Source organism: Catharus ustulatus, chromosome 15, assembly GCF_009819885.2.
Source record: "Catharus ustulatus isolate bCatUst1 chromosome 15, bCatUst1.pri.v2, whole genome shotgun sequence".
Taxonomy (NCBI): domain Eukaryota; kingdom Metazoa; phylum Chordata; class Aves; order Passeriformes; family Turdidae; genus Catharus; species Catharus ustulatus.
In genome coordinates this window covers 15,150,704-15,724,461 of record NC_046235.1, presented here as the reverse complement: position 1 = coordinate 15,724,461, position 573,758 = coordinate 15,150,704, and the positions used below count along the sequence as shown (strand labels likewise).

General features: G+C 43.8%; 10 protein-coding genes and 1 long non-coding RNA gene across 25 annotated transcripts in view; 8 read left to right on the top strand and 3 right to left on the bottom strand.

The window, feature by feature from the left end:
- Positions 1-11,047, bottom strand: part of HRH2 (histamine receptor H2) — a 12,870-nt gene extending 1,823 nt beyond the window's left edge. Inside the window, exons 1-3 of one of the 2 annotated variants that reach the window (XR_004419501.2) lie at positions 10,514-11,047; positions 3,872-5,367; positions 700-865 (exon numbers count right to left, since the gene is read on the bottom strand). Coding sequence is in view for 1 of the 2 variants with exons in the window: in XM_033073257.2 (XP_032929148.1) it covers positions 3,872-4,989 (1,118 nt within the window). In the remaining variant the exon portion in view is untranslated. The remainder of the gene's footprint in view (positions 1-699; positions 866-3,871; positions 5,368-10,513) is intronic. The other variant, XM_033073257.2, reaches the window with a different exon arrangement.
- Positions 11,048-41,343: 30,296 nt separating this feature from the next.
- LOC117003363 (pancreatic secretory trypsin inhibitor-like) lies at positions 41,344-46,470 on the bottom strand. The gene is made up of 4 exons (XM_033073258.2): positions 46,311-46,470; positions 44,843-44,889; positions 44,152-44,264; positions 41,344-41,498 (listed from the first exon to the last, which is right to left on the bottom strand). Exons 1-4 carry the CDS (start codon positions 46,363-46,365, stop codon positions 41,423-41,425), a joined length of 291 nt encoding a protein of 96 aa, XP_032929149.1. The 5' UTR covers positions 46,366-46,470; the 3' UTR covers positions 41,344-41,422.
- A 36,826-nt stretch (positions 46,471-83,296) lies between these two features.
- Positions 83,297-113,439, top strand: LOC117003620 (ovoinhibitor-like). Of its 2 annotated transcripts, XM_033073631.2 has the most exons (24): positions 83,297-83,930; positions 84,441-84,507; positions 86,072-86,199; positions 86,282-86,333; positions 88,626-88,756; positions 89,331-89,403; positions 89,885-89,946; positions 90,751-90,832; positions 100,194-100,380; positions 103,726-103,745; positions 104,538-104,674; positions 104,842-104,902; positions 105,383-105,516; positions 105,950-106,007; positions 106,991-107,127; positions 107,490-107,550; positions 108,279-108,415; positions 108,864-108,924; positions 110,243-110,376; positions 110,464-110,524; positions 111,838-111,974; positions 112,280-112,340; positions 112,690-112,805; positions 113,271-113,439. In XM_033073631.2, the coding sequence occupies exons 1-24, from the start codon at positions 83,914-83,916 to the stop codon at positions 113,314-113,316; spliced, it is 2,160 nt and encodes a 719-aa protein (XP_032929522.1). In that variant the 5' UTR covers positions 83,297-83,913; the 3' UTR covers positions 113,317-113,439. The 2 variants fall into 2 exon arrangements, with proteins under 2 accessions (XP_032929522.1, XP_032929523.1); XM_033073632.2 differs by lacking the exons at positions 83,297-83,930; positions 84,441-84,507; positions 86,072-86,199; ... (4 more) ...; positions 90,751-90,832; positions 100,194-100,380 and adding an exon at positions 102,784-102,996.
- Positions 113,440-125,208: 11,769 nt separating this feature from the next.
- On the top strand, positions 125,209-130,608 carry LOC117003378 (ovomucoid-like). Its single transcript, XM_033073279.1, has 8 exons — positions 125,209-125,304; positions 126,230-126,249; positions 127,008-127,144; positions 127,920-127,977; positions 128,236-128,372; positions 128,861-128,921; positions 129,923-130,032; positions 130,527-130,608. Exons 1-8 carry the CDS (start codon positions 125,250-125,252, stop codon positions 130,570-130,572), a joined length of 624 nt encoding a protein of 207 aa, XP_032929170.1. The 5' UTR covers positions 125,209-125,249; the 3' UTR covers positions 130,573-130,608.
- Positions 130,609-132,311: 1,703 nt separating this feature from the next.
- Positions 132,312-134,560, top strand: LOC117003456 (ovomucoid-like). Its single transcript, XM_033073401.2, has 4 exons — positions 132,312-132,482; positions 133,383-133,405; positions 133,823-133,947; positions 134,382-134,560. Exons 1-4 carry the CDS (start codon positions 132,428-132,430, stop codon positions 134,425-134,427), a joined length of 249 nt encoding a protein of 82 aa, XP_032929292.1. The 5' UTR covers positions 132,312-132,427; the 3' UTR covers positions 134,428-134,560.
- A 5,651-nt stretch (positions 134,561-140,211) lies between these two features.
- On the top strand, positions 140,212-144,876 carry LOC117003393 (double-headed protease inhibitor, submandibular gland-like). Its single transcript, XM_033073304.1, has 8 exons — positions 140,212-140,410; positions 140,975-140,997; positions 141,519-141,646; positions 141,902-141,947; positions 143,165-143,292; positions 143,420-143,468; positions 144,097-144,227; positions 144,714-144,876. The coding sequence occupies exons 1-8, from the start codon at positions 140,353-140,355 to the stop codon at positions 144,757-144,759; spliced, it is 609 nt and encodes a 202-aa protein (XP_032929195.1). The 5' UTR covers positions 140,212-140,352; the 3' UTR covers positions 144,760-144,876.
- A 3,181-nt stretch (positions 144,877-148,057) lies between these two features.
- Positions 148,058-152,082, top strand: LOC117003394 (serine protease inhibitor Kazal-type 6-like). The gene is made up of 4 exons (XM_033073305.1): positions 148,058-148,115; positions 150,161-150,192; positions 151,134-151,246; positions 152,001-152,082. The coding sequence occupies exons 1-4, from the start codon at positions 148,058-148,060 to the stop codon at positions 152,044-152,046; spliced, it is 249 nt and encodes an 82-aa protein (XP_032929196.1). The 3' UTR covers positions 152,047-152,082.
- Positions 152,083-165,726: 13,644 nt separating this feature from the next.
- UBLCP1 (ubiquitin like domain containing CTD phosphatase 1) lies at positions 165,727-178,624 on the bottom strand. 4 transcript variants are annotated; one of them, XM_033073355.1, is made up of 11 exons: positions 178,554-178,624; positions 176,019-176,212; positions 175,109-175,200; positions 174,616-174,701; positions 174,415-174,530; positions 173,254-173,352; positions 172,272-172,309; positions 170,080-170,178; positions 169,525-169,641; positions 168,061-168,188; positions 165,727-166,744 (listed from the first exon to the last, which is right to left on the bottom strand). In XM_033073355.1, exons 2-11 carry the CDS (start codon positions 176,170-176,172, stop codon positions 166,717-166,719), a joined length of 957 nt encoding a protein of 318 aa, XP_032929246.1. In that variant the 5' UTR covers positions 176,173-176,212; positions 178,554-178,624; the 3' UTR covers positions 165,727-166,716. The 4 variants fall into 4 exon arrangements, with proteins under 4 accessions (XP_032929246.1, XP_032929244.1, XP_032929247.1 ...); XM_033073353.1 differs by having other exon boundaries at positions 178,496-178,595; XM_033073356.1 differs by having other exon boundaries at positions 176,019-176,209; positions 178,554-178,594.
- Positions 178,625-180,027: 1,403 nt separating this feature from the next.
- On the top strand, positions 180,028-183,049 carry LOC122149434. The gene is made up of 2 exons (XR_006163065.1): positions 180,028-182,388; positions 182,815-183,049. It is a non-coding gene; the product is annotated as an uncharacterized LOC122149434 (long non-coding RNA).
- Positions 183,050-185,729: 2,680 nt separating this feature from the next.
- On the top strand, positions 185,730-233,142 carry RNF145 (ring finger protein 145). Of its 3 annotated transcripts, none has more exons than XM_033073294.2 (11): positions 185,730-185,862; positions 194,834-195,047; positions 203,643-203,751; positions 213,687-213,778; positions 218,573-218,808; positions 222,259-222,434; positions 225,940-226,080; positions 227,117-227,299; positions 228,873-229,020; positions 229,679-230,035; positions 231,529-233,142. In XM_033073294.2, the coding sequence occupies exons 2-11, from the start codon at positions 194,864-194,866 to the stop codon at positions 231,955-231,957; spliced, it is 2,055 nt and encodes a 684-aa protein (XP_032929185.1). In that variant the 5' UTR covers positions 185,730-185,862; positions 194,834-194,863; the 3' UTR covers positions 231,958-233,142. The 3 variants fall into 3 exon arrangements, with proteins under 3 accessions (XP_032929185.1, XP_032929186.1, XP_032929187.1); XM_033073295.2 differs by lacking the exon at positions 185,730-185,862 and adding an exon at positions 186,011-186,099; XM_033073296.2 differs by lacking the exon at positions 185,730-185,862 and adding an exon at positions 186,419-186,497.
- Positions 233,143-248,870: 15,728 nt separating this feature from the next.
- On the top strand, positions 248,871-516,820 carry EBF1 (EBF transcription factor 1). Of its 8 annotated transcripts, none has more exons than XM_033073409.2 (17): positions 248,871-249,775; positions 251,090-251,246; positions 251,538-251,601; positions 251,793-251,848; positions 260,784-260,857; positions 267,527-267,595; positions 419,471-419,552; positions 427,420-427,537; positions 449,324-449,454; positions 456,925-457,051; positions 487,715-487,803; positions 506,027-506,092; positions 506,662-506,839; positions 508,246-508,425; positions 510,588-510,782; positions 511,084-511,152; positions 515,128-516,820. In XM_033073409.2, exons 1-16 carry the CDS (start codon positions 249,642-249,644, stop codon positions 511,149-511,151), a joined length of 1,788 nt encoding a protein of 595 aa, XP_032929300.1. In that variant the 5' UTR covers positions 248,871-249,641; the 3' UTR covers position 511,152; positions 515,128-516,820. The 8 variants fall into 8 exon arrangements, with proteins under 8 accessions (XP_032929300.1, XP_032929297.1, XP_032929296.1 ...); XM_033073406.2 differs by having other exon boundaries at positions 449,321-449,454; XM_033073405.2 differs by having other exon boundaries at positions 427,420-427,561.
- Positions 516,821-573,758: the final 56,938 nt, after the last annotated feature.

Sequence of the window (573,758 nt, the reverse complement as noted above, 5' to 3'; positions counted from 1 at the left end):
GCCAAGGTTAGAAATGCTCAGGGTGCAGCAGGGACAAAGTGTGCCCAGCTTCCAGCTCGTGGGTGACAATTCCCTCCCCCAAGGCACAGTCAATACAGAGAGCCCAGGTTATCAGCATGCAGCAGTGGAGGGGAGACCGTGTGGAGGTCAGGGTGACCTTGCCTGACTTTTCCTGAACAGGGCTGCACAAAATGGGCTCTCTGGAGCTGAGAGGCATCCCCTTGCATGGCAGTTGTGGCCTCCAGCCCAGCACCACTTGGAGAGAGCAGCAATGCCTGGTGCAGCATCAGCTCTTCACCTCGGGAGCCCTGCCAGCATCTCCGCCAAAGCTGCTGGCAATTTGTGTGGATGTAGGCTTGCATGAAAATGAAGTGTGCTGGGAATTCATGGGCTGAATGCAGCTGCCTCTGCAGTGCATGAGGGACAGGCAGGATGTTGCCTCTTCCTGGGTATCTCAGGCTGATTCTATAATCCCAAAACTCCAGGGCAGCCACAGAGGGGGGCCCAGCTCTGTGCACCTCCCCTGCATGTGGGACTTGATTGGAGAGCAGCCAGTGATGGATAAAGGAGTGAGGATGTATCTCTGTACTCTTTGCATCAGGAAGGGATGCCTGCACTAGGAAAAATGCAGTGGATGCTACAGAAGGGAGAGCTGCCTCTTCTTTCATTTCCACTCAGTGACCCTGGCCTTGTACTCACCCTGCAGCTCTCGCCTCTGCTGCTGAGTTCACGCTGAGGAAAGCTGAGTGTTGTCCTTTCAACCTCACACACAAGATTTTTGGAAGAGGGCAGCCAGGAGTTGAAGGCTGGGAGATGTGGGTCCTAGGGCAGCGGGCTGGCTGAGACTCATAGAAAAGCTCCAGTGCTGGGAAGGTTAAATTGCACATGAAGACAGAAAAAAGAGAAAAAGAACAGACCAGTCTGTCAGTGCCAGCCTGGTTGAGCCTGGCTTTGCTCTGTGAAGCACCAGAGTGTCTGCCTGAGGCTGGCAGCTGGGGCAGGCATGTTGAGATTAGGACAGTGATCCTTTCCAGTGGGAACTGGCTTCTCCTCTGCCCATATATTGTGGCCATGGTCCTGTCCCAAGCTGCTCTAAGCACAAATGATATGCAAAAATGTGATCCACAGTCACTCACTCAACTCCAGCATTTTCTACCCTGCTGTTAGTGCTGAATGCTCCCTCTCATGGGATTTTAATCTCTCTGACCATCAGGGTCAGGTCTCAGAGCCTACAGCCATGAGCATGCCAAGCACCAGGTCTCTTCAGAGCCCTGTCCCACTGCACTGAGGCAGGTTCCTGCAGTTTTCTTTACTGATTTTTTTGTGAGTTGCCTTCCTCTCTGGTGCCTGGTGGGGAAATGGGAGCAGCTGTCCTTTCCTTGCATCTCTGCTTGGCCCTGCACTCTCTGCCCTACCATGGAAATTCCCTCCAGCCCCCAGCAGCTGTGGAGGTCCTGTGGATTTGGATTCCCTGCCCTGCCCCTGACTGAGACTCTAAGTGACCCCTGAGACTGGCTGCAGTTCTCCAGTACATTCACTCTTGTTTGTTAGTTCTTTTCCCTATGCCTCATAACTGAAAAGAACATTGTTATTAAGGGCAACGGTTCAAAATTCTGCTTTCCCTTGAATGATCCCATGGAGCTTCTCTGAGCAGAGCTCTTCTGAGCTCTGGGTGCTCTCATCTGGGGCGGGGTAGGAGTTTTTGGAATGATTTATGTTGGTCTTTTCCTGTTAGCATGTTCAGGGTAGATGACTAGGAAGATTCTGCAGAGAGGAAGAGGGGAGAGGAACCAGCTTGGTTTGTGCTGGGGTGAAATTGGGTGCCAGGTTTTTGGTGAACAGGTAAATCCTGTGCTCACCTGTCATGTGTGATATTAGTAGATTCTGATCATCTGCCAACAGCAGATCTTTGTGTATCTGACTAAGGGAAAAAGGGAAGAGGCCACATATGATCACTGGTGCATCATTGCTGTGAGGTGAGAGGGCTACGAAGAGAATGAGAGAAAGTAACAGCAGGTGCACGAGCAACTCTTATCTGATTGTGAACAGAAACCACAGTGGTGATGCTGTGTAGGATGTGGGGGAAGATCTCTGGATTTAGAAAGGTCAAGAAACATCCCCTTGCTTGAGTGTTCCCTCTGGGGAACCAGGGGAAGAATCTTTTCTACCTGGAAAAGCTGGGAGGGCGAAAGCCAGGAAATCAGTGACCCTGCCCTCTGCCTGAGGAACAGAAACACATTTTTCTTCCCCTTTTATCTCCCTCCAAGTCATTATTATCCCTGTGTGGTAAAGCAGCATTGTGAGAAAACACTGACATTTATATTCTCTTCTCTCTTGGCTGTGCAGGGAAATCCTGGCAGCCTGTTCCCCATCACCAGCTCTCCTGGTTCAGCTGCAGAGCCTCAGTGCATGAGCCCCTGGGCAAACCAGGGGCTGCACTTCTGTGTGAGTAAAGAGGATAGCTCTCTTTGGCTCTGTATCTTTGCAGAAACACCCCCACCACCTTAAACAAGTGTTTTCCATATGTTTTAACGTACAACCTACAATTTACCAAATGCTATTACTTTGGGCTCTTCATTAATTCCTTGGAAACAGAAAAGGGCAGCCCCAGGACCTGCATTCTTGTATTTGTTCATGTTAATCCATCCATCTGTATCTCTTTTTCTGCCCCCCTCCCTTGAGTAAAGTCACAGTGGTGCCCTGGGGGAGGCACAATGCTGGCTCAGCTTTTTGGATAACTCTGAACTTTGGTTCACCTCCCTGAGTTCTCCTTTTGGTGGCTTAAGATTTTTTCTGAGGCAGGATCAAGGGCACGTGCCGCAAGAACACACGAGCGTGGCTGCTTTGGGGAGCAGGGAATCAAAGGACTCCTTATCTATGGATGGAAAGTTTCTGGGCTGCTTATCAGGCACTGCTCAGAGGTTAGATTAGTCTCAGGAGCAGCAGATTGACAGCCTGCCTCTCCATTCTCCTTGGCTGAGTGACACCTTGGAGCGAGGCAGTGAGAGGGTGGCACAGCCCTGTAGGGATGTGGGTGCCCAGGGAGGGGGCTGGGGAGACAGCCTGGCACAGAACTTGCCCACTTTTCTCCCATCCTGCTACCTCACCACACCCCTTGGTGGGACTGACCCTCGTGACATGCTTGGGATGACCCCGAGGGAATTTTCAGCTCTAACTTTACATGGGTATTTGTATTTCTAAAAACATCTGCCAACCTAATTTGGGTGACTCCTGCCCCTTTCCAGAGATGGAAATGAAACTTGCTGTTGGCTGAATTCACTGCTGATGCAAAGTGATGGCTGAAATGCTGAGGGTGCAGGCTGAGCTGCTCTGCAGGGAGCTGGAACCCAGATCTTGGCTCCTGCAGGGACTCTCAGCCTGGCTGCAGGTGCTCTGACTGTGCCCCAGGACTAATTCCCATTTTCCCCTCTGTGATGGACAGTCACCTTTTCTGGCCTCTGAAGCTCTGCTCTGTGCCCAGAATTTGCTGGGACATGGCTGATTTTGGGGAGCAGCCCCAGCTAACAGTGTCATGCTGTTCTGTAGAGCAAATTTTGGTGGCAACTGTCCCCATTACCCAGCAAAGCCAGGGGACATTCTGTGCTCCCTGTGAGCAGTGGCAATTCCAGGGCAGTAATTCCATGTGGGAAGCTGGAGTACCTGGAGTCGTGCTGCCAGCATGGAGGGGATGAAAACTGGGTTTCTGTGAGTCGTGATGAATTCCTGAGTGGTAGAATTTAGGAGTTACCTGGCAAGGATCTCCTGCTGGGACATCATTTGTTGCTTAAAAGTCCATGGACAATGTGGGGTCCCCCCCTCTGCCTTCCTCTCTGGGGACAGACCTACCATCGAAGTGTGGGGAGGCTCTTACCTCTTGAGGGCTCCATCAGTGAGCAGGGTCCCCTTCTCACTCCTCACTTCCAGTTTCAAGGGTTTACCCTCCTGCCCGCCCTGGCCCTGGCTGCCCCTGGGCTGGGCCTTCTGGAGGGGAGGCAGGTGGGGGTTCCTGGGGTGTCCCATCCTCCAGCAGTGCAGCAAGTGCTGGTATGCCAGCCGGAAATCCTTGTTGAGTGTCCCATAGAGGATGGGGTTCAGGGCTGAGTTGGCATAGCCCAGCCACAGAACGATGGACATGGGGGTGCCTTTGACCTTGCTGTCCCCCCACACCCCCCGGTAGGTGAACACGGTGAAATAGGGGAACCAGCACACGATGAACGCTCCCAGCACCACCGCCAGCGTCACCGTGGCTTTGTGCTCCTTCACCATGGGCGGCATGGACGTGCTGCCCCACGTGTGGTTTATCCTCTTGGCTTGCTCCCTTGCTATCCTGAGTATCCGGTAGTAGGTGATGCACATGATGACCAAAGGGATGTAGAAGGTGAGCAAGGCGTCCACTAACCCGTACACACGGTTCACTGCCAGCGTGCACTCCATGTTGCACGTGGGGTCTGTGTTTTGCACTTCTGTCCCGTTGGTGTTCCAGCCCAGGTGGATGGGTAGGAAGGAGAACATCAGTGAAACGGTCCAAATAACAACCAAACCCACGGCCACCCGGGAGGGAGTGACCACCTGGCAGTAGCGCAGCGGGGTGGTGACAGCAAAGTAGCGGTCCAGGCTGATCATGAGGAGGTTGAGGATGGAGGCCGTGCACAGCATGACGTCCAGGCTGGTGTAGATGTTGCACAAAATGCTGCCAAAGGGCCACTTCCTGGCGAGTTCATAGTAAGCAGAGAATGGCAGCACCAGGAGGCCCAGCAGCAGATCTGTGATGGCCAAGGAGACAATGAAGCAGTTTGTCAAGCTCCTGAGCCGGCGGTCGAGGATGACAGCCAGGCAGACGATGATGTTACCACTGAGAGTGATCACGATGAGGGTGACGAGGAAGAACCCGACCACCACCTGCACAGAGGAGTCCATTTTTTGAGAGTTTGTGTGGTTATAACACGGATCCATGGTGTCACTGCGAGGATGGAGCAGTCCTGCTCTCATCAGCTCCAGAGCTGCCTGGAGTCAGCCTGTACCAGGCAGGGTAGAGCCTTTCCCAAAGTGACCCTTACTCTACAGAGACCTTGGAGAACACTGCAGAGTCACTTCATATGTTCAGCCTTGTGTGCTGGGAATGACATGGTCTAGGAAAGATGTGGAACTGCAACTCATTTGTGCCTGTTGGTCCCCTCTGGGAGCTCAGTGCTGGAGATGATGCCCTGTGGCAGCTGCTGGTGGGTCTCACCTGCTTCTTTTCCTTTCTTGCCTTCTCCTTTTCTCTGAGTGACCATTTGGGCTCTCAGGCCCTCTGCATGTTTGGTTGGTGACAGTGGTCAGCAGTGCCCCAGCAGGGACAGAGCTTTGCCACCTCCCAAGGATAACCTACAGAAGAAAGCATCAGGTCAGGTTCTGGAACAGGTTGCCCCATCCCTGGAAGTGTCTAAGACCAGGCTGGATAAGGCTCTAGCAACCTGGTCTGGTAGAGGGTGTCCCTGTGCTTGGCAGAGAGGTGGAATGAAATCTCTAAGATCCCTTCCAAGCCAATCCATTCAGTGATGCTATAAGAGCATCAAGTCAGAGCTGCAGTGGGCAAAGACCCTTTGAGCTTCCCCTCAAACCCTCCAGAAACAAAGTGTCTGTACCTCCCTGGCTGCTGCAGCCCACTTAAACCCAAACTGGAAAGTCCTTTGGCAGTCAGACACCTGTGTACCTGCCAGCTGGGCTCTCCCAGCCCTAGGGGTGCCCATGTGAGGTAGGGAAGTTGAGAGAAGGTCAGGGATTTTAAAACCGTCACGTTCCTACAGGCTTACGATAAAAATGAAAATGAGGAAGATTATTAGGAAACAATTTTCCTGAGAAAGGAGCAGTCATGCAATCCAGCAAAATTAGTCACGACTACCTAATTTCTGAATCTTGGCTGTGGCTGCCAATCTCATTACACTTTGCCCTTGTATCTGTGCTTTGCAGCAGCCCAATGCCTGGGCTTGGTCCCTGCCATCACAAATCACAGCAGCTCCTGTAGCCTGTATGGGAAATCCCCACTCTGCTCTGGGTCCTGGGAGGGAAGAAGAATATCCTTGGCAGATTTACTTTTTCTGGCTGTTTTCTGTCTGGATACAAATAACAAACAGCCACTTTTTGCAAGGGAGGAAACAACAGAATAAACCTCTCTAACTTACAAATGAGCTGCTGATTATGGTGATCTCCAAGACCCTGACACTACCAGATTCAAAGGGGACTTGAGTTTTTGACTGGAAGCAATATCCATGTTGGGAAGATACATAAAGGGGAATTGAGGCGGTGCAGGGATAAGAAAGAGAGCTGAGGAGCTGGACTGACTTGCTGACCCTCATGGATCTGCCTGTGTCCAAGCTGTGGTCTCCCACCAGGAGCTTCCCAGATGAGATGAGGGGTCTCCCCATCCTCCTCAGTGTGCTGGTCCCTGTGGGTATTGCACGACCCAGCTCTGCAGGCTCTCTGCACCCCATGGAGCAGCAGAGAAACCTCCCCAGTGGTGCCCAGGATTGTGAAGGAAGGTGGAGCTGATTCTCTGCTCTGCAGAGCACAACAGGCTGCAGAGATGGAGCAGTCAGAAAAAACCCAAGGAAAGGAAAAGGTCCAGCCTTGTCAGAGGACAAAGGTGAGATTTTAAAGTTAAACCCCTCCTGCAACAACAAGATAACACTATGGTACAGGTTGAAATACTCTTCAGATGATTTACGTCTTTGATTCAAGTCTAAAGGCATGGGGGCCATGGGAGGGAGTCTACCAGGGAGACTGCATGAGTAAACAACCACTGATTGCAAGGAGCCATACAGGGGAGAGACTGGGACTGGACCACTGAGATTAGAGATGATTCCCACAGCCCTGCTGCTTCCAAAGGCATGGAAAGCAAACAACAAGACATGAACCAGCCCATGGGAAGCCTTTTGCTGAGCAGAGCAAACTCATTGCCAGACAGGAAGCCCTCTGAGTTTGGGTGCTGGGATTGAGGCTGTTGGGAGAGGGATGTGATGCTTTCAGCCATGGCAGCAGCATGTGGAGCAGTTCCTCACCTCCAGCTGCAGTGCAGGCTCTTGCCATGGAAAGCTCTTTGTTCACTCACAAAGAGAGTGTGGAACAAGCTGAACGCTGCCTGCCCACTGATGGCAGCGAGGAGAACAGGTTGTTCCCACAGAAGGATATTTCCAAGTGAAAGGGATGTGTTTTCATTGCTCCCAACATGTGGAAATGGCAGATTAAATTATAGGGGGAGTAGCACACTTAGAAAATGCTGTGGGTGGATGGCAGCCTCCTACGTGGCTGCTTCGCCACACACCAACAACCTGCTCCTGCCTCTGGCTGTTGCAGCTCACATGGGCTCTGCTGGGGCTCACCCTGGGCTCACCTTGGGCTCTGCTGGGGCTCACCCAGGGCTCTGCTGGGGCTCACCCAGGGCTCTGCTGGGGCTCTGCTGGGGCTCACCTTGGGCTCTGCTGGTGGGACCTAGCTCTGGGCACATCGGCCCATTTGGCTTCTGCTGCGGGGCCAGGGCAGCTCCCGGTGCAACCCTGCACTGCAAACTGCCCAGAAGGAGTTTTGCTTCTTACTGCTTTTTCAGATTAGCTCAGGGCAAGGAATGGCCACTTGCAGAGGAGCTCAGGTAGTGCTGGGGGCTCTGTGGCTCAGTGTGGGCTACAGGGCTCAGCTGCCTGCAAACCCTTGGGATGTTCCTCCATGGAACGGGGCAGGACCTGCCTCCTGCCAGCTCAGATGTGTGATGCTGCAGCCCTAACTGTGGTGGAGGTGCAGGAGGCTTTCCCATATCCCTCAGCCAGATTATCTCATGGAAGCAATCCCCCAGGAGAGCACAGCCTCTGGATGTGGCTTTGCAGGAAAAGCAGACTGGTATAGATGGGGAGCTGTCAGCTCTCTGCCGTCAGGACACAGACCCCAGCTCAGAGCTCTCTCCTGGAGCACTGGCTCTCTGTGACTCCACATGTGCCCAGGTCACTCACAGCCACCTTCAATCCCTGTGTCCTCTGCTCCTGTTGTGTTTTGGCAGAGCTGATTTCCTCCTCGAGGTACGAGTGGAGCAGCTCTTTCCCATGGCAGTCTTTCCAGCAGCAGCCGGAATAAATGATACCTTTCCAGCCCTGTCTCACCAGGCAGCTTCTACATTTACCTGATTATCCTCATTATCACAGCCTGGACCTGGCTCAAAATCACCCTCCTGACACTGAAGGAACCAGAGCAGGGCACTGCTTCTGGGTCATCTTTCTCCTGCCTTTTCCAGTGCTGTTCTGATTGACACTATCTCTGCTGTGAAGATTTGTCAGGTTGCATTTGTTGTTGCACTCATCCTGGGGTTCCCTAAAAGTCAGATATTTTTCCTGTGATGCTTTCAGCTGCTTAGAGAAGCAATTTTTGCTTTTTGACCCTAAGCAGGTGAGCTTGTGCCAGCCTGGTGTGTTTCTGTTAATCTTCAGTTCCTCTGGTTTTCCTCTAGTATTTAGTCCCTTGCAGAACTTTTCCCAAGTTTCCCACCAGAACATTTCTCTCAAAGAAACCCTAATTTTCTGAGCCAAGATCAGTAATGAAAACCATTAAATAAAATTTACCTCTAGGCTGATCTTTAAGGAATTCTGTTAATAGCCTTCTCTGGTGCATTAATGATCCTTCTGCTGTAATATCCTATTGTCTCCCCATTATCCTCGTCACAATTCTCATAGTAATTTCTGCTTTCTCTTGCCTGAACAAATATTTTCTGCTCTGTTGCAGTCCATGTTGCATTTGATCCACTGTGTTTCCCTTTAAAATGGCATTTATCTCCTCTGGGGAGGAGGCTGTGATTTATTCAGGGGAAGTTTCTGTTGCATTTTACCTTTTTATTTCCCCACCCCATCTCTCAGCATCCTTTCCTCCAACGTGATTGATTCCAGCACTTGGTGCACTTTTGCAGTAAGATTAATGGGATGCAGCACCGGCTCTGGCAGGGAATGCATTGGCTGCTCTCCCTTCTTGTGCTTCTACTTGTGGCATACCAGGTCTGTTTTGAACCTGTTAAAAGCCTGGATACACGGGCACCATGAGCAGACACAGGGGCAGAGAGCAGCACTCAGTGCCTGCATGTGGCAACCTCTCTTTGGGAAGTATTTCCCAGTTCTGGAAAGGACAGAGGTGGGTGGAGGCTCAGGAGAAATGCCACAGGGAGCCTTTTACCTCTGTCCTAGGGGCAGGAGGGGTGTGCTCTTGCAGACCTGAAATGTTCCTCTGCCTCCCATGATAGCTTTTTCCTGAGAAAAGTGCTTTGCACTTAGGAGTAAAGTGCATTCCCTGGCCATGCAGAGCTTGTAGCAGAGTATCACGGTTTTTTCTAAAATTATATTCAACTCCTTCCTGAGACTGAACATCTGGGCATGCTGGGAGAGGTATTCCAGCCAAGAGATGGGCAGGAGTGTGGTCTGAGAGAGGATGCTTGAGGTTTCATGGTGGAAATTGCAAAATTCCCAACCTGGGAACGGACTTCTTGATCCCCTGACAGGCCCATAAGCCTGATTCACAATGGGACAAGAGCAAATTTGTCAGAGGGTAGGACTTGAAGGCAATGTGAAAGAGGACAAATGTGAGGGGACTCTGGTGTCCTGCCTGGCTGCATCCCCAGATGCTTCTGTCCCTGTTCTTTGGGTTTCTCCAGAGCTTGGTGCTCTCTCTGCCCTACCCCAGTGTGATGTCTGATACAAAACAGCAATTATTGCCTGTTGAGGGGCTGGGGAGGCAGAACAAAATTCCCATCACTGCCACCAGCCCTCCATCATGCGTCCCCTGGAGGAAAGGGGCTCTGTGGGAAAGCAGCTGCTGAAATCAGAAAATGTGAAGAGGGATGTGGAAATGTGGAACCCAGCAGAGCACTCAGCATTTTGAAAGTTTGCTCTGCAGACAGTGCCCAAGAAAGGTGAAAATGAAAGCGGAGGTGTCAGGCTCCTGGATGTGCTTGGAGCTGCCCGAGTTTGTGGGATTCAGCCTCCTGAATCCGATTTTGGACAGGGACAACGAGCACTGTGCACCCCTGGGGACTGCCCAACCCTCCTGTGCTACAGCCCAGCCCGGGGGTATCCTGCCCTGAGATGTGACCATGCCCTGGGATGGGGCAGAGCAGATCCCCAGCAGCTGCCAGGGCTGGATGGAAGGGCTGCCGTGCTCAGAGAAAAGGCTCGGGCAGGTCAGTGCAAGAAGCCAGCAGCAGCCCCCGTGGGCAGGCTGCTGGGGCACAGATGCTGCACACCACAGATGTGCAGGGCTCTGCACCCTTCCTCTGACCGCGATGTTCTCGGATCCAGCTGTCCCCACCAGCAACAGCCAAAAAAAGTCCCCAAAGTGGCCTCCACTTCAGCCACCACGGGATGCTGAGGAGTGACACCCTCTAGCTCCGACCCAGCTGGCCATGGCAGGATCCCACTCAGCAGGGACCCACCAACCCTTCCGAATCTCACTTAAAAAGTATTTTATCAGCGTAACAACTCTGCAAGAAGCAAGGCAAAATCTTTACCTGGGGAAGGTGCTGCTGCTGTCTCAGCTGCTGAGCGTGTGGAGGCTTCAGTGGCCGCACTGGCTCCAACTTTCCGCGGTGTGTGGCTCAGCTGGGAAGGCAGGAGCGTGTGCTGCGAGCCGCGGCTGCCTCGGTCCCTCTCCTGTCTCCTCTCCTCCTCCCTTGCTCCCTCCTCCTCTGGAACCAAGCTCCCTCCCTGCTCTCGTACCAATATCCAGGCAGCGGTGACTGCAACATGAGTCAGATCTCAAGTGGGTGGGATCAGGGCTGTGAACTCAGACACCGAGGTTATCATCCGGCAAATTTGAAACGCTGAAAGTGAGCCCAGCCTCGAGCACACGGCGTGTCGGGCTGTGCCGAGCCGTGCCTGGCACAGGCAGGGGGTGGGATGCCTGCTGCCTCCCGCTGCTGCTTTCTTGAGTGTCACCATCACCTTCCTCACTCACCTCAAGCTTTGGGGCTGCTGGTTTGCCATGTGCTAAGGTTCCTTCCCTCCCTCCCGGCTCCATTCTGCAGGCACACACTTACCTGCTGTCGGGAGCCTTGATGCCACTCATTCAGTCATTCCCAATTTTTGGCTTTGCAATCCGTGTGAGCCCCTGGAGCAAGCACAGCTGAGCCTGGAGTGGGATATCAGAGGTGGCTCAGGGAGGATGGTGACTCTTGTTTTGAACTGAGGACAGATAAGGACGAAGGTGAGGTGGTTGTAAAGTGGGTGGAGGAAGCTGGAGCCCAGCCAGTGTTGGGTGCAGATGTGCTCCTTGTGCAAATGGATGTGGCAGGAAAAGCCTCCACTGTCCCATCCTTCCCCTAAGGCTGCACTCACCTCTCCTGGAAGTTGTCTCCTTTGCGTGAGATAGCAGGAAGGAACCACACGAAATGACAAACAGGCAGTGACAGCCTTTCATGTCTCTCAAATCTTTCATCTGTGGGTCTCAAAGCGCTGTGCAAATATCAGCTGCTGGGCCAGCTGTGCGAGGACCTGCTTCCCCTTTTAGCTCTCCCTCCTGAACAGAGCAGATCCCGGGCTGGCAGCAGAACTCCAGCGAAGCTTGGCCACCCCCTGGCTCCTCTGGGCCGGGGGAGAGCAGCACAGGGAGCAATGCCCTGTGAAGGAGGTGCTTCAGTCCCCACCAGCTGCGTCCAAGTTCCCCGTGCAAATAGCCAAGGATGGATTTATTACAGCCTGGATATGGCCCTGGGCAGACTCTCTGCTGGGCTGAGCTCCCCCAGTGCCCTCACTGGAATGGAGAGCACATCCCAGCCTGCCTCTGCCAAACGGGGATACCGGCGGCACTGGCACACAGACCAGAGTGCCTTTGATCTGTTTATCTCTGCAGACCAAAGCACAAATCTATCTTTAATAAGCTTATGATCTGCTAGAACCAGAGTTTTCCTGCTGATCAGCATCCCTGTGATGTGTCTGGGGTAGCTGAGCCATGGACTGGCTGCCAGATGCTTCTCTAGTGGCTGGGGTGTGCAGAGTGTGGACGTGGAGGGGTCCCTCCTCACAAACAAGATTCAAATCTGCTCAGGAATGTCTGTGTCAGCCAAAGTCGCTGGGGCGTTGATTTATTACAGGGGCCCTCGCTTGGCTCTGCTCTACATGGGATCTTTCATTGTGAAGTTTCAGGATGGGAGGTGCCATGTAAGGACAAAATGTTCTGGTTATTGAGGCAGGATTCCCTCTCCAGCCCCCTTGCACTAATTCCTCTCAATAAAAGGCCCCTGCTGTCCATGGGGAAGGCTCTGAGCTCAGCATGTTCCATCTTCCCAAAGCCTCTGGAGAAATTTGAGGCTGTATTTTGGGATGAAGGGGCATCTGGGTCAAACTCTTGTGCACAGAACAGCCTCAACCCCTGACCCTGCCAATGGCTGGGTGACTGTGGAGCCTCTGAGGGGCTGTATGGGGTCATACCCTCAGTGTGAGTTCATGGAGGAGGTGCAGCCTGCATGGACTGTGCAAGGAGAGTGGGAAAGCAGCTGGATCTCAAGATGAAAGGAGCCGTGCAGGGGCATTCCTGGTGGCATGGACTGCTGTGCTCTGTGCATCTGCACCCTGGGAAGTGGCAGATGTGACACCTGCAGAGCCTGTGGCTGGAAAACATCATTGTTGGCAAGCTCTGAAAAGGAAGGAGGCACTGGATGCTCGTCAGACCTGGTGGCTGACCTGCCACACGGCCACCTCGACCAGGCTCGCTGGGTTGCACGGGGCAGGCAGCAACCAGGGACACTGGGAAACTGAAACATTCTCTGAGTGGGCTGTGCAGAGCCAAGGCGTGAGTAATGAGTCAGGAAATGGCAAGAGGTCTCTGACATTCTCTCTGTATGTGTGTGTAAGCAGCAGTTATTAAAGGCTACAGCAATGCTGACAGATGAGAAAGTGCAAGAGAAGCCAGGAAAAGTTTGGAACTCCAGGAATGTGAGATTTGGCAAAGAAAAGCCTTTTATGGTAGAGATATGCCTTGAAGGTAGCAGCCAAATTGGGAAATCACATGTGGCAGCTCAGCTCTGAGAAGAGCTCTGTGCTGCTCTCCCCAGCATGAACTGGGTTTGGAAAAGCCAAAGCTGGGGTAAGGGGAGTAGAAAATATGTAGAAAACAAAGTGTCTGGATGCAGAGCAGCTCCTTGGGCAATGCAGGCTGAGAGGAGTTGGTCCTGTTGGGTTTTAGAGACATTTGTGTGGACTCTGGCAGAGGATTGTGGAATAGGAAACAGACTCGTGTTGAGTTGTTTCCTCAGGAAAAACCAAAAGCAAAGCTGAGGAAAGGTACTGACCCCACCATAGACCACTGAACTTCCTGGCTAGCAGGCAGAGGCCAGTAACTTATTCAAATCATCTGAATACTTTAATTTCCGGTAGATTATATACACAATGCAAATAAACAACACAGACCTCCTCAATGGGCTAATAAAATCTTACCCTTTTTAAACAAATAATTTCCAGTTAAATCCTGCCCTGGAAAACAGGATAAATAATGACTGAAATCTCTTATATTCCCTGGCAGAGACTGTGTAAGCCACAGCATACTCATGGGAAAATAAATATTACAGGAAAAGGGCATATTAAACATCTGCAGTGAGTCTGGGGCTGTGCAGGCTGGGCAGCTCCCCAGGATGGTGGGAGACTTTTGCTGAGGGGGCTGAGCTCCAGTGCAACATCCTGCTTGTGTATATATGCCATTAATCCCAGCCATTCCAGGAATAGCTGTACCCAAAAGCACCTTTCCTGTACGGAGATGCATTCCATGGAAAAGAAGAGGGTGCTCGGGCCTTTCCCACCCTTTTGTTTTCTGCAATGCTGATCCCAAGGATGCTTAGCAGGATCCCATCTGCTGTGATATAGTGTCAGACTACAGACACAGTCTGTGACATACATATTAAGCTTCTCTGAGTGCAGGTTGTTGGTCTGTTTGTGTTCTACAAAGCTCTCCAAGCTCTAACAAGTACTACAGAATGCTGCTGGCTCCACACTACCATGGAGCTCTTTCAGGGAGTTGAAGGCTCACATTTTCCAGTGTGACCAGGGTCAAAGGAGGGTCCTCCTCTCACTCAAACAGAGCTGTTCCTAGATTAAACCATGCCAGGGAGGAGCAATCTGTAGAGACCAGCATAGAGGTTTTCATCTCTCTGGTGCACTATAAAGAGAAAAGGATCAGCTGAGGTCCATGGGAGGAGGTGACAGTCATTCCCTCCAAACCACAAGGACGTGAAGGGAGCAGGAGCCCTGGCACGGTGTGAGTCATGCCTGGGTGCACGAGGCTTTCCCTGGAAGGGACCAAATGGGTCTGGCTCCCGTGAGTGTATCTTCATGGGCTTTATCACTAATCCTGCTGAATGCAATTGTGTACACCCTTGTTTTCCAGATAAATATTTAATCCTTCTCCAAACACCACTGAAGCTGTGGCCTAGGCAAGAGCTTGTGGTTAATTTGGGGTTGTGAAGAGCTGTTGCTCTCTGTGTGTGGAGGAGGCTGAGCCGTGGTCCAGGAGCAGGGTGGGACAATGGAACACTCTTCACTTAACACTTGCTCAGACCCCTCCCAGCATTGCTGGCCCTCTGTCAGGAAGGTCAGCCAATTTCTGAGGGAATGAGCTGCTTGGAGGTAAATCTGCTCAGTGTATGTAAGGGCCTGTTCTGAGGCTGTTTGGGTGGTTTAGGAGCCCTCAGGGCTGGAAGGCAGCTCCTGCCCTGGTCACTTCACAGGGAAGGATTCCTTGTTGGAGCCCCAGGTGCTTCCAAAGCCTTTCCCTGCGAAGCTGGCAGGAGGCTGTGCTGCTGGGCACGGGGCAGGAATGAAAGGATTAGCAAAACGCTCTCCTGCAGCGGGACTGCTGTGGGGCTGGCAAGGAGCACGGGGCTCTGGGCATGGAGCTGGCTGCAGGCATTGCCCAGGCAGGCTGCTGGCCACCAGCTCCCACCCTCAGTGGGGACCCTGCTGTGCCCCTGCCTGAGCTGCCAGCACGAGCACACGGGGCAGGGGACGCCCTGCAAGGACCCAAGGTTGCAGAGGGACCACGAAGCCAAAGCAGGGCTGAGGTGTTCCCAGCATGGGATGAGGAGCTGGGCTCTGGTGTGGCTGCATGGCACCAGCAATGTGTCACCTCCATCTCCTGTCCCACTGCTGGTGATTTTGTCAAAACTGGGGCTGTGTCTGTGGGATGCCGATCCCTGGTGCAAGTCAGGTAGGACTGGGTTAAAACAGCAGAGGATCTCTCTGTCCTGAACCACAGTGTGAATGTCCCCTGCTGCAGGTGGGAATTCTCAGTCCCAGGCTGGATTCTACCTGGCACCAGCCTCCCCCCTGTCTCCTGAGGAGCTGGACCATCTATCAGGGTGAGCAAAGCCAACAATGCCCATCCTCTTCACGGAGGCTAAAAAGCTCCAAGGGTGAGGAGCACACATGGTAGAGGCCTGGAGAACATGAGAAAAGACTGATGGGATTTTGACAGAACAGATCTCATAGCCTGCTCATATTTCCAGTTTCACCACAGGGAAAGTGAGTAGGAGCTCTGTACCCGAGAGAGGTACCAGCGAGGGGCTTAGAGTGCAAAACCTAAGATTAATTTGGACTTACTCATCATAAGGATAGTCATGGACTAGAAGGAATTTCCTAAGGAAGGGAAAATCCTGAAGTCATCAGGGGGTTGGAGCATCTGGCAAGAGGCACGGAAAGCAGCAGCCACCCTCGTGTCCTTGCACTGCTTTCACATCTTCCATCTCCACAGCCCTCTGCACCATGAGCTTCTAGGAACCATCAATGTGGGAATGGCTGTAGCTGCCCAGAGCAACAGATCAGCTGTCTAATAATAATCACCTATAAAAAAAAATAGAAAAAAGAAAGAAAGAAAGAAAGAAAGAAAGAAAGCAGGCAGTGAAACGTGCCTGGAGCCTTCCCCTGCAAACCACAAGCTGAGGCTTGTGACAGGCACTCAGTGACAGCTGAGCTGTGCCCAGGATGAACTCACCTCTGGACTGGTCCTGCCTTGTGCAGGAAGTGTGAGAGCCAGCATTGTGAGGCAACACATTCTAAATTTTTTTCTTCCCCTCTTACATAGCCTGGAATTAGGCCAAAAGCGTAGGGCAGGAATCTCTCTCCAGATAATTAATTATTACAAAGAGACAATTTGTTAAGCAAGAGAGGCTTTTAATTTGTAAGAGCTCATCTATTCTTATTGTATCTTTTAAACTGAAGAAAGTAGCGTTGATCAAAATAGTCTGGAAATAGAAGATTTTAATTTAGAGGCTGTGTTCAATGTGCTGACAAAAATAGGAAACAGCTCTCTCAGAAGAACACACTCCCCCTAAAACCCGGCTGGAGTGTGCAGGGCGTGCTCTAGAACTGCTCAAATCATTACAAATATGCTCAGAAATGTTTTAGTGAGATTTAGCTGGACTTGCTGAGGAAGGGCAGGAATGTCTCCACCACTGATTTCTGTCCAGGAGCTGATTCCCTGCCTGCAGGGCTCCCACGGGAGCAGTGTGGAATGGCTGAGGGGAGGCAGAGAATGGGGTCTGAGGGGACCCAAAGTGACCTTTGCAGCCTTGCAGAAGAATGGGAAGACCCATTTAGTTTAGGTTATAGAGGGGATGGGACAAAGGGTGGGGTAATTTCAAGGTGGTCAAGCCAAGTCCTACATCCTGGAGAATCCTGCCCTTGTCCCACGCTGTGTGTACCCCACAGCAGGATCCCAAACTGCATGGCAGGTGGTGAAGAAAAAGGAAGAGAGCCACGATGGGCCTGGGAAAGGCTGTCAGGCTGTCCTCCCACACCCTGTGGCCTCCCAGCTCTGTGCTGGGATGGGATCACCCCGCGTGGGTGAGCCGGGGCTGCTGCAGCGCAGGAACCTGTCCAGGGAACAGAGAATATTTTCAATTTAGCATCTTTCCATCAGAAAACATGAATTCTTCAAAGCTGCTAGTCTGTGCCAAGGAGGATACGTTTTGACCAGTCTCCTTATTGCACTTGTTCTTTTGAAGTATCTATGTTTAGAAATCTTTGTGAAGTCTCGCATTGACACTTCTCAAAGGAGAATGGTTGGGTTTTTGCTTTGAAACAACTTATTTAGAAATAAGTGCTCATCTGCAGCATAACAAGTAGGTAGGGCTGTTAAAAAAGCTGGAAATGGGAAATGAACCTTTCTATCATTGTTCTGGACACCTTGTCTGCAAAATACATTAAGATCCCCAACTTTTTATCCCAATTCAAGCTGGGAATTACTCTCTTTTAAGTTTGTACATGGATGCCATTTCTTATCTAGTGGAAAAGCTGCATGAAAAAGCCAGTAACAACTGGAAATTAAATGCTGTTTTCTGTAAAAGATGAAGGACTCTCCCCAAATGAGGCATTGCTCCCTGAAGACTGGAGAAGGAACTTGCTGTAAGGATTGTATCAGCTGGATGGAGGAGAGGAGCCAGCCTGTGGGCAATTCAGTTGGAAGCAGAATCGACTGTGCCTCAGTTTAGAAAATAATAATCTATAATGAAGTGAAGGCAAAGGAGAAAATGGGTAGAAATTGAGTTAGAGCCGTGGTTGTTGCAGTACTCCCCTGCGGCCCTGCACAAGCTGAGCCCCTGGATCCAGCCTGCTCCCATCCATCTCCACAGCCTGGAGAGGCACCGCGAGGTGCAGGGGGGAAATTCCTGCTGGGGAATGCCAACTTCTTGGCAAGAGGGTGATCAATTCGAAGGTAAATCACTGCAAATAAACAAAGCAGTGGTGCTGGGCTCTGCAGCAGGAGCCTGGGGGCGCTGGGAGCTGTGCTGTGCAGGCTCTGTGTGGCAGCTGTAGATTAGCATAGCTGATGAGGCACATCGCAGGCTCAGCAGAGCTGTGCATTTTCCTAGAAATGCCTGGAAATCAGATGGCAAGTCGAGTGCTTCAGTCATGGGCGGGAGAATTAGTCTTCATGTGTGTGCCACAGGCAGGACCTGAAGGGAATGTGATGTTCCTGATTTTTGGCTGGGAATAGAACTGGTCACAAGTTGTGAAGCTGGGGTGTTCCCACAGGGATGCTCCAAGACTCCTGCTTGTGAATCTCCATTTACCTGGGACATTTCAGACCCACGAGTGCTGGGATCCCAGTCCTGGTCTGGAGCAAGATTATTCATAAAAATCTGTCCAAGCTTGCCCCAGAGGCTTCGAATACCCCTGCCAGCCCAGGAGCTGTGCTGAGCTGCCACCAAACCCATGGACTGGTCCCCATCCCCTGTGCTGTTGGGACAAAGTGCCAAGGTGGTCCAGCAAACACTGCTGCAGGTGAGGTAGATTAGATCTCCATTCATCTCATTTATGGAGGCTATATCTTATCAGCAATATCTTATCAGGCTGGCTGGCAACCTCGGGGGAATGGAAAACAATGTGAGCTCCAAATATGCAAATATGGAAAATAGCTCTGCGCTCCAAGTCCTCCTTCCCTTGGACTTTGCTCTATGCCTGGCATGTGGCATGGAACACCCTAATGGTCTCTGGTTGGCAGAGTGGCATTTTCCCCTCTCCTTAGTTGAGGTGCTTTCTGTTCTTTCTCCAGGCTTGGTGAGTGTTTCCATGGCAGGTTCCAGTGCTGGGTGTTCAGTGCTGGGGGACAGGAACCAGCTGTACCCATGATGTGAACCTGCTGCCCTCTGACTCCATCTCCATTTCCATGTACATCTCCTCACTCCTGCTATTTTTGTGTCATCTGCACAATGACACGATGTTAGATAGAGGATGCATTAGTTTTGGATCACACTCAGACTAACTTTAATCTATACCCCATCCTCTGCTCACCAGCTCCATTTCCCTCTCCTTTTTTTTACTCTGATCTATACAGCTAAACCTTCTCTTGTTATTTTTCTTGTCATCCTCTGCAAGAACCAATTCAGCCTGACCTTTGCCAATTCTCACTTTATGTCTTGGGCATTTCAAGACATGGGGGTGGGCTGCCTTTTTCCTTTGCAGCACAATCCTTTTGCCCCATCTCTCTGTCCTTTTAAGCAGTTATTTCCTTGACCAGCACAAAAGCCCTTTCTGGCCTTGGAAGACACATTCCAGAGATCAAAGGTGCAAAACCACTAAAGGAGACTTCCATCTCTGTGTACCAGTCCCCAGACTCACCACCCTGCTGGTTTTATACTTAGAGAGGGACACAAGTCAGGGTGCATCAGGAGGGCAGCCAGCAGCACAGCACGGGGCTGGGACCAGGGGCCCTAGCAGCTCCTCAGAGGTGGAAGAGGGTCCACAAGAACGGAAAGTACTTGCCCCTGGGGATTAAGATGAGAAATGGTCCCAGTAGTTTAATTTTATCCAGAGGTCTTCTATTTCTGGGGGCACCACCATGTCCTGAGTGATGTTCAGAGCTGCACTTTGGCGGCCATCAAGCTCTGGTCCCTCCATTAGCTTTTCCCTGACCTGACATTGAAGGGGGGGATTAGAAAGAAACCTAATTTTTCCTTTTTTGTGCTGCTTCATTTCCAAGCTGGGAAATTGAATCTTGTGTCTATCTTGCAGGGCAGAAAGAGAGCATGAGAGCTGTGGGGGATTTGGTGTTTGTGGTTCCCAGAAGAATTATTAGGAAAAGATTGGTAACGCAAGGCCAAAGGAGGCTGGACAGAACTCGTTTTTTAATTTGGCCACGTGCCTTTAAAAATAAAAAAGAAAAGAAAAGAGATTAAAAAAAGGAGACGGAAATTAAAAGGCCAAAGCTCTTGTCCCAACAGGACCAGGATTTTGGGAAGACCAGCCTACACAGTTTGTTACAGTCCCTCCTGTCCCTGGTGCTATGGGGAGAACCAGGATTGCAGAGCTCCTCCAGTCCTGTCATTCCTGACACTTGTCATTCCTGTTGGAGGCTAAATCCATCCTCACTCCAAAGGAGGGTTCTGCATGGGATAAACTGGATCCCAGCCAGAAGACTTTGCAAGGAGAGCAAACAGTTGCTTCTTTCCTCCCATGTGCTGTGGTCCTTCTACAGCTTTGGGCATGGCCAGGGTCAATTTTATTTTGGCCTGTATCACCTTTCTTTCTGGCCTGTGTCTCTGTCTTCTCTCTCAGCTCACCACACAGCCCTTGTCCTTCAGACTCCAGCTTAAAAACATCATCAGGCTGGTGCATGGGACCAAGTGTGAAGGAGAAGCTCATCCTCAGCTGGTCCTCCTGGACCTTCTGTTCCTCCACCTTTGCAAGAAGTGACATTCCTTGACACCTTTGACTCTGCTGCCTGTGTATAGCTCCTGTTCCCAGCCCCCATCGTGGGAATGGGTGCCCTTGACTCTTGCCCCATCGCTGGGGCTGGTCTGACTTGGCACAAGGATCCAGGAGCAGAAATCATTGGAGTGCAGCAGTGTAGGAAACATGCTCCATCTGTCTGGGATCAGGAAATGCATCCACAGAGGCCAAGGGCTGCTCCAGCAGACAGGAGTCTTGCACTTCCCTGCCAACACAACTGTTTTTCCAAGGCATAACTGTTGCCAGAAATCTGTGGAGTCAAGACCTGCTATTTCTTTTCTTCTAAACAAAACAAGCCCCAGTTTGCTTTCTGCTGAGTAGAAAAGCTCTTGTCTCAGAGTATAAAACCAGGCAGAAAGAGAGCACATGCTTGTTTCCTCTCTCATTCAGTAATGATAAATTCAGGGAGAGGGGAATTGTGTTTTGGGATGTGGGAGAGGGGAACGTGCCCTGGACATGCTCTAATTTGCAAGGGGAGGTCTCATCCATCCTTGCAAGGTATTTTAAGCACCTTTCCAACCTGATCATCCTTTGGAAGCGGTTGGGCTCATCCTCCCTGGTGCCTTAGGCGCTGCGAGCAGCATGCAGAGCTCGCTGCCTTTGCAGCTTAGCAGAACGATCATGCATAAAATCCCCAGGTAATTTACCCTGAGTGGGATCCTGTGATTTTCTGACATCCCTCATAAACTGAAACCAACATAAAAGAAATGAATTCAGAGCTGCTAATTTGGAAACTCATTTGGAACAACTTCTCACCGATGTGGTAACGGTTAGCGGGGAGCCCTGGTGATAAATAATAGCTGCTGAAATCCTGAATTGGCCATAAATTGGCATGAAGGAGTGGAATCCCCTGCGTGTGGCTCAGCTCAGGGAGTTACTCCATGCTACGCTCAGCTGTAGGTGAGGACAGGAGAAGTTTTATCTGTGTGAGGTCACAGTAGCAGATGTCCCAGCATACATAAACTAGAGGATCATATGCATCCTCAAATGTCAGCTCTGCTTTATATTGTTTACTGCTTCTGGGAGCTGCAGGGCTTTACACCCGTGGATTATCCGCCTCCCTTCTCTGCCGAGCGCTCGTTCATTTTAGCTGCTTGATGTAATTGTGTATAAACTGGGGAGTTCCCAAAGGGATCATTACTTTTCTGCACAAACTGCTTTCTTTATTCACATTTCACATCTTCACCTGCAGGCATCCCTGAGACTGAGCAGTGCTTCCTTGCAGGGCAGGGTGTTCAGACAGGGCTGCAGTGGCAGCAAGCAGAGCTGCTGTGCCCAGAGCTGGATGGAATGATGGGATCTGACACCCAAGGTGGTGGGGACCAAGATTTCCTCCTGGATACCTGACTTTCCATCCTGGAGGCTCACCCTCCCCAGCACCTCAGTGATGTTTGGTCCTGGAGAGGAGAATGTGGCATTTCCCCTCCAATATGATCAGGAGGAATCAGCAAAAGGGCCTTGGATCAGGAGCATGGCAGCAGCTTCTCCCTCCCATGAGTTTGAAGTTGACTTGGTAGAGCTGCCAAGATCCAGCTTCCAGCACCATGGCCTGATGTGTAACACCTGTGGGGCTGGAGGGTGTGCAGGGAAATGCTGACAGTGAGAGCAAAGCATGGTCACAGGATTTCTTTGCTGAACATGACTGTTTTTTGGAAGCCATGAGTTTAACATGTGGTGGAGATGAAATCAGTTTCTTTTCACCACATTTTGTCTTCCAAAAGAACTCCAGCAGAAGGTGGCTGTGCTAGCAGCAGCACCTGGTAACGTTGCAGGTTTTGTGAGGCTGGGTGGCCAAGGCAGCCTTGCCAACATCCTGCAGAGCTGGTGGTCACACCAGCCACGTCCCAGAGGCAGCTTCCATCAGCACTGTCCTGAAAAGCACTGCAGGAGCAATTCTGTGGCCACAGCCTTGGAAATACGCTTGTTTGTCTTTCAAAACCTCGTGATGACAGCAGTCAGTAGTCACACACACTGGGAATGAGTCAGGGAAGGCAGCTCAGTTTTTCAGGTACTGATCTGGCACTCGGCCCCAGTAGTTCAGACTTTCTGTTAGGTTTCCTCCTTCAGCAGCACCTCTGACAGACCCATCTGTTGAGATGGTAGAAACCTGCTTATCTGTAAAGGAAATAGTTGTAAAGACTGTGAACTGTGGTAGCTACACCACAAAAACAAGGCAGCTTTTCCATCACAGGGATATGGAAGATTTTACCTGACTATACACGGTGTACATGTGCTTGAGAAAGATAGATGGGAGTTCAGTGTTTCCTTAAGCATGTTTTGATTTTCCCAAGTGCTTTCACTTATTGTGGTGCTCTGATTACGTGTTTTTGACCCTGCTGAAGCAATGACTGCTAGCTGTGGTAAGCCCAGAGCTGAGATACCCCCATATAAATTTCCTCAGCATTGAGTGATTGCTGGTTTCTTCCTCCCGCTCCTTCCCAGGAAAAGGCTGTGATTTATAACATGCATTTGTATATTTTTAAATGTCCCTTCTGTATGACAAACAGCCTTGAAATATGCTACTATAAGAGACTTCAGGGAGATTAGCCCTGCTTGAGGCATGCAGCTTTTGGCTCATGTCAAACAAACTGTTTGTAGGCTGAAGACATCCAACAACAGCCAGTGATGAATGTCTTGCGCAAATGAAGATGTAAATCTTATTTTAATCCTGTCCAACTCATGGCCAGCTTGTCCTGAGCTGGGCTCAGGGCTTGTGCTTTGTCTTCTGAGAGCATCTTGTCCTGATCCCCAGGGTGGTGGCTGGCAAACCCTGGCTGTCTGAGGAGCAAAGGCAGAATGATGCTGTCAACTCCAAATGACTCAGTGGCCATAAATCAGTGCAGGAAACCTCTAGCTCAGAGAGATATCATGATGGAGCCCATCTGACTGGGCAATCTTATTCCTGCCCTAAGCAGGGTGGGTTCCCCTTATCTGGGATGTTGGTTTCTATGTGATCAAAACAAACTCTGAGCTGCAGCTGTGGTTGAAAGCAGCTTGGCCTTTCTGAGCCCTTCCCTTCCTGGGGCTGGAGCGTGGCTCTCCAAGCCAGAAGGCTGATGTCAGGATTGCTTCATTCAGCAACGCTGGGTAAGGGCTAATAAACACCACTAAGAGCTTGCTAATAGCTCTAATTAGACTGCAGCTGATGCTCCATAAGTGGTTCTTTCCTCCTCCGCCCCTTCCTTGCAGCTATTTCCTGGTGGGGTTTAGGAAGGTGAGGTGGATTAATGCTACTTTGGGAGACAGTCAAGATTCCCAGCTGCATAATTATATTTTCCTCTTGGCTTTATTTTTAGGGGGTCTGGCACAGTTTTGTCAGGGCAGCAGTCTGCTTCTGGGCTGAGCTGAGGTGTGGGTGATGCATTTGTCACAGTGTGTAGCTGGGAATGGGAGTATGCCTAATTTGGGAGTTTGATAGTCCAGAGGTGGAGTGAAAATGCAGCTTTGATGAGTTCCTCACCCTTGCTGATCTTTCTTGGCTTTGAGATCAGCAAGTTGCTTTCCAGGATGCATGAGGAAGAGAAAGAGTTCTTGTTAAAAAAAAAAAAAAAAAGGAAGACAAATGAAAGAAATGAAAGCTTTGCTGTAGTTTTCTTTGTACATTTTGTTTTGTTTCTCTCTTTGGTTGTTCATGTTTCAGTTTTTGTCTTTGAATACTTCTGCAGTAACAGAGACTTGCATGTCAAGTCTTTAGCTGTTGTGTGACAGGTGAGATTTTAAAACTGCTTTTTTTAAAATTAGCAAAGGATCCTGAGCATGAAGTCTGTGCACAGATGCTGTGCAGAGCAGGTGCTCAGGGGCCCATCAGTGTTCAACATCTATTCCCTGGCTATTTCACTGTGCACAGGAACCCTGGGGTCCCCCTGGGCCAGGTTTGGGGGTCCCATCACCAGTGACACTCAGTGATGCTCCAGCCCTTGCCTTGGAGCTTCATATCCTGTGTTTCCCAGCCCAGCTCTCTGCTCACAGACACCGTGTCTCTTGTGTATGTAAGTGGAGAATTCCACACTCCTGCAGCAGCGTCATGGAAAACACCACTTGCCACAGCACAGAACGAGGTGGGTTGGGAAGTTTTGCAGAGACTGAGGCAGCAAAGCCACGGGGATCTGCTGTTCCTTGCCTTCAGCATCCTAATTCTGGCTCTGCTCTCCTACACCTTCGATTACAGTTCCTATAACGCAGCTGAACAACCTGCTGTGCAGCCTTCCTCCACAGGGATTCATGGGCATGTTCTGAAAGCCTCTTTACTCCAGGTCCTCACAAAAAAAACCAAACCAAAACAAAAAAACCCCCCAAAACATATTTTGGAATAAAGTATTGGAGCAGGCAACATGGAAATGGCTCTTCCATAGTGCTGGTGTTGGATGCAGGCGTGTGTCTCCTGATTCTGTGGACTTGAAAGCAAGCACAGTGATTGTGGTAGCAATCTCCTTCCTAGAGAGATAAAAAGAGAAGGAGCAGTCTGGATTTTTGTGGGAGAGAGAACTTTTCGAGAAATGCCCTCCTTGAAACCTCTTATGGAAATAAAACAAACATCTACAGCTGGGAAAACTGAAAAAGCTGTCCCTCCCACAGTCTGGGACAGTCACTGCAAAACTGGGATTTGTTCTGTGTGCCTGGACATGAGGGGTGTAGTCTCCCTATGGATCCTACCTGGAAATAGGGCATTGCACAGATAAAAGAGCTCTTGAGGGTGGCTACAGCATTTACTGCAGTGGTTTTGGTGGGTACTAAGAGTGGGGGAAGTAGAGGAGGGTAAAAAGAGTGTCTGGGGGCTCAGTAATAAATTGAGAAAATTTAATGTCTCCCTGGGGTGATTTTTAAATGGAGTCTGTGTGTCTGAGGATCCAAGGGGATTTGCAGATAGAAGGATGTTTGTCTGTATGGGACGACAGCAGTTTTGGGCAGGATTCAGTCACATCTAGAAATAACATGGGACAAAATTATTTCTGCAGCTGCAGAGCTGCAACCATTGAGGTTACTTCGCTTTCTAGTGGAAAGCTGAATTCCTCCTTTTGAGAATCAAGGAAAAACTAACTAAAAAACTAACTAAAAAAAAAAAATCCTTGAAATACTACCAAATTCCTGGTGCTTTCCTGGTTTTTGAGGATGTCAGAGTCATCTGGAGCTCATTAAAAGCCAGCGTCAGTGCCTGGAAGAGACGGGCTCTATTCGGAAATGCAGCAAGGGCTTTCCATGTTTCCTGGAAGCTCTGCAGGAGGATGTGATTCCTGGCTTCTTGAGAAGGTGCAGAGCTTCCTGCGGATCCTCTGCACCCCAAGCCCTTCCTGTGCCAGGGAAATGAGTGTGCAGGTTCTGGCTGTGAAGTTCAGGCAGCCTCTTTCTGGCAGCCCCTGCCCGGATTGGGCAGGCAGGGGCACTTTGTGACATTTATTCCTTGTCTCTGGGAGAGTGGAGGAGTCTCAAATGTCCCGACCTTGTGCCATGCCTGCTGTGACACTGAGAAGGTGGCTTGTGCTGTGCTAGTTTGGAGCAAAGAACACTTCCTCCTGCATTTCACACCAAACTGATGGGAGCATGACGAGAGAATTGCTGTGGTGACTTTAGGTGGAACAAACCCACAAAGCAAATTGAGCAAGTTGAGACACAAAAAGGCTGAAGCTTTTTAAAGAGAAAAAAGAACCCTGGATGTGCTGTGAGCCACATGCTGGCTCCTGAGGGCCTGGGCTTGTGCTGTCAGGACAGACAAAGCTGCCAAGATGTGGCTTGGTTGTTTTGTTTTTTTTTCTGAGCCATGTTCGTATATCCTGAGAAAGCAGAGTGTTTTGTGATATGGGCCAGATGCTGGTGGCACAAGCTGGGAGGTGAATGGCTCTTGAATACGACTGGTAATGAAAATCACATTTGAGAGCCTCTGTGGAAAAAAATCAGAACCATTTAACTTGGCTCCCAAATGAGAATGACCCTGTCAAGGCCCTCCAGGCTGGCCAGCCCTGCCTGGAGTCAGGGTGAGTTCTTGCAGGAGACACTTCTGTGCCCCTTGCTAGCAGCCTCTGCTCCTCTCCAGCTGCTGTGTGTGCTCCAGGTGCAGCCCTGGGTGCTTCCCCAGGCCTTTCTGCAGCTCCTCAGTGGCCCCCTGGGCTCCCCCATGTAGGAAGATGCTGGTGTGGAAGGAGAGGCACATCCCCTGTGTGCAGAGCTGGAATCCTCTCCCACTCATCCCTGCAGCATCCCTGTTTCCCTCTCAGACATCTCCATTCTCTTGCCTCCAGAGCTGTTTCTCTCAGCTTTTTGCCCCTGCTGCTGGAAAGCTGCACAAAGTGCTGGTCTCTGACTGCTGTTTGAGACTCTGTGAGGATCTGGAGGGACATTTTGGGCCTTTTGCCTGGATTTTCTGGGACTCTCTGATCATCAGTCTTAAGGAAACTTAGAGCTTTAGAAATGGTCCTTGCACAGCACAGAGACAACAAAGCCTGCTTGCTCCAGCTTCCCCACCCAGACTTCCAGGGAAGGTTTGAGAGCTTTGTCAGGGCATCCTGTCGTGGAGAATTTGGGGCTTTAATTGCACCATCTGTTTTTCCTCTCAGCTAATGTTTGCTTGAAGGCTCTTGAAACGCAAACAAGGCTGAACTTCACAATGCAGACAAGTAAGGGCTGTGAGAACTGGGTTTGGGATTATCCCATCCTTCCACCTTCCTGAACAGAAGTGCTGTGCACAGTGAGAGTGCCCAAAGTGCTGTCTCATGTGTGCAGAGCACATTGAGGAGCCTCCTGAAACATTTAGAAACAGAGCAGGCATGAGAATGGTGCTGTGGTGGAGCTGGAGCACTTTCTAGTACAGGCTCTGGGATGTGCAGGTGTGTTTGGTGTGAAAATTGCAGGAAATGTTCCATTTTCTCAGTTCTTGAGATGTCCTTGAAAAGAAAATCCTGAACACTTTTGGTTGACTCAAAAGAACTACTGTAATAAAACTGGGATGGCTGTCTTTTTTCAGATGTTAGGTAATTTAATCTAGTTCTAAGCTAAATATTGTATTTTATAGAATTGGTAAAATATATGACAAAATAACCTTGAAATAGGTAACTAATGGGGAAAAATTTTTGGCGACAAATTTCTGCAGAAGAAAATCAGAAATTTCAGGAAAGGTTATGAAAATTGAAGTACTTCTATAGAAAAAATCTATTTGACAAAGCAGCTTTTCCTGTGGAAATCTGCACAGCTGGGGGAGCTGGGAAGGGGTGTGTGAAGCAGGCAGAGGGATGCTTGAAAGGAGATGTTTTCACTGACATATGTCAACTGAACTGACACAAATCCCAGCCCTAAATTTTGCTCTTTTTGGAGATTTGGGGTAGCTTTGTGTGTGCATCCAGGAGACTGGAAAGAACCAGAGAGCTGTGGCAGCCAAGTGCCTTGGGCTGGATGAATTTCCAGCCATTGTTTAAATGTCACTTTATCAAAATCCTTTCGGACATTTTGTTTGTAGATCAGATCCTGCCCTCGCTCAGGAAGGCTGGGAGCCTCCAGAGCTGTTCTCAGCAGGGTTTGGTGTTACAGGTGATGTGTGTTTTGCCTGACACCAGCCAAGCCTGGCTGATTATTTGGAGGAGAATTGGATGGCAGAGCAGAGAGACTGTTATTAAACTGGACACCTATGGATCCTTCTCAGTGTGCCTGTGTGCTACAAGCCCACACAGGTATCCACAGTGTCTAATGCCAGCAGGAACTGTTGGTGTCACACTTTGGACTCACACAGCATAATTATCATCTCACCCCTCCCTCCTGTCTCAGTGTGATTTGCTGCCAGTGTTGTATTAGCAAAAAGGAAGGGGGAAATAAAAAAAAGAGTCATTTTTTCCAGTGTACATACAGTAATAGAGATGTTTGTGTGGCAGTTGTGAGTGGCGTAATCTTGGTTGTTAGACAGCTTTAAGTGGGATTTGAAACAGGCAAAGATGCCAAAATAAATAGCAACGAGATAGATGGACTATTAGGCACAGCTTGTTTGAATTGCTCAGTTCAGGAAGAATTTACCTGGTTTGTGATGCACTGACAGTACTAAATGAGAGGGAAAAAGGGGTATGGCCCTGGTGGGTTATGACACCCAGGAATCAGCCAGCACCACATTTCAAGTGTTGCACCAGGAAAAAACTTCTGAAACATCTGTATCTGCTTAGTGTTTCCTTGGCTGCTGGGCTTGGGCTTCACCCTGTTCCCCATGGAGGGGAGGTTTGGAACTGTGCTCTGAGCCTGGAGTCCAGCCAGGGGCTCATCTGCCCATCCCTGGAGAAAACACAATCCCAAGGGTTGGTCACGATGCTTTTATCTCTGCTTGGTTGATTTTGATGTTTTTCTAGACACAACCTTTGTCCTGATTTTTCAGTCATTTCAATCCAAAGCTGGGTAAGTATCCATTCACCCTTCAGTCCCAGCCACAGTCCCAGTCTCACAGGGGACCTGCTCATTCCCTGTGACTGGAGTTTAGCGCTTGGGCCGCTGGAGCTGAGATGCCATTCACACCTTCAGGGGTGCAGATAGACCATGCAGGCAGCTTTTATCAACAGCATCACATTTCTCACTTGGAGTCCCAGGTGAACCCTGGTGAGAGGACATGTGGCCATTGGGAGAGGGGTCACAGCAAAGCAGGCAGTCAGAGGCAGGTGATGCGTGCGAGCACACGTGTCCTGCCAGTGAAGAATGATATTTTTTTATTCTGGCCAGAAGTGGCCCATCTTCCTTCCTCTTCTGGACACAGAAGCCTCTTTCCTATCTCCAGCAATGACCTCTGCACATGTGACATTCAACAGAGAAAACCATAATTGCATAAACTTGTTTCCAGAACAAGAGCTTTCCCAAGGCTATATAAAAATGGCTGGTGTTTGTCAGTGCTGGGTACACAAAGAAAACAGAAATATCAGGGCCAGCTGGTTTACATATTTTTAAGTCAATCAGCTGCTGATAGAGCTCTAATTGTCCAGCCTCTGACTTGGGAGTCCTGGCTGCATGAGGCAGGCACTTCTTTATGGCTATTGGCTTGGCTCAAGTTCCACCAGTTGACTGGAGGGGTTTTCTCTCATACTCTTTTTTTTATTTCTAGTTTTATTTCTGCCCACATAATTACTTCGCTTAATTCCTAAAAAGAAAAGAAGCAAACTCAAACAACTTGGCTGAAAAGACAGATGAAGAGCTGTTTCTATGCAGGAGACCACCAGGAATTTCTGACAGTCTTGCCTTGGTGCAGTCCAGACTTCATTAGAGCACTTGCAAAACTCCTCCTGGCAGTCAGGCACGCAGCGGAATAATTTGTATCTCCCTACAGATTTTACTGGGATCTGCCTCTGGGTTTGGCTGGTCTCATTTAGGAATGTTTGTGTTGTTTGCTGCTGCATGGAGGGGAATGTTTGTGCTACCTTTTGCATAACAAAGCAGTGTGGGCATCCAGCAGGGCACACAGAAGGCCACTGGCTGAGGGGGAGATGTGTTCTTGCTGTGGTTTGTAGGATAGATGGAGAAGCAGAATGAGGAGATGACAGGACACTGCCCATGGCCATGAAAAAAAGGAGTCTTGGTCACAGAGGTGAATGGTTGGAGATGGGCATGCACCCATCCTTACCTAAACCAGGCTGTGCCTCCTCCCCCTGGACACCCACACCTGCCCCGTGTGTGTGATGTGGTGCTGCAGCTTCTGAAGGATGCTCAGAGTTATGTGGGGTTTTCAAATCTTGATCCCTGCAGTGCCTTTGGAGGGGTGGCAATTACCTGCAGGAAAACTCCTTCTAGCTTTGCTGAATGTAACAAAAAATACCCGGAGCACAACATGTGTCGTGGGATGGAGAGGGTGGACAACTTATCTGATAAGCTGCTGGAAATGTGGATTTTAGCCTGGGTGCAAGCTGTGGTGTTAACCCCTTCAGGTACCACAGTGGTATTAATGTCATTTATGTGCACATAATTATGTGTAGCTACTTCTTTCAAATAGTTTGAGGCAATGAAATGACTATAATTACGCTGCCATGTATGACATAAAGATAAAAAAAGTCCCCCAAACATGAAACACACTAAACCAGAACCTTAAAATTAAGAAAAGTTTAAAGAACTTGAACATTTTTTATGTGTTTTAGGAAAACCAGAGGCCTAGTAGCAGTGTCCCTTCCCATGTGTGGTGAGTCCCACAGGTCCCACAGATGACTTGCAGGGGTGCTGGGGCTCCAGATGTCCCCTCCTGTTGTTCCTTCACTTTGTAGTGATCCTGCAGCAGCCACACATCCCCGTGGGAAGCTAAAAGTCAGACAGCTCTTGTTGGGATGGAGCTTTTCTGCAGAGGAAGAAGAAAAAAGAGGCCACAAAGAAGTGGTGTGGGAGCCCACAAAGCCAAAAGCCAGAGGCTCCTGCAGCAGCAAAGCCCAGCTCCCTCCCGTGAAGCTCCACAGGAACTCTGATCCACGTGTGGCAGCCAGCCCAGGCTTTGGCAAGCCAGGAACTGCTGTGCTGGGTTTATTAGCAGGTTCCCATAGCACTGCCCTCCCCAGGCATCCTCTCCTCCCCTGCACACGCTGACCTTCCGGAGGGGTTTGTTGACTGGGAGAGGCTGCTGAGTATTTACGAGGAGCTTCGTTCCTCTTTCAGCTCCCAGGCTCCCACTGCAAACACCAATGTGAATCTTTCAGTAAACAGGCAGGCACTGGAGGGGAGGGAAGGATTAAAAACTCCAAATAATGACTGAAATGTCAGACATTTATTATTAAGTCGGTCCCGATGTTGACAGCTGAACATTCAATATTAAAAGCATCCTTGATCATAAAAGCCAAAGGCAAACCTGATTCTTAAATATCCCAGTTGTTCTTTTTTGACCTAGTTTTTGATGTCTTAAGGAGGAAATAAAATTTTAGAAAATATTTACAGACATGAGAAATGCAGGATTTCATCACGGCTGGTGACTTCACAGATCTGCCCGGGGCAAGGACAGCAATTAAAGAGCAGGAGAGCAACCAAGTCTCACATTTCCCGAGCAGAGGTATTGTCAGTCTGGAAGCTGAAGCGTGCATGTTAGGGCTGGAAGAGCAAGAAGTCACCAAGTCTCAGCATGAGGTTTAGAGGGGCTCCCATGGCTTTCAGGATGTTAAAGGAGTAGTTATGAGCGAGAGTGAGGTTTGACAGGCTTTGCCAGGAGCTATAAAGGTGAAATGATCAGTGTTGTGTTGTGTGTCAGTGAAGCAGAAATGCCAAAGAACTGCTCTGAATAATGCATGGTCTTTGTGGGTCAAAGGCTGCTACAAGAAGGCTGGTGGAAAATGTTTGGTGGAACTTACCCCAAGCATCAGATTTCAGGTTTGGATTAGGGTAAGAATAGAAGACAGCAGTAGGAACAGGGAGAAGGAGAGAAAATCTGACCTAGCAGGAGATGGAAGGGAGAGAGAAAATTGTTTACTGAAGATTGAGGAAAAACAGGATAGGCGTGAAGCTCTTGAAATGTGTAAAAAGCTACTGAAAAGAGGAAGAAAATGGGTTTTTTTTCCCTCTGTGTCTTTCTTGGCTAGGAGAAGATGTCACAAGCCAAACCAGAAAGACACAGATGCTGGGAAATGGTTTCTTGAGGAAGCTGTAGAAATTCCATTACTGGAAGCCTTCAAGAAAAAGTGGAAAAACACCTGATACATCTTTGAGCTCATTAGGCTCCTTCAAGCTTTATTTTTATTAATTGGTGACATTACCATGAAGTTAGAGAGATGGCACAGCTGCTGATGGCTTTTTGGAAGGGTTCAGCTCCAGAGTCAGACACTGCCAGAGCCAGCTCTGGGGGCAAAGCCTTGAGCTGAACCCACAGGTCTTGGTGGCTGAGTGTTGAGGAGAGAATGGGAGCTGTGAACACAGAAAGGCATCTCTTGGTATTTAATTGGGATCCCTGTACCCTGTGGAAGCACTCCAGTTTTCCTGTGGCACAGATGGATTTTTCTGATTCCCAGGTTCAGGAGGGGTGGCAGAATGTGGTGAGACCTCCAGCCCAGCTGGCATGATCCAGATAGTGTCTGGGGACAGTTATGCCCCTCTGTATGTGGCTCCCTTTGACAGGGAGCAGCTCCTTGCCAAATAATTCCTGCCTGGCTCTGCCAAACGGGGATGTGATGCCCCTGAGTCCTTGGCCACGACCTTTGGCTGTGGAGGGGGTTGCCAGGCCCTCAGATCCCCCAGCAGAACCACCCAAACAGCCTAATTTTGCTGCTGGACGTGGGGGAGCTGGGGGGATGGCATCTGTTTTGTGGTATTTCACATCTCTCATGTTCACGGTGCCCTCGGGAGCTGCACAACTCCGTTCTCTTCATGAAGGACATATTGTGCTGGAATATTGTGCTGCTTGGCTGGTTGGACCTTTGGGGCTAAACCAGCCATTCCTATGTACTCATTTAAATTTCATTGATTTTTCTAAAGAATTATTTCTCCCTTGATGGTCTAGAAATAAAACCTCTTGCCCTGACTGGCTGAACAACCCCATGATTTCTATCTATTGACAAGGTGGTTTTCACACTCCGTCTCAGCACAGGCAAGCTATTCTTCAACATGCTCGATCAGAGGAAGAGAAAATTACATTTTATGTACCTCCTGCCACTTCCTGTTACATCTCCCCTCCTGGATTTCCAGTGGCAGGTGTTTGTGCATGATCCCATCTACAGGCTGGGAGCGAGTTACTCAGCACCAGGTTTTCACAGGAATATCTCCTCTCGGTGTGGGCAATGCCCAATTAGGCACATTGCCAGGCTACAAGTTTGCAGTAATATTTTTAATTTTCCTCAGAGGTTCCTTTTTGGTCTCTGGCCTTATCTTTGCTGAAGCAAAACAGCTTGTGTGGTTACTCTTTGTGCCCCTGTCTGATTTGTGGCTTATTTCTCGTGGTGCAGCCAAACGTGTGCAAGGCAGGCAGGGACACGGAGTGGCACTGACCCTTCTGTGAAGAGCACACGTGTCAGGCTGGTGAGCTGGAGTCAAGGGCTTGTTTGAAGGCTTCTCCAAACTCAAACCCTTGGAAGAGCAGCAGCAGAGAGGTGGTGCAGTGACCCTGCAGGTGGGTGGCAGCAGGTTTGCTGGGGACAATGTGACAAAGGTGCTGTTTCCACTTTGGGAAGGACCTTTCTGGCCATTTTATACACAGTCAGTGTAACAGTGGTGGTGTTTTGTACCACTTAATTAGTGGTTTGTCTGGAGTCTCTTCACTCAGAGCCAGGATTAAAAAACACACGAAGGAAACGGATTTTGTCGTGTTCGAGCTTGGTTGTTTATTAAATCTTATCAAAAGTACAGAAGCTTCAGCAACAATTCTAGCCACCAGCTAGAAGTGAGGAAAATGGAGATAGATCCAGCTAGCTATAAGGTCTCTTAAATCTAAACAGTCCAATAGAGAAATAACACCTATATTATTTATACTTTTAAGCCAATAACTAAATTCCTGTGACCCTCAGTGTGACACTGACTGACCAACCAGAAACTGCCTGAAACCATGAAGGAGAAGGAAGATGAACACCAAAAGAGACACCACCCAAAATCCTCCATCTTGTCCCACACCTATCACTATATTATAAAAACTTCAAATTTGAAACCCTTCACCATGTGAAATCACACACTTCTGTTTAACTACACACCAGTGATTTTAACTCCATCACTCAAATTTGGAACCTTCTCCCAAGGCCTCAGGTCAAAAGTTGTGTTCTCCAGGGAGTCAGTGCCAAAAAGCACAGAAAGCTCAAAATCCCCAAGTTTCTAGGATCCAACAGGTCAGGGGTTTGGATGAGGATGCCTTCATGGCTTTCAGAATTGCAGCCACACAGTTTCCAGCTGTGATCTTTGAAGACCCAGATCTGGAGTTCACTTTCTTTGCTTCATTTTCAGTGGGCATCCCAGCAGTGTTTTACACAAGCAAGGCAGAATCATGGGCTTTAAATAGGCACAAAATCCCAAAAGTGACGAACTGTGGCTCATGGAGGCTGTACATACCATGCCCCAATGAACAGGAACTTGTTTGTTTGGGAAAGTGCTCCTGCTGTGGGGACTGATTGCTGAGGGTGACTTTGCTCTCATGGGCATTATTTCTCAGAGTGGCAGTTCAACCATGCAACTTTAAATATATGTTTCCTTGTCCACATGCCCTATTTAGGCCAAACCCTTCACTTTGCCTGTAAGAGAGCTGGAAAAGCCTGGACCTGCCTTTGAAGCCAATTAGCTGCCTCTAAGGCAGGATTTGTCTTTTACAGGAGTTGGATCAGGATAAGGAGCATGCCAGTGCTGAAATCAGAAGATTTGTTTGCCTGCCCCAGTGGCTATAGAGGTGAATAAAACTTTTCTTAATAGCTTTTTGGGAAGTTATTTGTAATCAGATAGGCCCTTTCCTTTGCCAAGAGGTTGAGGTTATTTGTGGCTCTGAACTAAAAAGCAGCAGCAGAAACAATGGTGCACTCATTATGACCAAATCAGTTTATGCTTAACATTTCAGTTTTTCCTCAGAAAGACCTTGGCCTTGAACTCTATTTTAGTTTATATGCTCTACTTGTCTCTCTCACACTGCCAGGCAAACTCAGGAAAGCTCAGGCATGTTAGTGATTGTTTCTGAGCACCACAATGAGAAGATCCTGTTGAATGGGAGAAGTTGAGCTCAGAGCAGTGGAGATGTCAGTGGCCAGAGAAGGGTTGGAGGGCAGAACTCTGGGGTTCTCTCCCATGCTGGTTTGATTTGGTTTGATTTGGTAAGATGCTGTAGCCTACATGGTTCCTGGGACTTCCCAGACAGGGTGAATGTGTGTGCTGCTCCCTAAAAAATCCCATCCACACTGGCAGGACAAGAGCTCTACTCCCCTCCTGCACTGTGTGGGTTCTGCTGTCAGGTGGAGGAGAGGAGCTCCTGGGGCAGATGTTTTCCTTCCTTGCTGTGCTGCCACTGGCAATCACTGGTGTTGATGCAGGTGCAGTGTCCTGAACCAGCCAGGAGCACCAGCAGAGGCCATAAGAGCCACCTATAGCTCCATCCCCTTGGAAATGTGCACTCAACAATCCCTTTGGTTACCAAATCCCTGTGTGCTCGCGACCAGGAGCAGGGTGAGAAAAGAGAGATCACTCCTGCCCAAACCCTGGGGTAGCCAGAGACATTTCCAGCCCAGTAGCAGCTGCAGCAGTGCTGGTGCAGCTCCCTGTGGTGCCTTGCTGGGGCCGGATCCAGAGCTCTGCCAAATCCACAGGTATTGGCACACTGAGTCAGGCGTCTGTGCCACCTCACTGCCATGTGCAATAACTCATTCCCTGCCTTTGGACACTCCCAGCACATGGCCATCAGTGTGAGGGCTCTTTCTCTGCCCCAGCCATGCCTTGCCTAGTGCTTCAGTCCTGCCTTGGCTCTTTCACCACCGTGTTTCAGCCCCTGCTGTGCCCAACTTGAGACATCCTGGCTTTTGCTTTCAGGTCCTGGAATCCTGGCTCTGGAGTTAAACACCATCTGCACCTGTGAGGGCTTTAGTGGGGGGAGCAGTGCCCCAGGGCATGTGATAGGGCATGTAGGGAGGCTGCTGCTTCCCTTCTCCTTATGGATAATGACTCAGAAAAGAGGGCTGATAGGGGGTCACTGATTAATGCATCAGATCTCAGTCCATGAGAGAGATGCCACCTGCAAGCTGGACACTTACACTGACCTAATGCCTTTGTGGCTTCAAGCCACATTGTGCCATCTGCCAGCAAAGGAGAGCTTCCCAGCACCCCACCACACAGGTGTGGGGGTGGATCACCACCTAAATCCATGCCAAGGTGTGCCAGGAAGGATCCAACCTTCTCTCAGAGAACAGCAACCTGTTTGGGTTAAACCTCACACGCAATTTTCTATTTGTGGCATCCTTTTGCAGCTAGAAAAGCGCTGAAGTTATTGGAAAAAAAGTCTGCAATCCAGGCCTGCTGAGCCGTGCTACAACAACAGGTTATTGTTCTGGCATAGGTGAAGGGCAGGACCTTTGCCTGGGACCTTTCCAGAGCTGTGCTGCTTGGCTGGAAGGAAGCAGAACTTCTCAGCCACCTGCAGTGCTAATGCCGACTGCAGCACCAGGAGGTCTCCAACAGTGCAGAGCTAAGGAATCCAGCTTCACGCAGAGCTGGCACTTCCAGCCCCTCCTGTCCTTGCTGAAAAGTGGAGTGTGCCTGATGAAAGATAAAGGCCGGAAAAGTAGTGTTGAAACATTGGCAGGGCTGCTTTGCTGTCTGTGGAACACTTTGGATGCTCCCGACTCCAGGAAGCTTCCTGTCCTTTGATAGAGAAAAATACAAACTATTGCTGTCATCTGACTTCTCTGCAACAGCTCAGACATTAGAAAGCAAAAGCTGAGATCTTGCAGCTCCAGTGGTGGCTATTTGTGCCGTGTCTGTGGTTATCAGGGTGGTTTCAGCCCGCCACTGAGAAGTGTCCACTCTCTTATTTAGCAATGATCCCGCTCCAGCCCCACTAAGCCCTGGGGACAGCCTCTCTCTATCGGTGCACAGCCACTTCCAGCTCATTCCCATACATTTGCCAAGGACAGCTTTTCCCTACGTAGCCTGAGCTGTGGTTTAGATGAAAGGAAATTTGCAGTTTAAAAGCATCCTTCCATTTCAGGCAGACTTTTCCTTTGCAGAGCATTAACACTGTCATTTCCCACTCGGGTGGAACCAATTGGTATTTCCTTGGGTGGCCTCAAGCTTGGCAGTGTGACCCTGTGCCACAGCAGTGCTGCTGTGCTGGGCTGGCAGCTGCCTCTCCACCATGACAAAACTGTTTGCATTTGCTGCCACTCCTGACATCTCTCGTTGAGGTTGTAACAACAGCAGCAGCTGAAGTGGCTCTGTACCCATCAAGGAGAGCAGGAAATGGATCTCTGCCCTGCCCTGGGCACTGGGACACCTCTGTCTGCATCCTTTGCCAAAGGCTAGATCTGGGAGGTGGCATCATAACACACAGGAGCCTTTCCAGCAGCAGATGGGCTCCCATGGGGTGTCTGCAAGGGGAGCTCTCCTTGCCAGCCCACAAAATGGGTTTAATTCAGATCCCCCAAAACAAGTCTCCCAGAACTGAACATGCCTCATGGAAAGTGCCCTCCGGCAGCTGCAGCAAATCTGAGGAAAGCTCTGCTTATTTCCAGACTGGAAAAACAAATCTGATGTTGAAAACGTGGCTAAAATAGAAGCTTTAATATCAGAGGAATGTTGGGGAAAGCTGCAGTGGGCAAAGGTGGTACCAAAGCTGTCCCTTCCGAGCAGGCCTGGACACAAGAATATTTTGCAACTACCAAAAATTCAGGGCTTCTTCTCAGCTTGGGTCTTACATTTCACTGAAGTCCCTCAGTCCAGTTCTAAACTTGAATTCACAGTATGCTACCATGACATCATGAAGTCAAATGCCACTGGCAGTGGAAATAGATATTGCCTCCCAGGGGGGAGCTTCAGGAAAATGTTCCATAAGGTAGAGGGGGAAGGGCTTCCCCAGCTGAATTTCACAAGATTTTTTACTGGCAGAAAAGTCTCAATTTGAAGAAACATGTTTTCCTGATCTGAAAATGCTCCCCTGGGCCTTCTGTCCTTGGCTGTCTGGTTTCTGTCACTCTTGTGACATTCCTGAGGCTTGGCAGTGCTCGGGGCTGCTTTGGAGGCAATAGAGATGGAGCCTTGCTTTCAAAAGCTTCCACCCAAACAGCAAATCCTGGTGAAGGACTGCAGGAGAGGTGCCCCTGGAGGGCAGGAGGAGGGAGATGAAGAGAAACATTGCCAGCTTTCAAACCACCTGCTCCTGCCAAGGATGTGCTGGTGCTCCCAGGGCAGGCAGGCTGGGGCTGGCCCTGTGGGTGTCCTGCTTTCTGCAGAGCCCTGGCTGCCTCAACCACTGAGGTTATTTTTTTGGAATTTCCCCCCTTTGTCATTAAATCACTTGTTAGTGTGAGCAGTGTGGCACTGGGGCAGGAATTGCATTGCTCTCTGCCCGAGCTTCCTCAGGGCAGTAGATACCAAGCCCTTTGTATCATCCTTTGGGATTCTCCTCACCCACCATGTGCTCTTGGCCCTTCCCTTTTTGCCCTGGCTGAACCCTCTGGAGCAGCCAGAAGGGAAGAAGGAGGGGGGTGGATGGCTGAGCCCTTCCTCTGATTAGGCAAGTCCTGTTTTTCCCTCCTGAATCATCCAAAACGTGTTCAGGGCTCCAAACACATGGCCAGAAGCACTGCCCTAGGAAGGAGCCCAAAGAGCTGCAGCTATTTAGACAAAGAAACCAAGAATTGAAGGCATTGCTCCTGTCACTCTCCCTTTTGCTCTGTCCCTACCAGCTCACCAGCACTGCAAACAGCATCATGGACACACAGGGAAGCAAGCTGGTGTCTCAGAAAAGTCAGGCTGGCAGGACAGCCCCAGGCTCTGCTGGGTATCAGATGGCAGAGGAGCATCTTGTTCCCTTCCTTGGCTTCAGGGAAAAAACTCCTATGGGAGCAGAAGACCAGCTTTTGAGGATGAGTCTAAACTTTGCACCTGCACCTCAGATTTGCCAAAATTGAGCTCAAGCCAAAATTGAAATATGGACAGGAACGATTCCCTGCTGGAAACTTGCCGCGGGCTCTGCCTGATGTGCCCCTGCTGTGCAGATCTACAGAGTGGCCCCTGACCTGCTGCTTCCCATAATCTGCAGGCTGATATGGACCTTGCTGTGAAACTGATGTGGCTGACATTTAGCAGGAATGCCAGTTCTCATCAGAACAGTGCCTGGGGAGACGCAGGCTGCGCTCAGCCGTGCGGCTGACGGGACCTGCTGCTTTGCAGGCTCGGTCAGCACCTCACTTCATCAAAGAAATGCTCCTGGCTAACACTGGGTGATGTTTCCCAGAAATGGCACAGGCAAGAAAGATGTTTTGCTTGGCATAAACTGGCCTCAGTGCACTTTTCAGTGTTCTGCTGGGTAGAAACAACCAGCTGGGATGAGTTTGGGGCTAAGGTGGGTTTAGCTGTGCTGCAAAATCCAAGAACAGTGAATGAAATGTAGGGAGGATCAGTCTCCCCCCCTGCCAGCCTCACTTGCAGAGATCTCCCTGGATAAAAGCTATGCTCCATTTCTTATGATGCAGCAGAATCAGCAATATCCCAGCTGTGGGAAGCATCCTTCCAGATTCTCCTGTGTGCAAAGATGTCAAGGCAATTCACAGTCCCAAGCCTATTTGGGACTACCACCTTTAGTGCATTAATTTTACATATGGGCAAAGTGGGTAGTTTTTCATCTCTCCCTCGACTGCAGACTCTCTTTGGCAGATCTGAGGAGAGGAGCCCTTGCTTCTCCCCCTCCAGCTGCATCTGGCCACATTTGAAATTTAAAACGAGCACTGGAGCTCTCTCAGCTGGATCATGCATTTTATTTTATTTTATTGTGTGTTTGTTTCAGCCACTTCATAAAGAGAACTCATCTCTCTACCCACAGTGAAGTCCAGGATTTCCTAAGAACAAAGCGTCAGGTTTGCCCCAAATACAAACAGCCATTTACTGAAAGGTTAGGGATTTATTGAATCCTAGGGAACCCTACGAGGGTTTGATCCCCAACTCAAACGCTCTGTTTTGGCACAAGCAGGGGAGTGCCCAGCCCTGCAGGGAGCAGCTGGCAGTGCAATGCCAGGCAGGCACAGACACAGCGCAGGGCACACCCGGGGCCACTCCTGTCCTGCAGCCCCTTGGGCGGAGCATCCCCGCAAACTGCCCGTGGCTCCGGGGAGGGAAGGACCGGGATGTGCCTCGGGTACCGCACCTGAGCGGCTCCAGCCTCCGGCAGGACCAGCACTGCCCGCCCGCCGCTCCCGCCCGGCCGCGCATCCCCCGGGATGCAGCTGCGGATCCAGCTGTGAGATCCAGCTGCGGGATGCAGCTGCGGGATGCAGCTGCGGGCTCGGCTCCGGAGCGGCCCCGGCTGCGGCGGAGCAACAGCGGCCTCCAGTGCCGAAAGCTCCTCCCGAGCTCCGCGCAGGAACCCGCGCTCCGGAGCCGCGGAACGGGCTGGGAGCGACCTTTGGAGGACATCTGGTTCCACCTCCCTTGGGGCAGGGACATCCTCAACGAGACCAGGTTGCTCAGAGCTCCCTCCAGTCTCATCTTGAATCTTTGTGGATGGGGTATCCACAGCTTCTCTGGGCAACCTATTCCAGTTTCTCACCACCTTCATGGTAGAAAACTCCTTCCTAATATTTAGCTTAACCGTGCCCTCTGTCAGTTTGAAGCCATTCCCCCTTGTCCCGTGTAAAAAGTCTCTCTTGGTGCCCCTTTAGACACTGGAAGCTCCCAGGAGTTTTCTCTTCTCCAGGCTGGACATTCCCAGCTCTCTCAGCCTGTCTCTAGCAGAGGTGAGCCAGCCCTTGGAGCATCTTCGTGCTCTCCTCTGAACTTGCACCAACTGGCCCAAATTTTTCCTGTTTTGGGGACCCCAGAGCTGGGTGCAGCACTGCAGGAGGGTCTCATCAGAACAGAGGGGTTGAGTCTCCTCCCTCGCCCTGCTGCCCACACTGCTTTGGATGCAGCCCAGGACAAGCCTGGTTTCTGGGCTGTGACTGCACATTGCTGGCTCGTGTCCAACCTCTCATCCACAAGCACCTTCAAGTCCTGCTTGGAAAGGCATCTTCCATCCTGCCAGCCCACAGCCCTCAGGCAAAGCTCACTAAAGACAGTAGAGGGAAAAAAATACTTTTTTTTCCTGGAAAAATGGAATCTTTTTGGTTTTCTGAGGCATTGGGTTGCTGTGACCTGCAGGACAAGCTTGAGGCTGGCAACACTTGGTGCACAGGGACCATGTCTTGGGGCACTGGCATATGGACAAGGCTGGAGAATGGTCAGCATGGAGATGACTTGTTGGGTTCTTTCTCCTGGCAAAGGCTCTGCAGCAAGGGCTTTAGTGCCCTGTATTTAGCAAATGCAATTGCAAGTCATGAGGATGCTAAAAATCTATCGCTCAAACACTGGAAGTCTAGGAAAGAAAAATAAGATTCTTGATGCAAAACAAGAGCCTCTTTGTTATGCCAGGTCATAACATCTCTGTCTGGGGCTGTGTCAGTAATTTGCTCACAGCTCTTTATGGGCATCACCAGAACAAACCACATTTTTCAGGAAGTGTTGGGGAAAGGGGATTGCTGTGTGTGTAAGAAATCCCAGCACAAAGAAATGGCGATGCTTCCATTTTATTGGGGGTTTGAGCAGGTGAGGGGATGGCTTTGTGCTCTCATCTCTGGAGCGGTTGTGCCTCAGTTGTTAGCAGGGTACATACGGAGAGTTCGGCACATTCCTCTGTTCTTGATGCGCACATGGCTGGTTCTTTGCCTGGAAGAGAGGTTAAAAATTTTGGGGGGCTGCCTTCAGGTCCCTGAGACAGCAGAGCCTGGCTCAGAGGACAAAGGCAGAAAGAAAGGAAAATACTGCTTAAATCATCATCTAAGTGTTATTCACAGCAAGCAAGGCCACATCTTGACAGGGAGTTCAGGGTTACCATGGACATGTGTTAATTAATTCCAATAAGCTCAAGAGTGCTTTCTGACACCTCCTGGCAGGATAATTCACCTCTGTGCTGCAGGACAGCACTGAGACACCTCTAATGCCTGTCTGACTGCAGACAATAAAGGTTATGAATTTGTTTTGTAGGTTTTAGAAACTAAAAACCATCACTGTGTCTCACTTGGGTTTGGCCTGCTCCCAGCCTCCCCTCCTGATTGCTTCTGCAGCAAAAGTGAGGAAAATATTAAAAAGATATCTTTAAAAAAACCTATTTTTTTTCTTTTTGTGCAATAGTGGACCTGATTCCTCTGAATTGTCCAATTTTCACACAGAATCATGATGTTCTCCTCTTTGGAAAAGACAGATCCATTTCTCAGGTGTGTTAGAGAAATGCTGGTAAAATGATTTGCGTTTTGCAAAAAGCATTTTGCATGCTGGTCACAGTGACGTGACCAAAGGCGACAAGTGAGGCACTGCTGCCGCAGGGACCCGCCAGATGCTCAGTTATTCCCCTCCTTGCAGGCTTCCAGCTCTTGTCAGGCCAGTTGCACACACAAAACTGCAAATGACACTTCATCCTGCCTCCTGGCTGACTTCTCCCCATGGACCAAAGCTTTGGAGATGAGGACACTCCATTTATCTCTCCCCCAAGACATTTGGCACCAGGCAGCCTCAGAGTCCTGGTGCCTGGCAGAGATGGCCCTGGCCAGGAGACCAAATGGCTGCTCCTTAACCTCAGAATTCCATCACTTGGGAACAGAACAGGGGAGCTGCAAGGCTCAGGGCTGTGACCCACAGGAGCAGCACATTTCCAGTGGCAGCTGCTCAGAGCTTGCACAAACGGGAGTTTAGGAGCTCTGGGAATGCAGTGCCTGTCAACACAAGGCAGATGCAGCACCAGCTTCTCATCCATCCATCCATCCATCCATCCATCCATCCATCCATCCATCCATCCATCCATCCATCCATCCATCCATCCCTCCTCTGACTCCTGGCTGGCTCTGAATACACCACCAGCTCAGCCCTTCTCTTTCTTGTACCCCAATTTCCCTTCTCGTGAGCACTGGGCTCTCCCATCCCCTCTGAAGGTGCTGTCTGCTCTGGGGAGATGGAGCACCCTGGATGTCACTTTGCACAGCTGACTGTGGAGCTTTCCTTGCTCATTTTACCCCGCTCTTGGTCCGTGGCCAAAGCCCTAATGATGTTGTGTCTGATGAAGCTCCCACCCCCATCTGTTGCACAATACAGGGACAGCTGGTGCTGGGCTGCTGGCTTCCAGCAGGGTCATTACCACCCTGCCAGGCCGTGCTGGGTCATTAACTGTGGTGCCTTAGCTGAAGAGATCCCACTCAGCCTCTCTCTGCCTGACTGCATCATACACAGCCTTGAAAGGTGAACCAGTGCTTGAGCTGGCCAGGAACAGAATATGTGGCAGCAGCCTGGGTTAATGAAGCAAAGAGGGGACGACCCAACTGACAATATTTATCCAGGCTCTTTTTTTTCCTGGTGATCTGGATTCTGTTCCTTGTTCCTGCAGAGTTAGCAGGGAGGCGATGCTCCTGGAAGCAGAATTTGGCTCCACAAGCCCACACATCCAGAGACAGAAAAGCTGGACTTTTGAGCTTCTGTTACAAATGTGTCTGCTGATGGCAGATGGGCCTGTGAGCCTGATCACCAAAAATCCCTGCCTACACCAGGTGAAGTCAAGGGTGAAGCTCCCTTAGCCCTGCAGACCGGGGCATCTGGCTCCAGATAAGACTCAATCTTTCCAAAAGAGATTTTTGAACCACTTAATAGCATTGAGTTGGAAGTAATTCCTTCACTTGTCTGACACAGAGTGCTCCCAATGTATAAATATATTTTAAATTACCTAGGGCCCAAGCCAGATGAAATGTATCAAGTCTTGCCAGAGACACCCTTAGCATTTGGACCTGGCCTTCTGCTAGAACAGTGCAATCTGGCACCAGCACAGATTAAATATAAAACTCATTCTTAAAAATACTCAGAGCAAATTGTATCCTTTCATATGCAGAGAAGACAGAAAGCACAGCTCAGCTATAAATTTCTGGGGTGGAAAAACACAGTTTTTTCCTCAGCCACCACACATCTGAGGTCATCTGGAAAAATATTCTTCAGCCCGTGAGCTAGGTCTGGGCAGGCTTCGAGGAGTTTGCCATTTGTCTGAGATCCTGGATGCCTGCCAGCTCTCACTGCTGCTTGGCAGCTGCAGGTATGGGGAGATTTTTGTTTGTGGGCAGTGTGTGTGCTGTGAGCCACACACAACGAGCCCATTCCTCAGCTGGAGTCCACATGCTCCGAGCAGCGGGAGCAGCATCTGTGCAGGAGGCCAGATCTGTGCCAGATGTGCTGGGCTCACTGCCCAAGCTCCACCCAGCTGCATGCACACTGCTTTCTTTCTAGGAAATCCCAGTTATGTGTGGCAGCCCTGATCTGTGTGGTGTTTAGGCTTGCAGATACTCACAGGTTGTGAAGGCACAACAGGCACTCGTTGCTGTACAGCTGGTCATCCGTGCCACAGATGGGCTCAAACTCCCTGGTACACCCTCTTCTCAGGTTGTAATTGTCACAAAACGGCTGGAGACACAGAAGGTTAATTTTGGAAATGTTAAGCCTGTTCTCAATTTACCTCTCTTTGCTTTCCCAGAGAGGTGCAGATTTTGTGGATCTTCATAACCCATCCTCAGAGCTCTCCTATGAGCTCCCAGAAACGCTGGGACCATCTGCCACCGTGTCCCTTGGCCAGCTGAACTCCACCTGGCACTGCTGCACACCCTTAGGAGTGACAGTGTAGAGTGAATAGTGCTCCATGGGCACTGCCTAGAACATTCTTCCCAGTTTTTATTTTTTATGCCACAGCAATACCTGTCCTGACACTTGCAAGCCAAAGACTTCGGGGATTTCTGAATTTCTTGGCAGGTAACAGCAATATTTAGCTTTTGAGGAACTTTTCCTTCAGTGTTTGGGGGAAATGCAGTGGAAAACCAGTACCACCACTGGGATTTTGCTGTGGCACAGCAAGTGGAAGGGGGTTCCCAGGCACTGGCATGTTTGGGCTGCCAACCCACCCTGCTTCACTGTGTTTAGCAATGGTGGCTCCCAAGTGTATGGGTTAGTGCTATCTCACTTGTGCTACATAAAACAGGAGACTTCACCTCTGTTCCTCTGAAAATAGCTGCATCCGCACCCATCTCAGCATTTCCTAGGGAAAGAGAGGAGAGAGAGAGAGAGAAGACACCTTAGCACCCATCACTCAGGCTGGTTTCATTCAAGTGGAACAGAATAAAGACAGTTTAGGCTGAGGACTCAAACACCTTTGTCCTAGAAAATAATTTCTTCCCTTGGATCTCCCACATTTCTCAGCTGGATTCCTCGCTGCTGTGTCACCCTCCTTCCCCTGGCTGAAACACTGTAATGGTGCAAGGCCCTGCCAAGGCCAAACGCACTTCTAGAGATGTCACCTGCCAGCTGTCAGGGATCAAAGGTGGCTTTTGTCCTGTCTTACCACATGTTCATGAGTAACTGAGAAACTCCTGCTGACACTGGACAGGTGCTGGAGTGAGTCCAGGGCGATTTTTCTACTGTTGCTCAGTTCTTACCACAAGCAAGCAGAGCAAAACACAAGTTGTTGAAAGTCTCTACTCGAAGGAGACCTGAGGTCTCACATCAAAGCTGGTGGGATCAAGCCATGACTTTGTGAGCTTCCCCATGGAGACACTGCCCTGAGCTGGCAGCTGGGATCACAGGGGTGGAACATGCAGTGGGTGTGTTTTGAAAAATAACCCGATTTTTACTTTTGCAAAAGGCAAAACTGAGATGAAGATTCTGGGTTTTTTATAAACCCAGAAGTCATCTACATGGAGGATTTATGCTACATCTGTATTAACAACCAACACAGCCCAGTAGCAGTGAAACATTTTGGTACTGAGGGGCTGGTAGCCACACTGTTTAATATATCAAGGATTTTACTTTGGGCTAGCACTGGTCCAAACCCAGGAGCTGCAGCTCACTACATGCTCAGTTCATCTGAAATGAGCCCAGGTTTTGTGCTCAGACAGCCCTGCAACGGCAGGCTCTGTGCAGTAAACAGGATGACAGAGGAGCTGCTTCAGAAGCACCCTCCTGTTTGGAATGAGCCCACTAAAGCAGGACCTGAGGAGCAGCACCAGCTCATGCTCTCATCCCTCTGCACCATATGGGATTTTGAAAACACAGTTGGCTTAAACATTGGCTTTGGTAGTGAAGCTGCATTTTCCCTTCCACAGATTCATTTCCTGTCTTCTTGGATTTGCTTTTTTAAAACTAGAATAGCACCTATTCACTCTGAAAGGATCACACTGTCCTAGAAATCACCAGTTACAGGACAAATCCTACCTAAGAGCGTCAGCCCAGCACGTCTGCTCATTTATGGGAGCCAGTGCACCCTTTCAAAGCCCTTGTTTTAGGTTTGCTCACAGACAGACACAGGTTTAATGCACATTGGCCATTGCAGCATTCCCTGCCCAGGGCCACAGCAAGGTCCCAGCTCCAGCTGGACTCTTCCCACACTCACCTTCCCTTGTGGCAGACCTGGGAGCTTTAGCAAGGAGAGGAAGTAGCTCCTAAGCAAAATGTTGGACTCACCTTGGTAGAAGCAGATTGCCAGGGAGAGGAGCAGGAAAACACCAGCTACCTTCATGGTCAAGGTGATGTTTCACTGAGCACAGCAGAGAGAAACTGGGACACTCCTGTGTCTCAGAGATGCTGTCTCTGGCAGTCTGCTGGGACCTTTTATACCTTTCCCCATTCCTGGCACCATACCACAAAGCCAGCTCCACCCTGCAGCTGTGTGGTGACAACATTCCAAGTATGGGGACAACACCAGGTGGCAACTGGCTCATTGGTGGGCGCCAGGATGAAAGCCTCTCCCAAGCCAATGGAGGAAATAATCCTTATCTCCAGCAGGGCCTGGGGCCCTGTCCAGGGTGTGGGGCTCAGCCCTGGGTCTGCACCCCAAGCTGAGATAAAACAACGTTGTACAAAGAACCAAGATTGGAGAAATGGGCAGGCCAGCAAAGGAAATACAATTAGCAGCACTGTGGGTTTGATTAATGACCCTGCTGCTGGCACTGGCAGGGTGAAGCTCTCTGGTGAAGCCACCTCTGGGTGGGGATGGCTGTGATCCACAGAGCAGAGCTGGGGTGCTGGGGTGCCCCTTCCCTCCCCAGGCAGGCAGGAATGGGAGCAAGGATTGTTCCAGGAGAGCAGAGCTTGCCTGCGCCTTGGGCTGGCTCCTGGCTGCATATCCAGTGCTGCTGTTTTGACTGCACATCTCTGATTGCAGACAGCAGCTGAAATGAGCTGCTGGGTCAGACACTGCTCCCTTCCCCTCTCCCTGCCTGCAGCTGGGAGTAAACCCTGGGGATTTCCTACATTTACACCACCAATGGTGCATTGCAGGGAGTGGATCAGTCCCTTGGGGATTAGAAGGATTAATTAATGTTTCTAAAGCACTTTGATATCTCAACCATAAATCACTGGAGAAGTGCAAAGCAAATTATTACTAATGGGGGCTTATGACTCAAAGACAGATTTTTAATTAGCTGAACAGGAAAAAGTCAATGCCAAGAGCAATTCAAGGAGCTGTTTGAGAGGGAGAAATCTCCGCTCCATTGGCAGCTGCTCCATTGTCCAAGGGATACCCCATTCCCAGCGTGGCTCTGGAGGGTACTTTCCCCTGCCATAAACATCTCTCTTGATTTTGCTTCAGTGGTCATGGGGAGATTTCTTCCTCTTGACTGGGCTTCCCTCTGCTCTCCCTTGGGCTGACCTGCAACATGAGGCAGAAAGAACTGCTCCTAGTGGCACCTGTTATTTCATTAATTCAGAGAGTAAAGCTGGCTTTGGGTCTGACCTGCTCAGCAGCTCTCAGGAGCTGGGGTGGGTGTTAGTGGACCTTTGAGCACAGACAACAATCCTTTAGTGTGCCTGGGACAATGGTTCAGGTGGTGTTATCACCCTCTGAGGAGCAAGGGAGGGAGGGATGATCATTTTTTATAGCTGAAAGAGGTTCATCTCAGTCCAACACTGTCCCCTGTTCCTTTTCCTCCTCAATCTAAGACATGTAAATAGAGAGTGCTGAAAAGAGTTTCTCTGATTATCCATGTTTGGGGTGTGCCCACTCCTGGTAAAACACATTTTTCAGTTTAGAGATCCTTGCTGTAGCCAAGAAATGTGATAGTTTGGATTGTCCAGGAACAGAAACGTTTTTTTCTCAGATTCCTTGGAAACATCCAGGCGCATTTCCAGACTTGAGTTTGATGGGTAAATCCTCACTGTTTATGCTCTGCAGGTGGCAACTGTGTTGGTTCCTGGGACATTCTGAGTGTGTGTAATGCCGTGGTTTTCTCCTTCCTCCAGAAGTCAGAGTCATCAAAGCACAGGCAGGCTGCTGACCTTCCCCTGCCTCCTGGACACTTCTCTCTTCATCCTCTTACTGCTTAGGCTCCTGATAGCTTTGCACTGGCTGATTTTCATGTTCCCAACTGCTCCCAGAGCTGGATGAGATTAAGTACTTTGCTACTGAGGAAGGTTGAAGAAACTCCAGATTATGCAGTGCAATGGACTGAACTTAATTATTCCACAACGAATTGAGCCAAACCAACAGACTCAAGGGCAGTTGCCTCTGCCAAAAGAAGATTCCAGCATAGGCTGCAGCTGAACAGCAGGCACATTTGGGTTTTAATGCAGTTTCTCTGTTAGAATGCTCTTCCTTTGCAAGCATCTCCACTGACAGCTGTGTCTTTATGAGATGTCTTCAAAACCAGGGGATTTCAAGGCTCCTCTCTCCTGATTGACAACAATTCAATATCCTTCAGGAAAATCAAACAGAAATGCTTGGGGCTCATTTGACTGGGGAGGAATGAAAAAGAGCTGCAAACTGCTCCTGCACCGGGTGCTCCTGGTACCGTCCTCGGCAGTGTGGGCTTTCTCAGGATGTGTCACCTTGTCAGAGCAGCGTGTTCCTCCAAACACATCAGGAGGAGTGCAGAGAAATGAGTCAGGAGCTCTGCCAGCCATGCTGTGTGACTTGCTGAGCCTGTCGCGGAGAAATGGAGGGGACAGGCGGGTCCCAAAGCTGGCATGGGATGGCATCCCCTTGGCCACCTGGTTGGGTGGTGGCCACCACACATGGGGTAGGACACAAGATCTCTGCAGTTGCTGCTGGTGTCTCCTCCTGGATCCTGGGAGCACTTGGAGAGAGAACTGAGGCTACACAAGGCACGAGGGGAAGGGGCAAGTTGAAGTGCCAGGTCTGTCTCCATGTGCACCAGCAGGAAGAGGTGATTTTCCTTCTGCAGGATGAATTTCTGTGTTGTCTTTTGGCCAAACCAGAGTGTTTTTTCAAGTTACATTCATTTAAGTAGTAAAGTGTTGCAAAGGGATAAAAAATTAAATTGCAGGGGAATTAAAAATCTGGGAAACTACCTATTTCCCTGTGATGATTCCTCCATTACAGGCTGGAGGATCACTTCTTGTAACCAGGGCTGGAATTTGTTTTTTTTGTGGAGACTTGATGTACAAAGAGAAAGCCACCAGTGCCCCCAGGAAACCAACAGAGTCACCAGTCAAAAGCATTCAAAGATCACAAACCAGACCCAGATGATCATGAATCACAGCTTAGAAGTCATAAATGGTTCTTAAGCCTCTCCCAAATAATGGCATCTCCCAAACAATGGCGTTTCACTTGGGGTGGTTCACATTTTCCAGCAGGAGCAGAGCTCCTTGTGCAGTCCCAGCCCCTTTCACCAAGGGGTTGTGGGACCAAGAGCTGCACCCTGGCCCTGTGCTGGTGGCATCCCTGAGCTCGGTGCCTTGGTGGAAGCTGTGGATTCCTTGGGATTCATGAAGGGGAGGCACCAGAGGCTCCTCAGTGCTTGGGATCTCAGCAGGACTTTGCTGCTGCCCTGCAATGGGTGGGATGAGTGAAATTTGGAGAAAGGCTGATGCAAATGTGAAACCTAGAGGTGTCACAAAAACCAGTTCCCAAGATGCTTAAAGCTCCAAACGTCCAAAATGCTGCTTGTGCTGGATTTAAAAGGTAAAAATGCCTGAATTTGTGTTACCTGCCAGGCCTGGATCTTGCAGGGGTAGCCAAGACCTTGCCCATGGTATCCAAGGTGGTTTTGAAAGGTATGTGAGACAGACCAAACCCTTTTGCCATCAGCAAGGTGAGAGCTGTGTGCAGTAATCATCTGCTCCTCTGTCCAGGGAATAATGCTCAAACACTGATTTTTCTGCAGAAAAAAACTAAAAAACAAAAAACCCCAAACTGTAGTTTGGTGGGTAGTGATTTTTGTCTTGAATTCTTTCCCATTTAATGCTGAGAAAGCTATTCTGTTGCTCTGGGTGTATGGAAGATATTGAACATTCCGACAGTGTAGGAAAAGGGATCCTGTGAGTAGCTGCTGAGAAAGCATCCCATATTTTCTCCAGCTGCAGGAGAATCTCTGGAGCCCAGGACAGCATATCAATTTGTTTTCTGTTCTGGAAATCCTGGACTTGGGACCTCTGGTTTCTGGGGAGGGGGCTGGGCATAGCTACAGGATAACATTACCAAATCATCATTTCTGCTTTTACTAAAGCTTCTGTTATCCTTCAGCAAGGGCAGCATATCCACGAGAGAAACCTTTGGAAATCTGCAGGCATCGGCAGCTTTTCCTGAGAACGGGTATTGCTGACAGCAGTGTCTAAAGACAAAGACATCACATAAATCACAGCTTGTTGGGCTGTTCAGAAGAGACTGTGACTGGATGCCAATCAAATGCTTCCCGAGGAGGATGAATGTGCTGGGGACAGGCTCTGTGTTTGTGAGGATTACTGGCTGCCATTGGCTGGGGTGGAGTCACCAGCCTGGTGTGGAAGTTCCCAGCCCAGCTCCCGGCTTGTTTGCCTCTGCTCTCCCACCTCTCAGTGACACCAAACCCCACGGGCTCAGTCCATGGAAAGCTTTCCCTGCTCTGCTGTACCGACTGGGTGATGGCATGTGCCTGCTGGGAATAACTCTGGGCTGGTCAGCTCTGGGGACCTTGGGGCTCTGTCCCCTGCAGGTGGGACCTTGGGTCAGTGCAGGGGGTGCCAGCTCTGGACAGGCTTTCCCCCTTTCTCCCCTGATCTCTCATGCCCCTCTCCTTAGGTCTCTTGCAGGATCTCCATGGATGTAGAGGCAGTGAGAGCATATGGGGTTGATCCCTCAGGAGCTGAAACATGGAGCTCTGCTTTTCTTGCTTTCCCCGGCATTACCAAAGAAAAAAAAAAAAAAGATCATTTTTCCTACTCCTACAGAAAATGCCAAAAGCAAAGTATTCCTTCATAAAATCGCTTCTTTATTAAATCCTATCTGCCTCCCGCCTCCACATCCGACTGCCCCTGCGGCTGCCGGAGAGATCCAGGGCAGAGTGATTAAGCACTGCGGCTGATAATTGGGCAAACACAGATTTCAATCTCCTCCAGCAAATCACTCCCCCTTTCTCCAACTCGAAGCAGCACCCTGTGCCCACTCCCTCTTCCACGGAGCTTAACAAGATGGGAAGCATATGGTCCCTGTCCTTTCGGGGTCACGGATTCAGGCGGGGATGATCCAGTCTAATCTGTCCTTCTGCTCAGCTCTGGCAGCTCTGTCTCTGCTCCCAAGGACCACATGTCCCTTGTTCAGGGCTGGATCTCACTCTGGAGTGTGTGTGAGGTAACTGAAGAGCTCTGGTATGAGCCACTCTTGGTAAGGATCCTGGATCTCTTTGCATCCTGGTTCTGTTTGCATAAAGGATCCTGTCTGCCTGCAGCTGCTGTCCATTGCCCAGGGACCTGTGGCTGCCCCATCCCCGTTCATGGCCAGGCTGGACGAGGTTTGGAGCAGCCTGGTCTAGGGTAAAATGTCCCTGCCCATGGCAGGGGGGTGGACTGGATGACCTTTAGGGCCCCTTCCAACTCAAACCATCCTGTGATTCTCTGTTGCCCTTTCCCTCAGGTGAGGTTCAAGGGATGATATTTGAAATTGGCTCTTCAGAAAGTTGGCTGCAGTCCAGGTGAGCTCTGGGTGCATTGTCCTGGCTGCAGAGCTGGTGTGAGGAGGTGAAGGATTGGCAGGATGTGGGGAGAAGACAGAGCCAAAGCCTTCCCAGACCTAAACAGCAAAAGGGTGGGAGATGGCAGAGACAAGCTGCAGGATGGGTTATCCCAACGGGACAGCAGGAAAAAAACATATTCACCATGAGGGTGGACACACATTGCTGCTGGACCAAAAAAAAAGGCTGTGGAGTCTTCATACTTGCAGAGGTTCATAACATGACTGGATGAACTGGTATTTTCCACAAAAGCTGTCAGGAACCAGCAGAGAAGCAACTTGGTGGTCCTTGGCTAACCCACTGTCTCCAGGACTAGGAGATTTTTTTAGTGGAGGTCTGAAATACAGGATATTTTCACATTTCCCCCTAATTTCTTGAAAACATTTTGTCAAAGTTTTTGTCAAGCTTTTGTAATATTTTCCATCACTTTGTAAGCCAGTTGATCAACAAAACCAAATATACTGCAACTGACTTTCATCACAACCCCAGAAGTATTTGGCATTTCTAGCTACTCCTGTGAGTTCCATTGGCAGCACTAATGGCTATTGATACATGATTTGCTCCCAGAACTGGCCCAGAAATAGGGAAAACAGGATTATACTACTGATTTCAATGAAACATATGGCTAGAAGATGCTGAAGCTCTTTGGTCCAGCTCACTGTGCCATTTTGGACAAATAGAGGAGATGAAGTTTTTCTGGTGGAGAGCTTTCAGCCTGCTTAGCTCCACAGGGAAAAAAAAAAGCCTGTTAAAAAAATTAGAAAGGTGAGGATAGGAAGAGAAAACTAATGCAAATTATGAAATAAGGCTTTAATTTCTGACAACATTTCTTCTTCCTGTGATCTATAGAGAGATTTTGAAATGAGCTTTTTCACAGACGGATAGAAAAGAGATTTTGGGAGGAAATGGAAAACTAGTAGCAGACATGAGCTAGAGCTGGGGATAACATTGCTGGACTCTGAACATAAAGTTCAGCAGAGATGGGAAACCTGTTTCCAGGGATGGTTTTTCCTCAGAGCTGTGCTGCCACAAGGCACTGTGAGATCCATGTTATTTCACAAGCCCATTCATAAATGTGCACTTCATTCTTGGCCAGCTCTTTCCCTACCAGCATCTCGGGTTACTGCCGGTTGCTTTAACCACAACAAATGTGTGCTCTGGTTGGGAAAATCAATACACCCTGACCCCATCTGTGCGTCAGCATGGTGCACACCTGTCCTAGCCCAATCTCCCCAAAGCTGATAAATGATGGCCAAACACTGCTGATAAACTGTAGCTAACAGCTCCTGACCCCTGGGCCGGGCTGAGATTAGATACAGCCCAATTAACACTTGCTCCTTCTCCTAATGACTCCTCAAGCTCAGAGGCACAGGATGAAAGTTTCCTGCGGCTAAAACAGAGGCACTGGGATGTTTGGATGGCTGATGGCTGAGGTTTATTGTCCCCACAAAACTGCTGTGTTTTGAGTGCCAAGAGTTGCTCCCAGGACACAGATCCAGGATGCTGGGGGAAGAACACTGGGTGTAAGAGCATCAGCACCTGCAGCCCTGCTGTGAAAAGCAACGCTGCAGGAATTGCTGGCAGCTCTCTGTGCTTTCAGCCTCGGTCAATGGCCTTGATTAAAGAAGGAGTTTGTCTTTGATTTAGGGAGCCTTTGAACATAGTGGCTAAACATTTCTTTTCCATCAAGGGTTCCCTTTGATTTCTGCATGTAGTCAGCTCCCTGTATCCCTCGGTGAGTTTTGCACTTGAATTGCTTCCCTAATAAATGTGACATTATTTTTGATGCCTCATACGTTTCCAGCCTGGTTGTGAGAGTGAGATGCTTTGCAGTTGAGGCTCTGTCTTCAGCCCATCAGGGATATGAGGAGCAGTCCTTTAGCTCTGGTAACAGAGATGAAAAAATCCACTGCTGAACCTCCTTTTCCCCAAGCAGCTTTTAAATTGGGTTTTTTTCCCTTCTACAAGAGGAAGTGGCTGCCAAAGCCCATGGCTGCTGCCTGCAGTATGCTTTTCCTTCTTATCCTTATTCATCCCTGCCAAGATCCTCTTTTCTTCATTCCTCCCCATTTTCTGAGCTTCTGGAAGCCCCTGGCTCACAGTTTCAAGCCCCACTTAACAAGAAATTTGGTTTTCCAGTTAAAAAGACAGCCAAGGTTCTCATATTGTGCTGTAGTTTCTGTAGGAAATACTTGGGGATGTTGCATCTTGTATTTTTCCCTCTATGTATTTTGGAGGAAGAAGGAATCTAGCCTGCTTCCAAGCTCAAGGCAGCCTCACAGTGCCTGCACTTGGGGCATCTCTCTTCCAGGGCTGAGGTGTTTGCCAGGAGCAGATGGTGAGGGGTGTGCTGGAGGCAGCTGATGATGCTGCATCTGCCTGTTTAGCTGAGACATCCCTGAGCTTTGTGCTTTGCTGTTCCTCCGCTCAGGATGAACCTCAGGGCTGCTGGTGGCCAGGTCCTGCTCTCCTGGGATCCTCCAGGATTGCACTGAGGGTGATCAGACACTCCTGGCAAGGGGCTGACAGCCCCAAGTGCAGCTCCCTGTGGATCAAGGGAGGGAGGGAGCACAAGTGTCCTTGTCCCTGAGCCCAAATTCCTCCCTGTGTGCTGCCCCCCTCCCTATGTCAGCCTCTTGACCAGCTGGGGTTCAGACCCAGAGACCTCTCCTCTGTCATCTCCATCTAGGTGCTGACATGGATCAGACTCAAATGCAGCTGACACAAATCCCTTTTACTCCAGGAGCTGCAGTTCCACCTGCTGGGACTCATTTTTGCATTTTGTGCCCTGTTGACATTCCTGTCCTTTCACTGGATCTGGCATTTTGGTGGTTAGGAACAGCCTTCCTCACTGGATCCAGCCTCTGCCATTCCCAGGATTCTATAAATTCAGCTTTCAGCCATACAGAGCCCTGGGATTTTTATGGACATGGAACAAAGATGCATAAATGATAATTAAAACCTCTACAGAAACATTAAGCTACGGCCAGAAGCATAAGTCATAAATAATTATCATGATGGCCAGCTTTGCATTATGATGATGTATTATTAGTAGTAGAACTAATGTTATGAGACTGAGAAAGCCAGCACTGGACTGGGGAAGTAAAACACTTGGAGGAGGTCTCTGGATTTTTCCTGAGAAAAGGGCAATGGACTAAATGACCCTGTGCTTTCAGGGATTTTGCTTTTATGCTGTTCCATTATATTAATATTTAAATGGGGCGTTAAAACATTGATGACACGTAAGAGCTTTACTGCCTGTGCATTATTGGGATGTAGGTCTTGCTGTCTGGAGCTTCAGGATTGCCCACACACGTGGACCAAGGAGCCTGTGGTGTTTTACCACCTAAGTGCACCTAACATCACCTGCGTGTCCCCTGATGGAAAGCACAGGAAGAATTTTCAAACAAAATTGTTGTCTGACATCCCTCAGACATCCAAAGGTGAGTGTGGGGCAGGTGAGGCCAGACAAGCCTTGGAGGGAGCTGGGAACCAGGGGAGAGGCTCCCTGCTCTCCTTCCCACCCAGGCTCAGCCTGTCCAGGGGTCACCCCTTGCCCACCCTCGCTGACACCAGGGTCTCCCAAAGCCCACGAGTGACCTTGTGCCAGGTGTCACAACATCTCCTGATGTCACCCCAGCTCCCAGGAGCTGGGACTGCGTGAGGAGCTCTGCTCCTGCTTTAGCCCATTCTGTCTCGGGTTCAGGAGGCAGCTGGAAAGTGAGCCTGTTGGTAAATGACATTATTTTGAAGAGGCTTAAGAACCATTTGCGGTTTCTAAGCTGTGATTCATGATCATCTGGGTCTGGTTTGTGATCTTTGAATGCTTTTGACTGGTGACTCTGTTGCAATCTCCCGGGGGCACTGGTGGAGCTTGTTGCTTCTTGCCACTCTCCAGACTTCAAAACACTCAAGGCTCTGACAAAAGTAAATCCTAGCTCTCTTTGAGAGCTCAGGCAGCTTTTTGCCATGCAGATCCCACCCTGGCTGGAGAGGAACTGCAGGCACCACCCTCAGTGTGTCCCACAATCCCCTCCTATCCCATTTTCCCTTTTGCTGCACACAGCATCCTATTGGGAAGAGCCCCCAGTCCCCTGCTGCTGCTCTGCCCCTTCATGGACAGGAGCCCCTGGTGAACCCATCCCATTTTGTCCAGTATTTCACTCACAGGGATGGGCCAGCTTGGAATTGGGAGGCTCCAGCTCCCACCAAGAGCCCCTTTCCTGGTTCTCTAGGAAATATTCAGCCAGAGATCCCTGCTTCCTGCTGGGAGATTTTATATGGACTGGTGAATTCAGCAAACTGTGGGACCAGCGGCTGAAAGGAGCCTGTGACAGAGTGGGGAAGGCTTGTCTCTTCAGGGACACCTTCTTAGCATGTGGGTCACGTTTTCACTTCTTAGAAAAGAAATTTGAATAAAAGATTTGGTGCCCCCCCCACCTCCGGAAGAAGAACAGCTGCTGAAGCTGTTAATGTTAAAAGCCCTCAATTAGGAAGAACACTAAGGAACAACACAGGAAGCCAGAAAGCTGCTCTGTAGCTAAAATAACTTCTGTGAGGTGCTGTGATAACAGTGAGACCGGAGGATAAATTGCTGGAGTGACAGAGCCTTCCTGCCTTCAAGGATGGTCCCTGCTGTGGGAAGGGTCAGGGCTCTGCCAGGGAGTGGGAATATCCAGTGCTGGTAACTGGGACTGATCCTCCTGGCAGAACCTCCTTGCACAGCAGGGCCAGGCTGTAGGAGCAAATCCTACAGAAAAGGCAAACTAAAGGGAACTTCAGCATCACATCCAAGTGCTCTACTCTTTACCACACATGCTGTAAAAATATTTTTTCTTTTTCTTTTTTTTTTTTTTAATTTTTTTAATTTTTTTTTTGTACAGGCATGGAAAAAGAAAGTGACTTTGGGATGGTTCAGACCTTACAACTGGTGTTCAGGGGAAGCTGAGCTCCTCCAGGGGCAAAGAGTGGAGCTGAGCAGGAGCAGGCTGGAAGGGAAGTGGCTCCATCTGGGAAAAATTCTGATCAGAAGACTTTCAGGAAGACAACCAATTTTTCTCCTTGGAAATAAAAAGCTTCTGGCATCACCTGCTGCTTATCTTGTTGCAGTGACATCTAGTTTCTTCCCAGGACTAAAGAGCACAACCCTGACTCCAATAGGAGCTTAATTGCTATTAATCCTGTTAATTGATTTTGGTTCTCCTGTGCCACTTTAGCACTCTGACTGAAGGGGGAAGTTGAAAACAAGGAGATTGGGAAACAGCTGACCTAAGGCATTTGACTCCTCCTGATATCATATCCTGGATGTTTAGGGGCAGCCTGGATGGTTGGGAGAGCCAGCAATGGGATTGCTTTGGGAACTGGTGCACCAGGATGAGGTGGATCCTGGCATAACTGGCTGTGAGGGGTCTGCAGGCTGAATGTGAGCTCTTAAATTAAGTTGATTTTTCAGGTAATAATGAGACTTGGGATAGTAGGGGACTGAGTATACTCTCAGGGATTGCCCTGCTTTTGTAGGGCTTTACTTGAAATGTGGTGTGTGATTTATGGCAGTTTATTTGGTTTCCAAACCAAGTATTTGGGGGGTGCTGTCAACAAAGTTGATTTTTTTCTAGATGGTTCCTGTCCAGGGTGGACCTTTCTCAGATGGCTCAGGGGCACAAGCTTTCATGTCAGAGCTGTCTCTGCATTTCCTGGGCAGAGAGGAGTTTTGTGTGCCAGCTTTTTGGGCAGCCCTGCTATGCTGGCCTTGCAGGGGTTTCTGTGCTCACCAACAACTCCCCCAGCAGGAGAGCCAGAGTGGGCTCTTGAGAAACAATTCATTCTTATTCGGATTTGTTGTATTCCGGTTAAGGAAAGGTTTTTTAAATTTTAATGCAATGAGTTCTATTCCCTGTTATTTGTGTGGATTTTCTCTCAAACTTAGTCTTGTAAACTGGTTTAAGTATCTATTCTAGTAAATCCTTGGGTCATTCACTTCTTAAATACAACAAAGGTTAATGTACTGTTGCTCAAGATCCTGGTGGCCAGTTAATGGAAAAGCAAATTTGGACTTGAAAAGGATTTGCAAGTTGATTTCTGGGGAGGGTGATTCCATCTTCCAAGAAGTTTTATCAAAAAGACAAGCAAGGTAAATGTTTATAAATTTGAGACTATGCTAGAGACTCTACCCATCTGTTAAGAAGTTTTTTGTCGTGAGTGTTAAGGGTCTGCTGAGTCCCTGAGGGCCCAAAGTCCTGCTGCACTTGGCAGCTTTGATTCTGGTCTGAGCCGAGCTGCAAAGGTTGCCTGGAGGAGTTTTGTGAGGGGTCAAGGTAAACCCCATAACTGTTGTTTAAGGCCTTTTGGGTTTGTGGGCATGTCACACAATCGCAGTATCCACATGCACATCTAATCATGGTGTTTGGATAGGGTGGGGTGGCCTCCCTGCTCAGTTCCAGGGTGTGTCCAAGCACCTTGGGCTCTTCTTCATGCCCCAAAAAGGTGGTGAGAGGTTCAGGAGTGGAAGAGATCATGTCAATGCTCAAGAAAAATAGACAAAACCAGGATTTTTGGTTGAGGAGGAAGACAAAGCACACTCAGAAATAGATTGTTGTCTTATCCCAGAGCTGCTGTCTGCCTTTTCCTTCTATCCCTGGTGAATAAAAATCCCACAATACATTGAAGGACAAACAAGTGGATCATCCACAGCTCAGTGTCTGTCCCACACAACCACATGGAGAGGGTGACAAGAATATCCTGTAGAAAAGCAGCTGCTTTTTGGGGTCTGGGTTGCATGGGGGCTGTAACTGGTGAGGCTGCCTGGGGACCCCGGTGGGAGGGAGGGGACGGGGACCAGGTGACAGCAGGTGGCACTGTCTGCTGTGAGCCAGCCTCAGGCTGTCCCTGCTCCTCGGGGCAGTTCTGCTTCCCCCCGGGACCCGTGTTGGAGGGGCAGATGTGACACCCTCTGTGGAGGTGGGCAAATCTCCCTTTTTAAGGTGCTACCGTGACTTGAGGTCTGTGCTTAGCAATAAATTCAAAGCACCTGTTTTAAAACAGTACATATAGTGATTCTTGATGCTAAGAAAAGCCTTCCCTGGGGATGGTACTTCTATTCCAGATCCAGCAAGGCTTCTACCCCCGCTGCCTCTAATAACTGCAGTTAGAGAATTGCATTTCATCTGCCTGAAATTCTCCTGCCACTAAAGTGAGACGCTGGACTGATTTCAGCTCTTTCCAGTATTGATCTGGCATTGCAGAGCTTTGTTTAAAGGTTGCCCCTCTCCATCCAAAAAGGCTTTGGGATCCCTGCATCTTCACAGGGTTTAGCGAGCAATTTGGAACCTCGGGGCGAGTGGTAATGAGTAATTGTCAGCAGTTAGTGCTGAGCCACAGCCATTGGAAATGATGAGAAAAATGAACCGGTGCTTCCCTGCAAGCCCTGCAGTTGTGGGTTTTTCCTGCCACCGGGGCAGTGCAGGAGCAGGAGTCCCACCCTGGGTCAGTGGTGTTGCAAAAGCAGACAGACTTTCCCTCCCATGCTCTGAGGAACCCTGGGGACAGAGATTGCTGCTGAAGTGAAAGGGAGCAGCATCCCAGCCCTGCCTGGCCTGTCCCACGGCGTCCCAGCAAGAGTGGGAGCACTCCTCTTTCCTTTCCCTCTCCTGGGGGAGGGATCAGTGCTCGTGGGCTTGTCTTCAACAAATAAATAGGCATTTCAGGTGACAAAACACTCCTTTTTTGCATGATGGACCTGGTGAACGTGAGTGCTGTACTCTTTGCTGGCAGGGTTTGAGTGGATCCTGAGGGGGAGCATCACTCCCAGTGACATGTCCCATCCTGAGTGAGCTGCCACCACGCTGCTGTGGCACCTGCTGACTTCCTGCAGTTTCCCATTGGAGGCCAGCTCCTTTTCCAGCTCCCTGTCTGTACCAATGCCTCAGAGGTTTCTAGGGTTCCCTAAGCCAAGCTTTGCCTGAGCTGGAGGGAATAAGGGTGATTTAAAGTGCAGAATGAGCTGGGATGTTCTGCCCCAGTTTTTAGCAGAAGCTGAGCACTGCCAGTAGCTTGTGCTGTGTTTTGGCTGTCTGTTCACCTGTGGTCACATCAAAGTTTGTCCCCTTACTCTGGAACTGTCCATGCTGAGCTCTCTTCTTTACTGTAAGCTGTAGGACTTTCCTGGGTCATTAAGAGCACTTACTGCATGTGATCCTGCCTCTCCAGCTGGTCCTGGCTGCTGTGTCAGTGGCCTCCTCTGTCTCACTTGTCTCAGATAATTTTTCTTCCAAGTCATTGACTCATGACGAACAGAAGATGCTCCAAAAGCTGAATCATACCTGGCATGGAGAAAACCAAAATTGCTTGATTTAGGTGCTGTGATTCCTGCAGCATTTTCCATTGTCTGAGGTGCACCTGTCCATTCCTCTGATGGCCCCACCCTGGGGCTGGGAGTCAAGTGCAGACAGCCTTGGGAGAGGCACTTAACTCTCTCTCCTTCTCATTGATAGGGAAACAGATAAAAATAAGGATGCTCTCTTCCTTTGGAGGGCAGTGAGAAGATTAATTGGTTAATGTTTGTGAAGTGCTTTGAAGTTGAAATAGGGCAGAGTGGTGCTAACCTGGATTGCCAAAACTCTGATGTGTCATAAGGAGGTACAGGCTGTGCTGAGGAGGCATAGGAAGCCTTAAAACCCCTGTCCTTCAGGTGTCAAACATCAAAAACAGGGATTAGGGACAATGGCAATTGCAACAGAGGCTTTTCCCTCCCCGCTGGTCCCGGGCCAGCCTGCAGCCCTGCTCACAGGGATGTGGAGGGATGGGGAATGGACCAGCTCTCCTGGCAGCATCCTGCCAGGCCCTGGGACAGAGCTGTGTGGCAAGGAGGGCTGGCACGTTTTGTGATGAGTGAAATCTGGTTCCGGGTTCAGCGCTGGGGAAACCAGAGCGGAGTGGGGTTGAGCAAGACGGGCTTCTCCCGGGGAGGAGCATGGGAACCAGCGCACCCACTGCAAGAATGTGTTTGGTGACCTGGGTCTAAGCCACGGCGGGTGGGGGTGGCTGTGCTGGAGCTGTGTTTAGCCTGGGTGTGTGTCCACCCACTGCTGCTTGCTCAACAGGCTGGAGGAGGAGGAGGCCATGCTCACTTGGCTGCTCGTGGTGCCTGGTGAGGATTCCCAGGTGCAGTGGGATGGCCCAGGGGTGACCAAAGCTCTGGGTTTGGGGCAAAGCACTCCAGGGGTTTGTGTGTTAGCCCTCTGCATTGTCCATGTACTGCAGGGTATCCACACTGGAAGGAGTCAAAACCCATGTTCTCATTTTCTGGAACAGTGGACAGAGCAAGGATTTGTTCTGCAGTATAAGCAGTGACAGAACCCAGCAGCAGAGCTGGCTGTCACACCTAGTACTGTCCTCAATGAGACCAGATTTGAAACTTTCTGTAAGGACAGATACTGTGCAGGTGGGTCAGCATTCACCTACCATCTCTTATGGAGCCTGTGGTCCTTCTCCCATGGCACACCCATGGCTGGGTGTAGAACTGAGCAAGCCAGGCCTGTCATCCCATTTCTGTGCTGTTCATGGTCCCTAGCTGCAGACCACCTCCACACTGCTCCTGGCTCGGTGCCACTCATGAGTCAGGGAGAAGTGGAGGTGGTGCTGGCCTTGGGGTGAGGAAGGTTGTGGTGGTGGCAGATGTGGAGGCAGAGTGAGCAGTGGGTGAGCCTGGCTCCAGACCAGCAGCAGGAGCCATTCCTGGCATGGGTTGGTCTCTTGTGTGCATCCACATCAGTTCCAGCAAAGACTTTTAGTACGAGGGTTCCCCCTTCTCTGTACCTCATGGGATCGGCTTTCCCAAGGTTTGGGGCCAGCATGTGCTGCTGGGATGGGAGAACTTTTAAATCTCCAATGGGCTTTTGGAACAAAGCAAGGGAAGAACAGACCCAGAGCTGAGCTGCAGCCCTGCATAAGCTGTGGGCAGCCAGACCCTCGTGAGCAGGCTGGGCTTTGGCAGCAGATCAAGGGATTTGAGTGGGAGGGGATGGGCAGCATCCCAGGGAGGAGCTGCCTGTCGGGGAAGGCTGGGGGCAAGGTGGAGCCTGGAGGAGGCTGCAGGTGTCTTTCACTTTCGTTGGCTCCTCCTGGCACTGTGAGCCAAGAGCCCTGGTCCTTCCAGGGAGCCTCCTGCTGTCCCTTCCTGCCTGGCAGAGCAGGTGGGACTGCTCTGCCTGTGCCATGTGTGGGTTTGGTGGTTACCCGTGGAGGCTCTGCCCCATTCATTTCCCCTGGGAAGGATCAAACTGCTGCTGCAGCTCTGTCATCCAAATGCCTTCAAGTGGGGAAGAGCCCAGGGACCTGTTTTACAAGGGTCAAACAGATGTAAATAGCTTTTCTACAAAGATTTCTGCTCCATTTCCCCCATCCCAAATGCTCTAACAGCCCCTGAGGAGGTTTCTCTTTGCTTTGGTTACTGTACCCCGCTGAGCACTCAGCCCACACAGCCAGTTTTGGGCTCTCCAAGGTTTCTCGAAGAAAGCAGCCAAATGTTTGTTTTGTGGACACCCTTAAAACGCATATGGATTTTCCAAGGAACAGCCAAAGGCAGGGGGGAGGGAGGAACCAAGAGGAACTCTTCATCTGGGTTGACTCATGCATCTTGCTTCAGCTGGGTTTATTATTCATCATGTACCCATTACTGCCTGGGGCCTGCTTAGCTCCATGCTCAAGAAAGGGTTTCTTTTCTGCTTAAACCACATCACTGAAGTGCTGCTGAGCACTTGTTTGCTGTTGCCATAAATGCCTTCACTCCAAAGCTCTGGGACAAGTCAGGAGATAACTAACTTCTTCCTGCTTTTCTGTGGAAAAGGGTTTTGTTCCTGGACAGCCCTACACCACCCAGCCTGAGGAAGAGAAACTGTCATGCCAAGTTAAATGGCATGCAAATATGATGGTCTCATTTGTGTGTTTTTGTAACAACAGCTGCAAGCAAAGGGTAAGACAGGGAGGTTGAATTTTGCCTGCAAGTTCTCTTGTCCTAAGCATTGGTTGGATGAAGGATGATTAAAGGCAAAACTAATGTTGTTTGAAATTGAGAATTTCCCATGGAATGACAGCTCTGCTTTGTAGTGTTGTTCTCTAAGTGTGCTCATTTTTGAGCACTGAGTTCCCTCTGCAGCCCCCAGACCCCCTTCTCTGGAGGTCCATGGTGCCAGGGACAGCAGTGCTGTCCAAACAGATGCTGCCATTAAGCCAAGCCCTCTATGCTTACTAGAGAAAATCACCAGAACCGCTACCTGAGCATTAGTTTTGGTGTTGGAAGTTCCTGTGGAAGCAAAATCCAGTGATGATGTGCTAGTCCTGAGAGAAGTGAACCCTCAGATGATGCTCTTAGGGAGGGTGGGCAAGGGGAGAAAGGATTTAATGCCTCCAGAGAAGCAATGACACCTGATCTGCTGTTGTGAAGCTGAACTGTTAGAATTATACTTCTTGGCCTGGCAATTCCTATCATAGTGAAAACTTCCTGTTACAGAAACACGGTGAATGAAGAGGGATGAAACTCTCAGCTGGGTGAAATGGCAGAGCATGGTGAGCTGTCCCAAACCTTGAGCTGTTATCATGGAGCTCAGCAGGTGAGTGTGAAAAGATGATGGGGACAGTGAACTGAATTCCAGCTTCAGCTCCAGGCAGAGAAAAGAAAGAGCACCTTACCTTAACCACTGGTTTGTTTGGTGGCCACTGGCTAATCTCTCCTTTTTCTGTATCCCAACTGGTAAAAACAGAGATTGCTCCAGGTCAGCCTCTTCAGGCTTGGGAAAAGTGGTTCAGTGGGTGTAAAGCCCCTGGGAATTATGGGCAGATACCCAAAATCCACATCTTTGTGTGCCCTGATGGAAGGGCAGCACCAGGGGCTCTGGGTGCAGTTTGGTGGGAAGCTGAGCAGGCAGCACCTCCCCAGCCAGATGTTGTTGTGGCAGGGGTGGAATAATTCCCACCACAAGTCCTAAACCAGAAGGAAGACTGTGATAGAACCATGTTTTGGGGGGTGAGATCCTGGGCTAGGACAGAGCAGCCTGCTGACAAAGGACAAGCTGCCTGTTTTCTTGCCACTGAAATCCTTATCCCCTGCTTGCTGAGTGTGCCCTGTTATCTACAACACAAATGACCCAGTTTGAATAGACTACTTAAATCTTTGAGCTATGCTGATGAAACATTAAAAAAAAAAAATCTTATACCATGCAAAGCATTCATTTAGGTTCATTTAATTTGTGGAATGCTGGGGTTAAAAGTGAAAAATAAAAACGGAACTCATGATAGAGAAGCCAAGTTCATGGATGTCCTGTAGTTATTCAAGCATCTTGAGAGTTCTTTATCCAGGGCAGGGACAAGAATTTCCCACATCCTTTTGTTTCTTGGAAGTTTTTTGTGCTTTTGAGAGCTGTCTTTAGTCTTAGCTTATTAATCCTGTTTGGTGCCGTGTGCCACGGGAGCTGCTGCCGCTGGCGTGACGAGCTCTTGGTCTAATTTGAAACAAGATGTGACAAGGGAACACAACCCAGAGTGGGAGGCAGAGGGTGTAATGAGATCCCAGGTTTGATAGCCTCTGTGTTGCTCAACATGATGTGCTTGGGCACCCTGTTGGCAAATTTGGGTCCCTTTTATAAGTTTTGGGGCAAAATACAAACACAAAGGTCGAGCTCAATATGTGCTAAGTGTTGGTTACAGCTGTGCCTGGGCTATTGATTTTGACTTCTAAAACATTCTCACAGGAGATTGATGAGGTAGTTATTTTGGAGATGGATTAGCCCAGTAGAGGTGTGGGGTGTTGGTTTTTTTTTTTTTTGTTTTTTTTTACACCAAGGGTTCAGTGTTGCTGCCTGTGGAGAAAAGTTGCAAAAAGAAAACTTCAGCGAGTGCTGGTGCTGTTGAAGCAGTAACACCACATGACACAAAACTGAGCAAGAACAGCCAAAGTGGGGAACTACAGCTCTGGGGAAATTTAAAGGTGAAGAGGGCAATGCACTGGTTTTAATGGGAACATGGGGAGTTATTAAAGGAAGGATGAGGGATCAGCAAGGATGGAGCTCATCAGCTGCCTTTAAAATGTAGGATGTGGGAAAACTGGGGGAAATGTGCTGGCATCTATCCCAGGCTCCTCTGATTTATTTTTAAATGAGGGATCTATCATTGTGAGATGTAAAGACATACAGCAGCTGTTCTCTGTGCAGGGATGTGAAAGTCCTTGGACATCCTGGGAGCCAAGTGAAAGTGAATCTTCCCTCTCTCACTTCCTATTCCTCCAGAGTAAAAGTTGATCAGCCTCTCCCTGCCAAAAGTGAAGTGCCAAGTGTTTCCCCTTGATTTATTCCTTTTATGATTAGTTTCCCTCTGCCCTTGCAGCTTAATCTGGTTCAAAATGTCTGCAATTACCCTGGTGCTGGGGATTTGGTGACTCATGTAGTTCCTCAGCCAAAGGACCTTGTTAGCTTGGCCTGTGTTGATCTGGGAGCAGGGGTGGCTTTGGGAGCTGGGCTGCCCTGTTCCATGAGCTTCTTTGAGCTTCTTCAGCTCACAGAGCATCTAAAGGTAGCAGTGAAGCTGCAGGGGCAGGAGGAGTAAAGGATCCTGTGTTAAAAGAACTGGCACAGGGGGATGTGATGGGCTTTGGGGTCAGATCTGGGCATTTCCTCCTTTATGCAAGGGTGAGGCTGGAGGTCAGAACAAAGTAAAGTGTGTGGTTGTTGGTTGGCTACACAGAGAAAGGGCTTTGTGGGGGGAAGAGATGACTGCTGGCCCTGGTTTAGCTCCCAAGTGCTGGTCCATCAGCAACTCCTGTGGATGTCAGGGTTCAGCTCTCCCAGGCCCCGAGCAAAGGGATTATTTCTACCACACATAAAAAGATTGCAGAGTTTGGCATCTGCTTTGAGGTTCTTGCTGCCAGGCTTAGTAAAGAGGCTTAGGAGTGCTCAAACCAGAGAAATAAATCTGCTGCACCTCTTATCAAAAATAATGGATAGTAGGCTTCAAAGGAAGAGGAAGAGTTTTTGTTTTGTAGCCTACTTATGTGTCCGGCCTGATTCTCACCCTCTGCACCGGTGCAAGAGTCAGTGTGGAAAATAAACAGAGCTGATATGTCTAGGAATAGATTTGGTGAGTGGGTGGGACACTTGGGTGCTGGGGAGGCTCTTCAAAGAGGAAAGGCTGTCTCCACCTGGGCTGCTGCCGAGGGGCAGGGCTCAGCTCACCAGGATTGCACGCGGCTGCCCAGGGGGATTTTTATGGAGCAATCGTGGTAATTAGCAAGCACAAGTTTTTCCACATACCAAACATTGTCGAGGGCAGTAATTCAGTTATTGCAGTGAGTGCTGGGCAGGAGTGCCCTGGGAATTTGTCGCATCCCGAGTGGGGGGAGCCCATCAAAGTGTCCTCGAGTTGCTGATGTTGGCTTGCCACCCTGAAACAAAGGGCTGATGAAATAGTATTAGCCAAGCTGGTCGCTAATGAGGGCAAAAGAACATCTGGAGTCAGGTTTTGTTTATGGCTCTTTGTTTTGTCATTGTTAGGGAGACAGAAGAGGAAGTGTCACTCATAGTATAAATCACGACATCCAAACAAAGGGCTGACATCTGGGTGTGATTTTGGATTTCATGTCCTTGGAATCTCGTGAGGTTTAAAGCCCAAAATTTTGGCCTAAGATGTTGGCAATCCACCCTGTGTTCAAAAGATTAATGTCACTTCAGGACAGGGACAAAGAGGAAGTCTAGAACTCTAGACCAGAGGTGGCATGTGCTGAGACCTGAAAATGCTCACTTCAGCTCTGAGAGTCACCCCAGCTTGGAATATCTTGGAATAACCCAGCACCTGGGTCCATGGTTGGCTGTGGATGTCAAGGGGAACACACAGGGCAAGCACAAAGTAAATCTTCTTGTGATAAAGTTTCATGTGGTTCAGAGACTTGTCAGCCAGAGGCTGCATCTCCATCATCATGTTTAATAGCCACTGATGGACCTGTCCGTGAATTTGTTTAATTGACTTTTGACTCTCTTGATGTGTTTGGCATCCACAACATCCTGGGGCGATGAGTTCCACAATGCAATTACATCTTATGGGGAGGGAAAAAAAAAACCACTTCCCTTTGTTTGTTTAAACCTACTATATGATAATTTATTTAGTGTCCATTAGTTCTATGCTGTGAGTAATCCTGAACAGGAGCTACTGTTTATTTTCTGTGGGTTCCTCCTGATTTTTGTGGACTGTGATGAGCATATTCCCTCTAAAGCCTGTTTTCCACTGTGGGAGTGGCTGTGAGTTTAGACAAAAGCCCTTCCCTTTTCTGCTCCTCTCTGTGCCCTGTGTGTACCTCTCTAAATCCCTGTTATGATGATGATGATGATGAGGAAGGCCACAGTGCCACAACAGTTTAGCTGGGCAGACCCAGCAATGACAGAAATAATTTGTTTTATCCTCTCCATGTTTCCTAACAGTTCCTATCAGGTGCTAAACCTTCCTGATTGCTCCTTGGCAATGATGTGACATTTATTTGTGACCTTAGCCACAGCACTCCTTAATACGCCCCTGACAGTGATGGGTACTGTGGAGCTGTAATGTGCAGGTAGAGCACAGCAAGCTTTTCTCCTCTCTCCCTTTTTTAACACTGAAATCTGTCTGCCAGTTTCTTGTCCAGCCACTGTGACCTGTGGTTTTCTCTCAGTTGACTCAAAGCTTTGAACTCTCTGGAATCATTCAATTTGTCCCTTTGCTAATTGCCTCTTCACAGTCATTTACAAAAAGCTGAGCTGCAGAGATGCCTGTCGGGTCTCACCTCCACTGGGAGAGCTGACCTCTTATTACTGCTTCCATTTTTAACCATTTTTAACTCAAAGAAACTCTTCTTACTTGATGGCACCTTACATTCTTGTGACTGGTTCATTAGAAGGAGAAGTTCATGGTGTCAAGCAGTGCCGTCATTTATCCACACTTTAGGGGACTCAGATGGACTGATGAAGCAGGACTTGTCTCCCAAAAACCTGTGATGAGTCCTCCCCAGTCTGTCACTTCTCTCTGTGTGCTTTCTTTATGTGAGCTTTCCTCTCTTTCCCCCAAAGTGCACTCTGGAGCCTGAGCTGGGCGATTGCACATTTGAGCACTTTCAGTGCTGCTGAGGGGGGATTTAATCCCTGACTGTGGCTCTGTGTTATCAGGATTTATCAGCTTATTGTGAATAAGTTAATTTAGCTTTTCTACTCTGCTGTTATCTTCCTTGGAGGCTCCCTTAGCCCTGTGATCAAGGACTCTTCAATGTGTTTTGTTATTAGTGCTGTGGCTTGGAAAATTCTTCTCAGTCTTTGGAGTATTTTGGCACAGTTGCAGACTTTAGATTTTAGTCTTGGTTTTTGCATTTTTGCTATTTGGGCAGTGCTTCTCCTTAGTCTCATTTTACTGTTAATTGTCTCGCTTTAAGCACACTAGCTTTTATTCTGATTTTTTTTTCCCTTAAGCAATGCACGTTTACTCTAATGACTTCTTCAAATGGTCTTCCCACCTCCTGGGTGTGTTTTTCCTTAAGGGCTTTTCCTTTTTAATTTTCTTTGAACAAGTGCCTGTGTGTTTAGGCAGTACTCTCTTCAAGCTAAACTTACAGTAGCAGGTTTTCAATGCTGCCCTCAAGATTTGTCACTTTTAAGGTGAAAAAAATACGCTTGAAATCAACTCTGCTGGTTCCTGGGTGCTGCTCAGGATGTGCTGAAGAGGCTCTTGTGTCAGAGGCCACAAATTACTGCTGGAGGGAGCAGTAACTTTCCATTTTAAATGTAAACATGTTCCCTCCTGTCAGTGTGTACAGGGAGAGGGACACCTCCTGTTTGTTTGTCTCTGCTTATATCCACACTGCCTCACTCATCTCCCCTTAGGGTTCTGCTGTTGTTGGCCTGTTCTGGGTGAGTGGAGGATGGAATGGTTCTAACATTGGAATGTCTGGGCATGGGACTGTGATGCTAACAGGTTCAGCTATTTGTTGATACAGTTATCTTGGCTGAGCTCTTTGGTAAGCTCTCCTTTGATGCTCAGCTCCTCCACCTGCACATCCTGCTCTCATTCCTGTTGGATTTGTACCCACTCATTACCATGTTCTGCTGCTTATCTTCCCCCCACCAGGTTTCCAAGGTGCTGGTTATGTTAATAACCCCATCTGAAACCAGGGCACTGCTGTTCACTCACCTGGCCTTTCAGATTTGCCTGATGGAAATGCACACATGGTGTCCTGTCCTTTCCCTCTCTGCAGCCCTGACAGGGCTGTCAGCCTGGCCTGCAGCCTGCTGTTCCCCCCTGACTGTTCTTGGCTTCTCTCCTATGCTTTTCTTCAAGGATACTAAATTTTCATGACTTCTCCACTGGAGACTGCATTTTCCCAAGCCACATGTCTTGTCAAACTGTTGGCTTTCCCACAATATTTAGTTTAAAAGACCTTTATGTGCCAGTAGCCTTGGTCTGTTTTCATTTGGATTTAATATTTGTATCTTTACTGTACAAGTCCTACCTATTCAAGCCTGTCCTCGTGGTACTGCACTCTGCACCTTGGGGTGACCCTGGATTTCATGATAGGGCACTTGGGGAAGCATCCCTGAGCATTTTATTGAGCTGGTCCTGGCCTTAAGCTGCATCTTGCCTTCAAGATTGTTCTCTCCATCCTGCATTGGTGCTGACCCTACAGACCTCAGCAGGAGCTGTTCCCCAGCTCAGAGAAGTGAGAGGTGAGAGATCACATCATCAGCATTCAGCACACAACTGATGTTTGGTTGTTGTTCCCATTGCAGTGAGTAGGATGTTTGGAAAAGGCCTTTGGATGTCCCCTAAATGGGCAAAGACTGTAAATTATCCCCTTGTACAGTGCCATAATCATGTGTAAATACATTAGACTTGTTTCTTTTTTTGCACCTTTTCAGGGGTGTTGCATTTTGAGGGGTCCCACAAATCTCCAGGGAGAAGCTGCAGGGTTGTTTTCCATCCCTGAGCAGAACTTCACTGTTTGTCCTGTTGCTGAGTGGAAGGTGAATTCATGTCCTGTTACTTAGGGATTCAAAAGCCTCTCCATTACATTCCTGACACAAATTCATGATCCCTTGTGTAGAATGTGCTGTCATTTCTGGGTAATTCCACTAAATCTCACAGTCTAAGCATCCCACACAAGGCTGAAACATGGCCCTATGGAATGAAAATGTTTATTTTTGTGTGTGTCTGGGATGTTGCAGTGATTTGTAGTTGCTGTTGTAGTGATTTGCATCATTTAAGTGAGGTATTTTGGGTTTATGTGAAATGTGGAATATTGAAAAAGCTCAAGAATTAAGCAAAACATCTTATTTTGCCTGAAAAAAAAAAAACTCCTCTCAAGTCTTTGGGTTTTTCTGGTTATTTTTTTATCTGGAGCTGATAATGAACTGAAAGTGAATCTTAGCACCCCTATAACCATGGAGCAGTGTATATATGTTTGCTTAGGAGAAAATATTAGAACAGAGGTTGCCCAGGCTTTTTAGTGAGTATGAGAGACTTATTATTTGTTTGTTATTCATTAAATCTCCAGCCTGAAGATATGCTAATTATCGAAGATGTCAGTTTAATCTACAAGAGGGCATCTTCAAAAGCATGTGGGAAAAGGGCACATGAATATGGTATTTTTGGATTCATTATTTGATGCCATACCTTGAAAACAAATAATAAATTCCATTTAACACCTCGTTTTGTGAACCTGGTGATGGGCATAGCACTTGGGGTGGATTTTAAATTCTTTAGAATTAGATCTGGTTTTACTCAGAGCAGTGATGATTTTTTTTTTTTTTTGAACCTTCTCTTTCAGCTTGTTGGTTTCTTTGGTGCTGCCCAGGGAAGGTGCAATTCCTTAAAAGACAACCAAACCAAAACCCAACCAAACTTCAGTAACTGTTTTATTACACAACTGATGGAAACTGCTTTTCTTTGTCACTGCTCACAAACCATGGAATTTCTGCCCAGAGATTCCCAGACTCACTTTTGGAGCAGAAAGCCACTGGATAAAATGATTTTGGCACAACATTCAGGCTAGACTGAAGATAGATTGAAAATTTGTGGGTGACACGGGGTGCCCTGGGCACCGTTAAATGGTCACCCCTTGTTTCCAGCCTGGCATCACCTTTGGATCCTGTTATTCCTCTGCCAGATGGAGGAGCCCATTAGCTGTGATAGGCCAATCAAACAGCTCCTAATTGATCTAGTGATGTGGTTACTGGTGATGACAAGCAGATGAACTTGATGACCCAGCAGGTCCTTTCCACTTGTGTGCTCTGTGGAGGCAGCGCAGTGCTAACACCAGAGTGAATCACGGGTGTTGCTGTCCTGCACCTTTGGAACCAGGCTCCATGGCAGCTCCAGCTGTGCTTGGCAAGGCAAAGTGTGTCCCCTGGAGTCAGCACTCCAGCCAACAGCACATGGACCACACGATGGATACAAGACAAAAATGGCATTTGGGCTCTCAGTGTTGTTTGCTGTGTCTAATCCTGAGCCAGTGGGAGAAGAACAGACCTGGGCAGGGAATAACTCAGCCAAGGATGAACCTTGCAGTGAGGGCAGCTGGATGGTAGCACAGGCAGCAGCAGGGATCAGGATGTGCAGCAGATTTAGGAAGGAAAAGAGCTCTGCAAACACAAGAGATGTACCTTGCTACCAGCAAGGACTGAAGGAAATGAAGGGGGAATTCCTGAGGCAGCAGCTTGGTCTCTGCTGTCCAGCCCCAGGGCTGTCACAAACTCAGTGCTGCAAAGGGGAGGGCTCTTTTTTATTTTTTTATTTTTTTTAATATTTTTTGTTCATACTGTATGTGCAGAGTGCTCCCATTTGTACAGATGTGCTCACGTGCAACAGCTGGTGTGTGGCATCCTCAGCTCCCTGAAAAAGCTGCAAGCACAAGCTTTATGCAAATTTCCTCAATCCTATTCAGAAGGCTCTGTTCCTGCAGCTGAGCTGTTGGATTATGGCTTTCTTTTCAGTTGGGAAACAAAGGGTAAAGGCAATTCCATCCCTGGAAGCAACCACAGACTGGCACATTGCAGTAATCCACCAGGAAAGACAGTTTTGTGGTTCTTGTAGCATTATGGACAAACACCTGGAATCTGTTCAGCCAAAACACGAGATGTTTTGGGACAAAGTGAACATCAAAAGGAGCTGAGCACCTCTGCTGCCTAATTGAAATTTTATTGGTTTGACCCTTCTGCCAGGCACTAACTGGGGATGAAAAGGGCTGGATCATGATCTAGATGTTCCTTAAAAAAATTGAAATATCACTGATTCAGGTCTTCCCTGCCCTTGTTTCAGATCTGGGATGCTGTTGGCTGCCATGTGTCACTCCTGGTAGCCAGTTTCCAAGTCAGTGCTGGTGACCAGTTGGTTCCCACTGGTCATCACTCATTTGTTATCTGATCTCCACCATTATCCTGGTGGTTCAGCTGCAATGGGAAATGGGATGTTTATTGGGTTGGATATGGGTGCACTGCCTACTGTGCTGTGAAAAATAATTTTTAAATGCAAGCAAAAAACCAGAGGTAGTTAAACATAACAAGGTAAACCTTGGGACTTGCCAGGGTGAGCACATTCCTGCTGCAGGGATAAGAGCTCTGTGTCACAAGTGTCACATTTGTGTGCAGGGGAAGCTGTCCTGGCTGGAATCGGCCATGGTGTCCTCGTGCTGCTGCCAGAAAGGGCCTGGCAAACACTCCCTCATGAGCACAGGGATAATTAGCTCAGTAGTGAATGTACCAGCTGAAAGTCAGGCACAAACCTGCAGGAATTTGGTGGCTGCAGATAATTCCTCTGGAGTGTTCAACAGCAGCACAGGGCAGCAGGTTCCAGGCTCATATTTGCATGAAATTTGGGTTTTGGTGTGTAAGTGAGGACTGAATGGAGATGCTTTAAGTGTATTAAGTGGCTCCCCAAAATACTGATGCATTTCTGGTGGTTTGTCTCTGGCAGCATCAAGGGCTGTGCCATTATCTTTGGTAAGGCTGAACTGTTCCTTCAGCAGCCAGAGTGATGCAATGGAATGTACTGATGCTGTTTGGCAAAATGCCTCCCATCCACAAAAGTGTTTAAACCTTTTCACACGCTGTGTAAAGGAACAATTGTCCCCTTTCCCAGGTACTGCTGCATCACCAGCACACTGGAGAAATGCTGAAGTGACTGAAAAGTGATAGTTTTGGGTGCCTTGAACAGACTCTTTCAAATTAAGAATAGGATGTTTGGACCAAATGGAAATATTTTAGTTCTGTGCTCTCCCCTAAATTTGAGGAATATGGAAGGAGACACAGATCATCATAGAATGATTTGGATTGGAAAGGACTTAAATATAATTATAATCCAGTTTCTACCCCTTGCCATGGGCAAGAGACCTTCCACTATCCCAGGGTGCTGCAAGCCCTGTCCAAGCTGCCCTTGGACACTTCCAGGGAAGGGGCAGCCACAGCTCCTCTTGCCACTCTTATAGTGAAGTTTCTTCCTAATATCTAACCCAAACCTACTCTTGCAGTGTAAAGCCATTCCTCCTCTGTCCTATCACTGCAGGCCCTTATACAAACTCTCCCTCCAGGTTTCTTACAGCCTCCCTTTAGGTAATGGAAAATCCAATGTATGGAAAATCCGTGCTCCTTGTGCAAAAACATCCAGCTTTCAGTTGCAGTTGCTTATTTTTTTTCTGTGAGAAAAGCTGATAGTTTTCTTTGGAAACTCTCCCTTTTGGCTGGCAGTTCCAGTCACAATCCATGGCAGCAGATGCCTCAGGTAATGACACTGTGCTTTTCTGTCACATACAGGTCCTGAAATGCCTCATTCTCAGTTACCTTCTACGGGGCAAGGAAATTTGGGTTCTCCTCTTGCTTGTGGGGGAGTAGCTGGAGCTTTGGGGGATCCCATGGGTGGCTCAAGGCACCTGCCATGGGGCTGGCTGTGGGATGGGGCAGAGATCAGAGTTTCACAGGGCAATTAGAGAGTGGGGCGTGGTGATACTTCAATCTGAGAGCAACCACCACCCACACCGGGCATGTTTTTGGCTCCTGCTGTCACTGCAGCCATGGGTACTGGCACTTAGGCCACCACACCCCTCGGCCAATTCCGGCCCTACAGAGCCTTTGCTGCTGATAAAACATAAATAATAATTTTGCAGAGGGGAAAATGCTGTGTTCTTATGGCTTGGTGTTCGGGTGGGGTGGTGGGCAGGCATGAGGGATGTTGGGGGGCAAGGAGGGCTCAGCCCTCACTGAGGGGGGCAGATTGTTGGTGCCACTCACTGGAGCAGCATCCAGTGGCTGCACAGGATGGGGCAGAGTCACACAAGTGCAATCCTCAGTGCCCTGAGCTCTCCAGGCCATCCCTTCCCTGTGCACAGGCAAATGATCTCAGGACAGATTTCCTCTGTTGAAATTCTGCAGTTTCAGTAGCCTAGTGACACTCATTGTCTTTCATTTCCATGTGTGAGTTGAATCCAGAGTCAGAACAATTTCTGCTTTGTTCCCAAACAATAGGGCTGTGCTGTTTTGCACGATGACTCTGGTTTTCCAGCCGGTGTGCTGGGCTTTGCCTTTTGCTGTGGTCCCGCCTGGTGCTCGGCAGAGGCTGCAGAATACCCACAGCGAATCCTGGCAGTTGTGCAACGCTACACACGAAGTAAAACTCCTTTCTAACCCCTGCAGGCGATCAGTTTACACCCTGAATGATGAGATTTTGATTACCCTTATCTAAGCTACAAATACTGGAAGGGAGGTGGAATGAGCTGGCCCTGGCTGTCACAGCACAGAGCTTGGTGGCCTTCGGAGGCTCCGAGTGCTCGGCAGCTCCGGGGGATGTCGTGGTGCTTTGCCATGGGAAGTCCTTTCAGTGTGCAGATGTTATTTGCTGAGGCCTTGTAGATCAAACCCCAGCTCCTGCCATCCCCAGCCTTGCAGTTTTCAATGAGCAAAAAGCGCCCAGGAGAGTGTTGACAGCAGGAATGGCAGCTGCTTCCTCGGAGTCGGCAGGGAGAGCCTGTTGCCTCAATGCTGGATCTCCCTCTCAATGCAGAGACCAGTTCCAGCATCCCCAGCCCCACATGGCATCAGTTGCAGCTTGAGAAGCAGCTTTGCTCTCCCAGCAAGCTCAGTTTCCCAGGGCAGCTTTATTCTTCTGTGAACAAAAGTTGTTGAGCTGCAGGGAAGCTCCTGGCTGGAAGGTGGGTCCTTTCCACAGCCAGACTGGGACTGAGGGGTGGAATGAGACTGAATTGTGTGTTGAACACTCAGATGCATCTCTCCTCTGGGTTCCTCTGTCTTATATTTCACATCTAGAAGAAAAGTACATTTAAGAAAATTCAATCCAGCTTTAAACCAGAGCTGCTTGTGCTCCTCAGCCTGATTAGAGGGAAGGAGAATTGATAAGTTAATCAGTTTTCAAGGTCAGGAGAGATCAATAGGACCAGTCAGTGTGGTGTGCTGTGCAAATCAGACCCCAGACACAGCAGTGGCTCCTGAAGCAGACCTGCCTGGGAGATAGCAGAGTTGTTTTGCCTCGTGGGAGGATCTCTCACACCACAGGGATGAGCTCCAACATAAGACCAGGGATGAATAGAATGAATTAGGTGTGACCCAGAGGATAATGCAGCATATTCTGCATCTTAATGTATCCATCTGTGAAATGCAAATAATAATAGGGGAACCCTGCAGGGATTCATTAGTCCTTTGAAGCTGGCATGTGTTACATGCTATTATTGTGATCTTCCAAAGTTGGCCTCATCCCTGCCTTTTGGACCTACACCTCTCACTGTTGCTCACCTCCTGATTCATTTCCCCCTCCTCCCTGGCACTGTCAAGCCAAATCAGCAGTGGCAAAGGCCTGTCCAGGCCAGTCAGCCACATGTCATGGTGGCTCATGGCCTGGGAAGGGCTGCAAGAGGAGCCTCATGCTCTGGTTCCAGCACAGGGGGCTGGCAGCTGCTGCCATGGCACTGCGGGTGTGACAAGGACACCCAGGAGCTTTCTGTGCTGGAGGATGTCCAAGGGACATGTGGTCAGTCCATAACCCAAGATGCTTTTTGTGACTTTCAGATCAGAGCTAAAAAGGTGGGTTTGGGTGGGAAAGGAAACCTGGTGACAGGGAAGGGTGTGACTCATGAGACACTGGGTCCAGAGGAGGTTGCAGGAGATGCTGGCTGGATTTAGGAGAAATTCTTAAATTCTCTCAGTGAGCGGAGACTTGCAAAGCAATTATTCCAAATCAAGTTTATCCATTTTGGTAGAGTAAGTTCACTTGACACAGATTTTTGTTTTTCTTTTTGAGTGTTTTTTATTCTTCAGTAAGTGCTTGCTGTGCTCTGAATGTTTTCCTGAAATGCATTTTACTGAGGCTTTGTGGATCCACAGCATTCACTGTGCACTTGACTCTCAGGAGGGGATGAAATTGGGAAATTCCCATCGTTCCTGCCCTGGCCTCCAGCAACTCCTCCTCCTTGGTGAGCTGCCAGGATGAAGGGAGTCAACACCTGCAGCATTTTCAGGGATGCAGCCAGGAGCTGTGACCAAGCACCAGCTGGGCTGCACACCCAACACCACTCTGGGAGCTCAGCAGCCTCTGGGGAAAGACTTTTTACAGAGGAGCTCTGCTTTGGGCTCAGGAAGCTTTCCTGGCTGAAGGGGAGGGACTGTGGTGACCTGCAGTGGCAGTGGGATTGCAGGATGACCAGTGTGACAGGCGGCGACCTCTTTTATGGTCAGAGATCACTCACCTGCACAGCAAAGGGTGGTCTGAGAGTTCTTATTTTGCAGTCAGGGCGCAGCAGGGCACGAAAGAAGACTCGAGAGCTGATGTTCTGAGGTTTCCAAGGTTGTTTATTCTTCCTTATCTAAGGAATTTTCTGTCTACCTTACAGCGGTCCACTCTGCAACTCATCCAAGGCTGTTCTCCTGCCCTCCGGGGCAGGACTTATCTTTTATACCCTAATTTACGTCTACTTTATTTACAATTAATCACCAATACTTTATACCCACTTTACACCGAGCAGTTTTCCCTTCACCAATCCCGAGTTGGCATCCTGACCCAGAAGATGAATGCCATGAAGAAGAAGAAAGAATTTCTTACTACGCCACAAATCCTCCATCTTGTGTCCAAAACCCCCTAATATAAACAATCTTTAAAACCTTACTTTTCTACCTTTTAACACACCAATTTACACTCTACTTATTTCTGTGACTCTGTAATTCTGTGTATAAAGAAGGTAATTTCTCCCAGGGACTTAGATCGAACTCACAGGGATTTTGGGCACCTTGCCAAGGCTTCTGAGCCCCCTGTACAGGCTCCAGGGAAGCCAGGGGAATATCCTGGGTTCCCACAGACCAGGACTTGTTTCCCTGGAGATCTGGGTAGCAGCAGAGGGCATAAATGGGAGCTCTGGGACATGTGGGTATTGCAGCCCAGAAACTCAAACTCGCTTCCATCAGCTTGGGGTTCTTGGCAGATCAAGGAATTTGGTCTGGAATTTGGTCTTGGGCTGGCAAAGCTTTGTCCAGCATCATAAATCTTGTTCTTGCATGGGATATGTGCATGAGGAACCTCCTAAGCTCTGCTGAGGTGGGTGAGGCTTGTAGCTCCTCTTGCAACAGAGGGTGGGTGCATAAATGAGTATCTTTGACAGAAAACCATCCTGTGTCTCTGAAGTCACTCTTTTTGGAATGCCTCACTCTGGATTTACGAGGGTGGGTTTGGGTTGGGTGTCAGGATGAAAGTTTTCTCTGTAAGGGTGGTGAGTCACTGGCACAGGTTGCCCAGAGAAATTGTGGGTGCCCTATCCCTGGAAGTGTCCAAGGCCAGGCTGGAAGAGGCTTGGAGCAACCTGGGATAGTGGAAGGTGTCTCTGCCCATGGCAGGGGGTGGAATGGGATGATCTTTAAGGTCCCTTCCAACCCAAACCATTCTGTGATTCATGAAACTGCTCTGGATTCAGTTTTGGCTGTGAAGCAAAACACAATTTAGTCTGTGCTTCCTTTGTTAAATATGCCAAACAATTCTGTCTCTTCCCTTTTCTCCCTGAGGATCTCTGGGTTGCAGATGGACATAGTGGTCAGCTGGAAAAGAAAGAAGTTTCAGTATTTTATAGAAATTAGGTGTGGAGCAGTGGTGCTGGTGGGGTTCCTCAGAAGAAGAGAGATGGTGGGAGGTAAAAATTGCATTAATCAGGACAGAAAAGTACATCTGGGAATATAGGCATGTCTGTAGTTTTATGAGGGTATTGGTGCTGTGAAAGAGACTGGCACTGCTGCCAGGGAAAAAGTGGGTGAAACATGGGCTGCAGATCCTCATCAGGGCTTTTTGTCCCACTGTTGGTGGCTTTGGAGCCTGACCCAAAACACTGCCTTGCTCTGGGGTGAGAATGGGACAAAACAGCTCATGTCCTCAAGCACTTGGGGAACTTCAGAGCTGCTTGGGTTGGAGGCTGGCATTCAAACAGTGAACAGCTACCAAAGCACAGATGGTTTAACAGAACCCACAAACCCAACCAAAAAAATCCCCAAGCAAACCCTCCCTCCACTGCCTTAAAAAAAAAATCCCAAACCAAAACACCCTAAAAAACCCCAAACCAAACACCCCCAACATTATCATCCCAACCAATTATGCTGCCAGGAAGCTTTTCCCTGGTAAAAATATCTCTAAGTGATGCTAAACCCATTAGGAAGGAGGTGATCCTGCCTGCAAAACAGTGCCATGGCACTAATGGGAAGAAAAACAACTTCCTGAGTGGACAAGGCATCTCAATTATTTTTCTCTGTCTATAGATATATTTCTGTGCAGGCACAGACTGTGAGGGAATGAAATATGGGAACATTAGAAAAGGGGAGAATGGCCATAGGAAAAGGAGTTCATCACTAATTAGGGGTATGAATCATTTGGCTGCTTTTCTTCCATTTCTCCTTGGGGGCCTGGAGAGGGAAGAGGTGAACGCCCACCATGGCTGTGTCCTGCCTGCCACACTGCTGGCCCAGCTTTTTGGGTTTTCAGCTGCCTAGGGGTTCCCTAAATTTCATGTTATGCTTCTATTTTCTCTTGCCTTTTCCTAGTTACTCCTTCGTGATTATTTTTATCCTGATTCCTGTTTTCATAGCAGAATGTGGTGAAAAATAGACCCAGTGAGAGCTGTCCTACCAGGCACAGCATCATTATGTGCTGTTTACTTTTCCAAATTTTTTAACTGAAACATGAACAAAAAATACCTTTGCAATATCACTTCTTGCCCTCATCTGCTTTTCTCAGTGGCATTTTGCTCTCCAGCTGTTTGGCATGTATCTGTAAATTAAGAATAGCTAGGTGTTGTGCTAAAAATATATTAATAAAGCATCAGGATCATCTCTCTTCCAGATCCAATCCTATGGGATATAAATTCCTGTGGAAAGGAATGAGCTGTCTGGATTCCAGTGCAGGATTGAGACTTCATGCTGTAGATGGATCAATATGGTGTAAATCGATCAATACAGGCAATCAAGTGAGTCAGACAAGGTTTATGCTTAATACACTCCTGCTGTCATCCCTCATTGTGCTCAGGTTTGTGTAACTCAAAATCCTCCAAACCATATGGCATTGCTGGGTCCTCTCCATCCCTTTACATTCCATACCATTGCTGGGTTTTTTTTAGGAGGTTGTAGTTGTGCAGTTGTAATTAAGCTGGAAATCCTTTTTATTTTTTTCCCTCTTGAGTTTTGTTACTGAACATGGATCTGGGTTTGGTATCAAGCTGTGTTTGGGCCATTCTGAGCTTCTCCCACATGTTGGTGTGGGTGTAACAGGGGATGGGGGGCTGCAGTGGTGGGAATGTGGGAGGGATGGGGTGGTCACAAGGCCAGGTGGGGTCAGGATCTGTCTCTCCCTCTGCTTTTCCTTGTCACCCTGCGCTGCCAGGCTGGGAGCTGCTCTCACCTGGCCAGTCTGACCTGATTTGGCACCTACTGAGCTTCCTTCAGGAACAGGGCACTCAGCCAGCTGTCTTAACTCAGGGAATTGTTTCTTTTCTCTGTAGGAACAGAACTTTAGGATAAAAGAAAATTTTAAGAACAAAAACCCTTTATAAAAATGTGTTTCCCCTTCCCAAACCCTCCCACCTCATGGCTGACTCACGGGCAGACATTTCAGTAACAAATAGCATCTTTTGTTTTTTCTGTCCTTCAGATGGATTTCCAAGCTCTAACCACTTTTAAACTACCATATACTTTTTTTCCCCCTTTTTCTCTTCCATTTCTCCCAAGGATTTACTGACACAGCTTCGTTTTCCTCTCTTCCTGTTGGCCTCCCCTCCAATTCCACGCCCAAATACGCATAGAGAAATTATCTCATGATTCAGGATAATACACAGCTCTCCAGATCTGCCATGAACCATCTGCATGACCTTGGGCAGTTTGCTACTGGATTGCAAACTCTCTACTGTGAACCTGCAATAATTTTGCTTTGAGTTGAGAAGAAATGTTAGGGGTGACCACACTCCAAATTCGGGCTGTGCTGGCCTGGCTTTGGCTGCAGTTGTGAGCACAAGAAACTGTTCTGATCTGAGAAACGTGCGGCAGCAATTTATTACAAGGATTTATACTGAGCTCTGCTGGCCTGTCTGGCCAGGCACATATGTCATGCAGAAGTATGTTTTCTTCCTCAGATGGTGCTGATCTGCCTCTCTGCACAGCCACAGCCTGTGCTCGAGCCCCTCATTGCTCTGGTTTGCTTGACTGACTCATTTATCCCCCCCTTCCAAACCTTGCAAATGACTTTTCTCTCCAAATTCTTCTCTTTTCGCTGGAGACAAGGCACACAGCTTCTTCCCACATAAATCACATTCCAAAACTTTGATGTCATCTTTATTTTCCTCTCTTGAGGCTCCTGAGGAATCCTGCACAAGATGATTACTTTCATCTTATCTCTTCTTTGGGAAAGACCAGAGCAGAGCTGCTTTGCTGGACCTTATAGCATCAATAAAAACACATCTCAAAGAGCAGCATCTGTAATGGTCTGCCAGGTCCCACCTGGGCTGAAGAAAGGTTTTCACTAATAACACTGTTTTTTGTTTTTCTCTGAAGACAACAGGGAGAAACAGGGAAAGGATGAGGATTTGGCAGTGTGGTTTTATCATTAACACAGCTGATATGAGAACTGTAGCATCAAACCTAAAGAATTTCAACAGAGCCTCAAACGTGATGTTTTTCAATGTTTCCTGATTGTTTACTCTTTAGGTTCATACTGAGGTGCTTTAATAAAAGCAGTTCTGACTTCCAGAGGTTTGAATGACCTGGCCTTCCTGTTGTCTCTTCCACAGCCAAGTTATTAAAATAAAACCCTTTCAGCTATTTTGCTGGGATGTGAAAAGGTATTTGTGGTGTGGTGCCTGGAGTCCTGAGGATGGTGAAAATCCCGCTGGCTGCATGGGGAATCTGAAGTGATCTATTTATAATTTTCTTACCTTGACAAAATGCAGGGAGTGACTCAAATATGACCCATCCTTATGGAAATTAATTGTGTTAATGGGATCATTAGAATTTATAGTGTCGACCAACTGGTTTTTGCAGCTAATGATGGTTCTTGGGAAGGTTATGTCATAAGGAAGGCGGAGAACCTGGTCATCTATATATATGTGATCAGCCCTGAGCCCTTTCTTTGGGTTTCATTGAGCAATGCTCTAATAGAGTCAACGTAGGCAAACAGCTGCCACCACCCTCACCATGAAAATAGAAGGTGCCTCGGTGGTCCTTGCTCTGGCATTTTTCTGCTTCTTCTCAGGTTAGTAACTTGTGATGTTCTCTGTGCTGGAATCTGGGACTGGCAGAGGATGCAGCCTGGGAGTGCCCATGAAGACAGAGAGAGAGAGAGAGAGGATTGGAGAGCCCTTGTATTTAAAAATAGCAGAAGACCACCATTTTTTTGGTGCTGTACTACATGTATTGGTTGGATATAACATGTCTTGTTAACTATTTCTTTTTCATGTAGAAATAGAGAAGTTTTATTGGTAGATGAAAGCATCTATTTTTAATAGAATTAACAGTTTAAGAAAAAAACCAAAAAAACCAAACTCCAGTTTGTCTAAGTGGAAGAATACCAATTTCCAACCAGACTGAATTCTTCCATAAAAAGCCCAACTTTGAACAAAAATGTAATACAATTTTTTGTAAATTCAGAAAAATGGCAATGTCTTGTCAACACTTGCTAAGGAAGGCATTTTCACATGGCTGCAGTAATTTGGCTACAATAGATAGACTTCAGCAGGAGTTAGGTTTGAAGCAATGGTCTTTCAATTTCCTGCTGGTTTCTATTGAAAAAGCTCTAATGGAAGATTCTTGACAGTTCCTTGCATGATGGATGCAAAGGAGGATGATACATGTTATACCAGCTTTAAGTGGCTTAGTAAAAAGAAATAGGTATCAGCTACTCACCTGCTGACTCATTATTAATTTGATAATTTATATGAAGTACTGCAAATGGAATGGGCTTTGAAAAGGAATTTGTAATTTTGGACAAACAACAATGGCCTAGCTCTGGTATCCCAATTTTAAGGGATGGTGAGGAATGCCAAAAATGTTTGTGTGAGTTTGATGCAACTACCAAAGTGGGAGTGTAGAATAATGGAGAAACAGTTGCTGAACCATCCTTGGAACTTGGATTTTTAACCCTGAGAAAAGTAACACAGTAAAGAAGGGCACAAAGGCACACACACAAAAAATGGATGTGATTTTGCATTTGAATGACAAAAAGTGCTATGTTCCAGAAAGGAGTGGGCATTAGAGAATTTCTATCTGTGAGAAATAATGCATTGGATTAGCTTTTATCAAGAGGTATTTGGGTGGATTAGGAAACTGCATCAAGTATTTTAATTAAATGCTTTTGCTTTAAAATTTCCCTTCAAAGAATTTTGTATGGTTTCATTGTTGGTTTTTCTGTCGCAGATGTTGCCAGTCAAGCTTCGATTAAGGCGAGTCCAACCTTTTCTATTCTGCTTCTCCCTTTGTTTTGCCAACTTGCCCTGCTTAATGCATGCTTTCAGCAAAGTCCATTTAGATGCACTGTACTTAGATATTATAATGCTTTTTCAGTGGTGGAAAAAGCAGTGAACTCTCCATATTTAGAGACAACACTTGGTAATACAGCAGTGGCTCCAGCTGACAGCGTGTGTTTGGTGATGCTGAGAACATATCCAAACAGCTCTGGGCTGGAAATCTCACGAAGTGATGTTAGAAACGGCATGAATTATATTTTTAATGATATTTTAAAATGTAGCTTCTGATCCAGCAGAAACCCCTGCTTCTGATAATTCCTGAGTTTCATAATTAAAAGAATTAAGGCAAGTCCTTTGAGTCTCAGAAAATAATTTGATTCAATGACTTAGAAGTCAGTTCCATTCATGTTTTAATCAAGCAAGCTTGTCTCCTTGGTAAAGATCCTTTCGGGAAACACAGTAGCCAAAAATAACTGAACGGTTCATTGCTTCTCCCTGCTCTGCATCTCAGTTACCCGGCAGAAGATGCAATGGGCTGCTGCAGCATTGCACAATATTACTGCTCTGCTTCCTGAGAGGGTTCTGCTTTTCTGTGCTTCTCTTGCACGTGCATCCCTCTTCAGTCACTCTGCCCCGTTCGTTCTTGCATCTCTCTGCACTTCCTGGGCCGTATTTTCTGCTCTTGGCTGACTTTATAACGTGCAGTCCTCTGCTGTAACGGGTGGAAATTTACAGCTGTATGTAAATTAAAGGTGTTCCCTAAATATATATTCCTTTCCCCATGACTAATGGTTCTTGCAATGGGTTTTGAACTTTCTCATTGTCTTTTCTGCCTGGGGAGCCACGAGCAGGGCTGAGGGCGCAGCCTGTGCCACGTGTGGTGTGTGTGGCCAGGGATGGGCAGGAGGAGCGTGGTTTGTGTGAGCAGACTGGTGCTGCTGAGAGCCTGCAGCACACCCAAAAAAGATTCAGTGTGAACAAACAGTTCTCAGGATCTTGCTGGGAGCCTGCACTGATTGCCCTCCTCTGTGCTTTTCAGAACGAATGCAGGAAAATTTGGTCCCTTCTGCGCAGCGGGAAGTTTTCCTGTCCCACCACCAAGGAGACCTTCAGCAGCCCAAATAACAAAGGAGACCTCAACAAGTGCACGATGTGCCAGAGGCTGCTGTGAGTATCAGCTGCCTGCTGGCTCCAGTGCCAGCCCTGCCCACCCACAGCATGTCCTCTCCTCCCATAGCAAGGAGCCAACTCTCAGGAGGCTCCACGCTATCAAGTTGTTGTCCTTGACCAGCCAGACCAGTTTGTAGCTCTTCAGCAAACCTGTGGACCCAGCAGATCTCCCCAGCTCATCACATGGTGGGGAATCACCACAGAGCACGAGGAACAAATGCAGAGTGAAGATTTACACAGATTAATTTGTTTTCATAGATGGTGTTTCCTTAGGATGGAGAGAGCTGGGCCTTAGGCAGGGAGAAAGGATGGCACAATGCCCCCAGTGCAGAGATGCTGAACACTCTGGATGTGTGTCAGGGAGCTGAGCCCTGCTGCTGGTCTGGGCTGCTGCCTTGTGCAATGGGGAGGTGGGGTTGGCCGGACTGCCCTTTAATCACCCCCTATTTTGGCTTTGTGTCCGAGCACTGCACGCTGCCCCGTCACTCACACCTGCCTTTCTTGCAGGGAAAGAGACTCAAAAAACAAAGGGAGTGGTGGAGAGGCGGACAGGAATGTGAACTCCTTGGGAAAGGTGAGGTGAAACATCGCTGCCAAAGCCAGTTTTATTGGCGACAGCATCGCGTCTGCTGCCTCTGACCCGCTGCCCAGGGCGCTTCCTCGTCTGCAGCGTGGGAAAGGGCCCTGCCATGGCAGCAGGGCAAGCGTGCCCAGCCTTGGGAAGAGCGTGAGCCTTTGTGCTACCCACCAGCAGAAAATAAACCAAAACTGCTGGCGGCTCCTCCCAGGCAATCACGGCGCCTCCGGTGTGTGCCTGACCCAGAGCCCCGGCTGAGGAGCATGCCTGCCTGTTTATAAGGCACACCATTGGCATCTGGCAAATATTTAATAGCAAGGTTGGCACATGTGAGCTCTGACTAGGGCAGGGTGTGGGAACAGGCCGGATCTAATTGTCCCTTGTTTATCTTGTTGATGCACCTGGCTGGTTTCTTTTACCCATAGCTGTTTTTCTAGATAGCAGGTCTTTATGTGGAGGGAGCTGTCCCTTTTGCCTTGGGTTTTTTGTTCTAGATGGGAGCCAAATTGGTTTCCATCAGATAGTGTTGGTTGTGGTGATTGATTTATTTATTTTTTACATCTGGTTAAGCAGGGTAGCTTTCTGGTTCTTGTGTGTCTGGACAAATTAAAGGCTTTGTAAAGCAGAGCTGTCCTAAGGGAGATTTTTTTTTAGACATCTGACTTGCCAAAGTGTGGTCCTGAAGGCAGCAGGACAGTTTTACAGCATCAGGAAGAGACCTACACTGAATTTCTTTGTTAAACCATAGATTTTCTGTCTGGCTTTTGGCAAGTCATTTTCTAGGCTTGACTTCCCCATCTGCAGAGCTGGGATAAGCTATCAAGCCATCTCCTCTACATGGTGTGAGAGGAAAAATGTATTACAGATCACATAACAGATAAGGTTGTAAGTGCTGCATAAGTGAACCAGAAGACCTCCCATGTTCCAGGTATTTCTCATGCTCCAGACATGCCCTGAAAGTTGTAGGAAAGCTGTTCAGAGAAAAGTAAAGGCCAGGCTGAAATGCTTAAGCAGGCTTTGCTACAAAAGCCTTTTGTGAAATAGAGTGCTTTGGTTCAATTAACACATAGCATTATGTTAAGTGGAAGGTAAAAACACCCACCTCTTACTCTCATGGCAAGAGGAGGTGTTCAGGATTATATTTTTTTCTATGCCTGCAGCTTCATTTTTTTACTGTGCATGGATTTTAAAATTCTTTAAGTTTAGTAGTGCGTTCTCTCATGAGAGATGGGAAAACTGAGTTTCTCATTTAAAATTCACTGAAATTGTGGATTTTCTACTTAGAGCAGAGCTTAGTCCTTCGGGCAGGCTGTTGCATATGTTATCTATTAGGAATAGCAACGAGGCTGCCCTGGCTGTGAAAGACAGATCTGCTCATCTAAACATACGGATTTATTTGTTTTATGCTGCATGTTATGGTTTTCCATCGAGTTACGCCTCAAGGAAGCAAAACAACATTTGAAATGTAATTCACTGGGTGGATAATCCTTTGTGGATTTGTGGGAGATGTGCCTCTCTGTCAGCATATCCATGTCAACCTCTGCTCTTGGTGTTTGCACAGGATGAGTGCCGGGAGTTTCGGGATCTGTTCAAGAGAGGGAAACTCTCCTGCACCAGGGAGAACGACCCTGTCCGGGATGCCTCTGGGAAGCAGCACAGCAATAAGTGCATCATGTGTGCAGAGAAGTTGTGAGTAAAGGAAAGAAGTGTGGGAAGCCTCTTCTCCCTGGAGCACCCTGGTATTCACTTTCTCATCTCTCTTCTCTTCCAGCAAAAGGGAGAATGAGCGGAAGCTATCTAAAAACAGACAAGGAAAAGATAAGGTGAGATTAAAGTATTAGGCAGGTCAATATGGAACTTTATTGGATTTTCACCCAAGACAGAGAAAAGGGAATGTTATTCTACTCCGTTGCTCTTTCTCCTCTGACTTAATTTTGAGATCCACTTTCATTACCCTCCTTATTTTTTATTCATGCTCTCGAATCCCTCAAGTGAACAACTTGTGCCTGAATATTGTGGTCTGCCCCACTGACCTGTGGGTCTAGGGACAGGCAAATCCTGACAGAGCAGGAAGCCAGGTGTTCTGTGCTGTCCCAAATTTCAGCTCACGGGTGGAGAGGTCAGTTCTGCTGAGGCTGCTAATTAGGTGGAAAAGAAAAATGTGTGAAAAGCCCTAAATCTGAACTGTGCACAGCTTAAGAGATCATTGTGTTCTGGGAGATGTCAGCCCTGCCTGTGGCTCAGTTTCAGCCTTTTTTTTTTTTTTTTTTTTGTTGGAAACTTTGTTCTTATGGAGGTGTGGTTTGCCACCCTGTCCCTGGCATTCTCCCCACCAGGTCGCTGTGCACTGATGCTTTGCTGGCAAAAGCAGCTCAGTAAAGGGGAAAATAGTTGCTTTCCAGCACTTTCATCTTGATTCCTGCTATGGCAGGGACTGGTGCGGCCCCCTTAAGCTTCAGTCTTGGGGATAATCCTGTTTTAGTGTTTTTTCTAATGACTTTGGCACAAAAAACCCCAGAAATCTAAGTGAAATTTGCTGATGGCAAAGCTGGGAGGCAGTATCAGCAGAGGAGCATCAGCAGATCACTCAAGACTAATTGGATAGTGCTGAGGCCTGGAGTAATAGAAACAAGATAAAATGTAATGGCAGTGCAAGATCACACAGTCAGTGATTAACAAGAATTCCTACTCATTGGCTAGAAGTGACAAAGGATAAGAAAGCCCTGCATTTATTAGTGGGTCAGGGATGTGACAGGCCATGAAAAAGGCAAATGCACGACTCGGATGTGCTCAGTGAGATTTTTGCAGCAGGGGTCAGGCCTGAACAGGACTCCAGAAATGCTGGCTCAAAGAGAAAATATTTGAGAAGCTCTTAGGGGGAAGCAGATCTGTCTGCAGAGAATTGGGCTGCTGAGCTGGGCTGGTCCCAGGACCAAGGAGAGCTTTCCTGGCTTGCTGGGAAGGGAAAGCATTGCCTGAACTGTGCAGGGGTGTGAGCAGTGAGAGAAGCAGTGAGGATCATGGGGAGCCCCTCTGGAGTGGGTGAAACACTTATTTCTGATGGGACAATGCTTTTATGGCTGTTGGCAGAGCAGGAGAGGCTCATCCAGGGTCAGATCATCTCTGCTACCCGTGGCTGGGATGGCCCCAGGGAAATGTGGGGCTTTGTACTCAGTGGTTTGCCAGCATTACCCTCGTGGGAAAGCTGAGGAGCTGGAGGCTGGGGTGCCCTGGATGGGATGCAGAACAACACTGGGGAAACCTTCAGAGCATGACAGAGAGGATGAGGTGTGGCAAACTTCTGAGCAAAGCAAAGGGTGAGCACAGTGACCTGCCAAAGACCTTCATGCACGCTAGCAAAACTGTGCACAAAATGGGCAGAAAATTGTGAGTGTTAAAACCTGTTTTTAAAAAGAAAAGGGTAAGAGGAAGTCCCTTATCCCTTGTACTTGCTGTTTGGAGCTGCCTATTGCAGTGTGTGGAACAGTTGGAATTAGGGGGACTGAATGTTTCCATCCATGTTACATAACAGGGGCAGGTTAACACAGTTTCTGTACAGCAGTTTTGAACAAGGAACAAATTAATCATCCACTCTCCAAACAACCTTCCTGTGCTCGTGGGCTATTAAGTGTGTTTGCATTCTGCTTTTATGTTTTAACTGCTGCTTCTTGATTGACATGTCCCTAAGTGTGGCTGGTTTGGAGGATCCTACGCGCTTTGGAAAGAAAATTATCTCGAGCTACAATCTGGGAAAAGGCTGTAGCTGTGTACTAAGGATGTTGGGAGAAAAGGGAGTGACTTCATTGCTGTATCGGTCACATCACTGGCATGCTTTGGATAGCCCAGCCAGGAGAATAATAATTAGTGGGACCATACTAGAAAACTCCCAACACGTGCTGTGCAGGCAGAAGGACCCGGAATTTTTCTGACTCACCCCTCTGTTTATATGCTAAGTGGCTGGTACTGCACACCCTCTTCTCTCACCCCCACCCAGACTCTCCTGTGATGCATTTGTGATGGTTCCATGCTTTCCTGGCAGGAAACCCCAGGTTTCTAGGGATCTGATCAATAAGGCAAGGAGGACAGAGTGCCCTAACCCTGCCCTCCTTCCGCAGGATGACTGCAGTGAGTTCCGCTCCCAGTTTGAGGCTGGTGGACGCCTGTCCTGCACCAGGGAGAACGCCCCTGTCCGGGATGCCTCTGGCAGGCAGCACACCAACAAGTGTCTCATGTGTGCTGAGAAGTTGTGAGTACCCCTTCCTCACAGTGACAGCAAGGAGGGAAACCTTTGGCTGCAGAAGTGCAGCTTCTGCCTGTGAAGCTGCATCTGGGCGATGCCAGGAGAGTCCTGACTCCCAGTGGCTCTCTGAGAGATGCTCTGGCAGTAGGGCTCCTCTCCCGCCTTCCCTTTCAGCACTGAGGGCCCAAGGGCAGGTGAGAAGCAGTGTGGAGTAGAGGAGGAGAAGCGAGGTTGAGAGAGCAGCCCCTTTCCCAGGGGTCTGTGGGCACGGGCAGCTCCTGAGGAGTTTCCCACATGTGTACTTTGCTTTCCAGATGCTCTCTCTCTCTACTCCCATAGAGCATATGCAGAAGCAGACCTGATATGAAAGCAGCCACCTGGAACCAGGATGTAGCATACAGTGGGAATGGTGAGGAGAAAGGGAGAAGCCTTAGGGGTGGGAATTAGGAGCAGGACCACCAGGAACAGGGACTGTGGATGGGGAGGTGTTACCTAGTGGCATGACACTGGCTCACAGGGCAGCCCTGGGTGCCCTGTGGCACTCACCCTAGCATTTTTTTCTCCTCTTCCTTTCTTCCAGCAAAAAGGAAGCTCAAAGAGGGGGTGGAACTGTCCAGCGCAACAAATTGCCTGCTTCAGAGAGAATAAAGCAGGTGAGATGTAGCTCAGAGCCCATTCAGAACTCAGAAAGGGTCTGGTGAGAGTCTGTGGGATCTGGATGGCCAGGGACTGCCTGTGGTCAGCCTGGGGTGATCAGGATGTCGAGGATTCTGTAGCCAGCTAATCATGGGGGAGAAGTTGGTTGTGTTGCAAAGCCTCCCTCATTTGTGGGATGGACTTGTATGTGAGCATACAAACTGGGCATGTTTGGACCTTACAGAAGGGCCTCTCTCACTTTCCCAGTGATGATGCTATATGAGAGATAAAGGGCAGGTTCAGACTCCCCACAATCCTGTAAACCCTTGGATGATAACATTTGGTGGAGTGCATCAAACCTTCTTTAAGAACAGCCCTGTAATTCTTTGTGTCTGGGAGGATGACGGGGCAGGGCAGAAGCTGCTTTAGCTTTGCTGCTTCCCTGGTTGCATGGAAGTTGTTTCTGTGGTTGTTGAGTGTGTTCTGCTCCTTTTGCAGAAGAACTGTGGTGGTTCACGGCAGGGTGTAAACGAGAGGCGTCCCTTCTCATCAGGCAGAGGGTGAGTTCAGCAGCACTGGGATGGGCTGTCCCCACACCCACCACCAGCTCTGGCACTGCTGTCTGCCCCTTTTCGTGTACTTGTATTTTTAGGGGTGGTTAGGAGATTGATTGGAGCAAGAATGGTTCAGCAGCACAGTCTGGGGTGCAGCAGTGCATGTTGTGCTGTTTGGTGCTCACTACAGCACTTGCCACTGGCTGAGCTGGTGATGGGGAAGACACACATTCTGGGAAATGTCTCCCATGCAACTCTTGTTCCATTTTGGCCTTGATGCTCTGTGTACAAAGCACCAGTGATTGCTGTGCTCAGAATCCCTTTCAGGACACTCTGTCCAGCAAAATCTGTCTCCTGGCAGTGCACACATGTGTGCCTGTCCCTGGCTCAAAGGCAGAGCCTTTACACCACGTGTTTTCTGGACACTGGTCTGGCAGGAGCTGTTTGTTTTGTAGCTGTTGGCCCTGAGCAGGACTCAGCTGCTGCTTTTTCTGAGATTTCTTGCTTTTGACTGGTGCAATTCCTTCATGTCCCCCTTCCATCAAGTGCTGCCAGCAGACACAGGGCTGCAGAGCCCTGGGGTGATGGAGCATTCAGACTGGGCACAGGGCACAGCCATATCCTGCTCTTGGCTTCCTCCCTTTGCGCATGAGGCTGGGGGGATTTCTCTCCCTCTCCTCTCCTATGGGTGGGTGGGTAATGCCACAGAGCAAACAGTCCTCCAAGAGCTGTGGGGTCTGCAGAGAGGCTGGGTTTGCACCCTATTTGGAAGGAGATGGTGATGAGCTGTATCTCTGCTCTCTCTGCCAGCCCCCAAGGTCAGCGTGGCAGGAACTGCAACCGGCCCCCCAGCCGCAAGTCCCAGAGCCGGGGCACCGAGGAGGACCCGACGGTAAATCCACCCTGGGGGCAGCTGTGGGGGCAGGAATGGGGCTCCTGCCCCTCTTGTGGCAGCTGTGGGGGCAGCAATGGGGTCCTGCCCCTTGGGTGGGCAGAAATGGGGACCTCTCTCCACCAGCACTGCTCCTCTGCTGATGCTGTGCCTTTCCTCTGATGCTTTTCCTCTGTTTCTTTCTCAGCAGCTTTTCCTGTTCTTGCTGTCATCCTGGAGTTTTTCACTTGGCCCCATGTCCTTGGAAGGGATTGAATGAGTGAAAGCATCTGTAGCTTGCTGAAAGCCCCTGGCATGCAAAGAGGGAAGGGCTTGGCTCCTTGTGGAAGCCCCCCCAGATATGGGGTGTGGGTCTTGAGCTCAGGTGGCAATCCTGCCCCAGATGTAGCCAAAGTAAAGAGTGCTACCTCCCCATGCTGAGATGAAGGCCATGGTCAGAGCAGGGTGGTGGAGCTGACCAGGAGATGAGGACAAGTTTGGCAGAAGGGAGGAATGCTAAAGGGGGAAACACTGAGTGGTAGATGACAACCGTGTATGGAATAATGTAGGAGGAAGGTGGAGGTGTCTGCTCTCCCTTCTCATGAGAGGAAAATGGAATAGTTCCAACAAAGCTGAAAGTGGAATATGTGAACTAATAAGAGAAAATAAGTTACCGTAAAAAGGGTGACTAAACTGTGGATCTCACTATCACAGGGTGTTGTCTAGAGGTAGGATGGTTAAAAAAATACCTGATGTTTTAATTCCTCCAGAATTTTCATACAGTAATTTAAATAGCATTTTGGAAAAGACAGGAAATGTGTTTCTATGGGTTTGGAGGGATCTTACTACCGACTGCCTTAACTCTCTCGGAAGCCTCTGCCACTGACAGCTTTGAGAAAAGGAATATTTGAGTTAAAGGCCCAGTAGATGGTTCAGGTACTGCAATTTTGATGCATTCCAGAGGAAGCATTAGGTGTAATAAGCTCTGTTTGCTTCAGGACTCAGTGGTATTTCCTGGTAGCACTGGAGGGGGAGTGGATGCTGATGAGCCTGACAGACCAGAGGTGATTCAGGCAGCAGATCTGCTCCTCTCCTCTTTCCAGGCCCACCTGTGGGTTTTGGCATGGCAATTCCCAGAGCCAAAGGAGCAGTGGCACTGGCTGCTGGCACCTGTGAGGTGTGGGGCTGCTGGTGGGGTCCCCCCTGCCCTGGGCTGGGGTGCAGGAACCACGTCTGGTGCGTAGGAAGGCATGCAGCAAGGGATTGCAGAGGTCAGCATTGTCTGCTCTCACGTCACTGATCATTACCCAGATGAGGGAGGAAGCAGCACATTATGGAAATTAGCAAGTGACGTTTAACCAGCAGGTGCTATCACAGCACCCCAACATCACCAAAACTGTGTTGCCCAGCACAGTGAAATCCTCCTTCCCTGAGGTGCTTCCTGCTGCTGATAAACCATCATTTTTGTGCTAAATGCTGCATCTCCAGGTGGAGGGGGAAGCAGAATGTTCTCTCAGACCCATTGCACCATTTGCAGCCGTTGCAACACTGGAGAAAGGGGTTGGGAGCCCATCAGTCGCTTCTTCCTCTCGGTCTTTTTTCAGTTCCTGGGGCTGAGGAAGGGGCTGTGCATGGCAGGGAACAGGCTGTGCTATCCCTGACCTCTGCTGTCGGAAATCTGCTATGACTGTGCAAACACCCGCTCCGCTCGCAGGGTGCGAGAGCCTTTTTGGGGATCCCTGCAGGTCACTCCCTGCTCTGCCAGCCTGCGTGCTGGCTGTGCCACGTGTGGTTTGGAGGGAAAACTGTGCCTCAATGTTCCTGTAGCTGTGCTCGGGAGGGAAGCAGGAGGGCACCCCTCGTTAGTCATAGCTGCTCGTGTCTCTGAGCGCGGTGGGCGTCAGGAGCGCTGCGTGCCGCACCGCCAGCGCGCTCCAGGAGCTCTCCCTCCCTCCCTTTTGGGTTTCATCCCGATCCTTGGAGGTGAAATGGTGTCAGCATGCTGATAAGCAGGCTAGGTACAGGTAGATTTTGCCTTGTGGATGTGCTTGGAGAGAGGTAAACCTTGCCCAACGCAGTGTTGGGGTGGGTTGGTGAGCGGAGCAGGAGGCTCTGTCCCCCAAAGCTTGGCTGGCTGGTCCAACAAGAGACATGATGGCTTTCCAAGTGTGGCCTGGCTGGATGTGACACAGGACAGAAGATGCAAGGCTTGGTTTGTGAGCCCTAGGTAAAACCCAACGCAAAGGAGGGTCTTGCAAGTGAAGCGGCGCCAAATGTGATTTCTTTCTCTCTTCAGCTGGACTGTGATCGAATTCTGCATGGGGTAAAGGGTGGAAGGATTTTCTGCAGCGAATCCTCACAACCAGTCTGTGGCACTGATGGGAAAACATACAAAAATGAATGTGACTTGTGTTCAGCTGCCATGTGAGTAGGCGGAGAGATTTCAGTAATACAGGGCCATCCACCATTCCCGAGTGTCTTTTGCAGAACAGTGTTTGTTTTGATACATCATGACTCACTATCAAGTGTGTCCTTGGTGCTTTGCTGTTAAGCAAACATAGATCAAAATGCCTGAGATTAATCTGATGACAGCTAATTAAGATACACAAGTTGCCAGGGTCCCCTATTCCCTCTCTGCCCAATCATGAGATTGTTTGGGGAGTAATAAATGCCATCACATTGGAAGTAGCATCAAAGCATTAAGGAGCCCACAGAGGACTGTCATGCCTGTGGCTGAGAGTTGTGGCACTGCAAGTGAATAATAAGCAATGTCTTGTCCTCCCTTTGCAGAAGCGCTTCAAACTTCATCACGGTAAACTATCGAGGCGAGTGCCGAGAGCCTGCCCCTGAAGTGGTAAGCAGCAAACCACAGCTGGGCTGCCAGACATCAATCTCTGCTTTTCCCCTGGTGGAAATTCCCCACTGGCACCGTCTCAGCCTGTGGGGACCTGATCCAGGCAGCCAGAGTAGGGAGTGAGGAATGAGGAGTGGCTGGCACTGGCCAGTGCCCGCTGTGCCCTGCAGCAGGAGCTGGGTGCCCACACTTTGACCTCGCTGGCAGGTTAACACAGTTAGCTTGTTCCTTCAGGTAACAGTGGGCTAATTAAAGGCATTAATTAGCCTTAAAAGCCCTTAAAAGCTACTCTCCAGCTGCTCTTCAGCCACATTGGTTGGGAGGGAAGAGAGGTCTTGAAGCTCCTATTTCTATTTTGTTTTTTTCCTGGAATGCAGTGATGCCAAGAGGTGAAGAAAAGAAAGTGCCTCTTGGCTGTGTGTAGCATTCCACTTTACTCCAAGTGCCTCCTAGGGAGCCAGCCTGGCCTCTGCACCTGTGACAGGATCATTAGAGGCCCAGGAATGGATGCTTATGGTACAGATGTTTAAATACAGGTTGAGACTTCGACTTAATGCATAACCTGGGCATAGTCTTCATGTTTTGCATGGGCTGTGTGGTAGGAGCGTGTTGTGTCTGGGAAAACTGCTGATTTTCTTCCTGGGACTTTGATGGAGCTAAAAAGACCAGAACTGTATAAACCATAAAGAGCTTGTTCCCTAAATAACATCCACAGAGATGGCTGGGAAATTAAGATTATTCACTAGGTGGCACACTTTTGGGAAAGGTCTTGAGCCTTGACATCTTGTGCAATCCCATAGAGCAGATGAGTTAAACATTTCTCAGTTGTGCTTTGTCTTTCTACCACTGGAAGCTGGACAGCCTCCAGCTCTTGGATTTGCAGCCAGTGCTCCCAGTTTGTGACTGTAGCACTGGGGAGGACTGTCCTCGTTGGCATGAACTCTGGAGAAACTGAATCTTCATCCCCAGGGAAATAGATTGGCTCCCACTCCAAACCTGTAGAGAATACAAATATTGAACCTACCAAAGAGACTCCTGGGAAGTTTTGAGTGGGAACATTTGCTTCTGAGTATGGGTGTGGTGTCCATGTGTTTGTAGGCACAGTGGGGTGTGGGATCTGAGAGAACCATCATGCCACAGGGTCATTCCATGCCTTCCTCTGCTCAGTGGCAGCAGATCCCCCAAACATGGTAAACCTGGCTCCTTTCCCCCTCTTCTCTAAAGCAGCAGAGTATCTAAACTTTGCTTAAAGTCAAAGAAATTGCAGTGCAGAGGGCAATATTTTTTCCTGTGACAATACTGGAGGTCTCTGTGTCTCAGTTTTTAGGGAGATGGAGCTGCTGTTGGCCTCTGGGTACAGGGAGATGAGGCACTACACGAGTCTGTTAGTGACTGTGTCCAAGACAGAATGAGACTGGATACACAGTGCCAACTGAAAAATTGAGAGGATTCCTCAAAAACTGTGCTCGGTCTGGAATTCCTTACTGTTTCACTGAGCTGTTACAGCTCTCAAGCCCTTGCAATAAGAGGAGGATGCCATTTACTGAAAGTCAGAGAGCTTGCAGCTGTGTTAAGTATTCCAAGGAGAGATGGATGCAATTAGAAGTCTAAGTCAAGCTTTTTTTCTCGAGGCAAAAAAAGCTAAAGCCCCCCCGCACAATGATTTATTCTTTATGTTTATTAAGTCACCTGAAGAATCAGGCTGGAAATTTATGGGAGCTTATAAACAATGTACAGGGCAATGTTATTTTCAGCACTAAAATTCATGCTCACTTACAGTATAATGAATTTTTCTTTCTGCTGGAGATTCAGGCACTCAATATATGCTACTAAAACCTGGAGGAAAGCAGCTCCAGCAGTGCTTTTGGCATCAGAAATGGGTTTAGAGAGTTGCAATGCACAGAATGTGAAATGCTTTGGAAGAAGATAAGAAATTGTTACCCAAAAATTGTACTATTTCCTTGAGTTGTATTTTTAAATTACCCATGGAGAGTGCTGGGTTGCCTGAGAAAATGTGTGTGAGAGCTCCCTCGTCCTTTTGCAGCCCAGTGCCTGCAACCACTCCTGCCTGCAAAGCTCCAGGTGTTTCTGGCAGCTCTGGTGACCTGATGGCCATCAAGGGAGGATGCTTGTGGGAAGATTAGGAGCGGTGTGGTTTGAGATCTGACAATAAAGGGTGTATCTGGGCATGGCTGGACTGCAAAACCCTGCTGCAGAGAGAGCCCATCCCCACTGGCCAGCTTTGGGTCTCACCACCTTCCCTGGGAGGTCTCTGCCACAACTGAATTCCTTTGATCCTGTTCTGCTTTACTGATGACAAATATAGGTCGGCATCGTGGGATTAGATATCTTTTCTTTTTCTGTGAGTTAACTGGCTGGTAGGTCCTGCAGGGCTGTGTCACGTGGATGAATTGATTGTGGGTCTTTCCAGCACATTTGACTTTTAATGCTTCATATCTTGCAGTTCCTTTGCTTGTTCAAAGGTTTTTCACACTAATCACCTGGGCAGTAGTCACCAGCCTGCCCACGCTGGTCCATAGATCAGGGGAAAAAAGGGGTTATCCAGTTTCTCCTTTTCTTTTTCAAGGCTGTTTCTCAACAAACAGATAACTCCCAGCTTTGCAATGGGCAAGTCCCAGTTTCCTTACAATGCTCTCTGTTTGCCATGCTACTTCTAGAGGGAGTGAAAGGAGGGAAAGAAGAAAAGCAGGACTTTTCCCAGATTAGAAAATAGGTGTGGAAAGCACCTAGCTTGAGGCTGAAATTTGTCTTGCTTTCCTCAGCTGGCAGTGGCCCAACCTGCCTGCTCTTGTGCCAGGCTCTGCTGCAGTTGTCTCATGTGGCAGTGAGCTGGCCTGAGGGGCTGTCACACAGAAGTGGTCAAGCTTGGGGCTGGGCTTATTTTTTTGCTCTTTCTTTCCAGGAGTAATGGAATTCAGACTGCCAGCAAACACCAGGGATCAGCTGTGACCAAAGGTATGGGCAGAGAGAGAGCCCTGCTTGGCCAGCCTGTCCTTTGGAGGTTGTGTTCCACCTTGTCCAGGGCCAGGCAGAGGGTTCTATAGACTTTTCTCACACTGCAGACTTATGATGATGGGGCTGAGCCTGTGGGGACTTGAAATAGTGGGCTCTGCCCACTCCTTTCCCCTGGCTCTGTTTTTTCAGCCAGGCTGTTCCTGCAGAGCAGGGAGGACGCTGGCAGAGCAGTCCCCCATCACAGGGAGGCAGGAATGGCCCAGAGCCCCTGCAGAGCATGGCAGCATCACAGCTTTAAGTTTTCCACCTGGTCCTTTCAGGTCCCTGTGCCTTGTGGGACTACATTAATGAACTGTCTGCCCTCTGTCTCTGCAGAGCGAGTAAACGAAGCGTCGACGTCGAGGGCCAAGGGCTGTGGGGACTCAGTGGTGCCTTCCCAGGTCTGCCCCGTGCTGCAGTCCCTGCTGCCTCGCTGTGTCCTAACGTGCTTCTCCAATAAAGATAACTCCTCAGCTTCACGTCCCTTTTCTTCACTCAGCCTCGGGGAGGGACACTGCTCTGCACTGAGGCACTGAGCAGCCTGAGGTGCAGCAGCTGCTGTAAATACCTGGTGAAGATGTTGGACCCAAGGAGGAAGAGTATGGTCTGGGGTTTTGTGAGGAGGGGTCAGGATCTTTCTGGTTCATTATGGGGTCTTGGGTCAATCACTTCACTGCCCTATCAGCCCTTTTCTCCTGCCTGTAAAATGAGCATTAAACGATATTTACCTACCTCAGAGGGTTGTTTGAGATTTGCTTGGTTTACATTTGGAAACCTACAGAGAAAAATTGGTTTTAAAGCACCCCATGTCTTGGGCTGGCAGTTTAGATGATGTGCTAAATGTCCTCTTCCAGGCTTCTCATGTGAGGTGCTGGGAAACCCAAAGCACAGTTTGGAGCAATGCTGGGAAGTAGATACACGTTGAGTGGTCATGTTGGGAAATGTTCTGAGCCCAGGAAGGTCTCTGGGATCTGGAGGTGTGAATTTGGCCAGTATCAGAGGGCAGTGCTGGAGCTCAGCCACGGTGGTGGCCCATGGACCATCTGCTGGGTCAGCCTCTGCCTTGTCCTGAACTTCCCTGTAGGCTCAAGTCAGTGCCTGTCTCAGGAACCATCTCCTGCAAGGAGAGAAGGATTCTTCTTTGGGCTCTGCTGCTGGGGCAGATGGAGAAGTGAGAAGTTCCATGGTATGGAATGGCTTTTTTAGGAGAAATGTTGTTTTGAGATGTAACTGACCTACTGATGATTCTGATTAATTTATATTCTGAAACTGTGTTCAGGTGAAACCAGGTCACTGAGCCGAGGGTTTCCCTGTTTTTTTGGGGTCAGTGGATCTGGGACTGGTGAGGTTTGCAGAACAGGAGACACTGATGGTCAGTTAATAGAAATCTGCTGTGGTTTGCACGTACTTACTGTACTCTCTTCTATAGCTGTTACTTAAAGCAAATAGGTTCTTTATTTGTATAAACTTTATTGCAGGACATTTCCAGGAGACCTTGAATGAACATTTGCAGTGTTTGAGTCCATTTTAGCTGTGACCTGATCTGTAAACACTTCTCTCTTGCAGATAAAGTTGAAGTGACTTTCAGGTTTTGACAGGATTTTACCTAATACCAATTAATTTCACTCCCACCAAAGACGTAGAATTCTTTCAATTAAGTTATCAAATCCTCCATTTCTACTGCAGTTAATGAGAATTGATTTTAAACTCTCAAACTGCTTACGCATGCATCACTTTTCATTGCAGCTTATAATAATAAAAATTGATTTTATTATCAGCAGACTCTGCCATAAGTGGTTGTTAATAATCCCCATGCTTGTTCTTTAACGTGAGCAAACACTATGATTTAGAAACAAATTGTGACTGCCTCTTTCTACATGGAAAATCCCCATACTGAGTAGAGTCATGTAGGGTGAGAGTCACCAGTTTGGGGCTGGTTAGCTGTTTTGGGGGATGCAGATTTTGTCTTTGAGCCAAGATGAAACAAGTACATTCTGAATGTTATTTATGCAGCCTGAGAGCGATGAATGTCAGACAGTAAAAATGTTCTCTGATGATGTCTGCTCACTGATTCCAGCTAACATCGTGTGCAGGGACATCTACATGATTTCATAAAAGCAGTGCACAATTTGTGGCTTAAAATAAATCCTTGCAAATGAAAATCAGTGCACTTGAAAGCTACTATGATTTGTAGTGATTTCAGGTATTTAAGTTTTCAAATAATGACCCCTAAAACCTTCATTAACTGTGCTTGAAATCACTAAACTGATGAAGACTGCCCCAGTAGCCTCTTCTGTCACTATTTGAGCACCTTCTAAATTTCTCCTGCTGCCAGCAGAAATTACCATCCACAAAAATCGCAGCTGGTGATAAGGGATCGTTAATCAGATTCCAAGCCCATCTGCTGAGGAGGCACAGGACAGGGACTTGCTAAAGCTGCCTGTGCTGCTGTTAGCAGCAGGGCTGGCTCCATCCTGCTCCCAGCAGCCTGCCTGCTGGCTCTGCTCTTGCTTTCAACCCCCTTTTGCAGGTTGTTCCCAGGGCTGGCTGGTGAGGAATGTCCCTGGTGGCACAGCAGAGCTCCAGAGGGATGTTCTGTGTTGGCACTCCTGGGGACAAGGAGGCAAAAAGCTCATGAGGTGCAGATTTGCCACTTTTTCTTTTATGTTTGCTCTTGGTTGCCCTTTGTGTTGCCCTTTAAAATGGTAATGAGGCCAAGCCAGTCCTCTATGAAACTGGAAAGGTACCAGCGAGCTGGGACTCTTCAGCTTGCTGTAAATTACACTTTATTAAGGGTGTTGCTTGCCAATAACCACTGACCCCATGTGGTTCACAGCAGTTCCTGAGGTTTTGCAGAATAGCATTATGAGCTGACACTCAGGTCTCCAGCCTCTCCATGCCATTGGGTCTTGAGCTAAAATGCCCTCTGCAGGGACCTTGAGTGTCTTAGTGGTTTTTTGTCTTTTTTTCATAGAAGATGTGAGGAACTTGTACAACATTTTAGGGCATACAAGTGCTGCTCTTGGTAGAGAGTGAGGGCTGTTGACTCTGGCAGATGCCTCAGCAGACTTTGAACTCCTGGGGGTGTTTTTCAGTCCTCTGTCCATTTGGAGCCTGGGAGCTCTGCCCAGCAGCTCCCTGCTGCTCTCCAGCCACCCCGAGGGAGAGCCCTGGCATGGCCCCATGGTGTCCTCTGCCCTTTTGCAGGCTGCCACAGCAGACAGTGCTGGAAATCTTGCAGTTTAGGGGCATTTGTTCCTTTAAGAACTTGGTGAATTGTGGCGTGGAGAGTTTGATGCTGTTAGTGCAGAGAAGCCCTCTGGCTCTGCTGCAGAGCTCTCTTTTCTGGCTCTCCCTACATCTCTGAGATGCTCAGTCCCACCACACAACTTCTGCTATGGGTACCTGGGGATTTCAGTGTTATTTGTCTTGATTATCACAATTTCTGCTCCATGCCCCATCTGCTTTCACCTTGGGGACTTGTGAATGGGCCTCTTTCTTTCCTCTCTTTAGGGCTTCTGTTTGGCAGATGTTAGAACATCTGTCTTTCCCTGCAAGGCTCTCCCTGCTGCAGGGAGCTGTTCTCCAGGCAATTTCCTTGGGATCTCTCTGCTCTGTTCTGCTGCAAGATCTCTCCTGCTGCCCAGCTCTTCCTCTGGAACTGCAACAAAAACTTCCAATGCTTTCCTCTGCATAAAGGGTGAGTAACTCCACTCAAGCTGCTCACTAAAAACAAGATGCAGCTGCTTGAAAATTAGAAATCCAGACCCTTGATGGAGAAGGTCCCACAAGAAGCAGCTTAGTGCTGGGTGTAGTAACAACCAGCCCTGTGGTTTGAGGGTGGGAAGCATGGACAATTTCTGCATATATTTCTGAAAAACAGATGAGTTGGCTTTGTTGCCTTCTTGCCTCAAAGGGGTTGCTTCCTTTCTTGGGCTGTGTCAGTGAGATTCTGCAGAGATGGAGACAGATGATTCACAGCTGGGACCAGAGGTTACCTGGAGAGGCAGCAGAAGTAAGGGGTGGAGTGCTCCTGTCCTGGGCTGCTCAGCCAGGTGGGATTTGCAGCAAAGGAAAATAAACAGGTAGATGTCAACACAACATCACTGCAAGTGGGAGTTGCACAAGCACAAGGGTGTAAACACAAGCAAAGGTCTCCCTGTCCAGCGTGGGTGGAATGTGCTGCACCTGCCTCCCTGCTCCTGAAAGTCTCTGTCCAGAGGGAAAAGCTCCAAGTTCCTGGTGGGAAAAGCTTTGCTGAATCCCTCTCTGTGAAGCTCACTGGTAGGGTCACAGCATGGCTCTTCCTCATGCACAGGGCAGGAGCCCAAAGCTGAGCTCTGTGTGCCTTGGCTGACACAGACACGTCCTGTAGCTGCAGTGTTTCCTAATTCCGAGTTCCTTCTCTAGATCCTTGACAGGTGTTTGCTCTTCTGTCCCTTTACTCTGTCTCCTATTGCAAACCACTTCCCAAATTTAATAGCTTGGTTGGAAGAGAATCACTTTGCTCTTGACAGAACATGCTGAGTCAATCCACTTTAACTGCAGATTTGGTTTGCAAATAAAATCTCCTTTCCGATAGGTTCAGGTGTCATCACTGTGGACATTGGCAGGAATTTGCTTGACCATGACAGCTTTTACAGAGCCTGGCAATTAAGTTGTCAGGAATCATTTTCCACTGCCAGGAAGCATTAATGGATGCTGGCCTTGGCTGGAATAAGCCCTGGGAGATGGATATTGTAATCGGGATGAGAAGGGGTCCTTGTAGCCAAGGTCTGCATCGATCCAAAGGTCTGGAGTCCTGGACACTTGGTGGAAATGAGATAAGGGAAAGGTCAGGAAACACAGGGCACAACATCACGAGCAAGGAGTGAAAATGAGGAATATGAACAGGGACACCTCGTGTTCCTCATGTAGCAGGAAACATCAAAATTGACATTTGGAGAAGCTTTAGTTTTGCAGATGCACACTGCAAAGTACTAATATTAGCAGAGCTCCTGGATATGAAAGCAAATATTTTTCCACTAGGTAATCCCTAAAATTGTGTTGTTGTGGATTTGCTTTTCAAGTGAGAAAGATGTTGGAAATGTCCTTCTCTTAGAAAATAAAACTGTGATGATTCAAGACAAGCTCGCTCTGTTTAAATTATGTCAAAAATAGATCTGCAAGCAAGGATTTTGATTACCAAGTACAGAATTTGAAAAGTGAAAAGTTACTGATAGATTTGGAGAATTTAGGATCCTAAGTGAGAAGTGTACAATCGAGATCAATCCAAAGAATTGCCAAAAATCTCCTTACATAAAGGACAAAAAAATGTTCAGGGCCAATCTGAGTTCCATTACCTGAATAGTGGGCAAACCTTAAGGAGGTATTTGAAGAAAACTGAAGAGATAAAGCGTAAAGAGAACGTACACAGTGAATTTTCAGGAAGCAAACCATGCGTGGGCTAATACCAATCTTTGCAAAGTTGGCTGTCTTCCTAGGTAAAGGAAGTACAGTACATCTAGTCTGTGCAGACATTAAAGGCATTTGGCCTGCTGCCCTGGGGGATGGTGTCACTTAGGCTCACTGAGGTGGGTCAGGGACTGGCCATGGGGGAGGTGGTAGCAGATGAGCAGAAGGTGCCATGGGAGTTTTCAGTAAACAGCCAAAAAAGATGGATTTTTAGGACCAAATTTAGTATTTTTGCTCCTTGCTGTATTACAGGAAAAGTTGGCACATGCAGCAGAGCACTGCTGAGTTTTTTAAACAGGAGAAGAGCAGGATTCCTCCCGCAGAGCACAGGGTGACCTTCTGGGCTGGAATACAGTGGGGAAGAGCACAAAATCACGCTCTGAGGTTAAATAACGGGGGGTTTGGCCATCAGTTAGCAACTCATTTGAAAATTACAGATGAGGAGAATTCCTAATTGCATTTAGGTAGGCACAGGGGAGACGTGAGCCTGTGATGGGGCTGCGAGGGCAGCTCAGGGCTGGGCAGAGCGTGCAGGAGGAGAGGGGTCCTGGCACTGTCCCCACTCACCTCAAACCACACAAAATCCCCTTCCTGGCACACACACACTTGTATCAATCATTAGCCAGACATCCAGAGCTGGGTAAACACGTTTTTGGCTTTGAATGGTGATGACAGGCTGGGAGCATTACCTAATGAGGTGGGACAACTTGATAGCGCGGTGTGCTATATATTCCTGCTCCTCCCTGCAGTCTTCCTCTCCCGCACAGAGAGCAGGCAGGCTGCACTGCAGGGGTGTCCCTGGCTGCCATGAAGGTGACAGGAGTTTTGGTGAGGGCAGCTCTTGCCCTTTGCTGCTGCTTGGGTGAGTATTCACTGGGCTACTGCAAGGATCGACCTGGCTGAGTCAAAGTTGAGTTTCCATTTCAGGCAAAGCCTTTGGGTCTTGCAACATGGAGGAGAACCTTGCTGCAAGAAGAAATAGCCTTCCTGAGAGAGCAAAGAAATTAGGTTTCATGGGTTTCAAGACTGAGGTTTCAAGATTGAGGTTTCATGTAGGAGCACATGGCAGTCCTGTGTGTAAAGGCAAAATAAAACTGAAAAAATTGGCATTATTACCCATGTGAGCAACATAATGCAAACTTTAACCTCTAAGATTGCAGTGGGAGTTTACTGTACTTCTCCTGGTAACTGAGAATGATGTATTTGGAGATGTACAGTGCTGGTGGCAGTAATTATCTTAAACATGCATGTCCAAACTTTTGAAAGTGAAACATAAAAGTATCTTAGAAGAGGTTAAAATCCAAGAGTAAAGAATTGAAAATACCTGTATCACTTACCTGTACATATAGATGGATATGTGCTCTCACAAGGTTTATCTCCCCTCAGAAATGCAATGAAACTTTTTTTAGTAACTTTTAATACATCCTATGGCTGTTTGCTGGAATAATGTAAAACTCCACATTTTCCTAAACAAAATAAGTTAGTATTGACTAATTTCTGAATTAACTCATTTCATGAAAATATTTACATATATGTTCTCTTCATGTTAATAATTTGGGGTCTTTTTTCTGTCTCCATTGTTTTCTTTCAGGTACTGCCTTTGGAGGTCAGGTGAGTCACAGATCTATTTATTATGTTCTGTTCAGGCTTCTGGTAAAGTAGAAACTGTATGTAGCTACGCAATGAACTCATGGGTTAAATCTAATGAAATCTTTGCTGTTAAAATAATATTTCCCAATGCATGGTTGAACAACATTTCCAATTTCACGAGAAAGTAAAAGATGCCCATTTTTTGCAAAATTTTCGCTTCATTAAATAAAATAAAAAAACAAGAAGTAATTGTACACTCTTATTATATTAACTCTTAGACATAATTTAGTTACTCCCAGCCAAAGGCAGTAGTTTGTCTCCTTGTGAGAAAGGATGACACGCTCGAAAACATCAAACACTGTGACTCTGATAATTGCTTCCATACAGCAAGGCGCAAAGAATCACTTGCAGAAATTCCTATACCTATATTGCAGAGAGAAAACCAGCAGGGCCTGAGCCACGGATTTGTCTGCAGGTTCCTCCCACGCAGCTGTGAGCCTCCCAGAACTCTCCAGAGTGCAGCACGATCTGGGAGGATCTGCTGCGGAGCCGAGGGGCTCCCAATTACCGCTGCCTTCATTAGGCACTGTCTCACCCACAGCCATCCTGCCTCCCTGGACCCCGGCAGAAGTGCATAATCAGAAACTTCTGTAGGGAAGATTCCCTCCTCCTGACTGCCTGAGCAGATGCCCAATCATGCCTCTGATTTGCCTCCCAGCAGCAGCTGCAGGCGCGGCGGTGGTGGGAGGATGCTGGGGGGGTTCATTCCGTGAGGGAGCCAAAATTTGGGCTGATTCTGGGCTGCTTCCACAGCTTGATTGCAGTCAGTACCCCAGTGGTGTTACCAAGGATGGGAAGTCCTGGGTAGCTTGCCCAAGGGACTGGAAACCAGTGTGTGGCACCGATGGCAACACGTACGGCAACGACTGTGAGATCTGCTTCTACAACACGTGAGTCTCACTGGGAACCCAGAGAGGCCTTGGCAGGGGGCTCAGGCAGGGTGGCAGCTTTGTTCCCCAGGGATGAGGAGCAGGTGCCTTTGCAGCTGGGTGACAACACCACCAGCCTTGAGATGGTGCTTCTCCTTGATCCCTGACACAGGTCTGCTTTCTTCCAGGGAGCACGGCGCCAGCGTGGAGAAGGAACACGATGGAGAATGTGACCCCAAACCTATCGTGGTAAGACAAAGTCTGTGATGGGGACAACTCAAACACCACACAGATGTGGGACAGAATGTGCACAGCTGGTCTGCACAGCCCAAAATAAAATCTGGTGATTACCAAAGCTGACAGGGCTTTCATGGGTAATCTGATACCATCTCTCTGTTATTTTCTACTTCAGACTTCAAACCTGTCTAATTGGGAATAAAATAAGAATAATATATTGGCTAAAGGTTGGATCTCACCTCCAGCAGGATGCTATGAAGGACCTCACAAAACCCAAATCACAGTCCTTCCTAATGTCCCCCCTGACCCTTTTTTTTTTTCATTGGGAGAGAATTCCCACAGAATTTCTGGTTTCTAGTTTTGATAGTGAAATTGGTTTGATACTGGATTTCCCCCCAAAGGCTGAGGAAGAGTGAGAAGTCTATGTAAGAGTGTTATATCTTTGTATCAAAAAAGTGGTTTTTTTTCCCTCTATTCCTGCTATTTTTACAGGTTGATTGCAGTAATTACCGCAGAGCTGTAGTAGATGATCACGTCATCGTAGCGTGCCCAAGGATATTGAAACCAGTCTGTGGCTCAGATAGCTTCACTTATGACAATGACTGTGGGATCTGTGCCTACAATGCGTAAGTCTTGTGCATGGAATGTCCTTCTGAATAATCAGCAAGCTGAGGCTCTCAGAAGCTGTAAAATACCAGTTTTAAGGCAGGTGTCTCTGTAGGTATCCTTGCTGCTGGCTTTGTGTGATTACTCAGCCAGCTTGAGTTTTCTTCCCCATTTTTTTGTCTGTGCTCATGAAGGGAACCACAAAAAGAACCAGAGCAGAGACATGAGCAGATCAAAGTGTTGCTTGTAGCAGCTAATTACTCCTAACACTGAATTCCCAGGGGAGATGGGAATACTGTACATTAGCAGCTGCCATCTGCAGGGCACATTCAGAGAATTTCAGTTGTGATGTTCCATGGGCAGGCTGGACCCTGCTATGTTGTCCCAGTGCCTGCAGTGTCATGGGGAAAGTTATTCTTAATGCTCCCTAACCAAAGCTTTTCTTCCTTTCAGAGAGCATGACACCAATGTTACCAAATTACATGAAGGGCCCTGCAAGGAGTCTGTTGCTGTAAGTGCAATAGAAGTAAAAAATCCATCTCTTAGGGCTGCTAATAAAATCCTGAGAACCTCACAGAATTTTCAGGGAAGCTGCAAGAGGTCCATAGGATGAGGAGTTCAAGGGTCCCAGTCCATTATTTGCTTTTCTGCATCGTGGGGGTGGATTTGGCATCCTCCCTGCTCCAGACAGGTCACCCCATGCTTACCACACCAAACTGAGGAAAGAGGAGGGAGCTGGGTATGGGATGAGGGGCTGACTTGTGTCCCCAGGAGAAGGTGGAGAGGCAGAAAATTTCTCTTGCCAACATGCTGTGCAGGTTGGCAGTTTTCTCTCTGGAGACCACAAGTGTTTCTACCCTCAACAGCAGGGATTCAAAACTCCCATGCTGGTTGTATCCACAGATGTAGTGAGACTCATAAGAGCACTAACCATAAATATTTATAGAGCACAGTTTATTGTGTCTTTGTCTGAGGCTGACAGTCTGAAGGCTCAGAAGGAGAAGTTTCTGTATTTCAGCAATAAAATTCTGGGGTGTAGGAAGTCCATTCTCCAGCAGATAGATAACCATTCTTTCCTATCCTTTCAAATCCTCTACTGAACTACAGGGAATCTGAAGTAAGAAGTAATCACAGAGCCAGAAAAGTGTGGAGAAAACCAACACAAAAACTGAAACAGTATTATTCAGATTTACAGCTCTTGAAAAATATTTCTTACCTAATTCAAGGTTTTTTTTAGTGAGACTAGGCCAAAAATTTTGTACATGTTCTTGTGACTGAAGGATCTCTTCTCCATGATAGTCCTTTTGCTTGACTCTTGGAGAACTAGGATAATATTCAGAAATATAATTTCTTGTTGGAAATTTAGCTTCAGTGTAACAGGCTTTTGTCCTGTTACAGAAACATTTGAGGCTGAGATACAGAACAAAAGAGTTTCAAATCAACTTTTCTTGCATAGCACTGCTCCTCCAGAGTGACTTGTCCTTGTTTTGCCAGGTTGACTGCACCAGGTACCGAACACAAACCACCAAGGATGGAGAAACATTGGTAGCCTGTCCGAGGGACCTGAACCCCGTTTGTGGCACAGACGGCACCACGTACGACAACGAGTGCGCGATCTGCGCCCACAACGTGTGAGTGCCGTGCCCAGAGTGCCCCTTCTGAGGGCTCCTCCAGCCCTGCTGCACTTCTGCCCCTGCCTACTTTGTCAAGAAATGGGATGGGTTTGGGTTTGCCTTGAGTTTCTTTCTGCTGCCTGCTGTGTGCTCACAGAGTCTTAAGGCGTCTCCTGGATGGGTTGGTGGGGTGGGCAGAGGAGGGACAATTCAGAACATTGCTTTAAATTGCACATTATTAGAAGATAGGATGAGCTTGGGAATGAGTAAAGTAGCAACTCTGAGCACTCTTTAAAGAGTCTGAAGCCATGGTTGGCTGCATTTTGCACTTGACTTTGACCAAGAGGTTAAGCATTTACTTTTTGGTTTCCCTCTTCCAGGGAACAAAGGACCCATGTTGGCAAAAGGCACAGTGGGCAATGCAGAGAGAAGACTGCTGAGGTTGGTGTTCAATATAAGGCTTGCTCCTCTTAACTACATCATCTGAAGGGTTCCCTGAGGTGACATCTGCTCTGAAAGTGAGCCTGGCTTTCTCCACCTGTCTGTTAGGTCTTGTCAGCTCCTTATGTTGAGGATGCTGACAAATCCCACCTGTCCTGAGGCAGTGTCCTCTCCTTGCCCAACAGCTCTGGCAGATGGGCTGGATGAGAGCTATGCACAGAATTCTCATGATGAATTCACACCTACAGCAGCCTTTGTGGTGAGGACAGATTCTGAAGTGTGGAGTACACCTGAAGTTTTGATTGGGATGTATCAGCTGCTGTGTAGGACATACTGACACACAAATGTGCAAGTTGTTCAGTTTGGGCTTTCATCTTCCTTTCTTGATGCCCTTCAAGTGCAAAGTCTGAGTTCTTTCATTGCACAGTTAAAAAGGGGCCATGCTTGATTTTTTTTTTTTCTTTTCTGACATATCTTGTAGCTGGGGCTGATCAAGGTGCTTAAGCCAGGGATTTGGCACCTCACACACTGTGTAGTGCTGTGTAGTTCCCCCCATGTGAGAGGGCTCAGGCAGAGCTGACTCAGCCCGGTTTAGTAAGAACTGAGTTGTAGCACTGGTGTTGTCTCAGCATCCCAGCATTAGAGACATGGCAGAAGGTAATGATGGAATTTTATTTTTATTGGAGGATGAAGTCTTCCTCAGGTTTGATGCTGCTCCTCTTTTGTAGCTTGACTGCAGTAAATTCCCAGCCAGGAAGGTGAAGGGTGGGAAAGACCTGGTCCGGTGCCCCAGGATCCTGCGCCCGGTGTGTGGCACAGATGGGTTCACCTATGACAACGACTGCAGCATCTGTGCCCACAACGTGTGAGTACTGCAACAGGCTCTGCTTTGGAGTCCGAGCCATGGTTAGTGCTCCAGATGGCTTTTCTTTTGGTACTGACATATCTGTGTTCCTCTTTCATCCTCCTGAAGCCCTCGTCACTTGGATTTTGTTCCCTGATGCTCTTTTTGCTCCTTGGGGGAGTGTGGGAGAACCAGCTCAGCCTGAGCACTCTGTGAGGGCTGAGGGGAAAGAGTGGCTGTGACTCTGGTGTTTGGGCAGAATAAAGAGTGAATGGAGCTGTTACACAGCACACAATGAGGAGACCTGACTGGTCTGTTACCACTTAGAATTACACTTTCTAATGACAGGGAGGAACTGGTTCATCAGGCAATCAGGTGTCTCCTTTATCATATTTATTAGTTATGGGTTTGGTTTGCTTTCTGTGGCACCTGGGTTTCCCAACCTCTGACCCCAACCCCTCCCTTGCAGCCAACACGGGTCTGATGTTAAGAAGAGCCACGATGGAAGATGCAAAGAGGAAAGCACTCCTGTAAGTGTTTTATTAGCTGTCAAAAAAGCACCATCTACTCTCTGTGCAGTCTCCAGCAGGACCCTGGCAGGGCTCAGAGCACCCAGGGATAGGTGGAGGGAAGTGCACAAGGCTCATGCTGATGCTGTGCTTCTCCTCAGCTGCTCACAGCTGTACAGAAGGGAAAGAGAGGACAGGGACAGGCTGGGACTTCAGAAACAAAATGTCCCAGTACTGCCAATCTCTGCTCAGAAATCATCAGAGGCAGCCCAAGAACCATGCAGCCCATTTTAGCACAGTAGGAGAGGAGGCAGAAAGCTGTGTTAGATGTCTGTGTATTTATTCAGTGCTAGGATTTCCATTGCACTAGACAGGCAGGTTAAAAAAATCCTTGTACTCTGGTCAGCCAGGACAAATCTGCTCTCAGGTATCAGTACAGAAATAGCTTTATTATATCCTGCACAGTAACAATATGTGCTGATAATATCTCAACACATTAATTCTGCTTATGCAGAGCAGCTCTGAAGCACCAAAAATAATTTCATGCATCCTGAGGGACTGCAATATATTTTCTGTAGAAAAGGCACGTTGTTAAAATGTGGTCTTTGCTTTAATTTGTTCCTGGACCACTTGGGAAATACGGATAATAAAAGACACTGCATTGGGGAGACTGTGCAAAATGACAGTGAAGTGTCAGTGATGCTTAGCTAATGTAGAGTGATTTCCAATAGGCATTTATCTATTGGTCCTCAAATATTTCAACCATTAGATTCTATATATTGTACATGTTTTGCAACAGAAGCTGGTGAAACAGCTCTTGCTGTGCTTGGAAATGCTGAAACAAAATTGTGGATACTGTAAACTATGTCAAGCTGCACTCAATGTCAAATACTTTAAATCAGATTCCTTAGCTGAATTGGGAAATGTTTAGTTTAGAAAATAGCAAAAAAAAAAAAAAAAAAAAATCTTCAGTGAAAATCTTGTCAGAAATTGGAATTGGAATTGTTCAAAGGGCATGTGGATGTGACACTTGGGGATATGCATTGGTGGTGAACCTGGGGGTTCTGGGTTAATGGCTGGGCTTGATTATTTTAAAGGTCTTTTCCAATCTTTATAATTTTATGAATGCTGGATTTAAAACTTGTGTATGTTCTACTCGAGAAAAATAATCTCTTTCACCAGCTGTTCCGTCTGCTAGCAGAAAATACCCAACTACAATCACATAATTAATTCCTAATGCAAATCTAAACTTTATAACCACTCTGATTTCCCCCTGACAAGGACCTCTAAAACCTAGAGGCTCAGACCCTGACCCAGCACTGCTGTTTTACCTGCCCAGGTTGACTGCAGCGTGTACCTGAGTGGTGCCAAATCCGGAGAGGCCATCGGAGCCTGTCCCTACATCCTGCGCGAGATCTGCGGCACGGACGGCGTCACCTACAGCAACGACTGTGCCCTGTGTGCCCACAACATGTGAGCCCTGCAGCCCACCCCCAGCCCACCCCCAAGAGCCCCACAGAGTTGTTTGTTGAGCGTTTTTAACTCTGCTTTCTCCTCCAGTGAGTCTGGAACCGAGGTTGCCAAGAAGCACGATGGAAGGTGCGTAGAAGAAGTTTCCCAGGTAAGTGGCACCTGAAGGAAAAGAAGGGCTTGAGCAGGTGCCAGCTGCACAACCTGAGAAAATTCTGGGTGGTTTGGGTGGTGTAGCCTCCATGGGGGTCACACTTGTGCTGCCCTTCCTTCTGTGGGTGAATATCACCCTCCCATCTGCAGGAACTTTGTGCACTTCCTGCACACAGTCAGCAAAAGAAAGGGGAGAGGACAGGTGAGGATTGAGTTATGAGACAGGGAGATGATAAATGGTTCAAGGCTTTACACAGAGAATCCTTTTCCCACAGCACTCTGTCATAGCTGCTGCAGGAACTTAGCAGAATGTTTTGGCAATATGGGCAGGGGAGGCAGAGGGCCCAGGGAACCCGATGCTTTCTCAATGCTTGTGTTTTACAAAAGGATGTTCTGCAAAGATTAGAAAATTGCCTGTGTTTTTGAATGCTGATACCTAAGGCATCAGGGGATTCAAATCCACCTCTGGTTTTTTTTTGTTTTGTATTTTTTTCTGTTTTTTTTTTGTAAATGAAATGTAATCTAATATATACCAACATGAATCATGTAAAAATACCAGATTAACTATATTTGGCCAGTTTTAAACCGTTTACTCTCACTGGGGAGTAGAGGAACAAAGCCACCTCATTAGCATGTGTTTGAAAGAGTCAACATCCTGAGTCAGATATTTCATTTTATACAAACAAACTATGAAATGTCATTCTTTTGTTTCCCGAGTACGCTCTGTGCTCAGGCTGGGTGAGATACATAAATCAGGAAAGAAGAGCTCGCACTGGAGGAGCTGGGAGTGCTAAAACACAAGGCCAGCTCCTCAGCTGACGTAAATCAGCTTCCACTGCTGTCAGTCCTGCTGGCAGCTCTCAACACTTGGAACTGTCCCACTGCAACAAAGGACCTGTCAGCACATCTCCCCTCCATTCTTGTGGTCCATGAAAAACACCTTGGTCACAGTCAGCCCCCTTGCAGGAAGTGCATAAATCGTGCCATTTTGATTTACAGATTATTTCTGAGCTGCCTTTTGTAATATCCTGGTGGGTTCAGTAAGGTATAGGGGCATCATGATAAATGCAGAGCTCAGTGAGTAATGTCTGCCTTCCAGCCTTGATCCAGTCTTCTCCAGGGAAGGCTGTGAGAGGAAATTGCTAGTTTTCCATGAAGAACGAGTTAATATATGCCCACAATTTATCATCTGGCAGATCCTTTTAGGGCCTGGCATAGGCAGATTTAGGCAGATAAGCAGGGAGGATGTGTTGGGGTTCCCTTGCAATGAGCAGAGCCTGTGGCAGAGCCTTTGCTGTCGTTGTTTTGCAGCTGAACTGCAGCCAGTACCGCACGGCCACGCTGCCGGACGGCAGGAAGGTGATGGTCTGCACCAGGATCTACGACCCCGTGTGCGGCAGCGACGGCGTCACCTATGCCAGCGAGTGCACCCTGTGTTCCCACAACTTGTCAGTGCTCCTCTTCCTCCCTGTTCTCACAGCTCTGTGGGAGCCAAGTGGTCTGCAAGGGCTCTGTCTGAAACCTTGTGCTGGAGGGATTCTGTCTGTCTGCCCCTGTGCTCCTGCTTTGCTTGGTGTTTGATGCATGTTCAGCCCCACGGAGGGGACGGTGTCTGGTCTGTGAGGGCATGCTTTTGTTAGTGCTGAGCTGGCTGATCTGGAAATCTCTGTGGCTCTGTGGGAGTGAGGTTTGTTCTTGCTCTCTGGCTGTAACAGGGAAGGTCCTGGCTAATAACAATCTCTCCCTCCTCCAGGGAGCATCAGACCAACATTAGCAAGAGAAAGAACGGACCCTGCGAAGAGGATATCACAAGGGTGAGCGGGAAAGGATGGGAGCAAAGAGGGAAGTTCAGTGTCTGTTACACTCATGGGGGACTGTCTTCTGCTCTGGGCTGCAAATCAGGAGGTGGTGGTGTTCACACCTGAGGAGATCCCTTGGGAATTTGACACTGCTCATAAAACAGCCAGCATCCATCCCACTGCTCTGCAATAAAGCAGGGAGACGTGGCAGTGAGCAGGGACAGCACAAGATCAGCTCTGCCATCAGGAGGAGTTGGTTATGATGATGCTACAGTTTTATTTCTCAGTGGGGTGTCATTCCTTGTGCTGGGGGTCACAGTTTGCTCTCAGGCAGAGGGACTCAATATCTACCTTCTGTGTGCAGGCCCTTTGCAAGGACTTCAAGGAAGTGTCTCCCTTCTGCACCTTGGAATACATGCCCCACTGTGCCTCTAATGGCCAAACGTACAGCAACAGATGTGTTTTCTGCAATGCCTACCTGTACGTATGGGGGTGAAACCTTTCCTTTCATCATCAGTTCCTGTGCCTGCTGGGAATGCAGGGCTGTCTCGTCATGTCTTTTTTTCTAACTTGTGTATATGCTTGTGGCATATACTGGACATTTCCAGGTTTTTTGCATTGTAGGGAAAATGAGGAGGGCCTGTTTCTGTGATCTGTACTTGGCCTCCTGTTTGTTGGTTTTCAAAGAATTTTATTGATTTTCAGCAGCACTCAATCTGTTCCACAAGCTCATAAGGGCGTGTGGAAATTACTTCACCGAACCAACTGGATTGTACCAAATGAATGAAACCATTCATCTTTCCTTAAATGAGGATAATGAAAGGGTGTGTCTGGGTTTTTGAGACTGTTCTTTATCTCCAGTCAACCCTAAGCCAATGCTTGGGCCAGTGAAATGAGGAAAGGGGTGCAGCCCTGTCTAATTCTCCTCTCTCCTTTTCTCACCAGGGAAAGCAGGGCAACTCTCAACATCGTGAGCTTGGCTGAATGCTAAGTCTGCTGGACTTCAGCCCAGGAAGACAAACTCCTTTCCATCTGACTTCCCATGGGCTGACCTTCAGTCTGCCTTGTTTCCTTAGCTCCTGAAACACTTGTTCAATAAACTGACTTGGCAACATTCCTCTGTCTCAGAGCCACATCTCTCTTCCCTTTTGCCCCATCTCATGGTGGATGTCTATTTTTCTATTGATGTTCTCCACTACCAACTAATTTTCTGGCCATGTGTCAGTGCCATCCCTGCTCTGATGAGGGTCTCAAGTCCTTTCCTTACTCCTCAGAGTCTTGTCAATGTTAATCTTCTCAAGCCATGCTATCTCTGTAAGACCTGACCACAGAGTCTCTTTTTAGAGTCAATGCAAGGAGACATTTACCTCCAGAGCATGCTCCACCTCCTCCATGGGGAAATGCCAAGGATGCAGGTGGTGATTTGCTCTCGAGGACAGCATTTCTGAGCTTGGACTAGAAAGGGAGATTAGCTGCCTGGGCAAGAGGTGCCCTTTCCTCATTCCCACTGCCTGTGGAGCCTGTCTCAGGGCAGAGACAGCAGCTGCTGCCAGGAAAGAGGATCCCAGCCTGCCTCCACTGAATTTGTCCACAATTTGTCACCCCAGAGGTGGGGGACAGCCCTGGTGCATCACTGAGCCTCTTTCTAAAGTCATTCAGGAAGGAAAAAGATGCAGAGATTCACTTGTGATCAGTTTTAACCAAATATATAACAAGTCATTGGAAAAAAAATTCTACCTGATAGTGATTTTGCCTACTTTTTTGAGGCCAAGTTTCTCAGGACCTGGTTGATATAATTATTGTCATTTTGGTGGTCTGTGTGGATGGCAGGGAGGCAGGGGGATTTGGGGCTGCCCTTTCATCTGTTGGCTATACCACTGCCACTGCCTCCACACGAGGTCACCAAAGCTATTGCAAGTCTAATATTTCAGGGATTCTTCTGGACTGCAGTGGGAGCCTCCCTGATTCAACGTCCCATTGTAGCTCACCAGAGAATAACACAATTATTTGGATCAGTTTGGAAAGTCACTCTTTGAATTGTCAGGCTAGAAGAATAGGCTGAAGGCAAATGTTCCTGACTTGGAGGTATTGGGGGTATTGTACCAGGGAATGAGGCCACAGTACCTCTGTGCCATTAGTGTCCATTTTCAGGATGATTTGTAACTAACAATGGCTTATTGTACTTTTCTTGGGTCTGTGTCCTAAAGTAAATGTTCTTTTGGTTTATATAACCTTTTTGCCATTTTCTGCTCAGGTGTTTTTGCAGAACATGCTGTTTTACTCTTGTTTAAGTGTTACTTGGTTATCCTTAGGGATAAGACCTGAATAATTTTTTTTCTTGTGGACTTTGGCAGCCTTTCACTTGGACTGTGCTCTGACCGCTGGCTTTTGCAAGCCTTTGCAGTAAAGCTGTCAAGAGCCAACTCAGTGGCATTATCTTGGCACAGCCAAAGCCTCCTCTGTGGAGCTCATTGTCTGGTGACACCAAAGGCAAACAAGAATTCAAGGAGGCACAAAGCTGAGATTAAGTCAGAGCCATCCAAGGAAGCAGCCAGAGGGGTTAGAGGACAGAGGTTTCCATGCAGGACTCACCAGTAGGTTTCATGTTGAAGTACATAGTGGAATAAATCACTAAAACTGGGCCAGGAAATGGGAAAAGCCTGACATTGGAGTTTAAATATCCCCCAGGCTCAGGGGGTGTTTTATGAAGCAATATAACTATAAAAATAGGGCAGCCTTCTCATGGATAGCGTGGTTTTCTGTGCCTTGGAGTTGTTTTTCAGCTGTTCCACAGTTACTCACTGAGTGTGTGTTGCTCAGATGATTTCTCTCTCCTTTGTATTGGAAATGGCCTCAAGTTGCATCAGGGGAGCTTTAGATCAGATGTAAGGAAAAATTTATTCATGGGAAGGGTTGTCAAGCACTGGAAGAGGCTGCTCAGGGAAGTGGTTGAGTCACTGACCCTGGAGACATTTAAAGGATGTATGGATGTGGTGCTTCAGGACGTGGTTTAGTGGTGGCCTTGGCAGTGGTAATGTTTGGACTTGATGATCTTAAAGGTCTTTTCCAAACTAAACAATTCTATGATGAGGAGGCAATGATCAGGCAAAGACAAACACATTCAAGAGGCAGCACTGAATTTTTGTGGCTTAGGAGAGATGTAGAACAATAGCAGGTTTCAGGTGTCACTAAGAGAATTGAAAGGTGGTTTCAAGACACGGTGGACTGAGCTGGGTGCCTGCTTGGGCACAGACAGAGGAATGTCTGGAGGGATGGATGGGTGGGTGGATGTTGCTGTGGTGGCAAACAAGAAGAGATGACAGAATAGTTAAAATTGGAAGGGACCACTGGAATGCATCTGGTTCAGTCAAGAAGTCCCCAGTCACCTTATGGGCTCAGTGCTTGCCAAAGTGCAAACAGCAGCATCTCTGTGTGGGTGACAGGTGCTTTAGTGCTGCTCAGCCTGCTGCTGCATCCCTGCTCAGGTGCATGATGCTGCAGAGCCCTGGGGCTTTCTTACTCACCTTGAGCTGCCTGAGCAGCTTCAAAATAACCAGGTTTGTCTCAAAAAACATCCCACAGTCATGCTGGGAAAGTTTGGTATTTAACCTGGAAAGAGGCACTGAAAGGATCAGATGCAAGCACAGACTTACTCCTGCTTTGGTGGACTCTTGTTTTTGCACTCTTGCCACGAACAGAAGCAGCTTTATATCCTCAGTCAAGGAAGAAGTGAAGGAAAAAACCAACTTTGCAGTGCCTGCTATGGCTGCAGCATGAGGCATCTCAAACAGTGCTGAAATGCAGCTGGTGCCACTCCAGACTCTGCCTGGCAGCCACAGCCCTCAGCTCTGGGGAGCAGGGACAGAGCTGCCAAGGCTGGACCAACTTTGACGTCTTTCACACTGATGACGATCCAACCTCGGGATTTGTGACCTGCAAATGTACCAGAACATATCACAGAGGCAGTGTTTTAAAAATATAAACGTCCTCTCTCTTTCCTTGTTTGTCTGACTTATCTTTACAGTGTTATCAATGTTTTCTGAGTCTACAGTCATTTTTCTTGCAACACAAAGAGGGGGAAGAACGAGGCGAATCATTTAAATTTTGATTGATAAGTGGAATGTAGAAAACAGTACTTAGTCTTTTCATGTTGAGCTGGGAAATTTTTTTCACCTTTTATCAGCACTCACACATCTGCAACTTGAAAAAACAAACCTCACAACTTTTCCTTGAGTGTGGCTGTACCTAAACTTCATTCAAACCTGTTATCTAAAAAATCTGTGCCTTTCAAAATTATGTCTGCTGATAATTTGCCTTGGTTTAGCTATTTTTTCATATGCTGCATTTGTTAGTGAGGCATGTGGATGGGCTCAGACACTCTGTCACTCTCTTGAGGGATGCTGGAGAGTGACAAGGCTCATCCCACTGATTTTTAAATATTCATTTCAGAAGAATATTTAAATTATTTTTAAAGCATTTTTATAACCATATGTTCCTCAAAAAAAAAAAAAAAAAGAAATCCAGAAATAATTATTCAAACTCATTGTATCAATTGCACCATCCTACTTATCTGATGGTTGGCAAAGAAAATAGTTTGGGAAAATTTCCTTGGACCTCTGAGTTTAAAGAAATACATAACCCTGGTATGCAGCCATTGCATCCATCAATATGTTCACACTCAGACATGTTCATTCTCTTGCTGTAATTTAATGTTTGATACGGTTTCATTTGATTCTTTGCCATGCCCTGGGCTCTGGTTGCGTGCTCTCCGCGGATCAACGAGTAGAGAAGCAAAAAGCAGCAGTGGAAGGAGCCTGTCTCCAGCTGGCAGGCATCCACACAGCCCAGGAGGGGTTTCCAGATTTTCACCAGCTGAGGTGAGGCCCCGTGATTTTAAACATAACATGAAACTGCAAAGAATGAGTGTTCATACAGCGTGCTGCTTCCTGCCTATTTTTCATGCTTGGAAGTAAAATATTAATTTTGCTCAAGGCCCCTGAAGGATGAGGAGTGTTGGGATGTATTGCTTTGAGCTCTTTCTCACTGTTCCCTTTAAAGCTGGGCTTTAATGGCCAGTCAGGGCTCCCTGACCAAGGGCTGGAGCAGCTCTGTGGCACAGATGGTTCCACTTACACCAGAGAATGTGGGATCTGTGCCTATAAAGTGTCATTCCAATGGAAAGAACATGCTTTCTGAGTGACAGCTCCCTAGCCCCTGGCCTCTCCCTGTGCTTTTCCAATTTATCCTCCTTTTCTCCCTCTCCACTTGCTGTTTGTGCTTGGGGGTAAATCATGAAGATTTAGCAGAGAAAAGAAAATAGCTGAAGAAAGTATCCAGAGTGGAAATTTAAATGATGCAGCACATTCAGATGGCAGAGGTTTGTTGACTGATAGGTTTATAATAGCCAGAGACAGTAAAACCACTTCATTGTTGGTGGTTAACTCGGATGAACTCGCCTTCACTTGCATCACTTGGGAGTTTTATGTATATTCCCAGCACTTGTGACCCTTTGGGAAAACGGTCATACTGAGTCTCTAATGACTTTCCCTTCCTCAGAGAGCGTGGGGCACTCAGGGCCTTGGGAGCAGCAGTCATCCCAGTGACTAAGAGGGAAAGCAAAGGAAGAAGCAGCCTGAACTCCCATTGCTCTCTGTGGCAGCATCCCAAACAGTGTCAGCCGGGTGCTGAGCAGGCAGCGCAGGATTGGATGTAAGTGATGCATATACCTTCTGTTGACATTTTATTTGGCAGTGATTTAACACAAGCTTTCTAATATTGCTGTTCTCCACAGGCTGCATTCCAAAGTAGGAAGGGAAGAATGGCAAAATGATGCAAAATATGAGACAAGTAGGAGAAATATTTCTTTGCTATGGAAGCATTCACAAACAACCTCCCCTGGCAGCAGCAGGAAAGTGCAGAATAACCTGTTTCAAGGCACCAGAAAAGGAGGCACACAAAGCCTTTGCAGAGATCAGTGCATTTGGTTCTCCTGAGATAAGAATGTTTTGTCAGACTGCAAATGGGGGCAGTGCCCAAACCAGGGGATGTGGGAGCCCTATGATAATATAACAGTTGTCATGCATGTATAACTTACTAAGTAAATACCTGGGTTACTTTGCTACTGCAATCATTCAGAGAGGGTAGAATTCCTGCTGTTTACCTCAGTTTCACTGTAAAACAGTAAAATCCTGTAATTTGGCATCACATTCCTTTCTGTCAGCACCAACTGTGCTTCACCCATGTCCAGATGCAAAGAATCAGCCAGTGGTCTCATTAAAGCTCAGCTCTGCAGAATAAATGAAATTGTTGCCCTTTCTTTTGATGTTAATAATGAAGATGTGTTCAGTGGTTATGATGCTAATAGTCCTTCAGCTATAGAAATCCTTTCAACCAGTTCAGCCTCTCCCAGCCAAGTGTTCAAACTATAGCACCATGATATATCCTGCCTCTCACCCTCTCCTCCCTGCTGTTCCCACCAGGAAGAGCAGTGAATTTTCATTCTTAGCCTATTGCACCTCTCTCTTGTTGCTGCTTTATTTACAAGATCATTCTTAAAAACCAAACCCTCATTCACCCTGTATCCCAGGGGTTCCTGGTTTTAATCCCATACAGGAAAGCATCTTCACTTGTTTTTTCCAAACATTGTTTCTCATGTGCATTTTTGCTGGTTTGTTGGTTGATAAGGTGAGAGCTGGGAGCATCTTTTCATTTGATGTTCTACTTGCTTCTGTTCTCATTACCTCATCCTGTGGTTTCACATGGAAAAAAGAAAAGGGTTTGCATGGGGATGTGATCCCCTGATTTTTCTTGGGGCAGGTAACAGTGACACTCCTGGTTGCTTCCTCCCAGATGGGATTTGTGCAGGGGGACATGCCCTTGAAATGTTTATCTAACTTAAACACCCCTCTACAACAATTCCTCTGCTACATGTCATTATCTGTGCATAAACTTCTTCACTCCTGGCTCCCCCAAGCTGGGCAGAGCCTCAGCTCAACCTGTTTGAGCTCACATGAAGCAAATCCCAGACATGGACCCCAAGGGCTGTGGAGTTACAGACTTTTGGATGATTGCAGACCTGGTGCTGGTCCAAAAGCCCTGAGTCCAAGGCTTTGGCCATTTACCCAGGGAAATTCTGCCTTGGTTACCTATTGCTCCATGCAGAGCTCAGGGAAGTCACTCCTTCTGGGCTCAGGTCAAGAGCATGGGAGGAAAATGTAACTCATTTACAGCCAGACCTGCCCAAAGCCCCAAATTGTGTGTTACCTACCAGGAGGAAGGAGATGTAAACACTGAAGGTTAATTACCCTCTGGTCAAGAACACTTTGTGATCTATAGACAGATGTGTCAATCTTACATAACAGAGCTGAGGCGAGTGAGCACTGAAGGCATGTCCCCATGATAAATTAATGAGACTTGGCAGCTCACTGTGAAGAGATGATCCCTGTGCTCCATGTGAGACAATAACCTGGCTCCCCAGCCAGCCTGGCCACAGATTTTGTGCTGCAGTCACATCTGGGATGGTTATCCCTCTGTAAACAAACTCTGAACTGCAGCTGCCCAGGGATCAAACCATCTTCCTTCAGGCCTTCACCTTCCTCTCAGCTGCTCAACGTGCAGCTAGTGCCCATCCCAACCACACTAGATCACTTTTTCTATCAGTCAGTGAAAATATCTCACTTCTGCCTCAGCCTCTCCCGGCAGTGACACTCCTTGGTGGGTCACAGAGCTGGCTGAAATCCGAGGGACACAGCCACAGTCCCCCTGCTGAGTGCTATTCTGGTGATGTGAGTGCTGCTAGATGACTGCTGGTTTGAAAATGTGTTCAACTATTCCCCTGGTTTATATAACCTCAAAGCAATTTGCTTTCATAGCTGAGCATGCTTATTCGTTCTATTTTAACTGTGCATTGAGCTATAAATAATGTCTCATTGCAGATAAGAATCTATTGAAATTTTTTTCCCCTACCTTTGGAAGATTTTCTCCTGAAGGAGACTTTCCCAGCCCTAGCAGTGAAGTTGCCTGATTGACTTTGTCCTGCCAGGCAGCCAGGAATGGTGTCAATCCCAGGTCAGCTGCCACTTCCCTGCAGCCACCTCCTCATTGTTCCTGCTTGGGCTGTGGCAAAGATGAGCTGAGTGCTCAGTGATGCAGAGCTGAGATCGCTGAAGTGTTAGGGGAACTGATTAAACCAATGATTTCCTGTTCCTCTGATCAGCTGCACGTTAATACCTCTGTTACCTCCAGCCCACCTTCCCTGCAGTGTGTTCACTTCAAAGAGCAATAACCTGGGTCAGTGTCCAGCCACATCGTGCTGGTTGCTGCCTCCTTTTTCTGATGTTCACTGGAGCATTTTCCTGCTTCCTCATGAGTTACTCCTGCCTTCTGCAAGGGAGCCCTGACCTGGCATCCAGAACCTTCTCAGAGCTGAGAGGTGAGGGATGGAGATGTGTCCTCAGAGCTGCTGCTGAGACCCACGTCTGGTCCAGGCTGCAGCACAGCAGGGAAGAGGATGATATTTTGGCAGCTGATTTTCTGTGGTGCAGATAACTTTTCTGGAAATTCAGATGCTGATGTTCTTCCAAAGTAGGGTTGTGGTGGCAAAGTGCTGGGCTCCTGCAGAAGTGGAGAGGCTTCGAAATCACTGAGAACTAATAATGCCCTAAAATTTGAATGGTTTAAAATAATTTCCTAAAATTTGGAGTGGTTTTGTTTTAACAATGATTACAATCCACTCCTTCTGTTGTACATATTGCTGGTCACCCCCTGAAAAAACATTCTGGGAGCTCTTGGTAGAGCTTACCTGTGACCCTTCAGTAAAGGCTGTAGGAAAATTCTGAGAACACTCTCCTGGGTAATAGAGAAATATTGTGGTATTTTATTAATAACAACCATTTATAGGAGACAGAATTATATAAGTACAATATAAATAAAATGATTCAAGTTGTAAGAGCTCCCCAGAGCTGGCTCAAACCCTGATCAAAGCAAGGCCAAAGCCAAAGGTGGGTCAGGGTGCCCAAGGCCTTTCTTTTTCTGTTGGGCTCTCAACAGCACTGGGGAAGGACATGCATGGCCTCTCTGCTTTCTGTGCTTGATCACCCTCATGGCAAGGAATAATTCCTCACATTCATTCAGAATTTAATCCTTTTGTGATACAGCTTAGAGAAGGCTCTGGCTCTGCCTTATCTCTAAGCTCATCAGGGAGCTGCAGGCAGCAATGTGATCCCAGCAGCCATCTATTCTCCAGGATGAAGAATCCCAGCTCCTCCAGCTTTCCTGGAATGCCCTGTGCCCCTGTCCCTGGGCAGCCTGCCTGCCTCTGCTGGACTCCTTCCCATGTGTCAACATCTGCCCTTGTAGTGGGGCCAAACACATTTAATTCATTGCATAAGTAATGTGAAACCATGTTAGCCTTCAGCTGCAGGGTACAAAGTTCTGCACATGGTCTTATTAGCTCAGGAAAACATCCACTGGCATTACCTGGATCAAGTTCTATTTAATAAGTTCATAAACACATGGATATGTTTTGATAGTGAGATGTTTTAATCATATCAGTGACTTTGTTTGCTTTATCACTCGGTTCAAATGAGGCCTTCAAGCACCAGCTAAGAGGCAGAGCTTCCATTTGTGCTGTGCTGGTTTCTCCAGAAATGTGGCTCAGTGCAAACACTTACTGGCCACACTGTGGCCAAAAGAAAGCCAGAGGTGAAAACTGCAGCCTGAATTGTGTTTAGCAGGCATTTTTGAATGGTTAGAGACATTTTTGTGAAGGAGCTACTACTAATTGATATTTTACAACAGTTATTTGTTAATTAACATGACAAACCCCAGAAGTGTTTTGAAAAGTGTATTAAGTGATTTGCCATTCATTTATCAATGTGTTATTTATGCTGGGAAGTTACATATCTGCTAAGAAAATTCTTCAACCTCAGTTTTGATTCTTTCAGAGGATATGAAATCAATACTAAAAAAATCCCAAGCAAACCTGTAATTGGAAATGTAAAACAAGAAATTACATGGGTAAGTCAGAGAGGATGTTGTATAATGGCCAAATCCTGCCCTGGTGTCAGCACACAGAGCTTGTGGTGCTCAGGACCTTAACAGGCAGCACCCTGAGGTGTGGCACTGCCTTTGCTTACCTGTAGATTACAGAATCAGAGATTTTTTGGGGCTTCCAACCTTAAAGATAATTTTGGTCCAACCCCTGCCATAGGCTGGGACACCTTTCACTGTCCCAGGGTGCTCCAATCTCTGTCCAGCCTGGCCTTGGACGCTTCCAGGGATGGAGCAGCCACAGCTGCTCTGTGCCAGGGCCTCCCACTGAAGAATTTCTCCCTAACACTTAATCTAAACCTACCCTCTTTCTGCTGAAAGCCTTTCCATTCCCCCTGGTCCTATCACTCCATGCTCTTGTCCAAAGTCCATCTCCAGCCCTCTTGTAGGATCTCTGCCCTGGCTTCTGCACACAGAGGATTTTCCTTCAGCCAAATGGTCATTAGCCATATGCTGCATCTGACTTTGAGGATTAGAAGACCATAATGAAGTGGATTACAGCAGATCAGTGGCAGGATTGCAGACCAAATCCTCTTTCTAACTGTTCTTCCAGGAGTAGCTAAGGACTGAGCGACCTGTCCTGCAGCATGAGCTCAGCCAGTGTGGGATTTTTCCACGCTGTTATCAGAGGCAGGATAATCCAGAGCTGTAACCCTGGGTGGGGAGGCTGTGGATGCTCGATGGCTGCAGGCTGTGCAAGCCTCTGAAACCTGGGGATTTCTGGGTGTCACTTTTGTGGCTTGCTTAGGGGGTACCTGAGTGGCTCAGGTGTTCCCCAGTCACCATTCAATTGTTGCAGACTTGAGTCTGAAGTGTCTGTAGGTGAGAGAGAGAAGGAAAGGATTAGCTGGACATCAGACAGGCATTGTGGTGGCCAGAGAATATCTGAGTTGCCTGGGGCCAGTGCTAGACCTAGTGCTGAACCCAGCAGCTGAAATGGAAAATTTTTCTCTGGTGTAACATTGCCAGGCTTTGCCAGGAGGGTGCTCTCCACTCACCAGGAGATGTTGGTCTTGCCCAAAGGACAGCACTGTCCAGGGCAGGGGGCAGCATGCAGTCACCAGGCAGGAGGAAAGCTGTCAAAAGCTGCCAGGTTGGGGCTGGGAAGGCTGGTGAGGATGGTCTTGGCTGGAGGAGGCAGTGGCAAAGTCCATATTTAAACCAGAAAGGTGTAGCCCCCTCCAGCTCTGCAGAGCCTGCACAGGTAAAAGCAGAAACTGTGACATGTAGGGAGCAGCTTCAGCAGCTCCTGCAGATGCTCAGGGAAAAATGCTTGGCTTCCAAGAGATGCTGTTCACAAGACACATCAGGGCAATATATCCTGAAGATGTGCCAAATCTGTCTGAAATATTCATGCATGCTCCCTGTAATTTATAGAAACAATCACAGCAGCATAATTATTTTGCTGCTTCTGCCTGTGAAGAATCTCATCTCTTGGAGGTGAAAATGTGACCTGCATACCCACACAGCCATGCTGTGGCTTTCTGGGGGTACCAAGAGGTGATTCCATGCACTGTACAATATATCCATTTAAGGATCAAAATATACCCTTTAGACCACAGTGGTGGATCAGACAACAGCACATTTGGGGTGAATTTCAATGATTTCAGACCCACTTCATTTATCTAATGGGTGATACCTGGTTTGTTAAAGGCAGCACCTGTAAAGCACCTTCTGCTCTGCACCTCCCTTAGTTCTGAAGTCTACTTTAAGCACAATGCTTAGCTCCCATGGCCCCCCCAAAAACCCCAATTATCCTTGCCATTTTGAAGCTGTGAAAGGGATGAGGAATAGGTTAGAGGCAGAACCCACTCCTGCAAAATTACAACTACTAAAACAGCCGAGGTGCAGACCTGCTCCTAGGCAGGAGCAATTTGGAGATGATACAAAGGCTGGTGGTGCGAGACAGACAGGGAAACGGGGACAGATTCTATATTTTAAGTATCATTTTCTAAAATATCTGCAAGAGGAAAGGACCTACTGTACTCTCAGGCGTAGCTGGTGCAATGTAAATAGGCTCCCAAGCCTTCAGTGTCTTTTGTTCTTCAGATGGTTTGGCTGAACACTCTGAATCCGTGTGTTTAACTGGGACTGGGTCTGTAAATAAGTGCTCCCTGTTGCTAAGGTTCAAGTGACATTTTTAGTGCCAATTGACAGATTTTTAACCTGCTTTCAAGTCTTCTGCTGAGCTCTTCTATACCCAGGCAGTGAAACTGTCAAGAAGCTTTGGCTTTACTCAAACAGGTGCTAAATACCTTTGGATTCACAGGTTAAACCCAGTCCTGCCAGACTTGCCTGACAAAGCTTAACTGGTGATCCTGGTGGCAAAGCCACACCTGACCTGTGTTTGTACCTAGAGGTGATTATCTGGGAATTTGGGGAGAAAAACCCACCCCAAACCAGAAAGGAAAGCAGAAACTCAGCCTGGTCTGCAGACAGGGGGGTATTGCATCCTGCCTGAGCTGCTCCCTGATGGGAGATGTTGCTCTGCAAGAGACAAATTAGGGGCCTGCTCTTTACTCCCCTCAATATTTTGTGCTCCTTACATTTCCATTAGAATCCCAAAGAGGTTTCTTTTGTCCAAAAGCCTGTTTGTTTGCTTTTGACCACTCAGAACTTGTGATACTTGTCTTGATCTATTAACCAGGTGTCCAGCCAAAATCAATTGCCTAGCAGACGCAGACCATTACCTGAAAAAGTCAAGACCTCCATAAATATTCCCGGCCTCATTGTGCTGGTGACAGATGCTGCAGGTTGTTTTATGTTACAGTTGAGCAGTTTAGACATTGCATTTGTATATATTTGCAGCCAGCCCTGGAGGGAGCATCTCAAGAGCAGAGAGGGAGCAGCAGCCTGCAGACTCCAGACACCACCATGACCACAGCAGGGATTTTGGTGCTCCTCTCCTTCGCGCTTTGCTGCGTCCCAGGTGAGTGACTCTCCACCTGTCTGAGCCCTGGCTGTCTTTAAAAGGATAAGACAGAGAGAAAATCTCCTTCAGAGGGCTCTGCTGCCTCGGTTGGCGTCGTGCAGGTTGCAGGATATTTCAGGACAGTCCTCAGTGTTTGTCATAAATAAAAGTAACAGCAAGTGGAGTTCTGTGCTGGCAACTGGTGCTGTTACACTTTGTACACTGATGTTCTCACACCATTACACTGCTTAGACTTGTACAATTACAAAAATGGATGAGTACTTGAAATAAGGCCATAAGAAGAGGGTGAGTCCTCCATAACTAGTGAGGGAAATATTGTAATGGCACAAGCAAGTTCTTTGCAAGAGCCTGGCAAATTTCCTGCAATGCTCTTTCTGCTAATGGAACAACAAGAGATGAAAACAAGCCAGACTCTGATGTTCTCACTGCATATTCACAACTGATGAAATTACAAAGCCAAAGACATTTTTTTCACATTCGCCTTCTTTCAAATGCATATTTCTGACAACAGATGCTGTATGTATTTGCTTATCCTCTAGGTGACTATTTGCATTTCTGTGTTGATTCAGGTGTATTTTCAGATATGTAACAGCCGTGCTTTAGGGTCAAAACGGATATGTAAAAAGATAAGGAAGGAAAAGCTCTTCTGTTTTCAGTTAATAAGTCTACATATCTCAGAAAAAAAAAAGAACAAAGCTATTCAAAAAGGTGTTTCATCACAGCCAGAAATAAACCATGCTATTATACTTGTCAACATAGAGCAAAAAAGTCATACATAGTTTATTTAGTTGAAAAAACAATCATTGGAAATCATTCAGCTTGGTCCTGTGCACGGGAATTTTATATCCGTATTTCCAGCTTTAATTGAGGTCTTATCATATCAGCTTTGGTTTATGTTTTCTGCCTCTCCTTTCTTTTCCAGATACTGCCTTTGGGATTGAGGTAAGTGGAAGATTTCTTTCTGTCACTTTTCTCAAGAATGTGGAGGAAAGGAATAGGGGACATCCAGCCTGTAGATGCTCAGCTGTTTTTCACCTCAGTGTGACATTTGGGTCACTGCAATCAGATTCTACAATGTAAAACATTAAATTATACTGCCCTTGGCTTTACATCTATGCTGTAGGTTAATAATGTTTTAATAGTAATGATACAATGTTTTTGGATTTATTAATATTTCAGCAACTTTAGACCAGTCTAAGCTTTAAGCCGGAAATATATAGCTGGTTCTAAACTGAAGCAATGGACTGCTATCAGAGCCTACTTGAGGGCAACCTGCTGAAAGATTAAAATATCTGAGCTGGTCCAGCTTCCTCACAGGCCATTAGTCTTGGTTGTCTGAGAAAAACATGATCAGTGTATTAAGAGCGAAAAAGCAAAAACAGAAGTGCAGTGGAGGAGTCGCAAGAACAGAACTAGGGACCAGTGGAGAGCCTTTTTAAAATCATGTAAAGTGAGCACGAGAGACCACCACTGGTTTATCCCATCTGAGGGGCTGCATGGTTGTAGCTCTTCCCTCCTCCTCCTCCTCTCCTGCTCTTTGGGGACATCTCTGCAGCAAGGACTCACCAATTACAGACACCAATTAGGACCCACAGCAGAAGTTTGTGCTGAGACAGTGAGAACTGGTTGTACCAGGTCACAAAATGAGAGTTGTGGATGTTGCAGGTCTTCTCACCCTGCTGCTGTGATTCCTCTGGCAGGTGGACTGCAGTACATACCCCAACACCACAAATGAGGAGGGCAAAGAGGTGCTGGTCTGCAGCGAGGCCGTCAGCCCCATCTGCGGCTCTGACGGCGTCACCTACGGCAATGAGTGCCTGCTCTGTGCCTACAACGTGTACGTACAGCGTGGGGACAGAATGGGGACAATGTGGGGACAGAATGGGGAGAGCATGGGGACAGAGTGGGGACAGAATGGGGACAGTGTGGGGACACCGTGGGGACAGCGTGGGGACAATGTGGGCACAGTGTAGGGACAGCGTGGGGACAGAATGGGGACAGCGTGGGGACAGAATGGATGGGGACAGTGTGGAGAGAGCATGGGGACAGTGTGGGGACAGTGTGGGGACAGAGTGGGGACAGGATGGGGACACAGTGGAGACAGTGTGAGGATAGCATGGGGACAGCGTGGGGACACAGTGGGGACAGCATGGGGACCTCAGCGCAGCTCAGAGCTCCTGGCAGCACCTCTGCTCAGCACTCATTGCTCTGTCACATGTCACCTGTGTCAACTCCCTCAAAATGTGCCTGGGTACCGCGGCACAGCGCTCAGGCAGAGCTTTAGTCACCGTGTCTTTCTTGTGCTTGGGTAATTTATTCAGGTTTTTTCTTCTCTGTCTCAAGGAGCAGCCAGGTGATGAGAGCACATCACATCTCAGCAAAAGGATGGAGATGCTCTGCTCAGAGCTGCCCAAAATGGTCCTAAAGCTTCCCAGGGTTTTACATCCCTGCCAGCTACTCAGCTGGTTAGGGAGGGTGGCACTACCTTCTCAAATATAGATATAAAAAAGCCTGACTGACAAAGAGTCAGTTTTCCCTTGTATTAATTCTAGCACCTAGGATCAGCAAGACATCTTTGCTGAACTTCCTGACATTTGTCTTTCCCTCTGCAGAGAATATGGAACCAATGTCAGCAAAGACCACGATGGAGAATGCAAGGAAGTTGCCCCTGTAAGTTAAACCAAGGGCAAAACGAGGGTGTGTCCTGCTTCTGAGCGGCCAAAGGTGCTTAGTGAAATAATTCAAACCTAAACAAGAGAACATGAGCTGTCAGAATCTTGCACTGGTCACCTCCAAGTGAACTGCCATCACGGTGACTCACAGAAAAGCTTTTCTGCTGCTGTGGTCTGTCCAGGCTATACACTCACCAAATCCACTGGTGTGCTGTGAGCAGGGCCTTCACCAGGGCTTTGTTTGCTCCCTCACCAGGTGGATTGCAGCAGGTACCCCAACACAACCAGTGAGGAGGGCAAAGTGGTGCTGCTCTGCAGCAAAGACATCAGCCCCGTCTGCGGCACCGACTGGGTCACCTACGACAACGAGTGCCTGCTCTGCGCCCGGAACCTGTGAGTACCGAGCACAGGCACCAGGGCTGGCTCCTGGAGCTGCTCTTTTGGATTGCAGGGCTTCCACCAAGGCCTTTTCTCTGAGGTGCTTGGGCTTTGACTCTCCTCTTTTCCTCCTGACTGAACCTTGTTTCCCTCTGTGATTAGAAGGAAAGTTGTGCCTTAGGTCTAGATGGAGAAGTAGAGGGCTGGGTGGGGATTTAGTTAAAAGGATGCTGCCTTGTACAGCTCAACAACTAACCCAGGGGCACTGATTGTCACACAGCCTGTCTCCTCATCCACTCTGACCCCTTCCCTCACATCTTGTTTTAAACCTGTGGCAGGGAGTGACACCACCGGAGCTGCTCCCTGGAGCCACATGGACACAACCTAAGCTGGATGTCTCTGCAATCCCATATTGTTGAGCCTGCTCAGCATTCCTGGGTGATGGGGTTCAGCAGAACAGGTTGCTTGTAGAGCTCCCTAATGCAGGTCTCTTGCCTTCTCAGAGAGGCTGGAACCAGTGTTGGCAAGAAGAGTGATGGTGAATGCAAGAAGGAAATTGTCACAGTAAGTGAATTGGGTGATCAGGGGCTGGGTTTTGGTCCTGCTGCTGTCAGGGGAAGCACTGCCACAGTCTGCAGCAGCCCCCAGAGCAGCAGTGTCCTGCAGAAGTGAAACAGCTGCTGCACTGCAGAACAGGAGAGATTTTGCTTTCTCTGCACGTAATAAATGCTATTTGTGTGAATGCCAGGAAAGAAACAGGTGACTGCTCAGGAAGGGATGAGTAAAGGAGTAGTAGAAATAATCCATCAGGGCAGAACTGTGAATAAGAACAGAGAATGGCTTTTGGGTCAGACCAGTGGTCCATCTAGCCCGTGGCAATTTGGTGCAGAGCCTGCTATTGGCAGGGTCTGTGAGCATTGTGTAGGACAGAGTGAGAGCACAGAATGCAGACAAGAGTGACTTCTACCCTTCCAACTCCAGCTGTTTTCAGGTGGAGGGCCTCAGCTAGGTGTGATTTTTGTGTAGTCACTAAGCCTTTATAGACTTCTCCTTTGTGAAATTCCTCAGCCTCTTCCTGCACCCAGACACATTTTTAGCTCTACAGTGCTGCTCAGCAAGTGTAGCACCCATTGCTCCAGTAAACAGAATCCCACTCTTGCAGTATCCTGATCTTCCAGTTTTAAGACTCCAGGAGGGATAACGGACCTTTCTAGAGGATCAGCGCTCCATTTCTCCAAAAACCAGTGTTTTCCATTTAATTTCCTGGCCAGCTGGGGAACACAGAGCACGGCACCTTCACCGAGTGAACTGCTGCTGCTTGGAAGTGCCATGACCAGGTTATGATACAGATCTCTTCAAACAGGAAATTATGGTCTATTTTTATATTATTAAATTCTCCTGGCATAGGAGGAACTGACACCTCGGTTTATATCAGATGTGCAAGGAAGTTAATTACTTTCTGTAAGATTGGTATCATTAGCAATGCAGCTGTGGCTCAGGGTTCAAGCCCTTGTGCTACTGATTCCTTCACACCAGACTCTTTTATTTTTATTTATTTTTTGCAGGTTGACTGCAGTGACTACCCCAAACCTGTCTGCTCACTTGACTACATGCCCCTCTGTGGCTCTGACAACACAACATACAACAATAAGTGTAATTTCTGCAATGCAGTCATGTATGTACAAATATGAGTGACATTTGTGATATCAGTTGCCTCCTGTGGGCACAAGTTTACACAGTTACTGCTTTTTTTTGTTTGCTGAATACTGTTGATTAGGGATATGGGGCAGGAGGGAACGCCAGCCACCGTGTCAAGCATTCATTTATTTTTTTCATTAGAGCATAAAAAAAGCTATGGCTGCTTTGTTAGTGTGAATGGTTCAAAGACCATTTAAACTTAATGGAATTTTTCTTGCATGTTGCAAAGGAAATGAAATTCCTTTCCTTTTGAAATTCCACTGTAGTTTCCCCACAGATATTTTCAGTCTTAGGAATGGGTTAAATTGTTTCACTCATCTCTTAATAGTTCAATAGCAAATGGGATGATGAGTCTGCAAGTTCCTTGGCTCTGGGGCAGGATCTCATCTGACACCATCTCTGGGACCATCAGAAAGATTAGAGCAGGCAGGACTCTGTGTTTAATTCATTCTTTCCTCTCCTTGCTTTCAGGGACAGCAATGGGACTATCACTTTAAGCCATTTTGGAAAATGCTGAGACTCAGTGCTGAGAGAATTCACCACAGATCCCCACTGGCAAATCCCAGCTAAAGATCTCACCTCAGTTCATCTCACCCTCTGGGGAACTCAGCTCACTCCTGATTTTCTTTCTCAATAAACTAAATCAGCAACATTTCCCTGTCTTCTTTCATGTGTTGTCTCATGAAACATTTTCTTGATTTGTTGAATGATGATACCAGGCAGAATAGGTTACGTGCTCCAAGCTCTGGGATAGAACAAGAACAACATCTTACTCCCCTCCCTCTCATAAAAGGCAGAAAATTAAATACAGATGCTCAAACCCCAGAGCTGTGTGGTTTTGCACATAAATGACAGTGCCCCTGCATCAGTGCTCAGAGCCTTTTTGATATTTTAAGGGACTGGAATGGTGACACAGGAGGGTCTCTCCTAAACTATTCCTGGTGCATTTTCCTTGTCAGCAAAACCCAGTCACCCCTTGGTGTCAGTGCCCAGAGCTGATCCCTGGCTCTGTCCTCACCTCAAGTGTTGCTCTCTCAAGGGCACTCTGTTGGCAAAGCCCACATTCTTCAGACACGTGCATTGTCCCTGTCTATTTGTCTAAGTCCTCCAACTGACTTATTACCAGATTTTTCTCGTCTTGGAGTCATCCTTTGACACCCTTGAAGTGTTTTAAGATTAATGCCTTCCTAGGTGTGGTGCCTACTCCTGCCTACTTGTCTTCTCTCAGTCTTCAATTACACAATGCTCTTTGCCAGCCCAAGGAGTATTTCAGCAGTGTTTCAAAATCCAAGGACAAAGTATCCTTCTGTTTCTTGAGAGTGTGACCTGTCATTGGTGTATTGTGCATTAAATGTATTTTGCTTTTGTCTTCTGTTTGAGTATTGAATTGGATTTGGGGTTTTTTTTATTCACACAAGAGAGGCATAAATAAAATCGGCTTATCCCTTCTAAAATGTAATATCTCCCACATGAATTTCTCCTGGGAATCAAAGAGAGAGGGGTGCTTGTTCTCCTTGATGGACGTTGTCCCAAAAAGCAATGCTTTGGTGGTAAAACAAAGCATTTATGTAGAGATGGGCAGATGGATGAAGCAGTGGTTTCCAGATTGGGTTCAACTTTTCTAGGATCCACGCTAGGGTCTCAAATCATTCTGTCATCATCATGCTAAAAGTCTATTACTGCAAAGCTAATGGCTTTTAGGGGAAATAACAATTGCAAATTTATTTTATTTTTTTTTGCATAATCCCATAAAAGTTTCTTCATCCCTTGTCATTTCCCAGGACTTCTTTCAGTGTCTCGGACACCCTCTTGCTTGCCTTCCTGGTTCATTTTTTCCTGCTTTCACTGTAACTTAGTGATGTTTTACTTGGGTGAAGCACAAAAATAAAAGGAGAGCCTTTCTGCTACGGAAGCATTTCATTCAATGTTTTTCTCGTGAAAAAGCACTGCACAAAAATAGGCACTGATAGGTGAACACAGAGAAAATCTGACAGCAGTTTGTACAGTCGCTCTTTTGCCTGCAGGAATTTTCTGTGGTCCTTCAGAAGGAAACTGTCACGTATTTCACTTAAAATAAAGATGCAGAGGGTGTATCTCACACATCTAAACTTCTCGTGACTCCCTTTGATGAAGAAACATCCTTCTTGGCTTACAGCACAGCTTACCTCTTTGGAGATTATCACTGAGACAAAAGACTGGAAATGTTGCTCCAGGATAAGGGTGGATAAGGCAAATATGAACATGCACAAACACACACACCCCCACAGTGGTGCAGGTGTACATATAAGCGTGGTTTCCACCTGAGGAGAGAACCCAGCTTGAGTTTCCTGAGCAAAAGCCGAGCTCTGCTGCTCACAGCTCATCCAGCCACCATGAAGACCACGGGCTTGTTGCTGCTCTTCTCTCTGGTCCTTTTCTGCATCTCAGGTGAGTGGCTCCGCTGCCTCCTGCTCTGCCTTGGAGTAAGCGCTGGCTGTCTTCAAAACCACAAAAAAACATCCTCAGGCTGGAAAGAGCTCCATTCTGCAAGGACTTATTTACTCCTAGAAAGATAGTGTTGAAAAGACTTGACATCAGAGACTATCACTTATGGGGTAATATTTTAGCAACAGAACTGAGTGGGTAAGAACAACTGTGGGAACAGCTCTACTCTCAGTGCTAGTTTATGCATAATGAAAGAAGTGACATGTACGTGGTGCAACCCGGAGACTCAGACAACCACCATTTAACCTCTGAAATGTTGCAGGAACACAAATGATTTTACTGAATGAAAGTGAAAATTTCTTGTAGTCATCCGGAACCGAGGTGCAGTCTGAGAGCCTGAACTGCTGTAGAAGCTTTATAAATTCACCTCTCATTAAATACTGTTCTTATTTATAAATTCACCTCTCATTAAATACTGTTCTTATTTATAAATTCACCTCTCATTAAATACTGTTCTTATTTAAGAATAATATTGGCAGTGCATATAAGATGCTGCCTCTGTGTACTTGTCAGCTTTATGTTCCTGTTTACCTCAATAATTCGCTTCACTTTGAGTTCATGTCCCACTCCATCTTTTGAACCATGGAAAATGCCTTTCTCTTTTTTATTTTACACACTTTTTTCCATTTTGACTGCAACCCTTATTAGAAAAAAATACTAGATTCAGCAAACAGTATGGCACAACGTTTTGCCTGAAATTCCTTTTGTCTAAGAATAATTTGCTAACACACAGGGAGTTGGAAGATATGTATTCAGGGGGTGCATTCTCAGATTTTAACAGAATCCATGAATTGCATTTGTAATGTATTTCATTTTTTCCTCTTCTTTTTTTTTTTTTTTTAGTTCCATCTACTGATGCGCTGCAGGTAAGGGACAGATTTTTCCATTCTCCATCCTTTCTTTCCTTAAAGCAGTTTCTGTAGAAATCTTTACTAATCACATCATGATGGAGCCTTTCAAAATCCTGAGACACGCAGCTGCCTGAGCAATATTTGCCACAGATATTATCGGCTGAAACTGCCATTTTCATCTGGTGATAATTTCAACAAGTAGGACAGTATTCAGCTCATGTCCAAGTTGTTGTCAAAGTTACTGCAGCATCATTTACAGAGGTTACCAAGGCTCTGCATGGTTAGAGGCAGTTCTCCCCTGCATCCTGCTTTGCCCCCATGCTTTTCCTCATCCTGGGCAGCTCGAGGGGTGTGGGGGGGTCTCCTAATGTCACTTTTCCCACCCAGCTTTGGTTGAGAGCTCTTTTTTTTTTTTTTTTCTTGTGAATACAGCGTGCATCCACCTACTGCAGGAACCACAGGACTTACAGGAATATGTGTACCATGGAGTATCTGCCCCACTGTGGCTCTGATGGTGTCACGTACTCCAACAAATGCATGTTCTGCAATGCATACGTGTACGTATGGAATAAATCCCTTCACCTACCAAGTAGTGAATTAATTTAGCTTAAACTGGCTAATCAGTCTTAGAGACTGGTTGGAGAAGTAAAGTTCTTTTATTTTGTTTGTTTGCTCTCCTACCAGAGCAAACAAATATCTTCTATTGGGAGAGTTTACTGGGAACTCCTTTCTTTCAGATATAAAGAAATAACAGTGTTATCCATTTTCCATTTTCAAGTGATTTTCAAAAGAGCTTTTTCTCAGCAAACAAAGTCAATTTCCTACAGACTATCTGGTCTTTTAAATGAAGAATTTTTCTTGTCTTTATATGTCAATAATAAAAGGAAATATGTGGAATAGAGTTCAGAAGTTCCTCTGTGGTACAGAGGGACAGACCAGCAGTAAAAGCCCAGATGTTCTCTCTCTGAGGTCCTGATTTCTTTTCCTGCAGGAGAAGCCGTGGAGGTCTTGGCTTGAGGTCTGTTAGTGCATGTTAAGCTATCGACAGGATTCAGCTGAGAAAAAGCATCCCTCCCTGGAAATGTTCCCCATGGCAGATGACTTCCTAAACCCTTGACCTGGCCCTTGAAAACCTCTTATCAATCCTAAAACCTCTGCTAATAAAAAAAAAAAGATGCAGCATTTCTGTCTTGCTTCAGTCTCTTTCTGGTTTTACCTAACGTTGCAGGATTATATCTCTGCAACAATCCTGGGGTGTGGGAATTGATGGGAAAATTGCAGGGAGAGGGAGGATGGTGTTCTGATCCACAAAAATATCAACCCCAACCACAAAGGCAATGGGCAGCTTTTGTGGGAATCTGCCTTCATCTGGCTTTCCAAAAGAAAACCAGGGCTGGAGGTGCATCCTGGTGCTCCTGTCCATTTTCTGCTCTGGGGGGATCTCAGACACTCTCTGGGGCAGAGGAGCTGCCTTCCCCCCCAGCTGCTGCTGTCAAATCCCTGCAGCCTCACCCAGCCTTTCTCTTTGGAGCCTGGCAGCACAAAGAGGCTCTGGGCAAACCTAAACAAGAACACAATTAGAGACAGTCCCCAGATTGATGTAATTGGGGTGTTCTGGCGCTGTTCTGCTACACAAAAAGGGTCTTGCTGGCACAATGAGCTGCTCATCCCTGTTTCAGTTTCCAGAGTTATCCCCAATTTCTTACACTTACAAGAGAATATGTAGAAGGTCTCATTCCAAGCTGGCTCCACATCACAAGTGGATAGAAAACCCACCTCTAGGTGAGGGAAGGCCTTTTGCCATCTGCTTTGCTCCCCAGAGCAATGTCACAGGGTGTTTCCTCTGGGCAGACAGATCCTGTGTGCCCACATTGGTTCACTGCTGAGGGGCATTGCAGAAAACCAGAGCCAAGAGCCCTGAGGTCCAGGGGATGCTGGCAACCAGTGCCACAGCCCATCTGGGCACCTCACCCATCCCTCAGCTCCTGGTTGAAGGTAATTACGTTGACTGTCGCTTGTAGAGGATCCTTTGAGATTCTCCGGCCTCTGGAAATCTCTGCTGATGAAAGGAAGGGCTCAGAGTCGTGGTGTTAATTTATTATTCATTAACAGCGAGGCGCTGCCAGTGCCGCGTGCTGTCGAGGCAGCAGTCTCACAGTCAAATAGTTAATGATCTTAAGTGACAATGTGTCACTTCCCAGAGACTGCAGAGAGCAGCTCTCTAAAAGGAGACAATTTATTTCCAAAAGACATGGCTCTCTGCAACCATTAAGTGCCAAGTCCCTTCCTGGGGCTGGAATGTCCCTCCTGTGAGAGGGAGGTCTGTGTGCACGGAGGCTTTTTAGTGTCAGGTGTGATTTCTGGGGACCAGGATAAATTGAGGCTCTGGGATGTAGTGCTGGGGGTGTGGAGCACTTTCAGTTTCCTTCTCCTCCTCTGCTGAGTGTGGCAGTAAGAGAGCAGCAGCTCCAGCAGTTGTTTTTTTTCTTGGGCAGCAGCAGGGAGGATGAGGATGGCCCTCAGGATCCACGATGCCCTGGACACGAGCAGAGCTCCTGATGGTGCAGGGGATCCCTGTGATGCTCAGAGGGCCTCTTGCATGTCTGCTAAACAGGAAAATCCAGCAGGCAATTAAGGGGAAATGTGAGTAGAAATGATAAACCCTCTGTGATGCAGAGTGAGCAGGATTGCTCAGGAGTGCCCAAGGGCAAAACCCCAGCAGAGCCCTCAGCCTCCCACCCCAGCACCTCATCCTGGATGTTCCTTAGGATGGAAAGGAAGAGAATTCTCCTTTATGAGCACCTCGTTGGAAATAATTTTTTTTATTGCTTCTCAATAAAATCCTGCCACAACAGCACAAATCCTCTCACCATTACTAATCTAACTCTCCCTCCAGGAAATTCAAGGCAGGAAACATTGTCTGCCTGCCAAGGTATTTTATGGTACAATTCCTTGAGCAGTACCTCAGCACTTTATGTCATTATCTGATGTTTTGGATTCAGGAAATGCCATTCAATTACCCCACAACCTGATTAACACATTGCATGTATTTATTTTGTTCTCCTTTATTTTATATAATTCCTTCTATTTTTGTACATTGTTCTACTTGTTGCTGGCCAAAATATACCTCAGGCCAGCCTAGACCTTTCTGTTAATGCAGTTTCTCTCTATGGCTTCATTCAGGAGAAATGGTTTGTTACAGCATTCTTTCTTGATGTGGAGAGAAATAAAATTATATTTGAAAAGTGGATTAATTGCAGGTGTTTCAGGGGGCTGGCTGTGTCAGAGCTATTGCAGCAAGGCAAAGCTGAGATTCACTGAGGGATTGGGATCCTCAGCCTTATTTTGTTAGCATGCAGCTTCCAGACAGTCAAATCATTCCAGACACCCTTGCCTGTGATATCATCTATGCTTAAAAGACTGGAGATATTCAGGCAGCAATCAGATAGCTGAACTACAAGGAGAAATAATAGGTGAGTGCGGCTTACAGCAGGGGCTTTGCCGGCTGTAAATTGAATTTACGCTCTCATAGAAGATCCAGCTCTGCCCCCGTGTGCAGAGGTCTGGGAACAGCAGCTTGGCCAGGAGATCCTGCAGGTGTTCCACATCCCCAGAGAGCCACAGAGGATTCCACATCCCCAGAGAACCACAGAGAATTCCACATCCCCAGTGATCACAGAGTATTCCACATCCCCAGAGAGCCATAGAGGATTCCACATCCCCAGTGATCACAGAGGATTCCACATCCCCAGGGAACCATAGAGTATTCCACATCTCCAGTGATCACAGAGTATTCCACATCCCCAGGGAACCCCAGAGGATTCCACATCCCCAGGAAAGTGCAGAGGAGTGCACAGGCTGGACCCAAACCCCTTTGTTCTGTTCTTGCAGACTGGAGCAAGGCAGTGACACCCCTGCTAGCAGGACAATATATCCTGAGTGCACACTTCCACCCTCTTATTTAATAATATTAATTTTTAAAAAAATAAAAATAAAAAATCCCCGTTGTTCCTCTTTGTACCCATAAGAAGCCTATGGCAAGTTTTAAATCAAAGCAGGGAGCATCAGTGAAGAATTTTTTTAGGTTGTGGTAGGCTATGGACTTGCTTGAGGTAGGAAGTCTCAAGACCAGGGGAAAAGCTTCCCAGGAAGTTATCACTGCTGTGGGAAGAAATATTACTGTATTAAAAACCGGGTAGAATTTCTAGAGTTATTGGAAATTTACCTTAATATAAGAGGACCCATTATATGATAGCCAACATTTATCCCATTCACGTGGCCATAACCTTCCTGAATGTTTGCCCTCTAGGAGTTTGAAACAGAAGGAAGCATTTTATGTGAGAGTTTTGTTTAAGCTTTTATATGGATATCATATCTGTAGAAACATTAAAATAATCCCAAAATCACTTTACTGAGCCCTCCATCGTGATATTTCTGAACCTCAGAATCACAGGACAGTTTGGGTTGGAAGTAATCTCTGGAGATCATCCAGTCCAAACCCCCTGCCAAAGCAGGGACAGCTGGAGCAGGAACACTGCCAAGTGGGTTTGGAATGACTCCAGACAGGGAGACTCCACGACCTCTCTGGGCAGCTGTCCCAGTGCTCTGCAACTCCCAATGGAAAGAAGTTTTTCCTCATGTTGAGGTGGAACTTGTGTTTTAGTTTATGGCCACTGCTCCTTGTCCTGTCACTAGGCACCACTGAGAAGAGTCAGGGACCATCACACACATCCCCCAGGGGTTTGGGCAGGTGGGTTCACTTTGCCCTTCCCATTTGCAGCTGGTGTGTGACATTTCCCAGGGCTCACTGTTGTGAGAACTGTTGTTTTTCACTGCTCCTGTTTTCAGTCCATCTGCTTTCCTGTGATTGCTGCTGTCCCATTCCCTCTGTTTCCTATTAACGAGGCTCCTTGTGCAATCCCCTGTCACACCTGCCCCAGCAGCTCTCCTGCCCTGCCCTGGATACTGCCCTTTGTCTCCCATCCCTTCTCCCAGACTCTGCAGCAAGGCTCTTTCCTCATTTCTCTTTTTCTCTCTGCTGCCCTGAGCAGTGTCAGGGGCTGCTGGAGGAGAGGAGCTGATTTTGGAGCAATCCTGAACAGCCACCAAGACCCTAAGGGGCAGCACGTGGGGCAGGGGGATCTCCCAGCGGATCTAACTAATGAAAGGGCAGGTGTTGGCCCAACATGAGAGTGATGCCGCTCCCTGGCAGACACCTGGCAGACACCTGGCAGGCACAACAGCTCCTGCTGGCTTCAGCCTGGCAGGAAACACAGCAGGAGAAGCAGCACAGCTTCTGCTAATGGGGATCTCAGACCTGGAGGTGGGCATGGGGGAGTTTGGGATGAAGAGGAGACAGACTCTGCTCCTGCAGCCCCTCCAGCCACAGGGCTGGCAAGCAGCACCTCCACCAGTGGCTGGTACAAGTTCTGAGGAAGCTTTGTTTCCAGACTTTGGCATTCCTGCTCCTGGAGATTAACCAATATTAATGCTTCCGTGACGACGGCTTCCTTTCCAAATACGCTCACAATCAGTTCAAGGAATCTGAAAGTCAACTCACTCAGGATGCTAAGAATGCAACAGAAACAACTTTCAAAGGAACCCTTCAACTTGTGATATTTGTGAAAGAGATCCAAATAGCATTATTCATTTATTTTTCAGGAAAATGATTTCATTGATATAAACAGGCCAAATCCCACAAGTTCCATTCTGTGACTATGGTTCCCTTACACTTTCAGCTACATTTTTATGATTTATCTGCTCATGCCAAGTGTTGAACATCTCCCAGGATAATAAGAAAACCAATTCTGATTTTCTATTTAAAACTCAGGCTGCCTTTAAGCACCACATGTATGAATCAAGCTTCTTCTGAAGCACAAACAAGTTCCATCCGTCACTTCCTTCCGTGACTACCTTAAATCAAAAATTTATTATTTTATGAAATATCCCTTATTTGTTTTTCCATACACTTGCGATAGAGTCGAGCTACTTAGCAGAGCCTAGCACATTATTTATCACTTATCTTCCCTAAAACATGACTTTCAGCTGACACTCTAAATTTAATGCCATATAATTGAGGCAGAAGGGGGAAGCCTAACGGCTCTCGTCCTGTTTGCAGTTACTGGAAATTTTTCTGGAATGCCTTTGGTATTAACAAGCCCATTTCACCTGCACAGAATACCAGTTGCTTGCCATTAATAGGAAACATTACCCCAGTACAGATTTAAGGCTACTTATTCTCATAATTTCTTAATCAGACTCATGCTCATTGCCAACATATGAATAACTCTTGCTCCTACACAGAAATGTCTAATAAACTTCTGGGGTTTTTTGTAATGGTTTTTTCTTGTGATGACTTTCTGTTGGTGAGAAATCCAGTGTACCAGGAAATTACAGGAGAGGGTGTGGAGAGATTCACTGAGACTTCAGCATCTTTATAGCGCACTGATGCTTGCCAGACCCCAGAAATTATGTCAGTAAAAGCTTGGAGTGTCCCATTCTCCTGTCACCCTACTCTGCTGCACCATGAAAATCTCCCAGAGCCCAGCTCCTGCCTAGCATGTGTGATACGGTGAGCACATGTCAAACACTTCCAACAAATGGGCCCTTTTCTTCCTTCCCCAACTTCCATATGCCATTTCACAACATCCGCTATTGAGACAGTGCTCCTGTTTGGAAAGGACAAATCACTCATTGTACAGCAAGGAGCCTTTGTTAACAAGCTGGGTGTAGCTCACATTTTTATTTAATTCTTCTGGGCATCTCTCTAACAAACAAGTACTCTTTGGAGCTCCACTCCTTAATCGATACAATTTTCTTAGTTTACAGAGCAAATAATTACTTTCTGGTGATGACTTCACAAGGTCGGGGAGATGCATATAAATACTGGGGAGGGAGAAGGCTGAGATCCATCCACGGACTCTCCGGCTACCGACCCACACGGAACAGTCGCCACCACCACCATGAAGATGGCCAGCTGTACTGCCCTTCTGGGCCTGGTCCTCCTCGGCTGCCTCTCTGGTAAGTCATTTTTATTCATTTTGGTTGCACTCCATGCTGGTCTAAACCTCCTAATCCTTTCCCTGTCTCTGTGCATCCTGAAGGAGAGTGCAGCCTTTTGGGGATGTGATGGTTTAGGAATATGGAGCCTCTCTGCAATGAGCTTCACCTTGGTGCAGATAAACACAGGGGATCTATGCTTTAAGCTTTTCAGCCTTAGTGGGGATTATGGTGCTAAGGAAGGATAGAATTTTAGGTCCTGTTTCTTGTTTCGTGAGTCAAAGTTTCTGGTTTCACAAATAAGTGATTTTTATTTTAATCTCGGTGTATCACTTTGCATTTACTTGGAGTAGATGAAACGTTTGGGAGGATATCACTTCTCGGTAATGAGAAAGTGTATTTGGTTACTCTGTAGGGAAATGATGATTCCAATTGAAATTTTAGTGCAGGACTGCATACAATTTTTACATTTTATAAATTTATAAATGTTTACATTTTATAAATTCATACATTTTTACATTTTATAATTGTATAAATTTATACACTATACATACATATATTTGTACATTTCTGTTTTTGTTGTAGATCTTGCTGTTGCTCAAAGACGGGTGAGTATTAGATCTTTGTCATTTAGTCTTGATTTCTAAGTCTAGATGAATAATTCATACTCACACTATATGCCAGGGAACATTTGAGGGAAAAAAAAAAGGGAATGAATAAGAAAGAAGTGCCCCTAAGTGCACCTCTTTTCCCAACACAAGAAAACACCTTTGTCAGAGAGAGATAATTCAGCACGTTGATGATTAAAAAGACAGTGATTAATAATGTAGAACTCGAGTCACCACAGCACAGTGCCAGCAGAAAATCTATATGACTATTGAATATCTGCCTAAATATCTTCCCCATCTTGATTCCCCACGGAATGATCATTCTTGCCCATAATTCTTGCCAAAATTACTTTAAGTCTTAACAGCAGAGAGATGCTCTCGTATGCTGTAAAATACTCAATTTTTTTCACCATGGAGGAGCCTTAGAGACTCCTCACAGCAGCCTCCCAATGCAGCACAAACGTGGTTAGGGTGAGAACACCCTTCTGTGTGTTTGGAGACATTCTGGGTCCCCTTTCCAGGCCTCCTGCGGCGCCTACATGACGACTGGAAAAACCATGAGCATCGCCTGTCCCCGCAACTACGACCCCGTGTGCGGCACCAATGGCCGCACCTACCCCAATGAGTGCTCCCTCTGCAAGGAATTCTTGTGAGTAGAAAGTCCCCTGATCACCTGCAGGGCCAGTTCAAGCAGCAGGCAGAAACCCTTGGGGTGGTGACTAATCGTGGGGTGGACTAGATTTTTCTCAAGTTTCTGTCTTCCCTAATGCCCGGGATTTCCGTGTCAAAGCTCCAGAATCTGATTAATTACTGGGGCTTTACGGGTGGAGAGACTTAATGATTGAGATGACTACATGGCATGAAAAGATTAATCCCTGCTCTCCTTCTCCCTCTCTCCCTCCAGCCGCAACCGTGCTCTTGACAAGAAACACGATGGAAGATGCGTTAGGGTATGGCCAGCGATTGAATCCTTCCCCTGGGGGTGATACCAGACCCAGCCTAGGCTGGGATTCGTTCTGCACTGAACCCACACAATTGCTAGCTCTCAAAAATGGGGTGAAAATGAGGAATTTCAGATTTGCAGGAAATTTAGTTTGCGTTTTGCTCGAGCTGCTACCATCAATAAGTTTTAAAAGTGTAGCAATGTATTTCAATAATTTAGGCCATAGTTTATACCAGGTGCACCAGCTGAGCCATTTTTAACTGTTTTTCAGTTGTTTTATCAAACACTCTGGAATTCATCAAACCTACTGAAACATAAATTGGGCTAAATTAAGAAAAAAATAAACTAAAACCCAAAATACCAAAATTGGAAGAACCAAGATAAAATTGAGCAGTTAAGTACTGGACTGTAACCAATCATATTTCCTGCAAAGTATGTGCAGAGCACATGGAAAAGATAAAGGTACCAATCAAATAATATGTGATCCTGTGAACAGTAGTTTTAGGATGTATAAATAGGGTATAAAGTACACAATAAAGTAGCTTCTGCATAAATCAGGTTTGATTTGTCATTCAGAAGTCCTTCATAAAAGGCAAAATATCTTCTATATAACACCAGAGTTTAGAAAGGAAACTTGATTTGAAGAGTGTTTCATTCAGTGTTATGGAAACACTTTATATTTAGACTTAGAGGCTTGTTGTAGCTAAGAAATTCCCAGAAGTTTGGCTTTCACCTAAACTATAATTTTGTAACAGAAAAAACAGATTCTATCAGAATGTTTATCACGAAGTTAAGTTAAAGTCAGTATCAATATATGGAGTTACCATGAAGTGGCAAAGACTGTCTATTTTTAGTTTAGAGAGAGAGAGAGTAAAGAAACATTCAGGCTGTGCAATTTCACATAATACAACGCCTCCCATTTCAATAGGCTCAGAGTAATTGCAGGAGCAGTGAGCTGAGTGTAAACTCCATTTTTGAAAGGTGCAAGCACCTTGCAACAGAAATTGCTGCTGTGTGAGGTGTTTTAGGCAAGGATCCTTCATGGTGGAATTCAGAAGGAAAATCCCCAAGATGACAGGGTGAAGCCCAGCTCAGAACAAATACTGATGCTGTCCCCACAGGCAGGATTTCATCTGCCACACTGGAAGCCCCTTGCAGCTCTGGGAAGAAGGGTCTCTTGCACTGCACAGCAGAGATTCAAATGCTGTTTTGTGACTGTTTCAGGTCGACTGTACTGGTTTCCTGAAGCCTGGCCGTGGTTACAACATCCCCTGCACCATGGAGTACTCCCCCATCTGCGGCACCAACGGCATCACCTACAGGAACAAGTGCCAGTTCTGTACTGCTGTGGCGTAAGTGAAGGGCTCAGGAGAGGATTTCTAGATCAGTATTGCTCTTCTTGGTGTTTGGAGCACAAAGGGGTCGTTTGGCTCACCAAGCACTGTGCTCATTCATTCTTCTCTTGCTTCTCCCCCAAAGGAGCGGCCTGGAAGTGAACCTGCAGAGCTATGGACAGTGCTTCCAGCAGGTAAAGTCAGAAATCTGCACTCTTAACTGCTGCTGCATTTTGCAACACAAGTATATGACTAAATAAATGCACTCCTAGTGCATTTTGTCTGGAAATAGGGCTTCATGAAAATTGTTATGCCAGGGTCAACAGGTATGGAACCAAATCCATGGCTGAGATTTTTGGTCCCCTCTCTAACCTGGGAATAGCAGGCAGAGGGTGCTGAGACCTTCATTTACTCTGAAATTGGATGTGCAAGAGATGCTGCAGCAGTGCAGGAGCACTATTAGCATCAGTGATTCCCTGGGTGGGAGAACTTAGTGCACTGGGGCTTGTGACCACCCCCTTTCTGCCTTGCCTCTGCTTGCCTGCTGAACCAGAGCAGCCAGTGGGAGAGCCAGCCTGGAAATACCAGCATGGTCATTTTATTACTTAAATTTGTTATCTTTTTGCCTCCACCATCCCCCTGCTTCAGGCTGTTCCAGGCAAGCACATTCTCTGAGTCTGCAGAACTGCTGGAACAGCAGAGCCCTGCTCCCGAAAAATGCTTTCGTGCTTTGCCATATCACAAACATTAAATAAACATAAAGCACTTATGTAGGAAAATATAGGGGAACAAAAGCTTTTAACCCTGTTTTCATTCCATTAGCAACAAAACACCAACATCGACTGCACCCAGCACAAGGGCAGCAACCTCATGTGCACCTCCGAGTACAACCCCATCTGCGCCTCCGACGGCAGAACTTACGGGAACAAGTGCCTGTTCTGCAACGCTGTCTCGTAAGTACAGAGCTCACCAAGGGCCAGGAAACCAGAGAGAGGAGCTGGAGCTCACATACAGCTGTGGCAGCTGGTGGGGAAGCCCCAGAGTTCCCGTTAGATCCCATCCCTACCCCACGCTCCTCTCCCGGCGCTCGCTCCTCTGCCACCCCCCAGGCGCCGCAGATCTTAAGCCTGAGTGAGTCTTCTCCTCCTCCCCTTGCAATTAAAAGCAGATCCCTGCTTGCAGGCTCATAGCATTGCTGACTGCCTCCCTGTCAGGGTGATTGAAAGCGTGACTGTAGGAGGTGTCCAAAATTATGGGGTTTGTCCCAAATCTCTTCAACCTATGAAAGCGTGTAACTTGAGGAATCTGAAAAGAAGTGGAACATAAAGTGAAGTACTTCATGACTTGAAGAGCACAAGGGCACTTGGCTTCTTTGGGTAAAGTTAGGCTACAAAAATGAGATCCATGTCTCTAATTTTGGTCTCCCTCTCTCTCTTCAGACGCAGCGCTGGAAATCTGTTCTTCAGGTACCAGGGCACGTGCTAAGCGCTGGAGCTGGGCCCTTCAACACGGCACTTCCCTCACAAACTCTTCAATCAAACTTGCTCTTCCTTGCTCCTTCAATTGTTATGCATCAATCTCTGCTTTGATTGATCAATAAATTAAATGCAGCCACAATCTTTGCCATGGAATGATTTTTTATTTTGGTTTTGTTTTCCGGGAGGGGTTATGGTCTTCAGGCTTTTGGGTATTTTTCTGCCAGGCAGGAGATGTGGTGAAATAAACTACAATAAAGAGAAAAACTCCAGCCCAAACCCTCATGAGAGAATGTACCAGAAAATACTATAAAATAGCACAACTTTGAGTCTGATTTTGAAGTCTTGCAGAGGGTAAATGGATTTGTCTTTGTCACAGCACTGGAACTTGGAGGAGCTGTTCCTCTTAGGGACCTTGCTCTGGTGGGATGGTCCTGGGGAAGTATGAAAGGAAGTGTGATCAGCTTTAGCTGGTCACCCCTGGGCAAGGGGCAGGTCTGGTGGTGCCTTACAAAAAGGAGGCTTATGGCAAAGGGAGGAGGTATCTCATAGGGAAGAAAATTAGGAACTGCTGCTTCCTTGAAGGGTGTGTCCATTGAGACTGTGCCCATCAGCAGAAAATTGCAGCAAGCTATGCAAGGCTGTAATGAGCCTAATGAGAACCTGAGGAGAAATTAGACTGGGCTCAGGCTTTCAGCTTCTTGGAGAAGAGATCTGAAAAGCTGTGTTGGTGGTATTTAGGCAGAGGACCCTTCAGGAAAAGGTGTTGGGTTTTCTAACTCCAGGAAAGAAGGGCCAGAAGATGGGCTGGCAGCTCAGATGTGTTTTCTATCTGGGGAAGAAAGGTGTGAAGATAACATCTTTGTGGGAGCCTGAAGCGTGCACTGCAGGAAAATGACATATATGACTGTTCATGATGATGTGCTATCTCTTTGGGTGAGTCAAGGAGTTAATATGCAAACAGCACAAGCAAAAAAACTCCCAAGTGCCATGGCTCACACACTCCCTTCCTCATCCTTTCTCCACCTCCCATTCTCTTATGTAAAAGAACACCTGCTGCTGAGGCTGATATTTAGGACAAAATCTGTGACTTTCAAGACACTTCTTTCTGTCTTGTTTCCTGAAGTAAATAATTTCTTGACCAAGAATTTTGTAGGTGCTTCCCACTAGAATGTAAGAGCCTTGTCCTTACCTAGAACCAGCACAGAGAGCAGGAAGAGGAATGAAAATTCTTATTTTCAGGGTTTTTTTTGGTGTTACTACAGGCAATGTGAATCACATTATACCTTTGTGCCTGCACCTAAGAAAACACAAAATGGAGAGTCATGAGAGCCCTCACTAGTTACCTGCTTTTGTGTCTGAGAAAATAGTTAAGGAACTATAAAAGTAGCCAGTGGATGTGTTTAGCTACAACTCCTTGCTGGACAAGAGGTTTACATACTGGCCACAGAGTAGTGGAGTTCTGGCCATAGCAGGAAATTGTCTTCAATGGCAAGGTCTTATGGTGAGCTCCTCTTCAGAGGTGCTTTGTGCCTGAGGAAGTCAGATACCTGCTTTGGAAAAGCCCAAAGAAAAGCTGCTCACCTGCAGCAAAATGGGGGACAAATGGTGAATACATGGCTGTGTCCCAGCTGCCTCATAAGCCTCTAGCAAGGACTTCAGGAGATGGAAAGGTTTGTAGCATTTAAGTCTAAAAAGTGGCCAGTACAGGTTAGGACTCAGTTTGCCACCAGCAGGACTCTGCCCAGCCTCCCCTTAGGCTGCACAACAAAGTCCAGCTGCCTTTCTTCTCTTCAGAGGGATGAAATTCCCCCACCTCTGCCACCAAACCCACTGTTCAGCTGTCACAAAGAAGTGGCAATGGGCCATAGCAGCAATGATCTGGCTGCTCATGTCACCTTTTCCTCTGCTCAGCCCAGCAGGGATTGGTCCCTGCCATGCATTTGCTGAGGCTGGAGCCAGCCCAGTTGTGCTGCAGCAACCAAAACATTATTTGGGCAGATAAGGGACTGAGGCATCGAGGCTGTGGTGACGTCTGAAGGCAGAAAAGGCAAACAAGGAGTGCTGTGAGTGGCAGAACTGAGCGTGGCTGGGAACGGCGCTGCGGCTGACGGGTTTGATAACTAAATTACACCAGAGGCTGCGGCGTGAGATCACCCTTAATAGACAGCTGAGGATTCGCCTGTCACTCACAGTTTCTCTGCCACTGTGTGGATTTTAAGATGTCTGGCAAGCTGCAAAGTGAAATGCTTCCCCAGATGTAAGGCACCCATAGCAGAAACTCTCTTGCTGGCTGGGGATGCTGGTAGCATCTTTCCTCTGCTGCTAGAAGAATGTATAAAAATGTGATCTTTATTTTTAATTTTTTTTTCCACTCCTGTGTAAAATTTGCAGCTAGTTGTGTATTCAAAATTCACTGGGGGAACTAAAATCCAGATATATCTACACACATTCCTCTCCAAAGCCTTTTCTCCTTAGGAAAATATACTAACATTTAGGTTTATTCTTATCTGTAGAGGTGTTTGGAGAATGGTGAGCCTGAACACAAATCCTTGCACAGCCTCAGCTGGAAATAGAGCTTGGATCTGCCAATTCCCCATCAAATTCCCATCACTGCCACTTGCAGTGGGAGCAGAGCCCTAGCATATGTTTGTGAAATGTGAAAAACTGGAAAAACATTGACAGCTAGAGTTTAAATAGTTCAGGGAGGAGAGTCAGCAGTCCTATCTGGGACTGTGCACACAGCGAGGAGAGCATGTCACAGCCCAGAGCTTCTCCACCCCAACTCCACAAATTTAGAACCATCCTCAAAAATAGCCAGGGAACAACGTATAATTGGTTTCACAGACAACACATTCTCATGCTGTGATTTATTTCGTAACGTCTAGTGAGTGTCATCACGCCACACTCAGAGCCTCGGTGCTGGCACTCAGAGAGGGCCCAGAGAATGAAAATTACCATCTTCCCTGATGAATCACCGCTTTGAAAATTCACCCTTGTGAGAATCCTGTGACTATTTGGAAAAAAAAAAATAATTATGTTACAAGCACGTCTATCACTCATGTAATTATCCCTTTCTAGGTTTGATGTGGACAGGGCAGCATTCCTTAAAGCACCATAAACCGGCCAGGACCAATGATGGCCTCAGAAACCAAGTGGAGAAGTTCTCACAATTAAGGTGGGGAAATGAGGACAGCTATGGTCAGGCACATAAATACACAGAAAGGCAGCTCTGTGTGCACACTGTGGGCTCTGGGACTGAGACAACACCTCCTGCTCTGACCTTGGACTAAAGAGCTGCCTGCAGCATGAGGGCTACAGGCGCCTTAGTGCTTCTCAGCCTGCTGCTGCTCTCTTTCTTCTTGGGTAAGTGATCTTTTCCCTAGCCTAAAAAAGAAAAACAAACACCAAAACCTCTCCTGACAACAAATTCTGGAGAGTCTTGATCACCGGCTGACAGGCTTGAAGATAAAGCTGAGCAAGTAGAAAATATCTGCAGGACTTGCTCACTCATGTGACATATTTCCACTTCTCTTGTGCCTCTGCAGTGGATAATGTACTGGAGGTGTCACTGGGAGACAGAGCGAGAAAATTCTGAGCATTTCTTCAGCAAATATACCAAAGCAGAATGTAATTATGAATTTTTGGTGCAAATGTTCACTGGAGAGTTTTGCTGAACCAGTTAGAGAAGAAACTCGCTCACCTCCAGGTCATCTGCTCATGTTTTGATCCTAAGCATCCTGGTATTTGGTGTTTTCCTTGGAGATGTGGAGACGTAATTAGATGAAAGTTTCAGCTTTCGTTGATGTTGCAGAGAAAAGCTTGAAAATTAAATTCAAATGTCCTCAAGGAGTCAGAACAAAGAGGGCAAATTAAAAGGATCCAGCAACTATTTATCTGGAGATTTACACATCTCTGTGATGATGTGGGGAAGCTGAGTGATGATTTTTGAATATATAGATCATGTCAATGTTATCACTTGCTTGAGTCCAGCTGACCCAGCTCTGCAAGGTGTGTGGAAACAGTTATTGAAGAATATGTGGAACAAGAGTTATTTATACTTGTTTTTCTGTGAATAATTTGAATAAAGAAGTCACTTGAGAAAATGGCACACTGTGCATGGAGAAGAGGTGAATTGCTTCGTACATATTATTCATTATGAAATATTCATCTGTCTCTAATTGAGTCTTAATTGGGACTGGGTTCCATCAGAAGGCTGATTCTTCCTTCCAAGGCCAGGCAAAATAGCAGCAAACTCTGTGATCTCCTGAAAAATAAACAGATGTCAAGAGGCATCATCCCAAATTCTTCTGTAGTTGCATGTAATATTTATAAAAACTATTTAATGAGCTGTTTTGTAAATAATCTGCAGATAGCCACAGCAGTGCCTTCAACATTAAGGCAGCCCAGCCAAAACCAAGGACAGGGTAAACGTGCCAGCACCAGGAAAAAACACCAAAGGACAACAGAAATAGCAAAAGAAGTAGGAGGGGTTGATGGATGAGGGTGGACCTGACTGAGGGCTGGGTGGGATTTCCACTGGGGAGGGATGAGTGTAGGACAGGATCTTTCCACCTGCTGCCCAGAGCCAGCTGAGCACCAGCAGAGCTGGCAGTGCCCCTGTGAGCAGCAGGCACAGCCTCACCAAATTCTGGGTGTTTGTCCCACTCTGCTGTGACCCAGATCCTCAGAGCTGCATTCAACCCACCCTGGAGTGTCAGGCTCCCCGCTTTGAGACACGACAGGGTCGTCCCGTTTCACAGCTCTGACTCAACCTACACGCCTGCCTGCTGGCTTTGTCAGGAAGAAACATCAAGAGCATGGACTGATTGTGGTTGCAGAGGGGATTTTTGTGCTGGTTCTGACCGGTGCTGCCTGTTCTGCTCTCTGTCACCCCGTGACGTCTCTCTGTATCTCACCTGGGAGGGTGTCTGGGCTGTGCTGAGCATGGCTTGAACCCAACCACAGGATCTCCTTCTCCTTGGTCCCCTCCTGACAGCAGCACCAGCCACTTGCACTGCCCAGAGGTGCAGGAGCCTCGAAGCCAACGTGGGTTTAAAATCTTTGAAATCTCTGGGAGCACAGTTCCACATCCGATATTCCCCGGGAGTGGCTGCCTTCCAGGAGATTGGGTTGTGTGGCTGAGGTGTAGTTAGCAGCTGAATGAATGATTGCATGGTATTTTAGTCTCATTTTTCAAAACAGGAAAATACTGAAAAGCATTTCAGATAATGTATTTCCTGCCCCCTCTTCCCCTGTGAGGGATGACGGAGTAGGAAAAACCTGGAGTGTGTTTCACTGTAGTTTGCATAAAATGTTTGCAAATGTAGCTCAGACTTTATCAGAAAGCAGTGCTGACGTGTAAAATCTGTCTGGTTTTTATTTGCTTTTTTTTTTCTTTTTTCTTTTAGTTCCAGATGTAGCAGGTCAAGAGATTGAAGAGGTTAGTGCTGCTGTTTCTGCTTGCTGAATCTGCATTTAATAGAACCCTGGAATCATTACTGTTGGAAAAGACCTCCAAGATCATCGAACCCAACCTTTGACTGATCATCACTTTGTCAACTAAAACATAGCACTGAGTGCCACATCCAGTCATGGCGTTTCCCCTTGGAGGAATGTTTTATAACAAAATCTTGGTGCTGGGTAAACAGTTTTTAATGTCTGCTGGGAGCAGGTGGGTCATTCCAAGGATTCCCAGTGCTGGGGAATTTCACATTTCACTGCTACCTTGGGGATGTTGTGTGGCCACGTTAGCAGGTAGAGCAGGGAAATAAATGGTTGATTTAGCAAATGTTTATGTGCTGCACCACTTTTGACTTGCCTTCACTATCCAATCTTCTCAAAAGCAAATGGATTATTGAGTGTTCTCTTCCCTCAAATTTAGTTAATCCCTAGGATTTGTAGAGAGACAAAATACCTGTACAGTTCCTGGGCATATTTTTTAATTCCCCGGGGAATTTTCCGATGGTTTTCCCCTCCTTCCCCTGGGAAAGCAGGAGCTCAGCAAGCACCAAACTGAGCGCGGGGTTTCGCAAGACAGCTGAAGTCATGCAGCAGGGAGGTAGCTCAGCTCCAAGTGCCTGACAGAGCATCAGTGCTGACTCCTCTCCTGCATGCCTAGGCTAATCTGCTCCTGTTGTTGGGAGATCAAGACTTCTCCCAGGTGACTACAATTTCCCTCCTCAATCATGGAGCCAAAATTCTCCTGAAGCGCCGCTTCTGCTCATTTCCAAGAGAGATTTTTCTGTCACAAAATAGGCAGTGTCAGCACTTGTCAGAAAAAGCACTACATTAATAACCTTGGGTCCAATTTGGAAAGTGAAACAAAGAGTTTGGGGGTCCAGAAAGGGATTTTGTTTTTTTATTTTATTATTCCTTGTGCAGATTTGTAGAGAGTTCATAAACAGAAGCGTGTACTGCACGAGGGAGTCCAACCCTCACTGCGGCACGGACGGCGTCACCTATGGGAACAAGTGTGCCTTCTGCAAGGCAGTGCTGTAAGTGACGCTGGGGGGCTGAAACAGCTGCCTTTGCCTTCATTTCCATGGATCCTTCATGGTGGGGAAGCCCTGTATCCAGGCTGCTCCTCCTGTATGGACCAGCCTCTGAGCCCTGCCAAGCGGAATGTTTCCTCCTTGGAGCAGAGCTGTGTGACTACGAGTTAATTTTAATTCATTTCTGGGCGTTGCAGGCTGCTGGTTGCCATGCTGAGAGGCAGCACAGGGCCTGGGAAGCAAATGCATCCTGCCTGTACCTTCAGCAAGCACTAAATTGATGCACAATTCCCACTATGTGCCACAGGCTGCAGCTCTCACTGCCCACACTCCTAGGTACTGAGAAGTGCCTGGAGGAATGTGGGAGCTGAGCCATGCCAAGTTATTCCTGAAAAGTCTGAATGAACTTTGTGGAACTAGACACAAGATCTCAGAGGAAGAACAGGATGTCTCTCCTTCTCCTGAGCTCTGTCACCTTTTAAAGGAGATGCAATAGGAGCCATCCCTGATGGATGGAATGTGCTTGCAAAATGTTTTTGCATTAGCAATCCTTAAATTTAGTGTGCAGCCAAGGCTGCCTTATCCTAGGGCAAATGAGAGAAGGATGAGGAGAGGAGAAAATGTCTGGGTGTTCCTCGTGAGGTACCAGGGACATACCCTGGCACGAGTCAGGCCTGCTGGGATGGATGAGCTCTGTCCCACACTGCTGTGTGTGTCATTTGCTGCTTGGTCTAAGTCTCTCTCCCTCCTTTTACAGGAGAAGTGGAGGGAAAATAAGATTGAAGCACCTGGGGAAATGCTGAGTCCTCCGTGGCCGAGCAGCAGGAGCTGAGTCGCAGCGCACACGGGAGCAGCCTGTCCTCCCTCTGCTCAATAAAATAAAACTCAGCACGACTCCTTGGCTGGATTCTTTTTTCCATAAGACCCAGAAAAAAGCTTTGATCTGTGGCTGGTGGTGTCTCTGGAACCTGAGCTGACCACCTGTGTGTGTTTTAGAGTCTCTGTGTTCCGGCCTGAGCACTGGAGAAAGAGTCAGGAGACTCTTCTGTTGTTCCCAGAGTTGTTTATTTTATCTAATCTGAAAGTTCTTTCCCTGACCAGCCCAGGTCCGTTCAGCAGCTCAGCCCCAGGCACTGCCCACCCCTGAGGTGGGATTATCTTTTTATACTATAAACTACATAAACATTATTTACAATTATCTCCCAATACCTATCACTTATATTGTACAGTCTGGTTCTGCTCTAAACCAATATAAAAGTGCCAACATCACCTAAAAGATGGATCCCAAGAAGAAGGAGAAAGAAGGACAGAACATGCCCAAATTCCTCCATCTTGACCCCAGAGCCTTATTAGAAACAATCTCAAAAACCTACTTTTTCACCTTATAATAATCTAACTTACACTCTGCTTATTTTTTGTGACTTGTAACTCTTCATGTAAGTGTGGTAGTTTTTCCCAGGGAGAGAAATCAAAGGCATGGGGTTCAGGGCACTGTGCCAAGGCTCCTGAGCCCCTGCCTGGGTCTCTCAAACCATCCATGGTATCCAGAGGGATGTTTTGTGTTCCCACATTGATCCAGCCATGCTGGAACCTGATGTGTGCCTTTGCTCTGCTCTGCTGTTGCATCACTCTCCTCCTCCCAGGAACAAAAGCGATTCCCTGGGCTGTGTCCTCCTGCTCTGCCAGCCACAGCTCCTCTGTCCCATCCTGCCTGGCAAATTGGCACAGCCAAAAGCTGCTCCTGCTCGTGGGCTCCTGCCCAGCTCTGCCCATGCCAGGGGGTGGGTGACAGCAGCAGCCTTGTTCCCTTGCCAGCCTCCATAGCCCTGCTCTTCCCTCTCGGGGTTATTGTGGGAGGGTGACGGGAGAGCTGATGAGCAGCGTGACTGCAGATGCCTCATCTCCTTTGGAAAGCACAGACAAGCAAGCTGAGGGTAGGGAATATTGCTCCATTTAAGCCTGCACCCAGAAGATGGCAGGTGGAGGCTGGTTTAGGCAGAAGCTGCCGGGCTCTTCTTCCCAAATCAGTTCTTTTTCCTTCTTTTCTCTTAGGGAACGCTTTGTCTTGAAAACTGTGAACTCACCAGCATTGCTTTCCTGCTGCCAAGTGGCTTCTCATGCTAATAAAATTATATTTAGAAGAGTGCCAGATTGTATAAATTGTCAATAATTTAAAAAAAAAATATTCCCTGGAGCAGAAGAGCTGTGGGCCTACTCTCCCCTTCTCCAGGATAAATTTTCTCTGAATCATATGCAGACCTTAATTTTCTAGGCACATGTTTGCATTTATTTACAATTTTTAATACACATAAACTTCATTCCTTTCTTCACTTTTCACACTGCTGCCCTCTCTCTTCTTCACTCTGGCTGACAAATCCCTCTTTGTGCAAACACAAGAAAAGTGATTTTACAGTCTGTCCTCTTTCACTGTGCAGAACTCTCACAGGGAAATACTTGTGGCATCCTCTTGTTAAAACATTGGCAGTAGATCAATGGGACAGCAGCTCCTTCATGTTAAACACTTAACTTTCAAAGGGAGCTTTAGATTTATCATGAGCCTCAGGGGTCAACATCTTTTGCAAGCACGTAAATGCTGAGCACCTAAACCTCTGGACCTTGTTTGGACAGAACTTGAGCGTTTGCCTCTCATGCCACAATCCCAGCTTTGAACTCAACTGGGGCACAATGCCTAAGAAGAGAGGCCTCAGCACACCTAATACCAGCTTCTCCCCTGGTAATCCACATAACCCAATTCTGGCAAATCCTTTGTCATTTGGTAACTTCCCAGGCAGCCAGCCAGTGGTTGAGCTGCACAGGCAAAGCTTTGTGTTGGAGCTGCTTTGGAGCTTCTCTCAGACCAGCTGCCTTTGATCCTGATGCTTTTCCCATCCCAGCCTTGTGGATTCTTGCAAAATCTGCCACCTCTCCTTTGAAGCAGACCAACCCTCCCTGTGGCCCAGTTGTGCAGCCTGGCTCTGGTTTGGTTTTCAATTCAGATGTTATGGTACTAAACTCAGCAGGACATCCAGAGCATGGGCAGGACTGAGGGGAGCAAGAGGCACAAATGGTCATGAGGAACACATTGGGGAAGTGCCCTTCCTTATGAATCCTCCAGCCTGGAGCAGGATAACCTCCACAACTTCCACTGCAGTTATCCTGTGATGATCCTGTTACACTGTGTGGTGCTGGACCAGCACAGTGTTCAGATGACAGGAACAAAAAGACCCCATTTTAAAGATGGAAAATGACATTTTAATGAGAGAAGGGAAATGGGGCATCTTTTAGCCTAAGATGGCCCTCAGTGACTCCAAAATTCTCACAGCATATTGCCATATCTAATCCTTTTAAATCTGGAGGCTGAGATAACAAGGACAGATCACAACGACAAGGAAAGAAATTGCAGAAGTTTCCTGTTTAATTACCATCATGTACTTTGTTTTTTCAGAGAAACTATCAAATAAAACATCTTCATACCTCATAGATCCAACTACCATCTCCTCCACCTGTGCCAGGGTGGAAATCAAAACTTCAGCCACTGTTTTTTCCTTGGTTTTCTTCCTACACCTTTTAAGTTGTGTTGGGTTTGGGTTGTTTTGTTGAGTTGTTTTTTTTGGGTTTTTTTTGACAGCTTTGGAAGGTGAGTGAGTCATGATACATTTGAGATCTCTCTTAGGTAACAGGAGCATCTTCACAGCTCTCTGTCTCCCTGGGAGGAAGGGCAGAGGCTGGGGTGGGAGCCTCCCCTTGCAGTGGAATGAGGGCCAGGCTCTCCCCACACCTCACCAGTTAAATTACAGTCCCCTCACCAGTTAAAATACAATCAGAATGAAATCTGTGCATGGTCTCACTGCGAGGGAGCCACTGCTCAGAGCTGAGCACCCTGCAGTGACCATGCCCATGGCAAAGGGAAGGAGGTTGTTTCCCTCTCACAGCTTCACTGCTGGTGATGCAGCTGATCCTTTATTGTGTCCAGGCTCTTGGCCCATTTAATTGTGAGCTCAACTGCTTCCTCCTCCTCCCCCAGCTCAGGCACGTGTCACTGTCACAACTCACTTGAATCCTTTGTCCTACTTTTTTCCCTTGACACTCACAGTGTTTGACAAGGCTTTTCAAGCTGCCATGGGATGGATGATCCCAGGGTGGTGGTACTGACTGCAGGGCTCCCACAGCCAGGCTGGGGAGGAAGCTCCAGACTTGGTTATCATTCCAGTTCACCCTCTTTTCCCAAAGAGAAGCAGGCTGGATCAGCTGGGAAGGGACTTTGGTCCAACCTCCTGCTCATGGCAGGGTTAGTGCTGAGATCTTACCAGGTTTCTCAGGGCTTTACCCAATTTAGCACTGAGAGCCCACAAAAGTGGGCAATCCCCTTTGGCTGTCACTATGGGAGAGAATTTTTTCCTTGTGTATCCAATTTCAGCATCTTTTCTTTCAGCTGTCTCATCTCCAAACCAGGTACCACCATGAGGAGTCTGAATCCTGCTCAGGAACCTTTTTTACTGGTCATTGCTTTTATATCCCCTGGAATCTTTTTCTCATCAGGCTCCCTCTGTTTCCCTTTACCAATAAGTGCTCCAGCCCCAACACTCTTGGTGGTTTTCCACTTCAATTTTCCAATGCCTTTCTAATTTTGGGGGCAGGACCCAAAGCTGAATAGTGGAGGGGATTCTGAGCCATGGGGCTGGGAGAAGGATTGCTCAGGTGGAGAGCTGCAGGAGGGTTTCAGGGCACTGAAAAGATGTGGATGGTGACATTTGCAGGGAGAATGTCAGAGTGTGTTTGGTTCCTTATGGATTAGAGAACAGCTGAGAGTGCCCCAGGGTGAAAGGGCTGCCAGATGTTGGGAATCAGCCAACAGCTCCCTCCATCCCAATCACAGCTCAAGGGCCTAAACAGGAGCCCAGGGGAGGGATTTGTTAGCTTTCATGGACTACAAAGCAAAGAGAAGGTGAGGAGTTTGTTTAGCGGTGTGACTGTTGGTGTTTGTTTTTTGGGAGTTGGTGGGAGTTTTGTGGGTTTGTTGCTTGCCTTTGTGGGTGGGCTGTTTGTGTTTTTTCCCCTGAAATAAACAGTGTAGTTTAGGAGCTTCTCACAGGAGCATCTGCAGTAATTGTGTGGGGTGCAGGTGTCCTATAAGGCAGCTCTGAAAACACTGGGGAAGGCTTAGAAAATGTGGAAGACAAGGATTGCCCCAACAGAGAAAGTAAGAATGGGGGAGGAATAAGATTTCCCCCTACAGAAAAGCTGGCATCACAGGAAGAGCTGCTTGTCTCAAACCTCCAAATGAGGTGATGCTTCAAGGCATCTCTTTGGCTTTGTCACTCATGGGACAATGAGGGACAAGGACTTCAAGAAAAAGGGCAGTTCCTCAGGATTCTGGAGACAGCAGGGCTTTGGCAGAGCTTCCATCAGGAGCTGAAGGATAAGGTCAAAACTGAGCTTCTGCTGGGGCACAGGGATGCCCTTCACCCTTTGAAGCTAAAATTGCTCAGTTAATTGTGAGTGAACAGAAATGTTGTTGTCATGGCCTGGCTCTGACACTTCTGGCCTTGCCAAGGAATGTTGTGCCTTTCTTTGGCAGGGTGATTTTGGGGAGTCACCTGTGCTAAAGCCAGCACTGCCTGGGAGCTGATGGAAACACATCCTCTGTTTCTGTGCCCTAAATCCTGATGCACAGTCCCACCAGGCCAGAGGGGGCTCTGATTCTGTCAGATTGTGGTGATGATCCATTAGAAAGGAGCCAGGAGAGCTGCAGAAGGTCACCTGTGCCCTTCCCTGTTGGAACCCTGGAGCCTGGGAGTTCTGAGCTTTCTGTGATTTCTGACACTGACCCCCAGGAGAACACTGCTTTGGGCTTGGGGCCTTGAGAGGGCTCAAAATTTGAGTGATGGAGTTAAAATCACTGGTGTGTAGTTAAATAGAAGTGTGTGATTTCACATGGTGAAGGGCTTGGAATTTGGGGTTTTAGAATATAACAATGGGTATGGGACAAGATGGAGGTTTTTGGATTTTGTCTCTGTCTTCTTCCTTCTTCATGATTTCAGGTGGTAATTTTTGGTTGGATAGAAAGTACTGCAGTGCAGGTCACAGGTGTTTGGTCATTGGGTCAAAAGTATAAATAAGAGAGATGTTAGCTCTTAATGGCATAGTTAGCCTTTAAAAGACTTTGTAACCAGCTAAATTCACCTGCATTTTCTCACTTTTGGCTTGATAGCTAGAAGTGCTGAAGAGCTCCCTGTACTTTAATAAATTTATTTAATAAACGGCCAAGTCTGAACAAGAAATCTGCGCATTGAGCATTCAATCCTGACCCTGAGGGGAGGCAGAAGATAAAAGCAAATCTCTTCCAGGAGTTCCCTGTCCCCGGGATGCGCCGTTCCCGGGCATTGGGCTCCCTCTGGTGACCACGGGCTCTGCTCCTGCTGCACAGGAACCCAAAATCCTCCATTTGTGCCACCTTTGGGACAAGGTCAGCCCCTCAAAAATGAGCAAAATGCAATTTTAGTGGTGCTAAGGCTCTGCTCGGGCAGGATCCATCACCTCCCATAAAGCTCAGGCAAAGGGCACAGGGGTAAAAGTTTCTTGGTTTGGGAGTGCTCAGTCCCTTCTCTTCCCACAGGGCGTGGATCACCTCTGCTGCACACGCTGCAGGAAGAAGTTTGGGGACAGAAAAATGCAGCTGGGGTGAGCTGGGCTTTGTACTTTGTGATTTGGGGAATGATTTTGGTTACTGTGCCAGGTGCAAGCACAGAGATTTAGTGCTGGGACTCTGAGCATGGCACCTTTGCTGCACTTCTCACTGAACTCACCTGAGCCTTGGGCTCTGCCTCTGTGGAGGATTTCCCCCCTGAGAAGAGAGACACAGGAGTGCCTGCTCCTGGATCCAGCAGCTGTGGGACAGCATCTGTGTGACCCCTGCACCCCAGCAGGGTCCCAGGGACCATCAGCTGCTCAGGGTGTGCTGCTCTTTGCTGTCCTGTCCCGGTGGCATCTCCAGGTCCTGCTGATCCCTTGGAATGGTCCAGGCTGGCGTGGGCAGGCTGCAGTACTGCCAATGGACACTGGATGCTGCCACAGACTGGGTGCCTTTATCCCTTTATCGTGTCTCTTCTGTGCAGTTCTGGCACAGGCTGAGATCCGTGAAATGTTGGGTTGGTTTTTCGTGGGTTTTTTTGGTTGTTGTTGTTGGTGGTTTTTTTGTTTGTTCTTTGTTCTGTTTTGCTTTTTTGTTTGGGTTTTTTTTTGTTTCTGTTTTTAATTTTGTTTTGTTTTGGGGGATTTTGTTTGGCGTTTTTTATTGTTTTTTTGTTTGTTCATTTATTTTGTGTTGTTTTGGGGGGGTTTTGTTGTTGTTTTGGGTGTTTTTTGTTTTTGTTTTTTCCCTCCTTTTATAAAGCCCCAGCTCAGCTCCTGGGCAGTGGTGAAACCTAACTTCTACTTGCTGAAATAGATATGTATTTGTATATACACTTATATACACTAATTTGAGGTCAAACATGACTCAAGAAGTAGGCTGAGAAAACTTGGTGGCAGAAAAGAAAACCTGTTTGCAAAATCAGCATGCTGTTGTATGGGAGAGGACAAACAACTCCAGTGGATTAAACCCCAGGCTCTGTTTTGTTTGCAATTCTGATCAGCTCTGGGACACGTCCTGCAAATGTTGCTCTGGTAGCTCCTGGAGTCTGGCAGATGTCAGATATTTAGACAGTGATTCTTCTTGCCAAGCTCTGATTTGTGCTGTTTTAACCCTAATTTCTGCTTTCACAGGGCTCTTCTCCTCCACACTCAGCTTTGACCATCAAACCTCCCCTCCCCTCAAAAGCTGCTCTGTGCTGTTGGGACAGGAGGGAGGATGAGGTGTGATTTAGGGATGAGCCTTAACCCTGCCCTCAGCAAATGGACAGTGCTTGGCTTTGTGAAAATTGAAGAGAAAAGCACTTGAGCTTCCCAGCTGTGCCATGGCTTTATTGCTTTGTGGGTGCTGGCAAGGTGATGAAATATGAGAGCCACGCTTTTCCTGTGAGATTCGTGTTTAAAATGAGAGAATGTGCAGTTCAGGGACTGCTGTGGGGTCATGGGAGGATGTCTGGGGTAAAGGAGCAGCCTCATGGTAAAGCTGTGCCAGCAGGAAGGAAAACTGGGCTCTTGGGGCAGTGGGAGGTTCTTTATACCCTCAGGGGCACTGCTGACCCCAAAGGGGATTCTTGGATTCTCTGTGTTGTGGGTTGGCCAAGGTGAGTGCACTCAGCACTGAGCCTGAGAATCAAAATGAGCAAAAACTTTCCTTAAGATCAGCCTGAGTGGTTCTGTAGCTTTTCCCCAGCAATTGGAGGTCCCTGACAGCAGGAGTGGGGATGGAAGCAGAGATGTGGCAGTGGGAGCTGGGTGCCCAGGGCTGTGCTGTGGGACAGGAGTGTGGCTGTGGAGCACCTGCAGATTCCCCTCCAGCCTTGCCCTGCTGCTTTTGGGGCACATCTGTTGCTGTCTTGAGAAAATCCTCTTGTACCCACGTTCCATTGTGATTTAGGAATAGGGGAGCACTGAGCCAGGGGCTGAGGGAATGTTTGGGGTGAGCACACCTCATGCTAGGTCCTGGCAGGGCTGGAGAGGGTTTGGAGCACCCTGCCCCTGCTGTCCCTGCCAGGTGACATCAGGTCACTCTGGGCTGTCTCCTGCCCCTGTAAAGCTGCTGCCATCCAGCTGTCACCTCCTAATTGGTTCTGGCAGCAGCTTGAGCTGAAAAGCTCCTGTCTGGTTTCCTTCCAGACTTTAGAACAGGGCTTGTCCCATTGCTGTCCTGAGGCTTCTGCTCACCCTTCTGGAAAGGCAATGCAGGAGAGGGTGTAAAATTCATCTGGCTCATGTGAAAGATGGACCAGTGCTGGAAACTCTGCCCTTGAGTCTCCATCTGCCCTCCTTGCTGCCTGAATAGTCTGACAACTTAGCAAGTGTAGTTACTGCTCTTGGCTTGATTCAAGTTTCTCTGGAGAACACACTGTGACTTACTTTCCTTCCCCACTTTCTGGAACTGTGCCCTGTGCTTGACTGAGTCAGGGGATCTGTAATTATCTGTGGTGCCTACATTTCCATTAAGGGGTTTTATATGTTAATCTCTCAAGATTTAGTGCTCATTTTGGGGTTTTCATCTTGCTGGCTGCCCATAACCTCTTAGTGTGAGGTGCTGGGTTAACTGCAGGGCCAGCAGAGATGCTGCAGGCATTTCTCCCTAATTCACCCTTATCCCTGATCCCAGCACCCAGCTGAGGCTCCTGGACCAGCAGGGAGCTGTGGGGCTCCCAACACACCTTTCCAAGCATCACAGGGCAATGAACATCTCTGCATCAGTGGTCTAAGTTTAAATAGACACCTGTTTTGTAGCATCTCTCAGTCTAAAACCAGGCAAACTGTCATAAACGTGGTCAGGGCTGCTGGGCTGAGTGAAGGACAAGCTGTAAACTCATCAGTGACAATGCTGTCATCTCAACTCCATAAAACTGAATGTTATGTGATTTACTAGTTGCTGAACTATATCTACCTAAATTTTTTTAAAGTGGAAATGCACACACAAAACACAATTTTTCAATTCTGTTTAAAGAAGTCAGAAATTTCAATTATTTGCCGTTTTCTTTCAGAGGCAGCTACTCACTAAATCCAAACCAAAGAAGCTTAACAGCTTCTGAATGTGTTTATCTCAACTAATTTACTATTTGTGGGAATGCAGATTGCCTAGGTGTAATTACAAACCCTCTGTATCTGAAGCTCAGAATTTCCTTCAAGTGTAAGACACAAATAATTTTGATTTTAATTTAGTACCATTTGTTATAACAAAGATTTTGCAGCATACCTGTTCTGTCTAGTCACATCTGTAAGGGATTAATCAAATTAAAAAAAAATCCCCCATCACTTTATCATTTTCATCTCTGAGGCAGTTTAATGCACTTAACTTTTCCAAAAATGTGCTCATTTTGGTCCTGATTCAAGAAATATCCATCATTAGGACAGCAGAGGGACCCAGAAGTGCATCAGTTGCAGTTTAAGTGTCTGCTTGAAATTCTGCTCATGTTTCCCCACCAAACTGATGCAGCTTTCACTGCTCACAATTGTCACACACACCCCTGTATGTCATGAAATGTGAACTGAATATAGAAAACTGGATAAACAAGAGTAAGTTTTGCAAAATACAATTCTAGAACCACCTCATTTTGCCCTAGGAACCAGGGTGTCTTAGGAAGCTTTACTAGAATTTGTTAAATTTACAATATTCTTAGGAAGTTTTACTGGAATTTGTTAAATTTACAATATTATTGCTGTGTCACCATTTGTTTTTTGAGTATGACCCAAACTGGGGGGGAGGAAAGCCTGAAACTTTAACCTGAGGGATGAAGTTGGGTGTTCTTGGCTTGGAGCTGATCAATCATGTACAAAGCTCCTCCAGCCCCTGAGTTATTCCCAGCACAGCACAGTGCCTGCCATGGAGCAGGAGCCCACTGGGCCAATGAAACAGAGATTTAAAGATACAACACACCCACACCAAGAAACTTTTAAGAAGTGTGGGGGGGAAAATCATGGAATATTGAAAACAACAAAGCTGGGAAGGTTTTTACCCCCAGTTTTACTATAAGAACATGCTCAGAAGCAGAACTGTTGAACGAGCTCAGCACTGACACACATTTTTTAATTCATCTGTGAACATTTTCCTCCAATGTGAAACAATTTAAAGAAGTTTATTGACCAGCCTGTGAGCCATCATTCATGCCCAGCTGTCTGGCCCTGCACTCTGTGCTCCAGAAGGAGCATGACAGATCCAACTCAAAATCCAGGGCTTGATCCTGCAGCAGCTGGAACAGGCTGGAGATGAAAAGCCCAATCAGATCTGAAGGTTGAGAGAATTGACTCAGGAATTTATAGTGAACTATGACTTTTTTGATGCCCTGGTCCTGAGTTTTGCTTTCCTCTCAAGAGCAGCACAAATCGTGAGGAAAAGGTTCCCACTCTTGAATAGAAAATGCTTTAATTAATTTTACTAATTTAGTACTAAAAATCTGATGCAATCTTAGTTTTTCCAAACATCAAGGTCAGAGACTTCTGGGGTGTTGCAGGGGGAGGAGGGGACATCTCTCAGCAGCAGTGACTGTGCAGGCTCTGCTCCAGGTCACCCAGTCCCCTTCCATGCAGGAGCTGCAGCCAAACCTGCTGGGATAAATGATAAAAGCTCCTCTTTTCTGATGTATGAACACCTTGACAAATGGTGGGGTGTGAGCAGAGTGGGTGTGCAATTCCAACTAGGCAGTTTTAAGAAGTAAAATAAAAAAAAAAAAATGCAACAAAAACTTTCAAGGGGTGTTAATGATGCACTTTTTACTGTGCCCAGCACCCCAGCACAGTGCTCTGAGCATTATGCAATTTGAGAACAAGCTCTCTTTGACTTGTACCCATTCTTAACAGAAAATGAATTGGTGGGGAAACCATTTGCCAGGAGAGACACAGAAATTAATGGCATGGCATTGTATGTGACTGTGTGTGGCAAGGACCCAGGCCAAGCTTGGCTCGGGCTCCTGAGGGCTAAATGAGCATCCAAGTGCTCAAAGCAGCATCAAAGGATCTCCAGAGATGAGCAAACTTAATAAATAAGCATAAATAATGAAGCTCAGGGCTGCATGAGAAAGCTCATCAGTATATAAATAGTTCATTTTGAAGTTCTCTATTATCAAACCCCATCAGAAAAGGGCTGATGCATTAAGAGGTTGAGGCTTTGTGTGATTATCAGTGATCTAAAGGATCATGGAGATGGGCTGGGAAAAACAGGTCTAAAGTGATGTGGTGCAGCAGATAAAGCCAGGAGAGCCAAACCTGGCACTGTGAGCCCTCAGAGCTGGTTTTCAGCATTTTCAGGAGAGCCTAACCAGAGCTGTTCACCTGCCATCACGAGGCAGTTCTTGTTGAACCCTTGGGGCTGCTGTTATCTAAACCTTGTCCTTGGTGGTGCAGAGCCCATTCAAAGCAACATTCCCTGGCAGCAAGATATTGCCAATATTGCTCACACAAGAAACTTGTAATGCCTGCAAGATGGCCCTTGTCTTCTCCAGGACAGAGCAGTATTTTTAACATCTACTCCTGTTATTCTTCTCCTCACCATTTTCTTTTCACTGAATTTTTCTGTGTGAATCCCCCTCAGCTAAAGCACTTCATCAGGCACCCTTCACTGTGGGCAGCAGCTGCTAATATCCACTGGTACCTGCCACAACAGCTGTGGTGACAGTGAAATGTCCAAGGATTCTGCCTCTTCATCCAGCATTTCTTGTTTTAACCAGCTTTAATGAATCAGGAAAACTGCGCACTTTTCTTTACCCTCTGAAATACCGTTTTTACATGACCTTTGTCTTATTGGGAGCAAGTACTCAGCACTTCTCCCATCAGTCTTAAATACATCCTGAACAGACAGAGTGGAAAATTGTCTTAAACCCGTTGGCATCCACTTGCTGTCAGTTGAATGTCAAGTCAGGAATAAAAATTGGCAACTAGCTGTGGATTTCACAGTCATGCAGCAGGATTTGTGGGGCTGAATTTGCAGTTCAGTTCCTGGCTTCACTTGTCACTCCATGTACCTCCAGTGATGAGCATTCATTCCACAGTGAGGCATTGGAGTTGTCAGATATCCAGGGCTTACTGAAATAACTTCATTTTGAAATGGGCTGTCTCTTCTGGTCTGGATAATCAGACAGAACAACATACAAAATGTTTGACATGTACTGGGAGCCTGAGACAGTCTCTGACACATGAAAATATTTGGAATAGTTCAGACTTCATTTAATGCTTCTCCAGAGTTCTGCAGAATAGTAAATTATGAGCTCTGTAATTAAGCTGAACACTCCCCCTCTTTAATTATACTTTAATAGTGTTTCTTTTAATAGAGATAGTGAAAGCCTTTAATCAAATACTTCTCAGGCACCTCAATATAATCTAAAAGGAAAGTAAATGTTAGCAGGGAATAAACCTTTAAACTTTGCTGTCCACAGTTATCCTCCAGGTTTAACTACATTTTGGAAATAAAGTAGGTCAAAACTGCCTTTCCTATTGGAGAAACAAAAATCAGCACAGATGTTTTCCTCTGCATTTATGAGCAATAATCATATTGTTGGTGGGGTTAAGGAGAAAACTACCCATTTATCCTTGCAGTTACTGGGGTAGCTTCTCTCTGTGGACTTTTCTGTGAAGGTGCTGAACTCTTTTCTGAACCTGCTGATGCCACTTGCCTCCACAACCAACCATGGTAACAAAATGCAGATTTCTTCCTGCTGCTTTCACCATTTTTAATCCACTCTCCCATCAGTGATCCCTGATTCTTACAGTCATTTGAACATCAGGCTTGTGCTTGCCTTACCCACAGCTTCATGATTTTAAAAATCTCAGCCAAGTAAATCCCAGCAGCATTTTTAGAAGATAACTAAATCAAACTGCAAGACTAGTCTTCAAATAGAAAATACAGTAAGGGAAATGATATTAGTCATAAAAGACATAACAACTTGTAAGCAACAGCTCTGTGTTACCATCACACTGGGATCACACTCACATGTTCCACCTCAGTTTATAAAATATTTGAAAGGGGAGTGCACACGTCCTTCAGATCAGTGAATACTCTTAAATTCTGGGACAAAACCACCATGTCACTGAATATTAATATTAATTAAAATTAATGTCAAGATTAATTTTTTTAAATTTCTTTGTGTAAAGCAAAGGAAATGAGCATTGCTCATTCACTGTAACCTTCTGTTTGTAGGCCAACTTCAGAAAAAAAATACAGGCACATGTTTAAGTACATTCCCTTGGTTTGGTTTTCTCTCTCTGCCCAGCAGCACAAACTCCACAGGTGATTTAATTGCAGTGCCTTGACTTCTTTCCACTGTTCAAAGCCAAAGGAAGTCCAGTGCACACACACCAGTCCTACATTCCATGATCTCTGCTGCTGCAGCTTTTCCAGGAAAGGATCACTGCTGTAAGCTCAGGGATTCTCCCTGTGCTGTCTGTACAGGGGTCAGGCAGCTCCTCCATCAGAAATCAGCTCTAGGAGACAAAACTGCAGATCCTCACCCTCCATATTCACCTAAACCACCACTTTTGTGCATCAGGTTTTTGGTTTGCTCGTTTCAAAGGCAGCTTGGGTTGGCACTAAGGCACACAGAGCCCTGCACAAAGACCTGGATATTTTCTGACAGGTCACTGAGCTGGAGCCTGGTGTGCTCATCCCAACAGCTCATTTGTGCCTGCTGTCCTGACAGCCTGACATGTGCTGTCAGGGCTCCTTTCCTGGCCAGCCTGGTGCTGCACCACTTCCCTAATCCACACAGGCACACACCAGGCTCTTACTCAACTCCTGACGCAAACCTGGTGTCTCTGGAATCCAAACAAATCCTCCACCCCCCCCAAATTAATATTATTGATGGTTCCTCTTATGCAAGCTAAACACTGAAGGCAGCACAGAACACAAATTATGAAAAAGGTATTTATTATTTACACAACTGCTATAGTTCCTTAAGAACAATATATACCATTTTTTATTTGAAAGGGTCAAGTCTTCTTTCAAATCCATGAACTGCAGAATGCACAAGTGTTGGAAATGCCAAACAGCAGTCACATCACACTTCTACAGTGCAGGCATAAGCAGCGCAAGTAAATGATATTTTAAGAACAGTATGGCTGAATATTGTATTTAAACACAGTGTTTGCACTTTGACAAGATTTAGCTAGAAGAGAACAAGGGTTTTGTTCATGCTTTGTTAGGAATGTGACTTTCCCATCTGAGGTTTAAACCCTTCACCTGACATATGGAGATTTTTCAGGCAGACTGCTTCTCACTGACCAAATAACAGTGGGTTTCTCTCCCTCAAACTTCAATCTTTTGTTTTCCAGTAAACACTGCTTTATAGTACAAGTTCACACCGGGGTAACCTGGCCACACAGGTGGTACTTTCCCATCTTACTGCCTTGCACAGAGAAACACAGACATACTAATACATACCAAACTTAGACAACTTGTAATTTATAGACTTAAATACTGGAATGGGAGAGGGAGACTGTTTCTAAAGAGGGAATAGAGGACTTATACAATTCATACACTGCCAAGGTTGGCTTTTCAATCAACTTTTTTGGTCTAAATATTTTTTTTTTCTAGTCTCAGAATGGTTTTGGTCTTTGATGGTTATGGTTGTACTTCAGCAGCAAAGGAGAGGAAAGTATTTTGAGAAGTAACACCAGAACTGAATGCAAGAAAAAGCAACTGACTTGTTTCTCCCACTTTGAGCTTATTGCTGTGATCTTTTAAAAAACCCACAACCAACCAACTGGAAGACCAAGTTTAGCAGTCGTTCTGGCATTGGGTCCAGTGTCCAGCACTATTATACTCTAGCACAAAAGCAAGGAAAAGTCCAATGATCTTAGTGATGTTCCCTTCAATTCAGTGCCACACAGTTTTATTAGTGTTATTGTCCTTGCTTCTTTGAAAGATACCTGAAAGAAAAAAAAGTAGAGTTTTTCACCAAGTAAGAGGTGACCACAAATATACCTGGGATCCTAAGATCAAAGTATGACTCTGCTTCCTTTTCTCATCAACAATCCTCTTACTGATAACCAAAAATTAGAAATGCAATTAATACCACTTAAGATTTTTACTTGATTTCATTTCCTCGATAGGTTATCTTGCGGTAATTCAAAGTCATGTTTTAGTTAGACTCTATCAGGCTTTTTAAACAAAAGGGAGGAAGGAAATGGAAACCTATTTCATTCTAAGAGGATGGAAAAATACATCAGTTGGAGAAGTGGCTTTTATATCCTTTAAGATAAAAAGGCCCATTAGTAATGGCACTCCTTCAAATAAATTCAGGATTTTAATGAACTGATCCAGCACAACCTGAAAAGAGCAGCCCTCCAGCAGCTTCTCTGGAGAATCTGAGTGACTCTGAACTGCTCTTGTATTCTGATCTCACAGCTCCCTTAGCACCAGAGCTGGAGCAATCTGCCTGTGTGGTGTGACAGGGAAGGCTTTGCAAATACTCCAGGAAAAAGAATTCAACCAATTTCACTGACTGTGTGAAATATTCAGTGATTTTCACTGCTTTTAAAGCTTAACATTTCACTTTCTGTTCTAATCAGAAAAGTGAAATTGTATCAAGCCTGTAAGGTTCCTTTTTTTTAAACATTGAAAGAGTGGTTTTCCAACAGTTTTTCTTCACATGCATTGAAGCCTCTGGCTGTTGCATAAAAACAAGAATAGTTTTGCTCAAGCCCTTCAGTTAATAATTTTCTAGCAAGAATTAGGATGCTAATGGTGCCCTGAGCACTTGGAAAACTCTTGTTCATCAGACAGTAACTTGGAGCTGATGAGTCCTGCAATACCACCCAACCTGGGTGGTGCCTGAGAACTACACTAACATCACAAAGCTCTCAAGTGACTTCTAGAAAAGCTGCCTAAAAACAAAGGATTTGGGATCTGAACCCACAGTGTAACTCAGCTGGGGTGGAAAAAAAGAGGTTCCCAGGGACCTTTTTCCTTCAAAATTCTTTTCCTTTTAGGATGTATAATTGCATAATTGGCAGTGCTAAATATTGGAGAAGTAGGAAAACAGAGATGCATTCTGTCAAAATCTTACCATTTTAGGGAAGCTGCCCCAACATTACAGCCCTATGAAAATTCTCAAATTAAAGGACCTTTACAACTCTAAGTTACAAAGTTCATCAGTTCCGTTGTTTCTGATGTTTGCAGAGACAACCTCAAACAAAACAGAGGTCAGGGACAGAAGGAAGCAAGACTTTGACTTTGTTCTTACCTTTCCCAATGTTTGTGATTCAGCTCCAAAAAGTCATCTAATTTTGCTATTTCTTTGAGGTACTGGGTGAGCTTTAGAAGCTCCTTGTCTTTATCCCGATTTAAATGTGCTTTCATAAAAGGCCTTATCTACACAAGAGATACAAACCAGGTATAACCATTTGCTCACAGAAAGAAAAAAATGCTTCAGATTCTCTGTCATCCACCACCTGACTAAAATATATTTTCAGTACTATAACAAGTTATAACTTTCCACAGGTAAGAGGAAGGAAAACCTTTTCCAGCAGTGGTCAGATCCAATTTGTCCCGTTCATGCAAACTGGACCGAGGGGTTTTTAGCTTGCACCAACCAGAAAAAAAATTATTTTCTCTTACACTTCTTCAAGCCTTTCCCTCCCAGACAGACTGGTAAAATGATGTGGAATGGACTGGCACATTTTCTAATGTGATTTCACAGAGATTTTTGCAGGTGGGGTTTTCAGCTCAGCATTCTGAGTTGTGTGACATCACTGAAACCAGATGCTTTTTTTCAGCAAAAAGCCTTTGACTACAACCAGAGCTGTTGCAAAAAGAGATTTCAGAAGCAAAGCTCATCTGACAACTGCTTTAAGCTTGGAATTATACCTAGGCCTTGTTTTAGTGACTCAATGCTCTTGTTTACAGCTGTTAACACTTTGACAAACATCTTTCCAATCTGATCTAGAGGGACCTCTCTACATAATCCCCTCCTAGCAAGATCTTTGCTGTTCCTGATTCTCCTTCCAGTTCAGATCATCTTAGATCTCATGAAGTGCTCTCCTCTTCACACCATGGATACCTTCAAAGAGACACCATCTTGAACTTCTGCATTTGAAAACATCTTTTTCTTTTTAAGAGAGATTTATGCAAGTTGTTTTAGTACAACACTGCTCTGCCATCACATGTATGTAGAAATTTAAGTTGCATTCTTCTTATTCAGACCCAGCAGTAATAACAGAGCACACACTGGTTGACAGTTGCATAAAATGAAGGATTTGCTTTTCTATAGTCAAACTGGCTCAAGGTACTAATTACTTCTCATATAGAATATTTGTGATTATCCTGTCATACTGTCATAAATTACAGCCACTTGTTATTTTTGAATATGACCACTCTGGAGATTGAACATCACATTTTCAATGATGCCTGGCAGCAATGCCCAGCTTGATTACAGCTTGCAGGTATAACTTCAGCAGAAATAACAATTTAATTGATTCTGGTCATCTGTTAAACACTCACTTAATAGTGACACAAGATTTATTTAATACTACTATTAAGGAAATACTAAGCCAGACAAATGACACTGTAAATTAAAAGGTTTAATAAAACATGCATCTTTGCTAGTTAAGAATAGTCTCTCTTTATACTACAGTAAAGAAGGAGGAGAAAGTACTTCTTGAAGTATCAAGAAAAAATAGCAGTAAATGAAAATTCCAGTTTACATTACCTTGAGTCCGTTCTGTGGGTTCATCAGGAAGTTTCGGCCAATATCATCAAACATAATAGTATTTTTTTTGCTGTAATATTCTGAAAACTTTCCCCAGATAACACCAAGAGGCTTCACCTGCAAACACAACAGAATACAAGGTATCTGAGGTAAATCAGATCACATGCAGGAGATGAAAATGCCATCCATAGGAACCTGAGTCCTAACTTGAATGAACACTTGTATTATTTTGCTTTGCCATTAGCAGGTAGTTTGGCTTCACCAAAGGAAGATGTGAATTAATATAAATACCCCCCACACTAAGGAAAACCTTTCTGTTGGTACTTTTCTTGCAGGAGTTACCTGCTGTTTGATTTGAAAGCTGTGACATCTAAATACATCACTCAAAATATTAATAGAGACTTTCAGTAGAAAAAAAATCTGTGGTTCCAAGATTCTTGCAGTTTTCTTGCATCAAAACTCCTGAACATTTTTTTTTTGTTAAGTATTTTAAAGGGGTGTGATAAAATGTAGAAAATGAATGTAGGAAAAGATTAGGAGAAAATTGGTACTTACATCTATTAGTCCCCTCCGAGGAGTGTGCACTGTGATCATGGCAGCACTGTCCAACATGAAAGTTATCTTGTAATTTGCATTGGTACTCACCCCAAGCTCCTGCATCACAAAGATTTATGATTAAAGCTTCTAATTATGACAGTTTTACTGCTCAACAACTGGAACACAATTATAGTACATTGTTTGTCACGGGGTGAGCTGTGGAGGTTTACCAGAGACACGCTAAAAATAGATACCTGGGGAAATTTAGATCTGTTACACAATGAGGATCATAAAAGTGCACATAGGGATTTATTTTTAGTGTTTAATATCAGGAACTTAGCAGCTGATGCTGGCAGAAAATCAAAGCAACTTTGCAGAGGAGGCAAAATACAGAGAGGTTTTGCTCATAGCTTCGTGCACAACCTCACAAGTTCTACACACCTCAACTTAACTTTACAGCAATTGTGTTCTGGCTGCTCTTTGTTCCTGACAGGGATTTGCACAAATCACAGCCCAATCCAAGATGGAATATACAGGAACAGCTCACTGTCACTGTTCCCTCCTGCACACACCCAAGATAACCAATGTTGGTGTCAATTTGCACTTTTAAGATTTGGTAACTCCTGAAATACTTTTAGTAAAACAACCTTTTTAGAACTAAAACACTTTGACTAGATGAGGGAGCATCATTTCCATTTCAAATCCTTTCCAAAGCTGAAAAGTAAAACCTGCTGACATGGTACAACACAGATATTGTTGACAATTTCTGGTGTGTGAAACAGCAGCAATATGCAAACCTGAGCGGAGGGAGAAAATACCCACTGCAGCAGCTCTCTTGCAACTATCCAGCCACACTTAACTGATCTGCTTTTATTTAAAAATGGAATCTTGCAAATGAAATGTTCTACCTACCTGGGTCAGTATCCTGTTACACTGACAGAACCAGCTGTTCTAGAATGTTTGAATTTCAGGCATAAAAGGGTGGTAACCAAGAGATTAAATTTGCTTGTCTGATACTCCCTTCTTTCTAATGCTGTTCCTGCTTTGTACTTTAAAACATGAACTTTAATACCAACTATTGCTGTAATCACAGGTCCCTGACCAAAAGTGAAACTCTTGGAGGGAAGAACCCCTGGTGCCATCAATTTAAGGAGAAACAGAAAGTGGCATCTAGTGGCAGGAATCTCAATAGATCAGGATCCAGGAGGAGGGCTGGAAAAGCAACCTGGAAATGCAGAAAGGTGACCAGTGCAGGGGAAAGAGCCCAGTTTTGGACAATGGTTTTCCACAAGATTGAGTACCAGCACTACTGTGACAACACAATAAAATCATGTGACACTGCCACAAGAATGCAATGATTGCAAGGCTCAACACTGATTTTACTTGCACTAATTCCATAGTTCTGATTAAAGATTCTCATTTCTGAGAGGCATTTTTCTTTAGAAAAAAATTGTAGCAATTAATTATTTTGAGGAAGGGAAAACTGGAGAAATGTGCTTTGCTCTGTGAAAACCTGAAAAAATAGTGGATAATAGAAGCTTAAATTTGGAAAGGTTTTTCCTGGAATAGAAATAACTTTTGATTTATAAACATAAAAACCCCCAACCCACCAAACAAACACGCAGCAATTTTTAGTAAGCTCATTAGATTTACAGCTAAGCCTGACTGTAAATATGTTTACCACGAGGTCAGCTGTTCAAAACTGGCTTCCTGCCTGATTCCAGCAGGGAAGAAACCAGAAAGTGAAAGAGCTCTTATGGGATGTTTAATAAGGCAGAGGAAGTAACAGAACCCCCAGCTACAAGAAGCACAGATAAATATGAAAAGACTTTCCTCTTGATAACCTGTGTCACATCTGTCTGTTCCTTTAAAAAATCCCATTTAAAGACTGGAGCTCTATAATTAGAGGTTCAGATGAAAGCAACTGTGCAGGGCTGCGTGACAAATCCAAGTTTCAGCAGGTTCTGACTTGTGTTTAGTTCTGCTAAATTTAGAACCTACTGCTGATAGTTTGTGCGGAATTCTAAAATTAGATTTAATCTAGTTTTGTGATAAAGATCATTTCAAGTGACTATGGAAATTGAAACAACTCAGGTTCTGATTCATACAACCTCTCCTGTTTCTAACCTGCTCTACAATGCTGAGCATGAGCCCAATTGCATGAAGAGTTACCCAGACCAGAAATAAATCCTGTTTTCAGAACAACTTACTTTCATTTTGGCTTCAATCCACTTCATATTAGTAGCAGCTGAAACAAAAGGAAGAAAACAGAGAGAATACTTTATCAAAAATAAGTTATTGGCTGCCAAAACAAAAGAAATCAGCCAAGAACTTGTCCACTTAGTATGTCAAATTTTTACACAAAATTTAATTTTAGAAAGATCCACCTTGGTTGTAGCTTTTAGGGCCACTGCCTTAAAGACAGTCTTCCTTCATGGAAGTCTATTTTTGTTTGGAAAAGCTTACTTTCCAAATGAACAACTAGATGAAGCAGTGCAAATATTTAAACTATTTTCTAGATCAGCTGCTGCTGAACTACAGACCACAGAAGTGGGATACACCTGGCTTGAGGAACCTCACTGCCTGTGCAGGATTTCCCCTGGAATAAATGACAGAAGTACATAAAATCTGGAAAGGATGAAGTCTCAACATTGCCTATTAATCTAAGAATATGCAGAAATATTGTTCAAGACTATGAAAATGGAACTTTGAAACACTATTTTAATATGTTTTGAACCCTGCACTGGCTAAAGTCTGTTCTCCAGCTGTTGGACAGAAACTGAACTGGAATGCAAAGGCAAAGGATCAGCCACCCCTGCAGACAGGAGAGTTTGGCTCACTTGGCAGTTCACTGTGTGTTGTCTGGATTGAGATTATTTGTAAAATCACTACCAAACACTGTTCTAATGTTGATTGTACAGTTCTGTTATTCCAAGCACTTCTTTGTACAAAGTAACACTCAGTTAAGTGATGCTGACCCATTCTTGTGGGCAGTATGTGGTGCTTTTTCACATAAGAATTGGTATTTTTCTAAAATACCTCTAATAGTTGGGTGAATCACAGCTAAACATTTCTGTATCCTTTCAGATCTTGTGACTCACACTAAAAAGCAATATAAAAGCCTCCCACCTGGAGTCTCTCCTCTGGATGACAATTTATAATAAATTCTTCAGCACAGAGTATAATACTTACACCAAATTACAATATCATAGTCCTCATATGCAGAAGTCAGGAATTCATGAAGGTATGGCCTCATCAGTTCTACCCCAGTTTCAGCACATGACCTGTGGTCTAAAAAGAACAAGAGATAAGCAATTCAGTATTAAAGTATTGGTTATTAAAGTCCAGTCTGATTTTCCTTTCTATCCAGACTCAATAGTTTCATAAGGGGACCACTGAAGCACTGTAGGATCATGAATAATTTGATATCAAACTCCCATTCCCATTTTAAAGGTGGAAAGACAAAGCAGAGGGAATATTTATCTGTTGGTCTCACAGCCACTTGAGAGTTTAGTAATAATTAAAGAAATTAAATCAAGAGATCTCTGAGTATGAATACCTTTGAAGAGTCATGGAAAATCATCTGTGCACTTAGCACACCAGTAACTGGCCAGATATGAAACACATTCCTTCAAACCTAGTCCAATTAATTGTGTGAACATGTATCAGCTCATTTCAGAGAAACAAACATTCCCTGTTCCAATTGCAAAAGTGGTGCAAAATATGCCAGCAGAAGACCTCTCAGTAAAAATTTTAAATTTGGAAATAGGTTGAATTTTGCTGTCAGATTGGAAACAAATGTCATCAAAAAGCAAAGCTGAGGAAAAGGTGTAAGGGATGGTATTATTTACTGCTCACAGTCATGCTGCCATGGCACACCTACAAACCAGAAAGTTAAGTCAGAAGGAAAATTCTGGCTTTCAAAAAAACCAGCTTGACAGAATTTTCAAGTAAAACATGTTATCGTGAATGTTTAGTAATGATATGTAAATAAAATTTGAAGCTGTTCTCCCACACCCCCCAAAAGTAGAGTCAATCAGGTACAAAATGGGATAATTTTTTTACACTATCTTGCCCTCTACTACTGTGATGGTCAATATGAAGTTATCAAGGGAAAGACTATCAGGACAGAAGACTAAATTGCTGCTTTTTTATGTCTTTTTGCAGCAATTAAATAGCTGCTGCACTAAAATCAACAACATGCAACTTTTTGAAATGTGAGCAAAGAATACAAAATCATACAAAGCAGAAGTTACGTTGTACAACACAGCAAAGTAGAAATCAAAAAACCTGATCTGGCAAATAAATCAAGCTCTTAAACAAACAAAACCCACAAATTGCATAAAAACTCACCAAATAGTGTATAATCAACATCTAGCACCAGCAGCTTTTTCCCTTCTCTAGGAGGATTCAGAATTTCCACTTTGTATTCTTTAACTCTACGGGAAATTTTCAGTAGATTTTCTTCCCTGATGTAACAGTGCAAAAAGTTACAGTTAATTAAAATGCACACTTTACAGTCAGTAACAAACTTTAAATAGTTGAGCTCCTAACCTATTTTCAACTTCCACAACTTCCTCTTCAATATCAAAGTCATTGACCACGTCATCATTATCTGGAGGTGGCCCAAGGACATCTTCCTAGAGGAACAGAAATAATAAAAGATAAGGAGGATCAGAGAGGGAAAATAACAATGGATATCAAGTTTCTGTTACTGCACATTACAGGGCAGGAATACTATTTAACCAAAATTGTTTCACTTTACTAGTGGAAAGAATTACTGAAGTATACTGATGATTGTTCAGATTTAAAAAGTCTGTGAGTATCACAATAATAGGTTTGTACTTCAAGTGCAGAACATCAGAGGAGTTTCATGAGTACATTGATCTGAAAGTTCTAGAGCAAAGTTTACCTAAAAAAATGCCAACAGAAATCTATTGTACTATCATTTTTTAAAATGATGACTGGAATACTCAAAATTTAAAATCACAATTAGGAGACATGAAGCATTTTTTCCTGTTTAAGCTAATAAAAGGAAATTATTTACCAAACTCTCTTCACGAGTGCCCATCATCATTATCTTAGTATTTGGTTTCAACTTGAGGGCTCCAAGCTTAACATCATCATCTGCAGGTTTGCCTGTAATGCAGATTTTTCTTTTAATTGGGGTAGAGATTTTAGAAAAATGTCAATACATTCTATGCTTAATTGAAATAAGTTCCCTGTAAAATTCCAGCTACGCCAAGCTGTGTTATCATCATATACAGTGTCCTGGTTTGGGGTGAGATTTAGTTAATTTTCTTCTTGGGAACTGGTGCAGTGCTGGGTTTTGGATTTAGTACAAGAATAATGTTGATGGCACACCAATGGTTTAGTTGGTGCCAAGCAGTGCTTACTCTAAATCAAGGCCTTTTCAGTTTCCTGTGCTCTGACAGTGAGCAGGTGCACAAGGAGCAGGAGGAGCTGGGCAAAGGGATGTTCCACACCACAGAACCTCATGGCCAGTGTACAAACAGGGGGAATTGGCTGGGAGACACCAACTGCTGCTCAGGGACTGGATGGGCATCAGTCAGTGGGTGGTGAGCATCTGGATTGTGGCACTGGTCTCTCCCTCCTCTTTTCATTACCATTATTATAATACTTAGCATTTTATCATATTTTATTTTCTTTCAGTCACTGAACTCTTCTTATCTCAACCCATGAGGTTTACTTTTTTTCTCCCCAATTCTCCTCCCCACCAGGACAGGGCAGTGTCAACCACTAAAAGATGACCAGGTAGATGTATTAATAATAAACAATATCCAGTAATGTATTAAGTGTCTGTATTCAAGTTCATTCCAGAGCTACAACTGGGAAGTGGATGCCCTGTTAGTGCACACATCCTGCCTAGGATTAGGGAATGCTTGTCCTTAAACACCTCAGGAACACCCTCAGCAAACAGAAATCAGGACAGTTACCCTTCATTTTAAGCCCAAGCAGTTTCTGACGCTCTGGTAACACTCCAGTGAGACCTTTCAGAGACTGTTTCAGGTCCAACACTGTGTCTTCTTCTGACAGCGAGGTTATCGTGTACTCCTGTCCACCCCATTTTATTATGAGAGAGAGAGACATCCTTGAAGCATATGTTCAGTGTTACTGTCTGAAAAATCTGCTGCAGGAGGGAAACACAAACATCATGTAAGGAAGAAAGAGGAGAACTACTCTTTTCAGAAGACAAACCACAACATCTACTTAAAGCATTCTTGGTTCTTTATTATATTGGACATCAAAGGGCTGTTTGTTTCCCCTGAGCAGATGATAAATGTGTTGAGAAAGTGCTGAAACAAAGGCAGAAAGAACAGTGTTAAAACTGGGGCTCTGAGTTCCACTTTGATGTTTTTAGCAATGTCACATTCACATCTGCTGTGTGCTCTGTGCAGGTACAGCCTGTGCACTGCTCACTCGAGCAGAGCACTGCAGCACCACAAAAGCCATTGCAAAGCTCAGAAATGTCCTCTGCAACACTTATGCAACCAAACTAGCCATGGGTGCCTTTACAGATGTAACAACAGGACAGCAAACATTAATTCCCTAATACATATAAGCCCATAAAAGTAGTTCTGAGCCCAACAGTCCGTTTTTGGCACTGGATTTCTCTAATCCCTTCCACTGTGCAATACCTGCAGTAATGCACACCCCAGGTCACATCTCACTGTAGCAATATCAAAGCAGGAATTTGAAAACAAAGCCAAAACACACACCCACACAATGCAATTACACCTGAAGAGCTGCACTTTCATTGCAGTGCTGACAAAATAACCATAATTATACTATCTTTAATTTACACAGCATCATTTATACAAATTGTATTTAACAGTTTAGACCTACACTAAACACGGCAGAAAAACAGGATTTTTAGCTTAATGCAAAATGATGAACATGTTTTTTGTCTGTTAGGACAACAGAATCAAGGAGTTAGAAAGGTATGAAAAGGCTGCTACAGACAGGAGATGCAGACAAGGCCTCTGCACCACTGATGGTGAAATTGTCCTCAAGTGACTGATATTCAAAGAGAGAACAGATCTAGGAAAAATCTAGGGTTATCAACCTTCAAGAAATGCACATCTGGCAATTTTAAAAAATCTCAGAAACCAAAACTCTGATCCTTCTTCCTCTCTAGCTTTGTATTCTCAGAGGTTACCCACACTCAGAAAAGATATTTCTCTTTTACACAGTTCAGGCTATGGGGAACAAAGCTGTAATTGCTCAGGCATAGCCACCAAGCTCAGAGCAGATGAGAATTAGTTTAGGTACAACCTCCATGCTGGGGACACTGCAGGCCTCACCTCCACTACTGCCTCTAAGAGCCCTGAAAACAAATGGAAGAGGAAAACTTGTATCACTGGGAAATGAATTTTTTTTTTCCTAAATATTGTCAAATCAGATTGGGTCCTGGTATGACATGGTGAAAAAGACTCATGAAAATGGGGTCTTAGAAACATGAGGAAATTCTACTGAGGCTAAGGCTGTATGGCGTAGAATACTGTGGATACACACTGTCATTATTAAATTAAATTATTCCTGTCCATAATCCTTAGATGAAGACAGAAAGAAGAATTTATTGTCTGTTTCCTTACCTGTACCATACACCCCAAAACATTCTGCAAGGACATGCACAAGGCAAGAACTGTAAGAAAACTTCTGCAGTCTCTGTCCAGTGTTAAATTGAAAAGATCATCCCTCCAGAGCTGAGCACTTAACCAGCCCTCAGTCCTTACAGATCTACAGCTCTGCCACAAACGCTATAGGAAACAAGAACCTTTATTCCCTGCCAAAACACTCAGGGTCTGAATAGAGGAAAATAGGAAATTGGTTTGGGAGCAGAAAAAGACACAGGGATTTCAAGGATTCTACATCGGGGCTGGGTGCTGTGCAGAGCTGGAGCTAATAAGGAACTGAAGCTAATACGGAACTGGAGCTAATAAGGCCTTCTTTGCTTCATTTAATGTCCAAGCCTTTACAAGACCCTTGGACCACCAAGACCCGATGGGTTGGAAAGCCAAGGATCAGAAAAGCATTCAAGCTCTGCTGTTAAACTGCAGCACGACACCGCTTCCCTCGGACGATCCGGAGCACAGGCATCCACATCTTTAAGTTCCGCTAAACAACACAAACACAAACCCCCCAAACACCCCAAAACCCGCTGAGCGCACGGGGCCGCACTTCGCACAGCACCGCAGCAGGTGTAGGACGGGATTTGGGGCCGGCAGCTCTCCGGTGCCAGCGGGGCTCTGCTTCCCCGGCAGCGGCGCGGCCCGACCGGGAGCGCCCGCTCCGTGCTGCGGCGGCCGCGGGGCTGCGGAGCCGCTCCCGCCCCGCGGGGACACCGGCCCGGCCGCGACACCCGCCCGTCCCCGGCCCGGCCCGGCCTCCCCCCGGCCCCCGCCGCACCCACCGGGCTGTGCGGGGCCGCCGATCCGCCCCGGCCCTGGCAGCGCGGAGCGGGCGCTCACCCCGGCAGCGGGACCGGCTCCGTCCCGGCTCCGCCGCGCAGGAAGCGGAAGTGGCGCGCGGCGGAAGCGGGAGGTGCCCGGATGTGCGCGGGGCCGGGCCCGGGCAGTGCCGAGCGAGGGCCGGGCGGGCTCCGGCTCCGGGCCGGGGAGCGGCTCCTGCTCCGGGCGGGCTGCGGCTCCTGCTCCGGACAGGCTGCGGCTCCTGCTCCGGGCGGGCTGCGGCTCCTGCTCCGGGCGGGCTGCGGCTCCTGCTCCGGGAGGGGGAGCGGCTCCTGCTCCGGGCGGGCTGCGGGAGCTCCGCGGGGTTGAGTCCCGCAGCAAAGCGGGAGGGAACGCCGCGGCACCGCGGAGCCCTCGTTCCCTCAGCGCCGGCCTGAGCCGAGCTGCGCCGCGACCCCGGGAGGCGACTTGCACGGGCAGCTGCTGCCAGGAGTGTGTTCCCCGCTGTCAGCTGTGACAGGAGGTTGTTCTGTGCCCAGGGATCCCCGCCCGCAGCGCTGCCTCCAGCTCTGGGTCCCAGCACAGAAAGGACGTGGAGCTGCTGGAGGAGGCACGAAGATGAGCAGAGGGATTGAGGGGAGGAAGGGCTGGGAGAGCTGGGATTGTTCAGCCTGGAGAAGGGAAGGTCTCAGGGCCGCCTAATCGCAGCCTTGCAGTGCCTGAACGGAGATGACAAGAAAGCTGGAGAGAGACTCTTTGTGGTGGCTGGAGTGACAGGATAAGGGGGATTGGTTTCACACTGAAAGAGAGTGGGTTTAGATTGGATATGAGGAAGAAATTATTTTCTTTAAGAGGGTGGTGAGGCCCTGGAACAGGTTTTCCAGAGAAGCTGTGCCTGTCCCATCCCTGGAAGTGTCCAGGGCCAGGTTGGATGACCAACCTGGTCCAGGGGAAGGCATTTTCCCACATGTGGGGATTTGGAAGCAAATTATTCCTAAGGTCCCTTCCAACCCAAACCATTCTGTGATTCTATGACTCAAAAATCTTTTTGCTCCTAAAACTGACTCTTTACAGGCACATGGTGACACTTCTCAACTGCTGTTGGGATTCTTGGAACTGCCTTCAGCTGCAGTGGGTCTGTGCTTAGGCAATAGATGTAGAAGGAAATAAATAGACTTTGCCACAAAATGGCCTTTTTCACCTCAGTGGTTTTGCTTTGCAGAAATAGTTTAAAGGGAAGAACATTATGCTGTGGTAAAGTGTGGTTTCTAAACGTGAAATCACATGGAGGTGACAGAGACTGGTTCTGCTCGGGGTCAGAAGAGGTGGTGTTAAACTAGAGGAAGGAAGTGAAGGTTTCAGTCCTCTGTTACTTTGTCTTGCAGTGTTGAGAGGTTAGATAATTTTTCCCTGTTTAATCTGATAATAAGTAGCAAAGGGAACAAAAGAGCAGAGGGAACTATACACTGAGTAGGCTGCTGGAACTTGCAAGAGCCATTCCTGCTGTAAGGGAATTTCAGTGGAGAAGCAAGAACTGTAGAATCCTGATATTTCCTGCCTGGATATGTACTTTCAGTTTGTTCTATATTCAAGATTTAGTGTAAGAACACCACTTTGGTTTCTAGAAGAGTGGTACAAATGGGAAACCATTGTAACAACTGTTCTTGTCAAGTTTGGTTTCTGACTGCACCTAAATCCATGTAAAACCAGTCACTCTGCTTGTATCCCAGTCACCAAGGCTTTGCTTTTTCCCTGAATGACACACAGTTGTCCTCTGCACACAGGCAGCATGTTACAATAGTGCTGGAAAGCTTCCAAAACTGTAACTGGTAATTAAAGTCACACCCTGTCATGAAAATATGCACCCTCCAGACCTGCTTAAAATTCAGGCTACAAAAACGATACCCAGTGTGATCACTTCTGTATTTGCAATTTTGTTAAAAATATTTTTTTGTTCTTTTCTGGTTGGCCTTTAGGAAGCTCTCTTGAAAAGGAGGCAGTAGGGTTTTGGGTTTGGTTTTGTTTTTTGTTTGAGGAGTGATATGAAAAAGTACAAGAATGCATATTTAATTTCTGGTCTGATGCTGGTGTTTTGGTATCCTCAGAAGATGCTCTCATCCTGACAAGATTCATGTGATGCAGATAAATACATTATTTTATTTAGCTGTGAAACACATGGTGGTGCTCAATCCTAATGTTACTAAATGCAAAGTGGCAAAGTAATTTGACTAAAACCATGTAATTACAGTTCAAAGCCCAAGCAGCACAATCTTTATACTGAGGGAAGTGTTTTCATGGTGGGACTCTCTGGGTTTGCACTGTGGTAAATTAGCAGGGCAAGGAGAAAGGAAGAACAGTGGGAAAATTTGAAAGCAAATGCATGTTCCCTTTCACCTTGATGTGCTCTGCTACATCCTGGGATGCTCCAGGGTGACATAAAAGAAGTGGCTGCATGTCAGATTGATGCCTGCTGGCTCCCTTCCTGTGCTTCATGTTCACATCACGCATTTCTGATCCTTTTGTGCAATATGCTCCTGTGCATAAGTACTGAAGCCCAGGAGCTCATCTCCTAAATTGCTGTTCATGCTGCATATAAGAGAGCAAAATTCCTACTAGCAGCTCTGGGAGATGCTGGGTAAGAGTCCTTTGAAATCATCATTTAAAGCTGAAAACTGTGGGAACCTCAAAAGGTTGCTTTGAGAATTAAGAGATTAGATCACATCTCTGTGATAGAAGGAGTTGGAAAGCAAAAGCGGATGACATTGCAGGGCTGAGAGGTGCTAAGTATTTGTTTATTCAGTGGCTTTAATGGGGGAGAGTCAGTGCAGATGTTAATGTGCTGCAGACTACGAAGGGGCCAATAGCATAGATTTCAAAATCTTAAAAGTTTTGGTTTTGTTTCTTTTTTTTTTTTTTTAATTTCTTTTTGGTTCAGAAAACTTGAATATGCAACAGCCTTTCTACCCCAGTTCTAAGCCATGTTTGAAAAAAAATCTAGAGCAGAGCCCATATTCTCCACTAAGAATAGAATATTCCTTAAAATATATTTTGGTACCAGTGTATTTTGTACTCTTAGTCTGTTTTATATTTTTTGCTTTCCCCTAATGCCTTTTTTTTTTATGATTTCTTATGACACTTTATTGCTTTTTCCCAGTCCTCCTTCTCTGGTTTATAATTTGTTCTAAGCAGGTGGTAAAAGCAGCAATGTCTGACAATGTCAAACTTTGTAAGTCTGATACCATCCAAGTGTTTGCAGCCTGGTGAGTGCAGCTCTGCTCATCAGCAGTGACTGCAGCAGAGCAGCCAGCGGGGTGTGCTGGCCACTGCCATCCCTGTGCCCCAGAAATGCAGCATTTGAGTGTTCCCTGTGATTCTGAGTCACGGTGACTCCGGGCACAACTCCGAGCGCCGCATTCCCAGAGTTCAGTAATGCTTCAGGAGCTGCCAGCCTGGTTGGAGGCTCAGAAATGTCTCCAGTTTGAAGTGAAGCACATTTTCAGGTTATCACTAATACAGTCTCTGTCTCAGCTGTTTTGTCAGTAAAGAGGAGGTTAGAATATTATTTATGTAGTTTCCTTACAGGAGTTTTTTCAGGATTATTTAGTGAGTGTTGGCACTGAGAGATGCTATAAATACTAGAGGCTTGTTCCCCTGTACCATATGATTTTCCACCTCCTGAATGCAACTGTTATTCTTCTGCCACTATTCAGCCCAATGATTTTTATTTTATTTACTTCGATTCTTTGTATTCTAGATTATGCCCCACTGGCAAGGGATCTTGGGAAAGAACTGTGATGCTTTTGTTCACCAAACAAAACCTGATTCATCCCTTTCCTTACATCACCACGCAGCTCTCCAGCTTCCCAACACAGAGACTGCTCTGGCTTTCCTTTAGGTATGTTCAAAATCACAGCAGCTGTTGGTGTGTTTGGAGTCAGCACTGTCCAGCGTTATGAGAGGGGTAAAGAGATATGTAATCAAATGAGAGATTTAATTATCAGTGATACTGCAGGAATGGTGTCCTGAAAAGAGCGAAAACAAATAGGAAATGGAGAAACCAGTTGAATTCTAGAAAGAGCTCTGAAAAGCAGCAAGAATGAGAGGAAAAATTAGGAGAGGATGAGAAGCTAAGTGATGGTGAGAAATTTAGGAAATAGGGTCACAGTGAAAACCAGGAATTTTGGAGATGGGATTATAGAGAGAGAGTAGTTCAATCAGATAGATGCACTGACTCTGTTGCCATTTCCCAGTAGTGCTCCCAATTTCTATTTCTGGAGGAATTAAAAGTTTAATTACAGTTTTTTTGTTCCTTTTTGTTTAGTGAATGGGATAAAATTGCAAGAAGGAAACACAAAGGCTTTGAGGGCTGGCTGCCACCAGTATTATACACGAGGTACCAAATTAGGTTTCACAGGCAATGTTAATTTTTGCATTAGTTAACTTTTTGTCCAATAACCTCATTAAGACATTCCTTTGCTTTTGCATATGTATGTATGAATATTTTTTAAAACAATGGTTTATAAAAAGCTTCAAATAAAACTACTCGTTATTGTCCACCTTATGCATGCAGTGTCCTCCCATGTCAGCATATTTTGAGAATTCTTGTGAGGGATTTTCTTTGTAAGCACTTTGGGGTGCTGGCATGTGTCCATCTGCATGGACAAATCAAGCTTCCACATTATCTGAACTCTGAGAAAGTCTTTTCAAAGTTTTAATGAGATGTCACCATAGTGGTGCCCTTCAGTCCTCAGTTGCTGATCACTGAAATTCTGGAGTCCAAAAGCCTTTGTTGATAATGAGAGATGAATAATCATTGAGTTCAGAATTCTCAGCCACCCAGTGTTAGATGCAGGACAGACTTTCAGAATTCTGGAGAAATGAAGCAGAAAGTTGAGGTGCTTTTAAAAAGCCATGCCTGACAAGACTGTAGTAATGCCACATACCTGATCTGCCCATTAGAAAACCTTTGCTTTTGTGAAGTAACACATTTTCAGAATTAAATGCTGAGAGAGGATAGAATGAAATAAATGTGGGGTGCACTTCCTATTGTTTGCTTGCAAACTGAAGCTAGAGCTTTACAATACTTTCATGATATAATTACTTCTAAAATAATAGATATTTCCACTCCAACTCCTATAAACACTTGTTGCTCTTTACAGCTGTGAATATCTGTCTCTCTCTGCTGCTTGCTGTCTTCTCTCCCAAGCAGCACTGCAGTGAGGTAGGACTTAGAGATCACCCCAACCTCAGTCAGCACTGAACCAAGCCCACAAAGAATAAACAATAAGTAACTCATGATTTTTTTTTCCATGTATGGCATGACTAGACAAGCAGCCCCTAGAAACAGAGCTGAAATTCTTATGCCTTATATGACAGCTGGTTTATATTCCCTGTGATAAGAAGTGGGGTACTGGAGAGGAACCAGTTGTGAGTGGGCTGACCCAGAAGAATGAGGTGGCTGCAGGCTGGTGAAGCTGTTTCCCATGTTCTCTGCAGAAGCCCAGGGTTTGGAGCAGGGTTTACCCCAGGTGCAAGAAAATGATAGTGGCATGATTAATAAACACATACATAAAACAAGAACTGCAAACTCTTGTGATGCAGGGACCTGTTAAATGACAAAGCAGGAAAGCAACTGCTAAGAGGAGACATGGAGCAGGTGAGAGAAGCCCTGTGCAGAAGGGGCTCATGAACCTCCTAAGCCTGACCACAGCATGGAGTAATAATCACATGTGGGCGTCCCTTGTTTGGCTGGGTCTGCAGCTTTGTTCTTTCTAAATTGAATTTAAGAACCCTTGCATAAACTTATAGATTTAAAGTAAACATTTTCAGTACAAAGACTGCTGTTTTTTTTTAAATTGTATTAAAATCTTAAGCTTGTAAAAAATGGTGCTGAGCTGTTCCAGAGTACCTGCAAAGGTTTGGGAGACTCCTGTCAGTTGTGCCACTGATTTCCTGCCTGCTGCATTCTGGAGTGACTGGAGCTTAGGAGAAGATTGGCCCAGGGTGAACTCCAAATGCACCATCTGAGGATGGATGTGTTCAAATTACCCTTTTTCCTGGTGTTTTGAAAACCTTCAGTTACTCAAAGTAATTTTTCAAAGCATAATGCAGACAGACGCCCAAACCCCTTATTTTAATATCTCTGCTTCACAGAGTTAAAGACGCTGTGTTGAGGTATTGTTAATACCTGTGTCACTGAATGCTCCAGCTCTCATTACAGATGGAAGGAAAAAAGCAATTATTAAGTTGGCCAGCCCAACCCTTGTGAACTACAGGATTTTCCAGTTCAGTGTATTCCCTCATTCCTCACCGCAGCAAAGCTGCTTTTTTTTTTCCTTCTTCATGTTCCAGACAATGTGGCTTTGTATTTTTTTTTAAATACTAAGGTAAAAAATATTTTGCGTAATAATTTTTCCCATAGCACTTAAGAATGTATTCTAGGGCTTGGCCATGCAACCCAGACAAGATGGGTAAATATTGGTGAAACTTTCCATGCAAGGTCAGTGAGCTGCAAGGTATGAAACTACTGTGCTGGGTTATGCTGTGAAGGAGCAGCCCCTCGGTCAGATCTGCTGAAAAACGACGATGCAATAATAGAGAAAATCTGGTGCTTTTCTGGTTGAACTCATAAGGAAGGTGACTGGAGGCTCTGCAGTAACAACACTGGAAAAAATAGAGTCAGCCTTAGTATTTGAAAGTAATACAGCACTTTGTGTTCCACAAGGCCAGGAAGGAGTATTATTAAAGTAGCAAGGCTGCCTTTTAAACATCTGCTCAGACACTACCTCAAATTTTGCTGACCGACCTTTCTGAGTCATCCTCCCGACTCGCAGCTGCCCTGGCGAGTCCGCACGTCCCGAGAGGACCCGGACCCAAACCCAAACCCCTGCGCTCCCGCTGGAATTTAAACCCCATCAAATAAAACTCTGCCTTTTCAGCGGTGTGGGCGGGCAAAAGGGTCCCAGATCTATGGAACCCGTTCGCGGTGCGGAGCGCCATCCACCCCAATCCCGGTTTTTTCCACCCAAAACTCCGCTCCCTCCGCCCCCGCCCCGAACCTGCCCGGATTGGGGGGGGGGGGCGGAGGAGCGGCTCCGCGGGCGGGGCGCGCGCATGCGCGGAGAGGGGCGGCGCGCGCGCGCAGGCAGCGGGGCCATGGCCGCCCGTCCGCGGGGCCGCGGGGTGTCGGCGGCGCCCTGAGGCGGCGCGGCGCGGCCATGGTGCCTCGAGGAGCCGCTCTGCCGCCGGGCACCGAACCGCCGCCGCCGGCACCGTCGGCGTGAGAAGCGCGGAGCCACCGCCGCGCCACCGGGGAGCGGGAGCGAGAGAGGAGGAGGAGGCGGCGGCGGCGGCGAGCCCGCGGGTTCAGGTGATTCCCGCACGCGCCGCCTCGGGCACGCGCGCGCGCGCCCCCGCGCCCCTCCGCGCCCCCGCCGCTCCCGCCGGTGCCGGGGCTCCCCGGCCTTCCCTGCGCGCGGCTCCCCCCCTGCTCCTCCCCGCCCTCCGCCCCCCTTCCCCTCCCCGCTCTCCTCCTCCGCCGGCGCCGGGAGCCGCCGGGGTTACTGGAGTTCAGCGGGGCCGGGCAGGATGCGCGGGGCTGCCGGCGGTGAGCGCGGGAGTTGCGGCGGGCACGGGGAATAGGTGTGCTGCTGGGGACGGGGGGATAGCGGGGAGCGCGGTCCGCACGCCCGGTGCCTGCCCGTACTGGCTCCGGGATGAGCCGCGGGCTGCTGCAGCCCTGACACAGCCGCTGGCTCGGCTGCCGTGCTGGCTGGGCTCGGGCTGTGCCCTCCGGGGCCCGCGGGCGGCTGAGCATCCCCCGGCCCGCTGCTGAGACACGGAGCGGAGCCGGGCACCCCTCCTGGAGCCGGGCCCTGGAGCATATGGTCATGCTTATGTAAGGAACAGCCTGCCCGTGGCGTGGAGAACAGGGCTCTTTCCATCTTTCCTACTTATGTCATGTCAGTCGGTTTTATGAGACCTTCTGTAGCCTTTTAAAATAAGGTTTGTGGTGAGAATTTTCGTTTTTCTTCTATGCACGGGAGTAGTTCTGCGTACCAAGTATACTTGTGACAGATGGAGCTCTTAGAGGGATCCTTACCTTGTGGTTGTGCTGCCTTTTTGGGGGGGTGTGTGGGACCTGGTGCATAAATAATGTGATTGGGGGAATAAAGTGCAAAAAATGTGGATTTTTTTCGTGTGTGTAATGCCGCAAGTATCAGCGAATGAAGGAGAATATTAGAAACTGTGGGTAAAATATACCAAAGAAAAGTGAGATTTGTGTCATGTGTTTGACTCATAAATATTAGCCATTTGTGATCTCATTCAGAATACTTTTTTTTTTTTGAAATCTGTAAGTGTTGTGGTATTCATTTCTTATGCAGGTTTTAGTACAAGAGTTTTAGTTAACTTGTGTTTCAGGCTTGGATACTTCAGTTAGTGTTTGTCCGTGTTTTTAATGTGTCAGTAGAGATAAAACGTGAGAAGAAGGAAATAATTATTAATTACTTTTTGATTATTCTTCTAGGATTAATGGAGCTAGATTTAAATATGGAAAAAGATAATTTGTTTAGGTGAACGCTCTAAGCTATTGCATGCCCCGACTTCGGTTTATCTGTAACCTTTTTTTTTTGCTGGTTATCTTAGATAGGAGGGGGCCTGTGCAAGAGAAACGGTATCTTTTTAGTTTCTAGTTAGCTTTAATAACTGCTAATCAGCTCTGGATTTTGAGTCATAATATCACTGAAGGATTTAATTAATTACTAAATTCATTAGCATTAGGAAGTGGTTGTCTTTGTGACCACCATTGCATGGAAGGTTCATCAGAAATCTTACAGAGCTATACAGGACTGCTGCTCACCCAAAACAAGGATTCACTTTGTTTACATCATTCTTGAGGAGCTACTGATGCTAGAGCCACTTGATTCTGATGGAGACGTGAACTGAGCTCCATTCCTCGGAAGAAATACTGGGGAATTCCTTCCCAGAGGATGGGCAGAGATCAATATCTCAGTCCCGTTCGGCAGCTGCAGCCCTTGGTGCAGACGCAGAAAGGTGCATCGTGGTGAGCTCTGATCATGGGTGTGTCCTGGAAAACTCCGTGAGCCTGCTTGGTGCTTGGTGTTGCACTCACACAAACCTCCTCCGAGCTGTTTGCTAAACTTGGGTCGGTTTCCTCCTCTTCAAACAGTGCAGATGGTTCCTCTTCCCCTCCTTTGGAACCCATGTGGTGATTTACTTCTCTGAATCAATTTTTAGCTCCAAATACACCTGGCGGTGTTTGATGTGGTTAGAGTGGACAGTTCTCCATCGTTTGGCTTTTTAAGTGTATATTCAAGTCCAGTCCTTCATTGTGATTCAGGCTTCTGTGCCTGTTTCCCTGCCCTTCCAGCTTCTCTCATTTCAGAGAGGCCCTGCTGCTCTGTAATTAGTCTCATACTTGGGAGGAGCACTCAGAAGTGGGTACTTCATCTCGAGGAGCTTTTCTGGAAGAATTCTTTGGTTGCGTATCTTGAGTTTGAGCATGTTTTGAAGGGAACTTTTGTGGGTATTTCCACCGTGTGTTTGATGGTTCTGTCAGGCAAGTCAGGTGCTGCAGGAAGCTGAGCTGTTTCACAGGCCTCGAAGCTTTATTTACATGATTCAGAAAACAGATAAGGCAGCAGCGGTGATGGAAACTTTATCAGTGCTGACCTAGAGAAATCTTGAAAGTCTTATTTTCTGTTTTAACTTTTTACCACTCTGGTAACTAGTTATTGTTGTTGCAGGTTCTAAACATAGGCTGTGTCTGAAATGGCTAAAAACTGAGCAACTGTGGAGGATGAAAAATATTTCATCCCATGGTGTGGCTTCATCCTGGTAACACATTTGGGTTGCAGGGGTTTTTGTGTGTCTGTTCCTGGGATCCAGCTCTCTGGGGTGGGATGTCACTGCATCATCTCGGACTCTCATTAATGCTCAGTGTGCAGCTCCTCTGGGTATTCTCTCCTCTGCAGAGGCGCTTTGGGATTGCTGCCCAGATTTTCTCAGAATGTGCTGATACAAATGTGGTTAGGCAGGCTTGTAGGTGTGGGCTTGCAAACATGGCTGTGATGGCAAAAAAAAAACCCCTTGCTGAATAACTGGTTAATAAACCAGACCTTGAACTGACGAGAAACTGGGCAGCCAGAAAGGACCTCAGAGCAGTTTAGTTTGTTGAGTCAATCTAGATTTTCTTCTGAAGGTTTTAATTAAAGCTATTATTAATTATATTTTAAGTTTAATGAATTAGCTTGCTGTCTTTCAGGTGCCCAGCTAAGCCTTGCTCTCAAAACCAAGCAGCCCCTCTTAGTGTGACTGGGTTTGAACAGCTCGTGTGCAGGCAGAGCGCGGATCCCGTAGGAATCCACAGAGGGAAGGATTTTGCTGCATACCTGCTGGATTTGTTAACCTTCGTGAACATGTGTTAGTCCCCGAGTTCAGTTCCTTTGTCTTACCTGCTCATTATGAAAAATAAAAGCCACAGGATGTTTTACAGGCTGCCTATAAATAATATAATTTGCTATATAATTGAGAGTGGGCTGAAGCTGTTCATAGTGTATAAATGTACTCGAGAAATAAATCTTTAAAGAAAACTTTATCTTCACAGCTCTGTTATATGTATCTTCATTTCCTTGATTGGTTTTCTTTCCCCTCATATAAAATTTGCTGGAATTAATGAAAGTTGGAAATGTAGACTTTTTTTTTATTCTCTGCAATTAACCTTCTATAGTTGCTTTTGTCCGTTTTTAAGATGTCTTCAATGTGAATTCGTGTTCACAGAAGTCCTTGTGAACAGACAAGAGTTTGACCTAATTTATTTTGCAGTAACATTTGCTTTTGCAAAACACGTGCTGTATTTGTTCGGAATGCTTAACCTTCGCTGTGGCACAGTTCACAACTGAATGAATCTTGGATGAGTAGGAATGTAGGAATGTGTTTTCTGGGTAGAAATACCAGTTCTTCAGGCACACCACTGCAGCAGCTGTATAGCAATCCATATTATTAGACCAGATGGGAAAAAAGGAGAAAAAAATAAGTAGAAAAAAAAAAAGGAGAAAAAAATGATGTTTGTTCTTGTTAACTGCTTACACAGCAAGATCGAGCTGTCTGTTTGCTGACTGTCTCTCTCTAAACCTTTAAATGGAAGGCTAAATACTCTCTGGTTATTGTTTGAAATTTCTGAACTACTCCAGTGATCTAGGGCTGAGCATTACTGGGAGCAGTGACTGGGTGCCAGTGCTGGTGTTGCTGTGCACGTCTGCAGTGTTCCAGGGCTTTATTCCTGCTCTTGGTATCTCGCTGGATCTGCCCTTCTCAGCAGAAATCTTTGATTGCTGTCCTTGTTAGCCAATTTAAATTGTATGGGAGCAAGGAACCTTTTCCTTTCCTTGCCACTGTCTTCGAGGGAGAGAGCCCTTCTGATGGATTGGTGACTCACGTACTCTGAATTCTAGGTTTGGTTTTTTTTTTTGTTTTATTTGTTTTTCTCTACAGAAACACACAGGGAGATTCTTTCCTAAGTGCATATTTGATAAACCTTTTCGTCCTGTTCCTTCCCTTTGCTTCCCTTTGTTCTCTCCCTCCCAGACTGATGATAGAAGGATCTGAGTCTTTGAAGAATGGGCTTCTGTAATCTAAATTCCTTTTGCTCTTCAGAGCAGGACAGGTATAAAAAGGGAGTGAGTATGTACAGCCCAGCTGATGTGTCTAATTTTAGTTGTTGAACTGTGACACTGAACTTTTCTACAGCTACAGATAGGAGTTGTATATTTTGTATTTTGTTTGGGTTTATTTTAAAATTTTTTTTTCCTCTTCAAAGTCTGTCTAGCAGAGTTTACGTCACAGGGAAACAAAAGGTTTTCCTGGTGATATTTTTAGTTTCAGAATCTATTACTGAGAAATAATCAAACATGGAATCTAAACTACAGAATCCGCTTGTTAAGGCATGTATCCAGAGTAACTAGAATTTCATAGATGTGAGAAACAGAAGTTAAAATTCTCTCTTTTGGATTTTAGTCAACCGTGCTGAGTATTTTAGGTTGTGATGCCGCAGCAGAACGAGTGTTTTGTTCACAGATGTGAGGCTGAGTGTTGCAGGATCAAGTCGGTTTTGAGGTTCTGATCATGACTGGAATTTCTTTCTGTAGTGATTTTTAGTGGCAATAGTCTTGGAATAACTTATATTTGCAGATACTCCAGTTTATTTTTGTAACTATTGAGTAACTTTATGAATAATTCTTTCCTCAATGTACAAACTTTTCTCTGCTGATGTAATTTTCTATGTGTTTGGGTAAATGGGTGCAGATTTTTGCTGCCCCTTGTGCTGCTTTATCAGGACATATTTTCTGCCTGTGGTATCATGGATTTATATTTATGTTGGTGCAGAAGCAACAGTTACACTGGTTTAAGTGGCAGAATTCACAGCTTCAGCTGAAATGACAAAATTTTATGTTGTGACAAAACTTCAGAAAGAAAATTCTGTGAAAGGGAAAATGTGTGTTATCTTTGAGCGGGTACGTGCCGTGTGATCACACTCAAGATGGTCTGTTCTGCTGGTGGAGTGAGCTGGGACAAACCTGAAGGAGTTTTTTTCTCTTTTTAATTGATTTTTGCCAACTGTGCAGTTTTCTTTAAGGCTAACCAGGAATATTTGACAAAATGGCTGTGCCAGGGGAAGGAGGGATTTTTGAAACAAAATTGTTATAAAACAAAAATGAACAATCCATGTTGCATGAACAATCAGTTAAAATGGGATTTTTTTTAAAAGGTTTTGGCCAAATAGCACAGCTTGAGATGTGAAATCTGAAGTTCTTGGTCTTGGCTTTTGCTGGGATTGAGTTAATTTTAGTAGCTGGTGCAGTGCTGTTTTGGATTTAGTACAAGAATAATGTTGATGGCACACCAATGGTTTAGTTGGTGCCAAGCAGTGCTCACTCTAAATCAAGGCCTTTTCAGTTTCCTGTGCTCTGACAGTGAGCAGGTGCACAAGGAGCAGGAGGAGCTGGGCAAAGGGATGTTCCACACCACAGAACCTCATGGCCAGTGTATAAACAGGGGGGATTGGCTGGGAGACACCAACTGCTGCTCAGGGACTGGATGGGCATCAGTCAGTGGGTGGTGAGCATGGGGATTGTGGCACTGGTTTCTCTTGGCTTTTAGTCCTCTCTTTTTCTATTTTTTTGTTACTGTTGTTATCTGCCTTTCACCTCAGTTAGCATCCTCGGTATTTTATTTTATTTGTTAAAGTGTTCTTATCTCACCCCAAGGTTTTTACCTTTTTTTTTTTCAGGTCCCCTCTCCATCCTACTGAGAGGGGGGTTGGTGAGCAAGTGCCTGTGGGATATTACTCCCAGAAGGGGTTAAACTGTGACAGTCTTCCTGAGACTGTTCCTTTTCTTACTCTAATTTGGAACAGGGAGTTGTTTGAAATCATGGGAAAAAATTTAGAAACACAAACAAGTGACTCCCCAGTCCATCTTTTTGCTTTGTATGACAAGTGACCTATTTTTTTTTTCTAACGCCTGAGCATCCAGCAACTCCTGTCATCATCATTTATCTAAAGGTTTTAGGGGTTTAATGTTGTGGTTGTTTTTTTATTTGTTTTTACACCAATCAAAATAATGTATTGTGAGAGCTCTTTACAATATAATGAGCTTAAAGCAATGGACTTTGCTTGCCTCTATTTCGTTCTGTTAGAACTTGGCAGCCATTACAACTGAGGCTTTATTTAACACATCCGCATTTCTAGTGGAGTTAATTTTAAAGGGTTTCTTATTAGTATTGGGTGGTTTTGTCAGTCAGGGACAGAAGATGCTCTGGAGTTGCAGTGGCTGCTCCTCACAGCACTTCCGTTGTTGACATGATGTGGTTTTCAAAGTTTGTGTTGCTTTTGTTTTAGCAGCATTTGAAATTTAATTATTCTCTTCGATAATCTAAATGCCGCACTTTTTTGTTTGCTGCATCTCAAGTATGTGTGCATGAGTTTGGGAGGCAGAATTTTTCAATTTAATTTGGATGGGCTCACCCTCAGGTTAAGTTGCAGCATTAAGAGAAGTTGTCCATGTAATTCTCTTTTTGGAGTAATTAAGGAAAGCGAAAGCTCAAGTGAAAGTTACCTTCTTGTCACACATGTTTGGTTGTTGTTGATGACTGAAAAAGGTTTGACAGTTTTGAGAATGTAATTTGATGTCAGGCACTTGTTGTCACTTTATGTGGGGGGTTTTTGTGACAGAATGAAAACCTGTCAGTCCCTGTTCATCCCCATCCCTACATCCTGATCTACTTGCAAAAGGAACCTAGTAAAAAACCAGGAGGCAGCATAATTTCAGAGTTTTGATTAAATTTGACAAACTCATAGATTTTTGAAAATTCTGGGACATTTAAAATATTTTGATATGATTTATTTAAGCTTGTAATTTTTGTAACTCTTTTGTATATAATCTCTCTAACTCCCAACTTCTGTTTGTACAATACCACCCCTTTAAACTCGGTCTTTTATTCAAACAAAATGTTGAATGCTCTGATTCTGTAGTAGCTGCTTGGGTGGTAGTTTTGGTTGTTCATTCTAAATATTTGTAATCTTCTGGCTGACCTTTTAATTTGTGTTGGGCAGCTCTGTGAAATGCTGGTGTTGTTGTGTGGGGTGCCTGATGTGGTTGGAAGGCAGGGGAAGGATGTGCTCCCCTTGGGGTTTGTAGAGCTGCTGCAAGAGCTCTGTAAAAAGTGCCAACATTTACATAACATGAAAAATCAGGCTGTGGGCTAGACAATGGCAAGCAACAGCCCTGCAACCTGTGGTTTATTGAGCCACATCTCAGTTTTGATCTGTCCTAACTTCTTGAGCCGAATTAATTTTATGTCATCATGGCTCGAGAAGTGTGAGCATGCTGAAGGTGTGACATGAAAAGTTTGCAGTGTCATCTAGGCCATGGCACAAAAAAAATCTCACATGAGGCTTATGTGTGAGAGGTCTTGGGGTTTTTTTGTTATTTGGGTTGGATTTTTTTTTTTCTTAATGTAAATTTGCATGGTTTCACTTCATGCTGGACTTCCGTGCTGGCTTGAGGTATAGAACTTGCACAGCTGCAAAAACTTTTTTTAACTTACACAAGGACAGTATGAATAAAGACCTGTAAAACTTTATTTAAAAGCATAGTTCAAGTGCAGGTTTTTCCATTTCTTTGCTCAGTTTGTAGTTCTTTTTAATTGTTCCCCTAATAACTGGGATTGGGAACGTTTTTGTCAGTCTGACCTCATCTGGGGGCTGATTGTGCTGCAGGTGATTTTACTTGGAGTGGCTTCTTGTGGATAAAAACTTGCTGGATCATCCTCAACTGCACTTCTTTAATGCAGCCTGCAGTGAATCATATTCAAGGGATGGGCAGGTGGTGATTGGTAAAACCAGCACACTCCATTTAGGAACAGCTGTCAGTCTTAGCTGACAGGATGTCAAACTGATCCTTTTGCTCTTTAAAATGATTTTGTTGGTGACTTTTGAGATGCTGGTGTGGACCAGCTGTTTTTTGTTGGTTTTTTTTTTTTAAATACCCTTTACTGTGCATCATCCATCCTACCTGATGGCAAACTCCAAATTTAAATTACCTTCTAGTGTTCAGGAGTGAGGATATGTTATTTTGTTTGTATGATTCTTTGTGGTGAATTACATAGAAATGAGTAGAATGGTTGCATTATTGGTGCTAATCTTCAAGTTCTCAAGCCCTCAAATTCTATAAATAGATAAATTTGTAGAAGTTAATGAGGGCTGTAAATGACTTTTTAAAAGCTTAGGTATTTGAAAATTATTTATTGCAATTTGCATTGAGGAAGTGAATCCAAAATATTTAAAAAACTGCTTTAATTGGTGATTATTTAGTTAGAGAGACAGAGAAATAGTGCTAAGCTAGATGGATGTAGTGTCTGAATTTTGTTGGTGTTTGGTTTCTGAGGCATAAAGAGTATTGCATTCTAATGCTGATAATGTAAATGTTTATGTAGTACCTACTACACTGGGCTCCTTTGGCTGAGATCTTGGATGCTAAATGAGTGTAAATAAGAACACTGCACACCCTTGGGCCATTTTCATGTCATTAACCTGCCCTCCCCTCCATTTTACAGTGTCACCATGGAAAAAACTGCTAGCAAATTGACCTTTATATAGCCAAAATAGAAGCTGTCCTGTCTGGATTGGAGTTTAACTCAGTTGATTCATTCAGTCGTTTGTGGCCACACAGGAAGCCCCATTCATGCAATCACAAAGCCTAATGGCTGTTTGTACAGTGGGATTGATCTGATTACTCTTCTCTCTCTTGTGCTATTTACAGTCTGCTGCCAATTCACAGAAAGGGAAGAGAATGGCTGCAAAGGAGAAGTTGGAGGCAGTATTAAACGTGGCCCTGAGGGTCCCCAGCATCATGCTGTTGGATGTCTTGTACAGATGGGATGTCAGCTCATTCTTCCAGCAGATCCAAAGAAGTAGCCTGCACAACAACCCTCTCTTCCAGTACAAGTACTTGGCCCTTAATATGCATTATGTGGGTAAGTATAGATCTACTCAAAGGAAAATTCTACTCTGCTGAATACCTTTTGGCTTGCTAAAAGAATTTAAAGAATTTAGTAATAGCATGTTAATATATTGATTACAAAGAATAACATGACAATCCATTCATTACAGTTCTGCCTAAGGGACAGTTTATGTTAGCAGCAGAGAGATCCTGCCCAGGTTTTTAGTGGTTATTTTAGCCTTTACAAGTAAACTTGGTGTTTGGAAACAAAAACTGATGTCCTGAAAGAAGAGCAGTGATTTTGGCCTTTGTGTGACTGATGAAGGAAATGCTGTGCAGACAAGAAGTACAGAAAACATAACATTAAACAAAAGGTTAGGGAAAAGGTGGCCTGCTTTGGACTAACCACAGCACTGGAAGTTTAGTTTGCTGCAGATTTGGCTCTTCAGTTTACACCCTTCTGAACCATCCTTGTGCTGTCAGTGGATTTGAACAGGTAATCAGTCCTTGTGGTGCAGTTAAATGGACAAAATTACTAACTCAGCTCAAGCAGCTGAGGTGTGAACCTTGGCCTGCAAGTCTAGCTCTGGAATGCCAGATGTCTTTTTAGGAGATGAAAGGATTGGTGCTCTGGGACCTGCTCTCCAGGTGAGAATGTGATTCATCTGCACATGGGGTGAATTAGGGATTGGATTCAGGCTGTTGAGGTTGATCTCTGGCAAGCATCTGCCTGAGCAGTGCCTGGCTTGGAGAGAAAGGGCTAGCATATAATTTAACCACTCTGAAGTGTTTCTTCCTTGTAGATGGTTTTGGATGATAAAGATGCACTGCAGTCAGCTAAAGGAAACACACTTAAGTAGTTAGAATACTGTGGTCTTTTGAAGGAGCATGTCCTGACTTTAATCCTGTCTGCAAAAGTGTTGGCATGAGGCTTCCCTTTTTTTTTTTTTTTTTAAATGTCTGTTGTCTGGAAATCATTTACTGCAGTAGAAATGTGTGCAGCTTGCTTTGTTATGGCTCCACTGGTGCTGGGATGAGAATGTGCTTGCAGTACAGAACATTGGTGTCACAGTTCCTTTCCCTTTGTCTGTGGGAGCTGGTGAGTGTCACACAGGACCATGGTGGCCCATACCTATACCTGGCTTTCTCCTGCATTTCTGTGCACCCACAAAACTTTTTAGGAATTACTTTATCAGATCAAATTTTAATGCCAGACTAACAGTTGTGCAGTAGGTTTTCAAGATGGCAGTGGGTAATTTCCAGCTGTGACAAAGCCCCTCTTAATAGACATTTGATAATCTTGTCCTCGTTAAAGTATGTTGAGATACACCAATAAAAAACACTACAGAGGGCTTGGGTATTGTTACCAAAGAATTTCCCACCTGGTTGCTATTTTGGTACTAAACCAGTGGAATCTGACTTTGTGCTCCTTGTACCAGGGGTGCTTTTGTGCTGGTGCACAATCACTCAGCAGTTCTTTTACTTCTTGCTTTTATGACATTGAATGTATGCACTTTTATTTCTCCAACTCATGGTTGATGAGCAAGAGGAGCTTCTAAATTGTCAAACAAGGTGCTTGTTTTAAAAGATTTCCAGACAATTTTTAGTGACAAAACTTTGCTAGTACTTTTCAAATAAGGTTCCTCTGTTTAATTTCCTTGGTTGTTGAGGGTTTTTTAAGTTGTGTCAGGGTGAAGCTGGGCTAAATCAATTTACATGGCTTCATGACATTTTACATAGGTTTAGTTGTTTCACTTTAGAGTATCACATTAATTAAGATGATGTATCAAAATATATAAATTGGATTTGTAGGCGAAACAAAGTACTTTTCCACCAGTTTGAAGAATTAAGCTTCTTTGAAGATACATTGGGGGAAATTAACTGCCAGCATATAATTTAAACAACAATTCACTGTGGATGTGTTTCAACATGCTAATCTGCTTTATTTAGGAAAAAAAAGTCCTCTGTTCATATTTGCAGTTAGGAAACACTATCAGCACATGCAGTGGCAGCTTTGCAATATCCAACAATCACTGAATTTCTTCTACAAGCCAGTATCTTGTAGTGCTATATATAGTGCTATATAAGTGCTTCCAGCAGCTGAGGAAATTGGGTGCATCTATCTCGGGCAGATGCTCAAGGAACCATTTGATTAGAGAGCCCTAAAAATTAATAAACTCTACCAATCTTTATATAGTGAACCTTTTCCTGGAACTGAGGAGACAGAATTGGAAATTTGCTGAGAACTGGGGGTTACCAGGAGTGTCTTTTCTGTTTAGATGTGTGTTCCAGTGTGATTCCCCTTCCAGTTAGCAGCGGTACTGAGAGTGTAATAAAAACTTGTGAAATGCACTTTGTTCTTTGAAACAACTTTTCCTTTTCATATCTTTCCATGAAACAGCCCTTATCTGCTTGAGCAAAGGAAAATGCTCATTCCTGATAACCACTCAACCACAAGTTCACCTGTATGAAATTTAACTAAATATACACAGAACAGTGCAAATAGCAGAGATAAATTTCTGGTTAGAATTGGTGAAACCACTGTGTAGGGTAGATTAGCACTTATTGCCAGACTTCTCAGTTTTTTTCCTGCACTGTAGAGTACCTATGAAAAAAACAGACATTTCTTTTAGTGCTCTTTTGGTGGAGAAACAGTTGAAACCACATAATTTCCTCCCATGAAGAAGGGCAAAGAAATGCTGTTTGTGCCAACTGGTAAATACTCTGAGCTAGATGGAAAAAGAAGAGTCTGGAGCTTAACCTATAATCAGAGTTAGGCTTGGAATTTAAGTCACTGTCATGAGTGAAGCACAGAATTGCACTAAATACAGGGTTTTCTTACTCAAGAGAAAAAATAAAGCAGTTTTCTGTCTTAAATTGTATTCTTTGTCATTACAAAAAATAAAAAGAAATTCTCAAAGAAAAAAAGAAAAGTGTTTAAATATTTGGAATAGCTGGAAGCTGTGTCATCTTTCACAACCCTGTTTGTAATGACAGTTTCTTGAACTATGTGGTTAATGCTTTAATCTTTGGTCACATCACTTGCTAGGTGTGATCTGCTTGTTATGAGTGCTGCTTTCATGAGGGGGGCTTGAGGGAGGAGAAACCTGCTGGACTTCCTGTCCTTGTGTGCTGATTGCTCTCTCTGGTCTGCCCACTTTTCTTTAAGCTCTTGTGCTTTATGTAGATCTTTTATTTAGATTTCTTTTTTTCTTTTCTGTGTGTTGCCTTTTAAGGGGAAAGATGCTCTACTCTGGTACAAACACTAAGAAGTGCCAAGTGAAGCTTCAGTCTGAGAAGAAATGAGTTGGTTCACTACAGAAACAAATTTCTTAAAATTGCAAGAAGAGGATGCATGGTTTAAATGTGTAAATGGAGTTAATGCAAACAAAGATGAGGTCCTGCTTAGAATCAGCATCTCTGGCTTTGCTGCCCCATGTCTTCTCTCTCTCCTGCCAGCAGCACTTAGATAGATGGGCAGTAGAACTATTTTCTGAGTGTTACTATTTAATTTTAAACTGTAGCTATTTTTAATCAAGTGCAATTTGATGACATGGACTTGGTCTTTATTTCTTAAAATATTCACTTGTTGCGTCTTCTCATTCTCTTTTTTGGATAAAATGCAGCGTATGCTGCAGTTGGTAGGGCACAGGAGGAGGTAGAGAGTGTGCCATGCTCAAAATCCAGAACACCCTTTTTTATTTTCTGACTCAAGACTGAAGATTACTCTACTGCTCCCTAAGTGTTGTAGGCTTTTCCTAAGCAGCTTTCTCAGCATATGGATATTTTCAGGTAACTTTTCTGTATAAAGCTGGTGTCTCTTTTTGGCAATCCACATCACTATGTTCTTTTTTTAAAAAAGGAGCCACTAGCAGCCTTTTTGAAAGAGGTGCTTAAAATTTTTGATTCCAAGTACCAGTCTCATGACAGCATTGCAGCTTGTCTTAGTGATTTATAAAGAGCCTCTGAATCATATGGCAGAGCTAGAATCAAAAGTCCATTTTATTTGTTCAGATGATACTGCAAATCTCTGTAAAGAACTCAGTTTCTTGGATTATTATACTTAGAGTACCCAATCTGTTATGCATTTAAAAATTGAGGAAACAGCTGTTGATGGCAGTACCCCAGTAATGAATAAATTGTTTTGTAGGCATTATTTTCACCGAGATGTGCAGGTGCTGATAACAGGATTTCTGATCTCTGTTTACAGTTGTTCTGAGCCATGACTGAATAAATACCAATTTCCTTATGTACAAGTATGTTTAGATCTGTGCTTTCTCAGTTTTGAACTGATTTTCTGGCATTTTCTGGAGGACAGGTATATAACAGTACATCTTTTAAAAATCATCCACTCTTGAGATAGATGACTTAGACATTGACAATTTATTAAATCTCTGTTTAAATTGCAGTCTGGTGGTTGGTTATCTTGAGAATTAGACACACTCAAAATAATGGTGCCAGTTGTTTCTGTAGTACTTCTGCCATCTCAAATGCAGGCTTTCAGAAGCATGTCCTGTTCTGTTGGTACTTGCACATTGTGGCCAGATATTTGAATGAACTGAAATGAGGACAGTCAAGGATTTGGCTGAAGTGCAATGTCTAACTCAGAGTGCACTGATCCCTCTTTGAGGCAGGAGAGCTGGGCTGTGGGATGGAGTTTGTGGCTCATGACTTGCTGCTTCCCAGCAAGTTGCTTTGCAAATCATGGACCCTTTACCACAGGATATGGGAAAATGGAAAAGTAGGGCCCACTAAATTAATTTCCTGGTGGAATCCAAGCAATTGTGCTCCTACTTTCTGGCACTCCAAGAGTTGGTGTGGCCTTATTAAGAAATGTTAGGAAGTCTTTGATGTGCAAAGTTCTCAGTTTTGGACTAAATGTGCAGGAAACTGTGAGTGATAATATGAAATGGACACAAGGGATCTGTAATCATGCTAATGAGCACTAAAGTGCTCCATAAAGAGGATGAGTTGTGACTTTGATCATGTTCCAGAAGCCTCCATTGTGTGCAGTCAATAAACCACAGACACCTGAGTTGGCAGAGGTAGTTCTGGTGAGAGAGGCTGGGAACACCTTGGTGGTGCATAAATGGAGAGAGATTGCTGAAAGGCAGTCTGTGAGCTGCTGCTTACTGAACAATGAGCATTGCACAGCCAGAGGTTTTCATCAAGCTGAATCAACAGGTTGTAAATGAGGTCATGAACTGGTTAATATGTGTGTTCTTGTCTAGCAGTGTTTGACTTTGCTTTTCTGTTTAGGATGATTCTCACAGTTTATCTTCTCCAGCAGAGCCTAAATCTGAACCACCATGAGAGGCAGTAGAAGTTCTCTGCTTCCTTGTGCTCCTGAATAGGAGCTGAGTGGGGGATTTGTGTATTTTTAAGGTTGGCAGAATGTGTTTCTGTAATGCTCCTTGCAGCTGGAAGCATAAAGGTGCAAGTCTCTTTCTTGGTGTTGTGGCACTAGGGCACTCTGACTGTATCCAGGGAAGATTATTCTGTCTTTTCTTTATCTTTTTTTTTGTTTGTTTATTGTTTTTAACATGTTTTAGAACCATTCCTTTACTGGGGCAGGAATTGGCCTTCCCTGAACCTGCTTTATACAGAGATGTACGTGGTGAGTCAAAAGGAACAATGCACCAAGTCCCAAGAGCAAAAATAGCACAGCCTAAATCAAGGGAGGGGAGTGCTCACTGCTGCCACAGAGCTCAAAAACTCCATTTGGATGGAAGTGAGAGCTAGTTGTTAACCCCTGCTCAAAGGTTACCCAATAAGATGACTGTTTCTCAGACTGTTTAAGTCCTTGTGTGTGTGGACTCTCTCCAAAAGGATCTATGTTCTCAGCATCGTGTTTTCTTCTGGCAGAGGAGGTGCAAATGAAAACAGAATGTAATTATTTAGATGAGAAAGCTACTGTGAGAAATTTAATTTCCTGGTCTTTTTTTTAAGTGGAATCTTATTTACACTATACACTAATTATTTCATTTGTCTGTATGAGAACAAAGGGAACAGAATATTATTGCAAGTTTGTCTGAATTTGAGCTTGTCTTCCTTTTCTTGTGCAATCAGATGTCTTGGTAAAGAATTACTTGCCTTTTTTTTTTGCAAAAGCTTTGTTGAAAAAAATGAGGTTGGTACCACTTTGGGAATAGGGCCTCTGCAGCAAAAAATGCAAATATTTCAGTATGAAGTGTGCTGAAATCTACCATTTACCAAGTCACAAGAGGAAATTGTAAATAAGATTGGATGGGACCTACTTTAAATGTCTGTTGCTCTCCCCCTCTTCAAAGTCTAACAATTAAACCAAATGACTGCTTCAAAGTGAACATTTACATTCCAGCCCAAACTCCTGAGCAGAGGAGTTCATTGCTGAAGCTTCTGCAGTAACCTTGGCTGTCTCCTGCTGCTTCCCTGCACAGATCTGAGCATCTGTGCAGTGTGGAAGCCTGCTGGTTAGAAGGCACTGTGACAGTACTTTCTTCATCTTTTAATTTAGCCTTTTTTTTTTCCAGTCCTTCATTGTATCCTGGAGGACTCTAAGTATTTTGATTAAAGTTGTGATCATATAGAGAAGAATGAACTTCAGTGTTATCTAAAATCCTTCTGCATATCACATCTTTGTTACTGCCCTCTAAGACGTGTTACTTTTACAGAAATGATCCTGCCATTGCTCAGGTACATCATCACATGGCCAAGGAGCAGACTTTATTGTGATAAAATAAAATAAAGATGACAGGGCTTAAATACAGATACAGTAAACAGGTATTCTAAAACTATTTCTAGAGTAATAGAGGAATAAAAGAATGCATAATAAACCCCAGTTAGTTCTCCACCTGAAGGTGAGTCACAGGCTACAGTGAGAAGGAAAGTTTTAGAGATTTTACTCATGTGCTGGAATGAGAAATGGTTGTGGGTTGTTCCTCAGGGAGAGCTGTCTCTCACAAAGGAATCTGGAGAAAGGGGTGAATGCAGCAGAGATGTAGGGATGTCTGCAGATGGTTTGAGAGCTCTGGGGCTGGCTCATGAGGCTGTGGTTGGTGCAAGATAGTTCAGTATCTTCATGGAGACTGCTGAGGAGTTCCTGCTCTTGTTGTCTGTGTGTTTGGTAGAAGTGAGGTGGTGAACAGAGAACAAGAATTCCAGAAAATGCAGGTTTGTGAAGAAAACTGATGGTGTAGAACATCTGATGCTGTGAGTAGAAGCAAGTTATTCTGTATAAAACAGTTGCTAGAAGGAAACTGATGGAGTGCTGGGGAGACCCTGGCTAGAACAGAGTGCTGTGTTTCAGGCCCCTGTAAAAAAGCTCAAAATAAAAATTATTCTGTTCTCCAGGCTGAAAGTCCCAGCTCCCCCAGCCTGTCCTCACAGGAGAGGTGTTCAGCTGTCTGGTCAGAGTGACATTGTACAGAATTAGTGACTTGTATGACACTTGATTTTAGTAAAAGAAACTCAATTATTTCAGCTTTTTAAAAAGCACATCCTGAGACAAATGTGGCACTTGTCACATCCACTTCCTGAAGATGATTGAAAACTTAATGTTAAAAACACAAATGATTTACTGGTGTTTTAAAAGGGTAAATAAATAGGCTTTGTCTGTCTTTGATCCTGTCGTCTGTCTTACCTGAACTGATCTTTCTCTGCTTGGCATCCTATGGGCCTGTTGCCTTTTATAGGAGCATCTTGCAGGATACCTTTTTGAAGACCAAACTGTTGGTAGAGTTTTACAGAGGTGGCTTATTGGATGTGGCAGATACTAATCAGCCTGAAATACTTCTTCATAAATGCTGACTCTGAAATAGTATCTTTTTCAAATATTGGGACATGCTGTTTTCCCCAGCTGTTTTATTGTACCTGGTTGTGCCACTGCTCATGAGTGCTTAATCTAGAGTAGCATTATTAAATATATTTAAAAAGCTTAAAATATAAATTAACTCAGATAAAAAAGCTGTGCCTGATGTTGCTGAATAAATGTATGAAACTTTAAATGTGACATGACTGATGTGGCTGTGAGGATGTGTTCTTCTCTAGCATTTTGTTCTTAGCTTCAGGGGAGTTGTTGGCTGTTGCTGGGTTGTTTTTCCTAAATGGATATCAGTGCCAGGCACTTGGGCTGACCTTCAGAAAGAGCCCAAGTGCACTGCAGTGATGGAGAGAGAGTTTGGAAATAAATACTGTGAGGGCACCATGGGCTGGGTTTTGGACCCACAGCCTGTCTGGAGAGGAGGAGTGTGGACATGCACCACCCAGTTCTGGAGTGGACTTCAAAGTACTGCTTCATTTGGGTCTGAGTGAGATCCTTGTGAAAATAAAGATCAGGGTTTTGCTTGTTGGAGAGGCTGCTGAGCAGCCAGGCTGTGGTGTTAAAGCTGGATCTGCATTGGGTCATTTTCAGCAGCCTCACTAAATGCTAATGAGAAGTGCAGGAATTGCTGGGATAAAAAACCACAAATCCTAGGCTCTGACAGGTCTTGTCCTTGATTTATGCAACCCTGATAGCTGGAGTGGGGTTTAATATGACTAATATGGAGTAAAGCCTGTGTGTCCCCATCTTAAATTGTAAACATGCTAAGTGTTACTTTAATTTGGTGTTAGTTTTTTTTAAAATATCAATTTCTGCTTTTTGTTACAGGTTACATCTTAAGTGTTGTGCTCCTAACTTTACCAAGGCAACACCTGGTTCAGCTTTACCTGTATTTTTTGACTGCACTGCTGCTTTATGCTGGGCACCAAATTTCTAGGTAAGAATAAATTGATTAATTTTGTTAGCATGGTTTGGGAATTGGAAAAAGAACAGTTATTTTGTTAATATTGTCTATAAATGGTTTTGTGGAGGCCTGTTTTTTTTCATATCAAACACTTAAATATATCTTGCTTTTCTTTGTCCTTGGAAAAGTTTACAGAATTAAATATGCAGTCAAGTAGTTCTTCAAAGTCACTGAAAATACAGCAGGAATTTTGAGCTACTTGTCTGGGGAGTGTAGTGCCCACCCATCTAAGGAGAGAAAGCACTTAGCACAAGACTAAATGTGGCCTCTGATGCAGTAATCTAAGTTACTCAGTGGCTCAGCTGAAATGCTTTCAGCACTGGGGTGTTTTACACAGCAGACAGGATGTTACTTTTAGTTTCCTGGCAGCCTGGGAGAGAGAGCAAATACAGATCTAGATCTGGAATCCAGTAAAAGCAAAGTAGTAGTGGAATTTATTCTTAAAATGTATTCCAGAAATTTGAATTGACAATGGAAGCAAGTGTTTTGGATCTAAAAGGCAGAGCGGGAGGCTGGAGAACTCTGAGTCAAACAAGACAAAATCAGCCATCTTTGTTTGGCCCCAGCTAAACCTGTTGAAAGCCAGTGTAAACTTTCATACTGACATGATGTTTAATTGCAATCAAAGACTGCCATCACATTCAAGGCTTTGTATGGGAAGTTTTGAAAATACAGATTTGAGCCTGACTTATTTTGGTGCCTGCTGATGGGAAACATTTAAAAATGTGCTTTCAGTTGATTTAATGAAAGTGATAGTTTTGTTATTTTTGCATCAAAATTGTTGTTCCAGAGCATTTGCTGGAATGTCTTTCTTGATAAGCTGCAGTTCAGGGGAGTGTTAATGAAGGTTTTGTGATGATTTGACATGTCACTGTTGTGGCTGTCAGAGCTGCAGTTGGTGATTTCCTGAAAAGGATGAGTGTACAAGAGAGGAGTTACAGCCTCTTACTGCCTTGGTAGGAAGGAAAAAAGGCTTTATTTGTCATCCTCAGGGAACTCCTCAGTTGTTGCAGATGGAGTTTGTGGGTGTTTCTTATGGGATTTAATCCTATTTATCACAAAACTCAACCTAAACATTATTTAAGTGCTGAAAAAATAAATCTGGTAACAAATGCCCATCAGACACAGGGCTTTAATCCAGAATGTTTACAGGTGTAAATGCCACTCCAGGTCTTTAAATTTTTTAGAAGAAAAGGGGATGCTATGTATTTGGTTGATACATTAAGGGATAACAGTGTGTTTGCTTTTAATACCTTGTTTGTATTTCTGTATAATAGGAATTCTGAATTCTGTTGCTTTGTGAGGTTTGAGTCCTTACAGTCTTTATTGTATCATGTTTAGTAACTATTGCTTGGACTGTTCCCTGTGTTGCTACTAGGTTTTCTCCATTTGGTGCTTCTGGAGTGAGTTAATAAAGACTTTAATTAAATCTTGCATCAAGTAGCACAAAAAAATATATTTAATTAAAAGATGTAATGGATTCAAATAGTCCAGCAGTATTCCCGAGGTATTTTGCAAGGCAAATGTAGCTGCTGACACTTCTGAGTGAGCTTACCCATTCCCTAGGCATGAGGCTTATTTGGTTTGGAAGGAAGCACAGTGCAAGGTGCTCTCAGCTGAAGCCTTTGTACAGTCAGGGAATCATATGTGGGGAGTGACACTTGAATTAGCCTCACAAAAGAATCTTTGAATCCCATTATATTGAAAATAGTAAAATGTGACAGACATATCTGTTGGCAGAGCCATTCCTCTTATTGCCAGAGCTATCCAGTTCCAACTTGTGTTTCTATTTAGCAGCCTGATCATAACAAGACATACAGTAGTCACATGTGCAAACTGTTTTTCAGTGTTTTTTGTTAGTAATTCTGCTCAGAGCTGAAAACTTCCAGGGACTTGCTTGCATGCAGTAGCAGTTGGGATGCTATTTAAGACCAATGAAGAGTTCTTATATTGAGGCCAGTTTGGTTAGTGCAAATTATAGAACAAGACCAGAATCATCTGGCACTTGTGACTCTGCAGTGTCCTGGAAATTCTGAGCTGTTGAAAGACTTCAGCTTTCAGTGCTTTTTTCCACCCCAGAAATAGCTTGCAGTTCATCTGCAAGTCTGGGAATAAGATCATCTGAATTTTATAGTTAAGCTCTGACTTCAGACTTCCAGGTTTATGTGACCTTGACAAGTCACTTAATTTTTTTAATGTTTTGTTTCCTTGCCTGCTGAACTGAGAATTACCTTGATGTGTAAAGATGGTTTAAGTAATATTTGTGAGTACTTGGAGCATCCCAAATGATGCCACATTTGTATGTAGCATGCTAACCTGGCAATTTGGGTGGAAATAACATACCATCTGTTTATGGAAAAAAGAGAAGTCAGCTTGAAAAACCCAGAATCCAATTTTAATGAAATCTCTTTGCCTTAGGTTTCCTACAGCAGTCTCCAGTTTCAGGAAACATTAGTTTAATAAATGAGTGGCACAGCAATAGGAACAGCTTGAGCTGGGTGCTTTCAGCCAGGGACCCAGAGCACACAAATCCTTGGGTCTTTGCACCCTTCCAGTCAATGCAGCCATCCTGCATCCACCCTTCATGTGCTCTGCACACACCCTTGATCCAGTGGTTGGTTTTGGTCTGGGATCTTCTGGTTCCCTGTTGGATTCTTTCTCTGGCTCCAGATGGGTGTTGGCTGCTTTTATCTGGCTGGGTTGCAGCTTCTGCTGAGTTATGGCCTTCTTATCTTCCAGTTCACACTGGTCTCAGAGCCTCCCTTCGTGTAACTGAGCAGAAACTCAAGATAAGTTTGACTTTTCTAGGTGGGAGCTTGGAGCTGGTGAGAGTTTGGAGCTTGTAGCCTAAAACTCCAGCAGCTTTAGCTCTTTTGCTTAGCCACACCACTCAAACAAAAGAATACAGTTAAAGGAATGCAGCTAACTAAACTTGATTTACAACAATCTTTCTTTTTTTATTAACCATTCCTGCTAAGATGTCAGAAGGAACTAATGAAGTCTTGCAATAAGAAGGAAGGAACTCATGAAGATTTAAATACAACCCTTAGTCTCCCCTACAATGTTATTGCGAGCAGCAGGCACAAGATAAGCAGAGTGACCAAGATCACTCTTGTGATCACAAGATTTTGTTCACAAAATCAAAGAGAATTTTCCACCATCAGTGTTGTTCCTCCTTCTTCACTCTTTCCATGACATGATGCATCTCTTCTGCACTGAACGGTGACTGGAATTTTTTGTCCATTGTTTTGGATGTGTTCCAGCAGTTGATACAGGTCATCAGGTTTTAGTGGCTTCCTCACCAGTGCAGGATTCATTCTGATGGGTATAGGGAGTAAATTTTAGCTTAAATATAATTGAACTGTAACCATTGATTGGACATAATAGGAGCCAAATAATTAAAATTGTATCCCCCAGTGTTTCTACAGTTGAAAGTAACTGAGTGATTATTTGTCTATATGTTATTTACAAACATGAGATTACAAAGAGTTCTTACACAGACACATCCTTTTTAAACATAGGCCAGTACAGTTTCAGGGGTTTCTTTGGGATGTACAGTAATTTCACGAATACAAGCCGCACCAATTTGACCAAAATTTTGGTGGAAACCCGGAAGTGCGGCTAATATTCCGGGGCGGCTAATCTATTAACAAAATTCTAAAAGCTGCCAACACGGAAGTGAGAGCCCGCGGCAGCCCCAAGCCAAGCTGGAGCCCGGCCGGCCCCGGCAGAGGTGGGAAAGCCTGGCAGAGGCGGGGCCAGCAGTGTGGGGGGCGGGCGGCAGAGCCTGAGCCAGCAGGGCGGGGCAGGGAGGGCGGCAGAGCCTGAGCCAGCAGGGCGGGGAAGCCCGGGAGAACTGGGGCTAGCAGTGCAGGGGAGCATGGCAGAAGCAGGAAGGCCAACGGGTGGGGCTGCCTGGCAGCGGGGGAAGCCCAGCAGAATCGGGGCCAGCAGCGTGGGGGAGCCCGGCGGTGCGTGGGCATGCAGTGCCGGCCAGGGCGAGGAAACGCGGCGGCGGTGCAGACGGGAGGGGGCGGCCGGCGAGCCTGGCAGCGGCGGCAGTGCCTGGCCCGCCGGCAGGGCGACTATGTGAACGCAGCGGCGACGCGGCCGGCGTGCCTGCCAGCGGCGGCAGTGGCTGGCCCGCCGGCAGGGCTAGGGAACGCGGCAGCGGGGCGGTGCTGACGGGAGAGGGGGGCCAGCGAGCGCGGCGGCGGCGGCGGCAGCACCACCTGGCCAGCCCCGCCGAGCCGTGGCGCTGAGCTGGGCTACCCGGCCCCGTCGGCAACCATGAGCGGGCCGAGCCTTCCTGGCCCCGCCCCGAGCCAGTAAAGCCCGCTATGCCGCGATCCTGTTACTAATTGGCCAATTTGTGAAAGCTGCGCACGGATTCTCGCGACGAACGAAAGTGTGGCTAATATTCGGGGTGCGGCTTATCTATTGACAAAGACAGCAACATTGTCGAGGCACCGGAAGTGCGGCTTATAATCCGTGCGGCTTGTATTCGTGAAACTACTGTATTTCAAATGACAGACATTTTGTTCAGTGTCAGAACAAATGTCTTGAGCTTTGATGGTTTTATTTCACAAATAAATCGCTGTTTTTCTCCAACAACACGCACATCAACATTGACACATTGCCATTTTACACTGTTTTGTTGGGCCCATACTCAGCTCTAGTGAGTAGAGAGCAGTTCCATAATGATTCAATTCTAATACAGGCATTGGGTCTGTGGTGTATTCTGATGTGGTGCATATTGTTGAGACAAAAGCTGTGCCATTATTACTTGAGGCTGTATGAGAAATTGGCTGGATACCACCTCAGCTGGACTTCTCTCTCAAAATCAGTTGCATTTACTCAATTTTTTTTCTTAAATTCGGTGTGTAAAATACACCCTTCCCCTTCTCTTATGGTTGTGGTTACCATTGTAGAATTGTGCTTGGATGCAGCTAAGAGCCAGTGCTGATTTCAGGAATTTGTGGAATGAACTCCCTTACCTGTGGAGGGCTGGTGGCTAAGCTCATGGTGCTGGGCAGTGACACAGTGGTTGGTAGTAACTTTTTTCACATTAACAAATATTTTATTTATTTCAAATCCAGTGTCCAGCCACACACAGCAGCTGGAATTGAATATTAAACAACAGTAGCACTGGAGCAATCAACTTTGGTCTTGCTGGTTCTCTCTATTAAAGTTGATCATGAGCTGTATTGGATTCACAACAGAAAGTGAGAGTTGCTTCTTTGGTTTTTACAGAGCTTTGGTCACCCAGCCCTTAACAATCTATGTGAATTAGCTCCTCTTTAGTCTTGTTAACTTTATACCACACTGAACTGTGCATTGATTATGTACTTAGCCATGCAGCTGTGCTCATCTGGGTTAACAGCACCCAGAGTGGTGAGTGAGCTGTCCCACTTCATCTCTTCAGAGTATCAGTTCTTCATAGTGCCATCATTCATTAGCTGCCTGGTTACTCACCTCTTGTTTGACATGAGACTGGTGTATCCAATTTTCTTTTCCTAAAACAGCCATGCATTTGTCCAGGGCTTTTATCCTCTAAGCAGAGTCGTAAATAAGTGAGTCTTAATTGATTGAAAGTTCCATGTAGTGGCCAAATTTCCTGGGGCCCCCACCAGCTGTCCTAGTAATATATGGCCATTCCTCCTGGCACAAGGCCACTGTGTGCTCTTTAGATAATTGAGCTGTACCATAAATCTTCTCCCAGTTTTGCAATACCTTGGCCAAGGGCATCCCCTTTTCTACGCTGAGTTTGCTCCCTATTACCAGAAAGAATAAAGAAAAAACAGCAAAAAGGATTGTCAGGGAGACCCTTCTGTGGAGTCATGAGGTTCAGAGAGGAGTGTAGGTGCAGCTGGATCCAGTGTTAGTCTCAGATTTAGCCAAGAGTTTGTATCTAAAGGATTTTACATGTGGAATTGAATCCCCTCTCTGTGTGCACATTACTGTCTGATCAGGCTGTGCAGCTGTGAGTGAGCTGCAGTAGGGGAGGGACTCAAACACACCCAATATTGATAGGAGCTCAGACCCACTGCAGGATCTTCTCCAATCAGCCTAGGGAGTTTAAACACTCACCCTTCAATGCCTCCTGCTCCAGAGGTACCTGGTGAACTCACCTGATGGCTATTTGCAGACAAGAAGTTGTGAAAGTGGTCTGAGATCCCATCTGGTTTCCTGCAGCAGCTTCCAAATCCAAGAAAAATTAGTTTAATAATGGAGTGGCACAGCGATAGGAACAGCTTGAGCTGGGTGCCTGCAGCCAGGGACCCAGAACACAGAAATCACTGAGCCCTTGTACCCTTCCAGTCAATGCAGCCATCCTGCATCCACCCTTCATGTGCTCTGCACACACCCCTTGGTCCAGTGGTGGGTTTGGATCTGGGGGCTTCTGGTTCCCTGCTGGATTCTCTGTCTCCAGGTGGGTGTTGGCTGCTTTTACTTGGGTTGCAGCTTCTGCTGTGACCCAGAGTTCACACTGGTTTGGGGCCTCCCTTCATGTAACTGAGCAGAAGTTCAAGATAAGTTCAGCTTTCCTAGGAGGGAGCTTGCAGTTTGTGGCTGAAGACTCCAGCAAATTCAGCTACTTTTTTTTCTTTTCTTTTTCTGAGAAAAACTACTCAGACAAAAGAATGCAGTTTAAAAGAATTCAGGGAACTAAATTAATTTACCACAGTCCATCCCCTCCTGACAAGGAACGTGGATGATGGTTTTATTTAATGTGTAGTTGCACAAATGTCTTGCTTAAAGGAATCATATTTCTTTTACCCATTTCCAGCAAAAAGCAGCTTGGGAAAATAAGTGATGCAGTTATGCAGAATAGAAGTGATGGGATTAAACACACTGTTAATGCTAAAGCTGTAATTCACACCATTCTCTTATTTCATGTTTTGCAGTTTTATTTTGATTGTATCCCAATTGTGTTGAGCCTCACAGAGCTTAAAATGAGAAGGGCAGGAGCAAGAGACTGAATTGTTTCTTATGGATAAACTTAAAATACACTTAATTTTAAAGTTGTCTGTAGACATTAGAAACCTATGAGAGTGTGTTTGATGTTGACAGTGGAGATTAAGCAGCCAAAGCAAATGTCAGCAATATGGGTCAGGTCAGATAACTACTGTACCTTATGCCAGTCAATTATAAAGCATATTTTTAGTAATGGAAGACCTTTTAGTACTTCAGTAATAAAAAAAATGATCACATGTGAAAAATGATCACCTTTGGAGCAATTTAGTCATGGCTGTCCATGGGTACCTGTTAACAGCAGTTGGATTAAATGAGGCTGGAATCCATCTACAGCATAGACAGCAGGCAGTCTGATCTAAGCTTTATTTTTAAATCCTGATTTTCCAAAGTAATGTAGTTCCAGCCATTTCATTAACTAGTAAATAATGATTTTAGCATTCTTGTTTTCTCACACTGCTGCAGTAAAGTGAACAATCCTCAAATGTAAAAGCTGGAGATTAATACAGCTTTAATTGATCAAAATTGAGTGCAGGCACTTGCTTTTTTCAGCATCTTGTATGGCACTGCAGCTGTTCAAGGCATCTTCTGATTGGTGTCTGTGCCAAAAGATCCTTGTGTTTGTACTGGTAATAGGAGAATCATTGCTTTCACTTTCCTCATTCAGACATCAGCTACAAATACTGTTTAAAAAATTTAGGAGATCTTAAAACATTGCTTCTCCAAACTGGTGGGTCTAAAACTCAATTATAATTGAGTTACTTAGAGAATTCAGGCAAATGCAGATGACTGAATGAGACAACAGCAAGAAATGTAGCTCGAAGAAATTTGGGTCATCTCCAAGCACATTCTGGTGTTGAAGAAGCAACTGTAAGTGCAGCTTTGTTCGTGTCTCTTGGCTAAGTTGTGTGAGGTCATCTTGCTGCACTTGGTATCCTGGGTGATTTTATAACCTGTGTCCTAACAAATAAAAGAAACTTGATGTCTTCACTGCTTTTCTTCCAGCAGCTTAGAGATAGCCAGTGTTTCCACCCAAAATTTGAGGATGGAGCATGATTTTGCTAAGACAAAAAGCCATCTCCAGCATCTTACAAGTGCTATTATTTTTTCATCTCTTCTGTAAATGATGGATCATCCTGTTTTGTGTTGCTGATGCTTTCAGAAAATCCATTTATTTTTAAAATAAATTTTAAAAAAACCTCTTTGCCTGCAGGATTACAACTTTATGGATTTTGCAAGGTGGAAAAAAAGCACTTGTGCTTAGCTATACCCAGAGAACAGGGAGGAAGATTTCTGTCTAGAATTGTCATTTTAGGTGCCTTTTCAGTCCTCATGTGTTTTTAATTGTAGGTTGCAGTGTAAAGAACTCATTTCAACATACCTCACATACACTATGACACTTGAAAAGCTGCTCTGAGTAGGCAGCGTTGTCAGCTATGAAGAACAGGCTTTGAAGTGTTTGTTTTAGAACTTTGAGATTTATATCTTAAATTCCAGAGATTTTTTTTGCAAGTTAAAATGGGAATACCTTTGCTTGGTGTAGCAAGCTAATCCTGGGAGCAGGGTATATTCCCACATTTCTGGGGAGAAGTGAATGGTCCCAGTAGCACTAAGTTCCATCTATTTCTGCACTGAAATAAAAAGAGCAATTCTTGTATTGGCTGTGGTTTCCAGTCCTGTTTTGCTGTGCTTTGTCTGCATCTGTTCCCAGGAAGTGTAGCTTGTCTCACTGATAAAAATAAACACAGAATAACTGAATTGCCCCTGGAGCAAACAGACTCTGTGAGCTCCATGCAGGGTCAGACCAAGTCTGTCTGGCATTCCCAGGATGTGATGCAGGTAGATGTGAATCCTGGACAGGATCAGCCAGGAACAAACACAGGGGGTTTTTGTGCTGCTGATTCCAGAGCTGGAGGTGCCCTGCAGTGGAGCAGGAAGGGTCCCAGGACATGGCAGAAAAACGGGCTGGGGATCTGGGTGTGGAAGGTCAGGAGTATTGCCTGGTGTCTCATGGCAGGGGATTAAGGAGTCACTGCAGAATTCCTGCTGTGCTGCTCCAGGATCAGCTTCTGAAGGTGTGAAATGCCTGCTCTTAGTGTCAGGTTTATGTTTGAGTTCTGTTGATGTTGTTAACCTACTCCAGGGCAGAGCCAATGGATGACCAGCAACAGCAGGAACAGCACAGGGTCCCCAGGTTCTTACCTTTCACTTTGGTTGCCAGAGCCCACTCTCCCAGCCCACCTTTGCTGAGGGGAATTACAGATTTTCAGGCTTTTCTGATTACAGATTTTCAGGCTTTTCTGATTACAGATTTTCAGGCTCTTTTGCTGTGTCTGTCAATAGTGTTTCACTAGTTTGTGGGTATCTGGTAGGATTGAACTAAACTTCTAAATCATGTTGGACAAAGGAGTGATGTAGTAACTCCCTGACTCTAGTTCATGACTGCTACTTTTCCTTCATACTTATTTTTAATTGAATGTTAAGAACTTCTTAAGTGCAAAATACTGTATGCATTAAATTGGAAGGTCTCTCTGTCAAGCTCTCAATTTTTTTTTCCCACGTTGCTGGTGGGAAAAGAAATTACTGTTAGAAAGAAAAACATTTAATAAGGATACTTAAAAATGGAATGGTGCTTAAGAGGCTTTGTCAATAAGCAGTTTTGAGGCCACGCTCTGAAGAACAGCTTAGATGTCCCAAAGGATTTTTACAGCTCTGCCAGTGAGTCTAATTACAGATAATTCTGCTCACTTAAGTCATGGCTCACTTGGATCCTTCCATCAGCACGGCTGCTGGAACAGTAGTGTTAATATTGCTTTTTGCAATTTAGTTAATTGGCTGTGACGTACACTGAAGTTACATATACGTGGAATGAATAAATTGCTTCTTGTCTGAATCAGATGGATCATAATAGTTTGTGGGTTTGTGTTTTTCAGGGATTATGTGAGGAGTGAATTGGAATCAGGCTATGAAGGACCAATGTACTTGGAGCCTCTCTCTATGAACCGTTTCATGACAGCTTTAGTAGGTAAGTGCTTTAAATAAGTGAGAGGAGAGAGCTCTCATTCTCTTCCTTGGAACCTGTGCATGTTTTACCTCTTGGTTTCAAATCTCCTTTATTACTTTAACTTGCTGTGATTCTTATTAACATGCAAGAGGCATGGGAGGATAGCTGTATCCTGCCTTGCTTTTTCTGTGCCACTGATTTACCAATTCCCCACATTTGCAGCTCTGAAATGTTTTCCAGTTCTGTTTGTTATGCTCTCCTCTGTTATTCTCAGCCTATGCAGTCTGATTCAGAACAACTGGAGTGTCTATAATATAACCTTTATGTAGAAAGTACTGTAGAAATTTCAATAGTTACATGCATTTGTAGTGTTTTTGTAAATTCAGGTGTTGTACACATTAGTTCTTTATTGGCTTTATAGCTAAACACTGTCATTCTCTTACAAAATGTGGTGAAATACACTGGTGGGTGTGTGCATGGGACTACAGGCTGCTGGTTTTTTTAGAGAGTCCTGAGGATACTCCTTATTAAAGAGTTAAGGAATAACAAGTCAAACACATCTAAATTGTTTGATTAATGACAGAGATTACTTCCCTACCTAAAAATCCCAAATAAATCATGAAGAATTGGACTTCCCAGAGTGTTTCCTTACCCTTTGAACTTTGACTGGAAGAGAATAAATTCAGTGTTAAGGTTGCTACACCAAACCATATGTTCTGAGAGGATACTAGAATACACACACACCATGTGTATTTTAAAATGAAGCCTGAGACAAGCTTGGAAGAAAAATCTTCTTAATTCCTTTCACTAAGATCTATGGTTTTCATCAGATTATTGACAGATTTAGTCAGCCATGTCCTACTGTTGGCAAAACTCAGCTGCTTTCTGTTTACTTGCAGCTGCTACTGGCAGATAAAAATGGGTTTACTACTTTACAGTATGTTAGGTCTGATAGAGTTACCCATCTCCCATTTGCCTGCATCCTTACTTTCATTTGTGGCATTTGTCTGTAATTTTAATATTTTTAATAGAAGTAACAGTGGTAGTTTTTAAGGAAATATTATTTAGATATAATTTCCTCTCTCTTCTGAATGTCTAGATATATTTTCCTGTCTCATCAAATGGCACCAAAGTGCAGTTAAAGCTTTGGCATGTTTTTTATGAGAAAATGTTTGTAATTAGTCCTGTGAATCTCTCCCAGGTGCAATGCAGGGTTCCATGGGAAAGCAGAATCCCTCAAAGAGCTTCACAAAGCATCATGCAGGCCTGGGCAGGAAGAGATCAGGAGCCATTGTGTCATTCAGTAACACTTAAAAACTAAACTGAGAGTCAAACCCAACGTGCTGCATCTAGGTTTTAATAGGGAAAAAACAAGTGAAAAAAAGATAATGGCTTTATTCAATACAGTTTTGAGCTGTAGTGGGTGTCAGACTAAAGTGTCCCCTTATTGTAATTGTGTTTCACAAATAGGTATTTGTGACTGTACTAACAAATGTGTATGTGTTAACAGATTTAATATCCCCATTTTAATTCTCCTTATTCTTTCAAAGCCAACTTGAAAATGTAATTTTGGTCTTGCTGACAAGCAGTCATCTTTGGGGAAGACTTGTGAAAGTGGTCTGTGAGACTTGACAGTGTTTTGTATAAATATGAAATGTTTTCTCAGATTTGTTGTATACAAGGTTGTTTATTCAGTGGAGTCTCAGGAATGCACAGCACTGAGTGGTGTCATCTTCACAGCAAAATCAATGTACAGGTGCTTTGCTCCTTCTTGTTCTCACACATTCTGACAGGGTGTTGTGCTGCAGCACTGCTGACAGGCACCAAAGCAGGTGCATGAGGGAGTGGAATAATGGTGCTTCTGGTACAGCTCTGGTTCCTGAAGTTCTGGTCAGAATTAAAGGAATTATATATAGTAGCAGTTGGTTCACAATTATAACCTTTGTTTTATTCATTAATACTTTCTGAATGGGATCTCACAGTCATTTCTTCCCTAACATTTAACTCAGTGTGATGACTGTTGTCTGGGGATAATAATGTGTTCCTAAGTGCTGGAGGGAAGAAATAAATGGCTTTAGAGATGGCCCCTTGGATGAGTGATCCACTTTAGGAACACATCACCTTGAACTTTTCAAAGCTGCTACATGGTTTTGCAAGTGATGCTTCCATGAAGACTTCATTATTCTTATGGCACAGAATTGGGTTTTATATTAACTTTAGGATACCCCTTGTTTTTGAGTAAGTCACTGATGTAGCCAGGGAGTTTGTTAACATCAGCTTTCTAAAACTGTGAATGAAATAAAGATGCTTCTCTACTCCATGGGGCTTGTACAGTGGCTGTGCCATGTCAGCTTTCTTGTTGAACATTTTCCATTAGCTTATGAGCTGAGAGGCTCTGGATACCTGTCAGCAGGGTTTAATGTGTCTGTGGAGGTATGGGAAAGGGAAAGGAATGGGCAGGAAGTTCACACAATGGATTTCTTCCTTATTGCCTCATTGCCTAGCAGAGGACCCTGGTTGGTGTCTTCCAGAGGTGTTGCAGCTGTTGGGTTCATTAATAGTGTCTATGAGTTTTCAGACCACAGCATTTCAGTTTACAGGGTTCACACACTTACCTGGATTTGATAGTCATAGCAGATACCTCAAGTGTTAAAATCTATGATTTGATGTGAGGTTACTTTCTCTGGCTGATCTGCTGTGTGATGCTGTGCAGCCCCACCTGCAGATAAATTTACTGCACAGAGATTGGCTGTCCTGAGCTAAGGTGCTGCTACCTCAGTTTAAAATGGGAAGCGCCATCACTCAAAGTCCATTGGAGACATTCATGCCTTTCCTGCAGGAGTTGAGAATTGACAAGGTGCACACTTCAGGTGGGAGATTGAAGCCTCCAGAGAAAGTGCTCCCATGTATTTCCTTTGATGCTGTGTACAATCCTCCTTCCCATGACAAGTAATTTTTGATCAGTGTTTAAATTAAGCGGTGGGAGGCCAGAGTTGAGCAGGGATGAGCAGCACACTTCACACATGGCTGTTGGAGGAAAGCAGGTTCTGCTATTTACTGAGACTGAACTCAGAGACTCTAATCTGTGATGGGAGAGTCATCCCAGAGAGCCCTGGATTGTTTAATGTGATAGTGTTGCAGTATTTGATTTCAGATGACGACTCTTATTAAATACTGAAGAACACATTGGATGGTGTTTGTGTCCCTTTGTGTGTGAAGCTGAGTTGCCTTAGTTACCATGAGTTGCAGAAATCCTCTCAAGCTGCCTGCCAGGCTCCTGAATATGACAGCACAGCAGTGTGCTGGTGGTGTCTTAAATAGGGTTGTAGCAACGTGTGTGTGGGCAGAGAACAACAAAGCAGAGGGAGAATGCTTCAGAGCTGGAGTCTGAAGAGATGAGTAGAGTAACTTTCTCTGAGGCTCACAAGACCCAGTATGCTGACAGTGCCTTGCTGAGAGCAAGGGTGCTTGTTCTGCAGAGACATCTGCTAATTCAGAAATACATCTGTCAAATTGACAGTAGGAATTTAGCTTGAAAGGGGACAGTGTGAAGGAGGGAGAACTTTGTATGCTTAAGTAGTAGAGATTAGAGATTGCTTTCAGCTCAGTTGCAGTTATTTTGAAAGCAGAAGTCTCTCCCTAGGCAGGGAAGCTTGGCAGAATGACAGCAAAACCCTGGTACTCCTGTTTCTCCTCTCACAGCTTCCCTCCCCAGCCCATCCAGAAGGGCTTACAAGGTCAGAGAGCTTATGTGAGCACATGGAGTTCATGTTGACCTAGAGATGTTACTGGCCTTGGTCTGGTTCCTCTCTTTTCCTAAGGCCAGCTCCTGGTTTCAGAGTGAGTTACAAAATGCAAACATTAAGAAAGTGGTTCCAAACCAGGGTGTTTGCACTTGAATTTAGTACCACTCATTGTGGCATTTGGTTATAAATTAACACAGATTGTGAACAAGGGCCTGTTTTCAAATAATATACCATAAATGTCTTCCTTACTGCAAAATGATGAGTGAGGATTGTTCTTACCCAGGCAATGTGCATTTTGCCCTGTTCAGTTTCCTCTGGAATCAAGGGTACAATATCTGTGATGGGAGCAGTTGTACTGAAGTGGTCTCAGTGCTTTAGAAATGCCACCCTCCAAATCTGTGGGTGTGTTGGGGGAGATGTGCTCAGGCTTGTGTCCCCACCAGCTATTACAGAGAATTGAGTTGTTAATTATCTATCACTTGCAAGCTTCAGTGATCATTCTGAGCAACTGCCTCAGGGTGTTATGAAATTATTGAAGTCTCAGCTGCTGACCTGGCTGTTCTCCTGTTGCTGTTCTTGGCCAGTAATTCCTCTTGACAGTGTAAATATTGTTGCTCTAAAAGCCATTTGGGACCTCTGATTGCTTTTTTTGTGTAGGTCAGGATGAAATAGTGTAGCTGGGCTTCAGAAAAGCTGCTGTGTGTACAGATACTGATGGGATTTCAGCTGAGCTGGGGGCGGTGAGGAAAAAGAGGGCTGGCTTGTTGGGTTATCCTCTGTATAATTTATTCCTGGGGCTTTACTAATCTGATTCTGCATGTGTTTTGGGTTTACAGCTCACTAATCTGGGAAGTGAAAGCATTCACTGTGCTCACTTTGGAAAGGGTAACTTCAGTGACCCAGCAAAAGCCACGGAGAGGAGCCTGGTTTCATAACAGAGATGTCCTAGTTAGAACCATAACATGCTGGATGTTGATAACGGTGTTGTGCAGAGATAACGTATTAAAAATACGCTTTTTCCTGAAGGGGATAATCAGCTTGATTCTGAACTGCTGTGTCGCGTTTCCAGGGCAGCTGGTGGTGTGCACGCTCTGCTCCTGCGTCATGAAGACCAAGCAGATCTGGCTCTTCTCTGCCCATATGCTCCCTCTGCTGGCTCGCCTCTGCCTCGTCCCGCTCGAGACCATCGTCATCATCAATAAATTCGCCATGATTTTCACCGGTTTGGAAGTTCTCTACTTCCTGGCATCGAATCTTCTGGTGCCCTATAACTTGGCGAAGTCTGCGTACAGAGAGCTTGTCCAGGTAAGATTGGGAAGGGAAACATTCTGTTTTCTCAGCCTTATATGAAGGAAAGAAATAAAAAAAACCCACTTTAGCTGCCTTCTGTGTGCTAACTCATCCTTTCTTAGCCAACCAAATAAGCTCCTATCCATAGCATCTTCTTTCTTTAATTTATGATGCTTTGGATCATAATAGATAAATGCTTTGGACAGGTGAGCAGTTAAGACTCAAGCCTGAATTATGCTGCTGGCCACTTTGTTTGGACTTTGCTTGGTCCTTCCCAAGTTCTGTCTAAAAGACAAGATTGTGTCAGACTGGAATTTGCAGCCTTCTAAGTGAGGAAGGTAATCCCTGGGTATTCATTTCAAGAAACACTTTCTGTATGAAAAGTGTTTGTAATTGTGGAAGTGTTAAATTGGGAGTGACACTGAAGCTGATTTTCACTCTGATCATCACTAACTTAGTGATTTGTAACTTGCACAGTGATTTGAAAAGTCTGTAGCATTTTCTTTAGATCAGCAGCATTACTGAGACCTTGAACAAGAAGACTGATCTAACATGTCCATTTTCTTAATGCTTTAACATCTGATACATATTTAGTTCAAAATACACTTTTTCAGTGGTACAGAAACATCACATTTCCTGTTTTTTTTATATAACATGTATACATATATATATATATATGTTTATACATTCTTCTGTATATTTCAATATAAAAAGATTGGTGCTTGCTTGGCTTTTGACCGAGCCACTGTTTCAGCTCTCTCCACTGCCTGGATTTTTTTTCAAACCAAACTGCTGGGTTTTTTTGCCTTCTGCTTTTCAATCCAGAAGCAGCCTGAAAACTAACTTGTTAAGCTCTTTCAAAACCTTCTTTAAAGCTCTTGTTTGCTGTCATATCTGTCATACACAAACAAAAGCTTGGCAGCAGGAGGTGTGTGCTGTGCCAAGGTCTCAACCTGTCATGTTGATCATTGGTGTCTGGTTATTTATTTTCTATGTAGTTGGTCTTTAGAGCAGGATTATGCTTCTGTGTTTGTGCAGCACCTACCATTGGTCTGACCTCGTCCGTGGAATCACAGATTTGTTTAGGTTGGAAAAGAACTCTGAGATCATCAAGTCCAACCACTTAAACATGTCCCTTAATGCCACATTTATATATCTTTTAAATCCCTCCAGGGATGGTGACTCCACTGCCCTGGGCAGCCTCTTCCAATGCCTGACCACCCTCTCAGTGAAGAAATTTTTCCTGATACCCAATCCAAGCCTCCCCAGCTTGTAGATTTGCTGATTTAAAAATTAATTGGGAAGCTGTCTGGCAAAGCTTCAATATCCTGTTTTCCAGTGAGAATAGAAATATGCTTACAGTGCAGGAGTGGCAACATTTGGGGTGAAACAGTTGCACGTCTGTACAGCTCAAAGCCTTGCAATAGGCACTTCCATTTTCTGTGTACATGAATGGATGCAGTTTGGCTCCCTGAAGTCAAATTCAGATTAGATGTGGATTTGAGACCTGTATCTATTTTTTATTAAATACTTATGTTTAAAGCAGTTCAACATCTTAACAAATGTTTTAATTGCAAATACATTCCAGGTTGAAGGGGAAAAATAGTTGTTTCTTGGTTTTTTTTGGTTTGTTTTTCAGAATTCTAAATATTGCTATTCCCAAGTCTCCTCATCTGATTGTCTCCCCCCTCCCCATCCCAGCATTTCAAATCTTTCCACACCAGGCTGTATTACAGTAATCATGAGGAAGTATTCCTTGTATTCCTAGGCTTTGGACACTGATCATACTCTTTCTCCTGGCTTTTTATGCAGAGGGAATAAAGTGTTTTTCCTTGGGAATACAGAAAAAAAAAGGGCAGAAAATTTGTAATGTGGCAGTGGGTTTATAAGAATGTTGGATGCTGCTTTTCTAAATACATGTAATAGAGTTGCAGTGAATAGTTGTGAGTGGTTTTCGCATTGTGCTGGCAAAACCCAGGATTTTTGGTTTTTAAGAACTTGCTGCTCTTTTCTTGTATTCCTGGCACAGCAGAAAACACATCAGCTCATTGTGTGTTCATGTAACTGATTGCAACTCTGCTGCAAATCAAGCCTGGATGTGTATTCCAGAGGAGGCTATTGCCATTCCAGCTGGAATATTTTTGTGCTTGAATTTCCATTTCTGTAACTCTGAGCAATTGTTGGTTTTCAGTGTTGTCCTGGTGTTTGTGAGTTTACACACAAATCCAGCTATTTTAGACTGGATTTGACTGCAGGTTTGATATCAGTGTCAAAACTTAGTGAATATTGGGATGTTAAACACCAGGAGTGTTTTCTGAGAGCCCTAATGGTTGGACCAGCTCAGCTTTTTGTGTTTGTGTGTATGTTAGGCTGTGCCCAGTGGTATATTGTAAAAACAGGCCCAGAACCTTGGCTGCCTGTTTGCAACAGAAGATGCCAGAAATGTCTCACCATTATGAATCTGCATTATGAGTGTAGCATGACTCTTTTCCAATGTGGTGGAGCACTGTGCCAGGATTGCTTGCCTGCTCCCAGGCCAGGGAGTCTCCTGAGGGCAGATACACTTCCTTGACAAGTCTGTGAGCAAAGCAGGAGCTTGGCACTGTGTCCCTGCCAGCAGCATATTGCTTGTCCATCAGCCCCAGTGCTGCAGCAGGTTCTGTGAGTGTCATAGCCCTCATGCTCGTCAGCTTTTTTAGCATTTCTGAAAATTTCCTTCCCATGGTGGCTTCTGTGTCATTGTGGGAAGCAGGTGATGAGGATTTAGTAGTTCTGAGCAGTTTCCTTTTGACCTAAATCCAGCTATATGAAGTTCCAGCTTCCTGGAAATGATTATAACTTAGTCTTTGCAGTGCAAAGGAAGTACTTTGAGCTTCAGAGTCTTCCAATACAAGTTTTAAGCATGAATTTCAAAACACTTGGTAGATTAGGTATGTGATCCTTTGGAGATACTTAAGCATAAAATGTGGGAGGTTTTAAGTTTTTCTTTAAGAACAGATCAGCAAAGTAGATTTACTACTTTTTTTTTTTTAATGGTATGACTCATTTCAGTGTGTGCAGTGAGTTGGCAGTAGCTACAGAGAAAACAACATTGCTGTGACTTAAACTGGACAAGAGGATCTGAGGGGCTGGCATGACCCAGAGCCACATGTGCTCACCCCTGTAGCTGTGAGTGGGCTGCAGAGAGCAGCTCCAAGCCAGGTGTTTGTAGGAAGGGACATTGAGGGTTTGCTGCTGGAGTCAGCTGCTGCCTCCTGCCAGACAGACTGGAAATCTGTCACTGCTGAACCTGAGCTCTGCCTTTGTCAAACTGTACTTTGATGTGCCTCCTCCTCTTCCTGTGGGATGGCTGATGTCATGTGGGGTATCCTTGCCTTCCTTGTGACTATATTGTTGACTTTCCTTTTGTTATCAAATCCCAAGTGCTGTGACTTAATAACAAATTTCCTTTTTGTGTCTCCCCAGGTGGTGGAGGTGTATGGGCTCCTGGCACTGGGAATGTCTCTGTGGAACCAGCTGGTGGTCCCAGTGCTTTTCATGGTGTTTTGGCTCGTCTTATTTGCTCTTCAGATCTATTCCTATTTCAGTACACGGGACCAGCCTGCCTCCAGAGAGAGGCTCCTCTTCCTCTTCTTGACCAGGTAATTCAGGAGCCTGCTGATAGTTGGTTTTCTGTTTGAACTGTTCCCTGAAATGAGTATCTGTGCTCTTCTAGAGATGAGATGTGGATATTTACTTTATTGCACTTGGATACCCAACAAATATTTGTCCTAATTGCAGCAGCCATGCATACAAACCCTGTTAAGCTTGTCCTGCAAAGGCATGGATCCCATTCAGAGCAGACATTCACAGAACTGTGGGAGAGCTCCCAAAGAAAACAAAATATTGCTTTGAGGAAGGAGTAGCCATAATTAGAGTTTTAGTCCAGAAGTTGTTGTCAGTGTATAAATTGGTTTTAAGTCTGAGATACTTCAGCTGAAGTTCAGTCCATCTGGTATCTTATTCATGTTCATGTTGCTTTCTGAGCCTTGGATGTCTTGCTTCATCATTTTAGTGTGGGACACATTCTTGAGTTCATCCAAGCAACCAAAGCACCCAAGTCCCAAAGCAACTTTTGAGCCCAGTGGTTAATGTGGCAGAGCTGTAAAGATCAGAAAGATTCCAGATTTGTAAAAACTTTCTAAAAACAGAAAAAGTTTTATAGGCCATAAATTTTATGAAGTTTAAAGGTTGTAAGATAAAGGATAGAGGTCTGTGTTGGTGCTGTTACTGAAAGGCAGCATTTGAAGGATTCTCCTGGCTGGACCCTGGTGCCTTTTTCAGCTGTTTGTACATACAGAGGGAGCAGGAATGCAGGGCAGAGAGGAGCTGGGTGTGCTGCAGGAGCTGGGTTAGGCAGATCAGGTACAGTGCCTTAGTGGGATGGGGAAAAGAGAGGTAACAGTTGTCTAAACACAGCCAGCAAGCACAGGACAGAGTCTTTAGGGATCACACATCATTAGTTCTGCTGTTAGATTAGTAACTCAGTCATTACTACAGTTTTCCAATCAGACTTTCCAGTTACTGGGGTTTTTTTTTGCCTTGCTGTGTCTGTCTATGGTGCCATCCTGTAAGCTGTCAAAATTAATTATCATTAAGGAGAAATGCCAAGAATTTTTACTGCATATAGTATTTAAATTGCTTGTGGTGTCACCCTGCATTATGCAGAAGCATTGACTGTGTTACCTGCTTGTTAACTAAACCACTGGGGTCTGAAATTTTTCTTCCTGCTCATTTCTTCTTCAGTTTTAGTTTTGTTACAGTAGAGGAGAAGCAATCCTTTTCCTTGAAGTTGAGTTTATTCCTACACCAAATTGTTATACTTCTCATATTTGTGGCAAAACAGGGTCAAAACACTGATTGATCTTAAAAACACAAACTCTAATGGTACCACTAACAGCTTCTGACCCCTAGGAGGGAGCTGAAATAGCAGGTCAGGAAATAATGTAGCACTGGCTGTTCAACAAAGTGGAAGAAAAGATGTGCTCTTCCATGAAAACAAGTGAGTTCTGCATCTGTGCCCTTTAAAAGTGAAGAATTGCTTTAAAACAGTGGGGCTGGAATTCAGGGGGGAGCAGTTGGGGTGCACACAGCAGCTGTGTGTGACTCCATGAGGAGATTGGAGTGGCTGTGCTGGATCAGAGCAGATCCTGATGGAGCTGGGATCCAGTTCCCAGCAGTGGCTGCAGATGAGTTCCTGGAAGGACACCCACCCATGATTTGTCAGACAGGATGCTTCCCAGGACTCATCCAGTCCTGCATCCAACTTCTGCAAGGCTGCATTAGCTGCATGTGACTTATAAGTATTTCAGTAACCCTAAAAAAGCTCTTCCATCAGTTTGTGGTTTCTGCCCTTGAACCCATGTACACTTGTGTCACTTGGAAGATTCTGAGGCAAGGCATTTTTACAGCTTGTCTCTATAATGAAAAATCCATTTTGATTGCTTGAATCCATATAATTTCACTCAGTGCCCCTCAGTTCATATATTGGGGAGGGGAGACATGGCTATCAAGTGGTTTTCTGCAAAACTGAGAGTGTCCTAAGTCTGTTCCTTCCTGACTGGGAAGTTCTTATTCAATATTTACTGTTTAAAACTATTTTGCACCTTTCATTGTTCTCATTCTTCTCAAAATCTTTTCCATGGGTTTGTAACTGCTGTGATTTTTGAGAAACCATGAAGAGTTCAGCTCTTTGGGACAATTTCTAAGCTTGTGCTTGACACATAAACATAGTAAAGCTCCCCAGGCATCTCTTGAGCTCATAAGCTCCTCTGGGACCTTTGCATATGAGATCAAATTTAAGAAGAGTTCTAACATTACTCCAGCAAAAAAGCAGAAAACCCAGGGTGCTTGATTACTGATAATTTATTTTGAAGCAAAACTTAGAGTTCCTCAAATAGCCTACATAAATAACTACTTTAAATACTGTTTCTCACTATCTTGAGCAGCAGGAACATCTAAAAGCTTTTTCAGCCCCCCTTAGCTTGGTAAACAGGCAGAATTTGAAGGCCTACCAGAAGTACTGTAAATACTATATGTAAACACATGAACATTTTCTGCAGTGAATTGCTTTCAAAGGATATTTCATGTTTAAGTAGTCACTAAAAGAGACAAAGTAAATGTCTCTTGGATGAGATTTGTTTATTTTTGAAGCATGTGCTTCCTCAAAACTCTTTTGTCAGAGCACTGGACTGTTTCACTCATCACTCAGTTAATTAGCAAGACATGGTTGTGACCATGGCAGTTTCTCTCTCAAGACTACTGTCCTGAGGAACAAATGAAGATTTATTTTTTTTAAATGAATGTGTCAGTGTATTACCTTGGATTATGCATGTGAGTATTTCCAGATGTGTAACCCCTGGCTGGCAGCTGGTTCTTCATTTTTACCTGGCATTTCTGAACCTGAAGCACATTCTGGGGCTTGGGCTGCTTCAAAGATCACAGTGCCAGGATCAGGAGAAGAGCAAGCAAGTGGGTGATGGAGCTGTCAGATGAAGTCTGGGGTCTCAATCTCTGCGACTTTGCTGTAGCAAAAAAGAGGAAGAAACCAGCTGAAGGAGAGCCTTCTCTGCTGTCTTTTTCTGCTGCTTCAGGCTCAGCCATTCCAAAGACAGGTTTTGCCCTGACCCTGGTGGGGATGCTCACAAAAAGCCCCAATCTCCCAAGATTTTTTAGTTTGATGTTGATGTGCAGTATTATGGATAGGAAGAGAACATGCCTTAGTGAATCCATCTGCTTTAACCTGGGTCTTTGTGGTGCTGGGTGAAATTCCAGTGAGTGACTCCAGTGTGTGGAAGCAGCAGCAGCAGGACACTGCCACCGCGTGGCCCTGTGCCGAGGGGACTGCAGGGATGTCACAGCACAGCCCTGCCTCCACGGGGAGCTGCAATGAACTTACATCTTGGCAAGAAGGAATAAAACCCATCTCATCTTTTTCTGTTTTTGGAAGATGTAATGGCAGTGTAGAACTTCTAACATTTTCATTAAACCGCTCCAATTTTGCTTTAAAACCAACTTGACAGTTAACAGGACAAGGGGAGAGCTCATCACGTTGCTTTTAACTGACCAAGCTTTTCTTTTTGTCTCTTTTCCTGTCTCTCCTGGCAGTATTGCCGAATGCTGTAGCACTCCATACTCACTGCTGGGATTGGTCTTCACAGTCTCTTTTGTGGCTTTGGGAGTTCTGACTCTCTGCAAGTTTTACTTGCAGGGTTACAGAGCGTTCATGAACGATCCTGCTATGAACAGGTAAGTGCCTCGTTGTGCCTTGGGTCTGAAAACAAACAGATTAAAGGTGATTTATTTAAAAATACAGGGGTGGCATTGCTGTTTTTTGACTCTTGACCTTTTGACAGGCTTTTTGTATGCCAGTCTGTGTGTGCACTGAAAAGATTTGAGGTGAAAATACTTGTCACAGACTTCTTGGGAAATGGTTCCTTTCTGCACAAATTCAGTGCTCTTACTCAGGATTTACAATTGCTTTTATTTTTTATGAGTCACTGAAAAATTTTCACATGCTTGCATAATATAAACACTTCATATTTTCATTTCCTCATCTCCCCTCTAATCATATATGAAACATTACTAATCTGTGAGGTTTAAAACACAACACTGTATGGATTGCTTGTAAATTGTTATGGGAAATAGTCAAAATGCTTTTTCTCAGGCTTGTCTCAACTTGTCTAATATGAAGTTGGGATCCTGACACTACCTTTCCTGTTACTCCAGCCCACAACTCTATAGATAGTTGAGACCATTTGCAAAAGAGTATTTTACATTTTGGATCCCAAGATGTGGAAGCAAAAAGGGTATAAATTAGAGCTGCATAAGAGTAGTGTCTATAAAAGCATCTTTTGGTGAAGCATGTGCTTCATTGGATCAAATAGTTGTGGTGAGGGATTAAAATCACTCTGAGGTTCCAAGACAGAAAGAAGTGGATGCTGTATTTGGTTTAGGTACAGGGGGAATAAACTGAAAAATGGCAAAATTGGTAATTTGCCTGAACTGGGTCCTTAAAATGCTTTGTGCTGGGTGGTGTCTGAGCTGGATGTAGCCCAAACACTGCTTGTCAGGAGCAAAATCTGCTGGTTCCTATGCCCAGCACTTTGAAAACCTCCCTTCCTTGTTAAAGCCTTGCAGGGACACCAGTGAAACCTAAAACCAGTGACATATGAAAGGTTGTGACAGAAGCAGACAGTTTATTTCCTGCTGTTTCTAGATGTACTTTTGAACCAGCATTGAGCCAGATGTGATTGTTTGTTTTTTTGACTGTGTTGATCTGCAGGGGGATGACTGAAGGAGTCACGCTCCTGATCCTGGCTGTGCAGACAGGTTTGATTGAGCTCCAAGTTGTGCATCGGGCGTTCCTGCTCAGTATTATTCTTTTCATTGTGGTGGCATCCATCCTTCAGTCCATGCTGGAAATTGCTGATCCCATTGTCTTGGCATTGGGAGCCTCAAGGGACAAGTAAGAGACTGGTTTCCTAAACTGAGAGTTACTCAATGCTCTTTTAGGAGGTGATAAACTAGTAATTGATGGCTTTTAGTACTTGTAAAGTTGCCTTGTTTTTTTTCTGTATGCAGATTTCTTTTCTGATCCAAGTTCTCTAGTTTTGTGGTTCCAGTTAAGCAAATCCAGGACTGTGCTGTCCCCACCCACACTCCATTGTGTGGATTTGCAGAATGGTTTTTCTTAACCTCCTCTGCAGCTGGGTGGGTTTCCCTCTAAAGCAATGATCTCACACAGCTATTGAGGGTGGGAAGTTTCTAGGAGTGACCTTGTGTTAGATATTGTAAAAGCTTTTTTTTTTGTGATCCCAAAATGATAAAGTGTGTCCCACACGTTTGGATTGTGTGGGATTGTTGAGTTTCATTTTTGTTTTGAGGAACTGTATTGGTGTTATGTGGTGTTTTCACATTAATCTGTTTTGATCTTTGTCAGTTGTGTTTGTCTTTTCCCTTTCTGTAACCTGTGAGTGAAGAGATGACCAGAGAAGTTTTGTTTATGTGTAGAGTTTGTTTAGCTTAGAGGTGTTCTGTGTGCAGCAAGTTAACTTCCAGGATAGAAACAGAGGGAAAGGGAGTAGAGCCAGGATAGGAGCATCTGCCCAGCTTAAACAAGCAGACTGTGGGGAATAGAGAGTTTTAACTCTTCTGCCAAATCTCCCAGGGAGTTCTAAATCAGTAAGAAACAGGATAAATTCCACTTCAGCTCTCCCTTCCTCCCTCACCCCAGACACAGAACTGCAGTCCTCAAAGTCACTCTGATGTTTCTTCAGACTGTATTGAATTAATCAGGTTTGTGCTGCTGTCCTGTGCTCCCAAATGCTTTGACTTCTTCTGTACCTCATCTCCAGTGCTAACTGAGGTTAAAATACAACCTGAGGAGCAAGTAGAGGTAGTACAGTAAATTACTGGAGTTATTCTGAAAGCCTTCACAAATGGGTGGCTGTAAAAAGATTGATGGTGTGTTTAGGTTGGGGAGGAGATTAGGAACAAGTAGATTATAGGAGCAGAATAAGGATTGGCAGAGATAAATGTTCAGATCCTGCTTACATTTCTTCTTTTGTAATCTTTGAATTGGAGAATATGCTTCTAAAGGCAGCAGGGTTAAATCTGGTGATGAAAGGAAGGAGCTTTACCCCACACATATGAGCAAAAACATGAAGAAGAGCTGCAAGAATTATTTTATTTGGAGACCTCTTGTTTGTTTAGAGAAGTGTCCAAACAGTTACACGTTTAATAATTTATTTTAATGGACTTCCATCTGTAACATTCAGTATCTCAAGTACTTATTTTGCCCATAATTTTTGTCTTTCTATTGAAAACAGCAAAGGTCAGATGAGAGGGAACTCTCCAGAGTTGTAGGCATGTGTGCAAGCTGGGAATGAGACTGTGCCCAAGTAAAATAGAAACTCCTTTCAACAAGCTCTAAAGCCTTGAGCAAACATCTAACGTGCCTACATCCAGCAGCCATTCTATTCTTATTGTGACACTCAAATCTGACTTGAAAAATAAAAACCTATTGTGTTGTTTTGCAGGAGTCTGTGGAAGCACTTCCGAGCAGTCAGCCTGTGTCTGTTCTTGCTCGTGTTCCCCGCGTACATGGCCTACATGATTTGTCAGTTTTTCCACATGGATTTCTGGCTGTTGATCATTATCTCCAGCAGTATTCTAACCTCTCTTCAGGTAAGAACATCAGCCCTAGGTAGCCTTGCATCAGCTGTGATCCTGTTATTCTAAGGGGGAAAATACGTGATGAAGAAAGAACAGGGATGAGAGAAGGGCAGAATTACAAGGGCTGGTAAAAAATGACTTTCTGTGTTCTGTCTGTGAGGCTGAGGAGCTCCTAGGTGGGCTAAGAGCAAAGGTGAATGGAAGTCTACTTCAAATTGTAAAGCCAAAAGGCTTTTGAGGGTGTGTAACTATCATAGTAAAAGGGTTTTTTCTCAGAGTACTCATTTATGTGTCGTTACATAGCTATAACTCTTTTAAAGCAATTTGATGTTCAAAACACAGCAATGTAAATAGAGGAAGTGTTTTATACTGTATGTATTTGTTGTTACTTGGGTTTTTTATTATTAAGTATTTTTAATTGCCCCTTAAAATGCTCAGCACTCTTGTTTAATTGACTCAGCCATGTTCTGAACTCAGGAAGGTAAAGAAGGGGCAGTACTTGGGAACAAGCTTAAATGCTTTGCAAGAAAAAGCAACTTTTACTTGTCTTGAAGTTCAGCAACAATTCTACTGCTTTTGGGTTTTGTGTGGACAGATCTCGATGGCCAGCACTGACTCAAGCTCCAGTGCAGAGCTAAAGCTGAGCTCATGGTGTTGCCCTGTGTTCCAGGTGCTTGGGACACTGTTCATTTACGTTCTGTTCATGGTGGAGGAGTTCAGGAAGGAGCCAGTGGAGAACATGGACGATGTGATCTATTACGTGAACGGCACGTACCGGCTGCTGGAGTTCCTGGTGGCTCTGTGTGTGGTGGCCTATGGTGTCTCAGAAACCATCTTTGGAGAGTGGACTGTCATGGGCTCCGTCATCATCTTCATCCACTCCTACTACAACGTGTGGCTGCGAGCCCAGCTGGGCTGGAAGAGTTTCCTCCTTCGCAGAGATGCTGTGAATAAGATAAAATCTCTGCCTGTGGCCACCAAGGAGCAGCTGGAGCAGCACAATGACATCTGTGCCATCTGCTACCAGGTAAGAATGGAAGTGTCAAAGGATTGGCTTGAGTTGAAATACCCCCAGACTAAGTTCAGTCTTCAGCTAATAAAATAAGTGACTTGAATGATGTGTAATGATTAATACTGCACTCACTAAATTACTGGAATCACCCAGTTTTCTGCTTTGTGCTAATTGATTTGGAGTGCTGTCACCAAGATAATTCTTAGGAATGAAGAGCTTGGATGTGCTTAAACAGCTTTTTTTTTTTTTATTTTTTTTTCCCTCCAGTTGCACAGCAAGCTCTGTTCTTAAGCTGCTTTGACACCTCTCTTGTTTGGGTTGAACTGGTCACAGCAGTAGCAGCAAACGTGCTTTTTCTTCATTACTGGAGGATTTTGTTAGTGAAAGACAACATGTTCTTGGTGGCTGATTTGTTACTATTCTGCAGAAGCAGCTCAGTCTCTGCAGACATTGCTGCTTCATGTGCAGTGTCAGTTTTGTAGCAGAAACCTAATTATCAAAAGGTTAAGGGTCTTGCTAACATAAGCCAGCAGATGTTAGAACCTTAGACATTAATGCTGAAAATAATATCTTTATCACACCTCTAGCTCTAAAGTCTCTTACTCTTGAACAGAAATTGTAGTTATGTGTGACAGTGAAAGAATCACCCTAACATTAGTAGTGTGCAGTTAAGAGTGGGATTGGATTGGCTCCAGACTTGATAGAAATTCTTTGAAGAGTAAAACTGCCAGATTGAATGACAGTGTTCAAAACACTAGACTGGTATTATGTGGGTCTCAGCTGGCAGAGTTCGTGGTGTCGCTTCATTTCTGGTATTGTTACATGTTGTATCTGTCATTGTGTTGTTTTGACAATTGTTTCTTGAGCCAACCAATCCTGTGTTTCTTGTCCTGAAGAGGTCATGTTTAATAATATCTTACAAACAAAGGGTTTTGGCCTCATTTTTAATGCCTGTAATAAAGCAAGATCTGCCTGTATTTGAATTGTGTTTATCAGAGAATCATTAAGGTTGGAAAAGACTCCAAGACTGAGTCCAGCCTGTGACTGATCCCCATGGCACTGAGTGCCACATCCAGGACACCTCCAGGGCCAGTGACTGCACCACCTCCTTCCCAACGCCTCACAACCTTTTCTGTGAATAAATTATCACTGGTGCTCAAACAAAACCTCCCCTGCTACACCTTGAGGCCATTTCCTCTTGTCCTGTCACTTGATCACTGAGAGAGGGGACTCAGCCCCACCTGGCTGCCCCTCCTGTCAGGGAGTTGTGCAGAGCCAGAAGGTGTCCCCTGAGCCTCCTTTTCTCCAGACTGAGCCTCCCCAGCTCCCTCAGCTGCTCCTTGTAGGAGACATTGTGGGTGTGAAGGAAAGAATGTTCTCTTCCTTGTCTGTGGATTTCTTCTGTCTCTTCTGTGCCTGGTGAACCCATTAGATGTGTGAGGTGAGAGGAGAGGAATGGGATTACAAATAATAATGTATTTCCTTTTTTGTGTGTGTGTGTCTTTCAGGATATGAAAACTGCTGTAATCACACCATGTAGCCATTTTTTTCATGCGGGTTGTCTTAAGAAATGGCTGTACGTGCAAGAAACCTGCCCTCTGTGCCACTGCCAGCTGAAGAGCCCTTCACAGCTCCCAGGACTGGGACCAGAGCCAGTGCAGCAGCCAAACCCTAGTGCAGAGCAGAACACCAGGCCTGGGGAAACAGCTGAGCCTGGTGCTGAATGTGACCACAGGCCAAGTGTGCAGGACAGCCCGAGCAGGGGCCACGATGGACACGACAGCCCCGAGGCCTCTGCCCAGCCGGGGGGGTCTCACAGCATGGACAGTGACACGAGCCCCTGTGAGGCCAGCCAGGGAGCAGCCTGTGCTGCAGAACTCATTGCAGCCCCAGAGGGGGGCCCTGCTCCAGATCTGAGGGTTTGTGTCCAGCTCTGAGGCTACCGAGGATGACGCGGGAACAAACACATTTCAGAGATCCACGTTTGACTCAGAAGAAAACCAATCCTTCCACAGCTGTGAAAGAAGTGTAGCTATTAATGCTGGTCAAAATGTAATCTCCCATGCTGATTTTTATGGGCTGCTTGGTAGTGGTAACTCCAGTGAGATGTAGTAGAAATGACTCCAGAAGCTCTCTGAACTGCGGGCATAGGAAGGATGTCTGGGAATCAATAACAGTGTGAGAGTGTTTTCAAGATGTAGGTGAGGGCTGAGAGGAGCAAGAGGTCTGTGAGATGTTGTGGACAAAGGGGCAGGAGGCTGGCTTGGTGTTGGTCAGGGAGGAGAGTTGCACAGAGCCATGTCCCAGGTCATGGGGGGCGTTACGGGCCGCGAGTTGCCGGTCTCTGATGGGCAGCTTTGGTTGCTGACATTTTTTATGGCACGTAAACAAAAATCAAAGATGTAACAGCAGTGATTGTACCAGGAGATGGAAGCACTCTTTAAAACGTCATGTGTATGCTTTGGGTGTTCTTGGGGCAGTTGCATTTGAATTCATGTAATCTATAGTGACTCTTGACTTTTATGACAGAGTCGTCAATATTTTGATGTATATGAAACTTTTGCTCATAATGGGCACAGTGGGGGCTGCATGAAGTAAACTAAAGCTCTCATGAACACTTTGCCTCTGCAGGAGGAAAGTGGGATGAGTTTTAGGGCACGGATAGAGGCCTTGCAGGACTGTGCTGTGTAATGTTTAACCCTTGCAGCTGAATTAAAACAGTATTAAACTCTGGCGATATTTGCACTTTGGGAATGAGTACATTATTGTGTATGATCAGACTCCGCAAATGCCACTTTTAAAAGCTGTTAATAGGTTTGCACCTTTTTTTCTTTGACAAGGACATGTCCATACTTAAATTTTTACATTCATCATGGCTTCAAGTAGAACAAGGGACTGGGGTGGGGAAATAGGTGGGAGTAGGGGGCAGGCAATTTTTTTATGTGAATTTTGATATGAAGAGAAATTAGTCACTTATTTATACGATAGGCTTGACTCAAGTGTTTTTCAAAGTCGGTATTCCTAATGTGAAATGTGATACTATTTTATTTTTAGTAGTAAATTTGGATGTAGACTGACAGACATAGCTGAATGTCTTAATAAATTACATTTGAAGATTTTTACACCTGGTTATGTGATTCTTGCACTGAAATTCCACAAGTACCTGTTGAGAGGCTTGAGTAATAGCCCTCTGTTCCCCTGATGAGTGAAACTCCCCATGCCTGTGTTCTTCCCCATTTCCATTTCAGTGCTCTGTGTCCTGCTGGTACCTCCTGCCCTCCTCTTCTTGTCACCAGATCTTGGCCAATGCAGAACTCAAAGGCACATTTGCCCCTGGAGGCTGTGCCTGCTGCTACTGAGCCCCAAACAAACCCAAATCTCTTTCCTTCCCCCTGACAGGATGGGAGCATCAGTCACACCACCTTCTGATTCTGTATCTCAATTTTGTTTTCTTGTCTATTAATCAGAAATTTAGATTCATCATGTGCTTTCACTGATCATTCTAAAACATTTTATTAGCAGCTTGGTGTGTTTGGGGAGCGGGGGGAAAAAGTTGAGAATATTTTCTTGAACTCTTCTGTCAGTCCATAGTCTGGGTCCTGCTCTTGCATGCCTGCATTTCTGTGGAATTGAAACTTTCTCAAAAGGGTGTTTTGTCCATGCCCAAACTTTCCATCTACATAATTTAGGCTGTTTCCATTCTCACCACACTTTATAAGTCTGAGGAGTCAGGAAATGGGGATTTTCTGGACAGGGCTGTTACAGGATGCTCCTTGGTATGGTGGGAAAAAGGCTTTCCCTCAATTCACAGAATGTGTTTGAAGGCTGCTCTCCTGAACTCTGTTTGCTCTCCCTGCATGTAGAAAAAGAATCTCATAAACTTGTGAAGTGAATAATGGGAAACTTGGGCTGGGATCACCTCACTTCTGTGGTGGGGAGCGAGTGTTACCCAAGTGGGAAGAGCCGAGAAGAGCCAGGCTTGGCCAGCCTTGGGAAGGGAGGCTGGAGGGCTCTGTGGGCCACAGGGGTGCCTCAGGTGACCCCAGGGCAGGGAGGGAGAGGAACTCACCTGTGGGATCACCTGGGGGCAGCAGGGCAGGAAGGAACCACAGGGGTCATTCCTATCCCATCATTTTCATAAATGCAGTATAAAAAATGTAACAACCCCCTAAGGTTTGCTTTCACTGCTGCTGCCAAGGAGCCATTTCTCAGCCTGAATGATCTCTTGGCCATGGACCTTATAATTTATAACCTGAATTATTCATAGGTAATTGGTACTGCCAAAGCTGTAGGAAAGGACTGTGGATTTACAGCAGTGTGGGTGAGTGCACCTGGAGGCCAGCAGCAGGTTCAACAAACCTGCCAGGATTACAGCATGGAAACGTGGATGTGGTGCTGGAAGGGAACCTGACAGAGCAGGAAGGTTTGTGATCCTTCAGGAAAAATGATGCTGCAGTATTCCCACTGGAATGACCCAAAAGTGACTGTTCTGTGCTGAAGAAGCTGCTCCAAGATGTGGAGGCTCAGGGAGTGCTGCAAAGAGGGGTGTGATGGGATGAAAACACCTCTGATGCACTTCCTACTGAAAAAATACCTTAAAGAGGGAATGGAGGAGAAGGGGAGCAGAGAGAGGCTTGCAGAGTTCATAGGAGCAGGGCTTGAAAGATGGGAGTTACCTCCATGAGGTGCCAACACTTTTTAAAGAGTTCTAAGAGCAAAGTGAGGTGGAGCCTGTCCAGTGCTGCAGGGTGGATGAGGCACAGCAAACTGGTTGGTAAAATCTGGAAAGAAAACTTAAGGGATATGGTGAATGTGTTCATTTTTTGTGGTTTTTGGCAACTCAGAAATGCTAGCAGGAGACCATTTTCTGAAAACTAGGGACAACTAGCTCTAGGAGAAACTTAAAAATACGCCTGCAAAGAATGGGGGTGGGTGGGAAATAAATACTGATAAACCAAGCAGGACATATCTTGCAGGTCAGGAAGTTCAGGGATGAAGTGAGAACTGCCAAAAGTGAAGCCAGCTTAGATCTTGCAGAAGAAATAAACTTGAACAGGAGGAAAAGAGGGAAGGCTGCTCTGGAGGAGCAGGGAGGTTAGGGATGAGATGAACCGTCTGTCTCAGTGCTCTGCAGAGCATCTGGGCCAACACTCCCGACCTCTGTGCTCTGTCTGGTGCACAACCCCCTCTTGGACACTGCTTGGAGTCGATTTTCTATTTCTCTGCAGCTGTGCATGAGTAAATGGGAAAAAAATGCTTTTGGAGTGTTTATGATCAGGGTGTAACTGTAGGCTGAGGCTTGAAATGGTTTTCATGTGGGCTCATGATGGTGGTGTGATTGATGAACATTTGGACTCAAAAAGATGCTTCCAGCTAGGTGATATAATGGGAACAGTTGGGAATTTTATGGCTGGTTGGTTTTTTGTTGGAAATAGGAGCGTTGATCACATGGTGTGGTGGTGTGTGTCTAGTCAGTGCTATTGGGTGTCCCAGCTCTGGGCTCAGGGAATAAATGGATTTACACAAGGTGGGATGACTCCATGAGGAGAGAAACAAGTCTGTGGTGAGGGGTTTGATTTGAAAGCTTCTCTTTGAGCTGCATTGCTCTCAGCTCCTTTGGGTTTTGGCAGTTTTGCAGCAGAGGAATCTATTTCCTTCCTTGTTCCTAGTGAAACACTTCATTTTATGCCAAGGCTGAGAGTTCTTGAAATGCATAAGGTTTTCCAGCATGGGAAAATCTCTTCATTTGGAGTCCCCCTTTTTCCTGATTAAATTAAATTTCAAAGTTGCCTCAATCATTTTCTAATATAGACAAAAATAATTGAGCTTAAACTGTCTGAATGAGAACAGACTTGTACATTTTTCCCAACTGGCAGGGACAGACAAGGAGCTTGAATTCATTTGGTTCAAAATTCAGATTTTCTCTGGCAAATAAGATATAAATACAAGAATAATGATGTCAGTGTGTAAGCCCCCCACCATCCTTCCCACACTTTTGGGGAGAACTGGCCATTTGAAGCATTTTCTGTTGCTGGGGAGCATTCAGAATGAAAGGAACCAACTGGGGGTGGATCTGATGTCACTGTTTGGGTCAGGGCAGGAGCCCTCCCTGGTTTGGAGCCAGCAGGATGGTGCAGAGTGCAGGGCAGGAAGGTCTCAAGGAGGAACAATCCACGGCCCTCTGCAGGTTTGTGCTGCTCCCAGGAGGGCTGTGGAGGTGGCCAGGGATTGGTGCTGGCTTTTTTCCTCCTGCATGTTAAATTTGTATTTTATTTTTAATTTTTCAGCTTTTCAGTCTCTGCAGTGCCTGGAGCTGTTGTGTGTGGATTGCTCATTCCAAGCCTCGCCCGTGATGTCGCCCCACAAAAACATTTGTGGCAAAGATTGACAAATACATTTCCCCACTAATCTCTTTGGCTTTGCTGGCATAAAGTTGTCAGTAAATGCAACCTCAAACTCCTTTTTCCTTAGTGCTACAATGCTGAGTGTGGCAGTATTGCTGATCCCCATTTTTGTGATGTGCATGTGCAGCCACATTAAAGATCACAGCTCACAGCCCCTCACCCCAAAGATACCAATTTTCTTTTTGGCTGTGCCTATTTCTCTTAATTATGGCTATTTTACTCACTGCTAGAGACCCAGGTGTGGTGGCTTCTCTCCTTCTGTGCCTGGGAATGCTGAGTGCCAGTGTGCAGAGCCTGGCCAGGGAAATTCCATCCCTTTCCATGAAGGAATTAAAGATCCAGCTGATAAACCACACAGCAAATGCATTCTGTGGCTCTAAGGTATTGGTTATTCTCCTGAAAGCAAACACTTTTAGAGAAAAAGCTTGCTTGCTGGACTTGGGGAGCTCTCTACCACTTCCCCAGATGCCCCCAGGGTTTTCCAGAGGGTTTTTCCTTCTCCTTTTCCCTGGCAGAGAGGAGCAGGATGAAGATGACAAAGCCAGGAGGAAAAGGGAGGTTGGGGAGGGGAGAAGCAGGGGTTGGGTGCTTGCAGCTCATTAAAAAACCCTCAGAGAACAACCTGACACACAAACTCAAACCTAAAGAGAGAACTCATAGCAGAAAAATAATTTACATACATAACCACCCCCACCCCCCCCCAAAAAAAAGGAAAAAAATATTTCTTTGTATTACAAATAATTAGACACAAATTTCCCCAGTAGTTGCCATTTCCTGGAGGTTTACAATCCACATCCTTAAATAAATCTGGTAGCTGAAACACTCTCAGCTAATAGCACAGCCAAAGACCAGATGAGCTGCAGAATTTTGCAGCAACAGATGTGGGAAGCCCAGGTCTGCAATGTGGATAAATTACTTCATTCCTAGGAATTTTAAAATGTAAAACTGACTTAATTGGATTAAAATAATCAATTGAATAAGTATCTGGTATTTATAAATGAAATTATATACAGTTTCTTAATTGACCATAGTCTGAGTTTTCTTTAAATTGATTGTTCGCTTGTAGCTTGGGGAAAAAATGCCAGCTGGAATGCAGAGAGATTAAGTTTTATTTATTTTCCTTGCTAAGAGCCACATTGTGCAATTTAAAAGGAAATGTCCTTGAAAGATGGGTTCCTTTGTAAACTGTTTCAGCCCTTGTTTGTTTTCAGATGGAAATTAATTTCTCGAAGGGCCTCTGTGTTAGAAAGCATGTGTTGATAGGTAAAGAAAAATGAAAAATTGTAACCTGCTAAAATACATCTTGTTTTGGAGATAAAGATCTTTCTGTGGATGTGGTTGAGTTTGGGGTGCAGCTGATCTGGTCCAAGGCTGGGAATGATCTCCACTGGCACAGGTGGAAGGAACTGTGGGGGAAAACCTCAAACACAGTGGTGGAGTGTTACTAGAATTCTTCCTTATGTTTTGATGTATTTAAATGCTGATTTTGGGTGTGTCAGCTCCTTGTTGAGCTCGGTGGGTGCAGCTCTGGGCTGTGCCTGTCCCTGTGTCCAGCTCTCACACATGCCAGGGAGGCTTCACTGATGCTCTCAGAAACATTTGCACCAAGAAATGGGCTTGTTCTCAACAGAAAACACAAATCTCATTCTCCCGAGGTTTTATCAGCTGGGTCTGCCTGCACTGATGGGTCTGGAGTTGTTCCCTTGGTTTTGGGCACTGGTGTGCTCTGTGTCCAGCTGTGTTTTGGGGCACTGGGCAGTGCTGGCTGAACTGAGCTCTTGCTCCTCTGATGTTCTCTCTCACTCTGAGAGACCAAACTTTCCCCTGGGCATCACTTCTGTGGACCCAGCTGTTGGGAAGGATAAGGATTTGACAGGAAGGTCTCACAGATATGTGTGTATGACAGAAAGGTCTTTGAATGTAGAATCTGAAAAAGGAATAAAAATTATAGTAAGTTTTAATATTAGAGGAATTGAATTGCTGAGCCAGTCTTACTGCGTAACTGAGAAAGCAAAGAGCAAGTAAGTTAGAAGGGGCTTTTATGACTCTGAGCAAAGGATAAATCTACTTCAAACAAAAGATGTTTTTCACTAAGCAAAAGGATTTTCACAGACAAAGATGCCATATTGCAAGTGAAGAAAAGAGTTCAGAATTTTTTACTGTAAGAAAATAAAAAACCAACTTCTAGCTTAAACTATAACATACTAACCTTTTGTGATTGGAAAATAGTAACACGAATACAGTAATGTTAGTAGTTGTGAGAGGTTAAAGGTAACAATAAAGGTATTGATTGGATGTCATGTATTAAAATGATCTACAATAAAAAGTATATTATGTATTGTAACCAGAACTAGAGAAACAGCATTTTAAAAACCCGTCTGGAGTTCCACATCCCTCACTTGGGCTCTTACACCCAGCACTCCGGAGATGTTTGCACCTGGATGAGCCCGGGTCGCTCTCCCAGGGCTGGATGCTCTGATGTGCGGTGACAGGGATGGGCAGGAGGGGGAGGCAGAGGCCGGGAGGAGCCGGGGCCGGTGCGGGGCTCCGGGAGCAGGGCAGGGCGAGAACAGTGGCTGCTGCTGCTGTTAAACACTATATTGCTACTGCTACCACTAGTACTATTGCTATTACTCTTGCTATTGCTACCACTACTACTATTATAACTATTATCATTGTTGTTGTTATTATTATTCCTATTATCGTTATTCTTCATCACCCAAATCGCGCGCAGAGCTGCTCTGGCACATTCCACGCTGCTGATCCGCTGCTGAGTTTCTGGAAAATTGGGATTGCTTTGACACTGGTACTTTTCTTTCAGCTTGAAAGGCAGTTTTTCTCCCCTTTCATAAAAACCAGCACAGCTGACTCTGTTCTCAGTGGCAAAGCTCTGAAGGCAATTCCTTCCTTTGGAGATTCCCACACATAACGATTTGTATGATAGAAATAAATTCATTTGGGTCGGGATTTCTGCTCAGAACAGCCCAGGGGTATTCTGAGAACTACTTGGGTTCTGGTGAAATCCCACTGGATGCCAGTCAACCCCGTCCAGCTGCAATTATGGGGTCAGATATTTTCCTCTCTTCCCTTTTGCAGAGGATTTTAAAACTGGGATGTGCAAACACAGGCCACTGTCACATACTCTGATGGGAGCCTGCTCTGCAGCTCCTTGAATACAATATCTTTTGCCTTCTTGCATAAATATTTTAATTGCTAATTTGCTGGTCTCATTTAACACAGATTTGGCATTTATCATATGAATTTAAACTTGTTAAAATTGACAATTTTCTTGGCTACCTATGTTAATAATTTAAAGGGAAAGCTCATTATTAAATTATTATGGGTAATTATTTTGTAACTAGTGTGGAAATTGTCATTTCTGCAGCCTTAAAAAATCCTGGAAGGAAGCACAAGTGGATCAATATGGATCAAATCCCAGCAAGTGTAAAGTGAACAGCAATAGAATCTTATGTAGAAATGTCATTCAGATGGGGGAAAACACTAATATTAGAGAATAATTTTCTACACTTGCAGCTACAAAGGTTTGGAGGCTGCTGATTTCAGTGAGTCAGTGCTGAGCTTTACTGGGCAGAAAACCCCTCCTGCTCTGACCCTGTAAATGGTGCTGAGGAGCCTCTTTTCCCCCTGTGGCTCCCGATCTCCCATCCCTGTCGGGTGTTTGTTCTGCAGCCACTGCTCCCGTGTTTTTGCAGGTACTGCGCACCCACCCCTGGCCCCAGCATCCTCCTCCACCCCTACACTTGGCAGTGTGTGTTGTGTTCCCTGCTCAGTCACCAGGGGTGTAATTCCCTTCAAAAGGGTATTTTTAGGTGCCAGCCGTGTTGCTGATGTAAAAGACGCCACCCTCCAGCATCCCCCAGTTTCTCAGAATCCGACCAGTGGTCCCTGCAGCTGGAATTAGCCCGTGGCAAAACTGCGGAGAACAATGAGGCAGAGCGGAATCCCCTCCCCGCTCCCACCAGATGGCCCCCACGCTTTTTCATTTCCCTGCAAAGCGCTGGGAAACGCAAGGGATGCGAATCTTTGCCGTGGCTCCATCCCGGGGCTCCGGGATGCTGCGGGGCAGGCACCCCCCGATTTCCGAGTCCCCTTCTCTTCTGGGCTGAATCCTGGAGGAGAAGCCTTGAGAGGCTTCAGGAGGGTGCAGAGCCGCTTCTGGAAGCGGGGCTGAGCTGGAACTTGCACTTGTGTGTCACAGACCCGTCCCAAATCTGCACCTGGGCTCTGCAGGGCATCGCCCATGCCCTGCTCGGACATCAGCCCTTCCCTCTCAGCAGTTGCCAAATTCTGCCAGCGATGCTTTTACACTTTTTGAGAGCAAGGAACAGCTAGGGAAGTACTGAATCAGGCAGTAATTTTATTTTTCTGTTGATCTCGGGAAAGAAAAACAAAAAAAAGGGGACATTTTAAAAGGGCATTTAGTAACTCCTCACCCGTTACTTTGATATTTGAGTTTCAAATTTGTGGTGGTGTTATCGAGAAATTCGAACAGAACTTCTCAGCTTGCAAAATTGTGAATTCCTGAATTTTGGCACTGGTTTCAGCCAGCTCTTGATCCCGGATTTCCCGGTGTTTGCATCTCCCCCCTCATGCCAGGATCATTGTCCCTCTGAGAACAATCCCGGATCTGGCTCTCTCCCTCCGAGCAGTTGTGGGAGTATTTCAGGGCATTAGGCAGTGGATTTGTTTATGCACAGAAAGGTGCTGCCCAGCCTCTCTGCTCTAAGCTTTTCCATCTGCATGGCCCCATCCTGACCCTGATCCACCGAGGGGCTGTGGAGGGGCTCACACGCTCCAGCCTCGCTGCCTTTTCTGCCGGGATTAGCTTTAAGGGGCTCGAGCTGTTGAAGGGTTTTCCTACTGATAAATGGATTGAGACCCATATTTTCATCTCACGTCATCAAACATTCATCAGATCCTGCTGGTCATTACCGACAGAGCCAGGTCTGAACTCGTGACCCCGCAGTAAAAGGTCCCATTAGCAATTTCCTTAAACTGTCAAGTCATGGCGTGACACAAATGAAATGCGATGGGATTGGTTTCCTTCCACAGGTAAAGGCAGTGGGCTTCTGCCTAAATTTTATTTACTGATGACTCTGTCACCAAAAACACTCTGGTAGAGCCTCTGTGCTCTCCCATGGGAAATTTAAAGAAATTTGAAGATGGGGTGTGGTGCCCTGCACACAGCACAGCTGCCTGGACCCACAGCCCAATTGTCACTTGTCCCCACGAACTGGAGAGCTCCAGTGGCAAATCCCATCCTTGCAGTGCCAGGCACAGCACGCACCCCTGTGCCAAGACAGATCCCGGCTGTGCCTGGAAGCAATAAAGGCAGAGACTGACAGGCATTTAGGAAAGCTTCTCTGGCTCACATCACACTGTACTGTTCTTTTACCAGCAATTTTTGTATCCGAGTTCTTTCTCTCTTCGCAGAATCATTTGAAGAAATAATGTGTGAGGGGGGAAAAAAATTACCTCTGGCAGTGGTGTTATAATGGCTCTGGTGCTGACAGCCCTTTGGGAACAGTGGCAGCAGCAGGGTAAGTATATATGACATCTTTGTAGTGATAAAGAAACAAATAAATGTTCCCATTAACACTCCATCAGGTCAACAGCTATTCCAGACCAAGGCAATGTTGGAGGAACCGGCTTGATTCATATCAGCTCAGACACACTCCTCTTGCAGCATATCTTCTGGAAGGCACATAAACCACAGGTCCTGCTCTGGCCAGGTGGAGTCATTAAAGAATCAGCGAACTTTTTACAAGTTGTTTGAAATACCCTGGCTTGAATCCAGCTCCAGAGCTGCTGCTGTGTCTGTTTAACAGTTCCTTCATCATGCCATGACAATGACTCTGTTTCAGTGCTGGAGGAAGTCGTTTCTCCATACATCGTTTTGTAACAGGTTTCTGAGTGCTTCACTTCCTAAGCCCTGCAGTGAGATCAGTGGGATGTGAGCCTCGCCACAAGAGCCTGCTCGGGAAGCAGGAGCAGCATTTGTGTGTCATCCATAATGGATGGGAGTGCATATGGAGCAAACCCAGCACGCAGATGCCTGCTCTGAGAGGCTGCTCCTTCCCTGGGCACCATCAGCAGGAGCTGCACTAAGGACCACGATGGCTCACTCCACACATGAGGGTGTAAGTGAACAGCAGCTTCAAAACAATTTCCCTGTGTAAGAATGTTTAAACATGCTTCAACTCTGCTAAAATGCAGATTTCAAAATGGGTACAAACTTTCTAAATAACACAAATTAACCCACAGTTCCAAATGAGTTCCCTTCCTTCCAACCAGCACTGTCCAGGTGACTCTTTACCAGAACTTTTCTTTTTCACACAGGTTGGATATTTTTAACAAAAGGCCCTAAGAAGGGACAGGAGGAAAACCCAGGTGGGTGTCTTTGGTCTGCCTCAAGTAACAGAGATACTGAACAAAGATGAAAACAAAGAAATCCCTTGATCTGGATCAACAAAACCAGAACCTGATGTTCAAGCTGTCCAAAGCTCTGCAAAGTCAATATAAACACGAGTGTCTCTGTATCTTAAACTTCATTGCAACCAAAGCACTTCTGTGCTGTACTCTGGTAAAATCTCACTGCTGAAAGGTGTCCCTGTGGCTCCAGGCAGAATTCTGAGCCCGGTACCAACTTAGTTCTGCTGCTGCTGAAGTCATAGAACCTTCTGATGGTTACAGGAGTGCCAGTGGAAACAGATTCCGAAATCATCAGCGCAAAAAGAGCAGCCAAATCCTGAACAATCCAGTCCTAGACATGGAAATCTCGGTGCTTGCAACCCAGCAAGTATGGAATGTCCAATTCCCCAGCTGGGAAATTACCTGGGATTTTGGAGGGCACCCTTCAAAGGAGCTTGTGCACCTTTCAGTCAAAATCCCAAGACGCAAAGTCCTCAGAGTTTATGGAAGTATTTAAAAAGAGATATAGATCCCAGAGCCACTTAAATACTTCTGATAATATTCAGTCTGGATTCAGCAAAGCGTGTGACAACTTTAGTAGGTATTTAAATCCATTCCATGTAATATGCTTAAACTCATCCTCTCAGAGGGAGGGAGTGCCTGCCTCCGGATTTGTCCCTTCACTCTTCAATGGGAGACAAGTCCTTGCCTCTCCCTGAAGCCAAGAGCAGTCGATGAGATGTTTAATGCTTTGCTGAACTCACAATGTAAAAATCATAGCAAGGTTTTATCTGATAAAACAACCATAATCTGTCCAGTGGCTGCCAGCATAAACAAATAAATACAGGCTAGATTTAAACGGATGGCAACCTTGTGTGAGGGAAGGGAACCAAAATCTTGCTCAGGGCCCCGTCCAGCCTGGCCTTGAACGCTCCCAGGGATTGGGCATCCACAAATCCACAATTTCCCCGGGTAGCCTGGGGGCTGCAAGTGCTCAGAAGGGTGTCAGAGCCGGGAAGGGGAACGGGGATCTCCCGGTGCCGGGTACCGGGGATGGGGGCTGTGACAGCCGCTTTTCTCCCCGGGGGATGATCTCCTCGGGATTGTCCCCCTCGGAACCGCTGGATCAACCCCTGGGATCGCCCCTGGCCGGGATCGTGTCCCCGCGATGGTCCCTTCCCGGAGCGCCGTCCTCCCGGGGTGTGCGAGCAGCCCCCGGGATGCTGCACCTCGGGATAGTCGCTACCCCGGGATCTCGCCTCCTTTCCACCCGGGGATCGCTCCCCGGGGTCACCTTCTCCCCGACACCGACACCCTCGGGATCCCCCTCCCCTGGGAACGACTTTCCCATGGGATTGTCCTCCCTCGGGATCCCCCTCCCCTGGGATCTCCCACCCTCGGGAACGACCTTCCCATGGCATCCTCCTCCCCCGGGATCTCCCGCCATGAGATCCCTCTCCCCAGGCTCACCCCCAGGATCCCCCGGGATCCCGTTCTCCCCGGGATCCCCCGATCCCCTCCCCGTTCTCCCCCGTTCCCGTTCCCGTTCCCGTTCCCGTTCCGTTCCCGTTCCCATTCCCATTCCCGTTCCCGGTGCCGTTCCCGCCGCGGCCGCCAGGTGGCGCTGTGGGCACGCGGCCCGGCCGCCCCCCCCAGTCCCGGTCTCGGTTCCACCGGGGGGACCCGGCGGGACCCGCCCCGATCCCGATCCCGATCCCCTCCCCGGGCCTGGCAGCGCTGCTGGGGTTCCCTCCCTGTCCCTCCCCTCCGTGGGGGGATGGCCCCGATGTGATTTCACAGCTCTGCTCGCCCCCCGGGAGTTGCCATGGGGGGCTTCTGTCCTGGACAGTAACGGGGGGCGCTGAGCTTGTGGGGTCGCATCCTCCCGTCCTCCCTCTGAGGAGTTCTCCCGGCTGGTCCCTCGCTTCTGCCTGGCATCCCCCACCCTCAGGCACCCCGAGGGGTTCCCCCTTTCCCCGGCCCTTGAAGCAATTGCTCCTCAGCACTCGCTGCTTCCCACCCGCAGGACTGAACCCCGACCTGCGGGGAGCCCCCACACCCCATCCCAGCCAGGGATAACCCGGGAGTCCCCCAAGGGAGGCAGGAGGAGGAACGTTCCTGCATGAAACCTTTCCATCTGGGTCACCTGCTGCTGCTTCTTCCTTGTGGCAGGGGTGAAAGTGCGATGCTGTCACCATCACGCTGTGGACAGGTCCTCTGCTGGTCCTAGAGGTATCCAGGCTCTCTCCTGAACAGGACTATTCTATTCAGTCAGAGTATTTTATTCCAACTCCCAGTTCTCTGACCTTTTTCTCCTCTTCTTCTCCCAGGAGCTAGCCAGGTGGGAAGAATAAAGCACCCAAGTAGCTGAATAGTGTCCTCACCTGCCAAGGCAGACATTGGATTTATCTGTGGATGCAAAGCCTTTGGATTGACACAGGAGCCTGTAAGGAAAATACTTATGAAAAACATTTTCATTAGGGATGGCATGAATGAACCATTTCCAAACCCTTGGAAAAGTGCAGGCACGTGCTCAACACCTGAGTGCTCTGCTTTCGGTCCCCCCTTGAGAGGAGAGGCTGCTTTTCCCTTTCCCCCATTGTTGATCCTCTGCTTGCTCCCGAGGAGGGCAGGAAGGAGCACAGTCCCTTTGGGGGAGCCTCATCCAGCTGCAAAGGTCAGGGACGAGGGACCAGGAGGCTTTTCTCAGGAATTCCCACTTCCAACTGCTTCTTCCCTCCCCTGGGGTCTGGGCAGAGGAAGCAGGGCCTGACTGTGCTGGGAGCCCCAGGGCAGGAGAGGAGGGACTGGAGGCAGGAGGAGGGAGTTGTCCTGGATAAACTCCAGGTCAGAGGCGAGAGGGGCCTTGGGCCCACTTGGAAATGGTGTCGAGGCAGGGGAGAGGACTTTCCCTGTGTAAGAGAGACTCCTGTGCTCTGGGACCTCTGTCTCCCACCTCTCAGAAGTTCCATTTATCCTCCAGAGTGAGGTCTCCTTCCATGGCCCCCTTGTTCTAAGGCCTCAAAATCCCTTTTTCCCCAGGAACCCTTTTTTTCCTATATAGAATGTGCAAGCCATGGCCAGCCTTTTCCTCCTCTGCTTCCATCCCTGCTATCTGTCGTGACCAGGGACAGTGACCCTGTCCCAGTGCTGTCTGTGAGCTGCCTGTGCTTCAAAGCCTCAGCTCCTGGCTTTGTGCTGCTGGGCAAAATCCACAACTCAACCCTGCGGCTCTTGCTCGCTTTGGGAGCTCCCTCACCCCTGGGAGCAAATCACAACCTGCAAGTCCCTGTGTGTGTTTTATTCTTGTTGAACACAGAGAGAATTTAACTCAGGCTTGCAGGAAGCCCTCACTGCTGTGGAGTTTGCTTCTGCAGCAGGAGAGGGAAGTGAATCCCAGCACTGAGGGTTTCCCTGTGGCAGGCTGTGATTTGTGCAGTGTCCTCCAGCTCTGTTTGCCATGCTGAGGAAAGGATGGACACAGCTTCCCACAGGAATATGCCCCAGCCTCATAGCAGGTCTGGCAGTGATCTGTGTGCTGCTGCAGTCAGAGTGGGGTGGTGCTGGTCCAGAGAGCAGACCCAGGCAGGGGGCAGAAAGGGAGTGCTAAAGGCAACTGGGAATTCTTTAAAATCAAAGCCCCAGCGCTCCTGGGCTGGCCTCTGCAGGGTGGATGGAGCACAGAAATCTCCTTGCCTGCTGCCAGCTCTCTCGCTTTTTTTTTTTCCCTTTTTTTTTTTTTTTTTTTTTTTTTTGCAAAGTCCTGACTTTCTCACCCCCTCCCTATTTCCCCTTCTGCTTTTCTTTCACACTCCTCCTGTGGGGGTCGAGCCAGTGTTTAACTCTTTCGTCCTTACAGCAGTTATTTAGTGGCTTTGAGTCAACTCCTAAGCCCCAGGTGGGGCATCTCCCCCCCAGCCTTCAGCCGGAGCTCCCCGTGTGCTGGGCACAGAGTCACAAGTCTTGTATAAGGAGGAAAACAGTGAACTCGTCACTGTTTCTGTCGTGGCTGGCTGTCCCTGCCCAGTGGAGGTGCCCTCACACTGCAGCTGGGATGCTTTTCCCTTCAGCATCCTGGAAAAGGCAGGGAAACGGTCCCCTGATCCCCTGAACAGATTTGAAGGGCGAAATCTGCCAACTGCTCAGTATATTGATTCAAATGCATTATTCCTCCCTGGGCAGATCCCTGCCCTGGGAAAGGAGCAATCAGTGCAGGTGCAAATAGCTTTTAATTGCAGAATGTATCTCACCATGGAGGCATTTAGGCTGGATATGATACAACTGATAGAGCAGCAGCCGGAGGATGATGCCCAATAAGCCGGAACTCTGCAGGAGCCAAACCGCTCCTGTGCCATACCTATGGCGTAAATATTCATGTGGGGTGTGTGTCCGTGTTCTGCCACATCTCCCTGAGATGTGACACAGCAGCATCGTGTCAAGATTCAAACGGCATCTTCAGGGAATGTGGAAACTTGCTGTCTGTGACAGTTCCTATGCGAGCATGCAGAATGCTGGGGATGTGGATGTTTTGTGTGTGGACTCGCCTAAAGCCGAGGATCGGGGGCAGTTTCTCACTGCTGGCAGCGAGCTCTGTGCCTGTTTTGGAGTCTGAGCTCTCTTCCCGAGGCTTAGCTGTGGGTTCAGCGGGCTGTGCCACACAAAGTGATGTACAGGTGGTTGGGAGAGGGTCCTGTATAGTTGTCGGGCTGCCTTGGAGCTGTAGAGTGGTGCTGGCAGGCTGGACCGGCCGCTCTCCAGGCCCTCAGCTGCTCCCGGCTGGGGGATCCCCCCGGTGGGCTTGGCTGCCCTTTGCGGGGCTCTGCACCCCCGGGAGGAGCGGGCAGCACCGCCCGCCGCTCCATCCCCCGGGACAGCACCGCCCGCCGCTCCATCCCCGGGACAGCACCTCCCGCACCTCTGAGCGGGGAGCGGGGACACACAGCGACACGGCAGCGATTCAGAGACAGCCCAGACTCTTCAGGGTACCCTCCCCGCAGCCTCCGCGGTGTGACATCGCCGTGGAGAGGGCGAGCAGCCCGGCGCGCCGGGATGCGCAGGGTTTTGTTCCATTATATAAAGATGGGCAAGCCTGTGTTTGGGCAGGCATAACCCAGGCCGCCGGCACAGAGAGCTCCGACCTCAGCAAGAGCCCGAGAGACGGGAGCAGCTCGGTCACGGAGCGGCTCGGACAGGGGAAGGATGGATGGAGGGTGATGCGGGGACAGCGGCTCGGGGAGAGATGCGGGACCGCGCCCGCTCGGCCGGGGCGCAACCAGCCCGGCGCTTCCCTAGCGAGGACAGGAACTGGTTTTATTGAAATTATTATTTTCCCTGAGAAAACAAAAATCGGACTTCCTAGGGAAAAAAAAAAAAAGAAAAAAAACTTTCACGGCGAAGTGTCCCGTTCGGAATTGCCGTGCTTGTGCGGCAAAGCAGCGCACGCTGCCGGCAGCGGGGCAGGAGCGGGGATGCGGCATCCCTCACACGGGGGGCAATCCCGGGCTCGGGCACCGGGCACGGCGAGCTCGGGGCATCCCCAGCGTTGGGCAGTCGGGGTGGGCAGCCTGGCGCTGCCGGCGGATCCCGGCTACAGCGGGGAGGGCTCGGCCACCCCCATACGCAGCGGTGCCGGCTGCGGGAGCGCGGCGCCCTGCTGCCGAGGGCCGGCCCCGGGCGGCGGGGGGTCGGTGCGGGCACCGGGGGAGCCTCTGCGGGGTCGGTGCCCGTGTGGCCCGCGGCGCTCCGGGCGAACAAAGGCGCGGCCGCGCTGTGCCGGGCCCGCCCCCGGCGCTCCGGGGCAACTTTCCCCCGGGCCGGCCGCGCCGGGGCGGGACTATGCTAATGAGAGAGGCGTGACCCCGCCCATCGGAGGCGCTTTGCCTGCGCTGATTGGCGGCGGCGGCGCGGGGGCGGGGCGGTGACGCGATGCAAATGAGGGGGCGTGCCCGAGGCGGCCCCGCCCCCCGCCCGCCGGGGCTGCGGGGCTCGTGTTCGGCGGCGGGGATAGTCAAAGTGGCTCCCATAGGGAGAGACGGCGAGTCCGCCCGGCGCTGCGGGAGAGGGAGGGGGCACGGGGAGCCCCAGGGTCTCCCTCCGGCCGTCCGTCCGCGCCGCCGCCGCGGGTGCGCCCCTCTCGCTCCCTTCCCGGCGTGCGCCCGGCTCCGGCAACTCGCTTCCTGCGCGGCTGGAGGAGGGAGGAGAGAGGAGAGGAGCGGAGAGCGCTTCGGCTGGGAGAGGAGAGAAGAAAGAGGGAGAAAAGAAAGAAAGAAAAGAGAGAGGGGAGAAGGGGGGGGACTTGCCTCTCTTGTCACTGGAAAATGACACTTGATGTAGCAGAGCCTGCCGCAGCTCCCGTTCGTCCTATTGTTTCTTAAACTGCCATCTGAAATTTTTTTTTTTTTTTTTTTTTTTTTGCCTGCTGCCATCCGAGGGGTGTCTTCATACAAAAGGGACTTCAAGTACTCCTCCGGCTTGCGAGCGCTGCAACCAGCCCCCAGCACCCCGCTAGCCCCTCCAAGCACCCAAACAAACTGCACACGCAGCAAACAGCAGCAACAAAACCGGGCTCTGATTGCCTCTGGATTTTTTTTTTTTTTAATGTGCGTGCCTGTGTTTGCTTTCTCCGACTTGCTTTGATTCCAGCGATCAGCTGCAGAGAGAGAAAGAAAAGAGAAAAAGAAAGAAAAAAACCCACCCCACATATAACAGTCCGCCTGGCGATTTTATCACTTTTTTTAAAAAAAATTTGAATAAAGAAGGAAGATTTGCGCTGTTGTTTCTGATTCATGTTTGGGATTCAGGAAAGCATCCAGCGGAGTGGGAGCAGCATGAAGGAAGAGCCCCTCGGCGCGGGGATGAACGCGGTGCGGACGTGGATGCAGGGAGCCGGCGTCCTGGACGCCAGCACGGCCGCTCAGAGGTAGGCAGGCTCCGCGCCCGCTCCGCGCCCGCGCCCCGCTCCGCGCCCCGGGGCGCTCCCCGCCCGCAGCGCCTTTCCCCCCGCGCCAACAAAATCCCGGCTCTGCAGCTCTGCTACCGGCAGTGAGTTCCGCGTAGATGTCGCCAGTTAAATATTTATCCCTATTGTCCCGTAGGAATGAGTTTTTATTAAATAATGATAGCAACAATAAAGGAAGTGGCGAGTTTCGCTAGGTACGGATAGGTGGGTTTCATCTCTCTGGTTCCTTGTGTTCGCTCGGAGGAAGGAGTTTTCAAAACTATGTTTGCTGCTGATTTACTCTTAAGATCTTGAAATGACACTTTTCCTCCTCCGGAGAGCAGCGAGTTGTGCACCGATGTATCCAAAATATATTTCTCTACCTCGCTTTCCTATTCTCGTCAGAATCAGCAGCTCCCCTTCTTCTCCTCCGATAAGTAGGGAGTTTGCAAAGCGTACTTCAGGAGAAATTTAATTTGAAGTCCCTTTGTAAAACCACTGCCACTTGTCTCAGATTTTTTAAAAGAAATTCCCCCAAATATAAGCTGGGTTTGGCGAAGCTGCGCCCAGCCTCGTTTTCTCTCTTATTTCTCCTTCTTCCCATCCTCTTCCCCGGGAAGAAAAAAAAAACAAAACAAAAACAAACCCAAACACGAGTCAAAGCCTGATGCTGGATTCGCAGCTTAAGCCCTGGAGCCGGCATCATCCGGCATCAGTTTAATGTTGACATCTCCCGGTGTCTCCCACCTCGCCCCGCACCCTCCCTTTGGAGCCCTCTAAGGAAGGGAAAGTTTCTGCAGGGACAGCCCTGAAATATTTGAAGTTGTCTTCTGGGCTCGGTGTTTATCCACCGCTCCGGCGCGGGAGGAAAGGCTCGCAAGATAAGGCACATGGGCGCTGCTGTGACAGCTCCGAGCCGAGTTTGAGAAGTGGCAGGAGCGATGCTGCTCCGCGGGGCAACGCGCCGGCGGCTCTGAGCGCGGCTCCCCCGCCATGCAGGGCCGGCTGCGAGCGGGCACGGCCCCCGGGCAGGGCTGGTGGGTACCGGGGAGGGCTGGGGGGGCTGCTGGGGGCTTCGGGCTCGCCGCAGCACGGGATGGGCTCGGGGATCCGCGGGGTTCGGAGTTTGAGTCTTTCTCCGTGCCCGGAGGGAAAAGCCCCAGGGCGGCTCGGGGGAGGGAGGGATGCTCTGCCCGGGGGGGCCCAGCCGGGTCCCGGCGGGGGAAGGCACGGGCCGGGGGGGACGTGAGGCCGCCTTGTCGGAGCTGCCGCTAACCCGCGTGTCTCTGGTCCCAGCGGAGTGGGTCTGGCCCGGGCTCACTTCGAGAAGCAGCCGCCTTCCAACCTGAGGAAGTCCAACTTTTTCCACTTCGTCCTGGCTCTGTACGACCGGCAGGGGCAGCCCGTGGAGATCGAGCGCACCGCCTTCGTGGGCTTCGTGGAGAAGGAGAAGGTGAGTGCCCTGGAGCCCCGTGGGGGCTCGGCCGCCACTCCGGGGCCCTCCCCGCTCCGCTCCCCCGGGGCCGCGACACCGGCTCGTCCCGGGAGCCCCGGCAGCCTCAGCCTTCCCTGTCCCGGAGGGCAGACGAGGAGGGGATGTCCCCTGATCCCTCGCTATGCCCGGTGAGAGGGCTGAGAGCTGCCCCATCCAGCCCCGGGGACACCGGGCGTGCGAGTGATGGAGAAGCCTCATTGATACTGTTTTCCTTTTCCCTCCGGCCTCCCGTGTCGCCTTTGACTTCAGGAAGCCAACAGCGAAAAGACCAACAACGGGATCCACTACCGCCTGCAGCTGCTCTACAGCAATGGTAAGGGCTGGGAGCCCCCGGGGTCGGTCCCGTTGTCTCCGCGGCTGCAGAGCCCAGCAGCCCGGGCTGTCCCGGTTCCCCTCGGCTCCCTGCGCTCGCTGCCGGGACACGGGCGAGCCCGGCAGGCCCGAGCCCTCGGGCGAGCCCCGGCGCGCTGCCGCTCCGCTCCTCACGCCTCTGCCTTGTTTCAGGGATCAGGACGGAGCAGGATTTCTACGTGCGGCTCATCGACTCCATGACCAAGCAGGTGGGTGCTGCGGGGCGGCCGCCGAGCAGGGGGTGGCAGCCGTCGGGGCGGCCCCGGGAGGCGAATCCCGCCCCCGCTCTGCCCGGCGGGGAAGGGACGGAGCCGCCGCCTCCCGCTCCGGCCACCGGGCGGGCTGCGGGCGGCGAGCGGGTCCCCGCGGGACCCCGCCTGCTGCTGGGCTGCCGAAAAAAAAAAAAAAAAACAAAACAAAACCACCGGCGACCCTGCAGCCGTCCCAGTCAGGGCTGCGGATGGTTTTGCCGCTTAATTAATAAGAATTAACCTCCGGCCTCCGGCAGCCCCCGAGCGCCGCCAGCACAAGGCGCTGCCCGGCGGGGCTCTGTCGGTCCGTCCGCTCTCGGCGCTGCCGCTGAAGGAGGAGCGGTTCTATCGCGACACGTTTGCATGTCGGAACACACCCCAGAATCGCGGCGCGGGCAGCGGCGAGCTCGGTGTAGGACTCGGGGAGGGCAACAGGGCTTGTCAGTGGATTAATTCTCATTTTAAGGCTGTTCTTTAGCTTCCCAAACAGAGTAAAAACGTGCGTGCCTACCTGTAAAAAATACTTTTCTGTTTAAAACCAGTATTTTTACAAAGGGTCTGTCTGAGCAAATCGATTCTCTCTTCTTTCTTTTCTTTTTTTTCCCCTCTTTTAAAATTTTTACTCTGGCTTTTTTCCCTACTCCTGTCAGAATATTTTTCTCTTAGAATATGTTTCTTTTAAATGGTTGAGATCGCTTTTGAGCCTTCTCATCCTTAAAATATGTTTCTTGCCCTCCTAATCTGTTTAACTTGTTAAAGAAAATTCTTAAATTTTATTTAGGGAAAACATTAAGGGTTTTTTTGTACCGCTAGGAAACGTCAGTCCTTGTATGTTGTCTGCAGGGACAAAACTCTTGGCTTGTATTTGAGTTTTTTTTTCTATAGCAAAACATAAAGCTCTAAGGGCTGAGTTTGTTTTACAAAACTCTCTTTGATGGTCCCAAAACATGTTTTCCTGCTATTGAAGACTGTCTTTCAACAGTCAAAAAAAAAAAAAAAAAGAAAAAAAAAAGAAAAAAAAAGAAAAAAGGAACTTGGGTGAATTTTACAAGACAATCCACTGTGCATCTGAACTCTGTTATACTGTACACTTCCAAACAGAGCCCATTCCTTGTTGGAATTAAAACAGCAGCAACATACCCTTCTTCCTAAAAAATCCTGGAAAGCGTTTGCTGTCATTCCCTGGTTTTCAGGCACAAATTGGTTAGTTTGTGTTAAAAATAACAAAATCTTCCTGATGTATGAACTCTTTTTAGTCCTTTTGGAGCTTGTGTATTTCAGTGTAGATCGTGTGAGAGAGACTATCAATAAATATTATCTTTAAATAGCTTTCCTATCGTTACGGAAATGCAGAAGCCTCTGGTCATAATCCTGTTGAAAACAGAGCCCTGAACTCATGGAGAGCAGTGGATTCAAAATAATTTTCTTAACAAAGGCATCTTGCATATGAAGAGTTCATCCTAAGGCACTGTTTGACCTCTTGGTCTCTCATTATTATCAAGTCATCAGAGGGTCTTTGGAGAGAAAGGGGAAAAAAACCCCGAGATACAGTTTATTTGTAAAACCTACCGGGTAGCTTTAAAGCACATTCACAATGAAGAAGGAGGAGAAAAAAAAAAATCTGTCTGATTTCAGGAAGTCTTAGAAAAACAAAGTTAGTGCAAATTACAGATTTTGGGGAAAGTGCAGTGGGGTCGAGAAGCAAGGATTTTAGAATAAAAGCTCTCTGAGCTTAGATTAGAAAACGGAGAGCAAAAGGCTGTTTTAGATGCAAACATGTTTGCTTACATATTAATTTCATGTCTGTAGTTTCTTTAGGCGTGACTATAATTGCTTATGAAAAACTAGGGCATTGTCATGTAAAAACTGTGGCGTGTGTCGCTCTGAATTTTTTCGGGGGCCAGACGCTAAATTCTTCTTCTTCTCCTTTTTTAATTCTTTCTTTTCAAAAGTGAAATTATTTCAGAGTTGGGATTGCGTCGGTTACTGAATGCTTATTAGGAAGTGAAGTACAACACATGACAGAAGCTCACCCAAATGTTGAATATATCATTTATATTTTATGACAGTGAATTATATAGAAGATTCTCAAGTAACTTTCAAATCATCAAACTGTAATTAAATATTGCAAAGACTGTCTGAAAATTCTTTAATTTTTAATGAAAGTTAAATATATATTGTCAGTCTACTTGAAGGTGTAGTATTTTAATGCATGACGCTCAGAACAAATTGGATAATGAAATGATTACTTTTAAATGAAACTGTTGCAGAAGCGTACACGTTTCAGCTGGCAAGTATCTGCTCAGTCCTCACACACGCACATTCACACACTCGATAATTGTGAATTCCCAGACTGAAATTACAGCTACTCTGAGGTTTCTGGTGGCAAATTAAAAATCCCACAGAAGCAAAGCTTGAATGAGCTAGGTTCCCCAGATCATACAGGAAAGTACCTGTGGCTTTTTTTTTTAAATATTAATTTTTTTATTATTATTTTTTAATATGGACACATCAGATTTAAATATATTCTCTTTGTGTCACTGTTACAAATTGCGAGGTTTTGTACGGTTGAGGATTATTAAGTTAGGTAAGATAAAATAAAAGCTCTTCTGCAAATCAGACCTGGATTTCTGTGCATAGGATTGCTGCTCAGAGATTTAATGTGAATGTCCCATTAGCAGCATGTGTTATACCAGTAGGTAGGCAGGGCTTGGCTGTGCTGGGGGCTGTGTATGTACTAAAGAGGAGATGTTCCTGCTCCTGAGAGTTCCTGCTCTGCCTAACTCAGGGATTTCTTTGTGTGGCTGTGCCCAGCTAAGAAACTCGTAGCAAGAGCCGTGTCCTGGGTGGAACAGAGGGATCTCCGTGTCCTGGTGCGTGTTTGTGTGTCAGCTGTGGAGCAGGATGGGAAGTGGGGCTGGAGAGCCAAGAGCTGTGTTGGGAGCTGCATCCCAGGGCAGAGCTGGGCTGTGGGATGAGCTGTGCGCGCACTGCCCCAAACAGGAGCTCGGGCTGCACGCGCACTCCTTGGGAACGGGGCTGTGGGATTCCAAACGGGAAACCCAGCCAGGATTGGTCTCAGAGCTCATAGTTTTGGGTTGTGTTTGGGTATTGCGCTTGGCCTTTGGTGGTGGCCCCGGAGAAGCGCTGAGTGAAATGGGAATTACGAGGCTTTCGGGGGTCTCGCTAAGTTTCTGAAATGTGTCCCCGTCACTTAAAAATTGTAAATGCCACACACAAATCATTCCTGTGGCAGAGAAGTTCTTTCCAGTTCAGACAACAACATTCGGTGTCGATACTGGCTTTATTAAATTTTCTTTTACGTTATATTGGCATCTCATTTTATGTCAGGATCGTATTCCTAACGCGCTCAAAACCCTGTAGGACCCCAAACTTTGTAACTGTTCTTTCCGTAAAGCGGCAGCTCCTCCCGCAGAAGATCTGCCTCTAACAATGATGCATTTGGAAATTGCCTGCAAAAACGTGAAATATGTCTGCCCTAATAAAAGTGGAGTTTTTAGGCAAGTCAAAGGATTTTAATACGGTTATGGAGAAGAGATGCCTTCTATTTCTTTGGCTGTATTTTCATAAAGTTGAGATATTTCACTATTAGGAAAGATGGAGGAAATAAATCTGAAATACTTGTTCCCCACCCATTTTTCCTTGAGCCGTTCTCATCCATAAGATATAACGGATGCTAATATGGCTCAGGCATCTTAACAATCATGTTTTGTCGATGGCTATTGTCTATTGCTGAGAGCCCTCATGAGTCAAAAATCCTTCCTTCAGACTTAAACCCTGTTTATATTTGGATTTTTTTTTCCAGAGCTATAACTCTGGATGCAAATGGTTTTTCTGTTGACTTGTCTGTCATTCTCTGATGTCTGCAGATATTTGATCAGCTCCATTCTGTGCATGGCATGGCCCTTCTCTGGCAGCTACACGCATGGGAAAAAAAAATGTTATCAATAAGTTCAGAGGAGCCTCAGCAGACTCAGAGAAATTTCACACAAACATGAAACAAAACCTAACCCCTGTGACGGGGAAAGTTTACATTGCGCCAGATTTTAGCAGCTTTCTTGTGCCTTTGGTGAGATGTCAGAAGCGCAGGTGATTTTAATTTTCTTGTACAGAGAGGAATGGAGAAGTTTGGAATTTGCATGCATGATCAGGACCTGTGTTTGGGAAAATGTAAACTCATCACAGTGGAAAATGTGTTGTTTGGAGTCTGAGGGTGAAAACAAAGCTGAGGATTTTGGAGAGACTGCCTGAGCCAGATGGCCTGGTGCATTCCCAGTCTGGCAGCCCAACTGCTCCCTCCTGTATAATATACAGCCATTTGTTCTGGGATATTTACGCTAGAGCTGTTTCCATGTGAATGTTTGAAAACCATTAAAAATGAACATATTAGGAGAGATAAATTTATTTAATTTGTGTGAATACGTCGATAAGCAGGCTGTGAACCAAAGGCAGGGGGAGACTGGATAAAATAATTAGATGCTTCTGAATTGTGCGTGGAGAGGCAGAGCAAGAACTCCCTGTCCTCGCCCCGGGACCAGCTCCGCGCTGCTTGTCCGGGATAAACCTCCCTGGGATGGGCTGAGGTTTTGCCTGGGGAAGGGGTAAAACCTCGGGTAATTGAGGGTTAAGGATTCAAAGCCAAATAAATGTAATTCACAGTATTTTCTCTGTAGATATAAAGTGGATACAAGCCTAATCCTCTCTGGGTGAAATTCTGGCCCATCTGAAGTCAATTGCAAAGCGCCTATTGAATTCGGTGGGGCCAGGATTTTATTTTCTCCCTGTGTGTACAGCTGTAAACGTCATTCCAAATCATTTTAGTTCTGTTTTGGAAAAGACCCTAATTTTAATGAGTTTTCCCTTCTCTTTTATTTCTGTAAGGGAGATACTTTGTTTTGTGAGGCAGATGGAATCTGAAAGCAAGTGGATTTAGATGCACGCTGGTGATTTCTCTCCTTCTCTTACTCTTTTAAAATCAAGGCCATGACATAACTGAGTAATATAATGACCATGATCTCATTCCTTCAAGATTGTTTTTCGTCCAGTTCTGAAAGCAGGATTGCTTGACTGGCAAACTGACACCACGAGACGATTCTGTCCTCACTTGTACCAACATAAATCTGGATTTATTCAGGAATGGTTAAGGACAAAAATCTCTCTTTGTATTTTTCCAGCTTGTTTGTCAATTCCTTTATTGCTTTATCCTACTGAATCTATTGGGGAAAAAGTAGATTAAATGAGAACTGTAGCCTTGACTTTTCTATTGCCCCCTTCCTTTGTATTTTTTTATTTTTATTTTTATTTTTTTTTAAATAATGAAGTCTGTTGCCGGAAAGTTTAAATGAATTTTTGGACGTACTTGACTGTGATGTGCTCAGTGTAGTAATTTATATTTGCTGTTGAGCAGCGAACTGAATTTGATTTAAATTTTGTGCAGCTTTATTTAAATAGATGTGAGGAAGTCTTGTATTTTTGACACTAATTTTTCGGGGCCCGATTTTGAAGTCTGTTTGTGCATGAGTGATTGTTACTCATTGGGACTTCTTGCAGGAAGGTTACTTGCGTGAGTAACAGCTGGCAAAATGGAAGATAAATTTTGTGGGGGAATGTTTAAGTTGTTCAGGGGAAGAAACATTATTTTCAAATGCTTATGAAACACCACCGGGTTAAAACGACATGAAGTAAACAAAAAGAAAAAATCCGAAGTCTATAATTTTGCATTTCCTTTGCCGGTGTTTTGTTGTGCAACTCCGATGTGTATCTGCAGGCTTATTTTTAGCTCTGCTGTGGTCTAAGTTTATGCACTGTAACTTTCACTTTGTCTCTCATTAATGTGATCCCTATTTGACAAAATCACGACGACGTTAGTGCGACAGGGAACCCTGACGCAACCTCCCCGTTTCAAAGCCTGAACTTAAAAACCGCATAATTTATTAAAAAAAAATCAAGATATTTTTTGTTGAAAAGAGTAGCTGTTCAAATCCGGGAGTTAAACATTTTCACAACAGTAACGTAGTAGACCCTTCCTGTAAAAATACTTCTGGCAGCTCTAACGATCTGAAACTTTAGCAGTTCCTGTTTCCTTTTTGAAACTAATTGTAGAATTAATGCTTCAGAGCGGCGCGTTGTGCGGGGCGGTCGAGTATCTGCAGGGCTCTCGGGCAGCCATTCATGGGGGCAAACAGCTGGGGCTTCACACAAGTAAATTGGGACACAGGAGTGGGGAGATGGGGATGAGCTGCTCAGAAATGAGCCCAGTGCATCCTCCTGCTCTCTGGAATTTCCTAGAAATTCCTGTAGGAATAGGGTAGGCAAGAGGAGCTGCGTTTGACGCGGAGAAAACAAAATGTGCCCGGGTGCAACTTCGATAATTGAATGCAAATAAAGTGAGAAGCAAATCCTTAGCATGGAGGGAGGCAGAAGAATGTCATGCACGCAAAGAAGGGATCACTGATGCTAAACACAACAGACAAGGTGATTATGTACCACAGTGTTGACTCTGCCCGTTCATTATTGCTATTTAGTTGAGTTATTTAAGCAGCTACCTGGAGGTTAAGTAAGCACAGCAGCAGGAAGGGGACAGGAGGAGAGAGGGTAGGGGGAAAAAAGAAAGTAAATTTTGCATTCTGGTTTGTCGTTTCTAGCTCTTCCTTGGCTCCACTGGCAACAAGCTAACCCATCCTGGGTAAATTAATTTTAATATTTGGAAGTATAAGAAGAACGAGCTGAGTCCAGCAGCCCTCTCCTCTCGTGTCACGTTGTGGTTGTCTGGAGGTGATGGGGGCTGGAGGTGTTTGTCCCCACTAAAGGCCTCAGGAGCAGATCTGCTCTTTCCCTTCTTGCTCTGCGTTCTCAGAGGGAGATTATTTTTTAACTGTTGATAAAATCCAAGAAGTGCCATGAGCTTCCTCCTCGTCTGGCCTGCTGCACTGCCAGGTGGAACCTGATCTGGGGTTTTCTGGAGTCTTTGCAATGTCCCCAGTGACTGACCCCACCAGGTGTCAGCCAGTTACCTCAGTTCTCTGGCTTTGCCTGGAAGAATTCTCCCCATCTTCCCTTTTAATGCTGGGAATGAAGCTCTTCTGAATTTGCCCCACCTCCTGCTGTAATACATGAAATTCCATTTTCCAAGGCTTCTTGCAAACCATCTGTATCTCTCTTGGGCACTGATGTGGAAGTAGCTCAAGGTGGGGGTCCCAGCTGGGGTCAGGGGATTGCTGGTGTCCAACAAGGGGAGACTTTCTGTGCATCCCCTTTATCCCAGTGCTGGGCTCACAGCTGCCCTGCCTCACTGGTGGAAATGAGGGGGCACAAGCCAGGACAGACTCTGGACCCATTATCCTCTGTTTTATCAGCTATAAAACCCCAGCCCAGGGGCTCTCAGGTTTTAGGAGAAGGCCCATAGCAAAACTGAAGTTAAAAAATTAAAACTACCAAAGGTAACACAGGCCCATTCCTCATATTATTTATGGAATTATGAAGTAATTTTACAATGCATAATATTAATATTGCATGTTGCCATTTCAATTGTGTAAGAGTCAGTGCATGCTTCTTCAGATTTGTGTGTCTTGAGATTTGTGCCCCTTCTAAAAGTACCACACCTCTTACCCTTCATGGGTTACATTTGTAAGGACTGGAAAAACAGTTCATTCTATATTAAGGTAACTTACTTTTCTGTCAGTATTTTCCACGCTTCCATTTCAAATTGATCTCATTCCTTAAAATGTGTTTCATCCATAGAGCACGCTTCTTAAATTTCAGTCTCTATTTTATCATTAGCTCTGGGAGAACCATCTCAGATGTCATTTTACCTGCTGAGTTCCCCCCTCCCCACCAATTTCTTGTTTTAAGTTCTGTGTTTTAGAGGCTGAAAAGGTCACACCAAGCTCAAGGGCAGTGCTGATGCTCAGATGCAGGGTGGTCATCCCTCCAAGGCTGGGGCTCCGATCCCAGCTCTGGAATGCCATCCTAAAAGGTTTAGAAACTCAGTGCCAGCCAAATATGCTGTTGCAAAGGAAACTCCACTCTTGTTTTGCTGCTGGGGGGCTGGTGCCTGTGAGCACCATGGAAAACATGAGTGTGGGGCTGAGGTGGGACTCCTGTCCCACAGGGGCTGTGAGCTCTAACCCAGCTCGTGCGTGACGCCGATCCCTCGCTGCTGGTGCTGCTGCTGGGAGCAAACGCAGACTCCTCTTGAAATGTGAACACTCTGCCTTTCCAGAGTTTTAGCTTAAAGGATTCTCCCTGTGCTGTCTCAGAGTCAAATTTCTCAAGCTGGTTGATCCTCTGTTTGTTTTGGTCTCCTCTGCTCTGGTAGGGCCTTCTCCTCACTTATTTATATCCCTGTAACTCCGGAGGTGCTCTCTGGAAAGCGCTGGATCAGGAGGTTCAAGGCAAGAATCAGGCCCAGGTGCTTTCTCAGGAGCTACCAGGAAAATGCCTGGGCTGTGCAGCTTTTGTAATTAAAAATGCATGAGCTCTCTCTTTTCTTTTTCTTTTTTTTTTTTTTTTTAATGAATAGGACCCAAAGTATACCAAGCCTTGCTGATTTTTTTTTCTTTTTTTCCTTCCCCCCCATTCCTTTTAATGCTATTAGGTTTATATTTTATTCTGAATTGAAAAGAAAATTGTGGTTGTCTTGACTACTAAAAAAACCCATCCTACACACTGCTGGAGAGATGTGCAACAGAGAGGAGGGAATTTAGCTGTACTCAGCTTGTGTTGTTTTACAACTGCAGATTTTGGAGCAGGTTTGGTGGAGATGCCTGAGCTGTGGTTTGCAACTCGCTGAGCCTTTGCTTACTATGATGACGTGTTTTGATTTTCTCCAAACTCAACTTTATGTACAACTAAAAATGTGTTTTATTTCCAGGCGATAGTATATGAAGGCCAAGACAAGAACCCAGAAATGTGCCGAGTTCTGCTCACGCATGAAATAATGTGCAGGTAAGAAATACCCCTCTTCCAGTTAATTAGTGATGAGAAGATGAATCTGTCTCCCAAAATCTAGGTTGAACCTACAGCTATTTTCAGAGTTAAATTTATCTTTCTTGCATTAAACAATCCCAAAATAACACAGTTCGGTGTGTGTGTAATTAGCAGCAAGGTCTCAGTCGTCACACTAGTTTTCAATTATTTATAAAGAGTTATTCTTAACAGAATGCTGCTGGTTTTCATTTAGACACTGTAGCCCACAAAAGGTCTCCTCACCGAAATTAACAGTCTATTATAGTCTTGTAGCAATAAATGTCTCTGTCCCCAATTCCCAACAAAAACTCCTCAGCAAAATGACAAATAGTATTTTTTAATAAATATTATTTTTTATTTTTATTTTTTTTCTGGATATGCATTAAGGAGTGAGGTCAGGAGGTTTTTTTGTCCTGGTTGCTGCTCAAGCAGGGTCCCCACAAGCCTGGCTCAGCTGAAGCTTCTCTGAGCAAAAGATGTCATCTTCTTGATTTTCTTTAAACTTCCCCATGCAGATTTGGCTCTGCCCAGTGCTCTCTTGTGCTGCCTGGGGTTGGTGACTTTAATTCAGTCAAATATCTTCTCCCCCAAACTTCTGCAGCTGCTTCCTTCTCTGTTCTGGCTGGTTGAAGTGGGTGAAGCCTCCTCTACTTCCTTTTTACTACAGACCCCTTCGCCACCTCAGAGAGCTTGACCTCTCAGTCTCATTAAAGTTAGTGGGTGTTTTTTGCATGTCTGAAAAAATCATTTGTTACATGTTATTCGATGGCAGAAAATAATTCCCTGGTGGAACACGAGGCGTTCTTGCATAAGCTCATTGTTACAATCAGTTGTTTTAAGACTGTAAAAATGCCATTGCATGCGTTGTAACTTTTACAAAACACATTTACTAAAAAGGAGTAACTTGAGGGTAAAAACTAGTACCCACTTCTAAAAGAATAAACTTGGATGAGGGTTTCCTGGCAGGGGAGAGTCTTTGACAAAATACTCAGATGGAAACTTCTCTGTTGGTTGATTTTTTTTTTTTAATTTTTCTTTTTTTTTTTTTTAAATTCTTGGGATCTGCATGTTTTGTCCTCCACTGACAGCTCCTCCTGCTAAAACCCTGCTGGGAGAACAGCACCCTGTGATGAAGGCAGAGAAGGAGTTCTCTCCTTGCTCTGCAAGCTTGGGTGAAACCCTGCATAGCCCCCCTAAAATTCTTCCTTGCAGCAGGATTTTGGGGGATTTTAGTTTTCATGTTGTGCTTTTCTGGGCTGCTTCCTTCAGGGGGTTTGGCTTCTTCCAGGAAACCAAAGACATTGGTTTGCAGCTCCAGAACAATCAGCATCTCCAAGGTGCCTGAGCCTCTGCTGCCACTGGGAGCCTCTGCTTTGCTGAGGACTCCAGGCCACTTCTGCCTTTCCAAATGGAATCCCAGTCATGCTGACAACTTGTAATTGTCCTAAAATTCATTGGCCCAATTAGCATGACTTTCACACTGGATACCTAGCTAGGAACAATTCATGGAAATATTAAAGGAGGCCCCTGACCTGATAAGACTCAAGTGCCTTTTACTTTTCTCCTGTAACAGACCAGTAAAACAGTGGGACTGGGCACATGAGAAAAATTAGGCACATGTTCAAGTGCCTGCAGTGTCAGGGTTTGAATCTGCCATTAGTTCTGGGTGATGTGTCCTCCTGATCTTTAGCCAGCGAGGTTTGGTGGTAGGAATAACTGAGCCCGAATCTGCTACTTTAAGGAATTAATTTTCTTACAGATTCTTCAGAAACATAAAGTGTAAGAAGTAAATTAAAACTTTATATAGTGAGCTGAGTTTTAACCAGAAGACCAAATGCCCACATCACAGATTTATAGCCATTCAATATACTTTGACAAAATTATTTCTGTTCTGGGAATGTGGAAAGATGCGCAGTCACTCCCTTTATTAAAGCACTTTGCACTTTCTTTGTTCTTAAAATTCACTGGCTCAGAAGCTTTATTCTTCTCCTCCTATTTATTTACTGCTAGTCCTTGCTTTGTGTTTCATGGCCATAAGGTGGAGGGGTAGAAAAAACCCAAACTGACTGTAGGAGGCAAATGTTGTGTTCCTGACAGGGTGGGGGAGACAAATTCAAATTTCTTACAGCTCATATTAGATATTCCCCATTTCCTTTGCTGCCCATACGTGGGTAAGAGGGTGCTGTTTGTTTACCAGGCCGCTTGACCCTATTGCACAAATCTGTCATCTATTGTGCTGCTAACACGCTTTTAAATTGCAAATCTGATGCTCTTTAGGGGTCTAGAAGGGGAAAAAATTCTCTCTCCACACCATTCTGTTTCTCTTGATTTCTTGCCTGTTGTAAGTGGAAGTTGGGATGTGCTGAATTTGCACCAGGGGTGCAAATGCAGCCTCAATTATAAGCATAAAATTAGAGTCTGTTCCCCATTAATCAGCCCAGCTAATTGCTATGCACTACCATTAGCCATATGGTGTGAAAGACAGCTTGCTCTCCCTAAGATGAAATTTCTTCATTTCAGACATGAAATAGTGAGGGCTCTGTATTTTAAAATAGCTTGTTTTAGATATTTAATTTCTAAACAACTTTCAGCAGTGCTTTCTATCAAGGCTAACTGCACAATAAAACTTTGCATTTATGTGACAAAGCTGGGTATTTATAGTGTACTACAGCTATGGCACGGAGGAGACAAAGAATTCAAATGTGTAAGAGAGTCCTGGCTGTGGTAGGAGAGCGAAGCTGAGGTTTGCTTCAGGTAGCTGTTTATTTCAAAGGATTTCATTGTGTTCTGTCAGATATAAAAATCTACACTGTTGGTGAAAATGTTAATAGCTGGGGAGAATTCACAACCTCAGTGGAATTTATTAGTATTGTAGGCAGCATGGGGAGGGACATCTATAGTTAATATTGCCTCAACAATTTCCATTATGAAACCTTCAGTGGCTTACAGCTTTGCCAAACTTAAACTGTTCTGGCTGAAATATCCTTTGCAGGGTGTCAGCCTCAGGCTGACTTTCTTTGGAAAGTTTCAGCTAAAATGGTTCAGTGATTTCTGAGAATGAGGTTGGAGTAAAAGATGGGTTTTGTCTGTGTAAAACAAGACCTTGCAGCTGTTTTGGCAAGGGGGTCGTGCACCTCTGTGCTCCGGGGTGAGGAGCCTGTTCGGGGCAGGGCTCGTCCCCATGGCATCGCTGGTGGGACCTTGTGCCAAATCTCCCTGGTTGGGGTCTGGCAGCCAAAGTCTCCTTGGTGCTGGCCACGTGCCATGGGCCCCTAATTCCTCATTGTTCATTGTCCCCAGGACACACAAAGCACGGGGAGGGCTTGGGGTGCCAGGGCTGGGGTGAGGACGCCTCATCCTGCAGGCACGGGCAGGAATCCTCAGGTACACGGAAAGAAGAGGAGGAGGATGATGGGGAGCAAGAAGACAGGAGAGCAGCAGGTCCTCAGAGGGTTGGAGTGAGGGGAAAGGCGTAAAAAGCTGATAATAAAAGCTGGGGTGGTGGTGGCCTGGGGAGGAGTAGGGTAGGGATGGTGAGGGGCTCAGGAATGAACCACGGGGTGGCAACAACGATGGGGTGCAGGAGCTGGAAATGCTGGCAGGCTGCATTACTGCATTACTTGTTTTAAAAATAAACAATCCCCACCAAAAACCCCCAATTTTTATAGGCTTTTCCTGTAGGCCAATGTGGCATTGTGTCTGAGCCTCACCTGGGGAGAGGTGAAATGGAAGAACAGCAAAGACAAGTCCTTGTCCTCCTGTGTTCCCTGCTCTTGCACAGAGCCTTGCTGGGAGCTGGAGGGTTTCTGAGTGGTTTGGAGAAGCTCCTGGGAATTTTAAAATTCTTTCAGGGAAAGGAGAAAGGGTGCTGAATATTTAGGAACTTATTTCCAAGTGCTAAGTAGGCACTAAAAGCCAAAGCTTTTTGAGGGAAATTGAATTAAAAGCACTTTTAACCGGGTCTGAAACTCAAGATCTGCGTGATGTTTTAATTCTCTGCATAGAAAGACTGGAGTGAAGAGGCCTCCAATTCTGCTGTGGTGGGGGGGGATAAAACACAAAGGGCAAACTAAACCGTAAAATAGAATTCTCTAGGTCATGAAGGAACATTCAGGGCCCCCTTTCGTGCCAGAGAACCACCCCATGGTGCCAGCCTCTCCCCATCACCCTCAGGTTGTGGTCAAGGAGTGAGGTCTCCTATGATCCCTTGGGACTATTGGGGTGCACTTTTGGGAAGGTACCCAATGAAGGGGCCACCTGAGCAGCAGTGAAGTGTTTCCCCTGCTCTCAAAGCTGGGTTGTCCCCACTGCTCAGTGCCTGACTCCATCCCACTTGTGGCAGGAGGTGACACCGAGGTGTCCCCGTCCCCAGGCCCCCTTGGCTGCCTCTCCCTCTCCTCTCCCTGGGTTAATGCCCCAGCAAGGTGCCAACCTCCCAGCCTGGTGGTTTGTGGATGCTGGTATTTGCCCATCTCGTGCTGGGAGCCTGGGAACCTTTGCTTGCCTGAGTAAGTGTGGCAATTTCTGTCCCTCCAGTCTGCTGGGAGAATGTCAGGACTAGCCCTGATTCGCTTCAGTCACAAGAACTGCATTGTCTTAACTTGTGCCAACTCTGTTTCTAATTACATTTTAATCATTTAAAAATGATTAGCAGTTTTTATTGCCTTGTTTGTGGGTAAATTTTCTCACCCCACACATTCTAGCTGCACTCAAATGACAAGTCCTTTTATAGGCAAAAAAGCCCCCGAACGTCCCCATGACTATTTACCTACAGCATTTTTTATTCCTTCCTAAATTTTAATACTTTCAGGGTGCTAAGGCTCTGGCATTTTCTGGTGGATCAATTGTGGTATTGTGCTGTAAAATTAAGCAGTTTTTTTTGGCAATCCCAAACAATGTAACTTCCACCGAAATGAAGATACCGCACATGTGTTAACTGTGAAAAGTTTCAGCCCTGAATAGTTGCCTTGAAGCTTTTTGCGGTGAAAAGAATTATGTATTTTCCTCTCTTTGAAAACAAAATTATTATTTTTTTTAAAGCCATGTTTAAACAGGCTGTTTTTGTAAAAGGCCCCTTTTTTGTTATCTTTAGTGTGGTTAGTTGCTTTATTGCTAATCTTGGTGGGTAACTGTATATTATTCACTCTATTGTTCAGCAACACAAGAGAACCTTTGTCATACTCCCAACAAGGCTATTTATATAGCATGGCACTTCTGAGGGCTCCTTCCTGCCCTGATGTTCTTCCACCTTCTGGGGAAAGGAAAATAGTTCATCTGAGAGGGAGAGTGAGCAGTGGTCCCTCCTGACAGCTGAAACACAGGCGAGATGCAGATCCCTGGGATGCCACCGGGAACGAACTCAGTGGTTTCCAAAGATTTGGTTGTGTGTGGTTGAGGTTGACCAGAAAGTTTATTGAACAGGGAGATGTGCTCAGGTCTGGGCAGGGAGAGCAGCTGGGGTGGTCCTCACTGCCTGGTGCCATCAGGGGATGGGGTCCCTGCAGCTCCCAGGCTTTGTCCAGCACCTCCTCGGGGACCAAGAAGGACTTGGGAAAGCCAGGAGCTTCTTGATTTATTGGTTTTCTTATTTCTTGAAGCCTTGACTTCAGGGGGGGATTTTCTGTTAAGGGGACAGCAACAAACAGGATCTTCCTTTGTGAGGTGGGGTTTTCCTCCCTGGGGTGAGTGGGTGGGTGAAACCTAAAGGCTTTTCTGACCTTTGGGGCTGTGATTTGGTCTCGTGGGTTTGGATGGGCTGGTGGGAAGAGCCTCTAGAGGCACCAGGAGGGATTCCCACCTGGAGCAGGAACATGTACCTCACCCACGAACTCACCAGCAATATATTTATGCCTCCTCACAGAAAAAAATACTCTTGATGAGGTATCATCAAAAAACCCCAACAATTTAACTTCTCTTAGGAAACAATGAGCCACCTTAGCTCAAAAAGAATCCCAGCCTCGAGGTCAGCCATGGAGCAGTGCTTTGAGAGATGGAGCTTATATTTCACATGCCTGCTTTGTATCTGACCTGACGCAGGGCACCAGCCGCCAGAGCAGAGCTCTCCGTGGCATTAGTGATCATTAACATGCTCACAAAACTTGGGGAAACAGGCGCGCTCGAGCATAAAAAGCTGCTGCTGCTGCTTGCATTTTAGCTCCCCCATTAACACCAGCGTTTCTTAGAGGGAGAATAATTGCGCTTTCGGAGTTTGGGGGGAGGTTTGCCAGTAGCTGGGGATTGTGTGGAAGCAGGAATATCTTGTGGATGTGTAACACAAGCGTTAAGCAAATGTAAAAACCAGGCTCAGCAGGGAAAAATCTGCCTTATTTTGTGTGCCAGCGTCTGCGGGACAACTGTTAAACCCCGCGGAAAAGAGGCTACAAATAGGCAGCTCTCCCTGTTTTGGGCAGTTCTTGAATTATTATTTGTGAAAGGGGCAAAACCCCTCTCTTTTTATATTTTCCGTTGCTAACCAGCTGTGCAAGAAGTTAAACATCGTAATTAACCCATATGTGACCCAGTACATTTGACTGATTTGCAGGCAGGGCCGGCAGGGTAACTCGAGCTGGCAATTTGAACCCAACATGTTCGTAATGATGATTTTACAGTGTAATGGTCGCACTAAATCCTTTCGCTTTTGCTCTGTAGCCGCTGTTGTGACAAGAAAAGCTGTGGCAACAGAAATGAGACTCCATCAGATCCAGTGATAATTGACAGGTAAGGACTGCTATTGTTTCCTTCTTTTTTTTTTTTCCTTCCTCCCTCTCCTCATTATAATGAAACACCTGCCCTGTGTTGCTAATGGGGAAGAATTAGGAGGATATACGGATGAAATTTTGTTTTTTTGATGCAGAATTAGTTGTGCTTTGCAGTTGTGATCGCCTTGGAAGGGCCATATGTGGGATAACATAGGGATACTGGAGTGCCCTGCTCTGTGGAGGGCTCCAGCTCTTGTAACTGATTCATGTGCATAAAGAGGAGATTTTTCTTTCTGACTTTCTGTGACTCAATTCACATGCTATGCCAGGGAAGCTTCAGGAATAAAATAATAATAGTTTGTGATTTATGAAATGTGGTTGGGTGCTTATAAATATTTAACTTTTATTTGAAAAATGTTTGAATCATTATCACTTAGCTACTGTAGTTCTGTTGGATGCAATCCATCTACATTTTAAGGCTTTTATTTATGCATAAAAACAGTTAAGAAAATAGATCTGCAATGTAAGGTTTTTTCCCTCCTCTTATTTTCTTTGGTTGGAATACTATTTTGACTGTATTGTCAGTTGATTAATTCATTTTTGCCTGTCTTAATTATTGTGTTTTTAAACAGATCCATATTGCTAATCTGACATCACTGAGTAAATCATTGCAGTACAATACATCTATTCCTGTTGCTCTGAGCCATGTGTAGTTTCTGTTGCTTGCCAGTTATGCAAAATGGTAGTCAAAGAGCCATTTTTACATTTTAATTGTCCAAATGTGTTATCCAAAGGCATGTGGGACAGCCAGAGTATTGTGCAGTGTTTCTCTAGAGGAGCTAAAGCACCAGAAGTGTCTGTCAGGGCTGGGGACAGCAATGCCCTGCACTGAGCTGTGAACAAAGGGACCCCAAAGGGGACCCAAACACCCAGGGGAGGGCACAGAGCACGTGCCTCTCCTTGCTTTGCTGAGTTATGTTTGCTGTATGAAGTTGGTAGTATATTCCATGCCAGAGCACCCATTTTATGAAAGAAGGTGAGGGGGGGTTGATGTGCTTGTGCTCATCCCAGTTCTTGGAGGGGTTGGGTAGGAAAGTGCTTTTATTGGATGCTTATAGCAGATGTTTTGATTAGCTGTAATAACTAATCCTGGGAATGTTTAAATCTCAGAAGATATTCCTATCTATTTTAACTAGGCATATTTTCATCTTCTCTGAGCATCAGGTAGCACCAGAGGAAGTGTGTGTGTGGGGGAAAGCCCCCCAGTGAAACCTGTACAGAGCTGTGTTTTATAAGCATGCTGCAGAGCTGAACACTATAAACATGGTGTTAGAGTGGCATTTTGAGCAACACGAAAGCTACAAAATTCACATGAATTTTTCATTGTACTGGAAAGTGAGATGTTAAGATGCTAATGGCAGGTTTAGAGAAATATTTTGTTTAACTATCTAGTATGCAAAACTGCCAGTTGTAAATAATTTTAAATTTTGAAAGCCAGAGATGCTGACTGTTACATGCTTCCTGAAAAATGAGGAAAATAGGTACAGGGGAAAAAAAAAAAACCAAACCAACTTTAGTTTCCTAGCAGTGATCCATTCCTCAGTCTTTACATGAATTAGTTACCAATTTTGAAGTTTCTGCTCAAAATGCAAGCTACAGACAATTCTAAGCTGATAACACAAACCCTGCCTCGCCACCCGCACTGAATCACACTTGGCTTGTGAATGGGTTAAGCTTTCAGGTTCTTCACTGGGTTTTAAATTGTGACTTTGATACAGAAGGTTGATATGACTGTGGTTTGAATAACACTTGATTTTGACCTGTTCCTGTGGGTTGCAATGGCATAAGAAATTTGACTCAGCAGTACTGTAATTAGCCCTCCCTGTGTTTTTGAAACAGGATTGTGTTACCTGGATTGCATTAGTGTGGCTTCTATTGTTGCCGCTTCGCATCTGTCCCAGTAGGGTACTTAAAACCTTTTCTTGGCTGGGGCTGGTTCAAACAATTTAGGCCAAGCAAGTATGTGCTTTATACAGTTAGTGGCTTTAGTGATGTTTCTTGTGACATTTATCCTATTCATTTTTCTTGTCCCCTTTGGTTTGGAAAGGATGAAGTGATTTATACAGAGCCTTTTTACCTTAAAACGAGTCCCTTAAAATTGTTCTGTGATTAAAATGCCTGCACAAGTCAGGCCATGTGTTTGGTTGTGCTCCATTGTCACTTCTCCATGCACAGTTTTTCACTGTTATGTCAATTGATATGTAAAGCCATATTTAGTTATTTTTATTTGCACTGAGCTTAGAGAATTCATTTACCATTTGGGCTAAAGCACTCCCACATGCCTGATGCTCTGATCAAGTCTTTGCCTATGGATTTAATCTAACTCTTGCATCAAATCTTGTGAATCCACAGACTCTGACCTAACATAGAGTTTAACACAGAATCTATCCATGGGATTTTTGACATATGTACTTACATGGAAATGCTATCCTCTTCTGACAAGTTGGAATACTATTTGGGATTGATTAATTCTCTTTGATGAGGATGGGATAGAGAGGGCTCTGGCTTTGTGGTGGTCTGGTGAACTTGGAGAAAAAGCTCTTTGGCAACTTCAAAGTTACATGTGTTGTAGTCTTCTTCAAACCCTGGATATATGTGAAATCAGATTGTGTATTTCTCTAATGAAAATGTGGGTTTTAAGAATGAGAGTCTGTAGCTGTGTTTGAAAGTGGGTATGACTTTATTCTATATAAAATTGTTTTATACTTTGCTCTATTATACTATCAGCAGATACAGCAGTGAAAGGGACCTAAAGAAATTTATATTTATATAAAATAGTGATTTAAATTTTCTCTGGAGAACAAAATAAATCTATTATGATTACAGAGCAGTCATCCCAAGGAAGTTTCTTGTAAACCTGTGTGTGTCTGTATCATCTTCTTAGCATAGCCTGTGTATTTTATCCCTAATCCAGTTACATGTGTTGAGATGAAGATCTGATGAACAGGAACTCATTTTAAAAGGGGTATTATTGTCACAATACAAATGCACAATTCCTCCTACGAGTGCAGTGGCAGGGCTGTATTGTAATCACACTTAAAGAAAACACAGAGCACTTCCTGTTATTAAATTAAATTCTAGATTGATTTAACTTTCAAATTGTAACTCATATTTGAATTTAAAAGGTTCACAATAAAATTCCTGTGAAGAAATTGAATAAATTGTAGTTTTATTACCACTCTGGATATCCTGGTGTCCTAACCTTTTTCCTTACAGTTATCTTAGTTCAATAAATAAAACCTCATTAGACTATTCCCATTTCAACGAGTTTATTAAATTTTACAGGAGTAATTAGCATAAGCTGTGCTAATTTTTCTGGAAGACTAATGAGAGAGCTTCCTAATTAGGTTTGCTTTGTAAGAATCAGAAAAGATGATAATGACAAAAGTCACATAGGGGAGAAAGTGGGGCTTTATGTTATTCCTTGGTTCAGGAAAAAGGCTCCTCACTTGGCACTCTGTTCCAAACTTTTAAACCCAATTTACCATTGTCAGGACCGATATTTAATGGTGTTACCACTGCCTTCTGGGGCTTCTTTACCTTTTATGGCTGCATCCAGTCAATATACTGACTGATAAAATAGGAATAGCCACTGCAATCCCAAATATAGTGGCAGAAAATATATGTACCATATGTACCATATGCATCTTGCTTGAGACATTGCATGGAAAAAGGGCTGGAAACAGGCAGTTGCTGGCTCATCCCAAATTTTGCTTCTTCCCAGAGTACTTGAGCAGGCTGATGACAGTGACCTGGGTTTGGCTTTGCTAATATTTACCAGTAGAGGCAGGACTGTAGTGAGGTTCTGGCCTCTGTCTATCTTTTGGATTGATAATCTTTAGGTGTGGGAGAAGTCAAGGAGCTCGTGCTGGAGCTCCCCTGGGAGGGACTGTGTGACCTTTGGGGGCAGGGGATGGCCAGGGCTTCTTCTAGCCCTGCTCTGCTAATAGACAGAAGGTCTTCATGTGGCATTTTGGATGAGTTTGGGAGCAGTGAGGAGGTTTGTGCCTTTCACAGCTTCTTGTCCATGGAGCAGGGATGGGGACTCATGGATTGGAGTTATTGTATATTGTAATTACAATATATTGTAATATTTCCTATGCCTTGATATCAGATAACAAAAAAAGTACATTTTAATGCATGACCTCCTACCAGTGTCTGAAAGGCCTCTGTGCTTCCAATATGTGCAGGATGCTCCTCTGGGCTCTCTGTAACCTGTTCCAGCACATCCAGCCAACTCCCCTACAGATGGGTTTGAAATCTTTCAGCCTGTAACCTGAAAAGTTTTATGTTTGTGGGTAGGATTTCACTGTGCAATGACATGAAAAACTCATTACCTCTGTTTTACTGCTTTACAAGTCATCAGGTAGTGGATTGTATTTTACAGGCCTGATCATCTTTTCATCCTAAATACCAGGCAGGTGGAAAAGTGACTGGGAGGACTGTATCACACTCCCTGCATCCTCCCCACAAACACACTGCTTAGGTAGATGTGGCAAATAATGAGTTTTGCAGTAGCTTTCCATGTCTGGAGAGAGGGAAGGAGATGCAGGCAAACCAACCCTCCAGGAGAGGTTCTGGCAAGGGGACAAGGTGGTTTCTGCTGAGAGGGGGATGCTGAGGGATGCATTGCTGCAGGGGATGGGTCAGTGCTGCAGGGGATGGATGGGGTCAGTGCTGCAGGGGATGGGGGCAGTGCTGCAGGGGATGGATGGGGCAGTGCTGCAGGGGATGGATGGGGTCAGTGCTGCAGGGGATGGATGGGGTCAGTGCTGCAGGGGATGGATGGGGTCAGTGCTGCAGGGGATGGATGGGGTCAGTGCTGCAGGGGATGGTGGCAGTGCTGCAGGGGATGGGGTCAGTGCTGCAGGGGATGGATGGGTCAGTGCTGCAGGGGATGGATGGGGTCAGTGCTGCAGGGGATGGGGTCAGTGCTGCAGGGGATGGATGGGGTCAGTGCTGCAGGGGATGGATGGGGTCAGTGCTGCAGGGGATGGGGTCAGTGCTGCAGGGGATGGGTCAGTGCTGCAGGGGATGGGGTCAGTGCTGCAGGGGATGGATGGGTCAGTGCTGCAGGGGATGGGGTCAGTGCTGCAGGGGATGGGTCAGTGCTGCAGGGGATGGGTCAGTGCTGCAGGGGATGGATGGGTCAGTGCTGCAGGGGATGGATGGGGCAGTGCTGCAGGGGATGGATGGGGCAGTGCTGCAGGGGATGGGGACAGTGCTGCAGGGGATGGGGGCAGTGCTGCAGGGGATGGATGGGTCAGTGCTGCAGGGGATGGATGGGTCAGTGCTGCAGGGGATGGGGGCAGTGCTGCAGGGGATGGATGGGGCAGTGCTGCAGGGGATGGATGGGGTCAGTGCTGCAGGGGATGGATGGGGCAGTGCTGCAGGGGATGGATGGGGTCAGTGCTGCAGGGGATAGGGTCAGTGCTGCAGGGGATGGATGGGTCAGTGCTGCAGGGGATGGATGGGGTCAGTGCTGCAGGGGATGGGGTCAGTGCTGCAGGGGATGGGGTCAGTGCTGCAGGGGATGGATGGGGTCAGGGCTGCAGGGGATGGGTCAGTGCTGCAGGGGATGGATGGGTCAGTGCTGCAGGGGATGGATCAGTGCTGCAGGGGATGGGGCAGTGCTGCAGGGGATGGGGCAGTGCTGCAGGGGATGGATGGGTCAGTGCTGCAGGGGATGGGGTCAGTGCTGCAGGGGATAGTGACAGTGCTGCAGGGGATGGGGTCAGTGCTGCAGGGGATGGATGGGGTCAGTGCTGCAGGGGATGGGTCAGTGCTGCAGGGGATGGGGTCAGTGCTGCAGGGGATGGATGGGGTCAGTGCTGCAGGGGATGGATGGGGTCAGTGCTGCAGGGGATGGATGGGGTCAGTGCTGCAGGGGATGGGGTCAGTGCTGCAGGGGATGGGTCAGTGCTGCAGGGGATGGGGTCAGTGCTGCAGAGGATGGGGTCAGTGCTGCAGGGGATGGATGGGTCAGTGCTGCAGGGGATGGATGGGGTCAGTGCTGCAGCTGATCCCCACCAGCCTATGGGGATGTGGGCTCATCGTAGCACTGGTGTCACAGCAAAGTGGCAGGAGATGCCAGGTGCAGGAGTGCCAGTCCCTGCTCTGCCCTGGTCATATCCTTGTCCTCCTGACCATGTCAGTACCAGGACCTGGCTGTGTGGAGTCAGGGGAAGCTGTGTCTGTCAGTGTCCTGCTCCCTGCCTTGCTCACACCAGGGATGGGGCTGTGGGAGCCTGGGGGTCCCATCACTGCTGGGTCCTGGGCTGGGTTTTCCACACTGAAGGAGCAGGAGGGCAGGCATGGAGCACTCTGATAGACATCCTAGGTGCAAAATGACCCTGGGTGTGAATATTTGGCTGTTATCTGAAATTTTTTGCTGAAAAGCACCACCCTCCCCATTGCTGTGCCCCTTCCAGAGCTAGATGGGAATTACTGATCCATCAGGGAGGAGTCAGAGGAGCAGAAGCTGGGTGACAGAGCTACCCCCAGCACTGCACAGAGATGTGTCCCAGGCTGTCTGTTCAGGCTGTGCTGCCTAAACCCCCTGGGCCTCTGAGCAGGGTGTTCAGAGACAGAAGTTGGCCTGGAGCGCTCCGTGCGAGCTCCGGGAGCCTGTGAACCCAGATTTGGGGAGGGGAGGGATCCAAACACACATCCTCCAGGATTTGGTTGTGATTGATGCAGCTGAGAAGCATTACCCAGAACATTTCCCACATGACTTAGGCAACCAAAGGCATTTTGAGCTGTTGTGAGATAAATGGGAGAGTCTGATCAGTAGATGCTTCTCACACTGGGATTCAGGCTTGCATGCTTGCCCCTCCACGAGTGCTCCTCATGCATGTGGTGTCAGTCTTCTTTCTGGTGATGAAATCACTACAGCTGGGGGTAGCTTCACAAGGATTCTTGCAAAAATCTCTCGGTTTCAGCCTGTTGGGGTTGGCACATATCACTTCTGCTTATAAATTCCTTTATTTTGCTCTTGGAGCTGAATTAACTTGGTCAGGGTCAAACCAGCTTCTGCTTATTGTTTGTTTGATTACTCTCCTCTCTGCCTCCAAGTATAAGAATTTTTTATATGATCTCAGAAGTATTATGCAAAACCTTAATTTGGTCTGAGCTTCACTTAGAAGGTTTGTGAGTTTCTCAGCAAACCTGTTTCTGAGTTTTCAGTTTGTTATTAAATCCCAAACCAGGCAAGTCTTATGTGGTTTTGGGTTTCACTGCAAACATTTCACGCTACTCTAATAGTTACTTGCTTCTCTCAGTGAAGCCTTTTGAATCCACAGCTAGTGTTTGGGGCTTTTGTTAACTGTGATCTTATGCTTGATTATTACTATTTAATATCATTGGTGATGTAGCAGAGGCTTCTATTGCAAAGCAGGCTCACTGTGCTGAATGCTCTGTAATTTCTAAGTGAAGAGATGATCCCATTCCTGAAGAGAAATGGTTCTCCTGAGGCAGAGTAAAAACTGAAATTTTCTCTAGGGAGGCTAAAAAGCTTGTGTTGAATGTCCTGGGGATGAGGGGAACTGAAGACAAGATTGCTGCTTTTGGCATTTGACTGCAAGTGCTCACCCAGAGCCATGGGCCTGGCCAGCTGTGACTTGTGTGCACACATGGGATGTGCTGGACCTGCTGCCCCAAGGTCAGTGTGTCCATGTCAGTAACTCCCTTGGGCTCTTCCTGAAAAATCTGCTCAGCAAGGGTTAACATTTTTAGGAGACTGAATTGGTTTGTTTTAGTCCTCAAAGTCCATCCTGAAGACACTGTGGATTTTCTTGTGCAAAGGAATCTAACTGAGACCTCGTGGATTACTCTGCTGCTCCATTCTGGTGGCAGGATTTGGGTATTTGAGATTGGAGGTGCTTTAAAAGTTTGGTGCAGTGACCTCCTGCAGCACCAGGAAAGTTCTGAGAGCTCTGGCCCCAGTAGGAGCCCAGGCCCTGGCAGGGTGATCCATCCCTTTGTTTTTTGTCACAAAACTTCAAATGTGCTCTTCATTCCTATCGATTTCTTAATATGAGCTCCTTCTTCAAAGCATGTCCTGCAGCAGGGAGGATGTGCTGGGCACAGTGGGCTCCCTGGCTCCATGCAGCTCAGTGCCAGCTCTTCTCTCTCAAGAGTGGAGATTTTTTGAGGGGGGAAAAAACCCCCTGTCTTTTTCTCATATGCATATATATACACACATAGTTTCTGGAGTGGATAAATTTCCTCTTCTCTCTTAACACCTGATTTATTTCCATATTTGCTGTCGCAGTGGGAATGCATACATGAATAAGAGCAATGGGGAAATGTATTTGCAAAGATCAGCCTCAGTTTTAATGCAGATTAGCTAAAACTCTTCTGAATATGAAAAATGTATCTCAGCTCTATCCCAGTGTTTACTGGATAAAAACACAACCCAAGCTTTATTCTACAGGAGCTGAGGCGTGTGAGTAGTTTTCTTCATGTGAATTTTCATAAATGTTTGCATGTTCCAGCCACCAAAATGTATTCTTATAAGTAATTTGCCACACTTAGTAAAATAACCATGTTAAATTCACAGGCACTTCTGCCTGCTGGAAGTATTTAATTTTAATACAACATCTAACTAATAAAGCTAAAAGAGAGTAAGAAACACTTGTAGGTTAGTGTGCAAACCATGACTAAGTTTCTAGAAATGGTTTTAACGCTGTCCTTGGAAGGCAGCAAGTCTCTGCAGTAGCACTGGGAAACGTTGGTATGAATTTTCCCCTTTCCCTGTAACATCCCTGTGATACTTTTTCTGTAACAGTACTGGAAAAGTACAGAAAACCCATACAAAGTTCCCAGTGTGTCACATTAGCAACTTTGCATAGGTAGTTTGTGATCAGAATATATTACTGTATCAACTGGGTGTTTACTTTTTTGCTAAGCACAGCTTTTTAGAGGTTTTTTCTTTTTAAAGTGGAACGAATAATTTCCTACCCCCTTTTTAAAAAACAGCGTCTGGAAATAGGAAATGTGAATATGGATTTTCTGTTGCTGTTAATATGTGAATGATATGAAATTAGTTATTAAAAGGCTTTATATCAAGTCACTGAAATGATATACTGGACTGTAGTAAGGTGACCCAGATATAGAGCCTTTCAGAGCAATCATTGAAATGCTATGAACAGTGCTGTTTTGTCTTTGGTTTCTTGCTGCCTCTAAAGGTGTAGGCAGATGAAGATAACTTTAAAAAGAGCTATTTCTCCAATTACAAGCTTTTGTCCAAGAGCAAAGAAAGATTTTTTCGACTAACAGCATTCACTATAACAAAATTAAATTGCCTTCATCTGACAAGAAGCAGAGTCTGGCAATAGTTTGGGATTTTTTTGTTGGGGCTGGAGCAGCAGCTGCTTCTGTACCCCGTGTTTTTCCCAGAGCCCTGAAATGGGGAGGGTGGGAGAGCACTGGGTGCTGTCCCCTTCCTCTGGGGACATTTCCCCTTCCAGGAAGGGAACAGCACCCCACTGCCACCCCCCTTCCCCCCTCCTGCCATGCCAGGAGGCCCAGCCAAATCTTTTTGGGTTTGTAACAACACGTCCAATCTGGCATTCCACAACTACGGCGTCTCGCTAACGGGCTGAGGCACCAGAGTTCAGTAATGTAATATAAAAAGTAATGGTGTTAGCTAACACATCCTTAATAAGATATTGTCTGCTGCTCTGCCATATGCTACCGAGCAGCCTTTCCCTCTGTGGGGCTTTTGAGTTCTCTCAATAAGATTATTTCAAATACTCTAATCCTGAATCATTGACATGAATACAAAAGCCTAGTGACATCTAATAGATGCCTCTTAGCTTTGCTTTTCCTCTTGTTCCTTTCCTTTTTCTTCTCTTTTTACCTGACAAAAAGCTTACAGACACTTGGGCTCTGTCTCTCAGTACCAGCATGTGGGTCCCCTCATGAAATATAAAGGAGGAAAAAGGGCTGACATAGGGCTGATAAGCCACAGAGCAAAGGACCATAGAATTAAAAGTAAATGCCAGTAAATCCTACCCTGTACACTCAGTTGTTCTTTTATTGTTTTCTTTAATTCTTCCAGTGCCATGCTGGGCTAAAAAGAGATGAAAAATGTTGCTACCAAACAAAAAAAAACCCCAAAAAACCCAAAACAAAGCAAAAAAAAAAAAAAAGGTGATGCTACAATGCTAGGGTTATTTAGGCTTGCTTGATTCTTGGGTTTTCCTAGTGCTCCTCTCACCTTGACTTTCTAATCAGAGTTGCAAACATTCAGCTAAACACATAATCCAATTAGATGAATGTTTAGGTCACGTTTTTCAAAAATTAATTAAAAAAAAAAGAAGACATCCTCGAGTGACATGATTGTGACCCTGGAACCGATTAATTTTATATAACTAAATGTTAGAAAGACTTAATATTCCAATGTGAGTGTCTAGCAATCAAAAAATGATCTTCCTCTTAGACTGTCAGAGGCAGAAATTCATTTTCTGTTCATCTCCTTTTGGACTTTGACAAACTGTTCATCTGTTGACTCCAAAATCTGCCTTTGGGAAAAGTTACTGGTGCAGGATACAGCCAAATGTCTACAATGAGTTAAAAATAAGCTATTTAAAACCACAATACTTTTTCTTAATTTTTTATGCATGGCTCTCTCAGGCTCTCCTGACCAGGATAACCATCAACTTCCACCCAGTTGAGTCAGGTCTCCTCTGTAAACTCCCTCAATATAATCCTTCAGTTGGATTTTTTGGCATCTGCATCACTACATAACCATTGGCTGACTTCCCAGATGTTAAGTCACTTTGATAAGTGGATGTTAAAAACCACTTTACCTAGTTCAAATTTTGTAGAAAGATGACACAAGGAGAGGAGAAATGTATTCTGTATTCATTATAAGGTTCTTTGCTTTGAAAGAAGAATAAAATTAGCCACACTCAGAGCTATTAAGACCTGATGGTTGTTTCTCCTCCCAGCTGTTCCAGGTGCCTCCACATCTCTGGCACAGTCCTGCATGAGCTGGGATTTGGCTGCAGAGGGGAATCTACACCCTGGAATATCTTTCTGGGGGTTTTACAGGCAGGAGCAGGAAAGGATCTGCAGCTTGGATCGGGATTTACCCCTTTTTTAAAGAAAAATGAGAAAATTCAGCTGCATTACAAACGAGTGCCCTGAAGTTTTCTGTGGTCTGGGGCAGAATTTGTTTCTCATGCTGGGGTTTATGTGTTAAAAGCAGCTCTGTAAAGCTTTTTTTGTTGGTACCATGGCCTGGTGTAACCGGGCCCTGTTGGACTCTGAGACTGCTGAGTGAGGGATGCACAAGAGGAGAGCCTCTTCCCTATGGAGCTGTTTAGGAAGACAATCACTAGGCTTTTTTTTTTTAAAGCACAGTGAGCTCCATAATAGCTCTGGCATTCTGAAAAATGGAATAAACTGTGCTGTGGTGTAGGAGGAAAACTTCTCACTGAACCCCATTATGGGTACGTAAATTGTCATCTGTCGTGTACCACGTGGCAGGAGAGAGGAACTTTCCTTTCTTTTTTTTTTTCCTGAAGGATTGCCCTGCTGTGACAATGGTAACTCAATTTGTCAGAAATTACAAGAGCATTAATACATCATGCCCTAATGTTTCATTAGTACATTAATACTTTTGAAGTCATCGGAATTTCCCTAATAAATGTCTTCAAAGTTGGCTGGCCATTCATAAATGTGAGTTTTCAGCATTATAATTGTAATTGAGATACCTATTTTCCCTGATTAATCCTTGGAGTTTGTGTGTAACAATCAGCCTTGTTGACATCGGCACTCGAAAGAATAACACGCTGTTAGTTCATATTTGTGTTATTGCAGAGTGGCATGATTTGGAGGGGAAGAAAAAAAAAATAGGGAGACTATTCTCGGGGAAACAAAAGAGAATTTTGGGAATGCTTTTTGCCATGGTAACCCAGTTATTGCTCATTAATCTGTCACCTATGAAACGAGTTCCAGACTCCGACGCTCGGCAGCGTCCCCGGGGGTCGCGGTACCTGCGGCCGCCCCCGCCAGGGTTCCCAGCCACCAAATCCCATCATGTGCCTGGATGGGCCTCAAAGAGGGCAACCCCCTCCCTGCCTGGGCCACCTGGGCTGCCTGGCCCTGCCACCCCAAGAGCAGCTCCCCGGGGGATGGCTCCCCATCCCTGAAGCGCTGGCTTTAGGGGCCGCCTGCGTCTCCAGGAGGAAGGAAGTTTTTTTCCCTCATTTCCAAGATAAGGTGTCATTCATGAGAGCAGCGTGCTGAACTAATCAGGTTAATTGAGAGGCCCTGAATAGCTCTCATTGAGCGGATCCCTCCTTCCTGCTCAAGGCAGATAGTGCAGAGAGAGATTACAAGTGCTTTAAACTCTTTCTCTCCATCTCTGAATTTCACACCCATTTCAGGATGACGAGGGTCAGAGCAGATGTGTGACACAGGGGTTGTACAATTTAGCTTTGCTGGGAGCAAGCTTTTATTTTTGTTGTTTGGGTTTTGGTGTGGTGGTGGTGGTTTTTTTTTTTTTTTCCCCTTTTAATCATCATCATTGTGATTATTTTTCAGCGAGGCCAGTGCTTCCCATCTCTCCTGATGCCAGGGACACCCTGCTGATTTACACCAGCTGGAGTGGTGTAAATTACTCCACTGTTTTGGAAAGATGCAGAGGACATTTGGAAAGATGTGGAAGACTAATGTAGTCATGTGATTGGCTCTAGATTGACCTGCTCCTGAGTGTTGTTAATATTAAAATTATTTCAGACCTAACTCATGGCAGGGCTGCAGGAAACATTAATTTTAAAAAGATGTTTTCAGTGTTTGAAGCAGATAGCGGTGGGGTTTATTGCTTTTATGGTATCATTTCCCTTTAAACCCTTCTAATCGAAGTGGCTGTACGTAATTTTATTCAAGTTTACCAGAATGTGAAAGCATTTCCCTCTGGATGCTCTTGCCAAATTAGGAACAGCTAGGCTCCAAACCTCATCCTCATCTTCCTACTTGCCACAGTCTATTACATTTTCTTTGCAAACTGTAACTGTTAGGGTGAAGAAGAGAGAATTTTCAGGCAAACAAATTCCCCAAAAGTAGTGTGTGTGTCCCCACTTCTGCAAGCTGAGCTCAATTTAAGCACCAGCTAAACATGAGCATCGCTGTCCCTGTTGGCCCCCTCCTCTCCCCCCGGCTTCTTTTCCTTGCAAGTTTCAGGAATGACTTTAATTATCTCTCCAATCAAATTCTCACTGCTGTCCCTGTGAAAGCGTGTAGTCATGGATTGCTGGGATTATTTTCTTTAGCACTTGGGGATAGAGAAACTGGTTGTTTGGAAATGAGAACCAGCTGGGTTCTCAGAGCTGGCGTTTGGAGGGAGCACAGCAAACCCGGGCTCAGCCCCCAAACTGCCCCTGCTGCCTTGGCCACAAGGGATTAGGACACGTCAGGGCTGGGATTTTATTTTGTTCAGCTCATTAATATGCATCTCCAGGGTGGCTGCTGCCAGGGCTGCCTGAACTCCTCACCAAAGTTTCTGGAGGCAGAGGTGCACACTTGCAGTCCCATCCCTGGCTTCTCCTGCCTGAAACAGAGGAAACAAAATTAATTAATAGAAATCAATCCAAATAACTATAATAGACACAAGTTCTGCAGATGGCAGGTAAGCAGGTAAAGAGGATTAATGCAACAAAGGGAAAAGCAGAGATAACTTATGTTATCTTAACATCTTTTGTTGCCCTAGAAGACAAGCTGCAGGGGTGATGTTCTTCCTTTCTCCCAGTTTAGAAAAATTAGTTTTTTGTCATATCTTATTAATCTGTTTAAATGCTAAATTAAGTTTAAAATTATTATCATATATGTAGTCAGAAATTACACGAGCTATGCTTTTAGCTGAGTATTTTGTCATAGGGAAAGGCACAGAAATCCTCTCCATTTACTTATAAGGCTTTAAGGCAGCTGCTTCATATTTCTGTCTCTTTAAGAGAGAAGTATTCATTCTTTGGGATACAAGGATTTGTTTCTAGGGTTTATTTAAATGTTAAGATATCAATATAAAATACACTTGCATGTATATTTTCTACTTCCCAGGTTCTCTCACACTCCTGCATGTTATATTTCTCAACACACTGTTGTTTGGTTGGTTTATAGGTTAAATTGTGACTTCTCAATGTTTGAAATGTAATAGTATTGGTAGTTTGGATAAAAAGTAAAAAAAAAAATCTTTCTGTTCCTTATAAAAAAGTTTGTTGCAAAGAACATGACTGATCACTGAGCTTTGAGCAGCTACTTATAAATGATTTGATTTCTATAATGCCTGGGATACAATGACTTTGACTCTATTAATATCTCCTTTAGCACAACTAAATTATTTTTTGAAAGATGAAACCATTTAGATCTGAAAATATTTCGATCACACCATGACCTAAAATCTCTCATATATGTTATATACATTTTCACATGCATACTGTGGATTTGTATTTTAGATGGGTTTTATTTTGTTGAAGGTTTTTTTTTGTAATCTGAATTTTCTGTTTGTTTTCTTTTTAATTTAATTTTATTCCCCCCCACCAACAAATAACTGCTGCATTTCCAGTCACTCAAATTTGGACAGAATTTTACTTCCTGTTTCAAAGGTCAAGGAAAGCTGACCTCAACAGCAGTGTTGAGGCTGCTGAATTATTCATATCATTGACTTTGTGTCAGCTTCCACATTTGTGCAGAGGGATGTTTTATTCATTTATCTCATTTAGGGACCTGCTCTGCACCTGTTTCTACCATTAAGTACCCTGTAATTTGCATTTGATGCTAATTTAGTTTCATATCAGCCTGGTCCCCTCTTGTTAATTTAATTTTCTAAGACCCTTTTCATTACAGTAGAAATGTTTCCCTCTTTAAAGCAAACATCTATACAAGTAATTGTATAAACTGCCTTTTAAATAATATCTTTTAGAAGATTCCATCGTTTAATTCCTTAATTCCTATAATTAGCCATGGTTTGATTAATGTTTCAAAGGGTTAAATTAAAATGCAGAATTACTCAAATGCATACTTGAATAATTTTCCCTCTGCTGATAACAGTTTCTGCATTACTGCTTTTATTCTCCTCGTGATTCTGAATATTATATGTACTAACAAGCACTAATTTTCCTGATGTAGTGATTTTCCTATGCTGAGCAATAGTGGGTTTTAATGTACAATTGTTGGGAACTCCACATTGCCAGTGGGATACTTAATTTTTTTTTTTTCTCCTTCTGATCGATTGTAAACAGTTGAGGGGAAACGCTGTGGCTGAGCTGCTCTGCCTTCCTTTCCAGATTGTAAGAAACTTAGAGATCCTTTATTTTGCCAACAAGCATCGCTGCTGTGTTCTCACAAACGGCGTGATTAGCGCTGATCGCTGCAGAGAATCGTTTGGCAATATTTACAACCATCATGCATTTGTTTGTGGAGGTGAAAATTTGCATCTGCTGTGATCCTACAGGGCAAAATGCTCCGGGGTTGTCACCCCCGGGCACACTGGTGCGTGTTCAGAGCAGGGATGTGGCACTGGGGTAAATAAATGACCAGAGGGGCCAGAGTGGGAAATCAAGTCCCTTCTCTCCCTGCGGGTTTATTTAGGACAAGGCTGGATAATTGCAGCGGGGGGATGGACACCTCCTCCCCCCTCTCCAGCCGGGGGAAATGGAGATGTTGATTCTGAGCTTTCAGAGGTACAAACCCCATTCCTTGGTGTGGGGAGGGGATGGGGAGAGCAGCACACCCAGGGCTGGGAGCTCCATTACCCAGCAAAACAGCCCAGGCTAATTCCTCTCTCTGTTCACAGTGGGGAGGGGGAGTCAGGGCATCTCTCCCAGAGGACTGGCTCCCCAGATTCTCCTGGGCACAGGAGAGATTTGGTGCATGGCTCTGTGTTGGTGCTCCAGCCTGTGTGACAGGAAAGAGGCAGGTCCTGCACAGGGCATCAGCTGAGCATCAGCTTTTGTTTTGCCCTGGCAGGAGGTGACACTCCTCCTCTTCCTCCAGTTCCCCCTGAAGTCATGGCGAGTTTGGAAAGAGGGTTTGGGATGAACTGAGGCAGTTCTGCCTCTGGGTCCTGCTCCCAAATGGGTCCAGAGCTGCTCCAGGGGCTGGATTTGGCTGTGAGGATCCCAAAAATGTGTCTTCTGTGACATGACATGTTAGATAGATGAGCCTGAGACCTGGGCTCTGGAGCTGCTAATAGCACAAGGATTTAATATTTAAAAATTGAGTTGAAACAAAACCTCTGGTTTGTGTGGTTTTTTTTACTCTTTCTGGTGGCAAAGATGCCTCACAGGCTCTGTTTGTGCTGGCAGAGCCCCCAGACCTGGTGTCAGGGGTTCAATGTTTGTGCCCTCCTCAGCATTCCCAGTTGCAGGAATACCAGGGCTCAGGGATGGACACGAGTACCTGCAAACCCATCAGCCCACACATTCAGATATTCAGAATAGCTCCCCCTTTATTTTGGCATATACTCACAATAACAGCCTCAGAGCTGGGCATTTCCTGAGTATTAATGACCAGCTGGGGTTAATGGCCCTTGCTTGTGCCTTGAGCCATCAGCTCCTCCCGACTGGTCATTAATTCCCAGGAAAAGCCCTCTGTGGAGGTCATTATTGCCTAATTATCTCCATACACTTTAATGCCAGTTTTGACAATGTACAGTCTCATACTTTGAGTTATAGGTACTTTATAATTCATTAAATAGCTTATCATTAAAACTGCAGATGATCTTGATTATTATTTATTAATGTTTTCCCTTTGATTTTTTTTTTTTTTTAAATCTGATGCTCCCATTTCTGGAGGAAGGGAAGAGGGACAAAGGCAGATGGGGTATAGCTCCAAAGTCAAAAGCTGTCACACAGCAGCTCTCCCTGTCTGGAGGGGTCTTTCCTGGCTTTGAGAAGGTCCCAAAAACATCTGGTAGTGGAGCCCAGACCTCAGTTCAGAGCTCACCTTGCTCAGCCCTTACCAGAGATTGGGCAGCAGTGGGATGGCCCTGGAAGCGTTGGCAGCATCTGACCCACGGTTTTGGCAGTTCTTGATTAATTTTCCTCTTCACCCCGGTCCATATTCAGACCTGGGTTTGCTTTGGGAGCCCTTTCTCACCTCTCTGAGGTTGTTCACGGGGCGAGCTCTCCTGGGGTTCAGGGTTTGGCCCCTTCCCCAGCAGCATCAGGTGGGTGCTGTGTTTGAGCAGCTAGGTGGGGTGGGAGATAAATGGGACAGATTCAAGCCAAGCAGAGGGACTGTAATTTATGCTTTTTATTAAGAGTGTGCAGCTCTTCCTCCTGGGAACAGCTTCTCTTCCTGTCACTCAGGTGTGCCTGTGCATGGTGTGACAGAGCTGCAGGTGCAGAGGCTCAGAGCTCTGCCTGTGTGCTGGAAAGAGCCACACTCAGCCCAGCCTGGGCTCCTCACTGGAATCACAGCCTGTGGAAGTGGCCAGAGGAGCACTGACTCTGATTCTAGGGGAATTTTCTCTTATTTGCCCCAAATGGCCCAATCCTACAACCTTGTCTAGTTCTTTATTTGCCACTCTTTCCTCCAGGATTTACAAGGGCAAAATCTGGATAGCAGAAAGCTAAACCTTTGCGTCTGTGCTTTCTCTGAGGTTTTGCTGTGCAGGAGCCCTGGTCAGCACCAAAGGGGGCTGTGACCCTTCTGGGCCAGCTCAGAGCCACGATGCTGCCCTGTGCTTGGGGCAGATTGCAGTGGCAGGAGGTCTCTGTTAGCCAGAAAACCTGTCAGGTTTTGACTTTAATGACTTTACTCAGTCATTACTTGTGTTTTAGTTGCCAGAAAGCATCAGGTTGTTACTACAGCAACAATAATAATAGTAATAATAGTAATAACAGTAATAATAGTAATAATAACAATGCAGTTTTGGAGCTGTTTTCTCCATTACCAGCGTCTCTGTTGGTTTTGTGTTTGCTGGAGGAAAAGTTGTGTATGGATGTGAAAATACTGGCCCCATTGAGCCGAGCCATTGCCTTTGGAGGAGGCCAAATTTCACCCACTGTATTTGCTTTTCTACCTCTGAGCCGTGTTTGTTTACAAAACCTTCTTCTGAACTGCTGTAAACTGCCCAGCCGAGCTGCCTCCCTGTCCCAGTTTGCTCTGGCCTTCTCCAGAAACCAGTCCGTTTTGATTAAAATCATAATGTCATTTGGAAGCAGGGAAGCAAACCAACCCAAAGCCTTGTGCAAAGTTTGAAAGTAGCAAGTAGCTGTCAAGAGGGAAAATGAAAAAAAAAAAAAAAACAACCAAAACCCTTAAAATTCAGACTCAACGGGTCTCCTGTTACTGCTGTCCAAGGGCTGGAGGCTGATGAAGAGTTACATGCTAAAAAAAAAAAAAAAAGAAAAAAAAAAAAAAGAAAAAAGGGCAAAAGGGAGCAGTGTTATTTACTTATTTATTTAAGAGCCTAAAAGATTTATGGTAAAGCTAATTTGGGAGCGCGCTCGGCTCTGCATCCCGGCTGTGCCGAGCGGGGCAGCGGGAGGCGAGGGGAGCTCTGAGAGCTGCCATTGTCGGGCTGTGAATCGGGGCCGTGAATCGGGGCTGTGAATCGGGGCTGTGAATTGGGGCTCACACCGGGGCTGTGAATCGGGGCAAACACCGGGGCCGTGAATCGGGGCTGTGAATCGGGGCTGTGAATCGGGGCTCACACCGGGCTCACATCGGGGCTCACACCGGGGCTCACATCAGGCTCACATCGGGCTCACACCGGGGCTCACACCGGGCTCACATCAGGCTCACATCAGGCTCACACCGGGGCTCACACCGGGGCTCACACCGGTGCTCACACCGGGGCTCACATCAGGCTCACATCGGGGCTCACATCGGGGCTCACATCGGGGCTCACATCGGGGCTCACACCGGGACTCCCATCAGGCTCACTCCGGGCTCACACCGGGCTCACATCGGGGCTCACATCAGGCTCACATCAGGCTCACATCGGGCTCATATCAGGCTCACACCGGGACTCACATCAGGCTCACTCCGGGCTCACATCAGGCTCACATCGGGGCTCACATCGGGCTCACATCGGGCTCACATCGGGCTCACAGCAGGCTCACACCGGGCTCACATCAGGCTCACACCGGGGCTCACACCGGGGCTCACATCGGGCTCACACCAGGGCTCACACCGGGCTCACATCAGGCTCACACCGGGCTCACATCGGGGCTCACATCGGGCTCACACCGGGCTCACATCAGGCTCACATCAGGCTCACACCGGGCTCACATCGGGGCTCACATCGGGCTCACACCGGGCTCACATCAGGCTCACACCGGGCTCACATCAGGCTCACACTGGGGCTCACATCAGGCTCACATCGGGGCTCACACTGGGACTCACATCAGGCTCACACCGGGCTCACACCGGGCTCACATCGGGGCTCACATCGGGCTCACACCGGGCTCACATCAGGCTCACACCGGGCTCACATCAGGCTCACACTGGGGCTCACATCAGGCTCACATCGGGGCTCACACTGGGACTCACATCAGGCTCACATCAGGCTCACATCGGGGCTCACACTGGGACTCACATCAGGCTCACACCGGGCTCACACCGGGGCGGTGAATCGGGGCTCACACCGGTCTCCCATGGGGGCCGGCCCGGTTCAGGGACCCCCGGCCGGGACAGCGGCGGCTCCGCCCGGGAGCGCTCGGGACGGGCCGGGGGCGCTGCGGGCGCGCCCCTTCCTGCCCCTCTGCTTGCTTTCTCTGTCCTTTCCCTTCCTCCTTCTCTTCCCCCTTATTGTCTCTCTCTTTTATCTCTTTCCTCCTTTTTTTTTCCCCACTTATATTTCACTTCTTTTATTTCATTTTTTGTCGTCTCTTCTTGTTTCTTGCCTCTTCCCCTTTTTTAATTCCCTTTTATTTTCTCTCCACTCTCTTGTTTTTTCTCTCGTCTTCTCATTCTCCTCTTCTTTCTCTTGTTTCCCTTTCCCTTTTTCCTTTCTCGCCTCCAATTCCTTTCCCCTTTCCTTTTTTCCTTTCCCTTCTCTAATTCCTTTCCCCTTTATTGCCCTTTTTCCTTTCCCAATTCCTTTCTCCTTTCCCTTTTTCCTTTCCCTTCTCCAATTCCTTTCCCCTTTCCCTCCTCCAATTCCTTTTCCCCTTTCCCTTTTTCCTTTCCCCCTCCAAAAAAAAATTCCCTTCTCTTTTCCCTATTTCCTTTTATTTTCTCCTCCTTCCCTTCCCTTATTCTCCTTGCCTTTTCCTTTATTTTCCCTTCCCTTCCACTTCCCTTTCACTTTTTTTTTTGTTATTTTTCTTTTACTTTCTTCCACTTTTCTCCCTCTCTTCTTTCTCCCTCTCTAATTGCTCCCTTGCTAAGGGCCAAAGGCAGAATTACAAATGCAGCCTTGGCATTGTGGTTTGCAGGATTCTTCAGGGATGTTTTCTTCTGCACAGTATGTTCTGTATCTTCCTTTTGGATCGTCATCTCTGTGAAAGAGAAAATATTCCTTCTCTGTTCTGAGCACAGAAGCATGGTAGAATTATGAAGTGTAAGGAACGTTCTTCCCTTTCTCAACATCCATATAATTACTGTCAAGCCAAACCAAAAAGCCTCAGGCTTAGAGATCACTAGAGTAAAGTTACATTTCGCAAGACAAAAACTGAACTCAGTGCTCAAAACAAAAAAATTGGTGACCAATTCTGTGTCAAAGACTAAAAGCAGGCATGACATTTTGCTAGGAAAAAGCAGAGGCACTCGGGTTTGTTACCATATGGAATATAAATTGCTTTTATTTATATTTATTTGTTCCCTCCTGCTTAGCAAAGAGCAAACGGAGCTATTAAAAGTCTTGATATTTTTTTGTTTTTTCAAAAGAATTAATAGCATCAATGAAGAAAACATTGGAGGGGGAATAGATGTGCTGTACAGTGACGATGTTGCCTTTTTTTAAGTTTTAATTCCAGGGTGGGGGCACAGGAGCTGTACTAGATGGGAAATGTATTCATGCAATGAAAGGTTGCATTTGAATGCAGCTTTTCTTTTTTTTTTTCTTTTTGTTTACATTTTCAGCAGAACCAAGATGACACAGCTGGGCATGTTCAAAGTGAAATAAAAATAGGAGTGAATAAATAAATAGTAGTAAAGAATAGTAGTAAATAAAAATGAAACCGAGCGAGCGCCGTGCGGAGCCTTGCAGGAGGGGCTGGGAAGGTGGTGCCAGGCTGGGAAAGGTGGTGCCAGGTTGGGAAAGGTGGTCCAGGCTGGGAAAGGTGGTGCCAGGCTGGGGAAGGTGGTGCCTGCTGGGAAGATGGTACCAGGCTGGAAAAGGTGGTACACGCTGGGAAAGGTGGTACCAGGCTGGGAAATGTGGTACCAGGCTGGGGAAGGTGGTGCCAGGTTGGCGAAGGTGGTGCCAGGCTGGGAAGAAAGGGGCTGCCAGCTGATGCCCAGGGAAGGAGGTTGGGTGGTGCAGGGAATAAGAGGCTGGTGGGGCAGCAGCAGAGCTGGGCTCCTCTGGAACAAGTTTTTCCTCCCATGCTGTGCTCCCATGGTTTAGCTCTGCCCTGGCAGCCTCGTGCCGTGAGCTGAGCATTCTTTTGGGTGTTTTGGGGTGCAATTTTTACTTGAGAAAGGGAAATTTTGGCTGCCTGTCCCCATGCCATGTAGAAGGCAGAGAAAGACGAGGGGATGGGAAAAGCAGGGAGGCTGCTGGGGGGCTGGGAGCTGTAAGAGAAGAGGCTGGGAGACCTGGAAGTGGCAGGCAGACAGAGATAGATAGCAATTAGGATCTAGAAGCAGGCCGGGAGATAAGGAGTCACCGAAGATTTACTGTATGTATATGGACAGAAAGAAAGAGCGAGTACATTGGGAGCAGGGAGGGAGGTGTGCACGCACAGTAAATCTCTGGTGATGCCATATCTCTGGCAGCTCCTGCATCCTAATTGCTCTCTCCTTGGCTGCTGCTTTCTGGCCTCCAGCCACTTTCTCTCCTTTTCCTACCTCCAGCACCACCTCTGTGAGGCAGCGTTCAGCCTCTGCAGGGCTGGGAAGGGCGCTGCTCCCCTGCCATGGAGAGCTTTTCCTCTGCTGGGATTTGTGCTCTGCCTTCCAGCTCCTCCAGAGAACCCTGGGGAGCAGAGAGGAGCTGTAAATGCTGTGGGTTTGCTCCTTGTTCCTGGACTTTGGGGCACAGCTGGGTGAGCTGCACCCCTCGGGGGTTTTCCCTACCTGCAGCAGGAGCCCTTTGTGCCATGCTCAGGAACCAGGGAATTGCATTTGCAAGGGGATCAAGATGTGTTTGTGAATGGGGATCAAGGGGAGCCCCGAACTCCAGCCTGTGCTTGCCAGGACAGCAACGATCTTTGCAGTCTTGAGAGAGTTTGGGCACTGCCACCACTCTTAAATTTACCTTTAGAATCCTGTTCTTCACCCAGGAACAACCTCTAAATGTCTGGATCTTTGGGAAGGTCTTTCCCCACCTTCCCAGCATTCACATGTGAGTTTTCTTGGGTCACATGCTATTTGCTTTAGGAACATGAGAGGCCCCAAGGACTTTCTCACAAGTAGGATTTACCTCTTGAGGTCAGAAAGATGGTGGGATCTGCAGTATTGCACTGAACCTTGCATCCTTTTAACTTTTGAGGATTTTTTTTCTCTACCAGACAGGAATAAATGCCTCTTTGAAGCACAGTATCATATTCTGTCATGCATCTTAGAGATCATCTCCTGATTTGTTCAAACTCATACCAGTAATGCTTAATTAGAAGAGTTTTATAACAAGTAAATATTTTCTTAAATGCATAATTGATTGTGGAGGGAAGGAAGAACTGCAGGAATGGAAATCATACATCATTTCATTATTAATGGCAATGTCTAAATAAAATGCAGACCTTGTCATATTTAATGGATGGCTGAGTCCATTCTGCTTTAAAATGCAAACTGCTTGCTTTTTTTTTTTTTTTTTTTAAAGGTGCCTGCATAATTTCAGCCAGTTTAGGCGGAATTTAAGATTTTCATAATGTGTTTGAGGGATTTAAAGTTTGCATGACCTAAACTAAGTTGTCTCAGAGCAAACCAATAAGGAAATGGTCTTGGCATAGGTTTGAAAGTTAATGTTCTCTTAAATTTTTTTCCCCCTGAATAAATTAATTTAGGGATTTTCTTACAAACTGCATAACACCTAATGAAGGTTTTATATTTTTATTGTATATAAAAGTAAAGCTGGTGGAGCTCTGCAGATTTACACTCACTGCAGCTGCAGTGATTAGTGTTACCAAAAGGCGAATTCTGGTTCTTGACCATTTATTAGCTGTGAGAGCTGAGGAGTGCTGTGAGCATTGCTGGGTGGTGCTGGAGTCTGAACAGGATTTGTGCAGCACAAGCCAGCCTGCCCTGGCTCTGGAGAGCCTGGCACCAGACAAAAGATACGAGGGAGATGTGGTGTCTGAGCACATCAGGGGGTTAAGCATGGAGAGAGGCGAGCAGGGATGGGTTAGGAAATGAAGACCAGACCTGCTGCTTGCTCAGTCCCTCAGCTTCTGGCTCCAGTGGGATGGGGGCCCTTGGGGCTGTGCTGTGTTTGCTCCACATGAAGAACCTTGAGGAGCTTTGTGTGACAGTCTGGAGTGCAGAGCAAAGCTCATTCACTGGAGATGGACTGAGGTGGGATGGGTGCAGATATCCCTGCCCTGGGTGTGTGGAGAAAGGTTTCCAGAGGTGGCTGCAGGTTGGGGGCACTTTTTGTGCCTTGTCTTAAGGACCTGATCCATCAGGGCAGCACTAGGAGCTCCTCTCAGCAGAGCTCCCAGACTTTGTCTCAACGCCTTACAAAGCTGGAGAAATTTGTCATATTATCCTCTGTGTGAGTGCCAGCAACAGCCACATGTTCCCATGACAGGTACAGGTGCCAGACACAGCACAGGCCAATTTTCTTCTGGCAGGATCACTCAGAGTGCATCATGGCACAGCCAGGACAGAAATGGATCCCTGTCTGAGCAGTGCCAGGGATTCAGACTGTCCCTGTGGGAACCTCTGCCTGTGCTCAGGGGACACCCAGCACCCAGTCTGGGGTCCTGACAGCCATGGTGGGATGGCTGGAAGAGGACAGAGGGTGACTGTAGGTGAAATGCAATGGTGAGAGGGAGAATGACTGAACTTGAAGCATCTTGGCAGCCCTGGGCACATGCTACAGCTGGTGCTTGCAAAAGGATGTCAGGGATTTTGTTCCCCAGCCTTTGGCAGTGCTGTTGTGTCTTCCTTGCCCAGCACAGACCACAGAGGCCTTTAGATCTGAACTGTGGAGAGCTCCTGCTCTTCTCATCTCTAAATCTTTAAAATATTGCAAATAGTTCATTTGTTTTAAAGCTTTAAACTCAAGCCTTTGATGTTGCTTTTAGGAAGTTAAATAATAAAGCGCAGTGTTCTCCGAATGAGGGCTTTTGTCAGAAAACCTTGCTTTACAATGAAAAGAAGGAAAACATAAATAAATGATACTCAAATATTTATAAAGGCATTCAGCAGATCAAAATGTTTCATTCTGCCTTTATATTGTTACTTCATGTCTCCCCATCCGAGACTATTTTTGTTTAAACCATGCAGTGCAGAATGTATTTTGCTTCTTATATCACTAATTTGCAGTGTTTTACTGAGCCCTTTCTCACAGGGACATCAACAGGGCATTCAGGGGGTAGGTATGTAAATATAGGGAGGTTGTTGCTGTGGCTGCCAGTTCTGTGCCTCCCTGCCATGGGTGAGCTCCAATGGAGAAAAGAGGCTGCTCCAGTGGTAACACTAATTGTCCACAGGCTGATTGAGCACTCTTTGTGTGTTCCTCTTCCAGCAGTGCACATGTGAGAGAAGCCTCTGCCCCCAACATGTATGAGGTGCCACTGCCTGCTCCTGCCCAGGGAATATGGGATTCCCTGCTCCTGTCAGGGGCAAATCCCTGTCTCCAGCTCCTTTTAAGCCAGAATGCACCTTGAGCCCATTGCTGTGGGCAGGGGGATTGGTGGCCTCTGACTGCTTATTCCCACCCCATCCCTCTGGATTGAGGGAAAACTGCTCTTGCTCCAAGGAAGGGGGTCTCTAGGGGCAGAGATTTCAGGAGAACTTTAGAAGTCATGTTTGGTTGGTTGGCTTTTTTTTTTCCAAATAAATACTTGGCATCACTTCTGCCAGCATCTGAGCTCCTTCAGGTCCTTGTCTCTCCACGCTGCCCATGAACTGTGCTGCCATCAGTGAGGTCTGGTCATGGTGTCATTGCCCCAGGGAAAATCCTCTCATTCTGTCAGGAGGATCTCAGCCAGGTCCTTGAACCTCCGTCATGGTATCAGGATGTGCTGCTAAACAGGGAGAGATTTTGGCACTCTGAGCCTGCACTGGGGTTTCTATGTGCAAAGTGTCACTTTGGAAAAACACAACCATGAAATAAACCCAATGAATTTTAACAGAAAATCCGGAGTCATTGTTCACATTTCCAATTTGCCTGGCTGGGAGCAGCGTCCTGTGGTTGTCTCTGGGGACTTGGAGAGGTTTTCAGATGTGGTTCTGAATCCATAGCATTCATTGCTTTCTGTGGCACATCTGACCTCTCTCAGTTTTTTTCCCCTTCTTTAAATATAAATAAGGTTTATTTATTTGTTTAAGTATTAGCCAAGTTCTGTATTGTAGGTTAGTAAAAAACCCCACAATCAGTACTGCTATTGAGCAACGTTAATTCTGCTAAGACCTAAGCCTGAGTGAGTTGTAGCTTTTGTTCCTGGAAACTCAAGGATTCCTGGGATTCTCACTGGACAATGAGATTATCTATTTTTCTGTGGCTTTGAATTTAACATATTAATTTTCTGCTGCTTGTTGTTTAATCACCCACAGTTCAAATGCAAACATAGAAGAAATCCTGTTGTTAAAGGGAATTTGAAATGGATTAGAGAACTCTTGGCAAACTATGAAACCTGTTAAAGTACTTTGGTATTTTGATTTTCACTGTGGATGATGTGAAAAGAGAAAATGTAAATTTCCCAACATACTGGCAGTTGGAGAAGCTGTTCTGAACATTCCTGGGGTGGGGAATGTTGTGCTGAATTACCAGAGCAGCATCAAAGTTCTTGGATTTCTGGGGTACCCAGTTTGAGTTTTGTCAGGCTGTGATCTGAGGGTCATGCAGAGCATCCTCAGCAGTGCCTGTGATCAGAGATGTGGTCAGAGGGACTTTTCATGGAGAGGATTGTCTGAGAGCTTTCCTTTTGCAAAAATATGTGTAAAACTGATGTCTTGTGCTGTTGTGTGGCTGATGTGGAACCTGCAGTGGCCCTGGGCAGGGAGGGGAAAGCTTGACCAGCCACAGTTCTGTGTTCCTCCAGGGTAGAGGTCCCCAAGGGAAGATGGAGAGGATGGGAAGAGGAAAGGGCTCACACCATGAGGGATGGCAAAGCAGCTTGTCCTGCTGGCTGCAGAGGGGGTGACACTTGCTGTCCCCATGAGATGTGCCCAGTCCAATGCTCTCAGGAGGACTTTGCCCTGCCTGTAGAGGGGAGGACTTGAACTTGCTGTTTTTCTAAGGAATTTCCTTGTTTCTTGGTCTCCTCCTCCCTGTCCTCAAGCTGCTGCTGTCCTATAAGGGCACCTGCCCTGCCTGGCACCCCAGGGCTGCCCTGTGGGTCTTGTGTCCGTCTGTCTGTCCATGCAGCGCTGTGGGGCTCTGCCATGGGGGTTTAACCTGTTGGCTTTGCAGTCACAAGCATGGCAGAGCCTTGCCTGGTGCCTTCTTGTGGAGCCAATGGGTGGGCAAACATCCATCCTTCCTGGGGGCATCAGTCCATCCTGGGAGCCTCTGTCACCTCCAGAGTGTCCTGGGGCAGCGCTGTGGCTCTGTGTCCCCTCACATCAGGGCCCTCTCTGTGGCTTCCTTGGCCTGTTACAATACAAATAAATAATCATAACAAAAACCCATGTGCCTCCTTGGGAAAATAACAGTTTTCACATGCAGATACTCAGGAAGTTAAAATTGGAAGCTCTGACTATTCCTGCTGATTTGTCCACACATTTATTCTGATATGATGCTTAAATGGAATCAGCTTTTGGCTCTGGCACTCACAAAGCACAGCTTTCCTACCCCCAGTCTCAGCACAAGAGGAGCGGGGATGGGAAATAAGGTCTGTTTCTAAATGAGTGGGAGAAAAATCAGGTATGTGACTCCTCTAATTCAGACAAGGCTGTCTCTCATTGTTTGGCAGTTCAACTACAGCTTCAGTACATGGGAAAAATTTCTCTTCCAATTACACAGCAGTTTTGTGGTGGCTGAGTGCTATAAATGGGACTGCTTTGCAGCCAAAGATATCTCATTCATAAATCCCACTGTTCCACTCTATAATTTTTCTCTTTTGGATAGATCAGTATTCTGTGGTCATATCAACCACAATCATGCTAGCAAAAATGAGTAGTTAAATATTGTGACAGTCCTATAAGTCTTCTTAAGGCGCTGTGCATAACACAGTTATTCAAAAATGTCACTTGGTGCATGGAAGGGAATTGACCCTTTACTAATATTTCCAGTAAAAGCTCTTGATTAAAAAAAAAAAAAATAGAAACAAACTGCTGAAGATAATCTGGGCTGGTTGGACAATTTATAAATTTTACTCTAAGTGCCAATATTTTGACACCCGTGTATACAGACAGAGCTGTGCAGAGATACACACAGACCCATTTGGGCTATAAAAATGCAGATGTGGTATGTACTCACTCATGTTATCCTTTGGACTGGGTTTTCATGGCATGATGGGGTTGGTGGCAGGGGGGTTTCAGGGGTGGCTTCTGTGAGGAGCTGCCAGAAGCTTCCCCTGTGTCTGACAGAGCCAAAGCTCTGAGATGGACCAGCAGAGATGGTGGTGGCACCTCTGGGGCAAGAAAGGAAGGTGAAAAAACCTCCTGTGCTATTGCAGCCTGGAGAGAGGAGTGAGAATGTGTGAGAGGAGCAGCCCTGCAGATGCCCAAGGAGGGGGAGGAGGTGCTCCAGGTGCTGGAGCAGGGATTCCCCTGCTGGTCCAGGGTAGGGCAAGGGATGCCCAAGGATGCTGAGCCCTGAGAGAAGCCTGTGCTGGAGCAGGTTCCTGGCTGGATTTGTGGATCCATGAAGAGGAGCCCACACTGGAGCAGGTTCCTGGCAGGATTTGTGGATCCATGAAGAGAAGAGCCCACACTGGAGCAGGTTCCTGGCAGGATTTGTGGATCCATGGAGAGAAGAGCCCACACTGGAGCAGGTTCCTGGCAGGATTTGTGGATCCATGGAGAGAAGAGCCCACACTGGAGCAGGTTCCTGGCAGGATTTGTGGATCCATGGAGAGAAGAGCCCACACTGGAGCAGGTTCCTGGCAGGATTTGTGGATCCATGGAGAGAAGAGCCCACACTGGAGCAGGTTCCTGGCAGGATTTGTGGATCCATGGAGAGAAGAGCCCACACTGGAGCAGGTTCCTGGCAGGATTTGTGGATCCATGAAGAGGAGCCCACACTGGAGCAGGTTCCTGGCTGGATTTGTGGATCCACGGAGAGAAGAGCTCACACTGTAGCAGGTTCCTGGCAGGATTCGTGGATCCATGGAGAGAAGAGCCCACACTGGAGCAGATTCCTGGCAGGATTTGTGGATCCATGAAGAGAAGCCCACACTGGAGCAGGTTCCTGGCAGGATTTGTGACCCCATGCAGGGGACACACTGGAGCAGCCTGTTCTGCAGGACTGCACCCCATGGGAAGGGATCCATGCTGGAGCAGTTTGCAGAGAACTCCAAGGGAGCAGCCCATGGAAAGGACTCACACCAGGGAAGTTCCTGAGGACTGTTTGCCATGGCAGGAACCCCAGGCTGGAGCAGGGGAGGAGTGTGAGGGATCCTCCCCCGAGGAGGAAGGAGCAGCAGAGAGGACAAGTGATGAAGAGAGTGCAGCCCCCAGTCCCTGTCCCTCTGTGTCACCAGAGGTAGAGAAAAATGGAAATGAAGGTGAGCCTAGGAAGAAGAGAGGAAGGTGTTTTAAAGTGTTTCAAGATTTGGTTTTATTTCCAATTACCCTACTCTTCCTAATTTCCCCAAGTTGAGTTTGTTTTTCCTGTGGCAGTAATTGCTGAGTGATCTCCCCCTGTCCTTATCTTGACCCATGAGCTTTTCATTCTCTTTTTTCCCCAAATCCAGCTGAGGAGGGGAGGGATAGGGCAGCTTTGGTGAACACCCAGGCTCAACCCACCACGTCCTTATACGTTCTCTTACTTCCTACAGATTATGTTTATGAATTTAACATGACTCTGCCTCTCTATTTGCTGTCCCTGGGAACACCTCTAGCTGGAAAGCTAAAAATTGAAATACACATCTATGGAAATGTTCCCATAAAAGAAATAACTCCTCGGTTCCAGTGCTCTGTGCTCCCACTCCCATTAGCATTCAGAGCAGCAGCCACTTCACACAGAGCCTGTAGGAGAGACCCAGGACTTCCAGCACTCCCACAGACCCCGTGTCACCCCTCAGCTGGTGTAAATTGGGCACTTCAGGGGGAATGCTGGAGCTGAGCTGATTTGCATGAGCTGAGGCTGGGATTGGCACCCAAAGCTGGGGTGACTGAGCAAAGACTCTCCCTCACAAGTACACCCGTGCTGGTGCACATCTTCACACGTGTCCCTATGTGCAGGAAAGATGCACAAGGATGCAGCTGAACACCTACATGGCTTTTTCTTCCAAGCATCCTGCTGATCAAAAATGCACAGAGTGGTACTTTTGTTTGTACAACACTCATAACAGATTTTTTCCTCCCCCCACTGGTATCTCCTTTCCCATTTTATTTTTTTCTTCTAAACTTAAGCAGAGCTGTCTGTCTAGAGTGTATATTCACACCAAGAGGTCTAGTTATCCCATAATAAGCACGTGTAACTCCCATTAGTGTCAATGAGAACTTCACATGCATATCAAAGGGGAGAATAGATTCATATGCTGTGAGCAGGAGCTGAAATTCAGATTTATAGTTTATGTTGTGTTTAATGGATAAATTCTTTGGCAGAGCGCTAAAAACTATGAGGTGTTTATAACATTCCAGGTTCCCTTCCTTTTTAGTTAAAAGCAATAGCAGAACAAAAAATGTAACTACCGTTCTGTTGTATTAAAAATGCACATATTTACAGTGAGGACTTTTTTCCCCTTGCTCTTCTGATTTTTCTGTAATGGCTTTCCTGTTTTTAAAAACTCACAGATAGTGACCTCCAGGGTCTCCGAGGGCTGGACGCACTTGTGTGGCCAGAGACCAAACTAAAATGAAAGATTAAAGCAATTCTGAAAGATTTCCTGATAGGCCTCTGCCAGTGCTATTTCAGAAAAAAAGTCCCCTGTCATCTGGCCCTCGGCCATTTCCCGGCCACCTCCGTGGGTGTGGAGTGGGGAGGCATTTCAGAGCTGCTCTTGGAGTTCCTGTGGAACTCTTTATTAAATATTTAACCTCTTTGCTTTTTCCCCCTGCCCCTAATTCAGCTGCACGGCAAGGAGAGCTGTTTTTCTAAAGGCATCCAGATGCTCTGGTGCCTGATAAAGTGGCTTTTGGGGAAGATGAGCCTTTGTAGCACAGATGGGTTTCATCCATGGCATGGGGCATCCTCTGTGTGTGGGGGGAGATAGAGATGGGCAGCTTCTTCAGAGATTCTGGCTGGAGGAGGGACACAAGCTTGGAGCAGGATTGCAGCCTGGAAGATGTGTCAGGACAGAGGGATGTGGGACCCTCAGCTGCCTCAAACCCACCCTGTCCCTCCCACTGCACTGGTAATGCCGAATCCCATCCCTCTGTCATCCACCTGTGGGCTGGATGACTCAATTCTGGTATTTCCTTGCACTTTCTCTCTTTTTGCTCACTCTGAAGGAATCACAGTGCTGGGGACATGGGATTTCCACTCGTTTTGTGGTTATGGGCAGCAGGATCCAAGCTTTTCTCACTGCCCCAGCAGCACTGACCCCACAGGGGGACAAGGAGCCCCCAAGCTCCTGCTGTGTCCCCATCCCTGCAAAGTCTGTGCTTTGGCATCCACGCTGTTGTGTTTGAGGTAGCTCCCCGTGGAGACAGAGATTTTTAGGGTTTTTTTGGCATAACTGGATAAACACAGCCACTTTCCTGATGTTTAACTGAATTGTTGCAAAGAAGTGGCCACTAAGAAATGGTCACTGCTGGCCACCAGCTGGGCAAGCAAAGGATTCATCTTTAAATAACTTCTCTTTCAGCCTCTTTCCTGCTCAGAAATAATGCTCTGCATTCCAGCATTACCCAGAATTAGGTATTAAGAAACTCAAGAAGAGTTAAACCTTTGGAAAAGGCTTGCTAAGGTGAATTTTGGGGCAGGGATAAGATGCTCACCCAGGTCTCAGGACAGAAGGGCAGTTCCAGCCTGAAATGTGCTGATAAAGCCAGTTCACTGCCTCCATGGAGGAAACATACCTTTTCTCCACTATTTTAATTAGGTTTTAAGTGGAATCAGCAGCATTAAGTTGTTTTAAAAAATTGCATAACAGAAACCACAGCTGATCTTTAAAAACTCCTTTTCAGAGGGAAATGGTGATTATAAATAAGAAGGCAGTTTTATAGCTCAATTACTTTAGTAACTTGATTTAACAGCTTGTTTTTTAAATCTACACCAAACCTAAGATAAAGGATTGATAATGTAATATGTAGAATACATTCAGCATAAAAACTGCAAATCCTACATCATACCATTGGAAGAGAAACATAAATGCATGCCGAAGCCTACAGTGGTTTTATTTTAACTAGTATAATATAACAACATGACATGCTGTGAAAAATAAATAACTTTTGAAAATGCATTTTCCAGGAATGAAAGTAATATTGAAAAATGACTGAAGTAATCACTTTTGTATGGATTCTGAGAGCAAAAGAGACGAAAAGAATAATTCAGAACTCAATGCAGTGTTATACGAAAGCATAAAAGGGTTTTATAAAATACCCTGCTCGAGCCTGTGCCGTGTATCTGCTTATGGTCAGATGTGCTGAACTTTGAGTGGTCCCTTTTTCTGTGAAAGGTCTTATTAAAAGTGATGTATCCTGCTATGCATACAGGCTTTATTCAGCCTTGAAGTGAATATGACCTGTAGACAGAGCACATGAGCTTCTGGACTCCTACTAAATGCCATTTTTGCTTTGATTATCATTGTTTGGTGTGGAACAGATCAGCTACAGTGGAAATCTAATCTGGTTCCCATTAGCCTCAATGGAAACAGCATCATGTCTTCACTTTTTCTGGGGGGATTGATTTCTTCCTGAAAAATCTCTCCTCATGTTATTTGCATGTGACTTCCTATTATATTTTTTAGCACACACATAACCAGACGGGATGCAATGCTTGCAAATCTTTGAGTATTTACCTGCTGTTTAATCCTTTTTAGTATTGGAACAATAATGGAATTGGATTTAGGGATTTTGGGGTCTGAATCTTCTCTCAACTCTAGCAGTGGAAATTGGGAATATATTTCCTAGAATCAGGGGAATCAGTTATATGTAATATAGAGAGTATTTAAATAGGTGCAACTTCTGCTTACTCCTCTGGATGGTGTAGAAAAAGTAAAAAAGTAAAGAACTTTGTAAATGTTACCTCACGTGGGGCCCTCCATGGGACTGCAGCTCTCCAGTTAAAGGCACAGAAAATCATGGTTTTATCCCTGTGCCTGAGGTTGGTTGCAGCACTTTTCTGTGTCCAGCCTGTTTTTTGGAAAGGGAGATGGTAGATAATTTTCAAAGCCTGTTGATGATGTATAAAGGGAACGTGAGTTGGGGTGTTAAGCAAATGCTTGGTGGGCAAGGAAGATGCTTTCCTTTGCTTGGCTTCCATTTCCCCTTGGGATCTGGGCAGGTGGTGACAGAGCTGGCACCTTGGTGGCCAAAGCTAGCTGGGAGTTCCTGATCCACAGCACCACCAAAAGTATTTTTGCTGAACCCTTTGAGTGGTGCAACTGGCCTTAGACCTAAAATTATCTTCTCCTTCATTACCTTGAATCTTTGCAAACTCCCCCTGGGATCAGGCAGGGCTTTGGACACAGCAGTGGTGCCTATAGAGTTAAATGTCCAGAAAAAAGGGCTTTATGTGGCTTTATGTTAGTTTTAATTTCCTGGTGGAAAATGCTGTTAATCTCTAGTGTTCTCCCTTGCACTGTGTAAAACAGGATATTATACCTATAGCAATATTAACTCACTTTTATTGAGGAGCTCTTATTTTTGGTGCAGAACAGTGACTTGAGCATTGTATAAAGTTGGCAGCTGTGTGCCAGGGCAGGTATAAATAGGAGTGATTCTGTCCTGGGTACACTTAAGACATTCTTTGCATCCTGTTAATTATGTTAGTTTTGGGATGGACTTGAAAACCCTGTGCTGTGGCAAAAATTGGTTTTTTGAAGCTAGAACAGAGGAGTCTGTTAGGTTTGCCTTCCTTGGGCCTACAGGAGGTATTTAAATGAAAGAACCCCGCTGCTTTTCTCCCACCTTGTTGCTGTGTGTGTAAAACTGTGCAGGCAAGAGGGGGTTAATTCAATAAAATAAATATAAAATACTCTCCAGGCTGTTGGACAGAGCTGGAAGGGGTCAGAGGTTGCTGAGCTGCTTCACTAGCACACTAATCGATTTGCTGTCAAGGTAGTGGTGCTGGGGTTTCAAGTAAGAGAAGAATTGAGTGTCGCTCGGGCCCAATTTCCATAATTGCTCACTGCCTTTAGTGTACAACCTTTTATGAAACACAAAAAATATATCACTGAATTGTATTGATTACCCATTGGTCTGAATAATTCACTTAGTATTTATTACCTGACCCTCAGAGGTTAAATAAATCCACTATCTAACTTTGGCTTGTGAGAAATATTACTTATTCATTGAAATGTGGACTGATTATTACACAATAGGAGTGTATCTTTGTTGTTCTTTTTATCTCCTCCTGGAAATCTTAGTCCCTGCTGCATCTTAATGGCAACGAGTTAAAACAAATATTTATGGATAGTGAAGAGCATTTTCCAAAATAAACATGAATGCATCTGTACTAGCAGAGCTTGGGGTTTTTTTGTGAAAGGTTTTTTTTTCCCCTCACCCCGTTGTTCAGGTCACATTTCAGGGTCAAAATTCAAAATCCTCCAAAGTGAACTTTTATGTGTGATGGTGAAATATATTCATACGCAAAGTTTTCACTGCAAGCATCAAGTCTGCATAGCAGCTTTATTGCTTGTGATGGGATCTAAGTCCATTTTTATAGCACTATTTTTGGATAGCTCCTGAAGGCCGTAAATCTTCCTATCATATTAAACACCCTCTGATAATTAAATTCTCAAAGAAAACAGAAACCTTTCCTAACAAGGAAAGATAAAATTTAAACCAGTCAACCATGGACAGCTCACTGTCATTACAATAAAAATGATTTCACATCACCTTCAAATGTTTTGGACATAATCTGCAGGGCATTTTATGACTTTGTCAAACATTAAGGTAATAATCAATTATTTATCAGAGGATGGTATTTACATATCGCTTTTAGCATAGCTGAACAGTCCTTCTTTTGTTGATGAGCTGATATACCTCCTACACAATAGCACAGCTCTTAAATTTAATTATATACCCATTTACCATAAGATCTAGTCATCTAGATAAAATTGTTCAGTAGCTTGAAGTATTCCCTCCAAAAAAGATTTCCTAACTTTGTGTAAAGTCTTTCCTCAGTTTCCGGCCTGCATCCTCCAGCATCCCAAAGTATTGTTTTTGAAGTTTGATGGAATTTGTGTTAGGTCAAGAGGAGGAAGCTATGTGAAGCTTTTTTTTTCCCTTTTTTTTTTTTTTTTTTTTAAATGAAATGTAAAGGAAAAACCTAATGTGGTCTCGGTGCTACCTTGTGTTTGTTGATAGCAGTGTGTGTCTGTATCCAGGATCTGGGCTCACAGTTAGCAGGAGCTCCAAACCCATGTTGGTGGTGTTATACTGCTGAACCTCTTTTCCTGTACTGCATAATGGAAGGAAAAGTCTGTCAGAAAATAATGGGGATATAATATGTACAAGATCCTCTAACATTTACCCAGGTGGCCAACTTCCTGAGCCTTGAGCATGGCGTGACAGGCAGAGCATTTCAGTGTTTGAGCCTCCTCAGCTGGGAGCCTGACAGCCTGTCCTGGACATGCCTGGGGTCCCCAGGGCTGGGAAAGGGCAGTGCCATGGGATGTGGGGCACAGAATCCCACCTGGAGCGAGGCACAGCCCCTGGGGAGAGAGAATTTTGCATCCATGTGCACCTCCAATTTATAACCTTCTTGCTAAAGTGCTGCACGCAATGAACTGCCAGGAAGTCAATTTGTCTGCCTGGCGGGCAGGAGCAGCTCGAGCTCAGTGTCAGGGAGTGCAGAGCAGGGATTTTTGTGGGCTGGGTGTCAGCAGCATCCAGCAAGTCCTGTTGGGCTGTTCAGTTTGGCAAAGCTTCAATAATTCTTGCTCAGGAGCACTTTGCAGGAGCTCAGCCTGTGGGTAAAGTTTGGAGAGAGATGGAGAAGCTGGAAGTGCTGATGGGGCTTCCAAGGTGGCTGCTAGAGGTGGGAGTATCCTGACAGGCATTCATCCCTTTCTTCAGGTGCCTAAATGCCTGCACAAGTTGCCCTTGGCTAAATTTGAGGCATACAAACTCTGTTGGATGTCTTTATGTGACTGTTTTACCCCCAGTTTGTATTAAAGGGGTTTATTCCTCAAAGGGATGCCTTAATGTGTTTTTCTGCTGCTAAGTGATGTCATTTTGATATTGCCCTCAGTGATAGAAAGCCTATAAAATTAATCTTTCTGTCTCTGATCAGAAAAGACAAATTGACTTCATGTCCTACCATTCCTTCATTCAGGTAAAAGCTTCATAGCTGGGATGCACAAATCAGTAGGAAAACAACTTGAAAAAGTTTGTGATGGCATCTCAGGGTAATTCTGCTGTAGGTGTTGAAAGAAATATGCTGGCTGAACAGTCACACTATACAAATAACATTTTAAAATAAGCTGATGTCATAATAAAGTCCCTAATAACAGGCAAACCATCTATTAGTAAGAGGCTTGTACTCTGAATAAAAGAGGTTTACATTTCAACTGAAGGCCCCAGTTTTGTTCACTCTGGGAACTCTCTGACCTTCATGCTCACCACTGTTTCCAAAGTGGTGATGTCCTGGTCCTGGCTGAGGGCTCTGTGCTCTGCAGTCACCCATCCTCATCTAAGCTGAGTGTAAAACTCTACTAAGATGTATAGTATTTTGTTAGTTTTTATTAGAACTGGGACTTCTTTTTGATTTTGCCTGCTTTCTCTGGAGAAGAAAAAAAAAAGAAAAGCAAAAATAGAACAGAAAAGCCTCCTGGCAGTCAAGGATGAACAAGACTGGTTCCTGCTCCCTGGTACATTTTAGGAAGGGTGCAGGGAATCTGACTTTCTTCCAGTGCTGCTCCACTCCCAGCAAAACCAAACATCCAAAAAACCATCCTCAGCTGTCTCCCTTCTCCCTGAGAGCCTGTCCTGGGGAGGGAGCATCTCCTTCCAGCAGGGCTGAGTGGGGCAGGGGGTGGCAGGGCTGAGAGACAGACAGACAGATCCTTTCCATTTCCCACCTCCCAGGAGGGGCTGGGGTGAGGAAGGAGAGGCACCCCACACGCTGGGGGTGCAGCTCCCCAAAGGGGTTGTGCATCCTCAGTGGTTGCCCAGGCGATTCCTTTGGCTCGTGTCAGTCACGGTGCTGCACACCTGGGTGAGGTACCAAAGGCAGACACGGCCATTCACAGCTTTATCCAAAGTAAAGAGAGGGGAATCCACCTCCTTCCCTGTCTCTCCTCCCTCTCCTACACTTTAATACATCCAGAAATGTACATTCACTTTTCCTTTCAGGTTGCACTGGACATAACATTTGAAAAGCTCAGTCAATTCACATGGGGGACAAAGTAATTGTCTTGCTATGGATGATAATCTAGACCTTAAGCAGCAGCACAGAGAGGGTTATTTTGTTTGCAATTTAACTAGAAGTGCCCAAGATTTCCCAACTGTTCTATTTTTGCAAATGTAAAAGTTTCATAAAAGGGTCAGATTTAGGCCCTTGTGTGGGAAACAACTGATACTGCCAGCAACAGGGCAAGCTCACTGCTGTGTTGTGGTTTAAATGTCTTATTGCATTCCAGGCATTGCTGAACTGTATATAGAATGGATGACTTTAAATCTCTAGGACTTTGTGTGAATTAGTAACCTTTTGATTTTGTTTTAACATTTATATATTATTTTTAACTCTAGATGTTTGTGACTTCTTCCCTTCCCCCCAGTAAATAGTCAGCTTATAACACAGGAAATTATTGGGGCGGTTACAAAAAGCTCTTAGGAACAGAGTCCACTTTTCTTTCTCTTTTTGGATTCCTATCTTTTTAATATTCTCATCTGGATGGTTCTGGCCCCAAACTAGAAGCAAATGGAAAACAGGGAATTGCAATCAGTACAGAAAATATATGGATTTCATGTGCAGTAATGATGTATCTCAGCAGAGTTAGTAAAACTAGAGATGTCACATTCACAGCTGGTTAACATTTTACACTTGAAGTCCTCATAACATTTGTATATGTTTCAACACTTCTTTTTTTTTTCAACTTGGGACCATCTGTATTTCTCATATGTGACACTGACGGGGAAGCACAAACTTTCACAGAACCAGCAAATGACTAGTTAGCTCTACCAGATGTCTGCCTCTTCCCACTTTATCACTCGAGATGCTGTTAAACTGAAATTGGGTGGGGGAAACAGTGGACTTCTGAACTAAAACACGTTCCCCAAAGAAGTTTTAAGTGAACAATTTGGCTCCCAGGGTCTCTGCTGCATTTAGAATAGCAATAATAAGGATGATGGATTTGCACAGGAGGAAGACTTTCTTAATTTTAAAATAGATAATCATAGACTAATCTAAGCAGGTATTACATCTGCAAGAAAGGCTGTTTAAACCTATTCTCCTAAATTTCAATTTGTCCTCCATGTATTCCTTTGCTCAGCTGTATAGATTCATTGTGCATTACTTTTCAATTTAGCAAAAGTTAATTTCTAATGCTTGCAAAGGATAAATGCATGGAAAATACATCTTTTTCCCTGCTGTGTATGTCCCATTAGGAAAAAAACTGTAGAAGTAACTGTTGTTCTCATTGAATCTCTTCTGAGCATCCTGCCCTGGTGATTTGTTTTCCCTCCCTCAGCTGCTGTTGAGCTCTGCAGCACTTCAGGTGTTGTGCAGGGCTGTTTTTACTACAGCCTTTTGCATCTGAAGAATCTCACAATGGATTTTAGTGCAGAGTTAAACTCCACAGGCTGGGGGAAGGCTCCAGCAGACCGGGTCAGGAGGATAAACAACAGCTTGGTTCTGTACAGTGCAGCGTGATGGGTGTCCCCTGAAGTCAGAGACCTAAATTAATTACATTTAATCAAGCCATGCTGAACAACTGAGCCAGACACCTCAACCTTATCACGCTATGGCTTTAATGTCCTACTTACACTCAGAGGTTCAGGGGATGGATGTGACCATGGCATTCTGGCCCTTTGCTGGGAAAATCAAAGATCCCTTCAAATTGAAGGTCTGTGGGTATGCCATTAAAAAGTGATACATAATGCTTGAAAAGAATATCACAAAGTTGTTTCAAATCACATTACTGGGAGCTTTCATTAAAGGGAAAACTTACTCCTATTCTAAGGTGTGCATTGTCAGTAACTAAAGTTAGCAGGAATCTGATTCCATTTTTTACATTCAGACAGACCTGTAGAGACATATTAAGTAGAAAATCCAGAGAAAAGGAGAACCACCTATAGGAAATCTTGCAGGGTTCAGACAAGGGCAGTTTCATGTGACCTCGTAGATTGGATATAAAAAGGCTGCTATTAGTTCCATGTCAGTTCTTATAGCAAATGTTACAGAGTAATGGAGGGTGTTAAGCTGTCAAATACTAGCAAGGGTTAATAAGGTTAAAGAAGAAGTAAAAGCAGGCCAACAATAAAAAGGAAAAAACCCCACGGATAAATATGCCCTAATAAATAAAGGATGGCATATCAAGGGGGAAACTAAAGTCATAACTTGGGAGCAAAGCAGTTGGAGAAATTGGAAGCAGGATAATACAATGTGGTTTCTTTTGTGCTATGGCTAACTCCAGGCAGTGCAGGATGCTGCAGGGCAGGACTGAATCTCCTATTTCCCGCAGATATTTGGGAAAAAAATTATGTAGTTGAGTCTATTAAATGTTCTAAATATAAATGGAGAGATGCAAATGAGTGAATAAATGCATACATGGAGTAAGTAATTAAATAAGAGAATTCCAGGAACAGGAGCAAAGCACCTGAAGTTAGATATGAGCCATGTTTTGACATTGTCCTCTGAGCTGATTTGAGCTTTGGTGCTTTCTTGTACCTGAATTCCAAAGCAATTCTGTAACATCTGTAAAAAATAGGAAAAAATAGAACTTGAAGCTCTTATGACATGTTATTATTTCTAGGAGTTTCTGGCATTTGTCTTCACTTTAGCTGGCTAGGACATTATTAAGGAAAGAGTTTTAAAACTTTTTTCTTTGTTAGGGCTATTCTACCTGCCTTGTATATCAAGCTTGAGTTTTGTAACTCCTTACATGCACACTGCCCTTCATCTTCAGGCACAATTTCTGTGAGCTCACTTATTCCAAGGAGATCAGTATTGCCTTGTCTAAAGTTAAGGCTGAAGCAGCATTTGCAGGTGAGAGCCACTGGACTGCAAAAAGTGCTTAGCTGTGATCTCAGTGGGCATTTTGATTTTATTAAAATTGCTGGCAAGTCTCATGAGCTGCTCTTAGGGTGATCCAGCATTTTATTGCAAATGCAGTCAGCAAGTTACACCTTCTGTTGGTGAGGTTCATGGATTTGGCTTTTTTGTTTATAACCTAAAAGGAGCCTGAGAACAGATTTTTGTCTTTCTAAGTATTTTATCTCAACCTTTTTAGTTGTAGCTTCACCTGTCTTATGAAGGAAAAGTATTAGTCCAAAGAACCATCCTATGAATTGTTGCCAAATATTTTTATTTATAGCCAAGTACCAACCAAGATAAACTTTGAACATTTGTCTTTGCTTTTTCCTTACCCCATTCTCTTTGCTCATCAGCATGCCTTCAAAAGTACACAAATAATTTCTGAAACCCCTCTGCTCGTTCTCTTGCCATCGCTTGCAGACCACCAGCAGGCAGACATCAGGTTGAGAAGCAGGAGGAAAAGATGTAATGAGTCCTGACATGGAGTTTAGGCTGCTGGGTTTGCCACCAGCAGGCAGTGCTGGATCTCATCTGCTGTTTGCTGGGACCAGGAGGCTGCAGAGAGCCCAGGTTGTCCCCACCCATGGCCAGGGGTGGGGGTCTTGCAGAATGATGGGTGTTTTTGCTGCTGTAAGAAAATATTGTCCCCATCCCAAAATACTTGATGCAACCATGCTTTTGCCCAGGAAGATTGGTTCAGTAGGAGGGAGAGGAAAGAATAAGGAAAAGATTGTGTTTATTTCCTCCATAAAGCAGCCTGAGGATCTGCCTCATTCCAAGACATCTGATTAATTGCTCAGCTGAAGAAGTGCTGCAAAACGTTTACATCATTTATCAGTTTGGAGAAGGGAAGTGAAAACAAAAAATATGTTTGTTTTTATCTGCTCCCCTTCTCTCCCTCTTCCATCTGTCCTCTCATCCTCCATTCCTCCCCTCCTCAGGGTGGGAAGGGAAGGACAGAGAGCAGGGAGCTGTGGTGGAGGGCAGCCCTCAGCACACACAGGCTTCCCAAACCCAATTACAGAACTCATTGTTAATTTTCACCAGAAAATTGGAACATTTCAGCAAATGGAAAATTTTCTCTTAAGATTGTTCTTTTCTATCCAAAACATTCTTTTTCCAGAAAACTATTTAGACAAATAAAATTCTAGTTATTTCTGTCCTGGAAAACATAGCTGGAGGTTGAGCTCCAAGCTGGCCAGTGCCTCCTGGACCTCTTACAGAAGTTACACATCTCTCTGGGAGCTGCTCTATAGGATACTTGGAGAGGAGCAACATGTTTGTTTTTAATGATGCTGCTAGTTTTCACTATAAATTTGAGCAAAGTGGGCGGTATTGGAACCAGCTGCTGGGATTTTTTTTTTGTTTTGTTTATTTGTTTTCATGAGAAAAATGGAAACGTACTGCAGTAAATTAAACAATATACATATTTTTACATCGTGCTGTCTCTGAGCATTGAGCTGCTAGGAAATTACAGAAGCTGAGGGCAGTGTTGGGCCCTGTATTCATTTCACATGCGCTGAAGTAAAGCAACAAATGTTTCAGAGTAACTGGATTTCCTCTTAAAGTGACACTTTATTTGTGCTTGAAAAATGTAATGAGCCTTCACTAGGAGATTTTTTTCTGGCTGTGTTTCTTCTTTAATGACCTGTGCTTACAAAATAAGCTAAGTAAAAATAATAATAATTTTAAAAAAAAGAAAAAAGAAGCAAAGGGAAAAAACTCAAATCCATTTGGCCAACTTCTCTTTTCATTAACCGGCTAGCAGCAATGCTTTTAGATGGGGAAATAAAACACAGAGCCTTGTAGCTTCCCACCAACTCCACAGCCCATCCTTAATTAGTGTTTTACAGCTGATCCTCATCATATATCTTAAAGAGTTTCCCTTGAGTTGGTTCCCTGTGAGTTTTATTGCGCGCGGAGCCCTGGGCAGTGGAACGGCCGCGGCGCGGAGCCCGAGCTGCTGCTCCTAATTGATTGCTGCTCACTGGAGCTCGCCCCAGCTCGTTACCCCCGGGCCTGACTCCCCTCCATATGCCTGGTGTCAAATTTGGGAAAGCAGCTGGTCACTCAGAGCTCATCCTGCGGGGAGGGCAGGGAGCTGCTGGGCGCTGCAGCATCTTCTGCTGCCGGTTCTGCCGCCTCTAATTGAGCAGCGTGACAACCCCAGCCAGAGATACCCAAAGAGAGCCCTTGAGGAGATTTGTTAACAGGTTTTTGAGGAGAAAAACTTTGGTTGTAAGTGTAATACGCGGATCAGAACCTTTCAGCATCGCGATATCTGCCTTGTGCTGTACCCAGCAGAGACAGAGCTGAGGAAAAAGCTCTTTTTAATCAGTGAGACTCTGGTGAGCACCCTCAGGATGGGCTGGCTTGGAAGTTAACTAAAGACACTCATTTTAATGCCCTCATTGTATAAAATACAACTATTATTAATTTATTGCTAGTTTCCAACTAGCAGCAGTTACAGGAGTGGACTGCACCTTTCCCAGCACCCAAGGTTGAAAAGAACTGTAAGGTCACTTGAAATTTCAATGCAGTTTAATGGTAGGAAACTATCATAGAGATTGCACAAATGGCATTAGGAATTAATGCCCCAACTGTGAGCAGCCACTGTGCATGGCTTTTTTTGTTAGCACTGCAGTACTTCAAGAATATCTCAATTGTTTGTGATAATTTAGACCTAATGTTGTGGACTTTTCCATAAAACACTAGTAATAGTTGGCAGAGGGGCTGGGAATTAGCATTTGATGAGAGCCACCTTGGAAATAAATGTTATTTGGTGGCCCCTCACTTTGCCTTTCAGCATAAGGTTTATTTTGCACTCAAATAACCAGAATGGAAGTGACGGGCTTCTAGGTTTCAAATGATTTTCAGTAATCAAAGAAGGACTTGCTGTCCCAGCTCTATGAGGACATTTGTCACCTTTCTGCCTCTCTCAGGCCAGCAGGTACCAGCTGAGCATGGCCATGGGGGCACAGTAGATTTCAACACCTCTTAGGCCACCTCTGGTTGGCTCTGGTGCAGAAATCAATCTGCCAGGAGCTCCTTGTGCTGCAGATGGAAATGAGAGTCTCAATTTCAATTTACTAAGCAAGAAAAGTTGCACGGGAGGGGGTTGGTTAGGAAGGGAAAATCAGAATTCCTCAGCATGGCCTTTGAGCTGGGAGATGCTGTGTGCTGAGCCAGGAATAGCTCTGGCACCAGCCCGGGGGGCTGCCAGAAACTTTGCTGTCTGCCCATCTACAGCATGCAGAAGGTCAGAATTAGGAGAGTAAATTGGAAGAAGGGAGATGGAGGACAAGTTCAGGGGTGGTTTCTCATTGTTTTCTGTTCTTTGGCAGTTGGTTGGGTTATTTTTCCTGTGCTATTGGATCCCGTTCTAATTATTATTATAATTTTTTGTACGGCACACCAAATATTTTTCTAAGCCTGTGACAAAAGTGTCAGCACAAAGCAGTACCAGAGTTCTGCCAGACGTGGTAAATGATACTCAATGATCAGAACTGAACAGCAAAGCAGAATCTGTGTCAGAAGGAATACCCACAAAACAAGGGAGGAATACACACATTAATGAGCCTGATATAAAACATTTTTAAAGCATTTTTATAGTTGCTATAGAAACACCTTGGCCTTCACTCTTGCTAATTAGTTGGATTTTGCACATTTTATATTTGAAAATGCAAATTGGATTTCATAAATTATTACTTATTTTTCATTTATATTTACAGTACTGTTATCCAGATACATGCAGGAAGTCTGAGATATTAATTAGTTATATAACACAAATAAACGTGACATTTATGGTCACAGGACATCTCTTGCTTTAAATATTCGTCTGGTAAATGCTTGGAGGAATTGTGCAAAGATTAATGCTTTTGTAGGAGAATTAGGTAAATATAAATGAATGGGGCCTAATGAGTTTTTAATAAAGTGCATTTTTTGGGCAGTAGAACTATAATGATTTTGGTCAAAGGAATGCAAGCTTGCCACTAAGTGGTTATGCAGGGCTAAGAATATTGCTCAGATTTTTCCCTTCTTCACCCCTGACAGAGGTGAGGTCCCACAGAGGAGGTGGAACACAAAATGACACTGAAAATCCACGTGTTTAGCCCTGTCTGCTTTACTTTCTCCAGTCTTGTTTGAAGCGTTGTGCCAATCAATGCACCTTTCCCATGTTGCATGCAGTAGTCCAGGAAATACTCCAAATTCTTCCAGCATACACACAGTGCCCTTCTCTCAGCTTTTCCTGTAGTAAATGCCCTGTTTGAGTTAGGTGGTGAGGGCTGGGCTGAGGAACAAGCTGCAAAGATCAGGCCGTGTCTCTGTGTACAGATTTCCCTGTTCACCATGGATATGTGTTTGGAGGCACCCTGAAAATTCAATTCTTCTTGTCCTTGTTTGATCTGTGGCTTTAATAACTGAGCAAAAGCTTTTTTGCTTTGGTGGTCCAGTGGATTATCTACTGCACTTCACTAATTTTACTGCAGTGTTTTAGCGATAAGCAAAAATATCCTGTTTTCCTTCATCTGTAGTTCCGTGTTAATACGCATTTTTCCACATGCAGGATGCTAAATAGTTTTAGGAAGGCACCTGAATAAAAATCTCAAAAATGTGGCCTGTTCATATGTTATCTTGTTAATCAGTGACTTCCGTGGGTGCGTGTGTTCTGCAGCACTCACCACGGTTTAAATCTGTTTATTAGCTGAGAATAGGAACAGCTTGTTCGAATCCAGCCCCTTTAAACCATATAAATAAAATGCCAAACAGACTTACTTTACGTGTTGCAACGAAAGGAACAAAAATTTGGAAAAGGCACTGGAAATTGGAAGTGAAGGGAGCAGGGAGTGCTTGCCCACGAAGTCCAGAGCGGGGCTGCCATGGCCAGCAGCTATCGGAGCGCCGCAGACAATGCTAATGGAACAGCTCCCAGGTCGGAAAACATTTTTGTTGGCCATTTGATACTCGAAATGCCAGCAGACAGCCAATCTGAAAAGGGAAAAAATTACATTCCTGATATGTTACATTGTGTTAAATTGGATTCTGTTGTCATGCCATGTACTGCTGTGTCATTTCATGTATTGACTTTTAACCGGCTGGAACCGTGTCGTTCTTGGAGATTGCAACCTGACAAAATCCAACCTGTGTTATTGAACGAGCAGCTGCTATTTCTCTTCTGGGGTTCTGGAAACCAGAGGAGGAATTCTCTCCTAAGCATTTACTGAGTCAGGTCTATGAATATGGAGCACATTTTTATGCTGATTACTGTCTTTCCTGCCAAACCAAAGAGCTGCGCCTGTGGAAGTGAGGTGGGCAGAGAGCTGCTCACACAGAGGGGTAGATCTTGCAAAGTTAAATGATATAGAGGAGTGGGGAGTGTGTTCTGCTGAAGGTTGCACAGGGCTGAACAAAACTGGGTGTGAGCTGTGAAAATGTTTGCCCCACGTATTTTTGCCCCATATTCTTCTCGCGGCTTTTTCTGCCCCTCAGCATTCGTCTGGTAGAGAGGATGGAACCTGGACAGATCATGTGCACCCCAGAGTGTGGTGTTGATCACTCCGATGGGTGGCTGAGCATCCGCTGAGGCAGCTGGCTCAGCTTCCTGGGGCTTGAGGAGTGGGCTAAAATGGGGAGAATAATTTGATCCCTTGTAATGAACTCCCAGTTAAGTCTCACTGCATAGGAATAACAGCAAGACCATCAGAAATGTTTAGGTAGACAATGACGCATTTTAACACCTCAATACCAGTGAAAAATATAAATAATTTTATTTATTTATGTAAATAAAAGTTCAGCAACTTCTGTATAACTGAGGTAGGAGAAAATATTTGCAGAAGTGAGACTCAGCCCTCTGTGAGCAGCATGCGTGAAATGTGGTAATGCTGAATGTAAACACAAAAAGAGTTAAAACATGAAATTTAAGGCACAGTTCAGTGAAAAGTCAAGGAGGAGAGTGTGCACCCGTCCTCAGCCCAACACATGGGCCACTTTGCCAGGATGTTGCTGCACTGGTAATTATCTCTGGAGCAGACAAGCTGTTCCCTGTAGCAGGGCCGGCATTTCGGCTCCAAACTGGGAGAAGGGGCAAATGGACAGTTCTTATTTTGTTTTTTCTTTTTATGGACATCACCTCTTCTGCTCTCCAAGTCCTAAAAATGTGTTTGGGTTTTTTTTGGGATGGATTAAGCAAACATTGTTGCTTTTTTTTTTTTTTTTCTGTTTCTCCCCCAATACTTATTTGTAGAAGGAGGGAAGGAGACAAAATGAAGTAAAATGCAGAAGTTTTGCTTTCCAATTTCTTTGCCAAAATGGAGGTAATGAAATCAGTAATCCTCTTGGGATTTTTCTCTCTCTCCCTCACTCAAATTTTTTGGTATTTGTGACATTTGCTCCTCATATGAGGAAATGCTCCTAAAAAGTCCCACACTGCAAATGTCAATAAACAAAGCAATAAAAGAAGGCGGGATCGGTAACAAAAAGTCATTGTTTTTCGGTATGTGGTGAACAACAGCAGCATGAACCTCTCAAAATAGACTCCATCCTCCAGGACGAGGCCCCCATCCCGCTCCTGCAGAGGATAAATGGAACACCGAGGCATTTGCTGGTCCCCAACCCCACCAAAGCAAACAAGCCCTTGAATTCAGGGCTGTCATCGGCACCGGGAAGGCCCTCGCAGGATCACAAAACAAATCGAGCAGCGGAGGGTTTCCGGGCAGGCAGCTAACAAAAATATACTGTCAGAGGATGCAGTCCACTGAGCTCTGCGTCCCACCCAGCAGTGGGCTGCAGACCTGGCCTTCCGCTGCCGCGCTTCACCCACATCTGGAGGGGCTGCGCCATCGGCCCCGGCCCGCCTTAGAAATCAGATACTCGGGGTATCAGGAAGTTGATTCGACTTCCACTTCCTTAGCAAAACACGCATAAATATTTAAGGTTTTCTTTTATAAAGCCGTGTTCTGTCTCGAGCTCAGGGAGAAAATTATGCGCTGGGAAAATTCGCTGGGATGGAGCTGGAGCGTTCAGGACGTTTTCTAAGAAGCTCGGGCTAATTGAATCCTGCTGGTTTGTTAGTGCTTTTTGACAGCTTTATATAAGTACTAAATAATATTTATAAAAAAATGGAAAAATGTGTCCGCACAGTCATACACACACCTACAAAAGGGAGGGGGAAAAAAAAAATCTGTAAAACGTTTCCACACTCAGTTAGAAAAGAAATCATGTTTATTATACTCAGTTCTGCACTGTGTTCAGCATCTTTCTTCAATTAGATGGCCAGATGACACAGATCTCCCTGTTACTTTCAGTGAGCACAAGCTTTACTATCAAGGTTGGCCCTTTTGCTTTTCCTTTCTTGAAAGACAATTTCCCTTTAAAAAAACCCCATATTTTATTGTAGCAGATTAATAGGGTGCCACAAAACTGATAACACAATCTTGAATGCTGTGTGGAATTCCACTTCTAATCCAAAAGTCTCATTTTTCATACATTAAAACATGTTTTTTTTTGCTTATGAAAGTTCTTTCTTTTTTTTTTTTTTGTTTTGTTTTTTTCCTTTTTAAATGTTGCAGGGGTAAAAAAACAAACAGAAAAATAATTCTTTAAGGGCTTTACTGACCCTATGTGAAGAATCTATTTTTTTGGAATAAACAGCTTGTATATGTTAATGTTGGTTATCAGAAGTTTCATGGTCAACAGATATCCAGTGAAATAACATGCAAAGATTTAAACTCAGATTGCTGAATGTTCTTTCATGGAAAGTTTACCTTGTGGATCCAGACATCTTGTCTCTTTTAGAAACACTAAATCCCTTTTTCCCCTTTTTAATCAGAAATTAATGTAAATGTGCCCGATACACTCCCACACACCAATATTTAAAACAACTTTTGACAGCTCTTTACCCATCTGCGGGTAAAACACAACAGTCAAACCTCTGTCTCTCCCCAAAAATTGGGCTTAGGCAAATAGCTGAGTCTTAAACCCAACCAAGTGGGTCTCTGCAGGGCTGATGGTAAAAGAGCATTCCAGAGGCTGGAGTCATGTATCAGCCGTGGCCTGTTTCCCATCCCGGCTGGGATGGAGCTGGGAACAATTAACAAGAGGGCCACAGCTGATCCCGAATGATGGGCTGACAGATTGGGAGTGAAAGTGATCTCCAAGGTGCTTAGCCTCAAACCACAGCCTCGGGGATCTCTGGCAGAGATTTGCAGGGATGCAGGGGGAGGAGGGAGCTGTGGCTGCAGCTGCTGGAGATGCTGGAAGTGGTGCAGGGTACCAGCCCTGGGGTCACATCCCCAGCCAGAGGGACACAGCATTTTGCTTGTGAGAGAAGTGGCTTTTCTCTTCCAGGTGGTCTCAAATTAATATTGGAAAAAGGGATTTTTTTGGTATTTAGAGCATTTAATTAATAAGCTGCCAGAGAGGGAAAACAGATTTGAAAGTTGGCATGGATTTCTTGCAGTACAAGCTGGATTACTGTCCCCCTTCAGCTCATGTTTAGCCACTCTGTTGCCTGCTCCTCTTGGTGTGAGGAATCTGGATCACAGAAGCTTTGTTTTCAGCATCCATCTGTCTGCCCATCCTCAGACAGGCACCTTCTCAGCGTTTCATTTTATCAGCCTTGGCTTATCTGAATCTGTGCTGCAGCAGGAGGGGCTGGGCCAGGCTCAGACAAGGTGTGTGGGTGGTTCAGCACCAGCAGAGCTCCCCAGCCCCAGCACAGCAGCCACTGTGGATCCCTCCTGGAGCATCTCTGTGCAAGGACTGCAAATAGTCACAGTACCAGCTCCCAGAGCCTCGGCTCAGACCCATCAGCCACAAACAAGGGGCAGTTGGCAGCGCTTAAAATTTATAATTTTTTCCCATGGGAAGCAGCTGACATGCAAACCTACCTACAGAGCCTGGGCTTGCTGCTGCTGCTCTACCTGGATGCTGAGCTGGGCTTTTAATTGGTTTCCTCAGCCTGTTTTCCAAGTGTAATAACTGGGTTTGGGTCCTGAGCAAGTGTGTGTTGTTATTGTGAGGGACATGGCTGTGATTTTCTGAGGAGGCTGAAGGGGTGAGGTGCCCAGGTCCTTTGAAGTGTCAGCTTCAGCCCATTGTGCTCCCAAGCTGTAAATCAGTAACTGATAAAATAGTGTCTGTGTGTGTGTGACCCCTTGTGTGTGTCCCTGTGAGCAGGCTGAATCTTTAATGCAAGGGAGAGGAAGGGGCTTTCTGCAGGTGAATATAAAAGAAACGTTGAGGTTCTTTAGAGGTGGCATCCTGGAGGTAGTTATATGGGAAAAGTCAGACACAGCCTAGGGGTGCATCTTTATTTTATTTATTTGTTCATTTGGCCTGGAGCTGGACTCATCGTATGATTGCAGCTGCTGTAAAACTTATGTAGGGGCCAGTACTGCAAACTAGGACTGAATGTCTTTTTGTGAATTCTCTGAGCATTCAGAGAACAATTTAATAAATAGACTGAGAAAGCCATCACTTCTTAGGTTTCTAAAATAATATCTTTCCCTATCATTTTTCTCTTAACTGTTTTCTATTAAATTTTTTTGAGAGTGAAGTTAGGGGCATTGAATAATTTCAATTCTAAAAGATTGGAGCCATTTTAATAGATAAAATGATGGTTCTGGAGTGGTTTGTGCATTACAGAATTTGCTTTTTCTTTAAATCTGATTCTTATGCTGTGGAATGTTTATATGAGTGAATCTTTGCTGGGAGGGGAAAGAGATGGACTTGTCACTCTGGAGATGTCGGCTAATTCCTGCTCTAGTTTTTCTGCTAGGCTTCAGGTGATTGCCCCCTGGTTTTCCTGAGAAAATCTCAACATTCTGGAAGCCAAGTTTTTCTGAAAAGGGGAAGAACTGAAAGTATTGAGAATTGCTGAAGGTTTGAGGTAGCTGTCATGCCTGAGCACTTGGAAACCTGTCCTTGCATTTGTCCCTCCATCCAGGGTGATCTCCTGGAGCGAGACAACTCCAGCTGCTTTCCAAAGAAGTTGGATTTTGTGGCCAGGTCCCCATCTCTGTCCTTCAGCCCTGTGCACAGAGTGATTTGTGTCTCAGCCAATTTTCTCCTTACAAACCAGGACTGCTACGGTTAAAAGCTAAAACCAACATGAAATACTTGATTCCCAGCTGTGATCAGATTGCAGAAATGTTACCTTCTAAGTTAGGATATCCCCAGCATCATTACTTAATGAAATAAACTTTTTTTGTTGCTAAAACTGAGATTTTTTTTCCCCCCTCACTGAAGTGTATTTTCCTTTTGAAGGTACGAATGTTTCCTTTTATGTTCCTTCTGCTTTTTTTTCCCTCTAGGTACTCCCTTGGGTACCCATGCAATGGCCATTTGGTCATTCAGGGGGAAAAACACATTTAACAAATGCTTTTCTGACCCATATCTTGCTTTGAGATGTGCAGAAGATGGATAGCCCTAATACATTGTGCTCTCTTCCTTGGATAAAGCTACCCAAATTTCACAGACAGAATGTATGCTTTCCATGATGCAAAGTTGCAAATTGTATTTTCATCCAGGTTATTGATGTTATTTTTGAGGTGTTGTAAGTATAAGCATGGAACTGTGGAATCTGTTTTTAAGGGAATGCAAAATGCCCCTTTAAATTATAAATACCCAGCATGAAAAGTTCTGTCACATTTCTTAAGAGCCTGCTGACGAATAGGTTTGTGCTGGGAAATGGCTTCCTAAGCATGTTTGGTTGTGTGTGTGTGTTTCTGTCTGAAAATGGGGATATTTTCTTTTAGAAGGATTCCCAAGAGATCTGCGGGTGCCTTGTGGAACAAACCCCTGCTCACTGCTGGTTTCTGTGATGATGAGTCCAATGTCACTTTATGGCATTGATGGCATCGTGTTTAGTGGCCTCTTTGCTAGGGTTTTATGATTACCTGGAAACTGTATTGACACCTAATAATTTCAGAGCCTGTTACACTCCAAAAATAAAATAGTTTGCTAAAAACAGCAGCAATGCTGTGCCATGTGCAGAGGTTTTTCTCCATGGCACTGAGTCTGAGGAGCTGTAACTTTGCAGAGGTACACAAAGACTGTGAGAAATCTGCATTCACTGCTCTTTTTCCTGGTTATTAAAAAGTAAGGAAGAGCACAACTTGGATAATTTTTTTTCATCATTAATTTTCCATGAGAATGTGATTATGCTTTAATTGATGAGCTCTCTTGTGAAATCTCATGGCACAGATAATAAAGCTAACAGGTATTTTCCTGACCTGGGGAAAGAACAGAATTTCCCTCTGTATAACCACAGTGTTAATGATGCTTAATAGAGAACATCATTTCACCTTTTTCTTTTCATTTTTTAGTTCTGCTCCATCACTCACTGAGGACCACAATGTCAGCAAATGTGTACAGCTTCATATATTTTTCAATATGTGCTTGCTACCTCTGTGATAAAGCCTCATTTTATGCCCCATATTTGGCCCTCTTCCAGTCTAGGGTTATTTGTTCCCTGGTTTTGGATTATCCTGGAGCAGGAACTTCTGTGACACTGGGATTTGGTGACTATTGTTCTTGACATTTTTCTTTGTGGAAAAAGAAGAAAACTTCTTTGTGACTGCATTTTGCTGTTCCAGGTGTATGCACCATGCAGCATCTTTACTATCTACTGACACCCTTTCTGAGGTTAATCTATTGTAAAATTAGATTGTAAAATGGACACAGTTTCCACATTTACATGCCAGCACTGAAGGACTTTTGGAATAATTCAAATACTGCACAATTCCTTTTGCAGAAATCACTGCAAAATTCATTTGTAAGTGTAAACCATGGAAATTAGCACGGATTCTTCCTCAGTTCAATTCATCTTTCAGAGGTTGTTACCCTTCCCAATCTGATTGCCTTAAGAACACAGATTGTCTTCTCTTGATGGTGAAACTGCTTTAATCCCCTTTTCCAAAGGTCAACTAATCTCCAGTCTTAAGTGCAATAGATGCAAATACAGTTCTCTTGCCATGTTCCTTCTAATTTAATTCTCTCCTAAGCTTTCATGTATAAACCTAGTAATGGATCAAGTTTGGAAGGGGTCAAAAGGTTTCTGTTCCAGTAAAATTTAAATTGACAACACATACTGATAATGGTTTGCTCTACTTTACTATAAACACCAGCTACTACTCTACTGGGATATAATTTTGTGCAAGAAGGCAGTGTTCCAAACAGCAGCAGAACATATTCTTTGTTTTTCTGCAGAAGTTGATGACTGTAACCTGTGATACAAGAGAACCAAAAATGCATAATTTTTAATTTGCAGTTGTTGCGCAGCATCTTTGACCAACTTGTTTAATTTCATCACCCCTAATTGCATTTATAATGAAAAAAAATGATGCAGATTGCACAGAAATACAAAATTAACAATTAATTGCTGAGACATAAATAAAGGCCAAAATGTGATTATTTTTTAATTACTAGGGGGAAAAAAAAAGGCTCAGTATTCACTACCTGTATGTAGGTGCTTTTCTTTCTTGGTTTTTGGTGTAGAACCCCAACCCTCATTTTTGAAAGCCAGTGAATGAACACAGTCCAGCATCTGACTGACTGCAGACAGAGAATGGCAAGTGAATTCTGCAATATTGACAGGGCTGTTTTCATGGGTGGAACAAGCCCGTGACGTCTCACCGAGCTGGATCACTCTTTGTTGTTAAATTGGAGAAAGGGCTGGTGTGTTATCAGCTAGGGACACTTACAGGATTTGATTGATAAATTTACTGCTCTTGTGGATTACCTCGTCCTTTTGTGCAGGACTGGCAGAGTGTCAGGACTGGCTCTTGACAGACACCAGAACATGTGTCCCTCCTCATTTACCGTGAGGAGCAGGGAGCCAGGACGTCGTCAGACACCAGCCCACCCTGACATGGAGTGCAAGGCCTGGGTTTTGTTGCATGGCACTTTTTCCTCCTCCAAGACAGCCTTTGCTATAGCTGCTCTCCATGATCTCCTGATGCACTGAAAGTGCTGCGTGATCATTACCGGAGTACGCGGAGGGGCACAGCAATAAAAGATGGGCTTATCGATCAGCTTGTCTTTTAAAACAAATGGTTGTACAGAGCTTATGGCTTCATGCAAGGAACTTAAAATAATTTTCATTCTAACCTTGTAGGAGTTTCTGGGCTGTGTTTTTCCTGCAGAGAAGCATGGAAGGTGTGTTGGTGTGGCAGCCATACCAGTCCCTGATTGTGCTGCTGGGCTGCCCACACTCTCTAGGAAACCCTAAATGAGTATTTTTGAAACAAAACACTGCAGGGTATTGGATTCTAGCTCAATGATAATTTGGGTGTGCGTTTTTCCCCAAAGCAGATAAACAAGGCATTACATTACCCTTGTTTATTTTAATAAATAAATACCTTTTAAAATTTTCAGGGTACCTCAGGACAGGGGCAGTGGTGGAAGCTGCTGGGAGGTTCTGGTCCCCCTGCTCTGCCCTCCCAGGTGGGCTCCCACCTCTGGAGCAAGGACTGCACAGTTCTGCTCTTTGTTCCCTGCCTGCCTGAGGTAAATGTCTGGGGAACTTCAGTGAGAATCTTTCCTCAGGTTTGCAAAAAGGAAAAAGAAAAAAAAAAAAAAAAAGGTGGAAAAAAGAAAGAGAGGAACAATCCATATGTGCCCTGCCAGCCTGAAATAGCTCGCCACAGGTTTGAAATCCATTTCCCACAATGGTAAGAATTAAAAAGCCACGAAAGCCGACCTGTACATTTGTGCTGTATGAGGATTGCTGATACACAGCAGAGCTGTCATTTTAGGAGGAAATCATCCATCATCTGCCTGCTAGTCCCCAATAATCACCTTCTATTACACTCTGATTGAATCTTCAATTGGTGGCGTAATGCCAGTTTTTCCACAGTTCTCAGTTTCCTGTTCTTTACAGAGGTATTCAAAATAATTTGCCATTCAACTCTACAACTGTAGCACTTATGGAGAATATTATTATTGTTAACATGTTGCTTCTAAAGCAAGTCCATGCTGAAGCATGATTTGCTGAATTAATCCTTGGTCACCCATTGAATTCATCATCCCGTTTTTTCCCCCCACACCCAGTTAGGATTTTGTAATCGTTGATGTTGTTGTTGTGTTTTGTCCACACTGATGCAATGCACAATTTGAAAAAGATGTTGAGCAATGACCCTTTTGCTGATGATAAAAGCAATGACCTGATTAGGAAAACTTCATCAAGCAGAAAGCCAAGGGTGCCTGCACAAGGGGTAAAAGGACCAGTGAAAGTGGAAATGTTAAAGAGTTTAGGATGAGTTTTGTGGCATCCCCTTCTCTTTCAATTGGTGTGTGGGGATGCAGCAAAGACAGTGAGGTTGTCCAACCCTCAAAGATTGCTGAGCAGGCATCATGGGGAGTGTTTTGGGGGTACTGAGGGCCCAACAAAACTTACCCATCTTTTAAATACTTCAGTGTATGTGAATTTTCACATCTCTTTCCCCTCTTCTTCCCAGTGTGAATTAAGATGCAGCCTTGTACTAAATTGAATCTCTGCCTATCTTTTGCCGTGCTTGTGATTGCCTCTGCTTTTCACTTGTCATTTTAGTCTTCACCAAATAGATTTCTTTTAGCTTTTTGTGCAAAACTGAAGTACTGTATTAAAGCAGAAGCCTTTAGGGCATACCGTTGGATTTTTTTTCTTTTGGAAAATAAATAATAGTAAAATTTAATTACTGTACCTACTACTTAAGTAAAGTTTTTGGTTCCTCAATCCAAAGTCCAATTTCCTACTTTGTGGTTAAAGCTCCGGTATGTTTTGAGGGCAGTGTACTGTTACATGCCTGAATTCAGCAAAGGAAAATAGGAAATAATTCACTCTGGCTTGAAAAGGGTGGGGATTTCTTTGTTTCTTTTTATATTTATTCAGGAAAAGCTGACAATCGTCCCACATTAATGAACAACACCATCAATCAAAGTGCTGACAATGAGCGGAAAAGCGAGGTAGATGTCAGACTGACGGCATATTGCTTTTTTCAGCCAGGCCAGGGCTGTTTATAGCACTTTTCACTGGCAAAACTCTGGCTGCAGCTCGACAGGAATAGAAAGCAGAATCAGAAATTGTGTTTAGAAAGTGGCTCCTGTGCTTTATAATTTGAAATTAGCATTGAAATGCAGTCACTGCTGCGTCATTTTCATGGGTTTGCTTTACAAGGTGGCAGAGTTTTCCTGGTGAAGTGATGATGAACCTTGCTGCAGCACACAAGAGAGCTCAGCCAAAGGCTGCAGCACCTTGTGAAGGGAGCAGAGATGAAAACATAACATGGATTATAATCCAGCCTTGCCCTGGAGCCCCCTGCTCTGTGAAAGCAGCAAACCCTCCCTGTGGGAACCTTTTCCTTGCCTTTCTTTTCTTTCTGGGCATTTGTTTGCAGCAAGGAGAAGCTGCCAGGTTCCCTCTCCTGCTGGCCAGTCAGGTGCCCAACAAGGGCTGCTGGTACCAGAGAGTTTTGTGCCTTGCCTGGCTGTGTGAGAAGGGTGATGGAGGATGGAGGCTGTGAATGCCCAAAGCTGCACAGGACCGGGACCTCAGCGGAAATAAAATTCTGAAATAGCAGAAAAAGAGCATTTTGTCCAACCTGCCCATTCTTCTTCCTCCTCACTTCTTTCTGGAAGATGTGGGATGCATCCATCACCCCTGAAATACCCATGTTATTTGAGGAGTGTCCCACTTGTATTCAGGATCTGCAGTTTAAAACACGTGTGTCCATTCCTCCTCTCCTCCCTTCCCAGCTGAACCAAGGCCAGGAACCCCTGGCCTGACACAGCACCCTGGAACTCCTCTGTGTTTCTTCCCCACAGCAGCAGCAGTGCAGGGCAGTGAATCGTTTCTTTAAAGCCTTTTCAGGAACAAATGTGTTGTTGGAAACCACTTGAGTCACTGCCCCAGTGCACGACCTCGGGCAAGTCATTTCCCCTCCCTGAGCCACATTTCAGCCCTCACCCCACGTTTGTCTGGTCTCTACAAACGCTAAGATCATCAGGGCAGGGCTCTGACTCTCACAGAGATACACACAAGTATGAAAGCAAGATAAAGCAGGGACTTCTGGCTCAAAAAATGGGGGAGGGAATGGTGAACACAAACCCCAGGAATGTTTTGATCATTTCTGCTTTGAGAATTTAGTAAGAAAATAGTTTTTCCTACTTCTCTACCGATGTGTGGGAAAACTTTTACTAAACTTTTTTCATATTTGAAACATCTGAGAGTTTTGAGTTTCCCTTAATTGTCTCTTTCCCACCCTCACTCAGCACAGAGAAAGAGGAGGAAAATGGGGAAAAATGATTAAACTGAAAAATAATGTCGGAGGGCGTTAGAACTTAAATGTTTCCTTTTAATGCTTTGGAACTTTCCAAAGATGAGGAAGTCATGAAATGTTGGAGCAGCAATCAAAAACAAATTAAAAAAAAAAGAAAGAATCCCATACAAGGGATTTCATAGTAGGCTCTGAAACTTCAGGACCTTTAAATAGGAGATTTTTACAGCTGTTTCCCTTCCTCTGCTTTTTCAGTGGAAGGGCATAACAGGGTAGGAGGTGCCTCCTGTGAGCAGAGAGAATCCCAGCAGGATTGGCATGGTGCAGATGGGAGGGTTTTAGCCCCTCCTCTCTCTCTCTAACTAAATCCTGCAGGTCTCAGGTGCACACTCTGATCTGCTCTGCCACGGGAGAGGATCATCCTGGGTTTCTGTGTAGGATTATGGAGCACAGCAGATTTGTGTGTAAACAGAAAGGTCTGGTTGTGTGTTAGGAAGAACCTTCCAACATCAGTTCCAGTGTGTAAGCCCCAAAAAACAGCCTGGCACAACCTTGTCTGGGTCTTGAGGGGCTGGGCTCTCCCCCCTCCTCTGCTGGAGTGTCTGGACACATCCCTGAGGGTCCCTGCCACCCCAGGACGTGGCTGGGGACATTTGGGATGGTTGGGGCTCAGGCAGTGCAGGAGCAGAGTGTAGAAGGTGTCACTCTGGGAATTACACAGTCTCACAACACCAACAGAAGGATATCTATTAAACTTGGAGCCTGAACTTGTCTCTTTATTGCTGTTATCAGTAGGAATCCTCAGGCAGCCTTCCCCCCCTGCAGCTGCACTCCTGGGCACAAACCCTCCCAGAAAGGCTCTCACTTCTCACAGCTGCCTCCAGTGGTCCATGGGAGAGGGTCTGAAGCAGGGAGTGATGTCTGTGAAGGTTATGGTGTGTGATGTGGCAGACACAGTGCCCAGCTCTGGCATTTCTGGGTGTCCCTGGAATGCATTTCCCACCACACAGCCTCCTCTGGCCGCCCGTGACCTCCCAGCAGCAGCACACATGATTCAGCCCAGTGCAAATCTGTGTGGTATTTGGCTTTCCTGACACACATCACTTTGTTTTTACTGCTGTCCAGAGGGATCTGCTTCAGAGCAGCCCTGCAGATCACCTTCAGGATCTTGCTCCTTCTCTCCTGAGACACTCTGTGCTGCAGGTTCCAGTTGCCAGAGGTGTGGAAGAGGAGATATTCCAGGAGGGTGGATGCACAAACAAGATGTCTTGTACCAGGAAAAGCTCGTAGTGGGGTGGAAACACTGTGGAGCTGAGGGAAACAGCCAGCCTCACATCTCCTTCATCATCTGAAACAAATGAAAACTGGGCTGATAAAATTTGTGAAGCTGTTCCCAGCTGTTCCGTTGTAAGGAAAGTTTCCTTACGTGGAAAGTAACTGAAAACTAGAGATGTAATTGCTGCAAAATGTAACAGTATCCAGCAAAAATTACAGCTACTCGATGAAATATATATTTTCTCGGCATCAGCATAAAAGAAAGAACATTCTCATCCAGAAATGGTATGTAAATAAATAAACTCTAATTGGTTTGACAATGCCCCTTTTCCTGGCAGTGCCAAGAAAACTAGCATTGTAATTACACAGTTCTGGGCAGACATGTGGTTTCCATTAAGAAAGACTTGTGATTGACTGAGTTCATGAGGCATGTCAGAAAAAACACATCAATGTCTTCATAACATGAAAAAATAGATCCAAATTCACTTCCAACTTCATGAGAAATGTGCATTTGTAAATACTCTTGAGCACAGTACAATAAATGGGAGTAAGGCAAGTTGCTTTCAGGAAAATTTGCCAAATTCATTCTAAAATACAACCTTAGGCAACTAAATGTGCTTATTTCTTTTTGTAAGCAGAGTTTCTTGTGCTTTTGGTGGGTGTTTAAAATGTTCCTAACTTTTTTCCCCAGTTGTTTCTGTTCTGCAGTGTAGTAATCAAAAATGTTTCCAATGAAAATGAAAACGATATTCAAAGTCTCCCACATTTTGTTTTACCTACATCATGCAAGAGCACTGAGAGCTAGGACTCAAGCTTTAGAGTAAAAAACCTGCACACAGGATTTTTTTTTTCTTCTGTGAAAAAGGAAAACTGGCTAGTTAGGTAAAGGAAAATTTTATCTAAGAGAATTTTAAACTAAAATTCTAATGACTCGTTTTAATCACTTAAAGTGACTAAAATGTTGGATAGTTTATTTTCTGCCTTAGCATAAATACTTTTAAAATGACAAACATTTTAAGATGCTGCCAAATACTGTCATCTCTTGGCAACCTTAACATTTTATGCTAGATGTATTTTTCTTGACAACAAAACAATTCTGTCTGTTTCTCCTCTTCCCCCTCTTGAAAGACAGCAGTGGCAAATACAGGGTGTTTTTAAAATGGATTATATCTGTTATGACTTCTATATATAAATACAGATTTTAAATCTACTGTGTTAAGAACAAACCCCAACATTTGGGGTCACTGATTGTGCCCTTTTACAATTGTGTTAAATAATAACATTTCTTTCTTGACCCCTCCCAATATAAATTGGAAGAAAAATCTTAATTCTGTGACAAGAAACATTACTTTTATGGCTGGGTCACAGCACAGTGAATGTATCTGTCCTGCTGTGACTCACTGCTCTGCCACAGGCTCCTGGCATGGACGTGGACAAGTCATTTAAACTGTTTTGTGCCTCCACCTCATTGTTGTGAGCTTAAAATCCACTAATCACTGTGAGGTGCTTGCCTGGCTCAGCAGGGAGGGTCAGACACAGACAAGCACCTAGAAATATATGCTAAATCTGGCACAGGATCTGGATTGTGCAGTGTGGCTACAAAGTGGTTTAATACTTTTTTTAACTTTAAAAAAAATATTTTTAATGCATTTTAAGCTCCTGTTGAAGTAGCAGCAAAGATTCTGTTGAGGTAACACTAGACAATGGCAACAAGAAAAAAAATGATTTAAGTTGTTGAAATGATACAGGAATACGAGCTGAGCAGACATTTCTTAAATTATTAGAAAGATTGAAATCAGGCTTTAGAGCATTTAGAAACTTCATGGGGTAAAATTACTTGTAGGGATCCAAGTGCAAATATTTTGGCTTGAGAAGAGGAGCACCCTGCCACTTACAAACACCTTTGGAGCTTGGTCAGAATGACGATGGGCTCCTTTAGCTTAATTCTTCGTGCCCAGAGATAATTTGGAAGTGTGGTTTATTTAGATTCTCACCCCAAAAAGCCCACAGACTGGACAAAAGGGCTTCTCAGATGCCTTTTGACCAACTAGTCCATGCTATTAAATTTGCTCACAGCTGAGAACCCTCTCTTGCACAATTAGCTTTTTCTATGTATTTTAAGGAACAACAGGAATAACAATCTTAACTTCTAAGTAGGTCCTCAGCAACAAACTTCTCAGAAAGAGAAATTACAAACTTTTCTCAGACAATCACGTCCCCTAAAAATCTGTATTCAGTTTTTGTCTGTCCCTTTTGTGTGCATGTATCAATAACTGCTTCTGTAAATAAGATTCTAGGTAGTGTGCTGGGGAAAGAACATTTTTCAGAGGATGTATGCAGATCCACAGTTGGATTTCTGGTAACAGTACTGAATTTTTAAATCATGGCAATCTGCATAGAATACCTAAATGCATCTTTATTGTATCACATCCAACCTAAGAGGCATTGGAGGAGCATCTCTACTCACTTTATTCCTTGGAATAGGCTCTGAGTGTTATGAAGTGTGTGGTCAACATGAAAGTAGCTTGGAAAAATCCCCATCCTCACATTGCCAGCTGAGCTCTCTGAAAGGGGAAGAACAGCACATGGGGGCCCAGAGGAGATGGGGAGGCTTTGAGCTCTCACTTATTGCAGCAGCAGTTCTCTTCATCAGAATATGATGAGCAATTTCTGGAGTCGTTGCATGTTTTATTAAAAATGTCTTTTATAGACAGAATATCTCGCTCATAGTTTCTCCTGGTACAGTTTGATTATGCTGTGCTCTCCTGCTCTCTGTGTAGTGCTGGTATTACTGATCAGCCCTATTAGCAAGGTTTCAAAAGAACAATTGTGTCTCTGTAAAGCCTTGGTACAGCAGTTAAAAATAAACCTCCCAGACTGATTACAAAATCAGCACCATGCTGATGGCAAGAGAAATGCTCCCTTTGCTGCCTGTTTACGTTTTGCTGTGGGTTTGGTGTCTTGGTTTTTGAGTCAGAAGGATGTCAGGACATTGGACTCTGCTGAGGCAGTTGTGATGGGTAGTCCAGAACGTCTAAAGCTACTTAATTTTTCTTTAAAAAAAAATCCCAGGTTAACATAATGATTCTGAGTGAAGGGGCTGATTTAATCATCCAATTTTCTAGGTTCAGTGTAAACCCTTGGCAGTGAGATTTGGTGTTTGGGACTGATGGCAAGCACAGATGAGCACTGTGTCCCAGCAAGCACCCAGAGCACAAATTATTCCCCTGAAGTCAAGGGAGGGTGAGAGGAGCAATGAGAGTTTTTGCTGAAGCTCCAGGCAGGTGGCCTGCAGAGTGCTCTTGTCATTGATTGTTAGAGGCTCAGCAGACTTTAGGACTTCACTTTATTGTGCAATGGTGAATTTTTTGGTGAATATAAAGTTTGTGTTTTGGTTTGCTTGTGGAGTGCCATGAAAGACTGAGGTGGAATCCGTCCTATTTGTGTCTGTTGGGAATGCTGGAGGTGATACAAGGTCCCACCCATTAACCAAGAGGTTGATGGTGCTGTAGCACAATATATAAGAATATTAGTGAATCTTCTACCTGTAATGAAGCAGAGCTGTGCAGAAAGTGTATTGGATTGGATATCTAGCTGGGATATCTAGCTTTGAGCATTTGCTCTGTGTTCAGGAAGTGTGTGACTTGTTGGTGGCAATGGCAGACCCAGAGCCCTTTCCTTCTTCTTGCCTTGTCTGAGACCAAAGCCACGAGGACAGAGGCAGAGGAAAGGGGGATTGCCAGCATGAAATCTGTGCACAAAATGGGGGATAACTCATAATTACCAGCAAGAATCTGTCAATCCTCATTCTTATTCTAAGTTTCACAGGGCTTTGGGGGGACTTGGCCACCTTGGAGACGCTGCTGTGAGAAGCAGTGCATCCCTTTGGAGCTCCTCCACATAAAAATGTGTGGAGCAGTGTTGAGCTGATCCAGGATTTCCACCCTGAGGAGCTCTGGGGGGTGGTTTTGATGCCAGACAGCTGTGTGGCTGCTGATCCAGCTGCACTGCATTTAGGGAGAGGAAATTCAGGAGTCACTAGCACAGGGGCAGGCTTTTAGTAGCATCAGATGTTTGGGGCTGAGCTTCTCCCAGCCCTGCTTTACCAGGCAGCTACACCTCCCCTGTCCATCTGTTCCCAGCTCCAGAGATGATGGATAGGATGCTCACAAAAACATGAGGCTCTTTCTGCTCTGTAGGACCCTGCTTTTCCATTGCTTTGAAAGGAAATTTAAGCACCCAAACTGAAGTTTAGGCATCTAAATGCTTTCATGGATCTTGCATTGAAGCGAGTCACTTAGGCAGGTTTGAATATGATATCTGTAATATATCACTTTGCTCCTTGTTTAAATATTTATGGGGAAGACTTGGGGCAAGCAAGGGGGGTGATAAGGGTGGGTGTAAAGGGAGAGAGGACATCAGGCTCTCTCTGATGTCATTGCAGATGAGTCATTTCTCCACATTAAGGCTAATCTTACAGGGGCTTATGAGCCTTACCAGGTTAAAAAGAACACTTTGAAAATATTTTTAAAGCCTTTAAAGTGCTTGGGCATGTTCAGGAGAAAGCTTTTTTGTTTTGCTGCTATTTGGCAGAGAACTGGACACTGGAGGTTTTCATTTGTTGGCTGTACCTCCAGAAACCAAAATTCCCTCATGAAAATGTTTGACATCTGGTCAAATGAGAAGGATTCAGGGAGTTTAAGCTGCAGAAAAACCCTCCTTGGGAGCAGATAAGAACCCCCTGAGTTTAATGGGGAAAAAACTCCATATTTGCATGACCTGAGATTCTCTGTATACAATTCTTTTGGCTCATCCAACGAGGTTCACCTTGGTGGGAGTCTCAGTCCTCCCACCCAAATGCTGTGATCCATTTTCCTGCATGGCAGGTACTGCTCCACTTGCAGAAACTTGGTCATTACCTGTGCCTTCAAAGGGCATTGAAGATGGGTAATCTTCAAACTTGCTGCTTAATTACTTCAGCTTCATCCCATTACTCCCCTTCCCTGATATTGGAATCAGATACTTGATGGGATGGCCTTGGAGCAGCTGAGGTTATAGTGCAAGATAGTCTTAATAGGAATATGCAGTTAATTACACTCTCAGGAAGGGCAATAAATGATTGCACCTTTTCAGAAAGTGCATTTATATACACAAAAACTCCTTGTGTTTCCTTTTGGTTCCTTTTATTTTTCCTTAAAAAAAAATAAAAATCTTTCAGTTTCCAGGAAACATAACCAAGTGGGAGACAAAGCTTTTTCAGTGAAAATGCCAAATAGAGTGCTTGTTTCATTTAAATTCCTGCCTTGAAAAGCAATAATCTCACATTTAGAAAAAATTACAGTGGAGGATGGAGAGTAATGAAAATGCAGAGCCGAGGTCTATTTGTCCCATCTGAGGTAAAGCAGGGTTATGGAAAACCTTCTAATGAGGTGAATATGTTCTAATGCACATTTGATTTTTTTTTTTTAATACTCAAGCTATTTTTGCAGACTGCTTTAAAATGTTGAATTAAGATGTGATTGTTTTCTGCCTGTTGGACTTTCCCTTCCCGCTCCAGAATGCCTTAACCTGCCCCTTTTATTGTACTCTGAACGACGTTTTCAAGTGCCAATGTCATGCCATAGCCCATCCTAAAATACATAGAAATTTTTTATGTGCTCAGGTGGACCTAAAAGCAAGGTAACAAATATGCTGTGAGGTTACAAAACAGAAATAATGCAGTATTTAATATGGAAATGGTGATACATTTGCAGGTTATACTTTGTTATTTTCTGAGGGGATTTGGGGGCATTGTGATGCCTCTAACACATGTATATTCTAACAGCAATGCATGCTGCAGTGATAATTTCCTGTACCAAAACAAATAATTAATATTGGAATATGGAATTCAAAATTTTTATGATTGTTAGGTAAAGTGATTTTCAAATTAGTTTTTAATGAGTTCTAATATTTTAATAGCAACACAAATTTTCAAGTTAAAGGTGCTTTATAGATTTTGGTTTTTTCATTTTGTTTTAGACAATGGGATACAATATTACTTGGTGGGATAACATTTAATTAAAATATACTAATTTATGTATTTGTTTATTAGTCTTATCCCTAAAGCAGCAAAAAAATCTGCGTAATTTTTATGAAAAATGTAAATGAGGGCTTTGGCATCACTAATAAAGTGGAATTAGCATACATTTAAAAAGTGGCTTGTTTCACTTTAATAACATTTATAGCAATCACTTTAAAAGTGCTGCTCTGAGTGGGAGCACAGTGAGTTTGCACCGAGGCAGTGCACAGGGCTTCTCTTTCCCTGGGCCAGATTTGTGTTTTCTCATCCTGGTCAGTCTGGTGGGACACTCCTGAGGTGTCCCTTGGTCTGTCCCAGCCCTGTGCCAGGGCTGTGGTGCTGCTTTGGGTGTTGGTGCCTGGGATGTGCCGGGGGAATCCGGCTCCTTCTGCACGAAGGTGTCTCCAGCCTTGGCTTGGGCTGAGGCAGGATCAGACTGCTCTGGGAATAACCTTTCATTTTTCTAATTTCCTTTTTAGCTTTATTAGGTTGTACCTGATGAGGTCTTGTCAAAAGAGAGAAGTTTCCTCTTATTACTTTCAGCGTATGAAAAGTTGCAAGGCAAAAGCCCAGTCGGTCCCGAGACAGACAAAATTTCCATGGAAGTTTATAGGAATTTTGTCTGAGAAATGGCTGTTAAGATCAGAGCTCAGATTTTTATCCTGTGATCTAATGCATCATTGCAAGACGATCAGGGTTTTTGGCAATCTGCTAATGAGAGTGGTTGTGTTTGAGTTTCTTTGTTGTTTTAATCCCAAGTAAGGCTTCTGTAAGATCCTGGGAGTTGCTGTGGGCTCGCTCCCTGGTGTTGAGGGCCTGTGGTCAGCTCTTGCAAGCCACAGTCGTGGCCATCAGTGTGGCTGGACACAGGCAGAGGGGCCAGCTGGGCTGGCAGTGAGGATTTCTTGGTGTTTTGGGCTTGTTTGGGAGTGTTTGTATGCATTTATTAAAAAGAAAAAGCAGCACCCACCCCCCCTCATCTCCCAGTTTTTCATCTTTCTCAGTTTGCTTGTAAGAATAATAAAACTGAATGAATACAGGAAGGTAATGGCTTCAGAAAGGTTTTGTGAGGGCTATGCCAAGCATTAGTTTTTGTGGCTAAAATACAAAAAGGCTCAAAGGATTGGGAGCACTTTCCATCTCCCTGTGTCCCAGTACCAAGACTCCTTCTCAGTGCCCAGGCTGGGGGCTCCTTGGCCCCCTGCCCCTTTGTTTGAAACATAAAGGATTGTCTTCCAAGCTCCTTTGTTTAAATCCCCCAAGGGGTTCAGATGCCCCTGAGGATCCCCATCTCCCCAATCCCACATTTTCTTCTTTGGAAAATAGCCCCAAATGCAGCCCAATGCCTTCCCCTCCATCTTCCCCTCCTCCTTCCCACTGTTACTTGTTTGGGTTCACACTTCCCTTCAGGTCCTTTGCAGACAGCCTGTGTGGGGCTGTTTGTTAACAACCTGTCAAGGAACATACGGGTTTGGGGGGAAAATACCGAGTTTTTCACACAGGCTGCTCGGGCCAGCGAGGCAGCAGGAGCTGGGGGATGCTCTGCCCTGGGAGCCTGGCGGGAGCTTTGGGGCCAGAGGAGGAGGGCAGAGAGCATCAGGAGAGTCTGGAGCCACCAGCAGGGCATGGCAGAGGCCACTGGGGGATGGCAGAATCCCTGGAACACTCTTGGGAATGTGGACATGCACCTTTGTGCAAAGTTTTCCCTTCTGCAGAGAAAGTGATGCTGGTTTGCTGCTCATCCTGAGCAAATTTGCAGAAAACAACACTGTTTTGTTGTTGTTGATGTTTTCTTTCTCCCTCTAAATTTTTTTTTTTTTTGGTCAATTATCCACGTCACTGAAATGTTTTAATGAGGAAATCCTGACTGCGGGAAGGTCAGGAGATGAAAAGCAGAGCTGATTTTAAAAATAACGCCCAGTTTTACTGCGCGGCCAACTCCCAATGCGCTTTTGAGATGAAAGGGAAAGAAAAGCTTCACAGTATTTAAGCAATAAAAGTACTACAAGGAAAAGCTCTTTCCTACTCTTTGGCTGGCATGGAGGGGTGGTACGAGGTATGGGGGGAAAAAACAACTTCTTCAAAGCAGTGTAGGATGCAAAAAGTCCCTCACACAGGATCCATAGCCACTGAATGGGTGAATTTATGTGATTTGATATCAGCTATAGGTATGAGCAGATGTAGGATCTGATTCTTCAGGCATTTTATGCAAATGAGAAACTTTTCTCATGAACTGTTGAGATGATCATAAATTGGACTGATTAAGCACATGGTTAAATCTGAGCAGGATTTAGTTCACGTACTTATTTCTATATTCCTATATTCCATCAGTGTAAAAACAAATTACCCTAATGTGACATTAATATCTATTTGCCACCATCTGGGATCTTTTAAAATGGTATTTAATTTCTTAATATTCTGAGACTTTTTTCCTTAAAAATTTCATGTATCATTAAAAAAAAGTCTAGTCTAAGTCACAAATGCATCCTTTTTCTCATGTATATTTGATACCAGGCTCCAGTCTAATCTGATAAAGTGCACTTTGCCTGTGGTGTCTTACAATAAGCTGGCTGCATTAGTGCCGGGAAAAATCAATACCGATTTATAATTTACCATCGCAAAAACCTATCACTTTTTATGACCCTCCATCCTGGCTCATTAATATTACATTAAAACACACACACACCCTACTGCAACAGGGTGAAATTGTAAGCTTGTCAGGTTTGTAGTCATAAAGAAAGCTTTAATTGGTCTTAATTTGGGAGTTCAGCATTAGGTTTTGCTTATTTGTGCGATGAATATTTTTAAAAAATCTTCCTTACTTTTGGTGGATTTCTAAAACGCATCCTGGTAATGGTAATGCATCAATTTCTCAGCCAACATCTCCTTACAGTTTTCTTTATTTTTTCTTTTTTTTTTTTTTTTCCCTGCATGAAAATATGGTTTTCAAATAGAGCCTCTCTCTCTAAAATTTCAGCCAGGTTAGGTAAATCACTCGGAGGCATTCCTTGTTTGGGATTTGCACTCTCAGTGGAGGTGATAAAGCATAATGGGGCCTATCCATGGTTAACAGTTCTAATTGTGGTTTGATTTTTATTTGTTTGTTCTTCATCAGGGTTCTGCAAGACTGTTTTGGGGCAAAATATGTAAATGGAATCACTGTATGCTGTATTGCTCATCTCTCTCCTGTAAAATGCCTTTGTTTCCTGAGCTGGCAGGAGCAGAGGGATCAGTTGGATGTTGTTGGCCCAATCCTGCAGGATACAAACGGCTCAGTGCAGTTTACAGAGCACCAACATCTCCAGCTGATTTCAGTGGGGCTGATAATTTCCTTTCTTCACTGAGCACAGAAGATGACAAGAACTATGAAGTGTAGAACCAATTGTGAATTCAGTTTCTTTCTTACATATTTTAAAAACTAAGTTAAAAAATCAAAACAAGCCAAAACAATACTTCACCCCCTGCAACGAAAATTAAAACAGTTTCATACTCACATGTTTTTAGACTCTAGAAGTCCTTATATCTAAATTCTTTCCAGATAATGTCAAAAATAATGATGTCAGTGTTTATATTGGCAACGGAAAGGTGCTCTTTATTTATTTCATACTATTCCCAGAGAGTTTCCAGGGATTTTATTTTTTTTTCTTCCAGCTAATACTGTGGAGATTCTACCCTAACAAGATTCATGCGCTTTCCTGCTGCATAAAAGGTTAAGGAATAAATAGGTAAAATGGTGCGTTAAGACAGAAGTTTAAAAAAAAAAAAAAAATTAAATAAATAAAAACCCCGGGAAATTCAGTGTGTTCTCAAGTGTGCAGCGGATCCGCACCATGCAGCAAGTACATGTCGTGATTGGGTTTTTAAGAGACGTTCGCCTCCCCCCTGACTGACAGGGCCTATTGATTTTTTAGGTTTCTGCCGTCATCAGTTTTCAGCCTCACAGCGGCCATATGTCGAGGTCAGGGCGCGTGGGGGCTCGGGCAGGCAGCCCTCGCCACAGCCAAAAGTGAAGGGCCGCTGAAAGAAAATCAATCATGTCATAAGTGGGAAGCATCAAAAATTTTCCCCCTGTATGGCCAGGGCCCATCAGGCTGTCTCCACTCCCGGCGAAGGTTAGGCATCTGTCAAGCCAGCCTAGGTGAAAAGTATTAGAAATGCCAGTTAACCCGTGGTACGGCTGAGCGGAGCCGCGCCGCCTTTGTCTGCCCAGGGAATATGACAAGGTTAGCGCTTGCACTTAATTTTTGAGACAGGGGAGCTCCCTCTGCTCCCCTGGCTGCTCTGCAGGACGTGCTGGAGCGCTCCAGGTTTTGGTGAAAGGTGCTGTGTGCTCACAGATGGGTCTAAAAGTCATGGATGTGGTGCTTGCTTTGGGAAGTCAGCATGGGCCCCAAATCTGGTTCTGAAATGAGGCAGCGCCACAGGAACGTGGCTTTTTGAGAATGTGTAAGTTTTCAATGCTTTGGGTTGTTTGGGTATTTTTCCCCATCAATTATGAAATTATTTGCTCCTGCCCTGTGCAGATCTGGATGTTGTTTGACTCTTGTTTCAGAATATCTTTACTGGATTGACAGTAAATATTTCCATTGTTCCACTAATTGGGGAAAATCTATTTCATGCACTCTGTGAAAGTATACTGCTGTGCTGTATGATTTTAATCTTTCTCCTCCTGTTCCATTTAAAATCCATACAATTAGATTGTACAATTATGCTAAATAATCGATCTTCTGTATCTTGTTTGCCACTTACATGATGCCTCTTGCGGAGAGGAAAACATATCTGAGTATGTCCACTAAATTTGAAATACTGATTTGGTAATACACTGGGATATTTAAGATTATGTTGGCCATCTTTCAAGCTTTCTGATTGCTGATCATGTGCCCTGAGGAATATTGCAGTAGGCTATGGATAATAGAGTGTGTGTGGATTTATTGTTAAGCAATTAGGCAAAAAGAGAAAACAAATTTATCAGGACAAGAATGGAGGCATAGCCTGTTTTATTTATCTTTTTACCCTTAATTCTAGATGAAGAACAGTGCTACTGTCAGTACTACTGTCAAATTTGCTTATTTACTTTTGAAAAAGCTCCCAAACATGTATTTTCCATACTTGAAGCTGATTTGTATCCCATCTCCATGTGTAGGTCTTGCTGACTTAGCCAGATACAAATACCTGTTCCTTGAGTGGTGCTGCCCTTTGAAGCTCCTGAGGGAGATCTTCCTGTGAGTGTTTTTCAGAGGGGCAGAGCAGGAGCAGAACTCACTCCAGAGCTTGTCCTGTGTGCAGCAGATGACCCCGAGGAGATGATGGGATGGGGTCTGTGATTTAGACTCCAGGCTGGGCTGCAGCTCACTGCTTGAACCGAGTTGCCTGTCGCTGCCTGACCTGAGCTGTATACTTCCTAATAAATATTTTAGCTCTCTACACTCCAGTGATTACGCTCTCCATTGAATACAGATAAAAAGACAAAATGTTTCTTTAATCAGTACTGTGATGTGAGACCGTTAAGGTAATAGTGCTTGAAACTATTAGAATCTTGAAGATATTGACTGGCTTGCTTTTGGCATTGCAATTATAATTGTATTTTAGGCTGTGTTATATGGTTTTATAGTGGTTATTCTAACTCAGAAGGCTTCCCTGCCCTGTCTGAACTGTAGGGAGATAGAGAGGGGGAGGGATTTTGCAGTCCTGAGCTGCAGGTGCAGCTAGCAGATGACCTAATTGGGACTGTTATAATTTGGTTTTAGAATGTGCAATGAAATCCAGGTCATCCCTCTGGAATCCACAGTGAAGAAGCGTAGACAGAGTTGAGGGGAAAATCTGTTTGAAACCTTCCTCAAAGTGTATTTTAAGCTCTTGAAGTGTTATGGGGAAGACTGGTGACCAAAGTTATCCTTTGTGAGTTTAAGGCAGATCAGTGCAAGTGACCAAAGAAGTCTCCTCTGTACAGACTTGTGCTCCCCATTCCCTGAGGAGTGAGGGCCTCCAGGTGCACAGCTCTCCCAACTTCACCCACTGGCACCAGTTATCCTGACCTGGAGATGCAGGGAATTGCAGCCCAAAGAGAACACAGGTGATGCAGTCTGAGCTGCTGCTTGGCACCCACCAGGGAAAAATCACCCCTTCACTGCTACATCCAGCCTGTAACTGGGAGGCTCTCCTGGGAGGACAGGCTGGACTCCTCCTGTGAACACACATCTCCACTGACTCCAGCAGGGTCATTTTACCAGTGTGGATTTCCTTCTCACCTGTGGCAATGCACGAACATCAAAAGAGGATCAGACATAGAAATTCTTGATACAGTGAGTTATGGATATCTAACTCAGAAGGTATCATATATTGCATTAAAAAGTTCAAGAACCGTCCTGTCTTTCTCTCTAAATCTTTTAGACATAGATTGAAGTGGTTTAAATGTGTTGTGTAAGGCAATTGTTTAGTTAAATTAATGCCCTCTGCACATTGTGATTTCATGATGTATTTACATGACTCGGGACAAACCCTGTTTGCTGGCTTTTAGTTGGTACTTATTTCCAATTATTGAGGAAAAATAAGCAAGGATGGCTGCTACCATTTTAGAATTACTCTAGAGTTGGTTCAGAGGCTGGCTCTAGTCACAGACAATTGTGGGCACTTGCCATCTGCTGCTCAAGGATTACCCCAGTGTGGCTGAGCAGTGGAGTTTTGCATGGTGCAAGCCAGCAGCTCTTTGGAGTTTTGATTTCTGACTTTTCTAAGAGAGTAAAGCTGGTTTTGCCCCTCAAAGGCTGCACTGAAGGAGGACTATTTCAAGTAGAGTGTGATACACCTGTACCAAAATAGTTGGCTCCTGGTCCCAGAGTATCATTCCAGGTACAGTATTCTCTTGAGAATTGAAGTGCTGGGATAACAAAAATCAGAATTAATGCCTCAGAGTTTTCTGGGAGCACTGACTGTGGCTCCTGGAAATGGGGATGTATGAGCTGGTGTGTTTGTGCACATGGGTAGGACTTGCTGTTTGCTGTGGGATGTTCTGTGCACCCACAGCTGGTTGTGCACTGAGGGTCTTTATCCCCCTCCTGATCCCCTCCCGAGGGTTTGCCTTGGTGGATGAGTTGGTTCATGTCTCTGGCACTGCACTCTGAGGCACCATGGAAGGGGTGCTGTTGGAATTGTTCTCTATCAGCTGGAGGATGTTTCTGGAGATGGGAACCTCCTGACATGCATGGACTGCCTTGGCTCTCCACCCACCTGGCTCTGGGGTGGCTCTGATGGTTTTGCTCAGGCACAAGTGGGATGTTGGCCATGCTGCTTCACTCTGGCTGTTCCATTTCTCCTCTCACATTGTTTCTCTGCAGTCAGGACCTGTGTGTGTGCTGGGTTTGCCCGATGGGCGCTCAGGAGCAGACTGAACAGCCCGTGCTGAGCCCAGGGGTGCTGCTCTAGAAGCATTTCCAGTATTTACCTGGAGCTGCTGTCAGCCCTGCAGCTCCTGCTCACCCAGATCAATGTTTCCTTTCTTTCACTTGATTTCCTCCAGAGCTGGCACGTTGCAGGGCTGCACTCTGTGGGAGCAGTGCTTTCCCTGGAGCCCAGAAGTACTTTCTCCCCCCGATTTCCTGGAAATTCTAGACCTCCCCCTCACTGCATCTGCTACAACAACTGTGGCTCTTCTGTGCCTCAGCCTCTGAGTTGTGCAGGCAGTCTTCCTTCTTCGGTCTCCCTCTTCCATTTCCTTTCCTCCTTCCATTTCTACTGCCGTTTTTTTCCTTTTTCCTCTTTCTCATTTTTGTCTGAAAAACATTGCTGCTGTATGTGCATGTTCCAAACTTCATTTCAGTGCTATTAAAACAATAAATCCTGATAGTTCCATAGAAGCTGTTCAAGATCTCTGGGGCCAAAAAAAATAAAAAAGTCCTTTTTAACAAAAGAAGTCCCCGAATACAGATTTGCAAAGTGCATTTCAGAACCATTATGGTCTTCTGGGTAAATAATTTTTATTTTAAAAAAATCTTTATAACACATATTTTAGAAGTGTTTTAAATATTTTTTTTTGTAGTAGACCATGATGGGTTCTAAAGAGCCATTATGGTTTATTAGGGAAATCATATACTTCTTAAAAAAATTGTCATTTAAATACTCATTCTTGAATTGTTCCAACTGTGATGCATTTCTAGCATAGGGGATTTTTTTCCCCCCTGGGCTATTTTCCCCTCCTATTATAAAAGAAATGAACATTTTCACATTGCTGTCTCTTTTTAAATGAGAATATGATAGTCTGGCTTAAATGATACATAGATTGGAAGTTCCACCTTTAGTGTGCAATATGCTTTTCTAAAACCATCCACTCTTTTTTTGAGACAGCCCTGTCACATTCCATGACATTACCTGCCTTGCAAGGGCTTGGTGCAGCAGGTGATGTCATAGGCAATATCTCCAGATTATTTTTGGCATCCATTGAATGAAGAGGCTGAGTAGGGACTTCTCTGCATTGACAAATTATTCCCTCATAAAACAGGGTGTGGAGAGCCCCCATAAGTTTTTCCAGAGTTTGGATGTTCACCTGGGGGCTCTCCCAGCAGTTCCTTGGTGTATGCAGACCATGTTCTTCTTGTGCTCTGAAATCCAGGAAGATTCAGGGAATGACTGGAGGGTGCCTCTTCTCCAGCAGCCCCTTGTGAAGATCAAAGCAGGGATGGATGTGTCTCCTGACTGAACCAGAAAATGTGATTTGAATGCAGATTCTAGGTGTTGCTTTCATTAGAGTCAGCGTGTCAGGGGAGGACTGGGATGAGCTGAGGGGAAATGCTCCCAGGCAATGGGGAGAGGAGGAAACTCCTGCCAAGGACTGTGTGAGAGCTCCTCAATTATACAGACACCTTCAGGGCAGCCACTTCCCTCCCAGTCCTCCCCATTCCCCTGTGTGAGCACCCTGCTTTTCTGGAGAGTCACACCTGGATCTTTGTATAACCATTTTCTTTCCTCCACCAGCTGGCTGAGGTTGGGGGGTAACCCAGTGTCTCACCAGCCCTCTTGAATCTGTGACACATCTTCATTATCTATTTCAATGAGGAAACAAAGGGAAAGGATCAAAGGAACTGTCAGTTTGGAACAAGTCCTTGCAGAGCTGGAGGGAAGGGGTGGCAATGCTTCCAAATTTTGCTGGAATGAAATGGAATTTGCAAAGAAGTTGGAGAAAATGAAATATTTGTACTGTGGTCACACTTGGGAGCCCAGATGAGCATTGAGGCCCCAGTGTGGCAGATGCTTTGCACACACAGAGCAGATGCTGCAGGTGTCCTGGCACTGGTGACTGCTGCATCTCCCCTGGTGCCATAACTGCAAAGTGTAAGATCAACACACATGAAAAAATACAGAGAAACCCCATAATCCATACAAGAATAACTCATGGGAAAACCACATTACCTTAGTTTACAAGCAACTGTCTGTGAAATGAGATGATTGCCCATTATGTAATAGATCTGTGTAATAAAGCTAAGGTATGTGCATTTGAAAGTTAATAAATGGAGTTTTTGCAGACTGAGATGTTGATGGTATAACAGATAATTTGGTTTAGGGAGAGCTGCTCTGAGAAGACAACTAGGTTTTTTTTACCAGGTTTTTTTCCATGGATGTTGCATGTTTGTAAAACTACAGAATAATTTTTTTCCAAATGTGAGTGTTAGCAGGACTAAAAGGAACTGATGGGTGATTAACTAAAGATGCAGGCACCAAAATATTAGAAGAAAATAGAAAGATTTAATTAAAAATTAGATACAGTTTTTCAATCAGTGTAGAAGTAATCTCAAAGCAACAGGAAAAAACTTCTGACATAATGTAAGAGCAGCATTTATGCACGTTACTTGAACTAACTGCTGTCAGCTTTAAAAGGACCTGTTCACAGCCATTGAGGAAACACGAGGAGGAGGAGAATGCAGGCTCTGAGTTTTTATGGAATTAGAAGGGAGTTTCTAAATAGAAGTTCTGTAAAGGTCTGGATACATTGATTGGTGCAAGACTGGAACAGTCAGTTCATTTTTGGAAAGCTGAACTGAACTCTTGTGCAGCACAGTGAGTTAACTTCAAAATAATCAATTGTTGAGATGGATTTCCAGGTAAATTAACAGCAGATAATCTTCAGTTCATGAATGTCTTATTTATTTCAGTAGATGCCTTTGACAGATTTGCTCAGGGATGCAGAGCTCAAGCTTTGACTTTCATATTGGTCAGCTGAAAATTCAGTCTGTGTTGCCAGGTGGTTAATTTGGACACAACTGCTTTGGTGGTGCTATCTAGGATTCTTTGGGGAGCCTGGTAGAGCTGTGGAGCTGCTGTAATGTGTGAGTCTGTGTTTCTGTGGGCACGTAGGAAATTGCACAGTGTGGTAAAGAACACTCAGAGGGGACTCTCGTGGTAGGTGGGCATGGGCAGAGAAAGCATCTGGCAAACTTCCTACAGTAACAGCCACAGCATTTGCTCTGTGGCCCAGCACCCTGACCTCATCTTGGCATCAACCCAATGCCAACCAGACTGAGCAGGAGGCTGCTGAGTCTGGCTTGGGACCCACAAACAAAGCCTGGTAGCGTTTTTCAGGCAATGGAGGGGAAGAAGCTGGGTATGCCAGCAGATTTCCTCTGCACAAGGGTCAGTTTGATGTGTTCCCCACTGGCCATCATAAACCAGTTATACTGAGTGGGGTTTGTTTCAGCCCATGCCAGCTCTGTTCCCTGGAGCTGTGGCAATCATTTTAACTGGTACCAGGGGGTGTAAAGGGTGGGGGGTGGCACCTCTGTGAGGTCTAAGGATCAGTAGCAGCAATATTTCTCACGGTGTGTTCTCAGACCCCAAAACGCCTTCCACCAGGAATGGGCAACCTGGATTTCACTGGCTGCATTCCCCCTTCCCATGGGACCTCTCTGAGGGAGGCAGCAGTCAAACCACGAGGCTTTTTATGTACCTGACAGAGTTTCCATCACACCAACCCATCTGGGAAACGCTCATGAAAGCAACTTCCTAAAACACCGCCCGCGTCATCGGCAGCGACCGCGGCTGCTGAAACGCGGAGCAGCCTCACTCCAAAGGGCTTTTTATGAGCTACTCCTGTCTCTGCAGACTAAACTATCACAATAAAATGTAAGGCAGGTAATTAATAATTGTGCCAGTGACCTTGAAAATTAATATTGTTTGTTATTCCTGTAAACAAACTGAGTTTCCTTTCCTTATTATATTTTGTATGGTAATTTGGCATAAACACTCCTTTTCACATAATTTCCCCAGTTGACTTTTGTCTCCTTGGTAATTTCCGGCTTTAATAAAGAAAACCTAATTAAGAAGGAGCTGTTGATTGGTTTGCTAGTGTAATTAACACAGGTGATGCTAATGAGTTTCAATGAAACCAATAGTTTATAGGGAAAAATAAAGAGTTGTGCTGCATATGGTGTGAGTGATATCTGCACTTTGGGAAGATATTATTGTGATTTTCAAGCCTCATGCGAGTGGTTTGTGAACATGGGCGGGGGAGATAAAATGTTTTATAAGATTCATTAGTGGTGTTAGACCAAGTTGAATAAGCTTCATGGCTTGGGTATATTAAAAATCAGTTTTTTTCTGACCCCATTAATAGCATGGAAAGTTTTATCTTCCCATGGGAAGGAAGAAATGTTAACTTTCTCTGTTTTGTCTGTGGTAAATCTGCAGTACAACTGCTGCAGTGTGTGTTGGGCCCTGGCTTGGGGGGGCTGAGCAGGTCCCCAGCCCCCAAAGAGTTGGGGTATCTGAGGGGACCCCCACTGCCCCTCTTATCTCCCCACACAAAATAGAAAAGGCTGGGGATAAGGCTGTGCAAGTCTTTTTCTGATTTCCTTCTTGTCACCTCAGGCAGTTTCTCTCAATTATTTTTTTTTCCTCCTGACAATGAGAGCAGGATTTTGCCCCACGTATTTAAGTCAATGCAAAACATGAAATCTTTGTTAGTGTGGGTAACTAAGATATTCTGAATTTCTGCTAGAGATACAAATTCTGCAACATCATGCTGCTGCTGTTTTTGTGTGGCAGTTTCTTTGAGAGGAGACGTTTGCTTTTGTAATAACATTGACAACATTTTATAGTTGGTCGATGTTTTGAAGAATTTGTTGATCCCTAATTTACACAGCTTTTTGTTCTACAAGGTGAAATAGAGTTATGTTTTATATTCCAAAGGTACGCTCTTTTGTTCATTCCAGCCCTGCCTTTACATCTCCCTTTTATTTGGCTTTCCTTTTTTCCCCCCTCTTTTTCTTTTCATTTTCCTCTCATTTTTCACCATGATGTAGTTAATTCTTTTTTTCAGCTCATGCTACACTTTGTCTTGTCTATTGCTATGTGACAGAAAAGCCAGAGACATTCCATGTCTGGCAGTACACCTCCAGGGACATCTTTTGAACTCTCATAATTTGTATTTATTGCCACCCACTTTGTAAGTTCACAGTTTAATTTGCCAGCAGTGGCAGTGTTAGGCCGACACAGTAAAACAAGATAACGTTAAAATGTCAGAACGAGAGGGGGCATGAATGATGCATTACTCACTGCTAGAACTTGCACTTGTCATGCCTTTCCACCAAAGTGATGTTAACTACCTTTTGAGAGCCTTATCTGACTGGTATTACTCAGAAATAGGATCATTAGTTCACTGCTCTGATTAGAAGGTTGCTATGGTTGATTAACTCTTCTGGAACTGGGATCACGGTGGGAACATAACATGAATCACACTGGATTATGCATCTAGAACTAATTTTATAATTATTTTTTGCATTTTTATAGTTGTTTACATATGTATTTCCTTAATTCACTAGCGGGCTGACAGGAGGGAGAGCAGAGGGAAAAAATGGAGCACATTTTAATGGAAAACATTCAAGGTAGATTTCGGTTGAGCTGTTTCTCCTTCAGCACAGTGTGCTAACAGTGACCTATTATGCAAATTGGAATAAAATCAGGAAAAACTGCAATTTGATGTGGTTTCTAGAGTTGCACAGATAGTGTTAGTTAAAGCCTCAGCAAAGAGTGACAGCCACAATCAGATCCTCGTGTCAGATGCAGAGAATGCATTTGGTGCAGAAAAGCCAGCCAGGGTGAGCATAGGGGAATGTCTGTAAGAGGAATATCTGTAAGAGGAATGTCACAGGGACCATCTGAGGGTTGAGGCTGTTCTTCTTAAGTGCTTCTGAAGTGCTGCCTTGTGAATGATTTTCCATATTTGCAAAATGAGCAGAAATTAATGCACTTAATAAAATAAAAAATAAATTAAATAAGAATAAAAGCATTTTGCCACAGCAACATTCTGATAGCCAAGGTAGGAGTTTATTTCTGAATGTTCTTTTTGCCCCTTCACTGTAGGGATTCCTTGGCCATTATGACTCCTCATACCATAATGGACAACTAACATTAGTGTTATGGTGAAAAAAAAAATCCTTGTGATGTGGACATTAGCAAAGGTGCATTAGTAAGAATAATGTCTCCTAGCCCAGCAAGTACCTGGTCACAAGACAGCTCTTTATAATTTCAGTGCTTCCTTCTGTGTGCAAAGAGTTCTCTGCATCAGCCTATCTTGAGCAGGCAATTTCAGACTGAGTTCAGGCAATACACCTGAACACCTGACTGAAATACCAAATCCTCTGCTGGCTTTGTGCAAAATGGCTCTGATCCAATGGTCTCTGTAGTCAAGGAGAGCTGGATCAGATCCTAAAAGATGAAGGGCCAAGAAGGATACAATTTAATTGAGTGAGTAGCATGACTGGTTCCTACAGTTACATATCTGAGTAAAACAAGGAGGCTTTGGACAGCAATTAGCTGAAAAATGTGATTTGAAAAATACAATCACACTGTTGACAGTGACTTTGGAGGGTAGATTTTGGCTGCTGAGGAAGAGATCTTGCTATAATGATAAGAAATAGAGAGTTCTTTGTAGCAGAAACATGTTTTAATGAAGTTCAGACATCTCGAGGCAGAATTTAGTTGCCTTCTGCCATAGACTGTGTGTGGGCACATTCGGGGTAAGTCCAAATTTTATATCCCTTACTCAGTTCATCCTCAGACAGTGATGAAAGAATTACTCAGACTTTGGTCGTGACTTCATGGGGACTGTTTACCAGAGGACAGGGCTCAGAAATGGATCATGGCTGGCAGTTAACTTTTTCATAGACGAGTATCCACCTTTTTTTTTCTTGCTGGATTTTAAAATACAGCCTTGGCCTGAATTGTGAGTTGCTGGTTCTTTTTTGGCTGCATCAAAATCAATCACAGTGTAAATCAATGTTGTGTGCCTGCAAAGGAGCTGCTGTTCTGCAGGGTTTGTCTTACTAACAAAAGCTGGAGAGATGGAAAAGCAGATGAAACTTCTACCTGTTGCTAAGTAGAAAGCCACAATTAAGGGGTGGTGCAGCCCATGTTTTTAAGTGTTGTACTGAGAGTAGAGATGAAGGATGGTCCTGGGTAATAACCCTGGCACTTCTTGTTTGAAGATACTATTAAGGAGCTTTTTCACTCATTTTGAGCTGGAATATCTACACCAGTTTGCATGGAATTGAGTCCCTCTAATGCAGCTTGAAAGTAATTTTTGTCTTTTTTCTTTTCTTTCATTTAAATAAATACAATAGGTTCTATTTGGCTTTAAAAATATCCAGACTGCCTTTTGGAAATGGTGAAGTTGGCATGATCTGAAAAGACCTCTATTATTATTAAAATTAAATGAATTTCTGAATGACAGTCTCACATTTTAGATGTGTTTTAAATAAGTGTTGAGAAAAGTCTGTAAGGGCAGAGCTGATCTGTTAGGCTGACAAGGCAGACCTGAAACTTTTTCTCATCATGACAGAAGGTTTTTCAGAGACCAGAAGACCTCTGTACCCTTGCAAAACAATTATTGCACCTGAATTACCACACTGCTCTGCAGCCCCTCTCTCCCAGCTGCCTCTTGCTGCACTTTCTGCATTGCTCAAGAATTCTCCTGTCTTGAGTCATATGGAAAATGAAGAGAACAAAAAAGAAAGTATCACCAATTTTTGCCTACCTTTTTTTGCTGTGAGCCAAGGCTTTTGCAGCACCATTAGGATGTAGATTATCATATTTAAAACCTGTGATGACACCATTGTACCCATCTGAATGATTAATCTGCTCATTAAAAGAGTGCCGATGGGCTAGTCTAATTGGAACATGGATCTTCTTAAAGGACGTTGCAGGGTCGGGAATAGGAAATATTACTCATAACATAAAGTAGGGATTAATTATGCTACTAAATACTACTGTGTGAAATTTACATATGGGTCTGGTCATTGGTGAGGGGTTAGGAAAAGTGTAAGCAATCCCATTTTTATAGCCTTAAAAATGTAAGTGGTGTGTTCGTGGCAAATCTTAACCCCTTGTTGTTTCAGAGGCAAGATGTGCTCAGATGTCATGGGAGGGGCAGGAACACAGCTTCAGGTCAATTAATCACCACTGCTTGAACTGAAACCCTTTCCAACAGCAGCAGCACCTGATGCAGTTGCAGTCAGATGGTTTCTAACTTGGCTCCCTGTGAAATGCAGCCCTTCCCCTGCTCTTTTCGAGGGCAGTGAGCACGGTGGTCTCCACATGGAGCCCCTCTGGAATTGCATGGGCCATGTCAGTGCTCTGGCTCCAGTCTCAGCTTGGAAGTGGCACAAATCATTTAATTACAGGAAACAACCATTGTTGCTCTGGACTGTGATGGTAAATTTTGCCTCTTTTTGAGTAGTATTTGGCAACAGTTAGGCAGAACTGCTCAGTTGTGGCTTTTCCTGAGTGTCTCTGTCTTTACATGGCTGCTGGTGGGAGGCTGCATTAGCTGGACTAGAAAAGGCAACTGTGAACTCTGCTGTTCCTGACCTATCCCAGGCCAATGTATCACCCCCTTCATGGTCACCACTCTCTCACAGTAGTGGCACCTTCATGCTCTTTCTGAATTATCAGATGTCTTTGTCCTAGAGTTGCACTGCCAAAGTGATTTTAATTCCAGTCTAGGCAGAGATTTGGAATCAATGGAGTTTGGGCAGGCTGCAGATCAGGAAAAGAAAGAGAGCATCATGGATGAAACCCCTGTTATTTCAAGTCTACCTGAGATATCTTGATGGATTTTGCCCCCTCTGAAGTAATGATGAGGTGTTTTCTTGAGATTTTACAGGAGAGATGAAAACAATTCTCCAAAGAAGTCTGGGAGAATTTAAGCTGAGGAATCTTTTCTACATCCCATATCTCCTAAATCACTGTGTAGGTCCCTATCCACTAGATTTTCCTCTCTGGATATTAATCAACACTGCAGCCAGTCCTTTGGAATTTTTTTCCTAGCTGTTATTTCTTAAATCTCACAGGATCATTCTGTGAGAATGGTCATGAATATATAATAATGACTTCATATGCATCTGAAAAAAGGGAGGCAAACCAATATGGTCTGTTTCCTTAGTGAAAAGGCCCTTGAATTGGATTGAAGTTAAGGAGCTAATCCCTCTGAACTTAGATCTGAGCCATATCATAACATCCTAAACATTGGCAGAATTTTTGTATTTCCCATTAGTGAAAACATGATAGAATTTTTTTTTTGCCGTTGCCAATTTTAACCATGACACCTTTAAGAGTTAAAGATCTAGAAAACCTTTGGTTAGAGGGGAATTTCCAATGAAATTCAAAGGATCTACTCAGTTGGGTGAAAGATCTGGATACATGTAGTTAAATGTACAAGCACCTCTGTGTAATTCATCACCTCAATATCTGGCACTGGATAAACATCCAATATGTATAAGACAATGTTCTCAAGGATGAAACTCAGGATGACTTTCCCAGTTTTACAGCTGGAGGGAATGAAACCTGGCAGGGCGGGGACAAATCCCTTGTCCGAGGTTTCAGATGAGCCCGTGGCAGAGCTGTGGAAAGTGACTCTGGCTATCAAGCATCTGTGCATATTTGGTGAGCTGCCTTCCCTCTCTAGAGCCACATGAGCATTTAAGTGTTTTGTTGGATAGGGGCCTAGATGCTTTTAGGGTTTGTTTTGAAAGCTGTTGTTTATTTTAAAGCACTTTCCCCAGCTAATTTACAGGTCTCTTCTTGAGGTCTGCTATGGCGAGTCCCACCTTGTAGAAAGGGCTTCTGTATATTATGAAATGCTGGAGGACCTTTGGGATTCACTTTCTGATAAAAGCTCTTGAGGATGGAGCAGAGGAATGGGCCACATATCAATCAGCACAGGCAGCCTATTCCCTAAAATGTTCCTTGCCTGTTCCCAGATCCTCCAGGGGCTGGTTCTGCCCGAAGATACAGATCCTGCAGCAGGGATCCAGCCAGCTCACCAGATGGCCAGGAGTCAGTGAGCATGTTTGTGGTGCAGAGCCTCCAAAGTCTCTGGCAGCCTGCCAGTGGATATATATATATATTTATATATATAGCAATTTACTTAGGGGATGGAGACGGGGGAATACCAAACTGCTTATTGGCCAGCAGAGTGGGAGCTGTTAAAAAGTATTGGATCCATAATTGCATTTGGCCTCCCCAGTGACCAAGGCTGAAATCCCTGTGGGAGCTGTTTTCAGATTTTAATTTTTTTTTTTTCAATAGAAGAACCATTAGAAGAAAAATATGATAGTTTTTCTTTAAAAATAGAGTCTGCTGGGATGCTGTAAGTGATTGTTGGCAGAGCAATCCTTGTATGCCAGGATTCTTCTGTAAGTAATGAGATCACTTGGATCAGCATGAGAAAATGGGATAAGCCACTTCTGTAGAAAGTGAAAGCTCTGATACAAAGCATGAGTGAGCTTGTGAAGCATGTCACTGTATGTTTAGCCTCTGTGTCTATAATAACCTTGTACTTGCTTCCTAATAGTTGTAAAGAATACAGTAATGCTAAAAACAAGTGCTGCTGACACATTTGTCAGTGTTTCAGTGAACCCTGATGCTATATGTCATTGATTTGTGGCTACAGACAAAGAAACTTTTTTCTTTTTTTTTCCCCTTGTCTGCCTGCCTTCCTTTCTGATTTTCTATATTATAATATATATTTTTTTATTTTAATAATGACTGTGGGAGATAGAGGCTGCATTTATTGATGGGCTATGCTGTTGACAACGTTGTTTACTTATTTGGAATGACGCCGCCCCTCAAGCTGCTACTGGCTTATCAAATCACTTTAACTAACTCCCATGTTACCATCAACACTGGTCCAAATCTGTCACAACTGGCAACCTTCAGAGTTTGTTTGGAAAGATGGTTAACAGGTTTGAGCATTGTCAGAGTTGTAAGGCACGAGCAAATAAGATCATTTGTTGTTAGATTGATCACATAGGGCACGGATTAAATTATTGGAATGTTTTACTATTAATTACACTCCCATGTGCTTTTGGGATTCCAGGAAAATAGGGTTCACAACTTTCTGAACTGAAAGATGTGGATAACAGAAATAACTAGCACATTTTCCAGTATAAATGAAAATCTCCACTTTTTCAGCATTGTGAAGACAAAAGTTTCACTGCAGAAAAGGGATAAAGCTAGGGATAAAATAAGTTAGGCTAGGGTTAAATAAAAAATAGTGTATCCTTGTCGAGGACCCAATTTAAAGCAAAAAGTTTAACCCTCATACTGCACTGAACCCAGACAAAATAGCTTCCATGGCCTTTGTGTGACGTGGAAGGTGAACATAGAGCATCTTCTGTGATATTGCCCTCTTTGGCTTACAAAGTGTATTAAGTTACGTGAATGGGGAAAGTTTTGAAACAGGCCTTAGAGTTTGACATAATATCTCTCAGTTGGAACCGGTGCTTATTACAGTGAATACCTTTTTTTTTCCCCTCCTTTTTTTTTTTTTTTTCATGTCCATAAAAGCGATTGGGTGACTGTTAGCAAAGCCGTGATATTGGCAGTCTGTGCCTTGACCTGGGATCTGATACTCTTCCCAGGGGTTCTAGCTTAGGAATGCTTACAGCAGCAATGCTGCTAATCACAAACGAGGAGGCAAAACACCACTGCCTTTTGTCTCGATGTTAATCAAAAAGTAGTCTGGAGGGCTGCGTGGACTGCCTGGTCCCAGAATGGTGGGGAAGTCATCTGTCGTGGCATTAAAAATGTTGGCAACATGAAGGTGATGTGAACTCTGTGTGATGTAGCCATCATCCCGTAGCTGATCTCTGAATTTAAAGGTGTGGCAAAGCAATCGGCGCCACAAATTAGAGTCATCCGATTTGCATAGATTAACGAGGGAAGGTCGTAGCCTGGTGACAGGTCAGGGGTGCCCCCAGGGATTTGAAGAAAAAACTTTGATTCTTCCTTTTTTTCCTTTCCATGAAGTAATCGTGCTGTTCTATTGTAAAAGGAGCTCTGTTACTTATAAAGGAAAGCTTGTCATTTAAATTCATCCAAGTTAGGACACCACTGAGCACTGTCAGATGTCAATCACAATACAGCAGGGAAATGTTTTTCAACAGATTTTTACCTTCATTTTTCCATAACACAGAGCGGTGGCATAAAGGGGGTCTCTGAATGTACTTCTTAAGGTTAGATTTCATTTCTTTTCATCTGCAAAGGACTGTTTTTGAAGGTATGTAGTAAAGAATCATGGTCATTTCTGTGACAGGGAGGGAGGAGAGTGAGGTGAATGTTGTTTATAATATCTTTTCCATTTGGGAGATGTTAGTGGAAGGTTTTTTGTGTGTGCTGAAGCCGACATTCTTTCTCACTGGAATTGTTGATTGTGTCTTCTCGGCAGAAGTTGCTTTGAAATATTTTGGCTAGAAACTTGGGATCTGTTCTTTTCACCAAACCTCTTTCACCTCTGTGCTGCTGTCCTACATTTTTGTCCAAACCTTGTGGAGATTGAATGTTTGCCCTATCTGACATCTGCTCAGGAATGAGATTTTGTACTCTGGCCAGTTCTGGCAGAAGCATCAATTTGATGCCCTTGTCATCAGTTTCATGCAGAAGCTGGGGACTGCAGGACTTTTAGCACTGAGTTGAGTTCCCTGCCAAGCCTAACTGGTGGTGTATGGGTCTGGTGGATTTGGGAGTAGAGGATTTAAGGGATGAGAACAGAGTGATTGCTTCTTTTTGCACTCTTCACTTTTGCATATCCTCAGTAAGTTTATTTCGATCTGGCTTTTCTGCATATCTGTAATCACACAAAATCACAACAATACTTACCGAGGGAATTTTCTCTTTGGGCTACCACACGCTCTAAAAATTGTTATCATGGTTTGCCAAGCCTGCTATTCCTTGAGATCCTGGTTTGTCTGATGGCCACTGTGTAGGTCAGGGCTTTTTCACTTGGAAGTGACATAAGACCACGCTGGCATCTGCCCCCAGGAATGAGAGAGGAGGACTGTGTCCATACGGCTCCCAGTCATGTTAAGCAAAGAACAGATGCTGGACTTGTGAGCAGCTTGGTGGCTGAAGACCAACTCCAGGGGAGCTCCTGGCAGCTCCTGGGGCTGGCAGTGCCAGTGGGCGTCACTGCTGTCAGTCAATGGCACTTTCTGCAGGGCTCCACCATTCACTGGTGGCACTTTCTGCTCCAAGAGTCCCTAAGAGAAACCCTTTCCTGGTAAGGAGTAAATAGAGAAGCACGTACACATTTAAAATATTATCACAAGAGTATGTGTGTTTTTTTAAAAAAATTATCACTCTGTTTTTTTTTTTTTTTTTTAAATCCAGCTGATTCTTTCCAGATCCTGCCTCTAGTCCTTTTTTTGTTTTGTTTTGTTTTGGGTTTTTTTTTTTTTTTTTTTTTTTCCGGCCTTGAGTAAACCTATGTGTTTATTTAGATATGGGAGGATTTCAGGCTTGCAAAGGCTTGGAATCAACTGTGCATTGATCTAAACATTTGCTGAATAGCAGGCAGTTGGACACAGAATACCCTGAGAAAATGATGTTTAATCATGTGGAAAATTTTGCCATTTGCATCAGCACAATGATACATAGATAAGTGTGCTTTCAGTTCCTCAAACAAACTCAATGCTGTAACTAAATGCTTTATGAAGTTGAACATCATATTGTACACAACTTCACTGTGAAGCCATTACAAAAAAATCACAGTGAAAATCCCCTATTATGCAAAAAGGTGCATGCAGTATTTCCTGAGTAAAATGAGATACAGTAAGAGATATGGCTCTTTTTTTTTTTCTCCATTAGCTTTTTGTTTACAGAAATTAAGTGAAGTCCCCAAGCATAAATCTTCTTGGAAATGAAACAGCACTTGGAATCAATATAAGTAAGCAGAAATCTTAAGTTTAAACATGTGAGTGGTCTCCTTGGCTCACGAGGTGTGTCCTAATAATTATGTGTCCAACATTACAATTCAAGCCCTGTTATCCAGACCAGTGCAATCCAAGCTCTTTTGCAACTTTTTGTGGTGGGCTGATAGCTTTTAATGTATTTTATTTCAGAGACTGACTTCTGAAAGAAAAGTTTATGAAAAGATGAAGAATCACATTTGCATGCTGTAATGGCAGCTTGGGAACACTGGGAAGAGATTTGTTTTTCCAGAGTATCTTTGTAGGGACAAATTCTGCTCCATGGAGAAAACCTGCTTTGACACTGTCAGAGAAAAGTGCTGTCTCTATTAAAATAATAGTGTTGAATCAGTGTTAGGAAGAGTAGCATTGAGTCATAAAAACTAATTATCACTGTTCAAAACATTCTCAAATACACTTAAGTGGAGGTTTGTTGCATAAACATACAATTAAAGAAGGAATTTGTGATGGATGCAGGGATCTGCAGCGCACAGACTCCCTGTTTACTGGTGCAGTTAACAGATGGGTAGGCCAACTGATTCACAGATGTGCAGCTTATAAATATAAACTAACGTCTTACTACTGATGTATATCTGCAAGTGGCAACAAATTACTTTCTCTTTAGCTCTTGGCTGTATAGTGGGGTAGATTTTAATAATAAAGTAACTGTCATTAGAGCTGGTGACAAATGATCAACAAAAATGCACTGCACTTGCTCAGACTTGGGGTTCACTGCTGCAAAGTGCTGGCAGGATTAGTTTTCAACATTTTTTTTGGTTTTTGTTTCATTTTTTTTCCCCAGGAAATGTACAAATCTTGTGTTTTGAAGCACATCTCGGATATTTTAACTTGTGGATTCTGAGCAATCCTAGTGAGGACCACATCATTTTTTGTCTACAGGTTCCTTTGAGGGGTTGAGGGCAGAGAAACAGGAAGGGAAAGTGGAATCTTTTTGTGTTCCAAAATACAATTTTTCTCTTAGTTAATAATCCCCAATTCATCTCCAAACCAATGCACTGATGAAAATATGAAAATGAGAAAGGGGGGAGCTGCATTCCATTGTTATATTTGCTCTTTAAATAATTTAGTTGCAAAAAAAATCTGAAGGCTGTTTTAGCAGTAATTAATTATTCATTAATGACATGCTAATTGCATGGTACCTTTGAATATTTAACAAAATGCAAAAACAAGCACCGTAGTTATGTTTTTAATGTAGGAAGAGAAATTTTTTACTATATTACCTCTTTTGTGGAAAAAAATAGACCTCTTTTTCGATGGACTAAGGAAAGTCATAGTAGTGGCCTACTTTCTATTCACTATCTTCAGTCACTCTTTGTACAGTGGAATATAATGTCCTTATCTAGACTTAACAATTGACAGGGTGGCAATCCCTTGACTTTTGTCCAAATGATTTCTCAACAAAAATGGGTTAATTATCGCTCTCCGTAGCTTTTTGAATAACAAAAGGCCACGGTTCCTTTTCTTCTTTTCTTTCCTATTTACTGTATGGAAGCCTTTGAAATGCGATAGTTTAATCGGTGACACCTTCTAACCGGGGATTTCTGAGTGCTGGAGCTCTCTGCAATGAGCTCATATTGCTGTGTGTGAACATTACCATGATTAGGAGATATGACCTTTATTATGCCAAAGCCACCCTGGACTTGAAGGATGAAAATAAAACCTCTCCAAACCACTCCATGCACTGAAGTAGGTTTGGATTGTTTCACCTCATAAAAGCCAAGCAGTGTGCTAACAATGCCCTTTTAATACACAGACTCACTGAGCTGCACTCTCTTGACCAGCTTGTTAAAAATATTAATTGTTAGCTACACCTTGCAACAGTTCTCTGCCGAGTGTGTTCAAGTGAGCCAGATTAGGACTTTTCAAGTCTTTCTCTCAGTTTGAGAACTAGCTTAGAGATTTTTGTGATTATGCAATAGACTTTAATAATCTGGCTGGATATTTTTCTTCGAGTGTTTTGTTTTGTTGTGGGTTCAAGGGTGTAAAATGTAAGGCAAATAAACAGAATTTAGAGTCACTGTCCTTGATATTGCTCTACTCTGTAATTCCTCAGCGGGAAGATAAGTGACACAGCCACTACTCTAATTTGCATCCTATAGCCTAGATTTTGTTCTCCTTTCTAATTAGTTGGTAACTCCCATTAACGTTAATAGTACTTACAAATATGCATCAGTGAGAGAATAGATCCCAGTAAATCTGAGCATTATTAGGGCAATACAAAATTAGCATGTAGTATACTTCAAGCTCATGCTGAATTTTATAGCTTGGCTGGCTATAAAGGAGCAGAAATGCATTCAGTGACAAGATGAGGGAAAAGCAGGAGTACTTAGCTAGAAGAAATAGGAATGCTCATGCATCCCACATGTGATTGTCTTCCCAAGTACTCCTTCAATTGAAGTAATGTAATTGTTTCAGAATTGGCTCAGGTCTCTCTCCCTCTTTGTTCTGCTGCTTAGAGAATTCTTCTGGCATTCTTCAGTAGCAAAACTTGTAACTGCAGACAAGGCTGGGCTGAGACTGTGTAAATCTGACTCTGAACTTGCTTTTTGTACTCCTGCTATGGAGAAGAAAAAGAGGCTGGGCAGATTCTTCTCAGATGTTCTTTTTGCATTTGTGAGATTGACTCCAATGGCAGAGAAGTAATATAATAACTTGGGTATTTTTTATTCAGTCCTCTGGGTGAAGCATTTGCTCTGTGCATGCCTGAAAGCATGTGGATTAAAAGGTCAGGAGATATATGGCAAAGAGCTGGGGAAAAAGTTTGGCTGCGGTTGGGAACTTTAACAGGTACCATGGGTACCACCTGCAGCATCTGCTCTGCAGCTGGGGTGATGTGATTCACTGAAACATTAACTTGAGATCCAAACCTTGCAAGATGTCCTTGCACAGCTCCTGCTGCCTGGTGTGAGGGACTGGTCTCGTACTTTAGTGCGCAATAGAGGTATCAGACCCCAAAATGCTGCTCATAACATAGAAGCAAGATACAGAGTTTTAATTTGAAAATAACTGAAAATTTACCCATCTGTCAAGATCTTTATGCAAAAGTGTCAGAGGAAGGGCTGTTCACTTGCCTAAGATCTGCTTGATGCAAGACATGAGCCATTCATGGGATAACAGACACAATCAGGCCTCTGGGTTCTGCACCTGGGATGGAATGTAGATCCAGTCAAAGGGACAGATGTGTTCTGGAGAGTTCTTGTTCTTTAGTTTTTAATTAGAGATACCTAATTTTGGCTGCAGAAAACCAGCTCCTATGTCGTATTTCTTCACCCTGTGGTTAGTGGTCAAAATATTAGCATAATGAATATAAAACATGTTGGAAATTTATGGAGATGAATTAGGGTCATGGTAGAGAGAGCATGGATGCATTATCCCAGACAAAGTATTCCCAGTCTGCCCTATTGTTATTATTTATTATTTGACATCACCAAAGATACAATTTTTATGCTGTTTGGGCACTTCACAATGCAGACAAAGATATGATTCCTGCTTGAGATGGAGGAGAACAAATTAATTTCAGACATGACAAAGTGAGGAGGAAGGGTGCTTGAGGGGGAGAGAAATAAGTGTTGGAAGTCTGAAGCCTATGCAGGGCATGAACAGTGGGGTTTTTAACATGGAATATTGTACTGGGGATAGTATGGAGAGCAGCAGTGTCCTTTAGGGCCAGTGGAGGATGGTCCATGTTGCTGATATGCTGTGGGTGGGCTAATGGCACGTACTGGTCTGTGCCACTGCTGGGATGCACCACAAAGACTCCCAGAGCCACACCTGGGCTCGTGGGGAGCACAATTCCCTCAGTCCCTGCACTCTCCCCAGTGCTGGGTTGGGCCTGGTGCTGGTGGAGTGTCACAGAGTTATTTTGGACAGAGTTATTTCTCTCTTTGCCAGAAATGGCACTGAGCCCCTCATGGGGTGAATCACCCTTGTGTTGCTGTGTCGTCCCTGCTCTGCTGCCCTCACCCACTTCTGGTTTCTGAATGAATTACTCCCATGTGTAATTTACAGTGACGTGCTGCTATGGAGCTGCTCTGGTCATCCAACAGCATTTCCACCACCAAGGAGGCCTAGGAATGCTTTGGTTGCAAAGGAGAAGAGAATTCAGTCAACTTTACCTTGTAAGGACACTTGTTGCAAATGTGACTTTTAATACCAAATGGCAATTAAATGCCAGGTTTGGGTTCCTGACTGCAGTTAGTGTTTGGATTATAAATTCATATTTGAGAGACTCTTTAGCATTAAATATACTAAATTAACTGAGGGGAAGGAGCAGAAAATGAGGGGGGAAAAGGTCCTGCTGAAACATAGTCAGACATGACATTTCCTTATGTCGATAACCATCAAGGGCTTTGCTTCTCCATCCATAAAGACAAGAATGCCACCTGTCAATCAAAGGGAGAGTCACAACAAAAGATCAAGAAAGAATGAAACAAAAAAAGTCTTCTTCCTTTGAAAAAGCATCAGGTCTTTTTTTTTTTTTTTCTTCTGATATTTATAATGTGAGCATAAGGTATATATAGGTGGTAGTTGCTTTTACAATGCTTCATTTCCTTTTAAAATTGTGTTCACCCAGAAGGAGAAATTATACAAATAAGGCATTAAAAGCTACTAAACCATGACTTCTAATTGTAAGAACTATTTTAAAATACTAGGTTCTTACTTTTGATGCTCTCTGTCAGAGAGAGCACCTTTAGCCTGTATTGAATTTTCATTTTAAAATAAAATCTGCTTTTTGTTAAACCACAAAAAAGGTGTTTGGTTGCAGTGTTACTGATCCTTATTTATAAAAGGGAGTTTCTATTCCTTATAGTTTAGGGGGAAAAAAAGGAAATTGTTATTTAATATTAGAAGAGTCTTCTACAGGCTTTCCTTGGTTTTTAAACCACCTTATTATGGACTGTTTGCACAGTGCATTTGGAAACTGAGGTGTTGGGATTAATAACACAGCTGCATTAAGTAGATAATCAATAGAACCTATTAATACTTTTTTTCTTTGTCTTACATATAGTAAGGTTAATATAAGTGGCAATTGTGGAACATGGTTACGAAATAAGTGCAATACAGACCTCTAAGTTTGAAAAAATTAATAAAGAAGAATAAAACACGTATACTGAATGCATAATAACACATGTTTCATATTTGAAAGCTTTTTCCATCTAGAGTATTTTGAATTTTTTGTGTTGCTGACCTTTAATAGTCAAATTAAATCCTATATTCCTGACCTGTGGAATGGCTTTTCCATCATGGAAACCAAATGCAAGAGAAGGATGAACAGTGTCTTGTCTAATAAGCTTCAGCTTTGCATGTCAGCCCAGTGCTGATAATGGCAAAATAATGTCCAATGATGTAACTTTTACAGTTCAGTAACAACCTCCTGGTAGTTTGTGAATGCAAATGGCATCCTGTCTTTTGCAAGCTGAGAACACATGGCAGGAAGCTGAGAGAAAATAAAAAGTGAAGAACAGGAAATCAAGACATGAAGCAATTAAATGGGAGCAAGCCAGACACTCGTGTGGCCTGGGACTGGATTGGGACATTGGATGGGTGGGTCTGGGCAGCAAAAGACTCACCTGGCACCACAGTCTTTTGAAAGTTGTGTGGTTTTGAGCCTATCTCTGATACTGTCGGCTTCTGGGAGTGGGGTCATAAAAGTTTCAACAGGAATTGAGGAATTGTTGGTTCCAGAGGTCCTTGGGAAGCTGAACCCAGCTGTAAGGGTTCAGTAGGGCTGACTGAAAACCAGGAATTTCAGTCTGCAAAAAATGTGAAACTTTCTCATTTAATCGTCTAGACTTTGCAATATCTAAGATCAAGGATTTGAGTCCAAGTTTTAAATATTTTAGACCAGAGTCCTTGATCCAGTAGCTCTCTTAGAGTCCTCGTTTTTGCTTTAAAATTCTGCTTTCTGTTGAAGGTGCACAAAAATTTTGTAGAAATATTTATAAGAAAGGACACTGCAGAGAAACTTTCATTTGTCAGTGTAAAATGTGCTGCTGAAAACCTATCACTGATCACTTGAGACTCTGTCCCTGACCTGCATTTTGAGTATCTGGAGCGTGTTGAATGAGTGCTGGCAGTCACCTGACTTCAGCAAGTCTGTGGCTCAACTGTGAGACAATTCTGTGTCCTGCCTGAGTTTCTGTGTCCACAGCACAGATATTTCCTATGTGTATGTCAGAGTAAAACCTCAACACTCATTGATTTCCTATGGGCAAGGGGAGCAGTGACAGCAGAATGCTTCTACAGGTCTTTAATCTTGAGGACTGAGGGACAAGGAGTGTGGGCTACATCTTGCCACAGCTGGGATGTGGGCAGTGTCCATCCTGAGAGCAAGGCTGCAGGATGTGTCAGCTCTGCAGTGCTGCACAACCACTGGACTGCAGTCAGAGATGATAAGGATAAACATATTGCAGCCTTTTCTGAGAACTCTGTGCAGCTCCACCACTGCCTTAGAGTTCATGTATTGATTCCACCATCCTCCTGAAACTGCTGCTTTATGGTTGTGTTTTATTTTTTAATTGTAAAAGAAGCCTAAAAATTCAATTATTATCACCAGAAAATAAATGCATGCCTACAAGTCAGTGGCTTATCTGGTACTTTACTTTATTTTTCCTTTGAATGTCACTGAAAATTTTTGTCACTTTTCTCTTATCTCCCTCTAATTTGCCAATATTTCTTTTCTAATCTTGCTGTCTGGAAAACACAGTGCTGTAGGTGCATCCCCACCAGTGCCATTTGATCATCACAAGCCACCTTTTTACATCTGGCTCCAACTCACTGATCATTTTGCAGCCGTGTCACAAGTTTAATTTGCTGTCCACTGGCTGTACAGTGATCTTATGGCATCTCAGAAGTTCTCTGGAAGTCATCACATTGACAGTCATTCCGGGTAGGGATGTCTGGGTGCACACATGCATCAACTGCCTTTCAGAAATGTCATTATACCTCACATCTGGGATGGATTTACTGGCTGCTATCAAGTGCTGCCACAGAAGGCCTCTAGTTACTGGTATCCTGGTCTGTAATTCTCTTTGTTATATTTACTTTTCCACATCCACCTCAGTGTTGTCATTTGGAAATGTTGCTAATACAAATCAGGTACTTTTCAGGGGATTACAGGCATAGACTGGGATGGAATAAACACTGAGAATTTGTACTGAGCCTCTTCTCATGGTTGTCATCATCTCTTGTGCTACAGCACATGGTGTAAGGCTGCATTTGAGACTGCCACTGGTCAAATATAAGCTAAGGAAAGAATAGAACCAGAACTGGTGGTCAATTATTTTTGCTGCAGAGGTGGATCCACTCATACGAGCACAGTGATATGCTGGATGTCAGCTACAAATGACTAAACTTCTGCCTTTGAAAATGTGGTTTGGACACCCCAATGACGCTGCTTCTAGTGGTGCTTTTCTTCCTGTAGTGACTAAACACAGCATCATTTTCTCAGAGAATCTCAATGTGCCTGTAATCACATGGGAAAAAAAAACCCCTGCAGGGCATTTTCTTGGTCCACATCTCGTGTTTGCACTCAGGCTGAAATCCTGCCTCCTCAATGACCCACGGTTACTCTGTGTGTGGGCGAGGAGCTCACCATGCTGAAGGCAGCTCTGTGCTGCACAGTGATGCTTTCCTCCTTTCTCAGTAGAGCAGACGCAGGGCTGGAGGGAACTCGACCCTTCAGAGGCAATGAAACTCTCTGGAGTGTTTGTGGATGTCAGCTATGCCTTTGCCTCCACCAGGTTTTGTGCCATGGGACAGAGGGATCCCTTCTCTGGATTTTACCTGAGAGGTTAAACGTACGATTTTAATACAATAAACAAGTTTATGGCACAGAGTTTTAAAAACACTTTAATGACTTATATAATGACTTATACCAAGATATCCTTGATATGTCTCTGTGAAGAACACTGTCCTCATTGCTTCTATCAGTTCCATCCTGCAGTGGAGCAGCTCAGTCCCTGTTATGAGGAAGGGCATGGTTTGGACTGAGCAGGCATCAAAAGATTTGCCTGAAATATTTCATCTTGTCCTCTGTTTAAGAATCTGTGTCTTTCTCCCTTGCAAAGTTCTCTGCCTTGTAGGCTGGGCTCACCAATAATGTTTATGGCAGGGAGGCCACGTGTTTGTGGAGGTGGAGGAAACTTGCTGAGAGCCATCAAGCTGCTGATGGTCACTTGAGAAATTCTTCCTCAAAGTCGTGGTTGGCCAGAAACTTATTTACAAAGTTTGTTTGGGCCTCAGCTTCTTACCAGTACAAAGGGCAGAGTAGCCCATCCTTATTCCTTCCAATCTATTAAAATTGTCAGGACTTGCATGAAAATTTTTTATATTGTGGATAGAACAGATGGATACATGTTTCAACTTTCCAGAAAAATATGTCAGAGCTCAGATATAAAGGGACCTGTTCCCCTGAGGATGCCTTCAGCCTTTATCTGTAGAGGACAGATAAAGATGGGATGTTCTCACCCACTTGAAGACTGAGCCCCTTCAGATGACAGAAGGACAATGCAGCTCCATGCTTTGGTCACTGATAGGAAACAACATTTTGTGAAGCTGCTAGAAACCTTCTGGAGATGCAAACTGTCAGCTTCTACCCACAGCTCCTCCCCTAACCCTTTGTGCTAGTTGGAATGAAGTTTTATGTCAATTTTTTATACTTCTAGAGAAGTTGGGCTTTTGGATGAGAAGGTGCCTATGATTTCAGACAAAATATAGATCCTTAAGTGGCTAATCTGCAGAAAGAAACTAATGCTTGCTTTAAAAGGCTACAATTTAGGCAACCCAACCTATTGACCTTCTAACTTTGGACTGCCAAGACTGCTTGCTCAGTACATCTGTTTTTCTATGGTTTTGCCTGTAATTATGTTGTCCTCTGCAGTTACGATAGTGGTTTATCCTGCTTTAGAAATGTTATGTTTTGAGGTTAACTTTCCCAGGGGGTATGTTTCTTTCTTTCTTTTTTCCCTTTCTTCTTTTTGTCAAAGCAAACAAAACACAAAATCCCACTCGGGATACAGGATCAGGAAGAAATCTATTAGAAAGAGTTAAAGTACCTTGTACTGTGGGGACGCGCCTGTCAATGGGAAGTACTGTATAATGGGGTTACTTGAAAATGGCAAATAGTCCTGCATCTTATTGAATGAAAAAGGACAAATGTCACAGAGCTTGATGGAAAAATAAAGATAAGGTTAGGGGTCATGTGACCCAGACGTGTCCCCTGCTGTCCACATGAAGGGCAGCTCTCCCTGCATCTTCCTGTGATTCCTGCTTTTTGCTCGGTGTGGACAAAATGATGATTTATGGCTCCTGCCGTGGGGATGGGTGGGTGAGTTTGAAGGCAATTTCTAAATCCCTGCTCCTGACTGTAAAGCAAAAAATTCTTTTCATGTCTTATCCAGCCATCACAGCTTGTTTGTGGTGCCACTGTAACTATTATTTGTAAAAATCACTTTGGGAACTGTTTATTTCTCATTAAAGGTCCAGCTCTGCCCCAATGAAATTGATAGGAGTTTTGCTGTTGACTTCAGGGAGGAAGGACAAGACTCTTTTTATCTCCAGTACATTCTGATGTGTCCCTGCAACTGCAAGGGGTGACAACTGGGGGAAATGAGTGGCTTTGCACTGTAAAACACAATTCATATTACCAGAATGGAGCATCTCTCTGCAATATCATGCTGGGGAATGCTGTGTTCTTTGGGTTCTCTGGAGGGCTGGACCAACAAATCCAAATGTGCCTGGCCGTCTTTGTCATGGACCAAAGGTGAATTTGGTGGCTTTACATTGTTTGAGTTGGAGAGCATTCTCCCTCCAGCCAGATGGAAAACCGTGCAGGATGGGCCAGGTGTTTAAAACGGGATCTGACTAAGACCAAAGCTTTGAAAGGCAGCTCTAAATTTGAACTGTAAGTAAAGATTTCCAGTATTAAGCCTGCATATGCCATGTTGTATTTCACTTAGCAATTGAGCAGGGTCCAAATGCTATTTATTGGAAACACTGGACTTTTGCCACTGAAAAATATTTGTGGTGCTTTGGCATTCTGAATAACTTGTAGTTTTTTTGGTTTTGCCTCAACTGACTTTTTAAAAAAAATTACTGGAAAGAAATAGAGTTTTTGAAAATTAATTTGATGTAAACCAAAACAAATTATTGCCTCTATTCTTCAGGGAAGAAAAGGGAGACTTTTCCCATAGAGATTATTTCTCTAGTTTTTTAGTTTCATGTTATTCTAAATAAGGAAAACTTCAGAATCTCAGAACTGTAGTAGTTCAAAAAAATACAATTAAAATGTGAACTATATTTTTACTCTCCTTAGTGTTCACATGTACTTAGTTCCTTATTTTTTTAGCAAACAAGGGCAGAAAAGCAACATTTTGACGTTCTTAATCATATGAGTGAAATTTTGGGGTTGAAGTGGGTTGTCAGGAAGTACTGTGGGCTGTATTATGTTCTGAGTTAGGCTGACTGTCCATGTCTTTAGCCTACTGAAAGGTGTCAGGAGAGCTGAACCCCATTTAATTCTGCTTTTTACTCCTTGAATATGTAATTTGTACTTCAGAGTTAGCTTCTGACTGAACGTAGTTCTGCAAATTGAATTTAAGTTTCGTATTATTTTTTTTAAATTCTGAAATCTATTTGTCAAGGAATCAAACAATTTGAGGATTGATCAGACCAGGTCTCACATTGATACAACATTGTTTCTCCAACAAGGACTGTCTTGTCCCAAGCATTTGGGATCCTTTGTGAATTTTTAGCCCCCACTCATGGCAATCTATAGACATGAATATATCTCTTAATTAGCTCTGCTTGCAGGATTATTGGGTTTGGTGTGTATTGTGGAGGAGCCATCGCTTACAAAACATCTCTAAGTTTTTTTTTCCTGTCCAAATGTGGGGCCAAACAAAGGTTATTTCTATAAGGCCAAGTCCCCAGCAAGGAAGAGAGCAACAGTGACTCATAAATGCTCATAACTACTCGTGATTCAGATTTGAAGAGTGTATTTCTTCCACCTCGTTCAGCTGGTCTAAGATGACAACCTCTCCTTAAAAAACACGTCTTACATCTTCATCTTCAGCCTATAATGATTTCTTTGATTTTCAAAATCTTGGTATTCTTCGTGTCACTACTCTACAGCTCCTTTGCAAACTGGAAACGTTTAATTCAAACTTGATGAGGACTTGCAAAGCAGGCTGCAGCCAAGAGAATTTTGAGATGCTCTTGTGAATGGGTTGGCAGCTCTAAAAGCAGGGCTCCAATGATCACACCCAAGCAGGTTGCTCACAGCTTGGCTATTGCTAAACAAAAAGCCCCTTACAACTACAGCTCATGCTACATTTCCTTTTCAAGGGATAGTTTTAGATGCAAATTCATTTACAGAGGTAGATGAGATGAAATGTGCAACAGACACACCTGACTAACTCGCATTTTGTATCTCTAACACTCAAAAGTACAATGCTTATGGTAATGAATTTTATCTATTACAAGGGAAAACAATCACCTTTGATGACATTATAGAATAAACACATTTAACAGCATGCTGAATTGCTGAAGTATCATTTTCAACGACCTCATTAGTGTCACTTAATTAAAACTTCCTGCTCTTGACTTTGATGCTGGTGCAGGCAAAAACACAGAGAGAATTGAACAAACAACAAAAAAGGGAGGGGTATCTTCTAGTGATAAATAGCAGTAGTTGCTAATGAAACCAAATTATGTACCTTTTTCCTGCAACTCCGATAAAATAATATGAAACACACAGCAACTTTGCATCAAACAAATTAATCAGCCGTCAGCAGATTCGCCTGATAATAATCTCCTGCCCTTATTGATAATTTAAGGAAAAAAAGTTGTTTTTTTCTGTACACAATCATTAGGTTGGTGATAATTAAAGCTTCAGCTTCAGAAATGCCATAATAACCGTTAATTAGCAGGATGCTATTTTCAACATAATTTGCTAATTAGGGAGGGAGCTTATATAGTGTACGTTCCTAATTATGAAAGGGTCTTGTGCTGTAGACTCATGTGACTGGAGTGTAAATGACACCATTATGGGGGTCCTGGCAAATTTTAATTATTATTTTAAAGTATATTTTACTCAGAAATATTTAGCCATTGCAGAAATATTAAGTATGCAGAATAACTGCTTTCCCTCCAAATCCCATTCCCTGCACTGGCACATTTTGTCTATCAAATGCAAATGCCAAATATTGTGTTGGATAAACTCCACTAATTTCAATAAAATTAAGCTGGCAGCAACTTTAGCTCAATATATTTCTTTCATGTGGTTAGAGGACAGAGGCCAAATATTGCACTGATTGCTGTGTTCTGATGTTCTAATTTCAGGGCAGAAATTGGGTACCTGCTGTTTGAGAAGGATAAATTTCTGTTTCTCTCTCAGACTCAGTTTTTAGTACACGATAAAAACAACACCCACCCTTTCGATCCCCATTTAACAAAGGTGCTTGAGGGCCAGGTGCAAGTCTTTTATTTTATTGAAAAAAAATACAATATATTTTCTGATCTAGAACTTGGTTGAATACATTATTTAAAAGGCTGAATTGCTAGTATATGAAAAAGGATGCTAAGTAACAGGCATATATAGTCTTAAAACTAAACCTATGTTTAGTTTTGGGACCTAAGCTCATAAATGTTTCAGATACATTTAATCTGTGCCTTAATTTCTAATTTTCTGGATATGTTTTTCCATTTCTATGTACATACACATATATATAAACCATAAATTTTCGAATTTCTACTGTAAGTACATACATAATTTTAAAATTTTTCATTACAGCAATAGAAAAGCAAAATGCCACCATCACCCACTGATGCATATTCTTACTTCTTAAATTCTAATAGTTGATTCCTTTGAACTGTTTTTCCTTGTTTCAAATAAAACTATATTTCTCTTTCCCTTTAAAAGAAATGAAAACTTAATTCAATAATAAATGAGCTCCAGCTCGGCATAAGAGTCACTTAACTTAAATCTTTTTGTAGAGGTTCCCACTTAAGCAGCTTGAAAGACAGTAAATCACGTTGGGGAACGGACATCCCAGCTTCATTGCCACGCTGTGGAGCGCTGAATTAATGGCCACCTCTTTAGAATGTATGGATGTGCCTCCCAGCTGCTGGGCCTGACAGTGTTATAGCTCAATTAATGTGATTTTGATGTAATTGCAGATAGGGAACATAGCGCCTAAAAATTATATTTTGCCATAAGAATTATATTTTATCATCCAGATGTGGGGATGAATATTTTAAGTAATGGGGTTTCTTGCTATTTTTTATTTTCTGGTAACTTATTTAACAAATAATTATGTGGTTTATTTGCTGCCAGTGGCAACTGCTTGAAGGTCTTCAGAGGAGGCAAAACATTGTCTGGTCTGCTTGTTGCAAGTGTCACTGATTTTGTGTTAAATTTTGTGCTCGTGAGGTGCTATAGCAATGTCTCCTTGTCTTAGAACAAGCAGGTAGATGTAGAGGATGGTTTTGTTCTACAAGCAAGGAGTATTTACTGGGATTCTGCAGCATTCACTTGTTGACCACAACAAGTCTTTGCTTCCCTTTGAATCACTGAAAAGAAAGACAGGGAAGCACTTGAGATTATTTCTTAAAGCATGCGAGGCAAAGGGATGGAGGAGGAAGATGCAGAAAGGGTTACTGTGGTGAGGTTATGTGCGACAAAGCTTTTTAAACTGTGAGCCCTGTGGGGCAGAGGTTATCTTTGCTGTGCCCAGACAGGAAGGTTACAGGAAGTTACAGGGATAAGTGATAGTTGATTCCTGGATCACCCTATTGCTCTGGAGGTAGAGAAAAGGTAAAGTGAATTTGTAACCCCAGAAATCTAGTTTGGTGCTTCGGTGCTTTTTTTTTTTTTTTTTTTTTTTTTTTTTTTTTTTTTTTTTTTTTGTAATTTTTGTGTTGTTTGGTTCAGGGTTTTTTGTGGCTTTTTTATTTATTTTTTTTCCTTAGCATTTCTTCATTAAAAAAATTACTAATTAAAATAAAATAAACAACAAGCCAACACAAACACATACATTTGCATTGAGGAGATAGAGCACGCACAGAATAAACACGAGAAAGGCTAAAAACTAGACTGAATGGCAGGTATTATAACAGATTTACAAAAGTAAATGATAATACAATTCAGGCTTTAGCCTTCAGGTGAGCTCTGAGCTGACCAGCAATGCTCCTGCTGCTTGGTTATGAAGGCTGCTCTAGATGCACATCACCCTTTTTGACCTCAGTAAAATAACTACAAAGATCTCCTTATCCTTTTATTACAAAGTGAAATAACATGGACTCAGACAGGTATGAAAATGAATGTAAGCTGACCTGTTGAGTGTTTCCTCCTTTCCCATAGCCCCTCTGCCACTTGGTTGATTTGCTGTAATTTCTGACGGTGTCGTTAGCGCTGTACTCGAGGGCAGCCCTGGTACTTGGTGTCTCAGGCACCGTTCACACGTCGGCGCGTGGGGATTTGCAGAGCACCTACAATTTGTTGTCAGTGACTGTTGTGAGTGTAAATCCCCGGGCTCTGATCAGCCACTCTGGTGCCTCAGCTCCTGTAGGCGCCAGGACTTTGATTTCTTGTGATGTCTGCAGCAAATGCCTTGAAAGGTTGGCTTCTCATCCACCTCAGCAAAGACAAATCCCCTGATGTACCCTTGAAACACGATTTTCAAGGTACTTAACCACCTAGTACTTTCAGAAGGTTTCATTTTAGATGGGTTCTGTGCTTAATACAAGTAGAGACTTTGAGTGTGTCTGATATTGCACTGAGCTTTCACGGGAGATGGACCAAGGCTTTACTTTCCCGTTTCTTTGTGCGCTGCTTTCACATGCCATAGTGGAAGCAGCGTTTAAAATGGATATTTTGAGGGGGAAAAAGAAGTATTTTTGAGGAGGAAAAAAAAGCACATAGAAGGAATGCGATTGTGAAACCTTAAAAGTTGGCGAGGAGTCAAACGGTGAATCCCAAAGTCTCGTTTCATGTGTGCACTCTTAGGCTGACTGGCTTGCATTTCGCCTAGGTCCTTTTACTTTCTGCTTTGCCCACCGTAAATTAACAGGGAGAAAACCTGCCCGCTCACATCCAACCCCTGGGCAGCTTTTAATGGATGGTGCCCGGTTTTCAATGCATTTATTAAGAGATTAACAATAACGCGGCAATATTTTACCTCATTAACGCCATCACCTCATGTTAGCCTTGGGCCTCGCACCGCCAGCTACCCCCAGGCCTCATGGCTGGACGTGTGTGATGGAGCTGGTGCCCACCCACCTTTGTGGTGCTTCCCCGCAGGGGTGACAAAAATTAGATTATTTCGGGGGGGGGAGAAGACAAAAATTACGGGCTTTGAGCGAGGAAAGTGAGGGGGTTTTTGGAAGGGCTCGGGGGTGGGTGCAGTGCGCGGCGGCGGCCGCCAGGTGGCAGCGCCGCGCGGGCCGGCGCCGCGCGTGCCCCATTGGCCGCGGCGCCATGTTGTGGCGGCCCCTCGGTGCGGGCCTGCTCCTCCCCCTGGGACTGTGCCCCCTTCCCTCCCCGCCTCGTGCGCTTTAATCCCTTGGAATAAAACACAAACATCTAACAGAGCCCACAACCCAAGGCAGGGCTGAGGGAAGCTGCCTGGCACGGGGCGCAGGCAGGGCTGGGAGCCAGCGCACCCCGGCGTGCCGTCACCTGTTGTGGATGGACGCGCTCGAAAGTCGATTCATAAAATTCCTCACTTGGGCGAGCACAGATGCAGAGGGAGGAATCAGGTGTAAACCACTACAGTGGTGTGCTGCTGGCGTCGAGTTTCAGAACCTGGCTGGATCGTTCAGAAAAAAATAAATCCGAGAGCTTGCCCAGCTGCTGTGAAATGTGTCAGGTTGTCCTTGGCTGGGCTGTCCTGGCAGGTGGGGATGGGTAAACAGGTAGAATGTACCTGCCAAGGTGCTGTTGTCACCTGAGCATCCCCGGCTGGCTCCATCCAAGGCTTTTCTGGCCATGTTTTTGTTGCCTGAGCGCGTGGAGTTGCCATGTTGGAGCTACAAGCTGGATCCAGCAGGAGCTCTCTGGAGCTTTTCCTCGCTGCTGCACTCTGACAACAGCAGAGAGATTTCACGTTGTGTTAACGCTGTGGGTAAAGAAATCGATCCTGGTAGAGTTTAGTAGTGTGAGCCATGGCCATAAATCAAATCAGTGCCCACAACGTCAGATTTGATACTCCACCAGACCATGTTGTCCTTTTCCCTTCCTATTTTTTGAGTGTAAAAAAAGGTGGTGTGAGAATGTTTGAGATTTTTGCTTTGTTTAGCTTGGTTTAGCCCAAAGAGAAAAGCTGTGTGTGAGGACTAAACTCTATTATTTAAGGACTTGTGCAGTCATTTCTGTCACAACAGCAACAACAAAAAAAGTGGTTGTTTGCTTGCCATTCCTCCTACCACAGACTTCTAAAAATTCTGGGTTTTCTTAAATCTGGTTGGATTTTCTTCATCCAGTTCTTTGGAATGAAAAAAAGGCATGACATGTTTTAACCTAAGGCTGTTTTGGGACAGTTGTAAGTCACAGAAAATACAGTGTCTCATCAGCACTGCTTAAGCCTAGATTACACACAGTGCTTCCAGTTACACTGTGTGCTCTGCCAGATGAAATATTTAAACCGACAAAAGCTAGAAAATGGCCATTTCAAAAGTTTTCATTTCTGAGCTATTAGCAATTTGCATAGGATGACAGGAAAAAAAAATGATACCTATCATGAAAACAAAACTAGGTCGTCTCCAGAGACCTTGATACATTTCATGATTTACTCAGCAGCAGGTTTTCTCTTTTTCTCTGCCACTTTCCATAGGCACACGCCACCCAACTTCACATTTCTTAACCTTCTGCTCTGACTGGTTGTTGTACCTAGTGTAATATATGCATGCAAATAATTTTAGAACTTTAGTAATTTTCATAGTTCCTTCAATCTCTTTCTGTTTCAAGAGCAATATTTCAGCTTGAGCCTTTTGTTAAGAGACGTTGAGGCTCCTATTTGTTGTTGTGTGATAATATTTGTCATTATTCTATCTCTTGCGTGGGATATATTTAGAAGGCCAAACTGTGGGCTCTGTATCTGTTTCCATAATAACTGAAGAGGTGATCCATTTTCTGTAAAAGTGGTTCAAAGTGTTTTTTTGACAGGGAACTGGATGAAAACTTGTTTTTTGGGGGAATTCCAGCAAAGAGTTGATTGTGACCTCTGATGCTCTGTAGTGTCAAGGACAGATGGGAAGATGGTATGAATCAATATATGTCAACTGCACAGATGGTACAGTCATGCCGTGTCCATATCCTGATCTCCTATCCCTTTGAAACAGAAATTAATAATCCCTTCATTATAGGCAATAGCTGCCAACCAGCTGAAAGATCAGACTGTGACTTGGGGTGAAATTCTCTGCAAGGTTTCTGTGAAGCAAGGAGGCTTGACTGAATGTTGATTTTTAAAAAGTGGCCTTGGGTCTGGTATTGATCTATCTTGGGGCACAGAGGGACCCTAAATGTAGCAGGGGTGTGGGGCAGGCAGCTGTGAGGAGTGTGGGGAGCAGCACCAGCCATGGGGCACCAGTGCAGGGGGAGATTTGGGGCATGGAATCAAGTGGGGAAAAACATGAGAGAAATGCCCCTTCTGCCCCCAGAGGGATCCTGCAGAGAGTGCCTCTGCCATGTGCAGGTGTACAAGATGATAGCGACACTTTTGGAAATAAAATCTGGGGAAATTGGGACATTTGCCTGATAACCAGATCCTCTCTGAAAGATGTGAGTAGTGCTCTTGCTTCATTGTACTTTTCTAAAAGGCCCTGCTTTTGTAGACATGAGGTCACTAGAGAATTGCAGTTAATTACTGCTTATGCCTGTCTGTTTTTAAAGCTTGTAATCCCCACAGCTATGGAGAAAACCAACCAACCAGCAAACAATAAAAAATTAAATAAATCAGAGCTACTCTTTAGGCTCAGACAGGAGACAACTAAACCCAGTTTCTGAAGCTTCCACTTTTCTTCTGGCTTGAGTACAATCCAGCCATGGTGTTGGTTGTGGATGTACTGGATGACAGTGTCTGGGATGCAGAACCCAAATGAATGAGCTGAGGTGGCTCCTTGCGTGCTTGGAGAATTCCTGATGTGTAAGTTTTCCACGTTGCACTGTTCAGAGTGAGAGTATTGGTTTGTCCTTGTCTTTGCTTTTAGCAGGAAACAGGACCTGATATTAAAGGCCATGGTTTGAAGGAGAATATGTAATATAATCAGCTACTGCAACCCACCAAAACGAGTATTGGCACGCCTGCACAGGCTTCACTGGTAATGATGAATTCAGTATTCACCACATGGACTAATTAATGCACTAGAACATCTCCCAGTGCAATTTGCAAGTCACAGATTGCATTAGGTGATACAAATGACTCATTTGTGAACCTGAAGGATGACCTTTGGCAGGACTAACTTCTGACCTCAGAAATATTAAAGAAAGGTTATTTCACCTTGCCATTGTCTCCAAATGCCAAAATAGCCCAATTAAAAACCTTGACATGGAACCATAGGAGCAGATGCGAGTCCTAAAGGGCATTAATTATTTTCAGTGTCAGCTGGTTGTATAACTGAGGCCAAATGAGAGTTTGGAAAGCTATTAAGCCCCTGTCTTACATGGATTGGGTCTAAGGTTTGAATTGAAAATAGTGTGTGGTTTGCATTTGGGTAAGAAACACTGAGTAGAAGGGCAGGTTGTCCCAGTGAGAGGTGTGAGCTACCTTCCTGTACAATAACTGTTAGCTGATCTTTAAAAATGTACCCCTTCAGTAATAAGAATCCATCCCAGCTTCAGTATTTATGAAATAATCATTAGTCACCATGCTGCGAGGTCGAAATCCTGTGCATATGTTCAGCATTGTTTCCCTGTGTGCTGTTCTCACCCTCCCTCCCTGGCCACTGATCTTGTGTGTGTGCTTTTTTCCCAAATGCGGTGACAGATGAAGATATTGCACCAAAACTAAGTTCCCATATGGCTAATTTCTACATTTGTTTTAACAACACACAGATTTAAAACAAATGAAAACACAAAGACTTGAGTAATCTTGGCGTTCTTTCCAGTGCTCTGTAATTTCTTCCTCCAGGTGGGCTTTTATTGACACACACTGAAATGCCTTGATGTGTCTTAAAAAAGAAACTAGTCAGACTATAATTCACTCAAAGATTTTCATTTGTTTGGGGCAAAGCCTTGTATAACACTCACCCTCTTCCAACCTTCCCTTACTAACCTCAGCAGTTTGAAAATTGTTTTCTTAGCTCAGCAAACTGAAAAAAAATAATATATCTCTGTATGTATATTTAAGGAGTATGAATAAATAAGCTTGTAATTAACATCCATATCCAGAAGGGTTTTATACCACTAAAATCTACATTGGAGTTATTTTAAAATTTATTTTCTATTTCCTCTTGCAATGGTTGTTTCAGCATTTGTCACCAAGAAGAGCAAATGATCATGGCTCTTGGATGGCATGATCATAGGAATAAGATAAGAATAGATACATTCTATTCAACTGAATGGTTAGTGATATCACCCAAGGGAAGGACTTCCAAATTTTGGTTATTTTCCCAACAGATACTTTTTCTCACCTGCTGGGGATTGCCCTTTGCCTTCACAGCTCTGAAACTCTGCCAGGGGAATATAATATTTATGTTGCCCATTCACATGACAGAGAATTAAATAGAGGCAGTTTTCTGTCCAGCGTCTTGGTGTGTTCTACAGCTGCCTCTCCAGTGTTGTTGTGTTATTTAGGGGATGGTTCAGTCTTACCCTGCTATGGAACTGTTACTTGAAACTCTCCCGTGTTGTGTGAATGAATGAAATAAGAGATTTCACCAGAACTTTGAGCTGTGCTTTAACTGAAGTGTTTCCTCAGTAAGATAGGTCACTGTCACTCCTATGGAATCCTAAAGAATTCACTGTCATGATATGTCAAAACTGATATCACAAATTCAGAGATTTTCTCATTTGTTTTGTTTAGGCTATATTTACTTATCCTGGTTCAACCTTTACATGTCCAAATGGATAATGCTAGCTGATCCCTTGCTTTCAGAATAGTAGATTTCTGGGGGAAAGGGAAGCATAGTTTCATGGTCTATTCACAGGTCTTCTTAACTTTGCTGTTTGAATTGTAGAATTAATCTTTCTATAGCTGCATGGTGAGTTAGAGGCATCTTACTGCCACACTTATCCTATTCCTAAATTTGGGTTAAAATGGTCCTTAAAATGATTGTTGGATTCTTAAAGGACAGCTCTTCCTAGGAAAATTGGGGCCAATGTTTATGAAAGTTGAAAGATAGTAGGAAGAGGCATGACAGAATTTCACATAATTTCCACATTCTATTAATGAGTGAAGTCAGGCCATAGAAATAACCTTTTTTATGTTCATGTGTGACTGATAATTTAGTGTTTTCTTAAGCAGGTCTTCTGTTGTTTTTTTGCTTGTAGGAGATGCTTTTCCATAGCCACCATTAATGCAGCAAGAAAAAAATCAGTAGTTGAAAAGGCAGTAGAGGGAAGAGAAAAAAAAAGTATAGCTTTGTTAGAGTTTGTTCCATGAGCAGTAAAACTAATGAAACTAAACCCTGTTTTTCCACAGATTTGTATTGTTTCCTGTGCTCCTTTATCACAATAACTCCATTCATCATGTCTGCTTGTCACCATAATGTTCTTTGATCACTGACATAACCTTTACAGCCCTCACTCCAATATTCTCAGTACTTTCCTGTGAACCTGAGTTCCGCTGCAAACATCTCCTGCCTTCCTTTAGAACTCCCCCTTAACTGTGATCCTCGTGTCCTGTGCTCCCTTCCACCTGGGACACGTGAACCTGAGTTGTACCTGTCTTCCCTTCTTTTTCTGTCAAGGCATTTATATGAAAATATCAAAACTTCACTTTTTTTGAGACTTACGTAGAGAATGGACAAAGGGTTAAAACTGTTACGGGGAGAGAGTCATGAGCAGACAATGTGATCTCGCAGATCCTGGTTTCCTTAGGAAATGAGACTAAAAAAAAGGCCTGATTGCCTCAGGGGAAGAAGACAGGAAACTGCCCCACTGGCCAATTATGGCATTGTTTTCTTGTAATGTGCTTTATGTGCCATACTGATGAGCGCTGTACCAAGATCTGAGCTCTGAAGTGTTTGGGTGTCTCTGATGCTGCTCAGTGTTGCACTGACTACATTTTCTTGTGGAAACAAGCTAAAATGGCTACATAAGAATAGAGGGCAGGGTTACTGAAGTGAACTAATTTCTGCCTTTGCAAATTCTTATAATGTCTACCTATAACAACACACCTGTGGTTTGGAGCATTTCGGTTCCAAAAAACCTTTTCCAGATGCTTGTACTTTTGACAAATGTTACCTCCTGTGTTGAAATGTTCTGCATTAGCAAAGAAGTGAACATTATCAGAATGCTTGATTTAAAAATGAGGTATAGTTCTTGCATCTGTGAATGCTTACATCCTACTCAAAGTTGTGGCCTCCCTGTAGGTAGTGCCGTTGGTTTGGTGCTCAGAGAACCTGCAATTCAGCAGAGATTCGGTCCCTGGGTCGTAGAAGTGTCTTTCAGTGATTAGTTGAAAATCTGGTTTGAGTTCTCAGTACTCTAATGGTTTGAAAACCTTGCTCATGAACCCTGGCTTTTGTTATATAATAGCAGGCTTTTCCAAACGATCTCCCAGCATCCCCTGGCTCCGTGCCTGCGCTCAGCCAAAGGGGAGGCTCGTTCAGCAGGCGATTTTACCATTTTCAACTTGTTGTTTGCAAAATTTAAAAGGCCGGATTGCATTGGATTCCATTTATACTGTGTGGGTGTATCCAGGATGTGCTTTATCAGGATGTTTGGAAAGAGATCTCACTCTGAAGTTGCATTCAGAATTGTTCTGTTGGTTGTGTGATGGTGATATGGGATAATTGCATGCACTAAATATCCCTTGCAATGTATAAAACATGACATAGTTTCATAAGAGAGGTGAATGATGTTCGGAGTCAAGCATGGTTTTAGAGGAATGTCTTTGTGAGAAGACACACTGAGTGGAAAAGGAAAAACAATCCTTCTAATTTCACCATATTCCATTTTGTGGATATTCCATATCCAGCTGAAATTTTCATTCAAAAACTAAACTGATTTGGGAAACTTAATATCCTCAGACATTACCGTGGATTTGATATTTTTACTAAGGTCCATGTATATTGCTCACATTTGGGCTCATTAGGTAGATTATCAGAATTGCAGCCTGTATGTGCTGATGGTTGTACTGATTTAAAATGCCATTACTGGCAACTTTTGCATTGGATTACATCCTCCCTGACCCTCAAAGTTAATGGAATTACAGAGGGAGTGGTGTATTAGCCCAGAGGTTTGGCCTACAGTCATCTTTCCCATTTGTGGCAGAATGGCATTGTGAGGGAACACGTGGGTTGAGGGAAATGGTGAGCTCAGAGTTGGGGCTTTTCTTGGGTGTGTAGTGGCTGGTTTTCAAAATTGCTTTTCTTATAAGACTGAAACTGATGCATTAACATTCTCCTGTTTTCAATTAGCAAAAGCTCATTTTGAAAAAAATATTGCTAGCCTGTTACATGGTAGATGATAGGAAGAAAAAAGCATGGAAAACCAGGTGCAGTGAGCGCCAGTTTTTAACCAATGGAAATACAACATAAAATAGTGGCTGTGGTACATTATATAAACTGTATTCCACCTGGCTTGCATTGTCCCTTTCTTACATTTATGGTGTGAACATTTTTTCCCTCTCTGGAAGCAGCTGGGAAGTGTAAATTTCAGGTTTAAGTAGGTGTGTGTTGTTGCCTGTGGATCTTTTTTCTTTTTTTTTTCTGCTATGAGAGTGGGTAATGGCATGACTGTATTTTGGAGAAGGCTATCATGACCAAACCAGTCCTTGCCACCCCACTGCACTGTCCCTTTAAATAAAGCATGCAGAGTTCACTTTCTGAAGTTCATTAGCTTGTGTTATCAATAATTTAGGATAATATTCCAGTGGTGCCTAAGTGCCTGGACCACCTTATTTTCCCTGTCAGCTTTCTCATACCCTAGCAGTCCAGTGAACTTGATAAGTGTCCCATCATCCTGTTAATCAAATTACTTATGAACCAAAATTGACAGTTTTCATTAATTATAAAGGATTATTCTAATTGCAATTCAAATTTATTCATTTAGAACAGACGGCATTCAGTAATATTTCAGGAAATTTGCATATTAAATGGAGAGGGTCGTCCATTAAGTATGGTAATGTATGCATATTTCCTTATTTTTAACTTCTGGGCCATATGCACTGCTGCTACTTCAGCAGGTGAAAAACCAGAACGTGCTTAATTTGTTCAACAAACACAGGGGCCATCGCACATCTTTTGGCACTAACCACCATTGTCCTTCTTCCTTTTTATTCCTCCCTCTCTCGCTCCCAGAATAACTTGTATCCTTCGAAGAAACTTCTGATAAGCCTGTTTTTTAAATAAATATGTCATTTTTTTAATTTATATTTTTTAAATGGTAGGCACAGCTGGTTGGGGTTGATTGAAATGTTTTGCCATCGAAGCTGTGTTCATTAATTTCTTCAAGATGCTGAAGCAGGCATTAAGGATGCCTGCTGGAGTCCTTCCCAGTGTCATGTGGAACAGCGAGGGGGCTAATCGTCAGCCTTGTAACATCAACTGGTTACCCCCCTCGTGCGAGATGAACCTTTCCCCTCCAGTGAAAAATGAACCTGTCTCAGACAAAAGCACAAACTATGCATGCAATGAGACAATGTCATTATTCAAACCTATATAAGGCTCTGCTCCCACATCATTAAGAATCATATCTTCATGATATTAATAAGCACCTACCTTAAATCTGTTGCTAAAGTTACACATAGGTATATTTATATCTGTCCCTTTATTGATGGTGTTCTGGATTGGGGATAGGAAGGCTGGGGCACAGGATACTCACATGACTGACTTTCAAACTGGTAAACTGCTTCTGCACCTAATGTGAAAACTGTGTTGTCATGCATCACATGATCCAGCAGCAGTGGGTTAGTTAACATACCCAGAAATTATTGCCATCTTGCCTTAATGGTTTTAGTAAAACATCTGTCAACTCATTCATCTTAAAAAAACCCGAAAACAGAAAAAAAACTTTTCTTGGAAAAATACATTACTCATTTAAATTGTTTTTGAGCAGGTTTCTTTAATTTTCTAGAGGGAAATGAAACTCTTTGGTGTTTCTATTTGCAAATATTTTGTTTTTGTTGGATTCATTTGCTCCAGGCTGTTTATGTATCATGTTAAATAATTTTTTCAACTGTCACATTGATTGAAAGTTACTCAGAATAGCAGTGTGCAAATTACAGTTGTGTTTTTTGAGCAGGAAGTGAAATTCAAATGAAAGGAATGTGTACTGCAAATGTTAATTATCTTGTGTTGCCCTTCTGCACTTCTAAGTAAAGTCAGGAAAAGCACCACGTAGCAGTGCTTCTGAGCACTTCTAGAACAAAGTTTAAAGCACATGCTTAAATACTTTGCTGCACTGGGATCATGGGCAGGAAATGAAAATAGTATTGAGAAACTATTAACTTTGATTTGCTACATGAACTCTGAAACTCACAAGCGGGTGTATTGTCTAAAGAGCTCTTTATTTGTGGTGAGGTGTCTGACAGAGGTGTTTTCAGGGATTCTGGATAAAAAGAGAAATAGAAAAAAAACCCCTGCAACTCATTTGACAGCTTTCAAACTATGAGTGCACTGTATGGACTTGACTCCTTGATTCTGGAGAATTTTGCCCATCCTGTGAAGTACTCATGTGTGATGGCCAGCTGCCTTTTGTCAGACTAAAGTTTCTTCAAACAAATCTCAGATTTTGTTGCCAGTTCTGTGCCCTGAATTTTCTATAGCACAGGGAGGAAATGTCTTCAGCTTTGGGATGAGAATTTCTGGAAGAGAGAGTGCACTGAAACAAAATGTCTTGAACTCAGGGGTAGAGGTTATTCTTTACAATGTGTACATGGGCCAGTGCTTCACCATATGGGAAATCCATGTGCCCCATTCATTTTTCCTGATTTTTATGTGGCTGCTGTTGGTATTTATCACACCTTCCCTGGGTTCAGCCTCGCTGTGTGTGACAAGTTGAGCACAGAAGGGGCACAGTTTGTACACAGGGCAGTGTGTTGGTCCTGGTGAACTTAGACCTGGCCATGAGCTGTTTGTCTGTCCCAGAACCTCTGATTGCAACAGGGACAGTCTTGGCCTTACCCACAGCTCTCTAGGCCAAATGCTCCTTCTGATCACTTCATGTCAGGCCTGATTTGCCTTTTCTAAATGCACAAAGGACATGGCATCAACATTGTGCAACTCTCATCTCTGCTCGAGTTTTGTGCTTACTGGGTCTTTCTTGGATTAAGTGCAATTTCCTGGCCGTACATGTGTGTAAAAATTCTCAGAAAAAAAAAAAAATCTTTAGACTGGCAGGATAAATTTCTATTGACAGAAAAAAATTTAAAATGTAGTAGATTTCTTCAAAGTTCTCAATTTATTTGATCTGAAAATCGGTGAAAAACCCTACCCCAGATGAGCATTTGTGAATCTTCAACTGAATTGTCATCACTGTTGATGGTTGACTGTTTTGCAAATAACAGATCTTTAAAATTATTCCCTTCCTTTCTGTTTGTATTCTGATTTCACTCTTTGATATTTGCTAATGTATTCACAATTATTAGAACTTAATTTAATTGAAAGGCTGCAGGCCTGGGAAGCACACAATCCTAGCATTTGTCCTCTGGCTGCCAGTTTTTTCTCTGCATGTACGAGACATTTGTAAATTGTCCCTGGTCTTTACACTTTCCAGCCCAGAGGTGCATTTCCATATTCACGCAAAAAAAAAAAAAAAAATCTGAAGTGTGCAGTAACCTCGAGGCAAAATGGACTTCTTGTGTTATTTACATGCATTTTTCTCTTCATCCCCTGCTTCTCCTCATGTGTATGCTCTTTTTTGTTTGCATGACATGTATATAAAACTTGAGAAGGTGGCAGGAGGCAGGTATCCTGCTACAAGTATAGAAAGAAGGATGGAATAAGTCAAGAAAATTTGGCATTCATGTTGTTTCATTTTCTCAGAAAGTGAACATTTTGTATGCTGCAAACCTCTGTGTTTAAGGGTCAAACTTTTCATATTTTTTTTATTATCTGAATTTTTTTTAAAGTTAGGAGAATATGTAGAATTTGCTTGTCATGAAAAGGGTTTTTCCAATTAGCAACCACAATCTGCCCTCCAGAATGTCCAGGATTCACTGGCTATGCCACAAGCTGGCTTAGAGTTTTCATTAAAAGGGCAGATGTTTCCTGAAAGGAATATGTAAACTTTTGCTGATGTATACCTCTTCCAGAAGCCAGGTTTTTGGCCTTGCAACCTTATTTTGAACACCTTATAGAGACCAGAACCACTTTGATGCTCCCTTTTGGTGCAGTAGAGTTCTGCATTGTGGATGTCCCTGTGTGCATCTCGTGAGCAGACCCTTCAGGGGAAGAGGGGCTGTGTCCACACCTGGTGGTGCATGTAAGTTGTGGAATTAGCAGAGAGTCAGGAGAGGTGCAGATTGTGATAGGGCTCCACAACTGTTTTGGCATGTTGGAATTTTAGAAGAGCTCAGTAAGGTACAAAAACAATATGTGAAGCTGGTGAAAAATCTGGTTTTGCCTCATTTTTCTGTAAGAATTAGTGTTTCTCTGATTAGTGTCTGAAAATAGCTCTGTGTGCTCAGCTTTTGGGTTTCCATATATTCTAAAAGGGGCATTAAATGAACAGATCTTAAGAAAGCAAATTTGGATTCTCAAATGAGGAACAGGACCTTGCTCACACTCATACACCTGTGCACATGGCACGTGAGAACACCCAAGATCATTTGTTCTAAGAAATATTTAAAGATAGGGGGAAATTACCAGGTATTGCTGAGATTAGTCAGAAAGTACATATTAATACATTTTTTATTATGAAAAGGAAATCATACTTGAATAAAATATATGGTTTTGAAAAAGTCATATCTGCCTCAGTGATTAAACATATATGTCTTTACTCCTCTGATTTCATCAAGGTAGTTGAAGCTCACATGACTTTAGAGGCTGGTGTTAGAAAGCAGAAACAGCAAGTTTTTCATTTGCCTTTGCCTTCCTTCCTATTTTTCTTCTGCCCCTTTTCCTTCCATTCTCTTGCTCTTCTCTTAATTTCTCTTATATTTCATTTTTTTGGGGTGGGGTAAATTATTGACAGGTTGCATGCAAAACACATCTGAGCAAAATATGTGTGGGTAATGCTTGGAATCTTTAATGACCCCATTTATGACACAGTAAATTCTGTATTCCTAATTCACACCTTGTATCTATATATTTATATATAGTCTTATGTGTTACTGACATGTATGAAACTGGAAAAAAGATTATAGAATCACATATATGTGTATGTGCTTCCTTCAAATAGTCTGCCAAACCAAAGCTCTGCCTGTGGGATTTGTGAGGCAAATCCTTGCTTACCTGTGTGGCAATCTGATTATTCCCTGAAGCTTAGGCTGTTTGTGCCTATTTTTAGCATGAAGCATCACAACTGATTTCGTTAGTCATTAAAATTAGCCAACCCTTTCTAAAATCTCAGGTTAGGGCTTTGTGCTGTTTTGTGGCACGCAGACATTTGTTGATGAAATGTTTCTTCCGGCTCTGTCAGTGTAGAGGGTTTGGGTGAAGAAGAATCGTGGTGTGGGGTTACAGGTTGGGGTCTCAGGAAAGTCCCGTGCTCAGGCAGAGATTTCTCAGGCATTTTTGGAGAAGGCATTTTGCATCTCTCAGTTCTGACTCCTAATGCCCCACGTGCAGGTTGTGTCTCTCTCCATCCTCCACCCTCCCGATCTCCTTTGAGGCAAGAATTGTCTGCATTTGTGTTTTTGCATGACCCTGAGATTTTACTGATTGCAGTGACTGCAGGTTCTCCTCTGTCACCCTTAGCAGGAGCAGCCCCACCTGAGGCACAACTCCTTGGCTGTTGCCTTGGTGCACAGAGCAGGTGACACATTAGAGGGCACAACTTTTTGGGTATGTTTAAGTGTTCAGTGTCATGTATGACAAGAAGCATCATGTCTCACTCTGTCGTTTGGTTTGCTGCTACTGATGAGTTTTCTTTCCTAATGTGGCATAATATTAATGTTTCTGCCTGACAACTTCCAAGCCTGGGGGTCAGAGCTCATGTTTCAGCACACGAGACACCCAGCTATAAATCTTTTTAAATAATACAGAAGGCAAGATGGGGTCACTGCAGAAAAAGCCAGCCAGTCTGAACGAAGTGGCATTGATGCATGGAAGAATTTGTGTGGATTTGGTTGGCATTGCATAGGCACCGTTCTGAAGTTTTTCTTATGGAAAAATGTTTTCCCACTGAAACATTTCTAGTCTTAATTCTGGCCTGTTACAAAGTTTATTAAGTCAGCTTGACTGTGCCTTTGTTATTTTTTTTTGTGCAAGTGTGGTACACGACATGCATGTATAATGCTCACTGTATGTAATTGCTTAGAGCTGAGAGCAAGCAATTGATTACTGGCAGCTGAAAATAAATTAATGGAGTAACTGCATGTTGTGTTTCTAATAGGAAAATCCAAAGGGGAAAAATCAGCATCCATTGCATTAGTAAATATGGCAGGAGCTAATCCCATACAGTGTGTGAAGATGCAAAACTGGCACAGATTGGATCTTCTGTTTGTGCAGCAGTTTCAGGATGTGCAGCATGGAATGACGTTAGATCTGTATTTTTCTCACTTTCCACTACTTGTATTTATGCTACTTCTTATCTTTGCAAGATGGATGTAATATGTACCTGTCCTTAATATCACCTGGGCAGCACATGGCAGGTTTTACTACTTTAGAAACTTGCTTATAGGATTCCCACAAGACTGTGTGGACCAAGAAAGGCATAAAACCACCAATGCACTTTTAAATTTTTATTTGTCAGACAGTAGCTTTATGATTGTATATTCTCTAAGTTAAATGGAAATTGTTGATTCCTCTTGTGTTGTAGTAACAATAAAAATAACCATCTTTTCATGGCATTATTGCCATTATTCATGGCATATTCCATATGTGTAGAACAGGATGAAAAAACAGAACCATGTTCTTTAGAAGTCATTGCATTGGTTATGAGGATGTCATGGAGGTTCTGGCTTTTGTCCTCTCTTAAGGAAAGCTCTAATACTTAGAACTAATGACTGAGTTATGGGAGTTTTCCAGCCAAATGGCAATTAAAACTTACAGGATGAAACTGTCTGTTCCGCTCCTATATGCACACACATCATTGAATTTAATGCCCCTTCTTTGTGTGTGCTTCTGTCCTCTGTAATTTTCTGCAAGTGACTGGGTGCAGAAGTCAATCTTTTAGGTTCAGCTGGCAGTGCTCCATGGAAAACACTCTGCAGTTTCTGTTGTTTTGTTGTCTAGATGCCCATCAGCCAACCTGTGTCTTTTCCTGATGGGTGCAACAAATACCAGGTAACCGCCACCTGTAAAAAGTCTTTAATGAAGAGAAATTCATTGACAGGAGAAAAGAGCTTATGAGGCAGCATGGTGGTAAGAACCTGGTGGCTTAAAGGACAACATTTGTTTTATAAAAGGGGAACTAGGATGGAGCACAAAGAAAAATCTATTTAGACTGATAGCCAGCAGCTTTAGTTAATTGTTACTGTAATCAGTTTTGCATAGTGGATGAGGAGAGGTGCTGTACTGTTATCTTCAACTGTGGCTAAGGAAAGGGTGACATCCTAATTTTGGGACAAATCAAGCAAGGAAAAAAGGGCTGTCAAGCTGAGGTACAGCAGGGGATAATGGTAGAGAGCACTTGGTAATTCTTGCTATGTTAGCCTGGGATCTGAAAGCAGGATTTCTTAGGCAGCTACATAAAGTAGGTGCTGAGGATAAAAGGGAATCCAAACTATATCTTTGTTCAAAAACTCGAAAGCACTTAGATTTATTTTAATGTCTCTTTCACCATCATTTCTTGTCTCTTCTTTGTTTCTCATGAGAGGTGACTGCCTCCTCAGCTTGGTTGTTGGTAGTTTGGGTCTTGCTCCTGTAATCTTCTCTTATGTGTGGTGTGTGTCCCAGCAGCATTCCAGAGCAAAACCAGATGGAAAATCCCATGTTGGTGCATGGATGCAGTTTGGATAACAAGGGGACACAGAGCTCTGGCTTTTGATTTGGATTTTTGGTCTTTTTTTGGTTAATCTCTCACTTAGAATATAAATCACAATAGTTCTGCATGTAAAGTAACTATTTGCATAATCCTTCTCATGGAAAACAACCCTTAAAACCTAGGTATTTATTATTATGATCAGCTCTTGGCCTAACATATTTCTGAAGATGAAATGAGAAACTTTCATAAAAGCAGCTCCTTTCCCCCTTACCCCATTTGTTCAAATTAATTAACATTATGACAATGCTGTTTTCTGCCTACGCACTTAATAACCTCTGGAGAATAGATTAGTCTAATATTATTTGCTTACAAAGATCAGTTTTGATAGGATTTTAAGTGCACACACTCTTGCTTGTAATCAACAATTGCTGCTACTCCGAATTTTTGCATCTTCAACTAAAACATCTATTACACAGGCCACCTGTGGTGATAAGTGAATCTTGTCTGTGAAATTATTTTAAACACTCTCAATTCACTAAAAATGTGTATTTATTCTCTGCATTTGTAAGCTGCACACATCATTCCTCCTTCCCCCATACTTGGTTGCTCTGTAATATCAAATTACCCTTAAACCACTTGTGTATAAAATGTCTGCTTTAGAAAAAGAGGTTCATAATTGGAAGTTGCCTTTTTGTATTTTCTCTTCTCAATCTCTTTTTTTCCTCTTCCTGTACAGCACTTTTATGTATTTCATAGTGCAGGTGGTGGTAAACACCAGGCAGGTGTGCAGCTCCTGGGATATGTTGTAGCTGGGGCAATGAAGATCTCATTTATGGTCTGAAATGAAGCACAGAAGAGTTCTTGGTGAGGGAAATGGTGTTTAGAGTTATGGCTACTGAAAAGTAAAACTGTAATCTGCAGTGACATGGCAATGTGGATGCCATGGGTGTAAAACTGTGCATTTCTGCTGGTGTGGGAGGGGGTTTTGCCAGGAGGTGCAGTCAGTGATGCTCCCGTGTATTGCTGTGTCTGGGAGTGTGGGTGTGGTAAATCATCCTGAACTGTGCAGGCTCTGTGCTCAGCCTGTGCTGTGCCCTCCTGGAGCCACATCTTGTTGGCTGGGCTGGCAAGACAAGCCTTGCAGCAAGAGGTGTTGTCTGAGCTAGGAATTCCATGTGGGAAAACCTATTGTCATGGGAATGTGGAAGAGAGGTGAGCAGGGAGTTTTTATTGAGGACTTGCCTCCCTGTAATCCCAACTGTGCTGGAAGATTTTGGTCCAAAATCCCCTCTGGTCTTGCAGTCCTGTGTGTGCTCATCCCAGGGTGCTGGAGGAAGACAGTGGCAGTGTGCAGCCAGCCCTCCAGAAGGACAATGTGTGTGGCAGTGGCCTGGCCTGTTTCACTACCAAGTGAAAAAAATGGGTTTATAGTTGTTTAATAAAGCAGGAGACAAATGTTGCCCCTGTGCAGAGAGGCTGAATTACGTACTTCATGAACCAAATTAGTATCACAATGCTTTGCTTTGTTCAAGAGGTGATATGCATTTACGGGTCCATTTTTCAGCAAGATAAATATGACATACGCCAAGACTTCCCTGAAGTAAATAGTGTAAATAATAAAAGACTCTGCCAAGGAAAGCTGAGAAATGACTTAATCCTCACCCATTTATACTGTAATGCCAAAATGCCACTGACCAAATTGTAGAACAAACTGCCCATTTAATCAGCTCTCTCTAATGTTACAGAGCACGTTGTCTTCCTTTCTAATGATTCTCAGTATTCTTTCATTTGGTTATTAAGCCTTTGAATTTAAGCATTTATCCAGACTGGACTATTTGATATCATTGGAGTACTACTTTATTTCTAGCTGTTTTTTGACTATTAGCTTTCTTTGAGGGGTTAAAAATGTGAATGATTTTACCCTTTAATTTATTAAAGGAGGTGTTTTACCTTAGATACTATTTTTCCTTATTTTTATTTCTGCTTTGTTAAATCCTTTTCTTCCTTCTCTGGCACCCAGGGCCTGCCAGCCTGGGCAGAAATGATTAAAAGACTGTGTAAACATGTAGGATGGGATTTTCAAAAGTGTTCAATATTGCCCTAGCTGGGGAGCATTGCCATTGAACAGTTGTGTGAATGCTGAGTGCTTTTGAAAATCCCACTCTTAAAGTATCAGTGTTTTAACAGAGAACCTCTTTTGACACGGTTGCTCATCACAGGGCACACTCTGCATGTGTGACATCTTTAGTTACTGACAGTCAAGCCTATAACAATGAGACGTGGTCTTTGTTGGAACCCCACTGTGGTTTGCTTTTAAAATAGTCTAATAAGGGGATTGGAAAGCTGAATGTGGGGAACTTTAGATGGCAATTCGGGATTTAATCGGGAGAAGGGTGATTGCCTTTGGTTTCCAGACACTAACTTTTGTGGCTTGAGTTAAGCCTTTAGAGGTTGGGGAAAGACAGCCAAGAGAAGGCAGCCAGCTCTTTTTAGGATTGGAGCCTGAGCTCTGACCAGAATAGGAATAATTTGCTTCCCAGGAAGAGTTGTAATTCAAACTATGTCCAGAAAATCAGAAATACCTCAGAAAACTGTTTGCTCATAGGCAATGGAAATAGCTCTTATTGATAAGAATTTACCCGATCAAAGAGTTGGGGAATTGAATTTGTAATCATATCAAAGTGTTAATATGACCCATACTTCACAACTAATCAATTATTTTCTTGAAAACATCTCATCGTGCACTCACAGAGCTCTGGGGAGGCCCAGTGCCAGCTGACAGAGACAGCTCCGTTCGTGGGGGTGATTTAGTCACAATAAAACAGCCTCAATCTCTGTGTGTGCCAGTGAGGACCACACAGGAGCAAGAAAAAGATGTGCTTGCTCCTAATGTCTCGTGGTGTCAGTGAGCAGAAGTGATTGGGAGGTCAGGAGTGCTGTAAATCTGTATAAGAACAGAAATGGGCTTAGTCATGGATCAGATCAAGAAAAACACAAACCAGTCCTTCAGTACTCATAAGTGCAAAAAAACCTCAAACCTGAATTTAGGGATGGGTTCTGTTTCTGGACTTTGGAAAGGAAGGAAAGGCCATTTGCAATATCAGCATGGGCTGAACTGAGGGCTCAGTGCTGCTGTGAGGAGAATGGTGTTCTCAGCTCAGTATATGATTACTGAGATCTTCTCCTGTGAAGAGAGATTTATTTATTTTTTTTTCTCTAAATTGAATTTTTTTTTTGCAAACTGAAGTAAATGGAAATAAGAACTTATGATATACCAGCAGAACAAGCAGTCTTAATAGATGCTTACAGTATGGAAATTTCTCTCTGAATCCTCTTATCTTCTGTTTGTAAACAGGGATGAACATGGTTCTGTGCAAACATTCACAGTAGGTGCCCTCTGACAGCTTCACAATTTTCCTAACCTGATGAATAAATCACTGTTCCACCTGGTATAATTCAAGGATGTAAATTTTGTTTGTTGTTGTAGATAACAAGCTTGTGCTAGGAAAAACACGATTAAGTGCAGTCCTTTCCCTGGAAAGCTTTTACCTTAGTTCCATGTTGGGATCCAGTTGGAATGAAATTCAAATTCTGGCAGTATCACACTGCCAGATCAGGGCCCAGGACCTGCAAGGCAAAACCAGGTGTAATTAAAAAAAATAAATAAAATGGAATTCTCATGTTGTTTCAGCTTTATGCTAACACCTTTCCTTAGAAATTTGTTCTGCAGTCTGGAGGATCCAGGAAAAGTGGAGCAACACACTGTTCCCCCTCTCCCACTCCAGTAGCCCTGTTTGGTGTCACAATAATATGGATGAGGGATGCTCCATGCTGTAATGTGTCTGGAAAAAGGGCAAAGTGCTTGTGTTTAATTTGTACCTTCAGTGTTCTAACAACTCCATGGCAATCAGTTGCAATTGGATTTTCATCAGTGATGAAACATCTGTAGCACTGAGGGTGATAAGTTCTGTTGTCTCTGGGTTGAAAAGTAGGAGAAATCCTAGAAAATGCTACCCAGGTGCAGGTGCTTTTATCTGCACAGCAGGGATTAGGAACTCATGGTAACAAAATTCCAGTGAATTTTGTGCTGGTAGTATTTGCACAAAATATTTGTTGAATGTGGAGTACCTGTTCATGTTAAAATAGTTCTCTGATGCTTAATGCCTGCCTGTGTTCTGGAAGCAAACCCTGCTCAGTGCCCTGCCAACCAAACTCACAGATTTGAGATCTCTGAGACCTGAGGTTTGGTGAGAGCTCTTACTAAACCAGAAAGTTGAGGTGCAGAATATGTGCCTAAAGGAGCTTTGTCCTGTGATTACAGAAAATACCAGGATTTCAGTGGCCTTGGACTTGCCTGAATTTCAGTGGAATCAGATAGAAGCCAGGATATATATAGATTTTTCTGAGATCTTTCCTTGACAAACAGTGCTCCTTCATTTGATAAAATGGAAAACATGTTTTTTTTTGCACATAGAGATGTACAGACATGCTCATTCATATGCAAATTTTAGGAATACAGGCTAAGATAACTTTTCTGCCTCATTTTCCTTCTTTCGTTCTCACCGTACCTCTTAGGGAATTTGTTGCACTGTTTCGTTCCACCACAAAATCCAATAAATTCAATAAATTAAACAAGCCCCCCTGGAAAGAAAGAGACAACATAAAACATCTGTACATTACTTTTCTGGAAGACCAAACGTGATCATCAACATAAAATGTTACTAAGTTTCATAGCCATTTTTTGGTCATTTTCCTAATTTTACATCCAGATATCTTTAAGTCTGTTTTTAATGAACATATTTTCTTGTTGGTTTTTTTTTTTTTTTTTTTTTTTTTTTTTTTTTTTTTTGTAGTGACACATGCCTCCAATCACAGGAGATGTATTAGCAGAACTCTGAAGGACACACAATGTCTGTAACATTTCTCAGATAATATTGTCATATCCTTGGAGCAGCAGGCCCATTTTGAAACAGTAATTTGGTCCCTAAAGAGCTCTTTAGCCTCTGCCTTGCCTGCCCACCCTGGCCAAGCTGTCGAAGAGAGCAGCCCAAGATAGATGGTCTGGATTTGTGTAGAGTAATTTAAAGCATCCTGCTTTTTTTTTTCTGCTTCGTTTTCTTTCCTGGTGGAGAATTTACTTGGGAATATTCTTTATCTGCAGTATTGCTTGCTTATACAGGCATACACAGCTCCTTCATTTTTTGTTTTGTCTTACTTTTACTAAAACCTTTATTAGAATGCAGATGAACCCTGACCTCAGCCAAGGATTAAGTGAACAGATTCTTTAAGTAATAAATCTAAAGGCATATTACAAGCAAGAAAAAGGGATTTCCCTTGTGTTTTTGGATTTATAAGTGCCAGAGGCTAAACAACTTACAAGGGCTCTAAGATTGCTCCTTTTTTCTAACCTGGGACATGTTCTAATATTGTGACATAGCAAAGAATTAAGCTGGCTTACTAAGTAGAAAACATGTAGAGTAATTGAAAATGCATCATACAGACAGGAATGCTCAATGCAGCGATGTCCTGTTACAAAGATTACACTGATTTATAGGGGATGTCTTAACTCCTAATCCCAGGGACACAAGATCACATCGACCATGTATTCTTCCATAAGCACCAAAATAAAAAAGGTGGTTAATAATATATATGCTAGAGATGGAAAATGAGGGGGAGGGGGCTGGGGCACTGTTGACTTTTACATTAGAAGAATTTACCGGTGCCAATATTTTCATTAGGTTTTTGTGTTTGTCTCATTAGGGAAGTGCAGCTATTTTGTGTTTTGTAGCTGAGAGAAGTAACCAAATGGAGCAAGAATGAATTAGGGCTAAATATTGTTTGGTATAAGCTGTTCTGAAGAGCTCAGAGAGGAAATGGCCGGGGGTGGGGGGAGGGAGGAAAGGTCACATGGACCGTGGATGTAAAGCAGGGTGTGGAAACAGCTGGAGCCAAATCACCGTGTCTTGAAATTAAAAGAGAAGATGGTGAAAACAGTTATTTTCTTTTGGCCATCCAGAGGGGAAGGCTTCAGGGAGAACAATGGTGCTGCTTTGCAGAGCTCACGTCACCCATGGTGACCTCACCCCACACAAGTTCAAGGACCTCTTCTCCCCCATTAACCATGTGCAGAATAATCACACGTACTCTTTCCTGATCTGTTCGTTTTCTCCCAGCTGTTGGTTCCTGCTCCCATCACTCTTTTGTCTTCTCATCTGGTAGCACCTCTGCAAAGGTCTGCTGGAAACTGGAAGAGCTGTTTCTCCTTGGAGTCATCCTCTTTCCTTCCTGCTTCTCATTCTCCACTCTAGTTTGGGTTGCTTCATCAAGTTCATGTTTTCAGCTGCTTCACTCTGCCAAGAGAACACAAATCTATTATTTCAGCCTTTCCTTCTCTGGGTTGACATTTTCTGCCTCCAGTGTCCTTGTGATTGCATTTCCCAGGTTGTAGAAAATCCTCCTTTCACATTTTCCTCAGTCAGTGGTTCTCAGATTGGTAGGGACAATCTGAGTGAGCAGAAAGGGGTACAAAGCTTTTTTGGTGGAATTTGCCAGGAGTTTGAAACAGAAGTTTGTGGAAGTTTGTCCTATTTAGCTCAACCCCTGGAGATGGCATCGTGACTGGCAGTGTTGTTTATGTTTTGCTGCTTGTCATTGGAAAAGAAGCTTCAGATTTCATTTCACACAACTTCAATCCATCTCCTCTGCTGTTTGTGGGCTTTGCTGCAACTTCTCCTGGTACAAATACTTTCTTCCTGTGCCAAAAACCCTGGCCTGTAAGGAATGGAAAGTTTATGGACAGCAGGAAATACATGGAACTTCAATGGCAAAGCAGTTGACAGAAAACTTTTTTGTGTTACAAGTATTAAAATCCTTGCTATGGCTTCAGTTTTATCTGAAATTTTTGGAGGTGTTTTTTTGTTGGTTCACAGATTCCCCTGCTACCTTCTGACTTTGCTACATCACACCAAAGCCTGGTGTGAGAGAAAATCAGAATAATTTCTGAATGTTGACATTATGCAAAGAATTTATTTTGGAGTGCAGGATACTTGGATAGTTGTGTTATCTGACTAGAGAGGCCATAATGCTACATTGAATTTATATATTTGAGAAAAAAAAATACAATATTTGAAGATGCAGAATAGGGAGATTTTTGAGTAACAGGAATTCTTAACACTTTAGTTTAATGCCTGCAAAAATGTATGGCCCATTCTGGGAGGGTCCTGTGGGTTTTGTCCCCATCTTGTGGCTGTCCAGATGTGGCTTTTGTAAGTCTTAATCTTTTGAGTGAAGCTGTGCAAGGTCTGCTGTCAGCCAAAGAGGAATTATTTGTGCATGCTCCTTTTAATTGATACACTAAGCATAAAAAAGGCAATAGAAATAAACAAGAGAATTAAAAGTCTAGTGAGGAAACCTGAAGGCTGCAAAGTGGCTGAGACTGCACAATAAACTAGGAGGAAGTTTTGAAATGGTTTGACCACGAGTAGTGAAGGAACTTTCTGTGTAGAAAATCCCCCAAAGCCCCCACAGTCAGAAATATTTCACATCCAAAAGAAGAAAGTTTTAAGGAGGAAGCAGGATCCTCTGATAGATGACAAGGAATTTCTTGGCAGAAGACCAAGAGGTTGCTATAAAGCATTCAAAGATCTCTTTGCCCCTTGCAGTTGACAAAAGAAAGTCCTGGAGAGATGCCATTGAACGATATGCTATACATACAGTAACAAAAATAGGAAGGACTTTTACGAGTAGGAAAGAGTAGGTGAGGCTTTGGACAAGTCAAATGGTGTCCCTGAAGTCTGAAAGGCAGAAAATGCTGTGAAGTTGCTCATTTATCACAATCCAAGGAAAGGAGCTCCAGGTGACTGCGCCTGGCAAGCTCTGAAATCTGCAGCAGGGAGATGCTCACAATGCTCTTCATGGGGAAAAAAATGAAAGCTGAGCTGGAGTCTGAAGAAAGGAGCAGAGGGACACATCAGGGGACAGCTGTGAATCTCACTGCCAGGCTCTGGAGCAGGCCAGAGACCTGGAGATGAGCTTGGATGCTGTTCCCTGTATGCTCCAGGTGAGGTGATATCAATTCAAAAAGCTCAAGGAAATAAAAGAAGCACCACTTACTGTATCACAAAAGGGAGATGGAAGGTAACCAAGATATGTAAATACCTTGCTTGATAAACTCTAGACTCCAGGGACTATGGAACTATATTTTGCAAAAACTTGTCTTCTGTGGACCTACCCTTCATCAGCGTTTTCTGTTAATTGGTGGTTTTGAAATGCCCATAGTGAAATTTTGGAAATATTACATTTGGCTGGATTTGCTGTTTCATTTCGTTTTTTTTAAAAAAATTCTTGCAGTTAGAATCAGTTTTGAGGGAAAGGACCACATTTTAAGAAAACATTTTATTCTCTGAATTCGTACAAAATGAAATCTTACAGAAACAAGTCAAAAAATAAGTAATACAAAGAGTTGTGCGGACAAAACATTTTCTGATGTGATTCCTCCAGCTTCTGCTTTTTCACTTCCAAACATCTTAATCAGAAGAACACAAACAAGCGAAGGAAGTTGGTATCTTTGGGGGGTTGGGGTGGGAAGAGGTATAGTCAGGATTGTGGAATGATATATGAGAAGAGATTGTGGAGACTTGAAATCATTAGGGTGAAAGATGAATGAAAAAAGATACCATCAAGACTATGAAATTATCAAAGGGAATATGGAATGAATATTCACAATTCCCAATACAAGGAGTAAAAATTTCCCTGTTAAATGGTCAGATAGCAGGTTTAACACAAACAAAGGAAGTACTATTTCACACAATGCATAATTAAATTGTGGAACCCATTGCAACAGGATGTTGTGGAGGTCAGAACTGTAAATGAGTTCAAAGAGAGACAAGTTCAAGGAGGATAGAGCTGACAAAGCCTATTAAATATGAGGGCTCTGATACAATCTCTGGGCTTGGAGAGCCCTGAAACTTTCATTGCTGGAGGCTGGGAGAGTACAGTCAGATACATTTTCCATGTTCCTATTTTCTCCTTTCACACAGCTTGTATTGGCCACTGTCAGAGAGATACTTGGCTCAGGGTCTGCCTTTATGGAAGACATTATTGGTATTATACTTTGGAAGACTTCCATTTGCCTTTGGAATGAGTTTGTTCCAGATCTGAAATATTTTCTGTCTCCTTGGGATTTTGTCTCTCTCAGGTTGGGGGTGTGACAACCCAAGGTGCTCTAACACTACTTCCCTCCAGAATAATCAGATTGAGTAAGAAATGAGATTTTAAAATATAGCAATACTGGTTTTCTGTTTTTGGAACCCAATAAAGGGTTGACTTTGTAGTTTATGAATTTTCTGATTTTCCTAGTGCCATATGAAAACCTGAAATCAACCTCCACTAAAAACTAGTATGATAAAATCCTCATGAAAATCACAGGTAAATGAGCCATTATTGTGAGAATTTCCATAATGTTGTCAGGATTAGAAGTAATACTTTGGATGGGTGTTGGAGACAAACAGGGAGCCAGGGTAGGCACAAATTACTCTTCCTAAGTCAACTCAGGGACATTGTTCAGTATCAGTGAGGAGATGGGTCCCAAAATGCACAGTGTGCCAGCTGGGGTTGAATGGTGGCACACAAACAGATATATGGACAGGCATGTTGTTATTATTTAATTGTGAAGTAGCTTTAGCAAAAGTCAGGATGCTAAATAATAAAAAATAATATTTTCTATACACAGCAGAAACCAATCCCTGTTCTCAGACATCCTCACTGTACATAAGTAGCCAAAGATGGGCAACAGCAGGGAAGGGAGAACAGGGAGGCACAACAGGATAAAGTGATTAGCCCAAACTCACACAAAAGATCAGTGGCAAAGCCAAAAAACAAGCCCAGGGTTTCTGGGGCAGAGCTGACAGGATCATATGCTGCACAAATCCATTACAGAGAGATGTAGTAGCTTTGTGGTCTGAGCTGTAAGTTCAATGTTCATCCACTCCAAAAATATAATGTATGGAGGGTTGAGTGTATTTTAAGAGTTGTTCCTTTATCCTCACAGTGACTGGAAAGGATGGCAGCCTGCCCTGAAATAGTAACTATCAATATATGATGCCTTTTGCAGCTTTCCTTCCTGATCAAATAAATAATTTGTAAGGTTTTGATGACAAAAGGATGTATCCTCTGCTCAGCTATCACCTGCCAGCACTACTCTGTGCAATCTGATTTAGAGATTTAAGCATAGAAATCGTCCTTTCTGCTGTTTCCCCTGGAAACAGGGAGCCCAGCGGAGAGGTTAATCATTTGGGTTTGCAATTCAGAGTCGGCAAAATCCAAAATAATTCCCCATCTTCTGAGTTTTAAAAGATGCTGCTAAACTTTCAACTTTCAAAGGCAGTGGTGTTGCTTGCTCCCTGATATTGTTTAAAATAAATAACTTAGACAATGATATACACCCAGAAGGGTTTATATTAGTGAAGCTCCCTTTGCTGTGCTGTGGTACAGTCATGTATGGGAGAGAGCAGAAATAACCCACAGCTTCCCCTTGGGTTTGTGGAATATTCTGTACACCAATAGCTGTGCCAGCTTCCCAGTACAGGGAATATATCCCAGTAAAAGTGAATTCATTGTGGGTGGAGGCTGAGCTGGGAAGTGATGCATATTGGAGCTCTGGAGGGTACTGGAGGCTGCAGTCAACCCTTTGTGGGGTGTTTGGGTACAGCACAATCCTGTTTGCAGGGACAGGGGAAGACCAGGCCAGGCAGGGTCTGGAGTGGTCTCATCACAAAGGGTCTGCTCTGTGCCAGGGTGAAGTGGGAAGAGGAGGAAGGGAACAAGGGAGGGGGATTGGAAGCTGGAAGCTGAAGTGGCAGAGGAAAAAATTCATTGGTTTCACAGAGTGAATGGATCCAGGGTGCTGGAGCATCTTCTCCCCATATGAGCCACAGCTGAAGCTCAGACTAGAGGGGGTGGTCTGCATGTTCTTCACTGAGAATGATCACCCCCACCCTGCACACCGTGCAGTGTCCTTGGAGCCTAAGGCTGGGAAATATTTTGTGTGTCTCCACTTTTCTACCAGCCTGCTGCAACATCTGCTCTGTGTGATGTGCAAGGGCATGAGCTGGCAGTGTCCAGGCATGAGCATAAGTCACAGCTTTAGTTCAACTTCTCTGTGCCTTGGACATGTGGGATTAAGTAAAGCCAATCACAAAGTACTCGTGATGCATGCTACATTTCCTGCTTGAAAAATCTTTAAAACAATGATAAAACCAGAGAGTTAAGAGAAAAAAAAAAAAAGAAAAAAAGGAAAAGCCTTTCTCTGATGTCTTGACCATTGGGGTCAAAACCCAGTAGGCTGAACTGGAGACATTATAATTTCCATTATTAAGCTTCTGAGGGAGCCATGACTATAAGCACATTTTCCTGGGCTTTCAGTAGTGTTCAAATATATTGTAATGTTTCCTGCAGGAAAATAGGGGTAATTGCTGTCACTATACTCTGGGGGCTAACATTCTCAAAAGATATAACTAGTCACTGCAGAGGGGTTGTACCTGAAATGAATTTGACCCATAATATATTGCAAAAATACTATGTGCATCTTGGGATCTCAGCACTCTGCATGCTTTGGAGGTGGGTCAATTAAAAGGCTATAATTTAGGGTCTTCCTGAAAGTCTTTGGGAATAGGGAAGCCTGAATTCCATAATGAAAATCCATAAGGTTATTTTCACTGTATTGGTGCCTTTGTATCTCTAGTCTGTGTGGAGATAAAAACATATTATGTGATTTGTGTGAGATGGGTAAAAGTCAGATGAAAATATGCAGATAAATAGCGTGTGCACAGGGTGTACATGCATGGAGAACTCCGTGTGCACACGTGCACCCCCTGCCCCCCACACCTCTGTGTTAATGAGCTTTTCCTCTGGAGAGGACAAGTCGAAAGGAGCCAGTCCTTCCAGCCAAAAAAATCAATTGCTTCTTCATGAATTATTGAGATGTTTGCCATCAGTTTCTTTACAAAAAAAAAAAAAAAAAAATCCAGTCATTGTTCGATGTTTCCTCCTCCAGCACACCCTTTGCTTTTACTTGTGCTACCATGATATGAAGACAGAAATTCTCAGATATTAGAAGTTTTCATTCTTTTAATGACACAAATATTGCAGTATTTGGGTATCTTTTTCTTCTCTCCAGTTCTAGCTGTATTTGTGCACATAGACACTTCTCACATACAGCAACTGTCATCTTCCTCCCAGCACTTAGCTAAGGAAGGGACCCTGCAAGTAAAAAAAAAAGATTTCATAGCAGAAATACTAATATTTCCTCTCTGCCAAGTGCAGTATTGATGTACTGAAGCTCAGACACTGAATCAGGGCTCTTACATGGAACTGTGAGACACCACTAAACGCAGACTTTTGCCTCCTGTGTAAATAGAGAGATTAATGACATTAAGTGAAAGCCAAGCCACTGAAATGTTACCTTCCTTATGGTGCTTTGAATTTCCCTTATTTTTGATAAATGAACCAATCTGGCAATAAAATCCTTGCACAGTAGGTTAATAATGTCATAGCTGTACTGCAAAATAGTTATGTTTGTACTGTCTCTTTGCAAACAATAATCCTTTGAAGCCTGATGAATCTATTTTCAACCAACTTGTCTGATCATGGGTAGACAGAGCTTCCCTTTTGAAAAAACAGCTTAGAAGATATTTAAAGCCCAGGAGACAATAGGCTAAGGAAGAAGGACAGTGATTTAAAAGGCAGAAATTGGGTGAACTCCTCTTTTTCACTTCACTTTCTTCTCCATGTCTCCTTTAATAGGTCTGTAAGCGTTTTAAGAAAGATTTCACTGCTGCTTTTTCTAGCCACAGACAACTGTCCCATGTGTTTGCTGCAACATTCAGTTATCACTTACAAAAGTGGTTTTTCCCCTCAATCACTTGTGAAGAGAACTGGAAAAGCAAGGGCTGAGTGTAATCAGAAACTTTGCTTGCTAAATCAGGTCTGAGATTGAGCTGCCTTTGGAGGGTGACTTTCTTGTGGTGACACTGGTTTTGTTCTTGTGCTCTGGGAGGAGCTCATATATATATTATATTTATATAGAGTTTATCATATTTATGTATCAACCAGGGTATCTGGGCACTGCTAACTAATTTCCCAGCAGGAGTTCTTGTTGCAGCTTCACAAGACACTTCAAATGTGGGCACGTGAATATACTGGCTTTGTGTACTTGCTCATGGGGAGGTTTAGAAGGTAAAAAGAAACTGCAGGTGCTGTGAGAACAAGCAAGTTAATCGAGCAAAATGGGAAGTGAGCTGTGCAGGCAGCAGCAGATCCTCTGCCTGGAGAGTGCTTGTCACTGTTCATATTCAGCAAGGAGCTCTTGGCATTTCCCTCAGTGAACAGAGGTGTCACAGCAGTCCTCAAAATTCCTGTCACCTGACCCTGCAGAGGTCTAACCCTCCTCACTGCACTGAAACACAGACCTGGCACAGCGGCCACACTCACTTCCCATTTGAGAGAGGAGCTCTGATAGCAGGGAGGGGATTGTAGGAAAGAAACGGGGCAGGCATGCAGCAGGGCAATGGGGTCTTTCTTAAACATCCTCCTAGGCCTGGGTATGTCCTGCTTACAGACCTTTTCCACATCCTCTCTGCTGTCTCCTGAACGATCAGCATCCTAAGGACTTCCATGAGTAAAGGTGGTGTGCACAAGGAGGAGAAACTGCACCCTGCATTTTAGGCGATCAACCCTGTTGGCAGAGTTCAGCACAGAGCTGTCACTGCCTCTCAGCAGATCCCAGACCTCTAAAAGGGGTGTGCTCACCAGCAGAAAGACCAGCTTGGCTGCAGAAAATAATTCTGTTGTCTCCAGTGCTCATAAGTGCATCAGAATGGGAGCATAATGGACTGGCAGCAACTGGGAGAGGAAAGGAATCCTGAAAAACCAAAGTCTCCCATCAAATGCTTAGCAAAGAGCCAATTGTTCTATTTACAAGAGCTCTCCTGCCTGGAGGAGAGGCAAAAAAAAAAGTATCAAGACAAGCATTTCCTCCCTGTAATGATAAGGAGCTGTTGCCTGCAGCATTCAGACTACACGGTTTCACAGATGTTTTAAAAAAACCCCAGCCAACAGTCTCACTCTACCTTAACTAGAGCAGCAGCACAATTGTCTGTCAGTCTTTGTATAAAGCAGACTGGAAATATTGCCCTCCTGTTTCTTTAAGTCCCAGGGACTTAGTAAAATTAACACTAAATGTTTTAAAAGAAACCCTATCAAAAATCACTGATGATTTCAAGTTATTATTGAGCATGGGTGTCTGAGTAGCTTGGGGCAGTGCACATAAACTTGACAAACAGGGTACTTTAGTGCTGCCTGCCCAGATCCACATAATAGGGCAATGAAGCTTTTATTCATTCAAAGAAAGGTTGAGTTTGATTGGCAGGTCAGCCTGCCTGAACACCACAGTCTCTTTTTCCTAACACTTCACTGCTATCAATTACAGTTTTGAATGTGAATTGTTTCTAATGTAAAATAATGCCAACCTCTGCCTCTAACCTCAGGCCAGAAAGCTCTCCTGTGTTTTTTTTTTTATTCATATTCACTGACTGCCTGAGGAATCTGTTTCTGCTTTGTGTTTTTTCAGTCTCTCACCAAAGTGCTGCCATCAGAAGCCAGATTCATGCACAGCACATTATTTTCATTGTATTAATGATATCATCGGTGAGCAAAATTAAATAGATTTGTTTCCCCTTCCCCCCTTTGGTGCCACAGTAGTTGTGTTTGTTCTTTTAAACATACAGGTTCAGAGACATAATTCATAATAAAGTTATAATCCATTACAAGCAAGCATGACTCTGAAATTGCTTGATTTTTATCTGGCAGTTGACTTAAATCTGTTTGCAAAACTTGCCAGATTGAAGCGAATGCAGATCTTATTTAAATCAGGTGATTTGGTTCAGCTGCCATCTGTTGGCCGGTTCATTATTATGATTTTGTGGTTACAGTAGTTACCTGTCTTCATTTATTTCAGTGAAACAGAAATTACATTTAGTAAATAGTGGGGTGTTATGTAATGTCTCTTTACCCCAGGGAACTGGGTTTATGTGTATGCATGTGTAACTTTAACACAAAATCTCCTTTCTGTGCTGCATGACCATTTATGCTGCAAGATGCATTTCCTGTTCTTTGTGACAGACCTCAAAAATGAGTTCCTCTGCTGACTTATAAAAAATGCCACGTGTGTTGGGTTGTGGAAGGTTAGAAAGAACCTACAGGATTGCATTTTTAATGGGCTCCCAGAGTGGGAAATTTGGGTTTAGGACCCTCTGAATGGTGGAGTCGGTTGTGGGGACTTCTTTTGTAAACTCAGATGCTGTTGGTTTTTTCCCTGCTCCTTCCTATGATTCATGTCCCCTTGCTGAGGACTCAACTGTGCCCATTTATCCAGTTTAACAAAAGCTTCTATTCCAACTGAATTGCCATTTCACTATTGTTTACCTGATTTTCATCAGGATTTTCCCTCTCTCCTGCTCCATTATGGAGCCCCTGTAGCACTGTGTGCACTCTGCCTCCAGTGACATCACTTCAGCCTTTCTCCCATCACATCCATTATTATCTTGATGGGGATATACAGGAAAGACCTACCTTTGCTCTTTCATCTCTCTTGAGACAGCCACTCTGCAGAATAACCTAGAAACAAGCCATCCCTTCTGGATGTAATTGCTTACAAAAACACCAGTTTCAGGATGAAGCTGTGCTTGTGATAACAGCTTTTTAAATCAAATACATCCTTACATGGGTTTAGCATATATTTAATTTTTTGGTGTGATATTTTACTCATGGTTTGTGGTGGGAAAGGATCTCTTACTTTAGAAAAATATGTGGATAAAAATCTTATATATGATACTTTGTATGACATAGCTGGAGACACCTCCTGCTCCTGGAGGTTTTATGTTTTCCTTGTGGGCTCCTTCCTGCTATCTGAGATTTCTCCATTAGCTCCAAGCATAGGGTGGGCTGTGAATTTGAAACAGGAAAATGTGAAGTCTGTTTTTTTTCCCCTGTTATCAAGTTTCACTTGGCCATGGTATATATCACAGTGTCCAGCAGACTGTCTGAGGAAATTAGAGACTTCTCACCATATTGGATATTTCTGTCATGCCATACATTAGGTGGTTCTGGGTATGATTTCTAGTTTTTCGTATTTCGATTTCTGATGCAAATAAGTGTCAGCATTTCAGACTTCTAATTCAGACAAAAATCCTGAATTTTGCCCCATTTGACATTCAGCAAACCTCAGGACATGGCCTGGTAGCCCAGTCTTGGTCAAATGGCAATTGTTATAGCCACTTTGCCTTTTGGGCAGTGGAGTGGTCTGATTTCTGTGTTACATCAGTTTTAGAGCAGAGCAACTCCACATTTTGCATACAGAATTCCTGATTTACAAGCTCAGGCTAACAGGGCACTTTCACAGCAAGCACGTTATGTATTTTTGGTGCAAATAAATGTGTGCTGCTCAGTAACTGCCTTGTGAAGCTCAGACCTTTGGAGTCTGAATGCTGCGTGTGTGGAAAGGAAGCTCTGAGAGATGCCACCTACTCCAGCTCGTCCTCCACTTTCCAAACAAACATGGCACAAACACATTGTAAATAAAGATGACTTCAGACACAGCTCTTTTCATGGGTGAATGAGTTACACTGGGTGTTTTACTGGCAAGCAGAGTGTTCCCTGGATTCCACGTTTGAATACTCGATCTGTTAGCATTGCTGGATTCTTTCGTTCCTGGGTATTGATTTAAAGTCTCTACTGCAAACAAGCCCTCAGCTCTCTGGAAGGCAGAGTTTGGGGAGATGCTGCTGCCACAGCAGAGCCTGGGTGTGCTGCAGTCAGGGTGTGTTCTGCAGGGCTCCAGGACCGTGTTTGAGGACTCACTCTGCCAGCAGTCCCTAAACCCATCGTTTCTGGCAGTTGGGCAGTGCCTGTGCTCTCTGCAGCTCTGCTCTGGCATTACCCAGCCTGAGGAGGAGCATCATGTTCACCTTCACTGCACTGTGAAGTGGTTGAGGCTGTAATTCAAGAAAGCAATTGAGCATTTAATGTAAATCCATCCTTGCTCCGCACATGCTGAAGCATGTGTTAAACTTTGACTTTAATGAGACTTGACCCAGCGTTTGAAGGTCTATATGTACTTAAGATCAGCTGATATCGTGAGGACTTTTTAGCTGGACTTCATGCACAATGTGGATGTTGTGGTTTAATATCAGATGAAACAAGTCTTAATAAGAAAGTTTTTTGGCAGATCAGTCTTTTAACTTTTTTTTCATGAAATCTGTTGCAATTTATATTGCATCCTCCTTTTCTTTCTCTCTCTTTTTTTTTTTTTGAAAGAACACATGAGGAATTGAATAATGTAGCTTATAATTTTATGAGGCACAAAAATTTTTGAACAGTCAGCAGAATCCTTCCTCAGTTGTTTGGAAGCTTAAGGGGTTTAGAAAGTTCTTCCTTAGAGATAAATAAGCTGTCAATTCATGATGAAGAAAATCAAACTTGTGCTGTTGATTTTGGCTGTGGTATTTGCAAAAGTATGAGAGAAATTTTTGCAGTCGTAGAGCGCTCCATGTGTTAGCATTTAGCTTTCCAATGCCACATTGTGCCTCTGATAGCATTTCTAAAAGGTAAACAGAAATGTCAAAATAATGAAAATAAAAGATTAACCATTCAGATTTTTGAGAGTTAGAAATCAAATCTGTATTGCAAATTAATAGAAAGCCAGATCAAGTTTCAAAAGCTGCTTATTGCACCATTGCCTGGCTTTTTTCCCTCTTCCTTCTGCTGAAGGCCTTTTTCAGGCTTCACCAGATTTAGATTGTGAAATGTCTAAACAGAGGTTCTAAACAGAAACCTGGGAGGTATAGAAAGTATGCCAAGAGCAAATTAGTTTATTTAGTTCATGACTTTAATACACCCTTGCAATTAGCAGAGTATTTCCTTCGGACTGTGGTCTCAAGGTATGTGTTTCTGTTCATGATAGGTTTTTTTTTTTTAATTTGCTGCCTTTTAATGAGAAAAATCAAACTTTAGAGTTCTGCCTTGCTGGGTCCATATGTACCAGGAGTTTGTTCATGTTTGAGTCACAGTTTAACTCACAATTCAGCTTCTCCAAATGCATGGGCAGGTGGGAGAAAAAAGGCTGAGTTAGGACCTGGCTGCAGACAAAGCAGAGTTAGGGTGTAAATCCCTCTCCTTGATACACCAGTTTCTCATGGTGTATGCCCTGAGGGATGTGTTGTCTTCTGCTAGAAAAAATATACCTTTTTGGCTGACCAAAATATTAAACTCAGGTCAGTAAACATTCCTGAAGGCACCAATCCCTTTGGAGCTGCATCTTCCCCTACAGATACCCTAAACCATTCCAGCTCCTGGATGCTTTGTCTCTCTGCCATCCCCCCATTTCCATCAACTAAATTCACCTTCTTCTCCCTTCCAAGCAGCTTCAGTTCTACCTGAATCATCTCTTCCCTCCCTGGAAAACAACTGCAACCCTCCGTGGAGCTGCCAAACTGGCACCCACAATTGCAGAGTCCTGACCCAGCGTGACACAACCCCTGTCCCTCAGCTACTGATCCTGCCCACAAACCCCCCACAATGGCAGCTTGACCCTGGCTGACACAATTGCCCCTTGTGTTTGCCAAACCCACAAAATTACAGGGGTCGTGCAGGAGAGGGCAGTGAGGTGGGTGAGTTCGTGCTCCCCGTGCTGTCTGTGACACTGTGACCCTATTCATGGGCACATCCCTGCAGGAGGACCCGGCAGCCTGTCTGCAAGGCATTGCTTTAAATTGTAGCCTTAAAAGAGCCTTTTTTAGATGCAAATGAAAGGCCCAATAAGAGCTTAAAAATTTTTTAAAAAGCCCCAAAATGTATTAAGATTACTAAGAAATGTCTGATGCTGCTTCTGTAGTCCTATAATTTTTCTGTGTTCAGTCTTAATCTTTATTTCTCATGCATGCATGTAGACTGCTATGCACCCAAAGCCAGTCTCATCATTTATATTTCTACATGAGAAATCTTCAGGCTATCAAAGATCTGTTTATATTTGGCATAGAAGAGCTATCTGATGGTCACTCATGTTCCAGCCCAGTTTCTTTTAATAGCTGGTGGTGTTTTAACTTTGTATTGCAGTTCCACCAGTGGGAGAATGGGAGAAATTATACATCCTCATTTCCAGGAGGTGATCTGTGGACTAATCAGACAGTGTTTATAACACACGTTCTAAAATGTAAATTCAGATAAATAAAAGTATGTATATTTATTTATGCTATATTTATATACTGTATAAATATATCTGAGGTATGTAAGGGTGCACATGCATGTGACTGTGTACATGATAGACATGCAAAATATTATTTTATTATTTTTCTGCTATTGTGTTATTAATTTACTCATGTGCCACTGAGTGCCCTGGCTTGGGAGCAGGGTTTGGGAATCTCTGCTCCCAGATGTGTTTCTCTGCAGGCCCCCTGGCTGTGTGCTGGGGCAGGATGCAGCAGTGCCCTGCTCCTTGCAAGGAGGTTTTCTCTGGGCTTGCTAATACAGGGAAATTTACTGGCATAATTATACCCGTATAATTATGCTGGAGTAGTTATACTGCTCTAACTCCCCTGTGAATGCTCCTGTGCTGCAATAATAGTGCCCATATGGGGAGGTACACCAGTATATCTCTACTGGAAAATATCTCCATGTAGGCAAGTCCTTCTTTAGGGGCAGGTTTTGCAGACCAAGGTGCTGCACAGCCCTTGTAGACCCTTGGTTTGCACATCGTGGTTGGCTTTTGGCAGCCACGTTTTGTGCACAGGAAAAAGTTGTTTAGAATTCCTACCAGAATCTTTGAAAGGAAACAAACATTTTCTTTCACCAACATAACATTTATTTTTTTCTTCTGTAGTCCCTTTATTTATTTTTTTAATACCTCTTAATATCTAAAAATACGGATGCAACTTCTGACTTTTGGGTTCAGGAATTTTCTTTTGAGATGTGCTGAGGATCAGATATAAGCCATGTCTGGAAGCAATACTTGGCCAACAGCTGAGTGTGTGTATGTGTGTGTGTTCATCTATCCATGATTCATTCTGAGGGCTGTTTTAGCCTTCATAAAATATTCATGCTGGTTGTGCATGGTTCTATAATTGCCATCTCAGGCCTTGAATTATTTATAGGTTGTACTGTTCACATAGTCTCATTTACTGATAGAACAGATAACACTATACAAGAGGATCCCAAACACTCTAATGCCTGTTACTTTGCATTAAGTAGTGGAATTATATTACTGTAGGTGTAAAATGCTGGCCTTTTTCTCCTCTCACTTTAATATATCATTTTTGTATTTATAATATGCTAATTGTTGAGATGCTGTTAAGCCTCATAATTCCTGCCGAGTTTTGCAGAAATCAAGATGTGGTTGAAATGATTTAGCTCTTGATCCCAAAATGATTGTTCTAAATCCACCCCCCTCCCTTCCCCCGGTGTTAACACCCAGGGTAATTTATTGAAGTGATGTATGAGTACACATGCATACCTGAGCTCCTTTGTTTTACACTATTGATCAGTTTGTGTATCTTAACTGCTACAAACATTCAGAAGTCCAGCTAATGCAGACATTCACCAAGTGTATTTTCAAGTTCATTGTACTCAATTAAGTGCTGACTATGAATTCATCATGAAAAGTGATCTTATTTCCATCAAATTTCCTATTCATCTCTTCTGTGATTTATTCTGTCAGCTTTTCTGACCTACTTTAGACTTTATTTTTTTACTGAATATGTGGAATTGCATCAGTTTAGCTTGGACATACAGTGCACTTGGAGTTTTCTTTGCCTGCTCAGTTTTTGGCTTATTTGCTTTTTGAACCAAGTGCTAATTCTAGGTGGAAAATGCAGCTGAGGTAGGTTTTATTTAAATTTTCTAAATTGTTCTGCTTTTCTAATTGGAAGAAATTATTCTTGGAGTAGAAATTCAGTCACTAGCAGAGCCATGCACTGGAATACTTTCTTTTACCAAAAACTCTTGAATGTTTTTGTGAAGTCACTTATTTTCCTCCCCTCTGGAAAGAGAATATTGGCATTTCCTTGAGTGGCTTGATGACATAGGGACTAAGTACATGAAGAGGATGAATTGTGTCCTTGCTGTAGTGAGCAGTGCAGTAGGAGCACAGGGAAGGGACAGCTGCTGAGGTGGCTCTGGAATGTCCCAGGACCACACAGAGCACACCCAGCCAGGCTCTCTCTGGCTGGGAAGGAGAGCTGCTTCAAGCCCTTCCTGTCAGTGCAGCTCATCCCACTGCTCACACAGGGATTAGGAAGGATGTTCTCCCAGCTGGGTTCCTGTTTCCCTCAGGGAGGCAGTTCCCAATCCCCAGCACCACCTCTGCTCCTGCTGACAGGCTGGGGATGCTCCTGTCCTTTTGTGCTCCCAGCAGGAGTCACAAGAGATCCTCACCCTGGAATTCAGGCTTAATTCTGCCTCTGGTGGCAGAGGATTGAGTCTGGTATTGGTGGTGCTGTGCTCCCTTGTCTCTTCAGAGGGATCCTGATGTTTTGGGAGGGAGGAGCCAGACAGGTGTGATGGCTTAGCAGTGATTCAGGTGCAGCATCAACTGCTCAGGGGACATGTAGGGGCTGCAGGTGACAGAAGAGGTGACAATGCAGAGTTTACCTTTCTCAAACCAAAGTGTGGGTGAAGGCAGCTCTAGAACGAAGCTAGAAAAAAATAGACCAAGAAGAAATGTTTCAGCAAAACAAACCGTTTTGGTGAACAATAAATTCTTGAGGAAAATATGTCTCTGCCTGAGCCCTTATTTTTCTTTCTACTAAATCATTATAAAATAAAACTTGCAACATTCACCGTTCTGTACAATGGGCTGAATTGAAAAGAGCTGTATTATTTTCTGTATGATTTTGTGAGCCCTAAGGGTCCCTCAGAGAAGGAAATAATGTTACTATCATGCAGATTTCTCTGTTTTTCAAGATTTCAGAGTTTCCATGACTCCCTTGAAACAGGGTAGTTCTACTTCCCATGTTTTTAAAGATTTCTCCAGCAGTGCCTGTGTGGTGGCTTCTTTGCAATCTCCACTTATCTCCTGGAATTTAGGAGTTTATAGAGTTAAGTGTGGTTGCTGTGGCATGCAGACAGTACCAAGCTTTCTGTGGGGACTCAGTTTATGTTTTGCTTTTCTTGCCCATTTAAATTTTAATGTGTATGTAAGTTAAAAAACCCAAAAGGTTATGAAGTTTGTTCTTATCTGTCATATGTTTTCTGGTAGGACCTGGAGACTCTGATAGGTCAGATTTCTATACAAATCATATTGTGCTGCCCTACAAAATTTTTGACTGAAAGGAATAAAGATGGTAAATGGATGACAGGGAGGAGAATGGGATTAAAAGAACCCAGGTGCTAGGGGTGCTGTATAGCTGACATTATTTGATTATGGTGATGCTGTTTATTTGGGCTGCACTGCTGTAATAATTTTGGTTTTGGTCAGGAATAGTGGTCCCAACTTCTTCTTGAATAGATGTTGTCATGGAGTTACTTGCAGGAAGGGTTTGCACCATGTAATTTTTGGGTGCTAGAAATACAATATTGCTTTTAGAGAAAATGACATGTGTTTTATTAGGCAATTACTAAATACATTCTCTGCAGTGAAATTGTTAAAATATGTGGTCCTGTGTTTTTAGGGTCTTTGTGACCTCTAGCATTTTGCAAATGATGGGCTGCAGGGCCACTGAGGCATCACTGAGCCTTAACTGGTGAACTGGTGTTTGCTGTCATGGCTGATCTCAGACTCTACTCCCACATGGTTTCCTTCAACAAGAAGTAGTGTGTAGAGTGCAGGAGCAGTGATGCTTAAGCCTTTCAACAGAATTTTACCATCTCTATTGCTCTAAAGCTATGAAGTGCCAAAATAATCCCATACACGACCTAGAAAAACAAATTGGTAAGTGTGGTTCTTTCAGTGATCCAGCCTATACAGAATAATTTTCTTAGAGACATTTAAAGTCTGTGAAATCCTACATAGTTTCCCCTTTATATATCAGAAGTCTTTAAAAATATCTAAGATTTTTTTTTATGCCAACAATACATGAGAGAATCCTAGATGTGTGTGACACCTTTTAGAAAGTGTCTTTGTCTTTATCTATCTGTACGGTACCTGTGTGCTAGAGAAGTGTCATGATCTCTATTTAAAGATGGGAAAAGAAGACAGAGAGATTTAAAGGTAGATTTTTAAAGGTGTTTTGACTTCTAAAGATGCAGTAAAATGTGCAGTAGGACTTTCAAGAGGGCTTAATTGCATCTTTAGCTGCCTGAAAGCGACTCGAGGGCTTCCAAAGTATACCAAGCACAGAATGGAATGTAGGTCTTCTGTGTCCTGCTCTACTACTGTAACCATTGGATGGCCCTTCCAGGGTGGATTTTGGAAAATAAATGTAACTTTCTGCTGCACTGCTCTTCAGGATTGCTGCTTCAGTAGGACCTGGAAGCAGTGAGTCATGGTTGCCGAGATTAAGGGAAGAGCTTTCACTGATGAATTTTCTCAAGATGATGTTTTGTCACACTAGAGGTTTTTCTCTTAGAATTCTTTTTGTGCTGGCAGACCTTCAGACATGATCCTTTCCCACAAATCTTCCTGTTTTACAGACTGTTATTTCCCAATAGAGGCAAAAAAGCATCCAGAGAATTCAGTCAAATCTGTCTCTCCCAGGCTGGCTGTGAGCTCATCACCAATGCATTATTGTGTGTATTCCAGGATGTTTGGTTTCATAAGGAATATGTTCCTGTAATGGATACAACATTGTAAAAGAGACCATATAGGCAAAATTGGCATTACTATCCTGAAAGTTTTGTTATAAAACCAAAACAGGGGTTCTGGTTTGTGCTTTGGTAAGAGTGAGCTTTCCAAGGGTGAGGAGCTCAATTGTCAGGGGTCCTTTCCTTCTCTGTCTTCTTCCTCTGCTGCTGACAAACCTGTTGAGCTCCATAAAAGTGACAGCTTCCCTCCTGGCCACAGTGTGCATTTGCAACATGCAGTTTTATTACTGCACACAGTACTTAATGCAGTCATATGTAGATCCAGATGTCTCTCCTCAGTCCTGAACCTGCCACACCAAAATAGCCAAAAGATGCCAACATTTTCTGTGTTGCTTCCCAGTGCTTACAGTTTTTTCAGGAAAATTGGAAGAAGGACTTTAAAAAGTACATGTATATCACATGTACATTTTTAATATACTCCGTTACTTCAAGTTATGCTTCATTCATATTGTTTAAAAAAAATCAGTTTTGCTCAAGAAGTAGTAAAACAGTATTGGTGCCGTGCCAGTCATCTGCAGTTTAGCATCATTCTGCAATACTACTCAGTGGTGTTTCATTTCTGTTTCAAGCTCTGGTTGGCTGGGGAAGCACTAAGAATGGAAATACTACAGGTGTTCAGACTAACTGTAAATCAAACCCAAGATTTAGCCCCACCTGTATGTTGTGTTGCTATAAACAATAGTATCTATAAACTTGGTTGACTTAAAGTAGTGCAGGTGAAATTGTAACGTGATACACTCAGGAGATGTGGTTTTGATAAACTTGATGAAGAGTTGTTTATACACCCCTATAATACTGTGTAGCAACTTGTGTTCATCTCTATACGTGTTTGATTAGTAATGATAAAATTTAATGTCTGGGCAGAAAAATATTTAATACATTAAAATGTATGAAATCTACCTGTACCAGCTACCTCATTCTGTACATTCTGTGGCAGTCCCACGCCCAGCCTGGGTGTGCACACACATGCCCACGTGTGGCTGTGGTCCCCAGTGTGCAGTTTAGAGTTTGGAGAGAAATCATCCTCCATCATTCGTCACTGCTGAGCTGCAGCAGACCAGGCCAGCACATCATTTGTTAACAGCGACAAAGCCGCGCTCATAAACGCCGACATGTTACATTAATTTATAGGCACTGAGTGACTTATTAAATGTGACGTGTGAAATATAACAGGGCCCGGTATGGATGATTAGGTTTTGGGCTTTGAATTGTTGACAAGGCAGGGGTAATGAATTGCGGGACACAAGCTAGTGTGTTTCCCCCTCATTAGTCAGTATTAGCTGCATTAATAGTAATAATTGGATATATTCATCATTTAAAATGTTTTAATAAATGTTTGGACAGCACCTGATCTAGGCTGTCAAATATTAGACTGGAAGGTTCGTGATGGGAGAAAAATTATGCCATTCCTTCTGCAGAGATTTATACAGCCTAAGGGGTGCCATTTGCCAATGTCCTTTAGGAGGTAATGGGTGGGAGAGAGTTTGGGAACAGACAGTGCAGAAATCAGACAGAAGAAGAAGACAAGACAAGACAGAAATCAGCCTCTCTTGCACTTCAGGAAGATATTTTCAGTTTATTCTAAAAACTTCTTGGTCTTGAGCTCAGGTCTCCAAGATGGGGTCTGAACTGGTTATGTCTGGTCAAATGCCAACCTCAGGTGAGAACTACACAAAAGGTGTGCATGTTCCCATCTGAATTTGTTTCACTCTTTCACTACTGCAGACAGAATGTTGCTCAGGGCTTAGGAACTTTCCAATTTGGGGTTTTGGTTTTTAGTCATTATTTCTTTGAACTATTAACATATTTAAAATTCCAGAAAATGTTCTGCCTGGACACCTTGAAAGTGTAAGTTTCTATGGCACAAAGGCAAGGCGGTGTTCTGTGAGTGTTCTGCCAGCTCCACTTCCATTCTTGGTTTCTATATCTCAAATTCATTATTGCCTACAATTTGAAACAGAGATTCCTTTGAAAAAAGAAAAAAAATTACACTTTCTTATTTACATTATTTTGTGATCTTCAGAAATGGAATTCAAAAAATAACCTAAAACTGCTACCAAGGAATAGAGACTGTATCTGTCTTGCTTTAAAAGTGACATGTAGGTGAACATTAGAATGTGCCTTCTAAATGACTTGATGGAGATCAAGAAAACCGTGTCAACTTGTACAAAAAAAACCCCAAAAAACCAAAAAACAGCAAAAAAAGAAAATCTCAATTTAAAACTTGTGAGACATCACTTTGCTGTAACCCGTTATGTAATGAAACCCATTTTTTAAAAGCAACCTTCAGGATATACAAAAGCAACAGCACATGGAGTTATTGGCACTGCATCAACTAGGCTGACAATTTTTTCTTTTCAAAGAAGAGTCCTCTAAGGAAAAGGCTCACTAGCGTGGGAAACAGCGTTTGGTGGCTCAGTGGGAGGTTGGCTTCCCTTTCAGATGCTGCTGAAGAGGTGTCACACCGCGGAGTGCGCGTTGCTGGAGGTGCCGTCTTTCAGGAGACACACAAAGTCAAGTGTCTGACCACCTGGAGTCATAACAAGTCCCAAGATGCTTTCTGCAAGGATGAAAGTGTTCTCCTCAGTGTCCTTGCTAGTTCCAGGTAGCTGCTTCTACTGAGCGTCAGGAATCTTTAAGATGAAGGGATCTTCACGCTCCCTTAAACACAGTGAACCAAACCTGCCTCTTTATATCCGTGCCTGAAAAGTTGGTGGGTGATGGACTCAGAAGATGCCAGGGGTAAAGCTGGCTGTAGACAGGCAATGCTGCAGCCTCTAGAGAGGCTTCTGCAGGAGCAGTGCAGTCATTTTGTGCTTGTTGCAGTTCCTCTGTGCAGTGGAAGAAGTCTTTGCAGATAGAAACTTGGTCATTCAGCTGTAACCAGAATGATCCCTACTTCGCAACCTGGAGTAATATTATTTCATGGTATGGTCACATACAATTTGTACATGATAATGTACATTTACTGTATTTTCAGTCAAGCCCTGAGCATTATATTGTCAGGGTTGTCTGTTAGCTGGTGGTTGTTGTTGACAAGTTGATGCCAGGGTATTTTAGCATGTTGTCTAACACGTCTGCTAATGAGTTTGTCATTGGCACTGCACAGTATTTCTTCAAACTTGCTCTTAGTTTTTATTTAGAGATTAAGCAGAGATGTAAAACTTTGAATTATAGAAGCATTAAAGTTGGAAAAGACCTCCAAGATCATCACGTCCTTTAACCTTTAACTGACTACCATGGTATCAACTAAACACTGAATGTCACATCCCATTGTTCCTTGGACACCTCCAGGGGTGGGAACTCCACCACTTCCCTGCCCAGCCCTTTCCAAATCTTTGCCTCCCTTGCAGTGAAGAAATTCTTCCTGATGTCCAGCATAATTGCTCTCAAAGGAAGCACAATAGAACATAAAATACAGTTAAAAAGTTGATTAGAGTTGTTCAGTTGCAAGTACTTCCTAGTCCATTGAGTTGTGACTTTCATTGGTAAGATGTAGATGATCAACAACTTTTATCTTTCTGTCCTGGCTGCTTGGCAAGGTTTCTTAACTGCAGACATAAGGTAGCAGACATGCAATATTTGTTGATGACATCTCCAGCAGTACATATAGGGTGATCCTCTCCACCAACACATCAGAAACTCTTTTCCCCTTCCTCTCTCAGTTTTTCCCCATTTGTGGTAAATCCCAATGAATTTTACAGTGTCTGGGTTGCTTGCTCTCACACACACACACAAATCTGCAGCATTTGATACTTAGAGGCACTTCATGATCCCTTCAAGTACCCCTGGCAGTCTTCTCTTGTGGAGCCACTGCACACACAGCTCAGTGCTCCGCCTTGCACAGAGCAGCCTCTTGCTTCCTTCCAGCTCTCAAAATAGTCACTGCACTCCGGATCCTGTGCTCACTGCCAGAGCTCCCTGCTGCAAAGGAAACGAGGGCTTTATTCTCTTAAATATCATGAAACAATGGGAACCCCTGGATGGAATGTCCAGGTTGTGGCAGGAGCTGAAGGCAGCACTTGATTTTCTTCCACAACATTTTTACACTTGATCTCATCTTGTATAAGTACAAATATGCATTTGCATATGTATTTATTTTCTTTTTCTGGGCAGATAATTCTAGACTCATCCTTCCAGTTTCTTTAAAAGATTCCTTTTAAATGTTGGGGTTTTTTTCTTTATTCAAGAGATCCATAAAAGTGTAAAATCACGTCTCCCAGCAGCATCTCTATCAGATTGTCCTTTGTCAGTGACAGACTGGGTTCCCAGATCAGTTTAGTTTTTAATTTATAAAAAGTTATCTTTTAATAACTTAAAATTATTAATTTATTGGATTTTTCCCTTCCCCCACATAATGTCCTTCACTGCTGCTACTTTACTTGAAGCAAACATTTAATGTGTTCTTTGAAGCATAAGTTGTCCTAGGAGGGGATGCAATCAATCCCTCTCCAAATTGCACTTCCCAAATACTTCTCTGTAATTACTGAGGTGGTTCAGGTGAGGTAAGTTCCACCCAGGACTGTGTGAACAGGAGATTTACAGGCACGTTTTAAACTTGTCCATCACTGTTGCAGTTCTCTGGAGGATTTAGTGATGCAGAAGCTGAGGCTGGGATGTCATCCCATCATCCCAGCAGTAATTCCCACAGTCTTGCAGTGTAGATCTCGCTGGCAGTGATCCCAAGGCACTGGAGCAGCTGCAGCCAAGAACCCCTGAGCTGGCCCAGAGTCAGCATCTCATGAGCACACAGCACTGGGAAAAGTTTGTCTTGCATTTCTCTGGAAACTCCTTGGATTGTGTATTTTTAATGTTTTTGAGACATGAATTTACTCAATAATCGCTTTCTTGATCTCTTTCATTCTTCTGACCCATTATTGGTTTATACCCTGGGTTATTGTAAATAAGAGATCTAACAGCACCTTGGTTGTTTCTCTTTCTTCAGGCCATCAGTCTTACACATAAATCTGATAAAAAATAATTTCCATGTCAGCCTAAGCAGACCTCCTTCCCGCCTTTTAATTTTTTTTTTTAAACATAAAGCATCTTCCACTAAAAAAAAAAAATCCTGACAACAAAATGAAGCAGGTTCTGAGCCAGGTCTCGGGAGGTTTCACCATTGTAAGATCATGTCTACACCTGGTGTAAATGCTCAAGGATGCATCTGTTCAGATGGGGTTTGAGTAACACTTCATCTTCTGCTTGTGCTCAATTTTTTCTCAGTGCTTTAGAGGCTCAGACCTGTCCTTTAAATGGCCTCAGCCTCTGGGTTTTGCAGATTTGGGTGCTGGCACCAGCATGTCAATATTACTTACAGATATTCTTGAGGTCAGGTTATTTGAGGAACCATTAATTATTGCACGTGCAGGCAGATTGCACACAATTTTACATGCAGGTGATTTACATGTGCCTGGTCCAGGGAAAGGTAGGAAATGTTTTTCCCACACATGAAATATTTACCATGTGAATCTTTACAACTTTCTCAGTAAGCTGGTGAAAGAAATGTGTCACCAGCACTCCTAGCCAAGGTGACAGGTTTTAGGACCCCATGTTTGAGGGAGAAAAGCAGCTTCAGAGGGCTGGGTTAGCCCTGCTCTCCAACACCCCTGACTCTGATACCCCTGCTGCTGTTTGGTGCCCATGCTAAAGTTACAGGAGTTTACCTTGAGGAAGCAGGGAAGCAAATGCTGATATCCTATTGCAGTAACAGCACTGCTGTTATCTGTCAGCACTTACACTGAACAGAGGCTCTTTCTGCTCAAGTATGGCTCTGGCAGGGCTGTTAATTCACTGGCATTGTGTGAACTGTGACAGACCACAGGGCTGGTTTGTAGTTTTTTCCAGTGACTGAAGTCTAGTGTCTTCAGTAAAAATTAAAAATAGTTAACCCACTTTTATTTGAGGAGTAAAATGGGGAGAGACTGAAGGGAAAAGTGGTTAAACTGAAGCAAATTTTTTTACTTTTATGATTACTATTTTATTATTTACAGTGGCTGTCATCAACCAGATACCCTGTGTATCCCTTGAACACAGGTGGCATAAACTCCTTCCAACTTTTTTTTTTTTTTTTTTCCCTGCAGTTCAAGCACAATAAAAATTTTAGCTACTAGAGCTGGCATAAGTAAGGAGATAGAGAAAAATTCAGATTTTCACTATTTTAAGGAATAAAAGACATTTAAAAATCAGACCTGGGGGCAAAATTAAACTACAGAGGACTGAGCATCCAAACCTGCCTCTGGACTAATCTTAATTCTGTTTTGTGATGTTGTTTTTCAGTGGTGTTCTCTCTTTCTTTTCTTATTGAAAATCTGGGAAAAGAAAACCAAAACAGTCTCCCTGTGATTTTAACTCACTCAAAGGACAAAATGCCAAACACACTTTCCCAAACTACTCTAAATTTCCGTGATGCATTATAACTCAGTATCAGGGAGCTAGAAGAGTCCAGAAGATGCAAGATGAAAAATTGATATGCTGTGCTTGGCTGTGCAGAACACACAGACCTGAGGAAAAGTGACTGGGAGCACTTGCTGAAGCGAGCAATGAGTAATTTAAGGCTGGTTTGGGCAGTCCTGCCTTCTGGTTTGGGATTATGTGGGTACCTCCTCAGTTGTTTGCTGTGCTGAGCTGAATATTTACTGTATTGACAACAGTGAACCCTGGCAGTGCTGGAGCCCAGCAGCCACAGCAAGTTCACAAAAAATAACATTATTATTACTATTATTATTATTATAATGTTTCTGTTATTATGACACTGCCTGAAGAATTTCAGTCAACAGGCTCTGACTGCTTGAGGTTTATTCTCTGCATCTCTTTGCTTTTCTTGGACCTTTTCTGCAGTTCAGGAGGAAGATCTATATTTTCTAGTAAAGTAAATAATTTTCCATGCTTTTAATTTTGATGTTTGTTTGTTTTATAGACCAGTGAATTGCTTAGCATCCCATAAGTGTAAAATGCATATCTGGTGTGGCTTCCATTTTACATCAGTAAGAACATTGAATCCAGAGAGAACAGATTTGGGATTTTTCTTTTTCTTAATTAGGATGTTTGATCACTCAAGAGGTTATGTTTAGAAGAGAGTTAGATGGCTGTGTCTGGTGTTTAATTTCTCTTCTGCAGAATAAATTTCCTGTTGTAAAAATGCCACAAAAGGTAGCTACTGCTGTTTATTGACTAAAGAGCCAAGTAAAATCCAGCTGTGAACATGTGGGTAATAGGAGGTTTTCTCCATGTCTATATTTGATTTCCATGCTCAGCCTCATGTTGGTAAATATCAATGGAACTCTCAATTATTCTTTTGTGAATAAGGTACCTGACATGATCAGGGAGCTGTATGTGAAAAGGCCTGCAGGGAAAAGAAAACAACAACAAAACCGAAAAAAAATACATTCAAGTAAAGTTTTAAAATGTTGGAAAATAAAATAAATTATTGGTCAAGAATAAAAAACCCCTTTATTTTAGCCTAAGTTTTTCAACTTTTGGAATTTTGCCATTTTAAAATAGGAGTTTTGATAGGAAGAGTCAACTTGAAAAGGGCGAAGAATTAACTTTGTCCTTCTGAAGTTTCTAAAGGCACATTTCAAAGATTATGGAATCACAGAATGGTTTGGGTTGGAAGGCACCTTAAAGCTCATTTCATCATTCCTAACCCCTGTCATGGGCTGGGACACCTCCCACCATCCCAGGTTGCTCCAAGCCCTGTCCAACCTGGCCTTGGACATCTCCAGGGATGGGGCAACCACTGCTGCTCTGGGCAACTGTACCAGGGACTCACCACACTCACAGGGAAGAAGCTTTTGCTAATATCTAATCTAAACCTACTGTCTCTACTTTTTGATTATTTACTTTTCCAAATAAAATTACATTTTCTCTACGTTTTTATTTTAGTGACAAATTACTGAGTAGATCAAGTTACCAGGAGTTGCAGGAGAAGTTTTAGGTTGACAAAGAGAGAAGTGTGTGAGAAGGGTAGAGAAAACAGAAGCAAACAAAGCAGTGGCAGTGAGTCAGCCTTGGTGACCTCTGGGCTCACCCCTCTACTGGCTTTGGTGCCTCTTGATTTGCCAAGTTCTCACCAGAGCTAAAATACCCATCAGAGGTTGTTTGAGCTGTTTTTGTAGCATCACCAGGCTGACAGCAGAGCTGGACCTGGACATGCTCAAGTGTGTGAGTAGTACCTTTGTCTCCATCAGTACTGCTTGTGTATTTAAATTTATGCACATATTTAGTACTCTGCTGAATTGGTGTGCCATACAGAATGGGCATGCAATCCTTTTATCTGATGGAAAGTTACTAATTATTACCCTGGCCCGTGTATTTTGGTTTTAGTAATTTTTATAAACCCACATATACTTGCTGCTGTGTTTCATCCAGGAGTCTGAAGTTGCCCTTTTTCTATCAAATGTGTTTACACCACAGAAAAGGTGTTTTTTGTCAGTTTTGTTTGCCCTAGCCAGGTCTGAGCTGTGTAACCAGCACTCACTCTCTGGATAGCCACTGGTCTGGCTGACCTTGGCACCATGACAGCTGTCGTATTTTCACATGGAGGAACTGTTCTTGAACAACTTCTCCAATGTATCAGGAACAAACAAGCTTTTCTTCAGCATCAGGAATGCAGCAGGTCTTCTTTCCAACTATTTTTTTCTCCTCCCACAGACATATTTATTGTGGCAATGGCAAGAAAATCCTACTGCTAAGCCTTCGTGTTTGAGTTCCTTTAAATTTCCTTCAGTGGGGTGACAGAAGAGCCAACACAGATCATGTCAGAGCTTGCTTTCTTTAATTTAACTCTTCAGTTATTTTTAATAAACATGAGTAGTAATTTGTAGTGGTAAGAAAAGCAGGAAGGCAAAATCCTCTTACACCTTCATTACTTGGATTTCCATTTCTGCCGTGTATTTAATTTAAATCCCCGTGGAAGTGTGGGATGCTGCTGGGATGGTGATGCACAATTCAAAGGGTTGGGAGTGTGATGGACAATAAGGCAAGGGGCATTTTAAACAAGGGGGGTGCCCTCTAGCTGGTCTTGTGCTCACCAGATCCATCAGGGGAACAAGGGGAATCACAGGATGGATGGGGCAGGAGTGAGGGCAGAGCTGGTTTCAGGAGTTGGAAGGAGCAGTAGGAGCCAGGCTTGGAGTAGAGTTCCTCCCTAGCAGAGGGTGAGAACTCAGTCCTACTGGCACCAACATCCTCTGGAAACACAGCAGTTGTGTTAGGAAAAACCCCACAACTTTCATCTCCAAGAAAGGAATTTCTATTGAACAGTGAGGAAAGGAGAGAACATTCCCAGAACAGGCAATAGCACATTTTTTAGACAGAAGTTCACGTCAGCCCAGGGGTTTGCATTAGCCAGAGGGTGTATTTCTACACTGGACCTTGCAGTTGCTCAGGGATTTGTAGTATATGCATGGCATGGATTAACTGCTCAGCAACTTCCCCCCCACAGCAGATTTTGCAGCGTGCCCTGAGCAGCATTGTAGGACACATAAATATAATTTAAAATTAACTGATTTCCCCCCAAACTTCCCTTCTTTATACTCCAGTCATGTCTCTGTGGGATAAAGGTGATGCATGGAATTCTCTGGTTTAATTCCAATGCAAGTCAGTGCTCTGTAAAAAGTTTTTGTTCCTGGGCTTGCATGGAGCTGGGTTGTGTTTCTCTGTTCCACATACACAAATGCTCTTCACACCAGGGATGGTAGTAGTCAGGAAGGGAGTCAGAAAATATGTTTTGGTTGATTAATAAAAAACCCCCAAACCTTCAGTGGTAGCAATAAGTATAATTGATGAGTGACTCCTGTGTGGCAGAAGAGTGGGTGTGCAGCAGTCACATAAGTTGGGAGACAGAGTTGAAGATTTTATTGACACTCCTGTGTTTTGCACTTTTTTTTTTTCATCTTGGAAATTAATTTCAGACCCCAGTAGTGAGTATTAAGGCTATATATCCTCTGTGGTTAGCATTAATGGTACACAGTCCTGCCAAATGCGGGGAAAGTTAGCATTGAAAAAAAAAATAACCCACTGTGAAGAAGCTCAATGTGAGCAAATGGGGATGGAGCTGTTGGCACTTCTCCTGGACCTGTGCTGTCAATCCAAATCTGAAATATTTGCAGAGTGAAGTGTTGCTAATGAGCAACGCTGGCAGGACCAGGCTTGAGGTGGTGAAGGCACCTGAACAAGTGGTTTAAATCAGGAACCAAGAGCCTGGGCTGAGCCCCATGAATCAAACTGCTCAGCTCTGCTCTTGTCCTGGTCTGTTGTCACCCTCCTTCCTGCCAAGGTGTGGGGCTCCATCAGCTGGGGTGTGTGCTGCCAGCCCAGGAGCTGCTCTGCTCTTGCCTGGATGAGTCTGGGGTGCTTTGTGTGCCCAGGGGGACTCCAGCCCTGGTGTGTTCCAAAACAAAGTGCAGCTCCACAGTTTGTTTTGTCTTTCAGTGGAATTAAAATACGGCGCTTGGCAGATTGTGTTGTGTAAACTGGTGACTTTGCTTAACATGCAGTGAGTGAACTTGGCTGTGTAAGCTTCACGTTCCTCTGAAAATGCTGTTATTTTTTCAAGTTAATTTTTTTCTGGAGTTGGTTTAATTCAAAGGAAGTTTTGTTTGCTTGCTTGCTTGCCTGAGGTTTTTTGGTAGGTTTAAACAGATGAGCTTCATTTCTTCTGCAGTTTATTTTGGTGAAACTTCTGTAGCCTTTGGGGGTTATAGCACAGTGCAAATGGAGTTGACTGTGGAACTTTGGGTTAGAGTTTTGCAGATCCCAAAAGCAAACTCTTGTATTTCAGAGTGATTTTCCAAGCCTTTGAGTTGCCATGAATTCAGAGTTTTTAAGGGGAGGGAAGGCCCCATGTTTCTCCAGAGAGCTTCACAAAGAGTTTTCCATCTTTTTTGGGGAGCCCTTAAATCAACCCACCAACCCTCACTGCCCATTATTTGTGTGCTATGCGAATACAAACCGGGAATTTTTCTCTAATTTTAACTTTGCCATGCCCCAGCTCCCCTCAGGGCTGGGGTGTTGCTCTGGGGCTGTGGCAGACCGGGTGGGCAGCTGCTGGACCCAGCCCTTGGCAAATCCGCCAAAATCCCGCGGAAAGCCCAGGGCAGCGCCAGCTTCTCCCCAAAGAGTGAGTGGCTCTGAGAGGTTTTGCCACATAAGGGCCTGTTTGAGGCTGTAGGCACCAGCTGACAGGGATGTCTTTGCCTCCCAACAGATGGCCAGGCTTTTTATTTCAGCGAGCAATCTCGTGTGGAGAAGTGGTCTCCGAATCCTGCCAGCGTTTCGCGAGACAGGGCCAGCTTAGGGCGAGAGGGGTCTGATGTCTGTGCCCTTCAGAGCTCGTGAGCTACATGATGAGCTGTTGACAGGACAGCCATCATCTGAAGTGCAAGATCCCCAACTCTCCCCACTTTTCGTTCTTCTTTGGCGGAATTAATGCCCTATTTGCTTGTCTCTCAAAATCCATTCTGGCACAAGCACAAACCCTCGCCTGGTGGCAAGCAGTTGTCTGGATCCGAGATGCCAAGATTTGTGCTGACAGCTCCTTCTACACAATCTGAGTCAGGCTGTCACAGCTGGCCATTAGCAGCTTAAAAAGACACACATGTGCAGCAAATAGCACCACCTTTCCATTATTGAATATCAGAACCTGCTTGATTGAGAAATGCAATGACTTGCACTGCTCTTTGCTTTAAACAAACACTGTCTCCCAACCCCTGTTCTAGTGTGGTGGATGTTTATTTTATGTTGATTGCTTGCTCTTATTTAGAAGCTCAGGTCTAGAAGAGACTTCCTGGGCCAGGAGATCTAGTCCTTGATAATCCCAAGCATCACATTTGATAATCTCCTCATTACATTGCATTTCTTTAATGAAAACAGTCCCTCGTACGTAGCTTTGATTTATCATTGCAACCGTTTCCTTGTATGATTTTCTTGATGTGGAGGAAAAAGCAGCAAAACTTCCCTTGTTGAGGAGCAGCATCACAACTGGAGCAGGGCAAAGAATGCTGCTCATCAAAAAGGGATTTTCTGAAGCTGTTTACTCTGCAGTGTTGCCTTTCTTGGAGACAGTCTGTGTGAATTGTGCTGACCTAGCATTCAGTTTGGGTGCTAAAAGAGGGCTGCTTGCAAAAGTTAACATTCAGATTTAAAGTAAAACAGGATCAAACTGTTCCCTACTCCACTCCTGTATGTGGGACCTGGGCAGAGGAACTTCTGCTTAGTCACTGATGGTTATTGCACGTGTAATGCTGTCCTGTCTGGTTACACTGGGCTTTAAACTTGCTGGAGGATTAAACTTTGCTTGGTTGAGCTTTAGTAGACCTTAGTCTGTAGTTTATTTTGGACAAAAGGCTGATAAACTTTGGCTTTCAGGGAGGAAGCCTGGAATCTGAGACCCACTATTATTCATTGACTTGTCTTTATGAGTTTACAGTCCACTGATGCATAACACTGAAAGAAATATTTTCAGTGAAATGTTTGCTTTTTTCTTTGGCTTTGGAAAAGGCAATGTCTTTTCTTAGAGATATATGTCAGGGTCATATAGCTACTTCACTGAACTGTGTATGGTCAGGAAATAGACTGCATCAAAAATATTTCATTTTTCCATGAAGTCATTCTTTTGACCAAGACTTCCCCCTTGTCTCAGGGATTTGGGCTCCACTAAACCACTATTTGAGCATTAATTTTATGCACAAGCTCAGTTTAATCCTGTGAGGGAGATTTCAACTGTATGGAGCATTTTCAGTATTTTTGTAGTAAATCAAAACTTGTGGGTGACAGTGAACTTGTAAAACAAAAGCCCATTTACACCCAAGAGAATTTTCATGTCTAGCATTTTTCTGTCTCTTTTTTGCTGTGCTGAAAAACGTGTCTGTTCCTCACTGCTCTGGGTGGCACAGCGAGCCTGGTGTGACAGAGGGGCTGACTGAAAAGTCTAATGGCTCTGACACAACAGAGCTATGAAATTAGTGTTTAAATTTTCAGGATGTACACACTTTTTTTGCTAGACTGGGGCCTATGCAAGATTCACTCTCTCTTTGAATGTGCAGGGGGGTGATTTGTCTGAATTGGGAATACTGATGTTGATGCAAGTCTTTGTTGGACCAAATGTGCAGATATCATAAATTACTGTTATATTTATACATACTACGCCCTTTGAATAAGACATTAATGTTTGTTTCTCTTTCTCCACAGGTTCTTCTTGAAATTTTTCCTCAAATGTAACCAAAATTGCCTAAAAAATGCAGGAAACCCTCGAGACATGCGTCGATTCCAGGTCAGTCGGACACGCTTCCTCCTTTAAAAATCAGCAGCTGTTAGGGACAGAAGTACTTTGACCCAAACTAACCTAGTAATTCACTGGAAGATGCTAAAAACATAAGGTCACAAAATAATGCCTGAGGATTTCTTGTTACAGCAGAATTGGCAGGAAGTAGTTGGGTTTTCTTGCTCTGGAAGAGAGCACTCTTGAAGATAATGTCATCTCCACCGGAAGGGAAAGCATGGAAAGGAAAAATCAAAATGACCTCTCTGTTGTTTTCAGCCATGGGGCTCCCCTGCTCTGAGATATTCCTCTCTCCATGGGGAACTATTTGTTTTCATGCAGACACCAAGTGAGTGCCTTGTTTATTGGCGGGGGCAGAGGAAGGTGTAAGAGCAATTAATAAAATCAGCCTTGTGGCTACGCTTGGTAATCGTGAGCAGTGATAAAGACTGATAAATGTGCATTGATGGGGTGAAGGTTCATCCCTGTAGTGAGAACTTGGAAAAAACTATTGTGGGGGGTCTCTTTCTTGGGCTGCTTTGGGCTGATATTTCCCCACTGTTCTTGTGGCACTGGGACTTGTGAGCTGAAATATCAACACAGCTTCAGATGGCCAAGGACATCTTTTTGTGCTCCACCTATGTTACAACTCGTTTTGGGATGAAGAACATCATTGTCCCTTGGGAAGGTGGTCAGTACAGGCACTTCCCCAGTGCTGGCAGCAGAGTGGAGTGGTGGCAACGCTGAGAAATAATTAATCCAAGCCTTTTATTGAAGACATGGTCTTTGGCTCTGGCAATAATGCCTTACCTGGCTATGTGCTGAATAAAAATATGGGATAGAGAGTCAAAGGATCTTCTGCTTGGTGAGAGGAGTGACTATAGCCCACAGAGGAAACATGGTAAAATCTGTCCATGGGTTCTGAGGAAGAAACAAGAGATTTGTCCCATAGACCACATGAGTCTCTGGAGAAAGACAACTCCAAAATATATCTGCTTTCTGGAGTTACTCAGGACTTTGTTTGCTTCATTTCCAGCATTGTTGCACTTCAATACAAGTGTTGAATGTTATGTAAGTGACAATATTATTTATATGTAGAATGTCTTTTGTTGAACTGCTTAATTGCAGCAATGCTGGAAGGCGGAAGGGTGCTATTTGCCTCTGAGCAGGGAAGTGCAGAAGTGAGGAGATGTGGCCACAGGGACTAAATTAATCAGTGTAAAAGCCAACATTAGCATGGCAGAGCCCTCAGCTTCTCACCCCACACTCCTCCCTCTGTCACGTTTCTGCTGTGATTCCAGAGGGCATTGTCACGGAAAGAGAACGTGGGAAAAGGACTCTCACCAGCACGGGGATTTAGCCCGAGCAGTCACCCCCAGGGCCTGTCAGAGCTTGCTGCACAACATGTACACTCTGCTGGGGCTGTGCTCTCCAGGCTCGAGGCTGATTTTCATATGGAAATGCCTGTGCGTGTTCCCTCAGAACAGCAATCAGGAGCTGTGTCGCGGGGAGGTAGGACATAGGAAAGGTTGTTGATCTCTTGACTTGTAAAGACATTCTGTCATACAAACCCAGCTTCACAGCAGTTGAGCTTTCCGTGTGTAAACAGAGACTGCTTAATTACACAGGTCATGTCAATTAGTGTGACCTCAGCATTTTCAAGAAATTAATCACTTTCAGCCCAGCGAACCACTCCTACTCTCATACAGGGTGGCATTGAAGCTTGCAGTTCTCTTCAGTGCCCAGGCTTATTGTTTTACAATAGCTGCTTTTGTTTCCTCCCTTTTCTAATTTTTTTTAAAAATTTGAACTTGTTGGACTTTTAGCAATAGACTTCTTAAAATAAAACAGCTGGGCTCTGCAGAGTCCGAGCTTCATTTATCATCTCTTAGGGTGAAAAGGACCATGTGCACGTGTAGTATCTCAATGCTATGGCGCTCCTGGGTCTTTGAGGCAGAGTTGTGTAGGAGCCAAGAGAAATCCGTGCCCCTGTGTTTGCTATCAACTGCCTTTGACGTGTTGCCAGTGACTTACAAGGTCTCCAATGGTGATGGCAAAGTTCTGGTTAAAAATCATGAGGGTAAGGTACTTCCAGATACTTTTAAATGGTACCATACTCAGTTTATGCACACAAAAATGGAGACATTCCCTTCCTTCATTCCCCTGCCTGTGCTGGACTCTGAAACTGCCAAGAGATATGTCCAGCTTTTGGTCTGTCATTCATCATTCCCCAAAAGTTGCTGGAAGTTCTTAGAACACAGATTATGGTTTGGATGGGAGAATCAGTGAAGGGTCAAGGACATGAATCTTGCACCATCTAAGGACCAGTCCTGTGGAAAATTTCCTTTCTTAGTAGATTTTAGAATTGGTTTGGTGTTTTTTGGTTTTTTCCCCCTGGCAGCATGGAATTATCTGATTATCCTCTGATACAAGATATGTTAAGAAAGTACAGGGAAGAGGCCTGTGTGTGACACCTCATTCAGGCTCACAATCAGAAATGGATTAGGAGGTTTTATCCTGAACTTAGCTTGCAAATGTAGGAGTGTGATAAGTCTAACATAAAAGCTGTTGTGGGCCTGGAAAGAAATAAATTTCTCTGCATGTCTGAGATGTCCAGGCATGTGACAAGTGGAGCAGTGTGAGTGCCAGCAGAGTGTGTGTGCTGGAGCAGTCCTGGCCCTGGCTGTGCTGGTTGTGTCTCTATTAGCACAAGGAGACAGTCAGGGAGGAGAAGTCAAGTACTGCACAGTGCTTCAGCTGTGCTTCACACTCCCTGCTTGTCCTTGAAAAAATCATTTCATCTCGATGTTTCATCAGCCCAATTGCACTAAACATTTGGTGCTGGTGTATATTATCACCTTTGCCCAACTTTGCCTTTTTATTCCAGAACCCCATGGAGCAGATAGATGCTCTGTCTGGTTGTGAATTCTTCATCACAATAAGTCATCACTCTTGGTGGGATGGGCTGTAGTGCCCTAGTTAGTGGTAATAACAATACTACTACTAAGTAGATGGTGTAATGAGTGAACTCTGCCCAGATTTGATTTTTCAGAACTAAAAACTCATTCATACAACCTAAACAGTTTTGTATGTTATTGTAATTAATGAAACCCAGGTGCCCTAGCTGTCTTGTTGTTCTTGTTTTTAACACAACTGCTTGTAAACTGACACATGTCAAGTTTTAATTTAGAGGAAACTTTTCAGGCTGTGTCACTGAATAAAACCCTAAACATTCACTTATTATGAAAACCTTGAAAGTCACTTAGAGATTGCCATGCTGTTTGATTCTGTTACCACAGCCTCTCCTGCAGCAGAGGCTGCTCGTTTGCCTCCATGGGATGCTGCCACTCATGTTTGAATTGAAGCCACTTGTGTCTTATTGCAAATTTGCATAAGAGACAGAGATGATGCTTCATGAATCCCAGATAATGGAATTTGGACATGCAAGGCTCCATCCCCAGAGAAGGGAAAGGCAAAAAAAAAAAAAAAGGAAAAGAAAAAAAAAGAAAAAGAGACTGAAAAATAGCAGTGAGAGCTGTGGCCCAATTCAACAAGGTAATTAAGTGCCCAGCCTGTCCTAGAGCACGTGAGCAAAATTACTGAATGTATTGTACTTATGTGCTCTTAGTTAGGCACCTTTTGAAGTGTCTTGTTAAATGGAGAGTGATTTTTTGTTACTGGAATAAAGAAGTCAACACATTGTAGGAAGAGGTCACCAAGTGGTGATGAAAATAAAGATGTGCTCGAGCCATTTATAGCTTTCAGAAGAGTGGCAAGCACTGGAGTTACATATTTAACACTTAAGACACACTTCAAACCTGGAAATCATCCTAGCCAGATTTTCTCTGCTTTTGCCACAGGGTATTGAGGGCATTGCAAAAATATCAGATCCCTCACCATACACTGGGGAAAATTGAAAGCACAAGGAAAATGCTATGTCTTAATCAGTGAGCAAAGCTTAATGGGCAGTGGTTAAAAATCAGGAGCTGTGCAATGCTTAATTTTGATATATTAGGTGAGGTACTATACCAAATAAACGGGCCGAGTGCTAAACGTGGATAAATAGCTTGATCTCCAGGCTCCTGGTCTCTGAATATTTAAAGGAAAAAAAAAATCTAAGCTCCAAAGTATTCACAAACTGAACTATTTAATGCAGGCAGAATAATCCACAGAGCTGGGATACGTTACTGCATTCAATAGTGCCAACTCCATTGAAGAAATTTGTAAACCCATGTGTTTCTTTCATACCTCTGTCTCCCCTGGTGTTGATACAGGATTTAAATTCAAAATCTATGAAGGGCTAAAGCTAAAGCTCAAAATCATTTTCCGTGTTTGCCTGTCTCAAATTAAAACTGTGTTTTGTTGACAAAATTTGGAAAGGTTTGAGATTTGGCAGACCTGGTTGTCCCTGTGCTTACATTAATGTGTCAGCACCTCATTAATCATTTATTAAACTGTAGTGTGCCTTTCCCTCTTGCTGCAGTCTGTGTTTTAGGATGCCTTGGTGCCCATTCCACATATACTCTGGCCGTCCCCTCCCCCTAATTTTATGATTTCTCCACAAATTAGTTTTAGCATGTGCTTTAACTTGAACATATCCCAGTCGTTTCAAAATCAAAATGAGGAGAGTGTAGTATTTTTTTAGATTAAAAAATACGAGTAGAACTTGTAAGTGTGTAAGTGCTCTGTAGCAATCCAAGTAGGTAACTGTGGCACACAATATTCAAGGTGTATTTTTTCACTCTTAATAATTAGAGGCATTAATATTTCCTCAGCGCAGTGCGCATTCAGAGTTCCTCTATAAATGAGAATTTTTATTTAAAGAATTGAGCAGCAAAAGCGTGCTGCTTCTTACAGGTGTGCTATGAATAATCATTTTTTTTTTTTCAAACAGAGACATAAGAGGTTTTTTTCTACATTTCCTGAAACTGGAAACAGTTTCTCTTGGGGATTCCATTTATAGTTTCTGCTGCTAACGACACCAAAGAACCACACCAATGCGGTCTCTTCATAGTAAATCAAACTGTTCAGGAGGGAGGTAGGAAGACATTGCTAAGTAATTCAAAATATGTTGCATCAACAGTTTTGAAAACCTGAGGAGGGGGAAATTAAATGTAGCTTTACTCACATAAAACCTCAACAGGATTGTTCCTCAAGCTCTTACATAGAAAGTTGCATGTATAGCAACAGCTGCTTGGATACAGGATTTTCACAGCTTTGAGAATTACCTGACTGTTACTACTCTTGACTCATTACTTTTCTGGAATCCCGTTTCTAAAATTGTTAAAAGTTTTGGTTTCAGCCGAGGATTGATCAGCTTCAGTGGGAAGTCTGTGTGTACCTGTAGGGTTTTGGAATTGGGGAAAATATTTTATCTTGTTGCCATTCTTATTAATTGTAAGTTTGTTAATTTTCCGATGCATCTAATCAGACCCATAGAAGAAGATAAGGAGCTGGCATAAATCATGAAGCTGTGACAGGCAATGCCAAGGATTTGGCTCAAAATCCCACTTGCAAAGAATTTACAATGGTTGCAAGTGCACAAATAAGATTGCAAACCCCAAGCCACTTACTATAAGATCATATTTTATTGAAAATATCATAAACTTTATTCTACCCCTCAGGAATTCAATGGATAAATTACTTTTGAAATCCCTTTTGGAATTTTATATATAGGGCTTGGGTTTTTTTCTCTCCTTAGTTTGATTTCAGAAAGACTTATCTGTAGTATTTGGTGCTTTCTTTTCCCCAACTTTCCATCTGTAGGAGCTCTTGAATCATTTATTCTGTATTTTAATATCTTTCACTTAAAACATGCACAAAAATCTATTGCTTGGAATGCCATTCTGAGGGATGGGGTTAGGATCTGTTAGATGTAAAATATTCTTTTTTACATTCCTCTTTTTCAAGAGGAAGACTCCAGGATCGGCTCTGGGCAGTTTAGTGGCTTTGCTTACTTTTTGAGTATTTTAATTGGGGGCCAGAAACAGGTAGAAAATTTTTCCTTTCACTCTTCTTTTTTTTTTTTTTTTTTTTTTTCCCAGCTCCAATTCAAGTGATGAAATTGAATAGTTGTAAGCGATCTTTTAAGTGTCCCCATTTGACCAACTTTGAGAGGCAGCAGCTTCCTGAGAGAGTTGAAGCAATGTTTGCCAATCCTTGTAAAGCATTTCACCTCTTCAGAGGCTAAAGCCTCTCAAAACCAAGAACAATTAAAGCGAGAGCCTTTCAGAGCGACTGGGGAATTCAGCAAAATAAATCAGAAATCCTCTGCCGTGGCTCTGGAGGCTTGCCTCATTATAAGAGCAGATCTATTAGCCCCCTTGCCATTGTCTTTCATTTCTCAAGTGAGGTGATTCTAATTAAATTAATCTGCATGTCAATCTATCGGTGATCAATCAAAAGGGCTGAGGTCCCCCTTTGCGGCACTGTGCTTGCGGCTGACAGCGGCTGATAATGGAGGAAGAAATAAACTGTCGAGCAAAGTTAATTAGTCAACATAATAGGTGGATTAAACAGGAGCTGCTGATTGCTGTTTCACATGTCGAAGCATGAGGTGGGAGCTGAAACTGCAATTAACAGACAATTATTATATTTGGTTGTAAGAGGTCGCATGAATAAACATATCTCTGTGGGTTTCAGTCTTTAATCCCTTTCCCTGTTTAATGTAAGGAGAAGTGTAGGTCATTTCTTCTTATTGTTTTAGTCAAAGTTCTCAAAGGCGACGCGTGCTCCTGGCAAGCCAGCAGCCAGCTGAAGGCCAAATCTTTGGCTGGGGTAAAACCCTGGGAATGCCATACTTTTCCTGGGAAAAGGCTGTGGGAGGGGTGGCTGAATGAAAGCCAGGGAGGCTCTGAGACTGCTTGGTCTGAATGGGGTGGGAGGAGACGTGGTGTGATGAGCTCGCAGCTCTGCAAGGGACTTGTTTCTCCAGGATATTTCATGGCTCATGTAAGCAACTTGTTTCTCCAGGATATTTCAAGGCTCATGTGCCCTCTGCCTGGACAGGCAGTTCCTTTAGAGTTGAGGTGTCCCTCTGGACACCTTGGAGCAGCTGGGTCTTTACTCTGGACCCATCATTTACCTGCTTGCCCCTGCTGGGCTGGCTCCTCTCGGCTCTGGGGAGCAGGAGAGTCTGATCCTTCCTGCAGTGCAGTCCTGCTGTGTCTCCCTCACCTCGCCTCAAACCAAATCCCAGGCGTTGACATTGAGATACATTGAGAAATACAAATAATCTAACACTGGATGAATAGGGTTGTGTTCTCCAGATCAAGACCCCACTGTCAGGCGTGCGTGTGTGTACACAAACATGCCTATATGTACTCCTTAAGATAGAGCTCAGGAGAAATTTGGGCAAGCCCAGCAACCTGCAGTGACTGTGCTGAGGGGAGAGCAGCAGAGAAGGGTGGGGGTGAGGCAGGCAACAACTCTTGTTACAACTTCACAAAATACACTTTTTTTTTCTTTTATTCTGGGTCAATTCTCATTTGCAATGTCAACATCTCTATCTACTTCAGAGTGGCAACTGAAGGATAATTTAGGGTGAAACACAGCTGCCCTTGTATATAGGGGAAAAAATACTTAATAAAGATCCTCTTGTTAAAATGATGGTTAACAGTGTGCTGTCTGCCACGCAGCTACAAACTCTGCAATTTGACTTAAAACTGCATCAAAAGCTTTCGATGCCAAAGACCCACTCATCAATAGCGTCTCTTGTTAGATTTGTACAGCATAAGCACCAGTTATTATGTGAAATAGCTTTGCAATTTTCTACAGCTCCCAGCTGTTATTTATTTAACTGAGTTTATTGCACTCCGCGCTTTTTAAAAAACACTCGGATTTCTCCAAATTTTCCTCCATCTCTCTCTCGTGCTTGCAGGTCGTGGTGTCTACAACAGTCAATGTTGATGGCCACGTGTTGGCAGTGTCAGACAATATGTTTGTGCACAACAATTCCAAGCACGGGCGGAGAGCTCGAAGACTCGATCCCTCGGAAGGTACGCCTTCTTATCTGGAACATGGTAGGCAAATCATTTTCATTGGTTGGCATTACTACTTTAAATGTGGGTTTGTTTGGTTTGTGTCTCTGCCTGTTGGTTTCAAAATTGTCCTGTAAGCGTTTATTATCTCTGGGGCCAGGCATTTGAAAGGGACTGGCCTTCAGACCAAAGGGGGAATTTTTCAAGTAGGTCAGCTCTAAATGTAGTGAAATGACCAAAACGTAAGCAAACATGGGTGCAGAGGTTGTCATGTGTGTCAGTGACGTGGGATGATTTTTTTAAAATGTTGATTGCATTTATTCATCACCCAAAATTGGAGTCTGATTTTTTTTTTCCCTCAGACTGCCTTGATTTTTGTCTGTGCATCTAAAGGATGTTGCACATTTTTGGAAGTGCCCAGCACCCAAATTTTAGATTGCATTTCTCCTGTCTATAGGGTGCTGTGCTGTCTAGGAGATTCATCTGTTCCTTTGAATTGCCCTAAATGAAAGCAGAGCCCTTTTGGAAATCCATCTGCTTACTTAAGCCATGGATGAATGTTCTTTTCTGGCTCCAGCTGTGCCAGCTGAGGACGTTTCTTTTCCCACAGCTGTTTGTCTCCCCTCCCTGCTCCAGGCTATTCTTCACCATGGACATGCCAGCTAGGATGGTTGTGTGCTTGCTCCCTGCTCTCCTCCAGGCCAATGAAGTTCATTTAAATTAAACCATTCTAATAACCACTCTTTGCCAATCTGGCTTGTTGCTGAAATGATTGAAGGAGAAATGGTGCAAGGCAATTTGGCAATTTGGCTTTTCTGAAAGCACTGTAAACTCCAGCAAGGGTGGGATGGGGGCACGTGGCTGGAAGCAGCCTGGGGACAGTAATCTCTTCTGTAAGGTCAGCTGGTCCTGGAAGGGAACATCTGCTGGTGACTCTAGGTGCTTAAAATGGGAGTTGTTGAGTGCAAATGTACTTTGAAAAATCTGGATTTGATTAATGTTTTGTTTTGCTCTTTGTCCTCAAAGTTGATGAGTACTGCTGAAAAACAAAACAAAAACAGAGGGCATTTCACTCCCCTCTCCCTGTTCCAGCTTGGTAGAATAGTTCTTTGTCTTCAAAGCTGTTTGTAATCCTAAATTCAATAGGTGCTTGCTCCCTCTAAGAGATGTGTACCCTCAGCTCCTATTGAAGTAGCTGAGTGTAGAAGGCACCAGTCCTTTATGCTGGTTTGTTTCACAAATATTTGCCAAGGATCTGATGAATAATTGAATAGATTTTTCCAAAGAGTTTGAAGAAACCAGATAAAATTTTCTCTGGGAAAGCAAATGCCACTCAGAAAAATGTTAACTAGATATGTTAAAAGAAATTATTAATGCTGAGAAATGAGAAAATGTGTGGGTTTCTACTGCTCAGTGGATTCCTGTGGAAATACTTTTCTATTCTGTTTATGCTTTCAGGCATCAGTCCTGCAAGCACTTATGCATATATTTAAGATTATGCTCACATATGGTCCTGTTGGGATCAATGAGGCTTCTTGTGTCAGAGAAGCTGAGGGTATTGATAAGTGTTTGCAGAATCGGGTCTGTAGTTCACACTTACTACCCTAAAATTCTTAGCTCAGCAGCGTTTCTCATTATATAAACATAACTTACATCTGTATTTATTTAGCTCTAACTTTTTATGTAGGCTACGAGCCATTTTCAGCCATAATTCATGTTATAGAATTTTTTTTTCATCCTGCCAACAACCTAATTTAATAAACAAACCACTGTCATAATTTTTACTGAAATTTATAAGGAATGTATGAACTCTGTCTTTATTAATTAGCAGAAGGCATTACAAAGGGAAACTTCTTTCTGTTCAACTTTGTAGTCTTTCCACTAATTTTAGTCTTAAAAAAACACTCCTATTTTTTTTCTTATATTCCTACTAAAGTAGTTGCCTTTTTTTTTCTTTTTTTTTTTCACCATTGCAGTCTTCTCAGTGCATGCCTTTGGTCGAGGCAGTGCTTGATTTCTCTTACATAAATGCCCTTATTCTCATGCACGGTGGTGTCTCATTTTACCACAGCTGTCGTTCCCACTCCTACAACCTGAGGCATTCTGTTGCCAAAAAGCGACAACAAAAAAAAAAAGATAATTCTCTGCTTACGTAGCTGCACACACCTGAGTTACTGTGCTGATATTAAAAGTCAACATCTGCAAAATATCTCCATGTGTACATTTTGGGGGAAAGGTGATTTTGCTAATCTGCTTTCTCAGGCACCTCTCAAGCAACCTCATAAAGCAACTGCTAGTAAATTCTTACTTTTGAATAACAACCTTCACACTACAAAATTACTCTCTTCCCAAAGCTTCGTGGAGCCTTTCCTTTTAACCTAAGTCCTTCAGTCCAGCTCTCCAGGAATTCCCTGAATATGTGAGTCCAAGAAACAGGAAAAAAAAATTTAAAATCCAGTAGCTGTTGTTATGATGTTATTAGGTATCTAAAACACTTAACTAAATAAATAAAAAGAAAGGAAAATCCTTAATGCTACTGAATTTTGGACAAGACCCATTGGAACAGATGACAATTTCCTCCACTGAAATTAAATTTTGCTTTCAGTTCAAGTCACAAAATGCATTATTTTTGTCCAGTTTTTGAAATTTTTATTTTGGATAATACCAGAGGCATTTTGTTTGCCTCTCCTCTTCCCAGTTTTTCTGCCTCCCTCAGGGGAAGGACAGATTGACCTGAGCTGTATCCATAGGCAGTGAACGTAGTCGTGGTTTGTCTCTGGTTCATTGCTCTGGTGAGCAGCTCCTCATCACAGGTTTGTAAAATCTGGGATCTGACTATAATATACCCTTGACCAAATGTATTCCTGGGGACTTTCCCAGAAATTTAACTTCTTAACACAAATATCTGATGGCAATAGAGATGAATGCCTGACTGTGAGGGCTGGGGAAAGGTGTGCTGGTTGTCGAGTTTACTTAGACAATACCCAGCTTATTTTTCCTTACAAACTTGTATTTGCTGCTCTGAAACACGGAGTTACAGTTTTTGTGACACCTAAAAGACACTTTGAGGGCCAAAAAGCTGGAAAGAAATCTGCAGCTCCCGAGCCACCCAGGAGCCTGGTGTCTCCACATTTGGGTTTCACCATCTCATTAGCAGTAGCCTGGATTATTTTTGGGACATCCAACACATTTTTATTTATATCTTGCTTGTCAGACTTTTCACTCAGTAAAAGGAAGGGTTTTTTTTGTAGTTCCTTTCTCTGAATTTAGCCAGGACCCCAAATCCTGGTTTTGTATCCCCATGCTTGAAGCCAGTGGGTTAAGCAGCTCATCTTTCAAAAAACATATCTATCTTTTAAAAGTAATAGTTGGCAGAGACCAATTATTATTTCATCCATCTCTGTGTGGTATAAATAGGGTAAGCCACAGTAATCTGTGGTTTTCAATAATTATCACTTTTTCATTCACAAATAGTTGGATCCTCACTGGTTTTATATTTATGGTAAACCAGAAAGCCGGTGTGGTTGACCTTTCCAAATTATATATATATAGTAAGATGTATAGGCAAGAGCCAACAGGCCCCAGCCAGTAGGATTTATTTCAGCTTGTAGTTCATCCCAGGGTGTCAATTTTAAAAGCAAAATCTTCCCAATGAAATTTAAGTGATGAACTTCTGGAAGGGGAGAGTTCTGGCAGGGCTTGCAACAACTTTTTTCAAGTTTACCAGCAATAAATCCACTGCAAAGTTTCCAGTTAAAACTCTCATATCATTGCAAAGTAAAAATCCTTTTTTCTTCCCAAATCTTTTGAATGTCTTTACAAGAGTGTAAAGCCAATTGCAGCATCAGTTTCTCTATTATTTTTCCTCACTGGCAGAATGCAATGCCCTCGAAAAATGATAGTCCCTGAGACCCTGTCAGTTTGCATGCTCTAACACTTTATTATCTAATGATCTAATATGCAACAAGGCAAAGAGGGGGTGCTTATCACCCTGACAGGATGCCTAAGAGAAGTGACTAAATTACTTTATGTACCATTAGCACTAGCTGCCACGGTGAACTCACTGCGAGCATTTATGCAAATATTCCTGAATACATTCAAGTGGCCTTGTCAGGAAGATGACTGACAAGCAGCTTAAATGCCTGGGTTTTTAAAGGGACAGTTTTATTTCTTTTTTTCCTTTTCCTTTCTCCTCCATGGGAGAGCACAGAAGAATGAGGTGATGGTGAGCTTTGCTGACGGTTTGGTTCTGAGTCAGCTCAACAACAGCAGCAGATGAAAGATGCAGGGTAGAAACAGACACAAATTATAAGATGTGATGTCAGAATTTGCAGGTGGAAGTGGAGATAACCAAGATTTCCAAAGCAACGTCCTGCTGTCATTTTAATATGAAATGCACATAAATCTCTGTGTGTTTATATCTAAAATAAATCATTATGGAGCAAAACCATTATTACTGGTTGCCTTAAAGTGGAAAGGACAGTGCATGGCTGGGTTATTTGATCACTCTATTGTGGTACCTGAGGCAGCCAAGCTTTTACAATTTTGTTTTAGCTCATGACAGCAATGAGTGTCTCCAACTGTTTGTCTGCAGGTGCAAAACCTCCTACAAGAAATAAAAAGCAGTAGTGGCTGTGCCTCAGCTGGACATGACAAGTGGATCCTCTTGTCAGCAATGGGCACTTAAAGAGCTTTTCTTGCCAGTCCTGCCCATCCTGGGCCATGTAAGAGCTCACAGTTACTGCACAATCACAGATTTTACACTGAGTCCTCAGATTTGAAAGCAAAAATGATTGCCTTAGTGAATTAGGTATTTTCTGTTTGGATTATTAAAAAAAAAGAAATATTGCCCCCACATTATAAACTATTTTGAGAGGATAATCTTTAAAATAAAGCTTTGAGACTGACTGCCCTTAGGTCTCATTTCTAGTCTGCCTGTAACAGAATTGTTGAGGACAGACATTGAATACCATGACTTCAGTTGCACGTGGTGGGTGATTCCTGAAAGATGCTCAGAAATCTGATTTAGTGACCTTCTTCTTGTGCCCTAAGTGTCCCTGGCACAACTTTAACCACTAAATTTTGGGCAGTGTGTAGAGTTGTGAAGAGGATGACCCTATCAGCTTCATTTTAACCATTTTATACCTCAGTTTTTTGGTGGTGTCTATGTCTGTGCCAGTTGATGAAATTATCACTCCAAGACAGAATATTGACTGAAGCAAAAATTTTAGCAAGTTGAGACTGATTAATCTTCAATACTTGATATATTTTACCCTTAGTTGGTATAGATTCAGGTTGTTCATCAAAGTTAGGGACTATTGCATTTAAAAACTGCAGGTTTAAACAAAGAAACATAAAAGTTTGACTTGTTTCATCCATGGGTGGAAGCACCTGTTATAGTTTAGTGCTAAGCTTAAGAATGTTTTTGTGCTTATATGAAAAATATAAACACACAATCTTTTTCTGCATCATATCATTCCATATAGAGAAATGCAGTGGGCTTGATTTATTATTTAGAAGGGAAATATTGAAAAAAATATTAGGATTCTACCACTCTACTTGAGGGGATCTTGTATGTTATTCTGAGTTATGTCTGCTTTCTAATTTATTTTCTATGAGGGAAGAATACCTTGGGTTGTTGGACATCTCTATGCATACACAGGGGAAAAAAATGTGACTTTCAGAACATTGCACAACATGGATAGTAATAACAGTAAGTGAGCCTTGATATACTGAAGGATTGCAAAACTTCAAGCTGGAAATAATTTTCTTTATTTTTGCCAAGTTGTCTTTTTCATATCGGTTCCTTCATAAATGCAGTGACTCATAAATTCAGGCAATTTTTAACATAATGGCTTGTTATGTGTTCTTGGAGCTTGACCTCACTGAGTGTATAATATTAACCTTTTCGCTGCCCTGTGGACTTCTTCTGTTTCACAAAATGAGGGAATGGTTGGGGCTGGAAAGGACTTCTAGAGATCATCCAGTCCAACCCCCTGCTAAAACAGGTCTGCCTAGAGCAGGTTGCATATGATCCCATCCAGTCAAGTTTTGAATATCTCCAGAGAGTATCTCCCCAACCTCTCTGGGCAACTTGGTCCAGTGCTTTGTTACCCTCAAAACAAATTATTTTTCTTATAATCAGATGAAACTTCTAATACAAGTGAGAACACCAGGGCTGAATTAGTTCAGAATGTGAACTTGGGTGGAGTTGGAGCATCTGTCCCTCCAAAGAGACAAAACATGGCCAGAGAGATAAGATGCTTTACTTGAGAGAATTGATAGATAAAGGCTGTTGGTGATCTTAACAAGATTTTAACTCTGGGAGGCAGTGAAATAAGCTTCCATACTGTGTCAGGTTCTCTGTTGGAAATGTTAGTAAGGACATGGTATTTTCCCAAAAAATGTATGGCAGGTCAGGGAGAGGTTAAGGTTTGAGTGATTCCTGACATGGTTGAGGATGAGGGTCTCTGATGGGAGCTGTGCAGAATGGTCTCTTCAGGAATGAAATCTTGGGATCCATCAGATCAGCAGAACATGGCAGAGCTAGGATTTGTACAGCTCCAAAACTGAGTTAGCTAAATTGTGCCCCACTGGATTTTGCTGATGTCTTTTTTTTTTAATCCTCACCAGAGCAGAGTGGCTGCTTGCAGCCCAGATCCCTTACTCCTCCTTGGATATGACTGAGAATTGCACAAGAACTGGGTGGGTGGGTAGGTGGAGCTGCCCTTCTCACAGCCAGTCATGCCAAACAAAAAGCAGAAAATCTTTTGTTTCTACTTGTCTGGGTCATAAATCATCCATTATGGAGAGGTACTCAAAAGCTTGGAATATCTGGCTTCAGCAATTCTGATCTTTCAAAATTTATTTTTAGTCTGAGGCTAAATGAAAACAAGATTTAAACAATGAAAATGGATTTTTAATGGCTGGTTTAGGCGAGGAGATTCCAGAATTTCAGTTCTGACATTGGAGTGTAGCTATTGCATGAAGTTGGAGGTTTGGGTTTGTGGTGTTTTTTCGGTTTTTAAACATTATTGTGTAACATACTTGTGCTGAGACTTAGGAGATACCATTTGAGGTACTCTAGTCATTAATGAAAGGATTGCTGTTACATAATATCCGTGGAAATATCTTCTGAAAAGGCAAATTTGAATACTCCAATTACCACAGGTAGAAAGGATTTCCTCTTGAAAGTCACTTATCAGGGATTTAGGGTCACGTTGAATTGAGAAAGGAAAATTGGGAATGGGAAACACCTTGATTTTACAAAGACGAGATGTGTCCATTTCTACCCATGAGCAGCTGCCATTTATGTTTTTCAAATAAATAAATTAATTAATGGAATGCCCCCAAACAGCCCTTCCCCACAAATATCTAAGCGGTGTCAAGCTGTGGTATGTTATTACCCTCTATTGTTATGAGGATGTAATGAATTCATGGAAAAATAGTACCTAGAGCATTTTGTGAATTTCTCTGAGGAACTTTCAGAACTGTGCTCCCAAAATTGCAAAAAGAAGAAAACCTGGGGAAAACTGCTGTTGAATTTTTATACAGATTTGCACAGAAAAAACTGTTTTGTTACAGCAGACCCATAAGGGAGGAAAGTTCATATGGAAATTCTCCATCCACACTAAGCGTTGACTTATTTAGAGAGCTTGACCAAGCATTTGCTGAAGGTTTGAGATTTCTCTCCAGACCTCAGAGGAACTACAATACAGCCATGCAAGCAGAAAAAGCTGAACTCCCCTGTTTGGCAGAAACTTCACAGGTGCCAGAACAGGGGAGCATTCAGCAGCACTCATTTAGGAAATAATATTCATAGATGATGAGTATTCATTACATTTTGATTTGCTTTGTGGCCACCATGTCACAAATATATTATAGGGGAGAAGGATGACTTTAGAATTGGAGAAATGTTTGGGAGACACTCCTGTGTGGCACTGAAGTTCTGCCAGGTGTTTTTCCAACCTTCTAAAATGAACACACCAGCAAATGACAAAACATTGTGTTATTGTATTATTCCTGAACAAATTCCTTTAATTTGGCTTTTTATTTGTAGGATAACCTTATTGGAGTTATGGTGGGAAAATATAATTTTTTAATCTGTTCCCCTGCTGGTTTGGGCATATTTTGAAGGAAAATAATTTTGTGAACTGAGGTTTGGAAGTTGAAGGTCAAGAATTAGTGATTTTTTTGAGAATTCATCTGGATGTTATAAGATGCCATGATTTTCAAAGAATGGTGTTCACAGCAGTTTGCAGGTGTCAGGACACTTCCAAATGTTTCATGTTGAGCTCCCCAGTATTTAAATACCCCAAAGCAATCAGTGGTTATAAAAGGTCTTTGCTCCCATGAAACTTATCTCCAAAGCTCTGAATGCACTCAGTGATAACAATCTCAGGATTAAAGGTTTGGTTAGGTGAAAATATTCCACAAAACTGTCATTTAGAATATTCAGTTTAGAAAACTTCACAAATAATGAACTCATCTTGTCACTAAGAGAGGACTGGAGTGAGCAGTCAAGTCTCTGTCTGCCAAGTGTTTCCCCAGAAAAATGAGTATTTGACAAGGCTCCTCCACATCCAAGGAAATGAGTTAATAGCACAAACCAGAATACTGATGCAGAAAATGGAGCCCACCAGGGTAGGATGTTTGGAGTGGTTATTCTAATCTGGTTTGCTATTTGAAAGTTATTAATGTTCAGTAGTAAAGAATAAAAATAAGCTACTAATAATTAATATTGGAATGAAGAAAGGCTTTGTGTTTGGCCCAAATCCAGAATACAAGATTTTTGGGAGCCTATGGCATTGAAAAAAGTGTGCTTTCATTAAAGCCAGTAGTACAACTTCATAAAGTGGTTTTTAACATTTTAGCCCAAACTGTTTGCTGAGCATAACCAGAAAGCTTTGTGTGTCACAATTAGTCCTTTCTGCTTTCCACCTTCATTCCATGAATTTATAGTTCTCTTTGTGACAAAACAAATCCTTAGTGTGAAAGTGACTGTAATATAAGCAGTGCTGGTTTATGACCTCACTGAGCAAAGTGAATGGGCTTAGGAAGTTTATTAAAAAGATCAAGAATAAAGTTTCATGAAAACCTTGTCTGAAATTTAGAAGTTTAAGGTTATTTCTCAAAAGTAATTCAAACATTCAGATGTGCAAGTTAAGGTGCAATGGCCACAGTGAAACACTTAATGAGATACCACCCTTCATCATGTGGATGTTTAGGATTTTCTGAATCTCTGATCCATTTTTTGTGAGACAAGTGGTCATCCAAGAGTGTAGGTATCTCAGAGCAATTTTATTATTATTTTTTTTTTAATTCTTGGATCTAAAGCCAAACTTGTAAAGCACCAAAGTGCCTAAAGCTGCAGGTATAGGTGTTTAGTAGGATTCTTAAAACTCTGGCTACAGAATTTCTATCTGTCTGTGGGGTACTTTGAAAATTCTATTAGTTGCTTACTGGATTGGTGAATGCTTCCAAAAATCTGCTCCCAGGTGCAGCAGCAACCTGTGTGCTGTTTGCTGAACTACCCTTGAAGTGCCTGTCAGCACTGGGAGCATAAGCAGGTTCAGAATTAATTATATTTGGTTAATACCATATCATTATGGTTTTGTAGCAGCTTTCTCAGAGGTTCTGTATCTATCCCATGAAAAAGCAAAGTGCTTTTCCCACAGAGGTCCCTCCTGAGTTGTGAAATGGCAGCAGAGTGCTGGAGGCTGAACAGACAGCTCGTGTTGCTGTTCCCTGAAATCTTGGGCTTGCATATGGAATTCATAGGTTTGGTGTTACCTGATCCATGCCCAGAGGGAAGGCCAGCCCTCGCAGCAAATTCTGCCTGACCATAGCACTGCTCATCTTTCCAGCCACAGCATTAGTTCATGGCTTGGGGTTTGAGGTCACAGCACTTCCCTGCAGCACGTTCAGGTGAGGGCATCGCTCAACTCCCTGGGCTCTTTAAAGAGAAGAAGAGGGGGTGAAAAAAATATTTCTGACCATGTTTGGCTCCCTAAGACACTGAAAGGTAAAGCTACTGTGATTAGGGGCCCTTTGGGGAAAATTACTCTTTTCCTGGGATTGCAGCCCTGAAAGGTGACGGTGAGTGCTGCCTCCCCCTGCAGCCCTGAGCCTGAGCAGAGGTGCCTGCAGGAAAGCCCAGAGTCAGGTGCCTGCTCAATATCAGCTGCCAAATATTTTTTATGAGGTTGCTTCTGGCTGCTCCCTACCTATGATATCGTCTTGCCGAGATCCCTTGGTATTTTCCTGAGCCAGCACGGAACTCCCTGGGTCTCCAGGCTTGCAGAGGTGTCTTCCCATTCCTGCTTATTGTATAGAGGAAAGAGGATCCTAATTTAGGCAGGCTGACTCACCCAGCCAGAGCTGGAGTCTGACGTTTGACAGGCTGCAAAGCCTGAGGTAGGTGGTCTGAATGTGGCCCTAAATAAATAAATAAAAACCTAGCATGACTTTATCAGAGACATTGAAAGAACAACTTCTCTAAGCATGTGTAGGCTCGAGTCCAAAGTATTCACTCAGATTTTCAGCGTGCTGGTTTTATGTGGTGTCATTGCTGGACAGATACTATGAACTATAAATATAATTTTATGCTTATGTTTTTGCAAGTAAAGCCTAAATGACTGGGAGGGGGTGCCTGACCCTGCACTTGGAGCGGCACAAAGAACAGAGGAAGGAACAGTCTGAGAGACACAGCACAGCAGAGACAAGGGGGTCTCAGTGTGTGCAGCACAGCCACGGCTGCTGCTTGAAATGCAGCACAGGTCATGTTGCCTCCATCTCTGTCCCACTGCCATCACAAACAGGGGCTCAGGATTATATTGCATTGCTGAATTGAATAACAATAATAAAAATATTATTATTACTGTTATTATTATTATTATTATTAATAATAGTAGTAGTAATAATAATAGTAATAGAACAGTATTTTTAATTAATTTGCGTGTCCACCCTTTCCATCCCAGATATTCATTAGTTTTCAGTATATTTCTGACCAGTACAGAAATTTAGTTAAACCCTCTGATCACTGGGGTGCTTTTCCTGCAGAGGAGCCAGATTCCCATCTTTCCCCCTTCGCCCAGGGCCTGGAAACCCAAGGCCGTGCATCGGACCTTGGTCTCAGTGTTGGCAGCTCTGTGTAACCTGCCAGAGACAGCCCGAGAACAATTTCTGCACATGATGAATATGGATCTTTGCTGCATCTGGCAGGCTGCAACAATGAATGCAGCAGACTGTCATTAATAGATAATAAAAGCAGAAAGAAACATTAATGGGAATAAGCTTTTCTTTTACTGGGACTGATTATTACTTTTTTATTCTTGGGCTGTGACTAGATCGAGCTGCAAAGAGCAGCTACCGGTGCTGTGTGCACACATGTGTTTTGTTGCTGGCTGTTTTTTAATCTGAAATATTTAACCATGACATCTTCAAAGTGCGACTGTGTCATACATCCTCATACACTAATAGATTTCAAAGATGAAGAGCCTTGCTGCTTTATGTTTAGTCATGCCTTCATCTAGAAATTTATGGCAGTATTATGGTTTAATGAATTGAACAAGTCCCAGAACAACAACAAAAATACTCTTTTGTTTGAATTTAGATACAGCGCACTTTGTTCTTCAAACGAGTAATAAAACCAATATGTTCCTTTAGTTGTAAACTTCGGGGTAACTTCATCTCACATTACTAATCAAGCTCTTGGGGAGCTGTGTGTGCACATGTACATGTGTGTGTGTGTGTGGTAAACGGGTGCTTGCAGTCGTGGTGTTGGACACAGGCTGAGCATTCATATTCTGATAGTGATAGGCAAAGCTCCCAGAACAGATGGAGCAGAGTTCAGCACAAAGGTTTAATCCTATCAGGGTGATTCCTGTATGGCCATCTGGATAATCCGGTGCACAAATTCAGTGCCTGTTAAAAGTACAACGTAGGCCAAGATTAGCGTCACAGATTTTCCACGAGACTTGTTCATATTTGACTTTATGATTCTCAGACTCCAGAAAATTGCATTAGAGAGCCTGTGATTTGTGAGAGAAATCAGATGAGGAATAAGAACTCTGAGGGTACTTGAATTTCCCTTGAAGAAACTGGATTACAGGCACTCCCTGTCCCTGGCAGAACTGCTTTGTGTTTCTGCACGGGTTGTTCTTGTTTCTGAAAGACGATTACTGCAAGCTCTCTGTTGTGGGCAGACTTTCTCAATTCTGCTGAACAAAGAGAGCCCAGCTAAAAATTAGTATTAGTTGTATCTTGTTTTTATCAGGAAAATAAATTCTTTATTTCCTGCAGAACCCATCTCAGGTGAATTTCTGATGGTTATGCTATGTAATGTAGCGAGGGGTGGTTAATTTGAGGGATGTGGGCTTCTGGTTTTTTTCTTTGTGATAGTGAAAAATGTCATAAAAATTTAATTGATGCTAGTATTTAGTTTGTGAGAATTTAGATTCAGACTGAACTCAATATTTCACCTAGAATAGTTTCTGTATATCACTTATTAAACCCTGCCAGTGTGGTCATAATGTACCAGTGGGTGTTGGAGCATCAAGGCTCAGCCCTGTTGTGCTCTGGATGCTGAGCCTGTTGCATCTTACAGGATTTTATCTTGTCCTGTGTTCTGACTCTAGGGAGATTTACTGTGAGGGATTTACTGTTTTGTTAAGGTACTGATGGACAATGAAAATGAGGAAACAGGACCAGGGTTGGTGGTAAAACAAAAAGGAATCTCGAAATTGTACCCACCTGCCCTTCTGTTAGCTTGGGGTTCAGCAAAGCAGTTAAGCACAGAGTTAACATTTAGCAAACATAAAATTCTTTGTTGGATCATGAAGGACCAGTCAGTTAAATTAAGTATATTTTGGAGTGTGCAGACTATACAGTGAAGTTTGTTTTGACAAACTTTGAGGGCTGATTTATAGTACACATTTTGGGCTTCCATTTGCAAGGTTGCCTCCATCCTCACCCAGAAATTGCATCAGTACAACTATTTTTAAACTTCAGTGCACTTAACCAGATGCAGTCTCCTTTCTGGAAATGCCTATTGTTTAAAATAATCATAGTGACTTAGCTGGGCTCCATAACTTCATCAGGGAAGTCGATGGTGGAAAGCCATTGAAATTGAAATGAGAAAGGCAGATACAATTTTTTTTCACTGCTTTATTAACAACATTTTAGAGCCCATACTCAGATACAGCAATTCCATCCCTGTGTCACACCTCAGTCCCCTACATGGTGTTTATTGCCTTTGGCTTTCACACACTGCTCCTGTGCCTCTGCAAGTGGCACCATGGGCTGGAGGAAGGAGTGAAGGAATAGAGGTGCAATGATTTGGGGGCTCATGGTAAAACATTTATCTCAAAATATGTTTGTGCATCCCTAGGGGAGCAGAGCAGTCACTGTAGGGGTTTGAGCAGATGTGTCCCCAGTTGTGGAGCTGGAGGTGATGCCAATATTTGAAAGGGCCTGTGCAATATTCTTGGCTTTGCTGCTGGTGCACTCTGTGCATCCCTGTGCACCTGAGCTGCTCAAGAGCAAGGACTGCTGCAGCTGAGGGGCTGCACTGGTTTAGGCAGGGAGCAACGTTTGGCCAAAGCCACCCACAGCAGTTTCTTCATGGCCAGCTCAAAATGAAAGTCCTGCAATTCTGGGGCAAAAATAATGAATGCAAAAATTAGAGCTTAAAGCCAGCTCAGAATTTCCTAGGAATAAAAAAATCAGAGTAGCACATCAAAAAAAAAAGACAATAAAGTTGTTAGGCTTCTTGAAGTATATATATACATATATATTTAGAGAGAGTGCAGCTATATTTTTCAAGAAGAATAATACACATATTATTTATATATATATTAATGTTTACACTGAACCTATATATTTAACTTAACATAATTTTAAGTGGGTTTTTAACATTGCATTTTTCTTGGGGAATTTATTATTTGCCAAACAAACATGACAGACATTTCTTTGGAGGTCAAGTTTTACTGACTTGCAGGGAGATACTAGGGACTCTGACTGTTTTATTAATTTTTGGAAAGTAGGAGGTAGGTCCTAAAGTAAAACAAAAAAAATAACCCAAATAAGCAAGGAAACTCCCAGAACTTTCTCTGTGATGTGAAGGGGCTTAGAGAATGAATGAAAATACATTTCTTGCAATCATACAGAGATAACTAAATTACTATTTTATGGAAATGTTGTAAGTAAAATACAGAGCAGGTTTTTTTTGTAACAGGTCTCTCATTATTCTGGATTGCCTCCTTTTTCCATGCAGTCATTTTTCAGGCACTGATCAACAACTGAGAGCTTTGGAAATCATTAAGGAAAGAGAAACACAGAGGACTCCATGAAATGTAACTTTGCTAGCTGAGGCATCAGCAAGGATAAAAGAGAAACACAGGCTTAAGTATTGATTGTAGGTGGAATATTATCCCAGGTAATTTACATTTTCATTTCCCATTAATGGGAGCTGTGCATCCAAAATGTTCGGCAGAAAATCCCAGCCGAGCCCTCTCATTTCACTATTGGCAAACAGAAATAAATGCAACCTTCCTTCCCTTCCCTCCCTTCCCCCAAGCTGGAGGGATTGCACTGCTCGAGTATTTTTGGTTCAGTGATTTCACCCAGTGCAGATGTCACGAAGGACCAGGAGGAGGTTGCCATTTTTGGCAGGGCGCTGGAATCTTTACGGCTCGCGTACGCAAAACCCCCCAAATATTGAGGAGCGCAGGAGAGGGCTGGGAAGGGGCAGCAGGGCATCACCTCCTCGTGCCTGTGTCGCACAAAGCTGCGTGAGTTATCTGCTCCAGAGGGAAACCTCTGCTGCCCTGTTTCCTGCACAGCAGCTGCTCATTGTCAGGAGAGAATGGGAGACAGAGCCGGCTCGGTCCGCCAAAGGAAGGCAGGAAGATCATCACTTCACCGAGATAAGCAGCAAACACATTGTTTAGCTTAAGAGTGAAGATTTAATGCTCCAGTAAAATACATAAAAGCTCTGCCACATTCCCTGAAGTGTCCATGACTAACCCTTTGGGCTGGTCCTGAGGACTTTTCCCCATCCAGGCTGGTTTCATGAGCTGCCTGTGCTGGATGCAGCCCCTCAAACCAGGCTGGGCTGGCAGCACTGCCTGGGCAGACAGAATTTCTAGGGTTCACCCTTTCAGCATGCTCAGAGAAGTGAGCAGCCTGACAAATCTTGCATCTCAGGAATGAGGCTATTATTTAGGCAAAACCACCCCAAACCCAAACAATCCCCCCCTCTTCAACAAAACAGCCCAGCTCAACTCCTCACAAAAATCTGGATTATTCTTATACATTGGAAAAAATCCCAGAATTAGTGCTGAGTCCTGAGGCCAAGGTGTTGGCATTGGCTGCTGTGAAATGGGAAGCCCCCAGTTCTGCATCCGCTGCCCAGCCCTTGGGAGCTTTTCACAGGGCACTGCCCAACTATCTTAAAAAATCGAGTTCCTTATCCTGCAACTTCTTCATCTGGGTTTTTAGGCACTTACTGGAGTGGTTTGTTGAATCACAACTTCCATAAGTTATGGTTTTGAATGCTTAAAACTGATTTGTGTGGATATTCTGAAAAATCAGTCGTTTGGTGAAAGCATTTAACGGGTTGCAGGATCAGACCCATAAACTGTGGGTTAATCTGTGGCTCATTTATTTATTTAGCCTGGAATTAGGTTTTACCCAAGGAAAAAAAAAAGAAAATTGAATTAAATTCCAGATATTTTCAGTACTTCCTCTAAGATGAGACATAAATTCCTTGTTCCTCTTAATTCCCAGTTTTAACTGCCTTTATGCAACTCTCCTTGCGTGTCACAATACTCTTAGAGAGAAGAAAAATAAAAGCATGTGCCCTATCATTTAAACTCCTGTTGTGATGCAGCAACTGTTGTCAGAGCCTCATCTATGGAATAATAGAGGATGAAACCACACTTCATGATAAAAACTGCAGGCGAGGTCATTCTTACAGTCACCAGCACAAACTGGATATTAATCATAGAGCAAATACATTTCAGAAGCTAAATAGGAGCAGTCCCAGAGCCCTGCTGATAGCTGTGCATCCCACTAATTCACCTCAGTGAACATTTACCTCCAAGCTCAATTAACCCTTATTCCAAGGCCACCCATAAACTTTGTGGTAAATATGTTTTTTTCCCTCCGGCCTCTGTTTTCTATCAGTGGAACAGATCATTTCTGTTGGAGGATAAAAAGCTATCTCTGTTTAGAAATGCAGGTCCCTAATTAAGAGTATGAAACGTCCAGTGTGGGTTTGTGAGGGGCTGGAGTTGGTAGATTATTGATTCTGTAAATTCAGATGCTCCTGAGGGCGTCTGTTATTTCTTCTGTCATCAGGTGCTGCTTGGGGCAGGTAGAAATGCTCAGGAGGCAGGTGGGTGGTGGTGTGGGGGACAGGAATTTCCTACTGCAATTGCCTGCACACAAAGTTAGTTGTTAAATGTGTACAAGAAGCTAAGAGGAGACGTTATTGCTGTTGTTTAGTTGTTGTTATTATTATTGTTATTAGTATTATTAGCACTGTTATTATTCTCCCTGCCAAGCATTGTTCAGAGGCAAATTGGAAATGTGGTAATTAGGCCCTGACTGGTAGTGTAGTACTTGTGTCCTGAGCCAAAGTTCAACGCCCTGAAATGAAATTTAAACCAATTAATCTGTTAGATTTTTATCGCTTGTCCGTGTTTTCTCAGCAATTCCCTCAGCACGTGGCCTTTGATCAACTCTCATACAAAAGCTAAAATGTGTGCCTGCTGCTAGCAAGATGGGGCTGACATTAACATGGCACTCATAAAACAATCAGAGCAGTGAAGCCCTCAAACAGACAGGGCAGAGTAATATTTAATAAAAGCGCACACATAATCTTCAGAATTAGCATTTTGTGCCTTGCAGTACCTTTGGGAGAAGAGCTTTTATTTGTGGAGTGATCATTATTATAACAAAGAAGAGCTACCTAATAATTTCCACTTTAACTCTGCAATATGCCATGAGCATTTCTGAACCATTATGCTAAACTGTGGCGGGGTAATCATTTTATTGTCACAGTTTGAGGGAAGAAAAATCCCTGTATATCAGTAGCTGGGAAGTGTGGGAACACAGGAACACACCAGCACACAACAAAAAACTTTTCCTTTTTTTTGCTCCCCATGTGCTGGAGTTGGTTCCTGCCATCCTTTGTACGGGAGGTGATAGGATTTTAACAATGTGTACTTTGAGAAAAATGAAGATTTCATAAGAATGTTGTTTTCCTTGGAGTCTTTAAGGTTTTTGCTCATAAATCCTTAACATTTATCGATGGAGCCCTTAGCTTTGAAGTCAGTGGCAGGATTCCCATTGGTCTCAGTGAGTTTGGGATTGCAGAGCTGCCTCTGACATCTCTGTCTGAACTTGCCCCTGAGCAGCACCATGGGACGTGACAGAGGTGGGCTCTGACCAGCCCTGGTATTGGGGAAAGGAGAGCAGCTCATTAATGCTCATAACCATTAATGCTCATAACCATTAATGCTCATCAGTGCCATTTCAGCAGGTGGAGGATGTGGCCACATCCCCTTCAGCCAGGAGCTGCAGCTGGAGGGGGATGTTTGGTTTTCCCTCAGCCCAGCTGTTCTGAAAAAAAAAATAAATTGTGGCACACTCACACCAAAGAGTATGAAAATCCTGTCTGAGAGCTGGGCTACCAAACTCTTTTGGTTCTTATTGTTGTTGGCTTCCAGCTGTTTATTCAACAGCAACAGAAAAGTTCATATATGTAGGAATGAGCAATTAGGTTTTTTGTGTTATAATAATTCTTCCCTGGACTTAAAGTCTGTTCATGTTATCAATCATGTACACTTCACTGCCTTGACTAGGACTGGTCTAAAGTTCTTCACTGTATTTTGTTATCAGTGAAGCTTCAGACTTTCACTAAAAATTCATTTTCTACAGAAAAAATAAATTTTATGTAACCTTTTTTTCTATGTGTTTTAAAAACACCATTTTAGAAATGTTGCTTTGGGGTTACAGAAGGGCATGAGAAGTGATAATATTTTGAAACAAAACATTTTGTTTTTCTTGGAGGTATTGAAAAGTGTTATAGTTAATTCCAGATAGAGGTTCTGGAACTTCACATTCTAGGGAAAAAAAAAAAAAGTTCTGTATTTTGGTTTGTCCTCTGACCAAAAAAAAAAAAAAAAGTAGAAAAATCAAGATCTGTTTTTCTAGGGTTGCACTGAAGTAAACACCTTCCAGACAGTGCTTTGAAAGTTGCCAAGTGATTAAGAGCAGAAGTATGAGGAGCTGAAGGCCTGAGCTGGCCAGACATTTGTACCAGGGGCATAAATAGAGCTGAGGTCATTGCCTTGCCCCCTCTCAGTGTTACCTGTGGTGATGCTGCAAATGGGACCCAATTCCATCCTCATGGTGCTCCAAGCACAGGGCCTGAGAAGGGCAAAGTTTTAGACACACCAGTGTCCTGAGTGACACTGGTTATTGCAAATATGTCATTGTATAAACATGTTTTGTGCCCTCAAAAACAGGTAGCAGTCTGGATGCCTCCCCCAGCACGTCTGCCTTGGATGCAGCCCTTCAGGGCCACTGCCCTGGCTGGCAGCACCTCCTGCAGCCCTTCCAGCCTCCACAGACACTTGCACTTTAAAATAAGAGAAGTTGTGTGGGGAAAGCTGGGGAGTCTCTCCAGTTTTTGTGTCATGGGAAAATAATGCCCAGAAATATTTTGGGAATGCACAGTGCTCCATCTCAGGCTGTGCCCACAGAGTGTTCATTAGACCACCCTGCCCTGTTTATTAGACCACCAAGTCCTGACTTTTTATCCTCAGAGAAGATGTCCTGGGCTATCACCAGCAGGTTTGATGAGACCCTGATTCAGCACAATTTCTACATTTTAAAATGAAATGACATGTGCTGTTGGTCACAGTGAGTGTCCCAGTGAAGAGCTCAGAGCCCAGCTCAGCACAGAGCCCTGAGCACCTCCCTCAGTCCCCCTGGCTGCCATGGATGGGACTTGGCACGTGTTTGATATGAAAATGCATTTATAAAACATTAGAATCAAATACATGAGGCAGCACAGACAGGGCAGTGACTTGAAGCTCTGAGTGAAACACAGGGAACATGAAGAACATCACAACGTAAGAGCAAGAACTTTTTTGTGGGGTCCTGTAACTGCACAAGAGTATCTTGCATTCATTTTAAAGATTACTTGAATCTATAATTTTCAATTGTAGAGTCATTTATGTTGGAAAAAAACCTCTAAGATTGAGTCCAACTGTAAACCCAGCACTGCCAAGCCCACCACTAGACCATGTCCCCAAGTGCCACATCTACATGGCTTTTAAATACCTCCAGGGATGGTGACTCAACCACTTCCCTGGGCAGCCTCTTCCAGTGCCTGACAACCCTTTCAGCAAAGCCTGCATATGTTCTCTGTTAATGGCTTATGGTCTCAAATAGTTTTTATTCAATGGTATTTAGGAAAAGAAATGTTGCTTGTAGTCTTTAAGAAAAGTAGCTCATTCTCTGACACATGGGAAACTGATTATCTCTGGGTTTTATTGTGGGGGGTATGTGTCCACAATCAACTGGGAATACTGGAAAGGGTGTAATTTGGGAGTGATTTTAATTTTTATTTATGAAAAAGTTCGATTCTGTGAAAGGGCTAGATGGTATTTTGAAAAGCTGCTTTCACTGTAAATCTGTTGCTGTGAGCTTGGCTGAAGGGAAAGCATTTGCTTTTGGACATCTCAGTGGTTTTTCTGCACAGTTTTATGCAAGTAACTTGAATCCAAATTAAACATATTGAAGTTACTTCTGTGTGTGCGCTACGTTTTCGTGACGGTAATGTCAGGATGTTTCTTTTGTTAGCTCATGTAAAAGTTAATGGCTGTACTCTGCCAAGCATGCCTAAAAAAAAAAAGAATTTTTTTTTCTGCCTGTTTGTGTTTTTCTCTGGAGCTGGCATCCCCATCAGCTTAAGTAGTGGAAAAGTTTGTGCCTGACACTTGCAGCCTTTTGTAGGTAGGGCTGGGGTCTGTTTGCTGCCCATCCGTGCCTGCCACCACCAGGGGTGTGAGTGTGGGGCAGAGCTCACAGAAACTCTGCTCAGGGTGACTCAGCTGCTCCCTCCCCAGCTCCCTCCTGCCCACCCTGCCCACCCTGCCCACCCTGACTCTGGCCATGAGCTAAAACCCACCAGAACTTCTCTAAGGAATCATAAAGATGCACCAGGTCTCTTCAGCACTTGATGTCTGCAACATTTTGAATTAGGCTTCTGTGAATGAATTAATTTTCTGTCTTTGCAATTAGAAGAATTTAGGACAGGGGCTGTGCCTCATTAACTCACTACACTGCCACGTTGAGTAACTCATGAGGGCAAGGGTTTTATCCTGGATGGTGTTAACACATGGAGGGGCTTTAATATCCCCATCTTCCCAGTAAATCCTTACCTGAGGACGTGCCTGAGTGCTCTTCCTTGAGTACATCATCAAATAATTAAAGTTACAAACCAAATTAACAGCTCAATCAGCCTTTCCATCAAGTAGAAACTCACAGCCAAATGCCACCAAACCTAAAATGGGCAGTGGCAGCCAATCCTGAGTTTGCAATGCAGCCTCTTCCCTCTGGCTTCATATCCACAGGGAAGGATCATTCTTTCCAACACTGAGGTTGGCTGGTGGAGTTATGCTGCTCCTTGAACCTGTTTTCCATGACTAATGAAATTGTTGAGGTACCTGCTTTATTTAAAACGTTATCTAATGTTACCAATGCCATATTCTCACCTCATGCTGTATCAGCAAGGAAAAGTTGGTGGCATCATGGGTGAAGCTGCTTCTTTCCATCAACCTGTGTGACCACCCTGAGACTCCACAGCAGAGAGTTACCCAGGGCTTTCTGCCTGTTTTTACAGTAATGTTATTTCTGCTGCTTCAGCTCAGTTAAATTCCAAGGTTTCCCAGTGCTGCAGAGGAGGAGAATCAATATGTGAATGTTTATCCTGCCCCAGCCCACCAATATTTGAGCTTCTTCTTTTACAAAGTCTTACACCAGAAGCTCTTAGTCCTAGATTTGAGCAGCACTTGAGTTTTCAATATCCTCTCAGAGGCTCTGAGTAGACACAATGCCAAGAAAGTGGCTGTGAGACTCCATGGATATGGCAAAATGTTTATCTTGTTTATCCTGCAGATGCAATACAACTGGAATGACTGGATGGCTGCTGTGGCTTTTGGTTGTGGGGTGTTGGTTTTTTTTGTAGTAGCCAAAGCATTAATCAGGCAGGATGGTTTAATACTGAACAACCTGGATCTGATTGCAGAAGAGAGAAATGCTGAGGGTTACACCCTTTTTTATTTTGCCAATATTTTCCATAATATTTATGGGAGTTTCCTTGGTGAGTTTGGGTTCTGATGGATAATAAAGCAAGCTTACTGGAGATTGTTTTATTAACTTAGGTCTTGCACATTTAATATACAATAAAAAAAAGGGATGTGTCCTGATTTCCAATTGGTCTCTACCCATCATGCTGTGATTTTTTTGTTCATGTAGGATTAAAAAAAAATATTTTTTCAATGCAGATAATAAAACCAAACATAAATTAATTAAGGAAAAGAATGCTTCCAAAGACAGAGTTTGAGGTCATGCCTATGTGCTACAAAAATGTGATTGCTGAAATCTTTGTGTTAGTAAGGGGGGGAAATGAAAGCTCCTTTTATTTTATTTTTCTCACGTCTTCTATCATTAAAATCCAGTTCTAACAGCAGAATACTTCTCTTTTTCATGTGTGTTGAAAAGCAGCTACACCATGTATCAAAGCCATCAGTCCAAGTGAAGGATGGACTACAGGAGGTGCCACTGTCATCATCATAGGAGACAATTTCTTTGATGGGTTACAGGTCATATTCGGCACCATGCTGGTTTGGAGTGAGGTAGGTGTTGTCTGAACGCTCATGTCTAATAGCTTTGTCTCCTTGTAGCCAGCCTGTCCTTTCTCTGGGCCAGATGCTAAATCAGCAACAAATGTCGGCACACTAATCCTCGCCTCACTCAGTTTTATGAAAATAATTAGTCAAATTTACCTGTGCCAGGAATCCATTATAGCCAGGGGGATTTGCATCTCCTCTTGCTGGCCCAGAATTGAGCTCAGTGGGTTTTATTCCAAGTAAATGGGAGGATAAATGTGTGTGAATAATTCTGCCTTTAGCACTACAATAGCTGAGGGCCCACAGGAAACAACCATTTAGGTGATCCCACTTTCCAGGGGAACTGGCTGCTGGTAGCTGCATCTCAGAATGAAGAAATTCAGCCCCTCTGAACAGCAGATCCCTGAAGTTGGGATGCTTGGTGTAAATATCATTTTCATAGCAGAAACCAAATGCACTGCATTGTATCCACAGTGGACTCTCATACCTAGCAGGAGCTCCTGTAGTTTCACAGGAGCCCTTTCCTTGTTTCTTATCCATTTTTTTGCTGTTGTTATTCCTCCCAGCTCCTTAAATCGAGCCTTTTCCCAGCACATCGTTGTGGTGCCTGATATTTCCCCAAAAACCTGTGGAAAAGTTAAAACTCAGGCAGCATCAGCCCAATGGCCATGGCCAGGGTTGTAGAAATCATGGCAGAGTTTCCTCACTGGCACAGGGAGACAGCTCCAAGGAAAGGTTTATGTTTTGAACTTAGGGCCTTCCAAAAGCATTTTTGAGGTTTAATAAGAAATTGTCATTTTGGTTATTTTAAAACTGACAAAACCCCCCAACCTCCCTGAAATATCTGTGCATGTCTGAAATATCAGCGCTTCCCAATGGCAAGAGAATCTTCTGATGCTTTACCTTACATCCTTTAAATCTTAAATCAACACTACAGCTTAATTTATATCCAGCACATTCCCCCTACTGATTCCATTGCACATATGGCAGCATTTTTTCCATGTGAAGAGTATTCTCTAATGTCCTTCACTGCTCTCTCTCTCTCTCTCTCATCCCTCCACTTGAGGACAAGTGTGGATGAAAGGGCATTCCAGAAAAGGAGAGATAGTAAATGAGCCCTATTCTGAAGCCCTTATGTGATCATGAAAGTGCCCCCTGGGCCCAGTGTAAGCATTTTGTGTGTTGGTATTGAAGCCTTTATGGCTGCAGACGTTTAGCAGGGAAAGGTGAAGGGGCTGGGAGGAAAGTGCTCCGATTTTGGTGCTGCAGAATTGGATCTTTCATTATAAATCTTGATTCTATTTATTAGTGGATGCCATTAATTGTCAATTGCTAATCTCAGGAGACTGAGAGCTGGTCAAAACATTGTTGCTGATGGTTTCAGGGCCTTGTCATGGAATTAATAATGTTAGAGGGGGTCCAGACTGAAGCCAGCCTGTTGTCTGGGAATGCTGCAATGCAAGCTGGTGTTGAGGAAAACTCTTTCACTGCCTCTCCCTTAGAGAACTGCTTCTCATTCCATAACCAATGAGAGCAGTCAAAAATCATATAGGAGAAAAGAACATTCTTTCTAAAAGAAGCAGACAAACATGGTAAACAAGTGCACAAATGCATGAGCTGTCTGAGTGATCCCTAAATAATAGTGATCTATAAATAATTCAAATTACACATACAAGCCACCTATGCAGTACAAAATAAGTTCTTTCATTTGCCTTCCCGTTTCTAAAAATGTCTAAGGCATTTTCAGTACCCAAGAAGAATATTTTTGTTTTACTTTAATAGAGTATAAAATTGAGCTGTCAATCCTCTGAATCTGAGTCCATTACAAAACTGGAGCAGGCTCATCCCAAGTTGCCAGTAAGGCCCAGTTATGAGCAAACTTGGCCAGGTTACTTTGTCATTGAATTCTGGACAAATTTTAAAGTTCATCCTGTTGTTTCATGGACCCAAAGAAAACATAATTTAAACTGGGCTTCAGAAAATCCCAAACAAATCCAGATAGGTAGAGACTAAAGAAGAAGAATGAGTCTTGCAGAGCATTTTCATGTGGATTTTTCCAGCTTCAGTTTCAGCTATAATTGCAGGTGGTTTGGGGGATGAAGTCTAATATTGAAATTAAGCATCATTTTGCTACAGACTTTGCATGGGACCTTGGGCAAATCACATAATCTACTTAAAGTTCAATTCCCTTTCTCTAAAACAGTAATAAGATTAGTCACCTTCTTCAGAGAGGTGCTGTGAAGATAATTATCATAAAGGTCCTATATTACTCAGACTTCATTATAGCAAAATCCATGTAAATACCTGAGCCGCATGGATATTTAAAATATAAATCCTACCCTAATTCAGAAATAAAGTTAAGAGCCAAAAGAAAAAAAACAACTTCCTTTTAAGAGTGAATTTGTTGCTGTCAAGCAGCATGTTATAAATAATTTGAAATGTAAATAATATATTTTTAATTTATTTTACGTGTATTCAAGTTTTGTAATTGAAATATTTATATGCTTGAAATGGAGTTGACTGTGTTAAAAAAGGAGGTTTAAAATGGTTTCTGAAACACATATTTATTATTTAAACATATATTTTAGCTGTAAACACTCTAACATAATTGCAACCTTTCTCAGCCAGGGAGAACTAAATAAAAACTTAATTTGTCACATTAATTTCGAGCAGAAATGCAGATACCCTAAGCCAGTAGGTTCAATTAATCCTTACCTCCCATATTACTTTACAAAAATGGCTTTAAAAGCCCTTGGTATTTTTAGAGTACAGCAGAATGGGCCATCTAATGCCTTTTTTTTTTTCCAAGGGACTTTCGTAACCGCCAAACAAACAGCGCTGCTCTGTCGTGTGCACATGCTGGATGTGCTCAGACCCTCCCAGCAAACACTCTGTGTGCCAGACAGGCTCTGCTGCCTCTTTGTGCAATGCACACACTCACAGAGCTGCAATTTGGGGCTTTCACCTCCAAAAACCCCAGTTCTGGGTCCCTACATGGTCACAAATATTCCACATTTGTGCTGCTGATAAGAAACCTTTCCTTGTTTCTCTCTCCTGTTGGTGTGCTGAGATTCTGAGAGCTGAGTTGCAGGCAAATACATGATTGTGAAGACAAAATTAGTTTCTTATAAATATTCCACAATATTTGCTTAAAATGAACTATTCCTTCAAACATTTTCCTGCCAAGAACATTCCTGCAGCTGTACAGAGTCAGCTGGAAGCAACTTCTTTTTCTTTTATATTAAGAAAAGATGAAGAACTGAAACAGTGAAACATCTTTTTTTTTTTTTTTTTTTTTTTACCTTTGTACAGCACAAAAACAGAGGATGATTTTTTGGTTTGGTGGTTTTTTGTGTATTTTTTTTTTTTTCTGCTGCTGAATCAAATTCTGTGACACAGTTTGTTATTTTGCTTTTTAAGTTTGTTATTGATTTTGGAAGTCTCTGGTTCTGAGTGCTTATTTTGGAGCTCTGACTCATTTTTAAAAAATGAGTAGGCACCCTCTTTTTGCAAACCAAGGCTTATTAAGCAGCATCTGGATGCCCAGAATTGAGGCATGCAAAGTCACTGGTCGTTTTTTAAAACATAGGTACCTTAAGGGTTCTGTTCTCACTGAAAGCTGTCATTACCTTCAGTTGGTGGGATTTTTCTTCATTCCTCTTCTAATGGTCCTCTTCACACAGAGTCAAAGTCAAATTTATGACTGATTGTCACCATTTCCCTAACCACAAACCAGAGCTCAAGCATGCAAAAATAAACTAGTGACTCAGATTAATGACATCTCCTTATAAAATGTCACTTTTAAAAAAAGAAAGTAACCTGGCAGTCTGAAGAGTGTGAAATGATGCTGTATCACACAAGAATGCCTAGAATATATTAGCAAACCACAGAAAGAGGCTTGTTGTACACACTCAGCCCAAATGTGTTTTGGATTTTGAAGGCCAGGCACCGCCCACCATTCAGAAGATCCCTAACTCAGGTTTTAGTGCAGCCCTCTGCATGTCCCAGCTGACATGTAAGAATTTACACCAAACAGCAAATATCAGGCTAAATATCAGGCCAAATCACTTGAAAATCCCTTGGAAGAAAGGTCCAGTTTCTAATTTTATGTCCAGCTCTGTTTCTCAATTAGCTAAATGCTGGAATGGAGGATGAAGATGAATCTGGGATTTTGTCTGCTCGGTTCACATCCAAATCAGAGCTTAATGCCTTGCTCAGGATTTACATTTAAAAAATATACTCAGAAAGGGGCATCACTCATATTTAGGGATTCTTGGCAGGTCATTCTATGATTGTTTTGGTGCCTGTTCCACAAACAGGGTGGACATATAGTAGTGATTCTTCCCAAAATTCTTTACCAGTCTCCAGCTGTTTGGGGCTCAGAGGCATCCAGAAGTGGTGTCTTTACTTTTAATTACCCTGGATGGTAATAGCTCACCTCTTCCAGATACTTTGCATGTAAATACGAGGGAGATTGTGCTCTGAAGAAGGAACAGGCTGTGTCAGTGTGAAAGGAGAAAAGTGGAGTAGGTTCCCAACATCAGGTTGAAAGTGTAGACAGGAAATCATCCCATAATCCTGGAGGTATGGGAGGCAGGGCAGATCTGCTTTTGCTATGGGCTGCCCAGAGATGTACAGCACCAATTGGGTCACTTGGATTGCAAGACAGAGCCAGGACAATTTGGAGAGCTGCTCACAGTCCATAGCAGATCCTGGCAGAGCTGTGGAACCAGAATCTGAGACCCAAGGTGGGAGGTTCTGATGTGCAAGGGAACATTTTTGGTGCCTTAAAGCCAATCTCCTGCTATGACAGCAATATAGGAACTCCTGGTGTGTAACCAAGCTGGGCAGTTCCCTCTGTGTGCAGGAGACCTGAAGGCTGGCCCAGAACAAAGGCTCAGCTCTGAATCCCTGCCAGTGGTCAATGACAGATGGGACAGAGAAAAAGCAAAAGGAAAAGGCACATGTATTCTCCTGGTATACCTCCCAAGCTTTAGTTGTGAGGAAGAGAGGAATAAAATACATCCTGAGTGTCCCAAACCATAGGACTTCAGACATAATGTTCACCCTTTGGGAATGTGTGGGCGACATTATTGTATATTTGTGGTTTGAAACGCAGTTAAACTTATTTACTTCAGAGCACAAAGGAAAACCAAACTGTTTGTGGAGAACAAACCAGGAAACTTGCTTAACTCTCCCCAGCTCTCTGTAACAATGGACCATAAATAGGTCAGACATTTCTTGGGAACTAGGGAAGATGAGTATTGGAAAATGCCACAAATTATGTTTAAAGAACATTAAAGTGGTGACAGACCAGTAAATGCTGGGAAATTCAAAGATACAACCAGAAGCTGCCTGTATAGCTCATGCCAGGATGGGGGTGAGGGATGCAAGGCTCATGCTGATGTAGTAAGATGAGCGTGTTAACCTTTACTACTAAAATCCTTGGCCGTTTTTACAAATATTTTCTCCCCAAAAAAGTCATAATTTTTTTTCTCATCTTGACACTTCACCCAGTTAACCAGAACCACTTGAGGAGGGGATTTATCTCAATTATGTTTGGCTGCTTAACAGTTGAGCAAATACTCTAAATTTGTCACGTTGGTTCAGTGGGGAAGGGTCGAAGCTTCCAGGGAGTGGCTCATCCCTGCGTGAGAGGTGTCTGAAGCACCAGAAATCAATTGCTGCTTGGCACTGCCTTCTGCTTCTGCTGGCTTTTTAGGGCATGGAGAGAACTGGCCTGGACTTTTAGGCTTTGGTCAGCTCAACTGCAAGACTCTGTTTAAGTAAAAGCATTCCTTGGAAGTTTGGGGTTTGGTTTTGGGTTTTGTTTTAATTTCTCTTTTTTCCCCCAAATTGATAGAGTGAGCAATTTAGCAAAAAAGGCAGGTTTCTTTTAAAAGTAAGTGAGTTTCTAAACCACATGATTCCAAAGCAGAGTCTAAAAACATATTTTCAGAGCTCCCAGACAAGAAGACATCAACCCCTAAATGATAATTTCTAAAATGGCATGTGGCTTCTGACTTCTGTGGATCTGAATAGCTTTTGAAGCATTTGATGCTGGTAGTTTTGGTTTTAATGTTCAACTTGATTTAATATTAATTTTCTTATTTTAAATATGGAGAGCTCCCTACTGTGTGTGCCATTTCCCTCTGTAGCACAGATGGCTCTCAGATATTACTCTCCTTCTGTGCTCTTTTTTAGTCCCTTGCCCTAAACAAAGAACTGGATAAAAGTCTGGATTTTTTGGTAGGGCCTTACTACACCGCTGAAACATTTGGTTCCTAGTAAAAATAAGAATAAAATAAGCTTTTTATTAAAAAAAAATCTATTGAAATTTATTCCTTAATCCAGGACATTCAACCAAGACATAAAGCAGTTGACTGCATGGGGTGCTCACACTTTGCTCACTGTCAAGACAGGTTATGGTCTTGGTTTTATTTGCCTCTCTAGAGGTGCATTAATGTGCCACAGGCAGAGAAGGATTATCCATGTGCCAGAGCTGTGTCTTGGTTGTTGGCCACAATCATGTCACCTTTTCTCCAGACCTCTTTTTACTGTTTTTTTTTCTGAGGGAGCACAGTGAGTGAGAAGAGGATGTTTTGGTGATGGGGAGGACAGTGCTGTAGTTTCTGAGAGCAGCAGAGATTTGAGTTAATCTATGAATTAATGAACTCCTAGATGGCTCTGCTAATAATTTCAGGGACCATGTTTTAAATCCAGTCCAGAGTCCTGAAAAAGCATACACTGACCTGCCCCAACCTTTGTGACAAGAGAATCAGAATCCCCTGCCCCAATAGAAATAAATTCAGGTTTATCTCTTTATTTCTGTGTGAATCCACACCTGAAGAAGCCCTCTTAGATGTGTGTCAGTCATTGCAGTGAAGGCAGGCTGGAAGTGATGGTTAGATGGTTTTCATTGGTACATCATTTTTGAGTGCTCTTACAATTTGGAAGGAAAAATCCAGCATCCTTTAGAAGCCAAGAGTTGCATTTCTACAGGAATCAGTTACACCTGCACAAAATGAACAGAAAATTAAAACAGCAGCACAAGGTGCTTTCCAGTGTACAGATGTCAGCTGGGGACTGGAGTATTTAAAACCTTGGACTTGTGCTGTGCCATGTGTAATCATGTGTCATTTACGAATCTAATTTGTTGGACACCGTCATGACCCCAGAATTCATCTGAGCAAACATGGGTTGAAGTTATTGCATTAAACCAGGGCTGATGCTTGTACTAGGAAACAAGTGCCTGGCATGTATGAAAACAGGAATAATGTTGTTACAAGAATGCTTGTAAATATTGTGGTCACTGGCTTTTGTGTGAGTGACATCAAGACTGTATTCAAACTCTGACAGGTTAATTGCATGTTTCAAAGCTTGTTTACTGTGATCTGAAAGTGTTATTAAAGAAGTGTTCAGCATCTAACAGTGCTTTTTTGTCTCTCCCTTCTCCCTTCCCAATGTTTTCTCTAGCTGATCACTCCTCACGCCATCCGTGTACAGACGCCTCCCCGACACATCCCAGGTGTTGTAGAAGTCACATTGTCCTACAAGTCCAAGCAGTTTTGCAAGGGAACGCCTGGAAGATTCATTTACACAGGTATGGATGCTTTAAATGTGAGGGGGAGAAAGGGCAGGCAATAGATCACACCTGCTAGGGCTTCTGCTTTCACCATGAAGAGCTGTGCTGTGTCTCGTGTGGCTGAGGACGTCACTGAAGGCACAGTTTGAGGTTGGAGTCAGGACTGGGGGGCTGTGGGATGAATGTGGAAGAACACCAGTGTGGGATTTTTGTTTGCTTGTTTGTCCTCTCAATAGGACATCTCTTTACCCAGGAGGGGAGAGGAAGGAGGGAAACAGATACTCCAGTACTTAAACAAACAGAGGAAGAGTGCAAGCACAAGGAGCCAGACACACAAACCTGCCTTGAGAAGGATCCTGCTAAACATCTCCATCTCATGTTGTCCAGCAAGGGTTGCAAGGGTTCCAAGCCTGTTTGCCAGCCCATCTCACCATAACTCACTTGTCTCTGGCTTCCAGGGAGCTCAAGTAGCTCTCAGCCCAGTCACTGCTGCAGACACAGCAACTTGCAGCGTGCTTTGGGGTGGTCTCCCACACTGGAGACAGCTAAGTTGAGTGATTTGGCCTCAAGAATTACTAACAGCAACAAAAAAATGACTCTGAGACATTGCAGGTGCTGTCAGTGTCAAACCACTCTCAGTAGTTAAAAAAATGGCCTGGGAAATAAATCAAGTAGCAGACTAACTTTTTTAAAAGGATGTGTTGTTGATTCCTCTGAAGGTGCTAGAGGAATTAACAGCTTTGCCCTGGTCTGATGTGCTTTTAATGCACTTGTTCACATCTACAGGACTATGCTGGAACTGTTTGCCTGAGCCATGGCTCAGCACAACCCAGTGCAATTCATTTCCTCATCCTTGGTTGCTCCTGGAACTTTAGGATATATCATAAATACTTGTGACTAAGGCATTCTGAGTTCCAGTGGGATCATACATTGCCCCAACTCTCAGTGTACACACAGGGACTCAAGGCAGAGGAGACAATTCTGTGCTCCAGCTGGGCAGGAAACTCTCATTTGAATTTTGTTAACACTAAGCAAGCTGAACAAAGGTACTTTATAAAGCTTTCTTGTCTTTTTCAAATACCTTCTCCCCCAGATGGGATTATGCACTGAGTTTCTTTAAACTGGCTCTTAAAATGCTCAGATATTGCCCTGCTTGCTGAGCAGCAGGCACTTGAGGAGGCTGTGTGTGTTTATTTGTGAGCATTATGATTTCAGCAATGTGTGGGAAATCCATATGTTGGACAATAACATACCATATAAAAAAATGAATTAGAGTTGTGAATGTGTTGGAACAAAAGGAAAAGCAAAGGTCAAATTGATGGCTGGTGCAAATTGATGGTGTGAGCCATCACTGGAGGGTGTTGCCCAGAGCTTTGGACTGTTTGAGATGAATCCTTTCCCTCCTCTCTTTCTTGCAGGAAGTTGTGATGTCCTGCCTGTTGTAACTCCACTGGGGTGGCTGCCCCTGGGGCTGGCATGTGTGGATAGGGAAGGGGAAAAAAACGGAGAACCTGCTCCTCTTAACTTTGCAAAGAAATTTTTGATGACTTCTTTAAATGTAAGAATGGCTTGAACCCATTTTGGGGTTGCTTTTGAGATCATCATTAATTAGCTTTTCCAGTAAAAAGGAGGGCAGCAGTTTAGCTTGTCTGCCCAGAAGCAGATGGCTGAATGTGGAAATAAAGGTCCCAGTAGGGAGAGTGTTTCCATGTATGCATTTTCTGGTTGGTGTTTAAAACACAGTGTTTTTCATCCAGTAAATGGAAGTATGAAATACTAAACAATGATGATTAAATCAAAGGTGATCCAGTCCATGGACAATTCTCTCATGCAGTTGCTTTCAGAATTACAATAAATACAGAAAAGGTGTTGTGACTGAAATCCTACCTCACACAATTTGCATTTTCCTTTTAGACCCAGCCTGAACTTAAATGTAGTTTTTTAAAAAGGACTAAATGAAACTAAAATAAAAACAATTAATGCATCCTGACCTTCAGAAGTGCCTTCCAGCCCTTTAAACAAAATGCAGGTTCAGTACATGCCTGCCGATTAGTTTTAGTTAATTGAAAATTATAGGATTGACCCAAGAGGAAAATTTTGTTTGCACTCCAATCACTTTTACAAATTAAGGAAAATTACCACAATTTTGTTTAGCTAAGGTTTCACACTGAGTTCACGAAATTAGCTCAGCCATCCCAACAAAGTCAGCACTTTGTTAGTGAGCACTAGAAAAAAACTAATAGTCTATGGTGTGTACAAACGAAGCATAGAAAAAGCTATGATGCTTTAGAGAACTAGGCCAAGTGGTTTTAATTAGGATTATTGGTTCATTGTAAGTTTTGAAGAACAATCAAACTAGCAGATTAGCTGTTTCTTTTAAAGCTAGAATTTCTTGCCATTCATTTTTCCCATGAGAACTTGTTTTAACTCCCACATAGCACTTTTTTTTCCCTTTTTTTTTTTTTTTTTTTTTTTTTTTTTTTTTTTTTAACAAGGCCTACAGGAAATGCACCAATTGGAAGTTGGGATACAGTAACATTCCCCAGCATCACTCCAGCCGATGGGAGTTTTTCACAATGTTCTTCAGTGAACTCAGTGTTCTGGAACATATTACAAAACCACAGAGGCCAAATGTTTTCTCAGAGGAGTTTGGCCTCTGTTTTTGGCCGAAAACATTTCAGCATCACTTGCTGCTTATTTACCCTGCTATTAAGAACAAGAAAAGGGGAGAGCAGAAAAAGCAGGGGGGGAGAAGCAAAAAAGAGAGAGAGAGAGAGAACAAGACCTGGGGTTTGTGGGCGGTGCAGGAGTTGATCAAGCGTAGTTTCCTTTCTGGTGAGAATGTCCCTGCTCGTTAATGGTCCCATTTTGTGGTCAGGTCTCATTTAGAAGAAATTATTTTTAATCAGTGTTCAACAAAATATCCCCTCAAGCCACCTGGCTGTAAACTGTTTTTTTCTTACTGTTAAGTAGTTAAGTTCTCAGAAGAAAATACCCAGTGACCCATTAATTTTAGCCTTTTTTTCCTCTTTAACTGCAAATAACTTAGTAACATGATCTCTAAGTAGTCCATGGCCATCTAGGAATCAAGGTCACATATATACAGAGAAACCCTGGCTTTTGTGAGTATTTCTGAAAGAAATAAACCAGTGTCAACCCAGTGCTTACAAGAAAGCATAAGTTTTTTATTTTCCATCTGCAGAGCGAGCCATTAGCATGCACTTAGAGAGCAATTATTTCTTAGATTTTAAGCTTTGACATTCCTGAGAAAACGTTATTAGAAATACAGAAGCCTGAACACACCTTGAATGTGTGTTCTTTTTGGAATAATATTAAAAATCCATATTACATAGAAATACCCAGAGATGCTGAGGCATTCATCTCTGTTGGAGAGCACTGAATGAATTCAGCTTTGTGTCACAACTTGGGTGTTAGGTGTGTGTCACTAGCATTATTTTAGGACTGGACAAACTGAGATAAAGGAAGAGATTAGAGGTGCAAACCCATAGGTGGTTTGGCAAGGTGACTCAGGGCATATATGGCAGACTTAAATAAGACATGAGAATTGGCACAAATTTGTGATACCCAGACAGACCTTTGAGATTTTGTTTTGATTTGTTTTAATTTTTAAAAAATGGAGAAATCATGGACAACATGAATTTCACAGGTGACTTTTGGTACTAAACTGCAAGATTTGAGTGGGGCTGCACGACTGTAAGTGAGCTGAGAATTCATCTCACTGCATATTGGAAAGGACATATGGAGGGCCCATAAAAATGCATTATGCTGTGTCTTCTACCACCTGCTCACTTTAAGATTTTGTGCTTTTGTTCTCAAAGCAGAGCAAAGGACTTCACAGGGGCCAGAAGTACAGAGCTGTGTCACTGAGGTTGTGTGCAACGTGGGTTAATTCAGATTCTTGGCTGAGCAATACCCCAAATACTGCTTCTCCTTTGGAAATAGATTACATGGTTGGATACAGGTTGGAATTTAGGGACTATTTTAATTTGCATTAGGCTCACAGGGAGGCTGTGGGCTGAACCCTTTGTGTGCTGACAGGGCACCAAGAGGAGCAGACAAGTCCCCCATGGGCCATTTGGGGTTTGCTGTGAGCTCTGGGGTGGGATGTGTCTCTAGGAGTGCTGCTAGTGGGAATGGCTGGATGGAGGGTGGGTGTAAACACACCCATGGGCTTGTTGTGCCTGGGAATAACCCAGCAGCTGAGCTCTGATCCTGCAGGATAACTGTGACAAAGGCTGGGGGGACAGGGTGGCACTGCCAGGACTGACCAGCGCTTGTATTCCACTGTCAGGCCACTGTGTGTGGAGGGATGTGGAAATCCTGGGGCTGTGAAGGTCAGGATAGTCACAGAATTTCTGGGAAACTGCATCTCTGAAATGTCACAGGGCTTCTCAGGGAGCTTTTCACCCCCCCTGTTTGCTACAAGAAGAAATGGTCTAGTGGAAAAATCTTCTGAAAACATTTGAGTCTGTGTACAAAGAGGAAGGGCCTTGCAGGTCACAGATGATTTGGGTAATATTTCCAAAAGTCTCTGTTTTAGGTGGCTTCATTTTCAGATTTTAAATTTTAGATGGTTTTATTTACAGAAGCACAGGAGTAGTTGTCTTCTGAGAATCATTCTCTTTCCATTTTTTTTTAAAGCCAAATACCTTCAAGAGTAAGAGACCAAAAACTTCAGTCCATGGTCCTGGAAGCAGAGGTTGGAGTCATGTGCAGAGATCTGGTCAGAATTAGAATAACTTAAAAACTGATCTTGAGTCCCTTAAGTTTCTAACCTGGTTAAATGTCAGTGATTTCCTTTGCTAGGAAAATTTTCTCTTTTCAAGAAAGCACCAATAACTATGCAAAGTTCAAAAGGTACATAGTCAATGAAACAATCAGTTTTCAGAATGGAGGCTTCTGGAGTTTGGAGACTAAAGAAAAGAACATTAAAAAAAAAAAAAAAAGAAAAAAAAGGCAGGAAAAAGAAGAGGTGATAAGAGACAGAGTGGCTGTCAAGAGGTTCCTGTAGCCCCAGTGGAACCTTTTTTGATCCTTGCAGACTGGAGTTTGACCCTTACACCAGCTAACCTTGGCCATAGCTGTGTGGCTGCTAGCCCCTGAAAAATGTTAAAACCCAGTAGCAGTTATTCTCAAAATCAGTAATCCACAACCTCATTAGTTTTACAATGCCTCTTTCATGTGTGTTTATTATTAAATCATGAGCACTTAAATAACTGATTAGTATAAATCAGGAGAGAAGGCCACCATCAACAGAACAATAAAAATAAAAGAAAAAATCCCGCATGTCTGGTGCTGTCTCAGGTTTTATCCTGATGTGTTTATAAAATTCTTCAATCTCAAAGATATGAGGATCATTAAGCTGAAATGAAATATAGAGCACATCACTTCTCCAGAAGAGTGACCAGCTATGAGATCTGGTAGCAAGCAAATGAATGCCATTTGTTTTTAACAGCAGCTTTTATCTGCCTTTCACTAGTAAATATTAATAGTGGTGGCAGAATAAAAAGTATCAGATGTCTTGAAGTTAAATAGTCAGAAAGTGCTACAAAAGAACAGAAAAAAATCCTTCAATGCAAAGAAATATATGAAGTTTAAAATAAGAGCTGTCTGTTCTTAAGAGGAGAGCCCTGTGCTGCAGGTTACCCCGAGCTTTGGATGCTCCATAGAAAATCTATTCCTGATCTCAGAGAGGCTCCGTGGAGGGGACATGGTAAATCCTTTCTCTAGAGCACAATCAAGTAAGGATAAATGAAAACAAACCTTTGTAAATGTAAACTTTTATCAGAGAATTTAATTAATGTCTCTAGAAACAAGCAAAAAAAAAATCTTTTCAGCAACTATTTTAAAAAGACCTTAGTGCAGATTTCACTGGGTTCCCCCTTTATCTCACTGTGCCCTGGGGACTGATCTTGCCATGGGGACTCCAGAGGTGTTTGCTGAAGGACTCATGGCACCACTGCAGGGAAAACAAGGGTGGGATTGGGGCAGCCTCTCCCTCCAAGCCCCCCCAGCAGTGATGTGGTCTGGGTGTTACTGCTCTTGAGGAGAAAAGCTGCTCTCAGGAAATCTCTGTATGAGTTTCAGCTTGAACCTGGCCCTTTGTGTGTTCCAGTCCATTAACTGAGTCAGTCACCTGCCCTGCCTGGAAACTTTGAGGGGAAAAAAAAAAATAAGGGGCTGAAATTGCTGTGGAGCAAGATTTTCTACATGAAATAATTCCAGTGTTTATTATTTTGGTGGTGGTTTGGGGTGTTAATTTTGTTACCAAAATATTTGTTTTGAAGCTTGTAATGCCCAGTGGAGTGAATTATGGGCAGTTATCAGGGTGGAATTTTAGCAATATTAGGGTGGTTGGTTTGGTTTGCAGAAAGTCAGGAAAGGAAGCTGGGAGGAATCCAAATTGATTGCAGGGAGGGCATGGTGGAGGTAAACTGGAAAATCCCTATTCTATGCTAATAGGAACAGAAGCCTCATATCTTTGGTATTTCTTAAACACTGGTAGCACCATACACAGTGCAAAAAACAATCACTGGAAGTGAGCAGGGTACCTGTAGGACAGCTTCAAAATGAAAGCAATTACAGCAACCGTCACAATAAAGCTGGCTGTGAAGGAAACATATTATTTTGCATATTTTATGTATACACTTTCCAAGAAATATGACCTTTATTTTCTAGTTAGAGGGAAGTGCAATCAGACTCTACGCAGCAAAGGGTAGCTGGATCATTAAAAAGAATATTTTCTCTGATATTAGGAGCCTAAATGGGCACTAGTCCTTATTCACAACCTTGGCTGTTTCTGTCTGCCCTGAGTTAATAAGTGATAAGGCCAAAAGAGAAATAAATCACCCAAGTCCCTGTCCAAAGAAAACATATTGACTACAGCCAAGCAAATAACAGCCCATAACCAATGGTCCCATTCATCATTCATGTAATAGGGATATAAAGTATTTTCTACCTATGAAACCATGGAGTAGGAAAAAGCCTGATAAGCCCCCAATCTAAACTATGTGATTTGATTATTAAAGGACATGAACTGTTTGTCACATACCTTTAATCTTTAAGATGTGTTGCCATTTCTAAACTATAAATTTGTGGTAAAGGATTAGAAAGCTATTAACAATAAAGGTATAAAATAGACTTTATAAGGATTCCTGCAATTGTCATGCAACCCTGTAGACCCTTGGAACCTTAACCCATTGAATATGATATAACATTGTTATCTGACCTTCAGAGCCAATAAACCATTTTTTGCTTTTCAAATTCTAGGCTTCATGATAAATTAACCCTCTGGGTTAAAAAAATAAGCCTTGTAAATTCTTTTCTTTATCCCCACCCCAACACCTTCAAATTTTCATATCCTTGCTTCAAAACTCTTATTCCAGACTGAAATTATTAATCTTTTTTATTCTCCTTTTAGCTCATGTCACTTGATGAGATATTATTCCCTCTTTAAAAAAAAAAAAAAAAAAAAAAGACCAATAAAAACAGGGAGTTGAGATGAATTTCTAAAAAGTCTGCATTGTACTTTGTTTCTACAGGAGGCTTCACTGCCTTTAATGTGTGGGTATCCAGGTTAGACAAACACCACAGAATTGGGCAGTATGGAGTGGCAGCAGAGGCTGAAGTGATCACCTTAATGCATTTTGATGCTGTGCCCTGAGAAGAGGGACAAGGCACTGTCTCTGCTTCTCCAGAAAGCAGAACCCTCCACTACTTGTAGCCACTGACGTGTTTAATAGACTGGGAATTCTGGCTTCCTCATGGGAATGCAAGTGCTTAACTCATCCTTCCTGCTCTTCTGGTGGGGTGCAGCATGTTTTGGTTTCTGCTGGAATGTGGGCAGGGTTTGCTGTGGTTGCAGAGTGCCCAAGCTGTGGCCAGGCTCTCAGGGGTGCCCAGGGTGTGCTGGCTCTGGAGAGGGTGTCAGGACCTGAATTTAGTGCACAGCTGCCTGAGGCACGTTCTCACACAGCACTGCCTGCCAAACAGTCTCCTTAAGATGTGCTTAATCCTTTGAGGTGCTCGTTAGTGAGGGCTCATTTTGCTGAGGCATTTTGTTTCAGCAGTGCCCAGCTCTGGGATGTGCAGCATCGTTCCCCAGAGGCAGGACTTGGGCAGCCTCGTTCCTTCTGCTTGTACCAGCATCCCTACACAGCCAGCAGTGCTTATCTAGCCTGGTTAGAGCCTCTGACAGCAGTGACTACAGAGAAGATGTGCCTCAATATAGCCCATGTCTACAGATTCAGGCTTTTTTTGTTAATATATAGATAAAAGGAAAATCTTGTACTTGTAGCCTTTCATCTCAGTGGATGCAAGAGCAATTTATTGCATGGAGTGTGAAGTTCTTTGTACTTTTCTGCTACCTTGCAAGAACTCACACAGGCTCTTCTGCTTAGCTATGAAGATATCAAGTGCATAAGTGATGTGCTGTGCCCTGGTGATGGGATAGAGATGCTGGAAACAGTTTAATCACAGTAGGACAAAGCTCAGTCCTGGCAGCTTCTCAGGCTGCCCCAAAACTCTGCAGAGTTCCTTCCTGGCACAGGTTACAGTGTCCATCCTTACTTTATTTAAAGTTATTTTGAGTATTTTGTATGAAACTTTGCAGTGCAGACAGGCCCTGTAGGCTGCAGAGCTGCTGCACTGGTGACACCACAGGAGCCAAGTCAGAAAGGAGTTGTAACCATGGTGTTTTAAATTATGTGGGACATGTGGCAGTGGGCCACATTTATTTCATGGTAACGGTTGGATAATGTCTTAGAGAAAGAAAAATTTCCTTGAAGATTCAATCTGCACAAAAGTTTCAGCAGTCTCAACCTGGGATCTCCTGGCAGGTCACTGTCACCACCCAGCTGCTGCTGCTGCTAAGGGACAACATTGTGGGGCTAAAACTACTGCATTTTGCTTTTTAATTAAAAAAAAAAAGAAATCTCAATCTCAATTGTTTAAGGTCTGCATATAACTGTATGACCTTCACTGAAAGGTGTTTTGCCATTGGATCTTGCCCCTGGTCTGTTGTGAGCAGTTAATTAAGAAGTATAAAACCATCATGCCTTAACCCTGCCAAGCCAAGCATAGGCAGATGTTTATGCTACAAGGTAGGGCCGAAGATTTTTGGTATAGTAGAATACCAACATTTTATCATGATATAAATTAGGCTGTGCTTTTGCAGCTATTCTGAAGGAACTTCCTCCATTGCTCACCAAGCTGAGTGCCAAGGAGCAGGGAGGTGAAGGCAGTTTACTCTTGGGGAGATCCAGGCAGGATCACAATAAAGAGAATTTGGGCACTTGCCTGTGCAGAGCTGCAGTCTTGCAGGGTCATACCTACTGTTATTTAATCTCTCAATGTCTCTAACTTCTGTGCTGTCCCTTCCCTCCCAAACATGATTCTTCTGCTTTTTCCTGTTGCCATAAATTGTGGTTAACCTCTATGCTTGAAGAGTCGTGGACTTCAACTGCTGTTGGATGGCACCAGGTGCCAGCACTGGTGGTTAAGGAAAGGAAAACCCACACCCAGGAGACAGAGAGTTAATAAAAACCATCCAAATCACACTCAAGCAACAAACCTAAAACAACCCAACTAAAAAAACACAGAGAGAAACCCTACACAAGCAACTAAATATGGCATTTTTAGGACCCCATGGGACAGAAAATGCACATGGCATTTAAGATATTGTAACAACCATCTAGTAAAAATACATGTTTTGTATTGGTGCCAAACTCCCTAGTTTAAATCTGAAAATTACAGAGCAGAACTGGGATAGATATGAACAATTGTGAATTTTGATGTCCCTTTTTAGAACTGCAGCATCTCCAGGATGGGTTTTATCCCTTTTCAACACAATGAGGCCCTTTTGTACCTTAAAAAATGTAGTGAACCCTTTGGAGCTCTGGGTTTGATACCCCCTGGACTGTCAGGTGTCATTTAAGATGTGGGGGAATCATCAGGAAACTTCTCTCTGTCCTCTGCCTGCACAAGGGCTCTGACCAACTTCCCAAATAAGCATTTGTTTGACTGAAGCTGGATGAGAAGAATTTCACCCTCAGTGCCCCACGTACCTGGTGCTGTGTAGGACATTAACTATTACCCCAAATATTACAATGCCTGGTAGTTTCTGAAATACTTTTACTTATTGCCCCCTTTTTCTTTTGTTCTGCTTTTTCTCTGCTATCTTATGCCCATTCCCAGCTTTCAGTGGGATTGTTTCTGCAGAAGGCTACAACTCATGAAATAAAAATACGTAGTTTGTGTGCTCAGGCAGTTCCAGCAGCAAGCTTATAGTTGTAAAAATGGAAGGCAAGATTTTGCTGCCAGAAGTAACCATGAATTCACATTGAAAGGTCACTTCTGCTAGGGAAATATTTTTTCCAAATGTAGATCTCTGACTATTTTCACCACTCCAAAAAGAATTCTCCCTAAAGTTCACATGCATGCACATGCACAGCTACTAGAAATAGTCATTACAATAAACAGGTCTTCAAGTGGCCATCATACTGAAAAACAAGAATTTTTTTTTCTACAGGTTTTAATTTTAATTTTGAGGTACTTTTTTCTCCCTTAAATCTTGCACTGAACTGTGCATGTCAGTTATGTAAAAGGATGAGACTGAGCCATGTCTCACCTATTGGCCTGAGGCTGGGTTTTCCCTGGGTGTTTCTCTCAGCTCAGGGGCTGTTATTGATACAGGAGCTCTTATCACAGGTCCTGCTGGACAGGGACAGGAACAAGAACCTGCACCAGGTATCTTTTATTCTGGGATGAAGAATTTAGTTCAGATTTCCCAAAGACAATGCCAAACCTGCACGTCCTTGCTTCACCAAAACTGCTCATCCTCACATCACTTGCAAGTTCTGTTAAAAAGACAAATGAACCCTCTTTAAATCGGGTCCTAAGGGAAAGGATGGAAATGACCCCCTCCCCTCTCCAATTTCCCCCATTAGACTTTTTTTCACAGATGTTCATGCTGATTAGAGCTGGGAAATAAGGGTATTTCTGTGGACCATGAATATTCATTTGTGTTTTGGCAATGAATTCCCTTCAGTTTCCCTTTAGTGTTTTGCTCCCTGTGAATGTTTGAACAAGGGAGTTTGCTGAAACAATCCCTTCTGAGAAAAACTCAGAGTGTGCCATGGAAAGTGAATTTTCCATGGTGTATATGGCTCTGCCTGGACAAAAGGATGCAAAACTCACTGTTGGTTGTTCAGAAATATGAGTGGAAAGCAACAAAAACACAGGTGAGGTGATGCCTTTGCTGAACATATGCTATTAATGGAGAATTTAAATTAAAAATTTGTGCAATCTACTCTGTAATTATCCATCTATAAGGATAAGGTTAGTCAGAAAAACTAAATGACAAATACTTTAATTAAACAGAATAATTGGAGAAAAATATCTCTATGGAGAGTTACTGACTGGGAATAATTTGTTGTGAATTATTTGCCCCACTGTAGTAGTGATGCCCAGATCCAAAGAAATTGCTGAATTTGCTCCATGAGAGGTCAGTGATGCCTAATTAGATTAAATGGATATGAGCAGAAATCTATACAATTTATAGCAGAAAATCCCAGGGATTTTTAAAATTATTTTTCCTTTTAAAAATTTTAAAGTGTTATAAAACATTGAATGGAGATTACAGTACCTCCTACTGCTCGATCTTGTAATCCTGCAGTAAATGTGAGGATAGAAATTGCAGCTGAAGTGTAGGGAAGAGCCAGGATCCTGCACTGCAGCCCAGGAGCAGCCAGGCCAGGCAGACTGCCTGCAGGAATTTGGCAGAATTCCTCCAGCTTTGGTGGGAATCTGCATTTCCCTCTCAAATTCTACCACTTAGGTCCTTGGGATCACCCAAAATTGTCCTTATTTTCTGTGTGGCAACTTAATACTTACCCTGCGTGTTCTGTGGAATAATGTACACAATTTTACAATAACTATGTAATTAACTCACTTTGCTACTCCCCTCTCCAGGGAAACTCATGCTTCTATTAATGCTATTAGGAAGGTCCTATGCACAGAACAAAGAAAGTGGTGCAGCAGATGAGTTAACATGATTTGATTTGCAGATGCTTTAAACACTTAGCAGGAGACAGCTACGGAAGCTAATTAAATCACTCTAAGGTGCACAGGATTATCTGCTTTGGAAGAAACAATTTCAGTGAATTATGGCCGCCCTTTAGCTGAGGGGAAGTAAAAAGCATATTTGTTTGGAATTAAATTTCCCACGCAAAGTGCCCATCAGGCCTCTCCTTCCCCGTGGTTCTAAGGCAGCCTCATTTTGGAGCCAGTGTTTTCTAGGAACCTGGATTTTCGTTTTGGAAGCGTGGTGCTGCTTCCAACTTTCTTACGTAGAAATTTTCCTACTTAGCTATTGATTAGGATCTGCCTTTAAGCAGTGTCTGGAGTAAAAAATCGTGTTGGTACATTCACTACCTCTCAGATACTGCATCTTATTTAGTGTACCGGAATTCCCAGTTTAAAGTAATCACAAAATTTATGGAGAAACGGATAAAAAAGGTTGTAAAATATCGATTTGGGGAAAATAATAACACAACTCATCTATAATAAGAAGAAAAATGAAGCAATAATTCAGGTGTATTGAACGGGTTGCTGCTGGAGGTATTGATCTGGTGCTTTAGTGTGCAACATCGCACCTAACACTGCAATGAGAGAACAGCACTGCATTCCCCTGCTCATTATTTCCCAGGCACTATTGCCTTGTTACACAGGTCCCACAGAGCCTGGAGTGCCAGCAGGGAAAGAGAGGAACCCCCAAATAACCACAAACCTGTAATACCCAAATGTCACAGCAGCCTCCTGTAACAACGTGCAGGCTTTGTGCTCCTCTCTCCAGACCCTGGAGTTTGGCTTTGCTTGTTGTGCTCTTTGCTGTTTCTCACACTGCCCATGGTTTGTGTAAATGCTGCCTTTCTGCTGCCTCTATCAGCAGCAATGGTGTCATTGAGGAAACACACTGCCCTTAAATATTGACTTTCAGGATCCTCATATAAGCACCCCCCATGTTGTTGCAGTGTTTTCTTATTGTGGCAATAAGAAAAAGTTGAAAAACAGGACAGCAAAGGTCAGTGGAATTTGAAAATAAGCACCCCGACATTTCCACAGCATTAAATTCTATCATGCAACATTGCATTTCTGTTTATCTGCTGACATCTGCAAAGGTACCACACTTGATTGTTTGGCATAAATAATTTAGCAGTGAGAATTTTATAATGAGCACAGACAAGATTTACCTATGTGAAAAAAAGAGAAATAATTAAGGAGAAATCGTGTGAGATTAAGAAACCCCAGTGAAATCCTGTAAGAGGGCAACATTTTAGCACTTGTGAAGGCAAAGGTGCATCCTGCTCTGTGAGGAAGCTGCTCTGTATGTGCTGCAAACTTACTGCAGCCCGTGATCATTATCTAGAAATAGGAGCCAGAGCAGATGATCGAGTTCTGAACAGATCAGACCTCCTGCAAATTGCAGCCAACATTGATCTGCAGGATTTGCTCTGGATCCTCAGCGTTGTTGGGCTCACAGGGTTTGTCCTTTTCCCCCCCTTTAATCCATACAGCAAGGGGGGCAGAGTGAAGCAGACTCTTCTCAAGGAATGGGGGGCAGGGAGAAAAAAATGAAAGGAAGAAAATAATCTTTGGCTGATGTAGAGGCCAAAGGAAATTGCTTTTTGTGAGCTCAGGGAGAGTTGAGCTGCTGCTGGTCGTGGTGTCTCTCCAGAGCTGTCCCTCCATCCCTGGGTGCTGTCCCTGTCCCTGGCAGCTTTCTCATCCTTTCCTTTGCACACTCCAGGTCTAAGGCTGGCTCAGGAAGCAGAAAATGTGCAATTGTTGTTGTAACCGAAATAACAACTCCAGTTTAGAAACCCCGGGGGGAAAATCCTTGTCAGGCTGAGCTGATGATAAATGCTAATAAATGACTGAGGTGTGTGTTCTGCCTCTGTGGGGACACGTGGGGTGAAGAAAATCCCCTTGTCTTGCCCTCTTTGCATCTCCAGCCAGGAAGGGACAATTGCAATCTGAGGACTTGCTGTTGCCTCTGCAAGGAGGTAGGACCAGGCATTCCATTCACTGCAAGAATTATTTTCTTGTGAGTTGAGGTGTGTCCTAGTTTGAAGGACAGGTGTCTGCTAAGAAAGGCAGGAGCCTCTCTTTGAAATGGAGAATGTAAAGCCCCTCTATCCAAATTATTATAATTTGGAAATCAAGGGGTTTTCAGGCAAAGATATGGGAATTAGGAATAACAGTTCTTTACTAGGGAAATTAAAATAGAAATACAGCACTACAAAGAACAAACCCCAAACCCTGACACAGTCAGAGTACAACCTGACACCCGTCAGGCAGGGTGTTGGCAGCAGTCCCATCCCATGGTGGCTGCATCCTCCTGCAGTGACAGATGTGGCTCAGTTGGAGCAGTGCTCCTGTACAAGGTGCAGTTTCCCTCCGGAGCTCCAGTGGGGATGTGGAGAAATCCGGTTTTCCTCTGGAGTCCAGTGGAGAAAGGGGCTCCCTTAGTGTCCCAAACCCTCTGTTTTTATCTTGGTAAGAAATGTTGGGCTCTTCCCCCTGGCTGGAGCAACTCCCAATGGGATGCAGTAATTTTATCAGTGCCACAGTGGGACTCAATGGCCATGAGCAGAAAATGCCTGGCTGGAGGAAGGATGGGTTGTGAAAAGATAAAGAACAATGCCCTGCCTGGTTTCAATGGATGCCCATTAGCAGAATATCTCCCACAGAGATCAGGATCACTGCCCCCACCCTCAACAGATGGTGATAGAACAGATACCTTTTATCACATCCTGTATTGGAACCAAAACAAGGAGTTGGGGCTGTAGCATCTTTTTGGAATTTTTTTGCCTTTAGTGATTCCAGTCATAGGACAGACTGAAAATGTGTGTTAGGTCTAACTCTGGAAACAACCATGGCATGGGGTGTCAGCAGAGCAGTTCAGCTGTTTCATCAGTACATGTGTGGGTTTTTAGAAAACAGTTTGAAGTTTGCAGTCATTGGCCAATGGAAGTTTTCTTACAGAAAAAAGAATTTCCTAGGGATTTGTGTAATAAAGTCTAAAGCTGCATGAAATTCATCACAGATATTTTCTCAAATTTCTGCAGTAATTCCCTAATAACTTTTGTCCCTTTAGATTTTGCAAATTTGATAATTTGAATTTTTATGGAAGATGGGTTTTTTCCCCCTGAAGTGCTACTCACAGTGCCATTTTTTTTTTTTAGGGAAATTGATTTTTTCACATACACTTTATAATGAAAATTTCTTTTGCACTAAAATTCATTAAAATGTGTCTCTTTTGTTTTTTTCCCATAAGCTCTGGGTTTTAAAAAACATTGTAAAGAAAACTGATAAAGGCTTTATATTTACCTACATTACTATGCAATTTTCACTGTATTTTTTGTAAATCAATTGATATGCTTTAAGATTCAACAACATCCTTACATAGAAGCAGCCAAACAACCTGGAAGTCAAGGAAACTCTTTAGGTTACTTAAGTGTTCAAATAAATTAGGAATCTAATTGTCAACCACTTCACATTTTCATGTTATTCATAATACCTACAGTCTTTACAGAAGTTTTGACTGCCTGACACAAGCATGTAGTGGATTTTCCATCTTATATTTTAATCTCCACCACCCCAATTCAGAGCTGTGCTGACCAGTGGGTTTGTTTTGACTGGGGTCACCTCCCTGTTCATCCTGAATTAAAGCCCCCTAATTTCTCTGCTGGCAGCCCTGGCAGAATCCCCTCTTAAATTTGCTTGATGCTGCTCTTACTACTCCAGGACATTTTCCACCTCAAAAACCTCTCTTGGACCATTGCTGCTGCAGGAAATCTGGGTCACCTTTAGTATGATTTAAGATCCTAATGAGTGTTTTCAGCTGTAGGTGCAGGCACTGTGGTAAAACCACACTCTGATTTGAGCCCCACGTGCCTCTTGGGCAAAATCAATATTATCTCTGTCTCCTCTTGGCTTTCATTTCTGCTCTTGTTTTGGTAGTTCCATGGAGGTATTTATCCAGGCCTTTTTAATATGGCCTGAGCAGGGCTGCTTTGCACAGCACTCAGGCAGCTCTGGTGCTGCTGGAACAGGATTATTTTATGTACACAGCCTTTGCTTATTAGAGGCTTTCCTGTAACACATGTCTGCAGCTGAGTTCTTCTAAGCTCTATTCTGCTAAAGCAGAGGGGGGAAAGGCTAGAGCAGGTATTATTGTGTTAAATTGCTCAGAGCTTATTTAGATAAAGAATTACTCCATGCTTTTCTTAGTGCATTGTACAGCTGCCTTTTTTTTTTTGCTGTCATCTTTTTTGCATTTTGTACTTCGTTATTCTGATGATGCTGAAAGACAAAGACACAAACTCCTCTCCCTAATTCACTCCAAAGAACGTACCATCTCTTTCTATTTTCTTGTTAGAACCCAATTGTGTGCAATTTGTAGGAAATTGAAACCACATTTTTCACTTAACTTTCCAAAATTAAAATTTATGGGGGAAAAAGAAGCAATAAAGCAGTTACAATCTGGTCATCTATTATTATCTCTGTGGTTGGAGTAGTTCCACATTTGAAGAAAGTGACACCAAAAGTTTATCAAGCTTGTATGTATCAGTAATTTCACTTCTCTTATTATTTCCAACCACAAGAACTGCTGAAGTTAGTATTATGCACTTGGAAATTATCTTGGTGAAAAAGGACTTGGGTGATCTATAAAAACAAAGCTTTTCTTCTCACTGAGAAACACAGAGCAATATTATTTTTCCTTACTCATTCGTTTTAGAATATTGATGTTAAAATAAATTTAACAAACTGTGCTCCTTAAGAAGATTTAACAGAACACGTTGTGAAAAAGCTGAATTCTCCTCTAGATCTATTTCTATGTATGTGTTTCCCATTATTCTTCTGCTTTTGCTTTTGCTTTTCCCCTCTGCTCTGAGAACAATGGGAATGACAGTCCAACGCCAGGAATCTCCACTGCTCCAGCTCTAGAATGTTAGTGGCACTTGCTTTAGTTTTCTCATTTTGCCTTTTTTGTCTCTGAATTAAAATAAAGCCAAATGATGGATGCCCATTACAATCAATTGTTTCAGACAAGCCACCAAAAGTATTGTAGGATTCATTTACATTTAATCAAATTACACTTTATTTGCAATTCAGGGAAATGAGAACTCTGCAGTAAATCAAATATTTCCTCTCCAAGGGCCCCATTCAGCAGAAAATATCCACAATCTTCCAAGCTGGTGCCTCAATGTATGTAGCAAATCTTCCAGTGGGAGGAGAGCTTGTGCCAACAAACCATCTATTGCAGTCTCTTTGCAACATTTTTAGGGCTGTGGATATCTAAATATTTTCCAGTACAGATGCAGACCTTTGAACTATGAATTGTGCAGTGGCTTTAAACCAGCTGACAACAGACTTGCACCTCTCTTGTCTCCCTTTCATGGGCCACCAAGAAAGCTGCAGGACTTCTGGGGTGCAGGAGTTTTGTACACCACAGGCTGGAAAATACTGCTTTTCCTCTTTGCTACCTGTTACAAAATGGGAAATTAATGGCAGTCACTGAATGTCATTTGTGGGGATGATCTTACATGTCTCCAAAAGCTTTCAGGACGACTGGGAATAAATTAAGAATACAAATACATTAAAAAAAAACTTCAAATAGAATAAATTCTACTTGAAGGCAATAGTACAGGGATGGGCAGATACTAATTTTTACTCATTAGTGCCTTTTGAAGTTGAAAAGCTTTATGTGCTTGGAATGGGAGGTTATCATTGACTGACAGCTCCTTTCCTCTGCAGTTTACTGCTGAAAAACTGTGCCCAACAGGCAACTCTTCTACCTTTGTCCTGCACAGCACAGAGAAGGAAATTTTGAATTTTGTCTTGTGCTTATTTATGAATTTAGTTCACTAAAATTTGATGGATTGAAGGATCTCCATGTCTCCTGATGCTCAGACAGTTCAAACTGCAGGTCCAAGCACTGGAGAGCAGCAGCTTTTCTTGCAGTGGCAGAAACCCCTCTTTTGAGTCTCAGGCTTCCTTTGTAATTTTGACCCTGTTACTTAAAGTCAGAATTTTAATTGCATTTAGACTCCTGAAAGTTCATTTAGGTGCCTGCTGGGATTTTTAAATAGGCATAGGTACCTAAATTTTATGGCTTTGTGGCTGTTTGTTCCCCAGCTCTGAAACTGAGAAATAATTCAGGGCTGCTATAAATTACAAGGAATGTATGAAGCCAAATAATGTGGAAAGAGCTCTCATACTGAGGCTAAAAATCACTGCATAGGTGCACAACAGAGGGTGACTTCATTCTTGCTGGTGGAAATACATCTTCTTTGCTGGGGAAATAGCCTGAAACTTAAGGTCTCCACAGCCATAATCTGATTAAAATACAGAGCTGAAAAAAACTCTGACCAAATCATGTAATGTGTTTTTTAATCCAATGAGATTTGAAAGCCTAAGAAATAATAAATAATGATTTGCATGCTTAGTAGTTGAGTGTCATAAAAGTCAACCCTGAGTACTTTTTCAAGAGTACTTGAAACTAAATTCTGCCATCTGACACCTACACCAGAGTTCAGTGGGTCAGTTTAGCTGATGGTGAATGCTGCCTATAGAATAATATGGGATTTCACAGTATAAGAAGCTTTAAAACAGAGTTGCATTAGTCCCACCTCTCCCTTTCCAATTATTTAATTTCAGAATATTTGAAGGTGCCCAGGAGATGGTATATTTAGTTTCCTCTTATTTGTGTTTCAGTATTTCATGTTTTACTTTATATTTGTGATAAACTACTGAAATAGTAGTTTTTGAAGGGGACTCTCTTATGTTGCTGGTGTGGGGAGAATTGCAGAAGGAAAGGGAACAAAAGGAAATGACAGGCAGAACAGGCAAATCCCATGGGAATTTTTTGTTTTTCTTTTGCTCATTCACTTTTGCTTTGTGCAACAAGCAAAGTTTGGAAGAAAAAGGTGACATTGCATTTCCCTTTGCTGTTTAGAGGAAGCATCAACCAGTTTGCATGTCCTAGACTTAAATATCACTGCTGTGTCCCCCCCAGCTTTGGCTTGGGTGAGTGAGGACCCTTCTGCTCCAGCAGGATGCACAGAACCTTGTCAGTGTCCATTTGTTACTCAATCAGCTAAAATTTAATTTAATTTAATGTTTTAAGTTGTTTTTTTTTAATAACTGCTTTTACCACTGAGTGTGTATCATGCTCAGATAGGAGAGAGACCACACAGAATGTAGAAATCAAAGTCAACACATTGAGAAAACCCAATGGTGGGAATCTCCTCTCTTGAGAGTCCTCTAAGGTGTGGTCACCCCCTGGCTGTGCCCAGGCTCTGCAGGGATGGACACAGCTGCCCATGGGCATCCATGGGCTCTCAACACAGGGCAAAACCAAAGTGATTTTCTCTGGAGCCCAAGATATTGGACATTTTTGCAGCCCCATCCCTTTCCCTGTGTGCTCTTTGTTAGAGGATGGGCTTGGCATGCACGGGGGGTCAAAGAAGAGGGGAATGCTTTCCTGGAGCTGGGATTCACTGCCCAGCAGAGCAGGAGGCAGAGATGCCCCAGGGCAGCTGGGATGGAGCTGGTCTGGAGCAGGAGCATCAGAGCATCCTCTGGGCACGCTAATTAACACTGGCAGCCAGGTGCTTAATCCTTCACACACCCTGGGCCTCGGAGTTTGTGTGTTCAAGCTCACTCTTGCATGGTGCTGATGGACCCAGAAGTGTATTTATATCATTGCTTACTGCCTGGAAAGCTGCAAATCACTTCTCCTGATAAATATGCCACTTCCAGCAAGATTAGTGCTAAATTCCTCCTTTTAGAGAGGCAATTTGCAAATTGCTAAATTAGATTTTAACATTTGAACACTCTTTCTTCATGTCACACTTGCAGCATCTTTGTTTTTATCACCTGATGATACTGTTTGTGTCGGTATTGAACTTTGAGGCATATTAATACAGTACACATAGATTTTGGTGGCAATTTTTTATGACAACAGTTCTTATGAAAGCTACTAGAAAAAAAAAAGGTGCAGAATAATGTAATCCATTACAGAGGGTTTGCTTTTGTTTTGAATTGGATGGAAAGCAGGTATTTGTTTCATACAACAGAAAACAGCAATGCTATGCTACTTGGAAGGTATTTTATTGATAACTTCAGAGCTGAGATGTGAATTTTCCTATAGGCTGCCAATAATATATAGAAAATTAGGAAATAAGTACAAATGCATGATTATAAACCTATGTGATGGTATCTGGTTATTCATCACAACTTTACATCTTTCATCCTTTTTACTGATCATTTCACACTCTTTTATCTATATATTCCACCTCTGTGTTAATTAGGGAAATTTAAATATTTCCAATTTAGGAGAATATAATCCAATTTGAGCACAGGGATGTGGTTACTGCTCTGGGGTGTTTCACTGTATATCCCAAACTCAGCAGTGACCACTGAAGAAACTGCTATAAATGAAATATTGGGGGAGTTTCATAACAGGACAGAGAGTTTCAGGCTGGTTCCTTGCTTCCTTGCCTTTTGCAGCATCTTTTTAAGATATCAGCTTTGTAGGCAAATGCTTGCACCTCAGATATTTTAATTTCCATAATCACTTTCACTGGTGTGCTGAGCATATTCTGGAGGGTAAATTGTGAGGGTGGAAAAGAGGCAAGATGAGAAGGGAGGGATAAAAGCAATTATTTTTGCTTCCTCTTCCCTTCTGCCTGTGAGGCTCCAGCCTGCAGACCAGAGATGTCTCTGTGGGCGTGTTTGAGGGTATGAACTCGTGTTTGGGGCAGAGCTGCAGGATTTGCTGATCCCTCTGTGGCTGACTGGCAAGGTGATCTAATGCTGATAATTTAGCCCAAGCCAGTTCAGCCCCAGAGCCCTCATTTTGTCAGGAGCACCAGCCCTTGACGGGGTTTGCTCATCAGCTCCATCCCATCCCCTCCTCAGCTGAGCCCCAGGCAGGCAGGGCCTGGCAGAGCTGCCCATGGGGCACCGATGGTTTGTGGTGTGAAGATGCTTAACTGAGCTGTGCATTCCATTAAGATGAGTTTCTCAGTTAACAGGCACCCTGGGAAGAAATGAGTTACTTTCATTCCTGGGATTATGAGCACTTAATGGAGAAGACATATCAGAATTCTGCCTGTGCTGCATGAGATAGCCCTAAAATGCAGCATGGATTTTCAACTTACTCCTCTAGCAAAAAAAAATACAACAAAAAACCTTGCCAGGTGAGAAGGAGAAATCGATGCTCACGTGAGTTCTCTTGCAGTCAGGCTCACAGAGCTAAATGTGAGGTGGCATTGCATGCAAAGTTGGATTTTACTTTATGCTTTTCTTGAGTTCTATCCCTTTGCTTGTCACTTGCTTATTTAAAATTATAATTCAAAAATGTAACCTAAATAGTATTTATGACATTTTTTCTGTAAGACTTACTGTGTGAGTGGAATATCCAAAAGGTGGATGGCTCTGCCTAGAACTGGAGCTTGGCTATCTGATGTGTATATGCAGTGGACTAACTGAACTTCAGCCAATGTCAGTGTAGCTTCAGAACATTTTCCAAAGTGGTTCTGCTTTAAACTGGTTCAGGATCCTGGACAAAGTGAATCTAGAGTGAGTTTGTGCTGTACCTAAATGAGTAATAAGCACATTCAGGAGAAGCAAGGAAAACATAAATATTTCACCCCATTTTGCACTGACATTGCTGAGAAATGGGGAGGAGGTTTGTGGAGATGCTGCTTTGGTTTTGGGGCTTCCTTTTGTATTGCATCTTCCATGAAGAATAGGTTGTATCTTTTCTTGGGTATAATCAGTGCAGTAAAAAATAACTTGGAAATTTTCTTTGCCTCTTCTGATAGGAAAACATGAGGATATTTTGCTTCCAGTCCTGTATTGGTCAGGATCACTGCAATCACTTCAGAGGGAGGAGGGAAATTAATTAGAATTATTGAATTATTCTTCTGAGCCTACTGTACCTTGGTCTTTGGTAGATGGTTCATGCCATATTACTCCCTGCTTGTTTACTGACCTCCTCAGTGACTCACCTTGGTTAATGAATTAGTTTCAGTTAAATTACTTTCACATTTGGTTAATTTTATTTTTTTACCAGCACCCAGTGCTCCGTTTGATTAAATTAAATCAAGCATGTAGTCAATCACGTTTCTTCAAAAAAAAAAAAAAAAAAAAAGGCAAAATAATAAGAAAAAGTAATTGTTGTGGTGTGGTTTTCCATAATTTATAAGTTACCTAGGACAGGAATTGAGGGGATGTTAGTTTGATCCTGCATCTTTAACCAAGCTTTAATAAGGTTTCTTTAACTACTGAGCCTAACTCTTAGATCTCCCCTGCTGTAAGCCATAAGTTGCTTGTAGGCTTGTTCTAGAGAGTAATAAGTATTGTTGTTTAGCAATTGTGTTGTTGAAATTCAGCTCCACTATGTCTGACAGTATTTATCTAAAATACTTTCCCTGGTGCATGCTCAAGTTCCAGTAAACCGTGTCTTATTGTGCGACCTTTTCATTTTCCAGTGAAAAGGGATCAGCTCGTCAGATAAAAGCTACAAGCTGAAGTACAGGAAAAATGCGTGCTCAGAAAATCCGAGCATGATTGAAAACAAGATGTGTTAAATCAATGCAGTTTATCGCCTGCCTATTCCTGGCGATTGCTGTTCTAAGCTCATTCTGAGCACACACTAGATGATAAAAGTATAGTGTCACAGTGCTCACTGGGGTGTGAGGCCAGGGAAACATGTTTATCAGACAGGCTGGGATGATTTTTTATTTTTTTTTTACCCTTGATAACATTTGTTGTCAACATTTTTGCAGAAAAGAAACCCCAAACCCTGAACAATTATAGAAACAGGTGATGCATCTGCTGCTGAAATCAGAGACTACTGAAGGGTCTCAAATTATACATTTCTATTTAAATGTTACAAGCTAGAAAACAACAAACTCAACTGTTTCAGTGTTAAAAAATGTGCTGCATCATCCAGGGTATACCCAAAATGTTCCTTTTGCTTTTGGGTGAGTAGCCTTGCTGCAATTTCATGTAGACAAGTCAAAGCTAATATTTAGAAATGAAGGTGTGTGGAAACTATTGTTTTCTCAAGGGATTTAACATTAGTTATGGAGAGGGATTAAAGACCTAAATTAAACCTCACAGCAGGTCAGCCCCTTCCAAGAGCACCACACCTATAATATTCATTACAGCTAGGCATAATTCATCTAATTTTTATGATTCAACTCCACTTGTATTTCCCTGTGAATCTCATTTTCAGAGATTTTGGATGTGATAGTTGGTGTTTTTCCAATTTTCTCTCTTGAAGATTCTTTTTTGCTCTGACCATAGTGCACTTGTGTGTCAGAAGTCTACAATTCTGAGAAACAGCCAAATTTAGGCTAAGAAGCTTCTGATATGAATTCACACAGGACACTGAGCTTTTCATTTATGCATCCCCTGGTAATAATTATGTTTTTTAATAATCTGAAGAGATGATGAGAAATAACAAGGTTAAAAGTGAGAGAGGCAATACTCAAAAGGAAATATTTCTGCATACAAACAAGTTTCAACAATGGTTTTCAATCCTGTCTACCCCAAAGGAGTTTGTGAAGGGTGAAAAAAGAAAAAAACTTCCTGTATGTTACCCAGAATTATCCCTAGGAAAATTTTAAAGGTGTCTGCACCTACACTGTGGAATTTGAGAAGTGTGTGCAAAGTAAAAAATGCTGAAAATATGCAGAATACAGAATGAAAGGAAAGGTTACATGAGGTGACAGTTTAGCATCTCCCACATTCTGTATGGAACATCTCTGCATCTGTTTCTGAGCCAACAGTTTAAAAATAAATGCGTGTCTTTATTTTTAAAATGTTTTAAAGTAGGTCTAAATATAGATCTTATAACTAACCTTACTCACCCATTATCTTAAATCTTGGCTTGGATGCATTTCTGTGCTTGTGTTTATGTGTGCACATATATTTATTTAATTAAATGTAAGGACAAACCATTGAGAACCAGCCCTTTTCAGTGAATTATTTCCTGCATGCACTCATGAACCTCCAGAATGTGTCTGAAATACTGGGAAAAATTCACATGTGAATGCTGTTTATCCCCTTTTTATAATGACTGCCAAAGTTGCATCAATTAACCTGGATGGCCAGACGAAGTAGCCAACATGCATAAATTTCCTTCTGGCCCTCTGTGTGCACATCCCCAGTGAATTCCACCAGCCTGTTGTGAAATTGGGATGTTTAAATTCCAGTGCCTGAAACTGGATTCTGTTTCAGACTCCCTTAAGGCCAAATCCTCCCCATTAGACAAGAGGTCAGTGCAGTCAGAGGAAGAAGAAACTGTGAAGCTCACAAATTGTTTGACTATTTTTTTCCCCCCAAGCCAGATTGCAGGTGGCTACGAGTGAACTTTCAGAGCTGATGTGTTTGGAGAAACCAACACACAATTCCTGCTAGACAGATCTCATAATTGCATTCTGTAACTTCCATAAAAATATGGATCTCAAGACAGGCATTCCTTGCATCTTCAGCACCACTGGCTGCAGAGTGAGCTGGCTGAGAAGGGAATTGCTCCTCTGGTTCAAAATGCCTGGAAAAAGATTGTTTTCAGGAAGAAAATATCATGCTGTCTATCATGTCTGTAAGAACACTGATGAACCTGGTGGAGCTGCCTCAAACACTGGCCTGTTGCATCTTTAGTTCAAGAGCAGCCCCTGGGAAGCTCAGGAGAACTCTGTGTTAGGTTCATCATTTGACTCAGCTCTGCATTTTCCTCCTTGCTTGGCACAAGCACGTGGTGTCTGTTGGGGCATTAAATGTAGGAATTACATTTCAGAAAGGTCCATTTAGAAATGGAGATTCAATGCACAGAGGCATGTTTAAGTCCCACAAAAACAAGGAAATTCTGGGTTAACACTGGAAGATCCTTTCTAGCCCAGACCTTTCTGTGCAGGCTCTCACTGTCCCACCCACTTCCTTTTTCCACTGCTTGTGGGAATAAACACCCCAGGGAAAGTCAGTGGAAAGAAAACTTTAGAAAAAGCAAGACAAATTCACAACAACAACCAATAGCTCAAATGCCTGCATGTTTTCATTTAAGGAGCTTTAATTAGCAAAGGAAAAGTCTTTGCAGGGAGATTTGCAGAACGGACTTTTTCTCATTTGATGATGGGGTTTTGAAGTGGGGTTTTTTTCACTGTGTGTATAGAGCAGGCAGCAAGAGGCCACTGTGCATAAGAGCTGTTGGGTTTGGTGTCAAAATGTTCCTTTGAAACACCATCCATTGGCACTGCTGTACTGCAGGGCCTTAGGGAGGCATTTTAGGACCTGGAGTTTGACTTTATTTTGTTCTGTGCTGTCCTGTTCCCATCTTCTGCATCAATGTTTTATTTTGTTAGGGTCAGGGCCTTGCAGAAAAAGTCTTTTGTGGCTGTGAGGTGTTGACACACAAAACTTGGTGTGTCTTGGCCACAGAGTCACCTTCCATTTATATTCTGATGAAGTTTCTCCCATTAGACAGGAAAAAAATACCCAAAACAACTGTGTAGACCCCAAAAGCCCCACCTCTTTGACACTGCAGTTCAGGACCTGTCACCAGCTCTCTAATTTTGTTGTAGAGCCAAATTTACGAAATAAATTTGTGAAGAGACAGAGGAAGAGTCTAAAGCATCTTCTTCCATTCCACTGTTCAGTGACTCCATGGGAGCAAACACTGGGGGATATTTAATTCCCACGTGCAGCCTTTCCCTGAGTATTTCATTAAAACAATCAAGAGCAGATTTCTCCTCTGAGATAGGGACAGTCAGACCTGTGGGTTTGAGGCAATTTTTTTTGTAGCCTTCAGCCCTTATTTTTGGGTTATTTGAGCCCTCAGAGTCCCTTCCCTGTCCTTGCAGCCTTTCCACTGGAAAAGCAGATGGGAAGTTCATAGGTCTAAGTGCTGCTTTCTCATTGGTTTTGGGTCAAACAGAATGAAAAAGAAACAAGGGCTGAAAAATAAAAGGAGTAAATGAAACCATGAATGCATGGGAAACAAATTAACTGGATATGTTTTACATTCTGAAATATTTCCATAATGCTTCTATGTAGTGTGTGTTTATTTTTCTTTGAATAATAATGTTAAAATGTGTCTAATTCAATTACTCTCTGCATTTGCTGAATGAGTTTTCCTTGGTGAAGGGCTCTCCTACACTACCCCAAGCTACGAATTCCATATGATATTTGAACAGGTCCTTTTAATTGCTGATATTAAGTGTCCATCATTCTGCTGTGAGCTGGCAGCATGGCCAGGGAAACAAATTCCTCTCTCAGATACATCAGACAGTCATTCAATTAACAACCAAAGCTTTATTGACACAGTAGGAATTCATTATGTGAAATATTAAAAAAAGCCCTCCACTGACTAGTTTTCAAAAAAAAAAAAAAAAAGGACTTTTAAAGATGGTGGATTATCTGCATGTGGTTATTAAAATTATTTGTGCAGAATTTGAAATTATGGTTATGATGGAAACATTTTTTCTCAGAGGCATAAGCAGCATTTTTGTTGAAAAATAAGTTGGACTTTGAAAAGATGACTATAATGTATACATCCCTATTTCCACAGACACTGTGCATTTTCTTGATTAAAAGCCTTAGATTTTATGAGTTATGGCTTTAGACTTGCTGCATAAAGAGCTTCATGGCTTATTCTGTTAGAGTCTAATTTGAAAGAAAGTTCTTCCTCAAGGGTTTAAGAAGTAATTCATAAAATGGTAAGAATAATAAATATTGTGCCTTAACTCATACACTAGGAGAGATAGACAGATTTTGTACACCTGGGTGTAATTTTAGTTAATTCACACAAGAGACAGGCTGAAAGTTTATTGTTTGGAAGGAGAAAAATGGCTTAAACCTTGTATTTGCAAAAATGATTATATTAGCTTAAATGAAAATGCTACTCTATTAATGGCTTCAATAAGCTTTGCATTTGGAAAAGTATTTTAATAAAAAGTTACCTGAAGTTTACTGCAACTTAAAATATGTAAGTGAGGGAAAAGTACTTACCCTGATTTATATGTCTTTTGGAGGTGTAATTATTGGCTTTTTACTCACCTATGTAAAACAATGTACTTTTGTAAATGGATTTCTGGCCACTTTACTCCTTTTTTTTTTTTTTTTCCCCACATAAAAAATAAGCACTGTCAATCAAAGAATTTTAAGGTTTATTTCCTCTTTAGAAATGATTGATAGCCTTTTAGATTTACAAGTTGACAAGTTAAAGGGTTCTATTGGTATAATTATGTACTAAATTCACAGTCTTTCAATTTAAATGTCCTTTTAAAACCACAAGATTATCATACCTGTATTTTGAAAAGTGGGCCAGTCAGTTTGGGTTGGTATACAAATTGCTTCCATTAGCCTTGGGACCTATTTGAATTTAGTACAGTTTTTTAAAGTTAGTAGTACTTTCAATGGTACTTTTAAAATATAAGGTAATGGGAATGCATTTTAAGTACCATATGTGTTAGCTTGTTTTTAATGTAGGGATGTCAAGAACACAAATAGAGAGTTTGTATTTCTGATTGATTCTTTTTTTCCAATCATGGAAAGAAGACTGTTATTTGAATTAAAGGACTGGGAAATGCCTTTTTGGGGATGGACTTCAGCAGCAGAAACCAGCCACACGTACTGGGGCAGAGGAAAACCTTGCAGGGAGTGGAGTCTGACCTTGTAGCAGCTCTTTGCAGTGCCTGGAGATGAGAATATTCCCTTTTCTTTGGAGTTTTCCTCCTCCTGACACACAACAGGGCTGGTTTAATGCTGAGGATGGGGTTAAATATGTGAACAGATCTCTCCCATTGATAGAGATTACATTTAATTACATTTGGGTTGTAAATGAACAAGGAATGGAGGGCTGAAATGGTCCAATCTGTGGTCAGATGTCCAGGAAGCTAAAGATTTTTTTTTTAAAATTTTTATTTTATTTTATCTCAGATTGAAAGGTTGAAGGGCTTTAGACTAATGAGTGGTATTTAAAAATAACAATTTAGGACCCAATTCTGCAGGTTGCTGTGTGCAGCCTCTCGCCACCACTAAAGTCAAGCTGAAGCTGTTTGAGGCAGAAAGTTTTCACTATCTCTCACAGTATGCTTGATGCTTGTGAGATTGGACCATAAAATTAACATTTTTTTTTTTGCCATTTAGTTCAGAAAATACTCAGAGGAAATACTCTGTGGATTTCAAATGTGTTGAACGTGTAGGAAGATATGAGAAAATGACTGCTAACTCTGGGGGGATTTCAGAACTGGCCTCCATTTATAATATTGCAGAATTTAGTAACTACTTTCCCAAAGGATCTAAAGGGAAAATGGCCATAAACTAGACTGAATTAGAGGAGAAACACATTTGACAGAACCACGCTAAAATCTTCGAACATATTTGCAAAAGAAATGTAAATTTGGACTGTAGGGTTTTAGTTTTTTTGTTAATCTTCTCAGAGAACAACTATTTTTCATAATAAATGTAAATAGCAGTAAATTAATTTATTTGTAAAAGGCTTAAACTAAGCAGCCTTGTGAGTAAACTCAGAGGTAAGGAAACCAGGGGGTTCCAAACCAAAGTACTGTGATATTTTCTGCAAAAATCTCCACAGCACAGAGGTCAGTGTGGGCCAGGGTGGGAAAGGAAATGTAGGAAAAAAAGGCCCAACCATCCCAAAATCAAACATGGCCCAAGCAAGGGAAAAACCTTATGCTCACTCCATCCATATAGTGACCTGCATATAAATAAAAGATCACATTGAGATATTCCTGATGAAGGGAAATGCCTGAAAAAACCCCAGACAGACAAGGAGGCTGGAGGGATGTCATTACCTCCGGGATGGTAAAAAGCTCAAAATGTAAAATCCTGAAGGATTTCCAGTCTGATGTCACCATAACACTGTAGGACTAATTTCAGGAAGAGGTCAGAAGGTTCTTTTCTGATATTACAGGAATGTTGAGGACCAGGCTGGTCTGGATCCTTCAACACCACCTTCCTCTGCCCCAGGTTGCAGCAACATTGCTGGATTTGCTTGTGGAGATGGGATGTGCCAAAGGTCCAGGAGGAAATAAAAATGGGACCCTTTGCTTGCCAGCTGGATAATCTGCTGTATGAACATGATTTGAAAATAACAGTAATTTAAAGGGATTGCTTTGAGGGCTTGTTATTAATTAAAAACAAGCCAGGGATTAGAAACTGGTTTTGTGATAACATGAAGATTTTTAGGAGTATGAGAAAAAGTTCTCCTCAGTTAAAACTTGAAAATATGGACAGGTTATGGCATGTTGAGGTTGGGAGATGGAGTTTAATGCTAAATCTTTTTGCAGTGTTCAAATATCATAGTTCTAAACACATAATGACTAATAAGATCTTCATAAAGGTATATGATTTATTCATAAATTAGTAAGACTTTGTGTGAGAAATAATATTTTTTGTATTAATAAGCTAAGAAAAGAGAAGATAAACTTTAAAGTGACTCAAAAATAAAAAATGATAGCACTTTTTCCTCCACAAAAGAAAAAAAAGGCTGAAAATATAAAAATCCACATTCAAATTGTCGGGTTTTTTCCATTTAACTTAAAAAATTTGAACAAATTGCTGTGGAATATTCCCACATCTCTATTGGCATGGGAGAGTCAAGATGTGCTGTTGTTTAGAGATGCTCAAGAATACTTGACTGTTCCAGTTCACCAAAGCACTTAGGAAATTCTAAGCACATGTTGAAGTCTCACTAACATCTGAGTTTTAAAGTGATCATATGACTGGAAATATAGCTGGAAGGTCATTCAGTGCAGTCCCCTGTAATTATAGGCAATCATATAAAAAACATAATATGCTCGAATTTGCTTTGCTGAAAGCAAATGGGTTTAAGTATGTGCTTACAGATAAGCATGTGCTTAAAGGCTTGACACAATCAGAGCCTCCATTAATGCAGACAGACCAGCATTTTCATGAAGATTAAAGTGTTCCACTTTCACCATTTCTCACCTCCATTTTATCGGACAAGGACTAGGGAAAGATGAACTAAAACATTAATGTTGTTTTGTTTTTAATTATTAAGTCTCCTGGATCAGTTTAGTGCTGATTGGAGCCCAAGCTGCTGAAGTCAGTGTTGATGAGTTAAAAATAAAACCTCTGCCAAGACAATTGTCTGTATTTCACAACAAAATTATTTGTGAACATTGCATATGGAGCATATTAAAAGTATAATGAAATTTGGAACACGAAAGGCACTGGAATAGTAACTACTTCTGTTTTCCAATCACCTTCATAATGTGAAAAACCCAACATGAAACAGGAGTACTTATCAAATTGATTTCATTGTGCTTTTCAGAGATAAAAATTGCTTCCTGTTTGGAAGATGTTTGCGACACCCCCAGATCTTGCAGCAGCTTTGCTGGAGGAGCTGAAGTGGGAGGGTTTGGATTGAGGTAAAAGGACCAACCTCAACCAGAGCTTGGACCAAGACTGCAGTCAGTGCTGAGTTCAGTCAGGGGGTTTTGCTGTGGTCCTGCTGTGGTGTCGTGGTGCCTTTGCCTGTTGTCACCTGAGCCCGTGCTCTGTGTCACCTCACGCTGTTGTTTGTTGTTGTTCCAGCTCTGAACGAACCCACCATTGACTATGGTTTCCAAAGGTTACAGAAGGTTATCCCCCGGCACCCCGGTGACCCCGAACGCTTGCCAAAGGTCAGCACAAAGTTTATTGTTTTATTAAATATGGTAAAGATGGTTACTGCGTGGTTTTGTCTGAAATGCAAGGCTCTGTGAATATGATGGTCCTGGTTTGGCATGACCAAGAAAGCCCAATCAGCAGCTGGAGCCTTAGGAGAATTCTGTTACCTTCTCAGTCACAGCCAACTCAAACAGCTCTTGGCTTTCTTAAATGCAAATATTTCTCTGTCTTCTAAAATATGTAACAATGAACATCTTTTTTAGTTACCATTTTGGGACCTGAGCAGTGTTTTCATACAATAATGATGCTCTTTGGTATCGGTGGCACTTTGCCAGCCTAATTTTGAGAACTTCACCATTGATAAAATCAAGTTAATTGGATGTGACTCCATTGCTGCATCATGTGTTGGTTTAGGGTAATAATGATTATATACTGTTTTATTTCAGGATTGCTGATTTAATTAGAGCATTGTGTACTGAACTGATGTTTGTTCCCATGAAAATGAGTGAGGTTTTCTGTTGATTTCTGTCAAGTAAAAGCTGGGGGAAAGACAGCTTTGTTCAGATAGGTTTCTTGTACTGGGAAAACACTGGGATTGCACTCAGATCTGGTTTTGCTACCTGGCAAGAATTTGCAGTGACTTTTGTGGTACACTGGAGTAAGAGGTGGGGACTGAAGTGTTGCTCATGTGCCCAGGAGCTCTGAGCAGTGGTGATGATCTGGAGTCACTGGCTGTGGCCAGCAGCCACCACGTGTTTTATCTGCTCTTACTGAGGGATCCAGGGAGCCAGACACTCCCTGTGGAAAAGAAAATGTGAATTTGCCAACCTGAGACACAGACTAATGAATTGTTCAGTGGAAGTACATCCAGTATGGACTTTGTGACTGGGCAATACTTGTGGCCTTTCTTCTGTAGCTCCCTGAGCTGTCCACAGGCTTTCATCAGAGATTGTTGTAGGCTTTGATTAGTTGCATTTCTGAAGTGTTTGAAAGGTGAAAAAATTTCCTGAACGGTGGAATTAATTTGTTTAATTCCTTGAAAATTCAGTATGTGACTTTTTTTTTTTACAGGCTTGTTCTGTCTTTTATCTTTGCCTAGGAAGGCTGCAGGCTGTGGTTTTGGGGTCGCTGAGGTGTTGTCCTTCCCTCTTTCCACCAGACAAACATGCTGTCCTGGAGAGTAACATTCACCATTGGCTCTGCTCACCCTCTCAAGCTGTCCCTTCCCTAACATTTGGACAGACTTGCAGCAGGACACAGCTTTCATGTTTCACTCCAGAGGTGCAACCCTTTCCAAAGAAAGAGAGCATCCTTCTGTAGGGGCTTTCTTTTCACCTCTATCCTGCCTCTGCTGCCAAATGTGCTTCCAGAGAAAAATAGTTTCTCAGAAAAGAAGCAGCCAGCCTTCACTATGCACCAGGCATTTACAAGGACCAAAAGAAATGCTGCAAAACTTCCCTAAACCCAACAGTGCAGTTGGCTAGGAGATCAGGAAATTGAAGTGAAAAAAAAGCAGGGCTATTCCAAATTGTGTTATGTGGCCAGGAGTTGTGGTGCTTCACCAACTTCCACAGGAATTGGGCTCCTGTTTGAGTCCTGAGGCACTGAGGGGTCCCTCTGTGCTGGTGTGGGGATGTGGGGATGCAGCCTCCAGGCAGAGCACCCTCCTCTTTCCCATTTGGTCTCAGTCAGGCAGAATAAAGCTTCTCCTAGCTCCATATCCTGACTCTGAAATTCAGCAGGTATTTATGGATAAGGTATGAGAGTGAGGGTTAGCACTGAGTCATCTGTCCCCTCCTATTCCCTCTTGGCTTCATGTGTTTCTTTGGAGTACCTTTTAAACCGATTTTTCAAGTCTTTAAATCAAGGGAAATTGTGGTTGTGTCTGCAGAGGTAAGATGTGATGGCCTTAAAAAAAAAGGTTACTTAAGGGTTGGACAAACTCAGTGAAGAAACTGGTAACACTGTGCAAGCTTAGAGGGAAACAGGATGAAGAGAAGACCTTTTATTTTTATTGTCTTTGGGTAATTCCTTCTGTGCAAGCTTGAAGGTTGGACCTCAAGTTCAAGTCTCATTATTATGCCACGCACAGAGGCTGGATGCAGCAGGGGTTGGCACATGTCGACTTCTGTATTTGAGGCACTGATGGTTCAATTCCCAGCATCACTGGCTGGCTCCAGGATCATCATCAAGGACGCCCTGAGCCTCTGTGCTGGTGAGCACTGCACAGTGCTCTTCCCCATGTCATTAAACCAGGAAGGGCTTTGGCACTATTCCACTACAGACAATTCTCAGTGGCTACTCAGAGGAGTGTTGGAAGCCATATGGCTCCCACAGTGGAACCACGGGCAGAGAGGGCAAATGTTTGAGAGAAACAGCAGAGAGGAGAGGAGAGCAGTGCTCAGAGCTCTCAAAATCCTTCTCTCCATTTCCCCCTTTGTCCTGACAGCACATCATCACTTTATGTTCGTGAAAAAACTTGTGCCTTTGCATTAAATAAATAAAACAAATCATATTTTGCTAATTGCTGCTAGGGTTCATGGCCATTATTCCATTGAAACATTACTGATGAATTAGAGATCTTCCCAGAGGTAGAAGTGGTTATCATTTTTTGTTCATAAGGGCATGCTGCCCTTCCAATGGACCATCAAGAGCATTCTGCTCCGTGACTTATCCCTGCAGTCAAGGAGAATTGTTGAGGCCATCAAGTGTTAGCACATGCTCTGCCCTCCAGAGTGAGGAGTTAATAGCATTTCTAAAACCACTGAGGCTCTTTGAGAAGTTTGGTCTCCACAAGTTTAGAACCAGTGTTTTCAGAAGTGCTCAGTATTTATGCTCAGGATTAATTTTTTGAAATGTTCCAACTGTCTGCTGGGAGTAGGCAAAGAAAAAAAATAAACAAGTTTTAAAAAATAATTTCTCCTTCCCAGTGCTCCAACAGGGACATTCCAGTAGAGAATGCCCTCCCACAGTGAGGAGAATGGGAGCACCTGGAAATGAGGGTCTTTGGACTGCTGGATTGACAGCTGATGTGCCTAAAGCAGAAATGCAATATATAGTATCTGGAGAAAAGAGAGGGAGCTGATGTTGGCAGCTGAGTTATGGAGCCAGCCTAAGCCAGAATCCTGCTCCCTTCTTGTCCAGAGCAGGTCAGGGAAGGCAGCCAGTGGAAGGAGAGGTGCTTGTCTGTGCAGACACCCCCACACCCACCAGGAGGAGAGACAAGAGGTGATGGGATTAGCACCCAAAGCTTGGAGGGAGATCAAGTCCCAGGAGTGTGCTGGGCAGTGTAGTCTTTCCTTTCCAATACAGACCGGGTCAGATCAGAGGAAACAGGAGATCTCTGGGGATGAGAGAAAAGGAACACTGTGATGCTAAGGTTGGGAATGGTGTCTCTGCCCTGCAGGACAGTCTGTGGAGAGCCTGTGTGGAGCTGGGAGCAGCCCTGCCCGTGTGTGTGCCCCATTTCCATCTCCAGTTTGCACACAGATGCACTCGTGCTGTTGGTTCCTGTGCACATAAACTGCACTGGAGATCACTGAAGGGCTCAGATCACAACAACATGTTGAGTCTATTAAGGTTCATTCATGTAACTACCCTGCAATCCTTAAAATAAATCCCTGGCAGACACGTTGCAATTCTGCAATTTTGTTAAAACTCCACAGCTAGAGCTGTAAAACAGCTTCAGCTGTGAGCTAGATTTGAAACACATCCATCCTAAATGATTTAATAACAACGATTCCTCTTTATATGCAATTTCCTAGATTTTATTTGCCATTTTCACCACTCCTACAACTCATCACTTGTATTTAGATTAAGCAGAAGATTGTTCAGTGAGTGTTTGAGAAGCGAGTCATTGCATCAACCCCCTCTGTGATCTGACGTCCTCTCCCTCCCAGCCTGTTCCCTCCGTGCTCTCTGGGAGACCCTTATCCCTCCTGAAAGGGACCTTTACTTCTGGTTTCTCTTCATGTAGATGAAAGTGGAGCTTCTCTCTCTAGTGCACAGGGGCCTCCCTGCTGAGCTGAGAGCACAGGTAACCAGAATCCTGCTTGCCTTCAGCTCCTTTTCTCTGGTCAGTCATTAACCCCCCCAAGACATCACCCACCTCCTCGTTTAGGACACTAATAGAAGACATGTGCTTATTAGGAATCAGATGCTGGTAAAAGCAGTTGTCTTTTTCCATATGAAATCCCACAGATCTGCCCTTTATCCATTGTGACATGGGTATTGTTTATATTGCAAATAAAGGTTGTCTCTGAACGTGGGTGGTTGGCCCAGGCTTGCTAGCAGAGGTTAAAATAGCAATGAAGACAATGCAGCTCGGGTTTGCTGCTTCAGACAGACCCAATGGAAATCCCAGAAAGGATTGCCATCTACTAACTCAACATATACTCTATTTTAACCTAGATTAGTAATTTTCAGATAAGAAAACACTCTTTTCTTTATTTTTTCCCCCCCATACAGTGTAAGTAGATAATCATTAGAAAAACTTCTGTACTAAGTGTGGGCAGGAACGGGGGGCATGTACAAAGGAGTTATTGGAGTTCATCTGTACAGCAAGGAGATCATGGGATGTGCTTGGAGGGTTCTAGATTTTAATGTAAAATTTGCAGGAATGTGAGACCAGTGTTAAGGTTGGTATTGAACCCTCAGCAGCTCAGGGTTTTGAAGTTTCCTAAAAATTTGAATGCTTGACTGGATTGGAGGAGATTGTTGAGAGGGTCTGATATTTTGTTTATCCTATAGAAAATATTCAATGAGAGAGCATCAAAGCTTCTGAGATGGCGAGGTACCTGTGAAAGTGTCACCCTTGTGGGGTGGTGGATGTCAGAGGGGGTCTGGGGATGTGCAGAGTCTGAAAGGACAGAGCAAAGGGACAGAGGCACCGCTCACTGAAGGGCAGAGCCAGCACACGGGGCTGGCAAGGAGCCCTTTCCTTCCTGAAGGTCAGCAGTGTGCACACACATTTCACTGAGCTTTCTTTATAACTGGGTCAGCATTTACTCAGCAAATGATTAGAGCAGATGGTGTAATTTAGAATCTATGACAAAACTTTTAATAGATCAGGGCTAACATGATGACAAGGAGCTCCGTGCCATTCTCCACTCCCGCTCTCTGCTTTGCCTTGGGGTAAAAATCCTGCCTGGGACTGGATTTTCTAGTCTGCACATTCCATCTGAGCCACTCCAACCACTTGTTTGAGCATCCTGTAGGAGGGATTCCTACATTTCTCCGTTCCTGTGTCCTCATCCTTGTTGGTTTTAAATACAACAATTAACTGAGGGTGACAGGAAGACACCAAACAGGTAAACACAGTCCTTTCCAGGAGCAGGTTTTGAAGGAAAAAGCCACAGTTTGAAGAAAGTAACAAAGGCTGCATTTGTGTATTTTGCTCCGTGGAGCTGAAAATATCTAGTAAATTGATCCCGTGGGAGTAATAAATACACATTACTTTATCTTGTACTTCATGTCCTATACCCCTGAGCCTTGATAGAACAACACCACTTAATAGACTTAAAAAAAGAGTAATTACAGTCATTGGTTGTGTGATATTTCAGCCCTTCCAGCCCTGCCTGACCTTCTAATTTAGCTCACCGTGTCTAACTAATGCATTTATATTCATCTTTTATGAAGCATGTGTAGTACAAAATTGACTTTGCAGCCTTTAGCAAGCTGTCTTACCAGGTTTGGGATCTGGTTAGTACAGCGTGCTGTATAGCATATGTACATTTACAGCAGAATTTTGCATGCATATGGTTCTGATCATCTATTACTTTTTATCCTTTTGGAAATAAAATAAAAAATATTTTTTTCCATTTCATCCTCCCCTCCCCTTTTCTAAAGCTTTTATTCATTGCGGCATTATTTACAGCTAAACATGCAGGCAGGAAGATGCAAGCATTTTTAAAATGATTACCACTAATGTTTCTACTTGTCAGAAGTGCTTAAATTTTCCTGCACTTTGTCTAAAAACTTAGCACTTTTACCTTTTAAGAATTACAAATTTCTAAGATCTTACCAAGCTGATTTACAAACACAGCTGACAGTTTATGATGAATGATGTTGCAAAATGTGCAATATGTTTCTCTGTCATTTCTATGCATGTATATATTAAGAAGAAGGTTAAGAAGAGAGAGAAGCCCCCTCTGAAAGAAACCCTTGAGTTAGAGAGCACACACACAAATCTCTCTCCTGTGTTTCCTCATAACTTCCCGCTCACTTCACTCATCCAGTGGAGCACAATTGTTCTCTGTGCATTTTCTCCCACCATATGGTATCCTCATTACCATACACTAAGGGTCCATATGGGGAACTTGTGAAGTGAACTGTATTCATTTTAACTGCCAGATGAGCAGCCTTTTGCTTTGCAAGCTTAGCTTAAGTCATCTGCTGTCTTTATGTTGTTATGGCAACACAGCACCAATAAAAAATTCTAATCTACTGTAAGTGTCTGGGATCACAGTATTTTAAATGCTCCCCATAACTGTCCTCCAAGTGAGGAGCTTGTTCTCTCAGTGGGACAAAGGGTTATTGTCAACTCCAGCAGGTGGCAGTAAAGAAATTGCTTCTTTTTTTCTTTAACCTTCCTTAAAAATATCTATTTTTCCTTTCCCCCCAATATGTGCTCACCTCAGAAAGCCATAGAATCACACAACATGGTCAGTCCTTTACATGCTGAGGATTACTGATACTCAGGTAGGGATTGCAGGTGATGCTTTAAAATTACAGCTCAAATATTAAAGAGAGCAAAGACTGAAACTGTGGGGGCAGCTCATGCATTTCATTTCCAGAGATCCAGGCTCAGGTGTCTCTTCACCAGGACTCTGATGCCTCCACAGCCACACAGCTATGCTCAGTTTTGGAGTTGTTTTCTAGCTTCTAGCTACATTTCCAAACCCCTGGATCAAACACAGAGCTAATTAAGAATATCTTATATTAATGGAAATAGGCAGCAGCATCCTTAAACATAAATCATCTTCACCTCCGCAGGCCACATGATCTGTTGCATCTCTGACTCCCTGTCTGCATCGAAAGTGAACGTTTGTAGTCTCAGTTCATCAGTTCACATTAGCCTCATGCTGAATATTTAAACACAGAACAATTTGAACACACCATGAAGAGAGACAGTGACTGCACTTTCCCTTGGAACAGCAAGAGCTCATCTAATAATAATTTAGTAAATCAGCCATTTAGTGGCTCAGTTGTACACTGTATCGTGCCAAATAATATTCAGTTCAACTGTATGCTGGTGAGATGGAAATTCAGACTCCAGTCATGTGGCACTTTTTTGCTCAATGGAGAGATGAAATGGAAAACCACCTCCCAACAGACTGTTTGAATGTGGTGATTTATCAAAAATATAGTAGAGTGACAATATAAACAGGATTTGGTTGTATGGGGTACAATCTATTCTAATTAGGCTTTTATTATTGTGGTTTCTCCTGTGCAGATTATTTGATAATTCAGGATTTGCATTTACCTCTTCAGTTTATTTTATATATGAATACAAAGAGAGCAGATCTGTGTCGTTACAGCCTGGTTACAATCCTTAAAGGCCCTCTGGGAAGCCTGGTGAGCCCTTTATTGCCTTATTTTGAGCCCTGGCTCACAGGGAGCAGCAATGGGGTAACACAGCTGCTGCCATAGGTGTTGCTTCATAGCATGAAAGCAATATCAGGTTGATTCCTTTTCCCTTTTTAAGGCTATCAAGATTTGTAGGGAGTGGTTATATCTTTGCCTGACTGATCTAACTGGAATAAAACAGGTTTTTGGGTGCCCATCCTTGCTTCCTGTGTGCTGACTGTACCTTTTCTGGCCTGTATCAGTGTCTCTAATAAAAGATATTACCTCACCCTACAAAACTTGCCTTGGTTGTAACCACAGCCCTCTGTAATTTCAGCCAAACAGCTACACTTCAAGGCTGCTCTGATGAAGATGGGGGAGAGGGTGTGTTTTCCTAGAAAGTGTGTTGTGAAGTTTAATTTGCTCCCATTAAAGTGGTGCTTTGAGATCTCTGAATGTGGGGCATTGCAGAAGTGTGAAGTAATGTCTATAATCTCACCTGGAGTTTCCATTCCTGGCCCACTTTTAGGTGTTATGTGGTGGTTTACGTGGTGATGTAAAATAAGATTGCTGTGTATTTCTCACAACACAGCCCAATTGAGTAGCAGAAAAAGCATCCTCCAAACCATCATGATGCCATTTAGCAGAGAGTGCTGGAAGCAATAGGATGCCTCTTGTCGTAATTCTTCTAAGAAATACAGAGCCTCACAATCTATGCCCAGCTGCTGACGCTAGAAAACTCCAGCATTTTGGTAAAATGAATCAAGCAGTAATGTTTCTTTTATGAGATCCCCTCCCAGGAAGGGAAGGTTTGGCACCATTTGGAGATGAGGCTCAGTGATCCATCACAGCAAAGGCAGCTGTCCTGGAGTGTCTCCCAGGTCACCCGATCGAACTGGTGCCTCTTACAACTGTATTATTGCTTATGGAACAGTAATTGAGGCACCATGGTTAAAAATTACCTGGCCTAATAGGCAGTGAACAATTTGCACTCAATACAATTATAAGCCAAATCATTCATTTCATAACACTTGGACTAATTTATTTGTTGACCTTTTAATATCCATAGCTCTTCAGTAGTATTAACTGCAACTTGGACAAAATCTCTTGTTCATTTTACATTCATTGATTTTTTTTTTTTCCCATTGAGGCAATAACAGTTGTTTGAGTACAACCTTTTCTTTCTGCTGTAAAAGTCAATCATGAAACTTATGGTGATATAACTCAACTGGACTGGAATGTCCTCTAAGTACAATAGCACAATCTCAACCTGCTTGTACAGACATGGAAATGCATTTTGGATTTATTTTAAAGAATATTTTGGAATACATTTGTGACTACTGATAACAAATGATGCAGTTGCTGAGAGGAGAATGAAAACAAGAGACAGAAGTGTTTTTAAAGCAGACCCACATATATTTAACACATTTTTTGTTGCTATATTTTGGGCAATCTAAGATACAGAAATTGTGAAGTTTGTTGATTTTGTTATTTAGGATGTCTCCACTAATAATGCTGGATTTATCATTTCATCTGCTCATAGCATCTTGAAGTCCAAATAAATTTTTCCAAATGTGAGCTTCAGAAAAATAAAAATGTGTTTAAAAGTATTTTTTAATAAACAGGAAATAAATAAATTTCTTTCATTATTCAGCTCTAAACTAGCATGAGTGCTGAGGTATTGTTGATCAAAAAAGCTACTGAATTATTGATGTATTTTGAAAAGTCAGTATTTTGAAACAATTCTATAAAATATATTTCTGTAGTGACAGTGGTAATACTTTTCCCTCAACACTGAAAAAGGAGCCCTAGATCATGTAGAATGCTGTGCCTGCTTTTGTTTTCTGGAACTGTACACAGAAATAGAGTGTTACCTCTGTGAAATGTTGGATAAATCTCTTAAATTCATAGTTATTCAACATTTATATTTGCTTTGGATAATTTCAGCTGAATTATAGGACTGTAAATTAAAAATAATAATACAAGAAACAAAATAACTTTTGTTTCTAATAAGGAAGTTGAAGTTTTTTTAGAATATCTGATAGGAGCCACTTTGCTGAAGTTGTCTTTCTGAGCCAAAGTCTCTTTGTACAATAAAATACTGTGAGTCTTTTGAACACATAAAATATGGTTGTTACACATTTGGTATTTTATGCTTCCCTAGAAATTACCACTTGTATCTGCACCTAATCTATGGTCTGTCTTTTCATTTCAATGGGGTCTGAAGTGGTCCTTGGCTGTAATGAGAATGCCCCTTTCAAGAGATTCCTTTTAATTATGCTGATGATAAAATGGAAGTGAGAGTAGTCATTTGTAGAGGTTATGACTGAGCAGTGTTTTAACTGTCACACTAAAACCCACCAACATTATTTCAGTCTCTATTTCAACAGTTTTATGCATCCACTCTTCACAGAACAGAGTGGAATATTATTGTAGGTCACAATTTCAATGTGTCTTATTTTTTTCAGTTTCTTTCTGTTATTAAAAGTAACCTGAAGTCTCAATTTCTAATTGCTCACACTTCCCACCTGAAGCATCCAATCCAGGAAAGTTGCACAGATCTTATGATAGGCTGGGGTTTTTTGTTTGGCTTGGTTTGGTTTTGTTTGTTGGGGTTTTTTTTTCTCCTTCATTAAAAGAAAGCATGGGTGAATCTTTAATTTGATGTGATTGAACACTTATGGGTTTTTTAATAGAAAAGTACTAATTTGGCATATTTAGATATTTATATGGGTAAATGCATAAGATGAAGTGTGAAAATAAAATGGACAAAACACATATCTAAATTAACACTTTAATTGCTACATAGCTCCTCTGATTTACCTCAGATGGATATTTACCCTGCATTGCCAAACATATTTCTCTATAGATTTAAATGCAGCCAAGTGAATTAAGAAACCCAATACAGTCTAGTTTGACCTAATGTGAGATCAATTTAAAAGTGTTAGGACTTGACCTGTGTTTGGAAAGTCCTTGTGTATACAAATCATAGAAAATAGATATCAGCATGTCCATCTGCCAAGGAAAGTTTTTCACTCTCACAAAAACATAATTTGATATCTGCATTGTGCCATACACAAAATCATAAGCCACAGGTAATCCTTTTTAATCCCCAATATTCCAGGGACTTTTTCTAATGGACACAGTGATATGATCCATAGCACAAAGTTTCTAAATCAGCCCGTGCAGAATCTTTGAATACCAGTGTCAGAATTCAGTGCCTCTGTTGATTTTTCCCAATTCTTTGAAAGTTTACCTAAGTCCAGACCCTTCAAATCATTCAAAACCTTCTTCTGTAAGGGAATGTTGACAGCTTCCCAAAAAGAAATGGGTATGAAATAGTCAGGAGAAGATTTTGAGCAATAACTTCCACACCTGCCCCCACCCTTGTTAATACCAGCAAGATGAAGAACTCTCAGAATATTTTACATATGCAAAACCAAAAAAAATCCCCAAACCTAAAAACTCCCTAATCTCAATAATGAATATCTGTTTTAAAGTACTGTAGATACAAATAGTTTGGAGTAAATTTTTAAAAAATAAATGCTGGAGACTCCTATCCAAAATTGCCCTGGGCCTCATGGTAGTGGAGGCACATAAGGAAAATTTAGAAGGAAAAAATGTGCTTTTAGGTTATTGTGACAACCTTGTGAGGTCAGATGAAAGAAAAGAGTCTAATGTAATTTGTTTGCTCATATGGATAAATCAGGAATAATCCTTTTGCAGCCTAGATAGAGGGGAATAGTGTGAGTCACTGTAACCTGGTGGGATGGAGGCATTTAAAGGAAGTTGGCGAAATATTTTTGGTTAGTCACTAAAATATGTGGACTTATCCATTTCTGCTCCAGTTTGCATCTAATTAGATTGTCTCCTGGTGATTCACTGGTTCTGACAAGCTGACCATAGCATCAATGATGGGATGCCATAAAAGAAGTGTATGCAGGAGAGCTGGTCTTTCCGTGCTACAAATCCTTCAGGTTTTTGTCCAGCTGTAAAATGGTTTCCTCTCCTGATCTAGCTGTTTCAGGCTGGGGGGATCTGTCATTAGACCCTCCCAGTGTGAGCCTGCAGGAAAGTCTGTGGGCAATGCTGGAGGGGAGTCCAGAGGATTGGCACAGGGCTGGCTCCTGCAGGGACGTGTTTGTGAGTCCCAAACCCCACTGCCACTGCCAGCTCTCAGCGGGTGTGCTGCAGCTTGTGAACAGGTACAGGTACAATGCAATAATACCTACCAGCCCTGCACTGCCTGCATGAGGTAAAATTTGACAGCTCTGAAGGGTTCCTGCACTGTAAATGCCTTTTCCTGATAAACAGAGGGGTTGGGCACAAGGCATGCTATGAACTCACTTAGGAGAAGCAAAGTTCTCCAGCTATCACAGGGACCTGGATGTGTCATGACATCACTGTTGTCCCTAAAGTCCCTAAAGGAGATGATTTAAGTTCCAGCAGAGTGGTTTTAGTTCTGCATATCTGCTGTCCAATACCCACACTTTTCCCTTTCCTTAGAGACCCAACATTAGCAGACAAGTCCAGAGCTTTTAGTAACAAAACCCTCCAAATGACTTGCCAGATGCTTCAGTTGATGATGATATGGTGGGAGCATCCAGACTCTCAAATGACAGTTTACTCAAAGAGTTATTCCAAACCAACACTATTAATGGTGGTTTATTCCATGCCACCCTGTATCTAGATGAAGAACACATCTGTGTTAACTACTAATTTTGTTGTTGTTATGTGCCCATCATTTATGGAAATGGGTCCACCAGCATGAGTGGTGTGGATTGAAAAAAGGAAGCTGATACTTTTTTTAGTGTTTAATTACACCATATTTCCAGGAGGTTAATAGGTGTGAGCTGGGAGACTTGCAAGGGCAGACTTTCAGGTGATCATCATAATTTTGTTCCTTCTTTTGTCAGCAGTATTTGCAAAGAAGACTCTTTGGACAGGGTGTATTTCCTCTGAATGCATTTATCACCTTTGTGGTTAAGAGGAGCTTTAATCATCGATTCTCAATGTTTATGGCTAAATGCCTGCTCCCATTTGCACTTCAGTGTTTGCTCTTTCTGCTGCCTCATAGAGGCTTCCTATATTTTATTTATAAGGCTGGCTCATTGTGGAGCAGGTGGTAAGGTTATGCATGACTGTTTTTAGTGCTGTACATTTAGGCTATGATTTTCAGTTTGGGTGGAGGCTGATGAGACTACAGTGGCTTGGGAAGACCAAGGTTCTAGCTCCCACTGTAGACTTGTTTTCAGAGAAGTTGTCATTGAAATCAGTGCAATTTCATCCTGCAGGCAGTGGTAAGCTGAACTATTTTTTTGCCCAACTGAGATTTTTCCTTCTTGTCTTTGTGGTATCTATATGGCATTCACTTCTTTGGTATGATTCAGTCATAATATATGGAAACATTCAGTTTGTTGGAAAAGTTTTGGACTTGGTGTGAGTACAAATACATTTTTAGAGAAATGGTCCTGTTATTTTATACTTCCCATTAGGCTGGCACAGTTCCCTCAGTCTTACAGTAAGTAGAGGATCTTTACATTTTGAATGGCTTTTACGAGTTTTATAAAGCTATAATTGCAGAAAATGATACAATAATGCAGTGCTCAGTGTTGATGTGGAGAGATGGGAGGTTCTGGACAGGCTGAAGCTCTTGTGTACCAAGCTCAATGTCTGGCATTTTAGATCTTTGGCATTCTTGTATATGCCTCTCTTGGTTTTGCCTTTACATTTGAAAGAGGTGTTCATAATTTTAGCTTTTAAAATATAATGCATGCACAAATTTCAAGTGTAAGTTTAAAACTTCCTTCTAACCCATGTCCTTAACTATCACATTTATTGTTTCCCCAACTGAAAGCCAAAGGGAAAATTTGAGCACAGATCACTGTGATTTTGACTAGAAATTTCAGAATGTGACCTTTCCAAGGTGAAGAAGTGAACTGGAGTCTGATGCTGAGCATTTTCAGTCTGCAGAGGAGTTTTTTTCTTGCAAGTAGCCATGAGAGTAGGAAGTTAGAAGGCAGAGGCAGGAGGTCAGACATGAGAGTCAAGGAAGTATGAATGACATCATCATCCCTAAGTACCCTCTCAGAAGATGAATGAGCTCTCTCTTGTATTACAATGCTAAAGAGCATTAGAAGGTGATATGATATCCAGACAACACAAAAGATAAATGCCTCAGAGGATGCTGGAACAGCTTCCCCCCCATGCCCTCCACGAGTTCATAAATCCTTTGGTGGTCTCAATAATACAATATGTGGCTGATGAGTGTTATATATTGTGGTCAGCTTCTTCTTGACAAAATTCATTTCGGTTTAACGAGTACCTTGGACATTATCTAATTTAGTTACTTAAGCTGAACAACTCAGTGTAACTCTAGATACCCTTTATCTCACCAGACTCACAGCCCTTTTGGGATATAGAGTGGGTCTTTTTTCATGAGTTTCTGAATAAAAAATAAGCAGATGTTAGGAGAAGAAATATCCTGTCTTTTTTTAAGCGAGCAAAAAAACGTGTTTGTCATGATAAATCTTGACACAACATGTTTTCATCATGATAAAACTTGAAATGCAAGTTTCATGTTCTTAATGAAATCCTTCTGACTGGAATGCAGGCCTCCAACAAAACATGCAGAGGTGCTGTAGTGCTCGAGGTACACTCAGTCAGAAGTGGATTCAGTTTGAATTTCAGTCTTTGTGCTTCAAAGGCATAGTTATTCCAGTATGATTTATAATATTTTTCCTACAGTAGTGTTGAGATATGCAAAGTTGCAATAGAATTTACTACTCAGTCCTTCTTTTGGGTGTAGACACTCCTTATTATCTTCTGGAGGAAAATTTGATCAAAATATATAATTGTGAGCCTGTTTCAAAAAATAAAAAAGTAAAAATCATCAGTAGAAAATCAGCTTTAGTTTGGAGTAAAAATGGACTACAGATTTTTGGTGTGCAGATTCATGGAGTGCAGAGTTCTGATGTATCATATTTAATTGCTAAAGTAATCTTTCATTTTCTCAATATTTGCTCATTTGTGATTTTTAGAGAAATAAAATTATTGTCATTTGAAATAAAATGCAAAAAAGAGGGCACTCACTTAGGTCTAGCTGAATGCTGCTAAGTCCTTTATTCTAAACCAAAAGCTGTCAGACTTTTAGCATTAATAGAAAAGTGGGTCTTCCTTGACAAATGCCCCCATAAATTAGATATTAGCTTTAGTCAAACTCTGTCTCTCTCAGGAAATATTTCCACTTGCATATTCAATTGGAAGGGCCTTGCATGATGCCCACTTACTGCTATGAAAATCTAGGCTCCGGAGATGAAGGCAAAGAAAAATTTCTGTGAACGAAAGAATACCTGGAATAACAGACCTTGAGCTTATGCAGAGATTTCTTTTTATAGAATGTGAGTTTCACTCACTTTTTGCTCTGTCTGCTGCTCTGTGCACCCCTCTATGTGTTTATCTGTTACCATTGCAGTGGTAACATGCAGTATCAGTTGGATTTTAAAAGACATAGATCTCTTATACTAGCTGTCCTTTTTTTATAATACCTTTTACAAATTTAATCAATGCATTTTAATATACAATATAGTTTAAGTGCAATATACGATAAATATTCAAGCTTCATCTTAAACATGCTCTAGCCTTTAAATTGTTAAAACTGCAGTGCCCTTTCAATCTACTTACATAATGTCATAAAATATACATTTCAAGGTAAATGAAGTCAGCTACTTCAATTTAGTCCCTCAAACTGGTAGTAAATGAGAGGTTAACACTATGGTGCCAAACCCATTATTGAGTAAATTTAGCACCTTGGACAGCTCTGTAAAATCTTTATTGCTTTCCTGACCTGCTCGTCATGTTCTGTCTATGTGTTCAGTGGCTCTCAGCTCTGATTGAAAGGCAATATATTAGATCCCGAACACAAACATGCTCGGGGGCTGCTTCACTGTGAGCGTAATGACACGGAGGTGAGAACAATTTTCTGGTCACCGCAATCCAAGCACCTTGCAAGGTCTGCTGCTCTAACTCATAGAGGACTTCGGGGGCTCCTTTGTATGTGGAGCAGCTTCTGTTGTAATTTAGGCAGAGCTGCAAAGGGTTTAAGATGCACTCAGAAAACAAGAAGTTAATATCTTGAGCCTGTCCTTAGCAGCATTTTATTGTGTATTTTTAAAGCTGGTTTGTGTCTATAAGCAGTACCATCAGCTCTGGAATAGAAGCTACCACTATCTGACACAGGAGGATTTTTCTGTAACATCTACTTTGTATGATCTGAAAATGTCATAAATAAGAAATGCTTTTCTTGTGTGAAAATATTGTTAGAGAAACCATGAAACTCAAATTTATAGACTCTGAAAATGTTGGGAAAAAATAGAACCATTGACTAGCTAAGAAAATGGAATGCTACTTGTCAAGAATGTTTCAATAAACCATCGTGACAATTAGTTTTATTTACATGCAATATGATATGGCATCAAAGAACTTCCAGTGTTTAAGAACTGAAATATATTTGATATGAGGGAGAGCAGCTGTAAGATTCTATGTAATTACCTCATTTTTTAACACGGTTTTCAATCTCTTTTTAGATGCACTGTAAGGTTTTTAGCTCAGTATTATATAAATAACTATGATTAGTCAGGTAGAGCAGAAATGACTATTTAAACTTTCTTTTTTTTAGTAATTTGGCATAATGACAGCTTAGGTTAACAATATACCAAAGCAGTTTGTGGCTCTGTATCACATTCTAATTTTCCATCAGTGAAATATATACTGCAAACAATTTCTACTGAAGTGAAATAAATCCTGGTTTGCAAAGTCAAACACCTGTGCAGTAATTTTCCATCTAAAATCATGGACTGCAAAAGAGAACATTTTTTCAGTAATGTCTCTGTTCTTCTCTAGTTTGTATCTTCAGTGTGAGGCGAAAAGGGCACTCAGTGCTGTGATGAACGAGGATTGTTTGTACCTGGTTTGTGGCTGTCTGTCTGTGATTATACTGCTCACTGCTCTGGTCAAAAAACAAAAACCACCACCCCAAACTAGCAATTGCAGCAGAAAACCAACCCCAATCTTAAAAATCAAGCAAACAAACAAAACAAACAAAACTCACCAACAGAAAAAGGCTGTAGCAACTTAACTCCTAAGAATCTGTTCCAAATGTAGTGATTTAAAAATCCATCAATTATGTATTACATCTCACTTCATATGTGGAAAATAATTTAAATGTGTGTTCTGAGACAGGGGTGTGTGCAGCAGAAGGCAAGCCTAAATGTTTACTGGGAGAACAAAAATCCTCCATCTCATTTTTGAATTTAGGACATTATATATGTCATAAGTAGTTACTGCAGTATGACAACTATTTTATCTTATATTATAGAGAATTTAAAATTGAAAAAAATGCTAATATGCATCTAAAAGCTTGTCATTTGAAGAGTTGTTCAAGGATTTTTGAAGAGGTTATGGTGACAGCAAAATGAACGCAATTATATCTCTATTTTCTGATCAGAGTCTACAGTATATGAAAATTGAGCATTACTGTTTCTTTTTGGTATAAAATATGGCTATTGTGTAAAATATTTTAAGTTTAAAAGTTTAACTTTGTAGAAAACTGTAAAATGCTTAGAACTGGTACTATTTTTGTAAGCCACTTGCAGAAATATGCCATGGTGAATAGCGTCATGTTAGAATATTTGAGCAGTACTTAAGGGCTGGGAACTACAAAAATGCATTGTTTTACTCAAAGGATGTTCTTAACCAGTTTTGATCGGGCATTTGGGAATCTGCTTTGAAAGATGTCATGAAATAATAAGGAAAAAACATTCTTCTGAGTTAATTCTGCAATGCATTTTTATATTTCCTATCAGGATTATCATCAGGATGCTGTAAAATATAAGAACACAGGAAATGCTATTGTTACTTGAATACTGGTAGAAAATACCCTAAGAAATATTAAATGAAAAGGAGCAAATAAGAAAATGGAGGGGAAAAGAAATTGCCCAAAATGGAGAACTGAATCTCAGACTGTTTTAAAGTCTGCTGTCCATGCAGGGAATTTTTCCAGGAAACACTGGGTTGTTCTGTCTCACACTGCATGTGTTTTCCTCTTGGGCATCATTCCATGCATGTGGATCCTGCCCTGACCCCTTGGACCAGGACACAAACTGGAGATGCCAAAGGGTGACATTACCAGTAGCACAGGACTGATTGGGTATCTTCTGAGTGTGGCCTGCTGGGTAAGGTCACAATTCCTGCAGCATGCAATTAAGGATAAAATAAACACATTGGAGGGATACATAACATTCTCTGAATGACATTGATTGCAGTAATCTAGTAAATGACCTCGGGATTGTATTCTGCAATAAACCCATGAGTGGTTTATAGTGCAGATGGCAGAGACAATTGAGTGATGTATTTTATTTTGCAGCACCAATGATTCTCACCTTTTGACTTGATTAAGCGTGTGTGTGAATAGGATGAACCAGTGATTTAACACCATTCAGTGGTTGCTGAGAGTTGTTACAATTAAGGTTTACCTGGCAGGAGGAAAAAAAGAATAAAAAACCACTACAAAACACGATGTACCTAATAGAAGAGAATAAGAGATTCTAATATTTGTTTTCCCCACAAGGAGTTTATTGAACTCAGCAGAATGCTTTTTTTTTATATTGACAGGAAGTAATACTTAAGAGGGCTGCTGATTTAGTAGAAGCACTCTATGGTATGCCACATAATAACCAGGTAAATGCATTCTACTTCAGCAATTCTATATCATGGCTATTTCTTAGATGTATTGATAGATCAGGGGCTAAAGGGTTATGATGCTACAATGGGACACAAGAATAAATGTAGAGGGCAATATCTGGAGTGGGGTTTAGTTTGCTTGTTTTCTTTTTTAAAGGGTGTGAATTTAGTGTTTGTAAAATCACCGGGGAGGCATCTGCCCACTTTCACCAGATCCCATATAACATGAGTGATGTTGTACATTATATCTTGCCACCAGCAACTTTTCCCTCTTCCCCTAAAGAGAGCTCTAAGGTGGAGCAAGTCCAGGCTCCAGTCCCATCCTGCCAGTTGGTCTTTTTATATAAAGTGTGGCCACTGGGACCGAGATTTCCAACTCTCTTACCACAGATGTCAGGATTTACCAGCAAGTTCCTGTAAGCACGAGCTCTCTGTCAGCCAGCTGGTTTAGAAAGAAAAGCATCTCCTTTCAGCTTTTTGACAAGGAACTGTTTCATTTGATTCTGTAAGGCGTGTCAGAGTCTCTTTGGTAACTCTTCTATGTTTTTTTTCCCCTTATCCTGCAGGAAATAATCCTGAAAAGAGCTGCAGACATCGCCGAAGCGCTCTACAGCGTCCCCCGCAACCACAACCAGCTCCCCGCCCTCGCCAACACCTCGGTCCACGCGGGAATGATGGGCGTCAACTCCTTCAGTGGCCAGCTCGCTGTCAACGTCTCTGAAGCCTCCCAAGCCACCAACCAGGGTCAGGAGAAGACTCATCTTCCCTTCTCTATGGATCTTTTCTGACAGGAGTAGTGCAGGGCAGTGGCTCAGGGATGGGAGCAAGGCTGGGCAGCCCACCCCACAGCCTTGGAATGATGCTGCCCTAACTGGGGAAAAACCTTTCTGCACATCCCTAAAGAGCTTTTCATTCTGCCCAGAGCAACACTTGTGTTTGTGTTCAAATCCCACTAATTTTAAGCAGCTTCAGCCTGTACTTAACATAAAGTACTTGCTTATATATTTTCCTGAGCATGGATGATGTCTCAGCCTGGGCCTTGTGTAACATTCTTTATAATATGAAGTTATCCCTTGAATGTTTATCTATTTAATTTAGGTTTGTTTGGCAAGAGATGCAGTATTTGGAACTGTGTTTTTTTCAGAATTTGAGACTTTCATAAATTATTACAACTAGAAAAGAATACAAATATTTAAAAATTTGAAAAACATTTTCAGAGCTTGTTCAGTTTTTAAAATAAAGTGTTTTTCACTTTGTATAAAATCAGTATGAGTTTAATTCTCACAGTTAAAAATAAAAAATAGGTGAAGAACATTTTTGTAAAAGTCCTTTGCGTTTTGCCCTCTCCTTTGCTCAGTTCTATATATTATCCAACTTAAAAATACATTGGAGTGAGAAAGTGCTAGGATGAGGCTGTTTCTAGAAGAGCAGAAAAACTTTTTTTTGCATTACTCTAAAAAAATACAAAATTATTTTTAGATTGAAATATTTTATGCTGTGTGTTAGGAAGAAAAATTGGTGATTTTTCTTCTAGGAGTGAAGATGCATATTTTGTATTTCTGTGCTTCTAGAAACAAATCTTTCCTTATGAATATTTGGATATGAGTTTCCTAAAACGTCATTTCCAGAATTAGGTAGAGATTCAAATTTTAACTTGCTGTCAAATTTGATGCTCATTTCCAACATAACGATGTTGGTCAAAAAAGACAAAGGATACCCCACAAGCTGGAGAAATACACTACATTTCCTGATGCTCAGTGAGCATCTGAGGTGTGCTAAATGACAGTGACATCAGAAGAGAGTCAACAACAATCTTTTAACATACCTTGAGTGGCTCTGGACTCACTCTGGAAATGTAGGTCATGTTTACTCCTTTTCCTACAAGCAGCCCTTTCAGAGTGAGTGTTCCTCCGACACCCTGTGCTGATCTTTGCTGCAGGGCATCCATGGGGAGCTCTGGAGGCTCCAGCCTCCCTCCTCCAGCAGCAACCTGCTATGAGTTTACCATTTTAACTGGGAGGGCTCCCAGTCTGGGGACCTGGCGCTGCTGGGGTCAGTCCTGTCCCTCTCTGCCCTCCCTGAGCTCCCCCTTGCTTTGTGTAGGGAGCTGCTGTGGGGCTAATTCCAATTTCTGTCCTTCCCCACACAAGGTTTCACTCGCAACTCCAGCAGTGTGTCACCTCATGGCTACGTGCCAAGCACCACCCCGCAGCAGACAAACTACAACTCTGTCACAACGAGCATGAATGGCTATGGCAATGCTGGAATGTCCAATTTAGGCGGTTCTCCAACCTTCCTGAATGGATCTGCTGCCAATTCTCCCTATGCCAGTGAGTATTTTATGTCTTTTCTGTGTTTTGCACATTTTCATTAGGTTTTTTCTGAGGTTCAATATTTATCTTCTATTTTGGGCACTTGAAATAGAACTTGGTCTTTGCTCTCCAAGGCACTGATCTTTGATGTGCTTTGAAGATCTTAGTGTTGCCAGAAATTCTCCTCTCTATTTTCATATTACTATTATTAACTATTATTAATAATTTTTTAATTTGGGGTTCTTAAAAGCACTTACAAAGAATAGTCTCTCATGGTTTAGTCTGATAGTTTTGTAACATACCTTATTCTCTAATAAACAACACAGAAACACTGTCCTCAACTTCTGAGCAAATAATATGTTCATAACCTTAAAGATTACAAATTACTGTGCCTAAGCTTGATTGTTTATATTCCACTTGCTTTTTAAGTAGTATTACTTTGACTTCACTGAGTCAGTAAAATATGACAAAGGCTCTTAGATTTTGCATTTTAGTGTCAGTGCAGTGAATGCCACAAAAATGTGAGTCATACAAATCTTACATCCCATGGCGTGAAGAGCTTACGGTCTACAGTCCCAGTCATGGAAATATTTATGTGCAGGACTAACTTTCTGCATTTTGATATTAAAGGTTTAGTAAGCTGTTTAAATATAAATACATTTCTATTGGTAAAGGCCTATGAACCTCTCCTGCAGCTGAGCTCAGTAGTCCCTGGTCACATGAGAAATTAAATGAGCAGGACCTGCCCAATTCCTCTGACATTGCTCACGAGGCATAAAGGATTCCACTGACATCTGTAGAAAGCTGACAGCAGAATCAGGGTGGAAGGTCTGGATGTATAAATAGATTTATAGGCTGGGACTGTAGCATGGACAGGACAAAGTGACTGCTGAAGGTACCAAGGTGTACACAGCAAATCTGAATGGTATAACAGCAGCAATGAATTCTTTTGAATTGCATCAGAATAAAAAAGGGGATAGGAACTCTGAATAAAATAATTAACTCCAAGGCTTCTTCTCTGCTGCAAATTTAGAACAAATTATTTACCCACATAACTAGTGCTTATAACCTGGGAATTGCTAACCAGTGATTATTTTTGTACTCTAATAATAATGTAACATGTAATGTTACAAAGTACCTTACTTATTAAGTTGGATTTACTGTCACAGAATCTGCACACTCTGAATTCATAATATAACATGATTGATGAGACATCTCCTCTTGGAAGCAGATGCCAGTAATGCATTTAAAACACTGTGGCAGTGTATTATTTCATATTTATGAACGAAGTCCTCTTTAGAATAGTGCTTCACTTCCTAGCCCTGGTTCTCTATTCTATTTATATTTTGGGAGGTTTTCTTGGTTGATCTGTCATTCTGCTAATGTCTAATCCATTGAATCAGAAAATGCTTCAATCATGACCTGAAAATTAAAAGGTGGCATTCTTAATTAAATCAATAAACTAATTGCTGTATAGTAGCAATTCAATTTAGGTGCTTTGATTGCTCTCCCTTAGCAAGTACTTCCAGACACAGAGTGACTTCAGACTAAGATTGTATCTGTCAGACTGTGAAACTTTGAACATTTAATTTCCATTAATTGATTTCCTCAGTGTTAACAAATATGATATCAGATTCTCAAATAAGAACTTAAATAGGGTGATTTTTATCTACATAAATGCAAATAAAAATAATAATTCAAAGCCCAGATGATCAGAATTTTACTCTATAATATGTAATTATTCACAGCCCACTTGTGTATCTAAGCAGTTTCTAAACAGGACAAAGAATGGAAGTATGGGATGTCACTTTTGGTCCTTTTAGTTTTTTTGTTGCTGTTGTTGGATAAGAGGGGAAACCATGCCTTCTGTGCCTTCTGAATATTAGTGAATATTTAGTGCCTTCTGAATATTAAAGTGGTTAGTTTTATTTTCATGAAAAGAAATTTGTCTAAAAGCTTGATAGTAAATAAATTAATCAAATATATTTATTGTATTATATAGCAAAATAATGGTTTAGGGATATCTTTGTTTAAAGACTGAACTTCCTAAGTAGCACATTTGCATTTTGAACACTCAGTGGAGCCCTAAAAAAATCGATAGCAGCTAAGAATGAGAATTCTGTAGCCTGTTATTATTGAGTGCTAAAGAATGCCTTTTTGGGGGTCTTTCTTCCCTCCAGTTGTGCCATCAAGTCCGACAATGGCCTCCTCCACTAGCCTCCCCTCCAACTGTAGCAGCTCCTCTGGGATTTTCTCCTTCTCACCAGCCAACATGGTCTCTGCGGTGAAACAGAAGAGTGCGTTCGCGCCTGTCGTGAGACCCCAGACCTCCCCCCCTCCCACCTGCACCAGCACCAATGGCAATAGCCTGCAAGGTAGGTGCAGTAGGTGGAACCCAGGCTCACACTCTCCGAGCTGCCCCAGGGGAGAGAAGGCAATGGGGGATCCCTGGTGGGCTCTGTCCTGAAGTTTGCTCCTGCACCCCCAGCCCACCTTGTACCCTGCAGGTGTTTGGCAACCGCCCTAGCTCTAACCTGACTAACCCTGCTGCATTGAGAGGCTGTGTCTTTTAAAGACAGACCTACTGTTTTGATAAACACAAGTCATATTTCAGCTTACTAATACCATCCTTTTTCTTTCTTTCCTCTCTTATTCCCTGTTGTCGTCCTTTATCAGACCAGTCTTTTGTGGACTCTAGCAAGTACTCCACTGCAGGGTCTCTCCAGGGGCTGGCCTTCTCCTGAAGTACGTCACTCAATCTTCCCTTCCTTTTTGTCCTTTGTCACAGTACACTTGTGCAGAAATCCTACTGAGAGCAAATAGACTGCTGCAGAGCTTGGCACAAACCTTGCCTTTCACAAACAGGAGATGCATTACAAACCAACAGCAACGCTTTCCACTTTGACTCACACCAGGGCAAACATTAGTTTCCACTGATTAATGTACTCCTGTGCCAATTAATTCCAGAAATGGCACAGGGCCTTTTGGAAAGCCTATTGAACTGTTGGTATCAAGGGGCTGCTCCTTTTCTGCATCCTTTCCCCTCTCATTGCAAGTTCTCCAGCATTAGTATCTAAATCCATTTGGAGGGTTGGTGCAGGCGAGGCAGTGACAGACAAAAGCTTGTCAAACTGAGGCTGTTTAAAGCCCAGCACTGCCCATCTCATTGTTTGGCTGACTCTGTTTTACAGCCCTGTGCCTAAACCTCTCTGAGTGATTCCCTCACTGCACATCACTGTGCTGAGAGAGGCATTTTCATGCTTGCTTAGATCCAGGGGTTTCCCCAAGCAGATGCAGCCAGCTGCCTCCAGCTGCCAGAGGTGGGAAATATTTCATGGTGTGCATTGTGCTTCCTCCAGACCTGAGATTTGTTTCCTTTCCATGAGCCTGTACAAATTATCCAAAGGGCATTGAGTGGGAAATAAAATCCATCCTTTTTAAAGCCAGGTTCAGAAGGAGGTGTGCAGGACAGGATGGTTGCACACAAACCACGTCACTCAGCCTCTGGAAAGAGGAGCACTGGGCTTGAAGACAAAATGCTGATAGCACCATTAGCAAAAAAAAATATCTATATGCAAGCAGAATGGAAGGAATTCATTCATAAAAGCTTGGATCTGTTGTGCCTGAAGGAAAGCGTTGAGCTCAGTGCATGTTGCACTGGTGAACTGGGGGGAGGAATCCTTCAATGTGCACACACACACACACAAATTGTGCAGAAACTGTAAATTTAGTAAGAACTAATAAGCAGAACTTAGGTACCTTCAGTTAGGACTCTGTTGGAATTACAAACTGTGTCAGGAATAGACAAAATGAAATTTTCAAGTGAACTACAGCATTTTGGAGATTTGGTTTTGAGCATTTAAAAAACTGGCAGTGCTGAGATGCTTAAAATTTTAAAAGCAACAGCTAACAATATTTCTCATCTGAAAAAAAAAAGAAAAAAGCTTTTGAACACGTTAATGTTTTTTTCCTCTCTTCACCTTGTCCCATCTTCTTGTTGTCGATGAAGAGAAGAAACAAGTAACAGGAGAAAGCTTTTTCAAGCACTGTTTCTCCTTTCACAAGACACAGAATTCTCAGATTCCATGTCCTCAGTTATGAAAAGCAATTATGGGATGAGCTGAGAGGACTGGACACAACTGGAGCTGTCTGATTGCTCCTCGTGATGTCACCTCCACATCTGCAATGCCCAGAAACCACACAGATCTGAGCCTTCCCCCTAATTTTTGTTTAGCAATTCACTTTTCATAATAGGAATGAGACACCAAGAGATGGTTCATTTGTAGGTCATCACTGAACTTCCTGGTGAGTTAAAGACACACAGCCTTTGGTCTGTGCCTCCTGACACCACCTGGGGCTGGTAATAATCACTCAGAGATGCACTGCCTGTTGTGCCTTAATGCTTAAATAAACAACCATGTATAAGGAGGCTGTCTTATCTCTCTTGGGCTTCTGGATACATCAGAAAGCAATCAAGCCTTCCTTATGTAGCTTAGATATCAGCAGAAGTCACTAAAACAGCAGCCAGGCTTATCTGTTGTTCTCTTTGCCATGCAATTTTGTAAAACCCCAAATACATTATTTCTGTAATTTGCTGGCAGCAAATACAAATTAGTATATGATAGAAGAAATAAAGGCCATTGGTGGGAGCTTTTCTATTCTCTGCCCTCCCTTTTTGGAGGTGGTGTGATCTCATACCTACACTGTTTCCCACTGATATCTCTGTTTTCAGGATCAATAACAGGCTACAGCTGGGAGAATTTGCATGACTAGATGTAGCACTTATGGAATAAAAGTGGAGTGATCTAAATGAAGACTTAGAAAGAATGGAAATATCAAAGCTTTTAGGCAGAAAAGATATCATTTGCCTTGTAATTTAATTCAGAATTTCAGAGCTCTTCAAAAACAATAATGCTTTGAAAAAAAGGAGCTAAGATCTGCCTCTGTGCCATTTGTTTCCAGCAGCAAAAGGTGCGTGGCTGCTCTGTAACCACAGGGAAATGTCTAAATCATGAAGGGAGGAATTGCAATTATCTCACCTTTCTTGGGCTCCTGCCCAGGGTAGACAGCTGTCCTGTCCCAAGAGACACGATTCTTGACCAATTATTTGTGAAATGGATTTGCTTCTGATGGATCTTTCAGACTTAGTGTTGGAATAGTATCTTGACATTTTCTGAAGAAAAGATGCTTTTTCTAAAGGAAAGCAGCACCTTGTCCTAAAGTGTCCTCTATGCTTCTCACCTGTCTTCATGTAGAACTTAAAGCAACTTAACTCACCTTTCTGTCCCTTTTATCCTCACTCTCAGCTCCTTGAAGAACCCTTATGGGGGGGACACAGTCAGTGCAGTGATTCCACACGATAAATTCCAATAATTGGAATGCTGTTGCAGTGTGCCACCTCTGAGGGTGGCCTGTTGCAAACATGCTGGATGTGTTTTGCATTCTCTCCTTCTCCCCTCATTTTATTTCATTTAATCAGTGCAGTTTACTCGAGCTATTCTCCCCTTGCTGATTAGACTTGTAATTCTTGCACATATGGTGGTGTTTGTGGAGAAAACATTTCCCTCCTCTCCCCCTCCAACCCCAAATCTGTGAGTCTTTTACTTTGGCTCTGTTCTTATCAAATAATTGCAGCTGTAATTAAAGCACAATGAATCAGCACCAGTCACAGGGTTGAGTCCTTCCTTAAGAAATTACATGTCCAGATGTCTGGAATGGCAGGCAGCATTTAAATCATGTGCACATGGGGAGTGCCGCCAACCTGAATGCGAAGCTGTTTTCCACCTTTTGGCAAATAAATGTACAACTGGCATTTCAGAGACACGTTGTTTTTACAGTTTCCATCATAAACTTCCACGACTGCCCTCTGTAATGATGTGCCTGCTCACAGTGTGTCACTGGGACACTTGGGATGCCTGATCTGTCCCCTGTAAATAGAGATTGAGCTGGAGGTCAATTCTGTGCAAAACTGTCCCTGTTGACTTCTCATAAATGTCTGTCTGCTAAGAAAGGTGGTGGTTTCATAGAAAATGAGATAATAAAGAAATGCTGATGATTCAACCTAGCCAGCAAAAGAGAAAACATCCTAAATTAACATTCACCTGTGACTCACTTGGTGCAGTTGGTGCTGTCTGCTCCAAGTGGAATAAGGAAGATGCTGGCTTGCTCACCCAGGAGTTAAGCACCTATTTGAATTTCAGAATTGGATTTGAGAGTTTAGTCCTTTTCTGGGCACCTGGAAATGCACACATGAGTGCCAGGGGTGAGCAGTGACCTTTGGGAGGACTGGCCCAGGGAATGACCATGCCAGGGTGCCACTTTTCCCAAATGTGCTGCAAACACCTTGGCTTTTAAAAGAGTAACAGAACGGGTGCCAATGGCTGGGTCCAGGCAAAGCTTCCTCAGCTTGTGGGGATTTTGAAACTAAAAGCAGAAAAATGAGTTGGGGTCTGATAGTGATATATTGAGGAAGGACACTTTTTCTACAAGAAAATCAGTAATTTCAGCAAAGTCACTTGAAGTTTCCAGTCAGAAGGAAACTTCTGATTTTTGTGTACATAGTTGTCTCCTATGAGTGATATATATATATTTAAATTTAACTCTACATCTGACTACATTACTTGTAAATGTTTAAAGCTCTGAGGATTTAAAAAGTTGCTTAATAATGCAGAAAATTAACGTTTTCCCTCTCTCTCTCTCCCCTCCCTTTCCTTCCAACAGCTATATCTGGCATGATTGTTCCCCCCATGTGAAAGAATTGCCTTGAAGAATTTTATTAATGAAGAGGTTGAATTCTGCTTCAGAGAGAATCTGATACAAGTCCCAGAGTGGAACTTTTTACTCAGGCCTTTTTAAAAATAAAAAAGAAATAAAGAAGGATCTTACAATAACTGCAGATTTTTAAACAAAACAAAAATCACCATCCTTGCAAATACTGAAATTAACAATCCACAATTGCAAGGTGTTGATTCGAGTTGTCCATCCCAAATACCTGGGAGATATATTTATTGTATGTTGATAAAAAATCCACTTTTTTTTTCCTTTTTTTTCTTTTTTTTTGGGGGGTGGGAACTTGCTTTTATTTCCTTCTGTTTTTTCTTGGGTTTTTTTAAAGGCTTGATTTAACTCAACACCATTTGTCTTTTATAAATCATACAATTACACAAGGGACACTAGAGATGGAACTCCACATTTTTAATTTATGAATTTATTTTTTTTTTAAAGCTGTGTAAAGAAGAACAAATTGGTGTCATTTACATACAAGTCTGTATGGGACAGAATAGAAGTGCCAGTTAGTTTTTCTTAGAAGAATTATGGCCATTGAATTAAGGGTCGGCTCATATATGTTGCTTATCCAGTGGTGACTTGCTGATATGATGCATTTTTAATGTTTGGGTAAATAGATATCACTCCCTAGAAAGCTGATATTTTTGGATTATGAGGGCAGGGTGAGGGGTGGGATTAGTAATAATAATATCAGGCTGAAAAGTTGTGTAAATAATACAAGAGGAAAAGTTCATCCCAGAACTCCAGGCTGGAAGGGGACCTTAGGTCCAACTTTTTTTGGCAAAAGCTGGTGGAAGGAAAACAAAGATGAAAATATCAAAAGAATTTCCCATGGAAGTGCAAACCCAGTGCCTGGAGATGCAATGCAGGAGGTGAGCACAGCCCATTCATTTTTTGGGTGATAATCTCAGCTCCCCTTCCCCAAGCCCAGCCTAAGCCGGGCTCTGCCCTTTGGGCTCAGCTCAGGGGGCTCAGGCTGGGCCATCCCTGGGGGTCCCAGCGTGGTCCCCCTGCCCTGCTGCTCCTGCTGGGGCACCGTGGGCACAGCCCCAGGAGGGTTTGCATCCTCCCCTCCCAAAATCTCTGCTGGCCAAGCTCCCACTGGCACCTTCCTGTATCAGCCGACCCTCCCAGTTGGTACCACGCTCCATCCGCGACAGGGAACTGCTTTTGAGAAGTGAAACGGGACTTTGGGGGTTTCAAATCAAAACCATGGCTTCTGTTTTACCACAAATAAAAAAAATTTTGCTATCATTATCTGGGAAGTGTTCTTAAAAATTATTAGTCAAAGAGGCAGCAAAGCTCTGAAGATGCATTACCTGATATTTTTTCTTTGCTGTTGTGTTTTGTATGTAGTTATAAATACTGTAGATTTTTTGTGATTTTTTGCCAAAGTTGTTGTTCTATTTATACATTTTAATGTCTTAAGACAGTTTTTCAATATCACAAAAAAAGAAAAAAAAATAATTTTACTGCATATTTTGCAAAAAGAGCTCACTACCTTTAGCTTGCACATACTTGCAAATTAATTAAAGAAAAAAAAAGCTTTTTGTTTCTGTTTTTTGTTTGTTTGTTTTACGGGGGATTTTGTAAAATATCCATATAAATAATGTATTTATCTTTGGAATTTGTACATTGCTTTTTGTCCCCTACAAGTTTATTTTATTGTGTATGTTTGCTATGTGAAAAGTGCTGATTTGTTTGGTCATTCACCGTTGTATTAGCTGTTTAAATGTGATTTTAATACATTTCATTTATAGGGTTGTTTTTTTTAGTATTGTTTAAAACCATGCTTCCATTTTTTTTTAATTTCCACCCAAAAGCCATTGTCTATTTTTGTATTATTTGTAAGTTAAGAAGTTTTTTCCAATATATGGCAAAAAGTAGCATATTATTCTTGTAGCATTTAGTTATGTAGATTTAAAAAAAAAATGTATCCTTTGCTTTTGAGGCTTAACAAAAACTAATGCTGTTTTACTCTATTAATATGCATGGGATTTCTCCTCTTTGGAGTGACGCATTTTTGTGCATTAAATATGGGGAGAAACTTCATAGAACTCAATGAAAATACTTTCTTTCTTAAGTCTGCTTGTATATTTCTCTGTCTTTCACATAAATATAAACCAGCAGATTGGATGCCTTAACAATGCAAATCATATTCATTTCACTTGTACATTGTACTGTGCACCAGAACTGTCAATCATCACTAACATTCTAAGAAAAAAAAAAAAAAAAGGAATTGAAAAGCACAAAAGAACTGTTTTGTTACCTTAAAACAATATAACTTTTTTCTAGTCGAGCAAGAAATCATTTACAACGATGCTGCAACTGTGCATGCTTCCTGTATGAATTTTGCAATGGTTTTCACTAGAATGTCACAGTGTGATCTTTGGGGGGAAGGGAAAGAAAAACAGGATTTTTTTTTTTTTTTTCATGGTGAGAAAATAAAAGAAGAGAAAACTGGAAAAAAATGTGAGAGACATCAGTTTATTGCTTCTCTGTATTCCAAGCGATTATTCTAATTCACATAATAAGCAACAGCACGACAATGTAATCAAATTTAAAGCCATATTTTGTCCAGTGACACCGTCAATTACTCTTGTAGAGCTCCACTCAGTCCTAGCAGTTCTGACACCACTTTAGCCACATTTGTAGTCTCTACTCCAGTGTCCAAAGAGCCTTTGACAATGTGCATAATTCTGGTTTTTTTGCAGCTATTTATTGTGATCTGATGAATGGGAATTTATCAAAAATCTCCCCCGCACCACCCTTTGTCTTTTACAAAGTAAAAGATGCAGCTGTTTACAGAATATGGCTTTAAGTGGAAACATTCAGATTTCAGTTTGAACAAGGTGAAGCTTCACAATGACTGGATTGCATAAAGTAATGCCTGTTTCCTCACAGTTGTACTAGGATGCAGCTAAAATGAAGTCATCTCTGAAACTACTAACCTTTCACCTTCTTATCTAAATCTTTTTGAATAGACACACACACTGTACAGTTCTATTGTTAGAGAAACTAACTACTGTAGAGATTGTTATAATTTTTTTGCAGAAATTCAAGCTGTAAAAACTTTTCAACTTTCACAATATTTAATTAAAGTTACTTCCTGTCTGTGAATACAGCTCCTAGTTGTGTGTTTATTTTTCTGCCTCTGCTAGTCAGTAGATGAGAAAAAAAAAAATTAGAAGCCAGAGGCTACTGAATTGTCTTCCTGAAACTAAGGAGAGACAGAAATTCATGGAATTGCACAGTGAAACGTGGTGAATGCTGGTGTACTGAAATGCCTTTCCCTCTGTCTCTAATGGATTTCAAAGGATCCTCACTCACAATGCTGAAAGTTCATCCTGTTAATCTCATTATTTCCATTGTTTCAGCCTATTGTTTGCCCAAAGGACCAAGGTGTTTTTTCTAGCGGGTTTCAGGGGCGTGTTTGGCTTTAGGTGCTCAGTTACAAGAGCTGTCTCTGTCTGAACACAGTGATCATGGAGCTCCAGGCACATCCTACCCTGTGCCAGTGTTGGGAGTTGGGATTTTTCATCTTGGTGATATTTCAGTCCATGGCAGCAGGTCCAGGTGTCAGTGACTGTTCAAGGCCAGCTCCAAGGACTGCACCTGCCTGTGCTGAGCTGCTTCGCCATGAAGGAGGATCCCATAAAGGGTTTCCATTATTTTACCCCTCTTAAATGACAAATCCACCAGCTGCTAGATTGGTTCCAGGAATTCTGCTTCACTCTGTACCCCTCTGGCAGGAGAGGACCAGAGGAATTTTACCTGTGGCATAAGGAGGGCTGACACACTGGCACTTAATTTCTCTATCACACAGAGAAAGCACCAGGCTCTCAGGAAGGAATAGGAATGCTGGGTGTTTCAGCTCAAATTAAAATTTACTTTAAAAAAAAATGAAAAAACATAAGCAGCTGGAAGTGGCTTCTTGCAACATGAAGTGTTGGGTATCTCTTAAATGTGAGCAGATCCACTCCAGGGGTTGTTAGAGAGAGGAGAGGCAAAGTCAGACCCCAAATGTGTTTATTCTGTCAGCACAAGAGATCTGTTTTTTCTGTCTGAGATAATTCTCCTGGTTCTCTTTCAAATGGTGTGAATATTGGCAGCTCTCACTGCAGCCAAGAGCTCTGTGAGTGCTCAACTCGCTGCAAAGATGTTGGGTCAGTGTATCTGGAAAGCAGGCTGAGGGATTACATTCAGGATATAATATAACCTGTAAAAGGTGCAGCAGAACAAGAGCTCTGCTTCAGCCTTTTGGATCCAGCAACAATGGATTTGTTAGAAATTTAAATTGAGCCACATTTCACAGGAAAGGAGGGTTAGGATGGCAGGAGGCTGCTAGGCTCAGATGTTGGGGAGTCTGCTGGCCAGCCCATGGGGTTCTGACAGTGCAGACTGAGCTCAGCAGGGGGACAGGACAGGAACAGAGGTTCTGGTCCAGAAGAAAACCCTCTGGAGCCCAAAGCACGAGGACCAGGTGCAGGGTGCACATCCAGGTGTGCAGAGTGACACACATGGCCCATGATGGTGTGCCCAGAGGGAGGGGACTGTCATCTGTCATCAACAGGGAAATGTGACAAAAGGTGTTTAATGACATGATTTATTGTTACCCCCTAACCTAGTGGCTTCTTTCATTTTTTTAGCCACTGCAGAAGTCATTTTAACTAAATAGTCTGCCCCTGGCAGTGGGATTGGCTGTAATTTTGTGTGGGCATGTCTCTAATTTTTTATTAAAGAAACCTTGGCAAGATGAGGTGCCTTCACTGTTAGTTCCCTGGCCTTGTCTGTGTCTGCTTATTCCCTTTAGAGCATCTCCAGGCTCCTGCCACAGCTGTGTTGTGTAATCATTTATGTAACTCTGCTTAGCACCACAGCCCCTGTATCTTCTGTCATTGCACCAGGCAGCTGAAGACACATTTGATGTTATTCATTTGATTTCCTGAGCTCCTTCCTGTTTACTGCCCCTTGCTCCCCAGTGTGAAAATATTCTCATTGTGCTGCTGTGCTACAGATGGGCTGCAGCCTCCCACAGAGTCCCTGGCCCCCAGTTCAGCTCCAGACTCCTTCAGTTCCACAGGACAGAAGTTTTGGGAAGTGCTTTAGCAAAAACCACATTCCCCATCCACAGAAGCATCACTTGCTGCTCCTTCTTCTCCCTTCACAAACACAATTATCATTGTACTAATAAAAATGTGTAAATCCTGACAGTGAACATTTCAAGCCCACTAAATACAATGAGGTCACATCTCAGAGGTGCTGAGCACCTGACACTGAGCTCCTGGAGACTCTTGGTCAGCTGGTCACTGCCTCCTTGTCCACCCTCCAGTTCTGCTCACTCCTTCCTGACATTTGCCACCTCCTGCCTGCCCCAGCAGCATTGTCTCAACAAAATAATGACTGATTTGAGCCCCATTTGACATCTCTGTTTCCTCTACTTCCCAGCAGGTGCTGGCTCTGGCATCCCTTTCCCCCAACATCTGATGCTGATATTTCAGTAGTGGAGGTCAGGTCAATACTTTAGATAAATAAGTAATAATTCCAACTCCACAGCCCTCCTCACTCTGCCTCCCTTTGGTGCCCTTGAGGAAAGAGCTAAACCAGAGCTTATGGCACTGCTCCAACATGATTGGCAGGCCATGAGAAAGAGCACACATCTTGGAAAACTTTAATAAAGTAATTCCAGGACACGAATGCCAATGACTACCCAGGTCACAGCCTAACAGCAGGGCCTGCAGCTCTAGGTGGCTTTTTTTGTGTGGGCCTACAACAGGAGTAGCAAATACAGTGGCCTAACACATATTTCCCCCCTTATTTTCAATGAAAAGCTCAAAATGTGTATGTACATTTGAAGAACTCAATGAAAAAAAATTATTTGTATAACCATTTAGTGCTTTCCTGAAACATAGCATAAATTCTGTTCTATATGGGCCAGCCAGTCCAATTCAACTCTGCTTTGTACAAGGGAATGAAATTGTTCCCTTTTTTTTTATTAAATAATATGAATCCCTAATTTTCTCACATTTATTCATGCCAAAACATTATGAGCTCTTACAAAAGTTTTAGCAGGCTTGCCACAGGGTCTCACCATGCTGTGGTGATTCACTGCAGCCTGGCAGCTCTTGGCCATGAAAAGGGAAGGACTGATGATGTTGGAGGTCTGTACAAGCTCTCAAGGGGCTCAGTTATCTGGTTGAGGATAACTCAGGATAAATTCAGCACTGAGGATGCCCCCATAGGGGGGCAGCAGCTCAGACCAGACCTTAGACAAAATTGCAGCCGTGTTTGTGTCCCTGTGTGTTCAGGAAAACTGTGAGAGCTGTGGTAAGCAAGGTCTGAGGTGCCCCTGTTTATAAAAATGGACTTTTCTGCAGCATCTAGAGGAAAAGGGAGCACAAAAATTTAATTTCTACTCTGTGCCAGCCCCACACTGTGCCCCCAGCTTTGCAGGGCTCTGCCTTCTGCCCCTTTTCACAGAGCTTTGCTCACACTGCTCCCCCACCTCGCCACCATCAACTTTGCCTTCAACCTCTGCTGCATCATTGCCTTCTCCTGAGGGTTCCCTATTTATATAGAGGGGAAAATGCTGTTGCTGGGACTGGAAATATTTTGTTACCTTTTTCTGCTTAAGTGCGAGGCATTTTTATCTGTGATCTCTGGAGACTTATGCTACAGTGGGACTGATTTTATCCACTTACTCAATGCACTTTAGTTCAATAATGATTACAGAACTTCTACATAATATATTAGCTATAGCTGATTTCCCAGGGTTTGTAGCCCTCCATCTCCCCAAGCATTTAAAAGGGAATCTCTCTGTGATAGGGATGTTATGAATGATACACTCCTCACAGTCATGATGTAAAAGTAAAAGCAGTAGTGGGCCAGGAAGGCAGAGGCAGGCACTGGGCTGGAAAATGCCAAAGCCTGTGGATAATGCAAGCCAAGAGCAATGACTTGCTTTGTTCATTTTATCACTGCTCCTTGGTGCATCAGCAGCACTTAAAATCCAGTTCAGGCAACCCAAGGCAGAGTCCCAAACTCTCTCTCTGTCCATCACCTGAACAGTCTGAGAGTTTTGGCAATTCACTGGCTCCACTGCAGGGCTGGGCTGACCTGGTCTCTCTCCGTTTTGTTTTTAACCACAGGTTGAGCTTTTCAGCCCATGAGTGGTCCTGTCCCAGGCAGCACTGCCAGCCCTGAGGTGCCTGAGGGATTGCAGAAAGGCTGTGCATTTGTTTGCTTTGACAGCAGAAGTTTTTGTGGTCACAGCCTCGTGCACACCTGAGGTCACACCGTGTGCCCAGACCTGGTCCTCAGCTTTCCCCAGCCCAAGAGGCTTTCTAGATGTATTTCCCCATCACAGAGAGTGCAAGGCTTCTCTTATTTGCTGTCCTAGATGTTAATAATCCTCTGTCTGTGTGCTCTCCACCTGCCCTCCCTGCTCAGCACCCTGATGGCAGAGGACATCCAGCTCCTCTCCATAAAGCCCAGTCCTGCCTTGTTCAAAGCCCATCCATTCACTCCAGGGAGTTTTCCTCACTGGATCGACCACCTTGAGCCACCTTGCTCATCTCACTGTCATCATCCTCCCCAGTCAGTGCTGATTTTTCTCTTTTCTAAAAAATAAAAGCCCTGTTTTAATCCATTTTCTAAGACCTTCATTTCAGTAACACTTTTTGGCACCACAGGTTCATTTCCAGGAGTTTCTCCTGGTGCTGCAGAGCCGTGGGGATGGGGACAGGGTGGCTGGGAATGCTCCTGGCCCAGAGGGGCAGCTCAGGGCAGCTCCCTTCACTGCCACAGCCCCTGACTGACAGCAGGGAACAGCACCAGCAAAGTTGCTACCAGCTAACAGCTGTTTCAACAGTTTTAATCACAGGGCGAGCTGCAAGATAAATAAATAAATAAAGCCCATGAAGTGACAAAACAAATGGCCTGGTAACAGAGACAGATTTGAAGCTTCTGGCTGCTTTTGCAGGAGAGCAGCCTGTGAGCTCTCACCCTCCCTCCCCCAAATAATTAATTTATCACTTAGCAGCGCTGTGGCTCTGCAGAAGGTGTTGGAGATGGCGTTTGAAGGTGAACTCCCCTCTGGAGGGGCCCGTGGGGCTGGGGAAAAGGCAGCTGAGTTCTGGAGCCTACAGGTGATCCAGGGGGATTTATATCAACCTGCTCAAGCTACCATGAGCCAGCACGAGCTATTTTGTTCTGCCATCACAAATCACTGTTATGCCCTTTCTGCCTTAAACACTATGGATCAGCTATAACAACACTTGATATTTATTTTATTTCAACTATCACTCTGATTTGTCAGGTGTATTTTTTATGCACAGCAGGTGTACCCTAATGGGGTTAGGGAATAAACAGCAAATTGATGGGCTTACACACCCATTAGCTAATGGGTTACTAAGCAAAAGGGACTCTGTTTAACCCCACTGCACTTAGCCCACTGCTAGGAGGAATGTTAAAGACTATAAGCTAACACTCAAATGTCTCTCCATGGACCCAGGGGAAGAGAGCTCAAACTTTAATGCATCGCTTTTGATAGGCAGGTGAATGAATGTGGCTATCATTATGCAATCACACAGCTGTGGAACTATTTATCAGCCACACATCATGCCCCGTGAACCCTGCGTGCTCCTGTCCCACTGCACTGCCAGCCTGTCCCTCTGGGGCACAGGGAGGCTCCAGCAGGATGGATTCCCCCCAGCCAGGTGCTTCCCACACCCCCAGCACATGCAGAAAACACAGAGCTGCCACAGGGACCCCAGCAGTGCCCAGCACTACGCACCTTGTTCTTTTTTCTGTTCAAAGGCCTTGTGTCAACACCAGCTTTAATCAGTTATTTCAAGATAGATGTGCCTCGTTAGCATCAGAACAATGCAATTACTTCCCCTCCTCCCCTCTCTCCAAATCCCGGGGTTTTATTGGCCTATTAATGGTTTGATTTGTTGTTGGTAGAAACAAGAAGGATTCCAACTCATTGATCATATTATCCTACAGATATCCAGCAGAATAAATAAATGGGATAATAAAACCCAAACCACCCGCTCAAAGGTTACATTTTCTCAATCCTTTAGTGTTCTGCATCATAGTTTATGTTCCCTTTCAACCACAAATACACCGTTCAGGGCAGTCCATGACAGTTAAAAAAGGCCTGTAATGTTAAAGGTTATATTTGCAATCTTTTGCCATCTTCCTCACGTGGAAACAAGCCACGCTGATCCCGCTGTCCACAAATGCAATAAGGAACAACCCTCTGACACAGGTGGTATAATCAAAAGCCAATTCAAAAGGAGCCTTCTGTAAATATCAACTGGATCCAGGCATATGCATGCTTGGCTTGAAGCACCAGGAGGGTCCTGCTGACTTCAATGGGGTGGCTCCTGTGTTTGAAGAGAAATAGGTGAGTGTGTGACGGAGAGGTGAAGGTCGAGGAATAAAAAACCAGGAGTGAATATAGTTTTGTGTTGCTTTTCTCTAAGCAGTGACACAAAACCTCACAGCCAGGGGGAAGCTCAGGTCCTTTCACACTCTTTTGTGGCTGCCTGTTCCTGGGGTGCTTTCAGGTGTGCCTTGCATTTGGCTCTGGAGCCTGTTGGGGTTGTGGGGCTGCCCAGACAGTGCCCTGGGGGATGAGGGGTGCCTGTGGCAGGGAGAGGGGATGTGGCACTGGCCATGCCTCTGGCCTGCCTGGGCTTTGCCTTGTTCCTGCCTGGGCAAGCAAAGTGCTCCAGGCACCTGGTAGACCAACAGCTGGAATCTTCAGCTTGGTTAAAATCCCTGCTGCAGAAACTGCCACAGGTGCAGAGGCAAGGGCAGGACACACTGGGACTTCAATGTCATCAAAATGACAACACAGGTCCCTCCTTATTCCAGGGAGTGGTGGTCAAGCAGAAATCTGCTGATGCCCACTGGAAGGTGAACTGCTCTGTTGCCAGTTCCAAATGAAGCTCCACAAGTGTGGAGTTGCTCAGGTGAGGCATGGATACAACTTTAGGTTGCAGACTCTGCGTTGGAGATGATTTAATTGATGTTGGAACTCATCAGCATCAGTCTAAAAGGCTGCAGCAGCATAGCAACAAGCTTGTTAATTACTAAGCAATTATTTCACCCAACTTTTAGACCAAGGGGATACCCAAAATATCCGCATCTGTTTCATTTTGAGTTCTTATTGTTCCTTCCATGCTGTAGCTGAGGTTATTTTGCAGCAGCTGTCAGTCACAGCAGTAACAACTTCCACAGCAGCAGCAGCAGCTTCCATTTGGCAAGCTCACTGCACAGAAAGGGCTGTGATGGAGTGGAAAGGGTTTCTTTCTTAATATCCTCTTCCCCTAGGATAGACTATTTTGCCCTCTCCAGCAGAACATGCTTGGATCACACTGCAGAGCCTCTGACTGCTGCTTTTAAACAGGTATATCTGTTTGTTTCTATCAACACATTTCAGCTCCTCTGGCATGCTGTCTCTGCAGCTCTAATAGAGACACTTCACATGTAATAGGGTCACACAGTGATCCTCACGTTCCCTTCCATTCTATCACCATGTTAAATTGAAACAATGTGCGTGCGTCAGATCTCTGCAGTGCAGGGAAGCTGCAGCACCTACAAGTTTTGTGGTGTGATGAAACTAATGATTTGGATTTTATTTTCTTGGTGCCACCTTCCGCTGGTAAACTCTTGAAAATGCACCTTGCCTCATTTTCTCCCTGTCTTTTTACCTCTCAAGAGCTTTCACCAACAGATCTACTTTCAGGCTGGAAAAAAAAAGTAATTCTATCAGTAATTTATGGAAATTAGAAAACTGATTAGCATAAAGCTTCTACTTGTGATAGTGGGGTTACAAAAGTGGGTTGATAGGTAAAAATGATCTCCTTAGTGATAATTAACTTTGATCTCTTAAATAACTGTTAACTTTCATAAAGAAGGAGAGTAAAAATGACATTTGCATCATGGCAACTGTAAAAAGGCAGAACATAACTTTCATTGGAGATTACATGATAAGCTCTGTTCTCACAGAAAATATACTCGTTTCAGAGCAAAATGACATGAATTGTCAAGGACTGTTGGGTTTGTTCTTATATCCTGTGCTACCCTGAGTGCACTGAGATGAGACATTGCATCTGCTTGTGTGAACAGCTCTGTAGAGCCATGTAAATGATATGTATTTATCTACAAGGAAATGACAATGCACGCTCTGCTTAGCACTTCTATGGGACCATTCATCCAAGGACTCCCAAGTCCTTTATAAACATTAATTCATTCTGACTACTGTGTGGCTGTGAGGAAAGTAAATATTAGTCTTATTGCAATATTATTGGGAAATGGAGAGACACAGCAGCTAAGAGACTCATCCAAGGTCAGCAGATTACAGCTGCAGTGCTGAGCCTCTGGGTGGGGGTGCAGGGTGGGCTCCAGGCTCAGCACTGGGCATCACAGCTTCACTCCCTCAACTTTGCTCCAGTGGTGTTTTGAAAATTCTCCCACCAATATTTATTTCTGAACAGTTTCAGTGCCTGTTTGGGGCAGGACAGTCTTACCACCTCTGTTTGAAAAGTGAGACAAAGTAGAAAAATAACTTTGGAAGTACTGACCAGACATGAATATCCAGTTTGAGAAATCAAGGCCCACCAGTTTTAACCAGAAGACTCCCCCAGCCTGCAGTTCCCAGCTTAAGGCAAAAGATAAACAGTTGTATTGAGTTTTACGGACTGTATTAGAAACCAAGACTTCAGAACTGAGATATAAAATCCCACTTGAATTTAACATGCAAAAAGGAGAATTTTTGAAGTCCAGTGTACCAGACAGTGGTTGTGAGTAGCCCTGAGTCCTCTCAAAATGGATCTCAGCAAGATTTACACATTGCTGGGATTGAGATAAATTAAATGCAAACCAGAAGTTATGTTTGAAATAAAAGGAGTATCAAGAAATGCAAAATTAAAATAATATCTTCAGATATAAATCCTTAGAGCTGTGCAGCCACTGAATTTTTCTATTCATGGAAATCATCTTAAACCTTTCTTGCACACTTAAAGCTCCTGGCACACTGACTTGTTGCAAAGAAACCACTGAAACATCTCAATATCTTTCTTCACTGGCTCCTCCAGACACTGAGTATGCCGGCCACTCTCTGAATCATTTTATCCTGTCATCTCTCTGCCTTTGATATGCATGAAGTTAAAGGGAAATGGCAGTCTCCTAACTTCTATTTCCACCCAATGTCATGGGAGAAAGGAAGGAAAAAAAAAGTCACTTTTTTTAATGCAGCTTTTAAAATAGAAAAGCAAAAAAAAATTTTTTTTACAGCACTTAATAGGCCTCCCTTGCAATTTAAAAACTGATTTTCAGAAGCTCATATATTCAAATCTCCAAAGTCTATTTGAAGGCACATCTGAAGGTGCACCCTGCAACCTGTGTGTAGCAAACTCTTTTGAATCTTGTCCTTGAAACAAAAATTAGTGCCCCATGGGAGCTCAGCAGTGTAGACAACCACTAACTGCAGAATGACTGAAAGCAGAGCTGAGAGTCCTTGCAGCTGGGAGGGAGAAGGGGATGAGAGAGCGAGGGAAGATGAGAAACCCTTCAGGAGCCATTTGGGAGACACTCACTGGGAAGAAGAAAGAAAGACATGCACTAAAAACAACAGAAACACAGGTGGAAATGGCCTACTGGGAAATCAGGCTGTCAACAAACAAAAGCCGAAGGCCAGAAAGCAGTTTCAGTAGCAGCCCCTGCTAACAGGGCTTCAGTGTTCAGTAAATAAATTAGCAGCAGGTTTGACTGTTTGGAAATTAGTAGTGACATGATGAAAGCAGTAAATGACTTGCTTTTATCTGGAGTGGAAGCACTAAACTTCCAAAGAAATCCTTGCCTGTATCAGGAGAAGCAGAGATACTTATATCAGCTTAGACTTGAACAACAATTATATCAAAAAAAGTTTCATTTCATTTACCAAAGGCTCAGAACTTCGTTTGTAACTGAGGAAACCTGTTTCCCTCTTGGCTGCTTCTGACAGCATCTCTCCTTTGAATAGTTTATAATTTTGGAGGTGAAAATAATGCAGGTTAGGTACACAGACAGACAGATACCTGAATGTTTAAAAAAAAAAAGATGTAGAGTTGGGATGTTAGATCAACTCTTCAATTATTGCAAAGTGGGAAAAGTCCTTTGGGAGAAACTCCTGTGATTTACTTCTGTGAGAATCTGATTCTGTTTAATTAAATGGGAGCTAAATGAGGGCCTGAATAGTAAACACTTGAGCACGTGCTTAAACATTCTGCAAGTGCCAAAGTCCTATTGATTCCATTGAGATATAATTTGCTTAAGCACTCCTCCCCTGTAAGGGCTCTGACTGTACCAGGCCTCAGTTACTGGAGCTGAATGTTTATCATGTCAGAGGAGTTAAGAAGGGGCTCCTTTCCACATCCTCATCACTTAGGAAGATAATTGGATAAGGAGTATTTGCTCCAAAGTGAGCAAATATTTATGTAAGCTGTGCTGGGTGTGCTTGATAAGGTGACAGGTCCAGGAGGAAGTTGGGCTCTCAGTGCACAGCAGGGATGTTCTGGGTGGTTCTTTGATCTGCTGGGTCCATTCTACTGTCCCAGTGTGTGTGTGTCCACTAAAACCTGAAAAAGGAACTTTGTCCTTATCACAGACACAGGGGAACAGGCTCTGCTGTGTGGTCATGCCATGAAATGCCCAATCTAAAGAATCACAGGGCAGGAAAAAGGGCATGCTGCCCAGAGAGCTTGTGTAGCCACACCTCTGGAGGTGCCACTTGACTGGACACAACCCTGACCAATCTGATCTAACAGAACCTGTTCTGACCCAGGGCTTGGAGCAGATGACATTCCATCCTAAATTATCCCATGATTCTACAGAAACAAAACCTAGCAGAAATGGCCCAGATTATGTGGAACCACCTAATAGCTGGTACAGGTCTGCGAAAGGAAGCTCAGGTCCAATTATACTGAGAAATTAATTAATTAAGGCAGACATAACATAGTTGGATTTTTAGTAAATTGTTGGTTTTGTTCTACCCATGAACTCAATAGGAAAGCTGGAGTTGCATAGCCTGCATAATAACACAATAAGGTAGAGAAAAATCTATCCAAGAGCTAGGAGCCAATGACTTATCATCAATGGCTTTGTGTCAAAAGAGAGAGAAGTATCAATTGGTCTCCCATGCGGATTGATACCGGAGCCAGTATTAATCAATATACTCATTAACAGCCCAGAGAAGAATGTAAATTCAACAGCCACTGGATCTGGAGGAGATTCAAAGGAATTGTGGGGATGTGGCAAAGGAGGTAGTGGCATATAAGAAATAGGCTTGTAGTCAAACCTTGTGTAGATTTCATCAGATGAATGAGCAACATTTAATATTTGTTTATTCAGGGAAGAATTTTACAGAATATCAATATAAAATACAGTGGGGATAGTGCCCAAACCCATCCCTTCTCAAGGGGCCCAGGTAAATCAACTGCTCATTTCTCACACCATTGCAAAAGGATGAGGCAAGGCATGAGTTCTGAACCATTGAAAGTCCTGCAAGACCATGTGCTAAATTACCATTTCACAATTCACTTGGTGTCAGGTGTGAAATACTGTAGCCAAATGTCACAAGATATTTTGATTAAAAAAGATTAGGAGGGTCACTAAAATTCTGTGCAGACTGGATTCAATCCTAACCTATGTGCTTCACCCTGACTTTGATTGAAGAGATTTAAGTGTGTGGCAGATGGAAATTGCACCAATGATGACAATGGGACACGATTTGACTTCTTGTGGTCTTGTGTGGAAGGTGATACATGCAATTCTTCTTTTCCCTCATCTTCTCAAACCCTCCTCATTTGCTGCCTCCTCTCAACACTTAGCCCTGGGTTTTGATGTGTGCATCTCTCTCTATATGCATGCAGGTATAAATTTGCTCAAGGATCACTCTGGTGAAGGTGTGAGTGGGCTGACCCTGTTGAGAGCTATTAAGCCCAAACGAATTACCACATTCACCTAAAATGTCTCCTGTATCACACAGGTCAGAGCATTTCACTGCATGGGCATCTCAATTTTGAGTTTTTAGAAAATTCAGTAAGAATTTATTCCATATATCAAGCCCTCATTTGATGGAGGATGCATGGCCTCCCTTGCCCAAATGTTGATAGTGGGTTTATACATTCTCAGTATGAATTGGCTGTTGTTGCTGGCTTGTATCAGAATTTTTTCCCCTCACACAGCTACCCAGTGTTACCATTTAACTCCATAATGCATGATAACTATCATTTTTATAAAATATGCTTATAAACCAGGAACTTCTATTACTCTCATTTAAACCCATGAAAACTCCCATGCACGTTAGTGCAAGCAGGACCTGATATTTATTCATCGAAAGCTGGAAGCGTGTGATGGAAAATAAGAAATCTTTTAAGCCACAGTTCTTAAGGGCATGTTGTGTGGTGTTTACTGTTCAACACATCAGAGCCTCATGGCCATATTAGTTGTATGAATGGGATAAGATTACTTGGGCAATTTTCCTCTACATTAGAAACAAATCACAGCTAAACCTCTGCTGGCTCCATACATTTTAAATTCCCATTTCCCCTCACTAGAACAGAAAAATAAATACATAGATAGCTGACCAAACTTAGGAAGTGTTCAAAGCAATCAAGTGCAAATTCCCTCCTGTTAAAATGTGAATGAAACAGAAAACCTTTGACTGAGAGGTAACTTCAGAGATAAGTAGTTAGATAGATGCTATAGACAACAAGACACAAACAAATTAAATCTATTCCACTGAAACAGTGATATAATTTCCCTCCAGAGACTAAGACTGACAAAATAAACAAAGAAATAACATGTTTCTTAAGTTGTGAAATGTGACAGTCAATGGCAGATAGCAAAACAAAACTAAAAAGTGCTACAAGTTCTTAGCACAAACATGCTGTTCAGAGACAATGCAGCTCTATTTTCCTTTGGCTTGGACCTCCTAATAATCATCATTTTTCACAGTTCTCTCCTCTGAGGTTTTTTAATCCTCTTTCCAGCATGGTTTCCCCATTTAAGAGACATAGCATGTGTTTATTTTGAGGGACAGACTGATGGTGGAAATCAGCACATCTGGGAAAGGCAGAGCTCTTGGTCTGGGGCTATGGTGACACTTCTGAAGGCCCAACAAAGGTGCAGGGATGTGCTTCACTTTGGCTTTGATGGTAGATAAACCCTGGTTTATGGTGGTTGCTAAACACTGAGCACAGGCTGCAGAGCTTTGAAGGCACATTGGTGTTTGAAGGACATCACTGTTCAGTTTCAAGTGTTGTAGATCTGGGGACAGAGAAGGGAGCATTGGTCCACCAGCAGCTTGGTCTTCAGGAAATTCTGGGTTTTCAGGCTTTTCATAGTGGCAGAAATCTTTGCAAGGTTTCAGGGCAGCTCTGAGACTCCAGAGCCAGGAACTGCACCACTTCAGATGTCCAAAAGAAGTATCCTCAAAAAGAGAGGGTAAGAGAAACCCCAGGCACTACTGAGATGGCCACACTAAAAAAGCAAGCTCTAAAGATAGAAGCAGAGGCATGAACTTGCCAAAGTGCAGTACGGTGCTAATTTTCATGTTACTCATAGCAATCATTTTTCCATGAACAATCTGTATATGTCACAAATATCTCACTTATTCCCTACCCTTCATATGCACATAATAATCCTTTCACTTTATTTTAGTTGATAGTTTGCCTTTAAAATGTCAGGTCTTTTTCCCCTCTAAGTTGTAAATTGCTTTTTGTACCCAAAAGTTTGTTACGGGAAATATTTTAGCTCAGAGTCACATGAAGGAAAATGGATCCTTTCACCCCAGCAGATGGTCAGAAACCAGTCCAGGTCTCCAACTTCCACCTCCTAATTCCTGAAGATGGGATTAATCTCCAGAAGTGTAACTTTAAACATCTGATTTAAACAGCTTCCTTCCTCTTTGCAAGAGCAGTTCCAACGGGCACTTCACCTGGCAAATGTTCCCCAACACCTTCATTTCAGCCTGAAAGAGCTGCCAAGATCCCCCAGGAGGATCCTGTCACACAAGAATAACCCCTGACTCACAGCACTGGGCCATGTCTCCTCTCACTATTACTTGAAGAAGAATCTGGTCTCTGAATGCCCAGAAACACAAAGTTACTCTGAAGAAGGTATTTTGGATGTAAAAAGAAACACAGAACATAAAATTCAAAGCAATGTAGAAACCACCAGGCTGGTGGAAAGAAGGAGAGAATGCAGCCAGCAGGTTCACTGCCTGTTTCAGCATTTTTTGTGGGTGAGTGGTGGTCCAACACACACTCAAAGAGCCAAAGCTGGGCCTTGGAGGGGTGAGAAAGATGTTGCATGTTTTCAATCAAAACTTTTAAGATAAAGCTGCATGGTGGTCTCTGGGAAATTATGAGGTTTAAAAGCAATGGAACCTTCTCCAAGCTTTTGGGGCCATGGCAGTGCCAGCCAGGTGAGCTATCAAAGAACACTCTCTTTTATAGCCCTTGAGAGAGTGGCTCCTGCCCACAACAGCCACTCTGGAAATCCTACTCTGCATTAATTTTTCAAGGGTGCTGAGTCCAGGCGGCTTCCACGGGAACTTTGGTGGAGCAATTTGAGTTGGCAGCATCCTGGGATCCTCTGGTTCATCAGGCTGCTCCTTGTGCCACTAAAGAGCACCCACTGTGCATTTAAACCAGACTCTGAGTGTGTTCTGCAGCCTATTTCCATGTTAAGTGGTAATTCTGAATTACATAACGCCACATTTCTCTGCAGCCCTCATCTGATAACAATAACAAGCTCTGTATCTTAGAGACTTGCACATTTATGTTGGCACTGTTGGAAATACTAACACGAGCTTGAATCTCTTCTGTGTTCTCAAAGACCAACAAACACCATTCATTTCCTACAGATTAGTTTCAACCTAACAAGCGTTTTGTTGAGCCCCAAAGAATATTTCATTTATTTAGATAATGCTGATTGCTCACTTATGAGCGGCAGCTCATTCAGTGAGAAACAGACTGTTATAGCTCAGTGTTTTTTAAAAGAATGAGGGGAAAAAAACCCTCAAACAGCAACTTGAGAGTTGCATTTAATGCTCAAAAGACAGCACGTCATTATGATAAGCGGATCTATTGCTGTGAATAATGGAGGAGGTTTAGTCACACAATGGTGCAGATACACTTAGAATAAATATTTAAAGGCATGTTTTGCAAAGCTGGAGCATGTTCTAACCCCCCCATCCGAGGACTCAGTGCCATCACAGCACAGGGTGTGTATTGCATCAGTGTGCCAGGGGCGCCCATGCGGAAGGGAATTTGCAGAATATTTGAGATTTATGCAATAACATGGGCAGAATTATTCCCTGATGGAAGAAAACAAGGGGCTGTTCTTCATGGCCACAATCCCACCCTTCCCAACAGGACAGGTCCTCCCTTCTCCCCCTCTCCAGCCTGCCCACACGCTCACCTTTTGGGTCAGGTAAGCAAAGCTCACGCCAGGCTGGGCTGTGCCAGGGGCAGGCATGCTTCCCTCCGGGGAGAAATCTCAGCCAGCTTGGAGGGGAGGATTCGGTGAGAGGAGAAAAAGAGGCATTTTCTGCACTTTCTGTGCTCCAGCAGTGCCAGATGTATTGGTCATGGGCCAGTCAGCTGCACTGAGCTGATGGGACTGAGCAGAGAGGAGCTGCTGGGAGCGTGGGGCTGCCAGCGCTGCAGAGATGAGCAGTGATGGGCTCCAAAGGCCTCTTAGCCCCCAGGAAATCTGTCTGGCATTTACCTCCCTTCTGCATCTTGAGTTTCCTCTTGCTGGAGGCTTGGGTACTCAGCTACAGTAACAGCACGATGGGCTCCTAGAAAATAAGTGTTTTCCTTATTACAGTGGCACTTAACGATCCGTAAGATTTAGTGAACACAAACTCATTTTGTTTGAAAAAGTGGAACTGAAAACTGGACTCAAATGGAAACCTCAAAGGGAAATTTATTTATGAGTTGGGAAAGCATAAGTGCAAAGGAGAGGACCTGGACTAGCACACTACTGGGAACAGAGGGTGATCACAAAGGAAAAGAAAGAGAATTAAAAACATAATTGAGAAAAACAGAACTTAAAAAAACAACAGTGAGAGAACCTATCTTATTTTCTGCAAGGTCTACTCTTTTAAAGAGTGGCATTGCTATTGCTAGCATAAGGAATAGGTTTCCTCTAAGATAGAAAAACATTTGAATTTTTTTCCCCCTTTTTATTAATCATCAGTGGTGTGGGGAGGGGAAATTCCCCTGGGAATTCAACGACAAGAAAAAAAAAAATGGTTTGTGAAGTCAGACTCAGTTTGTGTACCTAAAAAGCAATATGATTGATTTGCAAAAACCTCTAGCTTCACAAAGTTCTTCCATCTCTAATGAGAACTAACAGCATTTTTGTCCAGCTTCCCTGCAAAATATTGTTCTAGTGCTGAATCCATCAACAAAAATGGCTAAGCATTAGCTTTCTTAATGGCCTCTGGTTTCACTTGCCAGCAGCTGCAGATGGAGCAGGGTAAGCAGGGCTGGGGCTGCATTGTGCTGCTCTGCTGCAGATCTCAGCTGCAATTTGCTGGTTTAGAAAGAAGCCCAAATTGTGGCTTTTTAGTGAATTCTGAACACAACTCTGCTTTGAAATTGCAGAATGTTTCTAGCTCTGGGAAGGCACAAGAAGCTAATGGTGGCCCAAGTTAATTCATGGAAATTGTTACAGGGGTGAATTTCGTGGTGAAGCAGAATAAATAAAAGAAGGGAAAAATAAAGGAGGAGGCTATGGTAAGAGGCTTCATAATGACAGCAGAAGTTGTGAATTTAGTTTTTTTTTCCTTTTTATCTCTCCTTTGAGTGTATGATTATAAAAGACCCTCACCTCTACCAGCCTGCAAGAAAATTCAACCTTCTCCCTCTCTCCATGCTGCCAGAGTACCTACACAGCACACTGGAGGAATCTCAGTGCAAAAGTCCCAGGGAGGATCCTGAACAGGCTGCAGTGTTTGTATTTTGTGTTTGATTTGGTCTGTGCTGCACCTTCTTGGTCATCAGTGTCCTGGTCTGCACACCCTCTCACATCTCCTCGAGGGGAAGTGTGATACAGCTCCAGTCAGCTCCCAGCCAAGCTCCCAGTTGAATTTGTTATTTCCATAACTTTTAACCCCAGAAGGAACAGCCTGGTAAAAGAACCCTGATTTTTCAAGGTTTTTTCTACTCTACTTTGAAAACTCCTGAGATTAAGATCTTTTAGATCAAGTTTGAAGAAGAAGCAAAAGCCCAGGGACTGGTCGGAATTTAGGTGAATTTCTGGGACCATGTGAAATCTTCATGTTCAGCCACAGCCCCAAATAATTTTCCATTTAACTGTGGGCTAAATAAACTTTGCTTCCCCTCACTATGCATAGTGACTCCATTTTTTCCCCAAAATTACATATTATGAAGGGGACTTCTGTGCAGCTGAGACCGACAGGATGAATTTAACCTGAGAGCAAGGAACAGTAATTCTAATATCTGCTAGTAAACACAGAGATTGCTAAATGTCCCTCAGGAGCTAATATCTAAACATCCTTCTTTCACCTTTATCAGGATTTCAGAACAAGAAATCAAAATAGTAACATCCACAGAATTTGTTATCTGCTTATCATGAGAGAAAAGTGTTTTAGGAAAGAAACTCTTTTCACATACTCACCAACTCCTGGATTATGAAACAAAATAGGAGAGAGAGAAATATATTTGAAATGTCAATTATAGATGGTTCATTGTAATGCCAGTCCTTTCAGAAGGCACTAATGTTCTGCACTCTTCATTAGTCTGATATTTTTGCACTCCTTGAAGAGCCTCAGACTGGTGCAGTCACAAAAAGCCACTTTTCAGCAGGGAAGGACCCTAGAAAGCAACAGACTTCTAAGAAATGAAAGTGGATTTATGCTACAGACACAGGACAGGCAGCAATTGGCTCTGTGTCAGTGCTACACAAATAAAAGACAGTGGATGGTACGAGATCAGAGTTCCCATTCATTACAGAACTGAACTTCATGCCAACATATTGCATTCATGGGGAACCTAAACTGAACAACACAGCTCAGAAAGTTTTGGTGTGCCACAGAGGATTTAGGAATTTGCAGCAGGGGCAGCACTGGGATGTGATGGAAAGGATTTGGCATCACTCATGGGGATGAGCACTGTGCTTTCTGCAAGAAAATGTCACACTTGTGACACCAGTAGCACCCCTGTGCCTTTGGCACGAGCTTTTGAACTCCTCTAACACCAAACAATTAATCAAGGAGAAGAATACACACGTATTTCCACATTTCTGCTGTTCAATTTTGCAGATATGTTTGTAGCTTGTCATATTAAATCAAAAGTGAAGTATGTTTTCAAAGCTCAGCAGAACAACATCATTAACAAAAAGCTGTTTGGAAGTTTGAAAATGCATATAAAAGAGTTGACAATTGTTGAAAAAAGCAATTGAAAGCAAAAATCCAAGAAACAATTTATCAGTAATCAAAGAGAGCATTATTATAGTGTCACTGACATCTCCTGCACTAAATTTGTTTCTCGAGCAGTTATGACATGCCAAACTTAATACACTAATATTACTTTCATTATTAGATGACTGCTAAGGTAGGAAACATTGAAGTTTTGACAACACAATGTGGGACACACCTCAACAACAAAATATTGCATTTTGGTATTTTATAAGATGTGTAGATCATCTGAATGTCACATCTGTTGGCTTTTATTTTTTTTGAGTTAAATCCCTGAAGAGTTTTTAAGAGTTTGTCATGAATGTACTTTTGTACCTGTTGTCTGTGTAGATCCACACTGGTAAAAATAGCATCTGTTCTAGAGAAAGAACTCTACATACCCACAAAGTTTTAGAACAGATAGGAGCAGGAGGTAAAACTTGTTCATTCGTTATTTGAAGTGTTCCTTCTCAGCCCCCAATTGTTAAATATCGAACTGAAGGAGTTCCTGAAACATTGATAAGAAGATGAAAATCATTCCCTAATTTACAGTGAATTGTGCTAAAATCCACCTTGATAGACAGTTTGCTGTAGACCTTCATAGTTGCTGAAATGTATGCCTAGTGGTTGGTACCTATCAAAAGGAAAATTAGAATAAATGAATATTTAAATATTTAAATTTCCTATGATATGCTTGAAGTGCATTTTCAAAGCATTACCATCAGATTTGAGGAACCAGGGCTCAATTGGTTACAAACTCCATGGTGCAGAGTTTCACAGCTCCCTGCTCCCCACCCTGTGCCCGTCAGCAATGGGAGCAGAGTTTTCTGTGCCATGGTGTGGCTGTAACCAAACCCAGCCTGCACTGGCCCTTCTCCTCCTCTGAGCATCCCTTGGGCTGACCTTTGGCAGCCACGGTGGAGGGAGACAAAGGGAACAGTCCTGAGTTGCAGAGAAGAAAGGGGACATTGAATGGTTTTCTCCAGAGGGCTGGACACCAAAGGCATGTGCACGAATCAATGTTTTCTTTAATAAAGATAAATTCTTTCATAGAGTGAACTGAGTTTATCAACAAATATGTGTGTCTCATTGTAGTATTTGCCAAATCCACCCATACACGAGTTGATATCTCAGTTTGAAGGGATTTTTAAATTAATTCAAAGGCACTACATAAGCACAAGTGAGAGGTTCTGTTCTGTGAAACAAAACTAAACAAGGTGTGCCCATGATCTGGCAACCTGAGCGTGGCAGAATCTGAACATCCACCTAATTTTAACAGTGTCTTAATATCATGATAAATTAGATTAGCTGCCACAAAGTCCCCTAAGGCTCCATTAAAAAAAATTTTAAAAAAAAGGGAAAAAGAGAAAAGAAAGAGTATTCATCAGCAAAGGGAAGAAATCAAATTTTACACTGAATACTTTTCACTGCTTATCTTACAAAATTATTATTATTTGCCTTCTTAGTTACTTGTATTCATCAGGATGATGTGTGCAGATTGTGAGAATGCCAAATATTCTCCAAAAACTGATGAGTAAGCAAAAAAAGAGCTGCTCCTTAAACCCTTCACAGTTTATAGCCACATTTACATAACATTAAATAAGTCAACAAAGGCATCATTAGCTCCCATTAAAATATGAGCGAAGAAATTTAAACGAACAAGAGAAGCTAATTGGTAAGTAATGTTGTGTATCAAAAATTATGACTGTAAGATTCCAAAGTTAATGAGAAGCCCTACAACTGTGTTTACTAAATGTTTAAAAATCAAATTAGAGGTGAATATGGAGAGCCAGAAAACTTTTCTTGCTGTTGTTTGGGCTGAGTGAGAACTGTGAAGGTTGATGGTGCTCCTTCACACAGTCTGAGAGTCTCTGGAGTCACCAGCCCATCATTTGATCCCTGTGCATCAGGCAGATGTTGCCCAAAATCACGATTTTCCAATGAAACAGCCTGAACAGAAAGATCAGGGACAAGCCTGCTCTGAGTGTGCTGCTGCAGCTGCAGAAAGCTGATTAAAGCACCATCCATCTGCTCTCACCTGCCCCTTGAGTTTGCCCAGGTGTTCCAGGGGGAGGCAGCAAAGGTGACCATTCCCTGTGCAGTCAGAAAGGAATTGGATTGTGCTGCCAGGGCTGGGGCTGACCCTCCCTGAGCCAGCCCTGCCATTGTCACATCACCCCTTGCCCAAAGGAGCCAAGGGCTTGTCTGCTGCTCTTGGTCACATCCATGGAATATCCAGGACTCTTCCACCCTTTTCTGAGCCACAGACCAGCAGCAACTCAACCTACTGACCAGTTTCCTTTCACTGGTCTTTATCCATGAATCTCCATCATTCAGTTGTTGAAAATCCGAACTGAGTTCAGTTTTATCTCTGTTCCTACTAAAATCCTCTTCAATTGCTGCTTTTCAGCTTTGCTGTGCTCCCTTCCAAAAGACAGAAACCACTGAGTGGGAGATACAATCCTGCAGTGCCATTAATGAGCATAATTACAGTGCCACATTACACTGTCCCTCTTGCTAATTGGTCATTCATTTGCCACTGCCCATGAAATCACAGGTGTTATTGTCTCCTGATGCTTATCTGAGTTTGCCACACAGCACCAATTCCCTTCTGCTTCATTTCTCAGCCCAGTGGGATCAGTGTGTGTTTAAAAGGGGAGGACAGGACTATCTCATGCTCTATCTCATGTGCCCAGATGTGTGGAAATGGTTTCAGTGACACCACACAATTAGATCAGTATCATATTCTCAAGCACACAGAGCTGATACAAACGCACCCATTGATCCTCTCCTGCAGGGAAATTTTGGAGATGCTGGCTGAAAAACCCTAGAAATAATAGGGGGGTTTAAATCTTACAGTAATTACAATAGTAATTGTGTTGTTTTAAGTGGATGTGCTGCATGTTTGGCAGTGAGGGAAGTTTTGAGGGAAATAAGAACCTCATCATGTTGGAATGCAACTAATTGTTCAAATATATCAATGCAACCTTATAAAACTTGAGAGACAAAGCTGACATTCACCCACTCTGAACTGGCTTTAACCAAATGCTACAACTTCTATGAACACATGAACAAGTGAAACCCCTGAACCAATGTGACAGAATTTCTGGTTCACTGAAAGACAGAAAAGTCTTGCAGAAATTCTTGTGTTAGTTCATAGATTTACAGTGACGGAGTTTTCTCTGCTGTCTTGAAATCTCTCTTGATTTATTGCCCTTTCCACTAGTTTACATTCATCCAATCAAGGAACAAAAACAAAATGGGGGCATCAGTAAAAAAGCAGGTACCAAGCATTATGTATGCATCAAGGATGTGTTCAAGAAAACTTGTTCACAAGCACTATGTCATCCTGAATCAGGAAAGTGCTTCAGTAAGAGATTAACTCAAAGCATGTGCTCATTTACCACAGTAGGGACTCAAGTACACACTCAAATTCAGCACTTTTTTATGTGTTCCTCAAGTAGGGATAATTTCCTGATATAGGAAATACATGCTGATTTTTCTCCCTTAGGATAATTGGAAAACATTCATGTAAATTCCAGTTTGTTTCGGATACGGGGGGGAAAAGCAAGCTGAAGCTCAGCTAACTTTTCTCTCTCTGGTTCACCAAAAAACCTGCCCTGTTCCATGGCCAAAAAAAGCTTTTCCTTCATGCTCTATTATGAGCAACCTAATGTAATTTCCAACTTGGCTCTGCAGGAGCAGGGTAGGAAGGGGGCTGTACCAGAGTCCTCCAGATGTCCCTTCCAACCTCAGTGATTCCCTGGTTTTGCTCTACAAATGATGATGCCTTAAGTCACAACTGAACTCATTTCAGAAAAGCATGGCAAGGAATAAAATGATAAACATATTAACACATAAATAAATACAACTTTCTTTGGATGAGAGCTGGATATGGGACAGCACAACAAAGAGGAGGGAAAGTAACTTTTACATTGCCCAGCTGCTCTTACAATAATATACAGAAACTCTGTGAAACATTTCATGGTTTATTAAATGAAATTTTGTTTGCAACTGGTGAGCTAGGAAAATAAACGTCCATGTTTGTTTTCATTTTACTTTTCCTTGGTTTGTCCAGATCTTCACAGCCTTGTGTGCCAGCATTGTCCTCTGGGGCTCATTAAACAGTCCAGTGTTTGCTACTCTGATTGTCCAGGGAAATCAGCAACAGATTGCCATTAACCCCATGAGGCCGAGAGCTGAAAATTCTTGATGTGTTCCCAGTTGTGGGCAATAAGATCCATTGGAGCCATTGGAGGCAAAGGGTTAATTTTATCTCTCCTATAGCTGCTGTCAGACCTCCAGTAAAACAGTGTGTGACCACTACGGGGGACTGACCACTTAATACAGCAGTACCTGCCAAAATTGGCTTAAGACTGAGCGGGATCAAGGGGCAGAAAAATACTGTTTTATCTAAAGCACGTTGTATTACTGGTGTTTACTTTCAATTCTCTCCTGGGTTAAATGCTTTTTCTTAGTAAAATGGTCTTGCTTCTTACAGACTCAGCTCCAGAGGAGAAAGTGAGTTGTCTGAAGATGATGCTTTTCTATTTGTTCACATTAAGTTATGAATTGTTGCAGATGGCATTACCAGAGACTGTGTCAAGAATATTTTTTGACCTAAAGACGTGCTCCCACTTCATTGTTGCTGCTGTTGATTCAAGTTTATTAAAAAAGCAACAAAAGAACTGGTTCTCTCCCCAAAGCACACAGAAATATGGTGTCAGCAGCTGCCACAGTGCTGGCACTCAGCTGATGGGACTGAGCCATGGGGTTATGTGTTCCTCTCATTTCTGTGTCCAGCATTGACTCCCAAGGTGTTGGCAGCAAAGGAAATCACACAGCAGTGAAGCAGAGCACGGGATGTTTCTGCTTTGCCCTGAACGGACAGGGGACAGCACTGGAGCTGTGCCCAAAGCTGGTTCTGTGGGCAGTGGGCAGCTCCAGCCAAGCTCATTGTGGCCCCCAGAGCCCTGCCTGCCCTCCCCAGCCCCAGCCCTGGGTCCAGGAGCCCAGCTGGCCCAGCTGCACATCTCAGCTCTCCCAGGAGAGAGCTGTGCAGGAGCAGAGCTGTGGGAAGGGGTGCCACGGGTGACAATGTCTGGGATGTTGCCACACAAAACCACTGGGGATGGCACTGAGCCCCCAGGAGCCAGGGGCTGGTTTTACAGATCAGATTTCTCTGGAGTGTTTCAAAACCTTTATTTTGGGACAGTTGCTGCCATGGACTTTCATCTGACTCTCATGGAGTTCACACTGAGACAAGGCCTGGGCAAACAACCCCTGTGCCCAAACACAGCACAAATCAGAGGCTGGTTCTGTCTGTGCCAGCTCAGAGGGCAGCTCTGCTTTTCTGCTCCTCTGCCCTTTCCTTTCCCCACATTAACACTTGCCAGCCTCTCAGGTGCTGTGAAATCTCAGTTCTTTCCAGGCTTGGTGGTGCTTTGAGACCTGTACCTGGGAAGTGCTGCAGAAATGTAAAGCATCCCTATGGCTGACCTTATCACTGGGAAAGGAATCTTAAATCCGATCTATTTGTGTGACTCCCGGAGAGCCACTGCTGCATTATTCATGACAGTCTCCTCTTCTTCAGAAGGCTAATATTACTTCCCTCCCCCTCCTCCACCCCCATACAGCATTCATAATATGAATTTTATATTCTGAACTAAACCACACAGCCCTTTGTAGTGGTCAGTAATAGGATTCCTACCCATACTTAGCAGAGTCCACATCAGAGAGAGCACAATCAGCCACCCCAGGAGAAGAGTTCCCAACATCTCCTCTTACAAGGCATTGTAAAAGTTATAAATAGATTACTCTCTCTCCCTTTGTACCTTCTGGCCCTTTTCCTACACCAAGGGAACATATTTGTCACTAGGACACACAATACTCACTTAGATGTTTGACATCCCTGCCCTCATCAGATGGGCCATACAGAATTTTTCGACGAGATAGAAAATGTGAGATGTTTGGGATGCAGTTACAAGTTTGAGAGCAGTTAAAAGAATGTTAAGAAGAATTAGCCATGGCAGCTTACTTGGTAGTTTGTTATGGCTCCCATTTTCTAATACATCATATTCTTTTATTCCCCTAATTACTTTTTTTGTGTGAAAGACAATTCCCAGGGAACGAGCACTTCATTTCTTTGAACCACTGCCAACAATATGCACCACAATTGCTAAAAGCAAAAGAGAGGATCTGGCATATCTATTAGAGCTTTGCAAAGACATACTTTTTTTTTCACTCTTTTTAACCTTGGCTTTCCTTTAATACCAGCATTGAATAAATGAATTACATTTCCTATTTTCCTCCCTTTCCTCACAACTTCTATTTCTGTTTTCAGATTGCTGTTTCTCCTTTTTTTTTTCCTAAAAGTCAAGACTTGATGGGTAATTATTACATCTCATGCATCTTCTGTCCTACTCTTCTGTTGAAAAATATCAAGAAGAAAGAAGAAAGAAGAAAACAAGTCTAAATTAACAACATACTTTGTAGAAAGTGATTTTAAAGGCATTAGTACAGCACTCCTTCCACCTCGCTCCCCATCTGCAGTGTCCTTCTATACATCCTTTTAGCACAACCTGAATTAGCTCACCTTGAGATGAATGAAAGCCTTTATTCAAAGGGAAACAACACCCAAATCTTCCCTGAGCTCTAACATTTCTCTTCCAACTTTGTACCTATAGCAGCCATACGAGCCAGCATGCCCACTTTCAAAACACAGAATTTTGGACATTTATCTCTGGCTTCTCATTAACAACACAGACACTTCCATCCATCAGCAGGAATGGATAATGAGTGCTAATGAAGTACTTTAAAAAAAAACAAAAAACAAAACAGATTCCAGAAGGGAGGCTGAACTTTCTGGTTTGGGTTTTCTGCCCATTTTTACCTGCTTGGGACTTAGCTGTCCCCAGGTTTTCTTGGTAGAAAGTGGACAGCACCTGCAGACATCAAGGATTCCCCATTCCCTGTGAAAATATCTGGGATTATGGATATTGAAGGGTGATACATGACCTTGATCCAATCTGTTCCTTGGGCATAACCAGAAAAGATGATCCTATTCCTTTCCTAGGATCAGAGAGTTTCCAGGAGTTATTTTACTGAAAATAAGGGGAGTGAGCTGTCTGTTGATCACATATGACTAACTAATCATTTCGCTAATACTCATTTTTCCAGGCAGACAAGCTGCGGTCCCACAAGAATTGTGCTTGCGGAAGTCCCACTGGGAGGAAAGGAATCAAGTGAAAAACGTTCAAATAAAGGGCTTTGCTCCATCAGGAGGAAACTATTCCAGCTGAAATCTTACCCAGGAACTTGAGGGGGTAGCCCTGTGGGAACTCTCATCACAGCCTCCAACCAGCAGCTACTGGGGAAAATGGGAGCTACTGTTTACTGAGAATGAGGGAGATCTTTGTGCCCGAAGTCACGTACTGAAAAAACTCCTGAGCTGTTAGCTGATCTCCCAGCATCCTGGTGCTCAAGGAGATGGGGGAAGGGGAGGGAGCTGGGAAGCTTTTTGTACTTCAGTCCTGGTTCAATACAGTGGTAAGTGCAAAAAATCATCATATCATATATACTTCTGGCTATTTCAGAGATCTAATTTATGTGTTTTCAATAAACAACCTGGAAACAAACTTGTTCTTGTCTTTATCTCACACCTAACTTTGCCATCCAACTTTGCTCTGTCTGCCTGAAGTAGACCAGTAAGAATATACATCCATAAACTCTACTTTCCCTGCAACTAAATACACTTGGATAGATATCAATAGCTGTGTTTTACAACATTCAAACCAGAAAATTTCTGGGTTTTTCAATATTTCTGTATTTCTTTCTTTTCCTCTTTCTTCTAGCCTCAACAAGAGCCAAGTACTGAAAGTTTGGCACCCGATTTGCAATGCAAATTAACTAACATGCTAATTACTTGATTTGTGCACACAAACACTATTTGTGCAGTCACATTCTATTGTTTGGGCACTAAATGATGAGCACACCGAGTCAGTAGCTGGATGGAGACTTCCTGGAAAATGAAGTCCTTAAATTCAATTGCTTTTGGCACAAACAGCAAAACAAAGCAACACAAACAACAATCTCTATGACTCTGGTGAGTATAAAGTGATACAAATCACTGTTCCCAGCCATGTTTTAGCAGAAATTCAACAGAATGCCCTGCTCTCTCTTCCTTGATGCTGGGAACCAGATCCAACATAACCCTCAAAATAGCCCATCATTCTTTGCAGATTTGTGCATTTGCTATTTTTGGATCTCAGGGATGTTTTGAAAAAGTCAGAACTGCTGGCTCAGGTTCAACCACTCTTTCAGCAAATGTTTTCTTCACCACCAGGACATATATGCTGTGTATCTCTCTCACAGCAAGTCCCAGGGAGGTGTGTCAAAACACTGGAGAAATCCCAGATTCTGCAGAGAGGTCCCTGCCAATCCCATCCAGGGTGGTGCTGAGCAGTGGCTGAACAAATTCTGCCAGCTGGACACAATCCCTGCCTGGTCTTCTGCCAGCTGAGGCATGGCAGGAGCTGGTTGCTGTCCCCCAGACAATTTCAATTTGAGCCTCAGAGCAGCCATGTCCCAGTTGGGTGGGGCATGGTGTCCTTATAATCCATCCCTGCTCCCAGGTGAGGTCTCAGCAATTCTTCTTTGGGCTGAGTCTGCTCCTCTTGGGCTGGGTGAGCTGTGGAAAAAGCCCTGGGATCACATCTACAGACAGGCCTTTATTTTTTAATCACTGAGACAAGAGGTCTGATAGGAACCCATCCTGGTGCTGTAGAAAACAAGAATGGGGAAATATTAGGGGTGGAAATATTCGGGACACACAAAAATTAAAAGCAGGAAGGCAAAAGAGGATAAGAATTTTCTCAGCAGAGAGCAAAGTATGTCACCTTACTCTGCTTGAGTTAGTATTTTATTTCTGGATTGAGTTGTATGTCTTTAATTCAAGTAGTGAAATATTTTACTCATCTTTTTTTGTATGGATGAATTAAATTATTTTTGGCAAAAGATGTAAAATATGTTGGATGGCTTTGCACTGTTCTAACATATGTTACTGCAATAATTCAGGCATTATAAAAAATGTTGTTAATACTATGGTATTGTCCTACTTACTACCAATTTAGTAAATTGTTCCAGAAATAGATTTTTTTTCAGGAAAAGTCTTTAAATATGATGCCAAAAATGTGCATCTTTCATGGGATACAGTCTTCAAGAAAATATATACCCATCTGAAATTGCCCAAGGACATTCTAAGTCCATTGTTTGCCCATGTAAAATCTTTCCTTTTTATTAGCATGGGTTTTCCCTTATCCCTCTTCATAAAAGGGAGAGAGAAAAGGGGGAAAAAAATGATACAGGGCTCATTTCAAAATCCATGAAAGTTGGATACTCCCAAAATTCCAACAAGATTACAGAGAAATCTCATCTGGTAAATATTACGTTCTGTTTTTGTCTTTGCTTAAGCTTTTACACAACTTGACAGCTTGTGGTATTGTGCCACATTTCAAAGTTAACGTTTACAAACATCTGGCTTGGGTTCAACATTCCTCTCCATATGGACCATGATGTCTCCAGCCTACACTCTTTGCCTGTGCAGAGTGAGGTAGAAAATCAGAGTTTCCCTAGAAAATTATGGAAACTTCAACAAGCAAGCCCACTTTCATGATTCATTGACAACAGCCTTGATTTTAATGCGTCTTCATTTTAAAGAAGAGCTTTTGTGGCCTTTTGTGCACATCAAAATTGTGTGGGAATTTTTTTTTCATCCATGAAGATAGTCCTTCTTTTAGAAAAAAATGTTGTATCCTGAACTGATGGAAGTCCAATATGACAGTTGCTGTGAGTGGGAGACACAGCACAGGCCAAATGAAAAATTTTCTCTCAAATACTTTAAAAATGTTTAATTTAATTATGACTATTTTTGTAGGCATTGAGTGACTTTTTTTCTTCCCAAAAAGTTAGAGAAAAAAATTAATTTGGAAAATATTAAAAGGAAGCATTTGGATAAATCTGGAACATTTCAAAAACTATGTAGTGATGAAAACTTTGCTAAGCTAACCCTCTTTCCAGCGAGAAAATAGAAGTTTCAGTAAATCCACATTCCTGAGAATGCAGCTGCAACAATCTCACCAATGGTTTTTGAATGTGGGTGCAATATGAAAGCACACCACTGGAAATATATTTATTTCCCATAAACTTGGTGTCTCTTAAGCTTTGGATCAATAGATGAATTTCTCCTGCTGCATCACTGTAACAGCTACAATTCCATCCCTACCCAGGGCCATTTGTGTGGCTCCAGAATTTGGTGTCCCACTATCTTTGCCATCATTTGAGGAGTGTAAGGGCTGTTGTCTCCTTTTTTATAAAGGATAATTGAGGCACACATATAGATATTTTTCTTTGGGTCATATAGGAAGGTTCTGACCCAGCAGAAAATATCAGCTGGGTTTCCAGATATCTGAACCAGAGTCACTGATGTAGAAAGGAGGGTGCTCAGTTTTCTCTCATCCATGAGAGCTCACTAATGAAAAGTCTAGGTTGGTATTTGCCTTTTTTTTTTTTTTAATTTGAAATTAATTTTCAAAATCCCTAATCTGAAAATTTGTGGAAGGTCTGAGTACCTTCAAAAACTCTCCAAGTGAGCTGACAGGTAGCCAGGAGCCTGGCAAAACAAGTTACTCTCCACTAAAATATGATACATCCTTTTTTAATTGGATTTTTTTCAGTACAGTCTCTCTTCTCCAAGGGATGGTCTGGATTTCCAGCTGTGAAGATCTCCAAACATTTGACCTCCATCCTGACTTATAAGGCAGCAATAGGTGTTGGATGAAAGGCAAACATGTGGAGGAGATTGTTAAGTGGCCAGTAAACAAGATTTGGGTTTCAGATTCTCTGGCTTGGGAGATCTCTAGACTGCAGACTGCTGGAAAAGATCACTGCATACACACCCTGTTTCTTCAATTACACATTTCTTTAAAGGATGGAGCTGGGATTAACAGGGAACTGAGACCTGAAAGTTCCAGGTTTTATTCTCACACCTTTAACAAGTGCTCTGTATAATCACTACAAAATTCCTTAACCTCTCAGACCCTGTTTGCCATCTTCTAGAATGGGATATTTTGACTTTAAACTTCAGAGGATTAACCTTTGTAAAATAATTTTACAAGCTTTGATAAAATTTGACATTAAAAAAAAAAAAAAGGCAAAAAATGAAAAAAATGCTTCCTTGCAAATTCAGCAGCATGCCTGTGCTGTCTGGGCACACAGATAGGGTTTGGGACAAGAGTTATATGTACTGTGGAAATAGTCATTCTTTATTCATTTTAAAAGGTCAACACAGCTTGCCAGCATATCACTGCTGCAGCTGTTGCAGAGCTTGTTATGGCATTAGGCTGACTGGGAATGATTTCCTCCCAAAGCGCTCTGGCACCGAGCTCAGCCTGGAGAGGAAACCATTCCCACACTGCTGATGGCTCCAGAGCCAGGGATCCTCTGCACTGGGAGCTGCCCATGGAGGGGTGAGGAGGAGGAGGCTGGAGCCCTGTCCAGGGGTGAGCTGGCAGCTTCAGTTCCACCCCAAAAAACCCAGCACCCCATGGGCTGTGACACCCACTGCTGATCTGTGCAAGATCTGCAGAGTCCTTCCAGCCAGCAACCCCAGCTTCTGATGGGATGGTCACAGCACTTCCATGCTGTGCAGCCCTTGGCACAGTGCAAACGTGGGGTTGGGGCTGCTGATAGACAGGGAGCTGCTCTTTCTTTTTTTTTCTTTTTTTTTTTTTCTTTCTTGTTTTTTTGATCTATGGGTGGAGCCCCCATAATTGTCAGAGGGAATTTCATGCACCCTCTGATGACAGATTGAATCCTTGCAAGAATGTATCATTAGAACAAAAACACACACAAAAATTTGGTCTTCTAACATTTCAAATAAGACTAAAGAGGAACCTCCCTAGAAGGTCCTTCTGAAGCATTGTTTTAGTGACATTACTCTGTCTCAATCTCTCAAGAGTGAGGAAAGAATATCTTCTCCAAAGGAGATTCTGCAGGCAAAACAGCCCATGAGCTGTCCCAGAGAGACCTGCCTGAGTGGTCTATTGTTTGAGTCTCCCACATGCAGATCTCCTGTCTGGAACAGCATCTGCAGCTTCAGGCAGCACCTCTGAGCATCACGTCTGCTCCCTAACTTCTGACTTGTTAAACGGGATGTGCAGACTGAACTGCAGTCCAGACCCTGCCTTCAAATCCGAGATTTTAAGGGGAGAAGGGACCACTGAGGTTATCCAAGCTCAGTCCAATCCAAGGCTCATGTCCTGCACTGCACACTCCACAGTTTGCAAAACAAATCCAACCAGGATTTTTTTGTTTGCTGGCATCAACCAGGAAGCCAGGGCTGCATGTTTGGAGAGCCTCGATGGGCAAGACAAGCACAAAAAACGAAAATGCGGCTCTCTACAAGTCAACTATCTGGTCTAAACTCCTCCTTAAATCTCCTGCAGCACTTTGTGGAGAAAAGCAGGTGCTCCTGCAATGATTTCAGTGCATCTCAGGTCAGATTGGCTGTGCTGGCTCTGGTGGTGTCTGTCTCATCATTAACCTTTTTGGGATGCTGATGACTACCTTAACATGAACAGAGTTTTTAAATGGCTGAAATGAGACCAGCACCTCATGAGAGCAATGTCTACTGTGAAAAAATTAGGTTATCTCAGATGTCAGAAGTTACATACCGTTTTAAAACTCCAATAAATGCAAAGGATCCGTGGTTTAAGCCCAGATTAGCTGACCTTGTAGCTTCACTTGGATCTTCGTGTTTGCTATACAAACACTTCCATTTTGCTCCTTTATTATCTTGACACAATATATATAATTGATACACAAGAGCAAACTCCAGCAGCCTCCCCACTGCAATGAGTGACAAGAAGCAGGATCTCAGCAGACATTCCCCAGACCCACAGGCAGAGGGAATTGGAAGCAAATCTTTCTACAACAACCTTAATTACACATAAGAGCCAAATAAACAATGCATAGCACACCTATTTACGTGTACTGCAGCTAACCATTAGGAGGCTGGCTATGACAAATTGTGTCTTCACATAGATCATTTGTAATGAAAATTTCCTTTCAGCCATGAAGACCTCTGGGGTCATGCAAATGTTCCTGAATAGCTGGATACATGTGTTTGTGTGGATGTGCACATGGGGGATGTGTTTCAGAGGAGAGAGGAGCAGTAATTCCTGGCTGCTCTCTGAGTGCCATATTTACCTCAGGTTTAAGAGAGGAGCACTACATATGTAAATGCCTGTTCACAGAATTCCTTGAACTGGGAAGCCTTGAATGCAAATTGTCGTGCACAATGACACCAGGAGATCCTCTGCAATTCTGTCAGTGGAGAATTGGTTTTATTTTTACTATGATGATCTACACAAATGATGTGTGCAGTATTAAGCCCTTCTGACGGAGTCCTGTGGCTCCATCACCATCAGAGCCCATCAGCCAGGGTGGGATGAGTGGTACAGACTCACTCAGTGCCATGGAAAGATGGGAGGGGATGGTTGACAAATCCACAGCAGCTGAGAAAAAAACCTATATTGATAAAAGAGGAGCAATTCCCTTGGCAAGGCCCTTAAGGCATGGCCAGGACAAGCAAAGGAGGCTGCAGCCAGGCACAAAGGTGCTGTCCCTGCCATGGAAAAGCTCCACTCTGTGCCCTCACATGTCTGCACTAACTGCTCCCTCCACTCTGCAGGGCACTGCCATTTACCAAAAGCCTTCTCTGTTTGCCATCAGTTCAGCTGCCTGAGGGATGGACTGTTTGCACTAAATATCAAGAGGCCACCCTTCACAAAAATGAGCAAATACATCCTAACCTACAGGGGGAGATTCACGGAGATTCCACCCAGCAATTTGTGAAGAGTGAGACACGCTCAAGGTAGATTCTTTGTAATGAGGAACAGTTTTCAGAGAAAATGTTAAAAAAAAAAGGCCTGCAATGCAATTGTAGGTAGTTATTTATTCCTGGAGTGTGGGGGCGCAAAGCAGGGATAATATCTTCGAATTGCACTGGAATTAAAGGCCGGGTTTGCCACGATTCCTCCCACACAAGGTACCTCACCCTGCTGGTGTCGGCTTGGCACGCAGCCTGCCTCAGCCAGAGCTGGGAGCCAGACTCCCCAGTGGGGCTGAAACCTGTGTCAGCCTGACTGCTTCCCAATGGCACACGCTGCTCTGAAAAATCCTCTTTGCTTGAAGCGTCGTGCAGACCCTGATTGTGTCTGTGCTCACGTTTCAGCCTGCTGAATTCTCCCGAGGGAATCCTCTGCTCACCCCACCATCCCTTCACTGCCCTCAGTCTCTGAGGGGTCCCCACACAGCACTGAGATGTGATTTGGAACAAGCTGCATGAGATGCCCCAGTTCAGGGGAGCACCAAACATCCCTCAACTTCTCGTGGAACAACAGGTCCAGATCAGTGCCTGGTCCTTCAGATTCCTTCACACCAGATGTTGGCTGGTGACTCCTAATCCCATCCAATCTAACCCCTGACTCTCACAGGCTGGAGATGGAGGGCTGTCACCAACAGCTCTTTTTACCTCCTCCTTCCCCTAATTTAGATTACAGATTTAAATTATAGATTTAATTATTAATACAGAAAGAGTCTATGCATGCCCTAACACTGGTGTAGGGAAAGACTGGTCACTCCCTTTCCTCTTGAGTCCCACTCAGGATGACTCTTAAATGTTCTAATATCTTGTTCTAACTTTTGAGATTTGCTGTAGAAAATTATCCAGAGCCCTGTTTTGGGGTTATGCTTTCTGCCAGCTTTGTGACACCAACCCTGCCAATTGTCCCCATCAAAAGTAAGCCAGTTCCACTCACTGTGGCCAGATCAGCAGCTTAACAAATAAATGATGGGGGAAGCAGAACCAAAACACAGTAACATCCATCCTCCAACACTCCCTTTCTGATTGTCCTCTCTAAGCAGGGAAATGTGAAGGACACACAGTTTAGAGATGCTCACTTTGATGCCCAAGGTCATCCTTAGCATGGAGATCACCCTTTCTTCACCCTCTGGTGCACATTTTAAAATCTATCAAACACCCAGAAGTAGAAGGCAAAGGCAAGACCTGTTCTGCAGGAGTCCAGAGCTGGCATCTCCCAGCACCTAAGTGCCAGCTGCCAGATAATTTTGTTTTTATTAGGTTGACAGCTACACATGGGTGGGTGCCAACTTTTGTTCATTATATTTCATATTTTATAGCCTTGGTTTCTTTTGGAAAGCTGTCGGCATTTGGAACGACAGCAGCCCCTGGCCCTGAGGGACAGTCAAGGCTTTTTTTTTTCCCCTTCCCTTTTTAACTTCTCTCTCTTCTGTGACAGCTGCACTTTCTACTGGTGCTCTTTGGCCGTGCTCCCCTCTGCTCCCCAGGCTCTGCTCCTCTCTCACAGCCCCGTGCTCCACTCACATCACCAGCAACATTCAGCCTTGCCCAGAGAACTCCTCAGCAAACAAACCCCATCTCCAGCAGCTTGGAAAAGCAGTATTTTGATGACCCTGTGCACATGACCCTGCAGCCCCATGGGCTGTCCTGGCAGCTGATAGGGATCAGCCCACTGAGCTGGTTCTGCTCCACAATGGGGCAGCTTCAAAGGACATGGATGAGTTTCAGCTGCTTGGCCAACTGTGTCATTCAAAGCTGCAGTGGGGACAGCTCACAAAGGGTCAGCCAGTGCCAGCCCCTGCCAGCACTGATAGGCTGCAGGGGTTTGTGAAGGAATAAAGGGTCCTCACGTTACCTGGGGATTTCTTTCAGCCAGGGAGCCCTTTAGTGGTGATTGATTTTGCTGTTTGTAAACCTGCCCAGTGGAGCTCGGGGCTGTGACTGTTCCTGAGTGTCAGACATCAGCTGAAAAAGAAACATTAGCTGGCAGATTTTGTTTGCATTTCTGGCTTTTAACAGAATAATTTCTTATTTTTTAATAACAAACCATTTTAAACTAATGTGGACTTCACTTTTCATAAGGATTTTCCAAAGATAAACTTTATTCTTTACCAACAGCCTGTTTGGGAATACTTTGCTCTGAATTTCTTATGTGAGATGAAACTTTTTCTGGACTTATTAGAGAAAAATCTTTGACTAACGGTACTCTTTTAAAAAGTTTTTCAGCATCACCACTGGCTTACGATCCTGCATTTAGAAATTGGATGACCCTTCATACCACAGTCTGTGAAACTTTATTTATTCTTCAAATATGTTTCACCACTACCTGACTAAAAGAAGGGGGGAAAGAAAACCCCATTTTTAAAGGGGCAAAGAATAAATAATAAAACCTTTTCCAGCCCAGCTCCATCTAAATCCCCCATTTACTTCCAAGGAATGCTGTCCTAGAGCATGCACTGCAGAAATCTGCAGCTGTCAGTCTGGTTTCTCCAATCCAGCATGTCCCATGTTCTTTCAAACTAAAACATTTTTGTGACTGTCAGTGAGGGGACTGCAAATTTCGACAGAGAAATCAACAGCATCCACAGGCTGTGACCCTTATTTGTTGGTCAGATATGCAGAATCACATTACCATGGTTTGGGGACTAGAAATCTGACAAGAGCAATTTGACTCTTGTATTTACATTTCTAGCAGTTTCATCTTGTCATTTGTGGTTTTCTTCAAATTAGAAAACAATTAAATGAAGACTCTGGCAAAGAAGTGGAGCCAGATGTAACAGTTTCTCTTTACTCTTTGTTAATAGCAGCAGCAGCAATGTAATTTAATTCTGTCAGCTCTTCAGCTGCTCAGCAGCTGAGGAGATATGTGGAGGAAGAAAAGGATCATTCTCCTAAGATGATGGATCAGCATCCAATACTTTATCTGCCAAAAGAGAAGAGGGAAGCCCTTGAATCACAATTCTGCAGGGTGTATGGGAGCATCACCCAAACCATTCCAATCTGATCCTCTTTGGAGAGGGGACAGTTATGAGCTCAAATTACATTACCCCTAAAGTGAGCAAATAAAGTGCATTTTATCAAATAAGTAAAATACATCTACCAGAAAAATGCATGGCTAAAAAGGGAGCTCTTTGACATTAGTAAAATGTTCATTCACAGCACTGTCATTACTTGGCCAGTTACAATCCTTGAGAAAATATATTTATTTTCACATGTGCCTCAGCCATCTGACGTTTCCATGCCAGGCACACTAAATGGTAATGGATCATTTTCTACCTCCTGCAGCAACAACTTCGTCCTCCACCTCTTCAGAGCTGCCTGACCACAAATCTGAGATTACAAGACAAAGATTTCCTTGGGACAGAGCTCCCAGTGAAAGGGAGTGACACCAGGACAGGTCCTGAGAAACCTCCTCAGCCTGCACCAGTTCCATTTTCCCTTATCACTGGGGACAAGTGACACAGACAGAGGAACAAAAGCCCTTGGGTAGCTGACCCTCAATTTCTGGGGAAATTTTGTGTTTTTTCTGTCATCCGAAAACTAGGAATTAACCAGAAAAAACAGCATTACCCAGAAAAGTGATGACAGCCTGTACATCAAATATTGATAGGCTGTATTTAATATGATACCATGAAATATCTTTATCATTACATAAATATCCAAATTTGTAATTCTTCCTGGTTTTCAGCAAAATACAACAATAGGCTATTGCAGCATTTGAGGGAGAGGAGGCAGTTGCCTAATATCAGAGATTTAAAACTGCAAACCCAGCTGAGAATTCATCAGAAAGGAAACTGGGTTAAAACATTCTCATCCTCCTCTGCCATACCAGGGGCTGCTGCCCCATGAGGGCACTGTCACGCAAAATGCTGATCCTACATTTGTCACTCTTGGGTGTCACCCCTGGGGTGGGGATGGGGGTAACCTTTAGGGGCTGGAGGAGAGCAACAATAATCACTTAGAACAACAGAAAAAAGAAGTTTAACATTCACAGTGAATTAAAAACCAAATCAACTAACAAATCTCCACAGATGAGACAAATCTGAGATACCTGTGTGCAGTGGGACATTCTATTTTCTTTAACTGTGAATGTCCACAGCAGGCTGGCATAGGGCAATTATTGCAGGACTTTCCCTTCATTTTCACTGTACAAAGAGGCAACACCACTCATTTCTCTCATGAGAACAGAAATCAGGTGCTTATTTGGTGGAAGGAGCAGGATGACAGGGTCTGACACTGCATTTTAGCTCTGCCAAGGTCCCCAGCCTTGTGAAGCTGCTTTCTGCAGGGTTTGTAATGTCATCCTTCCCCAGCCACAGGCTGGATGCAGCTGCCTCTGGGAATGGCTGTCTGTATTTTAAAAATGGCCTCTAACAATGAATTTTTAATACAGTTTGGCACTTGAGTTCCAAAAGTGAAGATCAAAGGGCAATCTAAACACCACCCCCAGGTATACAGGCACTCCTCCCATTGAAGTCACCAAAGAATTTGATCCAGAGTATGTTACTTTTCCTTAGACTAATTAATTTTTACAGACTAATTAGTACACCACATTGCAGGTTTGAATTAAATGCTCCAGTTTTGTTTGGTGTATGTTTTCTTGGAAGAGAACTTGCTTGAAATAGTCATAGTGTAAATAGTACTTATTAGCAACATGAACAAAAAACCCAAAACCTTGCAGGACTCATGTGAACCTTAAACTACAAACTCTTCTGTCACTGGGATTCCCTTTCCTCTCTACAGAAGTACTGAACTCCCTTTAGTCTTGAACACCAGTGCCAGCTGCCTAGAAACATTTCTAATTAATGTATATTTTTGTGCTGGAGGAAAAAAAAATCCATGGGTTGTGCTGATCACCCTCTTCAAGATGATTATAATCCCAGCAGCAAAACAAGCTGCTTGTCTAGATAAGGATCAGTGAAAATTCTGTACATGGACACTGAGGCTGGGGCTCCAAAGCTGCAGAATTTGTGGTGCTGCTGTAACACAAAAGCAACAGAAGAAATAAAGTCCTGGGTTAAAACCTCTGCTCCAGACTGTTGTTCTTGTTTTGGTCAGATGTCAACAAAGTGAAATTAATATGCTCCTGTATCACTGATGGGTGGTCCTGGTAGATTTTCCTGAATGTCAGCAGCTGCATTTATTTATCCCTGGAACTCCTGCCAAGGTGGAAGCAGTAGCCAGGTAAATTCACTGGTGTTTTCACCAACTCTTTGCTGCACTTATTTGTCCAAATGGAAAATGTTTCTCAGGGACTAATCCAGGCATAAAAAAAAACATAAAAACAACCAGCACCTCCTTCCCAGCCCCCTCCCCAAACAGTTATAGCATAGGGTTGATTTCCAGATTCAACCTGCAAGAATACAACTGCTGTGGGTGTCCTTCTCCTTGGTATTTTGTACAAAAAAGATTTTTTTTCCCAGTATCCCATTCAGATCCCAGAGCACAGTCCAGGTAATTGAGATTATGTACTTGAGATGATCTTATTATTCACATCAGGAAAGTGTCTACAAAATTTTTCATGGAACTGCCAGAAATTAAACATCAGGAAAAGGAATAAAACACCTGCTATGGTTTGGGTTAGAGCCTCTTCACGTACATCCTGTGTTGGGTTATAAAGTTCCTTAGGGTTAAATATACACTCAGTAAAATAGAATTCAAGTGGCACCTCTGGTTTACTTTTTGTCTGACCAGCTGCAAGAAAATACATGCAAGTGACTTCAGGAAAACTTTGCTTATAAACGAAAACAAATTATCCATGTGTTTTTCTGATGTCTTCGCATTCAAAACCCCAGTAGAGTTTATCCATTAATGGATGAGAAATTAGAAGAAAGCCCTACACTTAAATGGGAAGCATGTGCTTGGAAATACTTGGGAACTCAGCACTTACAATTCACAGCAATAATGCACTGAGGAATATTTCTCCTTAAAACCAAGACCCCAGTTAAGTGTTTTCAAGAACAACATCATTGTCTCCACAAAGAAAACCGAGTCCTCATTATTTACAATCCCTGAAATATTCAAGATTGCTGGTATGGGGGCGAGCAGAAGGAGATTGTTATTTTATTTTCAAGAAGGTAAAGCAATTTTTCTAAAAAGAGATTATAACGGACACTTTCCAGTAGGTGGGTTTTTTAATTTTTATTTTCTTTTAGCATTACTTTTTAAAAAAAGTGCCTCTAGAATCTAGCTATAAACTTTCCTTACTTCAGAGCATTGACACTTCTGTATTTCCAAGGAGAAGCATTGCAGGGTTGCTCATATGGGCAAGTTTTTGTTCCAATTATCAGTAAATTTCCATGAATCCTGGACAAAAATAGAAGACTGTTTTGTTTAAGCTAGGGAAGTAATTCCTGTTACTTTCCACTGCAGTGATTTCTGCCTTGGACCTGCAATTTGTTATATCATAGAGGGAGAAAATTGCAAAGCTCAACCTTCCTGCAGCTCTGCCAAACTTCACCATGCTACTGAGAACCTGGCAAACTTTTCCTTTTCCCTTTCAGCATCTCTCTTCCCTTTCCACTCACCAGCCTCCCTTTAAACACTGCTTGTGAGCAATGCTTGATCCTAAAACTGAAGGATTTTCCAGCTGACCTGGACTTTAGGAAACCAATTAATATAAATGAAAAAAAAAAACAACCCAAAACCAAAACCAAACCATAACCCTTCAGTTTTGACAAACTAACTCCAAGAATATGAAGCTCTTGCAAGAAAAAAGGTGTGAGAAGGTCTCTGCAGCCACTGGCTCCCATTGAGAAATTCCTATTATTTTAGCAGCTGGGAGACAGCCCCCATGCCATGTCTGCCCCTTTCCATCACTCTTGCATAATACAGCTTCATTTCATCTCTGAAAGAACTTTGTTTACCAAGAGGAAAAGCAAAAAGAATATGTTTTGTCACCTCTATGCTAAACCTATTGTCTCCTTCCTAAAAGCAATCATCTTTAGATATTAAAATGGCATGATCTGGGTATTGCATAGCATTTCTTCTAATCTGCCTGCATTGCCAATTCAGTTCACAGATTGCATTCATTCTCCTTTGAAAAGCTTACATTGTTGAGTCAGAACTTTCCTAAGAAATAGAATTTGCTCACATCAGCCTGGCTGACGTGAGGCAAGGACAAAGTCAAGAACAGAGGAGGGACTGTGCTTTGTAAGGGAGACTGGGGAATCAGAGGCTGCAGCTTGTTAGGGTGTATTTTGGAACAATTCAGGTTAAAAAGCAGAGATATGCCAGCGTTGGTTTTTTTTTTTTTTTTCCTTTCCAGTCATGAGATAATAGCAGCTAGAAAGGCACAGAGCATGAGCCACACTTAAACACAGGGATGGATCCTGCACTCCACCAGAAAAGGGGAACAAATAAGTGAGAAATTTTCTCAGCTCTTGTCCCAATCTCTTTGCTGCTGGTCCATATTCTGCATTTCAGACCTACCTCTGAAAGGGGTAACTCCTCAACTCCCATTCCTAAATGCAAGAATTTTGAGGATTTCAAGGTTTTCATACAACCTAAAACTTGTGAGTGAGTACAAAATGTTGTCCTGCTCTACAGGCAAGGAAAGCATCTCTTGGACTGGCTCTACAGCTCAATTCCTGTGAGCATCCAGGACCCTGAGAGCACGAGATGTCTGTGTGTGGGTGTCCATATCCACATAAGCAGCTGAGCTTTCTGTGTTGCACAGAATCCCTGACCCACTGACCAAACCTTTTTGTTGAGTTCTTTATTAGGGGTGCACAGAGTAAACCAGCACAGCATTGTGCACAAATTCTCCTTCTGACTCCCCTTCCCCTGGCTTTATTTCTGCCTGCAGTGTGGCAAACAGAATTTCCCCTGTGATACAGCTCCAGCTCCACCTTAGAGCAAGGGGAATGGCACTGGAGTGCTTGAGGGGAGCAATTCAGAGACATCATTCCCTATCAGTGCAGGCCACCAGTACCAACGTAAAAGCTGTCATGGATCACCCACCTAACCCTAGAGAAGGTGTTCACAAAGACACTTTTTTAATTTTGCACACTCTAACACCATGCAGGGCTCACAAAGCAGCAGAACTGCACCTCCAATTCTTATGTGTACTCCCAGACAAATGATGCAGCTCTTTTATGACATCAATTTATTTTTCACTTTGCAATTACGTAAAAACAGCAATAACATGGGAAGAGAGATGATGTGACGGATCCTGGTGCTGAATTATTCATTGCCCTTCATCTGCTGACTTCACATCAGACAGCTCCCAGTGCACCTCACATAAATCACTGTGGATCTTTTTTTGCCACAGCCACTCTAAGATCCTGTACTGTGCTTTTGCACCTACACACCATAGGATAATGCTGTTTTTTGGAGGAGGGAACGTGCATACATTGATTGGGAAGGAGGTTTGTGTCCTGCAGTCATTGATGTTTGGTGAGGAAGAAGAGTAATGTAATGGAAAATATCCATCAGGTACAGAGGCTTTAAATAGAAGTTATTTCATGTACATGTAAGTCTAATGGTATGGTGAGGATTACAAGCATATAATTCCATATAATGTTCAATATCTGATTAGCTGTATTACCTCCCAGAGCTCAGTCTCAGACAGCAATACTACAAAACATTTAGGGGAAATAGAAAAAATAATTTCATAATCTCTGTTTTGAATGTATTATATTTATTTATTTGCTATATCCTAACACTTGACCTAAGGAACTTCAATTCCACTTTGGGGCAAAGTGGGCAGAGTTTGTTCAATCACAGAATGGCCACAATGGAAATTGCAAACTGCAAAGGAGTGTGTTATCCTTAATGAACATTCTAAAGGTTTTCAGTGCATGCCACACACTAGGCTGATCTCCACACCAGTGAAGGGTTAATCCATGTGCTTCATTCCACCTTTTCAGGCCCTTGTGCTGGGTATTCACTACTGACTGTGAACTCTTGAGGGATTTGGATTTTACCACCCTGCCCTCCCTGTGTGTTGCAGTGAGGACCCTTCTCACACTCTCCATAAGTGCTATCCCCTGCACTGTGGCGAGTAGTAAAACCAACATTCTCAAGAAATTTCCATCTTTCATTATCCAATCCCCTCATCAACATATTTTTAAAGGATGTCTGGACAAGCCATTCTTTTATTTCGCTCCAAACATGGATACACATCCTTCTTTCTCCCGATTTCCCCTCAAGCTGCCTCTGAGCCCTCCCCAGACCAGGAGGGTGTCAGGAACAAACCCAAATCTCCGTGTCAGAACAAGCTGTGCTGCCTCAGCTGAGCTCACCCATCCCTCTGTGAGCTCTCAGTGCTGCCCAAGGCTGGTGTGGAAGGAGCTGAGCCGAGCTGAGCTGACCCACTCACAGCAGCCCAGCTGATGTACAATAACACATTAAATCACATTTAATGTCTCCAAGGCTTAGATTCCTCTTTTAATTCGTGTTCAACCTTCTGTTATAGCCTAGAGAACTGCCTACAGCAAAGATCAGCTTTCAACCACACATGGGCAGTTTTGTTCTCCACTCTGCACCACGACTTTTGTGTCCCCCTGCTCCTGTGGCTCTCCTTGCTGGCAGAACATTTGCCTCTCTGAAGCTTTGTGTTAGGGTTTATTTCCTATTATCAGTATTTGTTTGTAATGTGTCAGCTCTGCTCTGTCAGCCCTAAAGAAGCCCAGACAAAAAGAGGGTTCCTGCAGGAACCCTGCTCCTGCTTACTCGAGTTTGTCTGCTTGTGCCAGGAGGATGTAGAAACAACAGGATATCAAAAAACAAGAGGAAAAGCAGTGAATTCTCAATAGGAGCTTTGCTGTCACTGACTAAATACTTTTCAGGAGAGTTTGGGACAAGCATAGAAAACAAGGCCTGTTTTACCATATATTTGGTATGTATTATGATGGAATAGCTCATATATGACCAGAAAAAGTGATATCTTATAAATATATATGAAAAATATATGCAACATCAAATCAACCATCAATATTAGATCAATATTAGTCCTTCTTTTCCTCTCTCTCTCTTTTTTGTTTTTGGTTGGTTTTTTCTCTTTTTTTCCTTTTTTTTTTTTTGTTTGTTTGTTTGTTTGGTTTGGTTTGGTTTGGTTTTTTTTTGTATAGTAATAACTGAGATTCAGAGCAAATAAGGGACCTAGAGAGAAGGAGGCTGTAGCAGACCTAGAACAAGGTTCCAGGTCTCTCAAGTCCCAGCCCAAGATATAAACAAAGAGGGAATATTCCTGTGCATAAGCATTTGCAGAATCAGGGCCTGCAACTGCAGTCCAACTTGGATATAATCCAGCTTGGATGTAATTTAATTTACTCATGAGATCTCAGTTAAAAAATGCTGGTTTCATGAAAATATAACATTACTATTGATTTTTTTTTTAAAGCTGTAAATTGGGCAAATACAGACGTAAATGCAAACCACAAAATACTTGAACAGATGCACAAAGGACAACCAGTCACCAGACTAAAATCTTTGGAAAGTTGCTTCCCCCACCCCTTCTTTCTTTTTCTGTATTTTATTAGCATTTACAAAAGAAGAAAATATGTATTTCTGAACTCTCCATTAAAAATATCACAAGATTCATTAAAATAAATATTTAGAAACCTCAAAACTCTTCTCCATTTCAGTGAATACCTGAAATCTAATGCCTCTGATGAAGCAGAAAAGGGATGAACTGTTTTGTGAAGCTGACAACAATTGGGAGCTGAAGAATGGCAAGTTCACTGCGAGTAGCTGGTAATGATTTCATGCAGAGGATTAGAGAGATGGAGAGGGGGCCACGCTGAAATTTGTTTATAGACAAAGAGCAGTTGGGGGTGCAGGGAGCTCCCAGGAATTTCTGAGCTCCCAAAGACAGGAGGAGAGTTGGGGTTTCTGCTCTTGCAAGGCAACTTTGTCAGAAAAATACTTCAAACTTGGCTGTTTATCATCAAATATTAATTTCCAAAGTGTAAGCTGCTCCCAAGGATGGCATGGGGATTTTTTGGCTACTCAGAAGCACTGAGGGCAGAAGGGTCCCCTCCCTCTCATTACAGAATTGCAGCCATAAGGAAATAAAAAGGACTCTTCATTAAAATGTTTCTGTGTAGAATTTCTCCTTCTTGCTCAACCAAACTACAAAACCCCCAAAATTATAGTTTCAAAACCAGAAAGCTGTTCCATTTCTTCTAACAACCCAAAATTTCCTCTCAAAAGCATAACTATTCCTTCTGGGAAATTCTGATTAACTGAATAGATATTTTTTTCATTAAAACCAGTTTTAATGCAGAATGATTTAACCATTCCTAAAATGTACACTTTTACAAATCAAATATATTGCATCTAGGAACCAAAATATTAATTTGGAAACTTGACCTACTTAACCAGGCCTAACAAATAAGTTGGCTTTGTTCCTTAAAATAATTCTATTGACATTTTCATGTTAAAATATGAAAACATAAAGAATTATAGTGCTGTAGATAGTAAAATGGTACAGCTACTCTCAGTTTGAATGGACTGCACTAAAAGAAAGCCATCTGCTAAAACCAAAATGTTTCCTTGAATGATTGAAAGGTATTGATCAATAAATACATGGATGTTATTGGCACTGCTCTCAGCATGTGCTGGAGGATCCTCTTTGAACCGAGCACGGGTTTATTCTGTAATCAACTTTTATTTTTCAAACTTTCATCCTTGCAAGGACAGAACCAGAAATGGTCTGAGGATCCCTGTAAAACAAAGCAAGGAGGGTGCTGCAGAGCACAGCCCTGGGTTTCAGCCCTGCTGAGACATTTTCCCTCTGCTCCCCTCTCTGGTGCTCCTCAAGGCATGGAGCCTGTATAATTTACAAATCACTCCTATTTCTTTAGCCTCTAAATATCACTACATCTCTTTCTCCCTTCCCTTTTCACTCCCTCCCTCTCTTTCCCTGCACTATATTTATATCTGGGAGGCTGCATTCAAGCACTTGGAGATGATGTTTCCTGTGGAAACCTTTGAATTATTTCAACAATTTCACAGCATGCTGCTTTTCTCTCCTGTCCCTCGCTGCCTTGTTCTGGTGATTGGTACTAACAGTAATAGGAAAAATGGTAAAGAAAACAATGCCAAGACCAGCTCTGCCAGAGGAATCCTAAGGCAGCTCGGGGATCTGATTTCAATTACATCTGCTCAAGGGAGAGCAGCCCTGCAGCAGGGGATGGATGCTCTGCTGGAGTCTGTCCCCTTGGGCTGGGGCTCCCGCCCTCAGTGGGCAGCAGGGTTTGCTCACAGAGCCCCACTCCCCTTCCAAACCCCTCATTCCAGCTGTAAACAGCAACAGATTGTTTGCTGGAGTCCACTTTGCATAAATGCTGCCAACAAACCACGCTGTGTCTGAACTATTTGAATATTTTTAACGTGAATTCCAGAAGCCAAGCGTGCTCACACACACATTTCAGAATAAATCCCCAACTGCTCTGTATGAAGATAACTAATTGTGAGCCCCAATCCTTACCCAAAGAAAAAGTTTTTGTGCTGGGTTGTTTGGTTTGGTTTTTTTTTTAAACTCCTCTGAATGGAGACTATGATTTCCTGCTTTCTTTTAAATTTTTAATATTGCACTTTTTAAAACTTTCGAACTATTGATTCTTTTGCTGTAAATCCAGAGCCTCCTATGAAAGGTAATGAAGTGAGAGGCAGAATTAAGAATGCCCAGATGTGTTGTAGCTTATAAGAACAGTTTACAAGGAAAATGCAAAACTGCCAGCAGACCAGCCACGGGTTAGCTGTCTATATAAATATATTGTGCAGGAAACAAATCGCCAAGCCTGGCTTCTGGACTTTGGTCTGGGGCATGTAAGCTCAGCTGCTACTGCCTGTGCTGACAAAATGAGAATATGCTGGTTTTATGATGGTCCAGAGCAGTTTATGCCAATCCTCAGCAAGGAAGCTGTGGTTGTTTCTTAAAGCATATGAAAAACTCTTAATTACACAGAGAGGCTGGCTTGGACCTGCAGAGGTGAGAGAACAGGCATGGATGTCCTGCCTGCTGTTAGCCCTGTTCTCCTGGAGTTCCTGGAGTTTGCAGCCCCTTCTTTCCCCTCCTTACCCCTGTTTTTGGGCACTAGGCCCCTGGGCAGATGAATTTGGATCCCAGCAAAAAGCCTGTTGCAAAATGGAATTCTTAATTTCCAAGATTTCTGCTAATATCACAAAGCAGCTTCTTCTCTAAGTACAGTCCTCCATAGGTTGGGTTGGAAGGACCAGGAACTCATTCACACATGTTATTGGGTTGCAAGAGAAAGAGTCTGAAATATATGCAACAGAAACACACACATTCCCAGCTTTCCCTTAAATTAAATTTCCTATCCAATTCCTCATGTGGGTATGGTCATTTTTAATTTAAATTTGTTAGAAATAGACATTAATTTTAAGGCGATTTCATAAATCCCATGCCAATGTTATAAAGCAAGCATGTAAATATGTCAGTTTGCAGAAAGCCAGGCTTTAAAAAAATATGAAAGAGCATAACACTGTTGACATTCCCATCACAGGCTGAAATTTCTGTCCAAAGCTGCTTTCTATCTCAGTGTCAAGGAAGCAGCGCAGATAAACAGATGTGCAGAACCTCTGGGTTGTGCTCTGGTGGCTCCTGCCCCACAGCTGTCCTGCAGGAGGGGGTCCAGTGCTCTCCTCCCATGGGATGGGGCTGCCTTGCCTGCAGGATGCCCCCCCCAGAGCCATCCCAGACCATCTCTGCCTCCTCTCAGACTTGGCAGCTGCACATCCCTCGCAGCCCCAGCGAGGAAGGCACAGAGAGAAGGAGCTGAGTCCTTCTGCCTGCAGGTGTGGGGCTGCCTGGGGCAGTGACCCCTCCAGAGCTCTGCCCAGACATGGTTTAGGTCTTTAAGATAACAGGAGTCTGCTCCTGTTCCATTTCCCACCACTCTGCTCCAAGCACTGTGCCAGCGATGGGAAATGGGGCTGGACACACCAGGCAGCTCCGTGTGCCAGGCATTGAATCCAAGGCACGCTGGTGTGCCACTGCAGGAAAAAGCTCTCCAGGTTGTTCTGAGGGCATTCAGGGCTCACAGCCTCTCTGCACAGGCAGGTCAGGGTGTGGGGAGCAGCACAGTGACCTCTGTGAGTGCCTGAACCTGCTCCAGCTTCCCCATCCTCTGCTGCCATGCTCTTCCCATTGGGCAGCCCTTGGAGACAGCAGGGAGAAGAAGAACCACAGCACTCCTCCTTTAAAACTTAGGAGAGGCTGAGCTCATCTAGAGAGAGCCTTTCCAGTGTCCAACATTGGTTCTCTTATTTACAGAGCAACATTTATTTCTGCTGCCCTCCTCCCTGCTGCTATTTATAATATAGGGAAGCGTTCTTCACACAGAATGCCAGGGAAAAGTTTTCCTGGGCTGCTCAGCCCCTTGCACAAGGGATGCTTTGTGTCCCTTGGTCAGGGTTTGCCATTTGGGGAAGCTGTAGGTCTGTAAGAAACAACAAAAATTTACAGGAGAATGTGCTTAACATTTTGTTGCAGCCTTTGAAAGCCTTTACGAGAGCAGAGCATTTGGAGCAGATAACCCAGCCATGCAGAGACTGGGCTGGGATTTCTATCAACATATTACTCTAATTTTCTCCTTTCCTATTGATCTGCAGGGTACCACCTCTTCAAACCCCAGACAAATTGATCCTCTGAGTAACATCTGCGCACACTATTAATCTTTTTCACACATTTGATGTTCCACATTACTGGACACAGGACACACACTATGACTCAAGTGTTAATCAACTAATACCTGAAAATTAGGCTTGTGTCTACTGTATAAACATTGACAGACTATCCATCACCTGCCTGAGTGAATAAATGAATTTTGCCTTTGTTGCATGCACAGTAGCACTCTGGGGTCTGGAATATTTGCTGGGCTTGGGGACATCACACAAAGGCCAAGGTGGAGCCACCTGTGCAGGATGGGGCACAAAGGGGGACAGCAGCCCCCAGCGACCTCAACAAACCAAGCAGCTCCCAATTACAGCAACAGGCTTCTCTCAGTGTATTTTGGAGGAAAAAAACAAAGTGGAAATCCATAGGACAGATGGGCTAAGGCCACTCCACTCATGTCCCAGGCTACCATCCAACTCGGGTCTCAGAAATAAAATGGAAATATTTCAAGTGTCATGGGCACCATACCTGATTTTCCTGCACATTTGGTGAGTTCTGGATATTTGCCTCTGGTCCAGAGCTTGCACCATCACTACCAAACCCCATTTCAGTGTTCCCTGACAGGCACTAGGCACTGTTTGAAATACAATCCCCTGGACATGGCTCTGTCTTTCTCTCTTTTTTTTTCTTTTTCCCCCCCTGTAACCACTGAAACAGATGGTTGTTTCTTCTAGGAGTTGGTAGAGCAATGTGATGGCAGTGTCTGATTGTGATCATTGCTGACTCTGACACCCTCCTGGCAGGCTCCTCTCTTCTGTTACGCCAACTTCCATTTAACAAAAAGGGAAGGGGGAGCAGAGGACAAGCACAGCTGAAAAATGAAGAGTTTGGGTCCCTGCTCGGGCCAGGCTGTAGCAGATTAATGCCCCCACCCTCAGCACATGAAAAGGGCCAGAAAAATTTGGCTGAGTTTAATAAAAGGCAGTCGAGCTTTGCTGCAGCATTGTCTCTGGGTAGGACAAAACTGCTTGAATCATCTTTGTTCTCTTTTTTTTTTTTTTTTTAAGTGGCTTTCTTGGAAGAAGAAATTTATCCAGGGAGGGTCTCTTGTGACAACTTCCTGAAAGCATCTAAAAAATCTGGAAAATTAAATATATGAGGTTATTTGGCAACTAAAAAGTGAAACATTGTATCTACAGAAATTAAGCTGTTGGGTTTTGATGGATGCCTGAAAGCTTTGAGAGAAAAATACCAATGAAAAAACAACCTTTGCTAGTAACAAAAATAATTTCCTCCTCACCAGGAGAGATTAATTCACTTACATTCTGCTCTCAGGCTGGAATTCTTCATGCTCCATCTTTTTCTAATAGTATTTTTTTTTTACTTTTTTTTTTCTGCAAAGCAGGGCAGAGGCCCCACAGTGAGTGGGGAGGGAGTGAGGCTGAAAGGGTCCCCACTAAGGGCTGGTGGAAGAGCAGGTTGGTCCTCACAGGTCAATCAACACAGCTGCTAACCAGGTGAAAGAGAAGCATTTCTAATTCAGTTCATTCTCATTCCTCTAATTCTTGGATGGAGTCGCTCTGGAGCTGCCAATCTCCCTCCTGACTTTGCAGTAGCCATAACACATCCATGCCTTTAGTACAGATACCTCAGGTAAAACAATAAAGGTGAGAGGAGTGGTTTTCTATACTTGCTGCCTTCTCACTGACCCTCTCCGTGCAAGTGTTCCCCTTCCTGCACTTTTTCTCCCCACTTGGGCATGTTCAGTCTTCACTGACTCCTCAAACCAACGTGAGAATACAAAAAATGACAAAATAAAAACATTTCAGCAGCAGGTAAAGAATAACAGCAATGTTAAAAAGCCCAAAAATCCTCAATGGTGAAGAAAATAAGACCCTTTCATATTTATGTATTTATACCAACACATGACCCCTACAAAATTGGATATTCCATGCAAAAAGACTCTATGAGGACACTACAGGTGTTACAAATTCAAGTTCTTAGGGGTCCAGAGAATTGACTCTCCAGATCAGCTAAAGCTGGACATGAGGGACATCAAGGACACATTTAATGAGGTATTTTCATGCAGTTACTTAATGAGAAAACATATAGAGTCTATATAATTCAGAAAAAAACTAATTTTTTCATCAATTATGTGTCAGGCTCTAAAACACTGCAACTAAAACATCTCTGCTGGTGCCTATCTGATTATCTACCACCTGGCAGATACCCCTGTTATTTTCTACCTGTTCTGCTCTGGCTCAGACCTCTCTTCACTTGTTTGGTCAACATCCAAGATGAGGACAAACGTGGAGCTGAGCCACTCAAAGAGGGCACTGAACAGTTTGTCCCCCACTAAACCAGGGGATGCTGTCCCATTTAGGTGGTGGTAGGGAGGGATAACAGTGACATCACCCATTTTTTAAAAAAGAAAATGCTCAGCAGATGAAAAATCTCAGGATGAGTAGACAAAGGTGCTGCACTGAGGTGCAGAGAAGAACCAAGAATCAGCCCTGTGCTTTCTGTTACCAACAAACTGCCAATAAAACTGCCCAGAACTAGTTATCAAAATCCTCTCCACTGCACCAAATATCAACAGGGGGTTCACTCTCCCCAGGAATCAGCTGGGCAGTCAAAGGATTCCACTGAGAAGCCAAACAACGAAAACTTGACAATATCAACTTTATGCCTGTATCCCTCACGCCCACGGCGTGCTGATCTGCATTGGGGTTGATAATAGACAAAAAGGGAAATCACTCTTTAAAATCTCCTTAATTGCCTGTACCTCCCCTCCATGCATCCCAGGGAAGAGTTCCTGGCACCAGCTGATGCAGGAGGTGAACCATGAATAAACAGGTTTCGCTCAAAGTGATTCCATTAGGGCCTGAAATGACTGGGTGAAACTTGAGTAGGGGAAATCATCGAGGAGCCCAGCAGCTGGCTCCATGACATCACTCACAGGAATCAAAGGGAACAAGCCTCTAAGTTATGCAGAAAAAAAAACTGGTTTTGTTTGTCTGCTTACAAGAATTGCAGTTTACTTACTGAATGATGAAAAAATAAAAAAAAGAAAAATGGGAAAAAAAAGCTTTGAAAAATTTGGTCCTGGTATTTTGCTCTTTTAGGTAAATCGTTCTGCATTTATCAAAGCTGACAAGGAAATAAAATGCCTGAAATCCTTTCTGTTTGCTGTGCATGGAGACGAATTATTGCAGAAGCAATAGTACCACATGCTGCCAACAAAAATACAGTAGTGCACAAGCTAAAAAGTTATGAAAAAAGGAGGGTGCAGTGGTTAACATCTATATTATTGCTGCTTTCATTTGTTTGCACGTCTTGACCTTATTGGAGAGCTTATCAGGAGCTAGTTCTACACAGACATCATGTTTATTGTCAAGGGATATCAACTAAATGACAAATAACTGCTTTTGGAGTTCAAGGAGCAGAAAAATAACACAAGCCAGGATATTTTCTGCCTCATGTTTAACTCACTCGCTTGTGTCTTACTCCAAGAGGCGCTTGAATGTTTTAGCCATGGCCCAGAAGACAGATCTGAAATCAAGGCAGGATTATGGACAGACAAACCTTCTTCTAGTTCCTTTGTGCTCAGTGACATGGGTATGACAAGAGATCGTTTCAAGGTAGAGCACTCAACTATTTAACAAAAAATAATTTCCTGAATAAGGCCATTCCTTACCCTGGAGGAATAAAAAGCCATTTTTTTATGGATTCTTTTTTTTCATAAACAACAGAAAAGAGGAGCTATGATGGCAAAGAGCTGGGATGGGATTCATGCAGCTGGAGCCATCACCTGAGCTCCCCCTTCATCATGAGAGAGAAAAACCTGGAACAACCAAACCATCTCCTTGTAACCAAAATGCACCTCAGCCAGGTGGCATGACCACCTCCAGGAGAGGTGAGCTCCCTCTGGATTATGCATAGTCCAGACAACTGCAGTAGATTTTTTTTTTTTTTAAACTAGAAGAAATTACTAGAAGAAATTACAACTGCCTTCAGTGTCTCTGTAACACAGAGGACCTCCTGCCACAGTGTCTTGGATTACAATACAGAGTGTGATAAAGGTATTTATTCTCTCACCATCTGTTGAGGGTGGGGCAGTGATCCTGATCTCAATGGCAGATATTCTGCTAATGGCCCATCCATTGAAACCAGGCAGGGCATTGTTCTTTATCTTTTCACAACCCATCCTTCCTCCAGCCAGTCATTTTCTGCTCATGGCCATTGAGTCCCACTGTGTGACTGATAAAATTACTGCATCCCATTGGGAGTTGCTCCAGCCAGGGGGAAGAGCCCAACATTTCTTACCAAGATAAAAACAGAGGTTTTGGGACACTAAGGGAGCCCCTTTCTCCACTGGACTCCAGAGGAAAACCGGATTTCTCCACATCCCCACTGGAGCTCCGGAGGGAAACTGCACCTTGTACAGGAGCACTGCTCCAACTGAGCCACATCTGTCACTGCAGGAGGATGCAGCCACCATGGAATGGGACTGCTGCAAACACCCTGCCTGACGGGTGTCAGGCTGTACTCTGACTGTGTCAGGGTTTGGGGTTTGTTCTTTGTAGTGCTGTATTTCTATTTTAATTTCCCTAGTAAAGAACTGTTATTCCTAATTCCCATATCTTTGCCTGAGAGCCCCTTGATTTCAAAATTATAATAATTTGGAGGGAGGGGGTTTATATTCTCCATTTCAGAGAGAGGCTCCTGCCTTTCTTAACAGACACCTGTTCTCCAAACTAGGACACACAGTGGTCCTGGTTCCATGATTTCTTACCTGATGGACTCTCCATCCCCACACTGCTCTCCAGCCTGCCCATCCTCATGTCCCTGGTTTCTGTTTCCTGTGCCTCACACTGTGCCACCCTTATTCCAGTTTACAAGAGTACAGCCTTGAACACGTTATCATAAAAAATTGTCCACTGTAAAGATCTGCTCATAAAAAACCCCAGCTCTGTTCACAAATAAATTAAGAATGTGCTTAAGCCCCAGTGCAAGCACTGGAACATAAGCATGTGCTGAAAGCCTTTCCTGAACAGGGGCCTATCACCTCCCTCTTCCTAAAACCTATTTTGGTTGAGCTCATATTTCTTGTTGGCAAGAACTTAAAAATAAAATGAAGGAAAAAACTTTTCCCATAAAAGCTGAGCTTAATAGACCACTCCAGCATCCTTAATTGCCATATTTTTGTGTATTGATGCAAATAATTATTAATGGACCATCTTAAGGAAAAGGCTATATTTCATATCAAAAAGAAACCAAAAAATGAATTAGCACTGTTATACACCATAATGCTTTGCAAAGTTAATCAACCTAGATAGTTGGAATGTGGGAGAATGTTTTGTTTCCAAGTGGAAAATTATTACAATATCCAGGGGGTTGTTGTCTTGCCAACTGCCTTTTAATCAACTCTTTTCTCATATGGAATGAAGGCCATGAAACATCTGAAAACTGCAAGCAACCTCTTCACTCAGAAGAAAAAAAAAAGGAAAAAACAACAAAAAATACCCAAAAACCAAGGCAGATTTTTTTTTAAGCGGGTGAAGGAATCCACTGATGTAATAAATGTATCCACATATTCCAAGTATAACTTGGAGCCAGTCTAGTTATAAACTCCTTAAGATCAAGGTTCATCATAAAACTGGGCCCTACCTATATTTTCGTAATACTAGCGGTTGCCACCAGAATTCCTGAACCCCTTCTTCACGCCATCTGGAATGCATACATGAGCAAGTTTATGATGAAAAATATACTGTGCACTAGAGCTGGGCTCTTTCAGGGTAAAAGCAACTACAAAGGCAGTAATGTGCAGGGATTGTACATTTATTTTATTACGAGAGCCAATGTGTTCTTTTCCTTTTGGTCTAACCAGGATGGAGGCAGATCACAGAAGTAAACTTTGCAAGTGGATAATGGTGGTAGGTTTGTTCTGTGCTTGCTGGAAATTAAAAGGACACACCTAATATCTTTATCTACTTAACCCTGACAGTGTTTAATTCATTATATAAAAATTCAGTCTGGGTCAGCTGTTACATCCAAGGTTGGCCTGTGGCAGGTTCTATGTATATGTCACTCTTATACCTTGGAATTCATCACTTCCATTACAGAAATATTGGAACACCAGGCAGCAAAATTCCCTTTGGTGACTTCCCTGCTGCAGCTGAAAATTGCTAAACTGATCACCTTAAAAATTTGCTCACAAGTGCCACAACCCAGCTCATAATCTGTTTGCATTTCCATACTATGTGCTGTTTTATTCCAGGACGTTTTTAGGGGGATCTTTTGTTTTGCTGTGGGGTTTTTAGCAACAATAGTGTGAGAGCTACATTTTTTCTTTTACTCTTTCAGATTCTTAGCCTGATTTTACTAACTTTTGCTAAGACCAAAATGAATAAAGTAAAATCAAAGCTGAATTTCAGATGAGGGTTCTGATTCAGGAAAGTCCTTATGTGCTTGACTGAAAGAGGATTCACCATTTTTAGCCGAGTCAGTGTCCAGATGTCATGTGTTGCTCTGCCCCTTGAACAGAGGCAAGGTGAACCAAACATGTGTTTTATATCAGGTACATCCTGAGCACTTTCTTGGACAATGATGGAGTTAAGCCATGCTGAAGTCCTGTTTTAGGGCTGTTAAAGGCCACTTTTCCCTCCTTCAGCTGAGAAAGATAATCTAGGCACAAATGAGCATCCCCAGCAGGAGCATCCACTTTATCATTTCCTAGGCCAGCGCACAAGTATCATCTTTCTGATTTAGTGAAATAGAGGAGGGACATTCTCTGTCTGCAGGGCCAGATCCCACGAACTAAGTCTCTTGTAAGAGCACAAGAATGCTGTGAGCTTCACAAATACAAGCACTCAGCAGATAAGAGCAGCAGACACTGAGCTGCCTGTGCACCCTCCCTTCTCCCCAGCACATCTCTGTCTCTCTCAAGGCTCACTCAAAGCTCTCCCCAGTGCTATGGTCCAGCACCAGGACACACAGATGTTCTGCACACAGGGAATCCACTCCTTCCTTTGCTCTTCTCTCATTACTGGGTACCACAGATTGCCTTTCTGTCTTAGAGTTCTCTGACACTAACATTTCATAAACAGGAATCATGTGACAAAATAAATTCTGAAAATGCCTCGGATGCCACCAGGCCAGGAGGGCTCCTGACATCCCCAAAGAGCCTGGCACAGCCAGAACTGTGTCTGAATTCCCTGCAGCTCTCCCATCTCCAGCAGCCCCTGGCTCCTGCTGAAACCAGCCCAGCTCCTGGCTGCTGAGCACAGGAAACCTTTCCCAACAGCAGTCCTGTTCTCAGCAGTAACTGCCAAAGCTGAGCCAGGGCCAGGCACAAAAAGCCCAGTTTACCAGATGAATTCCCACAAAACACAAGTGACGCTATTCAGGATCTCATAAGCGGTAGGTCAGGGAATAAGGTGTTAGGACTCCTAAAGTTTAGCAGGAGGGAGCTGCCTGTCCCCTGGCCATGGGCTGCCTGCAGCACTGCAGGGCTAATTGCTGCACATTCCTCAGCCATGATGTCACTGGATGCTAACTCTTTTGCTCCTGTGGATGGAGGGAACTTGTGGTGTGTCTCTGAGACACCCAAAAATACATATGCTGACCCTTAAAAAAAAAAAAAATACAACCTTTTACCATATACCTAGCAGAGCCAAACTAAATGAAGCTGAGGTCTCTGTCCAGCATTTGGAAGCCAGTTAAAATAGGAAATCAGTGTTTCTCTAAATACACAGAGTATATTACCTTAGTCATAAAATTGGGGACTTTCAAATCTAATTTGTTCAGCACTAGTGCTGTTGAAGGCTGGGAAGTGTTCCAGAGGAAATCACCTCCACGCAAACAGAGATTAGCAGCTCCCCATTGCAGACATATGGAAATGATTGCCTATAATCTCCGGTAATTGTGGCTGTATTACATTCAAATCCTGTTTTCAATTTTCTTAAACTTCTAGACTGATTGTGTTATTAAATCATGCTGGCTGATGTGTTTAATAAGGACCTATTAAATGTTTATAAAATTAGGGAAATAAATACGGGCTTTTAGTCAGATTGTGTGATGGATCTGGTAACCTATTGTTAAAAGTAGTGCTGGTAAAAATGTGTCTAAAAAAATTAGACTTAAAGGCTCCCTTTAAAATAAGAAATGCAGCATTCAATGCAGATCACATCCAAAATGATCTTTGCAGATGTTTAGAGGGAAAAGAAGGAGGGAAAAATCTCTCTTTTGGAGAGAAAGATCTCACTAAGTGTGGGAAGAAGCCCAGGGTGAGGGGTCCTGGTTTCAGGCTGTGCCAGGAGGGCACAGAGCCACCCCACGAGTGGCCAGGGTGGCTTCCTGGGCACCTGCCTGGCTCCAGCACAGCGCTGGGGCTGTTGGAGCAGCTCTGTCCTGGTCACCTCCCAGTGCCCAGCCCTGCCATGGACAGCACAAAAACTCCCCTTAAATAACTAAAGAGCTCCAAGGCACCCCAACAGAAAATTGAGCAAGGCAAGAATTATTTTTTTTAAATCCAGGGACGTGTGTCTGAC

Bases quoted from the DNA above. Each gene is read 5' to 3' on its own strand.
- LOC117003378 (XM_033073279.1), top strand. From the start codon at position 125,250: ATGACCACAGCAGGGATTTTGGTGCTCCTCTCCTTCGCGCTTTGCTGC. The intron at 125,305-126,229 runs GTGAGTGACTCT...TTTCTTTTCCAG, and splicing joins CGCGCTTTGCTGCGTCCCAG to ATACTGCCTTTGGGATTGAG. The intron at 130,033-130,526 runs GTATGTACAAAT...CCTTGCTTTCAG, and splicing joins AATTTCTGCAATGCAGTCAT to GGACAGCAATGGGACTATCA.
- RNF145 (XM_033073294.2), top strand. From the start codon at position 194,864: ATGGCTGCAAAGGAGAAGTTGGAGGCAGTATTAAACGTGGCCCTGAGG. The intron at 195,048-203,642 runs GTAAGTATAGAT...TTTTTGTTACAG, and splicing joins CCTTAATATGCATTATGTGG to GTTACATCTTAAGTGTTGTG. The intron at 203,752-213,686 runs GTAAGAATAAAT...TGTGTTTTTCAG, and splicing joins GCTGGGCACCAAATTTCTAG to GGATTATGTGAGGAGTGAAT.
- LOC117003456 (XM_033073401.2), top strand. From the start codon at position 132,428: ATGAAGACCACGGGCTTGTTGCTGCTCTTCTCTCTGGTCCTTTTCTGC. The intron at 132,483-133,382 runs GTGAGTGGCTCC...TTTTTTTTTTAG, and splicing joins GGTCCTTTTCTGCATCTCAG to TTCCATCTACTGATGCGCTG. The intron at 133,406-133,822 runs GTAAGGGACAGA...TTGTGAATACAG, and splicing joins CATCTACTGATGCGCTGCAG to CGTGCATCCACCTACTGCAG.
- LOC117003620 (XM_033073631.2), top strand. The intron at 108,925-110,242 runs GTAAGTGTTTTA...TTACCTGCCCAG, and splicing joins GCAAAGAGGAAAGCACTCCT to GTTGACTGCAGCGTGTACCT. The intron at 110,377-110,463 runs GTGAGCCCTGCA...TTTCTCCTCCAG, and splicing joins GCCCTGTGTGCCCACAACAT to TGAGTCTGGAACCGAGGTTG.
- UBLCP1 (XM_033073355.1), bottom strand. From the start codon at position 176,172: ATGTCTCTCTCTCTCATAATAAAATGGGGTGGACAGGAGTACACGATA. The intron at 175,201-176,018 runs GTAACTGTCCTG...TCTGCATTACAG, and splicing joins GCTTGGGCTTAAAATGAAGG to GCAAACCTGCAGATGATGAT. The intron at 166,745-168,060 runs GTAAGAACAAAG...TTTTTCTTTCAG, and splicing joins AATCACAAACATTGGGAAAG to GTATCTTTCAAAGAAGCAAG.
- LOC117003393 (XM_033073304.1), top strand. From the start codon at position 140,353: ATGAAGATGGCCAGCTGTACTGCCCTTCTGGGCCTGGTCCTCCTCGGC. The intron at 140,411-140,974 runs GTAAGTCATTTT...TTTTTGTTGTAG, and splicing joins CCTCCTCGGCTGCCTCTCTG to ATCTTGCTGTTGCTCAAAGA. The intron at 143,293-143,419 runs GTAAGTGAAGGG...TCTCCCCCAAAG, and splicing joins CAGTTCTGTACTGCTGTGGC to GAGCGGCCTGGAAGTGAACC.
- LOC117003363 (XM_033073258.2), bottom strand. From the start codon at position 46,365: ATGAAGGTAGCTGGTGTTTTCCTGCTCCTCTCCCTGGCAATCTGCTTC. The intron at 44,890-46,310 runs GTGAGTCCAACA...CTCTTTCCCTAG, and splicing joins GGCAATCTGCTTCTACCAAG to GAAATGCTGAGATGGGTGCG. The intron at 44,265-44,842 runs GTGAAGTCTCCT...CTGTGTCTCCAG, and splicing joins CTATTTTCAGAGGAACAGAG to CCGTTTTGTGACAATTACAA.
- LOC117003394 (XM_033073305.1), top strand. From the start codon at position 148,058: ATGAGGGCTACAGGCGCCTTAGTGCTTCTCAGCCTGCTGCTGCTCTCT. The intron at 148,116-150,160 runs GTAAGTGATCTT...TTTTTCTTTTAG, and splicing joins GCTGCTCTCTTTCTTCTTGG to TTCCAGATGTAGCAGGTCAA. The intron at 151,247-152,000 runs GTAAGTGACGCT...CTCCTTTTACAG, and splicing joins GCCTTCTGCAAGGCAGTGCT to GAGAAGTGGAGGGAAAATAA.
- EBF1 (XM_033073404.2), top strand. From the start codon at position 249,642: ATGTTTGGGATTCAGGAAAGCATCCAGCGGAGTGGGAGCAGCATGAAG. The intron at 249,776-251,089 runs GTAGGCAGGCTC...CTCTGGTCCCAG, and splicing joins GCCAGCACGGCCGCTCAGAG to CGGAGTGGGTCTGGCCCGGG. The intron at 251,247-251,537 runs GTGAGTGCCCTG...CTTTGACTTCAG, and splicing joins GCTTCGTGGAGAAGGAGAAG to GAAGCCAACAGCGAAAAGAC.